Source organism: Rhinoraja longicauda, chromosome 5 (genome assembly GCF_053455715.1).
Source record: "Rhinoraja longicauda isolate Sanriku21f chromosome 5, sRhiLon1.1, whole genome shotgun sequence".
NCBI classification, from domain to species: domain Eukaryota; kingdom Metazoa; phylum Chordata; class Chondrichthyes; order Rajiformes; family Arhynchobatidae; genus Rhinoraja; species Rhinoraja longicauda.
Genome location: NC_135957.1, coordinates 27754709 through 28325521, shown reverse-complemented (window position 1 = coordinate 28325521; position 570813 = coordinate 27754709). Strand labels below are relative to the sequence as shown.

General features: G+C 42.1%; 2 protein-coding genes across 2 annotated transcripts; both read right to left on the bottom strand.

Annotated features, from left to right (window-relative positions):
- Positions 1-146807: 146807 nt before the first annotated feature.
- On the bottom strand, positions 146808-190544 carry tpo (thyroid peroxidase). Its single transcript, XM_078400038.1, has 12 exons — positions 190482-190544; positions 186766-186935; positions 183434-183566; positions 178352-178481; positions 170357-170566; positions 168037-168546; positions 157935-158193; positions 157662-157832; positions 154917-155154; positions 151061-151269; positions 148436-148606; positions 146808-146959 (listed from the first exon to the last, which is right to left on the bottom strand). Exons 1-12 carry the CDS (start codon positions 190514-190516, stop codon positions 146808-146810), a joined length of 2388 nt encoding a protein of 795 aa, XP_078256164.1. The 5' UTR covers positions 190517-190544.
- Positions 190545-237253: 46709 nt separating this feature from the next.
- Positions 237254-545024, bottom strand: sntg2 (syntrophin, gamma 2). The gene is made up of 17 exons (XM_078400085.1): positions 544956-545024; positions 388955-389092; positions 365228-365284; positions 365076-365133; positions 345877-345920; positions 345715-345756; positions 340532-340619; positions 336852-336943; positions 313954-314081; positions 293891-294020; positions 287447-287485; positions 285570-285686; positions 273362-273433; positions 271271-271480; positions 242301-242393; positions 240454-240564; positions 237254-237385 (listed from the first exon to the last, which is right to left on the bottom strand). Exons 1-17 carry the CDS (start codon positions 545022-545024, stop codon positions 237254-237256), a joined length of 1620 nt encoding a protein of 539 aa, XP_078256211.1.
- Positions 545025-570813: the final 25789 nt, after the last annotated feature.

The window sequence follows — 570813 nt, the reverse complement described above, 5'->3', positions numbered from 1 at the left end:
TTTGGTATTTTTTATTGTCACATATCAGTCATTACAGTCAAAAACTTGGTCTTCTGTGCTATCCGTACATTGAGCACAATTAAGATGTCCAATAGTACAATAGGGAGGTCAGGACAGAAGTAACCAGATAGCAGGTGGAGTGTGTCGGAAGGAACTGCAGATGCTGGTTTATACCGAAGAGAGACACAAAAAGCTGGAGTAACTCAGTGGGACAGGCAGGATCTCTGGAGAGAAGGAATGCGTAACGTTTCGGGTTGAGACCCTTCTTCAGACTGGTTAGGGATTAGGGAAACGAGAGATATAGACGATGATGTAGAGAGATAAAGATGGAGTGCTGCAGCATTATAGGTTACAACTCCAGAGAAAGCACAAATTTTAAAGAAAGTGCTTGGGCTCCAATGAGGTCGGCTGGGACATCAGAGCCTGAGTTACTCCAGCATTTGGTGTCTTCCTTCAGTATAAACCTGCATCGGCAGTTCCTTCCTACACCCTCAGTTTATGAGAAGACCATTGAGTAGTCTGATAAGAGCGGAGACGAAGCTGTTTCTGAATCTGTTGGTACATGCTCTCAACCAAACAGGAACAACTGAGGGCAGCTGAGTAAATCTCAGTGGGATGCATTGGTAGGCGAAAGGTGGCATTTGCTTTATCACACAAGCAGCACACCAGCAAGAATAGAATGTTTCACAGTCAGATTAAGTGCTTTGATTAGTGGAGCGCACCAGTTGCTGAACATTGATGGCAATGTAATGAACTAATTCCATCCTTCATATATGTCAGGCAGGGCTATTGCAGAGCACAGGACTCTTGGTAGTTACTCAATGATCACAGAAAGGGTCAAAGGGCATGTCCTGAGGCAGAACAGCAGTTTCAGACATTCCTTTACAATGAATCGCACCACAAGTCATTGGATAGAAGGTAATGATTACAATTGGCTCTAATGTGGTTCGCAATGAGCACGATATAAATAATCTGCATTTCTTAAAACTTGGAAACACCCGTGATATTGGACGGTTAATAAAATAGTGGGCGTGACAACTTGAGTGAACGGAGGTGTCCTCTTTAGAGATTACAATAACAGCACTGAAATAGACGTGGCCTCCTGTAAAGTCCTGTATGCTGGAGGCTCCATCCTTCCTTTAGAATGTACACCAAAGAAGCACAATGGGTCAGATAGTCAAAAAAAATGCAAGTAAATGTTATTTATCCATGATAGTTCCAATGTCAAATCTCAGCCGTACACTGCTCAAGAGGTTGAGCGGCACGGTGGCGCAGTGGTAGAGCTGCTGCCTTAGAACTAAATGGAGAGGGTTTTTTTTGCTCTGTAATAATAAGGTCACTGAGGTGCACAACAGCAAAAGTGCCTGATCTATCAATGGACATAGATAGATATTACGTGGGTGCTTATACTGGAGACACAGGAAACTGCAGATGTTGGAATCTTGAGCAATATACAGAGTGCAGTGTGTCAGGCAGCATCTGGGGAAGGAATGAACAGACAATGCTCTAATTCTTCCAGCACTTTGTGTCTTCTGCCACTCTTTAGTTGATCCAATGAGGTCTGACTCAGTTTAGAAAATCCACCACCTAGGATCATTCTAAAATGCAATGCAATCTGTGTCAAAGCAATCGTAATTATAAGTCAACAAATAAAACATTTTTTAATCTTGTTGATCCACATCTCCCCAACATAAAAGCTCAACATACATATTTATCACCTGCTCCAGAGTGTTCATTTTTTTAACATTATAGTTTATGATTGAATCATAACGGACACAAATGCGCAGGAAGTGTGTGCATAACAGCTCAAAATCTTTGTAAATATGAATCTAATAACTTCCAATTAAAAGATGTTAAAGGGTGAAGGGACTACAATGTGGTTTTTACTGAACTGTTGGGGGCAGAAGCATTCAGCTTTTCAGAACCCATCAGTTCCATCATGATTTAGATTCCCATTGAGCTGTTGATTAACCCTAACAATTACTGCATACTCATCAGTGCCTCTTACTAATCAAATGTTACCTTATGTCACCATCACAATTAAACTGCCGGATAGAGATACCCCTTTGAGTAAGAGCCCTTTGGTCATGGTGTGTTATTATGAAGTTCTGTTCCAGTGAATGATAACTTCCTGCAACTCAACATTCTTCTCCATGGGATCACTGATAATTAACCACTTCCATGCCAGAGAAGGTCTGTGTTCAGTGCCAATTTATATACACATGTAGCAGCAGGCAGAGGCGGAGGATATTGATAACATCACCAGGCCAGGCTGACCTCTGCAACATCGATCCAGTGCCACCACCAGGACAATTGGCCTTTAAGGCTTGGATAAAATACTATATTTTAGGAACATTGAAATTGGAAGGTAACAAGATAAAGCCTCATTCTGAAGAAGGGTATCGACCTAAAGTGATACCTATTCCTTTTTTCCAGAGATGCTTCCTGACCCGCTGAGTTACTCCAGCAATTTGTGTTCATCTTTAAGATAAAGCCAGAAATGTGGCAAATCTTTGTGTACTTCCTTAGTGAAATCTACTATTCTTACTTTACAATTGTTGCACTCTTGCACTACCTATGATGGATGTCATAGAGAATAAGATTTTACTGAATTGTGAGCAAAGTAATGAATTTTGCTGTATCCTAGTACATGTGACAATAAAGTAACGGAGCCATTGATGTATACAGTTTATCTCCAATATGCACAAGGCTGATGAACCTGTTTCCACACTCTATCACTCTATGCATAGTTTTCACCAAAATCTAATGGGTGTAGGCACGATTTTCAGTCTCTCATTTAGAATTGTGTTAGTTGATAGAAGTCTAATTCCTATACAATGCCATTAGTGTTCTATTGAACGTTAGAATGCAAAGAGGGAGTGGGGATAGGTACGTGTGAAGCAATTTATTAAAACTGTTCCAGTATTCTAAGCACAACAGCAGGAGTGCTCAAGTTAATGAAATGGGATTTCAGGAGTATGATTTATCTGGTTCCACGTAATTGCCAAGATGATTGTACGTTTCAAGTGGCATGGTCTAGGGATTTGTAAAGTGGTTCTGAATGGGCAAAAGAGCAATAATTATTGAGGAAAACTTCTACAAGTTGTTAAATGTCCCCAGATGTTTAATGAAATGCTGTAGATCCTCAAGTGGTATTTTTTGGTGCCTAACAAAATAAATATATTATTCTAAATGTGTGGTGGTGAAGGATGCTGTGTTGGCAATAATAAAGAGCAAGTTCTATCAGATAACACATTAATAAGTGGATGGTGTTACAGTGAGGGAGCTGTTGAACTAAATTGTACTTTGGTCATTCACGGGGAGCACTTTTTTATTTCAACTGCTATAATATATTTAATTTGGAGAGAAAAATACACACAGTGCTGGAGTAACTCAGCGGGTTTGGCAGCATCTCTGGAGAACATGGATAGTTGATGTTTTTAGATTGATTATAGTGGGGAAGAGACAAAGCCTGGCAGCTGTTTGATGGATACAGGTGAGGGGGGGACGGGGGGGACGGGGGGGGGGGGGGGGGGGGGAGGTAGATGGTTAGTCAAAGACCCAAGGTGAAAAGATAAGAATTGAAGAGTTGCAAATTGTGAAGCCAACAAAAGGAATGTAGGTGGAGGGGAGAAATATGTGAAAGTCAAGGTTAGTTAGTTACCTCAAATTAAATTATTCATTGTTCATACAATTAGATTGGGTTGCAATCTACCAAGAATAATCTGAGGTGCAGTTCCACCAGTTTGCGCATGCCCTCACTCTGACAATGGAAGAGGCTTAAGGGCGGCACGGTAGCGCAGCGGTAGAGTTGCTGCTTTACAGCGAATGCAGCGCCGGAGACTCAGGTTCGATCCTGACTACGGGTGCTGCACTGTAAGGAGTTTGTACGTTCTCCCCGTGACCTGCGTGGGTTTTCTCCGAGATCTTCGGTTTCCTCCCACACTCCAAAGACGTACAGGTATGTAGGTTAATTGGCTGGGTAAATGTAAAAATTGTCCCTAGTGGGTGTAGGATGGTGTTAATGTACGGGGATCGCTGGGCGGCACGGACTTGGTGGGCCGAAAAGGCCTGTTTCCGGCTGTATATATATGATATGATATGATATATCAGTATGGGATTATAACAGGCTTATATCAAAGGGGAGTTCAATTGGTTAGCAACCGGATGACCCATTGGTGGACTGAGTATAAGTGTTTTCCCAGTTGCCGATCATTTTAACTCCCCATTCTGTCCTGAGCCTCCTCCATTGCAGAGCGAGGCCATGCACAAACTGGAGGAACACCACCTCAAATTACGCTTGGGTAGCTTACAACCCAATGGTTTTAACATTGAATCTCCAATTTTAGGAAACTAACCAAACGCCAACCACACCCCCCTTTTGTTCTTGCAAAACAAAGAATCTCACTGTGACATGTCCTTAATTAACCTTAATTAATAAACCTTAATTAATTCATTAATTAATTCATTCCTTCATTCAAGCCAAACACAAGTACAACAGGTAGTGCAAGTAAAAAATGTCAGAACATAGAATATAGTGTTACAGTGGTACAGGGACAGAGAAATGTTCAATGTAAATTTAGAGGAACAGTGATTTGAGAATAGAAGTTGGGAGGTCATGTTGCAGTTGTATAAGACGTTGGTGAGGCCGCATTTATAATATTGGTTCAGTTCTGGGCACCATGTTATAGGAAAGATATTGTCAAGCTTCAAAGGGTTCAGAAAAGATTTACGAGGATGTTGCCAGAGCTAGGGGGTGTGAGCTATAGGGAGAGGTTGAGTAGGCTGGGTCTCTATTCCATGGAGCGCAGGAGGATGAGGGGGGATCTTATAGAGGTGAGCAAAATCATGAGAGGAATAGATCGAGTCTCTTGCCCAGAGTAGGGGAATCGAGAACCAGAGGACAGGTTCAAGGAGAAGGGGAAAAAATTTAGGAATCTGAGGGGTAACCTTTTCACACAAAGGGTGGTGGGCGTAAGGAACAAGCTGCCTGAGGGGGTAGTTGAGGCTGGGACTATCCCATCGTTTATGAGACAGTGAGACAGGTACATGGAAAGAACAGGTTTGGAGCGATATGGACCAAGCGCAGGCAATTGGGACTAGTGTAGCTAGGACATTGTTGGCCGGTGTGGGCATTGGGCCGAAGGGCCTGTTTCCACACTGTATCACTCTATGACTCTCTGAAACATCTTTTGATTTGGCATATTTCAATCTATTAGCTAAATGATGGATTGAACAATTCCATTCGAGATTCTGTGTTCCCATTTACACCACCTCTGGATTTTCTTTTTGTGTTTGTTTACTTGTCTCTGTATCACTCACTTTGCCTTGTACCACCATCTATTTCTCGTTCATTCTCTACTGCACGTGAGGAACATTAATAGGAAGCGCCAGTGTTTATTGCAACTCTCCATTGAATTATGTGACTGCAAAGACACACAACAGAGAAACAGGCCCTGTGTGTAAGAAGGATCTGGAGATATTGGATTACACCGATGATAGGCACAAAATGTTGGACGAGTCCAGAACCAGGGGCCACAGTCTTAGAATAAAGGGGAGGCCATTTAAAACTGAGGTGAGAAGGAACTTTTTCACCCAGAGAGTTGTGAATTTGTGGAATTCTCTGCCACAGAGGGCAGTGGAAGCCAAATCACTGGATGGATTTAAGAGAGAGTCAGATAAAGCTCTAGGGGCCAGTGGAATCAAGGGATATGGGGAGAAGGCAGGCACGGGTTATTGATTGTGGACGATCAGCCATGATCACAATGAATGGCGGTGCTGGCTCAAAGGGCCGAATGGCCTCCTCCTGCACCCTATTTTCTTGTGCCTATCTTCAGAGGAACAGGGCCTATTGTCCATCAACTGTGCTGACCATCAAGTGCCCATTAACACTTCCATGCTAATTCTGTTTTATTCTCCCCACATTCCCATCAACTCCCATCACTTTCGGCCATCAACCCATGCACGAGGAGTAATTTACAGCGGCAGGCTAACCTCTCGAACTGCATGTCTCTGGGGTGTGGGAGGAAATCCACATGGTCACAGGGAGGGTGTGCATCAGAAGTCAGGACTGAACCCAAGTCCACTAGCACTGCTAGCTGTGCTGCTGTGAACTGCTTGAATGTATCGCCTATCTCTGCAGGAATTGACAAGAAGCATGAATATCCATAGATAGCCATGTATCCTTCTCTTATTTCCTGGTCAGCATATTCTGAGCCGGTGCTCATAACACTGCGTGAGCCTGCTCTCCCGGTCAGAGTTTTTGATCAGAGATGAGAATGGCTTTCTCAATGCAGGCCATGATGCCTGGTTGTGAGACAGTGGGGAAAGCTGTAAAAGCTCCACTTCTTTGGAGGATGGGGCCTCCTGGTGTGACAGGCAGATGGTGGGGCCCTGCCTTCAGGCTGCCGGGCTGTCAAAGCTGCCTCTACCATCAAATGCCATTGACATTCACAGACACTCAAAATCACCCAGCAACTGCTTAGAAATAATCATTCTTGAAAGAGAAGAAAGACTAATGGTACAAAGGACTCAAACAACAACACACTCACTTAAAGATACATAAAACATTTAAAACAGCTTAAATACATTAAAATAAAGCTCTGCTTACACTTATAGCAGTTCTTGTTCCCATTCATTTGCATTAAGTTGTTTGACTGACTCTTGGAGTGGAAGGTCAGAAAAGTCTGCAGATGCTGGAGGGTTGAAATAATTCTGAGTGCACTCAGCAGGGCAGATCAGACTTCATGACTAAACCTGCCTTTCTTCATGTTAGTAACTGAAGTCCCTTTGTCCAAAGTGTTTGTCCAAACACACATGTCACACCTTGCTCTAATGTTAACTGATTCCGCTCTTGCCTGAGACAAAGGTTCACCTGCACCTCCTCCAACCTCATCTATTGCATCCGCTGCTCTAGATGTCAACTTATTTACATCGGCGAAACCAAGCGCAGGCTCGGCGATCGCTTCGCTCAACTACCTGCGCTCGGTCCGCATTGACCAAACTGATCTCCCGGTTGCCGAGCACTTCAACTCCCCCTCCCATTCCCAGTCTGACCTTTCTGTCATGGGCCTCCTCCAGTGCCATAGTGAGGCCCACTGGAAATTGGAGGAACAGCACCTCATATTTCGCCTGGGCAGCTTGCAGCCCAGTGGTATGAACATCGACTTCTCCAACTTTAGATAGTTCTTCTGTCCCTCTCTTCCCCTCCTCCTTCCCAGATCTCCCTCTATCTTCCTGTCTCCACCTATATCCTTCCTTTGTCCCACCCCCCTGACATCAGTCTGAAGAAGGGTCTCGACCTGAAAAGTCACCCATTCCTTCTCTCCCGAGATGCTGCCTGACCTGCTGAGTTACTCCAGCATTTTGTGAATAAATACCTTCGATTTGTACCAGCATCTGCAGTTATTTTCTGATACTACCCGCTCTTGCTTGGAATTAACATTGTGATACAACTAAATACTTTAGACACATTTCAGGATATGTGGATGTAATGCCGGTGGGGGAAGTAGGGTGAGGAAACAAGAATGGGGCGGCACAATGGTGTAGCAGTAGAGCTGCAGCCTCACGTTGTCAGAGACATTGGTTTGATCCTGTCTATGGGTGCTGTCTGTGTGGAGTTTGTACGTTCTCCCTGTGACCGCTTGAGTTTTCTCTGGGTGCTCCAGTTTCTTCCTACATTCCAAAGACGTGCAGGTTTGTAGATTGCTTGGCTTCTTGGAATTGCCTCTTGTATATAGGACATATAACTAGTGCTTGGGTAATCAATGTTTGCGTTGACTTGGTGGACTGAAAGGCTTGTTTCCACGCTGTATTTCTAAGCTAATGAATTAAAGAACTGACATAGAAATCACACCTTTTCCAAACTTGAGATGTTCTAAAGCATTCTTACAGCTCACATTGTCTCTTAGGTGTGTGCATAGTTGCCCTTTGGCAACAGGCCCTTTGGCCCTTACACTCGCCACTGGGCAGTAAGCTCGCGCTCACAATTAAGATGACAGTAATTCCATTTCATTCTCCCCAGGTCCCCATCTATTTCCCACCCCCACACAAGGGGACAATTTGTAGTATCCAATTTGAGGCATTAAAAAGAGCAAGGAAGACTTGTAGGTTTATAGAACTTTTGATTAGGTCACATTTGGAGATCTGGGGTTGCCAGATTACGGGAAGGATGTGGAGGTTTTGGAGAGGGTGTATTGGAGATTTACCAGAACACTACCTAGATTAGAGGGCATTGGTTCTCAGGATAAATTGGACACACTTGGATTGTTTTCTCTGGAGTATCGGAGGTCGAGGGGAGACCTGATGGAAGTTTATAAAAATATGAGTGAGTAGGGTGGACATTCAGATTCTTTCTCCGCAGGGTAAAAATGTCAAAGATTAGAGGGCATAATTTTAAGGTCAGTGGAGATAGTTCAAAGGAGCTGGGTGGGACATGTTTTTTTACACAGTGTGTGGTGGGTGGCTGACACATGCTGCCAGGGGTGGTGGTGAAAGCAGATAGGATAATGGTGAGTTACAAGACTGGATATGCAGGGATGTGCATCACATGCAAACAGGTGAGATTAAGTTGGCATCATGTCTGGCACATGCATCGTGGGCTGAAGGGCCTGTTCCTGTGCTATACTATTTCTATGGTGGACACAAAATGCTGGAGTAATTCAGCGGGGCAGGCAGAATCTCTGGAGAGAAGGAATGGGTGGCGTTTCGGGTTGAGACGCTTCTCCAGACCCATTCCTTCTCTCCAGAGATGCTGCCTGTCCCGTTGAGTGACTCCAGCATTTTGTGTCTACCTTCGACTTAAACCAACATCTGCTGTCCTTTCCAATACTATTCTATGTTCTACAAATCTGCATGTCTTTGGAATCATAGGAAACCCACAAGATCACATGTGCGAACTCCACAGAGACAACACTGGAGTTCATGTTTGAACCCAGGTTACCGGCAGTGTCTCTATTAGCTGCGTCACCCTGCCACCCTGTCTTGGAAGTAGTATAAGGAACTATACTACTTGGTGAGCTCCCACAAAGCTATCACCAAAATCGTCCCAATTGCATCTCACCAAAACTGGTGGATCTGTACCTACTGTTGATGCAGAGTGCCAAACTTCTCAAACTTTCTTCAGAATATTAATAAGGAGAAAGCAATTTGTTTGCTTGCAAACAATTCAAATAAAAGCAATAAATTCTAGAGGCAAGAGTCAAGAGTGTTTTGTTGTCATGTGTCCCAAATAGAGCAATGAAATTCTTACTTGAAGTGATACAACGGAATAGGTAAATAATATAATAAACGAGAAAAAAAAGTTCAGTGTGTGCAATACAGCTTAGAATCATATAGCATGGACACAAGCCCTTTGGCTCAAATTTCCCAATGTGACCAAGGTGCCCTATCTACACTCATCCCACCTGCCTGTGTTTGGCCCATCTATATACTAAAACTCTCGTTTGTTTTTTTGTTTGTGATCGAACTACAGCCAAAACGGTACATGATAGCGCAACAATTTTAGGCCCACCTTACTCACTGTCATCCCTTTGGTGCTAATGGAAGAAGTTTCATTGAAATTAGTGTTATATTTTTTAAGTTATTCACATTTTAAAGTTTAAATCTATCTCCTAGGGGGAGGGAGGGAGAGGGAAGGAGGATAAAGGGGGTTGAGGGGGATGGAATGGAGGGAGGGGAATGGGGGAGGGGAAGGGGAGGAGGGGAAGGGGAGAGGAAAGGGTGCTGTACCACTGCCGGAGAGGTTTGGGCCCAACGGGTCCGCTTGGGGGATGGAGTGGGGGGGGGGGGGGGGGAGGGGGGAGGGGGAGGGAAGAGGGGAGGGAAGAGGGGAGGGGAGGGGGAGGAGGAGAGGGTGCTGCACCAATGCAGGAAAGGTTTGGGCCCAAAGGGTCCACTTGGTCTAGTATCCCTATAAACCTTTCCTATCCATGTACCTGTCCAAAATTTCTGGGATCTAGGGGGAGCTAGTGAGGTCTGCTTTTATTGCACATCCTTGAACAACTTTGTTGAGCCATGACAGTTATTCTCATGACGGATGGGTGTACTGGGGAAGATGTTTCTTGGATTTAGATCTAGTGACGGTCAAGGAACGAGAACATATTTTTAAATGCAAAATTTAAGTATTTATTTGTTCCTGCTTAATGTATGAGTTATTCAGGTCTGGGCACATGCATGTAAAAGGTCTTAAACATTTCATTGGAGGGCTGGAAAGCCAGTTAGCCAAACCTGTTGGATCCATCAAAAAAAAAGAAAATTTGCTGGATGGTTGATATGTCTCTGGAGAATGCCTGAAACTTGAGTTGGAACATCTGATGGAACAGTTTAGGACCAATTTACTGAACCTTTCCTGATTCACTAATCACGGTTGGTTTGGTAATTGCTAAGTAAATAGCATTAACCTGTCAAAATTTGATTGAAGAAATGGGTTAATTTATTCAATTTCTTGCAGAAAATATCCAGACTTCATCCACTAATTTAAAAAAAAGCCTCATACTCTAAGAAAAATTGAGAGGAAAATGATCCGTAATACTACTGTGAAGAAATATATATTTAAAATGTAGTAAAAAAAACCCAGATCTATCACAATGAGAAGACTGTAATATAACCACAGGCTGATTTTCCAGTGGGGCCTTTATTTATTGCTGATGCATCACTGAACATAGATGGGCCATTTTCAAATGTAAGCTGCTGGAACAGAGAGCTGGCCAGTGCCAGATGTGGATGCATAGCCTGGTAAGTAGATAGTTTAAGCCTGCACAAAGAATATGGGAAAGTTGCCTGAGATGACTCACCTGGGAGGTTCTGAACAACATAGTTCCAAACTTTCACGGTCATATAGTTTTGCACTGACATAGCTAGAGAAGACCCAACCCATTTCCAAGTATGTGTCCTCATTCTCAGCCAAACTGACTTGAACTGTTGTGGTGTTAAACACCCTTGTGTTGCTGCGAATAATTCCATGAAGCTATTTTGAAAAGAGGAGAGTCCTCCTTGATGAGTTATGGGTTTGCCCATTCTGTGGGTCAGTATGTTTATGACTTTTGCAGCCAGTTCTTACACAGTAAGGTTCTATAAAATGACTCCTGTGGGAATATATTTTTGACTGTAAAGTGCTTTGCACTTTTATGAGGTTATCACAGTTGTGGTTCCAAAGGCTAGTGCTCATAATGACTTGCATCAACCTCGATTTGATCATGACCAACCCGAGTGGACCAAGCACTAGTCCAACAGTTGTACCACTCCCTGTTTAAAGCAGTTGCCAACATCCTTCAATGACTGATCGTGAGTCCTTGCCATCAAAATACCCTTCTGACCTTGACTTGCCAAAGGTCTTCTTAACTGCTTTGAGTTCAGTTTATTAACACAAGTACCAAGGTAGAGTGAAAAGCTTTTATTGCATGCTGACCAGTCAGCGGAAACTGTCTCCAAACACCTTTGATGACCAGAGACCTTAGACATTGTTGAACCTTGTTAATCAATTCATTTAAAAAACATTCAAAAGATAATTTAAAATTAATTCATTTCATACGTTACAATGCTGACAAAAAAAAAAGAAAAACCTTGACCTTCATATACCTCTTTCATGGGGATTGAAGAACCCATTGAAACGAATTTGACCACATTAGATATGCTGTGCATGGCTGGTATAAAGCTGGGAGGTAGATATTGAGGAACTCCAGAATCAGTAGTGAGTCCAGTCACAGAGTCAGAGGTTATCAATGTGGTAACTAGGATGGGTATGGTCGAATGAACTGCTGTAAAAGGTGAATACAATCCAGCCCAGCATCCGTGCAGATGTGCATCAACCAGGAGGAGGAAACATGAATATACAATAGGGTGGATAATTTTTCCAATATACAAACACATGTAATTCATTTTTATACTGTACTAGTATTGTTTGTTGGGCATTTCTTCATGTCTGCCTCCTCAATCATATTGGGGTCATGTACACTCTGAATAATCTTAAAATATCACATCTGGTTGGAAACATTCCTCAGCCTATACTTTCTTTTCTCATAATTGGATCATAAATCCTCTTGCCTTGCTATTTCTGTTGCTATCTGTTTCCAGACATGAAAGAAGTCATCCTTCATGTTGGCTATTAGATGAATGTTTACTCCACTGGGACCTCCCACATGGCCTCTGGGGAGCATTGCATGAAGCTAGTGATCTCTCACTCCATTTCTCAAGGCCTGGGCAAGGGATCACTTCCACAGGCTTTGTACATTCCCGAGTGGTCAACATTGCCCTTGCATCAATTGGGAAGTGCTGTGTTCTGAGTGAACAGTGGATCCTTTATATCGCTTAAAGAGTGGCCACCAGTTGGCTCGCACCCAAAATTGTAAGGAGATAAAAAGTATGAAGAGAAATAAATTGACTCTACAGGGGAGATGGCTGAGAAACAGGATCACAAACAGCCGACTTAGGTTCAGTTTACTGTGACTTACACTGGAATGACTAAATCTGAATCATAACCCCAACTGTCTTAAGGAAGTGTAAAGAATGGATGATTACCAAATTATGCAATTTTGTCCAGCACTCTGCTCACTTTGCAACAATCCTGACGTTATTATCAAACCTGTTCATAACAACTAGAGGGGCCTCGGTCGTCTTGCGGGCTGATCTTTACCAGGCTGAGGCCAGGCGCCAGCTCTCTGGCATCTCCTCCTACTTACCTCTGGACCATGACCCCACAAATGAGCACCAGGTCATTATCTCTCAGACCACCACTTCCGGCCGTCTGCTCTCCACAGCCTCCAACCATATCATTCCCCAGCCCGGTGTGGCCCGGTTTTACCTTCTCCCAAAAATAAAAGAGTCTGAAGAAGTGTCCTGACCCGAAATATCACCCATCCTTTTTCTCTAGAGATGCTGCCTGACTCGCTGAGTTATTCCAGCACTTTGTGCCTGTCTTCATGCAATTACGTGACGTGACATCATTTGCAATTAGAGTCCAGTGCAATTGACTTGCCTGGTTGACTCTTGCCAACGTACACTTCACACCGTGTAAGATGAGGAGCCCTGGGTGATCTTTCTGAAGCCAAGTTGTGGATCGTATAACTTGGCTTCAGAAAGATCATCAGTATCCAGTTTTTGTGTAGCAATAAATCAGTACGATACGGTACAGTACGATACGATAGAAATTTATTTATCACAGGAGGAAAATCGGTCTGCCAACGGTCTTCAGACAAAAGATACATGAAACATGAAATTAAAGTGATGAGTGGAAAGGATTGGGCGTGCAAAGATTGGGTAAGGGGGGAGGGGAGTCAGTGTACCCCACAACAAAAGGGGGAGGAGTTGTACAGTCTGGTGGCCACAGGGAAATAGGATCTCCTCTGGTGTTCTGTCCTGCATCTTGGTGGAACCAGTCTGTTGCTGAAGGTGCTCCTCAGGTTGACCAGTGTGTTATTAGGGGGGGGTGGAGCTGTATTGTCCAAGATGCTCCGCAGTTTGAGGGGCATCCTCCCCTCCAAGATCACCTGCCATGAATCCAACTCCGCCCCAGGACGGAGCCAGCCTTCCTGATGAGTTTGTTACTCCTGTTGGCGCCCGTGTCCATCGCCCTGCTGACCCAGCACACGGCAGCGAAGAAGATGGCACTGGCCACCACCGATTGACAAAACATCTGCAGCATCTCACTGCAGACGTTGAAAGAGCGGAGCCTTCTCAGAAAGTACAGCCTCAGGCATGCACTGGGAGACTTTTCTTAATTCAGAACATTGTTTCGTTGACACAGCTGCCCCACAGCCGTGCCTGTCTCCCACAAGCACATTTTCCAATGGGAAGTATCAGTCCTGAGAGAAAAAAAAAAGCATCAAGACGATGGGAAACTTTTGTGGTAACTCAAATTTCACAGTACTTTAATTGGTACAGGTGACAATAAACTGACCTTGAAACCTTGAACCACCATAAAGTAGGCACAACTGCTGAAATGCAGAAAATCTCAAAGTTGTCTTGAATGCAAAAGACTAACGGAATTTGCTGAAGATTCAGGAGAGTGGTTCAATGGTGTTTTTATTGTCACATGTGCAAAGTGCTAACACACGGTGAACTTCTCTGCTTACAAACAGTCCAGTAGAGTATTGCCAGAGCTAAGCACATCCCCGTATAGAAGGTGTACAGAAATAGTCTGCTCAGCCCGCATGCAAGAAGCATCATGTTTTGGCACCATTTTCAAAGTCCAGTCCATTCTCAAGTTCTTATGAGTGGAAGCCATTGCAGGCAAGCTGCAGGCTGTTGTGGGCCTCCAGCCGTTGCCTTCCTTGGATGCGATGATCCCTCTCCTCGCCCTCCATCGTTGCTTCTCGGGGACACCTCCCGCTGCGACCTCGATGGCACGGTAGGCTGGAGCCCAGTTCCCTCTCCTCCCGTACCAGCTTCATTCCTTGCCAGTCGGGTCCACTGTCGTCACTGGCTCCATCCTCCCCGGTCCCTGGTCTCTGGTCGTCCGGTGACGTGCAATGGTTGCCCCCCTTCCAGGTCGTGGTCCGCCGGGTCCAACGAGCAGAGGTCGGCTCAGCGGCTCCCCCTGCAGGCTGCGATCCACGGTGTCTTTCTTTCGGCCGAGCAAAGGCCGTGGCCCTCTTGGAGCCTATTTGCACAACAGCGCTGTGTTACACAGGGAACAAAGGACAAAATTTGAACAATAGATTCAGGTATGACAATGGCTGCTCCAAATCCCTTCCTTGCCCACTCAGATGATTCCCAGGTCCAGGAATCACAGGATGTTCACTTTGGACATGGTAACTGTACAAAAAACCTCCCCTATGTGAAATAGGTGTACTTTCAACCAGTGACGGTACCAAGCTGCCCATGGCATTTTGTTGTTTCTCTCAAGTTCCAAGCTGCTCTTGCAATGGCAGAGTACATGCCTCTCTGTGGATCATGTGAGGCATGTGTCAGGCATGTGAGGCTGAACAGAAGAAGCAAGGCCTTCAGTGGCTTCCCTCTGTACATCCAAGGCAACTCTCACCTGAGCTGCAAGGTGTCCGATGGAGACACAAGAAACTGCAGATGCTGGAATCTAGAGCAACACAGAAAGTACTGGAGGACCTCAATGGGTCAGGCAGCATCTGGAGAGGTAATTGTCAGATGAAGGGTCCCGACCCGAAACATCGCTTCCCAGATTTCCAATGGGACTTTTGCCCAAGCCCTCTCTAAGAAGTGCACTGCACCAGAGCAAGGGGGATGATATTCTGGCTCCAAGCAACCTTTGTTAGAGGTAGGCAACAGTTCTGTGCAGCTTATCATCTGTGTATGAACAGTCAAGAATCAAGGGAGTTTAATTGTCACATGCCCTGGGACCAGAGCGATGAAATACTTATTTGTTGCAGTTTGACAGGCACATTAATGCACCAACAGAACAAATAAATATACGATAAACAGGTGGGATTAATTGGACAGCCTGATAACGTACAGGTATGTAGGTTAATTGGCTGGGCAAATGTAAAAATTGTCCCTAGGGTGTAGGATAGTGTCAATGTAGGATAGGGGATCACTGGGCGGTGCGGACCCGGTGGGCGAATCTAAAAAATTACGGTGGTCGAATTGCTGCCTTACAGCGCCAGAGTCCTGGGTTTGATCCTGACTATGGGTGCTGTCTGTACAGAGTTTGTTTGTTCTCCTTGTGACCACGTGCGTTTTCTCCAGGTGGTCTGGTTTCCTCTGACACTCCAAAGATGCACAGATTTGTAGGTTAATTGGCTTCGGTTAAAAAAAACGTGAAAATATAATAGTTTGTTGGATAGTGTTAGTGTACAGGGATTTCTGGTCGGTGCGGACTTGGTGGGCCGAAGGGCCTGCTTCCACACTGTATCTCTAAACTAAACTCAAGTAAATTAAACTAAATTAATTGGACAATTCATGTCCCAGTCTGCACCTTGAAATCCCTTAGCAATGTCAAGGGCTAAGAGGACAAGATGGAACCTAGGATTTCATCTTTATTTTCTCTGACTCTTTAAATTGTGGCAGAAGGGTGTTGTTCATTCATTATGGTTTTGCTGCAGTGGTGGGAGGAGGGGGAGTCCAAGTTCTCTGGATCACCCTGAGGGAATTCTGCTCAATCCATCTTTAAAAGGCTCGAGGGAGACTCATGGCAGTTGAGAGTTTTCATCCATAAGCACAAACATGAATAAAACAAATACGTAAATTAGGAATAAGAAAAGGACGCCAAATAAAATGTTGAAAGAGGACAATGCGTTGCCACATTGATGGGAGGAAACATTCCCTGCAAAACAAGTTGCAGACTTGGCCAGGCTTTTTGCAGGAAGAGAAAATCGGAAGGGAAGAACAAACCCGGGCATTTCAATGCTGTTTCCAGTGTCTGGTTACACAGAAACATTGGCGTCATAACCAATCATTTCCCCACCTCAGCAATGCAAGATTTTGTTCCATTCCAATTGGGAAAAAGAAACAAATAACTAAACAAGTTGTTCTTCAGTACAACTTTGCAAAATAATTAACACCTTTTTACACATTGCTCAGACAGTTTGTTTAATGACTGTAGATTACAGAGCTTTATAGTTTGTTTAGTTCAGTGTCTTTGGCAGTTGTCTAAAAAGAGCCGTCCAATTAATCTCACTTGTTTTCCAATTTAATAACTTACAGACACAAACATGAAAAATAATTAAAATTTGGTGGCCTGGGGCAAATGTTCCTGAATATGTTGGACTATGTTTCACAAGGTTTTTCTGGGAACTTCCCCACATCCTCTGTGTTTTTTCTAATGTAATCCCTTGGCGGTGAGGGATGACTTGCCTGTGAATTGTCAGGTGGCCGATGACTCCTATGTGGGATCCTCAGACTGTGTCACCAGTGGGGCAGGTGGAGCCTGGTGCAGTGGGTAGTTTGTAATGTTTCATTCATCTTCTGCTGTTTGTGGTTGACCTCCAGGTACACCGGTCAGGGACACTTGGAGTGGCTGGTGCCTTCCGGCCATCTCTCTGCCAGTTATAGTGATTTAGGGTCTCACATTAGTTGTGGTTCTGGTTGATTACTGCGCAAACACCTCATAAGTGGTTATCTCGCGCGTAGGTCGGAGTGAGTGGAGTAGTGATTAGATTGTGAAGTGGGCCTGTTTGACCAAGTTGAGGAGGTCTAGTTGCTCAATCCCCTTTTTAAATGACTTAACATCGGGAGCGGCCCATATGTTGGGTGGTAACATATTCCATTCCCTTACCGTCCTTGGGTAAAGGGAATATTGATAGCAACATTTATTGAAATTTAGTGATCTGATGATGTAGGGACCGGTATTTTGTCCTGTTTCATGGCAGTTGGTGCTCTGGGATGACGGGAGATTTGATGGCGTGATTTTGTGAATCTCCTTGTAAATTGCAATAAGTCTTAGCCTGATTCTGCGGAGCTCTGAGGTATCCCATCCGAGAGAAGTCAGCATATTATTCACGCTTGATTTGCGCTTGTAGTCATTACATTCAAAGCGGGCTGCCCTGCATTGTACTTTCTCCAAGGTGATCTTGTTGTTGTTGTTGAAAGGATCCCATACGGCTCTTACCATCAGGAACAGATGTGGCTGTGGTTTGAACAAGGTTGAAGAGCAGGAAAGCAGCAGGAATCAGAGTTGCAGGGTGAGGGGGGGGGGGGTTGTGGGAACAAATGAGAGCCCCCCCCCTTATAATTAGCCTTAAGAAGAGTCCTGACCTGAAACATCACTTATAGACAATAGACAATAGGTGCAGGAGGAGGCCATTCGGCCCTTCGAGCCAGCACCGCCATTTAATGTGATCATGGCTGATCATTCTCAATCAGTACCCCGTTCCTGCCTTCTCCCCATACCCCCTGACTCCGCTATCCTTAAGAGCTCTATCTAGCTCTCTCTTGAATGCATTCAGAGAATTGGCCTCCACTGCCTTCTGAGGCAGAGAATTCCACTCTGAGGCAGAGAATTCCACGCCTAGATTATCCATGCCTTCCAGCAACATTGCCTGACCCGCTGAGTTACTCCAGCATATTGTGATTTATTTTAATGATTTAGGACCAAGGGATCAAGAGCTGGTGAGGACGGTGCAATATTTTGATAGCAATTTGGAGGGCAGTCTGGATACATTTTTTCTGGCCCTCCGATAAATCTCATGCCGTGACTGATGTGAGAGTGGAGTTTTATTTCAGGGGTTGCCGTCAGGTCTGCCGACAGTGTGGCCCATCCATTAAGTTCATACATTCATAAATTCATAAGTTATAGGAGTAGAATCAGGCCATTCGGCCCACCGAGTCTACTCTGCCATTAAATCACGACTGATCTATCTTTCCCACTCCACCCCATTCTTCTGCCTTCTGCCCATAACCCCTGAAGTCCGTACTAATCAAGAATCTATCTATCTCTGCTTAAAAATATCTATTGACGGCCTCCACAGCCTTCTGTGGAAAATAATTCCACAGGTTCACCACCCTCTGACTAAAGAAATTCCTCCTCATCTCCTTTCTAAAGGTACATCCTTGGTTCTAGGCCTCTGCTCCTAGACTCTCCCACTGGTGGAAACATCATTTCCACATTCGTTCTATCCAGGCCCCTTACTATTCAGTAAGTTTCAATGAGGTTCCTCCTCTTCCTTCTAAACTCCAACGAGCTGTCAAATGCTCATCATATGTTAACTCACTAATTCCTGGGATCATTCTCATAAATCTTCTCTGGACCCTCTCCAATGCCAGCACATCCTTCCTCAGATATGGGTCCCAAAACTGCTTACAATACTCCAAATGTGTTCTGACCAGTGTCCTATAGAGCCTCAGCATTGCATCCCTAGATCCGGTGGCATCAGGTCAGAGCATTAGTGCTGGAGATGCCAGCTGAGGAGAGGACTCTCAGGTTGGTTCACATATCCTGCCAGAGGATTATGACAATACTTGAAGATAGCATTGTGGCCATTTTATTAGTGCTCAGATGTAGGCTGTCCAGGTCTCCAAAAGGGGATCATTGATGCGCCGCAAGTCATGAATTCGAGGCCAGGCTTGTGACCTTGACAGAAAGGTCAGACTGGGAGTGGGAGGGGGAGTTGAAGTGCTCAGCCACCGGGAGATCAGGTTGGTTAAGGCGCTCCCACTCCCACTCCCCCTCCCTCTCCCAGTCTGACCTTTCTGTCATGGGCCTCCTCCAGTGCTATAGTGAGGCCCACCGGAAATTGGAGGAACAGCACCTCATATTTCGCTTGGGCAGCTTGCAGCCCAGTGGTATGAACATTGACTTCTCCAACTTTAGATAGTTCCTCTGTCCCTCTCTTTCCCTCCCCCTTCCCAGATCTCCCTCTATCTTCCTGTCTCCACCTATATCCTTCCTTTGTCCCGCCCCCCTGATATCAGTCTGAAGAAGGGTCTCGACCCGAAACGTCACCCATTCCTTCTCTCCTGAGATGCTGCCTGACCTGCTGAGTTACTCCAGCATTTTGTGAATAAATACCTTCGATTTGTACCAGCATCTGCAGTTATTTTCTTACACTACTATGACTCTCTAAGATCGTTTCAGATTCATTGGGATAATCTCCTCTTCCAAGGTGAGGAAACACGGCCATTAATTTACAAATAAGTACCTCTGCAGTATATTTTCTATTTTAGTGTGGATTTTATCTGTTCCAGAAACTTTGTTATTTTTCAACGACCGAGCAGCCTTTCCAACCTTTTGTTAGAAAATGATAGTGCAGGTACCAAGATTGTGGCAAATTTATTGCTGCAGAATATAGAACAAAGCCATCGTTTTGGCTGAGGAGGTCTTTGACCTGCTCCTTTCAGTGATCACTGGTTGCCTCATTGGCCTTAATGAGCCCCTTGTGATGACACATCCCCTTTAAGGTGTGTTCCGATCTAGGCCACAGGCAAACGAGTCACAGCTGGATTTGATTAATGATTATCGGGCCAATTATTCTGATGCTTGTCCTTATAAACCCAGGAGCCCAGCCACAGGGGCAGTTGTTAGGATGTTTCTAGATGCTCTTGTTTGGCATTGGAGTGAAAGGCCATTGGGTGAGTTCAATTTACTGTGTATGCCTGTTTGTTCATGTTGATCTGGTGTCATGACTGAAGCTGCAGCCTCCATTCTTGCCTTTTAGAAAATGGCCTTTTTGGTTGTCTAAGTTGGTGGTGGTCCTGATAATGTTGCATAATTTGTACATGTTGGTCTTCTGGACTGTTACCGGGTTCTCCTATGCTTTGGAATGTGAGATGAATGTCAGACCTTGCCTTCTAGCGAATGAGGGGGGACCTTGCATGAAATGTACGGAATAGTGAAAGGTTTGGATATAGTGGATGTGGAGAGGATGTTTTCACTAGTGGGAGAGTCTAGGGCAAGAGGTCATAGTCTCAGAATTAAATGAGGTTCTCTTTTGAAGGAGATGAGGAGGAATTTCTTTAGTCAGAGTGGTGAATCTGTGGCATTCCTTGCTACAGGAGGCTTTGGAGGCCAAGTCAACAGATATTTTTTAGACGGCAATACAGATTCTTGTTTGTAAGGGTGTCAGGGGTTATGGGGAGAAGGGTTATGGGAATGAGGTTAGGAGGAGAGATAGTTCAGCCCTGATTGAATGGCAGAATAGACTTGATGGGCTGAGTGGCCTAATTCTGCTAGTATCACATGATCTTATGAATCAACTTTTTTTGAATAATAATCATTGTTATAATGTAGGATAATACAAAAGCAGTTCTACTGTATAGAACTGCTGTGTAGAACAAAGTTCTGAAAACAATTAGATAATTAATCATGTAAATTATTATATTTATTTGGTTTTGGTTGAGGAGTACATGATGTCCAGAAGCAAGGACAACCTTGGACTGCAACATGGTACATTGTGTGTTTGCCTGAGATGGCGGGCAGGACTTTAATTTAAAAATGGCTGTGTGGTACTCCCTCAGCATCAGTTTGCTTGTTCTGATTATGCCTGAGCCTTTTTGTAGGTGCTATTGGTAAGTAATGGCATTGGCGTGGATTGCATTTCTAGCAACTTGTTACATTGTAATTATAGCGATTATGTCTAAATGTGAAAATGGTTATGAAAGCCTCAGTAAGCCTGGAAGGCAAGGTATTGGCAAACAGATGTAGTTGTTTTGGGAACCATTTCATCTTACCCATTCTATTTCTATTACTAATAAACATCTAAGTAAAATTTAGAAGGTTTTTTTCAAAATAAAAAATCCAAAAATAGCATCAGTGAAATAAGATTAATGGTTTAGCTTCAGAAATTTATGTTTTTTAAACTTCTGGCTTCTGAATGATTTATCTGAACTAAAAACAGCCATAAATTTAAGAGGTAAATTGGTGATATGCAAATGGTGTAATCCCGATGCTTTGGGAACCATAGAATTAATGCATTTCAATGTACTAGGAGTTTGAAACTCAATGCTGCCCTTTCAATTATGTATGTCATGAAAATTTAGTGAGTAGAGAACTTGAGTTTGAAAGGTCAACTCTTACTTCCTATTAATTCACAGGTGAATTATTACCTCAATAGCAATCCTCCATAGGAGCTCGGGTCAGCTAATGTAATTCAAGGGAGAGTAGCCAAAGATTTCTCGGCTGACTGCAATGTCAGCAGGCTTACTCCAGCAAGAGACTTACAGACAAGAAAATGGATGAAGGGGGAAGTTAACTTGAAAATGATCTTCAAAAGGGCAGCCTTAATTAACATAGATGTTTTCTTTAACATGAGGTTTTATACTGTGCTTAGAATTGCTCATTACAGAAAATGGAACAGCTCTGTTCTGTGCTGGAAACCAATTTTAATTCCAAGTGGGTACTTCCTTGACTCGCGAGTCATTTTTTTAATTCCTTGGTGTGCAGTGGTTCAATATCTTCCTCTGTCTGTAAAGTTGCACCATGGCACTGGGTGAAGTTAAAGAGCGTTTTGTGGACAAAAACTGCAGAGACTAAACCTGAAACAAAAACAGAACGTTGGAAATGTTCAGGTCGGGCTGGAACTGAAAAGAGAAACTTTATCTGATTTCATCTTCATGGATGTCTGTAATCTGCTGAGTCTTACAGGTTTCTCAGTATTTTTTAATGTTGGGATCTTGGAATGGTACTTCAATATTCCCCATTGGTTGATACATCAGAAGCATTATTTCAGTGATAGGCTCTGTGGTGACTCTTTGGTTATTAATAACTTTTTATCTGACCCGAGAGGACAAAATAACTCTTGTCTATTAAAAAGCAGGCAGCATGAGAAAGATCTTGGGGAAATGGACACTTGTGTTGAGTTTTGTTGCTGAACAGTTGAATTTTGATTTTTTAATGTGGCCCGCTGGAATTGGGAGGATTAACATTCATCAGACATGAATATAACCAGTGAATCCAGTTAATATTATAAACAAACAATCCTCCTGTACTATGGGTGAACTGAGTCCAGACATTGCTGCAAACGTTGACTTCAGTGAACTACATGTGAGCTGTGGAATGTATTCCGTCTCTGTAGCCCTAAGTATATACCACATTTAGTCTGGAACCCTTACTTCCCAACTTCCCAACAATTATTACTTTAACAAGTTTTTCACACAAATTGCAACCTCCATTGCAGTTTAGCTGTGACTAACTACTTTTACTGCTAAGTTGTGGGCTGACAGGGGAAATTGCAGACATGCCAGGAAAGCTACCCACCAGAACTAATGATAGACACAATGTGCTGAAGTAACTCAGTGGGTCAGACATCTCCGGGGGGGGGGAGGGGGAGAAAGAGAGTGATAAAGGGATGGATGGTGTTTTGTTTGGGACCCTTCCTCAGACTGGGAGGGGGGGGGGAGCTTGAGATGAGAAAAGAACAGGGCCTATAAAAGACCTCCAGCAGGTCCATTGTTGGCTGGGGAAGGTGTGATCTCCAAGGAAGCAATGTGGAGTCACCGGAAATTGTTTAATGCAAATTGGATTAGAACCTCCAAGCCTCGAGGGAAATGAGCAAGTTTTATAGGGTCTAGAAGAATGAAGTCTGACATAAACCAATGAACTAAAAATCGCAGTGTGTGGAATGAGTGCAAGAGGTCCCGCAATTTGCAGATGGTCGTGGCAGGTGCTGATTCTTCACCACTGTCAAGGTTGGAGAGATGGTTGCTAGCCACTGGAAGAAATACTATGGACAATACTATCCTGATTGCCCTCAATGTGAACACACTTGAAATCATTCTGTTGCAAGCTACCTGATGCTACAGGCCTGATGAGGAATAAATTTGAAAGCCCTACGCTCGTTATAAGATGACAAGCTCTCAAAATCTGATGCGTATCCCTGCTGAAGATCTAAAGTTTTTGGAAAGGAATAGTAGTCACAGATCCACAACCTCATCTTGATGAATTGGTGTCAAGCAAATCTCAGTAATTGTGCCAGCACTTCATAAAAAAATTTATTGCTGTAAATATTGCTCCTCAATGCAAATAACTTCCACTTCACCCAAGCTAATGCACAGGACAGTTGCATTCACTCTGAAACCAAACCCAACCTCTGTCACGAGAGCAAGGGCTTTCCACCTAACGTCTGGAAACAAAGATCCTCTGCCAAATTGCCACTGCTGTATGATGCTGTCCTCCAGTATTAAAAGTTCATGAATTCATGGACTGCTTTCCATATCTTGGGAGATGCTCCTCAATGAAGGTGGACACGATTGTGGAAATTCAGCATTGCCTTCAAGGTGCTGGAATCTTGACCTTCAAAGCCTTTGTCTTTGTACAATACAGTAGAAGTTTATTTATCCCAGGAGGGAAATTGATCTGCCAACAGCCATAAAAACACAACACAAAATATATGAAACATGAAATTCAAGTGACGAGTGGAAAGGATTGGGGATGCGCAAAGATTTTGGTGGGTGGGGGGGGGGTTTAGTCTTGGTCTCAGTCTACCCCTGGTTTCAGTCTACCCCATGACAGAAGGGGGAGGAGTTGTACACTTTAGCCACAGGGTCAAAGGATTTTCCGTGGCATTCTGTCCTGCATCTTGGTGGAACCAGTCTGTTGCTGAAGGTACTCCTCGGGTGTGTCATGGAGAGGGTGAGCTGTATTGTCCAGGATGCTCTGCAGGTTGAGGAACATCCTCCCCTCCAAGACCACCTCCCTTGAGGAAAGGTTTGAAGATCAAGAGTGAAAAACTACATGCTGGAGGAACTGCATCTGTGGGGGGAAATGGACAGACAACGGTTCAGGTCTGAAAGAGTCCTGACCCAGAATGTCATCTGCTCATTCTCTCCACAGATGTTAACTGACCCTGAATTCTTCCAGCACTTTGTTTTTTGGTCAAGATTCCAGCATCTGCAGTTTCTGGTGACTCAAATGAAGATCAAGAGCTCAAACCCAGCACAAAACTCAGTGTATCAGACAGCTTGATCCCAAACCCACTATGCTTTTGAGACCTGGACATTGCCAATAGGCAATTCAGAGGACTGGAGAAACCACCAGTGCTGACTTCACTAAATCCTTCAAATCCACTGGAAGTATAAGTAAACCAACATCAGAATCCTTCCACCATCTCCAGCACTGTTCTAATTACATTCAATATGCTCTGAAAGTATAGTCATTATGCCGGTAAACCCTGAACACAAACATTCTTTGATCGTGATGGAATGAGCAGATTATGGAGTGGATAGAGGAAAAGACACAAGGAATTTCTCAAAGCCTCCGGGAAAAGGACTAGCCTTAATATTGTATGTGAGAATCTGACTTGTGACCATTCAAAATTGAGAAGTAGTTGTAATTTATTCTCATGTACTGAGATACAGTGAAAAGCTTTTGCTGCTAAACAGTCAGCAGAAAAACTATACACAATTACAATTGAGCTGTCCAATGTTCAGATACAAGGCTAAATCTAATTAAAGATAGTCAAGGGCCTCCAATGAGGTAGATAGTAGTTTAGGACTGCTCTCTAGTTGCTGCTAGGATGATTCGGTTGCCTGATAATAGCTGGGAAGAAACTGTCCCTGAATCAGGAATTTCAGGATGATGTTGAGAGCCTCAAGTTCATAAGTGATGGGAGCAGAATTAGACCATTTAGCCCATCAATTTTATTCCGCCATTCAATCATGGCTGATTTATCTTTCCCTCTTAACCGTATTCCCCTGCCTTTCCCTTAACTCCTGACACCCTTACTGATCATGAATCTCTGCCTTAAGGTTAATTGACAGCCTTCCATGGTAATAATTTCACATTCACCACCTTCTGACTAAAGAAATTCCTCCATCTCTTTCCAAAAGGGATGTCCTTTAATTCTGAGGCTATGACCTCTAGTCCGAGACTCTTCCACTAATGGAAAGATCCTCACTACATCCACTCTATCCAGTCCAAGCACCAAGATCATGCAGAAGTCCAGTGGAAGGAGAGCAGCAGCTCAGAAAATACTGCTATCCCAGTTGAGCGCCTCCTGTGACAGACACTGCAGATTGTACACTGACTTCACCAACCACATCAGAACCACCAGACTGGAGTGGAAGCGAGTCATCATCTACCCCATGTCTGCTTAAGGAGAAGATTGTTGGAAATGCCTCTCTGTAGACATAAACATTACATCATGTAAATCTATCAAGGCAAATTATGTGCCTTTGAACTGCCAAGAATGGTAGCTGCATTTGATCATGAAAGGCATCCTTTTTGATCTTTTCTGGTTCTCGTCCAGTGTTGAAAGTAAAGTAAGAGACCTTAATTAAGTTTCGTATCAAGGTTTCTTCACTGAATCTCTGCTTCACGATAGCACTTGGTTGATATATTAGTTTGTATGTAAGCTTTACTTTATAGATAGAACTTTCACGAGGAACGCTATACTGTATTGCTCAAATTTACTGCTTTGAAATTGATCACCATGCTAAGATATCGTATTCTTTTAACAATTTGTAATTTAAGAAATTTGTCACTACTTTGTGGGAGGCAAGTTGTATTGACAGTTTTTTGATAAGGATGAAGCATGGAATGCAATAAACGCTGACAATGTGGAATTTCAACAGTGTGGTTTTCCTCCAGCCTCTAATGATTTAATGACGCTTTCTCTCCTGAGATGCCTTCTCTCCTGAGATACTGCCTGACCTGCTGAGTTACTCCAGCATTTTGTGAATAATGACACTTTATTGTCACTTTAACCTAGATACAGTGAGATAGTTTGATTTGAATACAACCTGGTAAAAATGGCATGGTGGTGCAGCAGTGGAATTGCTGCCTTGCAGCACTTGCAGCGCCAGAGGCATGGGTTCGATTTCTGCTCTGGGTGCTCTCTCCACGGAGTTTATACGTTCTCCCTGTGACCGCATGGATTTTCTCTGATCTTTGCGTTCCTCCCACACGCCAACGACCTAAAGGTGTGTAGGTTAATTGGCTTGGGTTTGTATACTTGGTTTAAGTGTAAATTGCCCCGTGTGTGTGTGTGTGTGTGCGTGCGTGCGTGCGTGCGTGGACGGACGGTGGGCCAAAGGTCTGTTTCCGTGCTGTATCTCTAAACTAAACTGCAGCGTAGGTTCACTAGGTTAATTTCCGGAATGGCGGGGCTGTCGTATGTTGTAAGGCTGGAGCAATTAGGCTTGTATACACTGGAATTTAGAAGGATGAGGGGGGGATCTTATTGAAACATATAAGATAATTAGGGGGTTGGACACATTAGAGGCAGGAAACATGTTCCCAATGTTGGGGGAGTCCAGAACAGAGGGGCCACAGTTTAAGAATAAGGGGTAGGCCATTTAGAACGGAGATGAGGAAGAACTTTTTCAGTCGGAGAGTGGTGAAGGTGTGGAATTCTCTGCCTCAGAAGGCAGTGGAGGCCAGTTCGTTGGATGCTTTCAAGAGAGAGCTGGATAGAGCTCTTAAGGATAGCGGAGTGAGGGGGTATGGGGAGAAGGCAGGAACGGGGTACTGATTGAGAGTGATCAGCCATGATCGCACTGAATGGCGGTGCTGGCTCGATGGGCTGAATGGCCTACTCCTGCACCTATTGTCTATTGTCTATTGTCTATAAACCTCACTTGGTCTGTGCACAAGTGTCATCACGTTTCTGGCGCTTACAAAGTTACAAAAGTTCACGAACAGCCCTATCGCCTGCCGCTGCATATTGCAGCAGCCCCCGCCGGGTCCCTCTCAACAGCCCTCCTGTCCCTCTGGCCCACCTCTCTTGGTGGTTGCTCACTGATCCCCCCTCTCTCTCTCGGCGGCACCGGTCACCTTCGCCAGTAGATCGGCAGAGTTCGGCGTCCACAGTGGGCGAACCAGGCTTACCGGGTGGGTCCTTGTCCACATTTGTGGCGGGTGAGCCAGGCCTGCTTGAGTGTTTGGGCCCTCTTGCCAGGATACCCCCGGCATGTGGCTCGCTTCAAACCATCACACTCCATATATAGACACGTTTGGTATGGATGAACTGGAGAAAATTTCAGAATACACTAAAATTGGAAGCACGACAAATGTGCGGGGGACTTCAGAAAGCTATAGATAGGCTAAAAGAACAGGGTGGAGACGTATGAAGGGGTGCATCTTGGCAGAAACACAATGCAGATGGAATGGCTGTGGTTTGCAAAGTTATAGCTGGATGCACAGTCCATTGATCATTGAAAATTACAATTTGGGGTGACGTTGGTGCAGCAGTAGAGTTGCTGCCTTGCAGTGCCAGACCTGGGCTTGATCCTGACCATGGGTGCTGTCTGTACAAAGTTTGTACATTCTTCCCTGTGACCTGCATGGGCTTTTTCCTGGATCTCTGCTTTCCTCCCACACTCCAGAAACGTAAAGGTTTGTCGATTTATTGGCTTTGGTAAATTTGTAAATTGTCCCTTGTGTGTAAGATAGTGTTAGTGAGAGGTGTGGACTCAGTGGGCCGAAGGGCCTGTTTCCATGCAGTTTCTCTAAATTAAATCTGTTGTGGGATGATGACGATTATTGGACTATGCTTCATAAGTAGAGCTTTGTTCCAGGATAACTTTCTAAAAAGTGGTGTAATTTCACCAAAGATCATAATTTATGATTTATTTTAAATACACAGAAGCATCTGGTGAAGTCACAATGGTGGCATGCTGCACTCCTTGTATTTTCTTGTACATCAATAGTAACAATAATAATTTCTGGGGTCTGGTTCACCAGAGGTCAGTAGCTAATCTTTAAGGAGCTCAGCATAAAACCAATGGCTGGCATATTACTTCAGTTGGACAGTTCTATTGTTTTCATTGTCTGATTACAAGAGGCTCTGATTTCTTTTATTCTCCAATGAACATTAAAGCAGAGACCACTTAAAGCTGAAAGTTGTTTTTGGTTAATCAGCTAGATTTCTAGCATGGTTAGAAATCTGGAGTAAATTAATTCAATGTTTTCCATGGTGGGCAGTACAAAGCTGGTGAATTTGTGGGTGTCTGTATTGGTTTGACAATCTGATTACTTGCTCCCTTGTTCCTGTTCCTCTTGCTTACTGAGAATGAGCAGGTCATCCGTGTCTTTTTGCAACCCAGGTTGACTTGTCCTCCATCTCCTCTGGGAAGAGATATCTTTTCTCTTCAATGTGTCTCCCAGATGGCCAGATGTAACGTGGAATGTTCTGGCTCTGTGACACCTGCCCAAGGTCAAGTTAGAAACATAGAAACATAGAAACATAGAAAATAGGTGCAGGAGTAGGCCATTCGGCCCTTCGAGCCTGCACCGCCATTCAATATGATCATGGCTGATCATCCAACTCAGTATCCCGTACCTGCCTTCTCTCCATACCCCCTGATCCCTTTAGCCACAAGGGCCACATCTAACTCCCTCTTAAATATCATCATATCATCATGTATATACAGCCGGAAACAGACCTTTTCGGCCCACCAAGTCCGTGCCGCCCAGCGATCCCGGTACATTAACACTATCCTACACCCACTAGGGACAATTTTTACATTTACCCAGCCAATTAACCAATGAACTGGCCTCATCTAAGCATAGTGTGAAGCAGTGCATTAGTGCACCATTGAGGGCATCTTATTTGCCTGTGTGTATATGGGGAAAAACACTTTAATTGAGTTGAATACTTTATTGTCACATGTGACCAGTCACAGTGAAGTTCTTTGCTTGCATACCCAAGGTATGCAAATAGGAGCCACCTAAAGGGTGCTGACAAAATTAAAGTATCCTGCTCCAGGTCCTCCCTTCTTCTTTCCCCCCCCCCCCCCCCCCCCACCCCCATTCATGCCGGCTCCTCCATTGTTCTTTCCCTTCTCTCATGGTGGTTCCCCCACGCCGGGTCCTGGTTTGTTCTTCTCCCAAACCCCACCCCCTGCACCTTCCCTCACAGCGGTTCCCTCACAGCGGTCCCCACTCGCTGGTTCCTCCTGTGACCAATATAGCAAAATCCAGATGTGTATTTAGAATTCACAGATTTAATTTCACATTGTTTTAGAGGCCAGAGTTGATAATATAAACAATAACATTTCAAGCATACAATACGTCCTTGTGAGTATCTGAATGCAAATAATTGATTGGGGTGGGTTGCTAGAGAATATAAAATAAACTATAGGCTGGATATTACATTTAAAGTTGGTGAAATATTATAGCACATGGGGTTTTGCAACGTGTAGTAGTTTTCGCCACATGTTTATAAGCCCTTTTCAAAATAAATGGCTTGGTTGCCCTTTATCCTCTTCCTTAGCTTGTGTGTGAAGGTAATTTTTTTTTTTTGGTTATTGACCTTAGCATTGTACTGCGAACATTCCTGCAAGCTTTAGTGGTTACTCTTGCCAGGGCAGCTGGATGACTTTTGTCTCTAGAGATATTACAATTACTGCCTCGATGATCTACAGCTGCTGGAATACAATGTAATATATACAGGCAAGCAGATGGCTGAAATGGGTTGCAAGATTATAATTCAGTTTGCATGATATCATAAACCATCAGAAACAATTGGGTGATTTACAAACTTCAGCAGAACCTTTAAGACTATTATTCCCAGTGCAGTGCCAGCTATTTGTTGTAAACTGAATTTCCTTTGCATTTGTTTTCCACTTATTGTCCAGCATTATGCAATGGGCCATTCCATGACAATCTCTCTTGCTCTATGACAAAGTAAATTGGAACTAATTATGAAGAAGGGTGTCGACCCAAAACGTCACCCATTCCTTCTCGCCAGAGATGCTGCCTGGCCTGCTGAGTTACTCCAGCATTTTATGTCAATCTTCAGTTTAAACCAGCATCTGCAGTTCCTTCCTAAACAAAGTCTGATCCTGGTTTGCTTTTCTGGGAGTGGAGAGGTGGCAGTTTGGAGTGGTGGGAGGAAGCAATTATAACAACAAATTAGAAACGGTGTTTATTTTTCAGATGTACCAAATTAATAGAATTTTAGATATTTATTCTCTTTCATCCATGGCAATGTCCATGTTTATTTTATCTGAAAGCAGATTACTTTTATTTTGCTTTTTCTGATAATGAATCAAAAGATTGCCTTCCTGAAATATTTGTTAGCCTATCTATTGAGGTTCATAAGAATGCATATCATTAATATAGTGATCCTACCATAATGAACCAGACCTACTGAACTATGGTCCATTTTCAATGATTTATCAACTTTAAAATCATGAGATTTTTGTGCGAGGAGCATTTTACATTTGCATAGTAATATTACAAAACATAAATTATAGTCTGACATCTTTACAATAATTGTAATACACCAGTGCATTTATCTCTTTGCTTCCTGACTGACCTTGAATTAGGATAGGAGATCAATTTTCCATGGGAACTAGAACAGTTTTGTATGAGATCTGTTGAATCAAACTATACTTAGTTTTTATTCCCTCTTTGGGTTCCTGACCCAGCTGCACAAGCGACTTCTAACTGGATGTCCTGTTTCCGGCAACATTCAAGCAGCTTTGCCCTAATGCAAACCATCTGAAATTAGACTTTTGTTCTGGTAAACTAGCTGGAGTTGCACAGCCTGGAGCTTTTCAATCGTATCTCTCTAATATAGGGAAATGTATGATGCACAGTTATATGCACTACAAGTTGGAGAGTGTGGAATAGATGAGATACATGTGGTGTAGCAGTTTTTTATGTCTCGATTTTATTCCTGGGCACAAGAACTCGTACAGTGTAAGCTGCGGACCGTGGAAGGAATGGATTTTGTGTAGAGAATTAAAATTGACCTGTCAAGCAAGAAGACATCCTTGCAAGTCAACATTTTGTGACCATACAGACTGTTTGAGGCATCAGCAGTGCTGAGTTATAACTAGAAAGTAAGGTGCAGAAAATAATACTGGTCTTTGAGGAAAGGACAAGCAGTATGCCTTAATCTGGAGTGAAAGTATTTAGTGACTTGTTTTATTTACAATTTGTTTGTTTATTCTCTATCCCCTTGTTAATTTATTAAGCAGGCAGCTCAGTGAACATTGAGATCAGCTGGGCACACCAGACCTGACCCTATCTGAGATTTTTAAAAAGCGCTGGTTTCACTTGATGGATCTGAATAGTCCTGATCTGAAACATCACCTATCCATGTCCTCCAGAGCTTGACTTCTGGCCTGATAGAGATACCTGCCTAATTTTGCAGTCCAACATTGCTCTTGCTCTTGGTTTTTCACCAAATGAGCACAGTTAACACGAGTGTCAGAGGTTATGGGGAGAATGAGGTTAGGAAGGAGAGAGAGATCAGCCATGATTGAATGGTGGACTAGACTTGATGGGCTGAATGGCCTAATTCTGCTTCAATCACATGACCTTGTGATATTGTGATTTCAGTATTAGTCTTGCATGGTGTCGGACTCTTTACACACAGTGTGGTGAATCTGTGGAATTCTCTGCCACAGAAGGTAGTTGGGGCCAGTTCATTGGCTATATTTAAGAGGGAGTTAGATGTGGCCCTTGTGGCTAAAGGGAAAAGGGGGTATGGAGAGAAGGCAGGTACGGGATACTGAGTTGGATGATCAGCCATGATCATATTGAATGGCGGTGCAGGCTCGAAGGGCCGAATGGCCTAATCCTGCACCTATTTTTTATGTTTCTATGATGTTGGAGCCCACCCACAGTTTCTACTATGGTGCAAGTGGCTCAGAAAAAGAGCATGTGCACTTGTGAATGCAAGAAGGGATGGTGATAGTGGGGAGGGATTGCCTATTAGTAACAAGCTCTTTTGAACCTGGAGGTTTCTAAGCAAAATGCATTTGTGATAAAATATATATATTTGGGAAAACACCTTTTTAGATAAAATACTACAGAACATCTCTCGGCTACTTTGTTAGTAGAGTAATCCCCCACAAACTGGCCCTTCTGCCTGTAATTGTACAGTTTGTGCAAAACTGATTATCTAAACTTAGTATTTTCTTCCTCATAGCTCTGTATTTGTGAATGTTTTTTACATAAATATAAAACTGCACACTGGCAGGCACAATGTGGTTGATGGAGCTGCAACCTCGCAGTGCCAGATCTGGGCTTGTTTCTGATTTTGGATGCTTTGTGTGGAGTTTGCAGTATCCCTGCAACCATGTAGGTTTCCTCCAAGTGCTCCTTGCATCTGAGGTGTGGGTTTGTAGGTCATGCCCCCAAGGTGTAAGGAGTGGTTGCAAAAGTGTAATGACATAGAACTAGTGTGAATGGGTGATCACTGTTTGGTTTGGACTCTGAGCCAAAGTGCCTGTTTCCATGCAGCATCTCTAAACTAAATTAAATTAAAACACGTGTGTCACAAACGGCAATGTTGGATCACAAATTATAGACAAACATGGTTAAATGGTGGAGTGAGTGAGTTCTTTGGGAAACATAGTATTAAAGATCCAGTGGAAACCAGAAGGAAATACACACAATTGAATCAAATTGCCACCTTCCTCGGGTCAAGAAGTAGTACTTGAAGATCAAAATGATTATGCTGTAAGATGGATAAATCGGTCATTAATGTTAAAGGGGAAAGCAGTGTAGTTTGTGACTGGCATTGATGACATACATGGTGTAGATGGGGAGTAGAATAAATACGATGTGTTCGAGTATTTTTATGTCACTTTGTGATTCATCACATTTCTGACATAACTTTTGTTAAATAAATGCCATTCCTCTAGGCTTATACTGCTCGTTAGCTGATAATGATGCAGACTCTTGCAGTATGAACATTGACTTCTCTAACTTTAGATAGTTCCTCTGTCCCTCTCTTCCCTTCCCCCTCCCAGTTCTCCCACTGTCTTCCTGTCTCCACCTATATCCTTTCTTTGTCCTGCCCCCTGACATCAGTCTGAAGAAGGGTCTCGACCTGAGACGTCACTCATTCCTTCTCTCCAGAGATGCTGCCTGACCTGCAGAGTTACTCCAGCATTTTGTGATAGTCCCACCATGTCAGTCAATATGTAGGACAGCCTAGCACCTATCTACTTGCATTGTCTGCCCAGACTGGATGCTTTCTTTATGTCCACAAATGAAGGGTTCAATTCAAAATCTTAAAGTGACACTTTTCCAAATGTCTCCCCTTTTAATGAGTTGTTTGTCAGTCAAATATGATGCAAAGATTTGGCAAAATGGATAATACACTAGCAAGCAGGTTGTTAACTGTTAAGCACATTACATATGCTCTTTTATTCTGGATATGTTTTGGACTTTTTGTTCTGAAATTTAGTTTATTCAGAATTTACATATTTCTTCTATACATGTGAAGCCACTTGGCATTTCTCCTCATGAGCTTTGTTTCCATCAAACTACACACGCACGCTGTCATCCACAAACATGCTATGGATGTCCATTAAATCTAACGTAGATCGCCTACGTATACTGGACTTCAATTATAATTGTTCCATTTTCAGAAACTAGAACTTTTTGTTCAGATTGTTGGGGATCATGTGCAATATCCAAAGTGTTAGTGAAGCTACTGTTTTTAATGCTGAGCCAAGAAGTGAGATTGGGCTGTTAAGGGGATACCACATTCCTCTTGCTGGAGTTCCTCTTTCTCCGTGAGAAGAATGATTTTACTCTTGTTGTTTGGCCAACTAGTCCTGAAAGTTATGAGCTTAAATCGCAAAACAATCTTGCACACAAGTCAATCTATCTCAAGCTGCTTTCATGACTTTGTGGTTCAAGTGCCACAGAGGAAGCCTTTTGTCCTGTGGTGGGGAAGACAGTCTGACATTTAAGACAAAGCTTTGTTTTAATAGCCTTCTGCCAGATGATTGTGGGATAATGCTGATGCTGACAGACGAGGAATGTCTTGGCAAACAGCCGACAACGGTAGAGAATGGCTAAACATGGGGATAAACAGGAAGCTTTAGTAAAATAACATTACCTCATATTGGGGAAGCTAAACATATTTTCATCAGATTTACAGCTGTTGGCTAGCATATTAAATCTAATACTGTCACTAATGGGTGACTGAATGATCCCTACAGAGTTATGATTTAATGGCTTGGTGATTGTCGTACAGAAAGCTGTGCATTGTTCTGTTCGGTATAGTTCCCATTTAATAGTGTGGTGAACCTTTTAAATGAGAAGCAATGAATATCCTAAGGCAACATTGTCTCCATACCTCATGAAGTCTCATGGTTGTAAGGAAACAGAAGCTTTAAAAATCCATTCTAACATTAACATTTAATCCTATATCCCAACTGTAGGAAGGAACTGCAGATGCTCGGTTTGTACTGAAGATACATAAAATGCTGGAGTAATTCAACAGGTCAGGTAGCATCTCTGGAGAAAAAAAAAGGTTATGTTTTGGGTTGGAACCCTCCAGGCAGCTGCTTCCCCAGAGAGACTTCCTGACTTGCGTCATTCCAGCATTTTGTCTATCCTGGATTCTAACTTGCCGGTTCCAGTGATTTGTTATTTCATTAGGACGTCAAACATGTTGCTGACTTTTAATTATAACTTCACTGGGACTTGTCTTTTTATTTATTAAAGTTATAATCTGTTGGGTTGTCTTGAAAGCTCTGAATGCACTGATGTACTTGAATTAAACTACTTAATTACAAATTATTGGACATGGCCATGCATTCCAATTTTATCTAGGAACTGCAGATGCTGGTTTACAAAAGACGCTATGCTGGAGTTGCTCTGCAGGTCAAGCAGCATCTCGGGAGAACGTGGATAAATGTTTCGTGTTCAGACCCTTCAGACTGAAACATTGCCTATCCATCTCCTGAGACACTGCTTGATCTGCTGAGCTACTCTGGCATTTTGTGTCATCTTTTATTTTTAACGTTATTGGCTGCTTGTTTGTAAAGAAACAAGGTAGGCTCGGTCCCTTAGTAATATTCTCTGTACTTGGGACAATCCATTTATTCAGTATTAATGCTTTGTTTGAAGGTGCATTATGTTTTAACTGCTAGTTGTTTTATTTTCCCTTGCCCCCTCCACAGAGCATCACCTTAAGATAAACACCCAAGATGGACCTTTGTTCAATGCTTACTTATTACACTCTGTACAATTGTACTGCATGCAGAACAATTGTTAAACACTTGCATGCTGCAAAGTGTTAAGTGGCTTTCTGGGGAAAGGCATGTGGTTAAAATAAAAAGCTTTTTGTTATCTTTTATGAATAGTTTCTTAAAGACTGAGACTTTGTGTGTGACTGGATCATTAATGAGTGATTCTTGGACTATGATGCTTTCAAATAGAGCAAGGTTGCCTCACTTGCAATTTACAGGCACAATAACTGATCGGTTATTCTAAGTAAACTAGACCACGATCGTGCAAAACAAAAGTATCCATCGTAGTGCAAATTCCATAGTGGTTCAGTGTGGTTGAGGTAGGGTGGTTCAAGAACCTAATGGAAACTACTCCTGAACCTGGAGGTAATGGTTCTTGTTCTCCTGTTCTTTCCTCCTGATGGTAGTAGTGAGAAGAGTGTGTGGGTATTCGATGATACTAGCTGTTGAGGCAGGGCTTCCTGAATATTCCTTTGATGGTGGGGAGGTCCAGTAACCACGATGTCTACCACTTTCTGTGACTTCCTTCATTCTTGAGCATTTGTATTTCCGAACAAGGCCATGATGCAACCTGTCAGTATGTTCTTCATTGCACAGTTATAGAAGAGCAATAGAGTATTTGGCAACATGCCAAATCACCTTGAACATCAGAGGAAGTAGAGGCGTTGGTAAGCCTTTGATTGCATAATGCTGGTTTCTATATCAAATAACTACTAGCATGTAAAAGACTAAACTATTTTCCTTTCATGACAGTTTAACCAACTGATCATCAGAGTGAATGAATGTTTAACACCTTGAGGGATGACAGTTTTGTATACACTTACAACTGAATTGTGCAACGCAGAAATGTGCCTTTGCAGCCTGCCTTGTCTATATGGATCATCTTGTTGATTCTGGAATCTTGGAATCATCTTTGATCAAACCCTCTCTTTCGACAAACACATCAAACACATCACAAAGACAGCCTTCTTCCACCTCAAAAACATTGCCCGTCTCCGTCCATCCCTCTCCTCCACAGCTGCAGAAACCCTCATCCACGCCTTCATCACCTCCCGTCTGGACGACTGCAACAGCCTCCTCTATGGCTCACCCTCAAAAATCATCAGTAAACTTCAATACATTCAAAACTCTGCTGTCCGTCTACTCACCCACTCCCCGATCCGTGACCATATCACCCCCGTCCTTTACAAATTCCACTGGCTCCCCATCCCCCAGAGAATCCAGTACAAAATCCTCATGACCTACAAAGCCCTCCATAACCTGGCCCCATCCTACCTGACTGACCTCCTCCACAGGCACACTCCCACCTGCACCCTCCGCTCTGCTGCTGCCAATCTCCTGTCCCCCCCCCCCCCCCCCCCCCATCCGGACCAAACTCAGATCCTGGGGGGACAGGGCTTTCTCCATCGCTGCTCCCACCCTCTGGAACTCACTACCCCAAACCGTCAGAGACTCCTCCTCACTCACCACATTCAAAACATCACTGAAGTCTCACCTGTTCAGCACTGCCTTCAACCACTGAAGGTCACCTCACCTTCGGTCTCCTTTTTCTGTACGTTTACTTATTTATCTATTTATTCAATTCTCTATGTTCTAGAAATCCCTGTAAAGCGTCTTTGAGTGTTTGAAAAGCGCTATATAAATGTAATGCATTATTATTATTATTATTATTATTATAATGCCCATCTGTGCTCATCTCAGTAACCTGCATTAGGTCCATGTTTGTCTCTACCTTTCCAATCAAAGTACCTGTCCAAATATTATTGTATATGTTCCCTGCCTTATCTGCCAGGTAATTTCAGATGTTCATCAACCTCCGCTGCACAAAGATTTTAAAAAAGAGATCTCTCACCTGGGAGTCCAGCCCTTTGGTGGGGTTGTCTCAAAATAATCTGATCGTGCAGTTTCTCAGACCATTAATGAAAAGTCAACCTGGACTAAGGCAAAAATAAAGTTGTAAAGTTCTGTAACTCCAACATCTGTATTTCACTCCTTCAGCATGTAGGTCCTAAAGTGAAACTCTACTCTTCTGTTAATGTACTGCTAATTACTTTAGTTCTGTGCAATCCATGGGTGTCAAGCCCTTGAACATCTTTCTTCACAGAAGACGAGTGGAGTGCCGCAAGGCTCAGTGCTGGGGCCGCAACTATTTACAATATAAATGATTTGGATGATGGAATTAAAAGTAACGCTAGCAAGTTTGCAGATGACACGAAGCTGGTTGGCAGTGTGAATTGCGAAGAGGATGTTGGGAGGTTGCAGGGTGACTTGGACAGGTTGAGTGAGTGGGCAGATGCAGTAAATAAATGTGTGGTTATCCACTTTGGCGGCAAAAATAAGGAGGCAGATTATTATCTCAATGGTGTCCGATTAGGTAAAGGGGAAGTGTAATGAGACCATGGCGTCCTTGTTCACCAGTCACTGAAAGTAAGCGTGCAGGTACGGCAGGCAGTGAAGAAAGCTAATGGCATGTTGGCTTTCTTAATTAGAGGATTTGAGTACAGGAGCAAATAAGTCCTTCTGCAGTTGTATAGGGCCCTGGTGAGACCACATCTAGAGTATTGTGTGCAGTTTGTCTCCTAATTTGAGGAAGGACGTTCTTGCTGTTGAGGCAGTGCAGCGTAGGTTCACGAGGTTAATCCCTGGGATGGAGGGACTGTCATATGAGGAAAGATTGGAAAGACTAGGCTTGTATTCACTAGAGTTTAGAGGATGAGAGGGGATCTTATAGAGACGTATAGAATTATAAAAGGATTGAACAAACGATGCAGAAAGAATGTTCCCAATGTTGGGGGAGTCCAGAACCAGGGGACACAGTCCAAGCATAAAGGGGAGGACATTTAAGACTGAGGTGAGAAGAAACTTTTTCACCCAGGGAGTTGTGAATTTGTGTAATTCTCTGCCACAGAGGGCAGTGGAGGCCAATTCACTGGATGAATTAAAAAGAGTTAGATAGAGCTCTAGGGGCTAGTCAAATCAAGGCTTAAGGGGAGAAGGCAGGCACCGGTTACTGATTGTAGATGATCAGCCATAATCAAAATGGCAGTGCTGACTCAAAGGGCCTAATGGCCTCCTCCTGCACCTATTTTCTATGTTTCATAATTTATCTTGTCATTTTGGTACTTTGAGAAGGTCCCCCATTGGTGCTATTGTCAGGGGAAAAACAAACATAAATGTTCAATTGTTGCAAGTTTCAAACCTGTGAGAATTTGAGGCACGGCTGATGGCTCATTGTGTTTTATAATTTATCATTTACATACAGCATGGCAGGTGCTTATTTGGCCCATCATATCAATGACTAGTCTTGAATGTAAATGGGGAATGGAATTTATAGAATTGCTTCCTGTACCCAGTCTCTCACCTGCTCATCAGCTTCACCCTGATTCTCCTAACAACCATCTACCCCAGGGGTAATTTACATTAATTATTTCAGTTACTAATTAACAGGTCTCTGGGATGAGACAAAACTGGATCTACCAGGAGAACTCGAGCAGTTGCAGTGCAAGCTCTATACAGACAACATTGGGAAATTTAAAAAAAAAAACCAGTGCTGGAGTAACTCAGCAGTGGAAACAGATGAGACGGAGATGAAGAATGGAATTGGGACCATTAGGAACTAGCATGCATATGTGGAGTTGAAACACTGGCTGAGCCACCTATTTAATATGGACGTTTGAAATTGTCATTTTGTCTCCTTGATACTCGGTTATGTCACTTTGATTCCAGACAAATACCCTGATACAAAAAAATCCATCCAGCTCTTTGTAATCTTCTCTTGCTTTCAGGCTTTATATTAGTCTGTTTTCACTATGCAGTTGCTCGGCTGAACCAAGTTTAGTGAGAAAACAGCTGAGTGTGGGCTCAGGAGTATTCATTTCACATGGCAGACAGTTGTGAAACCTCTCTCTCTGCGTGCGAATTGATGCTATGATCTTGAATTGTTTATCTCTGTACCACTGGCATATGTTGCACTGCAGGCAGTAGCTCATCCTGGTACCTGCTTTCTTCACCTCCTACAGTTTCACACACAAAAAATATGACATGGCAGATGTCTACTGAAGAATGCTTGATTGTGCATAGTGTAAAACAAACTCCTTCAAACTGTACAGAAGTTATGATGAACACATGTGCAGAATATATTTGTCAAAGTATTGATCGAGCTACCCTGAGACTGCAATGATGACAGTAGGGCCTGTCCCACTTTAGGCGATTTTACAGAGACTGCCGTCGACTAGGCTGTCGCTGACAGTTTGCCGGGTGTCGTGGGCATGATCGTGAGGAGTCTTCCAAGAATCGTAGTGGATCTCAGCGCATCATAGAAAATAGGTGCAGGAGTAGGCCATTCGGCCCTTCGAGCCTGCACCGCCATTCAATATGATCATGGCTGATCATCCAGCTCAGTAGCCTGTACCTGCCTTCTCTCCATACCCCCTGATCCATTTAGCAAAAAGGGCCACATCTAACTCCCTCTTAAATATAGCCAATGAACTGGCCTCAACTACCTTCTGTGGCAGAGAATTCCACAGACTTGCCACTCTCGGTGTGAAGAAATGTTTTCTCATCTTGGTCCTAAAAGACTTCCCCCTTATCCTTAAGCTGTGACCCCTGGTTCTGGACTTCCCCAACATCGGGAACAATCTTCCCGCATCTAGCCTCTCCAACCCCTTAAGAATTTTATGTTTCTATAAGATCCCCCCTCAGTCGTCTAAATTCCTGCGAGTACAAGCCCAGTCTATCCAGTCTTTCCTCGTATGAAAGTCCCGCCATCCCAGGGATCAATCTGGTGAACCTTCTCTGTACTCCCTCTAAGGCAAGAACGTCTTTCCTCGGGTTAGGAGACCAAAACTGCACACAATACTCCAGGTGCGGTCTCACCAAGGCCCTGTACAACTGTAGCAGAACCTCCCTGCTCCTAAACTCAAATCCTCTTGCTATGAATGCCAACATACCATTAGCTTTCTTCACTGCCTGCTGCACCTGCATGCTTGCTTTCAATGACTGGTGCACCATGACACCCAGGTAACGTTGCATCTCCCCTTCTCCAATCGGTCACCATTCAGGTAATACTCTGCTTTCCTGTTCTTGTCGCCAAAGTGGATAACCTCACATTTATCCACATTATATTGCATCTGCCATGCATTTGCACACTCGCCTAATCTATCCAAGTCACTCTGCAGCCTCCTAGCATCCTCCTCGCAGCTAACACTGCCACCCAGCTTCGTGTCATCCGCAAACTTGGAGATGTTGCATTCAATTCCCTCGTCCAAATCATTAATATACATTGTAAATAACTGGGGTCCCAGCACTGAGCCTTGCGGTACCCCACTAGTCACTGCCTGCCATTCCGAAAAGGACCCGTTTATTCCTACTCTTTGCTTCCTGTCCGCCAACCAATTTTCTATCCACCTCAACACTGAACCCTCAATACCGTGTGCTTTAAGTTTGTACACCAATCTCCTATGTGGGACCTTGTCGAAGGCCTTCTGAAAGTCCAGATATAACACATCGACTGGTTCTCCCTTATCCACTCTACTAGTTACATCCTCGAAAAATTCTATAAGATTCGTCAGACATGATTTGCCTTTGGTAAATCCATGCTGACTTTGTCCGATGATTTCACCACTTTCCAAATGTGATGCTATCACATCTTTAATAACTGACTCTAGCATTTTCCCCACTACCGATGTTGGGCTAACTGGTCTATAATTCCCTGTTTTCTCTCTCCCTCCCTTTTTTAAAAAGTGGGGTTACATTAGCTACCCTCCAGTCCTCAGGAACTACTCCAGAATCTAAAGAGTTTTGAAAAATTATCACTAATGCATCCACTATTTCTGAGGCTACTTCCTTAAGCACTCTGGGATGCAGCCAATCTGGCCCTGGGGATTTATCTGCCTTTAATCCATTTAATTTACCTAACACCACTTCCCGACTAACCTGGATTTCCCTCAGTTCCTACATCTCATTAGACCCCCGGTCCCCCGCTATTTCCGGCATCGCTGAGAAATCATCCGGAGTGAAATTTCTCGGTGACAGCTGGCTTGTCGCCAGGTATCGTTGCTTATTGCGGTCACTGTCGCCTGCTGTCCCCAGATTTGCTAGTTTCTCTAAGATGCATTTAGAAGCACATTATATTAAAGTAAGTAAAGTCATTTCAAAATAGCATAAAATGCTTGTTTAACCAATTTATTTACCATCAGGACATTTGACAGGTAGATTGGAGGCGACAGTTTGACGGTCAGTTAAGCGTGGGAATTTTGCGATGTTTATGGCCATCAGCCATTACATTTAAAGTGGGCTCCCATCCCAGATATGCAACCCAGAAACCAGATATGCATCTCCTGTACATTTTCAAAGAATGCCCACACACTTTTCACAAAAATCCACCTAACCACTTAATTAAAAAAAAAAAAAATACAGCTATTAGTAAACTGGAAGTAAATCCAGTTTATGCCTTGTTACAGTGATGCTTGGTTTTTAAGTAACCCATACAAGATGTTATAGTTCAAAACTCTCAAGTGCTTACCGACGTCAGTGATTTCAGCGACAATTAGGACGCCGGAGAAGCATTGACCGTGTGGGAATTTCGCAATGTTTCCGAAGACGCTGTAATCTCGACCTGACTCGGCATTGTCGTCGGGTAAAAGAAAAGTGCGGCGATCTGCTATGACTTTGACAGTCGCCTTAAAGTCGCCTAAAGTGGGACAGGCCCTTGAGTAAATGTATTTAATGAACTTGGTGCATACACTATTTAACATAGAAATCCCAAACTCCAGACTGACTTTCTCCTCATCTGCAGCGTGTGCTGTTTCTTGGTACCCTCGATCACCTTCAGAAATCTGCGACTAACAAGTTTATTTAAAAGTGATTGATATGGTTTAGCTATTTTTTATTCCACCATTTTATTATGATATTTTAGTATCTCCTTTAAGCACTAATGTTCAATATTTATTTTGCATTCCCCATAAAAAGTCAATTTTGAAGAGTTGTCTTCAAAGATCTCATGAAAATTGTCCCTAGTGGGTGTAGGATAGTGTTAATTTGCGGGGATCGCTGGGCGGCACGGACTTGGAGGGCCGAAAAGGCCTGTTTCCGGCTGTATATATATGATATGATATGATATGATATGATTCCTGTGATATGGCTTTTCTATTTTCTCACATTGGTCAGTATTAGCTACTACCTCCTAATCCAGGCAGCATTCTGTTAAACCTCCTGCATCCTCTTGAATGCCACCACATCCTTCCTGTGATGGAGTGACCAGAACTACTTGTAATAAGCCAAATGCAGCCCAACCTAAAGTCTCGAGCTGTATCATGACTACTTGACTCAGTGCCCCAATCAATGAGGGCAAGCACACCACATGTTTTCTTTACCTCTGTCTACTTGTGTTGCTGCTTTTGGGTACCTAATGCTTTTGATCTCACTGCACATCATTGCTGTTAAGAGTCTTTCCCCATAACATTTGACTTTGTTTGGTCAAACTGTTACACCTTGTTTGTATTAAACTATCTGTCATTTCTGTGCTCATTACTGTAGATGATCTGTATCCCACTTTGTATTTTGACAGTCCTCTTCCCTGCAACTCCACTCGATGCCTGAGTCTTTGAAATACCTGGAACCTCGGGGAGCTGAGTCTGTGCCAACCACCAATCTCCCGTTTACACTGATCCAACACTACTCCCATTTTATTGCCACAAAGTGCTGGAGTAACTCAGCAGGTCGGTCGGCATCTGTGGAGATCGGGACCCTTCTTCAGACTTCAGATGCTGCTTCACTTGCTGAGTTACACCAGCACTCTGTCTACCTTTGGTATAAACCAGCATCTGCAGTTTCTACACATTTTATTCTCCCTACATTCCCAGCAACTGCAGATTGTCTGTCTTTTCTGACATTTTGCTTATCAGCAGTCTGTTTCCCTTCATGTCTGAGATGTGCAAATTTTGCTTTCGCAGTTATTTATCTTAGAAAAAATATCTCCAGACAGCCATGACCACAGGCATGTTCAAACTATTTAGTGTTTCTTGAATGACTGTTCTGGACACATCATGAGATAAACACAGAAACTGATCCTTTTGGCCCACCAGCATCTGCAGGCACTTGTGGTGCCAAATAACGCATTTAGCTGGCCTTGTTCACCTGTGCAATCATGATGCGAATGAAAAGCTTGGCATAAACAGGAAGAACATCCATCTCACTTGTTGTGCAAACCCATCAGGGAGATTAATAATCAAGTCAGTGCTCCAACGAGACCTCGTCTTGAAGCTTGCAGATTCAAAATAGAAGGTACTTGCTGTGTGCTGCCTCAGTGCTACATGGGTTAACCTTTGAGTTTGTGATCAAATACAAACCAATTCAGGACTGAGGCAGTTGCAGAACAATGAAATAAAAACAAGATGCTGTAAACTTAATGTGCGGGGATCCCTGGGCGGCGCAGACTCGGTGGGCCGAAGGGCCTGTTTCTGCGCTGTATCTCTAAATGAAAAAATGAAAATGAAACTCTTAGTCAGACAGCATCTGTGGAGGGAGAAACAAAGTCAACTTTTAATATTGATGGCTACTCATCAGTATTAGGAATCAAGCCGTTTAAAGTTGCAGGGAAGGTGAGGGTTAGTGTGGAGAGGATAATGGGAATATTTGTAACGGGTTGGAAGCTCAAGAGATGGAATGACACATGGCAGTAACACTGGGCAAGAGTTGATGGTGGAGTTTTATTAATCAGCACTTATTTTATGGAATAACTGTACCAAGAAGGGCATGAATAACTATGGAAGGACAAAAAGCTAAGCTGGCAAAGAGAAGTCAATATTAAATTTAATGATTTTTGATAAATGGCTATTGCCCAGTGTGTATCAAAACCAGTCGGTTCTGACAAAAAATCATGGAAAAGTAACGTTAGTTAAGATGCTGCCTGATCAGCATTGTTTTATTTTGGATTTGCAGTAACTGCTGTAAATTCCAACATTTTTCTCGACCTAATTCCTGTTTTTTAGTATAAAATTCCACCTGTAATAGTGTCGCCATCAACGCGACAAATAAAATTCATTTGCAATGGTTTTTCAATCTCGCTGGTTTTAAATCAAAAACCCGGTCAATCGTGAGACTTTGTACAGAAACATAAGGGCTTTGATCTGAATACCTTCCTTTGCAGTGCAGATGTTAATCCTATTTTGTTGCAACATCCGCATAAAAGACTCTTAACATCAGCAAAGTCTCCCTTGATTCTCTTTATGCTTTTTTTATACTGTGTGGATTGACCATTGTTAATTTATTTCACATGACTGTTCGTGAACTGAACTTATTTAATTCCCAAGTCTGCCTGATACATCATGTGAAATCCAAGCTGCGCAGCTAGTATTGGCATCCTCCCAAAGTGTCTTTCCTGACTTTTTTTCCGCCAACTTTAATTTTAAGTGTACGACAAAATTTATTCTTCCTCATCATTCAGTGATTTATTGTTGCATCCGATGCATCTGTAAAGCTGCAGTAAATTAGAATTTAATTTTCCTGATTCATGTCCGGTGCTTATGATGAATAAATACTCTAGACTCTTGATAAATACATGATTCTATTGTCAAACACAACTGAGTTTTGCTCCATGTAAGCAAATAAGGAAGATAAATCATATTGTAGGAGAAAGAATAGTGAGGGCTAATAACTAGTAAATAGGGATGTGGATTTTGCTAATCTGGTGACTGGGAACTGCAGACAAGGCCTGAAAGTAGATTCATGGATTGCAGCAATGATGACACCCAAGATTTGGGAATTACATTGGCATCAGTCTGAAGAAGGTTCTCGACCTGAAACGTCACCCATTCCTTCTCTCCCAAGATGCTGCCTGATCCGTTGAGTTACTCCAGCATTTTGTCAACATTGATTGTTATAGTGCACCTGTCATTGTAACACAAAATTGGTTTTACTGTCAACTTGTGGATAATCATTATTCTGTTATAACGACCTAGTTTCTTGCCTAATTTAGCCTTTCTGTTACCTCAATTCTGTAATCAAGACCTCATTTTACAGTTAATCAAGTTTCTGTGTAATTTCGTCAGCTGAGAATATAAAAGGTATGCCGAAGTTGCACATGAGATCAATTGTAACTGGTGTCCTGGTGCGCACCAGTTTTAATAAAACTAATCTCTGCAGTATGGCTGGGTCTAGCCTTGGAGGTAAGGCTTTCAAGCCAGGTCACTAGAATTGACCTGCGCAATTTGTGTTACCTCTTCACATTCTCCCTACTGACATGAATCTTGGCAAAGAAGGAAACAATTGGCCAATTGCAGAAGGTAAATAAGTTGGAAGAATGAGAGTTCTTAAAATTTCAAGATGATTGCACAGGCATGAAGAATGCCGGAAATTATTTCAGCATCTGAACAGTGGCGCAGTGGTAGAGTTGCTGTCTTATAGCACTTGCAGCAACTCGTGTTAATCACAATCTCCAGCACTTGGTAGGTAAGTGTAGTGATTGTCATCGTGTAGGGAAATTCAAACCTGTGACGCAGCGCAAGATCCCAGGTTCAATCTGGAGAACTTGTTGCCTTGTTTGAATGTAGAAACGAGGAACAGCAGATGCTGGTTTACATAAAGTCAGTGCTGGAGTAACCCAGTGGGTCAGGCAGCATGTCTGGACAACATGGAAGAGGGGAGGGGCAGGACAAAGCCTGGCAAGCATTGGGGAGATACAGATGAAGGGGGGTTTGATAGGCAGATGGTTGGGCAAAGGCCACTGATGAAAAGACAGGTGTGAGACGAAAGGATTGTAGACTTGTGACAAAGAAAAGTAGATGGAGGGAAAATGGGTGTCAGTCTATTTTGGGCACAGGAGAATGGGTATGGGGGGGGGGGGGTGGCGGGAAGAAAGGGGGTTGAGAAGAAGGAAGAAGTATTGAAGTTAACTGAAATTGAATAATTCGATGGTTGTAGCTGTGGCTTGTACAGTACCCAACCCAAATGCCACCTATCCATGATCTCCAGAGATGCAGCCTGATCCAGAGATACTAGGTCATACAGCATGGAAACTGGCCCTTTGACCCAACTTGTCCATGCTGACCAACATGCCCCATCTAAACTCGTCCCACCTGCCCGCTTTTGGCCTATATCTCCAAACCTACCCTATCCATGTACCTATCTAAATGCTGTGATTCTATTTCCTCTGGCAGCTTGTTCCATACACCCACCACCCTTTATGTTAGAAAAAAAATTACCCTTTGGGTTCTCATTAAATTGTCTCCCTCACATTAAACCTGTCTTCTGGTTCTCTCATTCTCCAATTCTGGACAAAAGGCTCTAAGTGTACTCCATAAACGTTGTATTTTTTTACCTGACTTGAATAATGGCTGAATTCCAGATTACTTGGAGATGAATGACTCTGCCACATTGTTGCCAGTTTCCTGTGTGACAGAAAGATATTTGTTTTCTTCCTAATTTGAGGTTCCCTTGCTAGAACGTGTACACATGTTCCTTGGTGGGTGGGGATATACATTTTAAGGGTGCACCTGGGGGTTTACACTATCAATGTCATATCCCAAGAGTTTGTCCTCGCCTTTGCATCCTGCGGTATTGAAATCAAGAGATTATCTTTTGTATCCTGTTGCTTTTTCTGTGTGCTTGCCTGGATTTGTGAAGCCCTAGGTTATGGCATTGCTTGGTTAGATGCGATGAGCTTTGAAAACTGCTGAATGTTTTGTGAGTCATTATTAAAGCACATTCTTCTGTGGCTTTACCATGTGAACCTAGTAAGTAATTAAAACAGCTGGAAAATCGTGGGTTGATTAAGGATCTCTGTTACCATATCTTGCAACGTTAACCCACAACATAATTTCTACCAGTGTCCTGGACAGGGCCGTCTTAACGCATGGGCCTGATGGGCACTTGCCCGGGGGCCCATGAGCATAGGGGCCCCATGCTGATCTGTGTATGTTAAGTGACTTGCAATAAATAAATACTACTTTAAAAATGTAGGTTCAATAAGTGCTTTTTTCGCAACATTTTCGGTCACTAAGTGCTTCTCACAGCGATCTGTAAGTGCTTTTTGCAACAATGTAGCACCCTAAGTCCATCGCTAAGTGCTTTTCGGTAAGTGCTTTTCGCCGGCACGACAGGGGGGGCTGGTGGGGGAGAGTAACGGTAGGGGCCCCAGTACACTGCTTTTCCTGGGGGCCCATAATGCTGTAAAAACAGCCCTGGTCCTGGATATGCTAGGAGTAACCATGCCAGTTAATTTCTTCCCTCTAGCTTTACAATGGTGATTGCAGGCAATGACACTGCAAGTGAGTTAACACTGACTGGACTAGTGCTGCACATTCCCAGCAGCTGGGGTCATTGTGCAGCCTTGGAAACAGCTTGCTCACTGTTGGCCATGAACCTTTGTTCCACAAAGGGCCAATTATGTTGGAAGTAATGCTGAGCCCAGACATAAATCTCTGTCAGACTGAGATGCCTTCCCCCTCTCTTTTCTTCCTCTGGAACTGCAAACCTCCATTCCATCCAAATCTGTGTGTACTTCTACCTCTACCATTGCCGGCCAGATCTGAGGTCTGAAACTGCCCTCCCCTCCCCTCCCCTCCTCCTCATCTCTAAACTTCTCTTCTCTGCCTCTCTCTATTGTACAATCTGTTTAAAACCTTTTCCTTTTGAACAAATTACCCTGTGGTTGGTGGGATTCATTTTGTAGAAAGTCTAGGAAGAATGAATCATTCAATATAAATTGTCTGGTACATTGGAAAAGGGCAGCAACCCTTAAATCTCATTATTTTCATTTCATGCTTTTGAATTATTTATCCTTGAATCCAAAAAGGCACAGATATCTAGAACTGAAGCATACCCTATGCTTTGCTTTCTTCCTGGTAGCCATAAAATTGTATTAAGCTTAAGGTTATGATCTTGCACTAGACCAATCATATCAGTCTGAAGTAGGGTCCCAACCAAACATTGTCTTTCCATTTCCCTCCACAGATGCTCCTTGAACTATTGAGTTCACCCAGTAGTCCTGTTATCTCCTGTCTCCATGATCAGAACATCAATTTCTCCATGACGATATTGAGGAATTTCAGCAATGTCCTGTCCTTTCTCTTTTTGAACCATCTGTTGTACTCGCATGATTTGATTGCACCCATTTGAGGACTGATATGCCTGGATGGCTAAACAATTTTTTCACATCTATGTATGAAAATGATAAACAAATGCAAATACCTGCACCAATTGATGCAACTGTGATAGTGAAAGACTTCTAATCATTAAAAACATTATCTTTTGCAAGTATTAATAGATGATGCTGTGTAAGGAACTTGGGATTAATGATCTAGAAAGCAAAACTGTCTAAACAGCTTCCTAAAATATTTAAAACATTATATATTCCAGTTACAGTAAATACCTGTCTTTTTGGAATGTAATTCTGACCCATTGATTTATTCTGTTGTCCATTTTAATTTTATTTTTATTTTTGTGATAAATATTAAAGCCATATTAAACCCAAAGCGTTGCATGGTTCAAAATTGCTCTAATGCTTTATTAATACAATCAATTTTGCCTCACCTTGTGTTGGAAGAAACTGCAGATGCTGGTTTAAACCAAAGATAGACACACAATGCTGGAGTAACTCGGCAGGACGGGCAGCATCTCAGAAGAAATGGTACAGGTAAAATTTTGGGTAGAGATGCTTCTTCACACATGAGAATTTGTATGCCAGTAACATGTTATCTTGTTTTCAGTGCAAGTACATGCTCTGATGTACATGTAATATGATCAAACTACTGGTAATATTTATGTATTGGTAGGCATCTGGCCGGAACAGATATTAATGGTCTATAATGCTTTATATTATATTTTATATTGGGGCTGCATCCAGAAGATCTGAATGGATGAAGAATCTAGCCAATCAGTACAATAATGAAACTGTAGAAGGGTATTTAGGTGTTCTGATTAATTAAAGAAAATCATGAGCTTTATTATATTTGCAATAACACCCATGGGCATTGGTAAGGCAAGGAATACATTGTTCAACTTTATTTGCTGTCAGTTGTGCTGCATTTGACTCCTGGTTATTTACTCTTGCTCAGCATGTTCAAGGCTTAAGTTCCACTCCGGAGCACCAGCACAGAAATGTCGTCTGCCATTTCCAGAGTGTATAGCACCGTCCCTTGGCTGAGACTTTAAATTATGAACCGTTTGCTCCCTCAGTTTGACATAAATGATGCTGTGGCAACAGTGTTTAAAGATAGCAGATTTGTCTCGTGTGTGGACAGATATTTTGTTGCAGTTCATTATCACTTTGAATGTTGCAGGTAAATTGGGTGCCACATTTCTTGCATTGCAACAGTAACCAAACCTCCCAAATATTTGGGATACCATAAAGGGCAATTGTGTAACTACAAGGCTTTCTTCCTGCTGTTCTGTATGACTTGCATGCTAAAACTTTCCTTGAAGAGACGGTTTCAATATTTAAGTACTCATTTGTAATCTTTATCTTGTCTGACTTTGATGCCAGTAAAACGAAATAAATCAGGCATTCTAAGTAGGGGTAAACAGTACAGAAGCAAAGAAATGATGATAAACCTTTATACCAAGCGAGCTGGTACTCCGTTGGGGTTTCTATTTTACGGGTTATAAGGGTAAGGCAAAAGATGGGAATTTTCCCTCAAACAGTCCAAAATTAAAGAGAAATAGTGAGTTGGGTAAAAGTTAGACCTCCAGAGTAGTAATCTCTGGAATAGTTCTTCTGCCATGTGTTAGTGAGGATAGGGATAGGAAGATGGGACAAATGAGTATGTGACTCAGGGGTTGGTGTCGGGGCAGGAATTTGGATTTGTGGGCTGATGGGATCTGAATTAGAATGGGGACCAAAATCCCTACACTGAGGTTCACTGGCACTACTTGAGATGGTTTAAACCAGAGTGGAACAACATCTCTAAAGGATATGGATTGGCAGTGTTTTGGGTCAGGGCCCCTCATTAGTGTGAGAAAGGATCCTGATCTGAAACGTTGCCTCCATGTCCTCCAGCCATATTGCCTGACCCGAGTTACTCCAGCTGTAAAACTGTGATTTACTCAAGACTTCAGCATCTGCTGTTACTTGTTTCCTTTAAACTAGAGTAAAATGGAGTAAGAACCAGAATAAAAGCTCAGCAATTAAAAGGACTGATGGGAAGGTAGAGGTTAGGACCAGAAAGTCTCAAAGGACTGGCAGAGAGAGATTAAAGAATGTTAAAACTGGTGGGCTGAAGTGTTTATTTCAATACAAGGAGTGGGTAACGTGATTGAACCTGGAGCATGGATTAGTGGTTGGGACTATGATGCTGTCTGCAGCTGTGAAGACTGTTACAAGGGGGACATGGCTGGCAGCTCAATATTCCAGGGGTTTGATGTTTTGGACATGATAGAGGGATGTCCAAGAAGTGAAGTTGCTCTTCTAATCAAAGAGGATGTCACTGCTGCCCTTGGAAGACATACTGAAGGGCTGTCAACTAAGATGATATGGATAGAGTTCAAAATTAAGAAAGGTGCAATCAACCTAATGTGATTTGACTTTTGCTCTCCTGACAGAGGAACCAATGTTTAATTGGTACAGGTGTCGGAGGTAATGGGGAGAAGGCAGGAGAGTGGGGTTAGGAGGGAGATGGATCAGCCATGATTGAATGGCAGTAGACTTGATGGGCCAAATGGACTAATTCTCCTATCACTTATGATGTGTAGAGAAACTACAGAAAGATGCAAAAGCAACATGGTTGTTGTCGTGGGTGATATTCACTTCCCTGAGATTGACTGGGACTTAACAAAATCTGCCCTGTCTAAGCTTTTTGCATTAAGTGGAATTATGATGTGCCACACTGTGGACAACAGTTTAAAAGAACCTCCAAGATGAATGTTACAACTACTGAGGCAGCAAGGAGGAAAAAACAACAGGTATCTTCCCAACACGGCTAATGCCTTGCCTTACAAAATCTTCCCTTTTGAAGTTGATATTAACCTGCGTTCACTATATCTTGCGCTGCGTCCCAGATTACAATAGTACAAGCAAGATTTATTTGCTGGATTTTGGCCAGTTATCTAAATCCTATAATGCTGCAGAAAGCAGTTTTGAGTGTCTGGCATTTCCTGTGGAGCCCACCACTGACCAGAAAAACCAGTCAGCAGGCTGTGGATTGAAGTTGAGGAACATTATTTCTGTGTACCAGGGCTAAATTTTGCATTTTCCACATCAGCAAATATAGTGGGATTTATTCTGGGTGTTTGCTTCAAATTGTGGAATTTCTGACATTGGTGTCTGGGGAAATTAGGAGACCATTAAATAGGGTATTAACAAAATCAAGTGCCATTAAGTAATATTCATAAATGTTGCAGAGCAGCAAAGTCATACGAGGCATGCAGGCAAACAATGTTGAAGGTCCATATAAATGTATCTTGTGTTGGATCGTTCTCATTGATCTGTATCCTAACACCCTTCGAACCTACGCCAGCACATGGATTGTATTGCGGAGATCAGTAGCACTAAGGATTGAGATGGGAGCAGGCAGCAGAGCAGATGGTTCATCAGTTGTGACTTTTCTACACATTGGTAAGAACCTTTCTCTTGTAGATGTTGAATGATAGCCAAGTCTCTTGCACACTTCAGTGAATGAGATGATGATGATGGCTTGGATCTTCAGCTGCAAATGGCAGAGGCAAGCCTTATTGACAAAATCAACTTGACTGCTGGAGTTTGGATCTTGGTTCGATGGTAACTGTGGGATGAAGAGTTCTCCACTCATTCTGAAGATTAGGTCCACACCCACAGGAAATTAGCTGCAGGTGAGATCCAATGTTGAAGTGAGAAAGCCTCCTAATTCACTGAGAAAGTCAACGTCAATGTTCCCTCTCGTCAGCATTGAGACCCTGTCTGCCCTCCAGCTCCATTGAATAAGCCGCATAATTTGCCTGACTGACCAGACTTCTGAAGCAGGCAGGTACGTGGACAGGACAAGTAGAGAGGGATATGGACCAATTGCAGGTGGATGGGGCAAGTGTAAATGGAGCATGTTGGTCAGTGTGGACAAGCTGGGCTGAAGCTCCTGTTTGCACGATGTTTGACTCTGACAGGCTATTCCCGACTTGATCACAGGAAGACCGTGCCAGGTGGATAGGAAATAAATTTCAAATGTATGCAAGAAGCCTCCTTGATGAAATCCGACCCCTTTACTGACTCCTGGGAATCTCTGGCACATGATCACAAAGTGGGGAAGGAACATTTGGGATGGTGTTCAGAGTCTTGAGTCCACATGCCAAGAGTACTAATAGAAGATCTAGACCACCTCGACTGCCTACCCATCTGCTCAACTTCTACCCTGTCTTGCGACAAGTCTGTTTTCCCCAAGTTGGTACTATCTGTTGCTTTTGGGGTCACTTTGTGGAAATAATCCATCTCTATTTCTGAAGGGGAGGGGCAAGAAGAAATAACAACAATCTTCCATAAAATGTGTCTTCAATAAAATGTGTAATTTCAGACTCTTCCTGGCAGTTCAGTGGGCATTGGCTGTGGCAACTGTAAACCCTGCATTTAGTTTCCATCGGAAAATCTCCAGATATTGCTTAAACAAGAAAAAGTCCAAGTGCACTCGTGCTATTTTAACAGTACATACATTTCACCAAATTGCTTTAGACTTTAGAGATGCAATGTGGAATTGGGTGCTTCGTCCCACCGTCCGCACTGATCAGTGATCACCCTGTACACTAACACTATCTTACACATGAGGAGTAATTTGCAATTTTACTGAAGCCAATTAACCTACAAACCTGTACGTCTTGAGTATGGGAGGAAATCTGAGCACATGGACGAAGCCCGCACGGTGCGAGGGGAACGTACAAACTCCGCACAGACAGCACCAATAGTCGAATTTGAACCGAGGTCTCTGGCGCTGTAAGGCAGCAGCTCTACTGCAATGCCAATACTGCCCAGTTAAACCTTTTCTTTCTGCAGGTACCCCAAAAACCAGTAAGACTATGTGCAGCATCTATTATCTACACCAAACATAGAGGTCAATTTCTGGTATGATTTTTTATTATTCCAGGTTTACAAAATCCAGGTAGCTGCATTTTACCTAGTCTATGCTATTGAGAAGTGATAAAATAATTTTAGACTGTTTGTTTAGATTGGTGTTGGAATATCTGTTCATTTTCCCTCTGGCTGTGTTTGTTGATGGAAGTTGATGAAGAATATACTGGAGATTTAAGGCAACAGCAGCATGAGAGATGCAGATTTCCCATTCAGAGCAAACATTCAGCAGAGGATAGTCAGTGAGTCAGTCTTGATTGTGCTTGGAACACTTGGTGTTAGCCAAACTTCATTTGTCTTTCCAAGTATTAACAGTGGTTGATATGTTCCTTGTAAATCAAAGTATAGTCTGGTACCATATCAAAGACAGTTGAAAAAAATATCAGACCCTTTTCCATTCCAGTTAATGCTTTAGACCTTTCCTTAAAAGCTGATAAAAACCACTGGCCTTGATGTGTTTAAATTAATCGTTTTTTTAAAAAAAATGAAAACATTTCAAAACATCAATGAAAGTGAAATGATTGTAAATATTGAAGATAAACAACCCTTGCATTATCCCCGAGGCCATTTCCTCCACTGAACCCAATGGGTCAGAGCTGGCACAGGTTGTGTGGATTTCTCTCCTTAAGTGAAGGCTGTTAGAAACATAGAAACATAGAAAATAGGTGCAGAAGTAGGCCATTTGGCCCTTTGAGCCTGCACCGCCATTCAATATGATCATGGCTGATCATCCAACTCAGTATCCTGTACCTGCCTTCTCTCCGTACCCCCTGATCCCTTTAGCCACAAGGGCCACATCTAACTCCCTCTTAAATATAGCCAATGAACTGGCCTCAACTACCTTCTGTGGCAGAGAATTCCACAGATTCACCACTCTCTGTGTGGAAAAAAACTTCTCATCTCGGTCCTAAAAGACTTCCCCCTTATCCTTAAACTGTGACCCCTTGTTCTGGACTTCCTCATCATCGGGAACAATCTTCCTGCATCTAGCCTGTCCAACCCCTTAAGAATTTTGTAAGTTTTTATAAGATCCCCCGTCAATCTTCTAAATTCCAGCTGTTGCTGCATCTTTGTTCTGTGTGCCTGGACTCCACATGAGGTCCAATATCAGGTTGCTTTGGCAAAGAAATGCTGGGGAATGCCTGTCATAATGTTTGGGAAGATAGAGACAAAAAAACTCAGCAGGTCAGGTAGTATCTCTGGCGCAAAGGAAGGGTTGAGACCCTTTAGACTGAGTCGGGGGGAAAGGGGGATGAGATATATAGAAGTTAAATCAAACAAATGAACAAGATATGCAAAAAGCAACAGTGATCAAGGAAAGGTGGAGCCTTCAATGGTCCATTGTGGGGTAGGTGATGTAACAATTCCTTTTTGGGAACCTGTTTCTTCTGTGCAATGTGCAGAATCTCCAAATTCACAGCTTGTGTGGATGGAAGGAATGCCTATACTTAACTGTGGACCTGTGTTCCCTGCAAAATTCAAGCCTTTTTTTGCAGCTTCTTTCCTGAAATGAAGTATAATGTAACACTTCAACAATCTGTGAAATAGAGGCTCCTGTCTGAAATGTGACGAGGGAGTGCATTTCCTACATTGTTGTCTAAAACCATTGGGTCATGCCTCTCCTAAAATGGCTGGCTCAGGTTTAGCTGAGTGCTCCCATCCTGATAAATAGTCGAGCAGACATATTGTCTAATATTTCTGCCATGAAGATTACTCCCTTGCCTAATTCTGGCTTTACTCGCACAACTCCTCAGTCATATTTGTCCCTAAATCTTTCTTTTGAAGATAAAATTGGAATGCAAGTTTGTATTTTATAAAGGGAGGCTGGGAGATTGTGTCATTCAAATATTCTATGTTCCCTGGCATTGTTTTGCAAATGTTTTTCAGCTGTATTTTTGAATGATAAATGAAATATCTGCCCATGGGTTAAGTTCCAAATAAAAGTTCAACTCTGGTTATGTGGGCGTGTTGAGTATATAACTTGCTCAGCAAAAATATTGCTGATTTGTTCCTTGTGGTAAAGGAGGTAACCTTGAAATTGCTCCCAGCTAAATCAGGGATGATTTAATTCCTTTCCTGGCCACCACAGTAAATACACTGTTTGAAACAATGCACAATTATAATAGTGGAAGACCCAAAATAACTGCAGCAGCTAAGTGGTTCCAGACCTTGTGTAGGTAAAGATAATCCATTTTAGCAGTCTATGAAGGGCTTCTCATTTAGTGACCACATTCTCTGCAGAGAGCCTCATTCTATTGTTTCTATTGTAACAATGCAACTTTGCCCTTGTACTACCTTGATCTCTTCTACTATCGCACCCCCCTTTCCACCTCCCTGCCCCTTCTAACAATTCCTCCCTCTGACTTTACATTTTAATCCTCATCTGACTCCCTTTTTTTAGTGCTGTTTCATCTCTCCTTTGTCTGCCCATTTGCCAATCAAAACACACCCTATTGTTATCCACATCACTTTTTTCTCCACCTCTTTTCTAGTTTCTGCCCGAATTGTTGCTTATCCATGTCCTCCAGAGATGCTTCCAGACCCGAGTTACTCTAACACTTTGTTTCACTCAAGGTTCCAACATCTGCAATTCCTAGTGTCTCATCTTTCACTTAAGCGGGTGAACCTGGTTCATTCGCCGTGAACAGCTTGGCTTGTTCTGAATGCAATTATTGCAAGCTTTGCTGAAGCTGCCTGATCAGTGTTGACTAGAATATTGTAATTGGTGATGGGGCAGCTGTGTGTTGGGGTTAAGCACAAGGTGTTGCAGTTCACAAGGCCCTGTTCACAGTCATTGCCATTCAGATCGTCTGCTCTGGGGCAGGTGATCCATCGAGACCAAAACTGGTGTACCCGGTAGGAGAATCTTTGGCAGCCTTGTGCAGGACAAAGGGATGGATACTTGCCTAGTCATCTTGGGCAGGGAAAAGGCCTTTGTCGGAATATCGTGTATGTACATTTAGTTTGGGGATACAATGTGGAAACGGGCCCTTCGACCCACAGAGTCTGCGCTGACCAATGATCAACTCTACTCTAGTTCCATCCTACACACTCAGGACAATTTACTGAAACCTGCAAACCAGCATGTCATTGGTATGTGGGAGGAAACCAGAGGACCCGGCAAACCCATGTGGTCACAGGGAGAACGTGCCAACTCTGTACAGAAGTCACCCATGGTCTGGATTGAAACAGGATCTCTGGCACAAAGGTAGCAACTACTGCTATGCTACTGTGCTACCTGATGAACATGCTCTCAAATCCATGGAGGGGGGAGGAGAATAGGAGAATAATTTCCCCTTAGTCGGGAGCGGGCAGGGTTACCAACGTTTCCTTCATTTGTTTGCACATGGCATTGAATACTTTGCCAAATCCATCGGGAAAGGCATGGGTATAAGAGGGCAGGCAGTGGAGGCAGTAAAATAATGCATCCCTTGTACATGGACTTCTGTTCCAGTCCAAGGTCAGTCTGCCATGGATTAACAAGATACCTGTTTCAACTGGTGTTGGGGGCCAGTCAACTGCAGGGTTCAGTGTATCACGGTACACATGACAACAATAAATCAAGACTAAGAAGAGTGAAGTCATGCAGTTCCACAACTGGCCTGCCCAGTACACTGTCCCTTCACTATTAAATGTGACCATCCAAAGATGTTGGCGATCTGTTTAGGACGAGACGAGGCATGCAACAAAGTGACTTAAGTGGAAAGGTAAAGTTTAGAAGAGAACTAGGACTGTGGGATCAGTGCTCCCCCTCGATGAATGGAAAGAACTAGGTCGTCGGGTGTGAGGTGCTCTGTGCTGCTGTGGCCAACACCCATCTCACTGCCATTGCAGGCACTTAAGTCTGCTTCCCTTCAGAGAGGGCATTGCCTTCACCCCATCCTGGTAACCATCTTTGTGTGGCTGCATCAAGATGTAGAACCAAATACAATGGCACCAGCTGTCATGTTGCCTGCTGAAATCATGCTTGTTCCTGGTGTTGCAAGGACCAGGCCTGACCCCATTGCCGGCCAATGTTCCACTCGTATGGAAATTGCCACACCCCCTTTCCTTCACAGAAACATGTGTTTAGGAAAAAGCAAGTACATCAGGCAGTGGCCAGCAATAATTATCCTGTGTTGACTGGGTTTCTGCTGGGGGGGTCCTGAGTAGGCTGTTGAAATCTTTGCCTTATTGCCAGAACTCTGCAACAAGCAGCAAGGTCTTGCTTGGCAGGCAGTGAGGGGCCTGCCCTGTCAGATCCTTCCTGTGTTGTTGGAGTCTCCATTCCCAAATCATGCTGCCCTCAGACAATTGCAATGAGGAGATGACTATTGCCCACCTCTGTGCATTTGCAAAGGAGTGGAACAGGATGCAAAGGTCCATGTTGAGGTTCATTCTGAGCTGGTGCATAACCAAGGGCTCGAGGACCTGCAGGCTGTTCACATCAACCCATCCAGAGATTAAACATCGTGCTGAGACGAGATCATCAATTAATTGAAAGTCGATCTTTGGTCTCCCTGAAACATGTCAGTTTCCAGTACGATAAGGTGTCCATGAGGGAATGCTGTGAGCCGGCACACTTCAGGGGTACATGTCAGGGTTGCACTGAGCGCAAAGGCTATGTGAGGAAGACTGCCGCTACAATTTTTTTCACCAGGAGACATTACAAGGTAAAACAGTTGAAGTTTAAAGGGGCCACATGTTACCTTGTACATGGAATGTATTAACACTACAAATGTGTACTAATAACACTATGAACGTTTAGACTGAACAACATGAAATGTAAAGATTTATGGCAGCATAGTAGCACAGCACCAGAGTTCATGCCTTGCCGTGCTAGAGACCCGGATTCTATCCTGACTACAGGTGCTGTCTACTGAACTTATTCTCCCCATGACTACATGGGGTTTCTCCTGGTGCTCTGGTTTCCTTCCTCATTCCAAAGACCTACAGGTCTAAGTTAATTTGGCTTCTGTAAAAATTGTAAATTGTCCCTAGTGCTTGGGATGGTGCTAGTGCATGGGGAACGCTGGTCGGCGTGGGCCGAAGGGCCTGTTTCCATGATGTTTCTCGAGTCTAAGCTAAACAGCCATGCATTGTTTCTGTATTTCCTGTTGATGCTTTTATGAATAAAGTTTCTTTTTAAGAAAAGTCTTGTGATCTTTTACAGCTAATATGATATATTTATAACTGTGCTGTAGGGCATAGAAATCTTTACTTGTCCCCAGAAAATGAGGAAAAACATCTCAAAGCCAAAATGAATCCTCTTCTCTCCCACACTCCTGGGGATAAAACCCACAGGATTGCCTGACTCCAGCTTTTACTAGCATTGTTTCATCACTGGGGATTGAAGAGCAGTGTTGTTTAACTCTTGTTGCCACAGATTAGATTAGATGAGAAACACAAGGAACCACAGATGCTGGAATTTTGCATCAAACGCAAAGTGCTGGAGTGAATCAGGGAGTTTCTGGAGGACATGGATATCTGAAATGTTATTGATCCATTAACTCCAGAGATGTTGCCTGACCTGCTAAATTACTCCAGCACTTTAGAAATTAGATTAGTTTATTGTCATATACACCAGGGTGAAATTAAATTTCTTTCTCACAGAGCTTCACATCTTCCTATCTCCCACCACTCTTTTTGCTGCCCACCACCCCCAACAATCTCTCTCTCACTTCTCTTTCCCTACTGCTGCCCCTTTGTTAATTCTCCACCATTCCTACTCTCTCTCCAGGTCCCCACCATCTTTGTCTCGGTCCTTTCTCTGTCTCGCTCTCACTCTCTTCCCCCCCCCCCTCATCCCAGCCCCTCCACACCACATGCCATTTAGGACTAAGGTGAGGAAAAACATTTTCACCCAGAGAGTTGTGAATCTGTGGAATTCTCTGCCACAGAAAGCAGTGGAGGAAAATTCACTGGATGTTTTCAAGAGAGTTAGATGTAGCTCTTGCGGCTAACAGAATCAAGGTCTATGGGATAAAACAGGAACTTGGTACTGATTTTGGATGATCAGCCATGATCATATTGAATAGCGGTGCCTGCTCGAAGGGCTGAATGGCCTACTCCTGCACCTATTTTCTATGTTTCTATGCACGTCATGTACTACTTGGTTTGAAAGGTCCTGTCACTGGATGTCAGCAAACCAAGTCAGCTTTGCCCTAGTCTCTCGGCTTTGGATGGGGAGGGTGGCAGTTGTCTGATGGCATGTTTCTCCAAACAACATGTCCACCACTTCTGACACTTCCACAGTCCCCTTTTCCTGCATTCCCATGGTCCATTCTGCCACTAACCCTGCTCCATTCACTCCCCCATGTATACACCTTCCCAAGAATCACCCCAACCTACCTCTCATTTTGGCTTCAGTCATGCACAAATTTATCAATGAGGGTTGAATTGTGCACAACAGTGAAATTTTCTGTAAGACCTCCTCCTTTTTGTTGTTAGATTCCAATTCATAAGATGAAGCTTAAGACTTGATAGACAGACGTGCAAAGCTGGAATTAGTCCAAAGTAAACCCAAATTGGGAATCGGATGAGGAATTATTTCGGAGATTGGTTGGAATCTAGGATACTTTGCCTGGGAGCTGGTAGAAGCAGATACATTCACAACATTTAAGAAGCATGTGGAAAGTGCTTGTATCACAAGGCACAGATGGCTATGGCCCAAATGCAACTAAATGGAACTAATTAAAAATATATACAATGGTCAACATAAACATGATGGCTAAAAGGCTCATTTGTCTACTCTAAGAAACCAATGAATTTCCTAGATTGCATTAAAAAATAAATGTGAATCATAAGGGTGTGTTTTCAGCTTTTATATTTACCATTGAATTTCAGGACATGTTCTAAAACTGGTTTAATAGATTAACTTAAATTTTACTTTAGCACATGGACTTTAGCGACATCTGTTATGGTCTACAGTATTTAACTCCTTAACAGAACAAAATATTGAACAACCTTAAAAATTGAAAATAGGTTAACGACTTACAGTAATGGATGGTTTAAAATTGCAGTGTGAAATGTATATTAATTGGGAAAGTAATTTGTTCTTGGTGAATTGAACCCTTCACTAAAATAGTAAGGAGATTTAAAAAATATAAATATTTGTCATTTCCAATATGATTTTGCAATTTTAATTGTCTTCCAAGTTTCAAGATAGATTTTATGATGGGCCTAATTTTTATTACCATTTATGTTGAAAGTGAAAAACGTAATATCCTTCTCAATCCCTCTGCTGCCCCTTAGTCATGGCCAGCCAACCTTAAAATCTATTCACACATTGTTTTCTGTGCAACAACCAACTCTCAATCCATGTCATTCCATTGTCAGTAATTCTGTGCTCGAAATTTGTTAATTTGATATTAAAAAACTCCATCCGGAAACTGAAATACACCATATCCAGTGTTTTTTTTTGTGATGGTACATGCTGGTCCAGCATACCTGCACTTCTAAAAAGTCAAACTTTGTTATTTTGTTTATTAAACTACATTTTAAAAAAAAGCAGTGATCACATCTATTCTGCTGGTCCCAACCTCGAGGAACTCTCAAAGATTAGTCACAAATTCCCCCAAAATCAGATTCTACTCCATCTTATATTTTTGATGGGAGATAGACACACAATGCTGGAGTAACTCAGTGGGCAGGCAGCATCTCAGGAGAGAAGGAATGGGTGACGTTTCAGGTCAAAACCCTTCAAACATTTTTGATGTGTTTTGTTATTTTTATTAACATGAACAAAAATGTGGAATACTACAGCACGGGAACAGGTCCTTTGTGTCACAATGTATGTGCTGAGCATGATGTCAAGTTAATCTATTCCCTTCTGACTGCACATGATCCATATCTCTCTATTCCCTAGATATACACATACCTAACTAAAGGTCTTTTAAACTCTGCTCTCCTATCTGCCTCAACAACCACCACCCCGGCAACATGTTCCAGGCATTTGCCCCACACATCTCTTTTAAACTTTGCCCCTCTCACCTTAAAGCATTGCTCTCTAATGTTTTTTTCCCACCCTGGGGAGGGAGAAATTCTGACTGTACATACTATCTAACATTCCCCTCATTTCTTAGTGGGGTCATGTGTATGTTGCACTCCAATCCTGAGGATTAGTTCTCAAAGCTACAGACCCAAGAAAATGATAACCAGAGCATCTCTAAAGCCATCTCTTTTGAAACTTGACCATGGGCCATTCACTGGGTGATGCTGAAATAAAATATCCCAGGACCACAAAACATAAGGTGCTCAAGTTTTTTTCACGCAAAGCCTCCCAAACTGGATGGACACTTTTTAAGATTAAAAAGATTAGCTTAGATTCTTGGGTGGTACTGGCAATAATTGGATTCTTCACACAATTTTTAGCAAGCAAAGCTCCTCTGTGGGAAATCCTTGGCAATTATCAACTGTCAAACTTATCAACTTGGAAAGTGGAGAATGTGCAGGGGGAGAATATTTAGGTATGTGAGAAGAGAGGCAGAGAGTCCAAATGGAAGGCCTGAAAAGGGAGTTATCTTAATTGCTTGGTGGTTGAAGAGATAAGCAGATCAAAGAAAAACATGCACTTTAACAAATGGTAAAGACAAAGTTGAAAGTTAAAAATCAACTTGCTGTAGATGAAAGTACTATTTCTGGGGAAAGAAGGGTCTTTTGTTAAATAAAAAAATCAATTAGCTGTGCCTGAGCTTGCAAAACAGTTTGTAGCCTGGCAGGGATGCCTGCGGTTAGAGACACCAAGTTACTGGCCAATTTTCTCGACACTACGTCAACTTGCTGTAATTTACATTAAGTTGCAGCATTTACTCATTTTGATGTCTTCACAAAAATACACTAATTATTAACAATAAAATAATTTTTTAACAACTTGATAACTTTATATTGTAAATTAACCTTCAGGGCCCAGGTAATGATCAATTAATACAGTGGAGTCTTGTACTTTGTAATCATGATTCATTAATGGAAACTTCAAATGATAGCAAATTCAGAATTCTGTTTTTTAGTTCTTTTATTTTGTTTTAAACTTTACGTTTTTTATTTTAATATTTTTAATTGTCCTTGCTTTATTTCTTTATCACTTTTTGATGTAACATTAAATTAAGCTAATCCAATTTTCTTATGTTTATTTTGCTGTCATTATTAATCCTTTGCTCTCTTTGATTAAGGAGTCATATTGCCCAATTGTTCATCAGAATTCCAGGAACCCTGTAGCCTTGCAGTAATGTTGCTTCTAACAATTTCATTGGGAGAAATATTTTAAAAGCTCATTTGACACAAAGGAGCCTGACTAATCATGCACACACGAGAAACCTTGTTCCAGCACAACCACTCTGAAATTAAAAGTTGGGTAAGAAATTTCAAGTTCTTGCTCCACATTGCCACCTGGTGGTCAAAAGTGCTTTTGCAACCATTATTATTGGCAAAATCCTATTAATGAGGGCAGATATCACTTCATGTAAAATATGTACAGACATAAGGTGATTTAATATCTGTATATAGCATGAAAGCAGATGGTGTGTATCAAGCTTGTGGATTCAAAAACAAAAGGACACGTGTTTAAGTAAAAACATTTAGACAGGTACATGGAGAGGATAGGTTCAGAGATATGAGCTGCAGGCAGGTAGGACATGCGTGGGCAAGTTGGGCCAAAGGGCCTGTTTCCATGCTGCATGACTCTGACTATAGGTGAGAGGGACAAGATTTAGTATGGACCTGAGGGGCAACATTTCCACATGGTGGGTGTATGGAACGACCTGCAGGAGGAGGAAGACACAAAATGCTGGAGTTACTCAGCGGGTCAGGCAGCATCTCGGAAGAGAAGGAATGGGTGACGTTTCGGGTCGAGACCGTCCTTCAGACTGATGTCAGGAGAGGGGACAGGACAAAGATAGGATGTAGTAGGGGACAGGAAGACTAGTGGGAGAACTGGGGAGAGGGACAGAGGAGGAGGTAGTTGAGTCAACAACAGCATTAAAAAAACAACTTAATCAGGTACTTGGATCAAGAAGGTTTGTGGAGATATGGGCAGCTAAGAAGCTGCCACCTGCCTCCTTGTGCATCTTATCTCTGCACAGGTAAGAATCATATGACCCATTCAACTATCAATACAATACAATACAATATATCTTTATTGTCATTGTACAGGGGGGGTACAACGAGATTGGGAATGCACCTTTCATATGATGCAATAAATTAATTAGCTAATCAGTATAAATTTATACAACCCAGTGAAACAAAATTAGAAAAAGTTTTAAAACAGAATAAAGTTCAAGTAGGTCTGTGCCGGTTCACTGTGCGATGTGACCATCCGGCTCAGCAGGACCGGTTCATAGCAACTATGGCCCTGGGGATGAAGCTGTTCCTGAGTCTGGATGTGCGGGCATAGAATGCCTTGTATCGTCTGCCCGATGGTAGAATTTCGAACAAACTATTGCAGGGGTGTGAGGAGTCTTTGTGAATGCTGGAGGCTTTTCTGAGGCATCGTTTGTTGTAGATGTCCTCCAAGGCTGGTAGCTGTGTTCCAATAGTCTTCTGAGCTCTATGGACTATCCGCTGAAGAGCTGTCCCCTCTGCCTCCGTGTAGCTGAGGTACCACACCGGGATGCCATGCGTTAGGATGCTCTATGGTGCAGCGGTAGAAGGTCATAAGCAGCTGTTGGGGCAGACCAGACTTTTTCAGTGTTCTCAGGTAGAACAGTCATTGCTGTGCCTTCTTGACCAGCGCAGCAGTGTTATTGGACCATGTGAGATCCTCCAAAATGTGAGTGCCCAGAAACTTGAAGCTGGACACACTCTCCACACTGTCCCCATTGATAAAGATCGGAACGTATTCCCCGTTGTGTGATCTACGGAAGTTGATGATCAGCTCCTTGGTCTTGGAGGTGTTTAGGGACAGATTGTTACCAGAGCACCAGTCCGCCAGGTTCTGCACCTCTGCTCTGTAGTTTGTTTCATCACCGTTGGTGATCAGCCCGATCACCGTTGTGTCGTCTGCAAACTTGACAATGGTGTTGGTGTCGAATGCAGGAACACAGTCGTGTGTGAATAGAGAGTAGAGCATGGGGCTCCATGTTAAACGCAGACTGGTATGGTACAGGAACAGGTCCTTCAGTCCACAATGTCTGAGCCGAACAGGCTGCTAACTTCAGTCTATACCCTCTTCCTGCGCATGATCTATGTCCCTCCATTTGATGCACCTCCATAAAAGCCTCTAGTACCACTCTCCCGTCACCTCCCTGGCAATCCATTTCAGGCACCCACTGCTCTGTGCAGGAAATAGAAGGATATTGCTCAAGTGCAAGCAGAGAAAATTAATTTAAATTAGCATCATATTTGGCACGGACATTTGGAAACATGGAAACATCAAAACATCGGAACATAGGTGCAGGAGTAAACCATTCGAGCCATGATCATGGCTGATCATTCAAAATCAGTACCCTGTTCCTGCTTTTTCCTTGATTCCTTTAGCCCCAAGAGCTAAATCTAACTCTCTCTCTCAAACATCCAGTGAATTGGCCTCCTGCCTTCCATGCCAGAGAATTCCACAGATTAACAACTCCTTGGGTGAAAAAAATTTCCTCATCTCAGTCCAAAATTTGAGCCAAACGGTGTGTTTCATGTTCTGTGTAAAATAAAACGTGCCCAGCACATGTCCAACATCTTATCTACATCAATATAAAGTTAGCTGCTGCTTCTTATCGTGTCCACACATGCTAGATATTGTGTTTCAGCCAAAACTGAACACAACTCTTAGCAATATCATTGTTCTCTGTGAGGTCCTCAGCTTTGCATTTGTGCTCCAATAGAGGACATCTCAATGGGTGCTCCATATTTTGTGGTTCAGTGCCACATATGCAGATGACGGCTTCAGTGTTTATATAACCCCACTTCTTGAGAGTCGCTTTACAGCGACCAGTACCAGCTCTTGGTCTGTGGCATTTCCATTCAGCTCAGCTGATTTGGCCCCAGGAGGAAGTTCTTCTGCACTTATGGACATGGATGTCGTTGATGGAAGATTGGTTAGTCTTCCTTCCCATAATGCAACTCTAGTACCTTCAGCTTCAGCATTTGGTTCAACTTCATTGAGGAAGCTTTTGCTGGACTTTAGCTGACTCCTTATAGACAATAGACAATAGAAAATAGGTGCAGGAGAAGGCCATTCACCCCTTCGAGCCAGCACCGCCATTCAATGTGATCATGGCTGATCATTCTCAATCAGTACCCTGTTCCTGCCTTCTCCCCATACCCCCTGATTCCGCTATCATTAAGAGCTCTATCCAGCTCTCTCTTGAATGTATTCAGAGAATTGGCCTCCACTGCCCTCTGAGGCAGAGAATTCCACAGATTCAACTCTCTGACTAAAAAAGTTTTTCCTCATCTCTGTTCTAAATGGCCTACCCCTTATTCTTAAACTGTGGCCCCTGGTTCTGGACTCCCCCAACATTGGGAACATGTTTCCTGCCTCTAACGTGTCCAACCCCTTAATAATTTTATACGTTTCGATAAGATCCCCTCTCATCCTTCTAAATTCCAGTGTATACAAATCTAGTCGCTCCAGTCTTTCAACATATGACAGTCCCGCCATTCCGGGAATTAACCTAGTAAACCTACGCTGCACGCCTTGTCAGGTTCATGGCTGAATAGGGGATGTCGTACATCTGTGGTCTGGCGATGGCATTCTCTACTGCTTGCTGCACTGTGACGAATCTCTGGTGGCGCTATATCAGATAATATGTATAGGCTGTCAGTTGATGTTGGTCTCAGACATCCAGTGATAAGGTGGTAGGTTGTGTCGATGGCTGGGTCAATCTTCTTAGCATGGGCTGATCTTTCCCAGACTGGCCATGCTGTTGAGTAGCAAAGGGCCAAGGCAGTTGATCGTAGAGTGGCAGGAATTGCGCCCCATCTTGTTCCATTAAGTTTGCTGACAATGTTGTTCCTTGCACAGACTTTAGCTTTTGCCTTGTCAACATGGGTTTTGAAGGAGAGACAATGATCTAAGGTGACTCCTAGATATATTGTGTGGTTGCAGTTTTCAAGAGGGGTACTAGACCAGGTGACGTTCAGTCGGCATTTGGCTTCTCGGTTGCACAGCTGGAATGCACACACCTGTGTCTGACGGATTTGCAGAGGCGGTTCTCTTTGTAGTACGGTGTTAGTTTGTTGGCATTTGAGAGTCGTTCTTCAACAGCACTGAAGTCACCATCTTAGGCAGCTACACCAAGGTCATCTGCATAGATAAAGCGACATGTACCTTCACTTCTAGGTTGGTCGTTAGTGCAGATGTTAAAGAGTATTGGTGCAAGCACACTTCCCTGTGGTAGTCCGTTCTTGAGTTTCTGCCATCTGCTCTTACTACCCAGTTCGACAAAGAAGTACCTGTTCTCGAGCATCCTTTCAATCAATTCTGTTAGACGGATGTCCGTGGTAAGCTCCAGGATCTTGTGGCGATGGCATCTATGATAAACGGTGTCGTAAGCAGCTGAGAGGTCGACGAACACAACACTAGTTACTTTCCCTTCCTCGAAACCATCTTCAATGTGCTGAGTGAGGTTGAGTACTTAGCTCGCCATAGAGTTGCTGGGGTGGAAACCAGCTTGCTCTGGGATGAGATCATCAACAACAGGTCCAACTCTGTCAATTATCAGGGGTTCAAAGAACTAGTATGTATGACTCAGAAGTGAGATTGGCCTATAGCTCTTTAGGAATCGATGGATCTTTCCCAGGTTTCAGGAGTGCCAGTACATGTGCTTTCTTCCAGATCTTAGGAAGCTTTTGGGTAGACAAGCTGTAGCAGCCATTTCTTAGCAACAGGCCTTAATCTGCTCTGAGATGTTATCCTGGCCAATTGCTTTTCCTGGCTTTCGTGAAGAGATGCCCTTTTCCAGCTCTCCCACAGTCATTGGTTGAGTGTGAACCGAGTCTTTGCAGTACTTCTTGCGGTCAAGTTTGATCTTGTTCTTCATCTTTCCACTTTTGCCGTTCTGTAGCAGTTGGTTGGCAACTTGATTTGCAGTGACTTTGGGCAGTTGAGGTGGTACTTTCATGTCACCACAAAGCTTTCGGATGGTTGACTATGCTTTCTTGCTTTCAAAGAAACTGGGTGCTTGCCTGTGACTTTTATCACAACTGGTTCACCATTCTGCACTTAAATGGCTGTGGGAAGTAGACAAAGTCTTTCAGAGGTTCATTCCTACCATATTTATACATCTAGTTTGCTTTTTGGAGGTGTCACACATGTCTTACTTTCTGAATAAATATGCATCTAAGAGCCGAGTTAAGGTAAAATATTAATTTTGATGTTACTCTTTATCTTATGGAATTTATTGCCACAGATTGCTCTGGAGGCCAAGTCGATGAATATTTTTAAGACAAAGATTGACAAGATTGATCAGTAAGGGTGTTGGGTTATGGGGCGAAGGCAGGAGAATGGGGTTGAGATGGAAAGATAGATCAGCCATGGTTGAATGGCGGAGTTGACTCAATGGGCTGAATGGTCAAATTCTGCTTCTATACCTTATGAACTTTGTGTATCTCATGAGACACTGTACTCTTTCTGCCTGAAGTACAAACACTTCTTTTGAATGAAAATAGGCCATTAAGTTTATTTAACAAATAGTCTTTACAGGTTTACTGAATGTTTTCATCTCCAAGTGCAAACCCAATTTTTTTAAATTTAATTTTCAAGAATATCCTGTGTTTCATATGATTAACAATAATGATGTAATGTATTGTTAATGAAGAAAGCAATTTATACTAATTATCACAAACATGCGAATGAATTATTTTGCAGAACAAAGAAATTGTACCTAATTTTATTATGATATTCTTCAGCTTGCTGTGTCTTCCCAATGGTATCATATCATATCATATATATACAGCGCGGAAACAGGCCTTTTCGGCCCACCAAGTCCGCGCTGCCCAGCGATCCCTGCACATTAACACTATCCTACACCGACTAGGGACAATTTTTACATCCACCCAGTCAATTAACCTACATACCTGTACGTCACAAAGTGCCACTGACTATCCAAATCATACTTTTAGTTTTTGGTTTGGTGTAAAACACCGGCAAAGTAAGAGTAAGTTTAATGCTCGTGTTATATGTAAATAATTCAACAGTTTTTGGTGACTAAGATATACTCAGACTTTTGAATCATTGCATGTTTTGTCAATTTGCATGGCTGCACCATTAATCTGTTGAAAATGGCAATTACCTGTCGGCACACCAGAGGTGAAGAAATTGCTTCAACTCTTTAATAATTATCAAAAGTAAAATTGAAATATATAACTATAATGTTTCTGCAATGCCTGGTCACATCTCTGACAAAATAAGGGAAACAACTGGAAGTAGGGAAAGTCTTAATGATTTTTTTAATGCTTTTTTCCTGTTTTTTCCCTTTGCTATCTTTTCCTCAATTCTTAATTGATTTCTCCCCCCTCTATTTTTGGTGGAAGGTGGGAAGTAGTTTTCCATGTGGAATACTGCTGAGTTTATTGTTCATGATTTACACAAAGGCTTGGGAAACATAAGCACAATATCAATGCTTGCAGTCAACACGTCTTTACGGGTGACCATTAATTTTGATGGGCAAAATGCGTTATTAGCAAATGTAGACCGAGCACATGAATGGAAACTGATTTTCCAATAAAAGTGCAAGATGCTGAGATTCTTTTCAATGCGAATTGCATAAAAATAATTATATTAAAGAAACTTAGAATCTCAGACTACATGTGGGGTCCATTGTTCAAATGCCTTTGGCACCTTTTTATATTTGGATTCTGAAGACTCTGACCATATACTTTTGAAAATATTACCAAATTTAGGTATAAGAATATAGGAATACATGGTTGTATTGTACTCGATGCACAGTTGGAAATGTGAGTATAATTTGGAATATTATGTTATATGAAGGTGTAAAAGTAATCATTAAAAGTTGCAGCATAGATTCATGTATTTATTTGTGCAGAGCTTTAAAGACTATTAAACCTCTTTACTTGGGCAAAAGCCTTCGGCACATTTTACTACTTCAAATCATTTGTGTAAATATATTCCTGGATACCTTAGCACCTCATCAGAATTTTGCTCTACCTCGAATATATGGGCTCAATAATTGACTTTAATGTGTCCTACTGGCACCTTCTGCATTTCCTTTAGCAGTCCTGTTATTTCTATAAACTTTCACTATTCTTGGCCAAATTGACCAGTCTTTTATAAACCATAATGATTAATTCTGAAGGATTTGTGTTCCTTGAAGTAGTTAATAATTTCATTGCATAATAAGGGTTGAAATACAACTAACTATAACTTCCAGATTTATCCAATGTTGGCACCTGAAAGAAGCTATATTTTATAACATAATGTCTTGCACATTTTTCAAAAAATAGACACTTATTGCTGGAGAAGCTGGAGCTTCTGTTATCTTTTCTTTATCCATCCTCAGATGCAAGCTATCGGGTCATAGCGATTTGACAGCTTTGAAGAGCATTAATTTGATCCCCAGCACCTGTGCCCACTTTTTCAAAAAGCAATACAAAGTAAATCCCTACATTCTCTTCAGATCCAAATGTTGATCTTAAATCTGAAGCGCTTTCCTTATGTCCATTCTTTTGGATTAAATTCTGCAAATTGATCTACATCATTTTCAGAGCTTTAATATAAGCGGCGCAGTGGCACAATGGTAGAGCTGTGCCTCACTGTGCCAGAGACCCAGGTTCAATCCAGACCAAGCCCTCTCAGGCAGCGCATTCCAAACTCCATCTAACGTCTGCATGAAAAAAATTCTGCTTGCATTCCTTTTATTTCACACTTTGACTTAATCCTATACCCTTTGGTTTGAAACCTCTGCTTTGTGGAACAGTTTACTGTGTCTACCCTCTCTATGTCCCTCATTATTTAAAAAAATCTCTGTCAGGTCCCCCTTGGCCTTCTCCACTCCAAGCAAACCAGACCCAGTCAATTAGGCATCACCTTCTCTAACTGAGATGTTGCACCCCATGTAACTGTCTGGAGAATCTCCACTACACCCGCGCCAGAACAATCGTGTCCTTTCCAGAACGTGGTGACCATTCCAGATGTATCCTCACCCATTTTTATAAAGCTGTACTACAACTTCTTTGCCCTTATATTCTATGCCCCTGACTATGCCCTATATTTCCTTGTTTATGTCCTACCCGAGCAGATCACTGAAGCAGAAGCAATGTCCAGTGTGTAAATGTCTAGAATCCTGTTCTTGAGTCCTTTCAAAAGAGTCCGTTTTGGTTGCTAATTTGAAGAACCAGAAGGAATTAACTCGTCGATTGTTCTTTAGGGGTGTATATATATCAGGAATGTGAATAATAATGGATATGTACTGGTATAATATTACATCGTTATTATAGCACAGAGCAAGGCCTCTCAACCCACCAATTCCTTATGGGCCAATGTTTCACTGTTCTTGAGCTCAGTCAGTTTAAATAATTAACACATCTAGCAGTGAAACAAAAGATTTCTAGTGAAAACAATTGTCATTTCTGGCATATTTTCAACATGCCTCGCCAACAGTCTGTCCTTTTTTGTTATTTGTAGTATGTTTTAGTGTTCCTTGGTTTGTTTTGTGTGGGGGGGGGGGGGACTTTTTTCAATCTCTTACCTCAAGGGAGATGCATTTTTGGTTTTTTCCCATATCGTATCTCCGTCCCCACTGCGGCCTAACATTGTGGAGTTGGTGGCCTTTCCTGGAGACCGGCGGGCACTCCAATCTGCGGGAGTCTGCGGGACTTTAACATCGGAGTTTGCGATCCCTTTGCCAGAGATCCAAGTTCCAACCACAGGGCCTATGGACTTTAACATCATGAAGCTCAAGGTCTCTGGTGCGAAGAGGCTGACTCGGGCACTCCATGCTGCAGAGAGTTTCAACCGCCCCAACGCGGGAGTTTCGATCACCCCGACGGGAGCTTCGATCGCCGGCTGCAGGAGCTTTGATTGCCCCCACTGCCGATGGTCCGACAGCCCCAACCGTGGGAGAACAAAGAGGAAGCAGCTTGAACTTTATTCCCTTCCATCATAGTGAGGAATGTGGAATCCACTGTGGTGGATGTTTATGTTAACTTTAATGTGGTTGTATGTCTGGTTGCTTTTCACTTAGTATGACTCGAATTTCACGGTATCTTAATTGGTACATGTGACAATAAACTGACCTTGAAACCTTAACTTCCTGTTCCAGGTCAAATCTTATTAGTCCAATGTCAGATTCAAACAGAAGACAAATAGGGAAGTTTTAATCTTTCCAGAAATATTCTTGTTCCAAAGACTGTTCCGTAAATTATTAAATAAGCAACAATCAAAGGTACAGATAATTTTGCTTTTAAACAGATGCTTTTAAAGAGCTCCGAGGCTGAGCAGGAATTCAAGTGGCTAGTGGATTTTAAAAATTGATAAGATAAAAAAATGACATAAGAATTCAAACTGTATTGAGGTGAAATAATGATCTAAGCTTGAAAATCAGGATAACTGCAGATGCTGCACATCTACTATAAACTGAGTGCTGGGGGCACTCGACAGGTTGGATGGCATCTTGCCTCAACGGTTTAGCAGTGTATGGTTGCCAGACAAATTCCAGTAAAGTCCAATTAAAGTTTGTCTGAAGGTCTCCCGTGAGGTAGTGGTAGGTCAGGACCACTCTGGTGATAGAATGGTTCAGTTGACTGATCACTGTGATGTTTGGTGGACCGTGTGGGGTGGAAAGGACCCGTTGATCCTTCCGTGCAGCAGGTGGTGCTGCACAGGACAAAGGGATGGTTATCTGTCTGTACACTGTGTGTGAGTGCAGTCAGATCGTGTGATTGCAGCCATTTTTAGTTGTCTTGCTGCCAGCATTGAGTTAATGTAATAAAGACCTGTTGTACCATAGACTCAGGTTTTATACAGACATGGAACAAGAACATGAAAATAACAACCGGGAAGGAACTGTCCCACCTCTGCACCGACTGCCACTGCAGTATTCAGATGAGTGAAAGCAGCAGCTCCTCGAGCCCAAGGGGCTGCATGAGAGGATCAGTTGAAGCAGAATCTTAGGCTATGTGTTAATGGAAAGCGAGTTCATTTCTGCTTTGTTCCTCTGACCATGGAGGCACCTAATCTGCGAAATGCTCCCAGTGTTCTCTGCTATTGTTTTTCTCCTTTCTAATCCGGAAATGTGACACTTTCTCCTTCCTCGTATGTTGCCTGAACTGTTGAATGTCTCGGCACTTTCTGTTTTTATTTTAGAACTGAAACTTTTCACAACACAAAATGGTTGGTGTCTGGAATGAACTACCAGAAGGTGGGGGGGGGGGGGGGGGGGGGAAAGAAAGAGTAGGAACAGTAAAAAGGCAGATGGACAGGTACTTTAATGAGCAGGGATATGGAATTAATGCAGGGAAGTGGGATTAGTGTAAACTTGGATTATGATCTCCATAGAGGCAGAGGGCCACAGTGTCTATTTCTATGCTATATAACTGTAACTTTATGACTTCAAAGTACACAGGGCAAATTTTGAACTCTTTTCCTCATAAGTTAAGTTCAATAGAATAATGGATGTGCAAGGGATATCTTTGTGTACGATTTGCACTGAGGAGGGTGCAGGGGAGATTTATCAGGATATTGCCAGGAATGGAATTGACTGGAGAGACTAGATAGGCTGAGTTTGTTTTTCTTGGAGCAGAGGGGAAACTGAAGAGAGACTTGATGAAAGAAGCCAAGATTATGAGAGGCAAAGATAGCATCGCTAGTGACAAACATTTTCCCACAATGGGGGAGGAGGGGGGGGGGAGGGGAAGGAGGGGGCTATTGGAGCAATGAAAGGTTAGAATCCAAGGTTTTGGTAAGATCAAATATGGCCATAGAAACATAGAAACATAGAAAATAGGTGCAGGAGTAGGCCCTTCGAGCCAGCACCACCATTCAATATGATCATGGCTGATCATCCAACTCAGTATCCCGTACCTGCCTTCTCTCCATACCACCTGATCCCTTTAGCCACAAGGGCCACATCTAACTCCCTCTTAAATATAGCCAATGAACTGGCCTCAACTACCTTCTGTGGCAGAGAATTCCACAGATAGCAAAGTCAATGGAAAATGCTTACTGAATCATCTAACCACAGGAAACTGGTAAAGGCATTGCGGACATATTTCTCCGGAACAAATTGCAGGCTTGTGGTATGACTTTAGTGGCAGTGAGTGCCGAGACATTCAACAGTTCAGGCCAAGTATAGTGTTTGTTGCTGCTCGCTGAATTTTTCATGTGACACATTGGGTGACCTCCCTGTGGTTTTCTCAGCTGCACTTGTGTCCTTTTGTTGGGAAGGTCATGATTACACTATCTCTGTGCTCCCCTGCCATCCCTTCCTCTTCTCTGATATGGACAATAAGATTGTGGATTTGTGAGCAAAGCTCTTTACTGTTAAGTTTTTGGATTTCAGTTAGGATAGAGTTTGTTCCTGAGGCTTGTTGTTTTTGAGTTGGGATGTGATCTTCTCCACTTCCCCTCCTTCAGGGATGGCAACAAGAGTAACATGCTGCAGAAGAGAGACTCCAGGAACTTGCATCAAGGACACAGTAACAGTTTAGGAGGTCTTCAAATTACTAATTCTGACTGCATTGACTGTTTCTCACTCAAAGTTCAATCTCATTCCTGGCACTCAGTGAGGTGGAGTCTAGGATCTAGGAAGTGCAAGAATAAAGTTGTTTGGCCATGCTGCACAGCACAATGTGAAAGTTAATGCTGAGTAGTCGCATGCAGACAGGTGATGGCCCTCTACAGTGCATGCTTGGTCTGCCTGAGTTAATTGTGTTGCGCTTATAGTACCATTATAATGAACTAAATATCCATAAATACCATTTTCTAAACACCAAGAAGAATCCAAGTGGTACTATTTGTTCAGGACCTACCTGTAACATTATCCAGGCAGTCTAATTCTGCAGATGAGAACGCAAGCATATAAATATTTATATTAACAAAAGCTTAGATTTTCAGTTTGTTCCAAGTGGTTGAAAGCTGAATATTTCCTGTATTCTTTTGTTATCTTTGTCTTCTCATAATTCAAAAGCTCAGTGGGCAGCATCAAGGGTGCAATGGCAGAATATATATTACTTGGTCATCATTTATACTCCGCAAGTATTTGATGTTCTTTTCTCCACCCTGTTATCTACCCCCACTAACTAGAATCAGGCCCCTCGTGCATTCACTGCCACTAAAGTCATACCACAAGCCTGCAATTTGTTCCTGAGAAATATGTTCGCAATGCCTTTACCAGTTTCCTGTGGTTAGATGATTCAGTAAGCATTTTCCATTGACTTTGCTATCTCGGCTAACTAAATGAGCAGAAAGGAGACTCCCCACTACAAAACGCCACTGCTGTAAAGAGAATAGTCCTAAACAACTGGTCCCCGAATATAGACATCATCCTGCACCCTAACTAAGGTGTCATTAATAGTGTGGCAGGTGGGCTCAACGTGATATTTTACAATGGGTAAAATTGCAACAAACATTCAAAATAATATCCAGCTTGTGGCTGTGAATGGTCTAAGAACGTGCCTCCCGCCCCTCAAACAGGGCTCTGAAGTTCTGGAATTGGAACGTGGCAACCTCTGTGTACCAAGATGGAGGGACTATGATGGAGGTGATGGACGGCCCAGTTACAGTTGTTGCAGGTTGTGGTATTTGTCGAGGCAGTGGCGGGAGGCCCTCTAGCCACCGGGCGAGTGAGCAGATTGGGTGCAGCCTAAGGCAGCTGCATAGACTAGTCGTAAAAGTCAATGGCATTGTGCTGGTCCAGGCTACACCCCTTGGCAATCTTGGTGCCACAGATTTGGTGTGGAGTCTTTTGCATAGTCATATGGATGTGTAGGAATTGGAGCAAAATGGATTATGTGCAGGCAGAGAAGAATAGTCATTGGCATCATGTTCAGCGCAGACATTGGGCCAAAGGGCCTTCTCTTGTGCTGGAGATACAAGAAACTGCAGATGCTGGTTAACAATAAAAGACCAAGTGCTGGAATAACTCAGCAGGTCCGGCAGTGTCTTAGGACAAGACCTGCACATGTTCTATGTAAACCGTGTAATTTGAAAACTAAAGAGATATTCTGGATTCTTTTTGCAGTTTATGTGATGGCTGTATGTTTCATATTTTTTTTACCATTTAAGTCACTGGGACAATCAATAGTCTGCACGTTTGTTGGTGCTACACTCACTGTCTTTAACGGTCAACTTTTGTCATTTCTTTCTCTATTAAGTTTGGTTTGCTCAGGACAGTTGGTTCTTTTGTTTGCTCAGGCCAGTTCGGCTACACCTCTGGAAATGTGGTATCCCACTCGTTCTTTAACTTGGCTCTGAATAGGTTGCACCAAATTTTTCTTTCATTCATGCACAGGATGTGAGAATTGCTGGAAAGGCCAGCGTTAATTGCCTATCATCATTGTGTATGTCGTAGAAATCGATACGCCCTGAAATCCACATGGTGATAGTCCTGCAGTGCAATCCCACAATCATGTCATTTTTCATATAATTCAATAACTTGCTGGGGCAATTCAACCACATTACTGTGATTCAGTTCTAAGCCAAATTGGGTAATAAAGATAAATTTACTTAGCCGGTTGGGAAACCGTATAGTCTAAAGTCAGTAAATTCAATACACATTGTATTACACAAAATGACCACTAAGTATCAAGTTCTGTTTCTTTTGTTCAGGGTGAAACAAATACTAATGTTGTTTCTCAGTGAGCAAGCTGGGATATTTTACCTGCAATGTGATATGTTCAATCAATCAATCTTTGCAGGCTGTCTGGAAAGAGGTTTCACACTTCAGTTGCATCTGTGACCTTGATGGTCATAGTAATCCCTTAATAACAATAACTGGGTATTTTAAATCACTTTGCAAATTTCGGCTGTCATTTTGAGACTGGAAAATCTCCTCGGGAGTTCTTTTGGGGCCATGAACTCCACTGCAACAAGTTGACCATCATACACTTTGGAGGCATTTTGAGTCTCCCATGTGCAAATATGGAATCTGGAATAAAGATATCGTGGCGCGTCGGTAGAGGCCCGAAATAAAGGCAAGGAGCCAGGTATTTTGGGGGCGTTTTGGTTTAATACTCGGTTATCAGACGGGTCAAGTCTGCCGGAATGGCTTCGCGCCCAAAACCTTGTCCTTATATCTGTAATACCGGACCGCCCCCATGGACTGGTCCATTCCCGTGCCGAGGGGTCGGTAGTGGTATGGCCCGACCCTTGGGAGCCGCCACAGGACCCCCCCCCCCCCCACAACCGGAGGCACAAAGCGCACTGGTGGTCGCACAACCCGACCGGACCGCGTATGGTAATCGGTCGACAGAGGGGCCGGCGGAGGCACAGTTGGAGCGACAGGTGGTGGGTCCCGGAAGGGTGGGCGACCTCGTGGCCGAGGCTGGGCAACCCGCACCGGTTGGTCAATGTCTAAGTGGGCCGGCTTCAGGCGGTCAATTGACACGGCCTCCGGCCGGCCCCCCATGTCCAAGATAAAGGTTGTCTGTCCCTGCTCCAGCACCCGGTACAGGCCCTCATACGGCCTCTGGAGTGGCGTCCGGTGGGCGTCACGGCGCAGGAACACAAAGGCGCAGTCCCGGAGGGCCGATGGCATGTAAGGGCGGAATGTCCCATGGCGGGACGTCGGCACGGGTGCGAGCTTGCCAACTCGCTCTCGGAGGCGCTGTAGGGTGGATGAGGGCGGTTCCTCGCCCCGGCAACGAGGGCATGAACTCCCCGGGCACCGTGAGCGGGGACCCGTATATGAGCTCCACTGACGATGAAGCCAGGTCCTCCTTGGGCGCAGTCCGGATGCCCAGCAAGACCCATGGTAGCTCGACCATCCAATCGGGGCCGGAGAGTCGCGCCTTCAGCGCTGTCTTCAGCTGCCGGTGGAACCTCTCCACCAGGCTGTTTGCCTGCGGGTGATAAGCCGTGGTGTGGTGCAGCCGCACGCCCAACAGGTGGGCCATGGCCGACCACAGCTCGGAGGTGATCTGTGGCCCCCGGTCCGAGGAGATGACCACCGGCACTCCAAAGCGAGCAATCCAGTGCGCGGCCAACGCACTAGCGCATGTGGCTGTTGGTGTATCGGCCAGCGGTATGGCCTCTGGCCACCGCGTGAAGCGTTCCACCACCATGAGGAGGTGGGTGATGCCCCGGGACGGCGGGAGCGGGCCCACAATGTCCACGTGCAGGTAGTCGAAACGTCGGCAGGGTAGACCGATCTCTTGGAGTGGCGCCTGGACGTGGCATTGAATCTTTGCCGTCTGGCACGGAATGCAGGTGCGGGCCCAGTGGCCAACCTGCTTGCGCAGACCGTGCCACATGAACCACGCAGCTACCAGTGCAGTCGTCGCCCGGATGGATGGGTGAGGCAACCCGTGGACCACGGCCGGGACGATGGGGCGCGGCTGGCTCCCAAGGGTCGGGCCATACCACTACCGACCCCACGGCACGGGAATGGACCAGTCCGGGGGGGCGGTCCGGTACTACAGATATAAGGACAAGGTTTTGGGCGCGAAGCCATTCCGGCAGACTTGACCCGTCTGATAACCGTATTAAACCAAAACGCCCCCAAAATACCTGGCTCCTTGCCTTTATTTCGGGCCTCTACCGACGCGCCACAATATAATCTAAATTCTGGTCACTAGAAAAATTAAACAAAGACATGAACAAAAAATATCCTGCATTGCAGTCTCAAGTTCTATGACCCTCAATCGAGTGACTTTGGGGTCCACGTCCACAGCTGCCTGAAAGTGGCAACACAAGTATATAGAGTGTAAAGAAGGCATATGGTATACTTGTCTTCGTAGGTCAGAGCATTGAACATTGGAGTCAGGATGTCATGATGCATATTTATAAGACACATTTAGGCCACATTTAGAATATCATGTGCAGTTAGTTTAGAGATACAACATGGAAACAGGCCCTTCGACCCACCAAGTCCATGTCGACCAGCAATCAATAGACAATAGACAATAGAAAATAGGTGCAGGAGAAGGCCATTCAGCCCTTCGAGCCAGCACCACCATTCAATGTGATCATGGCTGATCATTCTCAATCAGTACCCCGTTCCTGCCTTCTCCCCATACCCCCTGACTCCGCTATCCTTAAGAACTCTATCTAGCTCTCTCTTGAATGTATTCAGAGAATTGGCCTCCACTGCCCTCTGAGGCAGAGAATTCCACAGATTCACAACTCTCTGACTAAAAAAGTTTTTCCTCATCTCAATTCTAAATGGCCTACCCCTTATTCTTGAACTGTGGCCCCTGGTTCTGGACTCCCCCAACATTGGGAACATGTTTCCTGCCTCTAACGTGTCCAACCCCTTAATAATCTTATACGTTTCGATAAGATCCCCTCTCATCCTTCTAAATTCCAGTGTATACAAACCTAGTCGCTCCAGTCTTTCAACATATGATAGTCCCGCCATTCCGGGAATTAACCTAGTAAACCTACGCTGCACGCCCTCAATAGCAAGAATATCCTTCCTCAAATTTGGAGACCAAAACTGCACACAGTACTCCAGGTGCGGTCTCACTAGGGCCCTGTACAACTGCAGAAGGACCTCTTTGCTCCTATACTCAACTTCTCTTGTCCTCGCATACTAACACTATCCTCCGCACACTAAGGACAATTTACAATTTTACCAAGCCAGTCAACCCAGAAATCTAAGTCTTTGGAGTGTGGGAGGAAACCAGAAAAAAACCCCACGCAGGTCACAGGGAGAACGTACAAACTCCGTACAGACCAGCGCCCTTAGTTACGATTGAACTGGGGTATTTGGCGCTGTAAAGCAGCAACTCTACCACAGTGCCACTGAGCTTGGTTCGGCCCCAGTTCTGATTGTCCCATTATAAGAAGGATGTGGAGGTTTTGGAAAGGGTGCAGAGGTGGTTTACCAGAATGTTGCCTTAATTCGAGGGTGTTAGCTACAGGGAGAGGTTAGACATAAATTGATGATTTTGTCTGGAATAAAACAAAGCAAAACTTGCCCCCTCACACTTTCTTTAAACTTTGCCCCACTCGCCTTAAAGCTATGCTTTCTAGTATTTAATATTTCCACCCTGAGGAAAGGATTCTGACTGTCTATCTTATCCACACCTTTAATTTTATATACTTTCAGCATTCCAGAGAAAACAGCCTGTCCAACCTCTCCCTGCAGCTAATATTCCTAATCCAGACGTGATTCTGGTAAACCACCTCTGCACCATCCACATCCTTCCTGTAAAGGTGTGACCAGAAATACACATATATGGCTAAATAAAACACTATTTGGGCATCTCTGAATAATAATAATGATAATAATAATAACTAGCAAATTAGTTTATCTGAAATCTGGTTTTCTATGATTTTCCATTACTAAAATTTCTGCTTAATAAAGATTGTTGATCTCCCAATGGATTTGTATTATTATGATGTAATAGGTCAAATGTCTTCATGGAACATTGTTATTTTGGGAACATCAGGTATCGGAATAACAGCGAAATACTTTGCCTTCAAATTTCTACGAAAGTCTTGTCATCTCGTGTTTATCATGTGAATTCACATATCATATCATATCATATATATACAGCCGGAAACAGGCCTTTTCGGCCCACCAAGTCCGTGCCGCCCAGTGATCCCCGTACATTAACACTATCCTACACCCACTAGGGACAATTTTTACATTTACCCAGCCAATTAACCTACATACCTACATGACTGGAATTTTTCAAAAAGACCATCTAGTATTTAGTGTATAACTTGCTACTCACAATGCCAATTACATTTGTTGACTGAGCACAACACTGGCCAACAAGCATGAGTCAGAAAAGCTTTAAAAGGGAAAATAATTCACAGAAATGTAAACTGACGGTTGTGCATATTTAATTATTTTGCCGAAGGTTATATCAAATGATGAAGAATGTTACGGCCAAGAATATGTTTATTGTTTCTTGTCGGGTTAGGATATGAATTATATACCTTTGGAAGGGTGGGACTGATCAGGGATAGTCAGCATGGCTCTGAGGAGGAGATTCTGTCTCTGTAATTTGAGTTTTCTACAGAGGTCACCTTGGTGCCTGATGAAGGCTCTGGCTTTAACTATATCGACTTTAGTAAGGCCTTGGGCAAGGTTCTGCATGGTAGGCTGACCTCGAAGGCTAAGGCACATGGGATCCAAAATGAGCTGCTTAATGGGATCCAAAACAGACCAGCTGATAAGAGCTGGCAAAGGGATGGGGTTTTTTCCATGCTTGGAAGTCTTTGACAAGTGTTCCACAGTGATTGGTGCTGAGACCCTTCCTGTTTGTGATATATTAACAACTTGGATGTGATTAAGTTTGCTAATGACATAAATGTTGGTGGTGCTGTGGATGGTGAGGAAGGTTGACCACGGCTATAGCAGGATATACTGTCGATCAGTTGTAAAACTGGGCAAAGTGTTGTCAGATGAAATTTAATCCTGACAAGTGCAAGGTGGTGAATTTTGAGGTCAAATACGGGTGGATGTACAGAAAATGGAAAGGCATCAAGGAAGACCTGGAGGTCAAAGTCCAATGTTTGATTGAAGTGCAACACAGGATGATGAAGATATATAGTATGCTTGCCTTCATAGGTCAGGTCATCGATTTAAAAAGTTGGGACATTTACAAACACTGGTTAGACAGCACTTGGAGTAGTGTATGCAATTTTAACTGTCTTGTATAATTTATGTTTTGTGCATTGTCTAAGTCAATGTGCCTGTAATGGTGCTGCAAGTAACATTTTCATTTCTGTACCTCACCAAATGTGTTCACACGACAAGAAACCTGACTTGACTTAAGTCCATCTTTGCTTAATTGGGGAGTCCAGTCCTCTACATAATATTGCAGGTGCAGTTTTCTCTGGCTTCAAGTAATTGCAGTAATCATCATTAGGAAGTTGAATGGGGAAATTGTAGAATGGAATCAGATATCTGCATTGCTGACATTGATCCTGAAAACTCTTTCAAGGTACTGCGGTATGATAAAAGAAAACGGCATTAGTTTGAAAATTTGGGAGAGTTGTATCGGAGAGGCGTGAGGAGATATTTCCTTGAGCAGTAAGTGATCATAATGGTGGGCCTGGTAGGGGCGCAGAGGTCAAAGCCTTGGATTGTTTTGGTCGAGTTAAATCGTATGTTGAGGGGTCTTTCGGCCATTTATTCTAAATGGCTGGAGAACAATGAACTGAAGACTCCAGCACCTGAACCTTTTGTGTATTTTATACGTGTGATCACAGCATACCCTTAGCTAGATTCTGTACATTTCCAATGCATTTTTCTTTTTTTATGTATCTGTCAACCATGATTCACTCTTGGCCCAGCTTTTATCTAAATTAAAAATCTCCCCCTAATCCTCTGTCACACAAAGAAAACAATGTAACTACTGTATGACTGAAAACCCTGTGGGGAGGATATGTCTGCTGTATATTATCCATTAACAAGTGTTGTGTGTGGATCAAAGAGTAGAATGTCAAAGCTGAGGCATGGAGCACTCTCTCTCACTTTTGTCATTGAGTGTCAGGATCAAGCACTCCCACATCAGGTAAGGCACAAGCTGATGAAAACTAATGCTCTTTTCCCGCACTCCTGCCAAATAAGCACTGACCTGCAACCTCAAGAATTTCCCTTCCTGCATTAACACAACATTTATATTTCCTGATCCCAGCTGTTCTCTATCATTTCTGAATAGAGCTGTCAATTTTCTTTTTCCCAATTACCCCTACATTAAGCGATGATTTACGTCGTGGTCTTGCACTCAAGAATAACTGGATCCAGACCAGCAATATTTTTTGAAATTAAATCTCTTGCAAGAGATTTAAGAACTGACCCAACCTAAAGAACTTCACGAGGACGAAAGAGTGCACTGAACCGAGTGAGTTGATCGTCTGTTGTTGTTATTAGTTAAATGTCAGCCGTTATAATATGCCTGGTTGCTGATCATCATGGAGTCATTGATATAATTGGAAATGAATGGAGAGAGACGAGTCTGCTGGCAGGTGGCTGACACTTTCCTACTTAATCTGACGAAGGGTCACCCATTCCTTCTCTCCAGAGATGCTGCTTGTCCTACTTATTCATGCTGATGAACAAAGACAACTTGCATCAGCTTAGTTTAGTGATACAGTGTGGAAACTGGCCCTTCAGCCCACCAAGTCTGCACCCGTCAGCGATCACCCGTAAACACTCGGCCATCGCTTCGCTCAACACCTGCGCTCGGTCCGCATTGACCAAACTGATCTCCCGGTGGCTGAGCACTTCAACTCCCCCTCCCATTCCCAGTCTGACCTTTCTGTCATGGGCCTCCTCCAGTGCCATAGTGAGGCCCACCAGAAATTGGAGGAACAGCACCTCATATTTCGCCTGGGCAGCTTGCAGCCCAGTGGTATGAACATCGACTTCTCCAACTTTAGATAGTTCCTCTGTCCTTCTCTTCCCCTCCTCCTTCCCAGATCTCCCTCTATCTTCCTGTCTCCACCTATATCCTTCCTTTGTCCCGCCCCCCTGACATCAGCCTGAAGAAGGGTCTCGACCCGAAACGTCACCCATTCCTTCTCTCCTGAGATGCTGCCTGACCTGCTGAGTTACTCCAGCATTTTGTGAATAAATACCCGTAAACACTAGTTCTACCACACACACTTGGAACAATTTACAGAAGTCAATTAACCTACAAACTTGCACGCCTTTGGAATGTGAGAGGAAACTGGGGCACCCTGAAAAAAATCCATGCCGTCACAGGGAGAACAAACAAACTCTGTGCAGACAGCACCTTTTTTTAATTTTATTTTATTTTTTTTAATATATTTTTTTTAATCAAAAAATACTTTATTCAAGTAATAAATATCATTTACAAAGCATCTTTTTTAAACAAACCCATCCGACATTTCCGGAGGTTACATATTCAATACAGGCATTTACTTAGACATTTACATACATTTACATACATATCCCTTTTTTGGAGGGGCGTCTCTCTCCACCACACCCTGCCACCCCCCCCATGTCCAGCAGCGGAAGGACCCTAGACTGTGGTCCTCCCCCACAGGGCCTTGGCGTTGGCTGCACCGAGCTTCAGAGCGTCCCTTGTGGCCAGGATCAAACCCAGTCTCTGGCGCTGTAAGGCAGTTGCTCTACCGCTGCGACACTGTGTCGCTCTACCAGTCATTCAGGCAGTGCCTTCCAGATCATGATGAGCTGCTGCACAGAAAGAAAATCCTCTTTGTACCTATAGCTTTTTGCTCATCCAATAATAGGCCTCAATTTATAAAGCTCTTCATCACATCCTTCGAAACTGTCCCTTTTCATATGTGACAAAGTGCGAATGTAATTGTTGTCTAATGGAGTCACTTGTGATCAGCAGAATCCCACAAGCACCAGTAAGTTGAGCTGTGCACCATTAGTTGAGGGAACGATGTCCTCTAAGCCACAAGGACAAATCACTTGAGCTTTCAATTTGTTTACAGTTTAGTTTATTGTCATGTGTACTGCAGTACAGTGAAAAGCTTTTGTTGCATGCAATCCTCCAACTGAAAGTGAAGTCATGGTCATCTTCGAACCCGAAGGACGAACAACAACAACAGTGAAAAGCTTTTGTTGCATGCGACCCAGTCAGAATAAAGACAATACATGATTACAATCGAGCCATTTACATTTACAAGGGAAATTAAGTTTTACTTTGTTACATTCAGCATTACAACCTAAGCATTTAAATTGACAATGACTGTCAGCAGCATAAGAAGCAAAAAATATATAATTCAGTCATTTTATCTAGTTTTCCAATGTTTAGCATAGATTTTGTATAACCTCTGATAACAGTGAAATCTAATGACTGAGGAGTTTTACCACTATCCTGTTTACATTCAGGGCTGGACTATGCTGACAGATAAGAGCCCAGTTCTCCTTCATTAGCTCCAGGCCACATTCGAGTTCTGTTGGCAGATCAGATCACAAAAGGAACAATTGACACCATTCACTTCTGATGTTCAAAGCCAGCCTTCGAGACAAAGTGCCACAAAAAGTAAACTACTAAAGCAGCAGGGGACCTGAAGTTAACACTGCAGAGGCCTTGTTGCAATGGAAGTGTGAATTCCTGGTTTTAGAATAAGATAGATTAACGACAAATAAAGAAAAGTAAAGTGCAAATTGACAGAGGCCTCATTGGGTTCATGCTAAGATAAAACAAAATTTGGCTGGAGAATGTTAACAAATCAGAATGGCTTCAAACAACTCCATTTGTCTTTTAAACGGTTGAAGCTGCACTCCCTGGTACAATGCTGACTGTTCCTGAAAACATGGCAAGCTTATCAGAAAGTAATGAAATATTTAAAGTATCAGATCAAATCATACTCTCGATTACAACAGTAAATGCACTTCAAAAACACCTAATTAACTATAAAACAGTTTGAGATATGCTGAGGTTACAAATGACAATGTACAAATGGAAATCTATCATTCAATGCACTATACTATTAGATTAGAGTTGGGTTCATCTGCAGTATACATGGTAAAATTTAAATCGTAAAATTATCATCAACTTCATGGTAGCCTTATTTGTTTTGTTGGTTTCTGTGCCATCAATGTAATATATTAAACAGCGTCTCGATGTAAAGAGTTTTTATTTATTAAAAAAAAATGTTGCTGGCAAGGTTAATGTCTGCTTCTAATTGACCCTTGAACTGAGTTGGGCACATTGTTGTCTGAAGGGTGTTGACCGAAACATCATCCATTCCTTCTCTCCTGAGATGCTGCCTGTCCCACTAAATTGTTCCAGCATTTTGTGTCTATCTTCGGTGTAAACCAGCATCTGCAGCTCATTCCTCCACATTGTTGTGCCTTGTTGGATCTGAAGTCACAGACAGACTGGGCTGAGCAAGGATGAAGAACAGGGGCTGTGAAGGAGCCTGATGGAAAAGGTGGATGCAGTCCCACTTGCTGCTAAATAAACAGTAATTCTATTTTTTCTAAAGTGACCTCAATATCTGCAGGTGCCCTTGCTGCCTGGTCTATCTGCGTTGGGTGCTTGCAAACGTGGGCGGCTCGGCATTAAAATCAAAGTGATGCAGAGGACACAAGAGAAAGACAAACTTGCATTTGTACTGCAACATGACTTGGACATGCTTTAATATGAAACATCTAGAGAATGAGCAAACAGTAATACCGTAGAAATCTAAACTGTTTAACAATAGTAATCTTGAACATTGGACATTTTCTTCTGCTGTGCTAAAAAAGCTGTGGTTAGCAATGAATATTTTGGGCCCAGACAATGAATATGCATCACACATCCACTAGTCGGTCTTCCATTAGGATATGCCAGAACATGATAATCATTACTTCATGTGGGTAGTACCGTGGCAGAGCTAGCAGCCATATCCCTCGCACTCCATTGTCAGGGTTCAATCTTGACCTCCAATGCTGTCTGTGTGGAGTTGATGCATTCTCCCTGTGGCTGTATGAGTTTTGACTGGGTGCTTTGGCTTCCTCCCACAGTCCAAAGATGTGCAGGTTGGGAGATTAATTGGCCACTTTAAATTGTCCCCTCTGACAAATTGAATAGTTGAATCTTGAGGGAGTGGAATAGAATGCAAGGAGAAATAAATGAGTTGGGGTCAGATTAGAATAAGGGCAGGATGCTTGATGGTCAGAGCAAACTCAGTTGGCCCTAGGGCCTTTTCAGTGCCATATCTCTAATCTCTGAAAGTCCATAGGGGCAGCATACCTGCCTCCTTACAGCGCCAGAGACCCTGGTTCGCCCCTGACTACGTTTATACGTTCTCCTAGTGTCCATGTGGGTTTTTTCCAGGTGCTCCTACATTCCAAAGACAAACAGGTGTGTAGGTTAATTGGCTTCTGTAATACAAAATTGTAAATTGTCCATGGTGTGTAGGATAGTGCTAGTGTATGAAATTTGGAGGTGAATGAATCTGCAGTAATCCAACTCTTAGGTTTACTTCATCATGTAGTTGACTTTGATTCTCTTCATGCAAAAGGAATAGCCCATGCACATCAGCCCAACTTGGTCTTTTAAATGCCAACACTTGTTAGGATATACTAGGCCAAACCAGTTGAATACAAGCTGGTGGAAGTAATACCTGCTTGGTCAGAGGATGCTTTGAGATCACAATCCATATCTTATCAAGGGGACATTCAATACATGACAATGTACAGGTTTTATGCATCAGCTGACATTTTTGGATTTACTGTGTGTTTGTATTTGACAATAAAAATACAGTGTTCTTTATAGTTTTATAAATGCTAACTCTTGCACACCAATAGACAGCTATTAGATCTATTGCTCATAACCATTGTCACACACTTGAATAAATTAGATTTTAGAGAATGAGTGAATGGAGGATTTGATCGAATTCAAACTGCATTAAAGGCTTTTTACACGAGCTGTAAATATGTTAAAAATATCCCAAGGTCGGGCAGAATCCCTTTGCAGTTAATCTTTGTGCACCCAAAACTAAGTAACTACTGGAATCTTGGCTAAACTTCCAAGTTAATATTGTTCTCCTCCTTTGAATGTTCAGACTGTGTGGATTTTGCTCAAAAGGCTCTCCCCCATGATCTTATTAAATTCAAAATCACTTACAGGAGGGAGGATTCATTTTACTAATGTGGATATGTCAGCAGGGAGTCTCTGTATAATATTTCTTCCAGCTCTCCTGAGGCTTTGGACTTGGGGGCTTCTTGGGTTGGCCATTGTAATATTGCTGATAGTGTAGCAGGAGCACTTAAGTGTGATAGAAGGACAGGCGTTCCATGTTCAATTAAGTTACCTAAGTGGAGAGGAATGAACTCCTCGGAAATTCCCAGATGTATACGAATCAAACTAAAAGAGCATCTTCAAAATGATATTGATGATGCATTATTATATCAATTTAGGTGCCACTTTATGTGGAATGAAATTGAATGTATCTCTTGGCTGATTTGTTTCAGATCTTGTTGAAAGTACCCACGCGCTAATTTAAAAGATGAATAAATACTCCAGAACCAAGTCAAATATAAAAGACCAAGAAATCAAACCATTGAGATAACCTGCCAATTACCAGCAAATTATACTGTAGCTAAGAAATGGGGATAAATTGAGTGTTGAAGATTTTTCATTGTTCATTTGTACCCCCCTGTGGTTCAAACATGCAATGATAAAATTATCCGAGGATTTAATATGTTCTCCTTTTACCAGTACAATGTTCAGGACTTCTGTTTTTATAGTAACTGTTAAAGTTAAGATTAACAGAGGGCTTCTGGTATTAAATTGCTCAATTGTGGAAATTTTGGTAAAATGCTATTTTTGTAAACATATTGCTGACCATTACTCTCAAAGTGGATTGCTTTCACAGTGTAAAAACAAGATTTGTCTGAGGAAAGCCTACACAGATGTTTACAGGGTCACATACTGTAAGTGGCGGGGAAAAAGGCATAAAGTGCTGGTGTAACAGTTGGGCAGCATCTCTGGAGAACGTGGATAGGTGATGTTTCGGGTCAAGACCCTTCAGATTGTGATGGGTGTGGGAGGGGACAGGAGGAAAAGAGGGGGGAAAGCTGAAAGGGAAGAGGGGCAGGCCAAAGCCTGGCAAATGATAGTTGGCACAGCCGAGTCCAGATGAGGCACAAGGAAAAGGGGGAGATTCCTGGGTGTGCATACATTACTTTGCCTCAGCACAGGTCGGGTCTGTTTCCTCAGGGTCGACCCTAGCAATTATGCTTTGACATTTGAACAATTAGTTCATAATTTCTGGACAATAATTCTGTTCATTGAATTTATGGATTGTTGTAATTGTATTTCCCTTTGTGAATGCAATGATGAAGAATTAACAATTGTAACATCTTCAACAATAAGAATTACAAAGTACTTCATATGAGAGGGGGTGGGATTACAGATGTCATGCTCCTGCAACTAGAGCTTCCACTGAACAGTGAGTACCAGCAGATTATTTTGATTTTACCATTCCCCACTTTCCAGTCAAAAAATTACCATTGCTAATTCTCTTATCTGCACTTAAAAGTAATGAGCAAAATAAAACATAGCGCTGGAGGACTCAGTGGGCCAGGCAGAGGAGATGGTCAACAATTCGGTTGAATCCCTGCATCACATTTTGGTCCAGTTTACAGCATCCAGTCTCTACATTATTATGAATTCTGCATTCAAAGTGTCTAGTTTGAGTGAAATGTTTTAAAGTGAAAAGATTGATTGATTGAAAGATATAGCATAACTACTCAAGAGCCAATCGTCAATCACCTGTTCACACTGTTTAATTTCATCCCACTTTTGCATCCACTCCATACAAAACAGGGGCAATTTGTACAGAGGCCAATTAACCTACAATCCTGCACGTCTTTGGGATGTAGGAGGAAACCCATTTGGTCACAAGGAGAACATTGAAACTTCACGCAGACAGCAACTACTTCCTCTGGCAACTCGTCTCTTAAATGTTTAAACCCTTTGTTTGAAAAAAGTTGACGTTTCCTATTAAATCTTTCCCCTTTCACCTTAAACATATGCCCTTGAGTTCTTGATTCTTCTATCCATTGCGCACTCCAGGGAATAAAGTCCTGGCATGTCAAACATTTCCTATAGCTCAGGTTCTTGAGTCCTGGTGCTGTCCTTATAAATCTCTGCATTCTCTGGAACAACCCGCCCCTCTTTTACAGATCACCTATGCCCCAGAAGAGACACCAATGGTCCAGAACTCTGAATTCCTGCACCAATTATTCACCCATGCATACACCTGAACTATCCTTCTATTCCTACACGGTGGCACAGCGGTAAAGTTGCTGCCTTACAGCGAATGCAGCGCCTGAGACTTGGGTTCGATCCTGACTACGGGCGCCGTCTGTATGGAGTTTGTACGTTCTTCCCGTGACCTGCCTGGGTTTTCTCCGCGATCTTCGGTTTCCTCCCACACAAGACGTACAGGTATGTAGGTTAATTGACTGGGTAAAATGTAAAAATTGTCCCTAGTGTGTGTAGGATAGTGTTAATGTGCGGGGATCGCTGGGCGGCGCAGACTCGGTGGGCCAAAGGGCCTGTTTCCCCGCTGTATCTCTAAATCTAAAAAATCTAATGTTATTGGAGTTCAGGTGACCCACAATTTACAACAAGGTCACAAGATTTCCTACATTCTGTAAGTCATTAGAGACCCCAGAGATGAAATCAAGCATTGAGAAGATAGCAGTATGATGGTGCCAATAAGACATTTAAGTTGCTTTTATACCCAGTGTTCTTTGCAATACTGGTTATGGTATTGTGTGTCACACAGGTAGGTGGCTGGGAGATGGCAGACATTATCCCAGTTTTCACTAAGGATTCACTCTTGTATTTTGCCCAGGATTTCATGATCTGTCTCCACATTTGATGCTCTTTTAATTATAACATCTGGAGTTGTGCTTTGAAGCATCAGTCCATGGATTTTTGTTCGAATTGTTAGGCAGTGCATGGGCAATTGGCTTCCCTCTAGTCAGTCCTTATGCCACTAGGGGGGGCTGCTGCATTTCCAGGCTCCTGTGCCAGAACACTCACAGCAGAGGGCATTTTTGAATAACATGTACCCAAAATGTGTCTCTTTAGTTTAGCAGATTAACTCCCCCAAAAAGTTAAATTATTGGCGATTAAGGCAGTTCTGGACCTTCATTTTAAATATTTCATGAACAAAGTGGCATATGCAGGAGCAAAAGTACAGGCCCGATCTTGAGTGGCCCTAATTACATTCCAGGAAGGTCTCGGGGAAAGACTAATTTAATGTCTCATTGGTTATAGTGTATATTTAATCAGGAATTATTGCAGTAATCATTGCTGTGATGGAACAAACTATTCTCTTGGCTCAACTGTTGATAAAAATAGGATCTGTTCACCATAAAAATAAAACATTCAGCCAGAATGTAGACTTGAGAAGCTTCACAAGTGTGCAATCGTGCATCAGAATGTAGAAATTACCTTTTATAATAAAGCTCATCAGAGCCTCCAATCAATTATTTGTTGATTCAAATTCAGATTTGATTATTCATATTTTCTGTGTACTGATCACCTGTGAACATTTTCCACGAGATCGGTTGCGACAGTGGTTCGTCTGAGGATATGATGAAGGGTGAACGACCGGAGGAGAAGATTGGGAGGGGGAGGAGAGGAGGGGAGGAGGGAGGGGGGGGGGGGGGGGTTTGCAGTGGAGACAGCAAGAGCATCTGGAGAGTGAAAGACCAGAAGGTGTGAGTTTAGGAATGGGTATGTTTATTTTACAGATCCAGCATGGAAACAGGCTCTTTGGCTCACTGAGTCCACATTGACTATCAATCAGCTCTTCACACTAATTCTATGTGATCCCACTTATCGACTCCCTGCACAATCAGAGCAATTTACAGAGGCCAGTTAATGTACAATAATATGCTCATCTTTGGGATGGGGAGGGAACAAGAGCACACGGAGGCCATTGAGAGAGCATACAAACTCCACACGGAGAACACCCGAGGATTGAACTTTGTCATTGAGTTAGCAGCTCTACCAGCTGCACCACTGTGCCACCCATTGTGAAGGAGACATCTGGAGTGAGGGTGGGAGCGAGACTGATCGGTTCTTTTCCTGGCAGGCATGTGATACATTTTGTGTACAGGATCATCCTCAGATTTATGACTAACACTGTTGTGGGAGTAAAATATGTTGTGGGAGGTGGATATGAAAAAAACTTGGAAGCCATAAAGTCAGAGACTTTCAACATAGAAACAAGCCCTTTGCCCTATCATGTCTGTGATGAACTTCGAATACCTATCTACACAAATCACTTTTACAGTACATGCCTTGTCAATACAAATGCTCATTCTGATGTTTATTAAATGTGAGAGTACCTAGTTCTACCACCTTCTCGAGCAGACAGCACCCTCCTCTGGGTTATAAGGAAACGGGTAGGTTTCAAGGATTCAGGTCAATGCTGAAGAAAGAACACTTTGAGATTACAAAGAAACTAAAGATTATTAAAGTGTGGTGAAATTCAGCTAAAGGATGAGTAAAGGATTAAATAGCCCATGAATCCCACGCCCTTCTGCTTGTTGTATCTCCACTGATATGAGCAGGGGCTGGTTGCATGGAGTCTCACGCCCTTCTGTCCATGGCTGGTGTGGAGAAGTCAAGGGTCCCAGCACGGTTCTGGATCCCGGTGCAAGGAGCAGTCAAATAACTCTGAATAAAATTCCCGCTTTATACACCAAAGCTGCACTAAGAAAAACAACTTCTCATGGCAATTGCTTAGGCCATAGCAGTTTTAGAAGAAAACAAAAAGGTAAAAGAAAACATTTTTTTTCAGCCGTGCTGTTTCTCTTCACGTACCAATTTAACCTGTTTATTGCTGGATATCATTACAGTTCTAACTTAGTTCACTTTACATTGGTGAACGTTGAGCACACACATGTACTAATCTCATTTACCAGCACTCGGTCCACAGACCATTAAGCCTTGATCTCATCCAGATAATTCTAAAATGGTTCCATCACCTTCTCAGACATTTTGTTCCAGATTGCACCCATCATCTGTTGAAGAAAAACAATCCTCTGATCCTCTCTAAAGGTCTCACTGCTCAACTTAAATCTCTGGTCTTGTACACCTGTGCCATGAGGGATCGGGGTTTATGGGGAGAAGGCAGGAGAACGGGGCTGAGGGAGAGAATTAGATCAGCCATGACTGAATGGCAGAGTAGACTTGATGGGTCGAATCGCCAAATTCTGCCCCTATCACTTATGAACATAAAAAAAATCTTAATATCTGGCCTCCCCCCCCCCCCCCCCCCACCCCCCCATAGCTTCCAAAGAATGGAAACCTGGCCAATCCCAGTCTCTTGTCATAACTGAAACATCCTATCCAGGTGACAACCCTGCAAATCTCTTCTGCAATCACAAGTATTTTGATTACATTGAAAGAAAAGGTATTTATATTTATAATCATACTTTCAGGATTATTAATTCAGATGAAAACATTCAGCTGTACGGAAGTTCATTTCGACATGCATACCTTGCTGTTGAATGGAAAACATAATGGTCAGTTTGTGCTTTCCAAATTAAGGTGTAAATTGCAGGAGGGAAGAAGGTTGTGAATTGTGAGGATGGAAGAGAAGTAATTTTAAACTGTGATTTGTTTGCTGAGAAACAAACTGGACTCATGCACCTCCTGCTGGTCTTCTACCTTGTCTCGATCTTTTTTATTTCTAACTGCCGGCGAGACACCAACCTTCTTGACCTCTCTACTCCACTTAATCACTCCAATCTTACCCCCTCTGAGCGGACAGCTTGCACTCTCTCAGCAATAATCCAACCATTGTCATTTAGATTTAGATTTAGATTTAGAGATACAGCGCAGAAACAAGCCCTTCGGCCCACCGGGTCCGCGCCGCCCAGCGATCCCCGCACATTAACACTATCCTACACCCGCTAGGGACAATTTTTACATTTGCCCTGCTAATTAACCTACAAACCTGTACGTCTTCGGAGTGTGTGAGGAAACCGAAGATCTCGGAGAAAACCCACGCAGGTCACGGGGAGAACGTACAAACTTCGTACAGTACAGCACCCGTAGTCAGGATCGATTCCGAGTCTCCGGCGCTGCATTCGCTGTAAGGCAGCAACTCTACCACTGTGCCACATTAAACCCACCGACAATGGAGGTGGCGCTGTAGTCTAGCGGGTTAACCTCTACCGTGCTGAGGTCAGGCGCCAGCTCTCGGACATCTCATTCCTTCCCCGACCTCTACCCTGACCATGACCCCACAGATGAACACCCGGCCATCATCTCCCAGACTGTTTCTGATCTCATCTCCGCTTGTGGTATCCCCTCCACAGCTTCCAACCTTGTCATTCCCCAGCCCCGCACTGCCTGCTTCCATCTCCTCCTCAAAATCCACAAACAGGACTGCCCTGACACACCCATTGTCTATGCCTGCCCCACTGAACTCATCTCCACATACCTTGATGCCATCCTATTCCCCCCCCTTAACCAGTCCTTTCTCACCGACAATTCAAACATTTCAAATGCCCTTTAACTCTTCAGTAACTTTCAGTTTCTCGACCCCCAATACCTCCACTTGCATCCCCCACCAGGAAGGTCTCAAGGCCCTCCAGTTCTTCCTCCACGATACTTAATCAATTTATTTCTAACATTCCCCTCCACCTGGGAAAACTTGTCCTTGCCCTCAACAGGATTTCTTTCAACTCCTCTCAACTCCTCTCACTTCCTCCAAGTTCAAGGTGTAGTCATGTGTACTCGCATTGGCCACTGCTATGCTTGCCTTTTTATTGGTTATGCTTACAGTCCTTGTTCCAGGCCCCCAACTCTCTTCACTACATCGATTGCTTCAGGGCCCATCCAGAACTCGTTAATTTCATTATCTTTACCGCTAACTTCCACCCTGCCCTCGAACCTGAACTATCTCTAACACCTCTCCTCTTTTTTGATCTCTCTGACACCAACACAAGGGACAGATTATCAACTGATGTCTACTACAAACCTGCAGACTCCCACAGTTATCTGTGCACCCTGTCCCACCCAGCCTCTAGCAAAGATACAATTCCCTGCTCAATTCCTCCAACTCCGCTCATCAGCTCCCAAGATAAGCCCCCCCCCCCCGGCTGTCATAGATTGATCCCTCACCTGCGTCTCCTCTGTGTCTCACAGTTCCTCTCTTGTTCCCCCTCCCCCAAGATGAAACAAGGATGGAGTTCCCCTGGTCCTCGCCTTTCACCCTACCAGTCTTCATATCCAACATATCATCCTCCTACATTTCTGTCACCTCCAATGTGATCCCATCACTAGTCATATCTTCCCATCACTGCTCCTTTCTGCCTTCCGCCGAGACCATTTCCGTTGCAACCTCTTGGTTCACTCAACCTTTCCCACCCAAAAGACCCTCTCCCCAGGTACTTTCTCCTGCAGCCCCAAATCAATCTGAATATGGATCCGAAACATCACATTCAGATCACATCACATCCGAAATATCCACATTTCTCAGAGACGCTGCCTGACCCACTGAGTTACCCACTTTGTGTCCCTTTCTGTAAAAAAAAGCTTCTACAGTTCCTTGTTTCTATAAACTAGATTAGGCTAGGTTTATGTTTTGGGATGCTGATCAGATCTCACAAAGGTGCAATGAATTTATCACCTAGAGCAGGATGGTAAAGGTTTATAGAGAGAAATCTGCTATGTTACATTCTAAGAGAGGTTGAATCTGGTCAGCAACAAAATTAATGTTCTTACATCTTAAAAGTATAATCATCTCTGAAATGATCAAAAGCCCTTGAGAGATTACCAATAATCTTTCAAATGACTTCTAAATATATTTAATCTTTTAATGCACAGCACCAGACTACACACAGACATGAACGGAAGGTTAGTAGAGATAATTTAAGGAGTTCAAAGATGGGAGAAGGATGCAGAATAAGTCGGCCTATCATGAAGGAAACAATCATTTTTTTTAAAAGAGTGAGCAGGTTACACCATCAAATCAAAAGGAGATCCTACACTGCAACTTTCCTTACATTCCTGCGATGTATCTTGGGTATATTTTTGCAATGTTTGAGATGCGAACGTAAATGTAATGTAACGTTGATGGAAACGTCAGTGATTTAAATGATGTTTAAATTAACCTCTGACATCATGGCATCAATCTGACACCAAACAAATTTACTGAGCCTAATTTATAGGGAATATGATTACAATGTGTCCACATGTTACTACAATACATTGCAAATTATTTTCTCTGACATTTAAAAAAATCTATTTCACCTAAACTACTAGGAATTACACTGCCCACTTTTGGTTGTAAATTGATTGGTTTAATCTGTAAAAGACTGCTACTCAAACTACCTTGTTCCAAATGAATTATTCATCTTGGACTTCCTTTGAATTTAGTTTTATTTCACAAAGTAGACCAATAAATTTGATATTGATTTAGCAATGCATTTAAAATGTAAATGAATTCCTAGTAACAATTATAGCTGATTCTGCATATATATGATTGTTTCCATTGAATACCAGTCAAAAAGCAGGTAGTAGAACACCCTAATAAAATAAAAGTCAACTGGAAAAATAGCTTAACTACTTTTGAAGAATGTTTCAAATGCTAGATGTTCATGGGATGAAGGAAAAAAGCGTTCAGAGAATGCATTAAGTGGTGGACAGGTATTAACCTCTCCATCATTGAATGGGTCTAGGAAGCTGCCTCAAGAAGACACCTGAAATCATCAAAGACCCACACCACCACAGCTGACCCTCCCATCTCACTGGTATCATCAGGAAGAAGGCACAGGATGCTGAGAACCACTACGTCCTGGTTCAAACACAACTTCTTCCCATCAACCATTAGGCTCATGAACCATTCTGCACAACCCTCACAACGCACAAAATACCTCAGAACAAAACTATGGACTTTGTATTAGGTTGCACTATTGTGGTGTGATTTAGCTAGCGTAACTGTTAATTTATTGTAGAAATAAGGGACTACAGATGTTGGTTTACAAAAGAAGTCACAAAGTGCTGATGTAACAGGGTCAGGCAGCATCTCTGGAGAATGTGGATAGGTGATGATTTGGGTCAGGCTTCTTCTTCAGACTGATTGTCAGGGGTGGGGGAAAGAAAGCTGTGGAAGGAAGGAGGGGCAGGACTCGGCCTGGCAGGTATGAGGTTGATACAGGTGAGGAGGGCTATTTGATAGACAGATGGTTGGACAAACGTCAGAGATGAAAAACCAGAAAGTGTGAGACATAAGGACTAAAGAGTTGCGAATTGCAAAGTAGGAATTTAGGTGGAAGGGGACTGGGAAATGGATGTGAGTCCGGATTGGGCACAGGGTGGTGGGGGGGGGGGGGGGGGGGGGGAGGATTGGGGAAAATAAGAGGGCAATTATGGGGGAAGAACAGAGAGAGGGAGGGTTATGTAGTTATCTAAAATTCTAGAAGTCAATACTGTTGGGTTGTTGTTACTGTTGTTTCTGTGTGGCCTCACTTTGGCAATTGAGGAGCACAGAAAGATCAATATGGGAACGTGGAGTTGAAATGGTTAACACGCGGGAGATCAAGCAGGCCTTGGCGGACCCTGCCATCACGTTCACCTCGACTGTCTCTGACACATAAACACGGGCGGCACGTTGGCACAGTAGTAGAGATGCTGCCTTACAGCGAATGCAGCGCTGGAGACTCAGGTTCGATCCTGACTACGGGCGCCATCTGTACGGAGTTTGTACGTTCTCCCCGTGACCTGCGTGGGTTTTCTCCGAGATCTTCGGTTTCCTCCCACACTCCAAAGATGTACAGGTATGTAGGTTAATTGGCTGGGCAAATGTTTTTTAAAAAATTGTCCCTAATGTGTGTAAGATAGTGTTAATGTGCGGGGATTGCTGGGCGGCGCGGACCTGGTGGGCCGAAGGGCCTGTTTCCGCGCTGTATCTCTAAAATCTAAAAAAATCTTTTAAAAAAAAAATCTAAAATCTTATTGACATCTCCCTCCCCTTTCTTAGACAATAGGTGCAGGAGGAGGCCATTCGGCCCTTCGAGCCAGCACCGCCATTCAATGTGATCATGGCTGATCATTCTCAATCAGTACCCCGTTCTTGATTGCCTCTTCCACCTACATTCCCTCCTCTAGCTTCGCAGTTCACAACTCTTCAATCCTTTTGTCTCACACCTTCTGTCTTTTCATCCCTGTCCTTTGCCCAACCATCTGCCTATTAAAAACCCTCCCTGTCTTTATGGACCTCTGGCCTGACAGGCTTTGTCCTGTCCCTCCCCTACAATCATTCTGAAGAAGGGTCCCGATCTGAAATGTCACATATCCTTATTCTCCAGAGAGACCGCCTGACCCGCTGAGTTATTCCAGCACTTTGTGTCTTCCGATAATTTATTGTATATCTATTTTTTGTTTTGTTGTGTAAACGTAGCACACTGTAAACAATATTATAAACAAGAAAAAATGTTCAGTGTGTATATATACACATACATATTCACAGTTGAGGGTGGGACAAAATTTGGCAAGTGATGGGTGGATACCGTTTGGATCTCCTGTTGCTAACCATCTTAACTCCCCTTCCCATTCCCCTACTGACCTTTCTGTCCTGAGCCTCCATTGCCAGAATGAGGCCACATGCAACCTGGAGGAACAGCACCTCATTTTGCACCTGAGTAGCTTACAACCAAATGGTATGAACATGGAAATCTTAAATTTTAGGTAACTCAATAAATTGCCCTCCATCATTGAGAGGAACAACTGCTCCATTGAGAGGAATCTGACATCTAGAAGCTTCGCACTGGATCACTGTTCTGCATACCTCCTCAGGAGCAACATCTCAAACTTATTGCCAATGCATTTCAAAATTGCTGCTACTGATGCAAAACTATCAACAGTACATTAAAAATCCCACTAGAGGAGCTCAGCGCGGAGGACAATAAATTGCCAACATTTCAGGTCGAGATTGGAGAGTCCAACCAATGCTAATGCCTGATACGAAAAGGTATCAAAAGTTATTCTCAGTTCCTAAAGGTACAAGTTCACAAGTTATATGAGTAGAATTAGGCCATTCGGCCCATCAAGTCTACTCCGCCATTCAATCGTGGCTGATCTCTACCTCCTAATCCCATTTTCCTGCCTTCTCCCCATAACCCTTGACACCCGTTCTAATCAAGTCTGAGGCTATGACCTAGACTCTCCCACCAGTGGAAACATCCTTCCCACATCCACTCTATATATGCCTTTCATTATTCTGTAAGTTTCAATGAGGTCCCCCTGCAATCTTCTAAACTCCAGCGAGTAGAGGGCCAGAGGTGTCAAAGGCTCGTCATATGCTCATTCCTGGAATCATTCTTGTAAACCTACTCTGGACCCTCTCCAGAGCCAGCACATCCTTCCTCAGACATGGGGCCCAAATTTGCTCTCAGTATATTCACATTCACACATGTGCGCTCCACACCTGGTAGAACCACTGCCTTACAGTGCCTGACACCTGGGTTCATTCATTTGTGCAATGTGTGTGTTCTTCCATAACTATGTGGATTTCCTCGTGGTGATCTGGTTTCCTCTCGCATCACAAAGATGTGTTGGATTGGAAGATAAAATGGCGACTGTAAATTGTGCCTATTGTGTGGGTGAATGGTAGAATCTTGAAGGGAATTTGGGAAAGCAAAAATGCGATGACTATTATGTTAGTGTAAATAGATAGTGGGCATGGATTCAGTGGGCCAAAGGACCTGTCGGGAGAAGGGTCTTGACCCAAAACTTCACCTGGCCTTGTTCTCCAGAGATGCTGCCTGGCTCGCTGAGTTACTTTAGCACTCTCTGTCTTCCTTTCAAATATTGTTTGAAAGCTATCTCTTTGACCAAGTGAAAGGTCTCTTGTTACATTTTCTTTCCCTTTGTCTTGTTTCATACTTTCCCTCTATGGGTTGCTTGGGTCATTGAGGTTGACAAGTTGTTGTTGTTGTTTTGCCCCTCTGTCTGTCTGTGTTTGTCTGTCTCTCTGCCAAACCTACATCGTTCTCTGAGTCCAAGCTCAAATTGTTGGTTTGCTGCCTCAAGGTGGCAGCAGAAGACAGCGTGCAATGTACCTTGAAGCAGTGGATTTCCACGCTGCAAATCTGTAATGATTCTACCACTTTGCTTGTCTTACTGATGGAATAAAATGCACAAACTGTTAAACGTGCAGTAAATTACATTTGTGGCTTGCTGGGAGCTTTCTACATTATAGACTCGTACATTAGGAGTGGAGAAGAAAACAGATCAGAAGAATGCTAGTTCCAAAACAAATTGTACGTTGGAGACCTAACTCTGATCGTGACTGATGTTGCCAGTAACCAATGTACCAGTGATCACCATACACAATGGTGGAGTAACAAAGTGAAAAGCTTTTCATTGTACTTTGGCACACGTGACAATAAACTAAACCCAACTCAACTCAAGTCACTGGATCCAGATATAAGGTAAATATGCCAACAGAGGTCATAATCAGGATACTGAATTCTATAATCTTTTTCTCAGTCCCCGTTTCCCAGCTCCAACTGAGATTAGCACACACACCAAGGTCGAATTAATGAACTGCCCTTGTTTGTGAGGCTGCTTTGAAATTCGACTTATTGTTGAATATTCTGCAGCAAAAGTATTCTTACCTGAAAGCCCTGACAAATAACTTGATAAACTTAGAGGATGCAAACGTTAAGCAAAATAAATTACATCGAGTACGTATTCCCTAAACTGAGATCAATTCTACTTTTCATAAGGTTTAGTCAGAAGTAAAAGACGTTTCACTTTTTGCTGTGTGAGTTTATGATAGGCCACATGCTGAATGCACATTAATAGGACTGTTAACGGCTGACATTAAAGATAGATCAGATTAGTCAGATCACTTTCATGCTTCTCATTAACATCTGTGAGATTAATTATACTTGTTCCATACAGGATGTTGCAGCAAGGCACTGAATGAGCACTACTTTGAAAATCATCAATTTCTTTGCAGAAATGTAGAAGAACCAGTACTTTAGATTAATAACTTGAAAAATTCAGAAAGAAAACGCAATTCATTTATGTTGGTGCGACAGTCCATAAAATCTTGCACAGTTAATCAAGTCTACGTGTTGAAGAGATATTCTGAATAAGGTCTTTTTTCATTCATTTTGCAGGGAGACACTAGCACAGGCTGCATTTCCTACCAATATTCCTGTTGAACCATTGCAATCCTCCTGTGAAGATTCTCCCACAACACTGGCGAGTCAGGAAATCCATAATTTAGGTTCTCTGTAAATTAAGGAAAGGCAATGTATTTCAAAGTCAGGATGGCTTGTGATTTATAGGGGACTTGCAAGATGTTGCCATGTGATTTTTGCACTTGTCTTTCTTGGTGGTGATGGCAGCCATGTTAGGAAGTGCTGTTAAAGTATTATTTATGAAAAATGGCACTGCATTTTGCAGGTAGTCACCAATGATGGTGGGATATTGGGGGTGGCGGGGGAGGGCAGGCTCAATTGGTTAACAGTTAAGAACTCGTGTACAGGTGATCGTTAGTCGGCACAGACATGATGAGCTGAAGGGCCTGTTTCCACGCTGTATCTGTAAACTAAGTTAAAACTAAAGTGGGCCTTGTTGTTCTGCTTTATGTTCCTTGAATGTTGCCGGTAATGCACTCAATAAGTTGAGTGAAAGGCATTCTGTCACATTCTTGGCTTGTGCCTTGCAGATGGTGGAAAGGCTTTGGGAAGATAGGAGAGTCGTTACTACTGCGACCCACACTTGCAGTCGTATAATTTATGTAGCTGGTTCAGTTAAGATTTTGGTCAGTAGTGACTTTGCAATGTTGATAGTGGATTAATTGATAGTGCCAATTGATGTCTGAAGAAGTTGAGTTGAGTTGATAAGTCTGATATATCTGAGATGTATGTTTATCAGAATTTATTTTATTTTAAATTGGCATCAGACTAAAGAAAATATAAATTCCAAAGTAAAGTAATGAGAAAGAATCAAGCACAACCACAATAACTATGATGTGGCCAGGACTCTAGGGTCTGAGCTGAAGGGAGAGGTTGAGTAGGCTGGGACACGATTCCTTGGAGCATAGGAGGATGACGGGTGCTCTTATATAAACATAGCACAAAAAGTAAAGAAATTTGTGTTTGGTAGATTATTTCTTTGTTGTAACAATGCTTCTTGGCAATAAATCTTATACCGTTGGAAAGCCTGTTTATTTCCCTTTTAAATGGTGCCACATTTGTAAGGAACATGCATTTGTGGGATGAGCAGCAGAGCTGAGTATATGGGTTGCGCCCATGAAAAATTTGCCAAATCTTCTCTGCCAATGCCAAACAGCTTATTCTGTTGTTGCTATTGACTCTTGTTTTGAGCTTCTGGTACCCCCAGGTGCTGACAAGAATGGGATGCCATCCCACAACAGTGTGTGACCAGGCTGGTGACCAGCATGAGGAGGAGGTGCCAGGCCGTTATGGCTGTGTATGGTTCTTCCACACGCTACTGTGGCTCCTGTTTATTAAATGAATAAATTGTTAAATTGCCAATATGTCTTGTTTCTTCAGACTTCAATCATCCAATCCACCAAACGACACCGAACAAGAGTCAATGGTAGAATAAGCTGTTTGGCATTGGCAGAGAAGATTTGGCAGATTTTTCATGGGCGCAACCCACATACTCAGCTCTGCTACTCATCCCACAAATGCATGTTCCTTACAAATGTGGCACCATTTAAAAGGGAAATAAACAGGCTTTCCAACGGTATAAGATTTATTGCCAAGAAGCATTGTTACAACAAAGAAATAATCTACCAAACACAAATTTCCTTACTTTTTGTGCTATGTTTATGTGTATAAAATCATGAGAGGAATAGATTGGTAAAATGCACAGTCTCTTTCCCAGAGTAGGTGAATCGAGGACCAGAGGACATAGGTTTAAGGTGAAGGCAAGAAGATTTAATAGGAATCTGAGGTTAACTTTTTCACACAATGGCTGGAGGGTGTATGGAATGAGCTGCCAGAGGAGGTAGTTGAGGCAGGGACTATCCCAATGTTTAAGAAACAGTTAGACAAGTACATGGATAGGACAGGTTTGGAGGGATGGACCAGATGCAGGCATGTGGGACTAGTGTAGCTGGGACCTGTTAGCTGTTGTGTGAACGTTGGGCTGAAGGGCCTGTTTCCATGCTCTATGACCCTAGCTATGACACAATCAAATATCTAATCTTATAAAAAGGAATATTCCCTGCTGGGGTAACAGAAACTTTACTAACTGACATTCAGTGCTGCACTGTTGTGAGAATGGGAGGATACATCTTGAACTCATCTGCTGGAGATGTATAGTTGCCAGAGATCCCCATTGACTTTGGCTTGTGGGCACAATGGTATTCAGGCCCTGTCTGTCTTCTCCTATTGTTTTGGTTGAATCAAGCCTCTCGCTTGTTCATCACACCCCTGATTCTTACTTCACTAATTTTGCCTCCGATTAACCTGCCTACTTGGCCAATAATGGAATTATCCCCAAGTAACCAATTGCAAATATCAGAAATTCAACAGCCCATTTTCACCATCACTGCCTGAGTGATAAATCTGATGGTGCGGACTGTATCTGCATAACCGATGTTTGTTGTTCTTTACCAGGAAGCTCAAGCCCAACCGATATAGAGCCTGGGATCTCAACGGAATTAGTTTTAGTGAATAGGTGTCCGAGTCTTGCAAGTGAATCCATTTTACCCAGCTAGGGGTCACAATCAAAGCTAGAAGATCAGTGGCTCCACTTGACCTTCAGCCCTTCAGAAGGCTGTGAGCCCAGAATCAATGGTGTGTACTCAGCTTGGTGCTGAGACTTGGGAGGCAGCGTGCATGAGAAGACGACTGAACAGAAGAGCCTGATTATCTCAGCACAGCTCAATTTCCCTCAGTAGCTGTCAAGCCCCACATCAGTGAACGGCAGCAATAATCTGGAATGTATTGCTAAAAGCAACTCTACTGGAAACTGCCACAGACCCGAAGGGGGCTGCATAGCCACCTATGCTGTAACAGATCCTATGATTCCTCTACAATGTAACAGATGAGCTGATTATTTTATGTGTAGCAAGGAACTGCAGATGCTGGTTTACACCGAAGATAGACACAAAATGCTGGAGTAACTCAGCGGGACAGGTAGCATTTCTGGAGAAAAGGAATGGGTGACGTTTCGGATCCTGACCCTTCTTCAGAGTCTGAAAAAGGGACTCGACTCAAAACATCACCCAACTAATTCTTTTAGCTTGTCCAGTGAGGTTGCCTAAAAATGTCCCAGCCCAGTTGCCCATTGGTTATTCTTCAGAGGTCCCTGCGTGTTAAGGCCCGGTTCCAGACATTGGTCTTTACTGTGACTATTTCAAATCACATGACCAGGACTAGGATATTCTCCCACTTGTGCAGCTATACACCATGTATATATTTTGGAAAACCAATGAGTACAAATCATACAAACCAGTTTTTGTGAAGGTCAATGACCAGATATGTTAAGCAAAGCAAAAAGTGCTGAAGGAACTCAGCGGGTCAGGCAGCAACTGTAGAGGGAATGAGCAAACTATATTTCATGTTGGGACCCTGCTTCAGACTGAATCTTCAGACAGAAGAAGGGTCCTGTGAAGAAATATCATCAATCCATCGTTCACCAGATGCTGCCGGATTAAGTTCCTCCAGCACTTCGTGTTTCACTCAAGACTCCAGCATCTATCATCCCTTGAGTCACCAGAAATATTAGCCCCACTTCTTCCTTCACAGAAGCAGTCCGGTCTGATGAGCACTTCTCGTATTTTTTGTTTCATTTCATATTTATCAAATCCTCAGATATTTGTTTTTGGAATAAAAATATGGACTGTTGTTTCAATTAAATAATTTTTACAATGTCATCCAAATTTATTGATCCCACAAAGTAGCTGCCAACCTCTTGTCCTTTGAACTATGAAAGGAGACCTTCAAACTATCTTGAAATGGACTTTATCTTGCACTCAATGTTATCCCCTTAATCCTTTATCTGTACACTGTGGATGGGCTTGTTTGTAATCATGTATAGTCTTGTCTTTGACGGGATAGCATGCAACAAAAGCTTTTTACTGTGCCTTGTAACACGTGACAATAATGAACTAAGCTAAACTAAAGCAAACTAAACTAAAGTAAACTAAACTGACATGACACGCCAGATTCACCAGGGCAGTGGCGAGATTCACATTCCAGAATTAAAACAAGCCAGCTTCATTCCTTGTGCCACTGTGGAATGTTCATAATTAATTAGCTTCAGTGTAAAACTTCCTCACTTATTTAAATACTTGAAATCTAAACTGGAAACTTTCTACTTCTTGCCTTGCTGCTTTATAGCTTTCTTTGGCAAAGTTATAATGCTTGAGAAATGACAATTCTCCGACATCAACTCCAGACTTCTGATTAAGGGCTGAGCAGATCTCCTCCCCTGACCTTCAGCCCCAGCAGGCAGTGGCTCACTTATCCGACTCTAATTGGCTCTGATTGGTGTTTTAATATCCCCTTTGTATGGACAACGTTTGGCAGATTGTTTGCCCATCTATTAAATCTGAGACACTTAGGAGCAGTTAATAACACATTATTAAGCTCAATATTTATGAATCGTGATGCTGTGGGTAAAGGTTAAACACACAGGCCCTCTGCGTGCAAGTCAACTGATGAAGACAATTCTATTACTCAGTCAGACAAAATATGCAAGCAATTCCATCAAAGTGGATCCATTTTTGTCAGCACTTTGAAACTGCACACTAATATTTTGCTTTACTTGTTAGTTTCCAGAGGAGAAATAGCTTGATGCTTAACGGCAGGATATCACTTCATCATAATGTCCTTGGGAACTTGTGCGATACTGACCACAGGTCTTCTCCTGCTAAAATCTATAAGAAAATAGATGGGCGTGGACATGTTGGGTCCAAATCCTGCAGGCCTGGCAACCCTCCTTGCAACCCCCACTCACCCACTCCATCCCCCCTCAATGCCCCCTTATCCCCCCCTCCTCCCCTCAACCCACCCACCCACTCACCCACTCATCCACCCCATCCCCCCTTAACCGCCCTCCCCCACTCACACACCCCATCCCCCCTCAACCCCCCTTATCCCTCCCCCCCACTCACACACTGCATCCCCCCTCAACCCCCCTTATTCCCTCCCTTCAGGGATTTGAAGCCCATCTTGGTTTTTTTCTAAAGTTGGGGGTTTTGTCAATCTCTCCTGACTAATGTTCTTCACAATGGAATCAACTATCTTCACCGCATCTGATGTAGAAGTAACTCCAGACCAAGCATTGTGGTTGACTCCTAACTGCTTCTTCAGTCATGTCATTGGGATAGAGAGTGAGTGCTGGTGTTTCCAGCAACATCTGCACACTGTGAATGAAAATATGAAAAAAAAGTGTAATGTATTGCATTTCAGTAAGTTAAATCAGAATAGGACTTTCACATATATGGCAGGGCCCGGGAGACTTGTAGAACTGAGACACTTAGAGTGCAAATATATGCGTCCCTAAAAATCATGACCCTGGTAAGACAGAGTGGGGAAGAAGGCTTTTGGCAGTTTCACCTTCATCTGTCAGGGCATTGAGTGAAGGAGTTGGGATGCCATATTGCAACTGTGAAAATCGTTGGTTAGAGTCATTTGGAGTACTGGTGCTCCTCAACTTACGATGGGGTTATGTTCCGAGAAATCTATCGTAAACCGAAAATATCGTAAGTCGAATGCATTTAATACACCTGATCACGTCGCCGGAAGTGAGCTGCGGCTCGCTACGGGTCGTTGCCTTTGCCCTGTGTTTGCACCATCGCAAAGTCAAAATTAAGCTGTGGCTCACTACGGGTTGCTGCCTTTGCCCTGCGTTTGTACCATCGCAAAGTCAAAATATCGTAAGGAAGCATCGTAAGTCGGGGAGCACCTCATACAGTTCTGGTTGCTCAGCTATGGGAAGGACCACAGATCTGATTGCAATGCAGCAGAGCATGAGAAGAATGTTTCAGGTAAGCGGGCTGCTGCCATACCTCCTGCATCCCCTGAGGCACTCTGGGAGTTCTGAGGTCAGCTCGGGATGCGCCTCCTGGCACAGAGGCTGACCAGTGATCGTGTGAGGTGGGGGGGAGGTGCGTTTGTCGATTGATGTGACCGAGTTGATGAGTTGGTCGAGTGGGTTGCTGGAGACCCTGCAGCAGCCTGGGCTCGAGTGGATCAGAGGCTCGACCTACATGAGGCCAAGAATACAGATTGGATGGAACCTGCTGTGGCACGCAGTGGTGGAACAATGGTGGAGGTCATTGACAACATCCCCAGGGCAGGCCTACAACTCCAACCCAGTGCAATTGATCTGGGTTGGATGTGAGGTTATCCACTATAAATGTGAGGTTATCCACTTTGGCGGCAAGAACAGGAAAGCAGAGTATTACCTGAATGGTGACCGATTGGGAGAAGGGGAGATGCAACGGGACCTGGGTGTCATGGTGCACCAGTCATTGAAAGCAAGCGTGCAGGTGTAGCAGGCAGTGAAGAAAGCGAATGGTATGTTGGCATTCATAGCAAGAGGATTTGAGTTTAGGAGCAGGGAGGTTCTGCTGCAGTTGTACAGGGCCTTGGTGAGACCGCACCTGGAGTATTGTGTGCAGTTTTGGTCTCCTAACCTGAGGAAAGACGTTCTTGCCTTAGAGGGAGTACAGAGAAGGTTCACCAGATTGATCCCTGGGATGGCGGGACTTACATATGAGGAAAGACTGGATAGACTGGGCTTGTACTCGCTGGAATTTAGGAGACTGAGGGGGGATCTTATAGAAACATATAAAATTCTTAAGGGGTTGGAGAGGCTAGATGCGGGAAGATTGTTCCCGATGTTGGGGGAGTCCAGAACCAGGGGTCACAGCTTAAGGATAAGGGGGAAGTCTTTTAGGACCGAGATGAGAAAACATTTCTTCACACAGAGAGTGGTGAGTCAGTGGAATTCTCTGCCACAGAAGGTAGTTGAGGCCAGTTCATTGGCTATATTTAAGAGGGAGTTAGATGTGGCCCTTTTTGCTAAAGGGATCAGGGGGTATGGAGAGAAGGCAGGTACAGGCTACTGAGCTGAATGATCAGCCATGATCATATTGAATGGCGGTGCAGGCTCGAAGGGCCGAATGGCCTACTCCTGCACCTATTTTCTATGTTTCTATGATCTCTCGCCCCTCTAATCTCATTCAGAGCTATCCTTTGCTTGCCATCTTCCACCGACATCCATAACTCTGACTTTTACCCTAAGCTCTGACCACCTGCTCCCATATCCACCTGCTTGTACCTGAACCCTGTCACATCACTAGCTCATTCAGAAGAATTGTGGCAGTTGAGGCTGGCTGGGTTTCCACAACTTTGGACCATACTGATTTGGGACTTGCAAGGTCTGTATGTGTATATGTGTATCTGTGTGTGTGTCACCTGCTGGGTTATGGATTTGTACTGCAAGATGGGATCACACTGGGTCTTTTTAATCTGCTGAATGGCGCAGTGGTGTAGCAGGTAGAGACCCGGACTCGACCCTGCCCTCGGGTGCTGTCTCTGTGCAGTTTGTATGATCTCCCTGTGACTGTGTGGGCGGTCTGTGTTCCAGTTTCCTCCTTCATCCCAATATATGCGAGTTTATAGATTAATTGGCCTGTGTAAATTGCTCCTAATGTGTAGGGAGTGAAAGAGAAAGTGGGATAACATGGAACTAGTATGAAAGGATGATCGATGGTTGGCATGGACTCATGGGATCGAAGGGCCTGTTTCCATACTATATCTTTAAACTAAGCAAAACAAGTAAAATGGGTTGAATGGCTTCTTTCTGTGGTGTAATTTTCTGCTCATTCTGTGGTCCTGCATCCTTTTTTAAATCAGCCAATGTTTCTGTATCTGAGCATGTTTATAGTGCAAAAGGTTCATGATTTGAGGTAACCATAGAAGCTCATATATAATCACCATCGTTCAGTTTTTTATACACTGCACGGAAGACCTGTGTGCACATATCCAAAATGGAAAAGATATTCATAATTCTTCTTTATAACTCGGGCTTGATTTATAGCTTGCCTAAAAGTGATGTGTGGCAGGGACAGGCGTCTGTCTTCGGCTGCAGAATTAGATAACAGTACAGGTGGCAGGTGTATTGCCATTTAAGTTGGACAGTTTTAAATCCTGCTACCTGTTCTATTTCAGTTCATAATCAGTTTGATAATCAATTTGATTTTCTGACGGAGATGAAGAAAAATGTAAGCTTATGCTCTGACATGTGGAATTAGAAAGTGGTTGCTTTTTTAATGAACACATGCAGTATCTGATTTGTTGGCACTGTGATTGGAGCCTGTATTGGGACCTTACCTGTGGTTTTCCAACCATTAAAATTAATGTAGAGGAAATCGTAGGGTGAAGGAGAGCAAGTTTTCCAACATATACCTTTAACTTGCACATAGGCTGTCTATTTTCTGAAGTATTCATTATCTTTTGAAGTATTGTACTCTTATTATATTGCTGTGCCTCATTTTTTTTCCATCTGTAAATAAATCTATTAATTTCACCCTCTCACCATTAAGCAATGCTATTGTACTTTCTGCCTTTACATAGGACAACGCACTGACCAGTCTGTCTGACCTATGGTGTATTTATGTATTAGCTGGTTATGGTTATAGATGCTATTTCTTCTTTGGAGGCTCTTCAATCTTAGATGCCATTTGTTGTGCCATCCTTTCACAGTGTTCTCAATTGGTTACATGTTCACCAATTTTATTGCAGTGATAAACTCTCTTGGACTGGCTTCTCTTCCCAGTCCTGTACCATTAATTCTGTAATTGCTCATCATCCATCCACAGTTCCTTCCACCTCACATGCTGACCTTTTGCAATGTCATCTAACAATACAAGGTTAGTTTCCAGATTATTTCTGACCACATACAACAGTTCCACCTTGGCACCATAAGATATAGGAGCAGAATTTTACCATTCGGCCCATTGGGTCTGCTCTGCCGTACGAGCATAGCAGATCTATTTTTGCCTCTCTTCCCCGTTCTCCTGCCTCCTCCCCGTAACCTTTGACACCCTTACCAATCAATAATTTCCACTAAAAATACCCAGTGACATGGCATCCACAGCCATCTGTGGCAATGAATTCCGCAGATACACCACCCTCCGGGTAAAGAAATTCCTCCTCATCTCCCTTCTAAATGGACGTCCTTTTATTCTGAGGTTGTGCCCTCTGGTCCTTACTAGAAATATTCTTCCCACATCCACGCTAGGTCTTTCATAATTCAGCAGATTTCAATGAGGTGCCCCCTCACCGTTCTGAACTGCAGCGAGTAAACTCCCAGAGCCATCAAATGCCCATCAGACAATAACCCAAACATCCCCGGGATCATGCTCGTAAACCTCTTCTGGATGCTCTCCAATGCCAGCACATCATTCCACAGATATGAGGCCCATAACTGCTCACAATATTCCAAATGTTGTCTGACCAGCTCCTTATAAAGCGTTTGCGTTACATCCTTGGTTTTATATTCTAGTCCTCTCTTCAATCATCATCCATTTTCAGAATGAGGTGCAAGATTTTCCTCTCTGAACAATGGCAAGATCAAATGCATCATCTTTGTTCCAAACTACCAAATCCATTTGCCGCTGAGGTCAATCTTTGTCGGCAGCCATTCTTTCAGACTGAATCCGACTACTTGCAAACTAATGATCTTTTATGAACTGAGCTGAGCTGTGTTGGTTGTGACTGAGTTGGAGTTAATCTATGCGAGTCAGAAGCTTGTGTCTCACTCGTGGGATGTGAATATAGTAACAGGGATGAAATTCCAGAGTGTTGCACTGAGATGCTTTGTCTTTTGGATGAAATCGTATTGATTCCTCTTCAATATCAAGCTGACTGGTTTCATCCAAAGAGAAACTGACTTTTATTTAAAGTAAGATAAAGTAACTGCTTAAAATGTAGGGAGGAAGAGGAGTCAGGCAAAATTATGTTTACATGGAAGCATTCTGCAGTCTCTCTCCATGTAAACATAATTTTGCCTAACTCTCCATCCTCCCTACATGTGCCTCTCTAAAAGCCTCTTATTCTGCTTTCTGTCATAATTGCTTCTACCAGCAACCCTGGCAGCATATTCCAGGCACATTACTCTCTGTGTAAAAAATATTTTCCTTGCACATCTCCTTTAAATTTGCCCCCTCTGACCTTAAAGCCATGCCCTCTCGTCTGCAATATTTCCACCCTTGGGAAAGGGGGATCATTATCTACCCCATCTATGCCTCTCATCATGTTTTATACTTTCTTTTGTAAGTGATGTGGAATTACATTAGCATAAAAGAAAGAGCCAGGAAACCTATCGGGCCAGGCAGCATCTGTGGAAGGAGAGTGCAGATGGCGTTTCGGGAGCCCTTCTTTAGGCCGATTGGAGTAGAGGAGAGGCAACTGGAAATGAGGTGCGGGTGGAACAAAGCCTGGCAAGTGATAGGTGGATAGAGATGAGAGGGTGTTGATTGGCCTATGGGTGGAGTAAGTGTCAAAGGCTAGAGGTGAAAGGGGACAAAAAGGTGTTGGTTAAGAAAAGAAAAGAAGAGAAGTGAAATATAAAGCCTGAGTGAAGTGCATAGGCAGAAGGGGAAAGGGGGAGGGGAAGGAAGCGGAATAAAATGAAAATGTGGGGACTCGGAGATGGAAGATGACCATAGGAAATAGCAGGGTCACTGGGGTGGTAGGATAAAGTGGAAGAAATGTGTGTGCAAAAAATGGGTAGGGGTAGGGGAAAGGGAGGGAAGGTGGGTGGGGATTGTACTTGGAGAATAGGAACCTGAGGGATGACTTATTTACACAAAGGGTGGTAAATGGTACAGAATGAGCTTCCAGAGGATGTAGTTCAGGCAGGTACTATCATGATGTTTAAAAGACATTTGGACAAGTACATGGATAGGATAGGTTTGGAAAGATATGGGCCAAATGCAGGCAGGTGGGACACGTGACATGTTGGTCGGTGTGGGCAAGTTAGGCTGAAGGGCAGTTTTCCACGTTGTATGACTGTACGGAATTTGTTGATTGATTTGTATTGGTTGTGCTTCCAGACCTTGTCACAAATTTGGAAGTTTACATTAAGGTATAGGGTAAGAAATGTATCCTCTTTCCAGGCTTCAACCAAGTTCTGCCACTCAGCAGATTTATGGTGGTGCACCATTCCTCCTGGTGCAGTTTTCTGATGTTGCAGTTATGGTGATCCATACCGGCCCATCATATTCATTCTAACAGCATTGAAGAAATTCACTAAAATATGAGACCCAACATATGCATGGTGAATAATCTTCAATTATTTTTTCTTAATGCAGACCGCAGCAAACCTTAGAAGCACGGTCACATTTTTGAAAATCAAAAATATTGCAATTGTTTAAAATCTCAAATAAAAACAAAATGCTGGAAAAATACTTGCCTTTGGAAAGAGAGAAAAAAAAATGTTTTCTCTCAGATGCTGACGAACATGCTGAGCTTTTCCAGCACTTTTGGTTTTTATTATGGTCATTTTTTTGGACTTTACTTAATGTAGATATTTAGAAGTACTTTGCAGTTTAACTTTGACTTTACAGTTTCTTCTCCCTGAAAAAGTAATGTACAATTTAGTGCATTATTAATGCAAATAACACAATGTTTCACAATCTGTAAAACAATATTTTTAAGCAATACCCTTAACCAGTAAACACAATAATTATACTCAATGGCATTGGAAGTCTGTATTTTATAATTGCCTTTAATTATGAACTCAGTAGATCATTGGTGAATTGGAAAAGGTGAAAACAATGTAGGTTTCTCTGATTAACCTGCTCTCCAAAATAATGCTGAAGTTTAAGCTAAAATTGATTTTTGGTTTTTGCAAATTTCCTTAGTTTTCTGTTTGTTTATATGAAATCTAATGATCTGCATTCTTGATTGAAACATGGAACTTGAGATGTGCATTGAGATTGTGCATTGTATTCTTACTTTCATTAAATAGTCTGGCAGAGGTGATATATCTTTTTTTATTGTGGTTACGCTTTTTTTAATAACGTGCATGTGTAGACTGATTGATTCATGCTTAATTAACAATGTTGTCAGGAATGCAATTAGCATTCAGTTTTTTTGGCACAAATCCAATGACTGGCAACATGGTGGAAATGACTGATCTGTCTGGATTTGCAAAGCTAAAATAAGTCTTTCAGGAGTTGTCTGCAGAGACTAATGAAATTTATGCATTGGCTTTCAGTAAGTTCTGTGTAATTCATACATAAATTATATTTGAAGAGTAATGCAGGCCCTCCTTGCCATATTCATCATCATTTTCTAGCAGTGCACTGTTCCTGCTGTTTGAATTATTTGAATTGAATGGCTTTGCATGAACACCCTTATTGTGGTGTTCTATTATTGAGGGATCTTCAAGACGACCGTTGCACTGCCATTATTATTTATTATTAGAAAAAAACCACACTATCTTACTTGCATCATTTACCTCCATCAACAAAAAAACACAATAATGTGACTTGTGACAGTTACTAATTACCTATTCACTTGGGTCTTAATCAGTCTGGCACACAACATTATCATCCATGATTAGTGTCCTAGAAACTCGGAACAAGCTCTGAATATGTTGCATACAAATTTATAGTTTACAAACCAAGACAATTATAGAGGGTGCTTGGCAGCTCTGAATGAGTTATAATTTAATTTCACATACTTTTTGATAATTAGTCCCTTCCTCTGTGTGGATGTTCTTGCTCAGTATTGAGTGTTGATGGTTTAATTAGCCTTTTTAAAATAACAGTTGTCAAACTGAACAGTCACAGGGTGTTAACATTGACACCCATAAATGTGAATATGACATTGGAGAAACTGGAATCAAAGAATGTGTCAAATGGCGTAAATTTAGCTTTTTAACATGGTCAGGTTTGGAATGTGTACCATTCATGTGCTTCAGTTAGGCAGAAACAAACATGAGGTAGAATTTCAGATTTTGAATAGTTTATTGTCATATGTACACCAGGGTGCCACAAAATGCTTTGTTCACATGAAGCTCACAGTGGGCAGCACGGTGGCGCAGCAGTAGAGTTGCTGCCTTACAGCGAATGCAGCGCCGGAGACTCAGGTTCGATCCTGACTACCGACGCCGTCTGTACGGAGTTTGAACGTTCTCCCCGTGACCTGCGTGGGTTTTCTCCGAGATCTTCGGTTTCCTCCCACACTCCAAAGACGTACAGGTATGTAGGTTAATTGACTGGGTAAAATGTAAAAATTTAAAAATTGTCCCTAGTGTGTGTAGGATAGTGTTAATGTGCGGGGATCGCTGGGTGGCACGGACTCGGTGGGCCGACGGGCCTGTTTCCGCGCTGTATCTCTAAATCTAAAAAAAATCTAAAAGAGTAAATGTATCTATACAGTAATGATAAATACAACTCTAAATACAATGACAAGTGCAAAACACCAGAATGGTGCAAGCAGCAGCCTGGGCCTTCAGTAGATCAGATGACACTCCAAGCGTGGAACGGACAGGGCCAGGCATTATATTGATGTGTCTAATATATAGCAGGATTGTCACTGAACTGTATACAAAAAGAGAATTTCATTGTACTTGGGTACACGTGACAATAAAGTACCATTGAACCATTGTGGTCCAAAATAATATTAAATGACACCAATATAATAATTGAATGAGATGGAGTTCGGATTAAGAATATGTGGCAGCTTCTCTGAGAATGGGGGATGAAAATGTGATTGGTTCAGGGGTTGGATAGCAGTGTGGATGCAGCTATTTTAAAGTCTGCATATGTGAGCTTTGAATCTCCCGTTTCTACTCCCTGAAGGCAGAAGAGAGAAAACTGTCAGGTTCAGGCACCATTGACAATACCTCCAGCCTTCGTGATGCAATGCACTGTGAAGATGGACTGAATGTGAAGAAGTAACAAGCCCATAATGGACTGGACTGTCTGTATCACTTTCTGCAGGTTTAGGTAGTTAAGAGCAGACCAGTGGACATATTATGCTGAGATCCGTCCCATCAGAAAGCTCTCTATGGCACACCTGTAGAGGTTTGAGAGAATTCAAGTGGACATGATGAATCTTCTCATACACCTAACATTTCAGCTCAAGTGAATGTTTTTTATTTTGGTTGGCGTTATGATTTATAGTATTGCATCTTTTAAAATCTGAAACTTTCTCTGTTTGAGTCTTCCCATTTCAACTTAGATTTGAGTTACATTGGGAATGAGAATCCATTCCTTGAACAACCACAAAGGAATCAGGGAAACTGATTGATGAGGCGAGCTTGCAGTTTTGAACAAACATATACTGTTGGGAAAAGTAGATTTATTATTCTGCACTTTGCCTCGTAAATAATCTCACCTATTGATTTTTTTAAAAGAAGTAGGAAAAAAGAGCATTTGACAGATCTAGATTGTTAACACAAGTGAAAACTAGGCTGATTACAGAAAGTTCATAGGGGATGTAAAATAAGAAATAGGAGACACAAAGACAGGTTATAAGACAAGAGAGGTGGCACATGTAAAAAGGAACCCAAGCATATTCCATCGGTATATGGACAGGAAAGGGGCAAGAGACCAATGTGGAAATCTACTCATGAAAACAAAGGGTATGGCTGAAGTACTAAATGAGTAATTACATCAGTCTTCAACAAGGAAGAAGATGCTGCTGAAGTGGCAGCATAATAAGATGTAGTTGAGATTTCCGGATGGGTTAAAAATTAATAGAGGAGGCAGTAGAAAGACTCTGCATTTAAAGTCGATAAATCACCTGGTCCAGAGGTGGCTGCCTGAAGAAATTAATAGAGGAAATTGCAGAGATGCTGGAAATAGCTCCAATGTGAAACTTGTATTGGTTAAGAAGTGGTGTCTAAGACTGGAAAAGTGCACATTTTACACCTTTGTCTGACAAAAAAGGTTTAGGGATAGACCTGGTGTAAGGGGTTTCTGCGCCGAGCTTTCGCCCGACTTAAGGTCCCCGTGCCTTGCTCTGATCCCTTGACCAGGCCGTGCACACTGGTTCCCCGTGAATGGTTCGACCCACTCATCCCTTACGGTTCTAGACACTGGACTTAGATGCAGGAGCGTTTATGGTGCAGAAAAATTCAACCAGACCAGATTTGAAAACCAGGGTTTAAATGAGAAAGGCTTTTATTTAGCGCTTGGGACTATTGTCCATGAATACTTATACATTTCTATACGACATATCTATATAACACATATTGAATCACATGAATACCTTTGACTTATGAATCATAAAACGCACAGTTCTACAAGACATATACACGAATACCTTATTCTCTGAATTCTTAAACACACAGTTCTCTACAAGACATATACACGACTGTAAGATGGGGAACGTACGACACATCGCAAAATTGACCAACACATATTTCTTTACACACCCAACGTTTATTCAAACCACCCTCCCCTCTACACTAAACTATGTCCAGGATATGCAAGATCTGGGTGCATGCTCACCATGGGGCTATTACTGGGGTTACTGGCTGTTCGTTTTGCAGTATTTCTCCTCAAGTTGCGTGCCTGTTCCTCTCTCTTGCATCCATTCTTCTTGCCTGTCTTTTCTTCCTCCTGCATTCGTTTTCTTTTTTTTTTTTTTTTTTTAATCAAAAAAATACTTTATTCAAATAATAAATATCATTTACAAAACATCTTTTTTAAACAAACCCATCCGACATCTCCGGAGGTTACACATTCAATACAGGCATTTACTTAGACATTTACTTACATTTACATACATTTACCCAGTATCCCTTATTTGGAGGGGCGTCTCTCTCCACCACACCCTGCCCCCCCCCCCCCCCCCCCCCCATGTCCAGCAGCGGAAGGACCCTAGACTGTGGTCCTCCCCCACAGGGCCTTGGCGTTGGCTGCACCGAGCTTCAGAGCGTCCCTCAGCACGTACTCCTGCAGTCTGCAGTGGGCCAGTCGGCAACATTCCTTGACGGACAGCTCGCTCCGCTGGGAGGTCAACAAGGATCGGGCAGACCAAAGAGCGTCTTTCACCGAGTTGATGACCTTCCAGCAGCACTCGATGTCAGTCTTGGAATGCGTCCCTGGGAACAGTCCGTAGAGCACAGAGTCCTCTGTGACGGAGCTGCTCGGAATGAATCGTGACAGGGACCCCTGCAGACCTCTCCAGACTCTCCTGGCAAATCCACACTCTTTGAAGAGGTGGGCCACCGTCTCCTCTCCGTAGCAGCCGTCCCGAGGGCAGCGTGCGCTGGTAGTGAGGTTCCGGCGGTGCAGGAAAGATCTGACTGAGAGGGCTCCCCTCACCGCCAGCCAAGCCAGGTCTTGGTGCTTGTTGGTGAGTTCTGGCGATGAGGCATTTTGCCAGACAAGCTGGGCTGTCTGTTCTGGGAACCACGCCACAGGATCCATGGAGTCATTCCCCTGCAGTGCCTGCAGGACGTTCCGTGCTGACCACTGCCCGATGGACTTGTGGTCAAAGGTGTTGGTCCGGAAGAACCTGTCCACAAACGACAGATGGTTCGGCAATGTCCAGCTGACTGGCACATTGCGTGGCATCTGCGCCAGGCCCATCCTTCGCAACACCGGGGACAGGTAGAACCTCAGCAGGTAGTGGCATTTGGTGCCCACGTGCCTTGGCTCTATGCTCCGCCTGATGCAGCCACACACGAAGGTGGCCATCAGAATGAGGGCGACGTTGGGCACGCTTTTACCCCCGTTGTCTGCCGACTTCTGCATTGTGGCTCGTCGCACCCGGTCCATCGCCGACCCCCAGATGAAACGGAAGACGGCCCGGGTGATCCCCTTGGCGTGGGAGGGAGGGACGGGCCACACTTGCGCCAAGTACAGCAGCCCCGAGAGCACCTCACACCTGATGACCAGGTTTTTCCCCGTGATGGAGAGGGAGCGCTGCTTCCACAGCTCCAGCTTCTTCCCCACCTTGGCTATCCGCTCCAGCCAATTTTTGTCACATGCCTCAGCCTTCCCGAACCAGATCCCCAGCACCTTCAGGAAGTCAGGCTTGATGGTGAAGGGGATGGAAGATCGGTCGGGCCAGTTGCCAAAGAGCATGGCCTCGCTCTTCCTGCGGTTTACCCTGGCCCCCGTGGCCAACTCAAACTGGTCGCAGACGCTGATCAGTCTGCGGACCGACCCTGGATCCGAGCAGAAGACGGCGACATCGTCCATGTACAGGGAGGCCTTGACCTGAGTGCCCCCACTGCCTGGCAATGTCACTCCTCTTATGCTCGCATCCTTCCTGATGGATTCGGCAAAGGGCTCAATGCAACAGACGAACAAGACAGGGGAAAGAGGGCAACCCTGCCTGACTCCAGACCTGACGGGGAAGCTGTCTGATTCCCACCCATTAATTTGGACTGCATTACAGATATCGGAGTAGAGCAGTTGTATCCACTTCCTGATTCCCTCCCCAAAGCCCATTTTGGAGAGCACGTTCCTCATGTACGTGTGCGATATCCTGTCGAAGGCCTTCTCCTGGTCCAAGCTGACCAGGCAGGCATCCACCCGTCTGTCCTGCACGTAGGCAATGGTATCTCTCAGCAGCACCAGGCTGTCTGAGATTTTCCTGCCAGGTACAGCACAGGTTTGGTCCGGGTGGATCACCTGTCCCAGAGCAGACTTGACCCGGTTGGCGATGGCCTTAGACAGGATCTTGTAGTCTACATTCAACAATGTGATGGGTCTCCAATTCCTTAAGTCATTCATCTCCCCCTTCTGCTTGTAGATCAGGGTGATGTTGCCCTTCCTCATAGAGTCTGACATGCTGCCGGCTAGAAGTATATCGTTGTACTTTTCCAGCAGGTCCGGGCCCACCCAGTCCCACAGAGCCGAGTACAACTCTGCCGGTAAGCCATCGCCTCCGGGAGTTTTACTCGAGTCAAAGGAACGGATGGAGCCAGTCAGCTCCTCCAGGGTCAGTGGTTTGTCCAGACTCTCCCGCTTGCTGTCGTCCAAGACTTCCGTGATGGAGGACAGGAAGTTCTGGGAGGCGGTGCTGTCTGTGGTCTTTACATCATACAGATCCTTATAAAAGGATCTGCAGATCTTGAGCATGTCTGACTGCGAGGATGTTACCGAGCCGTCCTCCTCCCTAAGGCTTTTGATCACAGAGCTCCCCCTGTGAACCTTATGGAAGAAGTAACGTGAGCACGTCTCATCCTGCTCAACATGGCGGACCCTGGACCGGAAGATGATCTTGGAGGATTCAGAGGTAAAGAGCCGAGCTTGCCGGCCCTTCAACTCTCTCAGTTCCTCCCTCACATCCACCCCTCTCCTCTGCAGAAGGAGTAGCTGCTGCAAATCTGTCTGGAGTTGACACAATTCCCTCTTACCCTGTCTTGCTCTCTGAACACCTTTGGAGACGAAGAACTTCTTGATGTTCTCCTTTGTTGCCTCCCACCAGAGTGTCGGGGAGTCAAAGAGGGGCCTCACAGTTCTCCAACATGCGTAGTCCCTCTTTAGCTCCTTAACGTTCTCCGGGGTCAACAGCTCCACGTTTAGCTTCCACGTCCCTCTGCCCGCCTTCCGGTCCTCCTGTAGGTGACAGGTGGCCTGAAGGAGGCAGTGGTCAGAGAAGAACACCGGCATGAGGTCGGTGTGTCTGACCGTGATGGCCCTCGATGTGAAGAGGAAGTCTATCCGGGACTGGGCTGAACCGTTCGGTCCTGACCAGGTGAACCGTGGCTGGGCCCCGCCTGCAGGGTCGCTGAAGGCGTCGCGCAGCTTTGCATCTTTGACCGTTTCCACCAGGAGTTTGGAGGTGCCGTCCAGTCTGTGGTTGGCACTGCCGGATCGTCCAGCCGCATCGATGATGCAGTTGAAGTCACCGGCCAGAACGAGCGGTCTAGACGTGGCCAGCAGCGGTGGGAGCTGCTGGAGGACGGCCACCCGCTCGCTCCACCTGGGTGAGGCATACACATTAATCAGCCGGAGCGGAGAACCACGGTACATTACATCCACCACCAAGAGACGACCCCCCACCACCTCCCTTACCTCAGTGATGGTGAAGCCCCCTCCCCGCAGCAAGATCCCCAGACCGGACGCATGACAATCATTTCCCCCCGACCATACCGACAGTCCGTGGGGCCACCATCGCGACCACCTCCGATAGCAGCGAAGGTGTGGCAGCCCGCACTCCTGTAGAAAAGTCACATCCGCCTTTACCTTGGCCAGGTACTGCAAGGCGGATACACATCGCGCAGTGCTCTTCACACTGCGCACGTTTAAGGATGCCAGTTTCAGCTCCATTGTCCTTTAGTGTCCCAGGCGATCCTCCCGCATGCCAATCATCTGGCTGAGTTCCTGCACATTTTTGTCGTACAGGTAGTGGTACAGGTTGGTGGCTTCCTCAGCACAGGGTGTATTTTCTGGCGAGGCCACTGAGCTGCTCCCAGTTTCCTGGGGCTGGGGCCCATTGGCCACTGCACTGCTCCCGGTCTCCCGGAGCTGGGGCCCATTGGCCACTGCACTGCTCCCGGTCTCCCGGAGCTGGGGCCCATTGGCCATTGTGCCGCTCCCGGTCTCCCGGAGCAGGGGCCCATTGGCCGTTGTGCCGCTCACGGTCTCCCGGAGCAGGGGCCCATTGGCCGTTGTGCCGCTCACGGTCTCATGGGGCTGGGGCCCATTGGCACTGCTCCCAGTCTCCTGGGGCTGGGGGGCAACAGACACGTTCTTTCTCTTACCTTCCTCCTCCCCCGTTTTCTTCCTCTGCCTCTGCCTCCGTTGTCGGCTCTTCCTGGTCGTCTCATCCTCCGATGCGGAGAGGCTGCTGGCCTCGTCCTGGGAGAGGACTCTTTTTTGGGACTTGCTTGCCCCCTCCGCCTTTTTCTCCGTGCGCACAGCCTTCAATGTTTTCCTCGATTTTACCAACTGCCATTCCTCCTCTTCCTGTTCCCCCTCTTCCATCGACTCACCCTCGTGGGCAGGGGCCTGGGGGGCTCTGTCCTGCGGTTGGGGGCTCCTGGTGGTCGCGTTGTCATCGCCCCTGCTCTCCTTTCCTTTTTGGGCTTTTGCCGTGGTAGGAGGCGTCTCGTCCACCCTGGGGGTGCTGGCAGCGGCCCCTCTTATCGCCTGTGCATAAGTGCTAGCTCTTTTAGGGCAGGCCCTGTAAAGGTGGCCTGCCTCCCCACACAGGTTGCAGCTCTTACTCTCTTTACAATCCCTTGTCTCGTGGCCTTCTAACTTGCAGTTTCTGCAGACGACTGTCCTGCATTCTGCCGCCACGTGCCCAGGTTTGTTGCATTTCCTGCACACCCTGGGCTGCCCCGCGTAAGTCATGTAGCCCCGGTTCCCTCCGATAGCGAACACCGAGGGAGGGTGGATGATGAATCCCTTCCCGTCCACCCTCAGCTTCACCTTTACTTGCCTCTTGCTCGTCCAGATCCCGAACAAGTCCTTTATGTCCACGCAGTTCCCGGCCCCTTCGACGTAGCGCGCAAGGAAGGTGAGGACATCCACGACGGGCACATGTGGATTGAACATGTGCACCGTGATCATTCGTTCCCTCTGGGTGGGGAGGGTGAAGAGCGGCTGCACCTTCAGGAGCGACAGCGGGGCTTCATCCCCCTTCTCCCGGAAGTCCTGCAGCAACTTCTGCCATCCCGCCGGGTTCTGGAAGGTAACGTCGAAATATCCGTTACCTGGGAAGTCCTGGAGGCAGAAGATGTCCCCGGCCTTGAATCCACAGGCCTCCAGCAGCACCTTCTTGATGAAGAGATCCCTTGAGAAAGGGTTCCCCTCCTTGAGGTCCTTCACCGATACTCGCAGGGTATTCCGGATACCCTGCCCTCCAGCTCCACTTGCTGCTGCCATCCCACCTGGATAAGGGTGTTAGGTTGGTTACCCAACCAGCATGGATCCACCCCTAAACCAGACACGTGCTCCTGACCTCCGCTCCTCGTCGATGTTCCAATGCAAATACTGCTCTTATACTGTTCTTATAAGAACATTAGATTGTGCCAGAACAGATACTACACTTGATCTTAACCGGAAGAACCTGTCCACAAACGACCGATTCTCCCCTGCCAGATAAGTGTCTACACTTGATCTTAGCCAAAAGGCCGAGACTATAGAAATGATCCTTAAAAGTATTCTTGCCTGCTTGCGTTCCTTGCAGTATTTCTTCTTGAGTATAAAACCCAAAAGTCGTGGCCAGTTATACTATTCTGACCCGTCCTATCTCCCGCCAGATCTTGGAATCTCTTTGTTTAAAAAGATATGTATGAGTTTTCTCTCTGATCTGCGCTTATGTCCGGGGATACCAGGGATGGCCAGACGGTGTTAATTGGTATTTCGTTGCAAGGTGATGGGTTTAACTGGTTTCCCATCACCTACCAGGTAGTTTTCTATGGGCTATTGTGCCCCCTTAACGAGATTAACTGTGTAGGTTGGCTTGGGGCATTGTGAGTATGCTGATGTCAGTGCCCCAGTGTCTGGACTTCGACCTGGTTTCGCAAGCTTCTGCATGGCCAATACCCATCCATTGTTCTGGCCGTGGCTTTGCAGAAACCTAGAGACTGGGCTGTAAGGTTTTTGCTTTTGTGGCTGGTCCCTTGGAAAAAACCGACCGCAGCCTTTCAGCCCCAGTCTCCCATTTAAAATGTCCAAACTGCAGCTCTTTGGTTTTGTGTTGCTTTCAGAATGAGGGAAAACTTCTCAAATCTTACACTGGTAATTGTAAACCAGTTATTTTAATTTGAGGAATGGGGTCAATTTTGGAAACACAATTTAGGGGTAGAATTAGCAGTTACTTAGACAAGTGTGAACTGATTACAGAAAGCCAGCATAACTTTGTTAAAGGTAAATTGTGTCTAACTAACTAGATGCAGTTTTCATTAAGTTGGGGAAATGCAGGGGAAATGCAATTTATAATAGCTATGCATTTGACAAGATGAAGCATAATAAACCTGTCATCAAGACTGGAGGCCAGGGAATCAAAGGGATTACAGCAGCATGGGTAGAAAATTGGCAAAGGAACAGAAAGCAGTATTTTTGTCAGACGGGAGGGACATCTGTGATGGAGTTTCCCAGGAGTTGGTACTTTGACAACTTAATTTCTTAATATATATTAATGATTTAGACCTACAGAAAATGCGCAAAACACATTTCCCAGGTATGTAGATGACAGAAGCCCTGGAGATTTAGTGAACTGTGAGGCGAATAGTAATAAACTTTAAGGAAATAAAGTCGGGTTGGATGGGAAGATCATTGACAGATGAAATGTAACCATGAAAAATGTGAAGTGTTACATTTTGGTAGGAAAAATGAGAAGTGGTAATTTAAACCAGAAGGTGCAATTGTAAAACAGTTACAAGTATAGCAACACCTGGGAACATTCCTACATAGTTCATTGAAAAAGGAAAGATAAATTGGGAAAATGGTTGAAAAGAATATTTGTTTCTGGGTGCTACAAAATGTGGATTTAGAATACAAGAGCAGGGAAGAAGCTATGACTAACCTTTATAAATCACTGATTTACAACTGTAAGAGCCATTTACGCTTAATTTAGTTACTGTCATTGTATTATGGCTATGTTTAATATTTCTAGTTTTTGTCTTTTTTTGCATGCTTGTGGGTGTGATTTGATACGTAATGGGGAGTGTCTACATGGGAGGAGGCTAGCATAGCAACAGAGATTGTGGGTCAGTTTAGTCTCGGAGGATGGAGAGAATACAGTTTTTTACCACACACGTCTGCCACACTCACGACTGCCACACTCACGCCAGCTACACTCACAAGGACCACACGGTAATGACTACACGATTTTTACTGTATTGTTTGAAGAAGAAACAGTTGATAAGAACGAAAAGTTATGAATTACTCTTTGATTTGTGCTTCTTTAATAAAGACCAATTAATCAAGAAACAGCGTTTGGAAGATTCGTTTTTGTTATCTCAGAGTGCGGTGTGTGCGTAAGCTATACCTCCATTCCATCCCCGAGCAGTAATGGCTATCGAAGTTGGACTTTGAGAAGGTATAGAAACTGCCATTACAAGCAACGATTGGAATATTTTCAGGAAGTATTTGGAAAGAAACAGATTTACTAATCCCTAACCCTAATCTCAATTTATCTGGATTACCATTACATAGAACTGCTACTGACCTGATTGGGAAAGTGACTTTCTTCTATGCTGTAGCCATTCTGTGATTTTGTGATTCTGTGAACTAGCTAAGCACAAAAGTGTACAGTGCAAATTTGGTTGTCATTCATATTGGTTAACAAAAACAGGATTCATTTTGTAATTTCACATGGGCTTGAAGAACAGCACCTTATCTTTGCATGTGGATGTGTTGCAAGCTTTGGGACTCATTTTCAATTAAAAATACAGCCTTTCTTGTTTGTGCCAGTATTGATGCAAGGCCATCAATCTGTGATATTTATTTTCAATTTTACTCTCTCACAAATGCAGACTGACCTGCTGAGCATTTTCAGCATTCCCTGTGTTCTGTCTCTCGTGGTTCCAATATATTGGTTTATCTTTTATTCTCTCTGTAGCTGCCCGCATTCATCTACTAACTTGGAGGTTAGTGTGTCACCTGGACAACCTGACCTGAACCACTAATTCTGTTTCCCTCTCCACAGATGCAGCATGACCTGCTGAGTATTTCCAGCATTACCTCTTCTTCATTTCATAATTGCTAAATGGAGAAATTACTTCTCTGCGCCCTTTATGTTCCTTGGGTATGCAAGCAAAGAATTTCTCTGCGACTTGTCACATGTGACAATAAAGAATTCAATTCAATTTAATTCTTACTGTGATATCCTCGTAAATCTTCCACGTCCTCTCCAATGCAACCTTTCATGTTATGTGGTAACCCGAACAATGAGCACGTTTCAAGCTGTGGACTGAATATTGTCTAAACTCTCCACTTGCATATTGTATGCCTCAGCTTGATAAAGGAAAGTATTCCATATAGCATTTTAACTACCTTATAGACATTGGAGTTTAGCCATTCAGTCAGAGAGAGACACAACAAGGGAACAAGCCTTTGGCCCTCCAAATCTGCACTGACCATCAAGCACCCTGATCCCATCACAACTTATTTTATTCTTACTACATTCCCATCAACTTTCCTCTAGATTTTACCACTCGTACAGATACAAGGGCCAATTTATAGTAGGCAATCAACCAAAAATCTGCGTGTCTTTGGGCAGAGAAACCAGAGCAACTGGAAGCAACCCATTTAGTAATAGAGAGAACGTGTCGGTCAGATCTGAATGGGATGCTGGTGCTGTGAGGCAGCAACTTTTCTAGCTGCACCGCTGTGCCATATGTTCTTCATCTAAAGTGGGTGAAAAAGGTGGTTAGAAACAGTGTCAAAATGTGCCTCTAAACACCATACACTGAAAGTAACAGTTTAATTACCCTGCTGAAGATCTGTACATAAAATTATAATGCAGGTCTGTTCGCTGTTAAAACACATTAAAGTTGATGGCTTTATTATTTCTTACCTTGAAATAGCATGCAATATGGTTTTTCCTTGTAAACGTTGTTTACTTCTCACACACAGTTCTGTTGCCAGCACCATTCCCGATCGCACAACACCAGCCACAGGCTTCCAGACTGAAAAACAACTATTTTCCAATACTATTTTCACATCCACAGGATACATAATTGGCTTGATAGTACAAATCAGAGGGTGATGGTGGAAGGTTGTTTTCCAGACTGGAGGCCTGCATGAGTTGGGCCGAAGGGTCTATTTCCGTGCTTTGTGACTGCTATTCTGGTCACAATGTTGTAAGAACGATTGCACTGGAGAGGGTGCAGAGACTTACAAGCAAGTTGCCAGGTGTGGAAAATTGTAGTGATGCAGGAAGAATAGATAAGCCTAGGCCTTTTTCTTTGGAACAGACAAGACCGATTGAAGACTCAATTGAGCTGTATAAGATTATGAGAGGTCTAGATAGAGTAAACAAGAAAGATGTATTCCCCTTTGCAGACCAGAAGGAATGTATTTCAGTAATAGGTAGAAGGAGAAGAAGGAAGATAAGATCCATTGTTTTCACGCAGGTAAGAAGGGGCTCAACTCTCATTCCCTGATAGGGTGCCAGAGGCAGTAGCCCTCTTCATCTTTTAGCAGTGCGTGGATGTGCACTTGAACAGCTGTGACCAGCAAGGCTACGGATTAAGTATTGGAAGATGGGACCATGTGGTGCAACTCGTTCTTTGATTGGGACTGACAATATGGGCCTAATGGCATTATTTTATGTTATCATTTTATGTTATTGTTATATAATGCAATGATTGCACTGACCCTGAATTTTACTCAATTTCATTATATTATTTTGCTCTGGTTTTACGAAATTTTGGAAAAGTTCAGTAGTTTAATTTAGAGATACATTGCGGAAACAGGCCCTTTGGCCCACCGAGTCCGCGCCGACCAGCGATTCCCATACACTAGCACTATCCCGCAAACTAGGGACAATTTATAATTTTTTACTGAAGCCAATTAACTTACAAACCTGTACATCTTTGGAGTGTGGGATGAAACCGGAGCACCCGGGCAATACCCACATGGTCACGGAGAGAACGTACAAACTCCATAATGATGGCACCAGTAGTCCGGAATGATCCCGGTTCTCTGGCGCTGTAAGGCAGCAACTCCACTGCTGACGCTTTTCATTTGTATTTTAGAGTGACTGCAGAATTGGGAAGTACAAAGTACTTTTATAGATCTTTAACTTTCAGTGAAATAGGTTCAAACTGCACTGTGAGCAGGTATAATAGCCTTGGTTAATAAATCCAGACATTTGGCAGCGAGTACAGGAACTCTTGATAATAATTGGGAAGTGAATTCATGTGAGTTCCAAAAATAGAGAAGTGTTTTAAGCATATTACAATTTTGAAAAGCATATCAATGACCTGCAAATGAAAATGGAAAAGTTATGTGATGAGCTGTAGACAGCTTGTAGATTGCAAAAGATGAGCTGCAAGTTGATTTACAAGTTATGTATATTGGAGTGAGGGAGCTGGTGGTACATTTCAAGGAGTTGGAATAAGCATAGATGATGGAACAGGCCCTTTGGCCCACAATGTCTGTGCCGAATCTAATGTTAAATTAAACTAATCTCATCTGCCTGCACATGAATCATATCTCTAAAAACCTCTCGAACACAACTATAATTTCTACCTCCACCACTATCCCTGCCAGCACTTTCCAGGCATGCATCACCCTTTGTGTGAAAAAACTTGCTCTGTACATCTTCTTTAAACATTGCCCCTTTCACCATAAAGCTATGGCCAAACTCTTTGACATTTCCACCCTGGGAGAAAGGTTCTGACTGTCTCCCCTAACATTGCCCCATAGTTTTATAAACTTCTATATAAGTTGTAATGTTCTAGACTCAACTTCTAGTGCTGCAGAGAAAACAATCTAAGTTTGTCCAACCTCTCAATGCAGCCAATGGCCCCTAATGCAAGTAGCATTCTGGTTTCACCAACATTCACCAAGAACTGAATGTGAACAACACAGGGTCCAGACCCCTTCCTGCAAGTTACATGAGGAAATTCCCTGATCTCAGCAATTTATCTCTCTTTGGTAGAAACCCTGTCTTAGTGATAGTAGCCAGCCAATATCCTAAACAAATGTACCTCACTGTGATGCAAGATAAATGAGAGACTGTCCCAATTTTGTGAGTTGGGTGTTTCAAGATTCAAGAATATTGTTTTGAAATTATGAATCCACTATTTTTCCATGGTGAATAAATAATAAATGGGCTGCATACTCCAGTCGATCCAATCTCTCCCCATAATTCAAGTCTTCCAACCCAGACAAGATTTGATGAATCTCCTCTGCACAGTATCCAGCATAACCACATTCTTCCAATGCCATGGCAACCAGAACGCCAAGTGAACGAGGTCTTCGATGGGTCTTTGAACCAGAGATGTAAAGAAAAAAGGTGTGCGATAAGGATGAAAGAAGTGTGAATTGTGAAGCCAGAAGAAAGAATGTAGGTGGAAGTGGAGGGGAGAGGAGAAATGCGTGCAAGTCCAGACGGGGCTCAGGGAGGGAGTGGAGGAAGGGGTTTGCTGATTAGTTATCTACACTTGGTCTTGCTGATGTAAAGGAAGCAACGTAGGGAACACCATATGCAGTGGATGACATTAGAGGACATTAAACTCTGCCTCATCTGGAAGGACTGTTGGGATCACTGGATGGAGGCGGTGACCCTGGTATAGGTTACATCTCCTGTGGTTGCAGGGAAAGGTACATGGGGAAGGGATGGCTTGGATACGAATGGATGAAAGAAACAAGTGGTTACAGTGGTCTCTGCGGAAGGCGGAAAGGGGTGGGCATGGGAAGGTGTGACTGGTGGTGTTCCTTTTACATGCATATGCTTGCTTCGTGTGAGTGTGTGTGTGTGTGCGCGCGCTCGTGAATGACTTTTCTAGTGACACTAAATATAGCATTACATTGCCTACAGATGTGAAGGGCAAGGCGAATAGCATTTACCGCACATTTACAGAAATTGAGTTACCTTGATAGTTTAAGAGTAGTTGGTACACTTGAAACGAGGAAATAATTCTGGCATTGTTGCCAATAATGGGGCCATCTAATGTAATTTAGTGTCTTCACTGGCTGATAATTTAATTCTGTGTATTGTTAGGATAAGTGGTGCTAAGTACCCTGTGTGATATAAGAAATGCAATAAATACATGAGGAGTGCTAATGTTAGCAAAATTGCTGCCAGGACTGTTGAAATAGTTTTAGAGGGTGAAGCAGCAATCTTTACTTGCGAAGGCCTTTTGGCAAGATGCTTATTGCACTGAAAACAATTAGGATCCACAATGGAAAGAAAGATGAAATGGAAGGATGATTAGCAAAAGAAAAGTAAAGAAGCAGACACTGCAATCAATGAATATGGTGTATTGTCATAGCTACAAAAGTGGAAGAAGCAAAAATTAAACCAAGAATATCTTTAGAATGCTATCAATGGATTTGCGTCTTACAAAGCTAACGTGCAAAAAATAATTTATTTTGAAATTGAAAGTTTGTCCATTCTTTCAACTTTTTATCTGTTGGAGCAGTGAAGCATTGTGTTTGATTTGAACATAGAATACAGGACCTTCAGCCTACAATATTATTGCCAAGTTAAACTAATCTCCTCTGACTGCATGTGATCTTTATCCTTTCATTCTCTGCATATCCATCTGTCTATCCCAAAATCCCTTAATGCCACTATTGCATCAGTCTCCACCACCACATCAAGCAGCTTGTTCCAGACTCCCACCCTCTCTAAAAACCTATATGCGCATCTCATTTAAACTTTGCCCTGCTCACCTTAATGCTATGCTCTAGTCTTTTCTACGCTGAGAAAATGGTTCTTTCTATCTACTCTATCAATGCCTTTAATTACACTATATCAGGTGTGTGTGTGTGTGTGTGCATGTGTGCGTGCGTGCGTGCATGCGCGCGCCTGCGCGCGCCTGCGGAGCTCCACTGGTCACGGGCCTGCAGCCAGAAACGATATCCTTCCAGCACTGCCCTCGTCTTTCAGTAAACCAATTCTGAATTCAAATGACCAAGTCATCACGGATCTCATTCTTCTTGAGGGACTTTAATAAAAGCCTCAGTAAAATTCATATAGACAACATTCACTGACCTATACTCATCAATCACCTTTGATGCTCCATCCATCCATCCCTCCCTCCCTCCCTCCCTCCCTCCCTCCCTCCCTCCATGAATTCTGGTCAATGGTCTTCTCTCAAGTTAAGCCACCTTTTTTTCTTTCTAGATGGCTTCAAATATTTCATCTTTATTCATTCCTATTTCTTTTCTTTTTCCTTATACTCCAGATAATGTCTACAGCCAGCAAGATATTTTGTGATGTCAAGTGCTTCAAAAAACATAATTAATCACATGGGGAATTTTATTTTGGCATACGTAACAATCAAACCACTAAATTTACACTGGAGTTTTGATACGTTTTCCTACATAATGTCAAAAAGCTAGCTGGGATACCTTACACACAACAAACGGCTTTGTGTTTTAGTTAACTAGTATCCACAGAAGAACGTGGAGTTAATCAAGTAAATAGTGGGCACAAAGTAATCTAAGTAGTTAGAGCAGAACCAATTTGCTTTATCAGCTCCTCAGCTGCAAAAAGAGTGGCTGTTGCATGGTTTATTATTTGTTCACAATGTGGCCAAGATTGGTATGGATTCTTCAGATCAATAATGGCATTGTTAGTGACCCAGGTGTTACACAAAACTCAATTGCTATGAAAAGCAATTTAGTTGAAGAATGATTAAGTAGACTTATTCATACTTTATGTTGACCTTCCAAACTTTCACAACAGACAAAAGATAATCACCGAATTGTGCTGCAATCTTCAATAAAATAGAAAATGCAGTGAATTTCACAACAAATAGACATTATATAGATTACATACAGTGGTCAGGTCTGTGGCACCAGGTCTGTCTCTGATGCACAGTGATGAAGGGTGAAGGCAGACAGAGCGATTGTTATAGGAGACCTGTTAGTTAGGGAGGCAGACAGCAAATAGTCTGTGGCCGCAAACGGGACTCCAGGGTGGGCATGTTGTCTCACTTGTGCCAGGGTCCAGGATGCCTGGGAGCAGCTGCAGAACATTCTCAAGGAGGAGGGGGAAGCAGCGACAGGCCATTGTGCATGTTGGCACAAATTGCATAGATAGGAAAAGGAATGAGTGCACATTCTTTCACTCATGCATGAAAGAGACGGGAAAACAGTTAAAAAGCAGGACCTGGAGGGTAGTAATCTCCTGATTACCTCCTGTGCCACATGCAGGTGAAGGTAGGAACAGGAGGATAGGACAGATACATGGGTGGTTGAGGAGTTCGTGGAGGGAGCAGGGAAGTAGATTTTTGGAACATTGAGATCCCTTCTGTGACAGGCTTCTCAGCTGAGTTCTTGAATTGAGACAGGTTCTTACCTTCCTGAAGATTGACACAAAATGCTGGAGTAACTCAGCAGGACAGGCAGCATCTCTGGAGAGAAGGAATGGGTGACGTTTATCTGCCTGATTGGTCTGCCTTCTCTGCCTCATTTAGTCTCTCCAACTTTGCTGTCTTTCTCATTGAGAACCACTGCAACAAGCCTAAGAGGGTTAATGTCGACCTCTCAATAGCTTGGTCGCATTTGCCTTCCATAGAATCTCACAAACTCTCATGTAAACTGCACACTGAATAACGCTATAACAATAGAGTCAGCAGATGATTACAGGATAGTGGTATCAACCAAGGAATACATTTACAATATATTACACATTTTACATTATCTGTTATTGGCCACTGAGTTGGCAAAGATGTCAAACAAAGTGCATACTCAGAACCACAATTTAGATTTTTTTTGTTTAAACCCTACTCAATTTCATTTGAATGCAGATCAAAACACTACAGATTCTGAATATTGAAAATAAGCACTGAAAATGGTTAAAAGAATCAGCAGACCAGACAATGATCACAAAGAAAAAAGCCAAGTTAATCTTTCAGGAAAGCCTTTAACTAAAGGTGTCCATTCCACTGCTGCCGACCTAGATGTCACCTGCCCTGGCACTTCCAGCCCTTTTGTTCATTTCTGGTACCTTCTTGTTTGGGAATAATTTATGATTATGAAATGTATTGGACGTGTAAATGAGGGAACACAGTATCCATTGGCTGGAGGGTTAATGATCATAAGATCATAAGTGATAGTTGCAGAATTAGTCCATTTGGCCCATCCTGCTTTCTCCCCATAACCTCTGACACCCATATTCGGAAAATATGGTTTTATAACTAATTAGGTCAAGGTGCTAGAGGGAGCTGAAGTTTTGTTTAAGTGTATCAATTTATGATCTGAACTGTGCTTGGCGAGACGGTGGTGGAAGCTGACACAACAGTCACTTTCAAATAGGTGCACACATTGCTTCACTATGCAGAGTTATGACCAATGAGAGGCATCTATTAAAAGAATAAATTGTGCATGGTTAAAATTTTGCTTTAGACAACTCAAAAATGGAGGAAAAAAGATCAAAAGCCAAGAATGTGTAAAGGTTGTTCAATCTCTTAAACTCATTCTGTTCACAGACGAAGAATATTTCTATCCCTTGGGCTCGAGGCTGCCTTGCTTCCATCTGGTCTTGGTGGGCAGGGGGGGGTTTGAAGTGGTGAATGAGTCCAATGTGGGAGCTGAGAGTCTTCAAGAATTTTAGATTACCAGTTACTGGTAAGTAATTTAAATTACTTTTGTCCTGGCTGTAATTTATTTATCCACCTTAGTTAATATGTAAATTGCATTTGCTAATATGAAACTGCCAAGTGGAATTAAAACATCCACTCACTTTAGGATTTTTTCGTAGTTGTCTTATTTACTGAATTAAATTCTATGTTCTTTTTTTCAGAAATAATCTTTTACAAGGTTATAATTGCCAGTGACATCTGTATTTTTGTTAAATCTGTCTTGTATTTTTTACAAAAATGTGAATAAAAAGTTAAAAAAAATATTTCCTTAACATGGAGGAATACAAATAAGCAATTTATTCTCAGAGCACTGAAAAGAAACGCAAAGATATTTTGGAATGGATTTAAAGACTGAAGTAAACTCCATTCACTTTAGCAAAAGCAACTTTTCAGATGCTGTAATCCAAAATGTAAACTGAAAATTCTGGACAAAGCAACAGACACCATTTATTGGTATTGGTCTGCTGTTGGCACGCATACTGAGATACAGTGAAAAACTGCTTTGCGTGCTAACCAGGCAAATCCTACCGTACATGATTACATAGAAAGTGCCAAAGAGAAAATAGAGTGCAGAAAACGTGCAGGCGGGGAAAACGATAATGTTGATGACCTTTCAACGGAAGTGGTAAATGTTAGAGGATAGAAGGCCAGAATTGGAAAAAAGGTGGAGAATCAGTCAGTTGCATTGGAAGGAACTGCAGATGCTGGTTTAAACCGAAGACAGACACAAAAAGCTGGAGTAACTCAGCGGGATAGGCAGCATCTCCGGAGAGAAGGAATGGGTGATGTTTCGGGTCGAGACGTCTAAAGAAGGGTCTCAACCCGAAATGTCACCCATTCCTTCTCTCCAGAGATGCTGCCTGTCCCGCTGAGTTACTCCAGCTTTTTGTGTCTATCTTAGAATTAGTCAGTTGTTGTACTCTAATCTCACTCTTAAAACAGTATAATATTCTCAGAGACCCTTCCTGCCTTTTCTTTGATAAGCCCAGAATTAATTTAAGCTTGAGTTTGGAATTCCAGAAACAAGCAAGGCAGACTCATTGTAGGAGGAGCAAAACAAATTTGTTTCCTGCCATGCTCCAATACACATGGCCAACCACGCTGAATTCATGACCTCAACTGTCGGTAAGAATGAGTATCCACACCAGAAATTGATTGGAGGCTGATAATCCATTTTCTCAAGGGGAGAAAGAACCACAAAAATTGCAAATTAAATGTATTTGCTTATTTTGGATATAATTTCTCAAACCTCTTTCATAATGTATGTTGGAAAATGGATCGAATTATTAAAAATCAAGTAATTAAAAGATTGAACCTAAGTAACCAAGTACATATTAGCCAGATAAAGACCTTCAGGCTGGGATATCACTTGGAAAGGTTCCAAAGATACCACTCCCAATTACCAGGCCATTCATTTTACAATCAAGCTATTTATAACATTCATATGTAAATAATTAAATTCAAAGCTTTCCATGAATTTATGGCAATGGATATTTAATCTTGTACATTCTCCCTGTGACTGTGACATTGAACAGTTTTATAAATTTTGAGTAGTGAGAAAGGAATAATAAAAAGAAATGTAAATAACATTATAAATCATGTAATGAAGTGTATTATTCAACATCCACAATTATCCATGAAAAAGTAATATAAATTCATAAGAGAATAGAATGGGTGTAATGACATAACACTCTGCATTGAGGTGGTAAAATTTGTGAATACATGTGTATACGGAAATGAATGGAAATTGAGTCAAGCATCTCGAAACCAAATCTCACCCCCTGCTGGTGTATTAAACGTTCTGTGTCTCTTGCGATCACCCATTTTGATACGTTGCAAAAATCTGTGAAGAGAGCATCAACCCATCAAAAGCAGCACTGTAATGCTTGAACATAGTTGTGCAGTGAAATAGGACCTATACAGTTTCTGCTGGGAGCAGCATGCAGAACTCAGAGTTGTCATATCACTGCCACAGTTATCACTAGCATGCAAGACCTTTCCAAGGGTCAGCGCAGAATAGCTGCATGAAAGGCTGCTCTGGTGGGGAGAGAAACAGAAGGGAACACATAGAGCTAGATAGAGCTCTTAAAGATAGCGGAGTCAGGGGGTATGGGGAGAAGGCAGGAACGGGGTACTGATTGTGAATGATCAGCCATGATCACATTGAACGGCGGTGCTGGCTCGAAGGGCCGAATGGCCTACTCCTGCACCTATTGTCTATAACACTCTCCATTGTGTCTGGGCACCACCATATTAATGTCTTGGATCAATTGACTTCTGTACTGTGAAAGAGCTCATGTAACTGATGTGTGAGCTGATCAAGGATCGGTGCTTGTAGCATGTGATTCAGCATATTGATTTGAACAAAGAAGCTATAGTCCGTGAGTTTAGTTTATTGTCAAGTGCACCAAGGTACAATGAAAAGCTTTTATTGTGTGCTAAGCAGTTAGCGGAAAGACAATATGTGTAGGAAGGAATTGCAGAGTCTGAAGAAGGGTCTCGACCTGAAACGTCACCTATTCCTTTTCTCCAGAGATGCTGCCTGACCCGCTGTGTTACTCCAGCTTTTTGTGTCTACCTTCAGTGGAAAGACAATACATGATTACGATCGGGCCAACCACAGTGTACAGATACATGTTAAAGGAAATAACGTGAATAACATTTAGTGCAAGATAAAGCCTAATCAATGACAGTTCGAGAGTCTCCAATGAGGTAGATAATAGCTCAGGACTACTCTCTGGTTGTTGGTAGGATGGTTCAGTTGCTTGATAACAGCTAGGAAGAAATTGTCTCTAAATCTGGAGGTGTGCATTTTCACACTTCTATTCCTTTTGCCTGATGGGAGCTGGGAGAAGAGGCTGTGGCCAGTGTTCTACTCGTCAGTGAATGGTAGGCACTGTAAATTGAGGCTGGCTGTTGCTGTGTGCCCTTGAAGGCCCTCTTAAGTATTTCCCCTCTCAGCCTAACCCTGTGTGCTCTAGTTTTAGAATCCTCTATGTAGGAGCCATTTTGCACTCTGGCCGCTACACTCTATCTTGGGGAAAAAGTCTGCAAGCATTCAGTTTATCTAGCCCCTCATGATTTTGTAAACTTCAAGAAGGTCGACCCTCAGCCTCCTGCATTCCAGGGAATAGAAACCCAGCCATTCCAACCTCTCTCTGTAACTTAAGCCCACTACGCCAGGTAACATCCCAGTGACTCACTTCTGCACCTTTTTCAACTTAATATCCTTCCTATAGCTTGGCGATCAGAATTGCACAGAGTACTCCAAGTGTGGCCTCACCAATGACGTGCAGCTGCATCATGATGTGCCAATATTTGCCAATATTTCCTAACGAAGGCAAGTGTGCTCAATGTCTTCTTCATTACATTATTCACCTGACTTGCAATGTTTTGGAATGCATGCACCGGTACTCCCAGATCTCTGTTGCACAATGCTCTCCAGGGCTCTACCGTTTACTGTGCAAGTCCTACCCTGGTTTGACATACTAAATTGAACACTTCACACTTGTCAGAGTTAAGAGAAATATCTTTATCTGTCAGAGAACAGAAAAAGCTCTTTCAATATCTCCCACTTGAGTTTAAAAGTGCTGCTATGCAGGATGTGATATCATCAGAGCCGTAGCAAACAGCATTAAAGCATTATCGGTATGTGTGTTTTAAGCAGGATGGAAGCTGATGCTGTATTAATCCTGTTATTTAATGATCCACACTAGATTTTGCTGCACAGGGAAAAACTATGTGATCGTATCCAATATCCCAGCCAAAAACAGCAGACATCACTGGATTATTCGAGAGTGTGATCAATGGCTTAGAACTTTATCTCGAGAAATCAGACCGCACCGACAATTAGTACCATCTGACTGCTAATTTAACCCATAGCTTTCTATATAGCTGTCAGCGACTCAATTTAGGCTTCCCAAATGCATTCCACCAACTTTCCTCTGCTTATCTAACTGAAGAATCCGCAGGAGATAGACCTGAACTAAAACCAGACGTTGCATCTGATCTGTATGTCTGAAGAAGGGTCTCTACCCGAAACGTAACCCATTCCTTCTCTCTAGAGATGCTGCCTGTCCCACTGAGTTACTCCAGCTTTTTATGTCTATCATCTGTATATCTTACCTGATTAAAATTAAGAGTAAAGTAATTCTGATTCCAAAGATTGATTTCACTGAAATGAGATGGAAAGCTGCAATAGTCTTTATCCTGAATCCTTCTATTGTGTTTCAGATATTTGTCTCACAACTCATGTTATTGTCAGTACCGTAACCTCCTAGACTCATGATTTTACATGTGTTTCTACGTTAATGGATCCTTCAATAAACAAACATTGAATCAGAATTTAGCCCATTGAACATGCAGTTCATTTCTTATCAGTATTTATGCTGTTAACGAGCAATTCAAATGGTCTGTGTAATGGGCTTTGACTTGCGTAAGGATCGCCTGTTGCTAAATGGCGATTGATTGTTGGCAATACAAGCACCGTCGTGTTCATCGCATGGAAAGGCAAAGCCCTGCAGACTTGTCTGCATCAGATCCATTTCATTGATTAAATTCTGACGTGTGTTGTCTTCCGTCGTTTCGATTCTCAAAACAAATAACGTGTTATTTGAGCGAGCAGCTGCAATGGATTTGGAATATTGTGCTCTGCTAGTGGAGGTGACTGGTGCGTCTTTCTCTTGGGAGTTGGCATGTGACAATGTGTTGCAGGCATGGGGGGAGGACTGCAGGCATGGGGGGAGGACTGCAGGCATGGGGGGAGGACTGCAGGCTTGGGGGGAGGACTGCAGGCATGGGGGGAGGACTGCTGGCATGGGGGGAGGACTGCAGGCATGGGGGGAGGACTGCAGGTATGGGGGGAGGACTGCAGGCATGGGGGGAGGACGGGGGAGGCAGCAGCCAGTCAACGGGTCTCGACCCGAAACATCACCCGTTCCTTCTCTCCAGAGATGCTGCCTGTCCCGCTGAGTTATTCCAGCATTTTGTGTCTATCTTCGATTTAAACCAGCATCTGCAGTTCCTTCCTAAACATTGTGAATTGGTTCAACAACCTTTCCTGATTTGCTTAAACATCCTTTTGTCTCTCCACTTCCTTGTGTCAAAATGACTGAAGACTGAACAGGCTGCTTGGTAACTCCTGCCTAGGAGTAATTTACATTCCTACTTATTAGAGTTGGGGGAATGCTCACAACAATAGACAATAGGTGCAGGAGAAGGCCATTCGGCCCTTTGAGCCAGCACCGCTATTCAATGTGATCATGGCTGATCATTCTCAATCAGTACCCCCGTTCCTGCTTTCTCCCCATACCCCCTGACTCCGCTATCCTGAAGAGCTCTATCTAGCTCTCTCTTGAATGTATTCAGAGAATTGGCCTCCACTGCCCTATGAGGCAGAGAATTCCACAGATTCACAACTCTCTGACTAAAAAAGGTTTTCCTCATCTCTGTTCTAAATGGCCTACCCCTTATTCTTAAACTGTGGCCCCTGGTTCTGGACTCCCCCAACATTGGGAACATGTTTCCTGCCTCTAATGTGTCCAACCCCTTAATAATCTTATACGTTTCGATATAACTACAACAAGTTATGTTGTAGCTGCAACAAGAAGAGCTTTGTGTAGGAGGGAACTGCATATGCTGGTTTAAACCAAAGGTGGTGTTTTGGGTCCATACACTTTGTCAGGTTCTCGACCCAAAATATCGCCTATTCCTTTTTCCAGAGATGCTGCCTAACCCACTGAGTTACTCCAGCTTTTTGTGTCCTTCTAACGAGAAGGGCTTTTGTTGGTTAATGCACCTAGTTTGAGTCCACAAACAGATATGGAGTTTTTTTTGTAATTGAGGTTTCCAATGTGATTCATTCCTACTTCCAAGTGCTGGCTTAGAATTTACCAATTGCCTTTAGCTTATAGCCTAGCAGCTCATCTGGAGAAATCCATGTAGAAGGCCCATGACATGTAAATAACGGAGGTCCCTAGGCTATGACAGGATTCCGTTCTTAAGTCGGGAATGAACAAAAACAGTCCATGGAAGAGGATCATAGAAGCAGCTGTGAGGGTGGAGCGAATTGGCCTGACCCATTCAATTGGCCCGACTCATTCAATTGGCCCCACTCATTCAATTGGCCCCACACATTCAATTGGCCTCACACATTCAATTGGCCTCACACATTCAATTGGCCTCACACATTCAATTGGCCTCACACATTCAATTGGCCTCACACATTCAATTGGCCCCACACATTCAATTGGCCCCACACATTCAATTGGCCCCACACATTCAATTGGCCCCACACATTCAATTGGCCCCACACATTCAATTGGCCTCACACATTCAATTGGCCTCACTGATCTCTGGAAGAAAATTCAGTTGGCTAGACACAACCAACTGGCACAGAAAAAAAGGACTCGGGTGAAACCTGGGGGAAGGAAAAGGGTGTGGAAAGAGATCATAAGATCATAAGTGATGGGAGTTGAATTGGGTCATTCGGCCCATCAAGTCTACTCCGCCATTCAATCATGACTGATCTATCTCTCCCTCCTAACCCTATTCTCCTGCCTTCTCCACACAACCTCTGACATCCATACTAATCAAGAATCTATCAATCTCTGCCTTAAATATATCCACTGACTTTTCCTCCACAGCCTTCTGTGGCAAAGAATTCCACAGATTCACCACCCTCTGACTAAAGAAATTCCTCCTCATCTCTTTCCTAAAAGAACGTCCTAAAATTCTGAGGCTATGACTAGTCCTAGACTCTCCCACTAGTGGAAACATCCTCTCCACATCCACTCTATCCAAGCCTTTCCAGGGAAGGCCGCCAGAGAAAATGGTGCTGACATTAAAATTGGATCAGCTGTGATCTTATAGAATGATGGAGCAAACTCAATTGGCTGTGTTCATGTGAATGTTGTGGGGGGTTGAGATCAGTGTTTAAATTCAATCAGAATCCTAAAGATGCAATGTGAAATTCAATTTGTGCATAGATTTGATACCTGCCCCTATTGTTGATGAAACGTCACCAGATATAGGACGGCACTGGTGCAACTGGTAAAGTTGCTGCCTCACAATGCCAGAGACATGGGTTCAATCCTGACCTTGGGTGCTGTATGCGTGGAGTTTGCCTATTCTCCTTGTAACCACGTGGGTTTCCTCCGGGTGCTCTGCTGTCACCCCAAAGACAAGCAGGTTTGTTGGTTAATTGGCCTCTGTAAATGGCCCTTAGTGTGTAGGAAGTGGGTGTGAAAGTGGGATAACATAGAACTGGTGTGAACGGGTGATCGTTGGTCAGCATGGACTCGGTGGGCCGAAGGGACTGTTCCCATGCTGTATCTCTAAACAGATCACGTGTAGCCAGCAGGAATTAGACCAATATTCCCGCGGCCTGGATAGGTGAAAATTCACAGACCTGCAGCTGACCTTAAATATCCAGACTTCCTCAGTGGACTGACTGGATTTGTGACTGGTGCTTCAATGGTCATTGCTACTTCTAGCTGATTTATGTCTGATAGTTAAATTGGATGGAAGAGAATGGGTTGCCAGAGGATGGAAGTGCAGTTCAAAATGACCTTTGAGGCTGCACTATTACAGGAAGGTGCATTAGCCATTTTCAATCTGTTCCTGTTTGTTCCCATGGAATCAATTTGGTGGCTGATTGAAATCCTGTTGCGGTTACTGCCAGTTGTCTATTTTTATGTGCTCATTTGTCTCACCTCAACTGGGAGTGATTTATACTCTTATCGCAGCCCACCTCAAGAAAAATACTGAACCAATAAACTCAGATCCTAATTTTACACCTTAAGCTTATTTAAAATCATGGGGCAGTAAATTGCTTCCATTCCAGTTCTGAACACCAGCTGCATGTGGCTCTATACTTTGCCAGGTGAGAACGGGCACTGATGCAGAATGAGGCTTATTCGCACTGCTCCATTTCTCTTGAGCTTCCTGTATTGATGAGATAGACGTTTACATAATTGAGCTGTGTCCTTATCTAAAACAACTTTTACTGGGGGGGAGATGGACACAAAATGCTGGAGTAACTCAGTGGGTCAGGCAGCATCTCTGGAGAAAAATAATAGGCGGCGTTTCGGATTGAAACACATGCCTCCTCCTTCTGAAGAAGAAGAAGGGTTTTGACCCGAAACGTCACCTATTCTTTTTCTCCAGAGATGCTGCCTGACCCGCTGAGTTACTGCAGCTTTTGTGTCTATTGTTAGTATAAACCAGCATCTGCAGGTCCTTCCTACACTTACTGAGGGAGCATTGGGCCCCAGAGATACAATCAGCACTCAACCAGCTCTGGTTGATTGCAGCATTGAAAACGTGGCGCTCAGCCAGTGAATGTTCATCCAGTATCTACCGAATGTCTATTGCTGTTCCTTCTCCTTCCCCATTCATCACCATCTCCTGTCCTCTCACCATAATGTGCTTTCAGTGTAGTTCTCTAGAGAAGCTCCCAGACTTCCTGTCTAGGTTGCCTAATGATATGTAGCTGCTACTAAGCTATTAATCTGTTCCATTCTCAGAGTTTTTATCCTTAGTATTTTGTAGTCTGTCGATGAGACCTGGACTCTTTTCTTAGTTGCATTTTGATGACCACAAAACAAGTAAGTATATTTATAGTAGTCGAGTGATTGAGTCACAGAGCTATACAGCACAGAAACAGTCCCCTTGGCCCACCTTGTCCCTGCCAACCAAAGGGCCATAATGGGTTATTCCCATTTGCCTGCATTTGGTCCATAGCCTTCTAAATCCTTCCCTTCCAAGTATCTTTCTTTTCAAAGTTGTAAATGTATCTGCTTTTATAGCTTCATCTGGCAGGTCATTCCAGATACAGATGGCACAGTGGCGCAGTGGTACAGGTGCTGCCTCACAGCGCCAGTGACCCGGGTTTGATCCTGACCACAGGTGCTCTCTGTGCGGAGTTCGTACGTTCTCCCTGTGATCACGTGGGTTTCTCTGGATGCTCAGTTTTTGTTCCAGAGATGTACAGCAAAGAATAACAAAACAATTGTCGGTTAATTGGCTTCTGTCAATTGCTCCTAGGAGTGTGTAGGATGTGAATGTTGGATAACATGGATCTAGTATGCCGGTGAACAATGGTGGACATGGACTCAGTGGGTCAAAGGGCCTGATTCTTCGCTGTATCCTAAACTGGGACAATCTTCCCCATGTGGTTCTTTGAAATCTCAGCCATCTCAACTTGAAACCTATTCTAGTTTTAATATCCTCCATCAGGGTAAAGAGATTTCACTTTATCCATGCCCTCGTGATTTTGTGCACCTCAATAAGGTCACCCCCTCAGCCTCTTGTGCTCCAAAGAAGAAAGTCCCATCTTATCCAACCTCTCCCTATAACACAAGTAAAGGCAGTACAGGATTTGTTTTGTTATTCTTTGCTGATGGCCTGCAATAGATGTAACTAGAATATTATCAGACCGTAAATTTATTGAAAGAAAAGTTGTCAGTGTACTCGCTAAATCTAACACAGCAGGTTACTCAACCAAACATCTTGACCCAATCTTCAATGAATGGCCTAGCTTTGTGAGTGTGTAGCTTGAGAACTCAAGATATGTCTTTGCAATGTGTAGGAAGGAACTGCAGATGCTGGTTTACTTCAGTTTGAAGAAGGATCTCCACCCAAAACATCACCCATTCCTTCTCTCCAGAGATGCTGCCTGTCCCGCTGAGTTACTCCAGTATTTTGTGTCTGTCTTATATGTATCTGCAAGCAGTACAAAATCAGTGATGCATGCTGCATTTTGCATAACACTGTAATCTGATAGATTTAGTATATTATGTGCAACTCAATAAGGTAACAAAAAATACTTGAAGTAACTACAGAGCACTTATTCAAATAGCCTTTACTGTTTTTACTGATTGTAATAATCAACCTTTACGACCTATGCTTTGGAAAGAATGGTAGGTGGAAGAGAATGAGTGAGCAAAAAGAGACCAAAAATGCAGTATAAATGATCAAATAATTCATTAATCCATTAAGTGATAAGGATTGAGTAGAGCCTTCATTCAGCCAGGAATGATTTTGCGAGTTTTCGGTTAGTTAATTTAATAAATTCTATATTCAGCAATATACCAAAAAATAAGTCATAAGTCATAAATGTTGTATGCATCTGTATTAGAATTATATTAAAATCCTTGTGACTTTCTTTTGTTATCAATCATAGTTTGGTCCAATTTACTTTGCCTGAGAGGTTTTATTATTTTCTGTGTTGCATGTAAAATAGATTATTTTCTTTACAAAGGATGCGACTGACCTCCTTGAAAATTTTATTTGTGCTGATTAAAGTTAGAAACACATGGGAGTGTACCAGAGGGATGAGGCTACCTGACAGAACCATCATGGGAAGGTTACTCCAGTTGTCTTCACCAGCAATGGTTATTCTGAGACTGTCCATGACTCAACTCAAAACAAGACCTATTTCCCAGTCAGTGCTCTAGAGCAGTGTTGAAGGGGGAATATTTGTGTCTGTGCAGCTGAAGCAACAACTGGAAGTGTCCAGTCCAATTCCCAGGAAATTAATACAATCTCATTTCATTCCAGAAATAACTGATTTTCTTATGTAAATAGAAAACAAATCTCATTAGTGAGTAAGCTGATTATTATCTGTGTTTGGAAAGCACTCAGCCAAAGCAATGGGGAATACTGCCTTCACTTCTGTCAGTCTGCCCTTGAACAGTGGACAAGTGTCGATGATATAGCTGTACGTTGAGAGTGGGGAAAATTTAATGGAGATATGCAGGACAAGTTTTTTTACACAAAGGTTTGTGGAGCCCTGGGACACATTGCCAGAGGTGGTGGTGGAGGCAGATACGATAGAGGTGTTTAGGAGGCTTTTAGATGGAAGTGCAGGGATGTGGATCATAAGCAAGCAGATGAGATCAGTTCAGCTAGGCATCATGTTCGGCACAGATATTGTGGGCTGAAGAGCTGGCTCCTGTACTGCACTGTTCTCTGTGGGGCATTCTCTGAACCATCCTGCAGTAGAACAACAATCAGATGTCACTGGACCATCAGTAAAGGATTACAAGACAATTCCGAGAATTTGTTCACCCAAGTTTTGTCCAGCCTAGCATGCTCAAACTGAAAAGGTAATAACAGGTGATTGCAGAAATAATTTTGAAAGGAAATTGATCACTTACTTGCTAGTGTAGAATCTGTAGGATTATCTTCAAAGTATGAAGTAAGCCATTTAGAACGGAGATGAGGAAAAACTTTTTCAGTCAGAGAGTTGTAAATCTGTGGAATTCTCTGCCTCAGAAGGCAGTGGAGGCCAATTCTCTGAATGCATTCAAGAGAGAGCTGGATAGAGCTCTTAAGGATAGCGGGTATGGGGAGAAGGTAGGAACGGGGTACTGATTGAGAATGATCAGCCATGATCACATTGAATGGTGGTGCTGGCTCAAAGGGCCGAATAGCCTACTCCTGCACCTATTGTCTATTGTCTATTGTATGGATATAAAAAATATTGAAATATGGATATAAAAATATGATATAAAGTTCTCCAATATTTCCATTGATTAGACTCTCACTTCTCATCACTTTCATTCTTTGCTGTCCCTCCTGAAGGTCTTATGATATACTGTAGAATATTCAATTCCCAAGATAAAACTTGTTGTGACCATGCTTCTGTAATTGTCTTTATGGGTTGATTTATTTTAATCAATGCCTGCAACCCCTCTATATTCCTTGCAATGTTTTATAGATAATCCATAAGGTTAGAATTATTTAACTTTTTTTTTGCCTTCTCATAACCCTGCAGTTTATTTTCTTTTACGCTCTTCTTTCATGGTAATTCCTTCCATGTCTGCAGACTTTTTTCTCAACTAAACAGTATTCTATTTATTGCCTTCTTTTTGCACACAAATACATTAGTATACCCGAGGTGTCACCAGAGCTACAGTAACTACACTTTAGAGATATTTTATTGCTTATAAAACTAAAGCTATGAAAAGTAATATTTTTTCAATAGGACAATTGTCTTGGAAATAAATAAAAAGTAATGGCTATAGTTCTTTCATTTTCTGCTTTTGTTTTGGGCTTTTTGGCTTCTTTCCTTTTTCCTGTATATAATGGTATGTTGTGTTTTCTTTTGACGTGCTTGATAAATTCATCCACAGTTTTAAAATTACGTGCCCTTGAGTTGGCTGAATTTTTTTTGATATCTGGGATAAACTTGTGAAAAAGAAAATAAACATTGAAGTGAAAAATGAGTAACTTATCGCATGTATTTTATTCAACATTATTTACTAATTGAATTACCTACTCAAAATGCAGAAACGCATTTTATCTGAGTCAGACAAACCAAAAACCATAAAAAACCTCAGGGCAATATTTCCTAAGATAGACACAAAATGCTGGAGTAACTCAACACATCAGGCAGCATCTCTGGAGAAAAGGAATAGGTGACCGAGACTGGGTGGAAACCAATCTTTCCTGTAGTAAGTGATCACACCAATATGGTGAAAAACCAACAGCTAACAATGGCCTGTTTTCTTTATCATTGTTACTTTTTTGCATATCTTTCATTCATTGTTCTTTATCTCTCTACATCATCGCTTATATCTCTAGTTTCCCTTATCCCTAACCAGTCTGAAGAAGAGTCTCAACCCGAAACGTCACCAGAGATGCTGCCTGTCCCGCTGAGTTACTTCAGCTTTTTGTGTCTATCTTCGGTTTAAACCAGCATTGGCAGATCCTTCCTATGCATAATTGTTCCTTATCTCATCATGATACTTGACAGTTGCTAGTTCAGAAATAACTGCAAATTTGGAAACGCTCATAGGGACAGACAGTGTCTGTGGAAAGAGAGAGTTAACACTTCAGTTCAAAGATCCATTATAGTTATTGCAAACTAGCTTTTTTCAAACTGAATTGTGTTTCTGTTTCCACAGAGTCTGCCTGACCTGCTGAGCATTTCCAGCATTTTCTATTTTTATTTCTAATTTCCAGCATCTGCAGTTTATTGATTTCATTTAATTGTAAGGCTTCATCATGAAATGGAATGGCATGGGAATCACAATGGTGCAGCGGGTAGGGCTGCTGCCTCACAGAGCCAGAGGCCTGGGCTTGATCCTAACCTCAGGTGCTGTCTGTGTGGAGTTTACACATTCTCCCTGTGACTGTGGAAGGATATTCTTGCTATTGAGGGCGTGCAGCGTAGGTTCACTAGGTTAATTCCCGGAATGGCGGGACTGTCGTATGTTGAAAGGCTGGAGCAATTAGGCTTGTATACACTGGAATTTAGAAGGATGAGGGGGGATCTTATTGAAACATATAAGATAATTAGGGGATTGGACACATTAGAGGCAGGAAACATGTTCCCAATGTTGGGGGAGTCCAGAACAAGGGGCCACAGTTTAAGAATAAGGGGTAGGGCATTTAGAACGGAGATGAGGAAGAACTTTTTCAGTCAGAGTGGTGAAGGTGTGGAATTCTCTGCCTCAGAAGGCAGTGGAGGCCAGTTCGTTGGATGCTTTCAAGAGAGAGCTGGATAGAGCTCTTAAGGATAGCGGAGTGAGGGGGTATGGGGAGAAGGCAGGAACGGGGTACTGATTGAAAGTGATCAGCCATGATCGCATTGAATGGCGGTGCTGGCTCGAAGGGCTGAATGGCCTACTCCTGCACCTATTGTCTATTGTCTATTGTGTGGGCTTTGTCTGGGTGCTCCAGTTTCCTCCCACATCCCAAAGACATGAGGGTTTGTAGGTTAATTGACTCATTAAAATTGGCCTCAATGTGTAGGGAGTGGAATGGATAACATAAAACTAGTGTGAATGGGTGATTGATAGCCATTGTGGACAAGGTGAGCCACAGGTCCTGTTTCCATGCCGCAAACTCTAACCAAAATAACTCTTGCTCATGATGCAAATTAATAAAATGTCTGTCAATATCAAATCTCCACGATATTGCCATAAGACATCACCAACCACGAACAAAGAGTTATGGCTATTGATACTGGCTACCTCCAGATCTTTTTGTTCCCATATCAACTTAAATAGCTAAAAGTTGTGCAAGTTTCATCATGGCTCAGCTATTTTTATCAAATGATTTTCACCTTTGCGCATTGCTTGCGAGGTGATTTATTCTAAAATGCTAAATTGGGTAAACTGCCCCTTTTACTCGACATGGTGGAATTACCAAACTTCTGAAGATTTGAGTTAATGGCCTAGATCTTCCAATCAGTGTTATTTTAATGGTATCACTAATTCATTTGAAACAAATGGTCCAATGCTGGTGTTAAAACAACACAGATCAGAAAGTCTGTGCCATTAAGCAGCTTAGCAAGTGAGTTGGCAGCATTAATGTAGATGCATTCTGATAGGTTCTTTGATAGTCTTTTCCATGAGATGGAATTAATCTCATACAAAGAACACAAAGGAAGATAATTATTTCTAAAAAAAGAAATAAAATTAATATTGCGTATGTGTAATTCGAGGTTTCCTATTTGTTTTGTGAACTGAATTCATAATTACATTAAAACGGATCTAAAATATAAATTTCATTTTTAATTATCATGCCCCAGATTAATCTAGAAATACTAATCATATAAATGTGTATTTATGGAAATTAGAGTATTATTAACTGTGTTGAAAATGCACATTCTTCAAAATTTACTTGGTGCTACTTTTTACCTGGCAAACAAAATATTAATAATGCTAAATAAATGGAAAATGTTTCATATCAGAAATTTATAACTGCAAAAAGGATAAATTGATTCATGCTTTCTACAAAAATTAAACAAATAACGATATATCACAAAGCTGACTTCTATCAAAAGACTGTCTTTACTCTGTCTTGGTGATGGAGGCAGATATCATAGTGGCATTTAAGAGGGTTTTAGATAGGCACAAGAATATGCTGGGAATGAGGGCTATGGATCACTAACAGACAGAGGAGATTAGTTTAAGTTGGCATCAGGTTCAGATTGACCACTGTGGGACAAAGGTTATGGGACCTGTGCTATTTTCAATGTAAAAAATAAACAAAATTGGTTCCAGAAAGGATGCAGAGAAGTTTTACAAGGATGTCGCCAGGACTTGCGAGCCTGAGTTACAGGGAGAGGTAGAGCAGGCCGGGATTCTATTCCTTGGAGTGCAGGAGGATGAGGGGTGATCTTATAGAGGTGTACAAAATCACAAGAGGAATAGATCGAGTAGTCGCACAGAGTCTCTTGCCAGAAAAGGAAAACGAGAACCAGAGGACATAGGTTTAAAGTGAAGGGGAAAGATTTAATAAGCATCCGAGGGATAACTTTTTCACGTGTTGGGTGGTGGGAGTATGGAATGTGCTGCCAGAGGAAGTCGTTGAGGCAGGGACTATTGCAACCTTTTCAGAAACAATTTGACAGTTACATGGATAGGACAGGTTTAGAGAAATACGGGCCAAATGCAGTAGGATTAGTGTAGATGGAACATGCTGGTTGGCGTGCAAGTTGGACAGAAGGGCCTGTTTCCATGCTGCATGGCTCCAAGACCCTGACTCTGACTCTAAATCCATCCATATGAAAAATATGTACAAATAACTATTACGTTTTTTGTTTTCTTACAAAGAGAAACAAATGTAACACTGCTGTTTGAGCATAGCTATTTATCAACCAAGAGGCTGAAGACTCTGCCCTGTGTATGTCCAACAGGCAGTAATAATGATGGAGGGGATGTGATGCGTGGTGTACCTCTGTTGCAGCTGCGATATGTATTTCTGTCAGGGAAACCTGAACTGTTCGTTCTGTTTGCAATGACAATCCCCACAGTGAAAGTTATTGATGTAGAACATTATCAGTGCAGCTGTGTCCATCCTCTGAAAGAAGGTTGGGATCGGAGCAGGTGCACCTGTAACTTCCTTTAATGTTCACGCAACTTGCAGAGCTGTGGCAAACAGGCCTTGCAGCATCTTCACATTCATTAATGTCTGAAATAAGGAGACAAGTTTTTCCAATATAAATTTGAAAAATGCACATGCACAAACCAAGAGTCTCGTTTCACAGTTTAGTTTAGTTTAGAGATACAGCTTGGAAATAGGCCCTTCAGCCGACCGAGTCCACGCCAACCAGCGATCCCTGCACGCTAACACTATCCTACACACACTAGGGACAATAGGGATAATTTACAATTTTACCAAAGCCAATTAACCTACAAACCTGTATGTCTTTGGAATGTGGGAGTAAGCTGGAGCCCACTCAGATCACGGGGAGAATGTATAAACTCTGTACAGACAGCATCCGTGGTCAGGATTGAACCCGGGTCTCTGGCATTGTAAAGCAACAACTCTACTGCTACACCACCATGCTGCCCCCAGTATTGGTCACCCCAATACAGGAAAGATGTGGAGGCTTTGGAAAAAATGCAAAGGAGGTTTACTGGAATAATGCCTGGTTTAAAAGGTATTAGCTCCAAGAAGACATTGGATAGACTTGGATTGGTTTTTCTGGAGAGGCAGAGGTTGAGGGAAGACCTGATAGGAGTATCGGGCGGTCACAGTGGCGCAGTGGTAAAGTTGCTGCCTTACAGCGACTACAGCGCCGGAGACCCAGGTTCGATCCTGACTGTGGGTACTGTCTGTATAGAGTTTGTATGTTCTCCCCATGACCTAGATGGGTTTTCTCTGAGATCTTCGGTTTCCTCCCACACGCCAAAGACATACAGGTTTGTAGGTTAATTGGCTTGGTAAAATGTAAAACATATTGTCCCTAGAAATGGTAGACAGTCAGAATCTTTATGGAAATATTAAGTACTAGAAGGCAGAGCTTTAAGAAGAGGCTATACAGCGGTCTCCGTGGATCAATTTCACCTGAAGACACTTGTAGGTGTCCTTCAGAAGTCAGTGTATCATGCATGATAATGTATGACTTAGAAATAGCTAAGGTGGCTTGAAGATATTTATGCAATGCTACTAATAGCATTCATTATTTTTGACTTTGTATATTATGGGGACCAACTTGAACTACATAGAACAATTCAAATGAGAAGCACAATATACTTTCAGAGCACAATACTCATTCATTTTCACACCACCTTTTCATTTATTAAATATTACAACTTCAGCCTTGTTCCATTCCATCCCTTCACAGGTCAACACCTAGAAAGCAACTAATAATTTATCCAAAATCAAATCTTTTCTATTTGAGTTAGAAAAGTATCTGCACAGAGCACCAAGTATTAACGTAGAGGGATATGGACCAAGTGCAGGCAGGTGGGACTAGTGTAGCTATGGGCATGTTGGCCGGTGTTGGCAAGTTGGGCCGAAGGGCCTGTTTCCACACTGTATCACTCTAAGACTATCTGATTCTGGTGAATTTAGATTAAATAAACATAGCTGACAGAATTTATGCAATGCTTGATGGATTCTTTCAGCTGGTGCGCACAAAGCAAAGATACCAATCTTTACCTTTGCAGGCAGGTGGATCACTGCTCCATCCCCTGATACTGCAGGTCAACTCCTCCGCTCCAAGCAGGTAAAAACCATGATGACAAACATACGAGATAATGGATTGCCCAGAACTGGTGCACAGCACAAATTCTCCATCTTCTATTTGTGGTGGAGGCCCACATGATCCAACTAAAAATACATAAACGGGAGTTATAAAAAAAAAAAGCCAACACTGTTCCTGTAATTACTGAAACTTCTTCTATCAAGAAAGATCTTTATCTCTCTGAGTGACTTGTAATTTTGAAATATGAATTTCCTTTTAATAAGGGGCTGATTTTGACCTATACAGATATAATATTTTCTTCACATTTTCTGATACATTGTTCAATCCCCTATCTTTGATTGAACTGTTGTTATACTGATAACAGAAGTGAACATAATAATATGCAGTATTTTTACAAAACATAGTCAAATCTCATTAACTATTTAATAATTGGTATATCAAATCAAATTCAACATTGTCTATCCTGTCGTGTTATTTTAATTCTTCAATCTTTACTGGGAGTGATGTTCACCAACACACTGGTATTTATTCAAAAAATGCTGGAGTAACTCAGCAGGTCAGGCAGCATCTCAGGAGAGAAGGAATGGGTGACGTTTCGGTCAAGACCCTTCTTCAGACTGAAGAAGGGTCTCGACCCGAAACGTCACCCATTCCTTCTCTCCTGAGATGCTGCCTGACCTGCTGAGTTACTCCAGCATTTTGTGAATAAATACCTTCGATTTGTACCAGCATCTGCAATTATTTTCTTTAACCAACACACTGGTGTTCCTCACAGGAAGACTTTAGAAAAAAGAACAAGGTCAAAAGTTCACTTCATTTATGTGCAATATGGCAATGTTGCTGCACAAAACAGCACAGAACGCCTTGGTGAACTGAGCCTGATCTGTCTATTTAATATGGATCAGATCAATTTAGAACAGGGGCAATGTTAAATCTGTCATATTGGAGTAGGAAAGAAGAAAGGAAGCCCATGGCTCAATTTCTGTTGTCCTTCGCAACACCTACTGCCATCCATAATGGAAATACAATAGAGGAAGAAGTTCACAGTAAGAGTTATTCAAAATTTAAACTGGCTCTTCGGCTTGCTGAATCCTCATTGATCATCAAGCATCCATTTACACTAATCCCATTTTTTATTCTCCCCAATTTCCCATCAATTCCCCTAAGATTCATCCACTCACCTACAGACAAGGAGCAATTTACAATCGTCAATTACCCTGTCAACTCACACACCTTTGGGATGTAAGAAAGATAAAGAAAGACAAGAGTGTTTAATTATATGTACCAGAACAGAACAACGAAATTCTTACTTGCAATTGCATGACAGGTTTGTAAAAACAGAACTCAGTGCCATAATAAACAAATGAAAAAAAGTTCAATAAATGAAAACCCCAATATTTGTGCAAAACAAAAGCTCAAAGTCCCTAATGCAACAAGACAGTTTATAATTCGGTTTAGTTGGTGTTTCATGAGATCATAAGATCATAAATGATAGGAGCAGAATCAGGTCATTCGGCCCATCAAGTCTACTCCGCCAGTCAATCATGGCTGATCCATCTCTCCCTCTTAACCCCATTCTCCTGCCTTCTTCCCATAACCTCTGACACCTGTACTAATCTCAAATCTATCTATCTCTACCTTAAATATATTCACTCTTTGTCTCCATAGCCTTCTGTGGCAAAGAATTCCACAGATTCTCCACCCTCTGACTAAAGAAATTCCTCCTCATTACTAAAAGAACGTCCTTTAATTCTGAGGTTATGACGTCTCGTCCTAGACTCTCCCACTAGTGGAAACAACCTCTCCACATCTACTCTATCCAAGCCTTTCACTATTCTGTACGTGTCAATGAGGTCCCCCTTCATTCTTCTAAACCCTAGCGAGTATAGGCCCAGTGCCGTCAAACACTCATCATATGTTTGTCGTGTTCAATTGCCTGACGGTTGTTGGGAAGAAACTGGTCCTAAAGCTGGAGGTTATGGTTTACACACCCCTACAGCTTATTCTCAATGGCAGGAGTGAAATGAGAGCATTGCCAGGGTGGTATGTTTCCTTGATGATGCTGGCTGAAGAAGGGTCTTGACCCGAAACGTCACCTATTCCTTTTCCCCTTTGAAGCTGCCTGACCTGCTGAGTTACTCCAACCTTTTGTGTGTATCTTCAGTAAACGAGTATCTGCATTTCTTACCCATACATTCTCACCCTCACTCGCAGATGAGGAAAATTTACAATGGTCAATTACTCTTTCAACACATACTCCTTTGGGATGTGGGAGGAAACCAGAACACTCACACAATCACAGGGAGAACTTCACACAGATAACACCCAGGATCAGGAATGAACCTGCTATGAGAGCTGCCAGGCAGCAGCTCTGTAAGCACACCACAGGTAGAGGTTTTCGACAGACAATGAAGGAAGTTAACCTTGAGACTGAAAAACAAAACTTCACAGGAGTTGTCCATCACAGTGCTTTGAAGGTCATCTTTTCATACTGTTGGTTTTATTCCAAGGTTTCCTCCCAGCTGACAGTTTGCTGCACGCAACTGGAAATATACAGCACGGTGTAATAGCAGAAGTACCTTGTTGTGGATTTTCATGCCATGCCAGGAGGTTCAGCCCAGGAACTTGGTCACAATTTACAAAGTTTTGTGGGTACTGCCCGACTCTGAAAGCATCCAGCGGCACCTCAGTGATGGCAGTGTTATCGCAAATGACACGAGACAGAGAATGTTTGGAAAGTTCATTTCTTTGAGCAGAGGTGAAGAGACCAGGATTTTCCCACCAAAACCTAAAAAGACGACAGGAAGTTTTGTTACCGAACAGGGAGTGGATACAAATGTCCGCCTTCAGAGGATAACACATCACAAGTTTATCATCAGAATTCTCGGATTTGTTACAAACAAATGCATCTCACCTTTCGATATTTCCACAACAGAAAGGCTGCTTTTTAAATTCTTCACCATCTTTTGTCGCCTTCTTTTACTTATTATATTTATGTTTTCAACGAGCACTTTAGTCAAGGACAAGTGAAATGTGTTGGTCAGCAGAGTGCTGAAAGGCTCCTAAGGAACAACCAACACCAATCCAGGAGAAACAATGATATGCATTGCAGTCAGTATGAAAGGCATTGGACTCCACTTCTGATCATGAGCAGGGTAATGGTAACCACCTCATACAGAGACCCTCGTCACTGCCTGTCACCCATTGGGGTGCTAAAGGTGCCATACAATGGAAATAAACAGCAGAAGAACAGGCCCTTTGGCCCACGGTGTCCATGTTGAACATGATGCCAATTTTATACTAAGCACCTCTGCCTGCACATGATCCATATCCCTCTTCTCGATGCATAACCATGCGCCTATCTAGAAACCTCTTAAATGCCACTATTATATCTGCCTCCACCACCACCACTCCTGACAGCACATTCCAGAAACCCATCGTTCTCTGTGTTTAAAATCTTGCCCGGCACATCTCCATTAATTTTTGCCCCTCGCTCCTTTTCATGGAAGAATAAGCTAAATTCAAACAGTGGGACTTGGTTTCCGAGCCCCACTGTTCAATCCACTCAAGACCATTATAAGCAGAGAACAGTTCCATTAAAATGCAACCAGATATGAGTGGGGGGAATTTATCACTGAAACACATCAGTGAAGAGCAAGTGCTGTGGCATTCAGGCCATGTGGGAAGCTGAAAGGCACCCTGGGTAAGGATCAACACCTGGAATATACCTGATGAAAATGTAGTGCAAGGAAAAACATTGAAACTCTTTGAGAAACAACAATCTGTCACACTGGGAGGTCTCCAAGGTACTTCTTGATGGCTGAGCAAAGATGGGAAGAATCCGTAATTGTATTGCTTTTTATGGTTAGAAAAAGAAAGAATTTGCATTATTTCACTGCTTATCATGCCTTGGAGCTTTCCAAAGAACATTACAGCCAATGAATTGTTTTTAAACGGCAGTCACATTTTAAAATATTATCATGTTCTGTGGCGTCCCAATAAAATTGCAAGGAATGAATTTGCAGTAACATCCCGGGAAATAAATGACATAGTAAATGACGCCCTGCACATAATACTTGGCTTTTTGACAATGTTATCCTTTACTGCGCATTCTTAACTACCATTAAAAAATGTTGATGAACCTGCATTTTGAACCATTGCAGTCATAGACTTATAGAAAGTTATAGAGTCACACAGCACAGAAAGAGGACCTTCAGCCCAACTTTCCCATGCTGATCAAAATGGCCCATCTATACTGTTCCCACCTACCTGTGTTTGACCCATATCCCTCTAAACCTTTCCTCTCCACAAAACTGTTCAAATATCTTTTAAATGTTGTTTTAGAACCTGCCTCAACTACCTCCTCTGGCAGCTCATTTCATACACTTACCACCATCTGTGTGAAAAAGATGCCCCTCAGGTTCTTACTAAATCTTTCCCGTCTCACCCTAAACTTATGTCCACTGGTTCTTGATTGCCCTTTTCTGGGTAAAAGACTGTGCATTTACCCTATCTATTCCCCTCGTGATGTTATACATCTCTAATGGATCACCCATCATCCTCCTGCAAACCAGGGAATAAAATCCTAGCCTGCTCAACCTCTCCCAAAAGCTCAGGTCCTGGCAACATCCTCGTAATTCTTCTCTGCACTTTTTCCAGCTTAACAACATCCTTCCTAGAGCAGGTTGAGGAAAGCTGAACACACTGCTCCAAATGCGGCCTCACCAATATCTATATTCACAAAATGCTGGAGTAACTCAGCAGGTCAGGCAGCATCTCAGGAGAGAAGGAATGGGTGACGTTTCGGGTCGAGACCCTCCATCAGTCTGAAGAAGGGTCTCGACCCGAAACGTCACCCATTCCTTCTGTCCCGAGATGCTGCCTGACCTGCTGAGTTACTCCAGCATTTTGTGAATAAATACCTTCGATTTGTACCAGCATCTGCAGTTATTTTCTTACACTCACCAATATCTTGTACAACTGTAACATAATATCCCAACCTCTATACTTATTACCCCGACTGATGAAGGCCAATGTGCCAAAAGCTTTCTTGAAAACCATATCTACCCATGACGCCACTTTCAAGGAACTATGTACCTGTACTCCTAGATGTCTCAGCTCTACAACACTCCCCAGGGCCCTGCCATTCACAGTGAAGTTCCTGCCCCGGTTTGACTTCCCAAAATGAAACACCTCATATTTATATGCATTAAACTCCATTAACCATTCCTCAGCCCACTTGCCCAACTGATCAAGATCCTGCTGTGATTTTTGATAACCATCTTTGCTATCTTAGATGCTACCCACTTTCGTGTCATCTGCAAACTTACTTATCTAGCCTTGTACATTGTCATCCAAATCATTGATATTATCCACAAACAGCAATTGGCCCAGCACTGATCCCTGAGGCACATCACAAGTCCAGGCCTCCAGTCCAAAAAATAACCTTCCACCATCATCATCTCTGCTTCCTTCCATAAAGTAAATTATTTATCAAGTTGTGTAGGAAAATAACTGCAGATGCTGGTACAAATCGAAGGTATCACAAAATGCTGGAGTAACTCAGCAGGTCAGACAGCAACTCTGGAGAGAAGGAATGCGTTTGGTTTCGTCGATGTAAAGAAGTTGATGCTGCTCTAGATGTCAACTTCTTTACATCGGCGAAACCAAACGCAGACTCGGCGATCGTTTCGCTCAACACCTTCGCTCAGTCCGCCTTAACCAACCTGATCTCCCGGTGGCTGAGCACTTCAACTCCCCCTCCCACTCGCAGTCTGACCTTTCTGTCATGGGCCTCCTCCAGTGCCATAATGAGGCCCACCGGAAATTGAAGGAACAGTACCAGGAATCCAATGAAGATTTTATAGTTCATCGTAGCAACATTTCAACCAGCTCATTTTGCTTCGCTTGCGCATATTTCGCTTGGGCAGCTTGCAGCCCAGTGGTATGAACATTGACTACTCCAACTTTAGATAGTTCCTATGTCCCTCTCTTCCCCTCCCCCTTCCCAGTTCTCCCTCTATCTTCCTGTCTCCACCTATATCCTTCCTTTGTCCCGCCCCTTCAAAATCAGTCTGAAGAAGGGTTTCGACCCGAAACGTCACCCATTCCTTCTCTCCTGAGATGCTGCCTGACCTGCTGAGTTACCTTCGATTTGTACCAGCATCTGCAGTTATTTTCCTACACCATTTGTACTAAATGTAGGATCCAAAAATAACACTGCAAACGTATGTCCTTTCAAAGTCAATGGCATTCACTTACCAAGGAAAGAAGCTTGTAATTTTTGCTATTCTTTGCTTTTGTTTGGTCCTATTTGTTCTGCATCAAAGTACTTGATTAATCTGTATTAGACTAGATATTTACCAGAACAGCGTGAGCTAACAGCTTGTGTATGTGACTAGATTAGAATGGAACATATTACATAGAGAAACTCACCTATCGCCTTCTCTTAAAGCTTTCATTTGTTTTCCAATTAAACAAGCAAATAACGGGCCAACTCTGGCCCCAGGAAGAAAATCTTCTGCCAAGCCTCCAAGCCAAATGTCAATATTGTCTGGATGACCATAGAGATCCATTATCTTTTCAACAGAATCTAAATCAGAAATTGCTTTCCTGATATCGGTTTTGGTTTCCAATCTTTCAAGTTTACAGCATTCCCTCCATTCATTGTATCCTAGAAGTAACGTAAAATCATGCTTTTGTTAGCTTTGAATTAGCAAAAACAAACTTTTGACCTGAATTACATAATTGGTATTATTGTGTGGTGACTCAATGGATCCATCTACAATTACAATCAAAGATAGACACAAAAAGCTGGAATAACTCAACGGGACAGGCAGCGTCTGTGGAGAAAATGAATGGGTGATAATTACAATCACATTGCTGGGGGGGGGGGGGGGGTGTACTGCAGGCCTCTAGACAGCAGGGGATAGAGAATATGTAGACAAATCATAGAGAAATTAAAAAATAATAAGGTTATAATAGTGGGGATTTCAACCTCTAAAATTAACTGGGATTGGTTTGGTAAGAAAGACATAGAAAGACCAGGAGAGTTTTTTGAGCCAGTACATGGATAGTACTGAGATGGTATTAGAGCCGATCTTTGGGACTGCAGACAGATAATTGGAGCACAGGTCCCTGGGAGTACATTTGGGAGACAGTGACCATGACATTGGATATTTAGAATTGTTATGGAGAATGACGTGGTTTTTCCTGGCAATCAATGTCCTGAACAAAGCAATTTCAATATAATCATCATAATCATAATCATGATCATAATTATACTTTATTAGCCAAGTATGTTTTGAAACATGAGGAATTTGATTTGCCATACAGTCATACCAATAAAAAGCAACAAAACACACTAAATATATTTAACGTAAACATCCACCACAGTGACTCTTCCACATTCCTCACTGTGATGGAAGGCGAAAAAAAGATTAATCTCTTCCCTTCTTTGGGGGGCCCCCCTCAGAGGGCCTCGAGCCTTCCGTTGACGGGACGATCTTGGCTCCCGTAGCTGGCAGTCAGGCCCTCCGCGTTAGGGCGATCAAGCTCCCGCATTGGGGGGATCTCAGCTCCCCCACGCCAGGCGATCGGACCCCGGGTCGGGGCTAGTCGAACCTCCTGTGACTTTAGACCTTCCCAACATCAGTCTCTACCCGAGACTGCGAGCTCCTCGATGGTGAAATCCGCAGGCCGCGGTTGGAGCGTCGATCCCAGGCAAGGGGATATCTCAGGCAAAGATCCCTCAGTTATGTCATAGAGTCATAGAGTGATACAGTGTGGAAAAAGCCTTTCAGCCCAACTTGGGTCACACCGGCCAAAATGTCCCAGCTACACTAGTCCCACCTGCCTGCGCTTGGTTCATATCCCTTCAAACCTGTCCTATCCATGTACCTGTCTAACTGTTTCTTAAACATTGGGATAGTCCTAGCCTCAACTACCTCCTCTGGCAGCTTGTTCCTTACACTCACCACCCTTTGTGTCTTCTAGGAATATTGCCATGAGATTCTCCTTAGTCAATAAAACAACTCCCCCTCCTCTTTTACCCCCGCCTCTATCTCGCCTGTAGCATCTGTCCTCAAATATTAAGCTACCAGTCCTATCCCTCTCTTAGCCAGGTTTCCACGATGGCTGTATCATCACAGTTGATGAACCTGTCCATGAACTGAGTTAATTTGCCTTACCTGCCAGGCCTCTAGCATTGAAATGAATGCAATTTAATCCAACTGACTTTCCTCATTCCGTGCCATGCTGCTGCCTATCCTGTCTACTGAACGTGCTGTCATTGACTTCTGTATTGATTTTCAGCCCCCCACCTGCGTCACTACTGCATTATACACTTGTATACACTGGAATTTAGAAGGATGAGGGGGGATCTTATTGAAACATATAAGATAATTAGGGGATTGGACACATTAGAGGCAGGAAACATGTTCCCAATGTTGGGGGAGTCCAGAACAAGGGGCCACAGTTTAAGAATAAGGGGTAGGCCATTTAGAACGGAGATGAGGAAGAACTTTTTCAGTCAGAGAGTGGTGAAGGTGTGGAATTCTCTGCCTCAGAAGGCAGTGGAGGCCAGTTCGTTGGATGCTTTCAAGAGAGAGCTGGATAGAGCTCTTAAGGATAGCGGAGTGAGGGGGTATGGGGAGAAGGCAGGAACGGGGTACTGATTGAGAGTGATCAGCCATGATCGCATTGAATGGCGGTGCTGGCTCGAAGGGCTGAATGGCCTACTCCTGCACCTATTGTGTATTGTATTGTCTAGATGCTGTGCTGCCTATCAATGTAGTTTAATCCCTCCCGAGTGGCACTAGTAAACCTGCCTGCAAGAATAACGGTTACCCTCCAGTTCGGGTGCAATCTGCTCCTCTTATACCGGCCACGTCTGCCCGAGAAGTGATCCCAATGGTCCAAACATCGGAATCCCTTCCCCCTGCATCAACTCCTCAGCAATGCGTTCACCCGTCTTATCTTTCTATTCCCACTCTCACTATCAACTTGTACCAGGAGTGATCCGGATATCACTTGCCTTGAGGTCCTGCTTTTTCACCATTTACAAAACTCCCTATATTCACTTTTTTAGATCCCCATCCTTTTTCCTTTCTATGTCATTTGTGATAATCTGCACATGTTGATCATGTTTGCAAGTTGCAACACCTCAGAGGTTCCACTCACCAGGAAGTCCATGGTCACGCCCTCTTTGCAAGTTCAGTGATGCCAGGTCCAGAGCTACAGCATTAGTCAGAGCAAATAACCTCTCTGTCAGTTCCTCGATCATCATTTGATTTGGCGTTTGCAGCTTGGCTGGCTTTGCCAGAAGCCCCCTGAGCAGCGGGTCTAAGCCACCTATCAATCGCAACAGAAATAATAGCTTAGGGGAGAGGCTGGTTTAAGTAAACACAGTGAGTTAATTGTGTTTAGTTTCAGATCAGCAACTCTAATATTCACCTTCTTTAATGATGCGCCAAGGACTGAAGAAGGCCTCGTGGAGGTTTATGCTTGGGTATATGGCGTGCTCCTTGTAACTTTCATCTAGCCTTTGTATCCTCGGGCTGATGGTTGTGTGACCAAAACGGAATGCAGCGGTTGCAAACACGTTGGACAAGGAGGGATTCAATCTTTCACTGTATCCATCATAATTTCCCATAAACTGATCAAACGCTTGAGAACCAAGGATTTTAGGAATATAATCTCTCATTGTAATAATCTGAACAAAAATACAACAAAATCCTCCTGTGAATAACTGTTAGAGTAAATAGATGGCCACAATATATGTGGATCATTCTTAATTAAATTAAAAAATAACAATGTCAATTTGGAATGGAATTTTTATAACTAAATTTGTAAAAGCACTTAGAGCGATAGTGTCATATAACACAGCAACGGGGCCACACTGATCCTTCTGCCCATCAGTACTAATCCCACTTGCTCACATTGGAACCATATCATAGAACATAGTAAATTAAACAATACTGCACACGAACAGGCCCTTCTGCTCATGCCCTTCTGCTTATAATGTCAATGCCGAACTAATCGCCACTGCCTGCACGTGATCCATATCCCTCCATATCCATGTGCCTATCTAAAGCCCCCTTAAATGCCACTATCGTATATGCATCCACCACCATCCCTGGAAGTGTGTTACAGGCAACCACCAAAAACCTGTTTTTTAGTGTAAAAAACATGACCCACACATCTTCTTTAAACTTTGCCCCTTTCAGCTTAAAACTATGCCCTCTAGTCTATGACATTTCCATCCTGGGAAAAAAAGATTCTGGCGGTCCACCCTATCTAGACCTCTCATAGTTTTGCACTCTTCTAGCAGATCTCCCCTCAGTCTCCAATGCTCCAGGGAAAACATGTGATTTAGAGCAGCCAGAAGGATGTGCACAAGCATTTGTCACCAATGTGGGCTTTGCAAAAGTATAAGCATTCAACAATGGCACTTTTGAGGTATTGTACTCTACAGAGACCAATCTCCTGCCAAAATAGCCTGACTCCATGGAGCGCGCATGGAGAGAGGATCCATCCGGAAGGAAGGTTCTCAAACAGTCTGTTCAGATCCAGTTCTAGAATCAGCATGCTCAATCTCCCATTTATCGGCATTTTATCGGGAAGCATCACAGTTTGGTCTGGGAACGGCTCCATCCAACTCTGCAAGAAATTGCAGCGAATTGTAGACGCAGCCCAGACCATCACACAAACCAACCTCCCTTCTATTGACTCAATTTATACCTCACGCTGCCTCGGCAAGTCCAGCAGCATAATCTAGGACTAGTTGCACCCTGTCCACTTCCTCTTCTCCCCTCTCCCATCAGGCAAAAGGTATAGAAGTGTGAAAACGGACACCACCAGATTCAGGGACAGTTTCTTCCCAGCTGTTATCAGGCAACTGAATCATCCTACCACAACCAGAGAGCAGTGCTGAACTACTGTTGATCGTAGGACTATACTTGATCGGACCTTGCACTAAACGTTATTCCCTTATCTCCCTTATTGTGTTTCTATACACTGTAAATGGATTGATTGTAATCATGTATTGTCTTTCTATTGACTGGATAGCATGCAACAAAAGCTTTTCACTGTACTCAGTACATGTGATAATAGAGTAACTGAACTGAACTGATCTTTGAAACAGCCATTCTTTAAGCAGCATCACTCGCTGGTGCTTGGAAAAGTGCTGTCTGCCAAGATTGCGTGTGTGACACTAAATGATGGGAGCTGCAGAGTTTTGCAATAGGTTGACACAAGAGAAGATGATGAAACTGTTATTTGGGTCATTATTCACTGGAGTCTGACAATGCTATTCTGCAGAGCTTCACTGCTATTGTTATGATACAGCATAGCATGGTACACACAATGTTTTGTGCAACAGAATTTCTAGGCCCTGAGCTTTAATACTTAGTTTTTTAAGTGATTGAAGCCAATCTTACATGGAAACAGTGGGATTTTTGGGCAAGGTTAAACCAACTGAATAATATCTTAATGATATACTGAATATTTTGTAGAGTCTGTGTGAATATTCTATATTTTTAGATTTTCCTCAGAAACCTCTCTGGATTCTGCATCACTGATGCTCCTGAGGATGGATCTCGTGTCCTTTAGGTCGCAGAATCTATCTTTACCTTGTTAAAAATCTAATTAAATGCAAAGAAACCCAAGTGTTGAACAGAGACCCACAGTTACTGTGCTCTAACTTACAGGGTCCTATTGCATGCTGCCATGTGATCTGCTCTTTGCTAGAATAAATCTTTAATCAGATCATAATTAAGGTATAAACCGATGTTATAAATATTAATTAATAGGATTGCAAACATTGCTAATCCCATCAGAATGTCAACAGTCACAGATCTGCTTCCAGTACATAGTCAGCATTGGACTGAATCCCAGATCACCATTCCTTCACTTTTTTAACATGATTCATCTGTCATAGGGTCACCAAGCCATCCTCTTCAATCCTGGTAATGACAGAGCCGAGGTAGAGCATCAATATTTATGACAACATCCCAGAAGGAGAGGAATTTAAACATTTAGTATTGCTGCAATTGAATGGAATGGAACGTCTCCTGCTCTGTGCCACCTGTGAACTACCTGTCGTCATTGCCTTGACAACTCCCTATGTCTGTAACCTGCTGCAGACTGAGATTCTCTGGTTCTCCTCCTGTGACCTCTTGCCCAGGCAGCTGTCTCAGTGCTTCCAGTTGCTTCAGTTTTAAAAGGTTTCTATTTCTCTTATGTAAAATCCATTTTCATTTAGCTCGAAGCTGCCATTTCAAACTTCCCTTCACTGCTACGACATCTATACCGCTTATTATTTTCTTATCAAGTGCCTTGGGACATTTCAAGTAGAAGTACATTGTGTGAGTGTAAGCTGCTTATGAGGGGCTCCCTGATCTGCATTGTACACTCTAAGACCTGACACATCTGCATTCATGTTCACTTTAGTCAGGTGAAAGGGTATGGAAATCAGCTTATAATGCTGCAGAAATGCTGCCTGACCCGCTGCGTTACTCCAGCACTTTGTGCCTTTTATACTTATATACTTATACTTTACTTTATTGTCATTGTAGTGGTGCATACAACGAAATTCAGGTGCACTGCCTGAGCGGAGCATCTCCACAAGATTAAAAAAACCAATAAAATAACAGTAAAAAAAGTGAGAAAAATAAAAATTGTTTGTACACTCACGTGCACACACTGTGACACAGATTCACACACGCATACACATTGTGCCTACATATGCACCCTTACCAGAATATTAGATATGGCATTGAGAAGGTCATTGTCAGACTATAAGATATTGCACAGAATAGTATTATAAAAAAGAATATTATAAATGAATATATCTGTATTGCACAGAGGTAGGTATTGTACAGTATAAATATTGTCTATGGGGGGGGGGGGGTGCTTTCAGTGCAGAGTTCAGAGTGGTGATGGCCTTAGGGTAGAAACTGTTTGTTAGTCTTGTGGTGTGCACTTTGATGGACCTGTAGCGCTTTCCTGAGGGCAGAAGAGCAAACAAGTGATGGGCGGGATGAGATGGGTCCTTTAGGATGCAGGATGCCTTCCGCAGGCAACGGGAGCTATAGATGTCTTCCAGGGTAGGCAGAAGTGTGTTGGTGATCTTCTGGCCTGTGTTGATGACTCTCTGCAGAGCCTTCTTGTCAGCGGCAGAACTGTTGCCATCCCACACCAGGATCCCATGTGTCAGGACACTCTCAATGGAGCAGCGATAGAAGGACACTAGCAGCTGTTGTGGCAGGTTGACTTTCAATAGACAATAGACAATAGACAATAGGTGCAGGAGTAGGCCATTCAGCCCTTCGAGCCAGCACCGCCATTCAATGCGATCATGGCTGATCACTCTCAATCAGTACCCCGTTCCTGTCTTCTCCCCATACCCCCTCACTCCGCTATCCTTAAGAGCTCTATCCAGCTCTCTCTTGAAAGCATCCAACAAACTGGCCTCCACTGCCTTCTGAGGCAGAGAATTCCACACCTTCACCACTCTCTGACTGAAAAAATTCTTCCTCATCTCCGTTCTAAATGGCCTACCCCTTATTCTTAAACTGTGGCCCCTTGTTCTGGACTCCCCCAACATTGGGAACATGTTTCCTGCCTCTAATGTGTCCAATCCGCTAATTATCTTATATGTTTCAATAAGATCCCCCCTCATCCTTCTAAATTCCAGTGTATACAAGCCCAATCGCTCCAGCCTTTCAACATACGACAGTCCCGCCATTCCGGGAATTAACCTAGTGAACCTACGCTGCACGCCCTCCATAGCAAGAATATCCTTCCTCAAATTTGGAGACCAAAACTGCACACAGTACTCCAGGTGCGGTCTCACCAGGGCCCGGTACAACTGTAGAAGGACCTCTTTGCTCCTATACTCAACTCCTCTTGTTATGAAGGCCAACATTCCATTGGCTTTCTTCACTGCCTGCTGTACCTGCATGCTTCCTTTCATTGACTGATGCACTAGGACACCCAGATCTCGTTGAACTCCCCCTCCTCCTAACTTGACACCATTCAGATAATAATCTGCCTTTCTATTCTTACTTCCAAAGTGAATAACCTCACACTTATCTACATTAAACTGCATCTGCCATGTATCCGCCCACTCACACAACCTGTCCAAGTCACCCTGCAGCCTTATTGCATCTTCCTCACAATTCACACTACCGCCCAGCTTAGTATCATCTGCAAATTTGCTAATGGTACTTTTAATCCCTTCGTCTAAGTCATTAATGTATAATGACTTTCCTGAGTGTTCTTAGGAAGTGAAGCTGCTGTTGTGCCTTCTTAACCAGAGAGTTTATGCTGGTTGACCACGTGAGATCTTCTGAGATGTGGGTGCCCAGGAACCTGAAACTGGAGACTCTATCCACTCTTTCTCCGCTTATATGCAGTGGGGGATGGTCACCCTGCTTCTTCCTGAAGTCGATGATGAGCTCTTTTGTTTTTTTGGTGTTGAGTACCGTTGTTTTCTGAGCACCAGCCTGTTAGCCTCTGTACCTCCTCCCTGCAAGCAGACTCATCGCCCTCAGTGATCAGCCCCGCCACCGTCATGTCGTCTGCAAATTTAACGATTGTGTTCGTGTTGTGGGTCGGTAAACAGTCATAGGTATAGAGAGAGTAGAGGAGGGGGCTCAGCACACAGCCTTGTGGAGCCCCTGTGCTGAGTGACAGAGTGGGAGAGTGGTGGGGCCCATCCTGACTGACTGAGGCCGATCTGTTAGGAAGTCCTTTATCCAAAGGCAGATGTTGTGTTCGAAGCTTCGGTCAGACAGCTTGGAGACCAGTCTGCTGGGTATGATTGTATTAAATGCAGAGTGGTATTCAACAAACAGCAGCCATGCATATGCTCCCCCTTGGTCTAGGTGGAGCAGTACAGAATAGAGAGCAGTGCCAATGGTGTCATCTGTTGATCTGTTGGCTCTGTAGGCGTATTGGTGTGGATCCAGGGTGGGTGGGAGAGCAGCCTTGATGTGCTTAAAGACCAGTCTCTCCAGACACTTCATGATTATTGGTGTTAGTGCGACTGGCCTGTAGTCATTGAGACAGATTATGGCTGTCTGCTTTGGAACTGGCACTATTGTGGATGCTTTTAGGCATGTGGGGCCAATGCACTCTGCCAGGGATAGATTGAAGATGTTTATGAACACGTCAGCTAACTCAGCAGCGCTGTCTCTGAGAACCTGTCCTGGAACTCGGTCTGGACCGGCTGTTTTCCATATGTTGACATTACGGAGTGTGCGTGTGACGTCAGCAGTCTGTATGATGAGTATCTGGCTGCTGTAGCTGGAGCTGGAGCAGTGGCAGACTCTGTTCTCTCCACCTCATGACAGCCAAAGAAATAGTTGAGCTGCTCCACCAGTGAGGAACTGCTGCTGGTGGATGGGTTGGTGTTGATATTGTAATTGGTATGTGCCATATACCTTGCCATGCACGACGGCAGACCCGACAACACTTCGAGTTGTCGAAGTGGCTCTCAATCCTTCGCTTGTAGGCTGCTTTGGTGTCTCTGATGCCCCTCTTCAGGTGGGACCTGGCCGCACTACACAGCTCTGTATTGCCGGTCTGGAAAGCTATATTCTATATTTAAGAGGGAGTTAGATGTGACCCTTGTGGCTAAAGGGATCAGGGGGTATGGAGAGAAGGCAGGTACAGGTTACTGAGCTGGATGATCAGCCATGATCATATTGAATGGCGGTGCAGGCTCGAAGGGCCGAATGGCCTACTCCTGCACCTATTTTCTATGTTTCTATGTTTCTATATTGCGGGCTTTTAGCAGGAGTTGGACATATTTGGTCATCCATGGTTTGTTCACCTTATAATGTTCCTTTGAAACTACATTGGCTTATTTTGAATTTAATGGGGTACTTTTATGTTTCTTCAGCAACGGTATGGTTAATTTACTATCTAAGATGCACTGTTTGTAATCATTATTATCTCGATAGAATTGAAACTGGGATGTTATCCATAATAGGTGGTCAATCCGTGAAGTTAGTTTTGCGATTAGGTAGTGTAGTAGTGCCCCCTTCCCACGAAGACCACTCTGATCCCTAACACTGGCTGACAGGCCAGGAGAGGCCAATCCCCAGCATCCAATGAGCTAATATTGGCTGGCCACTTGAACCTTGTCAGCCTACTCCTAATAAAACCCAAGCATTCTTGACAGAGGAGAGAAGGAAGGCAAAGAGAGACAGAGGGAAGGAGACAAAGTGGGATGCCTCCCCTGCTGGCTGTGTTCCCCTGTCACAGGTTCAAGGAAAACTACGCCACTAGGACAAACCAATGCCATTGTATGGTCAAGACTGGACTGCTGGGAAGATGCCCCTACCGCTTCTTCCAGTAGCTCTACCGAAGGCTAAGACTGAATGGGTGAGGCGAGCCTGAGACACCAGGCACCTCTTCCTACCCACGAACAACGAGGAGCTGTGCCTACACATAGAAGACTGAGTCACCAGGATAATCCAGAGACTGCCAGTGCCGCCTCTTCAAGCTCAAACCTGAGATCAACAAGATGAACCTCAGACTGCCAGCACCTCCTCTCGATGCAAGGGTGAACTGCAGGGAGAGGCCTGACATCGCCACACCTTCTCTTTCGAAGACCAGGACTGAGCTGCCAGGACCAACCCTGAGATTGCCAGAGCCACCACACATGCTCCCTGGTGGTGCGGGACAGCGCCCCCATGTGGTCTTGGACTTTCTCCTACTATAAATAAAATACATACGCGAGTTCACCCGACTATGAGTGTTGGTGCAGTCACTGCTGAATTCGACTCCACAGTAGCAACAGAAAATCGAGCAACTTGTCCGTTAATGTTTATTGCAATTTATATCAGAAACAAAGAACATTGATTACAAAGGAACAGACTGCCAAAACCCTTAATGGAAAAATAATCATTCCTAATTGCTACATTCTGAACCCGAATAGATTTAAGGAATAGTTAAAGTGATATTTCGTTAACTGGTGGCTGCCAAGATCATCAGGTTCTAATTAGCTGAGCAAACGGCGACAGCAGAGGACATTGGTTTCATTATTCAACTACAAATATTTAAATAATCAGGATTTCTTTAACGCAAACACACCGATTATATAAATGTAAAGTCAACAATTATCTAAAGGTAACTACATTCTTTTTCTTTGCATGGAATAGTGCAAATCAATATTGGCTCTTAATTATCCCTGACTGTGCTGCATAAAAGAGTAAAGATACCTTTAAGAATTGAATGTATGTATAGTATGATTTTGACGTATCGTTATGCTCATCCCCTCCATGACACACTGGTCAACCTAAGGAGCACCTTCAGCAACAGACTGGTTCCACCAAGATGCAGCACAGAATGCCACTGGAGATCCTTTTTCCCTGTGGCTATCAAAGTGTGTCAACTCCTCCCCCTTCTGTCGTGGGGTAGACGGACCTCTTCCCCCCCCCTCCCCCCAAACTTTGCACATCCCCGATCCTGGACTTTCCACTTGTCACTTTAATTTCATGTTTCATGTATCTTGTTGTGTTTTATGACTGTTGGCAGACCAATTTCCCTCCTGGGATAAATAAAGTTCTATCGTATCATATTGTATCGTATCGTACCCGGCACTGCTGCTTAGGTTGAGTGTTATTGCCATCAGTAGCTCTTCTCTGCATGTGCAGACAGAAACATAAAAGAGACCACAGACCACACCCAGGATCATTAAATTAATCAGATTTAGAAAAAATTGGATGCGATGGCACTGGAGCGTGGCAACTCTGCATATTGGTCCTAGATGAGAATCTATGATCATCCGATACAATCGCTCTACTCTTTTAAATGTCTTTTCTATCTGTAAATCTAGCACACTTTCTAATTGTTTGAATGATATTCTACACCAACCTCTTCCTCAATGTCAGCAAGATGAAGGATCTCGTTATCGATTTCAGAAAGCAGAGAGGAGTGCATGTCCCAAATCAGCATCAATGGTGCCAAAGAGGAAATGGTTGAGAGCTTCAAGTTCCTTTCTGTTAATACTAACAAAGATCTGCCATGGATCAACCACGTTGAAATGACAGCCAAGAAGGCACACCAATGCCTAACTTCCTCAGGAGACTGATGAAATTCAGCACATCACCAATGACTCTTACAAACTTCTACGGATGCACCATAGAATGCATACTGTTGAGTAGCATTACAGCTTGGTTTGGGGAAAGTTCTGCTTAAGTCCACAAGAAATTGCAGAGAGTTCTGGCTGTCGCCCAGTCCACCACACAGACCTGACCTCCCACCAGTGACTCCATCTCCACTTCACTCTGTCTTGGAAAAGCAGCCAATATAATCAAAGATCTTTCCCATCCCGGTCATTCCTTCTGCTCCCTGCTCCAAATGGGCAGAAGATACAGAATCTTGAAAGCGTGCACCAGGAGACTCGGGAACAGCTTTTTCCTCTCTCTTATCAGGTTTCTGAACAGTCCCTCCATAAGCAAAGGTACTATTTCGTTCAGCTCTACCCCATTGTGGACATTGGACTTTGTCTATGCACCTGGTTTCACGACAATGCAGAAAACTATATTTTGCATTCTCCATCTTCCCCTTGGCTTTACATATTGTACCTGAGTTTGGCTTGCTTGTACTTATAGACAATAGACAAAAGACAATAGGTGCAGGAGTAGGCCATTCGGCCCTTCGAGCCAGCACCACCATTCAATGTGATCATGGCTGATCATTCTCAATCAGTACCCCGTTCCTGCCTTCTCCCCGTACCCCCTGACTCCGCTATCCTTAAGAGCTCTATCTAGCTCTCTCTTGAATGCATTCAGAGAATTTACCTCCACTGCCTTCTGAGGCAGAGAATTCCACAGATTCACAACTCTCTGACTGAAACAGTTTTTCCTCATCTCCGTTCTAAATGGCCTACCCCTTATTCTTAAACTGTGGCCCCTGGTTCTGGACTCCCCCAACATTGGGAACATGTTTCCTGCCTCTAACGTTTCCAACCCCTTAATAATCTTATATGTTTCCCCTCTCATCCTTCTATTATCTGATTTCATTGCATGGCATGCAAAACAAAAGTTTTCAATGTACCTCGGTACACCAGATAATAATAAATGTAAACCTAAACCTAAGTATTAGGATGCAAAATGGTGAAGACAAAATACATGTTTTTGATTGGTTTTGACTGGATCGTTCTCAATGCAGATAGCTACATGATTGTAAATCCAGGGTCTTGGGCCACTGCCAAAATAATGGCAGAGCAGGATTTCTATCGGGACATGGACTGTTGAAATGAAGTGCGGAGGCATCTGCCCTAGTATCAGTATATCTTTGATGCATACTAATGTTTTCCAAATGTAAGGAGCACCCATAGAGACAATGGCTGCCTATTTTCACAGTAAATCTGCAATTATACACAAATATCCTCACTGGATTTTATGCCAGTAGCTGACACTTATTTAAGATGCACCTTGAATCTGGTTAAATATTGGAGACCTTTCAGGCTAGGGTTTTTTTTTCATACAATGTGCACATAACAATATTTGAACAATGCAGCAAGAATGAACCAACTAACCTGATGCAGAGCACCATTAATCTTACGTGCTTCGCGGTAGATGGTTTCTGAATTCCAGTGAGGGTTGATCTTGTGCAGAGTCTTTGCTAATCGATTGTGCTCACGCATCCACAATGTGTGCATTGAAGCTAGAGTTAAAACTTCGTTTGCTCTGCTTTCTCCTGCGAGGAAACATTTTACCCTTTCATTGTGAGTGGCATTGGGCTCTTGAGCACATGCGGACGGTTCCTGATCCACAAATGGCAACAGCTGCCGTTTGCCATCCTTGTATTTTGTATTTATTAGAAGGAGGCCCTCCTGGCTTGCATAGTCCCTTAACTTTCTTTCTTGAACTGGAGTGCTCCCATACACAGTCGAGGCATCAATAAAGGAAGTGACAGCATTTATCTGCTGCCGAGCATTCAGGCTTGTCTCAAAGTCAGTTCCTTGAGATCCTGCCCCACATGTGGGAGATGAACGATAAAATGTGATGCACTCATTCAGTCTGGAGCGAGGATCGCTTCCAGGCACCTGATTGATGAACATTAAAATAAGACATGGTTAAAATTAGCAGGACCATTTCAAATGTCTTACCTCGAAGTAATACATTAAAGTCCTAACAAACCTTATGGTGGTTACAGAGATGTACAGCACAAGAACAGACCCTTTGTCCCCACTTCAACCGTGCACACCCTTTTGCCCATTTACATTATTCCCATTTGTTCACATTAAGACGGTATACTTCTGATCCTTGTCTATTTAAGTGTCTGCCTAAATGCCTCTTCAACATTGTGATTGTATCCTCTTCCACCACCTCTGTTGCAGAGCATTCCAGACATCAATCACTGTCTGTATGAAACAATTAATCCCCAGAACCTCTATGGAACTCTTTCTTCCCATCTTAAACATATGGTGTTCCAGATTTGATTTCCCTACTACCAGATAAAGAACAAAAAAAAACTACTGGATGAAATCAGGGGGTCAGGCTCCATCTGTGAGGGGCAAGGAATTTTTGATGTTTTGGGTTGCGATCGGGAGCAGGGAGGAAATATTTTGGCTATCTGTTCTGTCTTTGCTTTTTGTAATCTATATACTTCTATCAAGATTTAGAGTTAGATTTACAAATGCTGTAGCAAATGTGCACTATGTATGGTTTACTCTGGTTAATCTTCCTACCTTACTTACCATTATGCAGGATGGATGAAATGTTGTGGAAGAGGGGTGGGGGTAGTTGGACAGACACAGGGTTCAGTTAAATTCAGAGGAGGGAGGACATGAAATGACTGTCATTCAAAATAAATTTCACTGGGGATATTTCCTTTCATACCAATAAGTAAAACAAAATCTAGATCCTCGAAGTCCTTGAGGAAAATTGGGCAGGATTTATTTTTATGTCCAGCCTTAAAAACTAATTTGAAAAACAGAAATGTCAAGTTATTGCTAACTGTTGTTAAAATCATAGATACATAGAATACATAGAAAATAGGTGCAGGAGTGGGCCATTCAGCCCTTCAAGCCAGCACCGCCATTCAATGTGATCATGGCTGATCATCCACAATCAGTATCCCGTTCCTGCTTTCTCCCCATATCCCTTGATTCCGCTAGCCCTCAGAGCTCTATCTACAGTAACTCTCTTTTGAATGCATCCAATGAATCGGCCTCCCCTGCCTTCTGAGGCAGAGAATTCCACAAATTCACAACTCTCTGGGTGAAAAAGTGTTTCCTCATCTCAGTTCTAAATGGCCTACCCCTTATTCTTAAACTGTGGCCCCTGGTTCTGGACTGACCCCAACATCGGGAACATGTTTCCTGCATCTAGCGTGTCCAATGCCTTAATAATTTTATATGTTTCTGTAAGATCCCATCTCATCCTTCTAAATTCCAGTGAATACAAGCCCAGTCATTCCATTCTTTCATCATATGACAGTCCCGCCATCCCGGGAATTAATCTCTTGAACCTATGCTGTACTCCCTCAATAGCAAGAATGTCCTTCCTCAAATTTGGAGACCAAAACTGCACACAATACTCCAGGTGTGGTCTCACTAGGGCCCTGTACAACTGCAGAAGGACCTCTTTGCTCCTGTACACAAATCCTCTCGTTCTGAAGGCCAACATGCCATTAGCTTTCTTCACTGCCTGCTGTACCTGCACGCTTACTTTCAGTGGCTGATGTACAAGGACACCCAGATCTTGTTGCACTTCCCCTCTTCCTAATCTAATACCATTCAGATAATAATCTGCCTCCTTGTTCTTGCCACCAAAGTGGATAACCTCACATTTATCTACATTACACTGCATCTGCCATGCATCTGCCCACTCACCAGTCACTTGTATAAGTACCTTAATTGGAAAACATGGATTCAGATTCTGGCACATATTCTTGCAGTCTACTCCACCATGGAAAGCTGTTTGGCTGACACTCTGAGGTGTGAAGGCAAAGTCGTGGTCAATATATTGGCCCCATTCAACTAGGATGTGCGAATATAGACTATCTTCTGCCAATTTCGTCTTATTGGCCATTCGAAGGATTTTGTTGGTTACCTCTCGGACCTGTCAGAGGAAGAATCTATTGAAAACAGAGACACAAGAGACTGCAGCTGCTTGAATCTGAAGCATCTGAACAAACATGGAGGCTATGTGGATCGGTGTCAGTTGCAAACAGCGACAAATAATCCGCTTGAGGAACACAGTGAGTCCGGCCACATATATGGGTTATTTCCAGCAAAATATGTTGTCAACGCTTCACATCGAAACTGTATCAGGACTGCATGGTTTTGACTTGAAAGGTCAACAATTAATTTCCCTCTACAGATGCCACTTGACCGACTGAATTCCTCCAACAGATTACTTGCTATTTAATACAGATATTTAATACAGATATTTAATATAGTGTAGGAAGGAACTGCAGATGCTGGTTTATACCAAAAATAGACACAAAATGCTGAAGTAACAGCCGGTCAGGCAGCATCTCTGGAGGAAAGGAATAGGTGATGTTTCGGGTCAGACCCTTCCTTCAGTCTGAAGGGGTTTCAACCCATAACATCTTTTTCTCGAGATGCTGCCTGACCCGCTGAGTTACTCCAGCATTGTGTGTCTATCATGATGCATACAGCCTCGATTTAGAACTTCATGGGGCATTACGGCTGCTATAAAGTATTTGAAAGGGTTTCCTGAGTTCAAACCCCAAAACATTAGAAAGGCTGTGAAAGGAACAGTGAGAAACCATTACTCTGAAGATATAAAGTGCTGGAGTAACTCAGCAGGTCAGGCGTTATCTCTGGAGAACATGGATAGGTGATATTTTAGGTTGGGACTGTTCATCAGACTGATTTTAGTAGGAGGGAGAGAGCGGAAAGAGATCATGGGGAAGGACAAAGCTTGGCAAGTGATAGGTGGATACAAGTGGGGAGGGGGGGGGGTGTCGGGGGTCGATCTTTGTACAAAGCCAGAGATGAAAAGACGAAACGTGAGAGGTAAGGTTAGAAGAGACATGAAACATGAACCCAGAGGAAAGAATATAGGTGGAAGGGGTTGTGGGAAAGAGAGAAATAGGTGTGCATCCAGATGGTGCACAGGGAAGAGAAAGGAAAAAAACGGTGGGAAAAGGAGGAAGGTGGGGGGGGGGAGAGGGCTGTGGGGAGGGGGGGGGGAGGGGGGGGGAGGGGGCTGTGGGGAGGGGGAGGGGCTGTCGTGGGGGCTGTCTGTAGGTTAGTTACCTAAAATTGGAGAATTCAATTTTCAACCATTTGTGTTTGTCATTTGACTTTGTCCAACCATCTGCTAATCAAAAGTCCCCTCACATGTATTCACCTCTCACCCTTTATTGGAGCATTAAAAGGTGAGAGCAAGAGGACAGCTGAGTGTAAAGGTGCAGCCCGGACTGAGGACCTCACTAATTAATTTTAAGGCAACAGGCTAACTCATTGGGAGTAGCATGGATACACAGTTTGCATGCTTGTCATGATTAACACAGCACTTTATTTTTTAATTAATTAGACATGCTGTTTGCTGAAACTTTAAACTGCACACAAAAGGGTTTTATTTCAATTCTGTGTATTATAAATAAATTGTGAATCAATAAATCTTGTTCAAATTAATCAAAATTAAAATCCATATTGATTTCAGTTTGGTCTGCGCTTATTGTGATAATTTCTTTAACATTTGTTGGCTTGATTTATACCACTGATAAAGCGGTATTAAAAAATGAAGAGTCAATTCTCCATGGCTAAAAATTACTAGATTTACTTAAGTCGTTAAGTACTTGTACATTTCATTCCTAACGAAATTTATGTGTCAACCTTCTTAACTTTACCCCCTTTGCTCAGTTGAATAATTTATGCAGTCAATTATGAGGCTGCATGGGTGCAGCCTTTCCCCCCTAATATATAAACCAATGAGTCATTTCTTATGTTTGAATACAGGGAGCAAGTTTCACTGGACTATGTAACTGAAAGGGGTGAACCCCATGTGAAGAGTCACTAAAGGTGCATTTACCACCACCTTAACAGAGAGCAGCAAAGTTATAAAAGTCAAGTAATCCAATGAAGATTTTATAGTTCATCGTAGCAACATTTCAACCAGCTCATTTTACTTGTTATGCCCTAGATTGTTTATTTGCATAATCTTGCTGAAGCATAAATCAGACTTAGTTTAGTTTAGAGATACAGCATGGAAACAGGCCCTTTGGCCCACCGAGTCTATGCTGACCAGCGATTCCCGTTACATGAACACACACCACACGCTAGGAACAATTTACAATTTTCACCCAAGCCAATTAACCTCCAAACCTGTCTGACTTTAGAGTGTGAGAGGAAACTGGAGCACCCGGGGGAAACCCACATGGTCTTGGGAGAACATACAAATTCTGTACAGGCAGCACCCATAATCAGGATCGAACCTGGGTCTCAGGCGCTGTAAGGTAGCAGCTCGACCGCTGTACCACCATGCCTCCCCATATTTTATCCAGGTAGCTGCATTGCAGATGCTATGGGGTCGAACAAATTTCTTTGGCAGGGACCAAGCTTTAAATTGGGCAGGATCTATTAATTTAATTGAGGTTATTGATTTATGTGTTCATCGACGAAAAGGAATCATTCACAAACAAATCCTATATGCTTTATAGATTTTTAACATTGGCTGATCCATAGGCTCAAGGAGTCTGTCAGTTCCATCAATAAGTCAACATTGGTAAGCAGGGATGAAGGTTATATAGTCCCGCAGCTGAGTTGATGGAGCCAGTCACTGATAGCATCCACAATAGTGGACAGAGCATCAAGAGAGAGCAAAAAATGTTGGGCTCTGGCATTAAAAAAGTTATCAAACCGAATAAATGTGACTGAATGGCTTTCATATTTTTTATACAGTTCTAAGAATGAATAGGGAGCTTTGTTGTTCAAGGTATAAGTTTACCATTTGTACTTATCATGCCACATCACCAACCAGAGCACCATTTTAGAGTTATCTAGAGATGCAACAGGTACATGGATAGGAACGTTGTGGAGCGATACGGGCCAAATGCGGGCCGGTGGGACTCGTACAGATGGTTGGCATGGGCAGGCTGGGCCAAAGGCCCAACTTCCGTGCTGCATGATTCCATGAATCTAAAGCTGCAGTCTGAAAACAAATATAACGCAAAGGCTCAACTCTGAATCATTGAAAGATTATTATGACATAAAGCTCCATGAACAATCAGCCATAGCTTGGGAACAGCAGTCCAACAAGTACATAGCCATTGACAGACACAAAAAGCTGGAGTAACTCAACGGGACAACTCAGCTCTGTCCTGCTGAGTTACGCCACCTTTTTGTGTCTATCTTCAGTTTAAACCAGCATCTGCAGTTCCTTCCTACACAAGTACATAGCTATACCACATACCATACAGAGTTATGGAGCATGTAAACATGCCCTTCAGACCAACACGCCATGCTGACTATTTGCCTATTAGTCCCATTTGTCCATATGATTTTGAACCCCCTCACCAAAAAAGTAAATCAGCACCAATGCTGTGGAGACAATCAGAAAATCTAAGCAATAATTTTCAATTTTGTGATAGATCTGGACGATAATGAGGTCGGCTGCATTATTTTGTGGATGGATGGAAAAGGTGTGAATCTTATCAACAGCTGGAAATGTGTGAGTAAAAGTCTAAAAATGCTGACATGATTTTGTGCTAAACGGAACATTTAAATTCATGTCTCCTTTTTACTGATTTCTTGTTGTTGAAGCTTATGGAAAGGAGTTTTGAAACACAGAAAGAGGTTTTCTGAGACATTGTGTCAGATCCCCACCATGGTAATAACAATTATTCCAAAAATATCCTCAGGCATCATTTAAAGGCATTCAAACATTGGTCAAGCACATACTTGGTCAAGGACTATATTAGTGGTCTCATAAGGACTAGGGAATGGAGGAGGACACAAGACCAGGCAGAGCAGCAGAAGCCACAGCGGGAAAGAAGGGTAGCTGGTCTGCTGCCCCTGGCTGATACAGGGTTTCTCCCCTCTGCTGAATCCGAGCATTTGTGGACCCTCTTAGTATCATTGAGACATGCTGAAGTGTGGCAGAGTGTGCATGGAGAAATAAATGTTGGCTTATGTGTTTGAACAGATTTACTTTTGCATCTGCATGCAGATTTGTACTCAGGCACTTGGCATTGAGGATCAAAATTAGACAGTCAATCAGGAGTGAAGGGTTATGTCTTTGGCTTCTATGTGCCACATCACTGCCAGCATGTCAGCTGGTCGGCTGCTTTCACCTTCCAGAACATGGCTCCAGTGATTTCAAATGTGAATGTAAGGCGGAGCTGGATCATGCCCCGGGTTAAAATATTTGTATTATTAATTTTAAATTTTAATGCTGGATGCTGAAATATATCAAGTTGCAGGGCTATCTTATCATTCGAAATAGAATATACTTTCCCGATAATATGCCTTTACATCTATAATGTTTAACTGTTCAACTTGGAATGGTGTCAAGGTAATTAGATAAAATAAAGACAGAGGAAAGAAATGACTTGGAAAGGAATCGCTCAAATACTGCAGTTATTGCCTGTATTAAACAATATACTGAAATCCAAGGAGCTGAGTCACGGCCAGAGGCTTCACTGGCACAAATGCAAATGCTTTTCACGGTTGAATAGATAAAATATTTTGGCCTCAATCTCCATTTGCATGTTATTGTGTTAGAACTGTCATGATGCTTTAAGGAAGTCGATGCTTATAGGAAATATAATGGAAAGAACGGATCCTTTGGTTTTTGTTTTACTTTTCCAACATACAATCGGAAAAACACTGCTCCTTGTATTTTTGCATTATCAGTTGGGTGCGTACATTCCTGCTCTGTTGCTCCAGCGTATAGATTCTGGTAATACGTTCAGCAAGGGATGCAAGGTTGTTACAAAGTAAATCAGAAAGTAGCAACAGATTCCTTGAATATAAAGAGACTTTATGTTGATAAATGATGGACCAACAAGGTACAAATGGGTCACTGACTTTAAATGAAATTTAACACTACAAATGGCTTGTGATAATAATTTACATATCAGCATCATTACTCAAGTTGAATGTTTTACAGAGATGTGGATAATTTCTTGAGTATTGAAGTTTGGGAAGGATGAGCAGATGGACAATCAATTTACAAATACATTTAATTTAATATTATTTATTTGGTGAATGGTTATTGGATTAGTTTAAATTGGGTTGTTGGATTGCAAGGGAAAAGAGAAATAAATCCACTTTAAGCTTGCTGATGTTGGCAATGGAATATGTAGAATGTTTACAAGTGAAATTGTGCTCACAATTTCTGAGGTGGTGATTTTCATCATGACAATTATAATCGAGTAGGAAGTTCACTATTTCACTAAGGTATCTTTCATTTTCTTCTCTCTGCAACATTTCTTTGTTCTCAAGAGTAATAAGTAATTATTTGTGTGGTGTGTGTGTGTGTGTTAAAAGAACAGGTTAAGCAATTAGCTATGATAAATGGTGATGCTAGACAATCGTCTTGTCCAAGAGCTGGAATAATTATGTGGGTTTGAGAAAATGAGGTGATTTCAAATGCATTTTTATTCAACCTATTCAACCCTTCAAAACTATTCTACCTCAGCTTCTACCTCTCATTGCCAGAGGATTTGTAATTGAATTTGGATTCATAATTCATAACTATGTGCACATTTCAAAGTATGAGAAATAAAAACCTTTTTTTGTTATGTAAATAAGATGCCATTCAGAAACAAATAAAGTGAAATCATTGACAACATCAGTTTACCATTCCAGAAAGGATCTTTTTATACATTTCAGGCTATTTTGGATACGATCTAAAGAACTTGTCCTTCACAACTGATTCCGTATCCTAAGCAACCACAATCACAATGGATAAAAAGGTTGGACATGTCAACTTTTGTCAAATATTGCTTCTGTCCATTCTCTCAAGGCAGTTTTTAGGTTAAAAAAAACCCTTTTCAACATCAAAACCTTGCTCATTATCTCAAAAGCTTCCTTCAGAATAGATAAGTGACCATTACTTGCATGTATAGTACCCAACAAAGTGTACATGAAATAAACTTCTCACAGTGCAAAGAATGAATGGAAGAAAATCATCATTGGGTACAAGAATCAAATAGGTGCATGAGTGTTCATCACAGATTACACTCAGCACATTCAACACAGTGGTGAAGCTGGGAGAACTGTTACCTCAGAGACTGGGGTTCAATCCTGACCTCAGGTATTGTCTGTGTGGAGTTTGCATGTTCTTCCAGTGACCATGTGGGATTCCTCAGAGTACAGCGGTTTCCTCCCACATACCAAAGGTGTGTGGGTTGGTAGGTCAATTAGCCATTGAAAAATTCCTCCTAATATGCAGGGAGTGGACGAGAAAGTGGGATAACAGAGAACTAGTGTGAAAGAGTAATTGATGGTCGGTGTGGCCTTGGTGTGCTGAAGGGCCTGTTTCCATGCTGTATCTCTCAACTAAACTGAACTAAAGTCAATAAAATCAGAATGTAAGGAGGCAAATACAACTGGCAGCTGATATTCTCAAAGACACATCTTAATTATGCCTCTAACATGTCCAATAAACATTACACCAGGTTAGCCATGAAGGTTCCCATAGTACTAGTTGATACTGATACACATCAAGAGTAATGGATAGACCCATCAAATGTAAATTATGCTTATATGAGTGTTACTATGAGGAGGCAGCAAAACTGTGAACAATGTGAATGAACATAAAGCTAATGAAAGTAAGCAGTCAAATTGACACATGCAAGCGGGACTGAATGAGCCTTACATTACAATTTGAAGTGTACATTAATTAGGAGCTGCTATACAAACATGACCTTCTTGAAACTCTTCAAATTAATGCTGATACCCCAAAAAACCAGCAGGAGGCGACCCATTTTACATAATACTGGGCATTTACAGAAAAGTCCATGAAGGTGCTTCTTTACACTTTAGGCAAAGTCCTGAGATATAAGACAAATAATAATCAAATAAATATTTCTTGCTTTGAATTTTTGTTTTGAGCCAAGCCGAGGAATGCAGTGGTGATGTGTGGGAGGAGGCAGGCAGCAGGGGTTACCTGCAGAGGAATGCAGTGGTGATGTGTGGGAGGAGGCAGGCAGCAGGGGTTACCTGCAGAGGAATGCAGTGGTGATGTGTGGGAGGAGGCAGGCAGCAGGGGTTACCTGCAGAGGAATGCAGTGGTGATGTGTGGGAGGAGGCAGGCAGCAGGGGTTACCTGCCCCTCCCGTCAATAATCACTAGATCAGGGGTTCCTAACCTTTTTCGTCCCGTTTACCCCAGGCAACTTTTCGAAAGTAAATTTACCCCCACCCTGTTTTGTTCAGTAATTTGAGTTTGCATTTCTATCATAATAAAGCAACTGACAAAGGAGAAATTTTAAAATGCTGTTTTTAACATTATTATTTTAAGTTCAAATAACAATAATAATAGCACATAACAACGTTATTTCACTTATTTATGAACAACTAATGATGAACAGATACCTGTATACCAGAACCAAACACAGTCAGTCAATGGGAACACATCAAACAACATTTCTACCTCCAAACTAAATAAAAGTTTTAAAAAATATATAATTGAAAAAAAAAGTGTACAAATCCAGAATCAACAAATTTGCCCCCTGGGTAGGTGAAATTTACCCCCTGGGGGTACATTTACCCCAGGTTGTGAACCCTTGTACTAGATGATCAATTAGTGATTTGCATGTGGGCATGAATTTTGTGTAATATGTATCCATTTAAAGTGTCCCTCCAGAAGCCTCCAAATTTAAATTCCTCCTCCTGCCCCTAGAGTCGAGAGAAGGCAAAGTACTCACAAGTGGTAACTTAAAGCCCCTGTATGTGTGATCAGCATTCCACCCTTTCGGCTGGCTGAATCCATCCTCATAACTTGGAGCCAGCCACCGTACAAGAGCAGTGTTCGAGGCCCCCCAACTGGGGTTATTTCTGAAAGAGAATTCAAATCAAAACTCTCAGAATCCTGAGAATAGGATACATTTTTAGCAGTTAAATTACTTTGAGGAAATCGAAGAAAAGACATTTGGACAGATATATGGAAAGGAAGGGTTTAGAAGGCCATGGATAAATACGGGCAAATTGGTCTAACTCAGTTGCCAACTTGGTTGGCATGGACAAGGTGGATGAACAGCCTGCTTCTGTCCTCTGCAGTTATATGACCCTAATTCTCAATTATTTATCTGAATTGGTATTGTGGTTCTCATGGTCTGCTTCCAATGACCTAAAATGCATTTCCATATCATGGAAATAGTGACAAGAGTGGGAATAAGTGATACCACAGTAGATTTAGCTGTTGTGTTATGTATTCCAAAATATTTTCAAAGTCTGACTTTCCCTATTAATGACTAGAACCGTTTTGGACTACAAGTGATTGTGCCTGACTTTTAAAATTTATCATTAGACAAATTTATCATTTGGATAAATACGAGATGCTGACCACATTTTGCTGTCCTTTTCGTTTTTAAACAAAAGGCATTACTTCCAATTCTGCTCTGCAATATGATGTGGTGCATACTGTGATAACAAACATTTTGACTTAAATGAAACATTATCAGGCAAAACGCACAATAATTCATCTCCAGTCAACTGCAAATGTCCCAGATGCTCTTTCTGTTGGATGCTTTGCTGAAAGCAACATAATTTATGAAGCCTGGAAACAGGATTGTCTTGTATTATTTCACAATTACTATTAAATGGTTATTTTTATTACACTTTGGGTTCCAATATCTTATAATCAAAACAGCTGCAATAAATACATCAAACACATATGTTAATACCTAATAAAAATAAATCAAAATGCTTCTTAATCATTCCAGATACTTAAAATACTTTTTGAAAGTTTTCTACACATTGACCACAAAATTTAATTCTTCAAAACACCTTAATTGATTGGAGTCTCTTGAATTTGAATTATAAAATCAAAAATCAAAATGCAAAATCTCTTCATGCAAGAACTCCCACTGACACTGTTGTTTTTTTCCAGCAATCATATGAAATGACCTGCCAAAATGCATCATTGTACAATTTAATCCTGATGTCAACACAATGAGAACGACCCATATCTTGTTATGTAGGAAAATAACTGCAGATGCTGGTGCAAATCGAAGGTATCACAAAATACTGGAGTAACTCAGCAGGTCAGACAGCATCTCTGGAGAGAAGGAATGGGTGACGTTTCGGGTCGAGACCCTTCTTCAGACTGATGTCAAGGGGGGGGGGGGGGGACAAAGAAAGGATTTAGGTGGAGACAGGAAGACAGTAGGAGAACTGGTAAGGGGGAGGGGAAGAGAGGGACAGAGAAACTATCTAAAGTTAGAGATCAATGTTCATACCGCTGGGCTGTAAGCTGCCCAAGCGAAATATGAGGTGCTGTTCCTCCAATTTGTGGTGGGCCTCACTATGACACTGGAGGAGGCCCATGACAGAAAGGTCAGAGTGGGAGGGGGAGTTGAAGCGCTCAGCCACCGGGAGATCAGGTTGGTTAATGAGGACTGAGCGAAGGTGTTGAGCGAAACGATCGCCGAGCCTGTGTTTGGTCTCGCCGATGTAGAGAAGTTGACATCTGGAACAGCGGATACAATAGATGAGGTTGGAGGAGGTGCAGGTGAACCTCTGCCTCACCTGGAAAGACTGTTTGGGTCCTTGGATGAAAACAGAGAGAATGGTCAATAATGGGAACTAAATGCAATTGGTGCCATGGGAATGCAGAGACCTTCCATGGGATTAAAGATTAGTTCTATGGACATTTGAATTCTCGCGTTATTGTTCTGGGTTCCCATTCTGGGGTGAGATCCTGGAACCGGCCAATTCTTTACAGTATACAATTGTTTTCGTAAGACATTTAAGATGAAATGAAAGGAAAATGTGTTTGAAAGGAGCACAAATGATGCAAATCAAAACAAAATTGTAAATCTAAAATTAAAGTAGAAAGGCTAAACATTTTCAGAGCTCAGGCCATGTGTGGTAAGAGAAAGAATGAATGTTTCAGGTTGAAGATCATCAGAACCAGGAAGGCACAATGGCACAGCTGGTTGAGCTGCTGCCTCACAGCACCGGAGATCTGGGTTTGATCCTGACCTTGGGTGCTATATGCACATTCTCCCTGTGACCATGTGAGTTACCATGCTCTGGTTTCCTCCTACATCTCAAAGATGTGCGGGTTTGTAGGTTAATTATCATATCATATCATATATATACAGCCGGAAACAGGCCTTTTCGGCCCTCCAAGTCCGTGCCGCCCAGTGATCCCCGCACATTAACACTATCCTACACCCACTAGGGACAATTTTCACATTTACCCAGCCAATTAACCTACATACCTGTACCTGTACCTGTACCTGTACCTGTACCTGTACGGTAAAATTGTAAATTGTCTCTAGTGTATCGGATAGTGTTAGTGTACGGGGTGATCTATCGGTTTGGACTTGGCGGGCCGAACGGCCTGTTTCCATGCTGTGTCTCTGAATTGAAAAAGCTTGTTAAGAGTTTGGGTGAAGGGTTGCCTCTGATAAAGTAAACCTGGTGGATAAGTTACACACAGGGCTAACTGGTCAATGAGTGAATAGGAGAAGATTGAGAGTAAGAACATTGACAAAAGATAGGAAATGCAAAAGGTGATACCTGTACGTGGATAGGAGACTAATGCAAAATGAAACTGCCTGAAGCCATAGCTTTGACAAACTAATCATGGGTACTAGGGGAGATTGAAATAATGGTTCTGAAAAATGATGGAGAATAAAGGAAAATCAGCTAAACAGGCAACACCTGTGCTTAAAGCAGTGACCAGTAAAAGCCCTGCAGAGGAACACTGCCTGATTGGGGTCAATAAACTCGGTAGTAACTCTGAATTGAAATGGAGACCTTCCCAGCCCTTTTACAGAGCAACCTCCATGGAGAGGAAACAATGTGTACATATTCTCCAATTCAGCAAACGACGAATGAACTTGGAGTGGAAAGTAATGTAAACACCATTTAGTTTACTGACTGCTCAGCCCAAATGTCTTTCTAGGGTGTGCTTAATGCTTATTGAATTGTTGAAAATGGAGACCTGTTATTGTTAGCTTGGTGCAGGAACAACAGCACAGTTTGTACTTCACAACAGGACCACTAACCTGTTAGTAAAGTTTTCAATTAATTTCTGTGATTTCCTGCAATCAGAACATATTTTGATGTATTTTAAATGATATTCACAAACCCAAAAGGATTTTTTAGACTTTAGAATTGAGAGATACAGTGGAGAAGCAGCCCACCGAGTCTGTGCCGACCAGCGATCATCCTGTACACTAGCACTATCCTACACACTAAGGACAATTTACAATTTTACCAAACCCAATTAGCCTACAAACCAATAAGTCTTTGAAGTGTGGGTGTCAGGGATTATGGGGAAAAGGCAGGAGAAAGGGGTTACGAGGGAGATATAGATCATCCATGATTGAATGGCAGAGTAGACATGATGGGCCAAATTATTTAATTCTGCTCCTATGACTTATGACCTTACGACCTTATGAAACCAGAGCACCCAGAGAAAAGCCACGCGATCATAGGGAGAATGTACAAACTCGATACAAACAGCACATGTAGTCAGGATCGAACCCAGGTGTCAGGCGCTGTAAACAGCATCTCTACTGCTGTGCCACTGTGATGCAGGAAATCAGAAAGCCTATTTATGTACAGCAAGTTGTCATGAACAGAAACAAGGTAGGTCAAACCTATCATGGAATCATTTATTTGTGTTGATACCTTCTATAACTCTCTGAACTTTAAAAAAAACAACAACTTTAGATCATTTATTTCCACCCAAGAGAGCAAACAGTAGGAATCTCGATCTAGTATCTCATCCGAAAGGCATTTCTCTGGCAGTTTGGCACTGAAGCTGCAGCTGAACTGTGTTCAAAGCATCTGGAGTTGAATCCACACTCTTATATATCAAAGTAAAGAGTACAACCAGCTGGGTCACATCTGACACCCTTACGGCACTGCATCTGACTTGATTTTCATTTTTATTCTGTGTGCTCCTTTCTCCCAAGTTCATAGTGGCATTTTTCAAAGCCAACTTTAAAATATCTTTGTTCACAGCCTAGATATAAATGACAAAGTTACCGAAGATAACCTTTTTGCTGGTCTTTTGATATCAATAGACAATAGACAATAGGTGCAGGAGTAGGCCATTCAGCCCTTCGAGCCAGCACCGCCATTCAATGCGATCATGGCTGATCACTCTCAATCAGTACCCCGTTCCTGCCTTCTCCCCATACCCCCTCATTCCGCTATCCTTAAGAGCTCTATCCAGCTCTCTCTTGAAAGCATCCAACGAACTGGCCTCCACTGCCTTCTGAGGCAGAGAATTCCACACCTTCACCACTCTCTGACTGAAAAAGTTCCTCCTCATCTCCGTTCTAAATGGCCTACCCCTTATTCTTAAACTGTGGCCCCTTGTTCTGGACTCCCCCAACATTGGGAACATGTTTCCTGCCTCTAATGTGTCCAATCCCCTAATTATCTTATATGTTTCAATAAGATCCCCCCTCATCCTTCTAAATTCCAGTGTATACAGGCCCAATCGCTCCAGCCTTTCAACATACGACAGTCCCGCCATTCCGGGAATTAACCTAGTGAACCTACGCTGCACACCCTCCATAGCAAGAATATCAGTTTTTGATATTGAATTGCCAGTATTTTCCATCATTGTGAGGCTTTTATTGTTCAGCCACTCGAAGGAACACAAGATCATTATGTAAGAAGTAGGCACATGGAACGATAGGTTTTGGAAAAGTCTCAGTAAATACCTGACCAACATCAACATCCAAATACCTTAACATCTATGAAATGGAACGATTCAAGGCTAGTAATAACAAAGTGTAAATGAAGAAAGTTCCAAAAACCTGTTGTTGCAGTTCCCATTAATTGACCTGTATTTTCTGGCCAAACAACTATCGGTGCAAGTTGGCGGCTGCATGTGAGGTAAACACCCTGATGCAGTGGCAAGGACTTTCAGCGCATTCACAGAGAGAAGACCTAAACCCAAATGACAAAAGTCTCTCATTTAAGTTTCATAACTCATCAGAAATGTCACCTTTAGACTGAAATAATAACTTCCATTAAGCATGCATATTTTCCGATGTTGGACCATTGAGCTGATTTTTCTGCAGATCATCTGGTTATGAGGCCTTGAATCAAGAACTGGATTGCAGACACTTGCCCTTGATTTCCTGGTACCCACAATGCTGGACTTTGACCCCCAAATCTTGACCAACAGGCACCAATAATTCTGAGTTAATGGTGCATGCTTGTTTCAGATTTTAGTATAAATTGAAATAGATTGTTGGGAGCAAAACAACCTCTCTGTCCAATTAAACTGCTTGCGAATGCAAGAGAAAGGTCTAATGGCTAATTGAAGCCATACTGTGATGTTGGATTGCCCCTTGGTCAGCCAACTGCATTCAGGAAGCATAGCAGATCTTTGTCAAGTCAAGTCAAGTCAATTTTATTTGTATAGCACATTTAAAAACAACCCACGTTGACCAAAGTGCTGTACATCTGATTAGGTTCCAATGGAAAAGAAAAAAAAATGAAACATACAGTAGCACGCAAACAGTTCACAGCGCCTCCTCAATGAGCCTCAGACGCTAGGGAGTAGAAATAGGTTTTGAGCCTGGACTTAAAGGAGTCGATGGAGGGGGCAGTTCTGATGGGGAGAGGGATGCTGTTCCACAGTCTAGGAGCTGCAACCGCAAAAGCGCAGTCACCCCTGAGCTTAAGCCTAGACCGCGGGATAGTGAGTAGCCCCAAGTCGGCCGACCTGAGGGACCTGGAGTTAGAGAGGGGGGTTAGAAGATTTTTGATGTAGGGGGGGGGGAGTGTCCATTTAGGGCTGTAGGGGGGGGGAGTGTCCATTTGTGTGTTTGGTAAAGTAGCACGACTGCAGGAGTTTGCCAGAAAAGAATGGAGCTAACAGGTGTGTGGTCTCCTTCCCATTCCCAAACTGACCTTTCTGTCCCGGGCCTCCTCCACTGTCAGTCAGGTCACTTGTAAATTGGACGCAGCAACTCATATTTCGCGTGGGCAGCTTACAACCCAGCAGTATGAACGTTGATTTCTCTAATTACAAGTAACCCCCTGAATTCCCTCTCTCTGGACTCTGTGCATCTACCCGATCTATTCCTCTCATGATTTTACACACCTCAATAAGATCACCCCTCATCTTCCTGTGCTCCAAGGTACTTGGATCATAGGTCCTTGCGTGAAAATGTTTTGCTTCACATGCTCTTTGTATCTTTTAACCAAAATTTAAATCTGTATCCCTTTGAAAATGGTTGGATATTATATGGCTCTGATACAAAAAATGTTTACACAATTTTGATGAATTGGTCTATTTCTGATATCAGCAGCAACACACTTAGTTGAGCACTAAGAAAAGATGGACACAGGACTGAGAACACAACTGAATGACGTAATAAATATCACTTCTCCACCTGGAGAGAGGACAGAAATTGGAGTAGATTCAATTGTATTTGAGCCTTATAAACTAATATTGCAGTCAAAGTGAGCTTGTGAGATTCTGGGGAAAATAATTTGAGTTCTAAGAATTTTAAGAAGGCCTGCTCTTTTGTTCATTTGTTTATTTTTTTTGGGTGACTCGACTTATTGATCACAATAATTTAAGTGGTTTTAGATACTATAAATTCATGTAAAATATAAGATTAACAATTGTACATTCAGATGTTTGCATAATTTGATGTAATAAGATCCTTCATGTCTTGTAACAGTAAACTATCTACAACTTGGCTAAATTAGAGAATATTTTTACTAACGATTGAAAATCAGCAGCAGTGGTAGAAGTGATATAAGTGATAAACCATTTGACGACTCAAATAATTTTCTGTGGAAATGTTGTCAACTTGTCAGGAATTATAATTTAAAGCAACAAAGGTATCTAATAAGAAAATTAATGCGGATCATTTGAAATGGATAGAACTCTCCATAAATATTCCTGCAAGGGTTCAATATATCTAATTTTGTTTAAGTTTTTGCATAACAAATCATACCATAATAAGACAGTAGAATAGGAGCAAAGCACAATTCTTTTTACAATACAGGGGCTGATTTGATTCTGCACTGACCGACCAGGTTAAAGTTACTTATTTCAAAGGTGGTTTCAAAGAAAAAACCCAGTTACAAGTTAAAATCAGAATAAGCTGGAGGTATAGATTTAATAGGGCCATGAATTTATCTGGAGCCTGAAACCACAAACTTTGAGTTTCACTGGGCAGATTGCACTCCAATGAAATAACCTGGCATTATTAATCCTTACATTTGTTGCTGAATGCTCAGATGGTGCACTGATGTTCTGACCTAGTTAGGCCTTATGATTGTTGCTCAGCATCACCAATGTCCTCATGCTTTACGAGGATGTTGCTAGGATTCCAGCAGTTGAGCTACGGGGAGAGGTTCAGTAGGCTGGGTCTCTATTCCTTGGAGTGCAGGAGGATGAGGGGTGATCTTATAGAGCTGCACAAAATCATGAGAGGAATAGATTGGGTAGACACACATTGTCTCTTGCCCAGAGTAGGGCAATTGAGAACCAGAGGATGTGGGTTTAAGATGAGGGGGGAAAGATTTAGTAGGAACCCGAGGGGTAATCTTTTCACACAAAGGGTGGTGGGTGAATGGAACATCCTGCCAGAGAAGGTACTACCAGGCAGGTACTATCGCAACATTTAAGAAATATTTAGATAGGTACATGGAGAGGACAGGTTTAGAGGGATATGGGCCAAATGCAGACAGGTGGGACAAGTGTAGATGGGACATGTTGGTCGGTGTGAGCAGGTTGGGCCGAAGGGCCTGTTTCCGTGCTGTATCACTCTATGACTCTATGTGTCCAGTCACAATTGCATTATCTTCATGGGGAAACTAGAGAAATCCAATCTTGCCTGTGGTTCCTATATCCTGAGATTTAAAAAATAAATCAGTTTCTGTTATACTCTGTGGTGGAGAATAATTAAAATTAATTATTTTATTTTTCTGATGGTGGAGCACGTACATATTCTGGGTACAGTAGAATGGGAGGAAGAGCTTTATTTTTCATACGTAAGGTCTTACCTATGAACCAATGACACCAGCTAATAAAATGAGCAATTATTCACTTTTTCTCAAGTTATCATTTAAAATCCTTTGCTGCAAATATTCCTCCTAGGGATAGACATGACTTCCTTACCAGTAACATTCACTGATCTTCTGTATTTATGGTGTACTCTTTTTTGGATCAGAATCAATGACATTCCCATTATCTCAGCAGCTCTTGAAACCTTTTTGCTCTCAGGGTCCGGCCGCTTGAAAACTGACATCAACTCAATGGAAGAGGACAGTCCACTGACATTGATATTCCTGGTGGAGAAAGATAAAGCCAAAGGATCTCATGTCAGACTGTAGTTGAAGTGTAAAAGCATTTGATCAAATAATTTCACACAGTCTCAATTGTGTTTTATACAAATTGTGCAAAGCAAAAATGCTGAATTTGTATATTCTAGTTTCTCAATGTGTTAATCCATCCGGATGTGTCATTGCTTAGCATGGCAACTGCTCTGTCCAAGACTGCAAGAAATTGCAGAGTTGTGCAAACAGCCATCATACAAGCAGATCCACTGTACATCTCAGATGTGTTCAGTTAGAGGTACATTATGAAACATTGGAAGATTGGGAGATGTGGAAGGCAAACCTTATGTTCGACAATCTGAATTGAACTTAAGCTTTCTGTTTCACGCCCATTTTGGTAAGGAAATTTAAATATTGTTCTCATCATTAGTCATTAATTTATTGTCACTGAGGTACAGTGGAAAGCTTTTGTTGTGTGCTAACTGGTCAGCGGAAAGATAATACATGATTACAATTGAGCCATCCACCGTGTACAAATCCATGATAAAGGGAATATCGTGAATAACATTTAGCGCAAGATAAAGCCAGCAAAATCTGATCAAAGTTAGTCCAAGGGTCCGCAATGATGTAGATAGTAGTTCAGGACTGCTCTCTAGTTCACAAGTTCACAGGTTGTAGGAGTTGAATGCCATTCGGCCCATCGAGTCCACTCCGCCATTCAATCATCGCTGATCTCTGCCTGCTAATCCCATTTTCCTGCCTTCTCCCCATAACCATCGATACCTGTTCTAATCAACAATTTGTCTATCTCTGCCTTAAAAATATTCACTGACGGCCTCCACAGCCCACTGTGGCAATGAGTTCCACAGATTAACTACCCTCTGACTGAACTACCCTCACCTCCTTTCTAAACGAGCACCCTTTAATTCTGAGGCTATGACCTCCAGTCCTAGACTCTCCCACCAGTGGAAACATCCTTTCCACATCCACTCTATCTATGCCTTTCATTATTCTGTATGTTTCAATGAGGTCCCCCCTCAACCTTCTAAACTCCAGTGAGTGGAAGGTGCTGTCAAACGCTCATCATATGCTAACCCACTCACTCCTGGAATCATTCTTGTAAACCTCCTCTGGACCCTCTCCAGAGCCAGCTCATCCTTGTTCAGATATGGGGCCCAAATTTGCTCACAGTGCTCCAAATGCGGCCTGACCAGCGCCTGACAGAGCCTCAGTATTACATCTCTGTTTTTGTATTCCAGTCCTCTTCATATAAATGCTCGCATTAAATTTGCCTTCCTTACTACCGATTCAACTTGCAAATTAACTTTTTGGAAGCCCTGCACCAACACTCCAAAGTCCCTTTGCACCTCTGATTTCTGGATTCTCTCTCCATTTAGAAAATAATCTACACCGTTATTCTTATTAGCAAAATGCAAGACTCCACACTTTGCAATAATTAATTTCATCTGCCACTTCTCTGCCCACTCTCCTAACCTGTCCAAGTCCTCCTGCAGACTCCTTATTTCCTCGACACTGCCTGCCCATCCACCTATCTGCAAACTTGGTTGTTGTTGGTAGGATGAGTCATAGTGTGGAAACAAGCCCTTCGGCCCAATTTGCCCACACCGGCCAACATGTCCCGGCTACACCAGTCCATATCCCTCCAAACCTGTCCTATTCAGGTACCTGTTTAACTGTTTCTTAAATGTTGGGATAGTCCCTGCCTCAACTACCACCTCTGGCAGCTTGTTCCATACACCCAGCAACCTTTGTGTTCAGTTGCCTGATAACAACTGGGACGAAACTGTTCCTGAATCTGGAGTTGTGCGTTTTCCCACTTCCATACCTTTTACCCGATAGGAGAGGGTAGAAGAAGGAGTGGCCAGTGTGCGGCTTGTCCTTGATTATGCTGGTGGCCTTGCCGAGGCAGCATGAGGTATAAATGGAGTCAATGGAAGGGAAGTTGGTTTGTGCGATGGTCTGGGCAGCATCCACAACTCTCTGCAATTGCTTGTGGTCTTGGATGGAGCCGTTCCCAAATCATGCTCTGATGCATCCCGTAATAATGCTTTCTACGACGCATTTGTAGAAGTTGGTGAGAGTTGTTGGCGGCAACCCTTTAGGAGTCAGTCAGTCTAAACAAATGATTGGTTGGGAGCATTAAAGAAATTTTAATTTGAGTTAGAATTTAATTTGTCATTGGTTTACTACACACCCTCCACACTCACAAATGTGCAGCCAAACTCCATCAACAGGTTTGCAGATGACTACACCTCAGTAGGCTGGATCTTGAACAATACTGAGGCAGAGAACAGGAAGGAGATCGGGAACTTAGAATCATGACATAAAGACCACAACCTCTCCCTCAATGTTGGAAAAAGGAGGGAGCTGTTCATTGTCTTTAGGAAGTGGGAAGGAATATACTCCTAGTCTACATCAATGTGCTGAAGTGAAGATAGCTTCAAAATTCCTAGGTGTAAATATCATTAACAAATTGCCCTGGTCCAACCACATCAATGCTCTGGCCACGAAAGCACACCAATGCCTTTTCTTCCTCAGAAGACTAAAGAAATTCGACATGTCTCAAATGACTCTTACCAATTTCTACAGATGCAGCATATAAAGCAACCGATGGCTGCTTTATATGACAACTGCTCTACCGCAAGACCGCAAGAAATTGCAGAGAGTTGGGAACAGCCCTGTCCATGATGAGTACCAGCCTCCACCCCATCTACACTTCATGTTGTCTCGGGAAAGGCACCAACATCTTCAAGGACCATTCACACCCCAGTAATTCACTGTAAGAGTTCAGACTCGTGCATGAACCTCTCATGAATAATCTGATTGGCATTGGTTAGCTTTACTATTGTTTATTATTGTCATTGGTGCCAAGATGCAGTGAAAAACTTTGTTTCATGAGTTATCCAGGCAAATCATAACATAACAGGGTGGCACGGTGGCGCAGCGGTAGAGTTGCTGCCTTACAGCGAATGCAGCGCCGGAGACTCAGGTTCGATCCTGACTACGGGCGCCGTCTGTACGGAGTTTGTACGTTCTCCCCGTGACCTGCGTGGGTTTTCTCCGAGATCTTCGGTTTCCTCCCACACTCCAAAGACGTACAGGTATGTAGGTTAATTGACTGGGTAAATGTAAAAATTGTCCCTAGTGTATGTAGGATAGTGTTAATGTGCGGGGATCGCTGGGCGGCGCGGACTCGGTGGGCCGAAGGGCTTGTTTCCGTGCTGTATCTCTAAATCTAAAAAATATATGTATACCTCAGATGGTGCAAAAAATGGAAGGAAACAGAATGCAGATTATTTGTGTTACAGCTAAAGCAAAATCGTAAAGGCTGCAATATGGTAGATTGGGAGATCGGGAATATATCCTTAGTTTATGAGAGGCCTTTTCTCTAGTGATATGTGCTGTCAATTCATTATATCATCTGCCCTGTGGGAGAGGGGAAAAGCGAATAACCAGAGTGTGCGTTTTCCTTGATTTTGTTGGCTGCCTTTCCGAGGCAGTATGAGTCATAGAACTGGTCTTCAGTATTGTTTTTACCTTTTCATTGTGCGATCTATAGCCTTGTCCACCATATCTAATCCTCCTTGAACTGCCTGAGGTAAAAAGGGGTCTCCGAGCTTCTCCTTATCTTCTTTGGAGTAAAAGAAATGTGTGAATACATACATGAAACATCTGCTATTTCATCAAGCACCGTGATTATTAACAAATAGAAACAGAAAGAGCTGGAAACATTCAACTGGCCAGGCAACATCTGTAGAAAGAGAAATAACGTTACTGCTTCAGGTTAAATAGCCTTGATCAGAAATAGAAAGAGAGATGCAGCACAGTGGCATGGCAGTAGAGTTGCCGCCTTACAGTGTCAGAGACCCGGGTTGGAATCTGACTACAGGTGCTGTCTGTACAGAGTTTGTACATTCTCCCTGTGACCCCATGGTTTTTCTCCCACATTCCACAGACATGCAAGTTTGTTGGTTAATTGACTTCTGTATATTGTCCCTAGGGTGTAGGATGGAACTAGTTTATGGGGATCGCTGGTCAGCAGGACTCGTGGGTTGAAGGGCCTGTTTCCACGCTGTTTCTATATATTAAAGAAAACAGGTCAGAGAGAAGATCTGGGTGGGTTGCATAGGGCGCAGGGAACATTTCCAACAGAGTGAGGCCAGGCTTGCTATGATAGCTAATTCCATCAACGTGGTTACGATGGTAGTTAGGGAGAGGTGAAAATGGAACAAAAACTATCAAATGAGGGCTGTTCGTGATTGAGAATACTGACAAAAAACAAACTCCTACAACCAAACGCCTATGAGATATACCAATAACTATTACAATATAATCTGACCACATATTTGCCCCCCCCCCCCTCCCCCCCCATACCTCACCCCCCATCCCACCAACCCCCCACATCCTTCCTCTACATCAGACATTATTCTATGTGATCAGAATGGTCCAGCCTGAAAAACATCTTTCCAGACAAGGCAAAGATTGACATTAAGATATCCGCGAGGATGGCAGTTCACAGAAAACAACATCCAGACCAATAAAATGTAACAAAAAATCAATATCCACATGCCTTATAAATTAATTATTATTTATATATAATTTAAAGCCCATCATACATAACAACCTCTAACTTTATATTATCATTATAAGGGAAAGTCTTAAGCTCGTCCTTCCAGATAATCACATACACTAAACCTCCAGTCTAGTAATATGTACACGCTGTACATGTTGGGTTGCTGATGTTTAAACTAACTAAATTATTGCATCGTATGGGAGGCGCATTCCCAATCTCATTGTACCCCTGTACAATGACAATAAAGATATATTGTCTTGTATTGTATTGTATTGTATTGTATTGTATTGTATCCCTGTTCCAAAATTTGGGGATCATTGAAATCCAATACTGTGAATTTAGAATAAGAGACCAAAGATAAACCAAGCAAATTGTTCAGTTTCAGTACAACAATGATCCATGTGGTAATGTTGCAAACAAGTAATAAGTTAACGAGAAAGTCATAGAAAATAAAAGCTTTTTTAAACCTCCTGTGTCTCCCCACTCACAGAAGATTTTTGAAATAACACACTTTAAAAAACTTACCAGTTGCAATCGTCTCACCTTTCTTATTCGAAGGGAAAAGCAATCTCAAACAAAGCATCATGACTGCAAACCCCAGCAATGTCATTAATCTCATTCCGAAGGACGAGGTCAAAACTACTAGAGTGGAGAATTAAAAAAATGCACATTTAAAACGAGTTATTCAGTGAAGTGAACAGATTACAAACACCCCAGAGACTTTTATTGACATGGTCACGCTAACACTGCAGCAGTACTAGGAATGGTCTGACTGCAATTCTAAATGCTTTCCTCGGCTAAGTTACGAAGTGCCATATTTGCACATAGACAAATGGCAAGCCTCCAGTAGGGTTCCAAATGAAAATTACAGTCCAGTGGTAGTTCTGTTGAATAGACTTGCATCCAGTTTATTTACAACCTTGTTGACTACTTTTTCTTCAATTACAACAATGGCAACAAAAGTACTCTGCGATGGTGAAACCATAAGCTGCTGGACGCAAGTTCTGGACCTACAGTATGTCCAGGTCTATAAGTCAATTTCAAATTCAAAGTTGAAGTCCTTCAATATATTTTCCACAATAATTAATTTCTGTTTAAGATGTTTCATTCCCAGTACTTTTCAGTCCAGCATCATAAAAATACTCTGGGGGGTAATTGCTCATAATGTGAATTTCATGAAAGAGCTGCAATGTAGTTAAACTTACAAGGTTAAGCCGGTTTTGGCATTATATTTATGCTCCTGCAATACCACAAGGTCTGGCATAGCAGTTGGTCCAGAAGGTTAAAATGCATTAGATCCAGGGTCGCATCTTTCATGCTCTTTGTACCCTTCCATATCTCTAGTTTTTCTCTCCCCTGACTCTCAGTCTGAAGAAGGGTCTCGACTCGAAATGTTACCCATTCCTTCTCTTCAGAGATGCTGTCAGTCCTGCTAACCGTTTACACAGTATTTTCATTTTGGGCAATTAAGAGCCTAGAAGATATATCCGGGCTGCGACTGATGTTCATTTACCTTTACTATTATTTTTACACTAATGGCACAGAGGTGCAGGAGGATTTCCAAGTGATCACTAATTCGCATTTGCAAACGACAAATAGGGCAATGAAGTAAGAGGAGCAAATTAGTGCATAATCAACAAAGTGAATGGCTTCCTTGTCCACTGCCTCACCAAGTTCAAGAATCAATACTTAAAATTTGATTTTTTACAATTAAAGATTTCAAATGACATTTCGGACCTTATCGGCCGATGTTTAAAATTCTACTCTGACGTTGTCTACATATGATAATTGAAATCATTTGTTACATTAAAGTATTGAAATTAATGAAATTACTGCAATTAAAACTGATTTGAACAAATAGCAAACGTATGAAGTTATCGTTGAAAATGATTGATCTTATCATATGTTTGAACTAAATATCAAATTGAAAATCATTGTTGCATAAATTTAAAATCTGGCAAACAATTAAAACTTCTCAATAAGTAAAAGAAGAAATTGGACATTTTAAACATTTAAATTAATTAACAGTAAAAAAAATCCTAAGATTCCATATAGATTAATCAGAGTACCTGATTGCTTTTCAAAGTCGTTCCTTGAAGACTGAGTTCCTTGACTTTCACCCAAGCTGTGGCTTTCTCAATTTTAGGAGTGTTTTTTTTTAATGCTTTGTCCTTTCTTGCATTAAGTGCCTCATATCTTTAAATATCCTTCATGGTCTGATGCATGAACTTTTCAAAAGGCTTTGGTGAAATATTGTGCGTGTGCTCTCAAAGCTCTTCAAACCAGAGGCGGACTCGTCATCTTATTGCAATTGACGTCAAGGAAGAACAATTCAGTCAACATGGAAAACTTAATGAAAGGGTTGAAAGCTTTTTTATGTGTCTTGTGGCTGCGCATACATTTCTGACTTGACTGATTTGAGTGGAAGTATTTTTTAAAGTTAAGATTGCCACTGGGCTCAGTGTTTGGTCCTTTAACATAAATCAATGATTAAGAGTTTATGTCGAAGGCATGAATAAGTAGATGATGCAAAAAAATAATTGTTTGGTTATTAACAATGAAGAAAGCTACAGATTGCACAATGATATGGATTGGTCAAGTCAATTGGGAAGTACAAACAAGCTGGGGGATTAGAAAATAAATGTCAGGATACTGAACAGTGTAAAGGACAGAAGACATGTGTAGGATCTGTTTTGCATCCAACACTTCTACTCCTAAATGAGGGACTGATTTATAGCAAGTTTGTGGATAAGGGGAGTGAGTTTGATAACATTAAGATTGGGCATTATGCCTTCTATAGATACTATCAATGCTCTGATAATTATTACAAACCACTTTTACTACGTCCAAATCACTTGAACAATATTCCCGATCTACCAGCACTCACTAATCTACATAGCTGATAGTATATGTGAATGTTTCTCAGATACTTAATCTTGCTCAAACCTACTGTCAAGATGATCCCTACTCCAGTTGCCAAGTTGACTCCTTATCCAACTGCAGCACTGAATATTGACATCACTTGCTCTTTCTTGTCCTTGTTCACTGCTTTTGCTGTGTGTCTGATCAGCTACCTGGTTGACCCTCAAGGCTTCACTCTCATGGTGTTTTGTTACAAGATGTGCCATTTGTACTCTGAGTCTTTGTTTAACACCTCATTTTGTCCTGAGTTGCTTGTTTCCATGAAAATCTTTATCTTGAGTTAAAGCATGGGATCTCAATTTATCAACCTGTACTGCTGCTCAATAATTGGGTGCCGATTGTTGCCTGAATGCAGAATGCAGAATTTCTAGCTTTTTAGGTTTGCTGCAGAGTTTATTCCTTCATTTAACTCTTTGTATCCAGGAGGATAATTGGACAAATGTCCATAAATTACAAAGTGGTCAGAGAGATTGATGAGGTACTGATGGAGACACAAGGCATGTTAGCTTTACTGGCCGAGGCATAGAATGTAAGTGGAGATGTAACCAAGTGCTGAATTTTCACTTAATATTTTGAATAATTTGCACTAAAGTGTGCCTAATTTTAAAATTGTTGGAGGAAGATACCAACCTTAATTAGTAGAGCCATGGACACAGTGGTGCCATATCCAAGGGGTCCAGGCCAGGCCGGTGTTGGTTGTGGGACCACAATTGCTTCGCTTGCATAAGCTGTCGCTTCCTGTATCTCTCCTCAGGTAAGTGACAGTCTTTACCTTGTTGACCATCTCTCACCAGCAGAGGCTCTAAGCTGGGATGAGTGAGTAACTTGCTGAGAAGGTTTTTGGAGAATGATGCTTACACAGGCTGTAGTGAAATGGCTTTTAAATGTTTACCTCCATCCTGCCTGCCAGTAAAAGGGGAGGGGGTGTCAAAGGTCTTGACTCTTTGCCATAACCAATGACCTGGCAATTGGCCTTGTTGAGTCAGGAGAGAGGTTGGTGGTGTGGTTCAAAGGGAAACAGAGTTTTGCCGGTTGCAGCATATGGAGAAAAGTTATGTCAACAACATTGTCTACCTGTATTGTGACTTTAACATAGTTTAGTTTAGTTTAGTTTGGAGATACAGTGCGGAAACAGTCCGTTCGGCCCACCGAGTCTGCACCGACCAGCGATCCCCGCACACTAACACTATCCTGCACACACTAGGGACAATTTACACATACACCAAGCCAATTAACCGGCAAACCTGTAAGTCTTTGGAGTGTGGGAGGATATTGAAGATTTCGGAGAAAACCCACATGGTCACTGGGAGAACGTACAAACTCCATACAGACAGAACCCGTAATCAGGATTGAACTCAAGTCTCTGGTGCTGTAAGGCAGCAACTCTACCGGTGCGCCACCATGGGAGAAAAACATCCGAAGGTGCTTTACGGCAGCCTTAGCAAACAAGCTTTGGGCCATGCCACACAGGGTGGTAGTGGGATATGTGACCAAGCACTTGGCCGAAGGGGCAAGGTTTCAAGGAGCATCTTCAAAGGCGAATTGAGATAGAAAATTGTAGTGACAGTCTTGGAAGCTGAAAATTGCCTATGGTAAAATAATTAAATGCAAAGAAAATAAGGAAACCAAAATTGTAAAAGCTCTGATATTTTGAATGTTAACAGGCTGGATGGGAAATACAGAGAAAGGGAGGTGAGAGCTCTGGGGGATGTTGAAGACAAGGATAAGAATTTAAGAAGAGTTTGAAAGAGTCCAAGATTACAGATGTCGGTGCAAGGGTGACCAGCCAGAATTGTATTTATCTAGAAATAAGAAAGCTACAGATGATAGTTTCAGCTGCCAATGAACTTGAAGCTGGGGAAGAGTCAACAATATGAATTGGGCATAACCTGTCCTAATGTCAATGTGGAGGCATCAAAGTTGTCAATAGGTTTAGACAGTAGCTGGGGTATGGAAGTGATTGCTATTTCTTTTAACACCAGAAGTTCTCTGTACATCTGATCGGCCAGAACATCATACACTATCTTCAACTGACTGACCTTTTTAATTTTTGGTATAGGAGACTTTCCTCAAATTCCTCTTGCCTTGGAAACACCACTGGCCATCTGTTGTTGGGCAGCAATTTAGCTCATTTTTGTCATACATACTGGCCAAGGAATTGTAGTTAAAGGTGCAATATATATTCATTCACGGGGATATTTTCCATTAACCATCTTTAAAAAAAAGCCAAATAAAAAAGGGAAGGGTTGTGGATTTCAAAGTGATAGTAGCGAATCTGTCAGTAAAAACTATAAGTGTTTGCTGAAGCAGGGAGAGGAGAGTTCAGTGTCATTTCTGAATGAGAAAAACTAATGGCTAGATTGAATATTTGTGTCCGTCGTGTTGATCTGCCATGAAGATAATGAGATGGATGTTTTAGTTTGGATTGCTAGGAGTTATGTTTTATATCATACAACAATGCCCATCTCCAGCCAATGCCTGCGTTTTGTGTATTTTGCCGGGCCGACACGGTGGTGCAGTGGTAGAGTTGCTACCTTACATCGTTTGCAGCGCTGGAGATCTAGGTTCGATCCCGACTACAGGTGGTGTCTGTACGGAGTTTGTACCTTCTCCCCATGACTGCGTGAGTTTTCAGCAAGATCTTCGGTTTTCTCCAACACTCCAATGACGTACAGGTTTGTAGGTTGATTGGCTTGGTGTATGTGTAAACATTTTCCCCTAGATTGTCCCTAGTGTGTGTAGGATAGTGTTAATGTGCGGGGATCGCTGATCGGTGCAAACTCGGTGGGCCGAAGAGCATGTTTCCGCACTGTATCTCTAAACTAAACTAAAACTATTCCTTTCCAGCTGCAGGATCCATAGTGGGAATAGATCCGCTAATGCCATCCAGTGCCTTGTGAAATACTTTGTGCAGCTGAACGAGTCACAATGGGAGCTCAGTCTCAGCTGGATGAGATGCCTGTGACTACCTGTGATTGTTGGAAATGGTGAATGCATTCTTTAATGCAAACACAGAATGCCCAAGTGTCTAATTTCTGCCAGCCAATAAGTGCACCTAAATGTAAGAGCAGAAGATGTGTGTACTCCCTTTTTCATGCATTAAGTCCGCTCACAGTGAGGTGGTTTCCCTGCTATGAAGAGTTTTAATAAATTGCATAATAAGATAGAATCATAATAGATTTACTACTTTTGCCAAGAATGTGAAAATCACCTGAGGCATGGCATTCCTAATGACAAGTTGACAAGCAAGGCAGAGAGGAAGATAGAATATTACCAATGAGGTGCCTTAGCTCAGATAGAAACATAGAAACATAGAAAATAGGTGCAGGAGTAGGCCATTCGGCCCTTCGAGCCTGCACCGCCATTCAATATGATCATGGCTGATCATCCAGCTCAGTATCCCATACCTGCCTTCTCTCCATACCCCCTGATCCCTTTAGCCACAAGGGCCACATCTAACTCCCTCTTAAATATAGCCAATGAACTGGCCTCAACTACCTTCTGTGGCAGAGAATTCCGCAGATTCACCACTCTCTGTGTGAAAAAAAACGTTCTCATCTCGGTCCTAAAAGACTTCCCCCTTATCCTTAAACTGTGACCCCTTGTTCTGGACTTCCCCAACATCGGGAACAATCTTCCTGCATCTAGCCTGTCCAACCCCTTAACAATTTTGTAAGTTGGAAACTGGTTCAGATGATAGGTATTAGTAATGCAATGTCTCCAAGTTTTTTTGAGGATGAGGCCATCAGGCAGGGTATCAACTAAAGATAATAGAGCAGAGCAAGATAGACCACTCGACCCTAAAATCCGTAGTATGTCATGGCGCCATTTTAGTAGGTAGAAACTTGCAGAAACATTTTAAAAGAAAAATAACAAAAATCTGTGAATTGATAGATGAGATATATTCTGCATTTTTATGGTATCATCACACATACTTTTCCCCCAAAACACTGATTAGGCTGCGAGAGGCATTGCGAATGGCGGGTTTTGCTTACTAAAATGGCGGACGTTATGCTTCTTTGCGTACTACACTTCAGTATCGGCGATTTCGACGGAGTGGTTCATCTTGCTCCTCTAGTATCTTTGGTACCAACTGCTGGTTTTTGTCCCCTGTGCTCTGTCTATGAATGATACCTGAGTTTGAGGGTACAACTTTGGGGTGGCAGAGTGGCTCAGTGGTAGAGGTGCTACCTTGCAGCGCCAGAGATCTGGGTTCGATTCTGACAATGGGTGCTGTCTGCAAGGTGTTTGTATGTTCTCCGTCTGACCATGTAGGCTTTCTCCTGGTGCTTCGGTTTCCTCCCACACTCTAACGATGTACAGGTTTGTAGGGTAATTGGCTTCGGTAAAATTGTGAAGTCCCTAGTGTGTAGGGTAGTCCTAATGTATGTGGATCGCTGGTCGGCACAGACACAGTGGGTTAAAGGGCCTGTTTCTGTGCTGTATCTCTAAATTAAACTAAACTAGAAACATGGATTTTTTAAAAGATGTTTGTACCTTTTACGGTGAGAGGACCCAAAACAAAAAAAAATACTTGACATTTCGAAGGTTTGCTGTGTTTGATGGGTGGATGTTTGCTGCAGCTCAGGCCACACTCAACTTGCTAAGTCTACCTGCAAACAGTGGTTCTGCAGAGCAGAAGGGAACCCTTTGCCCGAATGCCTGATCTTACTTACAGAGCTCCCTTCCCAGCACATGTAGCTTTCAAGGAAAAAATCTTCTTATAAAGTGCACCACAGTCATGTAAAGGATGGCTTGGGGGGGGGGGGGGGGGGGGGGGGAGAGGTGGTGAAGGCTGGAAATGCTGAGCATGAATCAAAAAAATAAAACCCAAATCCACCACAGTTCCCACAACCACATGTCCTGGAAATTGTGTTTCATGAGCTAGGGGTATTTTTCAGGTTGTATGAAGCCATTGGTACTCTCAGTCAGAGCAGTAGGCTGCACCAGTACAGGACTTTCCATTATGCTCCTGGGTAACACAAGGACCATCTAATGCACTTGATCGTTCATTTTCCAAAAAACAAAGATGAGCCAATGCCAGAGTTTGTCCCACAACTCATCTCTTTTCCAGGTTTCTACCCCCTACTACAAGAAGGGTAACAACCCAAAACATTGCCTATCCATTTCCTCCATAGATTCTGGCTGACCAGCTGAGTTACTCCAGCACTTTTATGTTTTTTTTTTTTTTAAAGACTCTGATTATGCTTCATGGCTCAATGTTGAAGTTGTGCGAGTATCAGGATCTGAGGTCTTTAGATGAACTGCTGGCAACAAGTGCCATGGATGTTTTCTGAGCTCCACGTTCTGGCTACTTTCCCTGTGGCAGCATTTACTTCACTCCCGATGGGATTGTCAAACTCTATAATGAGTCTAATGCTGCACTTGAAATGGGCCACATTCAGCAAACATAATGGGGTTAGAAATTGTGAGGTAGAATCATGAAGTGTGTAGATAACCAATCATTCCTGAGGCCGAGTTTTTCACCTAATCTGTACAGAGGCGTCCTCAAATGCTGGAAATCTGAAAGAAAAAGGGCAAGTCCTAGTCTGCAAATCAAGCAGCATCTCAGGAGAGAGAACACATGAAAACTTTCAGGCCAAATAACATTTTTGGTCCCACCCACTCCCCTGACATCAGTCTGAAGAAGGGTGTCGACCCGAAACGTCACCCATTCCTTCTCTCCAGAGATGCTGCCTGTCCCGCTGAGTTACTCCAGCATTTTGTGTCTACCTTTAACTTCCATCAGAACTGACTTAGTGCTCTTGTAAGTTCATAAGTTCATAAATTCTCATGAACAGAATTTGCCCATCAAATCTACTCTGCCATTCAATCTTAGCTGATCTATCTTTCCCTCTCAACCTCATTCTCTTGCCTTTTCCCCATATCCTCTTACTGATCAATAATCTGTCAATCTCCATCTTAAAAATATCCATTGATTTGGCCTCAACAGCCATCTGTGGCAATGGATGCCACAGATTCACCATCCTTTGACTAACCTCTTGTGGTGATGGATTAATTTTGATATGGAAGAACAGGCCCCTTTTCCAAAACATGTGAGGAAGTAAATATATAGCATGGGTCAGGCACACTTTGAGTAGGTTTTTATCAGTATCCCTGCTCAAACAATAATAAAATCTGCAGGAGACCACCCAAAATCAATAGTCAATAGTCAATTTATTTGTCATATACACATAAATGTGCAATGAAATGAAAGATTACCTGCAGTTCAACAATAAGACCAATAAAAATAAGCAATAAAAATATGCAATAACACATACAATCATAAACCAACACCAAACAAAAGAAACATCCATCACAGTGAGTCTCCTCCAGTCACCTCCTCACTGTGATGGATGGCCAGAATGTCGTTTTCTCTTCCCCTGCCGTCTTCTCCCGCGGTCAGGCTGTTGGAGTTGCCACATCGGGCCTGCGGGCTTCCGACGTCCACGCGGCCCGCGCCGAAGCCTCCGGAGACGAGTCGCAGCCGCTCCCTCAGCATCCGAAGGCAGCCAGCGCCGCAGGTGGTGAGTCCGGGCCGCGGGCTCTGCGAACCAGAGCCCAGGTGGTCCCAGGTGGAGGTCGCCAGCTCCAGGTGTTTGGCCGATGGTAGGCCGCAGCGGGAACGGAGACACGGCACAGAAAACAAAGGTCGGGTCTCCGTTCGGGAGAGACACGCTTACAGTTCCCACCCCACCCCCCCCCACATAACACACAACCACAAACACTACATCATATCTAAACTACAATTAAGACAAATAACAAAAAACACAAAAGACAAACGGACTGCAGGCAAGCCGCAGCTGCGAGGGCAGCGCAAGCACAAATATGTTGAGGTAATGGTTTTCTTCCTCTTCTATGAAATATGGGAGAATAATGCCCTCCTCCTGGCCTTAATGCACCCTCTAGTCGCCTCTACCGCCTGTTGCCAGTGGACCAACTCCATCTCACTGCATTAGGGTTTGTGACATAAAGCCAGAAAGCGCAGATCCTCACAAAGATCCTTAGTTACTTCCTCCCTCCACTGGCCCCACTTTCCATGTTGTTGCTGCTCCCAACCCTGCTGGGAATGCTGGGCCTCATTCTTTACTCTCCTTGGGCACCCCGTCACACTAACTCAATCATATATCAATAGAGCCATAGAGTCATACAGTGTGGAAGCAGACCCTTCGGCCCAACTTGCCCACACCGACCAACGTGTCCCATCAAACTAGTCGCATTTAAATATCCTGACCACCTAAATGCCCTGATTCTCAGGTTCCGCATTGAAGGAAATTGGGAGGAGGTGGTTGTTAGAGAGTGCAGAAGGCTTGAAAAGCCAAGAGGTTATTGAATTGAGACCCTAGTCCTGAGATGTTATCATTGAGACGTCAGGGTGAGATGCATAATTTCCAATTCAATTTGCCGTTCCTCGGACCACATACCCAGCTGATCAAGATCTTGCTGTGCCAACTTCCTTCATTATCTTTTCTCTTCTTGTTCTTAAGCCCTTTGTTCCTCTAGGGAGCATAGGCCATTGACAAATGTCCTCCACCTCACTTGGTTGTTGGCGGTTCTTTCGAGATCTCCCCAGTTGAGCCCCCTCCCAGACATTTCTGCCTGGACACCTCTTCTCCAGCTGTTCCTGGGGCGACCTATTTTCCTTTTTCCTTGGGGGTTCCATTTCAGGGCTTGCCGGGTGATGTTTGTGGTAGATTTTCTGAGGGTGTGTCCAATCCAACTCCATTTTCTCCTTCGAATTTGTCCTTTCCGGAGTAGATCATGGACTGCCCACTGGACAATTTGATCTCCCCTGAATGTGTCCATCTGGTTTCTGCCAAGCCCAGGACTGAGAGATTGTAGTGCACCATTTCGTTGGCAACAGTGACAGCCTTGCCAGCATGGAACATGGTTCAGATGTTCCATGTCCCCGCAAGGATGGATTTCTTTGGCGTCAGAAGGTGTGTCAGCTTCCCAGCGCCCTTGCGGGTTTGGCTGGGAAGCGCCATGTTCCCCGTCGCTGGGGCACCTTCTTGGTTTTCATTCGTCAATGTTTCTGTAACTCCCACTTTTTTCCAGGGTGGGGTAGTTAACCCCACGCCCAACCCCCAACCTGGAGGACCAGAGACTGCTTCGTCTGCTTCTTCACCCATGACCTGTCCGGTTTGGTTGAACCTGCCAGGGATATAAATGCCATCCGGCATAGCTCACAGGATCACTGGAGTATGCAAGCCTTTCCACCACGTCAAGGTTGCAGTCCAGGAGAAGTTCACTATCTATGATTCCACCTAATGTGGTGTTATCTGCATACTTACAAACCATCCCTTGTACATTCTAATCCATATCGTTGATATAGATGAAAAATAACAATGGGCCCAGCATCGACATCCAAGGCAAAGCACTGGTCACAGGTCTCCAGTCCAAAAAACAATCTTCCACCATCATCCTCTGCTTCATACTATCAAGCTAATTATGTATCGTGTGGATGTGGGAATAGTGCTGGAAAATGTTTATGGGACAGAACATCTGCTATGATCTTGCTGATTCCCTAAAACACCTTGCAATCCTTACAGTCTATGTTTTTATTAGAAACTTCAAACTTGTACATTACTGTAGCAAAGGATATCTCAGCCGGAGTCATCACAACAAATTTTGAACAATTCTTTATTTAGGAAAAGCTGTGGGGATGTGGAATTTAGGGAGAAGAATAATGGTGTGATTGAATTTTGTTCTACGCTAATTCTTTAAGTTGCTTGTGTTTTGCCCTCTACGTGAAGCTCGTTGGATGATTTCAGGAGGTTGCTAATCTCTGCTGGTTACAGAGGTTCTGCTTTTGATGATGATAGATACCCTGTTGGACTGTAAATTGTACAGACACTAGTATTTATTGATCGAATAATCCTTAACCAAAAGCAAACTCAGCTGTGAATTCAATGGCTTTATACATGCGTAGAGCTGGACAGCTCTGGATTTGCTTCTGTAGACTGGGAAGATAATAGACAGCCTGACAGAAGTTTTCAAGATATGTTGTAATAACGTGGAAAATTGTAAGATTAACACAAGTATTTAACATTTCTTCCTCGATAACCATCAGCATAGGGATACTTCGAGACTGCATTCTGAGCCCCTTGCTCAACTCACTCTGCACCCTTGACTGTGTAGCCAGATGTCATTCAAACGCCATCTTTAAATTCACTAATGACACCACCGTCATTATATAAATTATGGATAATGATGAGTCGGAGTACAGGTGGGAGATTGATAATCTGACTGGATGCTGCCAGAACAACGACCTTACTCTCAACGTCAGCAAGACCGAGGAGCTGATTGGTGACTTTAGATGGGGAAAGCCAAGCATCCATTGATGGGTCATTGGTGGGGAGAGTCAACAACTTCAGGTTCCTGGGTGTGCACGTCTCTGAACATCTGTCCTGGACCCAGCATGGTGATGCAAACAGAAAGAAAAGTTTTTATTATATTATATATAATAAACAAAAAAACTGCAGCAGGTAAGAATGTCACTGTTCCATTATTGATACCTATGACAATGAACTCGCCTGGCTGAATGCATTTAACTGAATCGATTATTATTCTTTGATTTATGCTGTTGTTAAAAATACAGTTAAACATGAAAAGTACTTTTTAAAGGGCAATTGGTAGCTTTTTCATGCAAAAGATATTTGAAACATAGAAACTTGGGGAAAATAGGTGCAGGAGTAGGCCTTCGGCCCTTCGAGCCATTCAATATGATCATGGCCGATCATTTAAAATCAGTACCCCGTTCCTGCTTTTCCCCCATATCCCTTGATTCCTTTAGCCGTCAGAGCTAAATCTAACTCTCTCTTGAAAACATCCGGTGACTTGGCCTCCACTGCCTTCTGTGACAGAGAATTCCACAGATTCACAACTCTGGGTGAAGAAGTTTTTCCTCATTTCAGTCCTAAATGGCCTACCCCTTATTCTTAAACCGTGATCCCTGGTTCTGGACTCCCCCAACATCGGGAACATTTTGCCTGCATCCAGATGCGATCTCACCAGGGCCCTTTACAACTGCAGTAGGGCCTCCTTGCTCCTAAACACTAATCCCCTCACAATGAAGGCCAACATGCCATCAGTTTTCTTCACTGCCTGCTGTAGCTGCATGTTTACTTTCACTTACTTTCTGTTAAAACTGAGATTTAAAATCACAACAAATAGAAGATAGGACCTTTAAACAACACATTCAATGTTTAAGGTTTTATTTTAAAAATTGTAAAAGCCGCTTATGCCTTCAATAAAAACATTGCCATTATTCCTATTATGTACTGTTCCACAAAATGCTTTTCTATCTGAAACATGTCAGCTACTTTCTTTGCTGCTTTGTTCACTATAATGGGGTTTGATGATGGAATGACAGTTACAGTATCTGAACGGCTGTTGAAATAGGATCAGCAGCCATATTAAATTGTTACAACCACACACTTAATGAAACAGCTTGATTGGAAATAAATCACCAGAGGGGGTTGGGATTGGCATCATTTGGGCACGAGATAAATTCTGAGTAATGCAAAGCCGTCTTAAGTTGGCACTTCACAATAAAACCGATGAAGTCCACAAACATAAGATTGCCAAGTTCTGATTAAAATTAAGCCCTATGACTTTGCCTGCAGAAAGAAACACAGTCTTGCATAGTTTATTCAAAGAGGTACATTCCAAAGATGTACAGGTTAGTTGGCTAATTGGCTTGGTATAATTGTAAATTGTCCCTAGTGTGTAGGATAGCGTTATTGTGCGTGGATCCCTGGTCAGCGCAGACTCAGTGGGCCGAAGGACCTGTTTCCGCGCTGTAACTCTAAATTAAACAAAAAAACTAGTCTTTGGTTTAGTCTTTCCCAGCACTGCAAAAACATACCTGAGGATCATTCATTGATTTTTGAGGATTCCCTTTGAGCATGGTAGTGATTATTGGTGTGAAGCTCCAACTTCTTAGCTCTAAGTGTTACTTCATATAACAAATTATCAATCAGTCAAATGCTGCAATGAAAACTAGAAACTTACGGCCAGAAAGGTAAAACAAGGGTTGACATCACCCTGCTCTCATCTAAAATTTTTGTTTGGTTGAAGATGGAATTGGAGCATTGTAAATCTTTGTGTGCTGGTCCCAGAGGAGGATCTACTATCATCTGATACAATCGCTGTACTCTTTTAAATCTCTTTTCTATCTGTAAATCTACCACTATTTCTAGTTGTTACCTCTATTCTGCACTTTGTATCTTTGCTTTCGCTCTACCTAATATAGGCTAGATTTGTATTTATGTCTAGTGTTATCTGATTTGCTTGGATAGCACGCAGAACACAGTACTACATGTACCGTCCTAGGTACAGATGTCAATAAATAAACCTAAACCTAAACCTGTACCTATTGCTGGTTGTGTTTGATAATTCATCTCCTTCCTCAATCCCTTGTGGCTGTGGTATCTTTGGTTTGTTTTTTGTATGGTGATTAAAATGTGAATTAGGATCCAGTATCTTTACCGTTTGTTTAGTGGTCTGGCAGAATTGATCAATTTGATTCGGCTGTTGCTGGATGGCACTGGTGGCAGCAGATTCAATGTTGCGTTTGAATAGAAGATATCCACACCGTCAAATCTATGATGTTTTGTGGGCAGATTTTTTTGTGGTATGGGCTAGCCCCATTTCTATTGCAAAACAGTAAATTGATTCATAGCCTTCTTTTCCACAGGCAAATCATGGAAATGCACAATAGGAGAAGGAGAATTCTCCTGCTGTCCTGATCAATATGTTTCTCTTATTCAAGCAAACGATCTCTTCAGTGCTTTCACTGCTTGCATGGTCTTTCTGCATTTAAAATGTCTTCAATATTTGCTAACAATAGAACAATGATTACACTTCAGAGTGGTGGGATTTGAACATGACCTCGAGATTAATAGTCCAGAGCACCTGGTGGCTTTGATCTCTAATTTAACTGTTGCACTCTTATTTTAATGTTTTGTCAACAGAGTGGCTAACTGAATAATGATAGCAGCATTTTGCGTGGGAAATAGTTTAAAAATAAGACACACATTGAATTATAACATAAAAAGTAATTTTGGAAATGCTCAGTAGGTCTGGCTACACACGAAGGGAGAGAAACGGTCAATATTTTGTCCAATGACTCTTCACGGAACTGGAAAAGTGCAGAAAGGGGGAAAAGTGGAGGTACTTGGCAAATATCTGGGCAAAGTAAATTATTGCAGTCACTGAAAGAAATGAAGACCATTAACAAGCAAGACAGAAATCTGTCCACACGTGGGGAATAAACATATACTAAAATTATATTATTACTTTACTTTATGTGCGTTTTACTTATTTTATGTTTTAATGAACCATTCTAGGCAAACAGCATCACCGATATGATTTGCATTTGAACTCGTGGGAAATAGACTAGAAACACACGGAACTGCAAATTCTGCTTTTCAAAAAAAGTCACAATGTGCTGGACTAACTCAATGGGTCAGTCAGGAGAACCTGGATAGGTAACATTTTGGGTAAGGACCTGTCTTCAGCCTGATTGTCGTTGGAAGAGAAAGCTGGTGGAGAGGTGGGGCGGGACAAAGCTAAGCTGGTGAGGGGGTTTTTGTGGCGAATGGTTGGATCAAGGCCAAAGATGCAAAGACAAAAGACTGTGAGATGAGGTAAGGAGGTAAAAGGCATTAAATGTGAAGCAAGATAAAAGGATGTCAGTGGAAAGGGACATGTTGGGGGTTAGGGGTGGGTGGAACTCAACCTTTACTTTTGAACAGGGCAACCAATTGGTAAAGTGAAGGTTCAGTTTTCAGGTTCAGTTCAGTTTGAGATGTAATTGAATGTTTGGCCATCTCTTTGACTATAATTGTGGAATGAAGTTCAAATGATTTCATCTTCCCACGTTCTGCACCACGAGCACTGGATGATGATGAATAAAATGTAATACTTGGTTTGAATTACAAATAGATTTGAGATATAACATGACTATAATATGTGCAGAATATTTGGGAAGAAGTTTGTCAAATAATATTGTGAGTAAAGATGTTTTAAATACATCGTTACAGAAAACTTAAATGTCCTGGCTGGCTAGAGCTGTTCATTCTTATGATCACCTATACCCTGTGTGCTGATGCAAGCAGCTAATTGCTTCATTGATTAAGGCAGGGAGCATGAATCAATAAGAAATTATTCAGTCTCTCCTGTGTACAAATGACATTAAAAGTGAAGTTAACATTTCTGGGTAAAGAAAAAGAAAACATAAATGTTCAAAAGTTGAAAAAGAATGTGTGCAAAATCATAGAAACATAGAAAATAGGTGCAGGAGTAGGCCATTCGGCCCTTCGAGCCTGCACCGCCATTCAATATGATCATGGCTGATCATCCAGCTCAGTAGCCTGTAACTGCCTTCTCTCCATACCCCCTGATCCCTTTAGCAAAAAGGGCCACATCTAACTCCCTCTTAAATATAGCCAATGAACTGGCCTCAACTACCTTCTGTGGCAGAGAATTCCACAGACTCACCACTCTCTGTGTGAAGAAATGTTTTCTCATCTCGGTCCTAAAGGACTTCCCCCTTATCCTTAAGCTGTGACCCTGGTTCTGGACTCCCCCAACATCGGGAACAATCTTCCCGCATCTAGCCTCTCCAACCCCTTAAGAATTTTATATGTTTCTATAAGATCCCCCCTCAGTCTTCTAAATTCCAGCGAGTACAAGCCCAGTCTATCCAGTCTTTCCTCATATGAAAGTCCCGCTATCCCAGGGATCAATCTGGTGAACCTTCTCTGTACTCCCTCTAAGGCAAGAACGTCTTTCCTCAGGTTAGGAGACCAAAACTGCACACAATACTCCAGGTGCGGTCTCACCAAGGCCCTGTACAACTGCAGCAGAACCTCCCTGCTCCTAAACTCAAATCCTCTTGCTATGAATGCCAACATACCATTCGCTTTCTTCACTGCCTGCTGCACCTGCATGCTTGCTTTTAATGACTGGTGCACCATGACACCCAGGTCACGTTGCATCTCCCCTTCTCCCAATCGGTCACCATTCAGGTAATACTCTGTTTTCCTGTTCTTGCCGCCAAAGTGGATAACCTCACATTTATCCACATTATATTGCATCTGCCATGCATTTGCCCACTCGCCTAATCTATCCAAGTCACTCTGCAGCCTCCTAGCATCCTCCTCGCAGCTAACACTGCCACCCAGCTTCGTGTCATCCGCAAACTTAGAGATGTTGCATTCAATTCCCTCGTCCAAATCATTAATATACACTGTAAATAACTGGGGTCCCAGCACTGAGCCTTGCGGTACCCCACTAGTCACTGCCTGCCATTCCGAAAAGGACCCGTTTATTCCTACTCTTTGCTCTTTACTCTATCATGAGAGGGATAGATTGGGTACAGATAAATGCACAGAGTCTTTTGCCCAGAGTAGAGGAATCAGGAACCAGAGGATATCGGTTTAAAGTGAGGGGGGAAAGATTTAATGGGAACCTGAGGGTAAATTAACTTTTACACAAAGGGTGGTGGGTGTACGGAACGAGCTGCCGGAGGAGGTAGTTAAGGCAGGTACTATTGCAATGTTTAAGAAACATTTAGGCAGGTACATGGATAGGGTATGTTTAGGTCCAAAAGCAGGCATGATGGTCGTTGTGTGCAAGTTGGGCTGAAGGCCCTGTTTCCATGCTGTATAACTCCATGACACTCTGACTCTATGAATAGAAAGAATGTACACAGCAGCTGAATCAGCCATTGCAAGGAGACTGAACATGCAGTTTGTGAGAAAGATCATCACTGTCCTGAAAACTAAAAAACTGGCTCTTTATTTCCTAATTTGGATGAAATGTGAAACGTGACGTTTATTGAAAATATTGTTATTGTTTATTGAAAATTTTTAATGGGAAGTCTGAGAACAAAATGTGAATGTTCCTTACATTTCACAAGTGCCAGCTGACTCATGGAGCATTTCAGCATTTTATACAATTTTGGCAGGTTTAGCGACCTGGTGATTTTTGAAATGGGTGAGCATGATTATTCTGACCTCCTTTGTTGTGTCGTATGTTGAAAGGCTGGAGCGATTGGGCCTGTCTACACTGGAATTTAGAAGGATGAGGGGGGATCTTATTGAAACATATAAGATAATTAGGGGATTGGACACATTAGAGGCAGGAAACATGTTCCCAATGTTGGGGGAGTCCAGAACAAGGGGCCACAGTTTAAGAATAAGGGGTAGGCCATTTAGAACGGAGATGAGGAAGAACTTTTTCAGTCAGAGAGTGGTGAAGGTGTGGAATTCTCTGCCTCAGAAGGCAGTGAAGGCCAGTTCGTTGGATGCTTTCAAGAGAGAGCTGGATAGAGCTCTTAAGGATAGCGGAGTGAGGGGGTATGGGGAGAAGGCAGGAACGGGGTACTGATTGAGAGTGATCAGCCATGATCGCATTGAATGGCGGTGCTGGCTCGAAGGGCTGAATGGCCTACTCCTGCACCTATTGTCTATTGTCTATTGTCTATTGTCTATTGTCTATTGTCTATTGTCTATTGTCTTTTGCCATAATGCAGCCTGATAAATGAAGCTGCAGAACTGTCTGGTCAGCATGCTGCTCGTCCGTGGGAATTTTTCATTCAATTCGATGTAATCACTTATTTTGTGTCTCATCAGTGATTTTACTTTTGTATATCTTTGAACTGTCCACTTCATTTCAATAGAGGGTTAAAGAGCTAAGGTTGGCACAAAGTGATTGCCTGCCCAAAACATGTTCCGGGTTGGAGGGAATTAACAAAGGTAATTGTAAACGGGGGACTATGATGAAGTCTGACAAACCTATTCAGGGAGTTCATGTTTGACCTGAATATCACTTCTATTCACTGCTACTATAGTGTACAACCACTGTACACTTGTACTGTATCTGAGATGCTTATCTAATATGTATCCAGGTGCTGATGAAAACATAGAAAATAGGTGCAGGAGTAGGCCATTCGGCCCTTTGAGCCAGCACCACCATTCAATATGATCATGGCTGTTCATCCAAAATCAGTATCCCATTCCTGCTTTCTCCCCATATCCCTTGATTCCGTTAGCATATACTGATGCTAACAGTATACTTATGTATACTGATACTTGTACTGCACTTTATACAAATTTGAATTTCACTGTACCTCAGTACATGTGACAAATAAAGTTCTTGAGGAACTCTCTGGGTCAGGCAGCTGTCTCAGTGTACTACTACTGTACATTTGTACCGGATCTGAGATGCTTATCTAAGATGTATCTAGGTGATTATGTATACAGATACCTATACTGAACTGTATACAAAATTGAATTTCACTGTACCCTGCTACATGTGACAAATAAGTTACCATGGAACCATTGATCTGTGGAAGTGAATGGGCAGATAATGCTTTGGATTGGGACCCTTCTTCTGTCTGCCTGTTTCTTCCACAGATGCCACTTGACCCATTAACTTCCTCCAGCACTATGATTCTAGTTTAACATGGAAAATTGCATTATCAAGTCAATGTGAAGCCACTGTGATTTACAGGATTTGTCTTTCAGGGATCCTGTAGAATGCAATGTGAAATTCTTTATTGTTGTTTTGGTATTTCTAGTGTGCAATTTACACCCATTCAGTAAGTAGAAACGATTTTGTGCTGAGACAAAAGCTAACAACTCGATAGGTAGAAGACAGAGATGCAGGTTATCTTCATTCCAGTCTATTTACAAAGCATTGTAAAGTTCCTGTTCACTGACTCATGAAGAGTGCTGAGTTGCATTCTGGCATGACTCTTTGAGAGCTGTTTTCTGATGCAATAATTTGGTAAATGGTGTGAACTGATGATACAACCCTGAATATTTGCTGTTTCAAAACCAGAGTAGCATTGATTGACATAGAACATAGAAACATTGCAAAATAGGCGCAGGAGTAGACCATTCGGCCCTTTGAGCCAGCACCACCATTCAATATGTTCATAGCAGATCATCTAAAATCAGTATACCATTCCTGCTTTTTCCCTATATCCCTTAATTCCTTTAGCTCTAAGACCTAAATCTAACTCTCTTGAAAGCATCCAGTGAATTGGCCTCCACTGCCTTCTGTGACAGACAATTCCACAGATTTACAACTCTCTGGGTGAAGAAGTATTTCCTCATCTCAGTCCTAAATGTCCTACCCCTTGTTCTTAAACTGTGATCCCTGGTTCTGGACTCCCCAACGTCGAGAACATTTTTCCTGCATCTGGCCTGTCCAATCCTTTAAGAATTTTATATGTTTCTATAAGATCCCCTCTCATCCTTCTAAATTCCAAGCCCAGTCGACTAATTCTTTCATTATATGTCAGTCCTGCCATCCCGGGAATTAACCTCGTGAACTTGCGCTGCACTCCCTCAATAGCAATAATGTTCTTCCTCAAATTAGGAGACCAAAATTGCACACAATACTAAAGGTGCAGTCTCACCAGGGCCCTGTACAACTGCAGTAGGACTTCCTTGCTCCGAAACACAAATCCTCTCGCAACGAAGGCCAACATGCCATTTGCTTTCTTCACTACCTGCTGTACCTGCACGCTTACTTTCAGTGACTGATGTACAAGGACACCCAGGTTTCGTTGCACCTCCCCTTTTCCTAACCTGACACCATTCAGGTAATAATTTGTCTTCCTGTTCTTGCCACCAGTGGATAGCCTCACATTTATCCACATTATACTGGATCTGCCATGCATCTGCCCACGCACCCAACCTATCCAAGTCACCCTGCAGTCTCTTAGCATCCTCATCGCGGCTCACACTGTCACCCAGCTTTGTGTCATCTGCAAACTTGGAGATGCCACATTTAATTCCCTTGTCTAAATTGTTAATATATATTGTAAATAACTGGGGTTCCAGCACCGAGCTTGTGGCAGCCCACTTGTCACTGCCATTCTGAAAAGGACCCATTAATTCCTACTCTTTGCTTCCTGTCTGCCAACTAGTTCTCTATCCATGTCAATACCCTACCCCCAATACCATGTGCTCTAATTTTGCACACTAATCCCTTGTGTGGAATCTTGTCAACGCTTTTTGAAAGTCCAGATATACCACATCCACTGGCTCTCCCTTATACATTCTACTTGTTACATCCTCAAAAAATTCCAGAAGATTAGTCAAGCATGATTTCCTTGGATTTAACACTATCCTTAATTTCCCTTGTTAGCCACGGTTGAGCCGCCTTCCCCGTTTTTTCGCCAGACAGGGATGAACAATTTTTGGAGTTCATCCATACGGTCTTTAAATGTTTGTCATTGCATCTCCACCATCAACCCTTTGAATATAATTTGCCAGTCTATCCTAGCCAATTCCCAACTCATACCTTCAAAGTCTCCTTTGTTTAAGTTCAGGACCCTAGTCTCTGAATTAACTGTGTCACTTTCCATCCAAATGCAGAATTCTACCATATTATGGTCTCTGTTGCCCAAGTGGCTTTGCACAACAAGATCGCTAACTAATCCTTCCTCATTCCACAATACCCAGTCTAGGATGGCCTGCCCTCTAGTCAGTTCTTCTACATATTGGTTTAAAAAGCCATCCCGGATACTGTACATTCCAGGAAATCTTCCTCCTCAGCGCTGCTACCAATTTGGTTGGCCCAATCTAAATGTAGATTAAAGTAACTGCTGTACCTTTGCTACACGCATCTCTAATTTCCTGTTTGGTGCTACCCCAACCTCCCTACTGTTGTTTGGTGGTCTGTATACTACGCCAACAAGCGTTTTCTGCCCTTGGCTATTTCACAGTTCTACCCATACCGATTCTACAGCATCCAAGCTAATGTCTCTATTCTTGATTAGTAAAGGTGTCAGGGGTTATGGGGAGAAGGCAGGAGAATGGGATTAAGTGGGAAAGATAGATCAGCCATGATTGAATGGTGGAGTAGACTTGATGGCCCAAATGGTCTAATTCTGCTCCTATCACTTATGAACTTTTGTTTTAAAACCATCGCTAAGGAATTTCATTATTTTTCTTGGAGCTTTTTAATGTTGTATTAAGGAGAATGCTGTTGCTAATGCAGTTTTGATATCGGTATATTGGAGATTTTTTTTTTCTCTATCCTCTGCTTTTCAAATAGAATGAATATTCTATCTTGAAATCAAACCGAGACCTTTTAATTGTTTGAGAGGGACAAAATAGAGTCTGTAATGCTACAAGGGGAAAGTGTTTCTATTGCAAAACTGTTTTTTGTAAGTTACTTTTCTATTACAATCAGTTGCAGAAATTTGCTTCTCTCCCCTTCAATTGAAACTATTTTATTTTACCTATCACCAATGACTTGTAAATCTCTGACAATATATTGCTAGAGTTCCATCATCTTTTCATTATCTGCCTCTATTCCCTGAATTCCAGCAGATACTGCCTTCTTTGTCTTGATGCCTGTTTTTTGTTGGTTTTACTACCCATCCAGTTTAATTTTGGTCTGTTATACATTTGATCAAACTTAGATGTTCTCACTCACACTCATCAAATGAAGTTTCATTGAACTGTCAAGGAAACACATTTGAACAAACATTCAAACAAGCATTTTGGCTTTGTTCCATTGAACTGGATCATTCCTGAGAAGTTAACAAGATTTTGTTCTAGGTCAAAACCAATAAGGATGCTGGATTTACAATCATAACGTGGGCTCACTCTGTTACAGAAATAGAATGGTACCCATCAATAGCTTATTTCATTTTATTTACTGCTGTCATGCATTTCTTTCAGCCTCTAGAGTATTTTATTAATGCTGGTGTATTTTCAAGATGTCTGTATCACATCAATCATCCTCGTCTTGTAGAATATTTAAGTCAGAGTAAATGTAAGAGGTCTTGATAAAATAAGCTGCAGATGACAATGTTTTTTACTTGCATTGAAAGTCACTTCGCAAGTTGCCAGTGACAGTCAAATCCAAACATCATTTAAATCTGAAGCTTTTTGTTTCTTTGTACATGTGAGCCATTGGGGAACTCAATTTTCAACCAACTGATGGAAAGAGTTGTAGTTAGCCATGTTAGAAACACAAGTGGTAATAAATACCACTAACATTAGCTGAAGCGCACTAACACAGTATCTGTAAACATTAAAAGTGATATTCTGCTTTGGGTTGTCATATTGGATTAAAAATAATTTTGATCCAAAGGTGTCTTTCCTGAGGTCAGGAAATACAACAGAGAGGTGCCGTATCATCGGTGAGGTAAATGGTCAGATTGGTCATTTGTGGTTTTACTTTTGGGGTAACTGCTTCTCCAAGCACAGAACAACTTCCCGATTTTTGCTGAATTCTAACACTGTGCTTTCTCCATTCACTTGGCAAGAGTTATGTCTCTAATGCAGTTTGTGCCCAGAGCCATTGCTAACTTTGCATCACAATGAAGGGAAGTGAGGCTCCCAAGAGGAGGGAAGCTCGTAAATGATCTCCACGACTCTGGATAATGATGGAGAAAATCTGGAACTTCACATTCAATGCACGCACCAGGTGCAAAATCCATGTACAGCAATTGCTCCATGACACCAAAGTTAGACTTTGTGTACGAACAAATTCCTGAAATCCACTTGGAATAACAAGTTATATTCTTCCAAATCATAGTGAATATAGTTCGAATTTTCAAAATTCAAATTACACATATTGTACTATATCGTGATTAAGTTTGCCTTTTAGCCGTCACCAGTGAGCGATTAAACACTTGTGAATCAATGGGCCAGATGTTTTAATTTGTCTATTATAGTTTTACCAAATCATGCAGCTCAAAGGTTGTTGAGACTGTCATTACAAACAGAATTATTCTATGAATCTGGCACATGCTGATGCTAAAATATTCATTTTATCAATAATGTAGAGACAGGCTTTTATTACAAAATTCATTTTATTGGAAAAAAATTGTACAAAATTAATGCTCTCTTTCCAGCATCAAAGCTGTTTCCAAATTTCAAAAAAAGTACAAGCCATTAACTAATGATTTTACTTCTTCAAATTTACATTATACATACACAGTCTGAACTATATAAAAGTTTCTGTGTGTAAAAATTTAGATATATTTTCAATTAATTTACACTGAATAATATGTAGTGAATGCTTAAAAATAACTTCCAATGTTTTGTTTTACTGTTCAGACCACAAGCAATGAAAGATTACTGCCTACACAGAGCAAATATAAACAAACTTTGTCACAGTTTACAATTTGATTGTATATTCAATGCTTCAGTCATAAAACATGGTCTGTTTGCATTAATTCAAGCAAAGATTTGTGCAGAAAATAGTAAAGTTGTTTATTTATTGGCATAAATTATTGTGCATAATTAGAGCTGTCCACAAGCACAAAAATTTACTCAATGCAGCAAAAAATGATGCTCAAGTAGTACAGGTGAGTGAGAAGGCTTTTACAATGCTATGCTGTTACAATGGACCCAAAGGGTTGGATTGTATGCTCGGATTACGCAAATCCCCTAATTTACGCTCATGTCTGCGGATAGAATTTTTCTGATAAACTTTGGCGTTGGGTGCTTTAGATATTCCAGTAATTCTCATCAGCTACTGGCTTTACAAAATATAATAAACAGAGGCCCAGCATGCATTTGTCAACACTGAGAAGAGAAATTTTCACAATGACAATTGACTGCTAAAGTTACTTATTTCAGTTTAGAGATGTTTCATGAAATTCTGCAAAGCATGGCAAATAAATGAAGCACATGCTCCTACTTTGATTCATGCAAAGTTCAGCTCAAAGCAGTTAACTCTTGCTTTAGTAAGTCTAAACCTAGATGTTGCTCAGGATTACATTACAGAAACACCACATTTTTGATTGCACAATTAAATGCGAAATCACAAGTTGAAATTAACCTAAACCTACTGGATCAAACGTCTCATGTTATCAGTGATTCTATAAACTGGACAGAATCTAAAAGCCACAAAAAGTGCGTAGGGGGTGCCAGATCCATGGCTGTTGACTGCAAAGCTGGCAAATTACTAATGTAAAGCTGCCTGCTGTCATAATTATTTCAGCTACCAGCCATCATTATCATCATATCAATTGGCTGGGGACATCAGGAGATGCCCAATATCATTGAACATCAATGAGCTATTACTCATTAAAAATAGTCTGCATTGCTTATGGCAAAGTACAATTCTTAAAATAATGATGCTCTGTGACTGCAATCGGTGCTGGCTGCCATACGGTAAATAAACGTGACTTTGGAAATAGTGAAATATGGGATAATTTGGGAGAGAATGGACTCCAAGAGGTTTTGAATTTGAATTGGAGGAGTTGATGGAACAGGTGTTAAATAGACCTGACCTCCATCCACAGGGGGTGAGAAGCCTGGAGTCATGCAGTTAGTAGGCAATGAGAATAAACTACTATGGTGGTAGTACACGAAGACTTGGGTACAATGCTACAAGAAGTTCAATGCCTGCCTTCAGGACTGGCCTGCATGGTGCCTGTCTACTCTCAATTCCAGCTGCACTTGGACTGAGAGCTGCAGATAATTTTAGCTTGATATTGGGGAGAATTGAATTGCAGTGCCCGCAAAGCAATGTGTATGCGGACAATGAGACTCTGGGCTGTGAAAAGCTCTCTGACCCTTGAGAAGTCATGCTCCCCCTGTGCCCCGTGTCTCCATCAAGGGGATTGAAATGCATTAAATCCCTTTGAGTAAAGAGTCACAGTGATCTCCTTTCCACAATTATGAACAAGCGCACCATGAGCTGTTAGAAATATCCTGTAAAGAGGTACACACATGGAAGATCACTGGCAGGATCAAAAATATCTATGGCCATCTCTGGAGCTAAGGACGTCTGAAGAAGGGTCTTTACCCAAAACGTCAGCTTTTCCTTTTCTCCAGAGATACTGTCTGACCCGCTGAGTTACTCCAGCTTTTTGTGCCTATTTCCAGTTAGGTTAACTTGCTAAAGCACAGATGCTTCATGCATTGCTCTTTCCAGAGGATCTATCTGAGCTCCCTGGTAGATGTGACCTTGAGGAAGCCTTTCTGCAGTCCTGCTCTGCAGTCACATACACATGTCAATCCCTCACCAATATAGCACAATGCACTTCATAAATGTGTACACAGGTTGCGGACCCCTTTTAGCGATTTTAAGGACTCTTACAGGGTGACTTGGACAGGTTGTGTGAGTGGGCGGATGCATGGCAGATGCAGTTTAATGTGGATAAATGTGAGGTTATCCACTTTGGTGGCAAGAACAGGAAGGCAGATTATTATCTGAATGGTGTCAAGTTAGAAAAAGGGGACGTGCAACGAGATCTGGATGTCCTTGTTCATCAGTCACTGAAAGGAAGCATGCAGGTACAGCAGGCAGTGAAGAAAGCCAATGGCATGTTGGCCTTCATAACAGGAGGAGTTGAATATAGGAACAAAGAGGTCCTTCTGCAGTTGTACAGGGCCCTAGTGAGACCACACCTGGAGTATTGTGTGCAGTTTTGGTCTCCAAATTTGAGGAAGGACATTCTTGCTATTGAGGGAGTGCAGCATAGGTTCATTCCCGGGATGGCGGGACTGTCGTATGTTGAAAGACTGGAGTGACGAGGCTTGTATACACTGGAATTTAGAAGGAGGAGAGGGGATCTTATTGAAACATATAAGATTATTAAGGGATTGGACATGCTAGAGGCAGGAAACATGTTCCCGATGTTGGGCGAGTCCAGAACCAGGGGCCACAGTTTAAGAATAAGGGGTAGGCCATTTAGAATGGAGATGAGGAAAAACTTTTTCAGTCAGAGAGTTGTGAATCTGTGGCATTCTCTGCCTCAGAAGGCAGTGGAGGCCAATTCTCTGGATGCTTTCAAGAGAGAGTTAGATAGAGCTCTTAAAGATAGGGATAAGGGGAGAAGGCAGGGACGGGGTACTGATTGTGGATGAGCAGCCATGATCATATTGAATGGCGGTGCTGGCCCAAAGGGCCTACTCCTGCACCTATTGTCTATTATGGAACCCATATCAATAGATGCAAACAATTCCAATTTCCCAACCAAATTTTAGCATGATTTACATTATCATCATAAGATAAACAAATCCAGAACACCAGCAACATTTCAATGTGTTTGAAAACTATGTACCCCTTATAGGAAAGAATACTTTTAAAAAGGCAGAATAGCAGAGTTGAATTTCTTCCAAATGTAATCATCTTTGTTGCAACCCACAGAAGTTTGACAGAAACAAAAATAATAATATTCTGACTGCAAACCTTCACCAAATTAGTTTACATAAGGAAGGGCCAACAGAACAGTATCCTGACCACCTCACTGGACAATTGCTAGCACTTTGTCCATTGTTCAGATTTCCGATGTCAGTCGTTTTTCTGCTTATCATGGATATGTTGTCATTATTTAAATGTTATGAACAAACACAGAATTTACCGAAACAGTCACTTAGCCCAACAGTCTACATTGGGTTTGAATGCACCCCAGAGATTAATCTCATCTCTCTTCAAATAATCATTGAAGCATATTCTACTATTTGTTTCTCTCCATTTGGCATGAATGCATATATATTTCCTTCAGGCACTCCTTGAATATGAGCTTCAAATTCTTTCTCCCACTTATATTGTCTCGCATGTTCTGCCTTAAATGTTATGTTCTCTAGAAACATCTCCACAACTATTTTGAAGACATTTATTCACCACTTACATATCTACAGGAACAAGCCCCAAGATGTTCAACCTTTCTTGATAACTATAATCTCCTACCATTTGCAGTGTCTTTACAATAATACGTACACCCCTGTTTGTGGAAGGGTTATGTTGCTGAAAAACTGTCCGTATCACGATTTTCCGTAACACGATCTTTGACAAACATTGACAGGTTTTGTTGTTTCGTTTGTATTTTGTGATCGGTTAGTTATTTTTTTACACAAATTCTATAAGAGTAAATTTTTGTTTTGTATCTGAGGTTTATTGGTGGTGATTTGTAAGTTCTGTAAGAGAACATTTCCACTACCTAAACTGCTGTAAAATGGGGGTAGACTGAAGTGGAAGATATTTGAAATAGTGGAAGATCACGCTCAGTGAACAACTAGATCTATAATTTTATGCTCACTTACATCAATATTGTTGTCTGACTTATTTGAATTGATTCTGCTCTTTTTATTTTTTTTAATTAGATTTAAGTGACGATATTGCGTGCTGATGTTATTCCTGAAAACTCAATTTGACATCTGGAATTTTATTTTAAACCTGGCTATCCATTAGATAAAATTATATTAAGTGAGCTAAGCCATTGCAGCTGATATCACAAACTTGGCATCATGCGTTCAGTATCTGAAATGTTCTCATAGGTTCTCAGAACTCGGCAGAAATCCCAGACAGAGGAATGAATGAGAAATTTTCAATAGACCTGAAAACAATAATTTGAAAGACCAGTCAAGGAAATTCTTAATGGAGGTACCAAACATTTTGGTCTGGTGTCTGGTATCTATTCCAAATCTCTTCAATCAATGAAAAACCGGTATTGTTACTGAGTAGCACAAGTCTCAGAATAAGAAGCCTTTAACCAGATATTCAAAATTCATAAGAATGTAAGAACATAAGAAATAAGAACAAGAGTACATCATATGATCCCTCAAGATTATTTTGCCCTCTAATATGGTAATATGGCTGATCTGACCGTTGGTCTCAATTCCACTTTCCAGTCCAATCCTCTAAACATAAATCTACTTATATTCCAATATTCTATTTTCCTTGGTTGCACAATAAATTCAGGTTTGTGAATTGTATTCTACCTCTGAAGTTCAATCTATTGACTTCAATAGAATGAATTTCGGAGGCGCGATGCAAGGTGATGATACAATTTTGCTCCATGTTTAGGTCTACTGAGCAAGAGGGACTTTTCAAGCACTGGTTTTAAAGTTATCATAGGATTGAGAATAGACTGTTTGATGCCTTTGATCAATTTGCTGTGGCTGATTTATACCTCATCTACATTTATCTTCTTTTGATCCATATTTTTTGATAACATCACCTAACATAACCTTATCAGTTTTAGTTTTTAAAATTTCAATTTATTCACTGCCTAATAGTTATTAGAAAACAGACCTTGAAAAAAATTTAATCAAGTTTTCTGGTCGGGTCAGGTCAGGTTTAAATGGTCAGGTTTTAAGATTTCATAAATTTCATTGAAGTGTAGAATCATAGAAACATAAAAAATGGGCCCTTTCGACCCACCTCATTCATGCCTCTCCAGGATAATCTCATTTGTTCACATTAGCCCATATCCCTTGAACCTTTCCTAACCAAATACCTGTTCAAATCCCTTTTAAATATTGTAACTGTATTTGCCTCCACCACCTCCTCTGGCAACACATTCCAAATAGTCATCATCACCCTCGGTGTGACAAACCTGTTCCTCAGATCTCTTTTAAATTTCTCCTTTCTCATTTTAAGACTGTCTGATAGTTCTAAAGTTCACTCAATCCTTATAAATATAGCTCCTGATTCCAGACAACATCCTGATGAATCTCTTCTGCAGCTGTATCTATCCTGTAGTGTGGTGACCAGAATTGTACACAATACTCTGAAGTGCAGTTTAACCATTATTTTGCTCAACTTCAACATGACATCTCAACTCTTATCGTCAATGCCTTAACCAATGAAGGCAGGCATTCCAATTGTTTATTTTATTACTTATCCACCTGTGTTGCCATTTTTAGGAAATTCTGCACTTACGTTCCACGATCTCTTCGTACATCAGTGCTCATGGTTTGTGCCATTTATTCTACATGAGCTACTAGAATTTGACCTTCCAAAGTTTACCTCACACTAGTCTGGATTAAATTTGTTCTGCCTCTATTCTTCACAACTTTCCAGCTGATCTATGTTTCAGTGTATCCTAAGATAACCTTCACTTCCATCCACAATACCAATTTTTGTGCAGGAATGAACTGCAGATGCTGGTTTACACTGAAGAAACACAAAAAGCTGGAGTAACTCAGCGGGTCAGGCAGCATCTCCGGAGAAAAGGAATAGGTGATGTTCTGGGTTGAGTGTCTGACGAAGGACGTCGACCCGAAACGTCACCTAATCCTTTTCTCCGGAGATGCTGCCTGATCCGCTGAGGTACTCCAGCTCTTTGTGTCTGTCTTCTACCAATTTCCATGTCATTTGCAAACTTATGAATCATATCACTTACTATTCATCCAAATCATTATAGTAATATGTATATGTATTACAAACATCAAAGGTCCCTGCACCAATCCCTGTGCTGCACCATTTGTTACAAATTTCCAGTCAGAAATGCAAGTATCAATCACGACCCAACATGGAGTAATTTTGAGACAGTGCCTGGAATGCTCTGCCAGGAGTGTCTGTGGATGCAGAGAAGATAGTGGCATTTTACAAGCACAAATATGCTTGGGTTGGACAGATATGGCAGAGGAGATTAACTTGGCATCATGTTCATCATGGACATTGTGGGACAAAGGTCTTGTGCTGTACTGTTCTATGTTCTCTCTGTTCTATAACAGAGTAAGAAATTTCACATCAGATAGCTGTAAACTAAATCTTACGGTTGTACAATTTCAAAGATCTTATGAATTGAGCATTTCAGGTAACAATTAAATTATAAAAGCATTGCTTTCATTCAAACCATGCTCCTGTAATTTTCACCAAATATTTTCAATGTGCACAGGAAACACCATATATTAAAAAATATATATCAGTGGTTAATAACTGGTAATTGTATATTACTTTACATTCCCCATAAAATGCAGTGAGATTAATTTCAAATTAACTGCACTAAATTATCTATGACAACACTATACTCGGAAAAAAACTGCAGCAATTATTTCCCCTGCTTTGAATATAATGGAATGAAGCCCAACATTTCTTAAAATAATCACAGAATAGTAAATAAATGCATTTATAGTGAAATAGACCTGGAGGTCAGGAAGAACATGTACCAATCTGAAAAGTGGTTCATGCATTGTGCATTAGCTTGAAAATGCAGCAGGTTCACTGAGAATATACACAAGTTTTCAATTTTGTTGTAGAACAAAGATTGTTGTGGAGCCTGGGGAGAATTAATAAAGATTTTACCATTTTCAAACATTGGTTTAAGCAAAGCAGTATAAACATATGAACATTTAACAAATTGCTCACTCTGCTCTTCCAGTGACACTATTTAGTGCATCTGCTAAAACAGCAAAGAGGAAACAAAAACAAGCATACTTTCATTGTTTATTTCCAGGAACTGGAGTTTGTTGACAAAGCCAGCATTTATTACCCATTGTTAACTTTCACTTGAGATAAGTAGCTTAATAGGATTTTTGCCAGTGTTATTAAAGAGTAACCACAATACTGTTTGTCTGGAATCACATATAGGCCAGACGAAGAAAGGACAATGGGTTTCTGTAGGAAGGAACTGCAGATACTGGTTTAAACCGAAGGGCGGCACGGTAGCGCAGCGGTAGAGTTGCTGCTTTACAGCGAATGCAGCGCCGGAGACTCAGGTTCGATCCTGACTACGGGTGCTGCACTGTAAGGAGTTTGTACGTTCTCCCCGTGACCTGCGTGGGTTTTCTCCGAGATCTTCGGTTTCCTCCCACATTCCAAAGACGTACAGGTTTGTAGGTTAATTGGCTGGGTAAATGTAAAAAAATGTCCCTAGTGGGTGTAGGATAGTGTTAATGTACGGGGAGCCCTCCACGTTTACTTTGCGCAGTGCAAGTATTTACACTGAGAATTCACAAATGTACATATTTTACGCTGTTGAAGCTGCCTGAAGTAACAAAGTTGTTGAGTGCATTGAGCGACTGTATAATAATGCTGAGGTCAATCACATTTGCATTATACAGACTGAGCAACTTGTTGAAAATTAAGGAAGAATTAGAGGCCAGTGCATGAATAGTTGAGTAAAGCCTTGCAAATATCAAAGTGAGAATGGTGTAAAATGACAACTTCAATCCAGTCCAGCTGCATCAGAAGCCTTCGATTAAAGATGAGATACAGAATCCTCTGATTCTAACGAGAATGGATAGGGATTTAATTTTAGTGCAAATAATACTTCTTGAAATTAAGGACAAGGACAAATTGGTGTCAGCTCAATAAGTAGCCGTACAAGAAATCTGAATTCATTATATAAATAGCAATACATTGAATAGGAGAGCACAGGAACAGGCCCCACTTCTGCATACAGACAAAAAATGCTGCAACATCTCTGGAGAGAAGGAATGGGTGACATTTCAGGTCGAGACCCTTCTTTAGACCCTTCTTCTAAAGAAGGGTGTCGTCCCAAAATGTCACCCATTCCTTCTTTCTAGAGATGCTGCCTGTCCCGCTGAGTTACTCCAACATTTAGTGCCTATCTTCGGTTTAAGCCAGCATCTGCAGTTCTTCTGCAAACCCTATCAGTGATTGCCAATGCATTTTGGTGATTGCACCTGCCTGCTACAGTCTGCAATTCCAAGAATGATATACCCTCCGCAAACGGCCATGGTAATTGTAGACATGTAGAGCAATTTTCCTCCTGGAATAAATAAAGTTCTATCATATCGTATCATATCGTAGGAATGATAGGTGGTGATTCGGGGCAGAAGGCTGGGTCCAGGATGACCTGGGCAATTGATTTTGGTCTTCCCAATGTTAAGATAATCCTAGTCTAGATCCCACTCCAACAGTTTAATTGATTGGAGGGGGTTAGGAGAAGAAATGATGGAAAAGTGTTTGGAGTAACCATGTACCAATGATGCCTTCAATTAATATTATGTTAAAAGGGGGAATAACGAAAGCTCTTTGGAGCTTATACGCTGGCACTTCAGCGGTAGAAAATAACTTATTGAAGGAGATATTCTGACCATAATTGGTCAATGTGAAAGCAAGAACGGTCAGATGCCAGAGCTGGAAAGAAACAGAAACATAGGAGAAAAATGTTATGAAGGGCAAAAGAACAGTGGAGTAAAAGGCAGAATAATACACTATAACCACTGGTGGCTTAGGGCAAGCTTCTTTTGGTGCTTTGGAAGTTAGCACATTCAGAATGGGAGCTGTAGAGGAGAAGGACATTGATTTGTAAGAGCTCGGCATAGTTAAGAATGTTGGAAAAAAAACAAAATTTAAGATAGAATTATAGTTTGCAAGGACAGAGAGACTGATGATAAATGTGATTATATATAGTATTTCATTGTTCTAACTATGGCGTTTAAAGAATTACATTGTAGAGAGTTTTTAACATACTAATTTCTATTTTTCTACTACCGTGTTGAACAATTTAGTGTAGTTCTCAATGTAATTGCATCCCAGGAAAACCATTTCCTTTGGTCTATTAGCAATGTCAATGTTTTGAAGGACTGTATTCTCAAGAATTTGATCTGGCCTCGATAACCTTTATTGGTAAATCTAGTTACAAAAAGGCAAGCAGCGAAGTACTGCAAAGGAAAATAACTTTCCCCATGGTCGAATAATTTTAGAATGTTACAACCTGAATTGCTCCATATGGCTCAGAAAAGTTGGCAAAGGATTTTATTTTAGAGTGTATCATTAATATTTCATAAATTTCAAAATAGAGTTAAATCCTAGGGACTGAAAAGAAATGAAATGGGACAATTATCTTTTCACCTTTTACTCTCACTTAACTTTCAATCGAGTTAGACTGAGAAATATCTCTCCCTGCTGGTTTTAATGATGTTAATGGAAATATTCAGGCAGCTTCCAGTTCAAAACTTTGCCGAAATTAGCACTGATTTAACACTCTCGATAATTTAATGGGCGTTCTTCAAAGATTGAGGAGAACAAAACCATATTGAGTCCATAGTAAATAAACATTGGTTTTTGATTACTGTGCAAAATCCAATCTCAGATTGTTAACAATGAAAAATAAATGCTGTTGCTTAAAAACACAAGCATTCATTTTGATAAATTCAAAATTAATTCCCTGCCCAATCATTCATTTAATTTTATTATTCAACTAATTATTTTCTGTCTAAATGTAATATTTTTCTTCTTTAGAACCATGGGATTTTATAGGATCATCAAATGTGCAGGGCTTCAGTTTTGCAGTGCATTACCAATGATACGAAGCAGAATATAGCCCTACAATACGAAGCTATGCTGTTAGTGCTCACCATTATTACAGAATCTCTGGTCAGCAATAGCCTGCTTCTCTACAGGAAGCCTTGTTGCAGCACTCACATCTATATACTAAAACTCTCGTTTGTTTGTTTGTTTTTTCTTGAACTACAGCCAAAACGGTACATGATAGCGTGACAATTTTAGGCCCACCTTACTCACCATCATTCCTTTGGTGCTAATGGAAGAAATTTCATTGAAATCGGTGTTATATTTTTAAAGTTATTCACATTTAAAAGTTTAAATCTATCTCCTAGGGAGGGAGAGGGGTGGAGGGAGGATATGGGGGTTGAGTGGGGGGATGGGAAGGGGGAAGAGGGAGGGGGAGTGGGAGTGGAGAAGGGAGGGGGAGAGAGAGGGGTGGAGGGAGTGAGGGGGTGGAGGGGAGGGGGGAGAGGGGGTGGGAGTGGGGGGGGGGCGGGAAGGGTGCTGCACCAATGCAGGAGAGTTTTGGGCCCAACGGGTCTACTTGGTCTAGTACATACTATGCATTGGAATCACTGGGTTAATTGCCCATTTGATGGCTGAGAGAGCTGGGACTGGTGCCTTCAGGTGTGTTTGTATTCTTAACAGCATAATGATTAAAAAATGGCCGCTGCTTAACATTTTTACTGGACGTAAACAAATGTGGTCTTTTGAATGTGGTGAGTTATTCAGTGACAGAGTAAGATTGTTTCTACAGGTGATGAAACCGCGAATTAGTGGACAGGGGATCAGGATAAGATATTGTCCACTGAAGATCCAGCATGGAGGAATTTCTTCCCTCAAAGTGTTGTGAATCTTTGGAATTCTCTTCCATGTATAGATGTGGATGCTGAGTTATAAAGGAATTTAAGTCCTGAGATACATAGACATTTGGACCATAACAGAATCAGGGAAGGGGTGTCAATCCAAGCACCATGATATCGTAGTTTGCAGGATTAGCCCAAGGAAAGTACTCTCTACTTTTGCTGCCATTTCATAGATGTTTCCATTTCATCAGACAAAAATTAATACAACACATTTAAAACAAAATTGTATTGTATAATTTGTGCACCTACCCTTCTGCCTCATCCATATAAATTAGTCTTTTAAGATGTGAATAATACATGGTCCTCTCTGGTGAAACAGAAGTCAATCGTTTACTCAAAGTTAGAATATTTGAGTACAGGCACATCTCTGCAAATTCCAGGCCTTTCATAGATTTCTATTCAAATTGATTTAATTAATGGACGTTTGTCAAAATGCCCACATATTGAAAAAGCGGAGCACTAGCACAAAGTGATAAAATATCCACTTGCGCATTTACAATATTTTAATAGCAGTGTCTTCAAACAGTATAATAAGGAACTGGCTATTTGGCCCATCATGTCAGAACCCATAGTTTTGAAGAACAATTCAGTTGCCCCCCCTTACTCACTTTTCCCCAAGTACATGAAACTTCTTATCTATTCCAACTATTTATCCAATTCAGTTCTGAAACTGTACACTCCAGCCTAACAGGCTGTGCTTTCCAAATCTGAGCCATTCATTACATGAAAAAAGTTTTTCATCATGCCTTCTCTGTTTCTTTTGCCAATCATCTTAAAGCTGTGCCCTCTGGTTATTGAACCCAGACTTTGGAAAAAGAAACCTCATTTTATCCTTTGTGATTGAATTCTCTTCACAATTCTCTTTACTTACTTCAAGGAGAACAACACAGCTTGTTACAATTTTCCATTCACCAGTGATTCTTCATTCTTGGGTCCATTCTAGTAAATCTTTTCAGCATGCTCGCCAAAGCCTTCAAACCCATTTAAAAACTCACAATTTGTCACAATGCACTACCTGTGGGTAAACAGTGATTTGAATAGCTTTCGTAAACATTCCTCGCCTTTAAATTATAGTCACATAGTTGTAAGGACCACTACCTCATACACTTTAGGGGGCATTTAGATGGCTGCCTCGCCAACGGTCTGTCTTGTCTTGTTCCTTCTTTGTGTTTTTAGTTTGTTGTAAAATGTATGTTTTAGTTTATCTTTAGTTTTGTATTTGTGGGTGGGGGGGAAAACTTTTTTAATCTCTTTCTTCGACGGAGATGCAACTTTTTCCTTGTCATATCTCCCTCTGCACTGCAGCCTCTTGCTGGGACCTTGGGAGCTCCAATTGGAGGAAAGGAGATAAGACTTTATTGCCTTCCATCACAGTGGGAAATGTGGAGGAGCCTCTGTGGTGGATGTTTATGTTAATTTCTAATGTAGTTGTGTGTCTTGTTGCTTTTTTGGTGTGACTGTACGGCAAATCAAATTCCTCGTATGTTGCAAAACATACTTGGCTAATAAAGTAATCGATTACGATTGGAAACATAGAACATAGAAAATAGGTGCAGGAGGATGCCATTTGGCCCTTCGAGCCAGCACCGCCATTCATTGTGATCATGGCTGATCGTCCCCAATCAATAACCCGTGCCTGCCTTCTCTCCATAACCCTTGATTCCACTAGCCCCTAGAGCTCTATCTAACTCTCTCTTAAATCCATCCAGTGATTTGGCTTCCACTGCCCTCTGTGGCAGAGAATTCCACAAATTCACAACTCTCTGGGTGAAAAAGTTTTTTCACACCTCAGTTTTAAACGGCCTCCCCTTTATTCTAAGACTGTGGCCCCTGGTTCTGGACTCGCCCAACATTGGGAACATTTTTCCTGCATCTAGCTTGTCCAGTCCTTTTATAATTTTATATGTTTCTATAAGATCCCCTCTCATCCTTCTAAACTCCAGTGAATACAAGCCTAGTCTCTTCAATCTTTCCTCATATGTCAGTCCCACCATCCCAGCGATCAATCTCGTGAACCTAAGCTGCACTGCCTCAATTACACTGCCTCGATTACTTTATTAGGTTTTTGTTAATCTAACCTTTCACCTTCAAAGATTTGTGAATAACTTTAAAATTGTACAATTTAGCTTTTATTGCCTCTTTTCATTCTTCCTTTAAGATTTAGTTTATTTTAGTTTATTATTATTTCCTACATTTCCAATCCGAAAACCTTGATTTTATCCCCTTGAAACTAATTACTTTTCCCCTTACTCTTTTCCATACTTCCAAGTTTTGTATTCTCTGCAAGTTTCAAAATTATACCCTTAAATTCAAGTTATAAATGTATTTGAAAACAAAGTACTGATACTCCACTGAATCTGTGAAACAAAATTTTCAATCCTTAAAAAACCCATTCGAGTCATACAGCATAGAAATTGGCCCAACTTGCCAACAAATCTGCCCCATCTACACAAGTCCAACCTGGCCATGTTTGGCCCATAACCCTCTAAACCTTCCATGTCCATGTAACTGTCCAAATGTCTTATAAATGTTGTTATAGTATCTGCCTCAACTACCTCTTGTGGCAGCACATTCACCCACCACCACTGTGTGAAAAACTTGCTTCTCAGATTCCTATTAAATCTTTTCCCTCTCACCTTAAAGCAATGTTCCCAGGTTCTTGATTCTCCTACTCTGGGTAAAAGACTCTGTGCATTTACTTATTCTGTTCATGATCTTATACACTTCAATAAGATCACCCCTCATCCTCCTGCGCTCCAAGGAATAAAGTCCTAGCTTGCTCAACCTCTCCCTGTAGCTCAGACCCTCAAGTCCTGGTACCATTCTCATAAATGTTCTCAGCACCCTTTCCAACTTAGCAACATCTTTCCAACAGCAGGGTGGTCAAAACTGAACACTCCACTCCAAATGTGGCCACACCAATGTCTTGTACAACTGTAACACAACATCCCAACTTCTATACACTATCCTAACTGATGAAGGCCAATGTGCTGAAAGTCTTCTTGACCACCCGATCTACCTGTGCTGCCACATTCAAGGAACTATCTACCTGTGCCGCTACTTTCAAGGAACTATGTACCTGCACTCCTCGAGCCCTCTGCTCTACAACATGTCACAAAGGCCTGTCATTCACTGTGAATGTCCTACCCTGGTTTAACTTCCCAAAATGCGACACCTTGCGCTTAGTTGTATTAAAATCTATTTATCATTCCTCAGCCAATTTGCCCAGCTGACCAAGATCCTGCTGTAATCTTTAATAGCCACCTTTGCTATCTATATTTCCACTCACTTTAGTGTCAACTGCAAATTTACTAATCCTGCCTTGTATACTCACCCAAATTGTTGAAATAAACCACAAACAGCAGTGGGCCCATCACTGAGCTCTGAGCCACAGGTTTCCAGTCCATAATACATCCTTCCACCATCACCCTCTGCTTGCTTCCCTGAAGCCAATTTTCTATCCATTTGGCTTACTTTCCCTGGATCCTGTGCGATTTAACCTTCCAGAACAGTCTATCTTGCTGAAATCCATGTTGACAACAACTACAGCTCTGCCCTCATCAACCTGTCGGGTTACATCTTCAAAAATATTCAATCAGATTTGTGTGGCACCATCTCCTACGTCCAAATTCATGCTGACTATCCCTGATCAACCCCTGCCTATCTAAATGCATATATATATATTTTCCATCGGAATACTTTCCACTAACCTGCCTACCACAGATGTTAGGCTCACTGGTCTATAGTTTGCAGGCTTTTAAGCACACCAGTCAATATGACCATGGCTGATCTGCCTAGGCCTCAACTCCTCCTCTGTGCCAGCTCTATGTAATCCTCAACTCCATTGCAAATATAACCAGCTATGAATCAATGCAATTAGTCAAAGATTTAGAAGGAAATTTTTCAAAAATAATTTGTTTTCTTTGAAATGCAGTAATCCATAAACAGTTTAATTAATTCACCTAAGAATGAATTTATCACGCAACATCAGAATTCTAATGTGGATGTTTATCTTCCCATTCAGACTGGTTTTAAGTAAGTGAAAATGTTCGCAATCTAAATAGAAGCACATTTGTGCTAAATTGCTGTTAAACACTCAGATTAATCAAAAAAATACAATCTATACTTAAAAACTTGTAGAACGTAAATAAAACAAAATTAAGCAATACTTCAAAGGCCCTTATTTGAACAACAAGCAGTAACATGTACCGTTATTGTGGGCATGGCCAAGTATGTGGGCAAGACCATGATGATGACGCTTGAATGTTCAAAATATTTCTAGGAATTTAATTGCACTATATGTAATTTGGCTTTCAAATTTCTCGAAACTTTGGACTAAATTGGATGATTTTGGGCAAGCTATAGGGGGGGGGGGGGAATCTATAAATTGAAAACTCTAGGTTTATATTTTACTTTTGGGATTGAGAGATGCGTAAATTATTTCAAGGGTACGACGATAATAGTTTAAATCAATGCTTTTTTGTAGATAAAGAGGTGCCAGGAGGCATTATCAATGAAAATTAAGCTACATTTATCGACAACTTTTTCCATCAATAAAACCCTCCTTCTGTTTTGAATTTATGACCAATTAATCTAATGTAATAAACCTATAGTACAAAATCAAAACAACATTCTAAAATATGAAAATATATGTTTTTATGTTTCCACATAAAAAATGCTTTATGTTTCCATATAATTCCACTATGTTTCTACTAGTGGGAGAGTCTAGGACTAAAGGCCATAGACTCAGAATTAAAGGATGTTCTTTTAGGAAGGCGATGAGGAGAAATTTCTTTAGTCAGAGAGTGGTGAATTTGTGGAATTCTTTGCCACAGAAGTCTGTGGAGGCCAAGTCAGTGGATATTTTTAAGGCAGAGATAGATAGATTCTTGATTAGTACAGGTGTCAGAGGTTATGGGGAGAAGGCAGGAGAATGGGGTTAGGAGGGAGAGATAGATCAGCCTTGATTGAATGGCGGAGTAGACTTGATGGGCCAAATGACCTAATTCTGCTCCTATCACTTATGACCTTGCCATTTACAAGTGCCAATACATTTGTACCTGCACATCCCATCGCAAAAGGGGCAGGGCAAAGAGAGTGGATTTAAGTGAAATATGGAACTTGGGGATGGGAGATGAGTAGATGACTGGGATGGTTGGAGAAATGGGGGCACACTTTGAATTTGGGTGGGGGAAAAGAGAGGTGGGGTGGGGGGTGGGTATTACTCGAAATTAGTAAATTCAATGTCTGTACTATCGGGTTGTAATCTACCCGAGTGCTTTATGATATGCTGTTCTTGACAAGAATGACGACAAAGGCAAGTGTGCTTGGAGCATTTTGTTTTGCCACAAAACATTAGCTCCCTGCCCTGAATTCATGGTGTGGGTACAAATGTAATTATATTAGATAGGTTTATTGCTCTATTATTATAGCAGAAGAGCAGTGCATTTCAGACAAAGGCAATAGATTGCAAATATCTCCTCACTCACATGCACTAAATGCACATTGTGGTAGAGGCTGAGCATTGCAACCCATTTCCAATGTGCAGTCCTATTGACCATTGAGCATTCCAATCATGCTATATAATCACAGGCTGTGACATTTACAAAAGGGTAAACTTTGTTTATTTGCTACATCATACGTTCCCTGCCCATTTAAAATATAGGAGCACGAGCAACTCCAAATAAATTCTTAGCCTTGAGGCGAAAGCTTCTTAACAGCCATAACAATGGGTTTTGAAATACAGTTCCAATTAGTAGGTCATCATGGAACAATAATTGGTGGAAAATTACATTGAACATTGTAAATACAATCATTTACTCACCACCAAATGCCGAGGCATTATTTAATTGCAAAGCTGAATGGATGGGAATATTAGCATTTGAACTGTGCTTTATATCAAAGAATGTTTCATGTTATAAATTGAATGGCTCCAGAACAATAGTTTCTGTTGCTAATGTTCAAGAGAAACACTATTTTGGTGAGAACCTTATCAAATTGATTATTATTTGATGATGAGACCATTTCAAATCATAATTATGTCTACGAACAAGGAAAATTAATTTCACCCTGGTGCTCTGCACTGAAAAGAATATAGCCTCACAGTTGCTGCATTGAAAGAAATATGGTTCACTTCAGTAGATGGCAACAAAATAAATGCTGCTTGATTCTGGACACTGAGGAGAATAGGGCCAGAAAAGTGCAGATTTTGGAATGGAATATAAATCTGGCAAACTTCTACCATGTGCTCCAAACAGTTTTATTGGTGAGTGGTGAGGGAGCATGACAGCTTGTTTTGACTCGGAAATTTCCCTGTGTTTGCACATATATCCACAATTGTATACTGATGCATAGACCAATGTCAAGTGAAGGACAGACCTGTTATGATTTTTTGTGTTTTAAGGTGAGGTGAAATGCCTGACAATTTTGCATCTGCATCAACCCTGATCATTACCAGCAAGCACCAGCACAATTTGCATCTAATTTATATCAGAGACTATCAGACTTTTGAATTTCTGATCAATGAATGAAGTACAATTTGCAGCATATTAATGTAAAGAAAATCAATAAGCAAATGCCAGTTAGCCAATCACTTTTGTTTTCAAACCAGTAATACATAAACAGCTGCAAATAATTAATTTCAAGTCATTTGAAAGGTCTGAACATTAATTGTTTGTTTTGTCAGTCTGTTAACTGTGTCTGGATTCTTAATGATAGGCTTCTGTCAAGGGGATTGTTGCTTATACCTCAATTGGAGAAAGTGTAAGTTCAGTTATTTTGTCACATACAGTATGCCTGGTGTTCTTGTTTTCAAAAGTTTAAAGACAGACACATGACAGAATTCTATCAATCTTTCAAATAAACAGAAGCAGCTTTACAGCTTTTAGGTTGTGGACTATGATTTCATTAATTTATTACTATAGGACTTGTATCTAATATAGGACACCTCCTCAAGCATATCCCCCAACCATGACCAGATGAGCACCAGGCCATCATCTCCCAGACTATCTTTGATTTCATCATCTCTGGTGATCTGTCCTCCACGGCCCCCAACTTCATCGTTCACCCACCCCACTCGGCCTGCTTCCTCCTCCTGAAGATCCACAAACACAACGTTTCTGCCTGTTCCTGTTCCTGCCCCACTGATCTCCACATACCTCGATTCTACCCTATACCTCCTTGTCCACTCCCTTCCCACCTACAATACAAAACACCTCACACACCCTTCAACTCTTAATTAACTTTCAGTTTCCAGGCCCCCAGTCTGAGGAAGGGTTCCGACCTGAAACATCACTTGTCTTTTTTCTTCCGAGATGCTGCCTGACCGGCTGAGTTACTTCAGCATTTTGTGTCTCTTTCTTGTATCTTCCCAGTTTGATTATTAAGACCAATGAGTTTCTATTAAATTTTCATCTGTGCCATTTTAATATATTTTTGGAATTATCAAAAAAGTGGAAAATAAGTGTAGCTCTGAGCTTGCCAGGCTCCCTGTTGTACTCATCAAAAATGGACATCCATGCACTCTTTAGATGCTTCTCAGCTCGGAATGAAAAATAGGTCAAAATGTCTTCATACCAAGCAAACTGTGAAGAAGGGTTCCGACCCAAAACATCACCTATTCCTTTTCTCCAGAGATGCTGCCTGACTCACTGAGTTACTCTAGCATTTTGTGTCTATATTAAGCATAGTCAATATTGGGTTGTTTTTCAGTTATGACAGGTAGGTAGAGGAGGAGGGGTATCTCAGCAGGTCAGGCAGCATCATTGGAGGGAATGGGAAGACAATGTTTTGGGTGAGGACCCTTCTTCAGACTGAAAAAAAGGTGGGACCTCTGGCCTGGGGAGGAGGGGGCAGTCGTGAGAGTGGTTGCATCCTGTAGTGTTTGCGGGGATCCCGGTCAGGGGGAGGGTGAGCTTGCGATTCTTGGTGGATGTCAGATAAATGAAGAAGCGCTTATTGAAGGTGTGGATCCGGCTGAGGATGAAGTGGAGTTGAGGTTCATGGTAGGTCTGGATGAGTGAGGCCATGACTTGCAAGAGTGACTCAGTGAGGGCCAGTAGGTACCGATGCATTGTGGAGAGTGTAGAACGTATGGCATGGAGGGAGAACTGCTTTGAGAAGTGGTGGATGGAGATTTGGTACTTTGGATTCAGGTTGGGCCTGAACTAAACATAACACACAAAGTAAGGAAATTTGTGTTTGGTAGATTATTTCTTTGTTGTAACAATGCTTCTTGGCAATAAATCTTATACCGTTGGAAAGCCTGTTTATTTCCCTTTTAAATGGTGGCACATTTGTAAGGAACATGCATTTGTGGGATGAGCAGCAGAGCTGAGTATGTGGGTTGCGCCCATGAAAAATTTGCCAAATCTTCTCTGCCAATGCCAAACAGCTTATTCTGCCATTGACTCTTGTTCGGTGTTGTTTGGTGGATTGGATGATTGAAGTCTGAAGAAACAAGACATATTGGCAATTTAACAATTTATTCATTTAATAAACAGGAGCCACAGTAGCGTGTGGAAGAACCATACACAGCCATAACAGCCTGGCACCTCCTCCTCATGCTGGTCACCAGCCTGGTCACACACTGTTGTGGGATGGCATCCCATTCTTGTCAGCACCTGGGGGTACCAGAAGCTCAAAACAAGAGTCAATAGCAACAGCAGAATAAGCTGTTTGGCATTGGCAGAGAAGATTTGGCAAATTTTTCATGGGCGCAACCCATATACTCAGCTCTGCTGCTCATCCCACAAATGCATGTTCCTTACAAATGTGGCACCATTTAAAAGGGAAATAAACAGGCTTTCCAATGGTATAAGATTTATTGCCAAGAAGCATTGTTACAACAAAGAAATAATCTACCAAACACAAATTTCCTTACTTTTTGTGCTATGTTTAGAAAGCCTGGCAATAGATCCGGAAACCACATGGGACAAGATAATGGTGAATGGCAAGTGTGAAAGAAGTATATGTGGCCGCGTTAGCAAGTCTGGATCAGAACATAGTCGAACTGAAGAAGGAAGCTAATCTGTAGCATTGTCTGTTCATTTCCTCACTGATGCTGCTTGACCATCTGAGTTCCCCCTGCACTTTGTTGTTCGTGAAAAATTTCAGCAACTGAAGTTTCTTCGATCTCCAAAAACATAGGTATTATGACCTATGATCTATTAATCTTGAGCTCAATCAGTGAAGTATGTCATGGCATAAGAAAATAAATCTTCCAATCCAATTACGCTTTGATAATCATTGCAATTCTTCGCGCAGATTCAGCTTCCTTACTTATTCTTTCTTAATCTCTTAATTCTTTGACTAATTTTATATATTCTAATCAGTAACTGTCCACATATCCAATGAGTAGAAACAGGAAACTGCAGATCCCAATGTTGCTTCCTGTACATTGGCACGACCAAGCGAAGACTTGGCGACCATTTTGATTAACATTTGCGCTTGGTCCGCCAAGGACTGCAGGAACACCTCGTTGCTAACCATTTTGACTCCACTTCCTATACTGATCCTTCTGTCCTGGGCCTCCTCCATTGCTAGAGTGAGATCACACAAACTGGAGGAACAGCACCTCATATGGTGTCTAACAACCTAATGGTTTGAACATTGAATTCTCCAACTTTAGGTAACTTCAAAACCTTTGTTTTTTCCTTTTTTCCCTTTTTCCTCAATTAACCCCCCTCTCTCTCCACCTACATTCCTAAACAATTCATACCTCGTGCTACACAATTTGCAACTCTCTAATCCATTTGTCTCGCACCTAGTGTTTGTTCATTTCTGGCCTTTGTCCAACCATCTGCCTATCAACCCCCCCCCCCCCAACCTGTGTTGACCTATGACCTGCCATGATTTGTCCTTCCCCTCCACTCGTTTTGCTTTCTTTCCTCCCACCCAATCAGTCTAAAGAAGGGTCCCGACCCGAAACATTGCATATCCATGTTCTCCAAGGATGCTGCCTGACCTGTTGATTTACTCCAGCCTTTTGTGTCTTTCCTTACCTGTCAAATGACCCTATTGATGAGATTATCTAATTCACACATGATGTACGTTTAATTGCTCAGTAACTCTGTGGAGATTTCAGCAGACAATTGTCACAAGCCTCAATGAGTTCTGCATGAACAAACATGAAGCACACATTTTGATATGAAGATTTACCATCTCATCTGGTAGAAAATAGAGTACAGACTCATAACTTACAATACATCAGTATTTCTACAATTGTTAAGAGAAATATTTTTTTCTGCACAAAATAATTGGCTGTTGTTCATAAGAAAAGTTATCCTTTTAATGCATTTGATGAGGAATTCCAAATTATGTTGGTGCAAAAGTACACTGTTATGCTAACTACAAATTCAAGAATTGTTACTAATCCTATAACTCTAAATTCATCAGCACTCAAAATCTATTAGAAAGAAAACTCAATGGGCTTTTGAAAGAAAAGAATGACATCAAAATCACAGCCGTCAATAAAAAAGGAAATAAACACAAATGACAAAGTGTCCTGTTAGTGCGAATTATGAGTTGTGGAATATTTTGGAGTTTAGATTTTCATCTTTGCAAAATGATACCAGGAGGCTGAAAAGTGACAATAAAACAGTACTGCACACCCTGACAATGTGATTGACTTCCAATGTAAAGGAAGATGTTTTAACCCTCAATTGTTGAAAACAAAACAAGGGCAATGCTGAAATCAGGTCAGAGAGTAAAATGGATATTATCAATTCTGATATGCACCTCTCACGATTCCCATTTACATTAAATGGAACCGAATATCAGGAAAGGTAAACTGTACCGGAATCAACATCACCCACTTGACATCATCTCTTGCCAGAGTTGTAATACATCTCTGACCTGTTTGGGCTCCATTCCCAGTATGTGCTTGACGTGGTCATAATGTGGTCATAAAGTGATTCCTTTATGACAAAGAATACGATACATATCCAGCGGCTGAAATCCCGTCTTTAGCTGCTGTACATATACTTCCGTGCAACGTTCTGGCTGTCTACAAACAGTGGATCCACCGCTGCCACCTTTGCTGCTATGAATGAGTGTATGCAATGCAAAACTGCAGTCAGGTCAGCAAATTCCAGCTCCTGCAAAAAAAAATACCCCAACATATTATTGGTTTATATGCACAATTACAATAAAATTAATATTTCCCATCCACCGGCCATAGCATGCATCATTTTCTGGTAGGTACTTAAATTTACAATGACATAAAAGATAAAAAGCTTTTCAGCCATAATCAAAGTAGTTTGAATAATTTCCCTTTCATTAGTAGAATCATCAATAACTTGGCTATTTCATGAATGAATGAACTATAGTCTTTTTTATCAGTTCTGAAGGCATGCCAAAGCACTTCATAACTAATTAGTAACTTTTTTTTTGATTGACTGAAAGATGCAGCATGAAAATAGGCCCTTCAATCCACTCCAACCATCAATCACCCGTTCACATTAGTTCTATCTTACCCCGCTTTCTCATCCACTCCTTACACACTAGTGGCAATGTACAGAGGTTAATCAGCCCACAAATCCACATGTCTTTTAAATGTGGGAGGAAACAGGAGCACCTGGAAAAGGCCCATGTGGTCACAGCGAGAACTCCACACAGACTGCACCCGAGATCTCAGAGCTCGATCAGCTGTGCCACTGAGCCATCCCGTGCACAGTTCTGACCCTAAACCCTTCACGAAGACAAATCAGTGCAGTTATTTAGGTAAATATAGCGATCACCAAACTGCCATTGACAGCCTGTAGGTCTGTGGCAGGTGGTGAGGGAACCAATAACCTGTTCACAGAAACTCATTTTGTCAACCTTCTGCCAAAGTCACTAAGTTCTTGCCTCATTAAAGCCCTGGTCCAAATATGGACAAAAGAACTCCATAGGTGATGTGAGAGGACCTGGCCTTGATAAAAAGGTAGCATTTGTTAGGATATGGCATTTAGGAGTCCTAGCTAAACTGGAGTCAAAGGGAATTGGTGGAAAACCCTGCACTGGTTGAAATCACACCCGCCATCTAGGTTGTGGTGGTTGGAGGTAAATCATCTGAGCCACAGGATATCTCCACAGGAGTTTCTCACGGCAGTGTCTCAGGCTAATCCATCTCAGTTGGAGGAAGAGGGGGGGTGAGAGGGGGAGGGGGGGGGAAGGGGGGGAGGAGTGGGGGGGGGGGGGGAGGTGGGGGGGGGGAGGAGGGGGTGCTGCACCAATGCAGGAGAGGTTTGGGCCCAACGGGTCCGCTTGGTCTAGTACTTATTAAAGGGAGAGAAATATCATGTGTTCCAATTCAGAAAAGTCTAAACAACATGTGTGACAGGCACAGACACTCCCTCTGCAGCTGAGAAGGTGGGGGTGGGCGGGATGGTAGAACAAAAGATTAACCGAGAGGAAATTCCAGAGTCAATTTTCATTTATACCAGATTGCAGAGAAAAATCTTTGCCTTATCTCAATGTAGCTTTTGACAATATGATCTTCAGAACTAGTAAAAAAATAACTTGCATATTTTTCAGTAAAATGGTGTAATGCTGGAGATCAGGAGAGGTGGCACAGTGACACATCAGTAGAGTTGCTGCCTTACAGTGCCAGAGACCCAGGTTCAATTCTAACTATGGGCACTGTCTGTACGGAGTTTGTACATTCTTCCTGTGACCACATGGGTTCTCTCCGGGTGCTCCACCTTCCTCCCACACTCCTAAGACCTACAGGTTTGTAGGTTGATTGGCTTTGACAGAAATTGTCCGTAATGTGCAGGATAGTGCTAGTGTACAGGGAACGATGGTCGGCAAGGACTCAGTGGGCCAAAGGCCCTGTTTCCGCACAGTATCTTGAACAAACAGGAGAGCTGGGAGTAGAATGAAGATAGGAAAGATTGGGGAAGTGGCTGCAGGTCAGTGGAGCTGGGGAGGAATTGAAGTTCAGGAGGGCTGGGAAGGGGTTAAAAATCAGGAGGAGTAGGGAGGCAACTTATTTGCTTGAACCTCAACCATGTGCCTTCCATAATTCAATACACCAGGTGCAGAAGTCAGTGATGTAACAAGCTGTGTGTGTGAACGTTTTCTGACAAGTTGGAAGGAGAGTAGATGGTTAAAGTAATCCATGTTGTGGCAATAACTGCTGGAATATTTTTGTAAGATATGGACCAATGATTCATCAAAATTCTGCAATCTATTACACCCAGCACTGTGTTACAATTATGTGTCTTGCAAAACATTAAAAAAGATTACATTTGCAAAATTAACAATGCTGAAAACAAGAAATTTGTTCTTCAAGTATTGACTCAAATTTAATTTTCACAAGGCTTGATGAGACATTAAAATGCGAGCCTGAATATTGACTCGCAATGTATTGAGAACTATCATGTAGTTAAGTATTTACTAAAGTGGGATTTAACTCTCAGGACAGTTTCCTGTTTTTTTCCCTCTGCTCAGGCTATCCCTCAGGGGCAAGTACGACTCAGTACTCCGCCTGTGCAGAAGAAAAAAGATGGGGCAGGGGGTGCCTGAAGGGTCAGGCAGGTGGTTAGTCTATAAGGTGCTCTGCCATTTCTTCCACTTATTCAAGGCCTCCGAATGCTCCTGTTACAAGGCCTTGAGATTCCTGTGCAGGATAGAACTTCAGATGCTGGTTTATACTTAATATTCTTAATAGGGTCATTAGATTAATTGCTAAAGGAATAATTATTTCCATACGGAAATTTTAATTCCTCAGCTGCGTAAGTTTATGAGACAGAATATAAATAGGTTTTGGAAATTCAGGAAAAATGTCGCCGAAGGGCAGCTTCTGAACCATTGAGATGGAGGACAAATTCAAAAGAAACCGTGAAGATAGTAATACCACCCTTTGCTTTGAAATTTGTTGATGTATAGAACTGCCAACTAATTAACGAAGCATTCTCGGCGAGATTACAAGAAATGTGAAGAATCAATAAACTTTGCAAAGAAGACTTCTCTTGTTTGTTATTTTGAAGGAAAATATCAAACCAAAACAGGACAATCATTTGATACCCCTTCCTTAATACATATTACAGGTTGGAACTTGCAATAGATTTCCAATACATTACAGGCATTTAGTATTCACATGCCATACAACTATTTAAGAGAATATTTCTCCTGTAATGAATGGTATTCCAATTACATAGATTGCACAAAATGAAAGTACCTTCATGTCGATCTGTTTGGTGTCTGTGTTCTGGAACAATAATTTCACACATGTTTTTCCATCATCAGAAGATCCTTTGAGCTGTGAGAATTTGAATCTCCAGACAATATCCTGTAAGGTAAGTTAGAATGTCATTATTTGATGAGAGAAGATATCTACTTAACTAAAGTTCTACTTGCAGCAAGTAAGAAAGCCGTTACCAGGCATTGGCTTAATGAAAACAGTCCAAAACAGGAATAGTGGCTGGAAATTGTTCAAGACATCTTTGCTATGGAAAAGTTGACATCCCTTTTGAGAGTCAAAGAGAATACATTTGAAAAGAACTGGAAAAAATGGATCATTTATTTGAGACACGACACCAACTAAATGAATGCCTAACTAGATATTAGAAGATTATATTATATAGAACTAGACAATATGTTTGTATGAATATTGAAATATTTCCAGACAACCAATCATTGTTACTTTTTTATTTATTATTGTTCTTATTTTATTTATGTTGATGTTGTACTGTTCTGTCTATATCTCTGTATAAAAACTTAAGTGAGAAAAAAAAGAATGTCATTATTTATCTATCGACATGTGGAACAAACAATATGAATTGTGTGTACAGAATATTGATTTTAACCATAATTAGTTATGATTTTGAATTATCTGGGATGAGCATATCAAAACATGACTTATTCAAACAACAGTATGCATACCAGACTCATAGAGTTACTCAGCATGGAAGCTGGCCTTTTGGCCCAACTCGTTTAGGCCCTCCAAAGTGTCTTCCTGAGCCTGTTTCATTTGCAAATATTTATCCCTCTGATCCTCTCCTATCCATGCACCTGTCCAAATGGTTGTTAAACTGCCCCTTGCAGCTGGTACCAATCATCCATCAGCTTCTGTTGAGAAAATCATGCCTTGCAGATCGCCTTTAAATCTTTCCCTTCGAACCTTAAACCAGCACGCTATAGTTTTAGATTAACCTACCCTGGGAATAGACGGTGACCACCCACCTTATCTCTGCTCCTCATGATTGTATAAATCTCTGGAAGGTCATGTCTCAGCCTCTGTCGCTCTGGGGAAAACAGTCCCAACCTCTCCATTCTCTCCCACTTCTGCTGTGATCTGATACCCAATTCCTCCCTGCTTGTGACTGTCTCCTGACAAACCCTTTCCCCATCATCCACCCGACCATTACACAGGAATTCAAATTGCACCCATTTCCCACCCTGTCTGAACCCGTCCTTTATCGATTCCATGCAGCCGACCCTCAGCAAATGCTTGGTGGCAAGTTTCATGCTGATTCCTAAGTTTCATATTAATTCCTAAGCTCATCTTTCCTCCCTTCAGTGCCAGCCCCTCCAACTACTGACCATCATCCACAGCCAATAATCCACACTGAGCCTCAGCTGCAAATCCCTCTCTGGATCCTTGACTCTTTTCTTCAGCTCCCAACTGCTCACTCTTGTGCCTGGGATTAATTATTAGTTGAATAAGATCTTTCAAAAATGCTCACAATATTATGTGTCACACTTCTCGATCATGATCATGACTGACCTGTTAGAAAAACTTAAAATGTGTTGTTTTAAAAAAAAACTATTCTAAAACCGACAGTATTTTCAATTCACAATCAATATAATTTGAAAATGGAGGTCAGGTTTTCTACTCTGCAACTTCAATTTTGTGAGCTCGCGCTCCTGCTTTGAGCACGGTTTAATGAGCTATAGATCATTCTATAACAGAATGAAATTGATTTTGTGATTCACATCGGAAGCATTATCTTACAAATTAAATCTGAAATGTGTTTACTTTATCTTTTTAGCAACACTTCTGCCTAACACTTAGTATTTCCTCACCTTTGTGTTATCATCAACACAGGTAAATCCCGAAGCAAAGTCTATTGTGAAGGAAAATGCTTGGCCTTGCCAAGTGCATCCATACGTCTTAGACTGGTGAAAGGAAAAGACAGGCATGTTAATAAAGATTTTAAAAATCCATACATCTTTAATATACACAGATACAGTTGGTGCGTTGCTCAGTCAGCAAGCTAGATAATTGAGATATCGAAATGAGCCATGAAATTATACCTCTAATTTTCAGGGAAGAAATCCAACCACTAAGCCTTCTCTCCTCAACTTTAGGCCATTTAAAAAAATTAAAATGCCTGCTACATATTAAGTGTTACACTTGGAAATATTTCTGAAACCACTGCTTTAACAATTGTTGCTCCAGACACAACTTCCAAATTGCTTTAATGCAGAGGGAAATAGCAGCAGATTGCAAATCCCAGTGTACACGTGTAGGTCAGTATACAGTTACTCAGCTCATCTATAGGGTTTATAAAGCAGAAAAGGATAGGTCATTTTTAGGAAGGTTTTAGAAGTGGGCGTCACACAGGTTTTTGGGTTTAGCCATGCTTCTGCATGTATTATTTCCTTGTCTTTGCTTCTTTACTGTAGTGTCACAATGCACTTTTAATCTTCATTGTCCATTTACCCACCTAAAGGCTGCTTAATAACATTGACCGTACTTGAGTAATTCAAGTGTGAAACACATCGCCACATTTCTGAACTAAAGATAAAGCACAGCATATAAAAGTCTTTATTCCCTGGTGAACAGACATTTGATGTGTAGTGGAAGAAACAGGAGGGCAAAGTGGAAGAATGAATACACTAAAACACTGGAGCCACTCTTATGCCACATAGGTGTGCAGCTACCCTTGGACTGAATTGCAAATATTATTTGCTACCTTGTATCCGTAGGTAAATGCGATTTAAAATTACTTTATTACTGTGGCGGCTCCCGAGGGTCGGGCCATACCACTCACGACCCCTCGGCACGGGAATGGGTCGAGCCAAGGAGGCGGACTTCGGCCGGGAGTATAAAGGTCAAGGACCGCATGACTCTCATTCCCTTTTGGAGTTCCAGAGATACAGTAAACACGCTTTTGTTAACCTTGCCTACTTGTCGTTCTTTTGGCCTACTTGGCCCACTACATTACCATATTTATTTTGAACTCCTGAGAATGTTATTTTAATGACAGTGGCATGAGATGCATTCAATACATTATATTACTGAAATAAATTTTATTCAACCATCCAGTGGGACTTTTCAAATCAATGTGAGTAGTATAACTTCATTATCCAGACATCAGCACACTTGCAAACTGGTGACAGCTCACTTTGGTGATCGGTTCCTGCCACCAGAATTGTATGTATCTTTGCAAGCAGGTCCAATTCTAATGTACTTGGCATGCCCAATTTCAGATCCTCTGCACATAAACTACCATGTCTTTGCATTTAAAAAAAAATCACAATTTCTCACTCAAAATATATACTTCCTAACTACAAACTGAAAGCATTTATTCAGAGTTGATATGCAGGCACATGCACTGTAGGCTGTTGTGAAAACACATTTTCTAGTGTTGTCATTTCATTGTTTTCTGGGTATTAAATTTTGGAAGCAGAATGCATCCAGCTGATGGACATAAATAACACATGCACCACTGCTGGCTTGGGATAATGTTCTAGGCAATAATCTCAGAGCAAAAACAGGTCCACATTCACTTCCCCAAAGCTCCATTTCTGTAACATTTGCTTCCGTCTCCTCAAGAATCAGTTTAAAATAAAAAAAATACTGTTGTGATAGTGCAGACTCAACAGGCTAATGAAAAATACTTTTGAACAAGATCTGTTATGACTTGTGGTATAAGAAGTACGATAAGGGCACTTGTTAAAGCAGGAAATACCCAATGAGTTTGGACAATAACCAAAGCAAAAATAATCCAAAGTCTTAAAGTTAAGGGTCAATGTTCAGGGAAACGAGGATCCCTACTTAAAGATCATTCAAAAATAACCTAAACAAACACCCACCCCCCATTTCCATATGAAGATGGGAGAACCTCTTTTACAGAGAATGAAAAATATTTCACTTTGTAAAATATATTGCCAAAGAACCTGTCAATTCTAAAGTGATCTAAAAAATATAGGAATAAAAGTACATTCTAAACATGTGTGTAGGAAAGAACTGCAGATGCTGGTTTAAACCGAAGATACCTACAAAAAGCTGGAGCACCTTAGTGCTTCAGACAGCATCTCTGGAAAATTGGAATAGGTGACGTTACAATACAATACAATATATCTTTATTGTCATTGTACAGGGGTACAACGAGATTGGGAATGTGCCTCCCATACGATGCATTAAATTAATTAGCTAATCAGTATTAATTTAAACAACCCAATGAAACAAATTAGAAACAGTTTTAAAACAAAATAAAGTGCAAGTAGATCTGTGCCGGTTCACTGTGTGATGTGACCATCCGGCTCAGCAGGACCGGTTCATGGCAGCTATGGCCCTGGGGATGAAGCTGTTCCTGAGTCTGGAGGTGCGGGAGTAGAAGGCCTTGTAGCGTCTGCCCGATGGTAGAAGTTCGAACAGACTGTTGCAGGGGTGTGAAGAGTCTTTGTGGATGCTGGTGGCTTTTCTGAGGCATCCTGTGTTGTAGATGCCCTCCAAGGCTAGTAGCTGTGTTCCGATAGTCTTCTGAGCTCTATGGACTACCCGCTGAAGAGCTTTCCTCTCTGCCTCCGTGCAGCTGAAATACCACACAGGGATGCCATGTGTTAGGATGCTCTCTATGGTGCAGCGGTAGAAGGCCGTCAGCAGCTGTTGGGGTGGACCAGACTTTTTCAGTGTTCTTAGTTTCTGGAGAAACTCAGTCTCAGTGGAGACTCTCAGTCCGAAGATGGTCTCGACCCAAAATGTCATCTATTCCTTTCAATAGACAATAGACAATAGACAATAGGTGCAGGAGTAGGCCATTCAGCCCTTCGAGCCAGCACCGCCATTCAATGCGATCATGGCTGATCACTCTCAATCAGTACCCCGTTCCTGCCTTCTCCCCATACCCCCTCACTCCGCTATCCTTAAGAGCTCTATCCAGCTCTCTCTTGAAAGCATCCAACGAACTGGCCTCCACTGCCTTCTGAGGCAGAGAATTCCACACCTTCACCACCCTCTGACTGAAAAAGTTCTTCCTCATCTCCATTCTAAATGGCCTACCCCTTATTCTTAAACTGTGGCCCCTTGTTCTGGACTCCCCCAACATTGGGAACATGTTATCTGCCTCTAATGTGTCCAATCCCCTAATTATCTTATATGTTTCAATAAGATCCCCCCTCATCCTTCTAAATTCCAGTGTATACAAGCCCAATCGCTCCAGCCTTTCAACATATGACAGTCCCGCCATTCCGGGAATTAACCTAGTGAACCTACGCTGCACGCCCTCCATAGCAAGAATATCCTTCCTCAAATTTGGAGACCAAAACTGCACACAGTACTCCAGGTGCGGTCTCACCAGGGCCCGGTACAACTGTAGAAGGACCTCTTTGCTCCTATATTCAACTCCTCTTGTTACGAAGGCCAACATTCCATTGGCTTTCTTCACTGCCTGCTGTACCTGCATGCTTCCTTTCATTGACTGATGCACTAGGACACCCAGATCTCGTTGAACTCCCCCTCCTCCTCCCCCTCCTCCTCCCCCTCCTCCAGAGATGCTGTCTGACCCGCTGAATTACTCCAGCTTTTGTGTTTACATTCTAAACGAGTTACTCATTCGACCTTTGCTATCATTCATTGTTCCGTGGTGGCCTGTCCCTTCTCTCCTCTCACTTCTAGAATTTATTTATTTGGTCCACACATGGGTCAAGGCTATGATGAGGTATGGAGCTGAGTGAGGAAATCCAAGCTGGATGTTGCTGAGCAGTTTACTGGTGAGTAAATACATTTGCTAGCACTGATAACAAGGACACATTCCATCATTCATTCGATGCTTGAGTGGAGTCTGACTGGATGATAATTCAATCAGATTTATTCTGCCATTTGTGGACAAGATATACCTGGACAATTTTCTACTTGGTCAGTAGATACTAACCAGTACTAGAACTGCATGGAGAGGTGTGGCCAGTTCTGAAGCACAAATCAAATTGGAAGAACAGCACCTCATATTTTGCTTGGGGAGATTACAACGTATGAATGTTGATTTCACTCATTTTAAGTAACTCCTGCATTCCCTCCCCTCTCCCCCACCCAAGTTGTCCTACCAGTTCCACTGGTTGCATCCTTGTATCCCTCTTGTTATCACACCTTCCCCAGCTTCACCCTTGCTGCGGTCATCTGTGGCTGCCATGATTTGTTCAGGCCTTTTCTCATTTCTCATTTCTCTGGCATTGCATGTACTGAAATTAATTAGCGGAAAACTATCATCTGTGATGTTGAATTCTCAGAAGGAAGCTGAGCTGGATCAGTTTTCCTTCACGTCTGATTGAACATGTTTAGGAGGGCTTCAGTCTTAACACTCACGATTATTGAGAATAGTTAGTTTTGGACCATCGTTTGCCCATCTGCAGTTAATTATCCACTATTATCATTGACAGGATGTGACAGCATTGAAGACCTCTCATCTGATTCATTGATTGTGAGATTGCTTATCTCTAAAATAATATGAAAAAAAATAAAATAATAATAATGCTTGCTATTTTTACTGCTTAGTATACTTGTTATCTTGTGCTGCAGCTTCACCAGACTAGCACCTCATCAATTTTAGATATGCACGTTGTTGCTCCCAGCACGTCCTTCTGTACAGCTGATTAAACCAGAGATGATTCCCAGGCTTCGCTGCAATGGCAGACTGAGTGATACCAGGAGGTTACAAATGGCCTGGTTGTATGTAAAAAAAATCACAAAGTGCTGGAATAACTCAGTGCATCAGGCAGCATCGCTGGAGGGCATGGACAAGTAATGTTTTGGGTCGGGACCCTTCGTCAGACTGATTGTAGTTGGGGAGAGAAAGCTGAAGAGAGGTAAGGGTCGGACAAAATTGGCAAGTGATAGGTGGATAGAGAGTGGAGTTCAGTTCAGTTTAGTTTATTGTCACGTGAAAAGCTTTTGTTGCGAGCTATCCAGCCAGCGGAAAGACAATACATGATTATAATTGAGCCATTCACAGTGTACAGATACATGATAAGGGAATAATGTTTAGAGAGCGGTTTAATGTTTAGTGGCTGGAGATGAAAACGAGTCAAAGTGTGTGAGATCAGGAGAGAAGTGGGGTGAAATGTAAAGCCAGAGGAAGGGAAATAGATGGGGGGGGGGCTTTATAATAGAAATAGGTAGACATCTGCATGGGGTACAAGGAAGAGAGGGAGAAGAGGGGAGGGGAGGGGAGGGTATTATCAAAATTTAAGAGAATTCAATGTTCATACCATTGGGCTGTAAACATATATCTGCTGATTAACATGTTGAGGCTTCTTGTAGTCCATCAATTGCTAACAATGAAGCCAAAAAAGATTTTTGACTGTCTTGTGATTTCAACAGCCTGTGCAACAATAACTTTGCTTCATTTTGTTTTCATATTTAGAATCACAGAGTCATGGAGGCATACAGCACAGGAACAAGCCCTTCAACCCAACGTCCATGCTAACCAAAACGCCCCATCTGAGCTAGTCTCATTTGCAATTTTGCCTCATTCTTCAAGAGGTAAAATAGGATGTGGTGAAATGATTGGTTACTGATTGTAGATGATCAACCATGATAATGAATGGCGGTGCTGGCTCGAAGGGCCAAATGGCCTCCTCCTGCACCTATTTTCTATTAAATGATTGGAATGGAATCACCACAATATTCAGCACCTTTAAATGCCACAAAGTCAGGCTTAAGAAGGTAGTAAATAGATGTTGCTAGTAGGAAAAATGCTAACTCCAAAGCAACCATTATGCTCGTGTTTTTGAATTCGCAATACGAGTTATATCTTTGCCACCAACTGAAGTACATAGATGTTATACACACTGTAATGACTCATAAGGAGAACCTGCATTGCTTGTATATCTTGCAGACAGAATCTAGGCATTTGGGCCACACTTTAAATTCATACTGATTTACTAGAATACTGATAATCTATTCTGTATTTATTTGTCGTATTGTTACTTTTAATCAGCCTGTGAAACTGCAACAAGTAAGAATTTAATTGTTCCAATCCTGGAACATATGACTATTAAACACTCTTGACTCTTGTTTCCCTGCAGGAATCTACAATGTCTCTGAACATCAATCTATCTTGGCAACTGTATCCTCGAGTTCCGAACCAACAGACCACTCTCAGTGAGGAGAGGTGACAAATCATCCTCTACGATAATCCTCAACACTGGTGCCCCACAAGGATGCGTTCTCAGCCCTCTTCTTTACTCATTATACACCCACAACTGTGCAGCCAGATACAAATTCAACTCAATTTACAAATTTGCAAGCGACACCCACCGTAGTGGGCCGATATCAAATAACGATGACACGGAGTACAGGAAGGAGATTTAAAAACCTCGTACGCTGGTGCTAATACCTTTCCCTCTATATCAGCAAAGCATTGTGATTGACTTCAGGTAGTGAAGCGGTACAGATAACCCATTGACGGTGCCAAAGCAGGGATGGTTGAAAGCTTCAAGTTGCTCACAGTAAATATCACCAGTATCCTGTCCTGGACCAGCCATATCAAAGCAATTGCCAAGAAAGCACACCAATGCTTCTACTTCCTTAGAAGGTTTAGGAAGTTTGGCATGTCCCCAACAACTCCCACCGACTTCTACAGATGTGCCGTAGAAAGCATTTTATTGTGATGCATCACAGCATGGTTTAGGAACAGCACCATCCAATACTGCAAGAAATGACAGAGAATCATGGATGCAGTTCATCACGCAAATCAACCTCCCTTCCATCGACTCCATCTACACTTCATGCTGCCTGGGCAAGGCCACCAGCATACTCAAGGACGAGTCTCACTCTGGACACTCCCTCCTCTTCCCTCTCCCATCAAGCAAGAGGTGTAGAAGTGTGAAAATGTATAATAATAATAATAATAATACATTTTATTTATATAGCGCTTTTCATATACTCAAAGACGCTTTACAGAGATTTTGAGAACATAGGGAAATTAATAAATAGATAAATAAGTAAATAAATAAATGAACAGAGAAAGGAGACAGTAGGTGAGGTGACCTTCAGTGGTTGAAGGCAGTACTGAACAGGTGAGACTTCAGCGATGTTTTGAATGTGGTGAGTGTGGGGGAGTCTCTAACGGTTTGGGGTAGTGAGTTCCATAGGGTGGGAGCAGCGATGGAGAAAGCCCTGTCCCCCCAGGATCTGAGTTTAGTCCGGATGTGGGGGGATAGGAGATTGGCAGCGGCAGAGCGGAGGGTGCAGGTGGGAGTGTGCCTGTGGAGGAGGTCGGTCAGGTAGGATGGGGCCAGGTTATGGAGGGCTTTGTAGGTTATGAGGAGGATTTTGTACTGGATTCTCTGGGGGATGGGGAGCCAGTGGAGTTTATAAAGGACGGGGGTGATATGGTCACGGATCGAGGTGTGTGTGAGTAGACGGGCAGCGGAGTTTTGAATGTATTGAAGTTTATTGATGATTTTTGAGGGTGCGCCATAGAGGAGGCTGTTGCAGTAGTCCAGACGGGAGGTGATGAAGGCGTGGATGAGGGTTTCTGCAGCTGTGGAGGAGAGGGATGGACGGAGACGGGCAATGTTTTTGAGGTGGAAGAAGGCTGTCTTTGTGATGTGTTTGATGTGTTTGTCGAAGGAGAGGGTTTGATCAAGGATGATTCCAAGATTCCGGATGTGAGGTGAGGTGGATACTGGGAGACCATCAATGTTGAGGATGAAGTTTTGGGTGGATTTGGTGAGCATTTTTGGACCAATGATGATGATTTCAGATTTGTTGCAATTGAGTTTGAGGAAGTTTGATTGAAGCCAAGATTTTATTTCAGTAATGCAGTTTGTCAGTGTAGAGTGTGTGGTGGAGGAGATTGACTTGGTGGAGATGAGGAGCTGGATATCATCGGCGAAGCAGTGGAAGTTGAGACCATGACGGCGGATTAATTGACCAAGGGGGAACAGGTAGAGGATGAAGAGGAGGGGGCCAAGGACTGAGCCTTGGGGGACACCTTGGGGGAGGGGAGCGGTGGGGGATTTACAGTTGTTAATGGAGATGAACTGGTGTCTGTCAGAGAGGTAAGATTTAAACCAGGATAGGGCTGTGCCGGTGATGTTAAGGGAGGTTTCAAGTCGGGTGAGGAGAATGGAGTGATTTATGGTGTCAAAGGCGGCGCTGAGGTCAAGTAGGATGAGGATGTTGAGGTTGCCAGCGTCGGAGGAGAGGAGAATGTCGTTTGTGATTTTGAGGAGCGCAGTTTCAGTACAGTGGTTTGAGCGGAATCCAGATTGGAAAGTTTCATACAGGTTATTGGTAGAGAGGTGGTATTTTAGTTGGGAAGCTACAGCACGTTCCAAAACTTTGGACAGAAAGGGTAGGTTGGAGATTGGTCTGAAGTTGTTTGGGGTGTCAGGGTTTAGACCAGGTTTTTTCAGAATGGGGGTGACAGCAGCGATTTTGAGACGATGCCAGTGGACAGGGAGGAGTTTATTGTTGCAGTGATAAGTGGAGAGAGAGCAGGAAGGCAGGCCTTGACAAAGCTGGAGGGGATGGGGTCCAGAGAGCAGGTGGCAGTTTTTATTCCTGTGAAGAGGTCAGAGAGGTCGGTGGTGGAGATTGGGGAGAACTGAGGCAGGGGCTGACAGGATAAGGGGGGGCAGGTGGTTTGAGGGGGAGCAGGTGCGTTGGTGGTTAAGGTGCTGTAGATGTTGTCTATTTTGCTTTGGAAGAATGAAAGGAAAGTGGTGCATTTGTCAACTGTGAATGATTGGGAGATGGTGTCCAGGGGGCTGAGGAGTTTGTTTATTGTAGAGAAGAGTGTTTTGGGGTTTCCGGAGCCAGAGTGAATTATTTGAGAGTAGTAGGTGGAGTGGGCATGGGAGAGGGCATCTTTATAGTGCTGTATGTGGTCTTTGTAGGCTTGGGAGTGAATTGTGAGACCTGTTTTGTTGCGGAGTCTTTCAAGTTGACGGGCATGAGTTTTCATCACGCGGAGTTCAGGGGTAAACCAGGGAGCAGAGTGGGTGAAGGAAACTGTTTTGGTTTTTATAGGTGCAAGCTGGTCGAGGCAGGAGGAGAGAGTGCGGTTGTAGTAGTCAGTGAGGTCAGAGGGGCTGTGGAGGTCAACGAAGGGAGAGGCGGACATTATTTCAGAGAGGGAGGATGAGAGCGAGGTAGGTGAAACAGAGTTCAGCTTGCGGAAGTTTATTTTGCGTTTTTGCTTTGGAGCTGGGGTGGGAATGTTGACGGACATGGTGATGGCTAAGTGATCAGAGAGGGTGGGGTCGGAGCCAGAGAGGTGATGTAGATTTAGTCCAGTGGAGCAGACAAGGTCCAGAATGTGCCCACGGTTATGGGTGGGAAAATTTACGTGTTGAGTGAGGTTAAAGCAGTTGAGTATTTCAGTGAAGTCAGCGGTTATTGTGGAGTCAGTGGAGTCCATGTGGATGTTGAAATCACCGAGGAGGAGGATTGAGGGGGAGAGAGAACAGAACTGGGTCAGAAAGTCAGAGAAGTCAGAAAGGAATGATGGGTGTGGTTTGGGAGGGCGGTAGACAACTGCCATGACTAATTTTGTGTGGCCAGATAGTTTGAAAGCCAGGTGTTCAAATGACGGAGCAGATGAGATGGAGATGAGGTTGATCTTGAAGTCCTGTCGGTGAATTACGGCAATCCCACCACCTCGGCCTTCCGAGCGTGGTTTATTGATGTAGGAGTATCCGTTGGGTGTAGTGAGGTTGAGTGAGAGGTAATCCAGAGGTTGTTGCCAGGTTTCTGTCAGACAGAGGAAGTCCAGTTTATTTTCCAGGATGAAGTCATTTAGAATGAGGCTTTTATTGTTGAGGGACCGGATGTTGAGCAGAGTGAGCTTCATGTTGCTTTGTATGGTGTGGATGGACACGGGTGATTTAGCCAGGGCTTGTAGACAGGGGGCACGCTCGTGTGCGTTGTTGTGATGATGTAATGGACGAGTGGAAGTCCGATCAGCTGACCAGAGTGTAGGGATTGAGTGACCGGTCTGGGAGTAGACAAACTTGTGACCGGAGCCTCTGTGGATGTATTTGGGTCGTCGTAGAAGTCCGTGGTTGATGATGGCAGAGATGCATGGCGGAGTGGAGTGGTTGTTGAGCTGGAGCAGTCTCGCAGCAAAGTACTTCAGTGCCATGCCAGGCAGGAGCGAAGGAGCATAGAGCCCAGAGAGATCAAAAGGTCACAGCAGGCACAACAGGCTGATCCAGAGCAAGGCCTATGAGGATCGAGGAAGCTGAGCAGCCTGAGGGTTAATACTGAGCTGAGGATGTGCAGGCAGAGGAGGTAGCCAGGCAAGCAGGCAAGCAAGGAGGCAGCCAGGCAGCTGTTAGCGTTAGCCTTAGCGTTAGCGTTAGCGATTTGATGACGTCAGCGCTAGCTGTCAGGTAACCCACAGGGGAGCAGTCCAAGCCAGCAGAGACAGGAGCACAGACAGGAGTGAGAGGTCCAAGGGTGCGGAGTCCAAGGGTGCGGAGGCAGCAGTGGAAGAGCTGGGCAGATGATACCAGGTCAAGCAGAAGGATTAGTTTAAGTAGAGGGATTTTTTCAAATCTGAGAAATCTTTTTAAAAACGGCAAAATTAATCCAAAAATAGAAGTGGTGAGAAGCGGCGAACAAACAACGCCAGCGTCCTCTCACGTCACTTCCGGTTATACCTCCAAATTCAGAGACAGTTTTTCCTCAGATGATATCAGGCAACTGAATCATTCTAACACCAACTAAAGAACGGTCCTGACCTACCTTCTATCCCATTGGGAACCTTCTGGACTTTACTGGACTTTATCTTACACATTATTCCCCTTACCCTGTATCCTTAGACTGTGGACGGCTTGATTGTAATCATGTTTCATCTTTCCGCTGACTGGATAGCAGACAACAAAAAAGCTTTTCACTGTACCTCGGTACGAGAATATGACAATAAACTAATCTTAAAAAAAAAGTAATTTTCCCTCAACGGCTTGTATATTTTTCTTAGGTAGCAGAACCACACTTGTGCACATTATTCCAGGTGCAGCCTTAACACATCCTCTATTATTGTAGTAGGATGTACTCATATCCTCTTGTATTAAGGCTAGCATAATGTATTTGCTTTAAAATTACTTGGTATACATCATGTTAAATATTAGTGACTCATGGATAAGGACAGCTGAGTCTCTCTGCACCTTTCAGTCTCTCTTGGTCACCCAATAGCTTTGAAAATATTCTGCTACGTCAAATATAAGAACTGATTCAACTCATTAAAAGTGTTCAAATTCCATTCTGATTGAAACTATAAAACCCTGTACCAAGTTACAACTTATATAAATTGGAAATGTAAATCCCTGTCTCATATGACACAAAGAACAAAATAACTGGCTGACATCTTTCAGCAAGAGTGGAAGACATTTTGAAAAAATATTGTTGAGGCTCAATAAAGTTTACAGCTAGAAGAATATAAACCACAGCATAAGAGCAGTGGATCTTCAAATTACACAGTAGTTCTGCAGACAATTGAGAAGCAGGAGACGTTGTTGCGATTTGGTAGAGAATTAGCTTGCCAGATTTTGAGATGAGTGTTTAACCTCTGCTTACTTTTCCAGCATTTGCATTTAATTTTTAAACGAATTCTAACCGTATCTCTGGAACAAAGATAAAACAATGCACACGACACTGATATTTGGATGACTGAGGAAGATTTATCTTGAATTGGACAGAAATTGAAGGCGAACATTGTCATTGTACCTGTGACCAAGATAATATCACCGCTTTATATAAAGTAAATGGCTTATCTGAAAGGAAAATAACATTTGTATTTGAATTGTTAAAGAGCCAGATGCCCTTCATCCGAAGCTATAGAAAGAAGTTGTGATGGAGAGAATAAATGCACAGGTTGTCATCTTCTCAAATTCTGTAAATAGTCAGTTACCGCAAATTGGAAGGTAATAAAAGTCTGCAAAATGTTTACAAAAGGAGGGAGAAAGAAACCTGGGAATGACAGATCAGTTAGCCTGACATCAGTAATAAAAAAGATCTTAGCCTCTATTACAGCAGTGGTAACAGATTATTTAGAAAAATAATAAGATTGGGCAGAATCAACATGATTTGTGAAATGAAAGCAAAAATTGAAAAATCTGTTAGACATTGTTGAGGTGCTAAAGATGGTTAATTGGGAATCAGTGAATTCAGCGCTTTTAGAGTTTTCAGTCGACCTTTGAAATGTACCTATATGAGATTATTATACAGTTAGAAAATATGGAATTGTGGTAATGAATTGAGGATTGGCTAATGTTTGGAAAAGTGCGCAGAAACACCAAGGCCATTTTGGTTTGGAGGCTATGACTTTGGACTGTCATAATCAGTGCTGCCCAACACACCCTACCCTAACCCACATGTTTATAATCTGGATTGATGATTTGCATGAAAGGAACCCAAGTTTGAAATTGACGCAAAGCTGGATGGTATTGTATTATGTGATGAAGGCACAGAGATGTCTTAAGGGTAGACAGGCTATGTAGGTGACAACACCGCAGAAGGAATAGTATGTGGAAAAATGTGAGGTTATTCACATTGGTAAAAGGAAGTATGATGATTTGAATAGTGAGAAAGTGAGGAGGGTTCTGATCATTCTTTTCCAGGAATTACTGAAAGTTATTAAGAAGGAACAATAAGTAATTAAGAAGGGAAATAATACACTGACCATTTACAAGATAATACAGGGATAAAGGTGTCATACAATCCAAAGAGAGCAATAAAGTCAAGGGATGGGTTGTCATATCAGAAGAAAGAAATGGTAGCTGGAATGGGCCAATTGCTTCTTAATGAATGGCTGATCTTCCGATGTAGTGGATCAGCCTATTTTTGGTTTTGTTTAGTTTGGAGATACAGAATGGAAACAGGCCCTTCAGACCACTGAGTCCGCATGGGCCAGCGACCCCTGCTTACAAACACTATCGAACACAAACTAGGGACAATTTACAATGTTTAACAAAGCCAATGAACCAACAAATCTGTACGTCTTTAGAAACTGGAGATCCCAGAGAAAACCCACGCAGGTCACGGGGAGAGCATACAAACTCCGTACAGACAGGATATGGTCAGGATTGAACTCAGGTCTTTGGTGCTGTAAGGCAGTAACTCTACCGCTGCACCATGGTGCCGCCCAGGAGCATAGCTAATCTTCGAATTCAGCACGATTATTCCTCAGGTTGGTGATATTCCTTGATTCTTAAAGGGATTGCATAGATTATGTCTTCGCTCTCTCATTTTAGAAGAATGAGAAATTAACTCAACGAAATATACAAAGTACTTTGGTGAGTTGATGAGTTAGAGGCAGAGGTGATGTTTTCTCTAGTATTGTAAAGCATAGTCACACACTTAGAATAAGGTTGACACAAAAAGCTGGAGTAACAGCAGGACAGGCAGCATCTCTGGAGAGAAGGAATGGGTGACGTTTCGGGTTGAGACCTTTTTTCAGACTAGTTAGGGAAAAGGGAAATGAGAGAGATAGATGACGATGTAGAAAGATAAAGAACAATGAATAAAAGATATGCAAAAAAGTAACGATGATAAAGGAAACAGGCCATTGTTAGCTGTTGTGTTGGGTGAAAACGAGAAGGTGCGATTTGGGCGGGGGAGGGATAGGGAGAGAGGGATTGCTGGGGTTACTTGAAGTTAGAGAAATCAATATTCATTTCATTGGGCTGTAAGCTGCCCAAGCGAAATAGAAGATGCTCTTCTCCAATTTCCATTTAGCCTCACTCTGACAATGGAGGAGGCCTAGGACAAAAAGATCAGTATTGGAATGGGAAGGAGAATGAAAGTGTTTAGTAACCAGGAGATCAGGTAGATTTAGGCAGACTGAGCGAAGGTGTTCCGCAAAACGATCGCCCAGTCTACGTTTGGTCTCGCCAATGCATGAGTCCACATCTTGAGCACGGATACAGTAGATGAGGTTGGAGGAGGTGCAAGTGAACTTCCGCCTAACCTGAAAGGACTGTCGGGGGAGGAGGTATAGGGACAGGTGTTACATCTCCTGCAGTTGCAGGGGAAGGTACCTGGGGAGGGGGTGGTTTGGGTGGGAAGTGATGAGTTAACCAGGGAGTTACGGAGGGAACGGTCTCTGCGAACGGTCTCTTAGAATAAGGCGTCAGCCATTCAGAACTGAGATGAGAAGAGATTTCTTCACCCACATGGAACCAAACTTTTAGAAATTGTTGAGTTGCTGAGTAGAAATTTAAGAAAGACATTGATCTTTTTTTAGATATTAAAGAAATGAAAGAAAATGGGATTTGTGCAGGAAAGTGACACTGAGAATAAGAATCATTCGTAATCATGTTGATAGGTGAAGCAGATTTATAGTTTAGTCAGCACCGACTCAGTGGGCTGAAGGGCCTGTTTCTGTGCTGTATCTCTAAAGTGGAGAATTCCAGATTTTCAATACACAAATCAAAGAAAAGGACAGAATATAGAAATGAAGAATCGGATCAAGGCAGAAAGGAAGATTTATAAGGCCAATATTGAAAGCACGAGATACTCCTGAGGAGCTATAGTGTGTTTAAAACAATGATTTGTTTGAAAGATATGTGAGCTGAAAACTGTAAGATAATAAATGGTCAGACGCCAATGCCAGGAACTCCCTGGAGCTACGAGCAGTTTGGGAATTAATGAGCTGTGGCTCCTTCACATTTTCATGTGAAACACAATAGTACATCATCACATCTCCATGTTTCATTGAATAAACAATAGTTTAGACTTGTGCCTTCCAGAGCAGGGTGATTTTTACTTTGCTGTTCATTTAGTCTTGAGTTATTCAGTCTCAGCAGGATAGCAGTTGAGAACTGCTGTCAGTTGACTTCTTAGTTGACACTTCAGTGCAGTACTCTGGGTGCACCACGCTGTTGGACGTGCCATCTCTCAGGAGGGACATTAAATGAAGACTCTAGATGCACTCACAGATGGATGTATAAGATACCAAGATTTCCAGTGTCTCTGTCTGGACATTTACTGTTGGAGAGCGGCTTTGTACCGTGGAGGCAGGTTGGTGGAGAACATTTGTCGAGATATAGGAAGGAACAGCAGATGCTGGTTTAAGCTAAAGATAGACACAAAATGCTGGAGTAACTCAGCGAGACAGGCAGCATCTCTGGAGAGAAGGAATGGGTGATGTTTCGGGTCGAGAAGAATGGTCTTGACCCGAAATGTCACCCATTCCTTCTCTCCAGACATGCTGCCTGTCCTGCTGAGTTACTCCAACATTTTGTGTCTATCTTCTATTTGTCAAGAGGTAGTTGAGTGTAAGGTCCATCTTTCAATGGATAAGGCAATGGCAGCTTGAAGTTTGGCTGTCATGCTTGCAAAACTGCAAGCCTAATGCTGGTAGACACAAAGTGCTGGAGTAACTCAGCGGGTCAGGCAGCATCTCAGGAGAGAAGGAATGGGTGACGTTTCGGGTCGAGACCCTTCTTCAGACTGACCTCCAGCATTTTGTGTCTACCTTCGATTTAAACCAGTATCTGCAGTTTTTTTTCCCTACACAGCCTAATGCTGGTATCAGGCTGTTAGTACCAAACCCCAGTGCCTAAGGCTAAAATTCAGCTGATATCAGAACTGTGCAATCCAATGCGGATATAGATTGATTGATTGCAAGATACAGCATAGAAACAGGCTCCTCTGCCCACTGAGTCCACCTGTTCACAATAATTCTATATTATCCCACTTTCACATCTATTCCCCACACACTCATGGCAATTTACAGAGGCCAGTTAGCTTACAAACCCACATATCTTTGGGATGTGGGTAAAAAACTGAAGCATCCGGATGAAACCTGTACGCTCACAAGGAGAACATCCAAACTCCACACAGACAGCACCCTAGATCAAGATCGAACGCGTGTTTCCAGCACTATGACACAGCAGCTCTGTCGGCTATGCTATATTGTGCCACCCTCTTGTACGCGACGTTTGCTTTGTGAAAGACAGAATGCATCACTGCATATCAAGGGCAAAGTAGAAAACAAGAGAAGGTAATAGCACAGTGATGATTGCAATGATGTGTGTCTGGGTAAGATACTCACTGAGGTATTGAACAATGTACATCTTGAATCTGTTGCAAAGCAAAACTTGTCAGTATTTGCTTAACTCCTGGGTACCTCATTTTAGCAGTCTGTCATACCCAGACTGGTGTTGGCTCGAATTTGAAGTCAAGTAACAAAAGACAGCTTTCTTGGGACATCCAGTAATTTTTAAAAACAATGGTGTCTACAATAATATAAAATAAGTCAAATAGAAGACATTTCCCAAATTGACACGAGATGAAACATTTGATTTCATCAGTTTAAAATATTGATCTTTCTATTTTTAGAATATCCCTTTCGTTTCACATTTCTCAAGTTAACGTCTCAAAATCAGCTCAATTTTGGATGTTGATTGCAAGGCTTCATGTTAATAGACAACTGGTGCTCAATAATAACTTAGCATATTTATAATTTTTGCCTTAAATCAAATATCAATGGGCTATGTTTTGTCCTGACATTAAATCTGGTTCACAGACTTTCTTTTTGTTCCCTGCAATGATATTCCTCTATTTTTATACTGATTTTGAGTGAAGTCTGCTGAAAGTTGCAATAGAATTAATAAGTCTGGCATTGTTTTAAAAATTGAATACATGGCCATACTGCAAAAGCACATCAATAGCTGTCAAGCATGTTGAGATACCCTGCAGTCTTTTTAAAAACCAACAACAGTGAACAGCCCCAGGATGTTGGCTCACACAGTTTGGGCCACGCATAAGGTGAGTGGAGAATTCCTGTATCAACAATTTTTAGACTTCTGTATGAATCATCTGGGCAATTACAGCTTTTTTTTAGTGTTCTGGAAAAGAAATTGCTGTCATGCACATTATCAACATTAACAGCAGCCATTGCGAGACCAAATCTTTGTCTCTATTGCTTTCGATGGATTTCTTGTCTTATCTACGCTGGAAAATATCGCGTGAGACTCAGCTTGTGGTATAATTCCAGGCCTATCAAAACTGCTTTATATTCTGCAGTTAACCATTTCACATTAGTCACATTCTATGACTGCGAATTTAGATGAAGGAATATGAAATTCATATACATGCCAACACAGGAATGACAAGAATCTAGATTTTAATATCAAAACCAAATAACTCAAGGGATAAAAAACACGAAAGTCCGAGAGTAATTCAGCAGGTCCAGCAGCATGTGCAAAGGATATGGACAGGCGACATTTCCAGTTGGGGCCCTTTGTCAAACTGACGAAGTGTCCCGATTGGTAGCATTGCCGATCTATTCCTTCCCCAGATACTGCCTGACCTGTTAAATTACTCCAGCACTTTGTGCTTTGCTCAAGATTCAAAGACCTGCAGTTCCTTGTGTCTCCAACTTAAGGGAAAGGTATCACTCAACACTAAATGTTTCCCAGAAACATGTTCTCATATGTTGATGTTTTTGCTTCACTGCCCCTGCTTATGCTCCAGTGATCAGTCCTAATATGGTAGTGTTTTAGTGAATGAGTGAACACAGAACAGTACAGCACAAAACAGGCCCTTCGGCCCACAATGTAAATGCAATTTCAAATGAGAAGCAACTTAAAGGAAGGGATAAATCCATAATTTCATGTGCGCTCTCGTAATTTTGAACAGATTAAAGGAGGTGCCAGAAAATCAACGGGTGGACCTGCATAAGACTTCATGAGATTTATTACCACACATGTAAATTCATTAAAAAATACAGAACATAGGAAATAGAAACAGGAGTGGGCGATTCCATCCCTCGTGTTCACTCCACCTTTCTGTAAGATCATTGCTGATCTTCAACCTCACTCCCACTTTCCTGCACCTATCCATACATCTCAATTTAATATCTAAAAGCTTCACATCACATTACCACCCACAATATGATTGATTTACAAACTTAATTTAATATTTGGATGTTATATATCCTATTGATATTTTATTTATAGGAATTATCCATTAATTCTTGCAAAAGAGGCAGGCAATTTATTACTTGATGACATGACATGCTGCCTCGGCAAGGCCACCAGCATAATCAGGGACCTGTCTCACCTCGGTCACTCCCTCTTCTCCCCTCGACCATCAGGCTAGAGGTACAAAAGTGTGAAAACGCACAGCTCCAGATTCAGGGACAGTTTCTTTCCTGCTGTTATCCAGCAACTGAACCATCCTATCACCAACTAGAGAGCAATCCTGAGCTATTATCTAACTCATTGGAGACCTTCAGACTATCTTTAATCTGACTTTATTGGACTTTATCTTGCACTAAACGTTATTCCCTTTATCATGTGACCGTACCCTGTCGATAGCTTGATTGTAATCTTGTATAGCCTTTCCGCTGCCTGGTTAGCATGCAACAGAAGCATTTCACTGTGTTTCGGTACACGTGATAATAAACTAAACTAAACAAACATTTAAATTAGGATACAAAATACAGATAGTGTTGTTATTGTACTTGAACTATAATCTTAGATAAAGGTTGTCGTGCCTAGAAAAAATGTGCTGACAAATGTACTGATGCTGAAATATATGGCTGAAAGTTGAGGAAATGTGAGGCATCTCTGCGAATTGTTTAAACGAGGCTAGATAATCAGAAAAGAAGACTGTCGGGCCAAGTAGGTATTAGGCACAATGTCCTGTTCATGTAGGAAAATAAATCGATGGTGTCACAAAATGCTGTCCTGTTTATGTGTTCCCTTTAACCTGGGCAACAGTAATCTCCAAAGTTTTGTGTTCAAACTAAATAGAAGGTAAAACCAATGTCTATTTTTTGTTGTGATCAGGGCAGAACAGTGGTGTAGCAGTAGAGTTGCTGCCTTACAGCACCAGAGACCACGTTTAATCCTGACTTCGGGGGCTGTTTGTACGGAGTTTGTACGGAGTTTGTACGTTCTTCCTGTGATCGTGTGGGTTTTCACCTGAGTGCTTCAGTTTCCTCCCACACTCAAAAGGCATGGAGGTTTGTAGGTTAATTGGCTTCGGTAAAGATTGTAAATTGTCCCTAGTATGTGTAGGATAGTGTTCGTGTGTGGGGATCCCTGGTTGGCGTGGACTCAGTGGGCTGAAAGGCCTGTTTCCGTGCTGTATCTCTAAACTAAACCCCTCAAAAATTATAGCTTTCACTCAAAACATATCTTTGTCTGCTGCAAATGCTTTGTTTTTCAGGCATTTTCTATTTTAATTTCTGATATCTCAATTGTACATCTCATTTGGATGGCTCCCACAGCCACCACTTGCATGGGAGGTAATTGATTGAAACATATACGATGCATCTAAACAGTAATTAAATTACTTCATGTTGAGTGAACCACATGAATTAAGTACCTCTATGGGAAGTAGGCATAGGGAATGAAAATAATTGCTAACAACTAGACTGAATTTTTAACTCAAATATATATATATTTTTTAAAGCACAGGAAAGGGAGAAAACTATTCACGAGTGCCATTCCAGCCTAATGCCACAAGCAATTTCTGTTCTTAATTGAACTAATTTATTACCAAAGGTACATGACATGCTGAGAAAGAACATGATTTGTAGTTAATGTAGTTTATGAATCACAATTCCACAGTTGACTGCAACATTAGACATGCTAACAGGGTGAATATACAGCGTCTCAGCTGTGTGCATGCTTTTTGAACATTTTCGCAAATCATCAACTTTAATTATACTTTTGTTGCAAACACTGTATACTTTGTTTAAAAAGCTTACTTTTATGCATTTGTATCAACCGAATAATAGAATCATAGGATTTAATTTAGCCCCAAAAGACTTTTGTTTACTCTGCAAGCTTGGCATGTTCTCTCATGCTATACTCCCAATGTTCCTGTGTGTTTATAGACAATAGACAATAGGTGCAGGAGTAGGCCATTCGGCCCTTCGAGCCAGCACCGCCATTCAATGTGATCATGGCTGATCATTCTCAATCAGTACCCCGTTCCTGCTTTCTCCCCATATCCCCTGACTCCGCTATCCTTAAGAGCTCTATCTAGCTCTCTCTTGAATGTATTCAGAGAATTGGCCTCCACTGCCCTCTGAGGCAGAGAATTCCACAGATTCACAACTCTCTGACTAAAAAAGTTTTTCCTCATCTCTGTTCTAAATGGCCTACCCCTTATTCTTAAACTGTGGCCCCTGGTTCTGGACTCCCCCAACATTGGGAACATGTTTCCTGCCTCTAACATGTCCAACCCCTTAATAATCTGCTCAACTGTTTCCTGGTGATACATTAACACTGAATTTAAATACGTCCATCTTTCAAGATTATGGAGACAAACTTTAATAATAACATAATATTAATGTATGTTCTATGTTAATATATTGCTCCTGGCCTGAGCAGTATCGCACAGGAACAGGCTCTTTGGCTCACAAGGCCTATGCTGAATAGGATGCCAAGTTAAACTAATCACCCCTGCCTGCACATATCCTTCAGTGTAGTGTTAATGCTAAATGGTTTAGAGGGTAGAAATGCACCATATGGCTATGTAGTTGCCATCATTTAGCCTTTAGACTTTAGAGATACAGTGCGGAAACAGGCGGCACGAGTGACACAAGTCTTGCTACATTGTATTTGTAACATGCATCAGAAAACTCTGGGCCCTGTAGATATGATGATGTGGATGAACAATGTAATTACAATGTTTCTAATATGATAGCAGAAGGAGGCGCCTTACTCTTCGTGGACAGTTCATGTCCACACTCACTACATATTCCACATCAGTTCAGCATCAATGCAAAAAAGAGTTTCCTGTCAAAGTTATTTTAAACTAAATGGTTCTGAGAAACACCTTGGAAAACTTTACTATAGATAAGGTACAAAGTTAATCTAAATTGTTCTCATCATCCAAGTGCATTTTATGCAAGATATTTGCAGAAGTATAGAGCATGAAATGGATATTTTTCTAAGAGTGTTTTTCAAAGGACTTTTAGCATTATCACTACTGACCTTTACTGCAAAACCGAGGATGAATGAACACACTGACGTTAGAAGCTAAAGAGACGATTGCTTCTTAACGTATAATGGTGCTGCAAGCGAAGAACATATCTTTATGTATTGCAACCTGCGGCTGGTCAGGCCGCATTTGGAATATTGTGAACAATTTTGGGCACCGTATCTGAGGAGGTTTGTGCTGGCTCTGGAGAGGGTCAAGAGGAGGGTTACAAGAATGATCCCAGGAATGAGTAGGTTAACATATGATGAGTGTTTGATGGCACTGGGCATGTACTTGCTGGAGTTTAGAAAAATGAGGGGGGACCTCATTGAAGTGTGCACAATAGTGAAAGGCTTGGATAGAGTGGATGTGGAGAGGATGTTTCCACTTGTGGGAGAGTCAAGGACTAAAGGTCATTGCCTCAGAATTAAAGGACTTCCTTTTACATAGAAACATAGAAACATAGAAAATAGGTGCAGGAGTAGGCCATTCGGCCCTTCGAGCCTGCACCGCCATTCAATATGATCATGGCTGATCATCCAGCTCATTAGCCTGTACCTGCCTTCTCTCCATACCCCCTGATCCCTTTAGCAAAAAAGGCCACATCTAACTCCCTCTTAAATATAGCCAATGAACTGGCCTCAACTACCTTCTGTGGCAGAGAATTCCACAGACTCACCACTCTCTGTGTGAAGAAATGTTTTCTCATCTCGGTCCTAAAAGACATCCCCCTTATCCTTAAACTGTGACCCCTGGTTCTGGACTCCCCCAACATCGGGAACAATCTTCCCGCATCTAGCCTCTCCAACCCCTTAAGAATTTTATATGTTTCTATAAGATCCCCCCTCAGTCTTCTAAATTCCAGCGCGTATAAGCCCAGTCTATCCAGTCTTTCTTCATATGAAAGTCCTGCCATCCCAGGGATCAATCTGGTGAACCTTCTCTGTACTCCCTTTAAGGCAAGAACGTCTTTCCTCAGGTTAGGAGACCAAAACTGCACACAATACTCCAGGTGCGGTCTCACCAAGGCCCTGTACAACTGCAGCAGAACCTCCCTGCTCCTAAACTCAAATCCTCTTGCTATGAATGCCAACATACCATTCGCTTTCTTCACTGCCTGCTGCACCTGCATGCTTGCTTTCAATGACTGGTGCACCATGACACCCAGGTCACGTTGCATCTCCCCTTCTCCTATTCGGTCACCATTCAGGTAATACTCTGCTTTCCTGTTCTTGCCACCAAAGTGGATAACCTCACATTTATCCACATTATATTGCATCTGCCATGCATTTGCCCACACGCCTAATTTATCCAAGTCACTCTGCAGCCTCCTAGCATCCTCCTCGCAGCTAACACTGCCACCCAGCTTCGTGTCATCCGCAAACTTAGAGATGTTGCATTCAATTCCCTCGTCCAAATCATTAATATACACTGTAAATAACTGGGGTCCCAGCACTGAGCCTTGCGGTACCCCACTAGTCACTGCCTGCCATTCCGAAAAGGACCCGTTTATTCCTACTCTTTGCTTCCTGTCCGCCAACCAATTTTCTATCCACCTCAACACTGAACCCTCAATACCGTGTGCTTTAAGTTTGTACACCAATCTCCTATGTGGGACCTTGTCGAAGGCCTTCTGAAAGTCCAGATATAACACATCGACTGGTTCTCCCTTATCCACTCTACTAGTTACATCCTCGAAAAATTCTATAAGATTCGTCAAACATGATTTGCCTTTTGTAAATCCATGCTGACTTTGTCCGATGATTTCACCACTTTCCAAATGTGATGCTATCACATCTTTAATAACTGACTCTAGCATTTTCCCCACTACCAATGTTAGGCTAACTGGTCTATAATTCCCCGTTTTCTCTCTCCCTCCCTTTTTAAAAAGTGGGGTTACATTAACTACCCTCCAGTCCGCAGGAACTACTCCAGAATCTAAAGAGTTTTGAAAAATTATCACTAATGCATCCACTATTTCTGAGGCTACTTCCTTAAGCACTCTGGGATGCAGCCTATCTGGCCCTGGGGATTTATCTGCCTTTAATCCATTTAATTTACCTAACACCACTTCCCGACTAACCTGGATTTCCCTCAGTTCCTCCATCTCATTAGACCCCCGGTCCCCCGCTATTTCCGGCAGACGGTTTATGTCTTCCTTAGTGAAGACAGAACCAAAGTATTTGTTCAATTGGTCTGCCATCTCCTTGTTCCCTATGATCAATTCACCTGTTTCCGACTGCAAGGGACCTACATTTGTCTTAACTAATCTTTTTCTCTTCACATATCTATAAAAGCTTTTTCAGTCAGTTTTTATGTTCCTTGCCAGTTTTCCCTCATAATCTATTTTCCCTTTCCTAATTAAGCCCTTTGTCCTCCTCTGCTGGACTCTGAATTTCTCCCAGTCCTTTGGTATGCTACTTTTTCTGGCTAATCTGTATGCTTCATCTTTTGTTTTAATACTATCCTTGATTTCCCTTGTTAGCCACGGATGCACTACCTTTCCTGGTTTGTTCTTTTGCCAAACTGGGATGAACACTTGTTGTAGTTCATCCATGCGACCTTTAAATGCCTTCCATTGCATGTCCACCGTCAACCCTTTCAGCATCAATCGCCAGTCTATCTTGGACAATTCACGCCTCATACCCTCAAAGTTACCTTTCTTTAAGTTCAGAACACTTGTTTCAGTATTGACTTTGTCACTCTCCATCCTAATGAAGAACTCTACCATATTATGATCACTCTTGCCCAAGGGGCCTCGCACAACAAGACTGCTAACTAACCCTTCCTCATTACTCAATACCCAGTCTAGAATGGCCTGTTCTCTCGTTTGTTCCTCGACATGTTGGTTTAGAAAACCATCTCTCAAACATTCCAAGAAATCCTCTTCCTCAGCACCCCTGCCAGTTTGGTTCACCCAATCTATATGTAGATTGAAGTCACCCATTATAACTGCTGCACCTTTGGTGCATGCATTTCTAATTTCCTGCTTTATGCCATCCCCAACCTCACTACTGCTGTTAGGTGGCCTGTACACAACTCCCACTAGCGTTTTCTGCCCTTTAGTGTTTCGCAGCTCTACCCATATCGATTCCACAACCTCCGAGCTATTGTCCTTCCTTTCCATTGCGTTAATCTCCTCTCTAACCAGCAACACTACCCCACCTGGCGTCACGTGGCGGCGCCTAACGGCAGTGGCTGACTAGCAGTCTGTCCATCTTTTTTTTGTTGAGTGTCGGTGTTGGGATGATTTTTATATTTTTTTTTTTTGGTTGTGTATGTGTGGGAGGGGGTGGTGGTGTGTGGGGGGTGGGTGTGGGTGGGGAACTTTTCTCTTCCTCACGGCGCGGGGTGCGGCTCGGCTGCGGGGCCTAACATCCCCCGGTGCGGCTCGGCCGCTGGACTTTACATCCCGGTGCGGCTTGGCCGCTGGACTTTACATCCCGGTGCGGCTCGGCTGCGGGGCTTAACACCGCCCGGTGCAGCTCGGCTGCGGGGCTTAACACCGCCCGGTGCAACTCGGCTGCGGGACTTAACACCGCCCGGTGCGGCTCGGCTGCGGGACTTTTCACCGCTGGTGCGGCTCGGCTGCGGGACTTAGCTGCGCAAGGCTTCGTCGCGGGTCTTTCATCGCCCGGTTCGGCCGCGAGACGTTTCAGCGCCCGGTGCGGGGACTGTGCGGGTCGGTCGGGGACGAGCTGTCTGTCCGTGGGCGTGGGGAAGAGAGGGGAAGTTTTGTTGCCTCCATCACAGTGAGGGGGTGTTTGGAGTCACTGTGATGGACGTTTGTGTTGGGGTTATGTGTCTTGTTTTCTTTTTTTTTTTTTTTTCTATGACTGCTATGTAGTTTCGTTCGGTACTTCGGTACCGAACGACAAATAAAGCTCTGTTATACCTGTTATACCTGTTATACCTCCTTTTCCTTTCTGTCTATCCCGCCTGAATATAGAATATCCCTGGATGTTGAGCTCCCAGCCTTGGTCACCCTGGAGCCATGTCTCCGTAATCCCAACTATATCATAATCATTAATAACTATCTCCACATTTAATTCATCCACCTTATTCCGAATACTCCTTGCATTGAGACACAAAGCCTTCAGGCTTGTTTTTATAACACTCTTGCCCCTTATATAATTATGTTGCAAAGTGGTCCTTTTTGATTTTTGCCCTGGATTTTTCTGCCTGCCACTTTTACTTTTCACCTTGTTACCTATTGTTTCTACCCTCACTTTCTACCCCTCTGTCTCTCTGCTCTTGTTCCCATCCCCCTGCCATATTAGTTTAAATCCTCCCCGACAGCACTAGCAAACACTCCCCCAAGGACATTGGTTCCATTCCAGCCCAGGTGCAGACTGTCCTGTTTGTACTGGTCCCACCTCCCCCATTTTAGGAAGATGAGGAGGGATTTCTTTAGTCAGCGGGTGGTGAATCTGCAGAATTCTTTGCCACAGAAGGCTGTGGAGGCAAAGCCAGTGGATATATTTAAGGCACAGATAGACAGATAGATGATTAGTATGGGTATCAGAGGTTATGGGGAGAAGGCAGGAGAATGGGGTTAGGAGGGAGAGATAGATCAGCCATGATTGAATGGCAGAGTCAACTTGATGGGTCGAATGGCCTAATTCTACGATCACTTATGATCTTATGAACAAATGAAAATGGATCACAATTCAAAACATTCACTCACGGTAATTATACTCGAGATTGCAGCCTGTCTATTAAGTAGGTGAATGGACATTGAAAGGCATCAGTATTCCATTCCTGGTTAAATGTAGCATTGACAAAACTGCTTCCAATTAAATCACTCAAGCCGCAATTTTCACTCTTTTTCCATTGCAGTTTACATTCAAACCTAATGTTCTTTCAAACCTAAACAAAATACTTCTGACCAGACATTAACACTAAGGATAGATTGCTTTAATAAATCTCTGTTCAATCCACTGTCTAATGTTGTTTTTAGCCTCTTGGGAGTAGTTATTTCAGAAATTCCATAAAATCACGTAAAGCGTGAGTCAAATTAATGCAAGTGATTAAGGAACTGATGAAAATAAATTACGTTACTCTACTTGTTGTCCAGAAATTCAATCAGTCATTTATTTTGCACTGGGTAATAATAAATAAAATCAATTCATTTTGCAATGAATATTATTTCATAATTCAAATATAATAAACATTCCCTAATTTTATTATAATTAACTTTTTCTAAAGCATGATTTTAAAAAGAAACAATGATTTGTTTGAGATGCAAATTCAAAATATAGCACATAGAACTTTGAAGAGTACAGCACAGCACAGGAACAGGCCCTTCAGCCCACAACGTTCATGCTACACATGATGCCAAGTTATATTAATCTCCTTTGCCTGCTTGTACCTCCATTCCCTGCATGTCAATGAGCCGATCTAAAAGCTTCTTAAATGCCACTATTATATCTGCCTCCACCACCACCCCAGGCACCCACCATTCCCTGTGTAAAAAACTTGCTCTGTACATCTCAATTATATTTTGCCCCTCTCACTTTGGAGCTATGTCCTCTGGTCTTCGACATTTCAACCCAGTGAAAAAGGTTTTAACCTTTCTTCCTACGTTTATCTCATCTAAGCCTCGCAGAATTTTATGTAACAGAAACATAGAAAATAGGTGCAGGAAGAGGCCATTTGGCCCTTCGAGCCAGCACCGCCATTCATTGTGATCATGGCTGATCATCTACAATCAGAGACATGTGCCTGCCTTCTCCCCATATCCCTTGATTCCACTAACCCCTAGAGCTCTATTTAACTCTCTCTCAAATCAGTGATTGGGCCTCCACTGCCCCCTTTGGCAGAGAATTCCACAAATTCACAACTCTCTGGGTAAAAAAGTTTCTTCTCACCTCAGTTTTAAATGGCCTCCCCTTTATTCTTAGACTGGTTCTGGAATTCCCAAACATTGGGAACATTTTTCCTGCATCTAGCTTGTCTAGTCCTTTTTATAATTTTATATGTCTCTATAAGATTCCCTCTCATCCTTCTAAACTCCAGTGAAGTAGTTTTATCAGATCTTCTCTTGGTCTCTGACACTCCCGAGAAAATAATCCAAGTTTGTTCAACCTCTCCTAAAAGCTTGGATTATTTTCTCTGGAACTCCTCTAATCCAGACAGCATTCTGGTAAACCCCTTCAGCAACCTTTCCAAAGCCTTTACATCCTGACTGCAATGGTACGAACAGAATTGCACACAACACTTACAATGTGGCTGAAATAAACTGCAACATGATTTCCTGTCTCTTGTACTCACTGGAAACTTAGATGAGGGAATATGAAATTCATATGCATACCAACGCAGGAATGACAAAAATCTAGATTTTAATATCAAAGCCAAATAACTTAAGGGAAAAAAATCCCACAAAGTGCTAGAGTAATTCAGCAGGTCAGACAGCATGCGCAGAGGAAATGGATAGGCAACATACACCTTCCTCACCACTCTGTTTACTTGGACGTAGCCCAGACCATCACACTAACCAACCTCCTTTCCATTGACTCCATCTACACTTTGCACTGCCTCAGTAAGGCCCCAGCATAATCAAGGACCGGTCTCACCACGGTCACTCCCTCTTCTCCTCTATCCCATCATGCAAGAGGTACAGAAATGTGAAAACGCATACCTCCAGATTCAGAGTAATATTCTTCCCAGCTGTTATCAGGCAACAGAACAATCCTATCATCAACTATAGAGTGGTCCTGACCCACTATCTACTTCACTGTAGACCCTTGGACTATCTTTTATCTGACTTTACAGGATTTTATCTTGCACTATCCCTTATTACCTTTAGCCTGTATCACTAGATTAATTCCCGGAATGGCGGGACTGTCGTATGTTGAAAGGCTGGAGCGATTGGGCTTGTATACACTGGAATTTAGAAGGATGAGGGGGGATCTTATTGAAACATATAAGATAATTAGGGGATTGGACACATTAGAGGCAGATAACATGTTCCCAATGTTGGGGGAGTCCAGAACAAGGGGCCACAGTTTGAGAATAAGGGGTAGGCCATTTAGAACGGAGATGAGGAAGAACTTTTTCAGTCAGAGGGTGGTGAAGGTGTGGAATTCTCTGCCTCAGAAGGCAGTGGAGGCCAGTTCGTTGGATGCTTTCAAGAGAGAGCTGGATAGAGCTCTTAAGGATAGCGGAGTGAGGGGGTATGGGGAGAAGGCAGGAACGGGGTACTGATTGATAGTGATCAGCCATGATCGCATTGAATGGCGGTGCTGGCTCGAAGGGCTGAATGGCCTACTCCTGCACCTATTGTCTATTGTCTATTGTCTATTGTACGCTGTAGATGGCTTGATTGTAATCTTGTATGGTGTTTTCACTGAGTAGATAGCTTGCAACAAAAAGGCTTTTCACTGCACCTCGGTACACGTGACAGCAATAAACTAAACTGAACTAGTAGTAATCGGAATAAAAAGCAGATTTTGCCACTATGATTTGTTACTGTGGGATGATTCAGTATCTTTGTGAAATTATTTCTTGCTAGAATCACCAAAACAAACATATGTATGTAATTGTTTTCTGTAAAATAGTATGCTCAGTATTTTTTATAGTTTCACAGTAAAATAGTACTTGCTATTATATTTTTGTTGATAATGCGAATCAGCCAAAAGCACATGTGCCCAAATATTCACTGCTGATTGTTTGCAATCACCATGCAACATAATGGCAGCAATATATTGTTCACAGCCTCTGCAATATTGTTCAATTTAATTCAATAGCAGTGTTGAGCACGACCATGCTGGATGAATATCTGAATAATAGACTTTATAAATATCCATATGCACTCAATTAATTGCTATGATATGATTATCTACATTCAAAGAATTCAGCCAGTTTCACTTACCCCTGTTCTTTGCACATCCATGAAAACTGCTCTCTGGAAGGTTTTCTCCCATACTGCAAGCTCACTTCCCATCTCGACATAGAAATAATAGTTCTTGCCTTGACCTGCCAGGATACTGAAACCATACGGCCTCTGGTCTTGAAGATCGCAGTCCTGATGAAGACCTAAATATAAGTATGCTTGTAGCCAGCATTCATCAGCAAGCCAGAGCTGTAAAATATTCTGCAGTAGATTATCTTTGAGCCATTTAATCCTAATAGGCAGATAATACTGTATAAAGTATTTTAATCAGCCATTGCTGTCAGCCAAGATTAAGGGGAAAGATATTTAAGAAAATTATAGAATGAAAATGCATTCAAGAAGTCTGCTGTTTCCTTTAAAATACATTTGATGTGGCCCAACATATATTCTGCATACTTAAAGCAAGAAGTACTATTTTACTATTTTATAGGTACAGTTAAGTCACACCAATTTATTTTAACTGTCAAGACCTATTTATGTTTTGCTTGATTTATCAATCTTTGAGAATGGACTGATCAGGTTAATTATCTTAAATAGTCTACTCTTCATAATATATTGTCACTAAAACTGAAAGAAAACATCTGTCGTACATAGAAATCTTATAAAATTATCCCAAAAGGAAATTATCAAAACACATTGTGAAGTCATAAATAAAATACAAATACATTTATAACACATAATATTTGGTGCAAAACTGAAGAAACATAGAATTGTTGAGCTATGGAAGTAGACAGTGTCTTATCCATGTACAATTGTGATTTAAAAATATATATAAATTGGGGAGATGTGTTGAGTGCTTAAGCAGATACTGTAAAAAATATTCTCATGAATAGAATTACATAAATACAAGGACATTTTTACTGGCATCATTAACCAAAAGGTATACAGTATCGTCTGAATATGTAGGAAAATAACTGCAGATGCAGGTTCTAATCGTAGGTAGACACAAAATGCTAGAGTAACTCAGCGGGTCAGGGAGCATCTCAGGAGAGAAGGAATGGGTGATGTTTCGGGTCGAGACCCTTCTTCAAACTGAAGAAGGGTCTTGTCCCGAAACATCACCCATTCCTTCTCTCCTGAGATGCTGCCTGACCCGCTGAGTTACTCCAGCATTTTGTGTCTGCCTATATCTTCTGAACCTCGGCTAGAATCACTTTTGCTCAGAAGGTGGAAGCAGAAGTAGATAAACCAGAAGAGAATGAAATCCTCATGAAAATGACACATAGTGAGTGAGAAACACCAAGGCTGACTAAATGATGAGAGAATGTGGTGACTCAACCAGTTCAATGATGAGCAGTACACGTTAATGACATCATAAAATCTTTCCATTGAGTGAAAGCATTTTGAATAGGATATGTCAGCCTGTTGTTTGAGTTCAACCATGGTGTGTTTCACAATACGATGTAAGTTCTCAAATGTTGAGTGGTGTATTTTCATGGCTGACTGGGCTGTGCACAGCTTCATCGTAATAATATCAGATGCCTTTTGGTCTATTCTTACCATACTTTGTTGAAGCAATTTGGTTCAACTCTTTTGCTTATTTGACCATACCAGAAGGCAGTTAAGAGTCAACCACCTTTGTATGTTTTGAGGTCATAGTAATTGCCCAGTTAAAGCTGATAGAATTGATGGAGTAAGTTGGGCAGCGTGGGCAAATTGGACTGAAGGTCCCCCCTTTAAGACTCTATGACCCTAATTCTTTGTTGAATTATGATACTGAAACACCATTACAGTAGTTTAATAATTAATAGTAATAATGCTAGCTTTGAAAATCAGATGCATATAAATGTTGGGGTAAGATTTTAACTCATACTTTCAGATGATAAATTCCAGATTATCCAGTAATCACTGGATAATTGCTGTGCTCATTACCTGAAAACAAATGTACAACATCTAAACCAAACAACCACAACAGTGTGAAATACTGTACATTGATTTTAATATTACTTTCCTATTATCTAATCAATGATGGATGCACTACAAATGTCACAGAGACATGTTTGTTTCTGTATTTGTTGTTCTATACTTCAGACTGTGAGCTTAATTACACCATCATACAAAGACAGTTACCTTATGAACTTTGCAAAGAATCTCGCAGAGGTTGTAGATCTTTTCAGCCCATAACCAGTCATGAATGCTGACCTACAGAAGTCAAAAATGAACTGTTGACAATGGAATTCTTTGTTACTGTAAAATTATGTGATCAAAATGACATTTACCCAGCCATCACAATAATATGGGAAACATGTAATCACAATTAATATTTTGGGCTCCAATTAATTATTGAAACATTGCAGCACTAGTCTTTGGGTAATGCCATGTGTTTTAATGTAACATACCAATGATGGGAGAAGAAGACGCCCAAGAGAACAAGATTGTTTCGCTCAACACCTTCGCCCAGTCTGTCTTAACCTACCTGGTCTCCCGGTGCTCAGCACTTTAACTCCCCCTCCCATTCCCAATCTGACCTTTCTGTTCTGGGCCTCCTCCATTGTCAGAGTGAGGCCCAGCGCAAATTGGAGTAACAGCACCTCATATTTCGCTTGGGTGGTTTACACCCCAGCGCTATGAACATTGACTTCTCTAACTTCAGATAGTCCCTGCTTTCCCTCTCTATCCCCTCCCCCTAGCCAGTTCTCCCACTTGTCTTCCTGTCTCGGACTACATCCTTTATCCCACCCCCTCCCCCGACACCAGTCTGAAGTAAGGTCTCGACCCGAAACGTCACCCATGTTTATTTACTAAGATACCTACGCTGTAGATACTCATTTGTCCGCAGCTTTAATAAGGAGATGCCTTTGGGAGAAAGGTAAAGGCTTGGAAATATTCAGGCTAACGAACTTAATGTTATAGGGCTGATTTTGTAATTCACATTAATTTACCTTTGAACCAGCCTGCAGCTTAGAACTAAATCCACACCAAATAAAATGCATGTGAGTTTCTTTTGGTTTATTTGACTCGTTGGGAGTGTTTCTTTTTTTCTCCCTCCACAGATACTTCCAACATTCTGAACATTTCCAGAAATGTCTTAAATCATTAACATTTAAAAAACATAGATGGGCACATGATTAAATAAAGGGCAGTGTATGTAAAGTCAGTAAAATTACAAAAAGATAACGCAGCTATGCCTGAGTCCTTCATGAACAAATAGAAACACATCCTCATTGGTAGTGGTTGCATTCTTGTGGTCAAAAGACACAGATAAGGCAGAATGTTATGGGATTTGCTGTCAATTCCAGCATTGCTGACTAGCTGTTCTACAACAATCTCCAAATTGCCTTCCAGGATAGGACAGGCTGCAGATGGAACCCCCAGCAGCTATCCTGAGGAAATCTCCTCCCTGATGCTACACCAGGTTATGGCTGGCACCGAATCTAAGTCCGCTCATTGCACTCCTGATTGAATGTTTGGGAGAAAAGCAAGTTATATTTTTATATTATTTGAGTTTATATTAATTTGTTTTTTACAGAAGACAGTGGAGGTCAATTCCCTGGATGAATTTAGAAGAGAATTGGATAGAGCTCTAGGGGCTAGTGGAATCAAGGGACATGGGGAGAAGGCAGGCACACGTTACTGATTGTGGATGATCACCCACGATCACAATGAATGGCGGTGCTGGCTCGAAGGGCCAAATGGCCTCCTCTTGCACCTATTTTCTATGTTTCTGTTTAAATGGAATAGTTGTGAGGATCACTAAAGCTGTGCAGCATGGAACACTATTTGGCATCAATATTTTGTGCTGGGATTGTTCAGGCCTGTCCACGTGCACCAATTGCAGTGCACCAGACCTGACTAAATGATACCTCACTATTCTATGAGTCTTTGACAGACCTTTGTATTGATCCGAGGATCATACATTCTCGGCCATGGAGATGATTGAGAGCTTCCTGTAGCTAGGTGTAAATATCACTAACAATTTGACCTAGTCCATGGGATTATCTTTAATCCGATTTTACTTTGCACTAAACGTTATTCCCTTTGTCCTGTATCTGTACACTGTGGACAGCTTGATTGTAATCATGTACAGTTTTTTTGCTGACTGGGTCACACTCAACAAAAAAAGCTTTTCACTGTATCTTGGTACATGTGACAATAAACTATTAAACTAAGCTATCCCTAGCTAGGAAAGTACACCGATACCTCCACTTCCTCAGAGGCATAGAAAATTGTGTGTCCCCAATAACTCTTATCAACTTCCACAAGTGTATCATGGAATGCATCCTATCTGGAGTTATCACAATTTGGTGTGACAACTGGTCTATCATAGACTGCAAGAAACTACAGAGTGTCATGGGCGCTACCCAATCCATTATGCAAACCAACTTCCATGCATTGACTTATCTACACTTCACACTGCCTAGGAAAAAAATAGGTAACATTATGAAGGATCATTCATACTCTGGCCATTCCCTCTTCTCCTTCTCCCATCAGGGAGAAGATACAAAAGCTGGGAAGCACATACCACCAGATTCAAGAACAGCTTCTTCACTGCTGTTATCAGACCCTTGAACAGACCTCTCATATGCCTTGGATGTAATCATGATCGTCAAATGCAACTTGTTGTGGCCTGCACCATTTCTGCAGCTGTATCACTATATTTTGAACTCTGTTTATTTTTTGTTTTGCACCACCAGTTGTACGCAAAACAAAGTTTTACATCGCATCTCGGAAGACCTGACAGTAATAAACCAATACCAATACATTACTTCAGTGTCTTGGGTATGTCTGTTGTTGTGACCATCTGATCCATGTGGACATGTTGTGATTTTCAATGCGATATGAATATCTTTTTGGAGGACATTTGCAAGGCCTTTGACAATGTACTGTTTGGTGGGTTGACCCGGAAGATTAGATCACATGGGATCCAAGGCAAGCTAGCCATTGGATACAAAATTGGCTTAAAGGTCGGAGATGCGTGGCTGTGGTAGGGGATTGTTTTACAGACTGGAGGACTGTATTAAGCGGTGTGCCACAGAGATTGGTGCTGGCTGAAATGTTGTTAATCTATATACTAAAACTCTCGTTTGTTTGTTTGTTTGTTCGTTCCTGAACTACTGCCAAAACAGTGCACGATAGCGCGACAATTGTAGGCCCACCTTACTCACCGTCATCTCTTTGGTGCTATTAGAAGAAGTTTCATTGAAATCAGTGTTATATTTTTAAATGTATTCACATTTTAAAGTTTAAATCTATCTCCTAGGGAGGGAGGGAGGGGGGAGGGAGGGAGGGAGGGAGGGAGGGGGAGAGGGAGGGGAGGAGGGAGGATAAAGGGGGATTGAGGGGATGGAGTGGGGGGGGAGGGGAAGGAGGGGTGAGGAGAGACAGGAGGGGAGGATGGAGGGAGGAAGGGAAGAAGGGGGTGAGGGAGGGAGAGGGGGAGTGGGGGAGGAGAGAGTGCTGCACCCAATGCAGGAGAGGTTTGGGCCCAACGGGTCCACTTGGTCTAGTTCTTTATATTCATGACTTGAGGCGGCAAGTCGAGTTCGCTGTCATGTACACAGGTACAGTGATGTGTAGGTGCAATGAAACCTTGCTTGCAACAGTATCACAGGCACGTAGACTCAGACAACACACAAAAACAAAATATATATATAAATTATACAAAATTAAATGCAAACTCTAGAAAAAAGACTGCAAAAAAAAGACATTAGCCTAAAAATACATTCTAAAAAAAGTCCATGGCAGTGCAAGAGATGGTCCATAATATTCTGTGCCAAGGTTAAATTAGGATTATGCAGGTCAGTTCAAAAACCTGATAATTGTGGCTTCTTGTGTGACAATAGACAATAGGTGCAGGAGGAGGCCATTCGGCCCTTCGAGCCAGCACCGCCATTCAATGTGATCATGGCTGATCATTCTCATTCAGTACCCCGTTCCTGCCTTCTCCCCATACCCCCTGACTCCGCTATCCTTAAGAGCTCTATTCAGTGACACTGAATTGACAGTTTTCAGCAATACAGATCTAGTCCCCAGCAGATTACGAATCTCCTGGATTATCCAGGGCTTCTGGTTGGGGAAGATTCGGAATGTTTCCATAGTTCACTTGTGCACACATTTCTTTATGAGAACTCTGTGGGGACAGTGGTATATTTATTCAGGTCCACTGATAAATCCTTGAAAGTGGCACAATCGACTGATTTAAAGCTGTCCCGGTCCTGGAACTGCTTCTCTGCCTCTCCCGACCAGCACTTTGTTGTCCCCTTCACAGGTGCCGCACTCTTCGGTTTCTGTCGTTCAGCAGGAAAAAGAAGCACAGCCAAGTGATCAGATTTTCCATTGTGTGGTATACGGAGTGAGCGGAAGGTATGGCTTATGGTGGTGGAGCCGTGGTCAAATGGAAATTAAGGTGATGGTAGTTCAGCAGATACTTCTTCAAGCTAAGCAGGATGAAGTCCTCAGCGATGATATGGCAGGCATACTGTTTTGTGCCTGTTGATTGGGGTGCTACATTTTCCAAGTGCTAGCTTGGCGTCTGTCTAAGGCGGGCCGTAGACTGCAGTCAGGATGATGATGGAGAACTCCCTTTGTAGGTAGAATGGTTGGCAATAAGCCGCCAGATGTTCCAAGTTGAGGGAAGAGGAGCGGGCCAAGCCCACCACGTCTGAGCACCATCTCTTCCTTTTTCTGATACCGCAGTCAGTGGATGGAAAATCCTTCCAGCTAGAGCTCCACATCCAAAGAGTTGGGGTGTGCCATGTCTCTATGAAACGGAACACACAGCAGTCCCTCATGTCCCTCTGTTATATCAGTCTTGCTCTTAGGTGTCTGAACCATGGATAGTAAGTTTGCAGAGAACACTAAAATTGGTGGTATAGTGGACAGTGAAGAAGGTTAACATAGATTACAACAGGATCTTTATCAACTGGGCCAATGGGTTGAGGAATGGCAGGTGGAGTTTAATTCTGATAAATGTGAAGGGCTGCATTTTGGTAAGACATACCTGGGCAGGACCTAAACAACAAATGGTTGGGCCTCGGGAATTATTGCAGAACAGGGCGACCTACGGGTGCAGGCACATAGTTCTATGCAGGTGGCTACACAGTTGGATAGAGTAGTGAGAAAGGAGTTTGACATGCATGCCTTCATCGGATAAGGAAATGAATACAGGAGTTGGAACATCACGTTATAACTGTACAAGATGTTGGTATGGCTGCATTTGGGGTATTGTATAGAGTTCTGCACACTCAGTAGTAGGAAGGATGTCATTAACTGCAAAAGGTGCATAAAAGATTTAGAAGGATGTTATCAGGTTTGGAAGGTTTGAGTTATAAGGAAAGTTGGAAGGAAAGGTTGGATTGGCTGGGTCTTTCTTCCCTGGAGCATATGAGGGGCTAAGATAATGGGAATAGGCACAGTCTTTCCCCAGGGTTGTGGAGTCTAAAACTAGAGGGCATAGGTTTAAGGTGAGAGGTGAAAGATTTAAAAAAGATCTGTGAGGCACCTTTTTCATACAGTCGGTGGTGTATACATAGAACGAATTGCTAGAGGAAGTAGAGGAGTGTACACTTAAGATATTTAAAAACAGTTGGACGGGTACATGGATAAGAAAAGTTTGGAGAGATATGGGCCTGTGCAGACCCAGTGCAGATCAATAAATGTTTGATGCCAGTACACAACATAGAAATCTCAAATGAATGCATAGTAAACTGTGATCCATTGTTGGATGATAAATGTTTTCTGTGCAATAAAGACCCAGCTCAGCTTTTCAATGGTCATTCAGCTGTTGTACAAGCACTCACATGGTCGATTTCAATCCGTGTTGCATGTGCTCGATGAGGATGAGGAATTAATCACTCTTCCTATGGAAAAAATTCAATGCACACTCGTTGTAATGGTCAAGTCATTTATTTCCCTTGGTCATAACTATGACTTAAGTGGTATTGTAATGTGCCTTGCTTTAGGAACAAACATTTATGTTCTTATTTTGGTGTAGAATACTATTATATCTGTAGCTGGCACAGGACTGAATTGCTTAACAATCTTGGCTGCCAGTAGCTACAATCTTGGATGCCAATACGAGATGGCTTTGTGTGCCCAGCAGATTTGACGAGAATTTTTCATCTCTTAGGTACAGGTTGATCGCTCGTCGGCGTGGACTCAGTGGGCCAAAGGGCCTGTTTCTTTGCTGTATCTCTAAAGTCTAAATGTCTAAAACTGGTGCAAAACCTGTCCTAGAGTGCGCAAATTAAAAAGTCTCCAAGGTTACATTACTTTCTTAGGTCTTTAGACGATGAAAATGTTTCTTCCAGCTTTTGATTGTGTGTGTCCAATTTATAACTCTCTGTAATATCACACATTTGCAGTATTCCTCTAGTTTTCAAAATATCTCTGTAAAAAGATATTTGTAGTTTTATGTGTGTCTATTTTGGCACGGTGGCGCAGCAGTAGAATTGCTGCCTTACAGCGAATGCAGCGCCGGAGACTCAGGTTCGATCCTGACTATGGGCGCCGTCTGTACGGAGTTAGTTCGTTCTCCCCGTGACCTGCGTGGGTTTTCTCCGAGATCTTCGGTTTTCTCCCACACTCCAAAGACGTACAGGTATGTAGGTTAATTGACTGGGTAAATGTACAAATTGTCCCTAGTGTGTGTAGGATAGTGTTAATGTGTGGGGATCGCTGGGCGGCGCGGACTCGGTGGGCTGAAGGGCCTGTTTCCGCGCTGTATCTCTAAAAAAAATCTAAATCTAGTCAGTTAATGAGTGTGCAATACACTTTGTGGCTGATGTCCATTAGTAAATTTGCTTTTCATCCCTTCTCGGTGTTCAATGCCTGCACATTGAGTACAGAATTTAATGGTCTTCATTAATTTTATTCTAAAAATCAATTGGTGATACTTTGAACTGTGCCATTGTGTTGCAGTCTGAAGCAGCTGCCTGGGATTCTTCTCCAATATTTAATCTGAGCCACGGGATCCATGTTAACGGACTCGCAAGTAGTTGGGAGATTAAACCTTCAAGGTCCATTCATGGTCATATTTTGATATTTATTCTTGAAACTGCAGAATTTTGTAGGCCCTGTGAGGTAAGACGGTTGCATTCAAATGAAGGTCAGATCCTTCTCTCCCAATTCCTTTTCATTTTCTTCTGAATTTTCTATCTTTGTCATTAATTTTAATGTATTTAAGAAGCTTGGACACTACCGCACTGTGGTTAAATTCTACTCCCGACAGTTACAAGGCATGGACGCATTGAGCAAAGGTGCTTATTGTGGCAGCCAGGAATGTTTAAGACTGCTTCACATAATCATATAAAATGGACCAGAGAGCCAGAGGAAAAATATCTATGGAAATATTGCAAGCTTTTAGGTTGTTTTCTTGTTTATTTATCAGTTGCTTTTGCTGTCTGTTCTATTATTTAATGAATAAACAAAGCCACAAAGGAAGGATTGCACTAATGTAGGAACTCATAACAAAGAGTCTTCTTGCGACAGATCTTTTGCACTTAGCAAGCTCTTACAAACTGCTGAATTAGGCAGCTGGTAGAGCCCTTGCCTCACGACCCCAGCAACCTGGGTTCAGTGCTGACCTCATGTGCTTAATGTGTGGACTCTGCAAGTTCTCCCCAAATTTTATCCTTAAAAATTTCAGTCAGCCCCCAGAAAGTTTATCTTAAAGGGAATGGCAAATAGAATTTGGTGGGTTTCAGCTTGCAGGTTGCACAGGCAGAAACATAACAGTAATCAAAACCCTAACAATATGCACGGATGCATGGAGATTATGTCTGGGAATACAAGGTTTGTGTTTACTATGAGTAAGCCACCTTCCAGACCATAAGGATTTCTAACTAGAGAAATAGGACCATATTATCAGAGTTTTACTGTAATCTGTTTGTTAGCTTGATGGAAAAGTATTCCCACCTTTGCATCTTTGTAAAAGCTCTGTGCCTACTTTTGTTCCCACAGGAGAGCAAGTAGGACTTTGCTTTTCTTATCCTCCTTGCTTGCAGCTTGGAGGCAGCAAAAATTAATGATCCTTCTTTAGAAATAAATAATTCCAGTAATCAAGTGCAACAAGCAGCTGCTACCTGTGCTCAGCACGATTAAAGTTCTGCCAATTCTGACGCTCAGTGTCACAGCAGGTAATTCAGCTGTCTCACAGCTCTGGTAACCTAAGTTCAATTCTAACCTCTGGTGCTGTCTGCGTGGAGTTTGCATGTTACCTCTGTGATGGCCTGGGTTTCCCTCAAGTGCTGTAATTTTCTTCCACTTACGAGACCTACTGCTTTTCAGGTTAATTGGCTACTGGGGATTATCCCTGGTGTAGATGGGAGAATCGGGTTGGACATTTTTAATAGGTTCCTGGGTAATAAGTGGGGGATGAGCTTGCTTTTTGAGTTGCCTTGGATTTGATGGACTGAATGGCTTTCTTCGTGCCAAAAAGAGAAAAAATGGAAATATGGAAAATGAAAGATTGTTTGTTGTACATTATCTCCAAACAATATTAAAATAATTACCCACGGGACAAAAATGTGAGGAATTATTGTTCTCAAGTAACGAAATGTTACTCCATAGCACTTGAGCTACTTTGATCTTTCAACAAAGGACTGTTTAAAACGTCAGTGCTCGAAGATGCTTTGAGGATCAAAGAAACTAAATGTATTTTCCCTTCCTGCCATCCACCTTTTCAATGACCAAATTGCATGAAGATATAAACCAGTTGCAATCAACACTCGTTTGTAACATGGACTTCAGGTTTGGCCTCCATTAATAAATAACGGAAGACCATTTTTAATGGACCAGGAGCATGTGGCTTCCAATTCTATCAGTACTATCTTTGTGAGGAAAACATTTTTCCATGGCATCCTTTTCTTTTCTGATTTGTTTTTTCATAGTTGTGATCATAAGGATAGTGAGTGCACAAAAAACAGCTTGATAATTTCAGAGGTTATGGGGAGAAGGCAGAAGAATGGAGTTAGGAGAGATAGATCAGCCATGATTGAATGGTGGAGTAGTCTTGATGGGCCGAATGGCCTAATGCTGCTCCTATCACTTATGATCTTAGGTATCACAAAATGCTGGAGTAACTCAGCGGGTCAGGCAGCATCTCAGGAGAGAAGGAATGGGTGACATTTCGGGTCGAGACCCTTCTTCAGACTGATCTGATGTTTTGGGTCGAGACCCTTCTTGATCTTATGATCTTGTGATAATTGTTTTTACTGAAAAGCACCTGTGCACACTATGTCCACTTCCCAATGAATTAAATGCAATTCTTCATAACTCGAATGGGGAACTTTGACTAAATCTATGAAATTCCAGAGTTGGGGCAGATTATTTTCCATGATTTTAGTTGATTATTTTAGAGGGTGTAAATTCTCTAATATTTTCAATGCTCACAAGTTAGTATCTTGATGGAAAATGAAGAGAAGGGGGCAGATAAAGGGATATGTTTTGACTGTGATGAATAAGATGATAGATTTTTAGATATGTTGTTCCGTTACCCGAGTAATATTTCTGAAAATGCTGAGATGCACTGTGAATTGAGAAGGAGAAAACCCACAGCACTCTCTCTGCTGATTATCATCAAGTTCAGACCACCTTACAATCAATAATTGCTGGTTTCAGCAAAGGAAATGGTACTTAAATGTTGAAGGTTTTTAGAAAAGACAGATTTTTTTTTTTAGTTAAACCATAACCTATCTATTAGGTTTGGATTTATTTCCAGTGTCAGCCAATGTTAGGATTAGGTGTTAATTCATATGCATACCAACCTAAAAACAATGTAATTTTGCCAGTAAATTTTGCACTCAATAACTAAAATAGATTTTAAATGAAATCAGATCTAAACAAAACTAAATAAAGTGTAAGCAATTAATTCAAAAATAATGCAATTAAAGAAGAAAAAATATTCCATTATCCTTAATAATTACCTTTGAGATGCTTTGGCTGATTTGCAACTTCAGACCTTGGACTAACCCACATGGCACATGTATTGTTCTGGCAAACAATTAGCTTTAAGTTTCCCAATATTGTTCAAGCTGTTCCACAGTCGTTTTGAGGAATAATCAAACCTGATTGCTTTGCTTTTTCAGTTGAAACACCACCATCCAAGAAGCTAAGACAAACTCCGTGATTTGTTGGATTGCCAAGTTTCCCTCACTTTCCACAATAAGTGAGGAACATAATATCTGAAAATCCTAATGTCTGTGACAATGCTAATTGAAAAGTTTCAAAGAAATCTTATTATGTTCCTCCATATAATTATAATGTAAAGGGCATTAACCTTCATGTAAAATTAATCGAAAGGACATTAACCTTTATATATCAGGTTTCGTGTATGATGTATGAAATAGTTCACATTGAACCATCACCAGCAGCAAGCACAGAATAACACAATAGAGTAGAACTTCTTCATTAGGGAGTCATTAAGACCTTCTTAGATCTTACTAATGGCCCAGGTCACGCTGGAATAGGCTCACTGGCTATACTCACTGTTCACATTACTCTTTGCTCCAGACCCATGTGGCCTTTATCCTTATGGGCAATCTTGCTGGATTAGGCCATCCTGGAGATGAGAAGGCAGAGCAGCCCTCTCTTTTATGAGCAAATTTATTATGAAGTTCAAACTTAATATCATGCAACATTTATAATTTAGTTCAACTTATAAATGTGAGGTTATTCACTATAAATGTGAGGTTATCCACTATAAATGTGAGGTTATCTACCATAAATGTGAGGTTCTCCACTTTGGTGGCAAGAACAGGAAGCAGACTATTATCTGAATGGTGGCCGATTAGGAAAAGGGGAGATGCAACGAGACCTGGGTGTCGTGGTACACCAGTCATTGAAAGTAGCATGCAGGTGCAGCAGGCAGTGAAGAAAGCGAATGGTATGTTGGCATTCATAGCGAGAGGATTTGAGTATAGGAGCAGGGAGGTTCTGCTGCAGTTGTACAGGGCATTGGTGAGACCACACCTGGAGTATTGCGTACAGTTTTGGTCTCCTAATCTGAGGAAAGACATTCTTGCCATAGAGGGAGTACAGAGAAGGTTCACCAGATTGATTCCTGGGATGGCAGGACTTTCATATGAAGAAAGACTGGATAGACTCGGCTTGTAAGCGCTGGAGTTTAGAAGATTGAGGGGGGATTTTATAGAAACTTACAAAATTCTTAAGGGGTTGGACAGGCTAGATGCAGGAAGATTGTTCCCGATGTTGGGGAAGTCCAGAACAAGGCGTCACAGTTTAAGGATAAGGGGGAAGTCTTTTAGGACCGAGATGAGAAAGTTTTTTTCACACAGAGAGTGGTGAATCTGTGGAATTCTCTGCCACAGAAGGTAGTTGAGGCCAGTTCATTGGCTATATTTAAGAGGGAGTTAGATGTGGCCCTTGTGGCTAAAGGGATCAGGGGGTATGGAGAGAAGGCAGGTACAGGATACTGAGTTGGATGATCAGCCATGATCATATTGAATAGCGGTGCAGGCTCGAAGGGCCGAATGGCCTACTCCTGCACCTATTTTCTATGTTTCCATGTTTCTATCATAAGAACTTCAAAATTTGTAATAATGTGCAAAATTCTCTATTATAAATTATTTCTGCATCTGCCTGATTATATATTAGCGCATGGGCTCTAGGTAAATATTATTGGCCCAAATCGGTGGGCATCAAGAAGTCCCGCCAACAACACCCCTCTTGATTTATTTCCTTTAATATATAAGGAGGATGTAGAAATAATTTATAATGGAAACATTTGCATTTAGAAATGTTACACATTTAGAAGTTGTCATGCTAATATGCAATAAATTCTGAATTTTGCACCATAATAAGTTTGAACATCAAATACATTTCCTCTTAAAATAGCAATTTTGGTTTAAAGACAATCGATGCAGTTTAACATTTAATCCATTAAATTCTGTCATAGAAACATGATAGTACATTTAATAACAACTTGATCTGGAGTTTGTGATCAGCTTTGAAGCAAAACCTTTAATTTTAGAAACAAGGGTTGAAGCTTGCATCTCATGAGATGAAATAAGTCCAGCGTATATGTTGCTTACAAAAGCATTGTCATTCCATACTGAGGAATACTGAGACTGTCCAGCCAATACTTCAATAATTAATTGCATACGGTATGATACTTTCTGCACTTTCAAGTGTCTGGAAATGGTCTTAAATCTATGAAAATGTGGTGGGAAATGTGATTACATTAGGTATATGTTAATTCAAAACCATATGTAGGTTTTGTGTTATTTGATTTAAAGAAGCACTTAAGTAAAATATGAACAAAAACATTACATTTCTTTCATAACAGGCAAAATGTTATTAAAAGGCGATTGACTCTTACCGGTGGAGCGTTGAAAATGTGAAGCGATGAACCTTTCAGTCCCAGAAACTTGTACTTGTAAAGCTGATTGGAATCAGATCCTAGCAGCCTCTCACTCACCCACCCCATGTGGATTATCTGCAGAGGAAAACCTTAGGAAATTGAAAAATCAATCCTCAAAATCAAAACACTCCTTTTTCATGATTCCTGCACACAAAGCCATTAATTTTATAATGAAACTTCAACGACTCTGTGACAAGTATAATATCTAAATCAGCCAGGAAATCCAGAAGTGGTTTTATTTAGACATCCACTCTTAAAACTTTTTCTGAGTAGAATTATGGGGATTTAATTTCAATTTGGAATAACAGCTACGATGGCCTAAAAGTAGCAACTAGGATACACCAAGCATGTCCAAAATATCCATCAGTCTAAAATATGGGAGCATCCAGTCCATGGGTGCAGTAATGCAAATCCAATGTCACCTTAGTTGTGAACTTTCTCCCAGCATAGAAATAAACAGCAGCAACTTTATAATAACAATAAGCTTCTGATCAAAAAGTATGTCAATAACATTGTATTAACATAGGATTTGCTTGTCTTCTCTCTCTGTTCTAAACTGAGATTGTAGAAACTGCCACAAAAAAACTGATCAATGGTTGAAGTTTTATCCCCGCCCTGTGCTGCAGGCTAACGTTTTTAGTTGCGATTAACATTTATTATTTGCTTCCTCTTTAAATAGACTGCAGACATGTTTATCTTTGAAAGAGAGTGAGTTATATTTCTGATCTACCTTGTTGCAGCATTGCACGTTTTTTTAATCTGCACTTTCTCCAGAGCTGTAACAGTATATGCTACACTCTTTTTCTTTTCTCTTTTTGCACAACCTATTGCACTCATAAGTGGAGGATAGACACAAAGTGTAGGAGTCACCCAGCGGATCAGGCAGCATCTTTGGATAAAAAGGATGGGTCGGAACTCTTCTTCAGACTGAAAGTAGGGGGGAGGGGGCGGGTGAGTGAGACTAGAGGTAGGAAAAGGCCAGAACAAATCAGGGAGCAGTAGGAATCACAGAGGGGGAGCAGTAAGAGAGGGTCTCATGGAACTCCTGTTGGAGAGAGTGGAGAACTTCTTCAAAGTAGGCATACCTTGAGGAGATTTTGTGTTCATGGGAAAATAGTTAGGCATGGACATGGTGCTGCCCTCCCTAGTAGGTGTCATTTGCCTAACATCCTCCCCTTCTTGCCTGGTTCCACTTATCACCTACCAGCCTCAGCCCCATACCACCCTCATACTGTTATACACTGGAAGCCTTCCGTCTTCCCTTTCAGTCCTGATGCAGGGTCTCATCATGAAACACCTTCTCCCTTTTTGATTTTCTGAGTTTTTCCAGTATTCTGTTTTTCATTTGGATTTAACTCTGGTAACAGCAATAAAGGTGCAGATGCAAAATTGACATACCTGTATCAAAGGTAGAGTTCACATGGGAAAGCACCACCTTTGCCTTCACAAAGTTAGAATTAATGCTACGTTGAATGAGTAAAACTGGGCAGAGGGATTGCAAGCATAGGCAATAAGAAAACAATCACATTTAAACCTCCCAGTGAAATGAAGCTAATTAAAATAGAATGATGTGGGAGATCTCACTGGATTGGAGATTGGAATTTTGTGAGATTGTAACATTAGAAAATGAAAGCTGGTTCAGAATGTCTCAAAAAACTTTGTACTAGAATGTCCAACAAACTATACATTTATGGAAGCCAACCTCTATTAAGTAGCTCAGTAACATTCTTTTTTTACCTATGTTTTCATTTGCTTTATTTATTCTTTCTTTGTCATTTGCAAGAAAATACATTTTTTTAATTAATATATAATTCCTACACAGAAAGAGATCCTACCTGGTCATTTGGAGAACAGCATTTATTTGCCATTTTCATCTGTACAATTTTAAAAAAAAGATCGTTAAAATTAGTTGTTCATTCTTCTTATTTCTTTGGTGTCCTTAATTCTTCATAATTCCAAACTTTTATACTTGATAAATTTGTAAGTTATAAAATTGCAGTTTTAACCATAGGTAAAAATACCTAATCTATTTTTAAGTTTGGAAGAGAGTGGGCTAATTAAGGACAGTCAGCATGGCTTTGTCCGTGGTAGGCCATGTCTTCTAAATTTGATTCTGTTTTTTGAGGAGGTGAAGGTGGTGATCGATGAGGGTAGGATAATGCATGATGTCAGTAACGGACTGTTCCAGATGCTACAGTCAGGCAAACGCCTCCGCTGTCACGCTGTGAAAACGGAGAGGATGAGATGGAGTTGACAGGACTGTCAGCTTTTATAACTCCAGGGACTAAATTTTTGTCTACACTATAGTAACTTATTAATTTTATTTATATGCTGTAACTGTAATTCTTTTTTGTGCACAATCCGCAGGCATTGCCACTTTCATTTCACTGCACATCGTGTATGTGTATGTGACAAATAAACTTGACTTGACTTGATGTCTACATGGATTTTAGAAAGGCATTTGATAAAGTCCCTCATGGTAGGGTTAATCCATAAGATAAAGATGCATGGGATCCATAGTGACATGATTGTTTTGATTCAGAATTGGCTTCTATAGTTTTTTGCAGGATTTTTAGCCAGGTTGCTCTGTCTTTTGGGCTTTTTTGTTTAAAATGCTAAACTTCACACTGGGAGTTCAGTTGGAAGTTTAATGTACAATAACCTTGGTAAAACAAATAAATAAACATATTCTTATATGGCAAGAAATTGCTTTCTCTCGGTGTTTAAGCCTTTGTATTTTTATTTTTAACTTCCAGAAGATGCAGGAAGTTAATATTCAGGCACTGCAAGCTATCAGGAATGCAAATATCAAGAATGCTGTGTGGTTTATTAAAAGTGGCTTTTAATATAAAGGAATGGAAGAGGAAGCTAGTCATGCTCCAATTGTACAGAGCAATGGTGCGGCCAAAGCTAGAGTCCTTTGTTCAGATTTGTTCTTTACATCTAAAGAAAGGTATATTTGCCTTGAAGGTTTTGTAGCTTTGACGCACAATGCTACATCAAGGAAAGACTTTGAGAAGGTTTGGAATAAGATCGGCCTACCCTCAGTGGAGCTTAGATTGAGGAGAGATTCATTGAATTATATAACATTCTGAAAGACAAGTGTTGCAAGGTTGTATTTTTTTGCTGTGGAGAAATTAAACCAGAGTCTCTAGACAAAAGTTTGAGTTTGTGTGGAAGATAAGATTTATTTGGTTCAGAAAGTTGCAAAACTTTGGAAATTTCCACCAGAGTGCTGTGGATGCTCATTGCATATGTTCAATACAAAGATTTATAGGTTATTAGTTACAGCAATTATGTGAATCGTAATGAATGGTCAAGCCGATCAAAAGAGTAAATGCATCGTATTCCCTTTTTTTGCTTTGTGCACATCTTTTCCGCACAAGCTAATTTTTTTAGCAAAAATATAATGAACAGTGTAGGAAAGATAAATAAAATCTTGAAAGAAATTAAGTGAAAGCAAAGCACAAATATATAATCATGTGAACTAATAGATTTGATAAAAGGCAAACTGTAAACAGAGGTAAAAAGAGAAAGTGGTCAGATGGTCAGATGCGGCAAAAAAGTGGGAGATTTTAGCTTTTTCCATTTATCATCTGCAAGGTGCAGCTCCACAAAGCTTGTTCAATACTATTTCAGACATGCATCACTTAAAAAAATATATTATCTAATGTTAATGACCAAAGATGTTTTTTGAGCAATGTTTCATTATTTGATTTTTCATTGTAGAAATTATTGTTTTCAGAAGGTACAGGAATGTCGAAGAGTATAGAGCATTTGATGTGGCATACATGGATTTTATCAATGCATTTTAGTTGAGTCTTGATTAGCAGATTCACCAAGAAGATGAAAGTCTGATCCAAGAGGTGCTGAAAGTTGGATAAGAGATTAATTGAATAAAACACAAAGCATTGGTGGAACTCAGTGGGTTAGGCAGCATCTGTCGAAGGAATTGACCGATAGTGTTTCAGGTCAGGACTTATTTTAGTCAGATGCTGCCCGGCCTGCTGAGTTCTAACACTGTGTTTTGCATTGGGTTTCACAATCTGCAGCTTCTTGTGTCTCCATTAAAAATGTACTAATTGTCAGAAAAAACAAGTGTTGGGTTCACAAACAAGAGTTTTGCTGACAATACAAACAATGGTACAGTGGTTGATAGTGAGAAAGCGAGTTCTAGGATGATGCAGTGAGAACAAAAAATGGGTGCTTGATCATTGTCCATAGAGGGTCAAAGGCCTGCTTCAGTGTTACAAATCACTCTGACACAAGATACAAAGGTTGCTGAGGTGGACACAAATATGCCAAATGTTATTAAGTTCCGAAAAATGCTTTTGGGAGGACAAACAGGCAAGGGAATACAATTTTACCTCCTCTTCCCATTCCCCTACTGACCTTTCTGTCCTTGGCCATATTTATTGCCGGAATGAGACCACATGCAAAATGGAGGCAAGCACCTCCTATTCCACTTGGGTAGCTTACAACCGAATGGTATGAACATTGAATTCTCTAATTTTAATTAAACTCCCCACCGCATTTTTTCCCCCTCACCTGTGGCCCAGCCAGGTGAGCACCCATTTCTCCCACTATCCCGCCTCTCCCTCTTTCATTCTCCCTGTCCTCTTTCACCTATATTAATAGACAATAGACAATAGGTGCAGGAGTAGGCCATTCAGCCCTTCAAGCCAGCACCGCCATTCAATGCGATCATGGCTGATCACTCTCAATCAGTACCCCGTTCCTGCCTTCTCCCCATACCCCCTCACTCCGCTATCCTTAAGAGCTCTATCCAGCTCTCTCTTGAAAGCATCCAACGAACTGGCCTCCACTGCCTTCTGAGGCAGAGAATTCCACACCTTCACCACTCTCTGACTGAAAAAGTTCTTCCTCATCTCCGTTCTAAATGGCCTACCCCTTATTCTTAAACTGTGGCCCCTTGTTCTGGACTCCCCCAACATTGGGAACATGTTTCCTGCCTCTAATGTGTCCAATCCCCTAATTATCTTATATGTTTCAATAAGATCCCCCCTCATCCTTCTAAATTCCAGTGTATACAAGCCCAATCGCTCCAGCCTTTCAACATACGACAGTCCCGCCATTCCGGGAATTAACCTAGTGAACCTACGCTGCACGCCCTCCATAGCAAGAATATCCTTCCTCAAATTTGGAGACCAAAACTGCACACAGTACTCCAGGTGCGGTCTCACCAGGACCCGGTACAACTGTAGAAGGACCTCTTTGCTCCTATACTCAACTCCTCTTGTTACGAAGGCCAACATTCCATTGGCTTTCTTCACTGCCTGCTGTACCTGCATGCTTCCTTTCATTGACTGATGCACTAGGACACCCAGATCTCGTTGAACTCCCCCTCCTCCTAACTTGACACCATTCAGATAATAATCTGCCTTTCTATTCTTACTTCCAAAGTGAATAACCTCACACTTATCTACATTAAACTGCATCTGCCATGTATGCGCCCACTCACACAACCTGTCCAAGTCACCCTGCAGCCTTATTGCATCTTCCTCACAATTCACACTACCCCCCAGCTTAGTATCATCTGCAAATTTGCTAATGGTACTTTTAATCTCTTCGTCTAAGTCATTAATGTATATTGTAAATAGCTGGGGTCCCAGCACCGAACCTTGCGGTACCCCACTGGTCACTGCCTGCCATTCCGAAAGGGCCCCATTTATCCCCACTCTTTGCTTTCTGTCTGTCAACCAATTTTCTATCCATGTCAGTACCCTACCCCCAATACCATGTGCCCTAATTTTGCCCACTAATCTCCTATGTGGGACCTTGTCGAAGGCTTTCTGAAAGTCGAGGTACACCACATCCACTGACTCTCCCCCGTCAATTTTCCTAGTTACATCCTCAAAAAATTCCAGTAGATTTGTCAAGCATGATTTCCCCTTCGTAAATCCATGCTGACTCGGAATGATCCCGTTACTGCTATCCAAATGCTCAGCAATTTCGTCTTTTATAATTGACTCCAGCATCTTCCCCACCACTGATGTCAGACTAACTGGTCTATAATTACCCGTTTTCTCTCTCCCTCCTTTCTTAAAAAGTGGGATAACATTTGCTATCCTCCAACCCACAGGAACTGATCCTGAATCTATAGAACATTGAAAAATGATCTCCAATGCTTCCACTATTTCTAGAGCCACCTCCTTAAGTACCCTGGGATGCAGACCATCAGGCCCTGGGGATTTATCAGCCTTCAGTCCCATCAGTCTACCCAAAACCATTTCCTGCCTAATGTGGATTTCCTTCAGTTCCTCTATCACCCTAGGTTCTCCGGCCCCTAGAACATTTGGGAGATTAAGTGTATATCCTCCTCTGGCTTTACATTTCACTCCTCTTCTCTCCTCATCTGACATCTTTTACCTCTTTTTCATCTCTTGGCTTTGACCGTCCATCTGCCAATCCACCCCCCTCACCTATATTGTTGATTCGTTATATTTACCCATCACATGCCCGGCTTTAACTGTCCCCACCTCTTTTCCAACTTTATTCCCCACCCCCCCCCACCACCACAATCAGTCTGAAGATGTGCCCCATCCCAAAATGTCGCCTATCCATGTCCCCCAGAGATGCTACCTGATCCACTGAATTATTTTTTTATTTGTAAACCAACTTCTACGGTTCATTATGTTTCCACTAGACGAAGGGAAGTACAGATGTGACGTGGAACTCTCCACGTCAGGGTTACTTTCTTAGGAACATGGAGACGGTGGGGAGATTTGATTGGCGCATAAAAGAAAGAGACTAGATAGACTAAACAAAATAACTATTTTACCCCGTTGAGGAGTTGGTAATGAGGGGATCGTAGAATTACATTTTTTCATATTTTTTTCATATATTTTTTTCATATTTCAGATACAGCGCGGAAACAGGCCTTTTCGGCCCACCAAGTCCGCGCCGCCCAGCGATCCCCGCACATTAACACTATCCTACACACACTAGGGACAATTTTTTACATTTACCCAGTCAATTAACCTACATACCTGTACGTCTTTGAGTGTGGGAGGAAACCGAAGATCTCGGAGAAAACCCACGCAGGTCACGGGGAGAACGTACAAATTCCTTACAGTACAGCACCTGTAGTCAGGATCGAACCTGAGTCTCCGGCGCTGCATTCGCTGTAAAGCAGCAACTCTACCGTTGCGCCACCGTGCCGCCCATTTTACAAATGTTCATTTTACAAATGGTGGGGGTCTGGAACTTGTAACCTGAGTGAAATGGGGCAAAGAAACCCCCACATAAATGTAACTGGATGATTGTTTGAAGAGACCTGAAATGTAGAGATGAAGGATTGGGAAGTGGGCTCTGTTTTTTTCATCAGCATGGTCCTTGCCTGTAAGCACCTGTGACGTCCCTTCCCACCCAAACCACCCCCTCCCCAGGTACTTTCCCCTGCAACTGCAGGAGATGCAACACCTGTCCCTTTACCTCCCCCCTCGACTCCATCCAAGGACCCCAACAGTCTTTTCAGGTGAGGCAGAGGTTCACTTGCACCTCCTCCAACCTCATCTACTGTATCCGCTGTTCCAGGTGTCAACGTCTGTACATCGGCGAGACCAAGCGCAGGCTCGGCGATCGTTTCGCTGAACACCTCCGCTCAGTCCGCCTTAACCTACCTGATCCCCCGGTTGCTCAGCACAATGACCCACCCCCCTCCCATTCACAATCTGACCTTTCTGTCCTGGGCCTCCTCCATTGGTAGAGTGAGGCCCTGCGCAAATTGGAGGATCAGCACCTCATATTCTGCTTGGGTAGCTTACATCCCAGCGGTATGAACATTGACTTCCCTAACTTCAAGTGGCCCTTGCTTTCCCTCACTCTCCATCTCCTCTCCTTCCCAGTTCTCCCATCAGTCTTACTGTGTCCAACTACATTCTATCTCTGTCCCTCCTACTCCCCTGACATCAGTCTGAAGAAGGGTCTCGACCCAAAATGTCACCCCTTTCCTTCTCTCCAGAGATGCTGCCTGTCCCGCTGAGTTACTCCAGCATTTTGTGTCTACCTATGACTTTATATGGATCTATACCAGAAATCCTGTTGATTGCTGCCGTCTATTCAGCATTGTAGACTTAAAACAAGTTCCTTAAGAAAACACATCAGGGATTCGGTGAAAGTTTAAAACTGGAAAGCCTCAAGACTAGTTTATTATGGCCAAACAGATAAGATAACTTTAATATATTAAATACCCCAGGTCACAAATTCATATCGTAACTTTATTGAGAAATATGTATTATTGATAATGAAAGGCTTACGTTTTGCAGGGTCAAATCATTGATGTTTGTTGATATTGCCCTCAGCCAGTCAGCACTCTCTTGGGCAGTGTAGAACTGGAAGATGCCAGAGCTGACTCCATCCAGCGCCACAACTTCAAAAGTGTTTGGCCTAAAGCAGGAGGAGAGAAATCTCTGAGATGCTCATCAAAGCAATCGGATATGTAATGCAGCACCTTGCTAACCCTTATTCTCCCTCGGAATCTTGCATCTTTAAGATACTCAGATCATAACAAAATTTACAAAGGAGCTGGAAACTTAATCAGAATAGTAAAACTATTTTGAATCATATATCTCAGCACACTATTCTCAAAATAGCTTATAGGCTATAACATGCATATCAATGTAGGAAACACAATTTGCTTACCACAACAAACAATTAAATAAAAGGACAAATAACAGTTAAGGTGTTTCTTGATTAGTAAAGGTGTGAAGGGTTATGGGGAGAAGGCAGGAGAATGGGGTTGAGAAGGAATGATAGTTCAGCCATGATTGAATGGTGGAGTAGACTCGACAGGCTGAATGGCCTAATTCTGCTCCTATGACTTATGAATTAATGAAAGTGCTGACCAAGGGATAAATCCAGTATTTTGTGGTCACCTTCCAATTTTCCAGCTGTATTATACACAAGTTCTACCTTACACGTGGCCTCTATAGAGTTTTTAGAACAGTTGGTGGAAAACCTAGGTTGATTTTTTTCTTCTGATCCATCCATCCTATTTCTATTTATAACCAAAGGTATTTATTCACAAAATGCTGGAGTAACTCAGCAGGTCAGGCAGCATCTCAGGAGAGAAGGAATGGGTGACGTTTCGGGTCGAGACCCTTCTTCAGACTGAGTTACTCCAGCATTTTGTGAATAAATACCTTCTTTTTGTACCAGCGTCTGCAGTTATCTTCTTATTCTATTTATAACCAGTTGTATTATCACAAATGTTGATGCTACTGTCGTTAGCTTAGGAACAAAATAATCATGGTAGAGTGCAGAGTTTACTTACCTAATGAATAATAAAATTAATCTTTTAGACTAAAATGAAAGAATAAAGTCTAAAGTTCATTATAAAGCATGAACAAATTAATAGAGCAGATTTTGCATATGCTTCTCAACAATAACTATGAAACACAAAGCAAAATAAATTTAGCAGCAGTAAGGATGGACAGATAAAACAACTTGAAACCAAAAATAAAGCAAAAGTAATGCGCTACTTGTTTATCAAACAGTGCTCAATAATTGAGTGCTTATAGATAATGAGAAATTGGAAAAAAATAGTTTGTATTTTTATACTTATTATATTATGATGCTTATTATATACTTCTACAACACTGTGGTTGTATCGGCCATTTTCTATGGAGTGGTCTGCTGGAGCAGCAGCATCTCAGTGGTGGAAGGAAAGAGACTCGACAAGCTGGTCAGGAAGGCCAGCTCTGTCCTGGGTTGCCCCCTCTACTCATTGCAGGTGGTGGGAGAGAGGAGGATGATGGCAAAACTAACATCGCTGCTGGACAACGACTCCCACCCCATGCAGGACACTGTCACTGCACTGAGTAGCTCCTTCAGTGACAGACTCCTTCACCCCAAGTGCATGAAGGAGAGATGTAGGTGTTCCTTCCTTCCCGCTGCTGTGAGACTGCACAACCAGCACTGCTCCCAGCAGACGAGTCATCAATAACAGCTAAGAACACACAGAAAACTGATGACAATTTATGTATCTTTTATTTATAATGAATGATCTCTTGCTCTCTTGCTATCCACTTTGCTGCTGTAACACTGTAAATTTCCCCGGTGTGGGACGAATAAAGGAATATATTATTATTATTATACATATTATTATTATATTATTATATACTGTTTCTTTCGTGCCCAAAGATCTTCAAAATGATAACAAATTGAACTGCAGTAATTTCTCAGCTGCATTCATTTATCACACTATCTTTCCCCCACCACCACCACCATCTATCACCTCCTTACCCCCAACAGATGCTGGGCAATCTGTGTACATGCTACAGGTTAAAAAAATAAATGCACTCTGGAGATCGCCCCTGTCCCACTTTGATCAATGGGACTTTGTATTCTTCTGCTCCAGCAGATGGAGCATCCAACAATGCAGCATCCCTTTAGGAATGCATTGAAAGATCAGGTAAGATTTACATAAAGACCGGCACCAAGGCTGACACCACAAAGTAGGATTGAATGAAGACATCTTAGATACTTCCAAATAGGTAAGACACTGTGGTGGTGCAATCATTCAGTACAGATTGAAAATTAGAATAAAAAACTGAAAACTTTTACAGGTGCCAAACTTCTGATATGGATAATGGAACAATTCAGGATTACAAACAAGCTTATACGTTTTCCTGTAATAAGAACAAAGTTAATTTAATTTAACTTTAAAAAGAATAAATTTACAGAATCCAAACTATCACCAACTCCATCAAATCTCAATGAGCTAAACGACATCTCTTTCTAGTTTTGTTTGCTGTCAGTGAAGATCAGTTACTTCAGCAGCAGTACATTCTGGACCATGCAATTTGCTTCAGCTCATTCTTCTGTGTGATTTCATTTCTTATCACAAAAATATTAAATAGGTGAAGCGCACTGAACAGGTATGGGGAAGTATGATGGCGTAGCGGTAGAGTTGCTGCCTTACAGCGCCAGAGACCCGGGTTCGATCCTGACTATGGGTGCTTTCCTTATGGAGTTTGTACATTCTTCCCATGACTGCGTAGGTTTTAGACAATAGACAATAGACAATAGACAATAGGTGCAGGAGTAGGCCATTCGGCCCTTTGAGCCAGCACCGCCATTCAATGTGATCATGGCTGATCATTCTCAATCAGTACCCCGTTCCTGCTTTCTCCCCATACCCCCTGACTCCGCTATCCTTAAGAGCTCTATCTAGCTCTCTCTTGAATGTATTCAGAGAATTGGCCTCCACTGCCCTCTGAGGCAGAGAATTCCACAGATTCACAACTCTCTGACTAAAAAAGTTTTTCCTCATCTCTGTTCTAAATGGCCTACCCCTTATTCTTAAACTGTGGCCCCTGGTTCTGGACTCCCCCAACATTGGGAACATGTTTCCTGCCTCTAACATGTCCAACCCCTTAATAATCTTATACGTTTCGATAAGATCCCCTCTCATCCTTCTAAATTCCAGTGTATACAAACCTAGTCGCTCCAGTCTTTCAACATATGACAGTCCCGCCATTCCGGGAATTAACCTAGTAAACCTACGCTGCACGCCCTCAATAGCAAGAATATCCTTCCTCAAATTTGGAGACCAAAACTGCACACAGTACTCCAGGTGCGGTCTCACTAGGGCCCTGTACAACTGCAGAAGGACCTCTTTGCTCCTATACTGAACTCCTCTTGTTATGAATGCCAACATTCCATTGGTTTTCTTCACTGCCTGCTGTACCTGCATGCTTCCTTTCAGTGACTGATGCACTAAGACACCCAGATCACATTGTACGTCCCCTTTTCCTAACTTGACACCATTCAAATAATAATCTGCCTTCCTATTCTTACCACCAAAGTGGATAACCTCACACTTATCCACATTAAACTGCATCTGCCATGCATCCACCCACTCACACAACCTGTCCAAGTCACCCTGCAACCTCATAGCATCTTCCTCACAGTTCACACTGCCACCTAGCTTTGTATCATCGGCAAATTTGCTAATGGTACTTTTAATCCCTTCATCCAAGTCATTGATGTATATTGTAAATAGCTGCGGTCCCAACACCGAGCCTTGCGGTACCCCACTAGTCACTGCCTGCCATTCTGAAAGGGACCCATTTATCCCCACTCTTTGCTTTCTGTCTGTCAACCAACTTTCTATCCATGTCAGTACCCTACCTCCAATACCATGTGCTCTAATTTTGCCCACCAATCTCCTATGTGGGACTTTGTCGAAGGCTTTCTGAAAGTCGAGGTACACCACATCCACCGGCTCTCCCCTGTCAATTTTCTCCGGGTGCTCCAGTTTTCTTCCACATTCCAAAGACATAAAGGCTTATAGGTTAATTAGCTTCAATAAAAATTGTAAATTGTCCCCAGTGCGTAGGATAGAGTTAGTGTACGGGGTTATCACTGGTTGGCATGGACTCGGTGTGCCGAAGGGCCTGTTTTCACACTGTATCTTTAAACTAAACTAAAGGTGGAAGAAATGTGGCAAACTTGAATTAATTGCTTTGTTACAAGAAGGAGCAATGTGTTGCCAAGAATTTCAGGAACTGGGACATGACCATTTATAGGATAATGGGTAACACGGGAAGCAAACTTGCAATTATTGATATTCTGGTGAGTTTGTTGCCCTTCAGATTTTAGGCGCCAGAGGCCATGGGACTACTAACAATAAAATAATCTTTTATGGGATCAAGCATGACCCAAACCTTTGGCGTTGAATTGATTGAAAGATGCAGTGTGGAAATAGGCCTTTTGCCCACTGAGTCCATGCTGACCATCGATCACTGTTTCTCACTAGTTTGATGTTATCACATCCTGGGGTGTTTCTGCTTTGGTGCAGCATCTTCAGACCAATAGCAACATAGAGAGAGGAAAGTGTGGGGGAAATAGCTCTTAGAGATCTCAGCAGCTTTGCATTCAGAAAAATCATCTTTCTGGTCTCAAGAAAAACACGTTTTTTTTCAGTTTGAACATGCCAACAGGAACAAAGGGAATTAATCCATGAATATCAAGCAAGACGTGACAACTGGTGAAAATAAGGACCACAATAGCAGCAATAAGGATCAAAATCCCAGTAAAAGCAATAAATGATTTGTATGTTGAGTTGCTTATGATTGAGAGGGTAAATGTCTGCACAGAAACATAAGAGGCTGGATGATTGATCCCTGTATAAAACATTGTCGTATAGTCGTATTCAGATCATGTTCATGTTTGGATTATGACTTGATGGGCTGGTCTCTATTAAGTTGCTTTACTGTTTAGCTCTGGACTTTATGGATATAATGATAACAAAACTGTCAGTATACTGTATATCATCATGAAACTGACAGCAGGATTAGAATTTACTCCTATGTACAAATCTTGAAGTTGATGTCAGTGATCCAGCCCCACCCTTCCGCACTATATAGATTTCTCCCCCAAAGCCCAGCATATCATTTAAATTCACTTGAACTTAAAAATACACAGACTGTTCTCTGTAAAAATACTCTGGCAAGTTTTGTGCTCTGTTTTATGGATTTTCCGTTTCTTTATCATGTTAGAACGTGATGCCAAATTAAATAAATCCGAACTTAAAGGGGAAGAAGGTTGCTCATTCCTTATCCCTACTCTATCATTTAAAGAGATCATGTCTGATCTTTGGCTTCCACAGCACTTTCCTCAAGTAATACCATAATCCCTTGATCGCCTTAAAATATAAAAACCGCTCCAAAATATAAATAATGACAGAACCTTCAATGGTTTCTTGGGTAGAGAACTCCAAAAATTCCCTACCTTCTGAGTGAAGATGTTTCCTCTCATGTCAAGTAAATACTTTCTTAGGTAGGAAGCTCGGAATTGTACACAATATTCCAGGTGTAGTCTCTACAGGCCATAAACTAAATTGACCCAAGTCAATTTCATTGTTCAAGTCATTTGCAGTGAAGGCCAACGTACCATTTGCCTTACTAATTGCTTGCTGTACCTGCAGGTTAACTATCTGTGATTTACAGAGGACTAATGATTGGTGTTGCCACTGTCTATCAAAGTTTATCTGTATTAAATAAAACGTTAATGAGATTCATGCCTATTTCTGAAGCACTCTGGAATTATTTCTCTTGCGTTGATGCCTGTGCATATCTCTGTGTCCACCCTTGAGGTTTAGGCCAATTCCCCTTGCACCATCGGTCACATCACTGGAAAGATGAAGAGCAGTTGTCCTGGCATTTATTCCTGCAGGATCCCACTGATGAATGAGCCCCACGCAGAGCCACAGCCATTAATAATAACCTGTCTAGAGGCTAAAAACGGTTATTAATTCATCCTAGATTCAGCCTGCAAATCCCACAGGACATCCTATAAATGGCCACTATTTAAAAATTCTGCAAATTCATAATTATTATTTATAGCACACGCTACAACTACTTTAATTGAAGTTTATTTTTGCCTCCGAGGCAGAAGGTCATTGTTTAATACCCCAGCCTAGTTACTGAACAATGTGCAGCTCAGAGACTATTCATTGTCAGAGCCATGGTTCTTCACATACTCTCTAAATGGAAGTCCCCCATGCCCCATCTAGCTTCCAGGTGTAAATGTTAAAAGAAATATTCCCAGAATAGCAGTAGTACTAACATAAAGCATTCACAAACATTGAACACCGGGCAATTTTTTTTTAGCTTAGCTTAGAGATACAGTGTGGAAACAGGCCCTTCGGCCCATGCTGACCAGCAACCACCCACACACTAGTTCTATCCTATACATAATGGACAATTTACAGATGGCAATTAACCTACAAACCTGCATGTCTTTAGAATGTGGGAGGAAACCGCAGCACCCGGAGAAAACCCATGCAGTCACAGGGAGAACATACAAACTCCGTACAGACAGCACCTGTAGTCAGGATCGAACCTGGGTCTCTGGCATTGTAAGGCAGCAACTCTACCACAGCATGACTCTGCCGCCTTTTTCTTCAACAATTTTCTCTTGACTCGTCCCTTTTTCTGAAGGATCTTAGCAGTAAGTATACCTTACCCAGTAGCTGCATTAAGATATCCTTGACAGTGATACTACTAGCTGTACACAGAAGGATGGTCTCTTTAGGAGTTCATGGGCACATTGCTACAGTTAAGATGTCATTAAACTGAAAAAAGGGTCAGAAAAAGGTTCATAATAATGATTGCAGGACTGGAGGCTTGAATTAAATGAGAGCCTGGATATGCTGGACTGGAGCATAGGAGGGTGAGGGGTAACCTTACAGAGGCAGGTTCTTTCAGGTTCAGGAAAGGTCTATATTTCTAATGGGGTTTGATTTGGCCATGCACTCTGTTCTCCTTCAGCCTTCCACCACCAGCTCTATGTCATCAGTGGAGAACTAGGGTTCTAATCTCAATAGTCTGTATACTAGGCCAGCAACAGTTTCATTTGAACATCTCTATATTAACAGCTCCAGCCACAAAGGTACACAGCATATGTTAGTTCACCGTTTGGATGCAACTACATCAACATTTAGGGAGTGAACTCGCTCAACTGCATAGAAGAGCACGAAATGTGCTGCTTTCACTCTTGATGTCTTACATTGATGTTGTACATGAACAGTCTACTGCTGATCTGTCATGCAGTTTAACATGTTTTCAATCAAGCATGCACTTCAACTCATCATCATAGGGGCGGCACGGTGACGCAGCGGTGTCAGAGCTGTACAGAGTTTGTATATTCTTCCCCTGATTGTGTGGGTTTTCCCTGTGTGTTCCAGTTTCCTCCCACATTTAGAACGTACAGGCTGGAAGGTTAATTGGCTTCGGTAAAGATTGTAAGTTGTCCTGAGTGTGTGGGATAGTGCTAGTGTACAGGGTGATCGCTGGTTGGTGCAGACTTGGTGGGCCGAAGGACCTGTTTCCATGTTGTATCTCTAAACTAAACTAATCACCCAGTGCCAATGCATTGTGCAATGTATCAAAAGCTCTAACTTTGCTCGGATTAGTTCTTCTTTGTCATGCAAGGTCTGCCTAGGTCAGAATAGAGCCAGGTACTTCAGAAGGTAATTCTGTACATAATTGAACTATGGGTTGCAAAGTTAAAGAATTAATTCCCAACCTATGCTGGAGTATATCAGTGGGTCAGGCAGCATCTCTGCAGAAAAGGAATAGGTGATGATTCGGGTCGAGACCAGTCTGAAGAAGGGTCTCGACCTGAAACACCACCTACTCCTTTTCTCCAGAGAAGCTGCCTGACCTACTGAGTTACTCCAGCATTTTGTGTCTATTTTCGGTGTCTGCTTCTGCAGTTCCTTCCTACTCAACTCCCAACCTATACCGTGTGGGCTTCTCTACTTCCACCATCGACATTAACATTGCATTTAGCACTGGTGTTTCTGCTTAAGGAAAGAACTATAAAGATGGCAGACTCCCAATGCTGTCTGCTATTCAGTTCCGTCTGCTAGAACTAATTTAAGGCAATGATGGAAACTCATCAGAGGAGCTGGAAGTTTACCTTCATCAATGCAGAAACCTGAAATTGTTCTGATTGTTTAAAATAAAGATTTAAGTTCAAACATTTGGCTTTGACCCATTTTATCCAAATCAAACCTGCTTGCTTTATTTAGCTTGGTGAATCTGGATTGGCATTTACTCCTAATTCTATCATTCACAAAGCCGAATGACCTAGAAAACTACAAGGTCTGGATTTGCTCATTAATTAGCTGGGAGAACTGTCATTTTGCCTTTGGACCAGATTCATCTTCATCCAGAAAAAAACAAGACTTGCAGACAGCAAGGAGAATAGGGTCATCATTCACAATAAATTAGAGCCATCAGTATTTCAATACTTTGATGCTGTACAACTGAAAATCACAGATATCCTTTGATATACAGCTTCATCCAATATGTCGTTCTTTCTAAAGGTATTTTAGTTAGCATTAGAAGCTACAAAAATATGAAGTGCAACTCATTTTGCTTTGTACAGCTCTGATCTAGAAATAGGAGGGTGGCACGGTGGCACAGCGGTAGAGTTGCTGCCTTACAGCGCTTGCGGCGCCGGAGACCCGGGTTCGATCCTGACTATGGGTGCTGTCTGTATGGAGTTTGTACGTTCTCCCCGTGACCACATGGGTTTTCTCCGAGATCTTTGGTTTCCTCTCACACTCCAAAGACCTGCAGGTTTGTGGGTTAATTGGCTTGGTATAAGACGAGCTACTGGAGAGGATCTATATTTATTGGGTTGAAGTTAAAGTGAGTGAGAGAACTGTTGGGAAAGATGCCTGCACATTTATAATCCTAACAGTTTACCATTATGAAATATTAGATGATCCCTCTGCAATATTTCAGAAGGAATACCAGAAAGAAAAGTCCAGGAAAACAAAAGTGCTCTCTCATGGTCCTGACACAATGCATTGTCAAGCGATATGCCATAATCATAAATTCATAGTCAGGCAACACAGAAACAGGCCCTTCGGCCCCACTTGTCTATGCCTACCAAGATACCCCATGTCAACTGGTTCCATTTGCCTGTGCCTGTGCCTGGCTCATATCACTTTAAACCTTTCCTATCCAGATATCTGCTCTAAAGTCTTTTAAAGCTGGGGGGTAGTGTGAATTGTGAGGAAGATGCAATAAGGCTGCAGGGTGACTTGGACAGGTTGTGTGAATGGGCGGATACATGGCAGATGCAGTTTAATGTAGATAAGTGTGAGGTTATTCACTTTGGAAGTAAGAATAGAAAGGCAGATTATTATCTGAATGGTGTCAAGTTAGGAAGAGGGGATGTTCAACGAGATCTGGGTGTCCTAGTGCATCAGTCACTGAAAGGAAGCATGCAGGTACAGCAGGCAGTGAAGAAAGCCAATGGAATGTTGGCCTTCATAACAAGAGGAGTTGAGTATAGGAGCAAAGAGGTCCTTCTACAGTTGTACCGGGCCCTGATGAGACCGCACCTAGAGTACTGTGTGCAGTTTTGGTCTCCAAATTTGAGGAAGGATATTCTTGCTATTGAGGGCGTGCAGCGTAGGTTCACTAGGTTAATTCCCGGAATGGCGGGACTGTCGTATGTTGAAAGGCTGGAGCAATTAGGCTTGTATACACTGGAATTTAGAAGGATGAGGGGGGATCTTATTGAAACATATAAGATAATTAGGGGATTGTACACATTAGAGGCAGGAAACATGTTCCCAATGTTGGGGGAGTCCAGAACAAGGGGCCACAGTTTAAGAATAAGGGGTAGGCCATTTAGAATGGAGATGAGGAAGAACTTTTTCAGTCAGAGAGTGGTGAAGGTGTAGAATTCTCTGCCTCAGAAGGCAGTGGAGGCCAGTTCTTTGGATGCTTTCAAGAGAGAGCTGGATAGAGCTCTTAAGGATAGCGGAGTGAGGGGGTATGGGGAGAAGGCAGGAACGGGGTACTGATTGAGAGTGATCAGCCATGATCGCTCGAAGGGCAAAATGGCCTACTCCTGCACCTATTGTCTATTGTCTATAAAGTTGACACAAAGAACTGCAAATTACCAAAAAAAACAAAGTGCTGGAGAAACTCATTAGAAATGCACTGTAAGCAAATCCACAGCTGCTCATCTCAAAGTACTTGGTCAAGATCAAAATCAAATCCTATATTGTTCAAATACTATGGTAAATCCTGCAAAATTATTTCTTCTGACCTACTGAGAGCATCACCAATCTGAAACCTTGATAAAGATGAACTGAAAGATTAGTAACTTTGCAGATGAAACGAAAATGGATGGTTTACAATTGGTGGTGTTGCAGATTGTGAGAAAGAGATGGTCAACATTTTGGGTCAGGACCCTGCATCAGGACTGAGCAGGACAGTAAAGGAAAGCCAGTATCTGGAAGTGAGATGGAAGATTGAGGCACGGGCTGGTAGGGAAATGTGGAACCAGATGAGATGGGGATGATGGGGAGATGTAACCAGGTGGGGAGAGGATTACAATATTTGTCACTGACACAATGGCAAACAAAACATGGCAGAGGGATTCTGTGTGAGAGTGTGTGAGAGATAGTGTGTGAGAAAGGGTGTGTGAGAGTGTGAGAAAGAGTGTGTGAGAAAGAGTGTGACTGAGAGAGTGAGCGAGAGAGTGTGAGCGAGAGCGTGTGAGCGAGAGCATGTGAGAAAGAGTGTGTGAGAGAGAGTGTGAGCGAGTGTGAGCGAGAGTGTGAGTGAGAGTGTGAGCGAGAGTGTGTGAGAGAGAGTGTGAGGGAGAATGTGAGAGAGAGTGTGTGTGAGAGTGTGTGAGAGAAGGTGTGTGAGAGAGGGGGTGTGAGAGAGGGAGTGTGAGAGAGTGTGCGAGAGAGTATGTGTGAGTAAGGGTGTGAAAGAGAATGTGAGAGAGGATGTGAGAGAGAGTGTGAGAGAGAGTGTGAGAGAGCGTATGTGAGAGAGAGTGTGTGAGAGATAGTGTGTGAGGTGTGTGAGAGAGAGTATGTGAGAGAGAGTGTGTGAGAGAGAGGGTGTGAGAGATAGTGTGTGAGAGAGAGTGTGTGAGGTGTGTGAGAGATAGTGTGTGAGAGTGTAAGAGTGTGAGTGAAACCTTGATAAAGATGAGTGTGTGAGTGTGAATGAGTGTGAGAGAGCGAGTGTGTGAGATAGTGAGTTTGTGAGAATGTGTGAGAGAGTGAGTGTGAGAGGGTGAATGTGAGGCAGTGAGTGCTAGAGAGTGAGTGTGCGAGAGTGTGTGAGAGAGCGACTGTGTGTGAGAGAGAGTGTGTGTGAGAGAGAGAGCGTGTGTGAGAGAGTGTGTGAGAGAGGAAGTGTGTGTGAGAAAGAGTGTGTGTGAGGGAGAGTGCCAGATCTGGCTGAGAAAGAGTGAATGTGAGAGAGTGTGTGCGAGTGAGTGGGAGAAAGAGTGTTTGAGATAGAAAGTGCGTGGGAGAGAGAGTGTGTGAGACAGAGTGTGTGAGAGAGCATGTGAGAGAGAGAGAGAGAGAGAGAGAGAGGGAGAGTGTGTGTAATAGAGAGTGTGATCAGCTAGATTTCAGATGTGATATCACTACGGGAATTGTTGATCCCTTAACATTGAACTCTTTGCTTAGCTAGATCCAATTAACAGATGAAACTGACCTGACCACAGATTAGAAAGGACAATAATGAACTGTGAATATAGATGATCAAGTTATCTGCATACAATTGAGACTGGCCATTTCGAATCACACATTTTTCCAAAGAGAAAAAGAACTGGAATAAGATTTAAATGCTTTACTGTTTTGAAATACCTTTGGCTCTCATTGTTAATCACAAAATTGTAAGCAACAGACTGGATCTAAATATATCTTATAATAATGTTTTGTTGTTCTTCACCCAAGGTATGCTTAGGGCAAGGGCAAACTTCAGAGTCTGTCATCTTATTGTAGTTGAAAAATCAATCCAGCCATAAACACGTGAATTACCGATCTATACCAACACTAAGCACTCTTTCTAAAGCCTTGGGAAATTGTATCTCGAGTTTTATCCTTGTAGCATAAAACTTGATAATGTGTTTATATTGCTTGCTGCACCTAATTGTTCTATTGGGAATACTTAAACAAGCATATATCTTAATAATCTTCCACTCAGAGTGTTTTTTATGGTTAGACTCACAAACCTATAGTAAACTGTACTACTTTTTAGGCAATCCTTTGGGGTTGAGGACAGCTTACTTCCATTACATTTTCTGTGTGTTCGGAGGTGCCAGAGAGTTGTGTGCTGGATCCTCTAACTCTGTCCAGACAGGGACAGGTGGCTGACTAACTGGCATGTTGGATGCTGCCTCTGAATACTCGCCATGTGCTCTTCTCATAGAGGTACTCAGGTCAATCCTGGATCCTTCTTTGCCATTTTGTGAGATTGCAGGCCATGAATTGGTGAGGATGTCACTTTTTTTTTCAAGGATGAATATCCTTCAGCATAGAACGCAGAAGAGTACAGCACAGGAACAGGCCCTTTGGCCCACAATGTCTGTGCCAAACAAGATGCCAAGTTAAACTAATCTCCGCTGCCTGCATGTGATCCATCTCCCTCCATTTCCTGCACATCCACGTGCCTATCTAAAAGCCTCACAAATGTCTCCTAAATGGACTTTTTTTGTCCGTTTTCTTGGAAATCTCCTGCTATTTGGCGCTCGAGGAGCCAATTTTGACTAAAGATGGCGAGTATGAAAACAGTATGCCCTGCCACCTGAAACAGATAGAGTGTGATCACAGCTCATTGGTGGGGATATTAACCTAGGAGATGGCACTGATGGTGGTTCATGAGCCTAGGAAGCAAGATTTCGTGGAGATTACATTAGTAGCACTTCTCCGGTGTTCGTGGTGTCCTCTGTCAGTAGTCAATGCCTCCGAAGCATATATGATGGTGAGGTTTATTGCAAGATCTTCCGAAGTCCAACAGTTTGGCCCTTGTTTTGAGATCTTGATCGCTGAATGTGATTTTTCTCAGTAGCCAGCTGAAAGCTGTGTGAGTGTGCTGGAGCTGGTGGTCAATTCTATCACTGATGTGTGCTGTCATGATTTCCAGGGTCTGGTCAAAGATCCTGATTATCAGTGCCTTGCTGTGGGAATAGATCAAAGAAGGAGTGCAGGCTTTCAGATGTTTTGTGTAAGTTCCATCCTTTTGTACAATTTAGTGAAGGGTTAAACAATGGGATAGAACTCACCCTCTGATTGTGCCAACATGTATAGTGCAGCAGAGGAGGACTTGTGGCCCAATCTGCTATGATAGCTATTAGTCCCACTCCCTGCCCTTTCCTTCTGGTGAATTCTCTCCCTACATAAATAAACCCAATTACCTCTTAAACTTGCTTTCTCCTCTCTTTCATGTGACGCATCACCCCCTACAAGCTAATGCTTCTTCACGTTGCCAACCACATTCTGTCTGGATGCCTTTATGCAACAGGAACAAATTCACGTTATTACATTTATCAGAATTATCCATGTTTTTGAAGAGTGCTGTGTTTTTTTTTCTTAACTTTCTCTGCCTTGAGACAAATATCCCAGCTTCAGCACATCCTAGAGTTCCTGGGATGGTATTAGAAATAATCCAACGAATATGAACTTTTGTGACCCTATTTTTTTTAAGACTTCTTCCACAAATTTTAAGATTCCGCATGGAGGACCTTAATCCCGAGCTTCTAATGTTATGAAGTTCCAAAATAATTTGTTCCATTTCCTACCTGGTTTGCAGCGCCCTATTAGATGGGTTTTTTCCGGACACCATGGAGGATGCAGTCCATGTGAGATACACGTTGAAATTTGCAAGTCCTGGCAACAGCCCTGGCTAATGACATGCCTATGACTAATGGATCTCCAAAGGCTGTAGTAATTTCCCCATAGTACCACGGATCTGTTCTAGACTGTCGACCCCAGGAAGGCTGTCATCTGCACTGATCTTCAGTGCTTAAAATTAGTTTGAAGACGACCCACACCCAGAACATTATACTACTGCAGATTAGAAAATGCCAGATTAGCGAGGCATATTTCACAGCTACGAAATGGTTTTGTTATCGTTCAAGCAAAGATTTTCTGAAAGGGTTCAACTTTGAACAGCAAGAAGAATGGAAATCACAAAAAACCCCACAATGCAATTCTAATCAGATAAAATACTTAAGCGGCATTAGTTTAGTTTTGTTTAGAAATACAGCGCAGAAACAGAGCCTTCGGCTCACTGAGTCCTCATCAAGTAGCGATCACCACAAACTAACATTATCCTACAAATACTGGGGACAATTTACAATTTTACCTAAGCCAATTAATCTACAAACTTGTATGTCTTTGGAGTGTGGGAGGACACCGGAGCACCCAGAGAAAACCAATGTGTCACAGGGAGAACATACAAACTCCGTACAGAGAGCACTGGCAGTCAGGATCGAACCTGGATCTCTGGCGCCTTAAGGCAGCAACTCTACCGCTGTGCACTGGCATTAATATTGTAAAATTTATAAATCTTAATGGAGTGAATAATGAAAATGGAGCATATCCATAACAATTTCAGTGGGTATTGCAAGTCTGGTCACATATTGCTCAGTTACCAGAAAAAGGCATCAGGTGCAAGTCAAGTCAAGTCAAGTCAATTTTATTTGTATAGCACATTTAAAAACAACCCACGTTGACCAAAGTGCTGCACATCTGATTAGGAAAAAAAAAAAGAAACATACTAAGGCAGGCAGCCAAACACAACGCCGCGGCCATCTTGAACAAAATGTTTAACTAAAGCAGAATGGTGTCCCGCGGCCGTTCATGTCTATGAGATGATGAACAATTCACTTTTTAAATCCCCATAAACTCACTCCCTGAATAAAATATTTCTTTATTGGTTTTCACACTGATTTTGGCACAATGGGAAGGCCAGTCATATAGCAGAACGACATCACATTCGACATTCAATGGAACTTTTACAATTATTGCTGTGGATTAGATTGCACAGTCTATTACAACATATTCTCATGACTTTCTTGTTAGGTTTTTCCATCTTAGGTCCTAATAAAAGTATCTGCTGAACATGCTTTCTTTTCATAATGCAGAGTACTTAGTTATTAATGAAAATACAGCAGCTTGCTTCACGCAATACTCTTTCTTTGCAAGTAGGTTAATTTAGAGCTTGATCAATCTAGTTAGCATAGGTAGATAAGATTTAACAAGGGGAGCATCATTGGTTACAAATTGTTGCTTGCTCACTCTCTCCTATTTGCATTCCAACCCCCAATGATTAGCCAGTATCTATCTTCATTTGGGTGGCAGCATTATAAAATTCGACAACATTTACTGCCCTTTTGCAGTTTTTTCAGCTGGAAGGATAATGCAGTCAAATGCAAAACGTATCTTTATTCTTGTTTGATTTTAACACAAAATAAAATCATATTAAAAATGTAGTCCACGTACTGAAAGTGTGAGAAATTAAACCAAGAGCTCAAGAGAAAAGATTTTCTGTCTTAGGCTACAGGAACCTTGAATAGATTCGCTGAACACTTTCTTCACATCTTTATCACATTGCATCAGAGACACAGAATTATGTGAATGGAAAGGAATGGTCGATGTTTCGGGTCGAAACCCTGCTTCAAGACAGAGAATGCAGAGGGAAGATAGCAAGTATAAAGAGCAGAGGAGGAGGGGAGAGATGATTAATGGGCCGAGGACAGGTGAAGGTTGACAGGAATATGGAGCCAGGCAGGGGAGGGGGAGGAGGAGGAGGAGGAGGAGTGGAGGTGAAAGGTAGAAACAGTTAAATGATGGATGGATGCACACAGAAGAGAGAAAAAATTAAGGCAGATGGAGCCAGGTGAGGGAGGGAGAGGGTGAAGGTGAAGACAGCTGCCTGAAGGTGATAACCAGGAACACAAAGGCTACCAGTACAGGAATCTAAGTAAGTAAGGAAGGTAATAAGGAGCCATTAGGGGAGAGGTGAATGGCAAATGGGACAGAATCAGCTGGGGGAGACAGAAGCCTGCAAGTGAGATGTGTGTGAAATAGGTGGATGTTAACAGAAGGGGCTGTGGAATAAAAATGGAAAAGGTGGCAGAAGGCAAGAAGGGGTATGGGAACGGGGGCAAAAATGATGAGATCAGAGGAGAGAGAAGGCGATATAAACCAGAAGGGCAGGGTGACTTAAAATTAACTATTTAATACCCATAGCATTGGGTTATAGTCTATTCAGTCAGAATATAAGTTGTTGTTCATCAAGTTGTGTTTGGCCTCACCCTGGCAGTGGAGAAGGCTGAGGATGGAAAGTTTGTTTGGTGCAGCGGTAGAGTTGCTGCCTTACAGCGCTAGAGACCCAGGTTCAATCCTGATTACAGGTGCTTGTCTGTACGGAGTTTGTACATTTTTCCTATGACCCGCGTGGGTTTTCTCCGGTTTTCTCCCACACTCCACAGACGTATAGGTTTGTACATTAATTGGTATCATTGTAAATTGTCCCTGGTGTGTGTAGGATAGTATTAATGTGTGGGGATCGCTGGTCGGTCCGGACTCGGTGGGGACAAGGGCATGTTTCCGCGCTGTATCTCTAACTAAACGAAAGATGACAAACAACAGTGCATCGAGGGCTATTCTCTACAGTACGCTACTGATTACAGGCCTCCAATCTGAAAATCAACCCTGCTCTGGTTTCCTCCCTCATCCCAAAAACATGCAGTTTGGTGGATTAATTGACCGCTGTAAATTGCCCCTATCGCGTTGATGAATAATGACGGGAATGGAAAAAAATAAAATGGGATTAATGTCGAATTAGTGAAAAATGAGTAATAGTTGGCATTCATTTAATGGGCCAAAGGGCCTCTTTCTTTGCTGTATGACATGACGACAGATGCAGAGGGTCACAGATGCATTCAGAATTGATGGAACAGAGGCTCTTGTGTTTCATGAATAGTTATTGTACATTGAAACACTTGGGGCTACACAGATGCCATCTGTATTGTCCTGTACACCAGCAGATCTTGCAATGTGTTGAAATGCACTTTGATCTAACCAATAAAACCCCATTGGCTGGAAGCACTTGGGATATCCTGAAAACATCAGATATAATACAAGTGCAGATTCTTTCGAGCTGGTTGTCCACGGGGAAAATGACAAAGTTGCTATTTGTGGCAGCACGATGCATCTGTTACATGCTCGGAACATCTGTGCACTATTAACTGAGCACAGATCACTGTGTTTCAAGCAGCACCCTAGAATAAGCCTTAAGGATCAAAATTGAAAGATACTTTGTAATAGCCACAGGAATTAGCGTGCTATCTTGGAACTCACTTTCTGGTCAAATTACAACCTGCACCATTATCATAACCTGCTAAGAAAACAAAGCCTCTACTTTTCTTCTGCTTTTACCTCCAAAAGCAGCAGAAAACAAATACAGTTGGATGCATCCTTCCTCTGATGCAGTTATGGCAATCCTGGCATTCTTCCTTCCTCTTCCCAATAACATGAATATTTAACAACTCCTATGAGACATACATTGTTTCAAGCTGTAGCTGGCAAACTGAATGGATAGTTCGTACCTAATATACTACAAAAATCCATGAAGAGTGAATTATCGTTTAACCTCCACCCCCGAAAAAAGCAAGCCAAAATTATAGATTATCCTTTAGTAGAACTGGGCACCATGTTTTAGGAAAGATATTGACAAGCTTGAAAGGGTTCAGAAACGATTTACGAGGATGTTGCCAGGACTAGAGGGTGTGAGCTATAGGGAGAGGTTGAGTAGGCTGTGGGTCCCTTTGCCATGGAGCGCAGGAGGATGAGGGGAGATCTTATAGAGGAATACAAAATTATGAGAGGAATAAATCGGGTAGATGCACAGAGTCTTTTGCCCAGAGTAGGGGAATCGAGGACCAGAGGATATAGGTTCAAGGTGAATGGGAAAATATTTAATAGGAATCCTAGGGGTAACTTTTTTCACACAAAGAGTGGAGGGTGTAAGGAACAAACTGCCAGAGGAGGTAGTTGAGGCTGGGACTATGCCATCGTTTAAGAAACAGTTAGATAGGTACATGGATAGGACAGGTTTGGAGGGATATGGACCAAGCGCAGGCAAGTGGGACTAGTGTAGCGGGTACATTGTTGGTCGGTGTGGGCGAGTTGGGCCAAAGGTATCCACACTGTATCACTCTATAACTCTATGATTCTAACATTATGTTCAGCTGGGTGACAAACTTGAGTTGAGCAAGAGACCAGAGATAGTGGAAATCAAATTTGGAGGAGGATTATAGGATCGGAAGACATTACAGATGAAAGAAAAAGTGAGAGTTGGATGGATTTGAATGCATGGTAGAGAGTTATAGAAATGAGGTGTCGTAAATCAAGAGTTATTATCGGTAAGTACAAGGAGCATGGAACAAATTGATTTTGAATTAACAAAATTTGTGATGAGAGAGTGGAAATTGGGAAGCCAGCAGGTGTGTTTTTGCAGTTTTTGGAGAACGACAAGACTTACATAGACAATATTACAGAGATAGACAGCAAATGCTGAAGCAACTCAACGGGTCAGACAGCATCTTAGGAGAAAAGGAATAGGTGATGTTTTGAGTCAATTCCCTTTGTTGGACAGAGGTAGAATTAGGTGATCATAACGCAGAGAGAATGGAAGATGGAGGTTAATCTTTGGGTAAAACAAAATGCCAAAATTGTAAACTATTCAACTCGAGTAAACCTGAGTGGATAAAATTGGTGGATTGGGACAAGAATCTGTGATGGCGGCTGAAATTAATGTTTAGCAGTCCTTGTGAAGTTAACTTTCTGAAGGACCTCACCCATCTGGAACTAGACATTGGATGAACAGTTTGATAATCAGAGGCAGTGTATGGATTGAAACAAACTGACTTCCGAATGATTAGGGCCCTGGGGAGTGTTGTAGAACAGAGGGATCTAGAAGTACAGTTACATAGTTTCCAGATAGTGGTGTCACAGGTATCTAAGGTGGGGATGAATGCTTTTGGTACACTGACCTTTATCAGTCAGGGAATTGTGTATAGAGGTTGTAACGTTATATTATCGTTGTACAAGACGTTGGTGCGGCTGCACTTGGAGTATTGTGTTCAGTTTTTGTTACCCTGCTACAGAAAAATGCCTTTAAGCAGGAAAGAGAAGATTTTTGACGATGTTGCCAGAACTTAAGGGCTTGAGCTATAGCAGAGGTTGGTCAGATTAGGACTTTATTCCTTGGAGCACAGGAGGCTTAGGAGTGATCTTATCGAGATAAAGAAAATCACGAGGGGATAGATGGGTACTGTAAATGCACAGAATCTTTTTCCCAGGTTGGGGGAATCAAGAACTGGAGGGCAGAGGTTTAAGAATGATTTCACATGAAGCTGAGGGCTACGTTTTGAATGAACAAATTTGAATGAACAAATAACACCATTTAAAAAACATTGAACAGGCACATGGATAAGAAAGACTTGGAGGGATATGTGGGCAAATAGGGCGAGCTTAGATGGGGCATCTTGACAAGGACAAGCTGGGCTGAAAGACCTTGTTTCTGTGCTCTGTGACTCTATAATAAATTATAATAATGAAGCACAATATTCTTGCAGGAAACAGTACAAAGAGAAATGTACAGACAATTTGCCAATAATTAAAAAGCTGTGAAATGACTCATCTTAGACCCAATTTCACAAAGCTACAATTATTTTTCAAAAGAAGATGTTATGGGGCTGCTGTTTGATCAAATGCAATTTTGACGGGGCTACTGCTGGCCAGTACAGCTAAGAAACTGTTATATTTAACTTTACTTCAGTTAAAGTTAACTCCCACATTCAATTAATCTGAAAAAAAAGCATTTTGGGGGATATATAGAAATATGATAATTCATCATCATTGTAAACAACTCTGTACCATATTGTAACTGAACATCAGTACAAAAAAACAACATCAGAAGTGCCCCAATTTGCTCAGTCTTTGCTTCTCAGGATAACAAACCTTAATTGATCTGGTCCAGCCCTGTATCTTGAGACTCGAGCCATTGACAAAGGGACAGATAAGGCATCTAACCAACGTTTCTCAAATTTTGGTTCATTAGCTGAAGGTGAAGAGGGTGATGACGGTGCCTGGATGGAATAAATAAAACACATCAGAAACACATCTTAACCCAGGAATATTGCAATGCACCTTCCGAGGTTATAATCTGGATGATTCACCCCATTAACGTTCACATTTCTTAAAATAAAACTTTTTAAAAAACCCAGCAGAGAATTTTAATTTCTGGCCAATGAAATAACTAAAGATTCAGAAATGTATTCTTACCCATCTTCAGGAAGATATAAGTTTACATATTTGATATTTCACATAATAGAGGTACATAATATTACGAGAGGCAGAGAATAGATAGTCTGAGCCATTTTCCATGTTGATGGTATCAAAAACAAGAGTGCCAGAGACCCGGGTTTGATCCCAACTATGGTGCTGTCTGTACAGAGTTGGTGTGTTCTCCCCATGACTACGTGGGTTTTCTCCGAGATCTTCGGTTTCCTCCCATGCTCCAAAGACGTACAGGTTTGTCGGTTAATTGGCTTGTGCTTGTATACTTGGTATAAGTGTAAATTGTCCCTGGTGTGTGTAGGCTAGTGTTAATGTGCAGGGATCACTGGTCGGTGCGGACTCTGTGGGCTAAAGGGCCTGTTTCCACGCTGTATCTCAAAACTAAACTAAACAAAAGATTAGCATGGACATGGGAAAACAGGGCCAAGTGGCCTGTCACCATGTTATCAACTATGATTCATCAACAAGTAGATGATCATTAAAATCCTTAAACTGACTCATTGAATCTTTTGCTCTTCAATATTTAAGTTTTGATTACGTCACTTACCTCTTCAAATGCAACGATGAAGATATTTAACTGCTGATAAATTTAACAAAGAAAAATCGGGCAGCAGAATTTGAGCAGGCCACACCCTTTATCACCACTGGTGATAATTTGCTTCCTAAATCACATCCAGTGCAGGTATGTAAATGCAAAGGGTAGATTGTACCAGTGTGACATTGGGAAGTACATTAGTGAAAGTGATGCTGACAATCTCTGGAATCACAGAGTATGTCCACCATGAAGTCAATCAGTGTGTTTGTTGTATTAGTTTAACATTATGGGTGTGAAATTCAATCTTGTAGAACACGGCTTTTATGAGCCATGCAGATAATTTGAAGAGTGCACCATGAAACAGTACCTCCATGTGCATGAAAGGAATTGTTGTTGCCACCATTGCAAGAACTACTTGAATGCAAGTTTTAGAACCCTTTTTACCCGTCGTTGTTGGGAAGACCAACTCTGAAGCCAGCTGTGGAATCCTTACTAAAGGGCAGGCTATCTCCATGGTCCAGGTAAGGATACCTTCCTGCCTTTACGAGCAATGGGAATTGGACCTAACTGCTCCATGTTTCCCCACTGTTCCCATCCCAGCAGCCATGCTGTCTGCTACAGTGTATCAGCATAACTTCTGACACCGCCCTGCAGTTCAGAAGTTCCAGCTTAGAAAAAAAAACTATTAGTAGCTGAGTTTTCTGCAATGATCATCACTTGCAGAGCTGTCATCATGATGGGAAGTTGCATTTATAAGTGGTGCTCAGCATGACTCTAATTTGCACATAGTTACAATACAGAAGATTGTTCAGGCTCCAGGAATATTGCTACTTGCATATCATGGATGAAGTAAACTATTCCCCTGCTGCTCTCCCAGAAAGTGACACAAGCACTTTCAGTATGAATTTTCATAGATCAAAGGGTTGAGTAGCAGGAATAAACCCTACTTTTGCAGCAACACAAGTCTTCAAGGCTAGTTGATCTTTGTTTCCACTTAACATTGTTTTGATTCAGTTGCAGGATTTGACAATGTCTTCAATGCTTCTGCAGTAAATGTTAGCCCCATGTAGTCTCAAGGAGCGCAATGTGTTGGGGAGAATGAGAAGAAGGATGAGGATGTAGATGAGGGTCTGAAGTGACAAAGTAGAGTGAAATGTAGAATGGAGTCAAGGGCACTCTGAAGGAGTTTGGATCTGCCGTGGATATTTGGGAGGTAGGTTTCCAAATAGTTCATGTTCATAAGTTCTAGGAGCGGAGTTAAGCCATTTGACCCATCAAGTCTACTCCGCCATTCAATCATGGCATTTCTATCTTTCCCTCTCAATCCTATTTTTCTGCCATCGCTCCATAACCCTTGATACCTGTACGAATAAAGAATGAGATCAAATGTATCAAAATGAGAAAGTGCTGGAGAAGCGATACTGCATCTGTGGAGGGATTGGACTGCCAATGTTCTGAGTCACAACCCTGCTTCAGACCGAATGAATCTGACCTTGCTGAAAATTCTGGCATCTGCTGTTTTTCTGCATTTCCTAACGCAGCATCCATTGGAAAGGTGAAGAACAATTCATCAAGTATCTGCAAATTTAGTATTTATTCACAAAATGCTGGAGTAACTCAGCAGGTCAGGCAGCATCTCAGGAGAGAAGGAATGGGTGACGTTTCGGGTCGAGACCCTTCTTCAGACTTCGTCACCCATTCCTTCTCTCCTGAGATGTTGCCTGACCTGCTGAGTTACTCCAGCATTTTGTGAATAAATACCTTCGATTTGTACCAGCATCTGCAGTTATTTTCTTATACTGCAAATTTAGTATGATATATACCACCTGTTTCACCCAGAACAGCAATCAAAGAGACAGCCTAGAATTACTTTGCCAGTGGGCCTTAAGGTCACAGTCATCATAACATTAATGTGTCAGAATCCTTCAGGTCGGGGTTGGAACTGTCTGTAATACTGAATGTAGACACTTCTTAATGGATGCATTCTATTGTGAGAGAGGGGAATTTCAAGAGAGAGTTAGATTGAGCTCTGAGGGCTAAAGGAATCAAGGGATATGGGGGGAAAAGCAGGAACGGGGTACTGATTTTAAATAATCAGTCATGATCATATTGAATGGTGGTGCTGGCTCGAAGGGCCGAATGGTCTACTCCTGCACCTATTTTTCTATGTTTCTAATACATATTGTCCCTGGCAGGGAGCAGCTGGAGGAATGAGCATTTAGTTTTGAGGGGTCTGCAGGTTACTCCATGGTATAAAGTATCATTTATGGCACAGATATTGCTTTGTGGACAACCAAGGAAACTCAGTGGGTGGTGAATCTTTGGAACTCATTGCCACAGACAGCTATGGAGGCCAAGTGAATGGATATTTTTTAAGGCCGAGGTTGACAGATTCTTGATTGGTAAAGGTGTCAGGAGTTATCTTTCCCTCTCAACCCCGTTCTCCTGCCTTCTCCCCATAACCCTGACACCCTTACTAATCCAGAATCTGTCAATAATGTTTTTACTGGTTTTGAATAAATATCTTTGACGTGTAAGGCTTTTGTAACATATGTAGCCTTGTTCCATAGATGTCTAAATGGTTATGATGTAAAATCTTTCTGTGCTATTGGGCATAATAATCCATTGAATTAATCTGTTAAACATAACAATATGTATTGAATGAAAGAAAAAAAAAATAGGATGTACTATTTACTTCAACCTTTGAGATGTTTGCGGTCAAGGTTGCTCTATTCCCACCCAACACATCCATCAGAGCTCTTTGCAGTAAGAATTGCCACACAGGTGCAGAAGACAAATCTGAGAATGAAGGATGGTGGGCTGATAAAATGTTACAAAGTCCGGCAATTTCAACCTACAACTAGCTGGAATATTTGTTATGAATAATTACATCTGGCATTGACCTTGCACTTCATTTTAAAGTTAGCAAGAGCAGTACATTATTTTCAACTCAAGTAGTTCTTTACCTCAGCTGCATTTGCTATCAGTTTGAGAGCTACTACATTAGGCACCAAATTCACTTTGAATAAATCAACATACAAATCAGGAAGGTGGTCGTCCACTTGGGGTCCCTCTTGCCTGCTCTGTCATTTAATAATAACCGGTTGCTAAACACTTTAACTCCCCCTCCCATTCTCACACTGACCTTTCTGTCCTGGGCCTCCTGCAATGTCAGTGAGGCCCAGCACAAATTGGAGGAACAGCACCTCACATTTCGCTTGGGTAGCTTACACCCCAGCGGTATGATTATTGACTTCTCTAACTTCGAGTAGCCCTTGCTTTTCCTCTCTCTCTCCATCCCGTCTCCTTCCCAGTTCTCCTACCAGTCTTACTGTCTCCGACTACATTTTATCTCTGTACTGCCCACTACCGACATCAGCCTGAAGAAAGGACTTGACCCGAAACGTCACCCATCCCTTCTCTCCAGAGATGCTTCCTGGCCCGCTGAGTTACACCAGCATTTTGTGTCTATCTGTCATTTAATAATATGGCCGATCAGTTTATGACCCCAACTCTGTGTTTCTACTCCCTGGAAACATTTCATTCTCACCCCCCAATAACCTTAACAACCTCTGACCAATTCCACCTCCTTCACCAATCTCCCCCCCCCACCCCCTCCCCAATGCAAATACACAAATCCACTCACTCCTTTCCCAGCATTCTGCCGTAGAAATGTTCCAAGATTCTTCTTCCATTGGCTTTTAAGGAAGAAAAATCCAAAACCTCACAACCATTTTGACACAAAAAAGTCACAATTTCTCAGTCTCTATCTTAAATGGACACTCGTTTATTTTTAAATAGTGACCCACGGAACAGATTCTCCCACAGAAGGACCTCCTCTCCATTTCCACCCTGCCAATTCCCTCAAGGTCTTAAATGTTTAACCCTCCCCTGTAAGGCAAAACACCCATTCCAGGTATGAGTCTACTGAACCTTATTTCACTGCTTCTAATAGATTTACATCTTTCCCTGAAGAACGACACTAATACTGTGCAATGTACTCCTGATGTTGTCTCACCAATTCTCTTTATAATTGAAGCATAATCTCCCTGCATTATTATTCAATTCTCTTCACAATTAATAATAATTTTATGTTAGCTTTCCTAATTACTTGCTGCATCTGCATCCTTTTTTCTGAATCATGTGCTAAGATTCACAGATTCATCTGCATGCCCGCCAATTTTGCTTGTTTGTTCTAAATTATTTATTTTAATGGAGTCTTCTTAACTTACATAATAATTCAATTTTAGACAATAGACAATAGGTGCAGGAGTAGACCATTCGGCCCTTCGAGCCAGCATCGTCATACACCGTGGTCATACACAATCAGTACCCCGTTCATGCTTTCTCCCCCTATCCCCTGATTCCGCTATCATTAAGAGCTCTATCTAACATAAGTTTTCTTTGGCAAAGTACCAGCGCCAGATTTATATTTTATTAAAAGTTCTCAAAAATCAGGAAATTAACAGCTCAAAGCAACAGACTGATAATGTCTTAGATCTAATTTCACTGAGAATTGGTGAGACTGCACCTGGAAAATTGTGCACAGTTTTGGTCAAAGAAGAATATTTTTGTCTTAGATGGTGAACAATGATGTTGGGGGCTAACTAGGAGTAAGTCGAAGATATTTATTCACAAAATGCTGGAGTAACTCAGCAGGTCAGGCAGCATCTCGGGAGAGAAGGAATCGGTGACGTTTCGGGTCGAGACCCTTCTTCAGTCTGAAGAAGGGTCTCGACCCGAAACATCACCCATTCCTTCTCTCCCGAGATGCTGCCTGACCTGCTGAGTTACTCCAGCATTTTGTGAATAAATACCTTCGATTTGTACCAGCATCTGCAGTTATCTTCTTATACAACTAGGAGTAAGTATTTTTTTCAACAAGTACAGTCTTGAGCATCATTCCCAAGAGTTCAAAAGAAGAGAGAAGACTACATTGAATCATGCCTTTAGTGTAGTTCCTTTGATTGGGGTGTCTAGAACTAGAGATCAAAGACCTGTGAAAAGAGACCAGTCATTTTGGATAGCGATGAGATGACATTTCTTATTGCTGAGGAATGTGAATTTTTGAAAATTCTATACCAAGGCAGAGAAGCTCAGTTGCTGAGTCTGTTCAAATCAGAGGTTGGTTAATTTTTGGATACTTTAATCAGGGGTATAGGAAGGGGAAAGCTAACCCGAGCCAATTTCTGCTAGTTCTCATGTTCCGAACTTTTTATAAATTGACTCTTGCAATCAACAAATCCCATATTCTCAGTGATCAGAATAGAAGGAAGAGGGCTGTGTTGGCGTCAATGGATTTTTTGCTGTTAATTAAAAGCAATCGTCTGTTCACAATGTACAGGAATGACATTTCTGATTAGCAGGAAAGGTGCTTCTATTTCAACCTCGTGTCATAACTGATCATCGGACACACGTTTCATTGTGTTCCATTTGTCATATTGGAATTGATTCCTTTTCTCTCCTGGAGGTAATCTAATTTTACTTCAAAGCCTGATGCCAGCACTGCCTGCTGGCCTCTATGTGTTTTATCTTCCGGAGCAGTAGATCAACAACCCTCAAGGGATTTGACTGCCACTTCACTTTCTGATAATCTTGCTACTTGTATCTGCTCTGGAAACAGCAGAGCACCAGGTACGGTACAAGAAAATTGTTAATAGAAGACTGGATGATCCCCTAGCGAGAGCAAACATATCGTAACAATCCCTGCTCTGCCTTTAATATTCTTTGATAGATCTATTTTTTATGCAGGTCTGAATATAAAAGGAGCTAGTTATCACTCGATCAGTTTGAGTATTTATTGGGACATGAGACCAAAACGAAGTTGCTACATAAAATATTGTTTCTCTTTTGCATAAGGACACATATTCAATTCCTTTTTGCTTCACACTTATTGACTTTTTAAACTTAGTGTGCTATATCCATTAATCTTTTGGATTTATCTCCCTCTTCACTAAAGCATCAGGAAAACTGTGTTGGAAAATGAAGAATTCCTGAGATATGGTACTTCAGCTCGATCCATCCCTATCATAGGAACTTTGCTCAGTTCTCGATCTTTCATCTAATAAAGAAATCACCAGCTGAAGGATGATAGCGAGGCGCAATGAATTCTGAAGGAAAGTGAAGATTATCTGAGCTGGGTATAAAAGGACTCCGGGGAGAGGAGTCGGCAGATTTGCAATATAGCCCGGAGTTTGGGAATCTGAGTGTTTCCCCAGTTGTATGACAGATTAGGCTGTGAGACACATTAATTGTCTGAAATTTCCAATGAGGTGTTGTGTTTTTATGTCACAACTGCTCCAAGGGTGAAGGTAAATCAGCATAGTCACATAAACAAGAAACAGTTAGAGTGGCTTTTCAAGTGGGCTTTGTGATCAGCTCACTGGTGAGAAAATATGATAATGTTATTGCCTCAACGTTGTTAATGTTGGACAGTAATTTCATAAGAAGGTGGGGATTAATTTCAGCAGTAAATCCATTTAAATCTGACATCAAAAAATATGTTATCAATCAATATTAGGTTGAGTATGGTGGTGTATTTTAATGACTCAGGCAAGACTCAGGACAATTTAAAACTTCAGAAAAATACAAGAACTGCCCAACTTGATTTTGCTAAAAGTAAAAGTAATGGGAGAATACCACCAACATTTTGAAAGTACTGTCAAAAAGAGTGAAAAATATATAGAAGATTATTATGGTCGTAGCAGCATGCAAAATAAGCAAGAACAGGAGAAAGTCAAGAAGAAGAAAGCTCTCTTTAGCTCGTATTCTAGCAAACCTGTGGGGAATGGTGAACACAGCCCACTCCATCAAACGCTCGCCATTTCCTTCAATCTTGTCTATCTTACCACTGTGTTGTAGCAGGGAGGTTGGAATTATCATCAAGGATGCATGACACCCGGAACATTCCCTTTTATCTCTTCTACCTTCTGGAAGAAGGTAGGGAGCTTGAAAGCCTGGATGTCCAGATTTAAAAACAGCTTATTCTCCAGTGTTATCAGATCCCTGACCCAATGACCTCTTTCTCACTGGCTTCCCCAGATGCTGCCATGTGTTCTTACACTTGACTCTACCTCTTTTGGTTTTCTGTTATACAATGTAAACAATGCAAGTTTTTTTGCGCCAATGATGATTGTGTTATAATGTTTCACAATTCAAGCTTCACTGATTTCCTCCACTGATGAATTTGTATTTGGGTCACAGTACATATTTATCACACCTTTTCAGGCACGGAAGAACTCTAGGCCAATCATCCTTCTAATCATTTTGCTGATGTTAATTCATTAAGACAGCCCTAAAAGCAACATTGTCTTAATTCTGAAAATGTTGTTTCTTAGTTCCAGTTGTTGCATTGATCCATCAAAATTATCAAAGAACACAACCAAGCCAGCTCCCAAATTCAGATCCTTCACTGGAGACTCGTTTCTATACAAACTTGTGGCACATGGTCAGATGAGGGCTAAAAACAAAACATATTTATGAAAGCCACAAAAGCAGGGCAGGGAAACTCGACAGATGTGAGAATGATTGTTTCAGGCAATTGAACCTTTCACACAAAAGATCTCAAGAGAGAATAGGAAATTACTTTCACATCATCTGAACACAACCTCAGAAAAAACCCTCAAATATTAATACAAGCTGAAAATCCACCAGGGACATTCGTGTTAATCATACACTAAAATTTTGAACAGACATTCCATCTTTAGGGAGATGATGAAATAATGTTTATATAATACCTAACAAGATAAATGTAGAAGATGATGAAGAAGAAAATGCCATTAGCCCCAACTAGCGTGTTTCCTTTTGACCCTACGTACCCAATTTATCTTTATATCCATCAACCTCTAATGCAGCCAACCATTTCACAAAGGATTTTTTTGCAGCTCAGAGCTACACATTAAATTAACTGATACATGAATTGTCTGACTGGAGACCTGTAATGTGATCCCACAGGGAACACTTGTAGTGGCAGCTGTGTGCCAATTTTCTGTGAGTACTTCCTTTTAGAACTGGAATTTCCCTGCATGATGTCCCTCATTGAGATTGGTGTTGGGAAATTGTCCCTTATGGACCTTCAATGATTGAAACATTCTACCAAGAATTATTTTTCCCCTCCTGCTTTCTCTTCGGACAGGAAGCCTGCACTGCATTCCATATGTTCTCACAACTTCTTACGGCATAAGCGATCCTGGCTCTTGGGGAAATCCCGTCAATCCCATTCCTCACATATTTCCACCTAACCCAGTCTCTCTCTTGGCATCTGATTCTCCTGCAATATACCTATACCTGGGATAACATCCAGTAGTCAATTAGCCTACCAGTCAGTCTTTCAGTCTGAAGAAGGGTCCTGACCTGAAACATCACCCGTCTTTTATCTCCAGAGTTACTGTCTAATCCACTGAGTTACTCCAGCACTTTGTGTCAACCTACCAGTCAGCATGTCTTATTTACAACATTGTGTTTGACAACTGAATACATGGGAATCCATCAGTCCCCAATGTAATTGGTTTGTTGCTCTGCCATAAGACTTCGATGAATATTTTTTTTCCACTTATGAGTTGCTCGTATTCTGTGGTCCTGAAAATCTAAAGTACGAATACCTCAGTTTCAGTTTAGTTTATTGTCACGTGTACCGAGGTACAGTGATAGGTTTTTTGTTGCGTGCTAACCAGAATACCATTCAACATCAACTATATCAGTGCCAATTTTAAAAATAGTCCTATTTGTGTTTAGTAACAGATGTTGTTTTCTTAGATTCTTCTTACTCTGCAAAACAAAACCGTAACAAACCTAAGCAGCATTTGAATGGAAATTAAAACCTATGAATGCTGGAAATCTGAAAGAAAACCAGGGAGAGCTATTTAGTGTGCAGTTCCTTTCTACCCTGGGTTTCCATTCATTCCTCCTTTCTTTCATGACTCCAGCTGTTATCTCTCTTGAACTTGCTCTCTAGAATTCTCCGCAGGCATCCTTCCCTTTAAGAATCAACTCATAACTTTTCTTCCCAGTGATGCTTTCGACTGCATCGACTCATTTATTTCTTCTTGATTCAGCCATTCATTCCAGTTTCCCATCTGCCGAGCCCTCTCAACCCATTAATCCAAGCCCTTACCAATATTCGCTTTCTTCATTTCATCTTTAATTTTAACTCGGAGGGTCCTTTGCCCTGTTTCTCAACTCATATGCAGCGTACTCTAGTTATTCAAACTAATAAAGGACGGGTTACTACATTAATTGCCCTGCACCACATAAATGATCTCTGTTATTGAAGCCTGACTTGCTCTTCTCCATAGGTGATGGCCCTCAGGTTTGAGCAATAAGCAGATAAGACTTTCTATTGATCACCTCTTCCAGAAACCTTTAATTCTAACCTAATATCTATCCATACTTTTTATTGAAGGGGCTGACTTCAATAAACGGGGTCTAATTTAATTTGAACCTAATATTTATCCATAATGTTATTGAAGGGGCTGATCAATATTACATTATATGCTTTTGCAGTTCCACAGCTCAGAAAGGAAATTTAAAAAAACACCTTTCCATAGCTTCACATGAGACTTGATATGTTTATGACAGTTCCCCCATTGTGTTCTGTGCTTGTGAGTGATGTTATATGGCCTGTGTGTATCTACTCTCTCTGCACTTTTCATCATATCGGCCGCGGGACACCATTCTGCTTTAGTTAAACATTTTGTTCAAGATGGCCGTGCCGTTGTGTTTGGCTGCCTGCCACTGTATGTTTCTTTTTTTTTTTTTTTCCCTAATCAGATGTGCAGCACTTTGGTCAACGTGGGTTGTTTTTAAATGTGCTATACAAATAAAATTGACTTGACTTGACTTGACTTAAACTGTTTTTCTCAAGTGATCGCTGAAAGGATAGCAAATTGGCTCCTTGGAAAGAAGCAGATGGTGATGGTGGAAGGTTGCTTCTCAGACTGGATGCCTGTGACTAGTGGTGTGCCTCAGGGTTCGGTGCTGGGCCCGTTACTGTTTGTCATCTACATCAATGATTTGGATGAGAACATACAGGGCAAGATTAGCAAGTTTTCTGATGATACAAAAGTTAGTGATGCTGCAGATAGTGAAGATGGTTGTGAACGATTGCAGCAGGATCTGGATCGATTGGCCAGGTGGGCGGAAGAATGATTGATGGAATTTAATACACAGAAGTGTGAGGTGTTGTATTTTGGGACGTCGAACAAGGGCAGGACCTACACAGTAAATGGTAGGCCTCTGGGTAGTGTTGTAGAGTAGAAGGATCTAGGAGTACAGGTGCATGGTTCCTTGAAGGTCGAGTCGCAGGTAGATAAGGTGGTCAAAAAGGCTTTTGGCACTTTGGCCTTCATCAGTCAGAGTATTGAGTATAGAAGTTGGGAGGTCATGTTGCAGTTGTATAAGACGTTGGTGAGACCGCATTTAGAATATTGTGTTCAGTTCTGGACACCATGTTATAGGAAATATATTGTCAAGCTTGAAAGGGTTCATAAAAGATTGTCAAGGATGTTGCCAGGACTAGAGGGTGTGAGCTATAGGGAGAGGTTGAGTAGGTTGGGTCTCTATTCCATGGAGCGCAGGAGGATAAGGGGTGATCTTATAGAGGTGTATAAGATCATGAGAAGAATAGATCGGGTAGATGCACAGAGTTTTTTCTCAGAGTAGGGGAATTGAGGACCAGAGGACATAGGTTCAAGGTGAAGGGGAAAAGGTTTAATAGGAATCCGAGGGGTAACTTTTTCCACACAAAGGGTGGTGGGTGTATGGAACAAGCTGCCAGAGGAGGTAGTTGAGGCTGGGACTATCCCATCGTTTAAGAAACAGTTAGACAGGTGCATGGATAGGACAGGTTTGGAGCGATATGGACTAACAGAGCAGACAAGTGTGACTAGTGTAGCTGGGGCATTGTTGGCCGGTGTGGGCAAGTTGGGCTGAAGGGCCTGTTTCCACACTGTATCACTCTATGTCATGCCATGTATTAGTCCCAATTAAAGCTATTAAATTTCCCTTCATTAAAAACTAGCTCATGTGACATTTTCATTATTGGTAAGTGATGCTGGCATAGAAAAATTCACTCATTGATCAACTAAGCATTTTATATCTTATACTGACGATCATAGCATAGAAATATTAAAATACATAAATTATTAATACGTAATCATATTATTTCAACGGAAGTACTCCTGGAACAACATTGACATAAAAGCACAAATATATATATAGGATTCCAGTAACATAAAGTTGCAATTATCACCGGCCATATATCCGGCCTCATAGATGCCATCTCTGAAGACCATGAGCCAGGAGGGTGCAAGGTCCACAACATCCTTTCCTGCTGTTAGAGATGAGCTTGTGGCTTTCCTGTATTTTTTGGTTGTAGGAGATCCCCGAGCTTAATTCCACAGGTCTATCTTTCTAAAAAGTGTGCCTACGTTACATGCCAATGTGAGGGGGCGACATTCTCCCCTTGCTTGAGAGAGGCAGTGAATCAGCCACCATTTATTTGTTGCCCACCCAAAAAGGTCATCATGTGGAGATGGCAGCTTAAATGTCTATTTAATATTTAGTTCCGTACAAATTTACTTTTGCATTAGCAATTCAACTTCCGCAGTGCAGGATAGAAACATAGAAAATAGGTGCAGGAGTCGGCCATTCAGCCCTTCGAGCCAGCACCGCCATTGAATATGATCAAGGTTGATCATCCAAAATCAGTACCCTGTTCCTACTTTCTCCCCATATGCTTTGATTCCATTAGCCCTAAGAGCTAACTCTAACTCTCTCTTGAATACATCCAGTGAATTGGCCTCCACAGCCTTTAGTGGGAGAGAATTCCACAGATTCCACAAGATAATGGTTGTTGGTCAGGATAATGGTTTAGTAGGCTTTTCTCCAAAGTTCAGGATGTCTTTGCTCCAGATGAGTGCACTCATGTCTCACTGATCTGTCCACTGAGACCCTAGGTATTGATTGTCAACCGTTTAGCAGCCAGTCAGGTTGCTGGAACCTATGTACTAATGGGGCAGCCTGAGGAAATTATTCTTGGGTCAAAATAGGTCAAGACTGTTCTCCTGCTCTTCGGCATCTTACCAGGACGCTGGTGGCAAAGCTTGCTCCCTTATAATGACAAATAGTGTTTCATGTTGCAATTGAAGCCCCACTCAGCACTGGAGAACATCTTCAGCCCAGTCCAGGCAGTGAGGGCAAATATTGACCGGCCACAATATTCACCTCAATGCGTGCTTGCTGTTCACAACCCAGTTTGGAGTGATGCAAAGTAGGTGACTGTTGTTTTTCAGTGATGGGTGAAACGTAGGTGTCAGAGGACTGTGGCAGAGTGAAGGACCAATGAGCCTTATTGGGATAACAGTTGCCAGATGCTCTGCCTTGATCTCACCCCACCACCATGTTTTGTTCATGTTTGCACCTCATGTTAACTTGGCAATGCCAGTCAGAGGTATCATGCATTCCCTGAAAATCTGTGTGTTCATTCCAACTGCTTGTCTCTGCCTGGACGGAATGAATTTAAGTTGTCTCACTTTTCATGACGACCATCTTCATGCAGAATGGTACAACAGCTTGTGTGATGTTATTTATATCTCTGGCAACATAGGTGATATGGTGGTTAAGTATCTCAGTCACCCTTGATATCCGTAGGAAGTGTCATCCTTACTTTACTTTGGGGTTCTGAGTGCATTGCTCAGGTGATTTCAGATGCAAATTCCTAACGGAAATGGAGACTTCCTTACTGAGACTGACATAAAGTGAATTATTCCATTGTGAATTCCTGACAGAATGTGGCCTCCATGAATAATCTGATCCCCTCTATCTCTTGGCTCTTCAGGATGTTTAGATTGTTCCGTTGGGCCTTTATCCAGCATTCCATGCTCATTCAATCTCATGTCCTTCATTGCCTGGAAGCTTTCATTTCAATAAAAACAGGACCTGCCAAAATGCGAGCTCCAGAATTACGCAATGGTAAGGAAGCCCCCTAAATGCTGTCCTTTGTAGCAACAGTAGCCAGTAGATACAGGCTGGAGCTAACCTCTTAGATATTCCAGATATGTTTAAGTAGCCCTGGCATAGATCCATCCTGCCAGTCACCATCAAGTTCAATGAAGGGAGTTTAAGAAGAGTCTTAAGCTGGACCTTTACATTTAGAATTGATGGCACTGGTGGGTGATTTATGTTGCCCACCAGCTGATCATTGTAATGCTTTGTGTAGAAAGGAACTGCAGATGCTGGTTTACACCGAAGATAGTGAAGTAAAACTCCGTCCCTCCCCCACCCTAGTCATCATACTAGTCTCACTGTCATCCTGCTTGGCTTCATTGTTTATGTCACTCATTATCACATTCTCCACAACCAACATGGATCATTGTGGGCTCCACCTTTCATTGATCATTGTGGCTGGCTTTGATTTGTTCTTTTGCATACCTTTCATTCATTTGCTCTCTGTACCTTTTCATATATCTCGTTTCCCTCTCCCCTGACTCTCAGTCTGAAGAACCGTCTTGACCAGAAAAGTCACCTTTTCTCCAGAGATGCTGCCTGACCCGCTGAGTTACTCCAGCACTTTGTGTCTATCTTCATTGGAATGGTTTGGCTGCACTCTGCATGCTTTCAACACCCATTGGGTGTGTATGGAGATGCTTCCAATGGAACTGTGCATACTCATTCTGGATGCCATTTCTGAGCATTAGGAAGTCACCTAGCACCACTTTCCCTAGAATATTGCACCAGACATCGTACTGGGAATAGAAACCGCGAAAGGTTTAAATGGGAATTGAGCAAATATTTGAAAAGTAAATATATGGATGCTTCTGGGAACATTAGGTTGCTGCCTAGGTTGTAGCGTACGCATATCATCTTGCCTCATATTATAAATATATCAAAAAGGGAACACATGACTTGGTTCCTTGCATCGTCAGCAGACCAATTCATGGACTTATCACAATAGTTACACGTCATGTTTGCTAGCATGTCATTTGACCGTCAGTATAGTTGACGGTGACCTGGATAATCCTTAGTCTTTTTTACTCAGCCACCAAATTCTGTGTTCCTTTAACTTGGTTCAAGTTGCTGTTGTTGGATCAGACTGGGTTAGTGCTACAACATACAATTTATCCTCTACTTGCCTTAAAAAACATTGTGAAGGGCAAGATAAAAAAATACCTGCACTGGAGCAAAGGTTCCTTGATTGTGCAGCTTAACCTTGCACTCCAAAGAATCCCTTACTGCACATCAATAATATTTTCATTGTGCACTCACAAGCCACTGACCATGCCAGAAGAAGACTGCTGAAACAGAACCATTTAATCCCAAATTCAGGGCAGGCTTCTGTTATGTTTTGTTCCCAGAAAGTGAGATTGAGTCTGAATTAACCTCCCAAATAACACACATGTAAAGAGAAAGGTGAAAACATGATGAAGCAGCAATAGTTTTCAGCAAACAAATCTGCTTCCACTTCTGCAGATTCAGCTATAAAGCCTCAAAGGAATGTTTATCAAAGGCCTTATGCCTTACAGCGAGAAGCTAGACTTGAGTGGCTCATATGCATTTCATTCATCCCTGAAAATAGTTGCATGCACAATGAATCTGTCAATTCAAAATACATAGAATAAAATGTATGGTGTTTACATTAAAGAAAAAAACGTCAATAGCTTAATTTGAAATTTATGGGAGAGATGAAATTTGTTACATAAGCTTGTTTTCTGGAAAATTTGCACTGCTTTTTCATAGTGCAAAGAAAATTAGTCTGATGCTTTAGTCATAACAATCCAAGTACATGGCAGACAAGCCAAGCCAAGCCAAGCAATCGTGCACTCCTCCAACAACTGCATGCCTGCCACATAATAAGCCTATACTAGTACCTTGGTTTAAATACCAAAACCTGATTCATGGCTGCATAGTGGGGTCGGCGTGGTAGTTTCGGCATGGGGACGATGCAATGTTTGCATCAAGAAATTAGACTCCATTTTTGCCTCTTTTCAATTTTCTCTTCCTTTAAAATATTCCTCTGATCAAACCTTAGGTCATCAGCCTGAATACTGTCTTATATGTCTCCCTACGAGGGCTTTCTATATGTTAATGGTCCTCTACAGCACCTTTGGATACTTTGATTCAATAAAAACTCCAAATGAGCTAAAGTTGTTGTTCTAATCATCTTATCCAAGATGCTCCAACGTGGAAGACTGGATAATGCATTCTGAGTCATAAAGCAAGAATAAAGAGTCATTTGATGTTCATGTTGATAGTTAATAATTTGCCTTTATCAAAAATGTCTGTCGATTATACACCACTTTTGAAATGTGACTGTTGACTGCCATGAAACTGAATTTTAGAAGCACAGCACATCACACAGCCTAAACACATATGCATCTACAACACAAGCAGCTAAGGACACATTCCTTTCCATGACTCTCTTAAAATTAATGGATCAGTCTTTCAGGTAATCTCATGTCTTTGGCGATGGAGAGGAAGTGTATATATACAAAATATACAACTATAGGAAAAGAGCAGAATGGTACAAATATTGCATTACAATCTGAAACAGTGCAGAAAATATTAAATTGTAATAATGGAATAAGTGAAAGAGGTAGACAATAGACAATAGATGCAGGAGTAGGCCATTCGGCCCTTTGAGCCAGCACCACCAGTCAAAGTGATCATGGCTTATCATTCTTAATCAATACCCGTTCCTGCCTTCTCCCCATACCCCCTGACTCCGCTATCCTTAAGAGCTCTATCTAGCTCTCTCTTGAATGCATTCAAAGAATTGGCCTCCACTGCCTTCTGAGGAAGATAATTCCACAGATTTACAACTCTCTGACTGAAAAAGTTTTTCCTCATCTCCGTTCTAAATGGCCTACCCCTTATTCTTAAACTGTGGCCCCTGGTTCTGGATTTCCCCAACATTGGGAACATGTTTCCTGCCTCTAACGTGTCCAACCCCTTAATAATCTTATATGTTTCGATAAGATCCCCTCTCATCCGTCTAAATTCCAGTGTATACAAGCCTAGTCGCTCCAGTCTTTCAACATATGACAGTCCCGCTATTCTGGGAATTAACCTAGTAAACCTACGCTGCAGGCCCTCAATAGCAAGAATATCCTTCCTCAAATTTGGAGACCAAAACTGCACACAGTACTCCAGGTGCAGTCTCACTAGGGCCCTGTACAACTGCAGAAGGGCCTCTTTGCTCCTATACTCAACTCCTCTTGTTATGAAGGCCAACATTCCATTGGCTTTCTTCACTTCCTGCTGTACCTGCATGCTTCCTTTCAATTACTAATGTACTAGGACTCCCAGATCTCGTTGTACGTCCCCTTTTCCTAACTTGACACCATTCAGATAATAATCTGCCTTCCTACACTTACCACCAAAGTGGATAACCTCACACTTATCCACATTGATCTGCATCTGCCATGCATCCGCCCACTCACACAACCTGTCCAAGTCACCCTGCAACCTCATAGCATCTTCCTCACAGTTCACACAGCCACCCAACTTTGTATCATCTTCAAATTTGCTAATGGTACTTTTAATCCCTTCATCCAAGTCATTAATGTATATTGTAAATAGCTGCGGTCCCAGCACCGAGCCTTGCGGTACCCCACTAGTCACTGCCTGCCATTCTGAAAGGGACCCATTTATCCGCACACTTTGCTTTCTGTCTGTCAACCAATTTCCTATCCATATCAGTACCCTACCCCCAATACCATGTGCTCTAATTTTGCCCACTAATCTCCTATGTGGGACCTTGTCGAAGGCTTTCTGAAAGTCGAGGTACACCACATCCACCGGCTCTCCCCTGTCAATTTTCCTAGTTACATCCTAAAAAATTCCAGAAGATTAGTCAAGCATGATTTCCCCTTCGTAATTCCATGCTGACTCGGAACGATCCTGTTACTGCTATCCAAATGCTCTGCAATTTCGTCTTTCATAATTGACTCCAGCATCTTCCCCTCCACTGATGTCAGACTAACTGGTCTATAATTTCTCATTTTCTCTCTCCCTCCTTTCTTAAAAAGTGGGATAACATTAGCTACCCTCCAATCCACAGGAACTGATCCTGAATCTATAGAACATTGGAAAATGATCACCAATGCATCCTCAATTTCCAGAGCCACCTCCTTAAGTACCCTGGGATGCAGACCATCAGGCCCTGGGGATTTATCAGCCTTCAGTCCCATCAGTCTACCCAACACCATTTCCTGCCTAATGTAAATTTCCTTCAGTTCCTCCGTCACCCTAGGATCTCTGGCCACTAGAACAACTGGGAGATTGTTTGTATCTTCCTTAGTGAAGACAGATCCAAAGTACCGGTTCAACTTGTCTGCCATTTCCTTGTTCCCCATAATAAATTCCCCTGCTTCTGTCTTCAAGGGACCCACATTTGCCTTGACTATTTTTTTCCTCTTCACATACCTAAAAAAGCTTTTACTATCCTCCTTTATATTATTGGCTAGTTTACCCTCGTACCTCATCTTTTCTCCCCGTATTGCCTTTTTAGTTATCTTCTGCTGCTCTTTTAAAAAGTCCCAATCCTCTGGCTTCCCACTCTTCTTTGCTATGTTATACTTATTCTCTTTTATTTGTATGCTGTCCTTGGCTTCCCTTCTCAGCCACGGGTGCCTCTTACTCCCCTTGGAATCTTTCCTCCTCTTTGGGATAAATTGATACTGCAACTCCTGCATTATTCCCAGGAATACCTGCCATTGCTGTTCCACCGTCTTCCCTGCTAGGGCCTCCTTCCAGTCAAATCTGGCCAGCTCCTGCCTCATGCCTCTGTAATTCCCTTTGCTATACTGTAATACTGACACTTCCGATTTTCCCTTCTCCCTCTCAATTTGTAGAATAAAACTTATCATATTGTGATCACTGCCTCCTAATGGCTCTTTTACCTTGAGTTTAGAGTAAGAGTATGTGGCAGGGAAAGGGATGTAAAAGAAGTGAGTGATTCAGAAGTCATATAGCAGTGGGAAGAAGCTGTTCCTATGTCCAAGCATCCAGGCTTTTAAGCTCCAATATCATCTCCTAAAAGGTAGAAGAAAGAAAAGGGAATGTCCAGGGTGGCAGGCATCCTTGATGATATTTCCACTCTTCATGATGCAATGTACTGTAAAGATGAACTGAACTGGACGAAAGGAACCAATGAGCCAGTGATGGTCAAGACTGTGTTCACCAGTCTCTGCAAGTTCAGGTAGTTGGCGTACCATCAGAATATCTTCTCTTGCGCATTTTGTGGACCTTCGGGAGAATCTCTGTGGACCTACCAAACCTAATCAAATGCCTGCAATAGTAAATACACTGATGCACTTTCCTGATCACCCCATCAACGTGAAGTGAGTAGCTTAGGATGCTGGTGATATGGATGTCTAGGAACTTAAAGCTGTTAATCATTTCTGCAGCAGCTCAGGTGATGAAGACAGGGCTGCGTTCGCCCCCCTTCTCCCCACCCGCTCATATGATGGAGTTCCATATGCACAAGTGGTGGATCAGATTATAAACTGTTAAATTGGGGATATTGTCACGTTTGGGTTAAAATACAAAGTGACTTCAGGACATTCCAGTCTCATTCATCCTAATTCACATTTGACAGGCAAAGCATTACAACATAAGCTGCTCACTGATAAGACCCAAGTACTCTAGGGTTGGGCAATGTCGCAGCCACAGAAATGCAGTATGGCACTCCCAGGTATATCTGACACAAGCAGGCAATGGCTGAGGAAAACACACATCTCACCTTCACTGGACAATTATTGAGGAAATTGCTGAAAAATTGAGATCTACCTTCACATCAGAAAGCATTAGGCTTTTATCTTAGACATGGACAGATTTTTACTTTCAATTTTATTCAAGCCAATGCGTAGGAACATCCAAAAACATTATCTCGGATTTGAAGATGAAAGCAAATTCACCAGCTCCTTTCATGTGATCTGAATAACTCTGTCACTCTTCATTGGATTGCTCATATAAAATTGTGGTTACAGTCTGAGAAAATGGTGTGAGGATGAATGATTCTTCCTTTTGACAATTGTGGGGAAAGCAGGAAGAAAGTTTTCCTTAGAAAACAATGGCACAGTGGCTGCCTTACAGCACCAGAGGCCCAGGTTCAATTATGACCGTGTGCGCTGTCTGCACGGTGTTTGTACGTTCTTCCTGTGACCATGTGGGTTTTCTCCGGGTGCTCCGGTTTCCTTCCACACTCCAAAAACGTGCAGGCTTGTAGGTTAATTAACCTGTAAAGTGTCCCTAGTATGTAGAATAGTGTTAGTGTATGGGTGATTGTGTATTGCCGTGAACTCGGTGGACCGAAGAAGCTGTTTCTGTGCTGTATCTCTAAAGTCTAAAGATTGAATAGTTAAATGGAGGGCGAGGTATTCTTCAAATAGGATTATTCTCATTTCATTTTTTTTTATGGCCCTTTTCGTTCTGGGAACAAATCTGCAGGTTAATATTGCAGAACAAACAATGCCTCATGTTTCTCCTCACCATTTTCTCTCTGCAGACCAGTCTATATTCTAGGAGTCAAAGGTATACCAACCGAGTGAACTGCCAGGTGCATTTTCTCATTGCAATTGTAAGCCTTTGCTGTAAAGTTTAACTAATCAGCTTGGAATTCACTGTGATTTAATTCATTCCGAGAAAAGTGAGAAAGGGAAGCTGGCATGGCAGAAAATTGTAGAACAGACGGGAAGATACACAAAGCAATGATTTAACTCCCCGGTGTCAATTTGTATAAGATTCCACGCACGCTTAAGCAGCAGATGATGTGAGGGAGGAATTTTTGGTCTATTAACAAAGCACCACCTGGCTATGTCACTGAGGGTAGATTTTACAAGGCAATTCTTTCCGACAGGTGTACAAGCGGGCGGGTAGAAGGGGGCCCTGTCCTTGTCACCTGAGCTGCTGCAGAAATGATCAACAGCTTCAAGTTCCCAGGCATCCATAATCACCAGCAAGCTAACCTGCTCCTTTCACAATCATGTGGTGATAAAGAAAGGACTTTGGTGTATTTACTTAATAAGGCATTTGAGTAGATTCAGCAGGTCAATAGACAATAGGTGCAGGAGTAGGCTATTCGACCCTTCGAGCCAGCACCGCCATTCACCGTGATCATGGCTGATCATGCACAATCAGTACCCTGTTCCTGCCTTCTCCCCATACCCCCAGACTCCCTAGGTCCATGGAGATTCTCCCGAATGCTCACAGATGTGCAAGAGAAAATATTCTGATGGTAGGATAATTGATCTGCTCTTGACCACCTGAACTTGCAGAGACTGAACACAGCCTAGTTCATAAGTTCTAGGAGCAAAATTAGGCCAATTGGCCCATCAAATCTACTCTGCTATTCAATCATGGCTGATCTATCTTTCCCTCTCAACCCCATTCTCCTGCCTTCTCCCCATAACCTCTGACACCCTTACTAATCACAAATCTGTCTATCTCTGCCTTAAAAATATAGTCTACCATCACTGGCTCATCATTTTCTTTGATTCAGTTCAGTTAATCTTAGAGTGCGTTACATCATGAAGGTTGGAAGTGTCATCAAGGATGCCTGCCACCCTTTTCTCGCTTCTACCTTTTAGGAGAAGATACGGGAGCTTAAAAGCCATGACATCTAGCTATAGTAACTGCTTCTTCCCCACTGTTCTCTGACTCCTGAATCACTCAGTTCTTTCACATCTCCTAGACTCCTCTTTCAGTTATTCCATTTTGGTACTTTCAATTTTCTTGCATTATGTCATATTGCAAATATAACCTTTGCACCATTTTGCGATTTCACATTCATTGTTGTATATATTGTTATATTGTGGCACCTTCACGCCCACGTCGGTTTTGCACACGTGGGCGTGAAAGTGCCACAATATCTATTATTATCAATTATCTTGTGTACTCTTTGAGCTTCATGTGAACAGGAAATTTCATTGCCTCCAGGTGTATATGACTGTAAACTAATCTAAATCTGTTTCAGTTGGTGAGAGATTATTGGTCATGTGAACTGGAAATGGCTTTGAAAAATTGCTCCAGCTTTATCTCAAACCTTTATTCAACACAAGTCACGTTGGTTCTTAAAGGATGGAAATCAATTAATCCGTTTAGTAATTTACATTGAAAGTGATCCAAGCACTTGATGGGGGAACTACACATATAGATAGCGCAGTGGCACAGCTAGTAGGGTTATTGGCTTACAGCGCCAGAGATTCAGGTACAATCCTGACCTTAAGCATTGTTAGTGTGGAGTTTGTGTGATTTCCCTGTGATTATTTGGGTTTCCTTTGGGTGCTCCAGTTTCCTCCCAAATCCAAAACCATGTGAGCTGGCAGTTAAATTTAGACTTCAGACTTTAGAACTGCAGACTCTTTGGCCCACCAAGTAATGGTTGAAATGGACTACTTGGTGCAGCACATGTATCAAGATGTGAAGGCGTAAAAGTTTACATTTAGATGAATCCCTGCACTATTTTGCAGTTTATTTGAAGACAACAAAGCAGGTTCCTCCCTGTCCAATTTTCCTGGGTTGGTAACACAAATGTCTGCAGCTGCAAAATTAATCTGGAATAACTCAGCGGGTCGAGCAGCATTCAAGGAGGTAAAAGGACGGTTAGCATTTCTAGATGAGTCCCTGCATCGGGATGTCTAAATCTCCACACAGACAGCACCTGAAGTCATGATCAAACCCTGGCGGGTCGCTGGCGTTGTGAAGCACCAGGTCTTCCAGGAGCATTGTGCAGCCTCTTTGCAACCTTTTACTTCCAGAGAATATGAGACAGTTTTGTGCACTCTGAGCTATTCGTTTGGCTTAAGCACTATCATAGATTCATAGAAGGCATGTGATATATGGGATCTTTCAACTGAGTGCAGATAGTACCACCGTTGCAAAGAGATTTAGGTGTGGCTATCTTAGAGCTTTTGCTCGACAATCACGAAGCATTATCATTCAAATCAAAACAAATCTAATGATAATACAAATCAGCAGTGAGCATTGGCAAGTATTATTGGTAAAAAGGTAACCGAGAAGAGCTTACTGTATTTGTAGAGGTTCCATTTAAATGTAAACCACTGTCAAATAGAGGAGAGGATGTCCCACTGCTGTGGTCACTGGACGGGCCCGGTGAGCCTAGAAAATAAAGGAAGCAATGCAATCGTTTTCATGTTGAAGGAGTTGTCAAGAGACAGGACAATCATCAATACAGTAACTGAACAGCTCTACAGGAGATCTGAACAATTTGCAGTGTTTGTTCGTGAAACGGATTTTTAAAACACAAGCACAAATTCAAAAGGATCATTGCAACTGTTAACAAATAGTTAGAAAAATATCCGACATAACCTGTTGGCACAAGAAAATGCAGATGTTGGTTTACAAAAAAAGACACAAAGTGCTGGAGTAATTCAGCAAATCAGGCAGCATCTGGAGAACATGGATAAGGGATGTTTCGTGTTGGGACCCTTCTTCAGACAGATTATATTAGGGGGGGGGGGGAGAGAAAGCTGAAAGAGAGGTGATAAGTGGATATAGGTAGATACAGGTGAAAGAGGTTTTTGCATATCCATGTGTCTATCTAAAAGCTTTTTAAATGTCATTATCGCATCTGCTACCACCACCATCCCTGGCAGTGGGTTCCGGGCATCTGTTCAAACAACTTGCCCCATACATCTCCTTTAAACTTTGCCTCTCTCACCTCAAAAGAAGTCGGTTAAGCCTTGTTTTGAACAATATAACCTCTTCCCATTAATTTGCATCCAATGAAATTAGTGGCAATGCATGAAATGTGGTGATCATGTGCAGCATACTGTTGATTGGTCTTTCTCTGAACTTTGCTTTGTGCAGAGCATTTCAATCATAAAATTACTCCAGGACACCATGCAGTAGGCTCTCAGAGGGCTCTGCTAAAGTCACAAACTTTCAACACATCTAACCCCTTCAACTATTCTGCAGTTAAAGCCTGACAAGTTTTCTCTGCTTCTCTGATTAATATTGCATGGTTTCACATTGCCAGAATATCAACATTCTTCTCAGCTTCACGTGCTTATTTTCCCTGTGCTGCGTTCCTCACCAGCAGTGTTAAAAAGCTAGATTACTGCACACTTGGTTTTTCCTTCACTATGTTTCCATATCCTGGAAATCCTTTCTCAGCATTCTTTTCCAGAATCTACATTCTGTTAAGACATCAAGCTGAGTGTCTCTGACCTTTTTAGCTTTATTCAACTATATTCTGCACTCTGTATCTTCCCCTGTGCTTTACTTATAAATTGTATTTGAGTCTGATTAGATTATGTTCTGAAGAAGGGTTCCGACCCGAAACATCACCTATTATTTTTCTCACGAGATGATGCATGACCCGTTGAATTACTCCAGCATTTTGTGTCTATCTTCGGTAGAAACCAGCATCCTTCTGAAACATTGATTATATTTATATAAAAAAATCTTATATATTTCATTAGCATGCAAAACAAAGCTTTTCACTATATGCTGGCACACGTGACAATAATAAACCTAAACCTAATCCTTTAATATTGTTAACTGCATGGCCCCTGATCTTTTGCTCTAGGGATTATCATTAAAAGTTTATTGCAGTGCTGATGGGATTGCAATTTAGTGCATGGAGGTCTTTTACTTTTCCAGAAACATGTTAAATTATTGAAAATAATTATCACTGATGGTTAATACAAGAAATGTTGAATAATTTGAGACAATTTTTTAAAAATTACCTTTATTGCAAGGGGTTTGGAGATTAGAAATGGAGGAGTATTGTTACATTGCCGCTGAGGATACACCCGGAAGACTGACTACAGTTTTGGTCCCCTTATTTATGAAAGGATATACTGGCAATGAAGCAGTCCAGAGGAGATTAAATGTGTTAACTTCTGGGCTGAGAGAGTTTTTCTCTTATAAATACCTAGAGACCTGGGTTTGATCCTGACTATGGGTGCTGTCTGTAGGGAATTTGTAGGTTCCCTCCGTGACTGCAAGGGTTTTCTCCGGGTGTTCCGGTTCACTTCCACACTCCAAAGACGTCCAGGTTTGTAGGTTAATTGACTTCAGTAAAGATTGTAAATTGGCCCGAGTGTGCTGGAGAGTGCTAGTGTGTCGCTGCTCGGCGTGGACTCGGTGAGCCGAAGGGCCTGTTTCCCCGATGTCTCTAAACTTAACTAAACTTCCATCTGCATTTGGTGGGGGTGTAGAGGAATGAGGAGTTACCTTATTGAAGTATGCCTGGTCCAAAGGATGGAATGAAGGGTGGATATTGAGGTTTTCCCACTTGTGAGAGAGATTCAAATGAGGGAATATAGCCAGAAGATATGTGGGGATCACTTAAAACAGAGGGGCATAAGAATGTTTTCTTGCAGAGGGTGGTGACCTCTGGAATTCTTTGCATTAGCAAGTTATGGAGGCTGGATCATAAGAGGGATTGAAAGAGGAGGTTGATGCATCTTTGAAAGATCAGGGAAATGAGGGTGATGGAAAACCAGCACTGAGAGGACTGAACTCTGGGGCAGATCAAACTTAATTGTTGTTTCACCGCAACTGAATGGCAGGGAAGGCATAAGGGACCAACGGGTCTACTCCTGCTTCTGTGGGTCTTGTAATCTTGTGTTCCATAAGATAATTTGATTGCCAATTTCTGACTTACTCCCAGTTAACACTGATTAACACAAACTCATATAAATTGTTCTAAATTTCACATTTTGAATTCCTTCGAAATATTGTGAGGTGTAATGATTTATTAAATTATCCTAGTAGGATCAAACTTCATGTATTAACTGCTTCATGTTGTTTTAATATTGATTATGTAATTTTATTATTCGACTTTTGAGATACAGCATGGAAACAAGCCCTCAGGCCCACTGAGTCCATGGTGACCCTCTATCACCCGTTCAACGGAAGTTCCATTCCTACACATTAAGGGCAATAGACAATAGACAATAGGTGCAGGAGGAGGCCATTCGGCCCTTCGAGCCAGTACCGCAATTCAATGTGATCATGGCTGATCATTCTCAATAAGTACCCCGTTCATGCCTTCTCCCAATACCCCCTGACTCCGCTATCCTTAAGAGCTGTATCCAGCTCTCTCTTGGCAATTTAAAGAGGCCAATTAACCAACAAACCTTTGGGATGTGTGAGGAAACCGAAGCACCCTGACGAAACCCACGCGGTCCCAGGGAGAACGTGCAAACTCCACACAGACAGGATCAAGCCCGCGTCACTGGCCCTGTGAGGCAGCGGCTCCACCAGGTTTAGCTATTTGGTTCAGCACTTTACAAGCAATCAAAGGTAACTTTTGTCGACAACCTCCCACACCCCTTCCACTGACATAGTTGGAAAGAACCAAACACTTATCTACATCATTCTGGCTTGACTCGCCGCCACAACGGACGCTGCCGAGGGCCGACGAGGAGGGAACTGCTGACGACGATCAGACATGAGGAGTGGGCCAGCAGGAGAAGGACCGAGGTAATGCCTCCAGCACCTGCAATGTCAGCTGCAGCAGTCATCCCCGGGCCACAAAGGTGGTCAGGCGAGGAGAGGGTTATCTGTATCCAGAGCTGCTCCAGTACATGGAACGCATGGACCGGACTTTGAACGTTTTATAAATGGCGTCACAATATGGCGACTTGTGCATTTGCGAGCTATGCAAAAAAGAATTTCACTGGGTGTGCATGTGACAATAAAGCAGCATTGAACCATATCATTCTTGTTGCTTACCTAATGGAAGTTTAAGGAAGGATGGGGCTTCCCTGAGGTACTGAACGGTGATAGTAACTTCATCTCCTGCATTTCGTAGTAGATGCACCTGCCAATGTGATGCAGAACAACAACTTTACTCCTGAGAAACTGCAAGATATAGTCATTAGAACAACAATATAGCAAATATTTTACCACACGCCATTTCTCTCCCATACTGGCCTTCATTGCCCGTTCCATCTTAAGCATGTCCAAATGTAGTGGAAGCTTCCACTGAGCTATTCCTGACTGCAGGGGATGGAGGGGTGGAAACTCAATATTGGTACCTTAAAATTGGTGTTCCTCATTGAGAGATGTAAAGTTCTTAATGCTCATCCTAGTTGGCCACCTGGGAGTCCTGAGAAATGACCCAGCCCAATGGGGCAGATCTTTGCTGCTTGAGATTACCAATTACCCATGTCCTGGGTCAGGCTGCTTCCTCCAGTGTGGTTACAGTAACCTGAGTGACCACTTCATGGCAGCACTGCCTTCTACAGGATTACCAGCCATGCTGCGAATTCCCAGAGTTCACCCCATGAACCAATGCCAGATTAGCCTGTTTACGTGCCTGTGAAACTGCAGCATGTAAGAATTTCATTGCTCAGTGCATATAACAAAACATTCTTAATTCTGTTGCTGGTAAAGCTCGCTCAATGAAATGCGATGGGGGTGAATAAGGTTTTGTGTGCATTAAGATTGTTTATATGATTTAATTGTTTTAAATTCATGTATTTTATTATAGTTTAGTCTTTTATTTTTACATTTTTTATGTTAGAAGATTTTTGAAAGCAATTTTTGAAAAATATTTTCAGCAGATCATAGGTGAATGTTGGCAAATTTAGAGAGCAGGGCAAACTTTCTTTATGACAAGCGCATTGACAGCTTCTGAGGTTGGGAGCGGGACTTCACCAGCTGTCAAAGCCATCCGCCTCAGCGAGGCCACAAACTGGAAGAACAGTATTTCAAATTCCGCTGAAACTTTCAGTCTGAAGAAGGGTTCCCACCCGAAACGTCGCCTGTTCTTTTTCTCCAGAGATGCTGCCTGACCCGTTGAGTTATTCCAGCATTTCATGTCTATCTTCAAATTCCGCTTTCATAACTCACAACCTGACAGTATGAAGATTGAATTCTCCAATTTTAGGTAACAGCTCACTGTATATTTTTGCTTCTTCTTCTCCCCTCCATACTTACTTGACCCTAGTGGGCACCCAATTTTCCACAATCCCATCTCCATTCACGGCCATCCCATTTCACCTATAACACTCCCCCAGATTTGACAATTCACTCGTCTTTTCTCTGCTTCTCTCCATATTAATATCCTTTAGTCTGCTCGTCTCCTTTTTGTCTAATTTAGTCCCTTTTTGACATCCTTTTGACTTTTCATCCCTCGCCTGCTTTGAGTTCATCTCAACACCCCCAGTATCCTATTCTTAACAGCCAGGCTTTGTTTTGCCCCCACCTATTTTCTAGCTTTCTCTCCCCTACTACAATCAGTCCAATTCCAAAGCACTGCTTGTCCCTGTTCTCCAGAGATACTGCCTGCCCTGCTGAGTTACTCCAGTACTTGATTAGTACAGGTGCCAGAGGTTATGGGGAGAAGGCATGAAAATGGGGTTTGGAGGGAGAGATAGATCAGCCATGATTGAATGGCGGAGTAGACTTGATGGGCCGAATGGCCTAATTCTACTCCTACCACTTATGACCTTACTCCAGTACTGTGTTCTTCCCTCCACCCAGTAAGCCACTTGTGCTGGGAAGGCCCTGAATGCATTGGGCTGCACATGAGCACTCATGAGCTCTCTCCCAGCAGAAAACTGCAGCACGGTGGCACAGCGGTAGAGTTAGTGCCTTACAATGCATACAGAACCAAAGACTCGGTTTCGATCCCAACTACAGGTGCTGTCTGTATGGAGTTTGTATGTTCTCCCTATGACCGCGTGAATTTTCTCCAATATCCAGTTTCCTCCCACACTCCAAAGATGTACAGTTTGTAGGTTAATTGGCTTGGTACAAATTGTAAATTATCCCCGGTGTGTGTAGGATAGTGCTAATGTGTGGGGATTGCTGGTTCGTGCGGACTCGGTGGGCCAAAGGGCCTGTTTCCACGCTGTATCTTTAAACTAAACTGCACCTGGGACCAGAATGGGAAAACCAAGACAACTGAAGATGCAGCTATTTGGTGATGTCAGCAGCGTGGGTTTTCTCCGGGTACTCCGGTTTCCTCCCACAATCCAAAGACGTACAGGCTTGTAGGTTAATTGGCATCTGTAAATTATAAATTGTCCCTAGAGTGTAAGACAATGCTAGTGTATGGGGTGATCATTGGTCGGTGTGGACTCGGAGGGCCAGGGGGCCTGTTTCCAAGTTGTATCTCTAAAGTCGATTGTCTAAAGTGGACAATCTGTCCCATTGAATCGCCAGTTTTTGGGAGGTCCAGTGGTCACCTATGATGGGCTATTTACATATCTAAATAAGGCACATAATGCCAATTTTAAGAAATGACCTCCCAGCACCTAACCCTCTTCTTCATGCCTGTAAATTTCCCACAACTACATTAATTTAAAATAGATTTAAAAATAAAGTCAACAGAAAGGAAGCAAATTCATATTTCATAGGTGAATCAATTTGCCTATCTTTCTTATTTATCAACACCATGATTTGTTCGGTAGCTTATTTCTTTGAATGCATTTTCATAACATTGGTACGAAATGCATTAAAATCAGAACAGCTTGCACACAGTTTGATTTTTAAAAAACATGCAGTAACTGATGTTAAGGATTGTTGCCTTCAGGTTCTGATTCTCCTTCTTCACACAGGAACCCCCCTCCATTCCACTGGTCTCAATTACTTATTTTGACTTCTGCTTCTTTAATGTCGATTTCTATTTATATTTTGTGGTGTACTTTTGGGATTGGCATGAGATTTCAACACCACCTATTTATTCCAACCTGCGGGAAGCCTTGCAACTACCAGCAGCACAATTCCATCAGTCCTTTCCCCTCTCTATTTATTCTTGGAACCCAAGCAATGTAATCTCTCTCTCATGTCCATTGACTCCCCTTTGATTCTTTTGCCATTTAACCACATGAGAGAGTAATTTCTAGTAGTCAATTAATCTACCAACATACAGAATAATAGAGATGCGAAGAAATGCAGATGCTGGTTTACAACAAAAAAAACACAAAGTGCTGAAGTAATTCAACTCAGAGGTTCACGTGCACCTCCTCTAGCTCATCTACTGCATTTGGTGCTTCCAATGTAACCCCCTTTACATTGGTGAGACTAAATGTAGACTGAGCAACCATTATGATGCACACTTGCGCTTGGTCTGTCTTGGCCTGCTGCATCTCCCAGCTGTTAATCATTTTAACTATCCTTATATCGGCCTCTCTGTCCTGGGCCTCCTCCTTTACCAGAGTGAGGCCACATGCAAACTGGAGGAAGAGTACCTCATATTCCATTTAAGTAGCTAACCAGCCAATGGTATGGAGATGCCATTCTCTGATCTTAGCTAACAGCTCACCCCAACCCCCTCCCACCCCAACTCCCCTTCACATTTCACTTATCTTCTCTCCTTTTGTCTCCAATTTATCTGTAACCTTTTACTTGCCTGGCTTTATATCACCCCACCTCTTTTCTGGCTTTCTCCCCTACTGCAATGTCTGAAGACAGGATCCAAACCAACAAGTCACTTATCCATATCCTCCAGAGATGCTGCCTGACCTGCTGAGTTACTCTATCACTTTGTGATGGTTGCGTGTTTTTTTTATTTGACAGAATCAAAGAGACATACAGCATAGAAATAGGCCCTTCGGCCAATGTCCCTGCAAACCATCAATACCTATTGACACTGATCCCATTTTATTATCCCCGCATTCCCCAGATTTTGCCACTCACCAGTACACAGGCAAATGACAGAGACAATTAATCTACACCTTAGGATGTGGGAGAAACTTGATGCAAGCGGGAGGAAATTGGAATGGTGACAGGGAGAATATACAAACTCCACATGTACCATTTCACAATTTAATATAAAACAGCCATTCATTTTGGCCTAACCTTCCAAATGGACATGCTAAGTAAATTCCAGGCAGACATACTAAATCCTTCCTCTAAGTTTAGATATGATTAAAAAAAAATATGGTTTCATAATTTACCTTCTATCTCATGGTTGACATTGACGTTGCACCAGTATAAACATGCCAAGGAGTAATTTATGTTGGAGCCAGTGTAAGTCCTTTTGATGGTTGTGTACCACACAACTCCTTTTTACTTTTTAACATAATTGGTAATGCTTTTCAAAAGTGATTAATTAGCTCTAAAGTGCTGCAGATATGAGTGGTTTTGTATAAATGAAAAGCAAAGGTGGCAAGGCTGATATGTAACTGAGGGATAGGTGAGATTATTTTATTAAGATCCTTCAAATATTAGGAGGATTTGACGAGGGATATATAAAGAAATAATTTCCTTGCGAAAAGGAATGCAAACAGAAGGGGCCACTTAGGAAAGGAATACAAAAGTACTTTTTTTGTACAAAAGAATATTGTAACACTTGAATTTGTTTCTCTCCAAAGGTTGTGGATGACGCACAAATTTAAATGTCCAAGACAAAATCGGATCTTTTTTTTTAGTTTCAAGGGATAAGTGACAAAGATGAGTGAATAGAATTGAGATACTGCCCCAGGGACTGAAAGGCATGCTCTAATTTCTCTTCTTACAATGTCCTAATTGCACAGAACAATGTTTGCTATGAAGTGACACCATTATTTTCTCAACCATGAATCCTTGTTCCACTTATATTTATTTGATTTATTCCATCTTAAACTGACTTAGGATTTAGCCATCATCCTTTCTCCTTGTTTCTCACATTTCCAGCACTGGCACTTTGTAAGATTAGTGATGTCCTATCTTGTCCCATTTTGGTGGCAGTGTTGCAATCCATAAAACAAGTGCAATAAGATGTATGACATAGCAAGACAGCCCTAATTTTGGAACATCACCAAAGAATTTGATTATAAATCATGTTTGCTCTTTTTGCAGTGACATAAAACCTTGCTTCAACAATATGTCACTAAACCATATTCACTGGCTGAAATTTTACTACAAACACAGTTATAATTTCTTCCTAAATCTTACAAACATGTATCAAACTAATTAACACTCACCACTTCCTCATGTGTAGAATTTTCAACATTAATGCCATTAACCTGCAAAATTAAACAAAACGTGTCATATCTACACATGCCACAGATAAGTTCCTCCAATGATTTACCAACAGCATCTCTTAAATACACAAAATGCAAAACCAGTATAAAAATCTCACTAACTTGCAGCACAGCATCTCCGACAAACAGCATTCCAGTCTGGTCAGCTATATACCAAAGGAGAAAAGAAAAATGTGTGAGAATGTGTGACTGAAAGCACAAATGCAGATATGAACCTTTTTAACAAAGGACGGGCTAGGCCGAGTGTTATAGACAATAGACAATGGACAATAGACAATAGGTGCAGGAGTAGGCCATTCAGCCCTTCAAGCCAGCACCGCCATTCAATGCGATCATGGCTGATCACTCTCAATCAGTACCCTGTTCCTGCCTTCTCCCCATACCCCCTCACTCCGCTATCCTTAAGAGCTCTATCCAGCTCTTTCTTGAAAGCATCCAACGAACTGGCCACTTTGTGAAACAAGGTGATTTGAAGTGAGGGTAAAATGTTTTGCCATTTGTTAGGACCTCCGACCAGAATGGCTTTGTCAAATAGTGTAAGATGCATGTCATGTGAGTTTGCAATTCCCTTGTTTATTTCTCCCTGCTGGCAACAAATTTTGATGGACGTAAAGATCAGAAGAAATGTGTAATTGATTGCCTGCTTGCTTTCACCTTATTATGTAATTCACAAATTTAGGGGCTATTCAAAGACTCCAAAATAGGACATTTTGTTCACAGACTTACTTTAGTTTAGTTTAGTATAGAGATACAGCGCAGAAACAGGCCCTTCGGCAAACCGTGCCCGCACCGACCAGTGATCCCTGCACATTAACACCACCATGCACACACTAGGGACAATTTTACATTTATACCAAGCCAATTAACCTACAAACCTGTACGTCTTTGGAGTGTGGGAGGAAATCGAAGAGCTTGGAGAATACCTATGCAGGTCACGGGGAGAAAGTCCAAACTCCGTACAGACAAGCACCCGTACTCAGGATCGAACCCGGGTGTCTGGCGCTGTAAGGCAGTAACTCTACTGTTACACCACCGTGCCCTACTTGGAAGTGAGTAAATTGACTGTTGCTTGGAAGCTATAAGTACCATTACTGCTAACTCTAATAAAATAATTTTCATGCAAAATATTTTTTTACCCATTTCCCCCATACAATGCCAGAAATAGAAGCAGGTTTTGTTTAGCATTTTCTACTATTATAAAAATGCACAATATGTTATATTTTGCCCTGCAAGAGTTAGCAAATTGAATAAACTTTGAAATAAAATGCAAACTTATTTGATTTTCAAGAGGGAGGAAATATAAACAAAACAAATCAAAAATCATGGAGTTGTTTATTCACGAATCCATGCAGTAAATCAATCAAACTATTATTTCAGAGGTATGAAATGCAGTTTCCAAAGATTTCCATTTTTCTTGCACTTTTCGTTATTTACATACATGGTGATTACTGTTGATACAAATTGGATATTATCCATGGTAATAACTCAACTCGGGAAAAGCAAACGTATCATGGACATAATCTTATTTGATATATGTGGTCCTTAAAATAATTTATTGAGCACAATCATTATGCATAGGTTGTGTCGGAGTTAGATGAAATGTTGACCATATTAGAAATTAAAGGTTACCAGCCACATTTAAACCGGAGTTGTAAAATGTGGAATTAATAAAAGTAAAGCTGAAAACCAATCTATATTTTGTAACTGATGCCAAAGCAACTGTTGAAAGTCAAGGCCTGCCTTGTAATCACCAACCAATTTAGATATATATACAGCCTGGGATGGGGAGAAAGACTGATGCTGTCCAATCTACCTAGTGTAGATTAAACTCATAACAAATACTGCATTCCTTTACAAAGTATGCCTTAAAGCACTTCACCTGATGCTATATATTTAGAGGTAAGGGTAGCATGAGAACAGACCTCAATCATTCTGCATCAGTTATGGTGGTGCAGCAGTAGAGTTGCTGCCTTACAGGGCTTGCAGCGCCGGAGACCCGGGTTCGATACTGACTATGGGTGCTGTCTGTATGGAGTTTGTACGTTCTCCCCGTGACCGCGTGGGTTTTCTCCGATATCTTCAGTTTTCTCCCACACTCCAAAGACGTACTGGTATATAGGTTAATTGGCTTGGTGTATGTGTAAATTGTCCCTAGTGTGTGTAGGATAGTGTTAGTTTGTGGGGATCGCTGGTCGGCATGGACTCGGTGGGCCGAAGGACCTGTTTCCACGCTGTATCTCTAAACTAAACTCCCACAAAACTAAACTTCCACAATCCAGATGAATGATCAGTTAACCTTCTGTTGGCAGTAGTGGTTGAGTTAGATGACAATGTATTTATACTTTAAAGAAATCAGTTTGGTGTTTAAGACTGAAATGTATCTTGTTAATGGAACAAGAAATATGGCACCTGACATGAGCTTGATTCTCAATGGATATTGATGGATCCTGAAGACTAATGACGCTGGCCTTTTTTTACTGCTGTTATTTCAGTAAAACTGTTTGTGAGAAGTGAAGACAATTACTGTAATGTGATTTTCAGAACTGTTTAAAACCAATGCAATTCATGTTACTGAATTTAGATAATTGTCAAAGGAATAGAGAAGTGAGAAAAAAAAAGATATAGGATATATTTCATGACCTCAGATCCTCTTTAAGCTCTTTGTGGCTGATGGAGTACAATGGCTCCCTCGATTACAGAAGGACTGACTAACAAAAATCCATCTTTACGTTAGTTCTACCATCAAATTTTAAAGTATTTTCCAAGATATGAAATTTAGTTGCAGAAATGGAAACATCTTCAGGCGTTATAGCACAGGCTCATCAGTTTGGACAAAGGACAACCCGTCATGTTGCTGTTTACATATAACCTCCCTGCAGTTATCAAACAGATGCATAGTATTTGCATCTTCAGGACGCCATTTAAACGATTCGCTTTGGAAACAGTTAAGGCAAATATCTCTTCTCCGACACCTATAACACAATTTATGGAATAACGTAACGTCCACTGATACTTTAATGCTAACAAAATTAACCACTGCATATGGAACAAATGATATTGTAACGTTGTAACTGCACCTCATTGTTCATTATGACTGATGGAAAAATCAGTGTATAGATAGTTCAGGAATGGAACCCTTATGTAACCTGTGAACAGCCTATACTTTTAGTGAAAGAACACCAAGTGCTGGAGTAACTCAGCGGGTCAGGTAGCATCTCTGGAGAACATGGATAGGTGACGTTTCAGGTCGTAACCCCTTCATCCAGGGGTCATAGCCTCAGAATTAAAGGACGTTCCTTTAGGAAGGAGATGAGAAGAAATTTCTTTAGGGTGGTGGTGAATCTGTGGAATTTATTGCCACAGAAGGCTGTGGAGGCCAAGTCATGGATATTTTTAAGGCAGCGATAGATAGATTCTTGATTAGAATGGGTGTCAGGGGTTATGGGGAAAAGGCAGAAGAATGGGGTTAAGAGGGAGAGACAGATCAGCCTTGATTGAATGGCGGAGTAGACTTGATGGGCCGAATGGTCTAATTCTGCTCCTATCAGCTCCTGTAAGGGGTTGGACATGTTAGAGGCAGGAAACATGTTCCCAATGTCGGGGGATTCCAGAACAAGGGGCCATAGTTTAAGAATAAGGGGTAGGCCATTTAGAACTGAGATGAGGAAAAACTTTTTCAGTCAGAGAGTTGTGAATCTGTGGAATTCTCTGCCTCAGAAGGCAGTGGAGACCAATTCTCTGAATGCATTCAAGAGAGAGCTGGATAGAGCTCTTAAGGTTAGCGGAGTCAGGGGGTATGGGGAGAAGGCAGGAACGGGGTACTGATTGAGAATGATCAGCCGTGATCACATTGAATGGCGGTGCTGGCTCGAAGGGCCGAATGGCCTCCTCCTGCACCTATTGTTTATTGTCTATCACTTATGAACTTATGGACATGGACTGAATGGTCTCCTTCGATATTATGTGTTGCTGTGATTCAATGAGTCATAAGAGTGTAAGAAATAAACTCCAACTGCATGTTTCAATGCAAAATAGCACTTTTTATGGAGACTCAAGAGACAGCATATTCTGGAATCTTGAGTAAAACCCAATGTGATGGTGGACGTCAACGGGCCAGGCAGCATCTGTGGAGCGAACAGACAGACAACATTTCGGTTTGAGACCTTTCTTCAGACTCAACGGCATTTCAGGCTGGCTGGGACCCTTCTTCAGACAGGGGATCAGTCTAAAGAAAGGCCTTGACTCAAAACATCACCTGTTCATTCTCTCCACAGTTGCTGCCTGACCCACTGAGTTTATCAAGCCCTTTGTGTTTTGCTTCCAGCTCTCTTTTATATTCTGCTTTAATTCAACCCACAAATCAGCATTACGTTTAGCCAGCTTACAACCAAAGGAATTTAGTCAAACTGACTGCAGACACAGAAGAGAAAGTACTTCGTGCATGTACATGCCAGTGCTCTAATTTATGGTGGAGAGCAAGATACTATAAAAGTTAATATATGTAAAACAAAATCACAGTTAAATTGAAGGACGTGACAAATCACAAATAACCCAAAACAATGTGCTAATGTGTTGTGCAGATTCTGTACAAAAATGTGAATTTATAAAAATCCTTAATTAAGGATGATACTGTTGTTCGCTGTGTGAAAATATCCCGCAGAGTTTCATTCTCAACGTTTCCTGAATTAGAAAAGGAATGAAAAGAAACAAAACCAGCTGGAAACAAAGAAGTAGGTAGTAAATCATTTGAATAGTGCATTGAGAGAGGTAGCACATTCTGGAAAAGTGTAAATTAAAGTCAGTGCACACCATAGGAATCTATTCAGCTAATAAATATCAGTGGTCTAGGTAATCAAGCTGAACTGAACAAACAGAACGTTGTGTAAGAAGGAACTGCAGAGGTTGGTTTAAAGCGAAGATAGACACAAAATGCTGGAGTAACTCAGCGGGACAGGCAGCATCTCTGGAGAGAAGGAATGGGTGACGTTTCGGATCGAGACCCTTCTTCAGGTTGATACATGTTGTCAGTTGGACACTCAGTAATAACTGATGTTAGAGGACTAAAATAGGAGATTCTTGCCTCATTGAAGGGGAAGAATCTGTCATTCATTTCCATGGTCAAAATGCCCTTGAATTCAATGAAACCAGTTAGTCTCCAAGAAATTTGAGCTTTTTCTTAATTTTTATGGGAATTTGACTAAATTTGCTCCTTATCTACTTTTCAGAGAAAGAAACCCAAAAATATAATTAAAGCATCTACCTCTGAACTGGACTAAGTTTACAAGGTTCACGCATGGTTTCCTTCAATGGTTCAGAATTCTTAGAAGCAGCGAGTAGTCAAAGGTTGATGTGTACGAAGGAACTGCAGATGCTAGTTTACACCGAAGATAGACACAAAATGCTGGAGTAACTCAGCGAGACAGGCAGCATCTCCAGATAGAAGGAATGGGTGACATTTTGGGTCGAGGTCATATTTACCCCACATGGATCTTCAAGCAGCACGTTAGTCTTTAAAACATGGTATTTGAGGTCCTATGGTGTACTTGACTCTTTTGATGTCAATGATAAATGTGTGGTGGGGCTTGAACGAGGCAAAGGCTATAGAATGCTTTGACAACCAGTTAACCTACTGTCATAGGTGCAGCTAATTGTTAATGCTGTCAGAATCAGAGCACTAATGAATGTTTCTGACATTCACATGGGTTCAAGCACATTCAAACGCTATTGAAAATTGTACTGTCATTCATTTATTTTGCAATAAGTTTCAAAAACACATTGAAAGCAAAATAATTAAGTATGTACAAATGAACTTCTAATTTAAAAAATATAGACAATATGTAATTATATAGAAATCCAAATCTGGTTGAAAATATATAGTGAACGGCAGGAACGTTAGATGTGTTGATATGCAGAAGTATCCTAGGATGCAAGTCTCTGAAAGTGGCGACACAGGTGATTAGCATTGCATAGAAGGTGGCACAAGGGACTGCAGAAGCTGGAATCTGAAGCATAAACAGGAAAAATGTTGGATTAGTGGGTCAGGTCGTATCTGTGGAGGGAAATGGAAAGTTAATGTTTCGGGTCAAGACCCCTCAAGGTGAAGTATGAGGAGGTAAGTCCAGTAGGGGAAGATATAATAGGCCCACCAGGGCAGTCCTGTCTGTGAATCTTGGGTTGGAAATAGAAACGGGCAGTATGTGGTTGGGGAACCATTAGGTTGGAGACTGTGGAGGTGGTGAGATTGGTGATTTACAGATGACAGTAGCCTGACGTTGGTTGGTTATGGTGCAGTGGTAGGTATGAAGAGGTGTGAGGAAGCTGCCGCTAAGCCTCTCCAAGGTGGATATTGGTCTGCTCCAGCACACTAGGCTTGATGACAAAGTTGGGATTGGTGCGTAGAGAGCGGAAATCTGCACGAGGGTGAGATTAGAGTGGATGAATGGAGTGGAAAAGACAAGATGGTGGATGTCATGTTGGTCATTAGTAATGAAAAAGGTTGAGAGAGGGTGGAAGGCCAGAGGAGGGTGAAAAGCCAAAGAATCCCTGAAGCCATCTAGGCACCTACGCACAGTGAAAGCCTGTTTTTTTCAGATCAACTTGTCCAAAATATTCACATGTAAAAAACAATTATTTTCTTCTAACAATACCCCAGCAAGCACAATTTTCTCTGCATTCATAAACAAGCTCTGCAATTTTTGAAGTGCCTTGTTTTCCTAGTAAAATAATATCACGCCTGTCTGATGACATAGAGAAGGGATTTGAGAACCACAGGATAATTATGTTGATCCTTGAATTTTGGCAACATTTCTATGGAACCGGTCTGGCATTATGAAACAATTGGTAGATCTCCACTTGCTCAGATAGTTGCCTTTCAAATGGATTTATAAGGACACTATTTTTGCTGTGAACATTTTTAACTTGAAGCCAACAATCGTTTGCTGCATTTCTGCGGTGCTGAGAGGCAGCTTCATTCCTTTCTAATGCCGCAGATTTTATAACCCAACCCGGCAGAGAACTACACACTCACATACGTCAATCATGCAGACAATATCACTATCTAGTATACAAGCAATGACTATTTTACATTCTGTTTTTCAGAATCACGCACCGCAAAGAGATGCCCGGAAATTGGACCAATAACATTTGGTAGTCATGTGTAAATTGAGCATAAAAAGCGTTTTTCAAATGTTAGATCACACAAGAAATCATTACTAGGTTAATTAGCTTCTATGGGAAATTTGCCCAAACATTTCAAAGTGCAATTCACCTTCACGCTTCTGACGTTTGCTCAACATCTGCTATGCATCTAAATATGTTGCAGATTTCCATCACTGCCAAAATGATCCCACCACTAGTCACCTCTTCCCATCCCCGCCCCATTCCACCTTATACTGAGATCCCTCCCTCCGCAACTCCATGGCTCACTTATCCCTTCCCACCAAACAACCCCCTCTCCAGCTATTCTGACGGAAAGCATCTCAGCCTAATGTGGCAGATGCTCCACTCTTGACCGCATGAATTTGCAGAGTTGTCAACACAGACCAGTCTATCACAGGTTTGGCACTTCCTTCCTTCCATTCTGTCCATTTTCACAGTTGATTGTATCAAGAAAGCTGGGAGTACCATCAAGGATGCCTGTCACCTTGGCCGTTCCCTTTTTGCTCTTCTACCTTCTGGAAGAAGATAGGGATCTTCAAAGCTCAGATCTCAAAACTCAAGACCAGCTTCATCCCCATAGCTATCAGATTCCTGAACCCGCTCATCTCTTTCACACCGCCTTCCCGCAGGTCCGGGCAAGTCTTCTTACTCTTAAATCTACATCGTTCATTTATTCCGTTTTTATACTTTAGTATGTTTTTCTTACTTCAGATTGCACCAAAAGTATTGCACCATTATGCCGCTTTGCACTTGTCATAACATGTATTGTATTTATCATTAAAATGTTTACTGTTTACTCTGAGCTTCATTTAAACAGGGAATTTCATTGCATTCTCTGCGGGAAGAGAAACAAAACTTTTGACAGTAAACTAATCTGAATTTGTAGAATGTGCTTGTATTTTAATTCACTGTAGTGTTTCACAAGATAATTGGAAGTAAATTCAGTAATCCAATGCATCTGTAGAGCTGCCTTTGAAAGAAACAATGAACGACAAATTACTGCCAGAATGCTGTTTTACTGCCTCTGCCTAAATCATATTCCAGTTGAATGCAACTTCGTGTCAGGAACACAGAATCTGTGCAAGTATCAAAGTAAGGTGACCTCTGTTTTGATATAAATCATTCCAATCCTAATGGTCCGAGGGCTTGCTACATACTCCAGTCTACATAGTACACTCAGACAAGATTCACATCAGACGAGATTCACATCAGACACTTTTATTCTATTTTTGGAAAGCTTTTTTGACGTAATGGTCAGGTGGATCAAATCTATGGTGGTTGAAATAAAAATCAACTTTTATCATGATTTGGTTCTGGCAAGTGGTGCAGCGGTAAAGTTTCTGCTTTACAGTGCCAGAGACCCGGGTTCTATCCTAACCACAGGTGCTGTCTGTATGTAATTTGTACATTCTCCCAGTGACCATGTGGGTTTTATACGGGTGCTCCGGTTTTCTCCCACACTTCTAAAATGTACTGGTTTGCAGGTTAATTGGCTCTGGCAAAATTGTAAATTGTCCCAAGTGTGTAGGATAGTGCTAGCGTACGGGATGTTAACTGGTGATTGTGAACTCGGTGCGTGGAAGGGCTTGTTTCTGCGCTGTATGTATAAAGTCTAAAGTTGCAATGTAACAAACTAAAATCACCATTAAACTAAAAGTTAACAATAGCATTATATGTCAATAACCATCAGACAATTCAATTCAATGTGATCCGAGATACAGTGGTTTTTTTGCTCAGCGCTGCCTGCTGTTCTAATCAGATTATACATGCCAGAGGAATCATGAGTCTCATTCATTCAAATGGTATATATAGGCTACAGAGAAGACATGGAAACACGTAATTTAAAAACTTAAAACTATGTTTAACATTTTAATTATGTGAAACTGCTTTCAGATAATTATCTTTTTAATAATAAAGTCAATTAAAATTATTTATATCGTTTTAATGTCCTATGAATATCCAAGAACCATTGACAAACTGACAGCTGACAAAGCTGGAGTGAGGTTTGGTCAGTTATATCATTTCATTTCATATCATTTATATACAGCCGGAAACAGGCCTTTTCGGCCCTCCAAGTCCGTGCCGCCCAGCGATCCCCGCACATTAACACTATCCTACACCCACTAGGGACAATTTTTACATTTACCCAGCCAATTAACCTACATCAAAGATCTCTGCACGGTAGCGCAGCGGTAGAGTTGCTGCTTTACAGCGAATGCAGCGCCGGAGACTCAGGTTCGATCCTGACTACGGGTGCTGCACTGTAAGGAGTTTGTACGTTCTCCCCGTGACCTGCGTGGGTTTACTCCGAGATCTTCGGTTTCCTCCCACACTCCAAAGACGTACAGGTATGTAGGTTAATTGGCTGGGTAAATGTAAAAATTGTCCCTAGTGGGTGTAGGATAGTGTTAATGTACGGGGATCACTGGGCGGCACGGACTTGGAGGGCCGAAAAGGCCTGTTTCCGGCTGTATGTATATGATATGATATGATGATCTCGACCAGAGTTCTGTGGACATAGCTTGTTCTGGATCATTTATAGTTCATAAGTTCCTAAGTTATAGGAGCATAATTCAGCCCATCAAGTCTACTCCGCCATTCAACCATGACTGATCGATCTTTGCCTCGCAACCCCATTGTCTTGCCTTCTCCCCACAACTCCTGACACCCTTACTAATCAATTACCCAAACTAATACCTATAAGACACACTTAAGTAAGTGGAGGCACCAAATGTTGATTAATGCCTTCCTGTGCCTCTGGCATTGGTCTTCTTGGTCTGTTAAAGGGGAGTTGTGAGGATAAGTGTAAACAGAGGAGTTTGTTAAAGAAAACCAAGCCAAATGGGCTAGTGGTGCAATTCTAGAGTGGACAACTTTCAGTAAATCAGCCAAAATGGAAGCAGATGCAAGATGTCTAAATCCAGAAAGAAATGAAGAACATACAAAGTTATTGGATCAATGAATGATGTTAAACTGGCTAGAGGAGTTTAGTGCTGGTGTAGCTGGGCAGCTGGTAGGAGTTGCTGCCACATATGTCCAGCCATCTGGTTCCATTCTAACCTCCGGTGCTGTCCTTGTGGAGTTTACACATTCTCTGCATTCTCCCTATCACCACGTGGTCTCCTCTCTGGATGCTTCAATTTCCTCGAGAATTCCAAAGACTTGCTGGTTTGAAGATTAATCGGCCACCGCAAATTAGCACCTAGTATCAACGTGAGGGGCATATTTGGAGGAAATATTTGGAGGAAGGTGAGGGGGGAGAATAAAATAGGACGAATGTAAATGGGTGCTTGATCGTCGATGTGGATCTAGTGGGCCGGTGGAATTGTTCTTTGGCTATATGCTTAGGACACACTTTAGTGTACGATTCTAGCCCAGTACCTTGTGGTAGGTTATGGCTACCACAAGAATTCACTTGGGGTGAATCACATTAGACTTTCCTATGGGGCGGTACTCACACACGGGGGACCTTTGTTTTCCCTCATCTCCATGGCGATGGCAAAACTAACATCGCTGCTGGACAATGACTCCCACCCCATGCAGGACACTGTCACTTCACTGAGTAGCTCCTTCAGTGACAGACTCCGTCACCCCAAGTGCGTGAAGGAGAGATATAGGAGGTCCTTCCTTCTCGCTGCTGTGAGACTGCACAACCAGCACTGCTCCCAGCAGACGAGTCAACAATAACAGCTAAGAACACACAGAAAACTGATGACAATTTATGTATCTTTTATTTATTTATAATGAATGATCTCTTGCTCTCTTGCTATCCACTTTGCTGCTGTAACACTGTAAATTTCCCCGGTGTGGGACGAATAAAGGAATATATTATGGCAGCCTCCAATGCTGCCTCACTGGAATACCTCGATGAGTGCTTTTTTTTAGGACTCAATCAATACTACCACATTGGTAACATTAGTAAAGTCTTTGCACATAATTCAAGGAGGCACTGTGGTGCAGAAGTTGGTGCTGATATACCACAGGTGCATGGACAGGTCGATGGACAGATTCATTTCGAACATTGGATTGTTCTCTGTGAAGACTTTGAATAGCCTCTCCATAACCAAATGAGTTTTCTCCAGCTTCATCCCACATCCCAAAGACATGCTGGCAGGTTAATTGATACCTTAGTCTAACTTAATGGGAGAAAGATTAATAAAAGAGAGTTGGTGACTATGTGTGTGAGAGAATGAGTTTCGGGGAAACACAGAAATATGAGAGGGAATGGGACTTCCTGTTCACACTGTTCTTCACTCGTGCACTAATTAATGTTTCGTACAGACACAAGGAACTGCAGATGCTGGAACCTTGCATGGAACACAAAGTGCTGGAGTAAGTAGTGGGTCAGGCAGCATCTCGGGAGAACATGGACAGGTGATGTTTCGGGCCAGGACCCTTCTACAGACCCAAATGGCGAAGGAAAGTATCCCATATGCCTTTTCACAACCTTATCCACTTGTACTGCCACCTTCAGGTATCCCTGGATTTGTAAGCCAAGTTTACAATGCCATTCAATATGTATCACATCACACTTCTCAGGATTAAACCTTACCTGCCGTTGCTCTGCCCATTTCAGCAACATCAATATCATCCTGCAGCTTAAGACCACCCTTGTCTAATATCAACAACACAAACATTTTTTAAGAATGGATGCACAAGAAAATGCTGATGCTAAAATCTTGATCAAAACACAAAGGGCTGGAGGAACTCAGTGGGTCAGGCAATGTCCACAGACACTTCCTGGCTTACTCCAGAGCTTTATGGTTTGCTCAGTTTTTGAGAATTGCTGGTTTTGCACAACAATTAAGAGTTTTCCTTATTACCATTTCAGAGATTTTTTATTAACTTTCCAGGTTTAGTTACCTGAAATTAAGTTCCCCAGCTGAACTCCATGGATCCATGGTCTAGAATTCTGGTTGTTAAGACTGCAAATTAGCCTCTGATTATACTAATTTAGATTTATATCTGAATGGGTTAAATTGATTTTGATGCTTTAAAGGAAGGATTTTTAACTTGCACTCCTTAGTGAAATATAGAATTATTAAAAATTACCATCTGTTTAGATCAGTGATAGAAAGGACTACATTTAAACATAATAATAAACATTTAGGATTTAAAATCTACAAACCAAACCAAACTCCAAAATAAATATGATTAATTCAGAGAGATTGAAAGGAATGAAGGAAACAAGAACAACACGAGAAGGATCTTTGAACAGGTACATTACTGATAAGAAGATTACAAAATGCAGGATTTGTTAAATAAATTGAATGCCTCAAATTTTAAGAAGAAACATAGAAAATAAAAACAATAGACCCACCAATTATGATGTTTATTAGGTCATAAGGAATAGTACAATTAGGCCATTCGGCCCATCAAGTTTACTCCACCATTCAATCATGGCTGATCTATCTCTCCCTCCTAACCCCATTCTCCTGCTTTCTCCCCATAATCTCTGACACCTATACTATAGATATAGACAGTGATGTGGAGAAATAAAGACCAATGAATGAAAGATATGCAAAAAAGTAACAATGATAAAGGAAACAGGCTATTGTTAGCTGATTGTAGGTGAAAGTGAGAAGCTTGTGTGACTTGGGTGGGGGAGGGAGAGAGAGAGGGAATGCTGGGGCTACCTGAAGTGAGAGAAATCAATATTCATACCACTGGGCTGTAAGCTACCCAAGCAAAATATGAGATGCTGTTCCTCCAATGTGTGTTTAGCCTCACTCTGACAATGGAGGAGACCTAGGACAGAAAGGTCTGTGTAGGAATGGGAAGGAGAATTAAAGTGTCCATAAACAGTGAGATCAGGTAGGTTAAGGCGGGCTGAGCGAAGGTGTTCTGCGAAACAATCGCCCAGTCTGCGTTTGGTCTCGCCGATGTATAAGAGTCCGCATCTTGAACAACGGATATAGTAGATGAGGTTGGAGGAGGTGCAAGTGAACCTTTGCCTTCCCTGAAAGGACAGTCGGAGTCCCTGGACAGAGTCGAGGGAGGAGGTATAGCAACAGGTGTTGCATCTTCTGCATTGCAAGGGAAGGTTCCTGAGGAAGGGGTGGTTTGGGTGGGAAGGGATGAGTTAACCAGGGAGTTGGGAGGGAATGGTCTCTGTGGAAGGTGGAAAGGGGTGGAGATGGGAAAATGTGGCCAGCGGTGGGTTTCCGTTGGAAGAGGCGGAAATTTCGGAGGATTATGTATTGTATGTGACGGTTGATGGGGTGGAAGGCAAGTACTAGGGGGACTTGTCTCTGTTGCGACTAGGGGGAGGGGGAGGGGAAGCAAAGGCGGAGCTGCGGGGTACTGAGGAGACACGAGTGAGGGCCTCACTGTGATGGGAGAGTGGAACCCCCGTTCCTAAAGAATGAAGACATTCCGGATGTCCTCGTATGGAACATCTCTTAATTGTTCACTGTATGTTCATGTTGTTACTTGCGAGCGGGACATTCATTCCTTGTATGTGTACATACTTGGCCAATAAACCTATTCATTCATTCATTCATTATCTTGGGCGCAGATGCGGCGTGGACGGAGGAATTGGGAGGAGGGGTTAGAGTCTTTATAGAAAGCAGGGTGGGAAGAAGTGTAGTCGAGAGAGTTGTGGGAGTCAGTGGGTTTGTAATAGAGGTCAGTCGATAGTCTATTTCCTGGAATGGAGACTGTGAGATCAAGTATGCAATTGCAGATGAAATGAATGGATATGTGGCCAAATGGATGAAGTGGCATTTCTGAGCTGGAAAGGAAAGGATTGTGAATAAAATAAGTGAGTGTAGTTTTTGCAGCAGCAGTTTATGTCGAGGCTGCTCTTTCCTAATGAAGAATAATCTGGGAGAACCATATTCCCAAACTCTCATGTCGGACGAGCTTGGCACCAGACTCCCGCAGGCAAATCTGGAGACAAAGAGTTCTTCTGTCCCAATCTGGCATGTGGGCCTGCAGTCACTGTACGAAGGTCTACCGCCTGTAATTTGGCCATTTTCCCGAACTGCTGCCAACATATGATGGAGGTGAGAATTATGAAACTGCTGAAAGATGTGGCAGAATAAACTCAGATGGCAGATGACACCCTGGGGTTAGGGAGCCGCCAACAGGACATGAATCATGGTGGAATAATTGGTCAAGATAGTAAAAACTGTCCTGATAATGTAGAAGCTCAGAGAGAATAAGATGTCATGCTGAGCTTGTACAAGAAACAACATGGAGTTTTAGGCACAGTTTTATGGAGATTATTAAGGAAACAGTGAAAAAGCTGCAGCACATATTCACTGGGGTGCTGTTGGAGACAAAGTGTGTCAATACATTAAGAATACCACACAAATTGGATGAGAATGTACAAAGCACGATTAGTAAGTTTGCAGATGACATGAAAGTGGATGGTATGGTGGAAAGTGAAGATGAATATCAAAAATTACATCGTGATCTTGTTCAGCTGGGTACAAGGAACTGCAGATGCTGGTTTCCAAAAAAGACCCAAAGTGGTGGAGTAATTCAGTAGGTCAGGCAGCAACTCTGGAGAACATGGATAGGTGACGTTTTGGGTCAGGACCCCTTTTCAGGCTAATTGTGCTGGGGAGGAGGAGGGGGTGTTGGAGAAAGCTGGAAGAGAGGTGAGACAAGACAAAGCCTGACATTCTATGTCTACCTCTCCATGTCCTCCTACTTTGACTGTGATGACGCTTCTTTGGAGAACTTGGCCAGTTGCTTTCCTGGAGCAGTCTCATGAAGAGCATGAACATGCTGAGAAACTGATGAAGCTACAGAATCAGCAAGGAAGCCGCACCTTACTCCAAGGTATTAACAAACCAGATTGCGATGAATGGGGAAGTTGCTTAGATGCAATGGTAAGCTCTCCGTAGTTGGAGTAGTGCGTGAACCAGTCAGACTAGGTAGGCAGGTACAGGGGGTTTTGAAAGACAGATGTTTGGACAAAAACCAGAGATAAAATCACAAAGGTTGTGAAATAAGGATAGAAGAAATATGTATCGTGAAGCCAGAGGAAGGAATGTAGGTGGAAAAGAAGGGGGGGAAATGGAAGCATGCCCAGGTGGAAGGAAAAAATATTTAAAAATATATAAGAAAATTGTTGGATAGTTGGATAAAAATAGAGAATTCAATATTCATACCGTTAGTTTGAAAAGTGCCTAAGCAGAATATGAGGTGCGGTATATTGCAAATATAGTTCGGAGTGGAAGAAATGGAAATATGGGAGAAAGGGAAGAGAATGTGAAGATGGTTAGTTAAAAGCTTCCACAGCCTTCAATTGTTCCCTCCTTTGACAAACACATCACACTTTCCATTTGAAAGAAACAAAACAAGAAATAGAAAATTTGGAGAGGGAGATAAAAAAAACGAAAGAAAGATGACCTACAACCATTCGAACAGGAAACACTGGGATATCTCCAAGTTATTTAACATCCAAGACACTCCTCAGTCACTTGTGCTTCCAAGATATTTAATAATACTGAATCAGGGAGAGGGATCGAGGGAAAGATCACAAAGAAAGGCCTTAAATAGGATGGAAGGTAAGAGTAATGAACTGGTGAATGGATAAGAGCACAAAAAAATGGAGATGGCAATTGGACAAGTACAGGAGCAAAAGATGTGCCTAGAGCAGTTGAAAATAGCAACTGCAAATCCATCACCACAACAACTGTCAAGAAAAATTGAGAACCAGGATTATGATCTGAAATTGTTAATCTCATTGTTGATTCTGGAAGGTTGTAAAGTGCTGAATAAAAGTAAGCAAAACTATTTCTAAGTTACCATTGCATTTCATTGGAAAACCTAATTGTGAAGAGAGCAATGTGGATTTGTTTGATTTATGTGTTTACAGTGTGTTCACCTTGGTGACAGGGCCAGCGTTTGATGTCCATCCCCAGGCACTACAGAGGGCAGTTAGGAGTTAACCTAATGTTTGAGATACATATGCTTCACACAGGGAAACGAGGACAGACCTTAGTCAGCTAAACAGATTTTTAGAACAAATAGTTTAAGAAATAATTGTTTAAGAAACAATTAGACAGGTACATGGATAAGACAGTTTTAGAGAGATATGGGCCAAACGCAGGCGGGACTCGTGTAGCTGGGACATGTTGGCCAGTATGGGCAAGTTGGGCCGAAGGACCTGTTTCCACGCTGCATGACTCGATGACTCTAATTGATAGTTTATTCTCACCGTTCCCAATACTACCACTTAGATATTCATCAATGCCATTTTCCAGTGTTAAAATGTCATTAACGACCTCCTTGATGCTATTTTTAACTGCTCCAAAATAAATAGTGGAATATCTTGGTATCAATTTTAAATAGCACACTTCCTCACTGTTCTGCATTCAGGAAGAAGCACTTAAAAGTTCAAATCACAAATAATTCTACTCTTCTTGCTACCGAGGGTTGACAGGTGATAAGTTTCCTGCTGCAAAAGGCACTTAAACCCGTTAAAAGTGAAGTGTTGGTAATGGCAAGAGGACTGCCTGTGAAGTGAAAATAAAACTGCAGTTGCAGGATATCTAAATTAAAATAGAAAATGCTGGAAATACTCTGCAGGTCAGGTCACATCTGTGGGAAGAAAAACAGAGCTAACATATTTGAAGTTAAAGACCCTTCCTGGTAACTGGGAAGGAATCAAAGAAAATCCTGGTAAATTGTATGGAGAGTGGGGAAGGGGGACATCTGAAAGGGGGGTGACCATGGGAACAAGCTTCAGTTCATTTCAAGATCGGTTAGGTAAGAAAGTTATCTAATCATTTACCCAATCACGTAAGGTATCCATGTTTCAGTAACAGACTTTTTGATTTTACACTGACATTTTTGATCCATTCAAAATATAATTAAAAATGTATGACAAATACTCCTGCTGCAGGCTACTTTACGTCTTAACTGAGCTCTGCCATGCTGAATTATAATTCCCATCTATTCACAAATCTGATCTAGGAAAACCTTCTTGGTTACTTCTTCAAAAAACATAATCAAAGGTGAGGTTATTTGATGCCCCCTGGGCTCAAATTATGCCTATGTTTTTGTGAGATATGTCATAGCACCAGGCGTAATCCAGAGATTTCTACCCTTGTGATCCTGATTTTTAACCTTTTGTTTAAATCCCTATATCACCTTGCAGGAGCTCATCCCTTTTCCTGAGTATGTAATTTATGCCAATGTTCATAACGACTTCTGGCTGCTCCCCCTCCCCCTTGAGAATGTGTTGAAGTTCTGCTGGCACAGTGGCACTGTGGTAGAGTTGCTGCCTTTCAGCGCCCGAGACCCAGGTTAGATCCTGACTACGGGTGCTGTCTGTGCGGAGTTTGTGCATTCTGCCCGTGACTGTGTGGGTTTTCACTGGGTGCTCTGATTTCCTCCCACACTCTAGTTACGTATATTAGTCTGAAGAAGGGTCTTGATCCGAAACGTCACCCATTCCTTCTCTCCCGAGATGCTGCCTGACCTGCTGAGTTACTCCAGCATTTTGTGAATAAATACCTTCGCTAAATACGTATATGTTTGTAGGTTAATTGGCTTCGGTAAAGATTGTAAATTGTCCCTAGTCTGTAGGACCTAAATTGTCCCTAGTATGCGTAAGGAGGTCGCTGGTTGGCGCAGACTCGATGGGTCGAACGGCCTGCTTCCGTGCTGTATCCCTAAACTAAAAATAAAGCTGCTTCTGGAAATGTGGGAAAGAAGATGTCATTTTAAACATTTGCTCCTTGTTGCTCTTTCTGAAGAGTAACCACATTTAAATCACAATTTACAAAGCACCTGGATGCCGACGCTCAAGAACAAATTGAATACTCCTCCACAATATCTCACTGGTCTTTCACAGCTTTCAGAATAATTTAAGAAGACATTTTACCTTTCTTCGTAATGACCAGTTAAAGTGGGCCTAACTTCATTATGTCTGATGAATACGTTCAGGCTGGATTTGGCTATGTGCCTTGCCAACAAGGAACTTGGCATTGCAGTTCTTTTTTCAGTGCAGCAGTCTGAATGTATTACTGATGATGATATACTTGAATCAGTGGTGATTAATGAGATATTAAACTGGCATGATGTGCTGAGCAATACGTGGATTTGTCTTTCAAAATATCTGGCAGGTGGTGAACTGATTTTTATGAAACACAAGCACTGTTAAGCACGTATGCCCTAGTGGAGTAAACTTTCTTCATGGTTCTGAAGAATCTCTCGAATATATGGCAGGTTTCTGATATTTTTTGCAGAAACGGTCTCAAAAGTTATTTCAAAAATCAGTTTTGATTGGAACTTCCACAGCAACTGTCTCAAGTTTTCAATCACTACTGTTGAAATAAGTAATTGTCGATTGCATATGTAAAATTAATAGAGAAGAAAGAAAAACACATGGCTCCACAGACTTTTGAGTGCCATCCAATCTGATCATGAAATGGGATTTGTTTACTGCTTTGGGAAAGATTAAAATTTGGTTTGCCTGGCACCATGCCAAAGGGATTCAGAGCAAATGGCTAATGTTTTCCATGGAATTTCTATTATCGGAAAAGAAGACTTGAACAAAATGTAACTGTCCAACCCGGGCAAATGGGACTAGTGTGGATTGGACATGTTGATTGGCATGGATGAGGTGGCTTGAAGGGCCTGTTTCCATGCTGTTTGACTATGAGCCTATATATTGGTTGGTCAATGGAATTTAAGGTCAATGGTGGATTTCAGGAACTTGAGGGGCAGCATATTCAAATCGAGGGTATCACAAAATGCTGGAGTAACTCAGCGGGTCAGGCAGCATCTCTGGAGAGAAGGAATGGGTGACGTTTCGGGTCGCGACCCTTCTTCAGCCAAATCGAGGGTGGTGGGTATATGGAAAAAGCTGCTAGAGCAGGTACAATAACAACATTTAAAGGACATTTTTACAGAAACATGGATAGGAAAAGTTTAGAGGGTTATGGGCCAGGCGCGATCAAATGGGACTAGCTTGGATGGGACATCTTGGTCGGCATGGATGAGTGGGGCCACTGTTTCTATGACTCTTGAGTGAAATATCCTTCAATCATTGAACCTTAACACCATCTTAGCACACTTTTTTCCTTTTGCACTGACACCAACAAACACAAACATGCAAAGAGAATAAGTTATTTTTTCAAAAGGTGCAGGAAGAAAATGTTAATTAAAAATAAATGTACCTGCTTGATCTTTAAAGATTTTCGATATGACGACTGGCACACTATGTTCAGCACCTCCCTGAAGAACAAAGAGAAAACAGTGAGAAACCATTATGCACATTAGCACAGAATGTTAATAATATAAATAGGAAGGCAGAGAGAATGACACTCACCTTAATACTTAGACCCATTCCACCAACAGGCTGTCTGCGAAGTGTAACAGTTCTGTGCTTTAAAAAATCGTACAAACACTAAATTTAGTAGCATTACAAGAAAACAGCCTATATATTGACATGAAAATATGCATATTCTGCTTGTTACTCTTTACTAAAGTCAAATGTTGGGATCTGCACAAATAATTAACTTATCATATTGAATTCAACAGCTCAACAGCTTTCCAGTTCAAAAATGTAAATTGAAAACACAAAAATATGCAATGATGAAGTCAAGGTCACTGCGATTTACTCATAGCAGGCGTCTTTCTAGATTCTTTAAAACTTTTGTGATCCTCCCTCTTCTAATTTCCTTAAATTTGGCAGTGCACGGAGCTGCAACTAAAATGCTGGTGCACAAGGTGGGCTTGCTTATTTTCTTGTTTTCCCTGAGCCAAAATCATTGCTCACTATTGCTATCACATCAGCCTTCATTGCCAAGGCTGCCCATCATCTCCTGTTTTGTCTAAGTATCACCTGTGATACTGAGACAAAGTTACAAAGTACTCATTCTAGTCCAGGTGGTCCCTCTTCGTTCTCGGCGGCCTCCACCCCACCACGCTGGGTCCCTCTTTCTTCTGTTATTGTGGAAGTAGAAAAAAATGCAAGAATAATCCAGTCACCTGCAACTTCAGACTCCCCCATTATCAAATCTTTGATCAAAATCTTGATACCATTATAGTAAAATAAGAATGGCCTTGCTGGTTCACAGAGATGATGGCTGATCCTACGCCTCGTCTATATGTCTGTTAGGCCTCCATATCTCTTCATCTCCTTGCTGTCTTTAAACCTACTTCAGCCTTAAACGAATTCAACAAACAAGAATTCATGAGCCTCTAGGGTAAGGGACGTCTAATTTCATGATTAAAAGCAGTTCCTGCAGTGTAGAAGCTGTTAGGAAGCCTATAAACTGCTCCCATAAGGGTTTTTTAACCCTTATTTTCTCTTATTACACCTATATTGATTCTACTTGTTTTCTCTGAGCCAAAATCATTGCTCACTATTGCTTTTACATCAGCCTTCATTGCCAAGCCTGCCCATCATCCCCTGCTTTGTCTTAGTGTCATGCAGTCCCGGAATACTTAGTTTCCCTTTCATCACCGTGCAACCATGTCTCTGTAAGATTGAACTATTTTATCTACTCAGATTGCAATTAATGCTTTATGCTTTCCAATTGAGCACCTGAGCACATATAATTTGATCTTTCTGTTATTTTCTTTGATTTGATCGTACCGGCTGATGTGCAATTTTTGTTAATGACACTAGCCATTTGTGTCATTCTCTGCTTAGTTCTGCGGCCTTGATTTTCTCTTTTATAAATGTATCTGTGACGTCCACCAACACCCACCACCACACCCATTCCCATCTTTTCTTAAGCTTGTCAACCCTAATGATCCCATTCATCAAGACCACAATACCTGCCCATATTAAGATGAACCAGTTGCAAAGGCACATCTCCTCTTTCCCCGAATGTCTTTGCCAGCATATTCCTCATCCTTTGGGCTTCACATTCAGTTCATTGAATGACTTTTCATCAAAACCATTTCCAGTTCTATGTTTATCATTGATTTCCATTTGTGCTGCAGCAATTAGATCCTCCCTTTCTGGTTTCAACTTCTTCTCCAGTCATCAAGAAAGTGTGTCAGACAACAAGACCAGAGTGGAGCACCAGACAATGCAGGCAACCACCACTATCCCATTCCTTTCCACTTTTCCCACCTGAATTGTGACAAACTGCCATTGTCACGCTACCCACCCTTTCCACCGTTATTTTTTCACATGCAGCATGAAAGCCTAAGGTTCTTGCTTCCGTTGTCTGAAGTAGGGTCTCGAGCCAAAAATGTCACCCATCCCTTCTCTCCAGAGATGCTGCCTGTCCCGCTCAGTTACTCCAGCTTTTTGTGTCTATCTTTGGTTTAAGCCAGCATCTGCAGTTCCATCCGACACATTCTTGCTTCCTGCCTGACTCACTCTAGTCATGCCCTTCAGTCCTCAACATTAACCAAATCCAAGCTAATCGATAATCAAGGGATTTCACTTATTCCACAATCAAAATGTCCATTTGAATATTATGCAGATACTGTATGCACACAGTTCTGGTGACAATCTAAATATCAAGTGGAGTTTATTGTCCTATGCACAAGTGAGGGACAGGTACAATGAAAATCTTGCTTGCAGCAGTATCACATGCAAATGGAATAAGGCAAACACACAAAAACATAACCTCCACAAAGTATACATATATTGCGTAACTTCTGATGAAAAGAATATGCAAAAAAACAAGACATTATGCAAAACACAATTAGGGTGAGACTTTATGTTCTGTTGTTGATAATCTGAAATTATTGCAGTTTTTAATTTCTAGCTTAACTCCTTAGACTCTCTCTGATACATGTGACATCAACAACAATTGGTCAAATTACCTCAAGGTGCAAAGTTGAATGTATATGTGATTGCTCTGTTTCTTTTGAGTCTTTGACAACACTAGTATGTGATGGCTGTTACTTGTCACCAACTTGCTCCTCCCTCCTAGGCCATGAGCTATAACCAGGAAGCTTGTTTGATGCTAACAATTACCAGCAGCACTTACAATTCTTGGCCCATTGATTGAGTTGATCTACTGAGCCTGCACCGATGAGCAGTCAGAGGGCCAATAAATAAAAACAACCACCACAAAGGTATGATATGTGGATAACAGGGGAAATCCAATAACAACCAGCACGGTGGCGCAGCGGGAGAGTTGCTGCCTTAAAACGCTCACAGCACCAGACACCTGGGTGCGATCCTGGCTACGAGTGCTGTCTGTACGGAGTTTGTATGTTCTCCTCGTGTCCTGCGTGGGTTTTCTCCGAGAACTTCGGTATCCTCCCACACTCCAAAGACATATAGGTTTGTAGGTTAATTGGCTTGGTATAAATGTAAAAATTGTCCCCAGTGTAGGATAATGTTAATCTGGGGGGATCGCTGGTCGGTGCAGACTAGATGGGCTGAAGGGTCTGGTTCTGCGCTGTATCTCTAAAACTAAAACTAAACCCCATAGCAGCATCTGGCAGATCAACTCATGAGCAACCTCTGGCAGAGCACAGCGAGATCGAATGAACAAAAGTAGAAACTATTTATTCACAAAATGCTGGAGTAACTCAGCAGGTCAGGCAGCATCTCAGGAGAGAAGGAATGGGTGACGTTTCGGGTCGAGACCCTTCTTCTGAAGACCCTTCAGTCTGAAGAAGGGTCTCGACCCGAAACGTCACCCATTCCTTCTCTCCTGAGATGCTGCCTGACCTGCTGAGTTACTCCAGCATTTTGTGAATAAATACCTTCGATTTGTACCAGCATCTATAGTTATTTTCTTATACTAAAAGTAGAAACTAGACACAAAAACATAAATCATACATATATTATATGTAACCTACACATGAGTAACGTGTAAGACCCTTTTAGATAGCAAATGCAGGGAGTACATGAGTATGGGTCATGTGCAGGCAGGTGAGATTATTTTAGCTTGGCATCATGTTCGGCACAGATGTTGGCTGAAAGGCCTGTAACTCTGCTTTTCCATGTTCTATATTCTAACACATGCACACAATGCTGAAGATGGATGACTAATCAAAACAAGTTTATGTCTGAGCTGCTTGCTTCAGTTAAACCACATTTTTCAATAATACAGAACTTCAAATACGAGTCGAGTAGAATTAGGTTACTTTGACAAGTTATAAGCATCTCTCAAGCGTTGTTATGTTATGTTATGTTATGTTATGTAGCACCGTAATAACTTTACAAAGAGTAAAGATCATTGCTTTACACGAGGAATAAAGGGTAATGATAGTCTTGGAAAACAAAACACCAAAAGCAAAAAATAATATCAGGAAAAGGCATGTTGATGAATCTTTGATCCAGGCATTATTTAATTTGAATTACATCTACATGATGTCCTTTGGCTGATTTGGACACAGGATCATTAGCAAAATAATTACTGCAGCAAGGGATAATCAGTTCCAAAACAGTGGAAGAATGACAGGTATTCAACATGATCCAACTGACTCATGAAAAGGAAAGGTGCAAATTGAAAGCGTGATATCGGCTGCATTAAACAGGCATGTTTAACAATGCATTAATCAAACGCACCGATGTTTATTCGTACTCACACCTGGATGACACTGGTAGACAAGGCATTCATTATCATACAGCACTTGCCGCTTACACACTGTTCCAGTCAACAGTTTTATAATTCAGTCACATCAGGACAGTTGTTTACTGATCAATCATATCAGAATACATGAAAGCTATCCCTCCTTTAACTAGGAGACAATGATGAAGGGCGGGGCTGGGGCCAAGTCAGCTGTATCCAATCTTCATTGAGAGCTAATCTACTTTTGAAAGAACAACATTTTTTTTTAAATCTCCAGTTTGGAATCTATAACTTTGTTCAGGAGGATGGTCTGTGAGTGAAACTGGGATTTGGATTATTTTAGGTCATTTAAAAATTGTATTCCACAATAATTGCTTTGCTTTTATTGTGGTACAACAGACTTACTCTAAATAGATAGGAAAAAAACCCTGCAGATGCTGGTCTAAATCGAAGGTAGACACCGAATATACAAAGCTAGGTGGCAGTGTGAACTGTGAGGAAGATGCTATGAGGTTGCAGTGTGACTTGGACAGGTTGTGTGAGTGGGCGGATACATGGCAGATGCAGTTTAATGTAGATAAATGTGAGGTTATCCACTTTGGTGGTAAGAATAGGAAGGCAGATTATTATCTGAATGGTGTCAAGTTAGGAAAAGGGGACGTACAACGTGATCTGGGTGTCTTAGTGCATCAGTCACTGAAAGGAAGCATGCAGGTACAGCAGGCAGTGAAGAAAGCCAATGAAATGTTGGCCTTCATAAGAAGAGGAGTTGAGTATAGGAGCAAAGAGGTCCTTCTGCAGTTGTACAGGGCCCTAGTGAGACCGCACCTGGAGTACTGTGTGCAGTTTTGGTCTCCAAATTTGAGGAAGGATATTCTTGCTATTGAGGGCGTGCAGCGTAGGTTTACTAGGTTAATTCCCGGAATGGTGGGACTGTCATATGTTGAAAGACTGGAACGACTAGGTTTGTATACACTGGAATTTAGAAGGATGAGAGGGGATCTTATCGAAACGTTTAAAATTATTAAGGGATTGGACACGTTAGAGGCAGGAAACATGTTCCCAATGTTCGGGGAGTCCAGAAACAGGGGCCACAGTTTAAGAATAAGGGGTAGGCCATTTAGAACAGAGATGAGGAAAAACTTTTTTAATCAGAGAGTTGTGAATCTGTGGAATTCTCTGCCTCAGAGGGCAGTGGAGGCCAATTCTCTGAATACATTCAAGAGAGAGCTAGATAGAGCTCTTAAGGATAGCGCAGTCAGGGGGTATGGGGAGAAGGCAGGAACGGGGTACTAATTGAGAATGATCAGCCATGATCACATTGAATGGCTGTGCTGGCTCGAAGGGCCGAATGGCCTTCTCCTGCACCTATTTTCTATTGTCTATTGTCTATAAAATGCTGGAGTAACTCAGCGGATCAGGTAGCATCTTGGGAGAGAAACACAGACTCAATGTTGTCGAGACCATTCTTCTCGACCCGAAACGTCACCCATTCCTACTCTCCCGAGATGCTGCCTGACCCACTGAGTTACTCCAGCGTTTTGTGTCTACCTTACTCTAAGTAGAATTCTATGGAAATATTATTTACTTCCAGACACAACTTAACCATACATTTTGAAAAGGATAGTTCTGAAATATATGGAGAGAATGAGAATAAACAAGATGCTTTAATAAATAATGGACATAAATATTGCAATAACATTTATTAATTAGACAATGTTACGTATAGCACAGTTCTTCAAAAACACCAGATTGTTTCCACGTCTTCTGCACATTAAACACATTGAATGCAGGGCAGCACTCACATACGAACAATAGTGTGCACTGGCAAACAACACAAGCTTGGAGCAACAAACAATCTGCTGGAGGAATTCAGCAGGTCAAGCAGCATCTGTGAATGAAAAGGAATGGTTGATATTTCGGGTCACAAACCCTGCAGCGGGGACTGCTGTGACAGAAGTGAGATGCGGTTAGCGCACTGGGAAGAGGCGATGGATGGTGGACAAATGGAGCCAGGTCAGGGATGGGGAGGGTGGAGTTGAGTGTCTGGTAGATGGAAGATAAATAAAGAGAAGCAGCAAAAAAACAGAAAAAAGAAAGAAGGCTCATGGAGCCAGATGAGGGGTGGGAAGAATGACGGAGGCCACTGTGCTCTTCGGGACCTGCAATGCTGCAGAAGTTGTTTTATATCCTTCCTTTTGCTCTGACATGCACTGTCAACTGTGGGACCTTATATAGACAGGTGTATGCCTTTCCAAATCATGTCCAGTCAATTTAATTTACCACTGGTGGACTTCAATCAAGTTGTAGAAACATCTCGAGGACAATCAATGGAAACAGGATGAACATAAGCTCAATTTTGAGTGTGATAGCAAAGGGTCTGAATACTTATGTAAATGTGATATTTCAGTTATTTCTTTTTAATTACTTTGCAAACATTTCTAAATGCCTATTTTCGCTTTTTTATTATGGAGTATTGTGTATAGATTGATGATTAAAAAGAATGAATTTAATCCATTTTGAAATAAGGCTGTAATGGAGCAAAATGTGGAAAAAGTGAAGGGGTCTGAATACTTTCTGAATGCACTGTAGTGACCATTCTCATTAGGTCCAAACCATGGAGTTCAGCACTTGGTAACATGTGAAGATACAGAGGTTAACGACTAATCTTGCTGCAGGTCTCTTTCAACGGATTCAGGTTGGGTGCAGAGTACGCCAGTCGTGACTGACTTCATCAGCAAGTGCGTAGAGGAATGCACGACAAAGACGACAATCCGTGTGTTCCTCAACTGGAACCAAAGTATGAAACGTGAGGTACATTCCAAGGTGAAGGCCAAGTCCACCGCATACAAGTCAAATGATCCCGAGCGGTCGGTACAGGAAAGCTCACTATGATCTTCGCAAAGCCATCAAGAATGCAAAGAGACAATACCGGGACAAACTTAAGTCCCAGTATAATCTTTTGGACATCTGCAGACTGTGGCAAGGCATGAATATGATAACTGGCTGCAAAAGTTAAGTTACCTGATGAACTTAATGCATTCCATGTTCGCTTTGACTCTGTCCGGTCAGACTCGAGGATGCCCTTTCCCAGGGTCACTGTTGCAGAAGTTAGATCGGCCTTCCTGAGGGTGAACTGATGAAAAACAACTGGCCTGGATGGAGGAGTCCCTGGCCATGTCCTTAAGAACTGTATGGACCAACTAGCGGGAGTGTTCACGGGCTCTTTTAATCATTCCCTACTCTGTTTTGAGCTACCCACCTACTTCAAGAGACCACTATCATACGTTCCCAAAGAAAAGCAAGATGTTATGCCTTAATGACTCCTGTCCATTAGCCTTGACATCCACCACCATGAAGTGCTTTGAGAGGCTAGTTATGGAACACATTAAATGCAGCCTACGAAGCAAACTTGATCCACTGCGCTTTGGCTACTGCCACAACATAGCTGATGCCTTCTCCCTGGCCCTACAACATCTGCAAACTCGTGGAACCTGGGATCAGCATTCAACTGGATACTCGACATCCTGACCAACAGACTACAACTAGTGAGGATAAGTGACCCCAGTACACATTGACGGTGCCAAAATAGAGATGTAGAGATGGTTGAAAGCTTCAAGTTATGAGTATCACCAGCAACTTTGTCTTGGACTAGCCATATCAAAGCAATTAGCTCACCACTGCCTCAACTTCCTTAGAAGGCAGAGGAAGTTTGGCATGTCCCCAACAATTCTCACCATATTCTACAAGCACGCCGTAGAAAGCATTTTATCAGGATGCATCACAGCATGGTTTGAGACCACTCCTTCCAAGACTGTAATAAAATACAGAGTTTTGGACAAAGCCCAGACCATCATGCAAACCAACCTCCCTTCTATTGACTCCATCGACACTTCACGCTGCCTTGGCGAGGCCACCAGCATAATCGAGGATGAGTCTCACCCTGGACACTCTCTCTTCTCTCTTTTTCGTTTGAGGCACAGAAGTGTGAAAATGCATACATCCAGATTCAGGGACAATTTCTTCCCAAATATTATCAGGCAACTGAATCATCAACTATAGAGTGGTCCGGTTCTACTATCTACCTCATTGGAGATCCTCGGACTATAATTTATCGGATTTTACTGGACTTTATCTCGCATTAAACATTATTCCCTTTATTCTGTATCTGCACACTGAGGACGGCTTGATTGTAATCATGAATAGTCTTTTTGCTGACTGGATAACACACACAAAAACAGCATTTCGCTTGGGACACATGACAATAATTAACTTAACTAAACTAAACAATTTAGTTTAGTCCCTCAGTTTAGAATTGGGATCTATATTTCCAGGATAAGGTGTAAGCTATTTAAGACTAAAATCAAAAGGAATACCTTTGAAAGGCTGTGAATCTTTGGAATTCTCTGCTCCAATGACCTACAAATGTCATGTCATAATATGCATTCATTCTGAGACAGGGACCATATGGGTCTGTGAAGGAATTTGTTGGTTGGGCAGGAAGGTGGAGTAGAGACCAAGCATGATCTTAGTGAATAATGGGACAGGCACAAAAGGCCATGAGGTATTGAATTGAATTGAATTGAATACTTTAAGTCACAGTGAAATTCTTTGCTTGTGAATAGTCACCCATAAAGGGCACTTACAAAGTACCCACATGCCTGGTCCCCTTTTGTTTCCCTCCTCAGGGCAGTCCCCCTATGTTGGGTCCTCCATTGTCCATTGTTCTTCCCCTCCCTCATGACAAGTATACACCTGCTCCTATTTTTTTAGTCACTGTTTCTATGCATTTGTCTCTCAATCCCTTCACTATGTCTGAAGTTTTAGACAACATTTCCAATGTCCATTCTGGTTTACGCCAGAGTTGTTTGTCCAAATTAATATAGAGAAGATTTGAATTCACTACCTTTGATCTCTTAGGACTATTAACACTGATTCTTCTTGCCTTGATGGAGATGCAATGTTATTCCGTATTGTATCTCCATCCGCACTGCAGCCTAACATCGAGGAGCTGGAGGCCTCTGCCAGAGACGGACTTCGGGAGCTCCAACCGCGGGAGCCTGCTGGAATTACCATCGTGGAGCTCATGATCCCTTTGCCAGGGATCGACCTCGGAGCTCCAAACACGGGAGGCTGCAGATTTTAACATTGTGGAGCTCGCGGTCTCTGGTTAGAGACCGACTTCTGGAGCTCCAAGCCGCAGGAGCTTTGACCGCCCCAATGCGGGGGCTTCGATCGCCCCGACTGCAGATGGTTCGACTGCCCCGACCACGGGAGAATAATGAGGGAAGAAGATTTGACATTATTGGCTTCCATCACTGTGAGGGATGTGGGGAATCCGCTGTGGAGGATGTTTATGTTAAATTTTATGTAGTTGTGTGTCTTGCTGCTTTTTTTTAGTACGGTTGTATGGTAATACGAATATCACTGTACCTTAATTGGCACACGTGACAATAAAAGACCTTTGAAACCTTTGCCTCTGATCAAATTAGTTCGTGTGCAACCATTAGTTACTGTTTTGAATTAAATTTCCCAAACTATGCCATCTGCAATATGTAGAGTACCCACTCCACATCCACAGTGTCATTTTACTCCTGTCAGATTGTCACCCATGCCTTTATGACTCTCAGTTTGATCATTCAGCTGCTAAAGATTCAGTTGTCCAAATGCTGTCATGCATCAGAACTCATTAACCTTTAATTGCTACCTTACATTAACTACTCTGATCCTCAGCATCTACACTTCAAAGTTCACAGTGTTGGAATTTCTATGGAAGTTCTCTACATTTTAATTGGGTTTTTTTGGGAATTAATAATAAAATGAAATGATTCTGGTTTTATATGCTGTTCTTTAGGGTTTCTTTAGTCTGGCACCATACTAACGTAGTGACAAGAGGGAATGTTCTGTCGATTTATTGTCGTTACACAATCCATTATTATTATGAACAATAAAAGCAGTACGCTCATTATTGGTTTAAAAAAAGGGAAAATCACATGGATTGGAGAGTGAATCGTGTTACATAGATTCATACAGCGTGAAAGCAGGCCCATCGGTCAAACTACCCCACACTGACCAATATGTCCCATCTACACTAGTCCCACCTGCCTACATTTGGCCCATATCTCTCTAAACTTATCCTATCCACGTACCTATCTAAATGTATCTTGAATATTTCCCTATTTACTGCAGGAGATGCAACAAACCTTTTCTCTTCTCAGAACCGATGGTAAAGGTGTCAAAGACAAGAGAAAATTTGTTTAAGGTGAGAGGTGGGAGGTTTAGAGGAGATCCAAGTTTGGGGGGGGGGAGAATTTACACACAGAGAGGGTTGGGGTCTCGAATTAACTGCCTGAAGAAAGTTGGAGGCAGATATTATTGTGATATTTAAGAAGCATCCAGCCAAATACTTGATTTACAAAGGCACAGAAGGCTATGGATCTGATATGGGATTAGTGTAGATACAGTAACGGTGGCATTAATGTAGAAAGCCAATGAGGCTGTTTTTGTGCTATACGACTCAATGACTCTCTGTCTCTCTCCATTAAGTGGCAACAAAAGCAATTGTGGAATCCAGGTAAGTTTATTGTACCCTTTCACTGACATTTATCTGTTCTCTCCACTCATTTTGTTCCGCTACTCCTCCCAATCTCTGTACTGAAATAATGCCTGTTTTTCCTTTTTTTTTCTTCCATTTCTGATGAAGGATCATCATCCTGAAACATTTCTTTTTTTGGAAACACATAGAACTGCAGGTGCTGGAATCTTGAGCAAAACACAAAGTGTTGGAGTAACTCTGCGGGTCAGGCAGCATCTATGGAGGAATGGATAGGCAACATTTTGGATCGCAACCCTACTTCAGGCTGACAGGCAATATTTTGGTTCAGGAGAAGGATCCCACCCTGAACCATTGCCTATCCATTCCCTCCATGTTTACTTCTCCACTACTGCTGTCAGATTTTTTGAATTTTTCCAGCATTATCTGTGATTATTACACATTTCCAGCATCTGCAGCTTTTTGTTTTTCAAGTGTTGAAAATGGGAGAGTGCAAAGCAATCACGTGTTGGCTTTGTGCAGTAAAAGAAAGAGAATAAAATGGGAATATTGCAGCATCCAATTAGCTTTCAAGTGTTTGGACATTCTTCAGAAAAAGGGAATGGTTTGAATGACGTGTTCAATTCTATTCTGACAGATCCAGGACCAGAAGAAAAATGTGAGCATTTGAAAGATTCAATTTTTGACATGTTATTGCAATGGGAAATACTAAATATTTATAATGGCAGAAGCTTTGAATCTAGAATCCTGACAAGATTCTAGTGCTGAATATAATATAAATAAGTTTGGATATGGGGCTGTCCAATGAAAAATATAATGAATAAGTCTGGAAATAGAAAAGACATGGAATTTAGGAATTGCACTGAGATAAACGAGTTGGATGAAACAACAAAATTAATGAAAGAAAAGACGACAACTGTAATATCTCTGGGAAAAGATGCATTTGGATGAAGATTTTTACATTGGATGCAGAAGTAAAAGGTATTGAAAATCATCAAAATACATGAAACGACAGGGGTAGGATCTTTGTATCAAAGAAAATGAAACAAGTTAGACATCAACATCTTAAAAAAGTGCCGTGTAAACAAATTAATGAGAAATTCATGATCGGATTCTTGAAAGCAAAAATAAGTTGTTTGGAGCACAACACTATATGGGAACGAGGCAAAGTAAGCCATATAAATTGTTGCAAATCAAAGAACAGTTTAATTCAAGTTCACAGAGTGGAACTAAAGCCACTGCTTAAAATTTGATGTTAGCATTTTGGTTTAGGATAAGTGAGGGCAATTTCTAAATATCATCATTAATAGAATAATATAGTGGAAAACAAATATGGATGTACAGGTGAATAATATAAACAAGTCAGACATTAATGAAGATGAGTTCACCAGTGGTTGAAATAAAATTAACAGGACTTGCAAGAAGAGATAAACCAATAAAAGAGAAGTGTTTGAGGAAATCCATACACAAGAGCACATATTCAGGTTTTAATTCATCGTGTGCCAAAAGATGTAAGGGTCAAAATGTTTGAGGGCATAAGTACCATTTCTAGTTTAAAATGGCTCCTGACTCAAAATAAAAACAGAAAATGCTGGAAATACTCAGTAGGTCAGGCACCATTTGGAGAAAGAGAAACAGTGTTAATGTTTCCATAAGACATAGAAGCAGAATTATGCCATTTGGCCTAATGAGTACTTCAATCATGGCTGATCTATTTTTCCCTCTCAACCACATTCTTCTGCCTTCTCTCCATAGCCTTAAGTCAAATAACCTTAAGGGCCTCAAGTCAAAAGCCCTTCTTTAAAGTCTATAGTGCAAATAAATAATCTTTGACACAAAATGTTAACTCTGTTTCTCTTCCACCCATGCCACATCATCCCCGTCCCCAAATCTGGGAGCCTGAACAAGACTGACAACTATCGTGGCATCAGCCTGACATGTGACATGTGTCTTGGCCAAGGTCTACAACCACTTGATTCTCAACCAGATTAGGGCTGCTACCGACTCGAAGCTACGTTACAATCAGAATGGCTTCAGACAGAAGAGGAACACGGTCACACAGATCCTTGTCCCCCGAAGAATCATTGAGGAAGTGAAGAATAGCAACCTGCCGGCCGTCCTAACCTTTATTGATTTCAAGAAGGCGTTTGACTCGATTCATCGATGCAAAATGATGAGGATTTTGAAGGCTTATGGTATCCCTCCTCGTCTCCTGAGAGCCATTGAGGATATGCACTTGGGCACCTCGGCAAGGTTGTCACCCCGGATGGCGAGAGCAAAGTGTTCGAAAGCCTTGCGGGGGTCTTACGGGAGACACGCTGGCACCCTTTGTCTTTGTCATTGTCCTTGATTGTGCAGTGAGGCAGGCGCTCAAGGAGCACGAGGACCTCGGCTTCACAATCACCCCAAGGCATTCGAGAAGAATCGGGTCATTCAACTTGTCAGACCTCGACTTCGCTGATGACATCGTCCTGCTGTCAGACCAAATTGAGGAGGCACAGGAGCTGCTCGGCAGGGTCGAGATGGAGTGCAAGAAAGTGGGCCTCTACCTCACTACCAAGAAGACTGAGTACATGGCGTTCAATGGTGGTGACCATGAGCCTCTTAAGACCAATGGTGGTGCATCTCTCAAGAAAGTGGAGGACTTCAAGTAACTGGGAGCGAGGATGCAGAATGACATCAAGGTCCGGAAAGCACTTGCATGGAAAGCCCTCAATAACATGGGGACAATCTGGACGTGTCGGATATCTAAGGGTCTCAAACTGAGATTCTTCCATGCAATGGGTGTGAGACATGGACTCTCACTTGAGCACTGTCCAAGTCTCTCAATGGTGTCTACACCCGAATACTCATAAAAGTTCAAAATGTCAGTTGGAGGGACCACACCATCAGCGCCCAGCTCTATGGGGAGATTCCACCTCTGACCGAGAAGTTCAGGTCGAGAGGATGAGGCTCGCTGGTCATTGCCACCGCCATCCAGAAATACCAGCAAACAAGGTTGTGCTGTGGGAACCCACCCATGGAAGACGGAACTCGGGACGACCAAACAAGACGATGCTGAAGACGTTGATGGAAGAGACAAAAGAGGAGCTTGCCAGCTGTAGGGAGGACAGAGATGTGTGGTGCGTCCGTCACCGTGCCTGTCGGAAACCAGCACCACTGCGTCGCTAATGTTGTCAATGATTTTAATTAATTAATGTTGTAATTAAATAAATAATAAATTTAATTAACATGCTACCTGACTTGCTGAGCGTTTCCAGCATTCCTTATTAATTTGTGGTTTTATTAACTTTCTTTGGATTCTAATATCCGTGCACATACCTGTGGAGCTATGGTCTGCAGCAGTGGTTGGATAAAGGTAACAGCAAATGTACAGATAATACATCTGTACAGATAATATCAGCTATGTTGCATTAGCTACACCAGCTATATAGTTAACTGGGCTAATATTTGGAATGAATGGGTTGCCTGTTTTTGATTTGAATATTTGTTTATGTGTTCACGTAATACTAGCAAGTGCACAGATAACTAACTGAACAGATAATACAAGTGAGTGTATGAATAACAGCTATAACTGTAGAAATAACAGCAGCTATGCAGATAACATAAGTGAATACAGAGATAACATTCCTGGCAAAGCAGATATTACTGGCTCTATAGATTAATATCACTGTGATAACAATGGTGAGAGTACAGACAACACATGTGAGTGTACAGATAACACCGACTGCACAATTGACACAAGCAAGTATAGGGGCAACACCAATGATTGTATAGATAACGCTAACTGTAGAAGTAATACTAGCAACTGAACTGCCAACACAAAGTGCATAGATAATACTAGCTGAAGAAGTAACACTCAAGACTGTGCAGATAACATGAGTGATAATACAGGTAATACGGGCTATACAGATACCACCATTCGATATGAAGATAACTCCAGCTGCACACATAACAAAAGTGAGTGTATGGATAACATTAGCTGAGAATATAATGCTAGCCGTAGAGGTAACAATGGGAGTGTGGAATAACTGGAAAAAGGCAGAGTTCGCAGATTGCAAAGTGATGGTTATTTCACAGATTTGATGAAGCCACTGCAAGTCTGCATTCATTTCCAAAGACAAAGTCAAGTACAACCTCTTCTCTGACTGAACCATCTACATATTATCTCAGAAAACTATCATGGACACACTTAACAAATTGTACTCCATCTAAGGCAATCCCAGTCAATATCACCTTTGTATGTTGAAGGGTTGGTTTCTGTGATCTACTCATTGACCAAGACTCTAAAATGGGCTTATCAAAATGGCTGCCGAAAGTGATCATTAACAATTCATGCCAGAATGCCCTTATTAATATGGCTGCCAGGAGAAGCCATGTCCCAACTGTCTATGCCTGTACCATATACCAATTTTACACCATGACATTCAAACAATGAGTACCAAACTCTGTACCCCAATATATTTTTGACAAAATGACCATGGCACAGAAAAAAAATCATATCTTTAGAATGTTTTAGAGTTTTAATTTGGTTATTTAATTTCATTAAGCTATAAATCCTTGAAACATGCACAAAGGAACATTAGAGGTTGAAGCAATTCTCTGGTGCATTGTCTTCCTTCTTCATCTGTGAAAGGCTTTGTAATGAGTAGGGAAAATGCAGAAGGAGTATTGAATAGGTATAAATCTGATTTTGCTATGAGACCGTTGGCAATGATTCACATTATGGTAAGTATTACAGTAATGTTTTTAAAAATTGTATCATATTTGATAATGATAAAACTTTTTCCATTATCAAATTCTTACGATAAGATATGCAATTTAATATCTGCCTTACTGATAGAGTCATTCATCAGTGTTCCCAATTTCCCCTTCGTCCTTTATTTCTTTAAAATCTAAAATCCAATTTTGTAGTACGAGTAATCTAGATATACTGATAGATACATATATTGCAATTCCATTCACTTACGTCTCATTTCCAAAAATCACGCAGGTTACAACTGTTTGACTACTTTTGCATCATCTCCCCTTTCCAGCCTTTTTATAATGTTCTCTAATTTACATCTACCCAATTCTTTTTTTTTAAATCAGGCAAGGCTCTTCACACTGTAAAGTAATGTTGATAAATGCAAATCATGTATTTTTTGCTCTCTGGATAAATGGAGGCTGTGCTGCAATATAAATGTATCCAAGAAGATACATTTGTTTGGATACAAAATTGGCTTCATGTGGTGGTGGAAATGTTGTTTTTCAGACTGGAGGTCTGTGACTTGTGGTCAGCCCCAGGGATTGGTGCTGAGCCTATTGCTGTTTGTGGTTGATATCAATGATTTAGATGACAATGTGCAAGCATGATTAATAAATTTGCAGCTGACACTAAAGCAGTTGGTATCAGACAGTGAAGTTAGTTACCAGAAATTACAGCAGGATCTTGATCAGCTGGGCATGTGGTCTAGAAACATAGGAAATAGGTGCAGGAGTAGGCTATTCGGCCCTTCGAGCCAGCACTACCATTAAATATGATCATGGCCTTCTCCCCATATCCCCTAATTCCATTAACCCTAAGAGCTATATCTCTCTCTTGAGCCAGTCTGACGAATGGCTAATGGTGTCAAATGCAGATAAGACTGAGGTGTTGCATTTTGCAAAATCAAACCAGGGCAGGACCTTCACAGCGAATAGTGGGGCCCTGGGGATTGTTGTAGAGCAGAGGAATCTAGGGGTACAGGTGCATTATTCCATGTTCACAGGTAGACTGCGTGGTAAATAAGGCTTTTGGTACATTGACCTTCATCGGTCAAGGTTGGGACATTCTGTTACAGTTGTACAAGACATTTGTGAGGCAGCATTTGGAGTATCATGTTCAGCTTTGGTCTCCCTGTTATACGTAGGATGTCATTAAGCTGAAAAGAGGGTAGAGTAGATTTACAAGGATGTTGCTAGCACTCAGTGGGTTTTGAGGGATAGATTGAACAAGTTTGGACGTTATTCCTTGGAGTGCAGAAGGCTAAGGGGTGATCTTATAGAGGTGTGATCTGATAGAGGTGTATAAAATCATGAGGGGAATTGATGGGATAAATGCACCAAATCTTTTACCCAGTGTAGGGGAATCAAGAACCCGAGGACATAGGTTTAAGGAGAGAGGAAAAATTTAATAGGAACCTGAGGGGCAACATTTTCACTCAGAAAGGGTGGTGGGTGTATGGAATGAGCTGCCAGAGGTGGTAGTTGAGGCAGGTACAATAACAATAATAAAACATTTGGACAGGTACATGGAGAGGGAAGGTTTAGAGGGATATGGACAAATATGGGCAAAATGGACAAATATGGGCAAAATGGACAAGTCGAGATGGGGCGTCTTGATCAGTATGGATAAGTTGTGCTGAAGAGCTTGTTCCGGTGCTGTATGACTATATAAATGTGGTAAATTGTTTGGGGCTGATGTTAAATGATTAATTTGGTTTGAGCTCCAGGGAAGTTGGTGATATCACTCACTTCAATTAAGTAAATGATTGCAAAACACAAATTATGCAAAAGATTACAATGTCTGAATGAGCTAATCTCTTGAAACTGTTTCTAATGCCACTACAGTGAAAATGTCCTCCCAATTAACAGCTATGAGTACCCTTTCCCTGTTGTTGCTACGTAGAGTACTTTGCAAACAAATGTGCCTTTACAAACAACTCAAAATACTCGATCATTTCTTGGCAGCACTGGTTATGGGAGGCATGTTGTTTGAGAGGCATTTGCTCTTCTTTCAATAACAAAACGGGATGTGTTATGTACATCTCAATAATCTGGTGTGATTACACCATAATGCCTCATTTAAAAGATGATATGCTTCTAACTCTGCCTAAACCCTACACTGAATTAGTAAGCCAAAGTACATACTTAAATCTGTGGGTGTTCCCTGCAGATAAAATATGCTGTGGAAGTACTATCTGGCTTTTAAGAGACTTTTGGGTACTCAGGGAATGGAGAGATATGGATTATGTGCAGACAGTTGGTCTTGGCATCATGTTCAGCGCAGACAACTAGAGAGCAGTCCTGAGCTACTCTCTACCTCATTGGAGACCCTCGGACTATCTTTGAGAAGACTTTACTGGACTAAACGTTTTTCACGCTATTCCCTTTATCACGTGTCTGAACACTGTGGATGGCTCGATCGTAATCATGTATTGTCTTTCTGCTGGCTGGTTAGCACGCAACAAAAGATTTTCACTGTACCTCGTTACACGTGTCAATGAACTAAACTCAAACGAACTGTTTTTCAGCAATGTAAACAGCTTGGACATAGATTTAATTGCAAACTTCATCACGAACTCTGAATACAGATTCAATTCTTGCAAAAGTTATGTTATTGGACAAATTACATAGTGGAAGCAAGCTCAAATCCAGCCAAAGCAAGAGTCCTGACATAAAGTACATAAAATTATGAGAGGCATAGATAGAGTAGACTGTCAGGACTTTCTTACCAGAAGGGAAGTTTCAAATATTAAAGAGCACAGCTTTAAGGCAGAGGGGCAAAGTTTAAAGGAAGGTAGGCACAAAATGCTGGAGTAACTCAGCGGGTCAGGCAGCATCTCAGGAGAGAAGGAATGGGTGACATTTCGGGTCGAGACCCTTCTTCAGACTGAGTTTAAAGGAGATGTATGGGACACGTGGTGAGTGCCTGGAACACACTCACTGGGGTTGCTGGTGGAGGCAGATACAATAATGGCATTTAAGAGACTTTTGGATGTGGACACGGATATGCAGAGAATGGAGAGATATGGACTACGTGCAGGCAGGTAAGAGCTGGTCTTGGCATGATGTTCAGCTCAGACATGGTGGGCTGAATGGCCAGTTTCTGAGCTGTACTGATCTATGTTCTATAATATCGGGAAAGTACTGTCCTTCACCAGCAGGGGTCACCTGTATCTCCAGCTTCACACCTATCTATTGGATGCTTTGGCCTTCTAATGTAACCTATCAAGATACTAAATCACTCATCACATGCAGATTGAAGTGAGGAGGTCAAGACTTTGTCTTCTCGTGGCAATGAAGGATGAGCATTATGTGAGGGTCTTTTTAGAGAGTCCATATCCCCACCTTCGTGTGTGGCTGCATCAGACGGAGCGTAGAGCCAAGGCACGTGGGCACCAAGTGCTACTACCTGCTGAGGTTCTACCTGTCCCCGGTGTTGCGAAGGATGGGCCTGTCGCAGATGCCACGCAATGTGCCAGTCAGCTGGACATTGCCGAACCATCTGTCGTTCGTGGAAAGGTTCTTCCGGACCAACACCTTTGACCACAAGTCCATCGGGCAGTGGTCAGCACGGAACGTCCTGCAGGCACTGCAGGGGAATGACTCCATGGATCCTGTAGCGTGGTTCCCAGAGCAGACTGCCCAGCTTGTCTGGCAAAATGCCAGAACTAACCAACAAGCACCAAGACCTTGCTTGGCTGGCGGTGAGGGGAGCCCTTTCAGTCAGATCCTTCCTGCACCGCCGGAACCTCACTACCAGCGCACGCTGCCTCCGGGACGGCTGCTACGGAGAGGAGACGGTGGCCCACCTCTTCACAGAGTGTGGATTTGCCAAGAGAGTCTGGAGAGGTCTGCAGGGGTCCATGTCACGATTCATTCCGAGCAGCTCCGTCACAGAGGACTCTGTGATCTACGGACTGTTCCCAGGGACACATTCGGAGACCGACATCGAGTGCTGCTGGAAGGTCATCAACTCGGTGAAAGACGCTCTTTGGTCTGCCCGAGGTTTGTTGGCCTCCCGGCGGAGCGAGATGACCGTCAAGGAATGTTGCCGACTGGCCCACTGCAGACTGCAGGAGTACGTGCTGAGGAACACACTGAAGCTTGGTGCAGCCAACGCCAAGGCTCTGTGGGGGAGGACCACAGTCTAGGGTCCTTCCACCGCTGGACATGGGGGGCAGGGTGTGGTGGAGAGAGACGCCCCTCCAAATAAGGGATACTGGGTTAATGTCCGTAAATGTAAGTAAATGTCTAAGTGAATGCCTGTGTCGAATGTGTAACCTCCGGAAATGTCGGATGGGCTAGTTAAAAAAAATGTTTTGTAAGTGATATTTAAAGTCTTTTTTGATATTAAAAAAAAAAAAAAAATCTTGAAGAAACAACCTTTAGTTTGCTGTCTGAATAGCTGGGGAACTGGCTTTAGTAATCTAGACTGGCGATTAGTCAAATTGATTTTGCCGACAACTGCAAATGAACCATACAAAAGGGCGGTTGGTGGAAAATGATGAGTTGGACAGAAGGGTGTGTGTAATTGAATCTGGCCCCCTGCTACAGAAATTCTCTCTGCTCTTAAATAGATGAGGAAAGGAAACCTAAAATGTAATCTCAAACATAGAGCCACGAGGAATTGAAGCAAGAAAAAACAGTTTATTGAGTCCATCCATTCCTTTTATAGACAATCAATATCTTCTCATGGTTTGATGAGAACAGTTTTATAAAGCCTCATTTTTATTAGCAATGAAGAATGCCATGCCTGCTGTGGATTTAACTTAATCAATTCATGACTCATCTCCTTCTTTACATAAAACTATTTAAATAGATTGAATTTAAGGAGCACATGCGTGATATAGATGCCAACTTTTCTCCGAAAAAACCCAAAGCATACTTTGTTATGGCCATGCTTTTTCTTTAAGCTAATGCTTTAAAAAATCTAACAATGCCACAGTTTATGAAGTTAGATAAATTGTATTGGCTTAATAGATTGGCCCAAATTGCTCATCGTGCTGGGTGCCTGGCTGTAAATCTTTAAACTTTCCTGTTACTTTGAATTTACAGATTACCGTGAGATATAAAAACTTTGTCTTTCTAAACCTCCATGGATGTGAATTCTTTATTAATTTTAGCTAAACAGTCAATTATCAGCAGAAACATTATTCTGGTTTCTTACCAGAAATTTAATTAACATTTAATGGAAAATGCTGTGGGGAGTCAGTCTCTTAGACAAGGGCACTTAAATAGAAATATAATGTTATGCAGACATTTCACTCTCTTTATTTTCAGCAGCTGAAACCCCCAGATGTTAACTGAGACAAAAATTAGGCTTGCTTGTACTACTTTGTTCCCAACATCAGCCATCCAGCCATCAGACTCCAGGGCAGAAAAAGCTCCCCAATAAACACTGGCTTGAAAACCACTACTAGGATTGAAATCTTTGTGGTTCAAATCTCTGGGTTTTCAACATAAAGTCAACCAAATTTACCAGGTAAAGCAATGCCCATATTTAACCTCCCTTTTCATTCTTCCTCATTTTGTTCTGGGAGGAGGAACATGTCAAACTAATACAGTTCTGATCATTAACAGAATTACAACATTTTGGGGGATTAACTGAAAATATTCTTATTTCTGCCATTTTCCATCGCACTTCAAACAAATAGTTTTGGATTCAAAACCAGTAATACCACTTTATTAATCTGCACCGACACACTAACAATATCCTACACACAGTAGGGACAATTTAGAATTTTTACCAAACCAATTAGTCTACAAACCTGTACCTCTTTGGAAAGTGAAAGGAAACCGGAGCACCCGGAGAAAACCCAAGCATGTCGTGGGGAGAACATACAAACTACATACAGACAGCACCCGTAGTCAAATAAAACAAAAATAATGGTACTTGGTGTAATTAATACTCCTTACAGGCCAGACTCCATATGTCACCATATGTTGTGAAGTTGTAAATATATTTTTCTTAATCATGCTTACAATTTTGTTACATGTAATGAACAGTGTAGGCATGCCACAATATAACAAGCTGATAACCAGTTGACCTCAATCAGTATTTACTGAATTATTCAATTTTAAAATGCCATTCATTTCAAGGTACCTTGTTCATATGGCATTATATTAATTGGGTGTGTGGCTCTGGTTGCCTTTATTCAACGTTATTCACGTTATATGGATCCAGTCCTTTGATCCCGTTTGGTAAAGTTATTGAAACTTTTAAAAATGCTAAAGTACATGGAATATGTGCATTCTGAAAGCATAGGGTGGATTGGCCTTACGTTTATTGTGCCACATGATCCATAGGAACATCCATCCACTACCATCCTTGCAGTTTTGGCAATCATATTTGGCAAGCCTGCTATCCTCTCCCAACTGAGAGTGATCCAGTGGTGCCTACCATGTCAGCCTTCAATCATCAGTATGCAGCTTCGTTCAGTCCACCTTGGCCTACGTGATGTCCTGGACGCCAAACACTTTAACTTCCCTTCCCATTCCCACACTGACCTTTCTGTCCTGGGCCTTCTCCATTGTCAAAGTAAGGCCAAATGCAAATTGGAGGAACGGCACCTCATATTTTGCTTGGGCAGCTTACAACACAGCGGTATGAATATTGATTTATGTAACTTCCATGTAAACTTTGCATCCCCTCTCTCTCCGTCCTTCCCCCACCCTAGTCATCGTACTAGTTTCACTGTCATCCTGTTGAGTTTCACTGTGTGCATAACTCGTTATTACCAACCCCACAGCCAACAATGGACCATGGTAGGTTCCACCTTCCGTTGATCATTGTTACTTTTCGCAAATCTTTCATTCATTTCTTCCATACCTTTCTATACCACCATCTATATCTCTCATTTCCGTTTCCCTGACTCTCAGTTTGAAGAAGGGTCTCGACCTGAAGCGTCACCTATTCCTTTTCTCCAGAGATGCTGCCTGACCCATTGAGTTACCCCAGCATTCTGTGTCTATCTGCAGGAAAGGTCATGTGACTAGTCCACGTGCACACTGAAGACCTCACTTCTTTTGTCTCCATTTGATGGACATGGAACCTCAAGGTGATGCTCCCCAGCCATCTCCTCTTCTAGGGTCCATGGTGGCCTCATGCTCATCTCCTACCTCGAGAGAGAATATAGCTGAGAAATTATTCTGGAGCTCCCAAATCTACCAATAGAATGCAGGAAATTGAAAAGTTTACTTTCAAACAAAATATTAGGTTCAAGTTCTATCTTCAGTTGGAGACATTATTTCTCCAACTGAAGATAGAATTTGAACCTAATATTTTTTTTGAAAGTAAACTTTTCAATTTTCTGCATCCTATTGGTAGATGTGGGAGCTCCAGAGCAGATGCTGGTACCTGACACAAAAAAACAGACAACTGGATGAAATAAATGGGTCCGGTAGCATCTGTGGGGGCAAAAAAATGGCCGACTTTTTAGGTCAAGACCATGAATCAAGATTTAGAGTTAAAAGTTTAGAGGTACAGTGTAGAAACAGGCCCTTTGGCCCACTAAGTCCCCATCGACCAACGGTCACCCATATACTACTTCTCTGTCCTATTCACTAGGCAATTTACAGATGCCAATTAACCTACAAACTCGCACGTCTTTGGAATCTGGGGGGAAACCAGAGCACCGGGAGAAAACCCATACAGTCACAGGAAGAATGTACAAACTCTGCACAGACAGCAATTGGAGTCAGGATCAAATCCGGGTCTCTGGCACTGTGAGGAAGCAGCTCTACTGCTGCACTACTGTACCACTCTTGGTTTTGATACACTTAGTTGGATGTGCTAATGCAGGGTCTCCAACCAAACCATCAGTTGGCCTTCATTGATGCTGTTTGACCCACTAAGCTCCTCTAGCAGTTAGATTTTTGCCCAGATAATTTTTTTTCTGTACCTCTACCTTACTGGTTGGTGCTTGGAGCATATAATTTTCTGTGCATACAATGTTTGCACAATTCAATCGTGGCAGAGGAGTATCACTGAATGTCCAAGCAACCTCGACATCTTGTGTCTCCTGTGAATGCAATGGTTTCACATCAATGGTTAAGTACTGACTTTGCTCATTTTGTTTGCAGGCAGCTGATGATCCAGATTCATTCCATCAGTCTAGGCATTAAGTCCTGATTTAAATTCTGATCATAGCAGAAATGGCTGACACCAAAGAAATTGGACAACCGAATTTGCCATATTTGTGCTATTTGAGGAGAAGCATACATTTCTTGTATTTTTCTTTATAAAAAAAAGGTTACTTACATTTGAATCAGAATCACTTCCATTGACGCAAACAACATCTTGCTTTTGAATTGTTAGAACATCTTTTGAAAGCTTTAGTCGGATGTCATAGGCATTCTCAGACTCCTCATCAAAAAGACGAGCGATACCAGTCTTGGTCTGCAAGACAAAAGATATTTTTTTAATATAACTTATTTCATGATTAATCTATAGTTTCACTAGCAATTTGTGCATGACCCATGTTCATTCCAATGGTTTTGATTTACAAGTTCTAAAATAATTTTTTTCCTATTTTTTTTCTGTTCCCTCCTGGATACATGGACTTGTTTGGATAACACCACAAACACGGGCAGTCCTCTGTTCCTCACTCTTCATAGCTCATTTTTGGTTGGCCGTCTGAAGATGCCTTCCTCAGTTAATGCTATGCTCAAACAGAATTCATTTAACACATTTAACACAGGTCATGATCTGTTATCGGCATTAGGAAAGATCATTCCCCATTTATCTGGGTGCTTTGCCATCAGAGTTAAGATTGCAAAGGATTACATCTAGGGTGAGGCAAAGAACTGCAGATGCTAGAATCTTGAGCAAGTGCAGAGTGCTGGAGAAAATTTGCAGGTCAGGCAGCATCTGTAGAGGGAATAGACAGGTGACGACTTGAGTCGGGACCCTTCTTCAGAGTGATTAAATCCAGGGTCTTTGTGACACTTGGTAAACTGTCAGATAACACCTTCACTCATTAACCCATTGGAATAAGCTTCAGGGTAAACCTCACTTGGGTTATTTGTGGTGAAAGAGGTGTGGCGGCTAATAAACATCACTATACATGTGTACAAAAGGCAGGAACTTAAATTCCATCCAATTCTTAAAAATTCAGAACCTGCGAGAAAGTGGGTACGTCATGGAAAATGAATTAAATTAAAACCGACAGCTTGGGTTCTTTTCTGTTCCAATATTATATTTCATTCTATTTCCAGCTGATCATGTTCCATTGGTCTAATTGAAAATGACCATCTTTAAATAACAATTTCAAAACCTAGTAGCTCTTTGTATTAACATTACTCCTACCATTGTTTTCATTAGTGACCAATGACATTGTAACCAGGGGGCAGTTATATAAATGTAGTTCACTTAATTGGATAAGAAAATATTTCATTGATTTTTTATATGTGGCCAAGCACATTATAAGATGATGTGATGTCATATAATGTTACCACAGGATGAACATTTAAAAATTAATTGTTGTTCATAATAATCTTGGACATCATTTTCCTCTACCTACAATGATAAAGAAATGGATTTAAAATCATTTTTGTTGTCATATTTGAAGCAGGCTACTATTCAAATAACTAGAAAGTATAATAACAAAGTTAAGTGTGTAAGGATAAAATTTGCCTTGAGGTTTTGGAGTCCATTTATGTTTGGCAAACCATTGGTTCTCAGAGGTACAAAGCACTGGAGCAGTCCTGCACAGCCCAGGCACACTCCTGGTCTAATGTAACACTTGGCAATACGTGTCTTCGGTTCCCATTGTATTGGGACCCAAGCAATCTTTCCAGATAAGGCAGTGATTCACCTGCATTTCCGCCAGTCTAGCGCACTGATTCCGTGTGCACAATGTGGTCTCTGCTGCATTGGAAAACCAACACAGAATGAGTGACCACTCTGTGGAATGCTGGGATTCAGTCTGTAGTAACAATCCTGAATTATTGTTTGCCCGTCACTTTAATTCTTCATCCCACTCCAACCTTTATGTCTGTGGCCTTCTAAGATATTACGATGCATGTTTGTGAAGCAACTCTTTATCTTCCACCTGGGCATGTCGCAGGCCTCTGGCCTCAATATGAAATTCTATACCTTGAGCTAACTCAGTCTTTCTGTCTGTATGGGAACTGGCAAATTGTATCAGCCATCTCTCTATGATTCTGGTGCAGTTTTCCTTTCTCCATTTGTACATTGTGATCTGTTTGGCATGTTGCATTGTCCAACTATTAGCGAATCATAACACAGACAAAGACATAACTGCCTCCAGCTTCCCCATTAACTCTTTTGACCTGGTCTCACTCTTTCATTGATATTCTCTTTGTCTATCCATTCCACTTGCTACCATCTCTGCAAGTTAAGATTTTTTTCTCATCTTTCTTTACCAGTTTTGATGAAGATCCCGCGACCAGAAACATTACTTCTGTTTCTCTTTCCAAAGATGTTCAGTATTTCCAACATTTTTGTGTCTATTTCAATAGAATGGAATTCAGAAACCCAAGTAGTCACGGGGAGAACGTGTAAACTTCACACAGACAGCACCCGTGATCAGGATTGAACCCAGGTCTCAGGCACTGTGAGGCAGCACCTCTACCAGCTGTGCCATTGTGCTGCCTATCTGTTATTCTCCTTGATGTTTGCTCTCCCCTTTTCTCCTAATAGCTGAAAGATTATGAAGTTGACATAAAATAATCATACACTTTTCACACAAAAAATCACGTGATTTTCCTTAATTGCCATCAAGGCAAACAATGACATTAAGCCCAGGGTTTAAGCTGCTTCACTCAGTTAGACACAGACTGAGTGGCTCCATGGTATTATTAGTCTACCTGAAGCAGTTCTGTGTGGTTATTATTGAATTACACCATTGGCTGTAATAAGCTCTTTCATTTACAGCCTTCTTAATGTGAATTTACACAAGATTTGTTAAGCACGGCTAATATAAAACAAGTCAGGAGCATTCTATCTTTCAGTAGCATCATTTTAATCCACTCGTGCTTTCTTTAAACCTCTGCAGCTTGTTATTTGTTCCCCAGACATCTTTAACTGACAGCAACCATATCAAAATCCAATCAAGATTGGAAAATTGGAACTCCAGCTTTTCCTAATATTTGACAAATCAAATTTGAATGAGCAAGACGAGAAGTTGGAGAAAGAATTGAAATTTGTAATATGCTGATTATGATTGACTGTGCTGCATTTTAAAGGATCCTTGAGGAAGTTCTCCCTGCCATTCTTCATTAGGGTTATTGCCTGGTGCATGAAAGTCTTGCATGGTGGTAGACCTCACCATGTTTCTGTCCCACATGCTGGGCATGATCTACATTGGTAGCTCATGTTTTGTGTCGTTGTAGTTCTTATGTTAATTTAGTGTAGCTTAGCTTAGAGATACAGTGCAAAAACAGGCCCTTCGGCCCACCAAGCGTACCCCGTACGCTTGTATTACCCTACCCACCAGCGACAATTTACAATTTTTACCAAAGCCGATTAACCCACAAACCTGTCCATCTTTGGAGTGTGGGAGGGAACCAGAGCACCCGGGAAAAAGCCATGTGGTCACAAAAGAACGTACATACTCCATACAGACAGCACCCGTAGTCAGGATCGAACCTGGGTCTCTGGCACTCTAAGGCAGCTACTCTAGTGCTGCGCCACCCTGCCACCCATAAATATTACAGAATGTTATCCAAAGACACTTTAAATAATTTGCAGATAGTAGTTGTTCTGACTAAACCATACAAAGAATCATAGACACCTCTGCCCAGCAACTGGCTCTTGGGTTCACTGTGGCCATTCTGACCGACAAAAGACTGTTCAGATGAATTTTGTTTCCCATCCAGGGGATGCAGCCTTTCAGGTGGCAACTATCCGAGAGACTATTAAATGCATGAACATTTTTTATCTCCGTCTATCCTGATCGACAGTGAATTCCAGACTCCTATTACTCCTGGAATAAATTTAATTTTTCCGCACGTCAGTTCTAATTTTTCAATCAGTTAGCTTCAATCTCTGCTACGGGAAATAGGTTCCACCTAATCACACAATCTAGACTATTCAGAATTTTATACATTTCGAAGATGTCTTTTCTCAGTTTTTTCAATGCCTTGGCAACCTTTACTCACAACTAACACTCTCATTCCTTGCTTTTAGTCCGCGTTTGTAAATCTTCTTTATGCTCCCTGCAGTACTTCTGCATCATTCTTGTCATTTAGGGACCAGATTTGTGTGCAGTGCAGTTTAACTAGTGACTTATATATGGTCTCCTGCCTGCAGTCATGGAGTCGCACAGAAACATACCTATTGAAAACGTGTGCATGCTAACCATCAAATATCCATCCACATACATCCCATCGAGTAGTCCTTAGTCCATATCCCTTTGTACCTTGATGATTCTAGTGTTCATTTAGATATTTTTGACTGTTGCAATTGTACCTGTTTCCACCATTTCATCAGACAGTGCATTACAGTACAACCATTTTCTCAAATCCCCTCTGGTCTTCTTACTCCTCACCTTAAATCTACACCCTCTGTTTTTAGATGTCTCCGACGTGGGGAAAGGTTTCTCACTAGCCGGTCTACTTATGCCTTCTTAATTTTGTACACCTCACCATCAGCCTCTGCTTCAAGGAAAACTTACCAAGATCATCTGTTCTCTTCATAACTGAAATATTCCTTCTGATTCCTGTCATCTACAAACCCATTAATAATGTCACCTGCATCTCTCATGCTGATCAGTAAAATAGACAACAGGGCCTAGCATTGATCCCTGTGATATACCACCACTCGCAGACCTCCAATCAGAATAACAACTCTGCACTACCACTCTATGACTCCTTCCATCAATTTTGAACCTTGGCAGCATGGTGGTGCAGTGGTAGAGTTGCTGCCTTACAGCGCCAGAGACCCGGGTTCAATCCTGATAACAGGTGCTGTCTGTATGGCGTTTGTACGTTCTCCCCGTGACCTGCTTGGGTTTTCTCTATGTGCTCCGGCTTCCTCCCTCATTCCAAAGACAAACAAGTTTGTAGGCTAATTGACTTGGTATAATTGTAAATTGTTCTCAGTGTGTGTAGGATAGTGCTAGTGTACAGGGATTCTAGTCAGCATGGACTCGGAGGGCCGAAGGGCCTGTTTCCACACTGTATCTCTAAACTAAACTCCTTCGAGCCAATTTTGTATTTAATTGGCTAGCTCACCCTCAGTCTCATATGATTTAAATTTCCAGACCAGGCTGCCATGTGGATCTTATCAAAGGGCTTGCTAAAGTAAAAAAACTCCATCGAATTTGTGAGATGTGATTTTACATGCACAAGGCCATGCTGCCTATCCATAATCATTCCTTGGCCTAAACCGACTGAACAAATACTTAAGGAAATTATAGATAGGTTAAATAATAGGATTGTAATAGTAACTGATTTTATGTTCCCTAATATTGATTGAGACTGTCACAGTGCCAAGGGATTAGATGGGGCTGCATTAGATGGGGATGCCACTTGTAATCACCTTGATCTACAATATCGATTGGTGCTGAAACAGGTGAAGGAATTTAGTTAGAACTCTGACCTAACAGGAAGTTTACCCCAGATCAAATAGTTCCAAGCCTAGGGCAGCACAAAGTTGCAGCAGTAGAGTTGCTTCCTTACAGCGCCAGAGCGCGGGATTGACCCTGACTACCGGTGTTGTCTGAATAGAGTTTGTACGCTCTCCTTGTAACCACGTGGGTTTTCTCCGGGTGCCTCTCACACTCCAAAGACGTACAGGTCTTCTGGGTTAATTGGCTTTGGTAAAATGTTAAATAGTCCCCACTGTGTAGGACAGTGCAAGTGTACAGGTGATCGCTGGTTGGCATAGACTCAGTGGGCAGAAGGTCGTGTTCCCATATTGTATCTCTAAAGTCTAAAGTAAAGTCTCAAGTGAAGTCAAGTTTATTGTCTAATGCACAAGTACCGTGAGGTGCAGCTATGATAAATAACTTGCTTTCAACAGCTTCACAGGCATGTAAATTTAGACAAAACATATAAGATAAACTGTACATAAGTTGCACGTAAATTCTACAAGACAGTGAAAACAAAAACACTGCAAAAAAAGTCATTACTGCAAAATATGTGTAAATTCAGAGTACTTTGGATTAGTATCATTTGGGTTAGGTTTGGTTATTTTTAAAAATTATTGGTATTGTTTTTTTTATTACTTTGTTCTAGGTTTATTATTGTCACGTGTACTGAGATTCAGTGTAAACCTCTGTTTTGCGTGCTATCCATTCATATCATATCTACACGCGTGCATCACACAGTGCAAAAGTGTAAATAAACAGAGTGCAGAATATAGTGTTACTGCCACCGAGAAAGTGCAAGGGTCACAATGGGATAGATTGGAACATTGGAAATTCATCCTCAGGAGATGAGAGAACCCTACAACAGTGGGGAAGAAGCTGTTCTTAAACCTGGTGGTATGTGCTTTCATGCTTTTGTATCTTCTGCCTGACGGGATAAGGGGAAATGGGAAAATGACCAGTGTGCAGCACTACGAAAATCTTGGCATTTTGAGTGTTGCCTTGATGGGTGACCCCACAATGTGGATTGATTTCTCTGTCAGCACTCCAAATTGAGCAGTAACACAGCAAATGGAATCGTCTTATGTGTGTGCCTGATACATAAATGATGCAACCATAAGTCATGTTATAACGTTCCCAGCCAGGTTTCCAGGGTGATGCAAAGCATCCTGCAAATGGTGTTGCACTTCATCTGCAGAAATCCATTTCATAATCCCATATATTTGAAATAAATAGTGTTACACAGTAGAAATTTTGGACACAAATATTTGTCAGCTCATGTATTATAGCTTGCAGAATGTTAAATGTAAATTAAAGCTATCCAGATCTATCCAGTTGAAACACATAATCCACTGAAGCGTAATTTTTAGACTTTTTGAGAAACGGTGCAAAAACAGGCCCTTCAACCCACCGAATTGCCAACCAGCGATCACCCTTTACACCAACACTATCCTACACACTAGGAACAATTTATAATTCTACCAAAGCCAATTAACTGACAAACCTGTATGTCTTTAGAATGTGGGAGGAAACTGGAGCACTTGGGGAAACCCCACGTGGTCACAGGGAGAACGTACAAACTACATACAGGCAGCACCCGCAGCCAGGATCGAACCCGGGTCTCTGGCAATGTAAGGCAGCACCTCTACCACTGCACCACTATGCCACCCTAACTTTTCTATTCAGCTTTTGATAACACTCCAGATGGAGGCAACTATGATAAGAACAGATGTGCTCCAAAGCTGCAGAGACTGTGTTGGTTAATTTGCGATCCCATGCACCACTGTGCCCCAGACTCCTTTTTGAGAATTTTTGGATGGAACTTTCACAGCTTCTGCCTCGCAGTGTCAGAGACCTGGGCTCCATCCTGACCTCAGGTACTGGGATTTGGACACTCTCCCTGTGACCACATGGACTTCCTTTGGTTTCCTCCCACATCTCAAAGACATGTGAGTTTGTCAGCTAATTGGCTTCTGTAAATAGCCCCTGGTGTACAGGGAGTGCATGCGAAAGCGGGATGTTGAGAACTACTGTGATGGTCAGCAGTATCTCGGCGGGCCGAAGGGCCTGTTTCCTTGCGGTAACTTTCAATCAAAAGTAAACCTTTGTGTATATTATCACAGAATGCATGTGCAATGTGCTGTTTTCTTGCCTTATTAACCATCATTTATTTCACCTTGATTGAAAATAGTGTGATATATGTTCTGATTGATCTAATGAGGACATGGACTCATTTTAAAACCTAGATGTCATCGGTAACCATATTGTTCGCTGGTATGAAAGGTATTACTGGAATGATTCATCGGGACATTGTAAGTATATTTATGGAAACATGGCAAATTTTAGTCCATTGTGTGATGATATAGTTTACATATGAAATGATTCAGAATTTGCTATTGATAAAGGACCTGGACAGGTAATTAAAAATACATTTCCATTGGGATTATTTGAATTGGGTTTTTGTAGTTTCACCACCTGGGTTTCAGAAAATAATAATGACTCAGGTGCTTCCAGTTGTGTTGCTGGATGAAGCGTCAAATTTCTGACTCAATGTCAGAAATGAAGGCAGTAATGATCAATTGTACTTCGTTACTCAGTGTCAAACTGCATTGACAATAATTGGACGAGACATGATTGCCTCCTTTTGTACTGATTAGGCTCATGTAAATTAGTGAGCAGGTGTATATCTTTTCTCTGGCAGGCTAATGTTATTAATTGAAAATAATCAACAATATACTGCAGGAATAGATTTGAATAGATTTGCAGGAATAGATTTGGCACATTTTAATGTGCATTAGTTTCACTCCATATCGTAAACCACTTTACCCAACAAATTCTACTCAGATTTGCACATGATTGTAAATTTAGAGACCCTTCAAATGAACAATCTAATTGCCTGTTTACCAAATGTAGACTAAGTGCTCATAAAAAAATTGGATGCATGTACTACAAGCACACATATTAATCTCTTAACCTGAACAATAACTACTGAGTAGGCGTGTGAAATTAACAAAAGTTGACCGATTCATTGTAAGTGTTGAATCAAACAGGTATATTTCTAATTAATTCTACTGTTTAATAGCACTGGTTGTTCGTGGGAACTTAATTTACCCAATGGAAAGTTTTGGCGTGAATGCTGAATGTTCTTCTCAAATGCAAAATTGAGAATGAATAAATATCAATTTAAAAGGTTGTTGACAAAATAACTATACAAATCTGCACTGCAGATGGGAGTATCAGAAGCCAGCAACAGAAAAAGAAATGTTAAACACCGAATAAGAACACCATGGGATAAATTTGCTGAGGTCTTTGCATCAAAATGCAGCTTTGCATTCAAAGAGACCACAAGGTAGGGTTACCTTTATTTCCAGGTTAAAGCCTGTACGGTGGACAGAAACTGCAAGTGGAGCAACAAACAAACTGCTGCTGTTTCAGGTCGAGACCTTGCATCAGAACTAAGTGGAGTCAGGGTAGATACAAAAAGCTGGAGTATCTCAGCGGGACAGGCAGCATCTTTGGAGAGAAGGAATGGGTGCAGGAGTCAAGGTTTGAGTGTTGAGGATTGTAGGGAAACCTTAGCTAGGGTGGGACAGCGGTAGAGTTGCTGCCTTACAGCACCAGAAACCTGAGTTTGATCCTGATTGTATGCTTTACCCGTGACCACATGGGTTTTCTCCGGGTGCTCAGGTTTCCACCCACGCAAAGATGTGCGGGCTTGTAGATTAATTGGCTTCAGTACAAATAGTCCCTAGTGTATAGGATAGTGTTAGTGTATGGGAATCGCTGGTTGGTGCGGACTCAGTGGGCCAAAGAGCCTGTTTCTGCACTGTATCTCCAAACTGAACTAAAACAAATCTGCCTGTTCATGGAAGCATGTTACCCACTTCTGTATCTGCACTCTGCGAGGTGGAGGTACATAACATCTGAGAGGTCAGATGTCAGCACATCTGCTCACCTGCTCTGCTGCTAGACTCCCAGTGAATTGAGGGGCAATTCCTGATCTAATGGAGCTGAAGGGCTGGAGGTCTGGCACTCGAGTCAGACATAAGCCAGTTAAAATGAATTGTCCAACTTTTTTTCAATTAATTGATATTGGCATAAAAAATGTTGGAAGTGCAATAAAACAAATGGACTATTTTTAAGTGATTATTTTTAATCATGTGTATGTAATTCAGCTCTTTCTAAAGGTATCTGAAATAGTTTGAAACATGAATTATCAAAGATGGTCTGGGGCAAGATCACAATTCAAGATGGTCCGGGGCAGGGTCAGGGTCACAGTTCAGCGTGGTCCGGGGCAGGGGCACAGTTCAGGGTGGTCTGGGTCAGGGTCACAGTTCAGTGTGGTCCGGGGCAAGGTCACAGTTCAGTGTGGTCTGGGGCAGGGTCAGAGTTCAGTGTGGTTCGGGGCAGGGTCAGAGTTCAGCGTGGTCCGGGGCAGGGTCACAGTTCAGGGTGGTTTAGGGCAAGGTCACAGTTCAGGGTAGTCCTGGTCAATGTCTCAGTTCACACCTGATGCCCAACAGTCACTCGTTGCCCACTCTGCGATGGAATGGTTTTGTCTGCATATCCTAAACGTGAAGACTAGAACATGAGGTGCATGCCGAGTCACGGATGAACCTAATCACCTCCATGAGAATCACACTGGCATGGAAAGTAATCACCTGGCAAAAGCAACAGTTTTCGCATCCACTGCCTACATCACAGATCTTTCCTATTTCAGTGACCGACAAGTTAAAAGAAAACTAGGAGCTAGTAAACTGAGCAAAATTACATGCAACAGAATCATTACAAACCTGTTTATTTTAGCTTACACATCTGAGCAACAAGCATGTGGTTATTAGACTATATGCAAGGACCAATAATTCAAGAAAATTGGAGAAAACCCATGCAGTCACAGGAAGAACCTGCAAACTCCAACTCTACCAGATGAGCTACTGTGCTGTCCCTTGATCTGTTTTTCTGGCCAATATTTATCCCTCAAGCAACATTATTTAAAACAGCCTACGATGATTGCATGGATGTTTGAGGGAGTTTGCGGTGTCAAAACTGGTTCATATTTTTTCTGACATTAAAAAGTAACTGCAATTCAAAGAGTACTCTATGGTCTGTAAAGTGCTGTAGATTGTATTAGCTATCATTGTTCAAATTAATAGTGGCTAGTGTCTAAAGAAGAGTTCCTACCCTGACCCTGTCCCTTGTGTGTGTAGGATAGTGTTAATGTGCGGGGATCGCTGGGTGGCGCGGACTCGGTGGGCCGAAGGGCCTGTTTCCGCGCTGTATCTCTAAATCTAAAATAATTCTAAATCTAGAAACATCACCTATTCCAGGGAGGCTACCCGACCCATTGAGTTACTGAGCATTTTGTGTCTATGTAATAATGGATGATGCTTAGCAATTACTTGACAATTTTGTTCATTTGAGATGTTACTTGATATTAAAGATATTTTACATAAAGAAGAAAAGTAGGAAATATTCAACATGGTGGTCTCATCTGCGCAGATAAAATTTATTAACATTTTAAATCTTTTTCTACTTCTGGACCTGTTTGTTAGCTGTTATATGAGTAAAAAGTTGCCAGTTCTGATGAAGAACTGTTTCTGTTGCCATAGATGCAGCCTGACCTATTGTGAATCCTTAGCTATTTCTGTTTATATTTTCGAGTTCCAGGATTCATGGTATTTAACTTTATGTTACCAAATGTCATCCAAACACACATCAAAATCTTTAAAGCAACACAAATCAAATTGCAATATTTTGTGATAGTTGACTTTTAAAGCTTTCAACCCTCACCAATGAAGGCAGTTTGAACGGGATTCTTTGACTCTGCTAACACAAGATGAAAATAAAAAGTACAGAAGGAAGGATGTGCCGTCTGGCCCCTTGAGGCTGCACAGCCACTTAAGATCATAACTAATCATCTACCTCAGCACCATCCCCATATCCCTTGTTTTCCAGAATGTCTAGGAATCTACCAGTCTCGGTTTTGAATGAACTCAATGACTGAGCTTCTGAGATTGACCTGTTAACACTTCCCAAGATTTTCTGATTTATTTCAAGTTTCCAATATCTGTAGAATTTTGCTTTTGGATAATTAAATCAATCTGGTAAAGGACATGAATACCAAGTACTCTGCTAACAATATTGCCCATTTGTATCTGTTACAAAATACGTGTATGCGAAAAAGAATTCCTGAGTTTTATGGCCCTCTGAGTTGAAAACAAAATTCTCCTCATCTCAGTCCTGAATGACCTATCTCTATTTCTGAAACAGTGTCCCATTGGTCACTGTTTAGTTAATAGATACAATATTGAAACAGGCCTTTGGCCCACAGAATCCATGCCAACCATTACCCGCCCGTTCGCACTAGTTCTATGTTCTCCCACTTGCGCATCCACTCCCTGCACATTGGGGGCAGTCTTCTGCAACTCAATCAGGGAAACATTTTTCCAGCCTTTTAAGAATTTTGTAAGCTTCAATGAGATCACCATTCCTTTTCTCTGAATCCACTCTCCTCACACAGAAAGCTTGTCATTGCCTCTCCAAAGCAAATGCATCATTTTATAAGCAAGGTGACCACAGTTGTACACAATATTCAATGAGTATTTGGATGTCAAATATTTTTGAGCGAGGCCACTTGGCTTAAAAAATATAACAAATAAAGGATAGAGTTTAAAAACATTGGGACAAAAGTAGCATTGGTTAGACTCCATGAAAAGATGAACAGGAATTCAAGGTTGGGCACCAGCTGTGCAAGAGAAATAGAGTTTCTCAAACTTAACTTGATGTCTCTCCAAAGATGTTTCCTGACTTGCTAACACTTCCCAGCATTTTCTGGTTTATTTCACGTTTCTAACATCGACAGTGTTACACTTTTGGATAATTAAATTAATTTCGTAAAGGGCATGATTACCAAGTACTCTGCTAACAATACTGGCGATTTGTATCTATTACAAATATGCAAAAAAATTAAGACAGTTTTTCGTCAAGCATGTAATCCCGGGTCTGAGATTGCCATAAACAGCTGGAACATCTGCGGCCTGGGTCTGGATAATTTGCATGTCCAATGCATGGCTGGTAAGAATGAATATGAGAATATTTGTGAGTTAACTGTTGCCACTGGAAAATGCAAAATTCATTGAAGAAAAGCAAACTTCAAAAATTAAAAATGCAGAACAAGTTCACAGTATCAGCAGCCTGATTCACAACACATCTCATACACTTTCCCATTGACTCATATTAGAGCAGTTTAGAATTACCTTCAAGCTTAATTGTTCACACTGTAATTATCTTTAGCCTCCTTATTAGCTTCAAGAAATTGCTCTATTTCCATATTATTTCCATTCAATTTCCCATAGAAACGTAGTGCTTATATTAAAACAGTGGAAGAACCCACAAACCCACGCTAATTGATAAATTACAGTAGCCATTTAACCTACTGGCATGTCATTGGGATGTGGGAGAAAGCCGTAGGATCCGGGGGGGGGGATCCATGATATCGCAGAGAGAGCAGGCAAACTCTGCACAGACCCCTGGAGATGTGACTGAGTGGACATATTTACAACATCAATCGGCCATCCCAGCCCAGAACACAATTAATTGTAAAGTGTCTTTTATGAAAATACTGAATTAATTTAATAACTTTAACAAAGCATGGCAGAGTGGAAACAAGCTTAGTCTGTGCCCAGGCAGACATAACCTAAAGTAGATAGACACAAAATGCTGGAGTAACTCAGCGGGTCAGGCAGCATCTCTGGAAGGCAGCATCCTCTTGCTGCCAAAACGTCACCTATTCTTTTTCTCCAGAGATGCTGCCTGACCTGCTGAGTTACTCCAGCATTTTGTGTCTATCTTTGGTATAAACCAGCAGCTGCAGTTCCTTCCTACACATAGCCTAAAGTAGAATACATAACATAAAAATATCTTCCTTGAGCACATTAAGTCACAGAGATGCTATTGGTTGATTTGATTACATTTATTTAATTTAAATTATCAAAATCATGTTTTCCTTTTCTTGTTTAGTAAATCTTTTCTTCTCTATTTCTCTTTCAATACATGTGACTCTAAATTTGCTTCTTTCAGTCTCATTGGTAATGGATATCAAGACTACTCTGCCATTCAATCATGACTGCTCTATCTTCCCATCTCAACCACACTCTCCTGCCTTCTCCCCGTAACCCTTGACACCTTTACTAATCAAGAACCTGTCAATCACTACTTTAAAAATACCCAATGACTTGGTCTCCACAGATTCACCACCCTCTGGCTAAAGAAATTGCTCCTCATCTCCTTTCTAAAGGTATGTCCTTTTATTCTGTGTCTTCTGGTCCGAGACTCTCCCACTAGTGGAAACATCCACTCCACATCCACTTTAGCCAGGCCTTTCACAATTCGGCAAGTTTCAATGAGATCCCCCCCTCATCCTTCGAAACTTCAGCGAGTTCAGGCCCAGAACCATTGTACACTCATCATACATTTATAGATTTGTTGGCCATTGTAATATTGCCCCACTCATAGAAATGTGTGAATGGGTGATCAATAGTCCGTGTGGACTTTGCATGCTGAAGGGCCTGTTTCATACTTTATCTCTAAACATTTATTCCATTTAGGAAAGAACTAGACCAAATGGGACACAAACCTCTACTGCATTGGTGCAGCACCCTCTCCTCCCCTCACCCCTCCCCTCCCCATACACCCCTCCCCTCCCCCTCCCCCCTCCCCATACCCCCCTTCCATCTCACTCCATCCACCTCCCCCTCACTCCATCCCCCTCAACCCCTCTTATCCACCCTCCTCCCCCTCCCTCCCTCCCCACTCCCCCCTCCCCACTCCCCACTCCCCCCCTCCCTCCACCCCCCATCCCCCTCCCTCCCTAGGAGATAGATTTAAACTTTAAAATGTGAATAATTAAAAAATATAACACCGATTTCAATGAAACTTCTTCCATTAGCACCAAAGGGATGGCGGTGAGTACGGTCGGCCTAAACTAGTCACGCTATCGTGTACTGTTTTGGCTGTAGTTCAGCAACAACAAACAAACAAACAAGAGTTTTAGGATGTAAATTCAGAAGAGGATTTGTGCTCACAGTGAAGTAATACGTGCCTTCAATATGTCAGTAACTGGAATTAGGCTTGAGTGATTTGTCCTTATTTTGGTCAAAAAAGTTTATCCTTCACAGGTAGACTATTGTTTAATTAATCACAGAAGTCATGGTTCAGCAATGACAAGGATGTGAAAGACGGCTTTTCTGAGTAAACCACAAGGCCTTCAATAATCACCAATGGAGGTGGTAATTTAATTTCATAGACAAGATAGACTCCTCGTACAGGTTCCCATTGTTCATTTTCTTGGCAGGGGCAAGCCAAGAACTGCTCTCTCTCTATATAAAGGTCATTTATGTCACATTTCACAGTGTCCTTTTCTCACAAAGGTTAGAAATAAATGTCCATCCTTCTTAGTACAAAGACTGCTCATAGTAACCCACAGTGGTCCAACCAACGTTCCACACGTGTTTAACATAACATTTCTACTTTTCAGTTCTCTCTTCCAGCAAAATAACCTTGAGGTTTTGCTGTTTTTGAATAGCGTCATTAATCTGTGTCACTATTCATTGTGATTTGTCTATCCATGCTGCTACATCCCTCTGTTCCCCTAAAGGATTGAGATGCTTATTTGGCCTGCTGTCTTCTTATTAAAATATGCTGCCACACACTTACTGATATTTAAAGTTCATATGGCCGCTGTACATCGACTTTGCAAGTTTATTAACATCATCCTGCACTTCGCCAGTCTGTTCCACCACCTCATGTTTTGAATCCAGTAGTTGAAAGAAAGCTTCAACCACTCACAGTGAGGTTGAGAAAGCTGAATGCTGATGCTTTTTAGTTTAGTTCAGAGAAACAGTGTGGAACAGGCCATTTGGCCCACCGGTACGCACCGAACAGCGATCCCCGTACACAAACAGTATCGTACACACGAGCGACAATTTGCAATTCTTACTGAAGCCAATTAACCTACAAACTTGTATATCTTTGGAATGTGGGAGGAAACTGGAGCTCCCAGAGAAAACCCACATGCTCACGGGGAGAATGTACAAACTCCGTATAGACAGCACTTGTAGTCAGGATTGAACCTGGGTCTCTGGCGTTGTAAGGCAGCAATTCTACCGCTTCAAAAATCATTTTGAAAATGAATTGTTTCAAAAATCATTTTGAAAATGATTACTGATTGAATTGAGTTGCGTTTTTTTGTGGGGAGAGAAGGTTTAACTTAATCAGGTCGAGGTGGGGAGGAAACTCAGTTCGTGCTTCCCTGCATGCTGCTGAAATACTCTTCCAATACTGACCAGAAGCAGGCTGATTGCTAGGCAAGGTTTTAAGTTGAAAAAAGACAAAGCGCTTGTTTCTCCAATGTTTTGAGTCATGTGGGGAACATTCAAAACAGGCCAGTGCACCAGCAAAAACCAATCCCTGACAGAGGAACAATTATGGATCTTTATGCATATCCAAAGGAAATGATCTGATCTCCATTCCTGGCATCCAGAGGGGTCAGATCTACACACCATGTATGGTCCCACCCTGGAAATGCTTGATCCAGAGCCTATTGGGAATCCACTCAATCTGCAACTCTGAGCCCCTGGAGTGAGCAAATAGCTCCAAGGTTTCACTGAGCAGAGCCATTGGCAGTAAATGCAGTGTGGTGGACAGCTTGGAGTTTTGCTAGGAACCATTAAACTTCATAGAGTAATTTACACAAATTATACCAAAACATTCTATTTTCCATGCAAAATGCTTCTGCCTTTACAAAACATCATGCAACAAGCCAAGCGATTCAGTATCTATGTAGTATTAAATATATTTATGAAAAGGTTGCAACCGATGCAAACCGATGCAAATTTTGTCCAGCACATTTCCTGTCACAGTTTAGATGTTGTGTCTGGCATCCAAAATGTCATATATAATTATTTCAAGTTTCATATCTATGACTCTGAAACAAATCACAAGAGGCAGGGAAATGGAATAATTAAACATGAAAACAGTGGGTATGCAAACTTGCAATAATTCATTCTGAAGATATACAGAATTTAGTGTAATTCCTTCAACAGCACTGTAAAAATTGTAGTATAAATCAATAAGATTGATCCAAAGAATGGTATCACACTGGACTACTTTCTTCTTTTCCCCAGTAAGCTAATTAGTTACAATTGGAAAGGAGCCAATAAAATAACTAAGATGCAAAATTATTAAAGATAACCACATTTAGCCAATAATATTTTTTAATCAGAGGGTTGAATGCGCTAATTTCCACCCTGACTGGCAACAGCCAAGTATGGTAAAACATCTGGCACTTACCACCGCACAAATCTCTATGGTTGACAGCACGTCTGAGGAAGCAAGTCAATCATTACTGTTCATAAAGTTTCAACAAAGTATTACTTTGAATGAAAACTTCAAGAAGCCTTTAAAAACAGGCTTCCTTTTATAAACTCGGCAGCTTTGTCTGAAGAAATTCTGAATGCAAAAAAATAGCATTTTGTGTTCCAGTTACCTTTGTATTTTGCAGCTCACAAACCAACTATGGGTTAAATATATTGTTTAACCTATGTATTTAAGGTTAAATATGTAAGTTATTTAACCTTTAATATATAGGTTTAATGTTACAGGATTGACTGATTGTGCATTTTTCTATTTGACCATGTGTTTTAAATAGTGACCACAGCTGCAATCTGTGTGTTGATGTTAATGAACAGAACTCAGAAACCCCATTGTTCAGTAAACAATCAAATCCTGGATTGGATATTTAAAATGAAAGAAAGAAAAATATGAATTTAAATGTTTCTCTTTGAATCATATTAATTGTTTTTGTGATAATGTTGGAGGTAAAGATTCAATGTTTAACTTACATTGTTTTTCCAATATGTTTAGTTACAGGACGTACAGGGTAAATGGTAGGGAATTGAGGAATGCAGTGGAACAGAGGGATCTGGGAATAACTGTGCATTGTTCCCTGAAGGTGGAATCTCATGTGGATAGGGTGGTGAAGAAGGCGTTTGGTATGCTTGCCTTTATAAATCAGAGCATCGAATATAGAAGTTGGGATGTAATGTTAAAATTGTACAAGGCATTGGTGAGGCCGAATCTGGAGTATGGTGTGCAGTTCTGGTCGCCAAATTATAGGAAGGATGTCGACAAAATGGAGAGGGTACAGAGGAGATTTACTAGAATGTTGCCTGGGTTTCAGCACTTAAGCTACAGAGAGAGGTTGAACAGGTTGGGTCTTTATTCTTTGGAGCGTAGAAGGTTGAGGGGGGACTTGATAGAGGTTTTTAAAATTTTAAGAGGGACGGACAGAGTTGACGTGGGTAGGCTTTTCCCTTTGAGAGTGGGGAAGATTCCAACAAGGGGACATAGCTTCAGAATTGAGGGACAAAAGTTTAGGGGTAACATGAGGGGTAACTTCTTTATTCAGAGGGTGGTGGCTGTATGGAATGGGCTTCCGGTGGAAATGGTGGAGGCAGGCTCGATTTTATTATTTAAGAGTAAATTGGATAGGTATATGGATAAGAGGGGATTGGAGGGTTATGGTCTGAGAGCAGGTAGATGAGACTAGGTCAGAGAGAGTGGTCGGCATGGACTGGTAGGGCCGAACAGGCCTGTTTCCATGCTGTAGTTGTTATATGGTTATATGGTTAATCAATATCCTACCAAATGGACACTTGTTTTCAACACTAATAAATCATAAAATATTCTGACTGTCTGCCCTGTGCAAATCATACCTCCTACATTTCCGTCCAGGCTGATAATATGTATCATAAATGTATTAGCACCAATGCCTGCAGTATTGAAGCAGCATATTGGGATTCCATGTACTGCCTAGATCCCAACACACAGGATATAAACCAGCTTAGCTTAGATCTTGTGTGCTTTAACTTTCTAGACCAACTTCTCAAACAGGACCTTGTTTAATGGCCTCCTTAAACACCATGTAAACCATCCTTCACTCTGCCTTCACCAATCTTCTTAGTCACCATCTCAAAAACCTCAAATCAAATTAGTGAGATAAGATCTCCAATAATATTTATACTTCTGCTTTACGACTCAGCAACATATAGTTACCAAGCTTATCCCCACTGTCCTTTTAAAATAAAGGAAGGACATAGCTATCCTCCAATTTGCAGGCACTTCACCTGTGGTTAACAAAGATGCAAAAACATCTGTTAGAGCCTCAGCTAACATCTCCCTTGCTTCCCATTGCAAACTGGGAGAGATCTCACCTGGCCCATCATTACGCAATACAGAATATCTAATCACTCCTTCTTAATAACGACATGTTCCTAAATGTCAACATCAATACAACATTTAAAAGACATTTGGACAGGTTCAAGGAATGGGGCAAATGAGGCTAGCTCAAACCTTGTTTGGCATGAACGAGCTAGGCCAAAGAGCTTGTTTCCATGCCGCATAACTATGATTCTACAATTCCTTAAATTCACTCTGTTAGGACCTCATTCCTCTTTCTACCTGTGTCATTGTTGTTTATAAGGTCATAAATTCTAGGAGCAGAATTAGGCCATTTGGCCCATTAATTCTTTGCTGGCATTCAATCATGATTGATCTATCTTTCCCTCTCAACCCCAAGTGGAATTCTCTGCCTCAGAAGGCAGTGGAGGCCAATTCTCTGAATACATTCAAGAGAGAGCTAGATAGAGTTCTTAAGGATAGCGGAGTCATGGGGTATGGGGAGAAGGCAGGAACGGGGTACTGATTAAGAATGATCAGCCATGATCACATTGAATGGCCTCCTCCTGCACCTATTGTCTATTGTCTATTCTCCTGCCTTCTCCCAATAATTCCTGACACCCTTACTAATCAAGAATCTGTTAATCTCCACCTTAAAAATATCCATTGACGGCCTCTAGAGCCCTCTGTGGCAATGGATTCCAAAGATTCACCACCCTCTGACTGAAGAAATTCCTCCTCATCTCCTTTCTAAAGGTACGTCCCTTTATTCTGAGGCTATTGCCTCTGGTCCTAGACTCTCCCACTAGTGGAAACATCCTCTCCACATTCACTCTATCCAGGCCTTTCACTATTCGGTTGGTTTCAATGAGGTACCCCCTCATCCTTCTAAACTCGTTCTTGTTCTTGTTCTTGAGTAAGATCATGACATCTAGTTTATAGTGTTGCAATGTATATGGAAATTGCTGATTAGTTCAAACTGGGCTAGGAATTAGTACCATTCAGAAATGCCTTGTTCTGGGAAAACAATTTGAACAGTAGAGAATGCACTTGACCCAAAACCTAAGCTTGAATTCCAGATGACTGAAAACTGTTGGAAATATTTCAGAGACCCTTTGTACTTTTTAACCATTTCATATTATAGTTGGTAAAAACAATTAAAATTAGATTATCCACTTGCTTTGAATACGTAGCGAATTCCGACTATTTAAAATGTACCTGATAAAGATTATTCTTTATCAAATGTGTACTTTTTTATACCTCAAAGATGGGTTATTTCTGATTTAAGAAAGGCCAGTGACATATTACTTTTTAACCAAGTAGCACACTTAATAAGAATGTAGTCCTGTACTGTATTATGTTCATGTCACCTGCACTTCATTGCAAGGATTCCACTTTCAGAAATCAACTTGATTTCCTTACTACGTTCTATTTTATAATCAATGCATTTAAATATTGCTTGAATGTTAAAGCTACAATGATGATAATATCCATCAAAAGGCTGATCAATGCCAGGTAGTTATTACAATCGATTATGTATGATCAATAGCATTACAATCAAGGCAGGTCAGTTTCATACTGCACAAAGGAGTCTGGTTTTACAGGCAGTGTACACTTTATCATACCCGATGGCAGGAGTTTTATTAACTTAAAAAAATAATTGTTTGGAAGGAAATCAATGAATTGATGTGAGAATCGATTCACTGTGTTTCTATGGAAACATACCTGATTTTTATTTGCAAAACTAGAGAGAAATTTGTGATTTGATTGTTAAGTCCATTGGTAAGTTAAAAAAAGAGCTGAAGTCATTGCTACTGTGAACATGAAATCTGACTGGGAAAGAAAATGGTAAGCTAGAAATTAAACAGATGAGGTTGGTATAGTTCAAGTCTGGAAGCTAGGGTACAGGAAATCAGATTTTTACAATTGGAAAATGTTCAGGAGGTAAAACCACATGAAACAAACAACCTAATGAAACAGGCAAGGCGTATAGTTTATTTTTCTTACTCTTGCACATCCCTATATTGAAGGATATGGACTTACAGAAATGACCAACAGCTTTGAACACGAGATATGAAATTAATGATTGCATATTTTAGTCAGATAAATTTTAAATCATATTTCAACTTTTCCACGGGAATTAACTAATTTATTTATAGGTAAGAAAAAAAAGAGAATATCTGCAAGTTCATTTGTTTATTATCACTTATTATGATTTTTAACCTAAATCATATATTTTTAAGGCAGTATTTTTTCCAAGCATCACCATCAGTTACATTAAGCTAAAAGAAACCAAAAGGAAAAATGTCTAGTCCCAGAATGTTTTTCTTCTGTTGCATGACAATATTGAAATCAAGTTTGTTTTGATTGTTCAAAGATTCAAGATTGTTTCAGCAATTATTTTACTGTGATGCTCCCAATCAGAGAACAGTTTACCTTGCAATGCGCCATTTCACATAACAAAATCTATTTTTTTAAAATAAGATAAAATGTTGATGTCTTTCAGAGCTTCAACTCCTTTTAACACAGAAACTATCCAATGTTTTTTTAAAAATAGATTTACATAGGAAGGTACAAATGATTATTGCATACGACATATTTTTCAGCATAAAAGTAAAGTAAACACACGCAATTAAAAATGTTTCTTTAAAAAAAATATCAAGTGTAGCGTTTGATCATCATAGGTACATTTGGAGACAGACAACTTTACGCCAGCATAATACATGGAAAAATTATTACAACCTCCAGAGGATGAGAAATGCCAATGCATTTGAGAGCTTGGAAATAAAAGCAGTTCTCCAGGGTATAGTCTATGATACTGTCACCTAAATGTCATAAAAATGATAAACTGCTCACTAAAATGTATTGTGTATTTACCTCACAGGCAGACAAATCCTTCACATGTCAGTGAATATGAGTTACAAATTCTAGAAATGCCATTAAACGGATGCTTAAAATACAATATTCATTTTAGACAAGGATAGAGAGATTTCAGCCATCCATGAAGATCTTGTAATCCCATATTATTTTTTGAAGAAGAACGTGGGAGTTCATTTTGGTGCCCTCAATAATATCTTGATTGAGTCAGTACATTTCCCATTTAGTTTTAGAGATGGCTATTCACACATTGTACTGTGCCTCAGTTTATCACTGATAAACTGATATTCAGTTCACTGTGCGGATGGCCATATTAAAATGTACATTCAACATTCAATTTCAATGCCTGAGCTTAAAGGTGATCCAGGAACTATTGAAATGTTGAATATAATGGGAAAGAAGCCAGGAGCACTGTTTATGATTGGCAATCGGAACATAAAAGATCAAATTTCCTGTTCCCACTTTCTCAGTAACTTATCAATTGCTTTCTTGTGAATGTATGGGAAAATAAAAGGAAAGCTGTGATCATCACGTGAAATGCTGGCTTGGAATCAAATGTGATTTATTCCTTTGCTCCTCTCATTAGACTGCTCAAATGCTGCTGTTAAAATAATTATTTGTTTGTGAGGCAGACCAAACAACTCCCCCCGATCAGAATCCAACAAAATCAGTTTTGCAATCAGAAAAGGGAGAAAGAAACATTGTCACTGCCTCTAAATTAGCTTCCCTTCAACATCCTCCCTTATCATTCTCCTTTCCCTTCTCCTTCAATCACTACTGATTTCTTTCAATAAAATATATTTCTTCATCTGCTGATTGGTTTGATATAAATGGCAAGTTTACATGCGAAAAAAGTCATTGGTCACTAAACATTGCGTGATTCAAGCCCACAGTCGTTTGATGAAAAGATTGATCCTTAATTATAATTAGAAGGATCATTTTGCAGTTCTGTTCCCTCGTTACAGACTTTGTTAATGGAAAACGTGGGCTAGATAACTGGTGTAATCTCGCGCTGAAATCCTGCTGAATCTTAGATTTGAGGAATTATCCCTGTTTTATTTCATTCAGGTTTGGGATTAATACAAGGTCTTCTATGTTCTTTGGTGTAAAATATCCTATAGCACTCATAGAAAACAATAGATTTATCCTGTAATCAATATCTCATAAACAGATTGCAAACTCTCTATCATATTGCTGTTTATGGGAGATTGTTATGTGCAAGTACCTTTTCTTCCTAATTTTGGCTTCCTTCTTCTTCTCCACAGATTTGACGTTGACTTGTTCAGTTCTCTTTGGTCTGCAGGTTCTGAGGTGACTTCACCACCAATTTCCATCCTGCACTCAAGTTTTCACTTGGATCATCTCCAACACCTCCCTCCCCTTTCTTGATCTCACAATCTCCATCACAGGAAATAGACTATCGATTGACATTTATTACAAACCCACTGACTCCCACAACTATCTCGACTACACTTCTTCCCTCCCTGCTTCCCGCAAAGACTTTATACCCTACTCCCAATTCCTCTGTCTACGCCGCTACTGCGCCCAAGATGAGGTGTTCCATACCAGGACTTCCGAGATGTCCTCATTCTATAAGGGAACGGGGGTTCCCTTCTTCCATCATAGATGAGGCCCTCACTCATGTCTCCACGGTACCCTGCAGCTCTGCCCATGTTCTCCCTCCCCCTAGTTGCAATAGAGACAGAGTCCACCTAGTCCTTACATTTCACCCCATCAGCCGTCGCATACAATACATAACCCTCTGAAATTTTTGCCACCTCCAACGGGATCCCAACATTAGTCACATCTTCCCGTCTCCACCCCTTTCCACCTTCCACAGAGACCATTCCCTCCACAACTCCCTGGTTAACTCATCCCTTCCCACCCAAACCACCTCCCAGGTACCTTCCCCTGCAACCGCAGGAGATGCAACACCTGTCTCTGTATCTCCTCCCTCGACTGTCCAGGGCCCCCGACAGTCCTTTCAGGTTAGGCAGAGGTTCACTTGCACCTCCTCCAAACTCATCTACTGCATCCGTTGTTCAAGATGTGGACTCTTATACATCAGCAAGACTAAACGTAGACTGGGCGATCGTTTCGCTGAGCATCTTCGCTCAGTCCACCTGGACCAACCTGATCTCCCGGTTGCTAAACACTTTAATTCTCCTTCCCATTCCCACACTGACCCTTCTGTCCTTGGTCTCCTCCATTGTCAGAGTGAGGCTAAATACAAATTGGAGGAACAGTATCTCATATCTCATTTGGGCAGTTTACAGTCCAGTGATTTCTCTAACTTTAAGTAACCCCGACATTCCCTCTCTCTCTATCCCTCCCCCACCCAAATCACACCAGCTTCTCGTTTTCACCCAACAAACAGCTAACAATGGCCTGTTTCCTTCATCATCGTTACTTTTTTTGCATATCTTTCATTCATTGTTCTTTATCTCTCTACATCATCGTCTATATCTCTCGTTGCCCTTTTCCCTAACTAGTATGAAGAAGGGTCCCGACACGAAACTTCACCCATTCCTTCTCTCCGGGGATGCTGCCTGTTCCGCTGAGTTACTCTAGCGTTTTGTGTCTATCTTTGGTTCTGAGATGACTGATCGGCTCAATGTGGGAGCTGGAGACTCTTCCACAGGAGGTGCCCGGTGGAGCAGGTGGGTGGACAATTTGTGAAGTGCCCTCCTTCTGCTATTGATGCAGGGATTCTGAGTGATGTTGATGCATGATTTCCAGGTCCCCAATGCTATCTTCAATATTCCTTCTCTATTTTGAAGATCACAGGCTAGTGATTCTGTAGAGATGGTTGCTGCATATTTTAAGGAAGGCTTTGTAGCTATCCTTAATTCACTAATATTAAAGTGCCAGTGAAAAATCCATTGGGCAGGCAAGAGGCCAAGAAATTCATATGCTATGCCAAGGAATTTAATCGAGCCCCAGTCATGAAACACGGTAAAGTGCTTACCATGTGGTTGGCATCCAATATCCAGCTGTTGCTGTGCTCTCCTGGTCATGAACACAAGCAGGAGTGTCCAACAGCAATCAATGTCTGTTTCAACATCATCTGCCACAGTATTTGCACAGTGCAGACCACTCGTACAGAAGAGTAACACATGCAAGAGTTGTTTGCCTTAAAAAGGTAGCCAACATTATTAGAGACCCACTATAACCTGGCCACGTTCTCATTACACTTCTGCCATCAGGAAGGTGGTATAGGAGCCTGTAAACTGTAACATCCAGGTTCAGGGGCAGCTTCTTCCCCACAACCATCACGCTATTAAACACTACAACCTCCAAATAGGCTCTGAATTATATAGACTTGAGGATAATATTGAATTTGCACTACTATAGCCTACTTATTCATCTGTTTATATATATATATATATATATATAAACAGATGAATAAGTAGGCTATAGTAGTGCAAATTCCCTGACCAAATGCAATCCCATGGATCTCATCATTTGAACCCATCTACAGTCAGGTTCATTTGTGATCGCCACTTCTACATTCTCTATTAACTCTTTACCTAATGAGAACTGTGGAACTCCTTTGAACCCCCTTCCACTCAATTGTAACATCATCTACTCCACCCTCAGAGCTGTTGATCACAATCTTAAAAAACTTCAACCCCCAGCTAAGTGCATATTCCTCAAGTCCCTACCTCCAGACCCAAGATGTCCTAATGCTTCTCTACTCCACAAATGAAGTTCTCTCTTTGCCTATCCTCTTTGGACTTCTCGAATCAGAAACCTTGGTGGAGATGATGCATGGAGTTAATGGGAGAAACCCCCTCTGTAAGGTTTCTTGCTCGATAAAATGTCAGCAGGAGGCTCTTGTACAAAACCTACACTGGACCCTTATGCTTCACCAACTTCACTCCGTCATCACAGAACTATTTCTAGACAAAAAAGTTTTTATTCCCATTCATACAATTCATATATATTCAACCATTGTTCATAAAACACAAATTTTACTTGGCCACCTGCTGTCAAGATTGTTCTCCAGGTTGCAAAACAGCAACCTTTGTGAGTCCAACATTTATAGCATATTTTGCATGAACTAAACTTAGTGTACTTTGCAAGGGGGACTCTCTTAAGAGTTAAATCTATGTATCGCAAAACAATCTAGGAATTGTTATTATCGCACTTCACGCATAGAAATATTGATTTTATTCTGCATTAAGTAGAACATTTTATGGAACATTTTATAGATCCTTTATCTTTAATTGGACTTTACTGGACTTAATCTGGCACTATATGATATTCTCTTAATCCTGTGTTTGTACATTGTGGACGGCTTAATTGTAATCATTTATAGTAATTCCACTGACTGGATCGCATGCAACAAAAAGCTTTTCACTGTACACGTGACAAGAAACTAAATTAAAAAAATAAACAAAGTTATATCCATCTTTGTTTGACATCCTGGTGAGTTTTGATTGTAACGGCAGCAATGAATGATATCTATCCATAATGTATAGCCCCAAAACTTAAGGTATTCTTAAATCTCCTAATTATTGGGGTACTGATTTTGGATGATCAGCCATGATCATATTGAATAGCGGTGCTGGCTCGAAGGGCCGAATGGCCTACTCCTGCACCTATTTTCTATGTTTCTATCTACCATTTGAAAACTAAAGGCCGATGGAATAATTGTCAATTACAATACAACAATAAATGAGAAATCTGCATGGTATTTCCCAGCCAGCCCTTTAACTTGATACTAAATCCTTACTCTAGGTCTTCTCCTTGGCAACATGCCCCTACCTTCTCCCAGCAGCTGTCAGTTCAATCCCCACCCGGGGTCGGCATCCATTTTGTGCTGTTTATGTGACAGACGATCTTGACACAATCAAAGTGGAATTTGGCCAGAGCCACATCTTGCATGAAGGTTGTCTTTGAGAATTACCTTCATCTCTGTTTCTGCAAGGAGTATCCAAAGTATCTTTTCCAATTGGTTATAAAAACAGAAAATACTGAAAATACTCAACAGGTCAGGCAGCATCTGTGGAGAGAGAAACAGAGTTAATATTTCAGTTCTGGCGAAGGGTCTTCCACCTGAAACATTAACTCAGTTTCTCTTACCACCGGAGCTGCCTGTTTGTCTGAGTGGTTTCAGCATTTTTTGTTTCGTTTCCAGATTTCCAGCTGCTGCAGTAATTTATTTCAGGTAGCTGGTTCAATTAACTTGTAAGGAACCATCTCCAGAGTCTGGTGATGTAGTTGGACATTCTATTGTCGTGTCCCTTTTCTTGATTCTGAACCTAACACGATGAATTAATTAATTGGTTTAACAGTTTAGCCAGTCAGAAAAATGCCTGCCTGCTCTCTGGAGAAATAGGGCAGGATAGAATACTATGTGTAACTAATCCAGATTACAGTAAAGTGTGAATTATTTGGTTTGTGCCTAAGTGTGTCCCATTAACAAACCACAGTGCTGAAACGTAGCAGGTGCATGCACAAAATAATGACCGAACATTCCAAATCAAGGCGGAATTTCTTTACCGGGGTTGTAATAGTCCAGTTTAGAAATACAGCACGGAACCAGGCCTATCGGCCCACTGGGTCTGCACTGACCAGCGATCCTCATACCCCAACACTGTCCCACACACTTGCACCAACTTCCAATTTTTACTGAAGCCAATTGACCTACAAACCTGCACATCCTTGGAGTCTGGGAGGTAACCGGAGTACCCGGAGAAAACCTATGCGGTCACGTAGAGAATGTACGAACTCCGTACAGACAGTACCCTAGGTCAGGATCGAACCCAGGTCTCTGCTACTTTACGGCAGCAACTCTACCGCTGCACTACCGTGCTACCCTAATAGCAGACACAAAGTACTGGAGTAGCTCAGTGGGTCAGGCAGCATCTCTTGTGCACATGGATAGGTGACATTTCGGGCAGGATCCTTCTTCTGGTTGATTGTAGTAGGGGAGAGAAAGCTGGAAGAGAAATGCGGGTGTGCAAGTGATAAGTGGGTATAGGTGAAGGAGTTTGATGAGCAGATGGTTGGTTGGGGTTGTAATGCTTGGTTGAGTTCGTAATGCTACGTTGGGTTTGTCATGGTTCGGTTGTAATGGTTGCTTGGGTTGTAATGCTTGGTTGTGTTGCAATGGTTGGGTTATAATGCTTGGTTGGGTTGTAATGGTTGGGTTTTAAGTCTTGGTTGGGTTTTAAGTCTTGGTTGGGTTGTAATGGTTGGGTTTTAATGCTTGGTTGGGTTGTAATGGTTGGGTTGTGATGGTTTGGTTTGTAATAGTTGGTTGGGATGTAATGGTCGGGTTGTAATGGTTGGTTGGGTTGTAATGTTTGGTTGGGTTGTAATGGTTGGGTTGTAATGGTTGGGTTGTAATGCTTGGTTGGGTTTGTAATGGTTGGGTTGTAATGCTTGGTTGGGTTTGTAATGCTAGGTTGGATTTGTAATGCTTCCTTGGGTCTTCAGGAGGTGCTTGTCTGAATCACATATAGCTGTCCCAGGTGTTTAAAACAATGGAACTGACTTTGAAGCAACATCACAATTAACATTTACAAAACATAAATAAGATGTTAGTTTCTCTCGGATGCTATAAGAAATGTGGAACAGCGAATAGGATAAAAATATATAGTAAAGTGCATTTAAGAAACAGTGGAATATAATTTGGGAACAAGATTAAGGATAGAGTGATGTGAAATCAGGGTTTGACAGCAATAAAAAAACCAATAGGCTGTTCTCTAAAGTTGTCAAGAAAAGTTTCTGACAATCCTTATGACATTTTCTTGTAATTACTTTTCAAATCTTTGAATCCCTTTTTAAATTCTCAGAACACCAGCATCCCCAATGTGTAATTATCAGCAGGACACATATGCCTTTACACCACAGGATTTGTTGTTTCACCACTTATCTCAGCATAATGTAGTGACGTCATATCTTTCCAATCTGACATTATTGCAATTTATGCAGGAAGGTGGCACAGACTGTGGCACAGATGCAAAATGGAAAAAGAAAATCAAACACAGCGGCACAGCTATGAGCTGTAACAAAATGAAATTAGTTAGGGAGGCAGCAAAGAAATATAGAATTGTTGTTATGATTTTTTTCCAGTTTGTTTAGACTATCAATTTACTAAAGTTTCAGTGTAAATACATTCATCTGGTGTAGGAAGGAAGAAGGGTTCTGACCCAAAATGTCACCTATTCCTTTTCTCCAAAGATGCAGCTTGACCCACTGAGTTTACTCCATCATTTTATGTCTATTTTCATCTGGGTTGCTCAAATAGGCTCTTTCCAATGCTGGAGACATTTTCGCCAAGAAATAACGTGTGTATGGTATAAAAGTACATTAGACATGCAAAATTAAATATTGTGCAATATATTTCAATATCGATCAGAACTTTTCATTTGAATAATAACTATATGGAAAAAAAAACTGATTAGAAAAAGAATGGAGAGGGAGAGAGCAGGCAAAGATTTGGTCAAAGCGTTTGGTCCGAATCATTCTCCCTGTCAGTCGCGGCTGTACTCCCCTGATCTGCAAAGTGTGCTAAGAGATCTGAAGATATTACTGGCAATCACCATCAGAGCATTCTGAGCTGCTGAGTATTCGCTGATTATAGACTGCCTCACTCTGACAAATACAGGAAAATAGCATAGGAGCAACATAGAGTACTCAGTGTGGGATTAACCCAAGCAGGAAGCAGGCATATTGCATTTTGTTTGCTAACTGTGATGGTGGCAATATGTAGCCAGTTCTAACCTACTTTCAGTGCTTGGGCACTTTAGCAATGAGGCACAAGCTCCAGTAAAGCTAGCCTGAACCTCCAAAGGGGAACGGCCAGAGAGCTCTTATAAGCTAATCAGGGGACTTGTGAAGAATGGTCCAGCTTCAGGAGAGTGGGCCACTTGACATTTTGTCTGCTGAACTGTGAGCATTGATGGACAAGCTCCCCTATCTCAAAGGCCAGGAAAGTCTCTAAACACACTCAGAAAGCAGGGAAGAGGTGGAGGAGTGGAAGCCCAGGAGATGATGCCAGGGATCAAGGACAGAGAAATTAACACCCTTGTGAAGAAAATTCCATGACCTCAGATTGACAAAAAATGCTGGAGTAACTCAGTGGGCGAGGCAGTGTCTCTGGAGAAAAGGAATAGGTAACATTTCGGGTTGAGACCCTTCTTCAGACTGAGAGGGCCATTACCTCAGATGTGTGATCAAGGTCAGTCAATCTATTTTCAAATACCACGCCCTTCATTTGTACCACTAACTTCAAGCATTAGTTCATTGGCCACAGGCCTACGTGCTTTGTTCACGGGATTAGGTTCATGGGAATAGGCATACTTGTACACACAATCTCCTATGGAGCACATGTTGCCCATCTTTGGGTGGCTGATGCTAAATCTTCAGACAGCAGCTGGAATGAAACATTCCAGTTCAATGTTGCACTGATACTTCGTCTGTTATCAGGCAACTGAACCATCCTATCGACAAATAGAGAGCAGTCCTGAGATACTACCTACTTCATTGGAGACCCTCTGATTATCTTTAGGAAGGAGTGTAAGAAAATAACTGCAGATGCTGGTACAAATCGAAGGTATTTATTTCACAAAATGCTGGAGTAACTCAGCAGGTCAGGCAGCATCTCAGGAGAGAAGGAATAGGTGATGTTTCGGGTCGAGACCCTTCTTCAGACTGAAGAAGGGTCTCAACCTGAAACATCACCCATTCCATCTTTAGGAAGGAACTGCAGTTGCTGGTTTAAACCGAAGACAGACACAAAAAGCTGGAGTAACTGTGTAACGATGATGTAGAAAGATAAAGAACAATGAATGAAAGATATGCAAAAAAGTAATGATAATAAAAGGAAATAGGCCATTGTTAGCTATTTGTTGGGAAGCTTCTCGTTTTCACCCAACAAACAGTTAACAATGGCCTGTTTCCTTTATCAAAGTTTTTTTGTTTTGCAAATCTTTCATTCATTGTTCTTTATCTCTCGACATCATCGTCTATATCTCTCGTTTCCTTATCCCTAACCAGTCTGAAGAAGGGTCTGGACCCGAAAGGTCACCCATTCCTTCTCTCCAGAGATGCTGACTGTCCTGCCGAGTTACTCCAGCTTTTTGTGTCTATTTCTGATTATCTTTAATGGGACTTTACCTTGCACTAAATATTATTCTTTTTATCATGTATCTTTACACTGTGGATGGCTCGATCATAATCATGTATAGTCTTTCTGCTGACTGGTTAGCATGCAACCAAAGCCTTTCACTGTGCATCGATGCACGTGACAATAAACTAAACTCCGCACCCTCATCCCATACCTTCCCCCGATTTACAAGCTGCAGCTGGTGTTAACATGTCATAAGTGATAGGAGTAGAATTAGGCCATTCGGCCCATCAAGTCTACTCTGCCATTCAATCGTGGCTGATCTATCTCTCCCTCCTAACGCCATTCTCCTGCCTTCTCCCCATAACCTCTGACACCCGTACTAATCAAGAATCTATCTATCTCTGCCTTATCTCGCCTCCATCCAGGGACTCCACCATTCTTTCCAGTTGAGATGGAAGTTCACCCGTGACCTGCAACTCAACATAACGTGAATCATGCAACCTTCTCCCTTTAGTAAACCAAAAGATGGGACAGTGGTCTGAGAAAGGGCCGGAAGGGGAAGAGTTGCGCTCACTGTCAGCAATCATTCACTCATTCCAACACTGACGCCCAATAGCAGCGGCTTTTCTGTCACCTCCACATGCACTGCAGCAACTCCCCAGCAGCAGCTTCCAACAACCTCCACCAGCTAGAAGGACGAGGGCAGCAAAAGCAAGGGGACGCCTCTCTCTGGAAGTTGCATCCAAACCACACACCAATGACTGGAAATACGGTGTTGTTCCTTCACCGTCATGGGTCAAACTCCAGGAACTCCCTCCCTTACAGCATTGTGGATGCCCCACAGCTCAGCAATTGAGCAGTTCAAGAAGGCAGCAGCTCAAGAACCCTTCCCAAGGGAAATTAAATGCTGGCTCAGCCTACAAAACCTATCTCCCTTGAATGAATAAACATTGTTAAAAAATAAATCAATTTGACCTCACACTCTCAGCCAGCAGCTCAGGTACCTCTCCCCCCCCCTCTCCCTGTGTCACCCCATCCCTTCCCCCCATCTCCTTCCACCTATATCCCTCCTTCCAGCTTTGCATTTCACTCCTCTCCTCATTGGATACCCTTTTCTCTCCTTTTCATCTCCAGCCTTTGATCACTCACCTGTCATTCACCCTCCCCCTCCCCTCACATGTATCTATCTATCACTTTCCAGGCTTTGTCCCATCCTCGACTGTTTTCCAACTTTCTCTCCCCTACTTGAATCAGTCTGAAAAAGGGACCTGACCCAAAACATTGCCGTCCATTCCCTGCATAGATGCTCCCTGACCCATTGCGTTACTCCAGAACTCTGTTTTTTCCTGAAATTATGTCTAATTTAGAAAATTGCACAGAACATAACCTGTCCAAGCTGAGATAATCAGCATGACACCAGCATCATGGATATGCATCGTCTGGAAGGATGTAGATCATGTTACATCATCACATAGAGATCCCTGTTCCCTATACATGATAGGGATATATGGACCATGTCCTATTCCATGGAGCAGAATAGTTTAACTTGGAATCATTTTGGATATGGAAAATATGGGCCAAGGGGCCTGTTTCTGTGCTGTACTGTTCTCGTCTGAAGAAGGGTTCTTATTCATTCTTTTCATTAAAAGTACCTCCGAAATGGTCTGATAACAATATCATATCAGGAAGAGTTGAATAGTGTGGCTGGGAAAACATAGACAACCTATATTAGAGTCTGGGCCTCTCTATTAGAATTTTTGCTCAGAAAAAAAATAAATTCCATTCCAAACTAATCAGAAGGTCTTGTAAGGCTTGTACAAGAGGAGCCAATAATAATTTATGTTTGTCTGTGCCAATCTCCAATAATCGTTTATTTTCAGCAAGCACTAATACTATTGAAAACATAGCCACAAATGGTGCATTAATTCTTCCATGCTAAAGTAGTAATCTATCATTTGCTGAAACTGAATGACAGAGATAAGGCCACGAACAAATACATGAACTTTACATTCCTCATACATATCATTTGCCAACAGTACTCACACAAGCAGAAAAACAAAAATAAAGGTACTCAAAAAACCTGCAAACCGTGAAACCAGAAATAATGAAAGACTAAACTGTTTGAGAGAGGATGAAATTAGCTTCTAATGAAAGTTGGCAGAGTGGCTACTTTTTTTCCTGTACAATTATTCAGTCACTAATGAAACTACACTCTGCAAAAACATGTTTGAAAGGTGCCTATTTCTGCAAACTTGTTAGCAAGTTGTTAATTACAGAGTCAAGTCAAGTCAAGTCAATTTATTTGTATAGCACATTTAAAAACAACCCACGTTGACCAAAGTGCTGCACATCTGACTAGGAAAAAAAGAAACATACAGTGGCAGGCAGCCAAACACAACGGCGCGGCCATCTTGAACAAAATGTTAATTCAATCACCCACAGTCCAACAATAAAAGCACTAAACAGGCACCCAAATTACCCAACCCCAAAAACCCCCCAAAACACAGTCCAACAATAGAAGCATTAAATAGGCATTCAAATCACACACCCTAAAACCCCCCAAAACACAGTCCAACAATAAAAACATCAAACAGGAACTTGAACCACCCAGAGGGGATTAACCATCCTGATAATGCAAAACAGGAACTCTGGTTCAGGTATATTGCAAATTGCAATAAAAAAAATCAAAAGGCAGGTCAGAAGAGAAGATTTGTGAAATGCCTTTTAAATAATTAGAATCTCCCAAGGCAAATCATAGCAATTAAAATATTTTGAAATGAGATAACCAATTTGTCAGCCCAAAATGCAAACTGATGCACAAAGTCATAAGAGGAATAGATTGGGTAAACACACAGATTATTTTGCTCAGAGAAGGGGAATCGTGAGCTAGAGGACTTCGGTTCAAGGTGAGGAGCAAAGATTCAGTGGTAACCTGACGGGTAACTTTTTTACATAAAGGGTGGTGGGTGTATGGAACAAGCTACCGGAGTGGGTAGTTGAGACAGGTACTATCGCAACATTTGGACAGGTACATGGATAGTGTAGGTTTAGAGGGATACTAGTCCAAGTGGACCCATTGGGCCCAAACCTCAACTGCATTGGTGCAGCACCCTCTCCTACCCCCCTCCCCCTCCCTCCCCTCCCCACTTCCCCGTCCCCCTCTCCATCCCCTTCAACCCCCCTTATCCACCTTCCTCCCCCTCCCTCCCTCCCTCCCTCCCTCCCTCCCTCCCTCCCTCCCTCCCTCCCTCCCTCCCTCCCGAGGAGATAGATTTAAACTTTAAAATGTGAATAACTTAAAAAATATAACACTGATTTCAATAAAACTACTTGCTTTACCATTAAAGCGATGACAGTGAGTAAGGTGGGCCTAAAATTGTCAAGCTTTCGTGTACCGTTTTGGCTGTAGTTCGATCACAAATAAACAAACAAACGAGAGATTTAGTATATAATTTAGATGGCCAAAAGCAGGCAAGTAGGATGAGTGTAGACACGGGGCATGTTGGTTTGCATGGGCAGGATGGGCTGAAGGGCCTGTTTCCACATAGTATGAATTTATGACTCTAACATTATAACAACATGTAAAATAATCTGGTCAAATTATGTTTATTCAAGTATTAACATTGGTAACTGGGAAAGACCTCTAGATGCAATCAAAAACTGCTGGAATCATGAGGTTTTCAAGAGAGAGTTAGAGTTAGCTCTGAGGGCGAAAGGAATCAAGGCATATGGGGAAAAAGCAGGAACGGGGTACTGATTTTGGATGATCAGCCATGATCATATTGAATGGCGGTGCTGGCTCGAAGGGCCGAATGGCCTACTTCTGCACCTATTTTCTATGTTTCTAATAGTATCCTGAAGGTTGAGTGGCCATTGCTTCATCTCAATATCAGTGGTATGACAGAGGAGATGATTTCATGAAGCAACCGCTCTTCTACAGAGATGGTCAAGCAGGTATTTGGAAAAGCAGGGGCCTGATGGCTGAAATGAAATGCATTTCTTGGCATTGAGCAGTCCAGCTGTGCCGAGTCTCACCAGCACTGCCTCAATTGCCAGTAGCCCAGTGTCACAGACAGCACCTCTTCCAAATTACCAGGAAGCAGATCAGAAAATATATAACCAGGCATTTATCTATGTCTCAAACACAAAGTGCTGCAGTGACTCCAGTACTTTGAATTCTATGCAAGATTCCAGCTTCTGCAGTTTCCTGTGATTACATTTATCTATGCCTGCTGGCCCATCTACCAATAAGGAAAAGCTGTGTGATATGGTCCCTTTGTAAACTGGTTTATAGGCACTTTCCCTCTCCCCGACTCTCAGTCTGAAGAAGAGACACAACCTGAAACGTCACCTATTCCCTTTCTCCAGAGATGCTGCCTGACCCATTGAGTTACTCCAGCATTTTGTGTCTGGTTTCTAGGCTATATCATTTTTGGAAGAGACTTGGGATTGCACAAAGCCGGTGAAAACGTTACCAGTCCACATCAAGCTGCCTTGCACCGGTCCCAAAATCAAACTGCACTATTAGTGATTTTCTGTTTGTACCTGCTCGAGGGTCAGAAGATATAGTTTTGAGATTGTTGCCAAAGGAACCTGGGAGAACAGCTGTAGTCACGGTCTGGTATGCCTTGCCTGAAAGCTAACTAAAAATTCCTTTTCTGCACGGTAGCGCAGCGGTAGAGTTGCTGCTTTACAGCGAATGCAGCGCCGGAGACTCAGGTTCGATCCTGACTACGGGTGCTGCACTGTAAGGAGTTTGTACGTCCTCCCCGTGACCTGCGTGGGTTTTCTCTGAGATCTTCGGTTTCCTCCCACACTCCAAAGACGTACAGGTATGTAGGTTAATTGACTGGGTAAATGTAAAAAATTGACCCTAGTGGGTGTAGGATAGTGTTAATGTGCGGGGATCGCTGGGCGGCGCGGACTTGGTGGGCCGAAAAGGCAGCCTGTTTCCGCGCTGTATATATATGATATATGATATATGATATGATATTAAGTGCGTTCGATGAAAGATAGAATCTTTCTTCATTGGGGCAAACCTCAAGGCTACTGTGTTTAGTTTTCACTTTAGAAGTACAGCGCGGAAACAAGCCCTTTGTCCCACCAAGTCTGAGCTGACCAGCGATCACCCTGTGCACTAACACTATCCAACACACTAGGGACAATTTTACAAATACCAAATTACTAAAGCCCACTAACCCACAAATCTGTACGTCTTTGGAATGCGGGAGGAAACCGGAGCACCCGGGGAAAACACACACGGTCACAGGGAGAACGTATAAATTCCGTACAGACAGCACCCTTGGTCAGGATTGAACCCGGGTCTCTGGCGCAGTAAGGCAGCAACTCTATCACTGCGCCACTGTGCCATCCCTACGATTGGTCACTCATGTGCAGAAATCAACCACATAGCAGAGCAATTGGTGATAATGGGCCTGCAGCTTTCCAATACAAGCTAGATCGATGAAAGAATGGATGGACTGAGCTTATATTCACTGGAATTTAGAAGGATGAGAGATGATCTTACAGAAACATATAAAATTCTTAAGGGATGGGACAGGCTAGATGCAGGAAAAATGTTCAGAACCAGGGGTCACAGTTGAAGAATAAGGGGTAGGCCATTTAGGACTGAGATGAGGAAAAACCTTTTCATCCAGAGAGTTGTGAATCTGTGGAATTCCCTGCCACAGAAGGCAGTGGAGGCCAATTCACTGGATGTATTCAAGAGAGAGTTAGATTTAGCTCAGGGCTAATGGAATCAAGGGATATGGAGAGAAAGCAGGAATGGGGTACTGATTCTGGATAATCAGCCATGATCATATTGAGTTGCGGTGCTGCCTCGAAGGGCCGAATGGACTACTCCTGCACCTATGTTCTATGTTTCTATGTCTTCCACAGAGTTCCCGTTCCAAACTTGCAAACGTTGTAATGATTATGTGTGTTGTGTCGCTTCATAAGAGATGTTATCCATCTCCAAAGACGTACAGGTATGTAGGTTAATTGGCTGGGTAAATGTAAAAATTGTCCCTAGTGGGTGTAGGATAGTGTTAATGTACGGGGATCGCTGGGCGGCACGGACTTGGTGGGCCGAAAAGGCCTGTTTCCGGCTGTATATATATGATGATGATGATGATGATGTTCAAAAGGGCAGGGTAGATCCTGTGGAGATATATGATTATTCTATTAAGACTTTCAAAGAAAGATTTGAATTCATAGAGCACCTTTTTTCCTTGGCCTCAGTTTGTTTCAGTGTTTGCAAACTTTGAAGTGCTTTTGAACCATCGTCATAGTTGCAATATTAGAAAACATTGGCACCGTTTAATTTACTTCATTATTAAAATATAATTGATTTTCTTTGAAGTGCTCTTTCCTCCTTCCATTTAAGAATTAGCTTATGTTCCCAGGCAGCCACAAAGGGGTCAATCATTCCTTGATTCTTCCTTCAAGCACTAACTGAGTCATGGTGGTGAGTGCTGATCATTGAAAACACATCAGAAAGTCTGGTTCCGTCATTAACAAACTTGCTGCACAGCAACTCATCTATTTAAAAACATCTGACTTATGAATACGCTATTGAATTGTTGAGATGCATGCCTCTGAGCTATATATGAACAATTTGCCACTCTCTTGATGGTGCATTTTGTTCAACTTAGAAAATCAATTTTTTTTCCCGCAATTTATCTGTTGCAAACATCTCAGAATTTCTCCACTTGCATGCAACTTTCATCTAGGACCATCTGAATGCATCTGAGGCTGGGGAATTTGCAGTCTTTCCTCTTTCCCCAATATTCACAAAGCACTGAGAAGTACAATGGCCTTACGACCATCTCTGCTGAAACAGTGTGACCAGCAATCATGCTTCATATTACATTTAGTTGCATATTTACTCGCCAAACTATCAGGAGTGCACTACATGTGAGCATTTGGCACCTTTTCCAACTTTTGCGAATAAGATTAATTTAGTTTAGTTCAAATTAGAGATACAGCACGGAAACAGGCCTTTTGACCCACCGAGTCCATGCTGGCCATTGATCACCCGCTCACGCAAATTCTAAACCGTCCTCTTCCAACACACTAGGAGCAATTTACAGATGTTGATTAACCTACAAATGTGCATGCCTTTGGGATGTGGGAGGAAACTGGAGCACCCTGAGGAAAACCACGCAGTCACAGGGAGAACATGTCAACGCCACACAGATCGCACCAAGGTCAGGGTGAAACCTGGGTGTCTGGCAATGTGAGGTAGCATCTCTATCAACTGTGCTAGTATGCTACCCTTAAAGGGCTTGTTGGCGGCCTTTCGTTATTATACAGCCATTTTATTAGGCAGTCATTCGCAAAGCCCCAGCTGTAAGTGCTGGTGAAGTTCATGTTACTTGGCAAGAATCCAAAGTCACATCACAGAGTGGAATCACAGGAGGAGTAAGACTTGGAATAACAAACACAACAAGGTGACGAAAGATAATCAAAAATACCACAAAACAATTGGTAATTATCAAATTGACTGTCTTGGGTTACAACTGATCATATTTCTGACAAGACTGATTTTTGCTGGAACACCAAACAATTGACTTTGCTATTGATCAATTTGCTTCCTTGTAGGCCAATGGAAAGTAAGCTGGCACCTGAAGGGATGCTGAACTAAATTTCCTCTGGACCAGTGGAGGAATCTCGCAATACTAGTGTCAGGAAGGAAGCACCAAAGTACATCAATCTAGAAACACAAGGGTAGCAAGATTTAGATTCGCAATGCGTGTTGTTTTGGACCATGAGATTCTCACCACAATCACCTCCCCTAATTATGTCATCAATATCGATGCAGGTTTGTCTGGTGAAAATCCCTGCCTTTCGGCAGGGGAGGCAATACGGGGAGAAAAGATGAGGTATGAAGGTAGGCTAGCCAATAATATAAAGGAGGATAGTAAAAGCTTCTTTAGGCATGTGAAGAGGAAAAAAATAGTTAAGGCAAATGTGGGTCCCTTGAAGACAGAAGCAGAGGAATTTATTATGGGGAACAAGGAAATGGCAGACGAGTTGAACCGGTACTTTGGATCTGTCTTCATTAAGGAAGATACAAACAATCTCCCAGATGTTCTAGTGGCCAAAGATCCTAGGGTGACAGAGGAACTGAAGGAAATTCACATTAGGCAGGAAATGGTGTTGGGTAAACTGATGGGACTGAAGGCTGATAAATCCCTATGACCTGATGGTCTGCATCCCAGGGTACTTAAGGAGGTGGGTCTAGAAATCATGGACGCATTGGTGATCATTTTCCAATGTTCTATAGATTCAGGATCAGTTCCTGTGGATTGGAGGGTAGCTAATGTTATCCCACTTTTGAAGAAAGGAGGGAGAGAGAAAACTGGAAATTATAGACCAGTTAGTCTGACATCAGTGGTGGGGAAGATGCTGCAGTCAATTATAAAAGACAAAATTGCTGAGCATTTGGATAGCGGTAACAGGATCATTCCGAGTCAGCATGGATTTACGAAGGGGAAATCATGCTTGACTAATCTTCTGGATTTTTTTGAGGATGTAACTAGGAAAATTGACAGGGGAGAGCCGGTGGATGTAGTGTACCTTGACTTTCAGAAAGCCTTCGACAAGGTCCCACATAGGAGGTTAGTGGGCAAAATTAGAGCACATGGTATTGGGGGTAGGGTACTGACATGGATAGAAAATTGGTTGGCAGCCAGAAAGCAAAGAGTGGGGATAAATGGGTCCCTTTCAGAATGGCAGGCAGTGACTTGTGGGGTACCGCAAGGCTCGGTGCTGGGACCGCAGCTATTTACAATATACATTAATGACTTGGATGAAGGGATTAAAAGTAACATTAGCAAACTTGCAGATGATACAAAGCTGGGTGGCAGTGTGAACTGTGAGGAAGATGCTATGAGGTTGGAGGGTGACTTGGACAGGTTGTGTGAGTGGGCGCACCTGGAGTACTGTGTGTAGTTTTGGTCTCCAAATTTGAGGAAGGATATTCTTGCTATTGAGGGCATGCAGCGTAGGTTTACTAGGTTAATTCCCAGAATGGCAGGACTGTCATATGTTGAAAGACTGGAGCGACCAGGCTCGTATACACTGGAATTTAGAAGGATGAGAGGGGATCTTATTGAAACATATAAAATTATTAAGGGGTTGGACACATTAGAGGCAGGAAACATGTTCCCAATGTTGGGAGTGTCCAGAACCAGGGGCCACAGTTTAAGAATAAGGGGTAGGCCATTTAGAATGGAGATGAGGAAAAACCTTTTCAGTCAGAGAGTTGTAAATCTGTGGAATTCTCTGCCTCAGAAGGCAGTGGAGGCCAATTCTCTAAATGCTTTCAAGAGAGAGCTGGATAGAGCTCTTAAGGATAGCGGAGTGAGGGGGTATGGGGAGAAGGCAGGAACGGGGTACTGATTGAGAATGATCAGCCATGATCACATTGTATGGCGGTGCTGGCTCGAAGGGCCAAATGGCCTACTCCTGCACCTATTGTCTATGGTCTATTGTCTATTGTCTATTGTCTATTGTCTATTGTCTATTGTCTATTGTCTATTGTCTATTGTCTATGGTCTATTGTCTATGGTCTATTGTCTATGGTCTATTGTCTATTGTTTATTGTCTATTGTCTTTCCCCGTCAGTAGACCAGAGAAATAGGCACCGAATCAAAGGGCATCCGCGGACTCTGATGGAATGAAACAAAGGTAAGACCTCTGCATTGGAGAGGAGGAGATCAGGAGGGTGCTGAAACCAAAACAGGGTTTGTGGTCATGGTCAGATAGAGGTTTGATGAGAGCAGTGCAGGAAAGAGGAGCTCTGGGATACCATGAGGGGGGGGGTGGGGCTCAGAGGAGGAAGGGTGGGCAGGGTGTGTCAGAGTCAGATGTGGGGGAAGGGGCATGGTTAGAGGAAGAGCAGCGGGATGGAGTGGTGTCGGGTTTAAGAGCCCCAGCTTGAAGGCTGCCAAGGGAGCAGTTGGATTTGGGAAGGTCAAAATCCCGGCCTGTGGGCAGGTGGGAAAGTTGCTGGAGCCAATTGCGTCGACAGCTGGGCTGGAAGGGGCTGGGGGAGCCATAGCGTCGGTGAGGTGAGCGATCCCAGCCTGAGATCATCCGGGGAGGTGGGGAGTATCCGTGGTGGCGTTGGGAATGGCCGGGGATGCAGTGTCAGTAGCCCCAGCTACGTTGAGGAGCAGTGGTGGAGTTGGGAGCTACAACCAGTGCTGTTAGCATTGTAGCTGGTTGGGAATGTGATCAGCTCGTGCAGAGTTGGTGGGGGTCTCAGCCGGGAGGTGGGAGAGTTCGTGACCCTTAGTGGAGGTCAGGTAAGTGAAGAAGTGCTGGTCGAAGGCATGGATCCAGAGGAGAAGGAACAGGAGGTAAGGTCCATGGCCGGCGTGGGAGTGCAAGGCTCAGAGCTGTGGGAGCAACTGAGCAAAGAGCAAAAGGTACTGGAGCAGGCCTGAGAGTGTTGAAAGTAGGACATGGAGGGAGAACTGTCAAGAGAAGCGATGGATGGAGAGGAGGCATCTTAGATTATGGTTGGGCCCAGACTGAAAGGCCTGGAAATAGAGCTGGAAGCCACATGGGTCAAGATGGTGGCAAGTGCTGAGGTACCACATGTGGCTGTGGTAGCGAGTCTAGGTCAGAATATGTTTGCAGAGAAAGAAAGCAGTAAAAATCACAGAGGGAGCTGTGAGAGAGGGTCTCACAGAATGCCCATTGGAGGAGGAATATTTCTTCAAAGTTGGCATATCTTGAAAGATTTCACAGTGGAGCAGTAAAATGGAGAGACAAGAAACTGGGGAATAAGTTTTACTGAGAGAATATCAGAAGATTGAAAGATTTTATTTGAAAGTAAAGGACACTGTGATTGGAAATATCAGGCTTGACTCCTGAACCATATGTTAACTGGCTAAAAGGGTGAAGCCAGTTTTCGGTGATTCATTCACTGTTTTAATCACCCTGTCCCACTTCACTGGAAGGCGAGTGAAATACATCGAAGGGGGAGGCAAGGAACATCGGGGAAAAAAAATCAAGGCCAAGAAAGAACGAGGCTAAAGTTCAGACTAATATAAAGAATAAAGATAACGTTATGGAACAGGGAGAAGATGAACTTTTAATAATGTGACTGTTAAAAATGAACTTAATGGAATAATCAATAAAAACAAATTCCCAAGGAACAATGTGCACAGAATCTAAAATAAGTTGTGCTAACGTGGAGTCGAATACCTGAAGCATGGCCTTGTGGCGGCACCCGGGGGCTGGGCCACTCCCTTGGTCATTCCACTCGGCACTCAGTGGACGGGAGGGATTAGGTCACTTCCTGGGTCAGTCCCCTTGGGTCAGGTGGTCTGGGACTATAAAGGGTTTGGGTGTGTCGACTCACGTTATTCTTGAGTGCGGTGTTTGATACCACAGGTAATAAAGTTATTAATTACTCACCTGGCGTCTGGCCTGATTACCACGGTGACCGCACCCACTACACCCTCATAAATAACAGGACTGGCTGTTAATTATCACAAAACCAACATTAATTGAGAAATAGAATCCAGATGTATGGAGATGAAAGATCAACTGGGATGAACTATTCTAACAGACCATCTAATAAAGGGAGGTATTTGAAACAGGAATATGTAAGCGTATCTATGAATTGTATGTGTAACGTAGTTGATGCAGTGGAATTTACACGTCGCAGAATAAACTGAAGTGGGAAAGGGGAGTAAAGGCTAGATATTAGGTTCAGTGCTTCCACGATTTCCCTGTTACATAGCATCATGTTCGGCACAGATATTGTGGGCTGAAAGGCCTGTTCCCATACTGTACTGTTCTTTGTTCAATGTTCTTTGCTCCTTTCTCACTCTGTACATGTAAAGCCCTAGAGAGACAATTGTGGCATGATGTACTAATGGAAAATTAATTGGAACAGCGAGAAAAATAAAGATAAATATCCGGGCAATTACAATTAACATTACGATTAATACTTCGGATTGTGGCAGTGCCCGGGGGCTAGGCCACTCCCTAGGTCATTCCCCTCGGCACTGAGTGGACAGGGGGGATTAGGCCACTCCCTGGGTCATTCCCCTGGGGACAGACTGGTCTGGGGCTACGGGGTTTGCTGGAAGGGGCTAGTGTTTACTCGTGCGGGTGACTGAGTGAGTGGATGTTCAGATACTGTATTAAAGTTATTGTTAATTCTTACCTGGCGTCTGGCCTGATTCCTGTCGCGTCCAGACCCACTACAGGATGGACATAATTAACCCAGAGGGAAAAGTAGTAGATAGCAAAAAGATCATTTTGAGGAGATCATTTTGAGGAGAGATAACAAAATGGAAGGGCAGAAAGAAATGCTTATATTTTTGATCTAGGAAGGGAGTCTCCATCTCCAATCATGAGGATGCGGAAACTGGAAATTGTGTCCTGGTTAATCACCAATCTCTGGTCTAGAGCTGTTTGATATTAGCTAGTGGTCTCTGCTTTTCAGATGAGGTTGTGAGGTTGTCATTAACTCCTTAGATATATTGTTAGTACCAGAAGTATTCTGGTGTAAACAAGACAGTACCAAAGATTACTGTCACATCTATTGCATTCCAGGAAGCTTCTCTTTTATAAAGCACTTTCATTTCTTCTGATAAGAATATCCAAAACCTGTTCAATATCCAAAACGTCTTGTCTTTTGTCCTTGCATGTTCCGTTCCAGTTTAGCCAAGCATCTTCTGATTCCAATCCATTTGGTTCACTCGCTTTTCTAATTTGCTGGAGTTAGCCTCCCCGTTGCTACCTGTGTTTTTCAGGCTGATTGTAACTTGTCCTTTGCAATAATGAATCCAAACCCCATGTTTTGATAACTGTGACCTGAACTCTGTAATGCCATTCTTTGGGTAAAGAATGGCATTAATTATCACACCCAATAAAGTTTGTGAAGTGAAGGCACCCTAGCCCAAAGGGTCAATGGCATGAGAGCAAAGGTTCACATCAAAAATTTGTAAAGCAAAGAATATCCATATAGCTAAAACCCTTTAATCCTGGCAGCATTCTTCGACACCCTCTCTCAAGCCTCCACATCCTTCCTGTAATCAAAACTGCACACAAAACGGCCTACATTTTTAAAAGTTGCAACATGAGTTCCTGACACTTATACTCAATGCCATGCTATCTACTTGTGTTGCCACTTTTAGGGAGCTGTGGTCTTGGACCCTCACCATCCCTCTAAAAGTTAAGGTTCTTGCAATTAAATGTTTTAGTCAGAAACAGACAGGACAGAAGCGCTTTGTCGTTACCTAAAAACCAAAAGCGTAACGGGTAGTTAACAGACAACTAAAAACTCCAGAAAACAATTCAGCAAAGATAGAGTATTTTTGAGGCAACTAGTTTCAGATACATTGAAAGGCAAGCTTTACCATGTGGGAGTGAAAGAAGAAGCCGAGAATTGGGTCTGGATTAGTTGCAGAGGGATAGCAGGAGGCGTTTGCATCCAGATATTGCGGCCAAAAAGCCTGTTTCTTCACAGTTGACTCTATTTTACTTTATATAGGTAGTTATTAAGAAGTCCCACTGAAGTGTGCAAGACGCTTAGCTAAATCAAGATAAGAAGCAACAAAGTTAAAGATCTCCTTCAAAATTGGATCCCAGAATACCTATTAACCTCAACAGCTTCAGTTTGCAACGTCTGATTTAAGTAGATAACAGTTCCTTGGTATTTCTGTTTCATCAGTTTGCATTGTTCCATTTAATCACAGAGAATGCAGTCAAAGTCAAGTCCCAGTAATCAGAGACACATTTCACTGCTGCTGATCATATCAGAGCTCAACAAGAGCAAAAGTCTCTGCTGCAGAAACTCAAAAATTGCAGAGTGCTATCAAACCATCAATAATATTCCAGAGGAAATCTGCTCAGATCTCGTACAAGATCCTGCAAAGGACCAAGTCTTGAAGCATACGACATGGATTTAGGTAGGCAGCTATAATTTTCTGTGCAAGCTGTCTCTTGGGTTCCTGTGACTCATCTGGGGAGTGGTCTAATGCATGTTTGAAGGTGCAGATGTCATGCTGACATAAATCTTTTCCCAAACTTTGTTTACGTTTTCCAGAGGGAAATACGTTTCACTGCTATTGGTTTCTCATTTTTATCAATAGCAACAACTTCCTCAATTAGCCAATGGCAGATCCTGCATTGCCCACTGATTTCCCCCCACAGCCCCCGCATTGCCCACTGATTTCCCTCCGCAGGTCCTGCATTGCCCACTGATTTCTCCCCACAGCGCCTGCATTGCCCACTGATTTCTCCCTGCAGCGCCTGCATTGCCCACTGATTTCCCTCCGCTGTGCCTGCATTGCCCACTGATTTCCTTCCGCTGTCTGCATTGCCCACTGATTCCCCCCCCACAGCTCCTGCATTGCCCACTGATTTCCCTCCGCAGGTCCTGCATTGCCCACTGATTTCTCCCCACAGCGCCTGCATTGCCCACTGATTTGCCCCCACAGCCCCCGCATTGCCCACTGATTTCCCTCCGCTGTGCCTGCATTGCCCACTGATTTCCATCCGCTGTCTGCATTGCCCACTGATTCCCCCCCCCACAGCTCCTGCATTGCCCACTGATTTCCCTCCGCAGGTCCTGCATTGCCCACTGATTTCCTCCATCAGTTTGTATTTGCTCATTTTCCACTGACTCGTTGTCTCTCTAAATAAGTCTGCTGAGACTCGGTTTCATGAGAGAGAAACTCCTCTGTGACCATTAGTGTTAAATGTGTACAAATGTCTTAGTAGGTTTCTTGATACTTTTGTTTCGGCTGGAGTCAACACTAGCACAGGTCCAGCAGTGGCAACTGCAGAGAGCAGCAGTAGACATAGAAACATAGAAAATAGGTGCAGGAGTAGGCCATTCGGCCCTTCGAGCCTGCACCGCCATTCAATATGATCATGGCTGATCATCCAGGTTTAGACGAATTGGATGGCATGACAATGGCCAGGCTGCACCTCTACATCATCCATCCAGTGCCATCAGGACACTGGGCCTTAAAATGACAATTTAAACAAAACGCATATCTTCTTAGGCAGCACGGTGGTGCAGCAGGAGAGTTGTTACCTTACGGCACCAGAGACCCCGGTTTGATCCTGACCACGGGTGATTGACTGCACAGAGTTTGTACGTTTTACCCCTGACGTGCCTAGGTTTTTTCCGGGATCCCCAGTTTCCTTCCACATTCCAAAGACGTACAGGTTTGTAGGTTAATTGTCTTGGTATAATTGTAAATTGTTCCTGATGTGTGCAGTATTGTGTTAATGTACAGGGATCGCTGATTGGCATGGATTGCGTGGGCTTAAGGTGTATAGGAAGGAACTGCAGATGCTCATTTACACGAAGAGAGACACAAATTGCTGGAGTAACTCAGCGGGACAGGCAGCATCTCTGGATAGAAGGAATGGGTGACATTTCGGCTTGAGACCTCTTCAAACTGAGAGTCAAGGGAGAGGGAGACACAGAGATAAGGAAGGGTAAGGTGTGAAAATTAGACATCAAAGGAAAAAAAGCTCAAGGAAAACATAGAATATATCATTGTTAGCTAGGAGAATGAGGCAACAAAGCCACAGAGATAGAATTTAATCAGGGGGACAGTCAGACTGGTTGGAGAACTAGGAAGGGGGAGGGGATGGAGAGAGAGGGAAAGCAAGGGCTATTTGAAGTTAGAGAAGTCAATATTCATATCACTGGGTTGTAAGCTGCCCAAGAGAAATATGAAGTACAGTTCCTACAATTTGTGCTGGGCCTCACTCTGACAATGGAGGAAGCCCAGGACAGAAAGGTCAATATGGGGATGGGAGGGGGAGTTCAAGTGTTTAGCAACTGGGAGATCAGGTAGGTTTAGGCGGACCGAGCGGAGGTGTTCAGCGAAACGATCGCCGAGCCTTCACTAGGTCTAGCTGATATATAGGAGTCCACACATGGAACAGTTGATACAGTAGATGAGGTTGGAGGAGGTGCAAGTGAATCTTTGCCTCACCTGAAAAGACTGTTGGGGTCCTTGGACAGTGTCGAGGGAGGAGGTATAGGGACAGGTGCTGTATCTTCTGCGGTTGCAAGGGAAGGTACCTGGGGAGGGGGTGGTTTGGGTGGGAAGGGACGGGTTAACCAGGGAGTTGCGGAGGGAACGGTCTCTGTTGAACGCAGAAAGGGGTGGAGATGGGAAGATGTGGCTAATGGTGGGATCCCGTTGGAGGTGGCAAAAATGTCGGAGGATTATGCGCTGTATGCGATGGCTGATGGGGTGGAAAGGAAAGGACGAGGGGGACTCTGTCTCTGTAGTAACCGGGGGAGGGGGAGGAGGAAGCAAGAGCGGAGCTGCGGGATATCGAGGAGACACTTGTGAGGGCCTCATCTATGATGGAAGAAGGAAACACCTGTTCCCTAAAGAATGAGGACATCTTAGATGTCCTTGTATGGAACATCGTATCTTGGGCACAAATGCGGCGTAGATGGGGGAATTGGGAGTAGGGGATAGAGTCTTTGCAGGAGGCAGAGTGGGAACTGTTTCTGCTCTGTATCTCTAAACTAAACGATGGCCAAAATCAGACATTTCAGAGACTTGGAAGTTGCAAGATGATGCCAGAATGTGGCGACTCCCTGGATGTTGTTCCAAAGAAGATCCATCGTACTCATGTATGGTATGATTAGACTGGATAGCATGCAGAACAAACTGTTCACTTTATCTTGGTACATGTGACACTAAACTAAACTAAACAAAGTGACCAAAGACAAGTTTTCCCGAGGCAACACGATAACGTCTGATTGAATTATATTGCTTTGGTAATTCAATTCAAAGTTATCATTTCTCCTCAATGTGTTGCATCGATCCTCAAAGTAGCAAGGAACACTCAAACGTTGGGAACCTGTGTCCAAAAGTAGCACTGGTCATCAGAGAACTAATATCAATCTATTTGCTTGGAAATGCTAAAGAAAAATCTGTTCCATGCCACTTAGAAATCCTCATAGTCAACAACTTCAATTCAAAAGAGCCTCCAATTCACTGTCAATACATTTCTCCACTTGTGGTATTGTCTTCCATTATCTACAAATAACAAAGAAATGGTAATTGAATTACCAGCAGCTGTGCATAAATCCTGACTCAGGATTTTTAGTAACAACGAAAAAAAATCCTCGTTCTGTGGTGATATATCTTCACTGGAGGTTGACAGACTGCTAAAATGTTAATGTAGTAACTGAGACTCGGATCCCTTGAAAATCAAAAACTGCGGATGTTGGAAATCAGAAATAGAACCAGAAAATGCTGGGCATACCCTTCAAAGCAGCAAGATAGAAACCAAGTTCAGATTTCAGGGCAAAGATACTTATATCTAGGTTAGCTTTCCCCTTCTCTCCATCCATCCTTGCTGCAAGCCAAACTCTAAAAATACTCATGACCTGGGCACAGTACCTGGAATAGTGGTGCTCAAATACTTATTGTGCATTGGCCCAGCCCCATCAATGCCAGCATAGTTAGATTGTCTCCTTGTCTGCAGAAGGATAGGAGAAGGCAAGAGAATGGGGCTGAGAGGGAAAGATAGATCAGCCATGAATCAAACACATCACAAAGACAGCCTTCTTCCACCTCAAAAACATCACCCATCTCCGTCCATCCCTCTCCTCCACAGCTGCAGAAACCCTCATCCACGCCTTCATCACCTGCCGTCTGGACTACTGCAACAGCCTCCTCCATGGCTCACCCTCAAAAATCATCAGTAAACTTCAATACATTCAAAACTCCGTTGCCCGTCTACTCACCCACTCCCCGATCCGTGACCATATCACCCCCGTCCTTTACAAGCTCCACTGGCTCCTCATCCCCCAGAGAATCCAGTACAAAGTCCTCCTCATGACCTACAAAGCCCTCCATAACCTGGCCCCATCCTACCTGACTGACCTCCTCCACAGGCACACTCCCTCCTGCACCCTCCGCTCTGCTGCTGCCAACCTCCTGCCCCCGCCATCCGGACCAAACTCAGATCCTGGGGGGACAGGGCTTTCTCCATCGCTGCTCCCACCCTCTGGAACTCACTACCCCAAACCGTCAGAGACTCCTCCTCACTCACCACATTCAAAACATCACTGAAGTCTCACCTGTTCAGCACTGCCTTCAACCACTGACCGTCACCTCACCTTCTGTCTCCTTTTTCTGTTCGTTTATGTATTTATCTATTTATTTTCTTCTCTATGTTCTAGTAATCCCTGTAAAGCGTCTTTGAGTGTTTGAAAAGCGCTATATAAATGTAATGCATTATTATTATTATTATTATGAATGAATGGCGGAGTAGACTCAATGAGCCGAATGGCCTAATTATGTTCCTGTGACTTATGAACTCATGAACAGCATGACTGATTATTGCTTTATTGTAGCTTAAAGCACACCAGAACTAAACAACACAGAACATTCAGCTTGAGATAGATACAAATTGCTGGAGTAACTCAGCGGGACAGGCAGCATCTCTGGAGAGAAGAAATGGGTGACTTTTTGGGTTGAGACCCTTTTTCAGACAGTCTGCAGTTCTTACCTCCACATAGGACCTTCAGCTTACATGCCTCTGAATAGCTGTCTTAAAGCTTATTCATGATTGTAAGCACTTAAGAGGCTTTAAGAGACACACATGTGTAGGCCGATAAGGTGAGTTTATCTTGGTATAATGTTTGGCACAGACTTTATATGCCTACATTTGTGTGCAACATGAAGAGGCAAGGTTAGAATGGTTCCCATCTAAGAATGCAAGTTCAATTAGTGTGGTTGCTTTGAAAGGAATTCATCACTTACAACAAAGAAATCAAGGCTACCGCATAGAATAAATGAGCAAAATCAGGTCTGTGACAAACTGAATTAATTTTTGCTAAATTATTTATGAAAACCACTTAACTGTTTTTTCCTGATGATGTTGCATTTTCTTTTTTAAAAAGAGGCTAGAATGTTACCACCATCACATTAAGACTGTTTCTGGCTACTGTTAAGATGGTAAAAATGACAGTAAATTAAAATGATCATAATTAAAGTCATCAATTTTAAAAGAGACTTTTAAGAATGAAGGAAATTGTGAATCTCATGAAAAGGCTTCAGAAAGAATTAGAGCATTATTTTCTACAGGCAAATAATTTGAAACTTACTATGCACTTCAAGTCAACAATATTTGCCAAGTTCACATTGTCACAACTTTAATATGTCCTTTTTATGTTTTCTCTCTCCAACCTCCCTTGTAAATCCATAAACCAAATGACTATGTAAACATTGGAATCACCTGGGCTGGCTTGGTCTCATCCTATCAGAAACATTCTTTTTGTCATTCCTTCTCCATCCTTTCTACAATGTAAAATAGCTTGTTTACTTAATTTCCCAATTTCAATAAAGGGTCTTCAGTCTGAAGTGTTAAATGGTTCTCTTTCCACAGATACTATCTCATCTGCTAGGTGTTTCCAACATGTTTTGCTTTTACTCTAAATTGATTCTCTCTGATATCAGAATAGAAACATTCAATGTGTTTACAAGATCCTCCTCCACTTAGCTTAGTTTATTGTCATGTGCACCAAGGTACAGTGAAAGGATTTGTTGCCTGCTAACCAGTCAGCGGAAAGACAATACATGATTACAGTGTACAGATACATGATAAAAGTAATTCATAAAATGCTGGAGTAACCCAGCAGATCAGGCAGCATCTCGGGAGAGAAGGAATGGGTGACGTTTCGGGTCGAGACCCTTCTTCAGAATAAGTAAAAGTAATAATGTGAATAACATATAGTGCAAGATAAAGCCAGTAAAGTCCGGTAGGATGGTTCTGTTACCTGATAACAGCTGAGAAGAAACTATCCCTGAACATGGAGATGTGCATTTTCACACTTCTGTACCTTTTGCCCGATGGGAGAGAGGAGAAGAGGGAGTGGCCAGGGTGTGACACGTCCTTGATTATGCTGCTGGCCTTGCCGAGATAGCGTGAAGACTCAATGGAAGGGCAGTTAGTTTGTAAGATGGTCTCGGCTTGGACAAAAATATGATATGGGTTTGGAAGGCAATGGGCCAAATGTGGGCAAATAGGATTAGCCCAGTATGTCATCTTCATTGACATGGATCATGTGAGCCGAAGTGGCTGTTTCTGGGCTGTATGGCTTTATGACTCTGATGTGTAAATTAAGATTATAAACTGTTTATTATAACAAATTAATTTGTTCATTGATTACAATGATGACAATATAAGTGCTACAAAAAGCACAAGGCAGCTGGAGTCAGTAAAATAAGGAATCCCATAATATTCCCATGTTGAATTATGGAAATCTAATGAATTCCTCACTGAAAATAGGAACTTTCTTGTGGGGAAAAAAGGAAAATCATTTTCAGCATTTTCTCTTAAAGCATATTTCATAGAATAGACAAAACAGGAAAGTTGAAAATAATAAGCCATGTAACTTGAAGGTAGGATACATATTATGCTAAACTAAGACCGTTTGACTCAAATGGGACAAATATTACAAAAGTGTTTGCAATCATGGATAAGTATTTACCTCAACATTACAGGTCCACCATCCATTTTCCAGCAACTGGTGATCCGGCACCGTCTTTAATCCGGACAAAATTCCAAGAGTGCACTTGAAATCCCGCCGGGAAGTCTCTCTGAAAATATGGCGGGTGGGCCGTGTGAGGCAGCCTATCTCGACCTCAATGGGACTTCCGCAGCCAATTGGCGGGTCAAATTTTCCCCCATGGCCAGAGCTCTGGAACTCCGGCCCGGCCGGAGATGGCAAATCCGTTCCCTTGATCAACTTCCGAGGCAGACCTTGAGGGCCGGTATCCCAACCCTCTGCAGCCTAGGCGGACCATTCTGGTACCATTTGGCCACGACCTCTGTTGGTCCTGGCAAAACGGATAATCCAGAAAGGCTCTGGAACAAAGGATACAAATAATTCCTCAACCAGCTCCACAAGAGCAGGAGAAAGTTTTTTTTCATGCATGGGATGCACAAAAAATTGTTTCTCACATATTTCATTTAAAAGGATATTACCGTGATGGTATTTATCTGAGTTACCATCCTCGTCAACAATAATTCTTGGATTCAGTGCCAATTAAACAGTTTGCCCAAATCAGCATTTCTATTTAGATAGTATGTAATAATCAACTGCAGCTAAGCAGAGATAAATTGACAAAAATTTCCACCAAGCTTTACAAATTGCCTGTCAAACAATGCTGCCTTATCCCAAAACTCAATAGGCTTTTCCGGCTGGAATTTTAAAATCAATGTTAAAAAGTTATTCATGTTAAAAGGTTATTTATGGTGCAAAGCAGTTTGCAAGATTGCTAGACATACTCTCCCTTTAATGTTGGTACCCATCCAACAAATAACTATTAAAATATCCCATTTTACTGAGCAATGATATTTAGCAATTTTTCTGTTGTGTGGTAAATATATTTGAAATTCATTATAATGATGTTTTGTGCAGTTGCAAAAAAAAGTATTATTTCATTTAACATGTGGGATTTTGAATCTTGAATGAGTTAAAATATAAAATATCTGAAAGAAAAAGATGAATCAATTTATTCTAGCTGATCTACTTCATAAATTGTCACTGATCTACCTGCAAAGCAAGGATTTTCATACCTTGCACTTGCTGAGTATCTATCTATCATCTCCACGATGAAACTACAATTCTTCCCATAAATGCCAACTCTGCACATTTTACAGATGATCAATGCATGCCTGTATATGCTTGCAGTCAAGAACAAGGGCTGTTTGCAGCCCTGACACGCTGTATATTCATTCCCTTGGACATCAAATTGTTGCATAAGGCTTGGACCAGAATTGTTGAAACTGTGATCAAGGAGTTGGTCGAATCAGTGTGACCTTTCCTGAGGAATTCACATAAATACTTAAACTCCCCACAAACAACATATTCTAGCCATAACTCTTTTCCGTGTCATCCCCAGTACTGCCAAGGTGCTGGTTCAGCACTTAAGCCTTACTTCACTTTCCATACTTTATCCCTGTGAGAAACAAAATACATTTTCCCCATTCTGGTCGGACTTCACTGAGGAATATAATAGATAAATTCAATTCCGATTTGTGCATCAAATAATTTCTGTCAAAAACAAGTTAAATCTGAGAATACTTTGGATCATTGCAGGATAGATTCAGATGATTCCTTTTTGCTTATCTTGTGGTATATTAACATTCAAAGCTCTTAAACTCAACCGCTATTTAAATAGTACAAAATGAAATCTTCTTGCACTAATCTGTCCAATGCACATTTTATACCAATCCAGTTGGCATTTAAAGATCCCTGACTTCCATTAAATTCAGCAAAATTTCTATTGTGAAATGCTAATCATGTAATCCCAGAGATAACGTTAGATCCTTTCTATTATGAGAGAAGACATAATTATATTTGCCAACAATCCCTCAGAGCCAGTATCTTTGCAGGCTTCATTTCCTAATATTAAATCTATTCCTTGGGGGAAAAGAATTAAAACAAATCTGAAACCCTGCAATTCACTAATATGTGAATCTTGCTCAGAACATTAGACTCTATCAAAATTCCAGGTCAGGTGGCAGCTGTTCTGTACTGTTCTAAGATGTCATCTTTAAACTAGGGCCCTCTACTTGTTCCTGTGTGCATAAAATCATGAGCGGAAGAGATGGGATGAATTGTATTAATATCTGACTTATTATACGGGTGGGTGACTATATTTGTATTTATATTTTGTATGTAAATGGGCGGGTATATGTATATATATGATTGGCCTAATGTATGTATATATATCAGATGTAGTTAATATAGACATTGTTGTGTAAATAGGTATATTCATATGATTGTAGGGGTGAGTGAGTATATATGTAGTTATATATGTATTTTAGGTATTAGTTATTATAGATAATACTTGATAAATATTGATTAGGGAATGGGGGTAGGATTAAATAAGTTCACACTTCTTCCTACTCCTTTTCGCACATGTAAAGACGTTAAGTAATGGATGAAATTCTTTGTATTTCTTCTGTTTTTTTCATTTATTTTGTTTTTTAATTGATGTCTTTTAACATGTACGAAATAAAATAAAATGATGATGATGATGATGTATAGTCTTTTACCCAGACTAGGGGAATCAAAAATCAGAGGACATAGATTCTAATTAAATATTTTCCCTCTCACCTTAAACCTTGGAGGCAGCATTCTCACAAAGGGTGATGGGTATATGGAACGGGCTAGCAGAGAAAGGACTTGATTCAGGTAATATGACGGAATTGAAAAGATACATGCACCATGGAAAGCATACTTTTGTGTTACATCACATCTTGGAACAGATCTGCCAAAGACCACAAGAAATTGCAGAAAATAGTAGATGTAGCTCAGCCCATCATGCAGGGCACAGCACTTTCCTTTCTTGACCATTCTTGTCTCTCCTCTTCCAGAATTTATCCACATGTTCCAGGTGGGAGGCATTGGATTCATTCTCTAAAGAACAGACAAGGAGGGAAAGTCAAGGAAATATTTTCCAGAGGTTTGAAATCACTAGATCTGTCATTAATGATGAGAAGCGGCACGGTAGCGCAGCGGTAGAGTTGCTGCTTTACAGCGAATGCAGCGCCGGAGACTCAGGTTCGATCCTGACTACAGGTGCTGCACTGTAAGGAGTTTGTACGTTCTCCCCGTGACCTGCGTGGGTTTTCTCCGAGATCTTCGGTTTCCTCCCACACTCCAAAGACGTACAGGTATGTAGGTTAATTGGCTGGGTAAATGTAAAAATTGTCCCTAGTGGGTGTAGGATAGTGTTAATGTACGGGGATCGCTGGGCGGCACGGACTTGGTGGGCCGAAAAGGCCTGTTTCCGGCTGTATATATATGATATGATATGATGATAAGCTGCAGCACCAACAGATGGGTCAATAATTGGTCCAAATAAATGGTAAAAGAACCAAAAGAGAGATAAGATGGTTTTATTTAATAGAATTCATTGCCACAGAAGGCTGTGAAGGCCAAGCCATTGGATATCTTTAAGGGGGAGATTGACAGTTTCTTGATTAGTACTTGTTTCAGGGATTATGAGGAGAAGGCAGAAGAATGGGGTTGTGGGAAAGATAGATCAGCCATAAATGAATGGCATAGACTTGATGGGTCAAATGGCCTAATTCTGCTCCTAGAAGTTATGAACATGAGTATGAAGGGATGGCAGCATTAGATTCACAAATAACTGAAAGGGATTTGAAACAGTCATTTTTAAGGCTCTGGGAAGTTGGAGATTAATACTACTTCAAGTGCTCTTTCAAAGGATGGACCAAATGGCCTCCTCCTTTGTCATAAGATTCCATTTACGACTCTCTGAACATTGAGCAAGAAGGTGGTTTAGCAGGGTAGGCACTGGCTTTTCACTCATGCAGGTTTGGGATCAAACTGATAGTTAAAGATAATGTCCTGACATAAATCTCAGTCGTAGGGACCAAGAGTGTATGTCAAGGCACCAGAAAAATGGTGGAACTGTTGAAAGACTGTGTGCTCCTCCGTAATCTCAACGATGCCATGTAGAGAAATGTAAATATGTGATATGATATATCTCTTTGTGGATATTTGTTCATAGCAATGCATACATACTGTTTAAGCACATATTTATTCACTGAGATATCATTGAAAGCAAACCTTTTGAAGAAAAACTGTTGGTGGTTCCGATACTTTAGTGTATTTAGCTCTGACCGAGCAAGACAAACTGGCATAAAGACAATTGCTCCTCACAACAGAAAAGCAATTAACGCAAACATGCCACAGCAAAGAAATGGGTACCAGCGAGAGAACAGGAACAGTTTTTCACTTAAATGAAAATAACTCTGATAAGATGCAAATTAATAGGCTATTTGAAAATATGCATGAAACAATTGATGAGAGACACGTTGAAAATGTAATGAAATGTCTTATTCTGAATTTTGTTTGAAGAAATTAATTCATCAGGCACTGTGGAACATATAGCTTTATTCATTTAATATTGAGACTATCACCTGTAGTTTTCATTATGCATACATACATACTTTGGATGTGGTCTGCTTAAAACGTCAGTCATATGTATCCAGAGAACGTGTTTCTATTACGATGTGAGCTCATTGGTACATAAATTATCTGCGGAAAGACTGAATAATGCCCGTTTTGGGAATGAAGTGCAATGGATAAGGCAAGGCCGGGTAACTTGAAGCATTCTTTGACATGCAATGCATTTCAATTTGCTCCTGAGAAGACATTTTGGCAATAGGCAGGGAATTCTGTGCAGAGTTTACATTCAAAGTTGTGATTAAATTGACTGTTACGACATCTAAATATAGCATGCATTGGGAGTGGGATTAAAAAAAAAGGGAATGCCATTTTAAAATATGTTAAAGTAACATGAATATTGCTCGAATAACAAATTCTAGGGACAAATATTCTGAAAGATATTTCTCTGAACCTGTACTTCCCTGCCCATAAAAGATAGGAGCCCTGGTTGTTGAATGCCTCTCTCGCTTTCTCTAAGACTTTTCAGCCTTTGTGGACATACAAAAGCTGAGATTTGCTGCCGTGGAAAAGTAATGGTGGTGGAAATGGTGGAAACGGTGATGAATCGGTGGAATTCTTTGTCACAGAAGGCCGTGGAGACCAAATCAATGGATAGTTTTAAGGCAGAGATAGATAGATTCTTGATTAGTATGGGTGTCTGTGGTTATGGGGAGAAGGCAGGAGAATGGGGCTGAGAGGGAGAGATAGATCAGCCATAATTGAATGGTGGAATAGACTTGATGGGCAGAATGGCCTAATTCTGCTTCTATCACTTATGAACTCATGAAGTGGAAGGTAATTTTCTCTGGACTTGTGTCACATTTTCCTGGTTCAATGTTAGCTGAGGTCCCAGGACAAAGCTGTCTCATGCAACCTGCAATCCCGTGACGCAGTTTAATAGGAAGTAAAACCAAAGTAAATTCCGAAGTTCTGGGAACATTGAGAAGCTTTTTCCAGAGTTTCCAGAGTTTGCATGGGATCATGATATACAATCAAGATAAGGACAAATATTTTTACTCGATAGGTTATCCATCCAAGCTCATCTCCAAACTCCTTGATCTCGGAATCAGCTCCCCACTTGATCCTCAAGTTTCTGTCCCACAGACCTCAATCTGGACAGCAAGAGACAACACCTCCTCCACAATAACTTTCAACACTTGTGCTCCCCCACTATGATCCCTTTAAACTTATGACTGTGTGGCCAAATACAGCTCTAATTCCATCTACAGGTTTGCTATGGCGGGCCGAATCATGAACAATGACGAGAGGGGGTGCAGGAAGGAGATGGACAACTCAGTGACAATAACCTCTCCTTTAATGTCAGCAAGACCAAGGAGCTAATTATGGACTTCAGGAAGCATGGTGAAGTACATTCCCCAATCAAAATCAATGGTGCAGATGAGGAAATTGTTGAGACCTTCAAACTCCTTGGTGTTAATATTACCATTGATCTGTTGTGAACCAACCACATTGATGTGACAGCCAAGAAGGTTGGCACGGTAGCACAGCGGTAGAGTTGCTGCTTTACAGCGAATGCAGCGCCGGAGACTCAGGTTCGATCCTGACTACGGGTGCTGCACTGTAAGGAGTTTGTACGTTCTCCCCGTGACCTGCGTGGGTTTTCTCCGAGATCTTCGGTTTCCTCCCACACTCCAAAGACGTACAGGTTTGTAGGTTAATTGGCTGGGTAAATGTAAAAAATTGTCCCTAGTGGGTGTAGGATAGTGTTAATGTACGGGGATCGCTGGGCGGCACGGACTTGGAGGGCTAAAAAGGCCTGTTTCCGGCTATATATATATGATATGATATGATAAGGCACACCAACACCTATTCTTCCTGAAGAGACTGGGGAAATTCAGATTTCTTCAGTGACTCTTACAAACTTCTACAAATGCGCCATAGAAAGCATGCTGTTGGGTTGCATCACAACTTGGTTTGGGAACAGCTCTGCCCAAGACCACAAGAAATTGCAGTGTGTTGAAAATGTAGCCCAGTACATCACCCAGTCCTGACTTTCCATTATTGAATCCGTCTACACTTCACGCTGCCTTGGAAAAGCATTTAACATAATCAAAGACTTATCCCACCCTTTTCATTCCTTTTTCTCCCTGCTCCCATCTGGCAGAAGATAAAGAAACATGAAAGCATGCATCACCAGATTCAAGAACAGGTTCCTCCCTTCCATAATCAGGCTTCTTGGTTCTTCTTCTTGGTTCTTGGTCCTCCAAAATATTCCAAATGGAATTCTGAACGGTCCTTCCAGAACCTAGGATTCTGTTTGATTCACCTCTATCCCATTGGACTTTATCGAAGGAACTGATGCGCTATAATGCACTACAATGCTGAGAACTATATTCTGTGCTCTTCCCCATTGCTCTATTTATTACACTTGAATTTGAACTAGTTGTACCTATGTAGAGTAAATCTGATCTGTTTGGTTAGCATGCTTTTAACCTTATCTCGGTACATGTGACAATAATAAAGCTAAACCTACACTTATAAATCTTTAAAATTATCCCTCCGAGTCCTTCAATACATTAGGGGCGGCAAGTGATGCAGCGATAGAGTTGCTGCCTTACAGCGCTAGAGACCCGGATTCGATCCTGACTACGAGTGCTATCTGTACGGCGTTTGTACGTTCTCCCGTGACTGCGTGCGTTTTTTCCGGGAGCCCCGAATTCGCTCTCACATTCTAAAAAACATACAGGTTTGAAGGTTTATTGGCTTTGGTAAAATTTGTCATTGTCCCTAATATGCAGGATAATGCTAGTGTACGGGGATCGCTCGTCAGCTGGCCGAAGGACCTGTTTCTGCTCTGTATCTCTGAACTAAACTAAATTAAAATTTAAGCCTGAAATAGTTTCAAGATTTCGTTTTAGAGATACAGCGTGGAAACAAATCCTTCGGCCCACCGAGTCCATACCGACCAGCGATCCCTGCACATTTACGCTATCCTACACACTAGGGAAAATGTACATTTATACCAAGCCAACTAACCTACAGACCTGTCCGTCTTTGGAGTGTGGGAGGAAACCGAAGATCTCAGAGAAAACCAAAGCAGGTCACAGTGAGAACATACTAACTCTGTACAGACAAGCACCTGTAGTCAGGATTGAACCTGGGTCACTGGCGCTGTAAGCAACTCTACAACTACACTACCGTGCCGCCCTTATGAACTTATGGATACATTTAAGGTACTTAAAAGATATGGGGAATTGGACACACAAAAAGTGGATTGGGCACTGGATAAATCTTTATCTTATCAATGTATACTTAATGGATTAAAGACAATAGACAATAGACAATAGGTGCAGGAATAGGCCATTCGGCCCTTCGAGCCAGCACCACCATTCAGTGTGATCATGGCTGATCATTCCCAATCAGTACCCCATTCCTGCCTTCTCCCCATACCCCCTGACTCCGCGATCCATACGAGCTCTATCTAGCTCTCTCTTGAATGCATTCAGAGACTTGGCCTCCACTGCCTTCTGAGGCAGTGAATTCCACAAATTTACAACTCTCTGACTGAAAAAGTTTTTCCTCATCTCCGTTCTAAATGGCCTACCCCTTATTCTTAAACTGTGGCCCCTGGTTCTAGACTCCCCCAACATTGGGAACATGTTTCCTGCCTCTAACGTGTCCAACCCCTTAATAATCTTATATGTTTCGATAAGATCCCCTCTCATTCTTCTAAATTCCAGTGTATACAAGCCTAGCCGCTCCAGTCTTTCAACAGTCCCGCCATTCCGGGAATTAACCTAATAAACCTACGCTGCACCCCATCAATAGCAAGAATGTCCTTCCCCAAATTTGGAAACCAAAACTGCACACAGTACTCCAGGTGTGGTCTCACAAGGGTCCTATGCAACTGCAGAAGGACCTCTTTGCTCCTATACTCAACTCCTCTTGTTATGAAGGCTAACATTCCATTGGCTTTCTTCACTGCCTGCTGTACCTGCATGCTTCCTTTTAGTGACTGATGCACTAGGACACCAAGATCTCGTTGTACGTCCCCTTTTCCTAACTTGACACATTATATAGCCTTGCTACATTACCATACCTTAACTTCTGAAGATGTAGAAATTGAAGGGATTGCATAGCTTCACTTTTTTTCTTTCCCATGTGAACTCAAGTTTAATAAGGATGAGAAGGATTGCACAGTTTCTAATTGGAAAGTGCCTTGTGCTATTAAAGGTGCTGTTGAGAAACCAACATCACAATCAATATATATTTTTAAACAGAGCAGTTGGCTTAGGCATTACCAAAGTCAGCATTGTCTGATTTAACTGCACATTGCCTACTTCTGTCCATAACTGTTTACAATGATGAAGTGATTGCTGATCTTTCTGATGGGATGTTCAGTACTCTGCAGAGGGCTGATCAAATAAAACGGTGTCACTATAAGTGCCTCTTGTTAGGTCAGGGATATCCAGTCACTTAAAACTTTGAGATATGTATAATAATTATATTAATAACTTTATTTGTATAGCACTTTTCATATAATTGAATGCAAACCAAAGTGCTTTTTCACAAAAACACGGGTCTAAACAAAAATACAATTTAAAACAGTAAGGACATAGACAGTTAATAACATAAAAAGCACAGATTTATATAAAAATATCAAATAAAAAATAAAAGATTGAGTGTAAAAGGACAAAAAATAAAAACACTGAGGTCAAATACAGAGTCCCATATACTATATGAGCACACAAGCTGCTGAAGGGTTTGCTGAGATAAATACAAGAGAAGAAAGGTAATTTTTACAATGTCATCAAAAGAAGTAAAGTCAATTAAAAGCTTGATTGAAAAGATAATTATTTAGCTGCCGTTTCAAAATGTCAACTGAGTGGGCATCTCTCATAGCCCTAGGTAGGGTATTCCACAGCTTGGGGGCGTAACTGAAAAAGGCTGCTTCACCAATCATAACAACTAGATACTGTAGCCACGTCTATGTATCAAATGGATAAAGTGATAAAGAAGGCATAGCTATGCTTGCTTTCATTGATTGAGGCATTGAGTATAAGAGTCAGGAAGTCATGATGCAGCTTTGTAGGCTTTGGTTAGGCCGCATTTGGAGCATTGTGTGCAGTTCTTGTCACCCTATTAAAGGAAGGATGTGGAGTGTTTGGAAAGGAGGTGGTTTACCAGAATGATGCCCGGATTAGGGGCTACTAGGGTTTATCAAGCAACTGAACTATCCTACCAACAATGAGAGAGCAGTCCTGAACTACTATTTACCTAATTGGAGAACCTTGGTCTATTTTTGATTGGACTTAACTGGCTTTATCTTGCACCAAATGTTATTCACGTTATCTCCTTTATCATGTATCTGTACACTATGGATGGCTCGATTGTACTCGTGTGCCATCTTTCCACTGACTGGTTAGCGCACAACAAAACTGTACCTGTGACATGGAAACAGAGAAAATAGGTGCAGGAGGAGGCCATTTGGCCCTTTGGCCCTTCGAGCCAGCACTGCCATTCATTGTGATCATGGCTGATCATCCACAATCAGTAACCCGAGCATGCCTTCTCCACATATCCCTTGATTCTGCTAGCCCCTTGAGCTCTATCTAACTCTATTTTAAATTCATCCAGTGAATTGGCCTCCACTGCCTTCTGTGGCAGAAAATTCCACAAATTCACAACTCTCTGGGTGAAAAAGTTTTTTGTCACCTTAGTTTAAATGGCCTCCCCTTTATTCTTAGACTGTGGCCCCTGGTTCTGGAATCCCCCAACATTATGAACATTCTTCCTGCATCTAGTTTGTTCAGTCTTTTTAAAATTCTATACTTTTCTATAAGATCCACTCACATTCTTCTAAATTCCAATGAATACAAGCCCAGTCTTTCCAATCTTTCCTCATATTACAGTCTGGCCATCCCGGGTATTAACCTTGTGAACCCATGCTGCACTGCCTCAATAGCAAGGAGGTCCTTCCTCAAGTTAGGAGACCAAAACTGCACACAATACTCTAGATGTGGTCTCACCAGGGCCCTATACAACTCCAGAAGGACCTCTTTACTCCTATTCTCCAATCCTCTTGTTATGAAGGCCAACATGCCATTAGCTTTCTTCACTGGCTGCTGTACCTGCATGTTTACTTTCAGTGAACGGTGTACACGGACACCCAGGTCTCGTTGCACTTCCCTTTTACCTAATCTGACACCACTGAGATAATAATCTGCCTCCTTGTTTTTGCCACCAAAGTGGATAACCTCACATTTATCTACATTATATTTCATGTGCCATGCATCTGCCCACTCACTCAACCTGTCCAAGTCACCCTGCAACCTCCTAACATCCTCTTCACAGTTCACACTGCCACCCAGCTTTGTGTCATCTGCAAATTTGCTAGTGTTACTTTTAATTCCATCATCCAAATCATTAATATATTGTAAATAGTTGTGCCCCCTGCACCGAACCTTGCGACGCTCCACTCGCCACTGCCTGCCATTCTGAAAAGGACCCATTTATTCCTACTCTTTGCTTCCTGTCTGCCAACCAATTCTCTATCCATGTCAATACCCTACCCCCAATACCATGTGCTCTAATTTTGCCCACTAATCACCTGTGTGGTACCTTATCAAAGGCTTTCTGAAAGTCTAGATACATCCACAGGCTCTCCTTCATCCATTTTACTTGTCACATCCACAAAAAATTCCAGAAGATTAGTCAAGCAGGATTTCCCCTTGATAAATCCATGTTGACTTGGACCAATCCAAACTGCTATCCAAATGCGCCGTTATTACTTCTTTAATAATTGATTCTAGCATCTTCCCCACATCCGATGACAGGCTAACTGGTCTATAATTCCCTGTTTTCTCTCTCGCTCCTTTTTTGAAAAGTTGGATAACATTAGCTACCCTCCAATCCAGAGGAACCGATCCGGAATCTATAGAACATTGGAAAATGATCACCAATGCGTCCACGATTTCCAGAGCCACCTTCTTAAGTACCCTGGGATACAGACCATCAGGCCCTGGGGATTTATCAGCCTTCAGTCCCATCAGTCTACCCAATACTATTTCTCGCCGAATGCAAATTTCTTTCAGTTCCTCTGTCTCCCTAGATCCTCTGTCCTCTAGTACATCTGGGAGATTGTTTGTGTCTTCCTTAGTGAAGACAGGACCAAAGTACCTGTTCAACTCTTCTGCCATTTCCTTATTCTCCATAATAATTTCACCCGTTTCTGCCTTCAAGGGACCCACATTTGTCTTTACTAATCTTTTTCTCTTAATAAACTAAACTCAATAAACTCAACTTAATAGCCACTGGAAGAGGTTAGACAGACTTGGATTGTTTTCTCTGGAATAACAGAGGTGGTGGGGAGACCTGATAGAAGTATATAAAATAATGAGAGGCATAGAAAGGGTGGACAGTCAGAATGTTTTTTCCCAGAATGGAAAAATCAAATATCTGAGAGTTTAGGTTTAAGGTATGAGGGGCAAAATGGAAGGGAGATGTGCAGGTCAAGTATTTTTTTAAACCCTTGACCTGCACAGGTGAGTGCCTGGAACATACTGCAGAGGTGGTGGTTGTGGCAGATACAATAGTGGCATTTAAGAGACTTTTGGATAGCCATAATGATATGATGTGAATGGTGAGATATGGATTATGTGCATGTAGATAAGAGACGGTCTTGGCATTATGTTCAGACATTGTGGGCCAATGGGTCTATTCTTGTACTGTGCTATGTATTCTACGTATATAGAATGTAGCACACTAGCACGGTAGTGCAGCGGTAGAGTTGCTGCTTTACAGCGAATGCAGCGCCGGAGACTCAGGTTCGATCCTGACTACGGGTGCTGCACTGTAAGGAGTTTGTACGTTCTCCCCGTGACCTGCGTGGGTTTTCTCCGAGATCTTCGGTTTCCTCCCACACTCCAAAGACGTACAGGTATGTAGGTTAATTGGCTGGGTAAATGTAAAAATTGTCCCTAGTGGGTGTAGGATAGTGTTAATGTACGGGGATCGTTGGGCGGCACGGACTTGGAGGGCCGAAAAGGCCTGTTTCCGGCTGTATATATATGATATGATATGATATGATATTCTGGTCCCCTCCCCCCCAACCCCCCCCCCCCCCCCCCCCAACCCAACCCCCCCCCCCCCCCCCCCCCCAAATCAAAAAGTCAAGCATGTTACCAATGCAAAGTAAATCTAAATAATCTCTTTACTAGAACTCTCAATGTTAATTAGGGGAGTTGCTGGAGCAGGTGCTGGAGCAAGTGTGAAGTATCCAATTCATCGCCTCCCCCAAACACCATTAAATGTGATCCCTGCGGTCATTTATCTCCTCCAACAATTACTCCTGCCTGGGATTTGTGGTAATAACAACATCAGCAGAAGAACAGTTGAAAATTCAGGGAGAGTGGGGAGTTTTGCTGGATTCAATGGTCAGAGGTTAAGTACAAACCAGCGCAGAAGTGATTCCCATCTAAATAAGCACAGAATGGGGATGAGGTGAGGGAGGGGACGAGGTAGGGCTGTTGTGGCTGGCAATATAAATTGGATTGTCTGAGGTAGGGGAGACTAGTGGTATCTTTGTGCTTCCAGACAGAACACTCCTGTTTTATTTGTGACAGAGGATGCAAGACCCTAAGAAAATAGTAAGCCCCTCGTCTGCTTCACCATTCAATGTGGCCATGGCTGATCTGCCCTAGGCCTCAATTCACTTCCGTGCCAGTTTCACTTCCCCAATCTTCCAAGAATTTATCTATGTTATTTTTAAAAACCTTCAGTGATTTCATCTTCACAACTGTCCAGAGGAGAGAAATACACAGATTTATGTGTGTGAAGAAATGCAACTCGGTTTTATATGAATTCCCCATAACAATAGACAATAGACAATAGGTGCAGGAGTAGGCCATTCGGTCCTTTGAGCCAGCACCACCATTCAATGTGATCATGGCTGATCATCCACAATCAGTACTCCGTTCCTGCCCTCTCCCCATATCCCCTAACTCCGCTATCCTTAAGAGCTCTATCTAACTCTCTCTTGAAAGCATCCAGAGAATTGGCCTCCACTGTTCTGAGACAGAGAATTCCATAGATTTACAACTCTCTGAATGAAAAAGTTTTTCCCCATCTCCGTTTTAAATGGCCTACCCCTTATTCTTAAACTGTGGCCCCTGGTTCTGGACTCCCCCAAAATTGGGAACATATTTCCTGCCTCTAGCGTGTCCAATCCCTTAATAATCTCATATGTTTCAATAAGATCCCCTCTCATCCTTCTAAATTCCAGTATATACAAGCCCATTCGCTCCAGTCTTTCAACATAGGACAATCCCGCCATTCTGGGACTCAACCTAGTGAACCTACGCTGCACTCCCTCAATAGCAAGTTACCTTGTAACTATGTATGAGACTCGCCCCTTTGTAAAACCTTCTCCACATTACTTCATCATAGATGAATAACTGCCTTGATATCAACCAAGTATGACATCAAGGAGCCCTGGTAATGTTGGAATTCAGCTGACAGATTCCCAGTCAAGGACACAATAATTTTCAACGCGAAGTTAAGCTAATTTTCAACTGTACAGCACCATTTTATTTTTGGAGTTGTGGAAATGAATTTCTTTACTTCAATCCTTTTAGAAAATGCAATTTGGAAAAAGTTGGGATGAATCACTGCTAAAGCATTGAAGTTCCAATGAGTATTTCATTCCATGGTATGTGCTTAACTCCACATCAGGAATCCACTCCCCCAGCGGGGCACTGCAGTCAGTTGTTCAAACTGTGCGTCCAGAAAAGCCCCCAGGGTCAAAGCACAGTCTGTATCAAGTGAACTGAACTCAAACAGTTGGCAGAAATTATCCTTAATTTGTGCTGAGAGAGGCGATAGTCCGCCAAGGTTCTTGTCTTTGTTCGCTCTCATTATCTCTATTGGCAGCGCTTGTGCATTTATATTGGAGAAGGTCATACTTGGCTGCGAATATTCCACTGTTAAGTGAACTGCCAGCACTAATTTTTGAGAATTGTCAATGAACAATAAACAGTCGTGCAAGACAGGAGGAACAGGGAACTACAACCGGAGATATCCACACTGTACTATAGAATTATAGATGGAAACCTTTTGCTGCACAATGGTCATGTCTTTTTCTTATTAACTTAACATTGAAGCAGATCTTTAGTTACCCCAGTACCCCCTGGTTCCTTGCTCCCATCCGAAATCTTGCCGGATTCAGTGGGAGATTATGTGGGGGACATTCTTACCAGCAGAGACATCTGAACATTTATCATGTAACGCCTCTTTAGGAACTTATGTTTCAATAAAATCACCCCTCATTCTACTGGATTCTAGTTTAGTTTAGTTTAGTTTAGTTTAGTTTATTGTCGTGTGTACCGAGGTACCGTGAAAAGCTTTTGTTGTGTGCTAACCAGTCAGCAGAAAGACTGCAAATTATTACAATTGAGCCATCCACAGCGTACAGATATATGATAAGGGGAATAATGTTCAGTGCAAGATAAAGTCTGATTAAAGATAGTTTGAAGGTCTTCTATGAGGTAAATAGTAGCACAGGCCCACTCTCTAGTTGTGGTAAAGAGGACAGATTTTTTAGCCATTTGCAATACAACCGCCATCTCATGCCAGGGTGTATCCCAAAGACTCGCTTCTGGACTGCCTCCAATGAAGGTACATTCATGGCCTCACCAATTCCGTAACAATTGTAACAACACTTCTCTATTTTCAAACTCCAGCCCCCACCAAAAGAAGTCAATATGCTATTTACTTTCTTAATTACTTGCTGTACCTGCTTGCTAACTTGTTAGAGTCCCAAAGTCATGCAACTTGTTCCACATACTCACCATCTGCAGAATGTAAAACTTGCCCTTCAGTTCTACTTTAAATCTTTCCTTTCCCTTTATTATTAAACTCACCTATCCTTGGAAAAAGACTGTGACCATCACCTTATCTATACCCTCTTGATTTTGTATACCTCTGTAAGGACACCCCTCAACTTCCTGTGCTCTAGGGAAAATAATTCAAGCCTATTCCACACACTTCATATAATACAAGACCTTCAGTCCTATTTACAGCCTTGTCAGTCTTTTCCATGCCCTTTCCAATTTAATAACATCCTTCCTTTTGTTCGTGATCAGAAATACACACAATACTCCACATCTGGTCTCACCAATACCTCCTACAGTTGCATTCCACCTCTTTTACTGAATACCCTGATCAAAGAAGGCAAATGTGCCATTAGCCTCTTAACTATCCTGTCATCCTGTGTCACCAATTTCAGGATACAATGTATTTGTATCCCTAGGTCTCTATTGCACAACACTCTTCAATCCCCGCCATTTTGTGTTCATGCTGCCCTGGTTGAACTTCCCAAAATGTATCACTTCACACTTGACCGAATTGGATTGTATCTACCAATCCTAAACCAATTTTTTCCCATTTGATCCAATCCTGTTTTATTCGAAGATAATGTTCTTCACTGTCCACCATACCATCAATTTTGATGCCATCTGCAAACTTACTAACTTTCACCAAGATGTCAGCAGGACTGCCAGGCTTGAATTATAAGGAGAGACTGGATGGGCTGGGGTCCTTTCCCATTGGAGCACAGAAGGTGGAAGGATGACCTAATGTGTCTCAGGCACAGGAACACCTAGCTCCATCTTACATCCACCTTTCCCTGATTCGGGACTAACCTGGAAGCCACTGCTTGTAGAGAAACGCACTGAATTAATACTAATGAAGATTAAGGCTTTATTTTCTGCAAAGCAAAGGCCTCCCAGTTCATGAGTACCTTCTGCCCTTCCACATACTTCTGAGAGCTCAAAGGCCTTTCCAAAACTTGAGATCTGGAACCCTTTCAGTGTTAATATAAACTGTCCCAGGATGATGAATCAGAAGTCTTGGCATCAAACTGTTCACGTATTCATTTTTGTGAAAGCATTTGTATTGACTTGTCGTAGATATGCATCTGGGAAAATGACAGGCTAACATTCCAGCTCACAAACAGAACAGAGTTTCCACTACCTCTGAAACTATTTGTGCTAAAGTGAATGACTCAATTAACTTGCCCATATACTGTAGGAGTTTAAATCAATTTGTCCCAACCAGTTGGCCAATAATTTCTGCCCTATCTGATTCAAATGTGTGAGATGTGATATGGGGTGAATCCTGGCACTTTGTCCTGCTGTATTTTGACAGGGATAATAGATAAGCCTGCATTGAGAGTGAACGTACGGTATTGATAGAACAGTGCAGAGAATATTTTATATAGACCATTGAACAGCACAGGAACGGGCCTTTCTGCCCACAATGTTTGTGCTGAATGTGATGACTTCAGCTTCCTCCTCTGCCTGCAGATGAACTATGTCCCTCTATTTCCCTGCACTATATCCCTCCATTCCCTGCATATCCACGTGGCTATCTAAAAGCTCTTAAATGGGCAATTGCCAGAAGGTACTAATATGAGTTGGTTAAATTGAGCTCTCTTCCTTGACAGCTGCTTGCAGTTGCAATATATAGAGTTGCTTGCTGGCAACTATTCAGTGTGCCAGTTATGGTTGGTTGCAGGCTAGATAAAAGCTAACTTAACCCATTCCATCTGCAGCTAACAATCCTATTGGTATTGGCTTATTGTAGTCACATAAACCAATATACAGTGAAAAAATCTTCAGTTAACTCATACTATATCTCTCGTTTCCCTTATCCCCAACCAGTCTAAAGAAGGGTCTTGACCCGAAACGGCACCCATTCCTTCTCACCAGAGATGCTGCTTGTCCTGCTGCGTTACTCCAGCTTTTTGTGTCTATACTATATATGCTGTGTGTAGGAAGGAACTGCAGATGCTGGTTTAAACCAAAGATAGACATAAAAAGCTGGAATAACTCAGTGGGACAGGCAGCACCTCTGGAGAGAAGCAATGGGTGACGTTTCGGGTCGAGACCCTTCCTCAGTCTGAGCTACTCCAGCTTTCTGTGTCCATCCATACTATATACTGTATGACCACAATTAAACAATACCCAATTAGAACAGAAAGTTCAAACCAAAAAAAGAGTGCAGAATATATTTTACTGCATAATAGTAGTATAGTTACAGTGAAAGCGCAGAGAAAAAAGTACAAGGGCCGCAATGAAGTAGGCTGGAAGATTGGGCTTCACCCATAGCTATGAGAGGGTTGTTCAGTAGTCTGATATCAGCAGGGCAGAAGCCGAATCTGGTGTTAAGTCCTTTCAAGTTTTTTTACAGTGCCCTCCATAATGTTTGGGACAAAGACCCACCATTTATTTATTTGCCTCTGTACTCCACAATTTGAGATTTGAAATAGAAAAAAATCACATGTGGTTAAAGTGCACATTGTCAGATTTTAATAAAGGCCTTTTTTATACATTTTGGTTTCACCTTGTAGAAATTACAGCGGTGTTTATACATAGTCTACCCATTTCAGGGCACCATAATGTTTGGGACACAGCAATGTCATGTAAATGAAAGTAGTCATGTTTAGTATTTTGTTGCATATCTTTTGCTTGCAATGACTGCTTGAAGTCTGCGATTCATGAACATCACCAGTTGCTGGGTGTCTTTTCTGTTGATGCTCTACCAGGCCTGTATTGCAGCCATCTTTAGCTTAATCTTGTTTTGGGGGCTAGTACCCTTCAATTTTCTCTTCAGCATATAAAAGGCATGCTCAATTGGGTTTAGATCGGGTGATTGAATTGGCCACTCAAAAATTGACCATATTTTAGCTTTGAAAAACTCCTTTATTGCTTCAGTAGTATGTTTGGGATCATTGTCTTGCTGTAGAATGATCCGTCGGCCAATGGGTTTTGAGGCATTTGTTTGAACTTGAGCAGATAGGATGTGTCTATCCACTTCAGAATTCATTATGCTACTACCATCAGCAGTTGTATTATCAATGAAGATAAATGAGCCAGTACCTTCAGCAGCCATACATGCCCAGGCCATAATGTCCCCACCACCGTGTTGCACAGATGAGGTGGTATGCTTTGGATCTTGGGCAGTTCCTTCTCTCCTCCATACTTTGTCCTTGCCATCACTCTGATATAAATTAATCTTTGTCTCATCTGTCCACAAAACCTTTTTCAGAACTGTGCTTGCTCTTTTAAGTACTTCTTGGCAAATTGTAACCCGGCCATCCTATTTTTTGCGGCTAACCAGTGGTTTGCATCTTGCAGTGTAGCCTCTATATTGCTGTTCATGAAGTCTTCTGCGGAGAGTGGTCATTGACAAATCCACACCTGACTCCTTAAGAGTGTTTCTGATCTATCGGACAGGTGTTTGGGGATTTTCTTTATTAGAGAGAATTCTTCTGTCATCAGCTGTGGAGGTCTTCCTTGGCCTACCAGTCCCTTTGCGATTAGTAAGCTCAACAGTGCTCTCTTTCTTCTTAATGATGTTCCAAACGGTTGATTTTGGACAGCCTAAAGTTTGGCTGATGTCTCTCATAGCTTTATTCTTGTTTCCCAGTCCCATAATGGCTTCTTTGACTTTCATTGGCACAACTTTGGTCCTCATGTTGATAAACAGCAATAAAATTTCCAAAGGTGATGGAAAGACTGGAGGAATAGACTGGAGGAATAGACTGGGTGCTGAGAGCTCTCTTATACCTGCATTGAGGAGGCAATTAAACACACCTGAGTAATTACAAACGCCTATGAAGCCATGTGTCCCAAACATTATGGTGCCCTGAAATGGGGGGACTATGTATAAACACAGCTGTAATTTCTACATGGTGAAACCAAAATGTATAAAAATGACCTTCAATAAAATCTGACAATGTACACTTTAACCACATATGATTTTTTCTATTACAAATCTCAAATTGTGGAGTACAGAGGCAAATAAATAAATGATGGGTCTTTGTCCCAAACATAATGGAGGGCCCTGTATCTCTGGGAGAGGAGAGAAGGTGGAATAACTGGGATATAAGTGGTCCTTGATTATGTTATTTACTTACCCGAGCGGCGTGAAGTGTGGACTGAATCAATGTGGGAAGTTTGGTTTGTGAGATACACTAGATTATATATCTCTCTATATCACTATCTACATCTGTCGTTTCCCTTTCCCCAGACTCTCAGACTGAAGAAGGGTCTTGACCCGAAATGTCACCCATTCCTTCTCTCCAGACATGCTGCCTGTCCTGCTGAGTTACTCCAGCATTTTGTGTCGATCTTATATTCAATATATAATCCCTTTGCGGCATTGCTCACCAGCATGGTAAATTCCTTCTTAATGCATGGAGTTTTTTTGATAAAGACAGAAAATAAAAGATCCAAGTAAATATTTTTTTTCTAGAATTGCAAGCACACAAAATATGATCACTGCACAATAATCGATTACAATATGCATGTCCTGTGGCATCGGTTGGTTGAAGTTTACAGCATGAAGGAGGACATTTCACCTCCCTGTGATTCTTTTCTAGGTTAGTCCCAATACATAACTTTATACAGAGCATAAGCACTCACAAGCAAACAATGGGAGATTTGTGTGTGTTTAATTGAAAGCTATGACCAATGACAAACTGATGACTTCACACTGATAACTTTCACTTTCTCACATCACATTCAGAGAAAACTGTGTTTTAAGTAATAGATATTATTTATATCTGTATTGAACCTTCATTTTCTCTGGGTGTGAGATGAAAAGATCAGCATTATATTACAAGAAAAATATTCATGTCTCATTATTATAAATATTGTGCATCATTCTAATATTACTTGATAAATGACTGTTAAAATCTATCCTTATTCAACCAATTTATTGTCCCATTACTTTGCCTTGAGGTACATACAATTTGAAACTTACATTACGTAGTGCATTGGAATGAACTGATGTGTTCTGCTCATCAAAAACTTAAATATTGTTATTTCCAATTCTGCAAATAATGTGCACAACACAGACATGCTTGTAACTTTGATCATGTTTTGGAGGAATATAGAGAATAGAGATCAGTCTGAAGAAAGGTCTTGACCCAAAACGTCACCAATTCCTTCTCCCCAGAGATATTGCCTGTCCTGCTGCGTTTACTCCAGCATTTTGTATCTACCTTAGAGAACAGAAGTCAGGGTGAGGATGTAAGAACTCCATTCATTTAGCCTTAGGATTTTTTTTTAAGGCATCACATCTGGCTGAAAGCATGTCCTTTGCTGCTATCTAAATGGGCATTTTAAAAGCGACGAGGGTACTAAAAACTAAAATAGCAATTGTAATCCAACCCACCTGTTGCGGAAATTGGTAGAATCAGGAGTATTGTTGGTGTTATATGGAAGTCAAGCAATGCCACTCTTCAGTAACAGAGTGTGAAATTGGACATAATGGCTTTTCACCTCATTGTTTGCATGCTGCAAATTAGTTTAAGAAATCTATAATATTCAGATTAAAATTTGAAAAATATTAGCAGCAGAATAGAAAAGGTAACCAATGAAAATATTCTCCTTAACTGAGTCAGAACTTTGGTGGATCCCCTTACTAAAAATGCTTAGTTTTGATGATAAATCCTTATTCATCTGAACAAAGTAAATACATTTGAAGAAACAGTTTGTGGTATCATTGCTGAAGTAGCAGTCCAGAAGCTTGAGAAACAAGTTCAATTCCACCCATGGTAATGAGGGAATTTAAAGCTACCTAATTAAATAAAAACTGATAAAATACACTAGGGTAAATACTGGTGACCATGCTTGCTAAACTTACGTCCCACATTATCAGCCATCCTGACACATTGGCCTCTGTTTGATTCCGGAGTCTGTGACTGCTGTTAATTCTTAACTGTCTCCTTGGAGTCCATAACTTACAGGAGCAGAAATAGGCCATTCAGCTCATTAAATCTACTCCGCCATTCAATCATGGCTGATTTATATTTCCCTCTCAACTTCATTCTCCCCATAACCTTTGACATTTTTAATAATCAATAATTTGTCACTCTCCACCTTAAAATATTAATTGACCTGGCCTCCACAGCCATTTGTGGCAAGAGTTTCACAGATTCACCACCCTCTGACTAAAGAAATTCCTCCTTATCTCCTATCTAAAGGTACATCGTTTTATTCTGAGGTTGTGGCCTCAGGTCCTAGACTCTCCCACGAGTAGAAACATTCCATTCCATTCCATCCTCTCCACATTCACTCTATCCAGGGCTTTCAAGCGTGACCTTTAAGGACATTAGGGGCAACTAAGAAGGTGCAATAAATACTGGTCTTGTAAGGGATGCCAGCTTCCGTGAGCGGTAAAGTTATATTTTGTCATGAATGTCCTAATGTGATGATGTTGTTTGACTGCACTGATTCTTGGAGGATTTTATATTTATTGAAATGAATCTAAGCACAAAGTTGGACCAGTGCGACTTTGATAGCCAGTTAAGTAACATTTGCCAGACAGCTGGTTATAAACAAATTCAGAACACAAAATCTAGCATTTAAATAATGCTAACGGAGAATGTATTATAGCAAATTAGATTAAGGAGGAAAAGCAGTAGATGTTGAACAACTGGGGAAAAGCCACAGGGTAACGAGAGATTTGAGATGTTCTATGAATTCGGAGTAGAAGTGGCAGTGTGGAAATAACAGTTACAATGGGTAAGGCACAAATGTTGAAACTTTGCAAACAGTACTTGAACAGAAGTCATGGAATCAAAGAGTATATTTGCAGTAATCTCTGTTTAAAAAATATATATATTAATGATAATTCAAGTTTAAAGCGTTATTAAGAAATATGTCTGGCATGAAATGAATGTGATGGTTGTTGAAAGAGTTTGATGTATTCATCAAGTCTGAAATGTGAAGCCAGATCGAGCATCAAATTAGCTTTGCAGGGCATTACAGTACTGTAGTTCTTTGAAAAAATACATGCAACCTACATAAGAAGAGATGGGCTAATGAATAATAATGACACTTTGAAGGAAAGAATAAAGGGCATAATTACTGAAAGTTAATTAAAATAAAGTGAAAGAGAATAAATGTTGCGGCTATTGTGAAAGACCAAAAGCCAAGGTATATGATATCTTGCCAAAGCCAAGGTCTGATATATTCAATGATATACCCCATGGTGTGAAGAAACAGTTGAATTGATTATTCATATATATGTGCGCAATTGAGTCAAATGGATAGATTGAAATATTACTGTGTGGTTTGAATTTGTATTTTGCTGTATTGGTTTAAAAATTAAATCAGGATTGAATATGGCTTTAAAGCTAAGTTGAGTTGCAACTTTCTCAATATTCCTCAATAAAGTTAATATGAAGAAACTAAAATCAGAGGTTGTATGATAACAAATACAAGCAAACTCTCAACTTAGTTCCTACAGAATATCAGACTGCACCTCACCAACGTTCACCACAGATAGGGCGTAGGTTTAAGACAATATTCAACATGCTACAATTTTGATTTGCCGATCGTAAAAAGTGAATGGCAAAGGATTGCCATGTACGTAGAGACATAGAGGTGCACAGTATGGAAACAGTCCTGTGAGCCATCCTTATCCAAGTTGGCGGGTTTGGCTAATCCTATTTGCCTGCATTTGACCCATAGCCCTCTAAACCATTCCGATCAATCCACCTGTCCAAGCGTCCTTCAAAAGCGACGATCACATCTGCCTCTGTAGCTTCCTCTGGCTGCTCATTTTTGATTTGGAATGCTGTCTGTGTTAAAATGTTGTACCCGAGGTCCCTCTTAAATCTCTCTCGTCTCACCTTACGACTATGCCTTCTAGTTTTAGAATCCTCCAGCCCCTCGTGATTTGAATGACCAGAGCTGCACATGCTCAAAGTGTAGACTCATCAATGACTGGTAAAGCTGCATAATGATGTCCCAACTTCAGTACTTAATACCCTTCCCAATGAAAGCAAGTGGGCCAAACATTTTCTTCACCACCATGTCCTACTTTTAGGGAACCATGCACTTGTACTCCAAAATATTTCTGTCCTGCAACACTCTCCATAGCTCTACCATTCTCCTCCTTCTTCAATGCTCTACACCTGTCAAATGCTTTCTTGTTTATTTTTTATAAACCCTCGACAGCCCTCAATATCCAAAGTTCACTGTACTTTTACATTGGCTTTCATTCTTACGGGAACATGTGCCTGCCATGATTCAGTATGGAGCATTGTCAATGCAAGTCAGAAAGCCGAGAGTTCAAGTCCCACTATAGAGACTTTTGCCCAAGAAAATTACATTGGGGTCCTTTTGACATCACAAGCGTAGACTATTTTCTAAATGGGGTGAGAAATCGGAGGTGCAAAGGAACTTGGGAGTGTTGGTGCAGGATTCCAAAAAAGTAAATCTCCAAGTCGAATCGGTAGTAAAGAAAGCAAACTCAATGCTAGCATTTATTTCAAGAGGACTTGCATACAAAAACAGGGATGTAATGTTGAGGCTCTATAAGGCGCTGGTAAGGCCGCATTTGGAATATCGTGAGCAATTTTGGGCACCATATCTGAGGAAGGATGTGCTGGCTGTGGAGAGGGTCCAGAGGAGGTTTACAAGAATGATCCCAGGAATTAGTGGGTTAACATATGATGAGTGTTTGTTGGCACTGGAGTTTGTCAGCCTGCACTCGATGGCGTTTAGAAGAATGAGGGAGGGACCTCATTGAAACATACAGAATAGTGAAAGGCTTGGATAGAGTGGATGTGGAGAAGATGTTTTGACTAGTGGGAGAGTCTAGGACTAGAGGTCATAGCCTCAGAATTAAAGGACGTTCTTTTAGGAAGGAGATGAGGAGAAATTTCTTTAGTCAGAGGTTGGTGAATCTGTGGAAATCTTTGCCACAGAAGGCTCTGGAAGTCATAAGTGGATATTTTGAAGGTAGAGATAGATAGATTCTTGATTAGTACAGGTGTCAGAGGTTATAGGGAGAAGGCAGGAGAATGGGGTTAGAAGGGAGAGATAGATCAGCTATGATTAAATCGCGGAGTAGACTTGATGGGGCGAATGGCTTAATTCTATTCCTATTCCTTGTGACCTTATGACAATATCCAGTTTCAGTGTTACACCAAAACTAGTGTCTGCAGTATACCCAAGCAAGTGAGTGGCCTGATTAACATCGCAGCACATAGAATGAGATGGAGAATAACATTCTGATCTGCTTAGTAGTATTACTGCACTCTAATAGGTAGAGAAAAATTAAGATTGGACCTAAAAGTGTAGGAGGAGTTTAACACCATTGTTAATTTTATTATGCTGCCATATTTAAGAATCAGAAAGAATCATTGATTCACACAACACAGAAACAGTCTTATTTCACCCAATGAACCAACTACATTATTCCAATTTACCCAGATTATGTTGGTAGCATTCTGTGTCTTCAATATCTTTTAAAACTCAATTTAATTAAAATATTAACATTAACAAAATCCCATAATTGCTTCACAATGTGCTGAATTTCCTTTAACTACTTGATTATTACATCCAAAGAATATTTAAATTTACCCATCAAGAAAACAACAACATTATGAACATTTGGTTGTTAATGTTTGAGAAAATCCCATTGCATACATAAATGGAGCCCATTACACAGTGCTAAACACTGCATCACAATAGTTCACAGCTCTAGAATTGTCAAATAGCTTTGAATGAGTACTGGAAGAAATTAAGTATGTTTGAATACATATCTTTCTTTAATTCATACATTACAGATTCAAAGATGGAATGAAAGCATTTTTTTGGTATTCAAATTTAATTCTGTGGTAGTTTTCTTGAGCATTCAACATTTTTCTTCAAAATCAGAAGAATGCAGATGCAGGAAATCTGAAACAAAAATAGAGACTGCCAGAAATACTTAACATGTCAGGAAACATCTATGGAAAGATAAGCTGAGGTAATGTTCCAAGAAATATTTTAGAATTAAATATTTTCTCTTTTTTTTTTAACAAAGAAATCCAAAAAACCTACTGACTTGATTCCTTTTTGTTTGATCCAGGTCAGTTTGGAACTGGGTGTATTTGCTTTCAAGAGAGTACTAAAATCCTTTCGTGGACGAACAACGTGTATTTGTCTTCACGGAACTTTTACTTTATTAGCATAATGCATGTAATTTTGTTTAACGATGACCATGCAATTATATTTATGCTAATCTAATCATTGTTCTTGTTTTAAGTTAAAAAGTGGAATATGTTTTCCAGTAAATCATAATGTACAAAAACCAAAATCCTATTGGAGAACAGCTTCAAATTTGAAAAGCAAATTAAAAGTCAATGACATTATTTTTCTTTCATTTTGAATTGTATAATCAGATCAGTTTTATTTAAATAATTGTACAGTATGGCACCTTTTATTATCATCAGCTCTTCCATGTACTGTTGTTAATGACACATTATTACAGGTCTTGCCTCAGTTAATAGTTTGTCATTTTCAACACCTTATTGATCACTTTTGAAATATTGCTGTTCCCTGTTTGCTGCCACTTCTCTGATCATTAGCTCAAAAATGTAGTTGTTGACTAGAATTTTACCTGCCGGCAAGTTAAATTTTACCCATGTAAAAGATCAAGAGGGGATTAGATAGAATAAATGCACAAAGTCTTATACCCAGAGTAGGGAAATCAAGAAGTAGAGGACATAGGTTTAAGGTGAGGGGGGGAAAAGATTTAATAGGAACATGAGGGGCAACATTTTTACACGAAGGGTGGTGGGTATATGGAACAAGCTGCAAAAGGTAGTTGAGGCAGGTATTATCACAATGTTTAAAAAACATTTGTCAGGAACCTGGATAGGATAGGGGCCAAATGCAAGCAGATAACACCAGTGTAGATGGAGCATGTGGTCAGCATGGGCAATTTTGGCTGAATGGCCATTTTCCATGCTGCTATGACCTGTCAAAATCCAGAATGCTCCTTCAATACATCATCATCAATACATCTACATTGATAGCTTTCTGTTAAAGCTAAATAGCTTTGATTGTTTATCAGCCCAAAATCAAAAGCATAATATAGTCAAGCTGATGATAAGACTGCAAAACACACCGTAGCAAGAATTGGGATGTTGGTATTACAAATTAATACTGTAACCTCATAAAATGTAGTCACCTAAACTTATAAGACAGATTGGTAAATAGATAGACACAAAATACTAGAGTAACTCGGTGGGTCAGGCAACATCTCTGGAGAAAGGGTATAAGTGACATTTCTGGTTGAGACCCTTCTTCAGTCTCTGAAATTTGCTCTAAAGTTGCCATCTTCAACAAAGTAAAACAAAAGTTGACAATCAAAACCACATAAAATAGGTATTTGCATATTCATGTTCATCAGTTGTAGGAGCAGAATTAGGCCCATCAAGTCTACTCCGCCATTCAATTATGGCTGATCTATCTTTCCCTCTCAACCTCTCTCCTGCCTTCTTCCTACAGCCGCTGTAACACCCAATAATACGGAATGCATGTGGTTCATCTTAAGGGCTGGCTGCCCTCCCATCCTTTCTTGTACACTGAAGCCATGAAGTGACTACACATCTGGTGGCAGTAATTAATTCAGCAAGTTCCAGACATGTGTGTCCAGTGTAACTCATTCATACAGAATTATTCATTCATACTGAACTGATTTATACATTCATGGATCAATTGTCATCTATCACTTTGAGATGTACATTTTTTTTCAGTAGACTAGTTAAGGATACATTTAAAAGATTGTTAACAGCAACATTAATGCACAGCCTCTCCTGTAGACCAACCAACCAATAACATCGAGGTGACCAAGAAGGCACACTAACACACCTAGGCCTCCACTTCCTTAGGACACTGAGGAAATTTAGCATGTCTGCCATGACCCTCGCAAACTTCTACAGATGCACCATAGTAAACACACTGTTGGATTCCATCACAGCTTGATCTGGGAACCGGTAAGAAATTAGAGAGAGTTGTGGATATAGCCCAGTCCATCACACAGTCCAGACTCCCACCACTGATTCCATCTACACTTTACAATGCCTCAGAAAAGCAGTTAAATTAATAAAAGACTTGTTCCACTCTGGCCACTCCTTCTTCTCCCGATTCCACCAGCCATAAGAGACAGAAGCTTGAAAACACACACTGCCAGACTCAGGAACAGCATCTTCCTGTGTGTTATCAGGCTTCTGAAGGATCCTACCATAAGCTGGGGTCTGTCTGATTTACCTCTAGGTCATTGCGGACATTGGATTATGTATGGAACTGGTGTGCTACAACGCCGAGAACAATATTCCACTCTGTACCTATCTCTTTGCTCTACTTTAGTGCTTGAGTTTGAGTTGATTGCATTGATGCATAGTATTACTGATCTGATTGGATACTATGCAAAACAAAGTTTTTCACTGTATCTTGGTACAGGTAACAATAATAAACCTAAACCTAAATTTAAACCTTCAAACTTTTGCTAAAACATTTGGTTTCTTCTGTGACTGTGCTGTTGTTCCTGCACCCTCAAGGACATCTTTTGGAAAATGAAGTGCTGCTGTCAAATCTGAAATGCTCGCGCCATTGATTTATAATTCCTAACAAATGTGAATCCTGTGAAATAGCAAGATTTAAATGACTTCCATTGAATATAGGCATCTGACAGGCAAGAAATACTGCTGAAAGGTAACATGAGCCAAAATGAAAAATCACGACAAATTAATTTGAGTACAAAGCACTTGAAAAACCACACTTCAAAGCTAACCAAAGCAACAACAGTAATGCTATATCTTTCTAGTATTCTTTTATTTTCTGTTGTATTATTTACATTTTTATATTCTCCAGGTAAGAATGATGAATTAATCAAAGCAAAGTACAGCAGTTAGTGAAATCCAAAATACATGCAGGAAGAAGCAGCAGCTTAGGTAGAGACTCTCGACTGATAGACATTCATGTTATCAGTGCCAATCAGAAATAGCCCTTTGGAAGGTTACTAACTGAAATGACGGCAGCATGATCTCTTTATTTATGCTGCATCTGGAAAAGTGTTTACAATAGTTTATTATTTTGATAAACCCAAGGATAATTTTGTTAGCTGCAGCGTTGTGGATCTGACCATCGGGATGTGCAGATCAAAAGCAAATTCAATTTATACAGCGCCTTTAGAAATTATAGGAATTCCTATGTCCTTTCAAAAATAGTCACAAGATAAATAACACGATGCCAGTAAGAGAGATGTATAAAGTGATTATCAAAAGCTCATCTGAAGAAAAAGATTGTATGATTAAGCAGCAATTGCTAGTATTTTCAGGAATGCATGCTGATAAAATGGGTAACAGTTTCAATCCTGACTATGGTTGCTGTCTGTATGTTCTTCCTGTGATCTGCGTGGATTTTCTCCGTGAAGTCCGGTTTCCTCCCACATTCCAAGGAAGTACAAGGTTGTAGACTAATTGGCTTGGTAAAATTGTAAACTGGCCCTAGTCTGTGTAGGATAGTGTCAGCGTGCGGGGATCACTGATTGGTGCGGACTTGGTGGGCCGAGGGGCCTGGATCTCTAAACTAAAAACTAAACTAACTCCATTTAATGTACAAAATCTCGATTTGTTAGTAGTTTTGAATTGGGAAACTGTTTTAGAGAACTGAAGGGTCATCTCAATTGTTGGCTTCCCCAAGAAGAACATTTTCTTTCAATATGAAGATTCTGATATTTCCCATATTTTTTTTTGCTATCTAATTGAACCCAGTTGTTAGATAAAAATTGCCTCAGAAAATTATTCAAATATATTCAAATATAATACAGAAATAATCGATGAATTTCCATTGTGTTTTGGATCTGGCAATTGCTTGCATCCAGTGTGTGCTCGAAGAAATGAATTACGATTGAATTAAAACACAATAGCACCTTCTAATTTGATAAAAGGCTTTTCTTGTATGAGTATGTAAGAAAATGAGAGTTTGTATTTCAGAGTTAAGGTTCAATCTACAGCAATGGACGAGAGACCGGTCTTCAAACAACCAAGTTCAAGAAACATGTTTTATTTCAGTTAAAAAACTGCCTTTGCGTCACAAATGGAAACTAAAATGAATGATCAACACTGTAGATAATCTGTAGGTAAAAATAAATGTATGAAACTAATTTGGTATGATCCCCTTATCCAACTAGCCTTTTGTATCAAGCTTACTCATGTGGCAAGTTCTAAATGCCTCCAAAAATAAACCTGACTCATGTATCCAATTTGAACATAGAATTGTAAGTTTCAATGATAACATCAAGAAAGCAATGATATTGGCTTTCTTGAATCTAAACATGGGAAAGACCAATAAAAATCCTAAAGATATCGAGTCATAGTGAGATAAAGCACAGAAACAGGTCCTTTGGCCCATGGAGTTCACATCAATCATCTACCATACATTTCCACAAATCCCATGTTCTCATCAACTTGCCCAAGAGCCCACAACTCAAGTATATACCAGGGGCAATTTACAGTGGTCAGTTAACCTGCCGACCAGCATGTTTCTGAGATGTAGAGGACACAGGAGCACATAGGGAATTCACAAGGAGAACATGTAACACAACAAATACAGCACCTGAGGTCATGTTTGAACCCAGGTCACTGGTGCTATGGCTGTAACAACTGCATCACTGTGTCACCCATGGTGGGGGGAAGCAAGTATAGAAATTACACTACGTCCTCCCCGTGGTTGTGTGGGTTTTCTCCGGGTGCTCAGTGTTTCCTCCCACATTCCAAAGTACTACAGGTTTGCAGGTTAATTGGCTTCGGTAAAAGTTGTAAATTTTACTCTAGTGTGTAGGATAGTGCTAGTGGACTCGGTGGGCCGAAAGGCCCATTTCCACACTTCGTCTCTAAACTAAACTAAAGGGAGGATTACAATTGAGATAAATATCTAGACATTAGTCATTTCTCGTGTACTGATAGTCTATTCATCATTGTGATCTCCTTGATATACATGATAGTGATAGGGAAGAGGAAGCAGAGAAGGTTAATGTCTCAGTTCCTTGTTCTGCAAGAACAGAAGTTCTTTTAAATTCAATTCATTCTCAGAGGAGTCAGGACATCAGTTGTTTTATGCCAGTGGAGAAGGGGTGACAAGGGTGGGTTCAATACATTCTTGGTTGCACTGTAAAGGTAGTTTTATGCTGTTCACAAACAAAAAATGGCTTTGCTTCTTATCCCAGCATGCAAGCAAACAAATTTTGAGCTGAAGGCAATGTTGGAGGATCTGACCTTCAAAGAAAACAAATAGAATAAGCAGATGATACAAAATTGTGTATTTCTTTAAATCTAACTGTCTGTTTGTCTTCTTTGAAGCCTATTGCCTGGTCGTCCACAAGGTTGAAATATTAACAGAGAAGTAATAGTCATTGTTTCACCAGGGGTCCGGCCCGTCGCCTGTTTTTGTATGGCCTATTATTAACTCACGGGCCATACAAAAACAGGCGGCGGGCCAGATTAGGCCGGCGGGCCAGATTAGGCCGGCGGGCTGTAGCCCTGTTGTAAAGTTTCCTTGTATTTTTACAAATTAAAAAGATTTTTAATAGAAATACATTATGAATTAAATATGTTTTTAATCACAAATGGTGAACCTTGGTTGAGGACAAATCGTCTTAAGTTTTAGCCTTTAATTTTTTAATGCAAAATATAATAAGTTGTGTTTTAATAAAATAAGTATATTTTTTATTTTTTATGTAAACTAACCGGCCCGCTGCTTGTTCATTAATTCATGATGCAGCCCACAGTAACAAAAAGATTGCCCACCCATGGTGTAGGCTAACGGAGTGTGTTCGGGGTGCGGGGAAGAGTGTGTTCGCCTAACGGAGGTTGTGTAGCAACCCAGTTCCCGGCCCAAGTGGCCGCCATTGATGGAGTGGGAGCAAGTGGCCGCTGGCTGAGTGAGGACACGTGGGGTGTGGGCAGTGAGGTCACCTTGTCTCGTATTTGGGAGTTAGAAAGTTGGCAACCCTAATGAGAGGTCAATGGACTCATTCAAAAACACAGCCGAGAGACAAAGGTATTGCACAGATAGATATATAGCAGGATTAAGGCAATGAAGATACAATCAAGAGAGGCAGGGGAACAGAATTAAAATTTCGTATACATATACGAAAAATAAATTGTTTTTATTAATGACTGAGAAACTCTGAAATTTGGTGAAGAGAATTTAAAGCTAGTTAAAATATTTGGACACTGGCATCAAATAAGATTCTATTCTGACCTGGAGAACACGGATAGGTGACTTCAGATCGAAATACACCTTCAGAAGGGTCTGAAGATGGATCTGAATGCCAAAACATCACCTATCCATGTTCTCCAGGGTTGCTGCCTGATCCGTTGAGTTACTCCAGCATTTTGTGTCCTGCCTTGGTAAACCAACATGTGCAGCTCCTTGTTTCTGCCTTCTATTATAACCTGATGCGAATATTCACTCATGTAATGAGACAGCTCTTATTATGGATTGTCACTTGTTTTTTTCCCCCCCAAGACCAGATGTTGCTGTGTTGTTATGAATGTCACCTGCTGTCACTCTGCACAGTTCATTGGTCCATTCAGTGAATGCCTTTGGCAAGTTCACATCAAATTATCAAATGGAACAAAGCCCAAAGCTTTTTGATTTCATCATAATCTGTCACCTTTCCTATTGTTAGCCTGAGAGCAAATTTGAAAATAATTACAAGCACATACCCGAGATAGGATTGAACAAAAACTCTCACCAACTTCTTGAAAGCATTTTATCAGGATGCATCACAGCATGGTTTGGGAACAGCTCCATCCAAGGAGTGCAGGAAATTGCAGAGAATTGTGGACACAGCCCAGACCATCACACAACTCAACTTCCCTGTTGACTCAATTTATACCTCATGCTGCCTCAGCAAGGCCAGCAGCATCATCAAGGACGAGTTGCACCCTAACCATTCAATAGACAATAGACAATAAACAATAGGTGCAGGAGTAGGCCATTTGGCCCTTCGAGCCAACACCGCCATTCAATGTGATCATTCCCTCTTCTCCCCTCTCCCATTGGGCATAAGGTATAGAAGTGTGAAAACGCATGCCTCCAAATTCAGGAACAGTTTCTTCCCAGCTGTTGTCAGGCAACTGAATCATCCTACCACAACTGGAGAGCAGTCCCGGACTACTATCTACATCTTGGAATCCTCAGACGATCTTTGATTGGACTTTACTGGCTTTATCTTGCACTAAATTTTATTCACATTATTCTCTTTATCATGTATCTGTACACTGTGAATGGCTCGATTGTAATCATGTATTTTCTTTCCGCTGACTGGTTGGCACGCAACAAAAGCTTTTCACTGTACCTCGGTGCATGTGACACTAAACTAAACTAAACCTAAAACCAAAAAGCAACTTCATTATGACCATCAATGGCATTTAAGAGATTGAGAATCCATTATGCACAATAATTTATAATGTGACAACTACCAACTGTTTGGACTACAATCACCCTCGAGTCCTCATTTTTTAAAAAATAGAACATTAATGAAATTGGCAAGAAGTACCTGATCAGACAATTTGTTTCCTTTCTCTAGCAGACTGCACATTTATCTTAAAGCTGCTTCAGTAGCCAATATTCAACATTAGCTTGTTGTAGGATTGGAAATCAAGGCTCTATTGATTGCTAAAGGCTCATTAAGATCACTGATGCACTCTCTGGCATAACTATTGTTGACCCATCAACTACTCAATTTCCAATGGACCAGAAAATGGAAAATGTCTCACAGGCAATGAGTAGCGAACGATAAGGTATGAAATCTCTAGTTAAATTAAATGGGTCAGGGTTATAGAGGTTATAAAATGTATAAAGCTTCTAAAGCTAGGGGAATCTGTTCTGCTCAGTGAATCTCTCTGGTGATTACACATCATGCTCAGATTCATTAATGTTTACATACAGAAGATCACAAAACGTATTTCAATTCATAATTTTCTCAGATGGTAATGTCAAGTTATACATTGGACACTCTAGCCGAAAGGTGTATCAACACAAGTGTAGGTGAAAAACGGGAAGGGAGTTGGACTCAGGCTCCACCTTTCCTTGGTCATCAGTGCTGGCTCTGATTTGTTCTCTACCTGTTCATACCTCCCGCTTCCCTCTCCCCTGACACTCCACTGAAGAAGAGTGTCAACCTGAAACGTCACCTATTCCTTTTCTCCAGAATGCTACCTGACCTGCTGAGTTAAGCCAGCATTTTGTGTTTATCTTTATACTAAAGGAGAGCTTGTCAATAAGGCAGTGCCGGTGACATGCAGTGAGAGAAGGACATGATGGATCCTGGGGGATGTTTCCCTGAGCAGAGTGTCGGAATCATTTGGCAGAAAGCCTCATCACCATAACTTACCAATAAGTGCTACACCTAGATTTATCTGGCAATGAGAGGGTGCCCTTCTCGTCAGAATTAACTGCATGATCAGAGTCTCATTCCCAACATACATTACCCTCGAGGTGGCAGAGATACTCAGTGAGGACTGCCCAGATAGTGAGGAAGGTCGAGATGACGCGGAAAAGGATACAAGGATCCTTGCTGAGGTTTGCTCTGAGCAGCTGTGTAACACTCTCTAATCTATGGGTTGTCCCCAGCAGTGCATACTGAGATATGCATCAAATGTTGCTGGATGCACTTTAGTCTGCCCAAATTCTTTTGGTATTCTTATGTAAGGTGATATCTATGAGCCAATGCTCATAATGCTTATTATCTGAATGGTGTCAGATTAGGAAAAGGGGAGGTACAACGAGACCTGGGTGTCCTTGTACATCAGTCACTGAAAGTAAGCATGCAGGTACAGCAGGCACTCAAGAAAGCTAATGGCATGTTGACCTTCATTGCGAGGGGATTTGAGTTTAGGAGCAATGAGGTCCTACTGCAGATAGACACAAAAAGCTGGAGTAACTTAGCGGACCAGGCAGCATCTCTGGAGAGAAGGAATGGGTGATGTTTCAGGTCGAGACCCTTCTTCAGTCCTTTTTTCTGCAGTTCCTTCTCACATATTTCGAGGTCCTACTACAGTTGTGGTGAGACCACACCTGGAGTATTGTGTGCAGTTTTGGTCTCCTAATTTGAGGAAGGACATTATTGCTATTGAGGGAGCACAGCATAGATTCACCAGGTTGATTTCCGTGATGGCGGGACTGACATATGATGAAAGAATGGGTCCACTGGGCTTGTATTCACTGGAATTTAGAAGGATGAGAGGGCATCTTATAGAAACATATAAAATTCTTAAAGGATTGGACAGGCTAGATGCAGGAAAAATGTTCCCGATGTTGGGGGAATCCACAACTGGGGGTCACAGTTTAAGAATAAGGGGTAGGCCATTTAGGACTGAGATGAGGAAAAACCTTTTCACCCAGAGAGTTGTGAATCTGTGGAATTCTCTGTCACAGAAGGCAGTGGAGGCCAATTCACTGGATGTTTTCAAGAGAGAGTTAGATTTAGCTCTTAGGGCTAAAGGAATCAAGGGATATGGGGAAAAAGCAAGAACGGGGTACTGATTTTGGATGATCAGCCATGATCATATTGAATGGTGGTGCTGGCTCGAAGGACCGAATGGCCTACTCCTGCACTTATTCCTATGTTTCCAATGCTCATAAAATTAGAATACAAATTCTAAATTGACTGTTCAGTTAGAATAATATGAGGAAGAACCACAGTCTAAGGTCTGTGTAGGAAAATAACTGCAGATGCTGGTACAAATCGAAGGTATCACAAAATGCTGGAGTAACTCAGTGGGTCAGGCAGCATCTCAGGAGAGAAGGAATGGGTGACGTTTTGGGTCGAGACCCTTCTTCAGACTAAGGTCCTGTTGCCACTGGGCGTTGGGGTTTAATAGCCTCACAGACCCTTGATGGGTGCACTATTCAGTGGCCACTGTGGTATTGGTTCTTTACAAATGGAATGTATTGGTTTAATGGCGCAAGGAATTCATTTACTTCATTATACTATGAATGTAAAGAAAGACATATCCTGAAAGCATTGCATTTCTTCTCTAGATTCTTAAAATAAAGTTTATTTTTGAAATACAAATGCTGTTGAATTGTCACCCACCAGTATGTTGTTTGACAACCCTACAAATCGGGATTATGAATGGATTAGATAGTATTATTTCAGAAAGGCGATCGAGTAGAATTAAGTTTAGAGTTTATTTTAGAGATACAGCAGAGAAACAGGGCCTTTAGCCTACCAAGTCCACACTGACCATCGGCCACCCATGCACTAGTTCTATGTTAACCCACTTTAGCATCCTGCAAACTAGGGGCAATATTTATAGAAGCCAATTAACCTACAAACCTGCACATTTATGAAACGTGAGAGGAAACCAGAGTACCGGGAGAAAACACACACAGTCACAGGGAGAACATACAATCTCCAAACAGAAGCACCCATGGTCAGGATCAAACATCTCTGGCATTGTGGCAGCAACTCTACCTCTGTAACACTGTGCTGTCCTAATCGCTCCTAAAAATGTTTAGTATTTATAAGGGAGAAATCATAGGGCTAATTCTGTTTTCAAGTCCACTCACCTGCACAATTGTTCCATTCTGCTCTTCCCTTAATATGCCATAATATGCTTGTTTGTGAAAGGAATTTACTGAGGAATGACTGAGCCCTGTTGTGGTGAAAATTTCTAAAGATTAATAACATTCTTAGTTCATAAATTCTCAGAATGGGGTTGAGAGGAAGAGATATATGAGCCGTGATTGGATGGCAGAGTAGACTTGATGGGCCGAATGGCCTAATTCTGCTCTGAGAATGTAGACACATATTGCTGGAGTAACTCAGCGGGTCAGGCAGCATCTCAGGAGGGAAGGAATGGATGACTTTTCGGGTCGAGACCCTTCTTCAGACTGATGTCGGGGGAGGGGGCGGGACAAAGATAAGATGTAGTCAGAGGCAGGAAGACAGTGTGAGAACTGGGAAGGGGGAGGGGGATAGAGAGGGGAAGCAGGCCTGACCCACTGAGTTACTGCAGCATTTTGTATCTACGCTCAAGTGTGGACATTTGCTGAAGTTAGGAATGAGATGAACAACAATGACTGTGTAGAGACAATCTGAGAGCATGGGGTCAAGAAGTTAACCTACAGTAATTTTTCAAAGGTATGAGTTTACATCCCACTATAACAGCTGGAGAATTTAAATTCAGCCACGGCAATAATCCAGTGTAAAAAGTTCACATTGGTAAAGGTGACCTTGAAGAGTACTGAGTTACATCTGATTCAGTAGTATCCTTTGGGAAAGTTAACGTGTCATTCTTCCTGGTCTTGCCAACCTCTGTCAACCTGTGAATCCAGACCCACAAGACTGCTCTCGGAACTGGCCTGGTGTACCATTCAGGTCAAGAGAAATTACATGGATAATTAATAACTATTGCAATCCCTAGTCTTGTATTCATAAAATCAAACAAAATTATTCCAAGTGCGCTAAAAACAGAAGAGGCATGTGGGCTATCCACTCAGATAGCCAAGCAATCACAGCCAACGCTAATGTCTCTCTTTAGGTGTGGAGAAGAGAAATTCAGGTTCAAGAAGCCAAATTTACAACATTTCAGCATTCACATATCTTTTACAGTAGGTTCAATCAATATTCTTTAAAGCAGGCCTAACATTAAAAAGAAAACCCTGGGGAGACAATAAGATACGAGAGGACAGTATGACAAATATGAGTTACTTTGTGGAGAATAACAAATGATGCTCCAGGGGGATCTGTCATCTTGAAAATATGTTGCGAGAACATTAAAGGCCTTGAGAGTAAAAGCTTTGTTCTATTAAAGTACAAAGGTAAAGTATCAACTCCAAAGGTCCTATTTCGTCTCCAATTTTCTTTGGCTCTAATCTTTTCATCATGAATTATTGAAGCTGAGTTTGGTGTTTTCACAAAGCAATCCAGAGGATGAGTGCATTTCATTGATATATTTGCCCTCTTGTAGATGAGAAGTTGAAATGCAGTATAACTTTTGAGCTTGTAGCCTGTCACATCCACCGGCAATCCCATATGGCTGCCCATGTTTTGTTTCAATTAAACTTTTATATAAAGGCAGAGTTTCATTGTTGATTGTGGAAACAGAAGGTTCAAGGTGAATCTGATTAGATTCCCCTCTTTTAGTGTCACGATCTGTACACTGTTGACATAATAAATGTCTTGAAATTTCTCTGGTGTAAAGCATTAATACTCAAGGTAGTATTAATGCTTGGTCGGCATGGGCAAGTTGAGCTGAAAGGCCTGTTTCCATGCTGTTTGTCTCAATGACACTAATTGGGTTTTCCATGATTCATAGGTGTTTCTTTTTTACTGACATTCCCTGGACATGTTGGGGTGGTAAAGGTGGGATGTGGGGGGAAAGGATTCTCAATCCAGTTTTACTTTGTTGATCATAATGCAAAAAAACCCTGCTTGAAGATAACACAAACAAGTCTGGGAATAAGAGCCAGGTAATGATTCTACAATGAAGAATGTCCACATTTAATGATCTGCACCACGAGTTGTTGAAAGAAAGTTAAGAAGACAGCAAAGATTCTACCATGGTTGTTAGTATTTCCTGAATACAAAAGCTTGTGCCAAAGGCTGGACGATGATCATGAAGGTACAGAAGGATAATCCAACCAATTAAAAAACAATTACCGTAAAGATATAGATTAATGATTTGGAGTGAGGCACAGTGCGTGAAGTTAGCAAAGCGGGCAATAAACAGATGGAAAGAGAATTAACAAAAGAAATCAAGAAAGGATGGGTCAATGGCATGAGCAAATGAGTGCTAATGCAATTCAATAATATTTGATACCTTAAGCACAATTTCCACTTTGCCGTAGTTCACAGTCCTTCACTGTCCCGTCTGCTTCCTGCATCACTGACCTCACCTTCTCTACTCCCAGGGAGAGCAAGGATAGAATTCCCTATCCATATACCGGTGATCAAGTGTAGCTAGAACATGTTGTGGGCAAGTTAGGCCGAAGGGCCTGTTTCAAAGCTGTATGACTCTGTCTAAAATAAGTTAAAAGATAAATTATGAGGTATTGATTGTGAGATTCACTTTCAGGAAAATTAGGCCTTTCACAACCCAGCTACTGGGTAATAGTACAGATCATAAATAGGCCTACCTTTCTTCAATACCAGAGAAAGGCAGTCACCCTTGACCCAGAGGGATGCTGGAATACAAGAAGGGGACGAAGAGAGGGCCCCTAAACAAACTCAGTTATTTCATGTTTTATCAGACATGGATCTCTGATCTCTGGCGTTTCTCTTCACATTTGATCTGTGTGAAGATAATGGGTGTAATTATAGCAGCAGTCTGATGCCTGTACTGAATTTTATTGGATTCTAAAGCTTTGCCTCTTTTCACCTTTCTCAGTTAATAATATATCACATACATTACAAGTTTGCAGGTCTGCTACTGATTATTTTCTTTTGTACTTTAATTACACGGGCTATTAGAATGCATTTGAGTGATGCATTTATTTAAAAAAATTGATTCAGTGCATTTTCTCCCTACAAAAGAAATATAATGAGGTAGAAATCCACTGGACATGATTATTGTAACAGACTAAATGTACTAAAAACTAACACAAAAGTACAACTGACGTGCAAGCATTAACATCTTCCTTCTTGACTGAAAATCCCCCCAAAATGTCTTTCATTTATCAGTTCTGCACTAAAAGTGACGCAAAAAGAATAATGGTGCATTGAGCTAATGCAATTTCGCTGAGAAATTCAGAGCTGGAATCTAACCTCACTAAAAGGTTCAAGTTTCCTTTCCCTGAAGGCTGTAATATTAGGAGCTGGTTGTCTGAAATCAGTTTTTACTCAGTATTGGTGGCACCAAGCAGATACAATAGTAGCAATTAAGAGGCTTTTAGATGGGCACATAGATACGCAGGAAACAGGGATCTAAATCATGTGCATGTAAGGGAGGATAGTTTAACCTGGCATCATGTTTAGCATGGACGTTATGGGCGTCCAGTACTATGAACGTTCCTATACTGTATTGCTCTATGTTCCATGTTTAATCAGGCTGAACATGGTTGAGATTGAGATACTCCACCAGTCTTACTGTCTCCGACTACATTTTATCTCTGTACCACTCACTCCCCTGACATCAGTCTGAAGAAGGGTCTCGATCCAAAATGTCATCCATTCCTTCTCTCCAGAGATGCTGTCTGTCCCGCTGAGTTACTCCAGCATTTTGTGTCTACCTTCGATTTAAACCAGCACCTGCAGTTCCTTCCTACACATGGTTGAGATTGAGAAGCATCATGTACTGCTATGTCATGTCACACTATAAATATTGTTCACAAGTTTTCCTCAAAATTTAAACTTGCCTTTGGGTTGTTGATCTTCATCAGAAGAAAGCTCAAAATGGAGTAAAGTCTTCAATCGACTGCTGAAGATAGAACAGTAGAGCACAAGAACTACCCTTTCAGCCCACGATGTCCACGTCAAATATAATACCCACACAACTCTTATCTGCCTGCACATAATCCATATCCCTCCATTCCCTGCATATCCATAGGCCCACCCCAAAGTCTCGTATCTACCTCAACCACCACCCCCTGGCAGCACATTCTAGGCACCCATCACCGTCTGCGTAAAAACTTGCTTCTTTAAACTTTGTCCCTTTCACATTCAAGCTCTGCTCTCTGGTTTTTGATTTTTCCATCCTGGGAAAAAGACTGACTGTAAGCCCTATTTGTCCCTCTGAGAATTTTATAAACACCTATCAGGTCTCCCTGCAACCTCTGGCATTCCAGAGAAAATGATCCAAGTCTGTCCAAGCTCTCCCTATAACTAATACCCTCTAATCCAAGCATCATTCTGGTAAAATGTGGAAACAAGCAACTGCAAATGTCACTTTACACAAAAGGACAAAGTGTTGGAGTAACTCAACGGGTCAGACAGCATCTCTGGAGAACATGGAAAGGTGATGTTTCAGACCTTTTCCAAAGCCTCCACATCCTTCCTGTAAATGGGCGACCAGAACTGCATGCAATACTCCAAATGCGGCTTAACCAAAGTGCTTTCAAGTCGCATCAGGATTTCCTGACCCTTATACTCAACGCCTCGAGCTATAAAAGCAATCATACTATATGCCTTCTTTACCACTTCATCTACGTCTCTTGCCACTTTCAGAGGGTTATGGACTTGGACATCAAGATCCCTCTGTACATTAAAGATAGAAGCTGATTGGGAAGATTTCACACAAAGCTGAAGCCCATGACAAAATTGTTAATTTTGAAAACCAAGAAACTGCAGGTGCTGTAAATCTGAAATTTAAACAGAAAATGCTGAAAACACACAGACTGCACCTGGAGAAGGGAAAATCGAGTTAATATTTCAAGTTGAAGAGCATGTGTGTTTCCAGTACTTTGTTTCTAGCCGAGCCAGCGTTATCCATTGAAAACTGAATTATGTCAATACTCTAAATGTACCTCAACACATTAGCCAGCCCAATAATGAATAAGAAAGTTGCCAGAGTTCCAAAGAGACCATGGATACATTGCAGCTGTAGAGATGTCAAACAAAATAATAGGAGAACGCACATCTATTCTGCTGATAGCTGCAAGGTCTCATTTCTTATTTGTTACAATCATAATCAAAATCATAATCGTAATCGTAATCTATTAGCCAAGTATGTTTTGCAACATACGAGGAATTTGGTTTGCCATACAGTCATACCAAAAGAGCAACAAGAAACACAACTACATAAAAATGTGACATAAACGTCCACCACAGCGGCTCCTCCACGTTCCCCACTGTGATGGAAGCCAATAAAGTCTTATCTTCTTTCCTTCGGCGGCCGGGGGAGTTGAACCATCTGCAGCCGGCGATCGATCTCCCACATCGGGGCTGTCTAAGCTCCCGCAATGGGGTGGTCGAACTCCTGCGGCTTTGAGTCCCCGAAGTCGGCCGCTAATCGGGGACCGTGAGCTCCACGATGTTAAAGTCCGCAGCTCCCGCAGGTTGGAGCGCCAAGGGCTGACCCCCGGCAAAGGGATCGCCCGCTCCAAGATGTTAAAGACCGTAGGCTCCACGGTTTCGGAGCTCTAGAAGTCCCAAACAAGAGGCCGCCAACTCCACGATGTTAGACCGCAGTGCGGACGGAAAAAGTCGCATCTCCGTCGAGGTAAGAGATAAAAGTTTCCCCCACAAATGCAAAACTAAAGATAAACTAAAACATACATTTTACAACAAACTAAAAACTTAAAGAAAGAAAAAGACAAAGACAGACCGTTTGCGAAGCTTCATAGCAGAGCAATGCCAGCAGGCACAATGTTTCCTGTTTATTTCAATGCTCTATGATTGCAAAGGCAAAGGGAGAGTGAAGTGTAATGATGACCGTTTCCCCACACTCCACCACTTCTGGAATATTGGTGAGGCTTTGTGGCATCAGCCGTGCCAGCACATCGATTGCGATTTCAGCATCGGGCAGGCATCAAATGACATTGTTCTCTTGGCTTCTGGGATAGCCATGTCTTGATCACGTGGGGTGGATTGTATACTCTCTAAGTTACCAGATCTAATCCCAGACTGGCAGATGTTCAAAGGTCAGTCACAATTATCATGTGGGTAAGCTCCAGGAGCAGACGCTTATACCAGCAGATGTCCTCGATGAAAGGCACTTTTTGGTTGAGAAACTGACAGAACATGGCAGCACGATGCTGCCTGACCCGCTGAGTTACTCCAGCACGTTGTGTCTATCTCTGGGGCGGCACAGTGGCGCAGCGGTAGAGTTGCTGCCTTCCAGTGCCAGGGTTTGATCCTGACTCCGGGTGCTGTCTGTATGGAGTTTGTAGGTTCCCGTGACTGCGTGGGTTTTCCTCAGCTGCTTCAGTTTCATACCACTCCAAAGACGTACAGGTTTGTCGGTTAATTTGGCTTCTGTCAAGATTGTAAATTGTCCCTAGTGTGGAGGATAGTGATAGTGTATGAGGACCATTGGTTGGTGCGGACTTGTTGGGCCGAAGGGCCTGCTTCTGCACTGTAGCTCTAAACTAAACTGCTTCAAGTGTTTTGGACTTTGGACTGTTTCTTTTTTCTTTGCCAATGGCGCCAAAATATGGCAACTGCATATGTGTGGGTTGTGCAATGGAATTTCACTGTGCTGTGCACACGTGACAATAAAGAACCATTGAACCATTAAAAAGGAAAATGTACCACAGGACTTCAAGGATATCTCCTCCATTCCTCACTGATCCAAGCGTAAGTGGAATTGGCAAGTCTGCAATAATTGCAGAGAAATCTCTTTACTCTCAACTGCTGGTAAAACCCTTGCTAGATTCATGCTAAATAGACTGTTCACTCACCTTGAGGGAGGTAATCTCCCAGAAAATTAATGTAGTTTCCATGCCAAGAGCAAAACTGCAGCTTGTTCACCACCTTATTTTCAACACTTTTTGACACAAGGGGCAATGATGACCATGGTGAAATATAGCCTCATTGCAATTGTCCAACAACTTCATAAGTTCATAAGTTAGAGGAGCAGAATTAGGCCATTCAGCTCATCAAGTCTACTCCACCATTCAATCATGGCTGATCTTTCTTTCCCTCTCAACCCCATTCTCATGCCTTCTCCCACAACCCCTGGCATCCGTACTAGTCAACCATGATGGTCTGATGGTTAGAGTAATGGATGACCTGAGAGTCTTCAGACCCATTCCCAGTCACCAATGGTGTGAAACAAGGCTGTGAGCTTGCCCACACTTGCCCACACTTTTAGCTCCCTGCAATGTTGCCTGATGCCTATCCTGATATAGAAGACGGAATCAAACCTTGGATATAGAACTGGTGGTGTCCTTTCTAACGTACGGAGACTCCCAACCAACACCAAAGTACAAGAATCAACTTTAAAGGACTTCCTCTTCGCTCATAGAGTCATAGAGTCATACAGCACAGAAACAGACCCTGTGGCTCAAATTATCCATGCCGATTAATATGCCCCAACTATGCTAGTCTCACCTGGCCGCATTCGGCATGTATCAGTCCAAACCTTTCCATATACCAAGCCAGATATTTTTAAACTGTGCCTGTGCACTCAATACAAGCTCCGAAGCTGATATGCAGGAAGGCTTGGACAAATTCGCCAGTGTCTTGGCCTTATAATTAGCACAAAGGAGAAAGGCCAAATACATTGAACACCCAGTATACAGATCCACACATTCCAGTGAATGCTCAGAATCTTTCAGTAGTAGATAAGTTTACAAAGCTAAGTAACACTCTCTCAAAAGCTTTGCTTTTGGAGTGTCATAGAGTCATGGAGTCAGACAGTCATACAGTGTGGAAACAGGCTGTGTGGATCAACATTCCCACACCAACGAACATGTCCCATCTACACTAGTCCCACCTGCTTGTGTTTGGCCCATATTCCTCTAAACATATCCTATCCATGTATATGTCTAAATGTTTAAATATTGCGATAGTCCCTGCCTTAACTAGCTCCTGTAGCAGCTCATACCATATACCCACCCCCTTTTGTGTAAATAAGTTATAATAACCCTCAGGTTCCTATTAAATCATTTTAAACCTATGTCCTCTGGTTCTCGATTTCTCTACTCTGAGCAAAAGACTCAATAGACTGTGCGTCTTCTCGATCTATTCCCCATTATGATTTTGTATGCACTATAAGATCACCCCTCATCTTCCTGCGCTCCAAGGAATAGTGTCCTCGTCTGCTCAACCTCTCCATTTTGCTCAGGCCCTTGACTCCTTGCACATCCTCCTAAATTTTGGAGTGGAACACGATCGCGAGAAAAATCAATTTTGGGGGACAGAGTTGTTGTGGGATCAGGCAAGGGCATGGAGAGGGTTGAAAATAAAGTCTCTTTAGAGAAGGAAAGGTCTGCAGAGTTGGGGAAGGAGGAATAGAGATCTTGTTCCTGGAAGGCCACATTTTTAACTCGACTCACTTCATAGTTTGTCAATTGTTGATTACTGCCAACAGGCAGCTTAGACCAGGATTAGAGGTTCAATTGCTCCGGTAGAATTTGATGAGATACAAGAGCCCTTGGGTCCATGCAGAGTCTCCTAGTTGGAGTCAAACTGCACGATAGTCCAGGTCATTCCTTTAGCAACGCTGCAACAAGGCATAAGTGGGAATAGAAACACTTGAAAACGCCACAGGCATTGATTATTGACCTTTCATTGCTTCCAATTTGAGCATTGGGATTGAATCAACATTACCATTAGCATAACAATGTTTGTCAGTGTCTCCACTCAAGGATACTAGGAGTATAAATGCCACCAAGATTCCTCTCTCCTCTAATTAAAAACAAGGGGCTGTAAATTGGAGCATATAAGTGCTCCTTCTTTTATTTGCAAATCACACATAAAACTTGCTTTAGCCTGTTTCAATGCTTTAAACCACCAACTTTTCATTTAGTTTAGAGATACAGCACGGAAACAGGGCCTTTGGCCCACCGAGTCCGTGCTGACCAGCGATCACCCCCGTACACTAACACTATCCAACACACACTGGGGAAAATTTATACTTTTACCAAGCCAATTAACCTACAAACTTGTATGTTTTTGGAGTGTGGGAGGAAATGGAGCACCCGGTGGAAATCCATCCAGGTCACAGGGAGAACGTAAAAGCACCGTAGAGACAGCACCTGTAGTCAGGATAGAACCCGGGTCTCTGGCGCTGTAAGGCAGCAACTCTAGTGCTGCGCCACCGTGCTGCCCAGCGCCTGTTTCAATGCTATAAACTAGTAATTCAGCTATTGTGAAAGTCAGTTCTAGCCATGATTCACCTCAGCATGATTGCTATTCCTCTGGCCTCATTTGCCAGCAGCATAAACTAATACGATATTTAGCTTTAGCTGCCGCACTATAACATGTAACCTGTGGCCTCCATTTTGGAATCCTCAGTAAAACAAGGAGCAAAGGACTCTGAAAGTTGGCAAGGAGATGTGAATGAAAAGATCTCCAGCGGGACATCGATACTTTGCAGTCTGCATATGTCCATTTGAGCTTTTGATTTTTAGATTTAGATTTTTAGATTTAGAGATACAGCGCGGAAACAGGCCCTTCGGCCCACCGGGTCCGCGCCGCCCATGCTTCACATACATTTAAAATCTTCATAGGATTGCACAGTCCTGATGTATAATGTCGTCTCTGATGAGGACGATCACAGTGTGGCAAGATGTATGGTAACTCAAACCCTTTACTTTATTCGTATTCCTGGCAGCATTCCTAATGGACACTCTGGATGCCATGGAGACTACTTCTTTAAGGCTCTGGTATATTTATCAGGTTTCCTAGAATCACAGATGCAGTATGGAACAGGAATCTGGAACAAGAACTGGAATGATAGAATGGAAACAAGATCTCCAGGCCACCAATTCCATGCTGAGCATCGAAAACGCATTTACACTCATCTCATTTCATCCTCCCTATAATCCCACCAACGCCTCCTGGATTCTACCACTCATTCACACATTAGGGACAATTTACAGTTCCACATGCCTTTGGAATGTGGGAGAAAACTGGAGTACCAGGAAAACCCACCAGGCACAGACAGTATCGGAGGTCAGGATTGAACTTATATGACTAAGGCTGTTGGACGGCAGCTCTGTGAGTTGTGCCCCTGAACCGCATCCTCTCCATACAGTGCACTTGGGAAACATACAGGTGGCATTTTGATGCTAAGAAAGCTAATGGCATGTTGGCCTTCAAAGAAAGCTAATGACACGTTGGTCTTCATAACAAGAGGATTTCAGTATAGGAGTAAAGAGGTTCTTCTGCAGTTGTACAGGGCCCTGGTAAGACCACATCTGGAGTATTGTGTACAGTTTTGGTCTCCTAATTTGAGGAAGGACATCCTTGTAATTGAGGCAGTGCAGCGTAGGTTCACGAGATTGATCCCTGGGATGGCGGGACTGTCATATGAGGAAAGATTGAAAAGACTAGGCTTGAATTCACTAATAACAATAATAATAATACATTTTATTTATATAGCGCTTTTCATATACTCAAAGACTAGAGTTTAGAAGGATGAGAGGGGATCCTATAGAAACATATAAAATTATAAAAGCACTGGACAAGCTAGATGCAGGAAAAATGTTCCCAATGTTAGCTGAGTCCAGAAGCAGGGGCCAAAGTCTTAGAATAAAGGGGAGGCCATTTAAAACTGAGGTGAGAAGGAACTTTTTCACACAGAGAGTTGTGAATTTGTGTAATTCTCTGCCACAGAGGGCAGCGGAGGCCAAATCACTGGGTAGATTTAAGAGAGAATTAGATAGAGCTCTAGGGACTAGTGGAATCAAGGGATATGGGGAGAAGACAGGCATGGGTTATTGATTGTGGACAGTCAGCCATGATCACAATGTATGGCGGTGCTGGCTCGAAGGGCAGAATGGCCTCCTCCTGCACCTATTTTCTATGTTTCTATGTTTCTATTTTAATGCAGAAAATGTTAAAATAACAATTAGACAGGTACAGGGATAGGACAGATTTGGAGGAATATGGGCCAAATGCATGCCGGTGAGACTAGTGTAAATGGGACATGTTGGTCGGTGTGGCCAAAGGGCCTGTTTCCACGCTGTAAGACTCTGACTATATGTATATTTTTCCAATTTTGTGATTTTCTTAGAGTCTCCTGATTGAACATTAGCACAACACATATCTCCAATTTAGTGCAATAAATAAGGTCAACTTAATTTCCAGGCAAACAAAAAAAATCCTTTGAGGAATATGAAATGAATGATTGAAAGTGAGGAGTGAGAGGATAATCCCAGTGAGTGAGGGCAAGAATTAAGATTTAAGCATCCCTTGTGTTTTCATGATTAGGCTTCACTGATTGTGCAATAGGTAGAGAGTCAAAACAGGCAGGCTCATGCAGACTACAAACAATCGATGTCTCAGTGGGCATGCTTTCCTTCTCGTCTCCTCTCTAACTTGCTGCAGGGTTTGCAGTTCATTTTACAAAGGGATATAAATGAAGCTCGTAGGTTGCACATTATTCAAGAAACATGACTGCTGGCATTAACGAGCTGGGCTTCTCATGATGTGTTGTGTCATTTTATCAGAATATCTGCAGTTCCATTCTGCTGATGGAAAGCAAGAACACAAATTGCAAAATTCAGTGCGTCTTCACCAAAACTATTTCTGGACAGCCAGGGGCTGTTCGTTGTTACCTTCCCCTCAGCTAACAATGATTCTACATCTTCCTTGAACCTTGTCTCCTTTGATCTCTCAAATTCACACCTTACCTTCCGATATCTCTAGTTTCTCTCTCCCCTGACTCTCAGTCTGAAGAAGGGGCCCGATGCGAAAAGGTCACCCATTCCTCCTCTCCAGAGATGCTGCCTGTCCCACTGAGTTACTCCGGCATTTTGAGTCTATCATGTGAACTGCTGTTGGCTTGTACAATTTGATCCCCGTCATTAAAGTTCAGGAGTTGGAATCACATCATTGAATGGCAGTCTGATGCTCGGGTGCTTAAAATACATTACACAAACACTCCATGCATTATGTCCTTTATTTGTGAGTGAGTTCAATAGATTGTTAGCACAACATTTTGTGCACCAAATAAAGGTGAAGTTGAATGCCTAGCTGACACTTAATGACTGAAAGATAAGTACGATATTGGAGTATTCTCTGGTTCTCAGTCAATGGTAAACATTTGTTTCATCTTTAAAACAGTAATTCTGAATGCACTCGGAGAATTTATATTTAAAGTTTTTTTTCTATCTAGATTCTTCATGTGTTTTTTTTTCCTGCAGGCATCATCATTCAGCCTGGATGCATATGATGATCCAGCACATCCTACTTCCCATTCCAGCTGACAGAAAGCAAGCAGGCACAGCGAGAAAATGGGCCACACCAGTGCTGTTCTGCCCGAGGTGCAATCCTTCATCCTTGCAAGACTTTCTAACCAGCTGCCAGGCTCAGTCATAAAATCCAATTGAAATGGGCAGTTTGGAGTGACAGGCATTGTGCAACCCCTAATCACCTCTCGGTGCCTTTGTGAGTTCATACTATTTGTTCATCAATGTTGACGTGGATCTGTTTCAATCTGAAAAGAAACTCCTTTGAATGCTTCATTTTCCCAATATTTACACCTCAACAGAATGAGTTATAATATTTTGACAATGCCCAAACACATCAACTCCTCCAATTCTAATTTCTCTCTCAAATATTTTCGCTATCATGTTTCTTTGCAATGCTCAACTCAGAAGTCTGTGAGATGTGCAATCAGATTTCTCCAACGTAAGCATACTGATAAAACTCACATTTGTTTGCAAACATTCCGGCACTCAGTAATTTGATCTTGTAAAATTCAAGACTATCTTAGATATGAATGGTAGCTCCATTTTACCTTATGTTATTCCATTGTGTTACATACTGCCTTATCTTCCGAGCAATGCCTGCATTGTGCTTTCAGACATGTGTCTATCAAGCCATCAAATGTACATAACCTTCTTGTTGCATAGGAAGGAACTGCAGATGCTGGTTTACACCAAAGATAGACACAAAATGCTGGAGTAACTCAGCAGGACAGGCAGCATCTCTGGAGAGAAGGAATGGGTGATATTTTGGGTCGAGACCATCCTGTTCATCTTCAAACCAATGCCAAATCTGTATGAGCAAGCAGATAGGCCCTTATTTTAACTTTTCATCTAAAAGTCCTTCTGCACCCATTTGGGATCTGGCACTCTCCAAATAGAAGTGAGGATCACAGTAGAGCCTTGGCAAAGAGTCGAGTAAGGACAATTTAGCCCTTTGTGGCATTTAAACTGGTATGCTCTTTTATATCAATTATCATAGTTGACAGTGGCATACATCAATAAAAATTAGGAATGCACCAACATCTGTGACAAAGGGACTATATCAAGACAATAAAAATATGAACAAGCAACATAACTAAGAACTCTCTAGCCTGATAAGGAATGAAGATGTCTTTTGTATATTCAGCCCTTGGATGAGTGACAACTTGAAATGATTGACTTCAGAGTCATGAGAGCCTTAGGTTAAAACAAAGGCTTCTTTTGGAAGATTGAAGGGGAACAAAATAGTATAAAAGATGGGCAGCCCGAGACATCAACAGCAACAGCCATCGCAAGGAGGGACCCTGGAATGATCATGGCGAGAAGGAGGTAACTGAATTCAAAGTTCAAAGAAATCTAATCCCTACCAACAGTAGGAATCTGGCCAATTCATTCATACTGGGAAATATGGGAGTCCAATTCATGAGTCTTGTGATTTATTATAAGGTGATAAGCTGGAATCGTAATTCTGAATGAGAAGTTATTAGAAATCAATCATTTGCATGCATGCTTAAGTAACTTGAATGCTAATAACGATGAAGTTGTACTAAACCTTGGTTTAGATTACTTTGTTGGACACCTCAGTTGGTGCTCTATAGAAATAGGATCAACATTGCTTATTTGTGAACAGTGTTTTGGGAAACAATGACTTGGCTGATCTTGCAATGCTTTTTGATCATCGCAAAGTTTTGATCGGCTTGCCTTTAGCCAGCCAAACCTAATGAGTTCATTCGAATGGTTCATTCTTAGTCAATCAGGTGTATACACATCAGGAATATTAACCAAATAGAGAGCAGGTACTTGCGACAATTTCAATGGGCCAGATTATTTGAATTGTCAACCAACCATCAAGGGTCAACACAGTGATGCAGCTGCAGCCTCAGCGCCAGAGATCCCGGTTCGATCCTGACTATGAGTGCTGTCTATGCGTAGTTTGGACATTCTCCCTGTGACGGGTTTCTCTGGGTGCTCCAAATTTCCTCCCACATTCTAAAGGCATGCAGGTTTGTAGGTGAATTGGCTTCTGTAAATTCTCCTCATGTGTGTACGATGCTAAAGTGAGATAACATAGAACCAACATACTGGTGATCGGTGGGCCTATGGGCTGGTTTCCATGCTGTATCTCCAAAATAAAACCTAAACAATGCAGATTATTAGTGAGAAAACATCTCAATGCAAGTTCATCTCCATGAAAACACTAACAGAAGGAAGGATAATGCGGTTTCAGACTTAAAAAAATAATTTTGACTTTCTTGCCGGGTCAGGAGCTGGCCAAGTGGATAGGGTCATTTGCTGATGATGCAGCATTCCAACCACCCGCTGCCTGGCCCATCACTGTGTGCTGGGAGTAAGGTATCTCCCAGCCTGTGTACCAGTGGACCACCACTACCTACAGCCACGCTCCATCAAGATTCCTTGTCATGTGCAGAGCCATGACTAGTGAGAGTCCTTTGGCTGTGCGAGACCCCAAGAAAGAACGTGATCTCTGGCTCATTTTAGGACTCAGGTGTAAGAGGATAGGATAAAGGGAAAAAATTAGTAATTGTAAAAGAAATGAGACCAAGAACAACGATCTCCAAATTACTTCCAAGTTAACAATACCTTATAGTTGGAGTAAGGCTTCCCAGGATTATTATTTAAAGTCTGAAACTGCAATAGCTTCCCTTCTGTTAGCATTCCTGGAAATTAATTTTTATCAGGTTGTTCTTTCACTGACAATCTTGCGGAATCTGCCACGATCTTCCAGTTGCTAACCTTTTAATCCCCTTTCCTGTACCTACTATCCCCTGCCTGCCCCACCCCCCCCCCCCCCCCCCCCCCAACCCACCAAAAGGATATCCCTCCGTTTTTGCTTTACATTTCACTTTTCCTCTCTCTTTAGCCGACTCTCTTTTGTCTCCTCGTCTCCTTTGGTCATCCTTTAATCTCTAGTCTTTTCATATTGTGTGCCAACCAGAAGTCCCCTCACGTATGGGAAGTCAGGATACCTATCACTTGCCAGGCTTCCTCTTCCCCACTGAGGTGCACACTTATTTCTCCTACTATCCCATACTCACTTCTTTGCCAATGTCCCTCCCCCTGCTACAATCAGTCGGCAGAAGGTTTCCGACTTGAAACATTGGCCATCCATATCCTCTACAGATGCTGCCTGAACCACTGCTTAATTTGTGTTCTATTCCTGTTGAATGCATCTTTGCTACATTGTCGGATGCCGGATTAAATTCTGCTTTAACTGACATATGCCAAAAACTGAAGCAAAAAACTATAACACTATTCTGACCAAAGAAAGTTTTTGTCCGACATGAACTACAGAGCCATAATTATTGATTTAAAACTAAGTGATTTCCTGTAGGTATGCAACAAACACACTTTCAACAGACCACATATGAAGTTTGCTGAAACTGAAAACCAACCTTCCTCTTCACAGGAGCAAGGAATCCAGTGTGGATATTGCCTTTGTGCATCAGTTCCCTCCTCAATTCATATATGTACAAAGGTCTATCTGCCTCTGGATTACCTAGAGAAAATGCTGCAGTCCAAATTGCAAGGGTTCTTGCAGATAATTAGTGACAATCGCTTTAACAAACTCTGTAAAGCCTTTGTTGAAATAATCATCTTCATTTAGCATCATGCAGCAATCCTCTGTTGCAATAGCACAGTGGTCTGTGCCAAAAGAAGTTCAATGCCATGTTTTCTGCTCTGCGGTTTTATTACATTGTCAGGTTTCCAGAGACAGTGATCACAGTTCCTATAGGTTATGACACTGTCAAAACATTGCCTGAAACAATCTTTTGTTGAGTGCACTTTTAACACTGCCATCGTCAGTACCCGAGTGAGCACGAGCCATGTGTTTTCATATGTGCTGATGAGCCTAGGCATCATGGAATTATTGATGTGTGACATCCAATCTCTGGAGTGAGTTTAGCAGGGCAGGTGAGGTTTTGTCAAACAGTGAACAGTGTGGTTATAACAGTTAGGCAAGAAATCAGTGAAATACAGGTCAATCAATTAGGTTCAATTTTTTCCTGTGCTCCCTTTGAAATATAACACCATAATGAGCAACTAGAAATTCACAAATGAAATTACACCATTAAAACTTCATGGAAGATTTTTTTCAGACTTAAGCTCTGTGATTAGTTTGCCTCAGGTTTGTAGTTTATATCAGCAATTTGGGTGAGTGTGCAAGGCACAATTAGTAGGTTTGCAGATGACACTAAAGTAGAAGACATTGTAGACAGTGAAAATGGTTATCAAAAATCACAGCAGGATCTTGATCAGCTGGGCAAGTGGGCTGAGGAATAATTAATTGAATTTCATGCAGAGGTGTGAGAGTCAAGCCAGGGCAGGTGCTTCACAGTAAATGGTAGGACCCTGGGAGTGTTGTAGAGCAGAGGGATCTAGAAGTATAGTTCCCTAAAGGTAGCATCACAGGTAGATAGGGTGGTAAAGAATGCCTTTGGTACATTTACCTTCATCAGTCAGGGTATTGACCCAAACATTCTTTCCAGGTGAGACAGAGGTTCACCTGCACCTCCTCCAACCTCATCTATTGCATCCGCTGCTCTAGATGTCAACTCATCTATATCGGCGAAACCAAGCGCAGGCTCGGCGATCGCTTCGCTGAACACCTGCGCTCGGTCCGCATTAACGCCACTGATCTCCCGGTGGCCCAGCACTTCAACTCCCCCTCCCATTCCCAGTCTGACCTCTCTGTCATGGGCCTCCTCCAGTGCCATAGTGAGGCCCGCCGGAAATTGGAGGAGCAGCACCTCATATTTCGCCTGGGCAGTTTGCGGCCCGGTGGTATGAACGTCGACTTCTCCAACTTCAGATAGCTCCTCTGTCCCTCCCTTCCCCTCCTCCTTCCCAGATCTCCCTCTATCTTCCTGTCTCCACCTATATCCTTCCTTTGTCCCACCCCCCCGACATCAGTCTGAAGAAGGGTCTCGACCCGAAACGTCACCCATTCCTTCTCTCCCGAGATGCTGCCTGACCTGCTGAGTTACTCCAGCATTTTGTGAATAAATCGATTTGTACCAGCATCTGCAGTTATTTTCTTATTGACTATAGAGTCTGGATAAATGTGTTGGGAAGCAGTGATAGGGGTTGCTGAGTGAAATCTATCTATGGTCAGGCTCCACTGTCAAAAGGGAATAGTAAATGTTTTTAGGTACAGGACCTTTCATCAGATTGGAGAAAGTGGGAAATAGGTTAGTCTGTGTGGCAGAGAAGCAGGGAAGGATGGTGAGTGGAATAAAGGGAATCTCGGAATTGCATTTAAAATACAGTTATGCCCTCTGTAAATAGTCATACACACAGAAACAGACCTTTCAGCGCATTGAGTCTGTGCTGGCCATGAAACACTGATTTACATTAATCTTACCACCAGTCCCCACATTCTCATCAACTCCCTTCAAATTCTTGCACTCACTGAAGTTTAGTTTATTGTCACATGTACAGAGGTACAGTGAAAAGCTTTTGTTGCGTGCTAACCAATCAACAGAAAAACTGTACATGATTACAATCTCAGCCACACTGAGGCAACTTACAGTGGCCAATTCACATATCAACTCGATCGTCTCTGGGACATGGGAGCACCCAAGGAAGACCCATCTGGTCACAGGGAGAACAAACAAATTCCACACAGACAGCCCCTGAGGTCAGGATTGAAGCCGTTACTGGAGATTTGAGGCAGTAGCTCTATTAGTGGCACCACCACACTCTCAAACATCTCTCTACCTAACCCTTTCTCTATCTGCCCTTCCCCCTTTTCAACATCTCTGCTTCTCTCTCCTTTCCTACTTTTCCCTTCCTCTGTCTTCCCTATCTACCTATTACTCCTCCCCTTCCTCCACCTCCCTCCTCTGTGCCCCTGCTACAAGGCAGACAAAGTCATGGCCTGTTACCAACAGTTATGGATGGTTAGAGCCATAGAATCAAACTGTTGGTCCACAGATTAACCAACATTTACAACCAGTCCGTTGTCAGTTGGTCCAACTATTCATTTTCTTCCCCTCACCATTATGCCCAAGTATCTGAAGGTGTTGGGAATCTGGTTCAGAGGAGCTAAGTCACAGGGCAAGGCTGCCACTATGAAACACAAGTTGGGAATGTAGGAGCTGTGCTCCCTCTTACTCGTGATGTAGGTCTAATAGACCGTGGGCCGAGGTGCCTTTTTGTTTCATGTCGTGACCCACATCCTATATCTACCTGTATTCATAACAAAGTGTAAAAACATTATAGATATTATATCTGAAACTCGTCAAGAACAAAACCTGCACATATTTTTTAAATATGGAAAAAACCTCCAAAATCTTGTCAATTTTCCGAGTAGGTAATTGTCCAATCAAAGCACGTTTGTCATTGAGTCGGACGCCAATTGACCAATCACGAGCTTTGTTTCAGGCTAGCCAGGCAGGGAGCCCACTGGGATCATGGCGGAGAGTATTTTGTCTATCTTCGGTTCAAGCCAGCATCTGCAGTTCCTTCCTAGCACAAAGGAAGATGGTTGTGGTGACTGGAGGTCAAATCAGCCACAGAACATCTCTGCAGGAGTTCCTCAGCTTCGTATCCAGGGCTCTGCCACATTCAGCTGTTTCATCAATTACCTTTCTTCAGTCGTAAGGTCAGAAGGAGGGATGAGTGCTGATGATTGCACAATGTTCAGCACAATTTATGACTCCACAGATACTGAAGCCATTCTATGTCTAAATGCCGAAAGACCTGAACCATGTCTAAAAATAGACTGATAGGTGGCAAGAAAGATTCACCTGCACAAGTGCAAGGTTGTGACAATAACAAATGAGAAAATCCAACTATCATCTCCTGACATTCACTGGGTGGGAATTACTTAACCGGATCTGCAATATAGATATCTGGGGATTATCATTAACCAGGAACTGAACTAGATCAGCTATTTACACAAAATGGCTAAGAAAGCAGGTTAGGGGCTAGTGATCTTGCAGCAAGCAGTGTGGCATGGTGGCGCAGCAATAGAGTTGCTGCCTTACAACACTTGCACTGACAGAGACCCAGGTTCAATCCCGACAACGGGTACTGTCTGTACGGGATTTGTACGTTCTTCCCGTAACCTGCGTAGGTTTTCTCCAAGATCTTTGGTTTCTTCCCACACTCCAAAGACGTACAGGTTTGTAGGTTAATTGACTTGGTATAAATGTAAAATGTCCCTAGTGTGTGTAGATAATGTTAATGGTTTGGTGTAAATGTAAATTGTATCTCGTGTGTGTAGGATAGTGTTGAGGAGTGGGGATTGCTGGTCGGTAGGGACTCAGTGGGCTGAAGAGCCTGTTTCCACACTGTATCTCTAAACTAAACTAAACTAAAGCAAGCAACTCCCCAAAACCTGTCCCCCATCGACAAAGCTCGTCAGGAGCATGATGGAATACTCCCCATTTGTCCAAATGAGCACATCTTCAACAATACTCAAGAGCCTGGATACCAAACAGGACATGGTAGTTCTCTTAATTGCCACCCATTCACATTCATCCACTCACCCCACTCCTGACACAGAGGGGCAGCAGTTTGCACCGTCTACAGGATGCTCTGGCTGGAGCAAGTCATTGAAACTCTTGCAAAGGCACTTTCCAAATCCCTAAGAAGGACTAGGGCAGCCAAAGCATGGGGACACCACCACCTGGAGGTTGCCCTGCTAGCTAGAAACCATCCCCACTTGGAAATGTGAAGCGGTTTCTTCACTGTTGATGGGTCAAAGTCCTGGAACTCACTCACGAACAACACAAGGATTGCAGCGATTCAAGAAGGCAGCTCACCTGCACCTTCTCAAGAGCATCTGGAGATGAGTAATTCAATGCTGGCACAGCCTGTGATGCTCACATCCCAAGAATTAATGTTTTAAATAAAGAGTGCATTCACCGATCCCAATTTAAGAATGCAAATTCACAGATTAAGTTGTTCTCTGTCCAATTTAGTTTTCATATCAACACAAACAGAATATCTCTGTAGTAAATCCTGGCAAAACTCTGCAGTGTGTGTTCAGAAATCTCTCTCTGAGCTCCCGGAAAGCTGCGGAGAAGCCGGGTGCCAGCAGGGCAGAGCGGGGTCTCGCGGATTGACGGAGCCTGGGTCGATGGAGCCCGTGGTTGGAGCCTGGGTCTGCGCCAGGTAGGCATCAGGACGGGACTTGGCGGTGATAGTAGGGAGGCCAGTGCGGCGGTCGATGAGGGCGCTGACCGACGGACGAGGACAGACCACGTGGAAGTGAGGGCACCGCTGCCAGGGGGAAGAACAATGGGGAACCTGGCGTGGGGGACTAACGTGAGGGAATGGAGGAGGGGGGGGGGGGGGTGTGAACAAAGATCATCTACAGATTAAATTTTATGGACATTGGGAGGATTTGCAAATGAGGGCTACTACCGTTAAGAACTCAAGAAAAGTAAAAGAAAATTTGCGGATTTCTTTGTGGGGGGGACGGGGACGGGGACGGGGACACACACACGTTCTGGGAGTATAGAAACTCTCACCATGCACTTACACTAGTTAACTTACAATACATTTCATTTCCTTCATCTAAATCTCATCATGTATCTATAGGAATCCAGCTCCCCATAGAGTAATATACGGCTACCATTGAGCACAAGAGGGCGCTGTGACTTTTTTCCCCAATTAGCTTAATTAATTAGTGCGCAACTGTTTTTCCACTGACGAGTTATGAATTCCTTCTCAATGATTTTTTTAATCTAAAACTGTGCCAAATTTCGAGTAGATACCAGAGATGGGTCACGAAAGTTAAAATCTAGACACATTTTCGATGTTCGGCCCGCGGTCTATAAAGGCCCTGTCCCAGTTAGGCGATTTTAAGGCGACTGCCGGCGACTAGGCTATCGCTGAACGTTCCCCGGGGTGTCGCGGGCGTGACCGTGAGGAGTCTTCAATCAATCGTAGCGGATCTCGGCGCGTCGTGGAAAAATGTACCTGCTAGAAATTTCTCGGCGACAGCTGGCTTGTCGCCAGGTATCGTAGCTTATTGCAGCCGTTGTCGCATGCTATCCCCAGGTTTGGTAGGTTGTCGCAAATGCATTTAGAAGCACATAATATTAAATTAAGAAAAGGCATCTGAAGATATCAGAAGATAGTTTTGTTTAACCAATTTATTTACCGTCAGGACATTTGACAGGTAGATTGAAGGCGACAGTTTGACGGTCAGGTAAGCGTGGGAATTTCGCAATGTTTCCCAAGACGGTGTAATCTCTTAACCGGGTGCTAGTTTCACAAAAAAAGTGACTTGTATCAACCGACTTGGCATTGTCGTGGTCATTGTCGTAGGGTAAAATAAAATTTTGGCGATCTGCTACGACTTTGACAGTCGCTGACAGTCGCCTTAAAAATTGCATAACTGGGACAGGCCCTTAAGTCGTCAGGGCCAAGGTGCTTTTCAAAATATGGTCCCTGTATGACCCATATACTTGTACCACATGAGTTATGCAGACCATCTGGGAATTCAAAATGGATTGTGTGCAGGGACTTGATATACAGATCTTCAGAGAATGGAGAGATAAATGTGTCCAATGTAGACCACATTCGGATGGTTATTTTTGTGCGGTTCTATCAAGCGATACATCGAGTCTGACTGCACAAACGCCAAGTGTTGCTTAAGCACGAAATAAATTAATACGAACAGAGCAACTTGCTCTGCTGAAGCTAAATATATCAGGCGTCTGTGTTTCCATAGGGGTAATATTAAATCAATATGCAACTCACATTTCAAAGTAAATCTTTTACCTAATCTAGAATGAGCCAGTTAAGGACATTCAAGATAAAATCAACTAAAGTTTATTCTCATAACTCTTACATAAATCAGTTCATATCACTAACAATGACAAGGTTACAATCATTTCACAAGCTTTCACTAGGCTTTGTTAACTGCAAAGCAGATGGCAAAGATGGGTGGAAGCTGGATTAGGTCCACAATAATATAAAAACCAGCGGGATTTTAATGAAAACTACTGGTCATATCCAATTCCTTTTTAATATGTTCACCTTACAAATGTTGCTCAATGTAATTGGGTCTCATAATGGGCCAGGGAAAATCTATTTTTTGCGATTGTGTTGGAGAAACCACAGCTCAGAGCCGCCTCTGCTTCTGTCTAATGGTAACATGCTTTTAGAATGTTCCTGAATCCAAGGAATCTCAGCAGGTGTGGGCTCCCATTGTGGACTCCATGTATAATCCAGTGTTTATGTGTACTAGTGGATTTGCTGTCAGAATAAGATAGTAAATTCAAGATGCCAGTGTTTAGATAGCCATGTGCTTAAGTTCTGGATTTGCCAATAAGTACACAGATACCAGTTTTCCACAGACCCACTAACATTTCCTAGCAAGGTAAAACCTTTCACCATCCTACCTCAAATGTCAACTGTAATTCTGCTCATTGTACAACCGGCATTCCAGTCACTCTGTGTAAAGTCACATCATTATCCTTTGGATTGTGTTATCCTTTGCATCTGTTGTGATAAATTTTAGAAGTGTATTCCTCAGGTACGCCTTATCAAGATAAATCTCTTTGAATCTGTGTTCCCAAGTGCCTCTGCTCTTCCACATGGCTTCTTTCATTCAGTTTTCTTCAGATGAAGGACGTATTCTACTGGACAAGTACATTATATAACTACAGCATAATTTACTACATAAGCATCTCATGCTTACATCATTGAATTGTATTGAGCTCAAATCCCCAAAACTTATCAATATTCCTTTCCAGTTCTTGTGTCTTGTAAAGAATTAACAGTGCTCCCTATTTTGGAATCATCCATCAATGTTAATATACTCCCTCTAGACTAAATTATAAAAGAGTGACGATCAGAATTCAGGAATCAACACACACAGTGGATTGCAAAAGTGTAATGAATGCAAATAAAATGAATCTGAGGACAAATTTTGATGCAATGCTATGTGAGAGCTTGTCAGGAAAAAAAATGATAAATCAATCAAGTATATGGTCAACAGATAAAAAGAATAAACAGCTGGAAATGTCATCAGCGTGATCAAGCAGAGACGAGACGACTGTTTGCAGAGCAACTACGCTCTGGGCATTTTGAATATCCAATAGACAATAGGTGCAGGAGTAGGCTATTCGGCCCTTCGAGCCAGCATGATCATGGCTGATTATCCACGATCAGTACCCCGTTCCTGCCCTCTCCCCTTATCCCTTGACTCCGCTGTCATTAAGAGCTCTATCTAACTCTCTCTTGAAAGCATCCAGGCAATGGGTCTCCACTGTCTTCTGAGGCACAGAGTTCCACAACACTGAGTGAAAAGGTTTTTCCTCATCTTCGTTCTAAATGGCCTACCCTTTATTCTTAAACTGTGGCCCCTGGTTCGGGACTCCCCCAGACCAGTTCCATGTCATTTTATTTCTACAACCTATTCCCACCCCAACCTGTCTGGCCTCTGCCACTGTCACAGAAAAAGCCAACTACAAACTAGAAGAACAACTCCTGATATTCAGTTTGGGTAGCTGACAACCCGACAGCATGAATATTTAATTTTCCAGCTTCAGGTAACCCACACCCCTGGTATTCTTTTCCCACTTGCACCAACCCTCTCAGCTTCTCTCATCCTGTGTTCAGCTTTTCCATCTCTCACCCTCCCCACCTAGCTTCATCTGCTCATCATTTCCCACCCCCACATAAGTCAGTCTACTTATGACCTACCAGCTCCTGTCACCCCCCCCCCCCCCACCACCCCCCCGAGCAAACCTCCCTCCATAATTTGCTATACTGGGCATCTTTCCTCTCTCACCCCTCCCACCCCCAGTTCTGAAACAAGGCCTTGATGTGAAACAGCAACAATCCACATATGCTGAGCCACAAGGAACTGCAGGTGCTGGTTTACAAAAAAGACACAAAAGTCAATGGCTCAGGCAGCATCTCTGGAGAACATGGAGAGGTGATATTTTGGGTCTGGACCCTTCTTCAGACAGGTGCTGCAAGACCCGCTGAGATCTTCCAGCAATTTGTGTTTTTGCTGCAGATTCCAGCATGGAATGCTCCTGAATGGAGCAGCTGTATCCCACGCCACTCTGGAAAATATGCCAATAAACCTGTTATCTTTTTCCTCCTTCTAAACGAATATAAAATGCAAAGATATTTTTTACCTCCTAACTCCATGTCGTTTTTTTTGTTGTTTTTTTTTGACAAGCTCCCACATAAGATAGACAATAGACAATAGGTGTAGGAGTAGACCATTCGGCCCTTCGAGCCAGCACCACCATTCAATGTGATCATGGTTGATCATTCTCAATCAGTACCCCGTTCCTGCCTTCTCCCCATACCCCCTGACTCCGCTATGCTTAAGAGCTCTATCTAGCTCTCTCTTGAATGCATTCAGAGATTGTATTAAAAATCTGTCCTAACATTCATTTTAATTGCATTCATTGCACTTTTTCAATTCACTGCATGTGTGTTGATTCGCGATTTCTGATCATCATTCTTTTACAATCTGCGTAAATCAATGGTGCAAACCTTCGCCACAGGTGAACTCCCTTGCTAATCCAGGAAGGAAGTATTCTGCTAGACTGGGAGCATTCAATGGATAATAATTGTTCGATCTCATACCTGTTCACTCTGCTTGAAACCAATTTGTAAACAAGATTTTTTGCCTTCAAAGGTTGCTTCAAACCTTATGAAATTCAGCAATAATTCACAGCTAAAGAAAAGGAGCAGAATCTGAGAGAGGTTGGGTCTTTTACTCTCTATGCAATGTATTGCTAATGTTTTATCGAGTCAGAGTCATACAGCGTGGAAACAGGCCCTTCCGCCCAACTTGCCCACACTGACCAACATGTTCCATCTACATTAGTTCCACCTGCCTGCGTTTGGCTCATATCTTTCTGAACCCGTCCTATTCATGTACCTGTCTAAAAGTTTCTTAATCATTGCAATAGTACCTGCCGCAACTACCACCTCTGGCAGCTCATACACCCACCCGCCACCCTTTGTGTAAAAAGTTAACGCTCAGGTTCCTAATAAATCTTTCCCCCCCTCACCTTAAGCCCATGTCCGCTGGTTCTCGATTCCCCCACTCTGGGCAAGAGACTGTGTGTTTACCCGATCTATTCATCTCGTGCTTTTGTACACCTCTTTTAGATCACCCTTCATCCTCCTGCACTCCAAGGAATAGTGTCCTTGCCTGCTCAACCATTCCCAATAGCTTAGGCCCTCGAGTCCTGGCAACATCTTCATAAATCTTCTCTGCATCCATTCCAGCTTAACAACATGTTTCCTATAACATTGTTCCTGGTGCCAACTGAACACAATACTCCAAATGTGGCCTCTCCAACATCTTTTATAACAGTAACAAGGCCTCCCAACCTCTATACTCTGACTGATGAAGGGAAATGTGTAGAAAACCTTTTTTGACCGCCCTGTCTGCTTGTGATGCCACTTTGAAGGAATCTGTGAAATGTTGTGACAATATGTGTAATCTGTGAAATGTTGTGGAGCCTGGCGTACAGGTTCATGCCCAAAAGATCAAATAGAATGGAAAATGAAAACAAATGGACAGCAAGCAAAAATGAGCAGCATTCGTACAAACACAAAGAAAGAGTGAGTTATTTAAAGTTGAAGAATTCGATAGAGGCCTGCATTCTGCAATGTGTCCAAAGGGTAGATAAGGGTTTGTTCCTCATGGGCCCCATTTGAACAGTGCAGATAGTCACATACAGAAAGTCCATCTCACCTCCACACTCACCTTCCTGCTTGCAGTGTCCTGCTCTGTTGCACACCGAGACCGAACACAAGCTCAAGTATTCAATCCAAGTAATCCACCAAGGTGAAAACCAACTCACTTTAATGCTTTAGAAATTCTAAAGAATTATTGAAGTTAATCAAAATTTCCTTGAAAAGAAACTGTCCACAAATTTTAAAAAAACAGGAAGGAGAGCTGCGAGAGGAACTTAGCAGATCAAAAGGTTAGGGAGGGTTAAGGGACGAGCAGTGGTTGGTGGAGGGGAGAGCAGTGGGTGAAATCCATTGCGTGGAGTGTGAGGGTAATGGATAGATGGTGAAGGTTGGTGAAGAGAAAGAAACAGAGCGATAGGGGGCTGGGGAATTGTAGGAAAAATGTTGTGCGTGAGAGGTCCAGGGTAGATAAGGGGAGAGAGAAAAGAACAGAGGGGGTGCAGATTAGCTAAAATTGGAGAATCCAATGATCGTACCAAGGTGAAATATGAGGTGGTGTTACTCTTGTTTGCATTTGGCATTGCAGGAAGCTAAGGACAGACAGGTGAATGTGGGAATGGGAAGGGGAATTGAAATGGCTGACAAGATGGTCATGGTGCATCGTGTGTAGGTGATCGACAAAATGGTTACCTAGTGTAATTTGGGTCACATCGATGTGGAGTAGGACAAATCAAGAGCACTAAATGCAATCGACAAGGTTGGAGGAGGTGCACTGAGTCTCTGCCTCACCTGGAAGGGATGGAAGAAGCAAAAGAAGGCTGGAGGTCTGGCAACCAATTGGGGCTATGGTAGCTGGAGGAGCTCCTGGTGACTAGCCGGTGATCAAAGGCCTGATCAAGGCCTGGAAAAGAGCTGGTGATGGTTTGGTGCATGTTGCCATCCCATGGTAGCGGGAGGATAGGAACAAGCCAAAATAAACACCACTCATTCCTCCAGCTGTCTACTGTGTAGAAGAACCATTGGGGCAGAGTGTAAAAAGTTCAAAATATTTTTATCACCAGTTATATAAGATTGCTCATTCTTTCCTCCTTTGATATGGTTATTCAATAATTTTGGCTGCTTCTTGCCAAATTTATTTCAAGAGAACGTAGGTTTAATAAATAGAGGAGGCATTGAGAAAATATATATATTCAAAGCAAGCCTAAATCCCAAGTATTATTAGTGAGCTTTAGTCAGATGGTGGTGAATCGGTGGTCATTAATCAGAGGGTGATAAATTTGTGGTCTTTATTCAGAGGATGGTGAATCCATGGAATTCATTGCCAAAGATAGCTGGAGAAGCCAGGTCACTGGATATTTTTAAGGTGCAGATCTACAGATTCTTGATTAGTACAGGTGTCAGGGGTGACAGGGAGAAGGTAGGAGAGGATAATGGGGTCCAGCAGGGAAAATAGATCAGCCATGATGAATGGTGGAATAGACTTGAAGAGCCGAATGGCCTAATGCTGCTCCTAACACTTTTGAGCTTCTCTTCTCCATTGCCACCCAAACCACTTTTCACAAAACAAAAGCCTTCTTAACATCTGCACTAGGAATTAGCACCGAGAGTTTCAAACAGTCTGAATAATCTTCTTCCTTGTCATCTTTCTTCTGCTGAAAGGAATTCAGTAATTTGACTTTGTTCATGATCTTTAATTCTAACATCAATCAACCATGCTGCTCCCTGCAGAGCCCTTGCAATTATTATTAGGTCTGAAAGGAAGACTCTGAAAAAGTGTACGCTGGGGGAACAATGTAATACATGAAAATGCTGGCATAATTCAGCGGGACAGGCAGCATCTCTGGAGAGAAGGAATGGGTGACGTTTTGGGTCGAGACCTTCTTCAGACTGATCAGTCACCCAAAACGTCACCCATTCCTTCTCTCCAGAGATGCTGCCTGTCCTGCTGAGTTACTCCAGCATTTTGTGTCTACCCTCAATTTAAACCAGCACCAGCAATTCTTTCCTACACAATGTAATACATCAATTGATTATTTTTCATTTTACCCAGAACTAAAATTGCTGGGGACTCATCTCAGTTTCTGACAGATTTGGAAATAATTAAAGGGTAGAAAAAGAGAAATAACTCATAAATGGTTGCAAGTACACATTTGTCTCACCTCACAATATTGTGAACCTAACTAATACGTAACTTGTCCTTAAATAACCTTTGGGATTCTGTTGAGGTAAATCATTTCCACACACACACATGGGCAAGCTAAAAATGTCCAGAATTTTCTACTTTTGTTACAGTGTCAGTAAAACTGAGGCACAGGTCCCTATAGTACAAATGAATGACAGAGCTGACAAGCTAAATGGCCTACTTCCATTCTCTATTCTCTAATTCCACTTCTTTTTGCTTTCTGCCCCTGAACTGTACTCAAACGGATCTCTCACCATTGCCTGGATTTATACGTCCTCTGAAATATTTCATCAACAAATCACTGTCAACAAGACCTCCAGCTTTTTGTGTCTATCATCTCGACCCAAAACATCACCCATTCCTTCTCTCCAGAGATGCTGCCTATCCCACTGAGTTACTCCAGCTTTTTGTGTCTATCTTTGCTGTCTATGTCATGCGTCCCCATGGCTGCTTCACCTGAATGCAAACTTTACTGAACCACCGATGCATTTTCCAGCTTTCAGTTTTAATGAGGGACACACATCTAAACTGTCAATAACTCTTTGCTCATTTCCCTGCTGTGCAATTTTACTATTTATATATATATCTTAGCTGCCAATTTTAAGACATCGCTTCTTTTTTCCAATGGAGGAAATGAATGAACACTGCCAAATGTTAGAATTATTCAAGCTCTCACAGCGCCTGATAAAGAGTTGCAAATGCTCCAACGTATTATTGTTTAAAGAGCTTTCATTGGAGCAACGAGGCTGCTTTCAACCTATTTTTTTTAAAACAGCATTTCTGAGCTAGTCACTTTCATTTGGGTGACAGAAGCTCCAGTGAGATTCTGTTGCCTCTTGTTTTATTTGTTTGTATTTTACTTTTAGCTAGAAAGGGGCACACAATTAAATACTTTGCTGTGAAGGAAGCTTCATGTGCTGCCAATAGATTAAACAGCGACATCTTCAACTACACATAAAATTTGTTTCTTAGGTGCCATAAGAAAAATGGTGGAGAAGCCAAAGAAAGAAAAACTAAGGAGATTAATGTCTTTATTAAAACCTTTACTAGTTCAGGACAAACAAGTTAAATTGCTTTTGCAGAAAATTAAGTCTTTTTTTGAAATTTACATAACGGTGCAAAACAAGGCTACAATAAATACTATTTCTGGTCATGTCTTCCTTTTTTGTAAAAAGTGACCTTGAAAAAGAAACCTTGACCTAGAAGCTGGATAAAATTTAAAAATGGTACCATTAAATGTTTTATGCCTATGTGAAATGGGCAGCAAAAGCATTAGGGATTAGGCTTTGAATGTGACCTCAGGTGCCATTGGTGTTAAGGTTGCATGTTCTCCATGGGACCACAAGATTTTCCCCAGTGTTCTAGTTTCTACATTTGCCAAGTTCATCAGCCACCATAATGTAGTTCTTGATGTGGATAATTGACAAAAATATTGAGTAGATGGATAAGTGAGCATGAGTGGATGACAGGGGGAAAAAAATGGAAATAAGACGTGAGAGATGCTATCACTCTGCTGAATCTTTCATGGACCCAATGGATTGAACAAATTTCTTGTGTCATTATAAGTAAGTAATGAGGAGCAAGCAGGCTTAATGTTACAGTGGAAAGATAGGACCTCCTGTGCTGTATCATTCTCACAGTACCGCATCAATGTGTCAGCCTGGATTATTTCCTCATATCTGAGGAATTGTTATTGAATGCACAATCATTCAACTCAGAAGAGAGCGTGACTCCACAGGGAGAAAGATATGAAAAGGATGGACATAACCCGAGTGACATTATTAGTCAGTTGCTAACAATAAGCTATTTAAGTTACAACAGTAATTGTCTGAGACGTTGTTGAGCCTTTCTGGGTGGCAAGAGGAAGGGGAGGGCAAAGAGGAGAACAAGTCCAAGAGGAAATAGTGTGAAAGCAAAAAACAAAAGCAGCAGTTCAATGACAGCAGAAAGAAACCATATGGTAAAGATTACGATTTACAACTAAAGATTACACATGCACCCATTGGATTAGGGGATGTTTTTACAGTACAGTACCAATCTGTGCCAATAGTGGCACACAAGAGCAATATTCAGCAAGAAGTCTAACAACAGGATAGCAAACGCCAGTTCTGCCTTTGGAAAACTGGGAAGTAAAGTGTGGGAACAAAGTGGAATTGGACCTAATGACCAAGCTGAAGCTATATCGGACATGCAAGGAATTGCTGGAATCTTGAGCAAAGCAAAGTGCTGGAGGAATTCAACAGGCAATGTTTCGGATCGGGATCTTTCTGCAGACTGAAGAGGTGCTGTGCAGTTGTCATGCCCACCTTACTCTATATTTACGAGACATGGACCATGTACAGCAGACATGACAAACAGTGTAACCTCATCCACATGACTTGTCTGCACAGAATACTTCACATCATAAACTAAACTGAACTGAACATCAAGTGACAGGACACGATTCTAGAGAAAAAGATTCTGTCCCAGACAAACCTCCCTAGAATTGACACACTGTTGATAGAATCACATATCAGGCGGGAAAGACATGTCAGAAGAATGATGCAAAATGCTGGAGTAACTCAACGGGTTAGGCAGCATCTGTAGAGAAAAAGAACAGGTGATGTTTCAGGTCGGAGCCCTTCTTCAAATTGAGTGCCGCATTTGGAACACAAAACTTTTCAGTTGACATGAACATCGTATTCCGCAGGCAGTCCGGCTGCGGAGGCCAGTCTTGCTGAGGTTCCCTGCCATTACGTTGCTTCATGTACTTTGTGGCAGATCTCAACTGTGACGGGATCTGGGACCCAACTCATTTATTAGAATTGTCAGGATGTATACCAGCGAGACAATGGGAAAAATATATAGCTCTTAGGGCTAACGGAATCAAGGAATATGGGGAGAAAGCAGGAATGGGGTACTGGTTTAGGATGATCAGCCATGATCATATTGAATGGTGTGCTGATTTAAAGTCCATTCAAACCTTTTACTTGCATTGCTTGGAGTTGCTGGGTTTACCCATGGTTTACACCTGGTTTCTTGTAGTTACTTAAAAATATATCGACTTACGAAGGCAGCACAGTGGTAAAGTTGCTGCCTTACAGCACCAGAGACCAGGTTCAATCCCGATTATGGGAATTGTCTGTATGGAGTTTGTACATTCTCATGGTGACCACATGGGTTTTCCCCGGGAGCTCCAGTTTCCTCCCACACTCCAAAGACATACAGGTTTGTACACTAATTGACTTTGGTAAAATTGTAAGTTGTCCCTAGTGTGTGGAAGATAGTGTTAGTGTGCAGGGATTACTGGTCGGTGCGGACCCAGTGGGCCAAAGGGCCTGTTTCCGTGCTGTAACTCTAAATATAATTTCCTAGATAAAAAGCCTAAGAAACATTTGCCTGGTTAAATAATAACATTCCAGACAATATTAATTAATGTCATGATCGCCAAGAAAACATCTGATTTGTCAGGAGTTTTTTATGAAATAGCTCTCCGTCATAAATAGGCTTACTAGTTGCATTCGAATAAAGATATATTTATTCTTCAAAATAAAGCTCAGGTACCTTTATAAAAACTGAAGATAGACACAAAGGGGCTCAGCGCTGAAGAAACAGGCATCACGAGTTGTGACGACATGCCCTTTCTAAGGTTCCCTTGCGATCTGATCACTGTCACGGGCAGACAGGCGGGAAGAAGCTCACTGAGAGTGCCTGGCACTTTCACCTGCCATTGTTCCACCCACCTTTCCAGGTGATCTATGCCCCTCTCAATCCTTAGACAATCGTCTTCGCTATCTGTGACTCCAGTACTTTTCATGTCATCAGCAAACTTTCAAATCAACCCACCTACCATCTCATCTAAGTCATTTATATATATTACAAACAACTAAGGTTCCAGCACTCATCTCCGCTAACTAGTTAAACCTCATCAGTAAAGCAATCCTCCACCACTACCCTCTGCTCCTGCCCACAACCAAATTTTGCCAACACATCTCAGATCTCATCCTGACTTCAATCAGAATTTTGAGACAGGATTTCCCCTGTGCTAATCAGTCCCTGCTTTGCCAAGTGAAGATAAATTCTCTCTGATATAAGTCTCACCAGCCTGACCTTTTTGAATAAGGGATCAACATTTGCTAACCTCTAGTCTTCTGGCACATCACCTGAGGCTAGCAAAGATATACAAATTTCCTTTGACATTTCTCACTAATCTCTCAGTTTCACCATTTGATGTCTCATAATACAGAAAATTTATAACATACATAATATCATTTTGTTTCATAAAGCGCTCAAAAATGAACAAAATAATGGTATTGTCTGAGACCCTTTCTTCTGATAAAACATGAAAATGGCTCTCAGTTCTTCAGCAGCACACTGGTTCACTCAATCCATCTTAAATAACTACTAACTTTGAACACTAAGTTATCAATCCCATTATAATAATCAATGTACACTCTTTCAAAAGCTCTCTTCAACTCTGTAAAGGTTACTGAACTAACCTGGTTCTGCAACTTTGACAGGTAGTACATAAATCTAACAGCACTTCATGATCTTCATCTAATCCAGATCAGTAAACAAAAATCTTACATTGCCTTCATGATCATAATACCAGAATGTTAACTATGAATATCTTCTCAAACTTGTCTTCTCAGTAGAGTCTAATTGACAACTCTGTGTTTGTGAAAACGCACACCACCAGATTTGGGGACAGCTGTTTTCCCAGCTGTTATCAGGCAACTGAATCATCCTACCACAACCAGAGAGCAGTGCTGAACTACTATCTACCTGTTTTTGCTGACCCTCCGACTATGCTTGATTGGACTTTGCTGGCTTTACCTTGCACTAAACGTTATTCCTTTATCATGTATCTGTACACTGCAAAGGGATTGATTGTAATCATGTATTGTCTTTTTACTGACTGGTTAGCAGACAACAAAAGTTTTTCACTGCACCTCGGTGCATGTGACAATAAACTAAACTGATCTGAATTCATATTATCGGTGATAATAGAATCTTGTGACCTCGGGTGGAAATATGTCTGCTTCAATCCATTCATTGAAATGTTTTCACATATGAATTTTTTTTAGAATGATGTCTTTGTTCTATTTTGTTTGTCTCAATTGCTGTATCAGGCATATCAATATTAACACTTTTCAATGCAATCAATCTAATTTGTCATATGTCACCTGTGACAATGTCTCTGCAAAAACATGTTGTTTCAAACCTCGACAGTCAAGTGAATAATCACATTGCATAAGAGATCGGCCACCTCTGCAACTGGATGGTACCATTGTCAATATCGCTGATTAGCACAAAGATTAGCTAATAAAGCTTTGTGGTCTATACCACAGTCAAGGCTCTGCCTATTAGAAATCGAAGAAACATTTTATTTTCATCTCAGCAGGTTTGCTGATTCTGCTTGGTTTGAGCATATTTTCTCAAACACAATTGTTTTTTTTAGCCTTTGTAATTTGAAGCCTCACACAAATGTTCAACACATATGGTGAACTAAGAAGAATTCACTTCCAAATCTCTGCTTATAAATTCCAATTTTACTTTTGTTTTTTATATTTCCTTGTATTTCTTAAGTAACTGATGCAATAACATTCGTGTTAGTACAAGAATTGGCAAAAATCTAATGTAGTACTTTTGCCTGCTGAATATTTTGGATTTCTTTGCATTGACTTTTGTTTACTGATTGTCAATTACTTGCATTTAGTTTTATCCAAGATTTAGTTACTTTCCTTCCAAATGCACATCTGCTTCTTTTGAGCTTAAACTAAATTTTAGTAGTTATTTGAACACTCAGTATCTGAAGAATTTCATTCTTGGTACTTGTGGCTAATCGCTTTAATTGCATAGATAATATATGGTTATATCATGTCCATTTTATGTTCAAAGCCAACATGGCCATTGTATGCAAAAATAAAGATTTAGACTGTACTAGACCAAGTGGACCCGATGGGCCCAAACCTCTTCTGCATTGGTGCAGCACCCTTTCCTCCCCCCTTCCTCCCCCCTCCCTCCCCCCCTTCCCTGCAGATTTCTAAACTGAATGTCCAATGATGACTTTAAAACATCCTCACAGTTGAATTTCAATTATTTGATGTTGTCCTGATTAGTACAAACAGTTTGCACGTCTATTTACTGACCAAAGTGGCGCAGTATTCATTTCATGTGTAGGAAGGAACTGCTGATTCTGGTTTACACCAAAGACGGACGCAAAACGCTGGAGTAATTCAACGGGTCAGGTGGCATCTCTGGAGAAAAGTAATAGGTGATGTTTCAGGTCAAAACGCTTCTTTATTTAAACTGAGCTTAATTTGTCAATACTTCCACAGAATATACTTTCAAGTTTATTGTGCTCTCTGCTAGTGTCACATTGCTGAAACTGCCTGGGTACAACTTCCATCCCAAGTTTGGATAATCTACTCTCACGCCAACACTTTGAGCATTTAATTATTCTTTCTTGGAGGAACTCAGTTTTTCAACACTGGCAATGGAGGTATAACTGTGAGCCAAAAGCACCATTGTTCAAATTGGCTCCAGGAACATAGATGATTCCTCTCTACTGCTTCAGAACATAGAACTATGGTACAAGCATAGGCCCTTCCGTTAACAATGTCTATACTGGACATGGTTTGGATGAGAGTGTAGGTGATCTGATTTATAAGTTTGCTGATGATATGAAAAGTACTGGAATCATAGATAGTGCAGAAGGTTGCCTAAGGATGCACAGGGGCAGGGGTCATCTGGAAAGTTGGGTGGAACAATGTCAGGTGACATTTAATTCAAGGGAAGCATGATGTAATCCATTTGGGACATCAAATGCTGGCAGGATATGTACAACAGATCGCAGGACCTTAGGGGTACTGATGTGCAGGAGGACCTTGGGTTCAAGTGAATAATTCCCTGAAAAAGGCAACATGATAAATAGTAAACACAAGAAACTACAGATCTGGTTCAAAGCATGATCCATGTCAAAAGCCATGTTGACTGTCCCTAATTAATCCATTCTCTTCCAAACGGGAATAATTCCAAACCTGAAGAATTGTCTCCAATAGCTTCCCTATCACTAATGTGAGGCTCACCAGCCTAATTTCCCAGATTCCCCCTACTCCCCTTCTTAAACGATGGAACAACATTAGCTATCACAAAATGCTGGAGTAACTCAGCACCTCAGGAGAGAAGGAATGGGTGACGTTTCAGGTCGAGACCTTCCTGAACAACATTAGCTACTCTCCAGTCCTTCAGGACCTCACCAGAAGATGCAAAGATTTTTGCCAAGGCTCTTGCATTAGTTTCTCTTGGCTCTCACAATAACTTGGGTCAGATACTATCAGGCTGTTGGGATTTATCCACACGAATGCTCTTTTCGAGCCCTCTCGTTTTTAATGAACGTACTGTATAAAAGTCTTTGGATTTCCTGTAATACAACTTGCCAAAGGCTTTTTATGACCCCCTATGGCTCTTCTAATCACATGCTTGAGTTCTTTCCTTCTTGCTTTACATCCCATAAAGGCCTTGCATATGTTTCCTTGACTTTTTGACCAAATTGACATGGTCTTTGGTCAGCCAAGGTATCCCTCCTCCTTACAGGAATATGCGGGTCCTGAACTTTGACCAACTGGCTTTCAAATGATTCCCCCAAGTCAGATGTGGACTTACTCAATAACAACTGCTCCCAACGTACTCTCCCAAGTTCCTGCCTTATAATACTGCAATTTGCTTTACTCCAATTTAGTAACTTTCCACAAGCCCTTCTTGCTGTGAAAATTCCCTGTTTATGATGAAATCATACTATTAGAGTTGCTTTAGTTAATTGTCTTGACTTTAAAGTCACTTGTTACATATACACCCATTTTCTTGATAAAACATGATTTCGTTTTGTCGTTGATGCCATTCGTTGCATCCATAACAGCACTATTTTTGCTGTTTACCCATGATCTTTAGATTATGCTTTCGAAAATTACCCTTTTACTATAAACTGTTGTAATATTTGTATCATGCATTGAATGACATTATTCGAAGCTCAAATGTGATACACTGTATTTATTAACTTTGAATTCACTTGGGAATTAAACCACAAGCAACTTTGTCAAGCAACACAGGGATAATGAAAGTAAAAGTTACAGTGTTAAAATAAATCCTCCAAAAGAGATCATGTATTTGCTGACTTCTAATTCCTTGCTCCAAATTTGTAGCTTTCCATTATTTTTGAGGGTCGAGGATTCAAATGATCAACTGGTATCTGAATTATTCCGTTAATATAAACATCTTATGTTTCAGTTTGGAAAGAGTGCATTCCTTCCCTGAACCGTTTTTTTAAAGTAAAATGGCTCTCTGGGCTCCTGTTTTGCATTACTTTATGATTATGCATTCTCAACATTATCATCAATCTTCAGAATTTTATTAGGTTTTTATAAATATCTGTACGTACTTTGCAGGAAATGAAAGTTCATGCACACGAAGGCATCACACACAAATAGATTGAGTCTGTCTTGTTTAAATCCCATTCCCACTAAACTGATGAAGTTACACCAAGCGCACAAATATTTCTCTCGTTGGTTGTGCCTGTTTAGTTGAAGCATTCAGCACCCCCAGAAAATGGTGACACATTTTCCAGTGTCATGCTAAATAATCAATGTAAAATGTGTTTTTTTAAAAAAACATACAAGAGGAGAATGTAGTGCGTTAGTTTTTTGTTTTAGAGATACAGCGTGGAAACAGGCCCTTCAGCCCACTGAGTCCACGCTGACCAACAATCCGTTCTATCCTACACACGTGGGACAATTTACAGAAGCCAATTAACCTACAAACCTGCATATCTTTGGAATGTGAGAGGAAACCGGAGTACTAGGAGAAAACCCATGTGGTCACAGGGAGAACATACAAACACTAATAGGCAGCACCCATTGTCATAATCTAATCCAGGTGTCTGGTGCTGTAAAGCCACAACTCTACCACTGCGCCACTATGCTTTACTTAAAACAAAATGGAATGGCAAGAATCCATCCACTGCATTTGATGTAAATTGTGAGGCAAAATCTGTTTAGCTTAATAAACAGAAAACATTTAAATACGCCCATAGACTGTAATAGTTAGGTTCGGAGATGAAAGCAAGCCCTGGACGGGTCTTATGATGTACCGGTGAGAAAGTGGCCAATAATTTGTTTGTAATATGACCAAGAAAGATATTATTTTTTTCGCACGCCTGGTGAAATTGGTGTGATTAATTATCTTGTGTAACTAATTCTAAACATAGGTTGTAATAACGAATCCAGGAATCTCACAATTTTACAATATATCTCAGGGACATCTTCCTGAAAATGATTTAAATAGGGTACTTAAAGATAGGTATTACACAGAGGGATAATGCACTTAAAAAGAGACGTGCTGGAAGAATAATGATACGACGTGATCAGTGCACAGCAGCTAATTGCAGTGTTTAGTTTGCTGAGGCTTTATTTCATCATTTTTGGAGATCCAGGTTCTTTTTTGTCTTGTACAAAAGATTTTCACCCATTATATATTCATGAAACCTCAAAGTGAAGCTTACAAGTCATTAAACAAGCTCATCATTCACCTGTGGGAACTAATTTAAAGAACAAGAGTACTTTTTTCAGATTCCTGATGATTTGCTGAATGAAATAGCAGTGGAATAATTCAATTCTAAAATGATTGCTTTACTGAACCCATCCATTTCCCACAAAGACAGAAAGTTTGTTCAGGCAAGATCTATTATACTACGGCACATGATGGTGAAGAGTAATGCGGTCATAATGTGAGATGAAATCTGTTGGTATCTCATCGCCCCGTGACTTATCACAAGAACTAAGGACACAGGCTACACACCTCTCACTAGAGAGGGTGAAAGAGATTTCATCGAGGAAGCTATGAGAGTGACAAATGATCAGCGTATGTCGCCTCTCCAATTAACCAATCCTTCACAGGATGATGTTGGGAGACCTAGAGAGATGAGGAGAAACAAGAGAGTGATCCTATACATTGAGCTAATTTGATACCTGATATAAAGAATCTGCAGCTCTAGTCAAGTCAAGTCTAGTCTATTGTCATATGCTCAAGCACGGTGAGGTACAGGAACAATGAAGATCTTCCTTTCAGCAGCATCAAACACACAGTCAAATACACAGTCAAACACTCAAAAACATGAATAATACAAAGAATATACATAAATCACACATACAAAATTTGACAAGAAAGTAGAAGAAAATAAAGAAAGTGCAAAACAAATAAGCAGAACATCAGCACAAAGGTACCATAATGGTGCCATTATTACAAGGCATTATAATGATTGAAAAAGTAATTTTATTTTTTTAATGAAACCTGCAGGCTAGACTAGTCTACCTGTGGACTTTTCTCATATAGCTCATTTTTCTCAGTCAACCTTTTAAACTAGTGAACGAGAGATAGCAGAAATCCTGGCTGGTTAAGCAGCTGAAAATGTTACTGATGCTGTGTGCTGGCGGTTTCAGTTCATCATATTCCTGTTCTTTTGAGAGTTTCTAAACTTTGATTGTGCCAACGTGGACCTTACTAAATGAAATGCATCCCATACAGGAAGCAAACATATGAGTAAGTCTGCAGATGTGGATTTTACAGGAACGTAGCTTGAGTCGAAACAAAAACAACTCCTGTCAATACCATGTCTTCCATTGTGAGGGAGGGAACAAAGGCAGCATGTGTTGGAAGAAACTGCAGGTGCTGCTTTACTCCCAAGATAGTCACTAGATGCTGGAGCAACTCAGTGGGTCAGGCAGCATCCCTGGAGAAAAGGAATAGGTGACGTTTCGGGTCGAGCCCATCTTCAGTCATCTTTGGTGTAAACCAGCATCTGCAGTTCCTTCCTACACATTTTATCTGCCTCACTGTGAAATCTCCTCAGTAGACCTACTTTGAAGACATTCTCCTCCTCTTGCCGATGGGAGTTCTGTAACACCCTCTCTTGCTGCTCTCCCTCTGTGATTCCTCTTACTCGCTGGTGAGTCCAAAGAAGGGTCTCAACCCGAAACATCACATGTTCCTTTACTCCAAGGATGCTGCCTGACCCGCTGAGTTACTCCAGCGTTTTGAGTCTGTCCCCATTCAGCAACTGTGGCGTCAAACTACCACTGCCTAACTCCCACCCTGAAAACAACATCTTGGGCACTCTGCATAAATGAAACCCAACATGGCACTTTACTTTTCAATTGGTGCCTCCTGTCCTCTGAATTCACCCTGGAGTACAACAATTCCAGGTAATGTGCGCTTTCATTTTTTTTTGCCTGTTTTCCAGTCTTTACAGAATCTGTGACTCTGTGGCTTTGTGCACATTAGTGTCATGCAAGGCAGCATCATCGTTCAATTGTTTCTGTTTTGTTTGCGCTCCTCATGTCTAACACAACTCCCGCTGGAGAAGAGCTCATCTAAAGAGCTAATTGGAAATGCCTCAACCCACAACCACATTCATCCCAATTCCAGTTACCTTGCTGATGATGCCAAAGACCACACAAGTATATATGCATTCATAAGTTCATAAGTTCATAAGTGATCGGCCTATCAAGTCTACTCCGCCATTCAATCATGGCTGATCTATCACTCCCTCCTAACCCCATTCTCCTGTCTTCTCGCCATCGCCCCTGACACCCGCACTAATCAATAATCTATCTATTTCTGCCTTAAAAATATCCATTGACTTGGCCTCCAAAGCCTTCTGTGGCAATGAATTCCACAGATTCACTATCCTCTGACATTGCTAGGGGCCAAGCTTGAAGTCATCGAGGACTAACTTTCTGAGGCGTATGAGAGGATAGGCTTTACAATTAACATTAACTCCTTAACCCCTTGTACGCTTTTGAAACACTTATTAGTTGCAGTGGCTTCATCAAAGTGCTGGATGGATGCAACCACACTCTGCCTTTGTAAAATTGTGTACGTTCAGTGGGAGGACGAGCAAACCAATATCTCCAGCATTGAGACCCTATTTATATTTATTGGGCATTGATGAGTGGGATATGATGGAAGGAGCATAGGAGGACCCGGCGTGGGGGGACTGCTGTTAGGAAGGGGGAGAACAATGGACAATGGAGGACCTGGCGTGGGGGAACCACTGTGAGGTGGGGGGAGGGGCGAGGGGGAGAACAAAGGGGGACCTGGCGCGGATACCGTGTCTACTTTGTAACGTTGTTAGCGCCCTTATGTGGCGATTATTTGCATACCTTGGTATGCGAGTAAAGAATGTCACTGTGACTTGTCACATGTGACAATAAAGTATTCATTCATTCATTCATTCATTCATTCATGATGCTTGCATGCCCTATGCCAGATTTCCACAATGGACGGACTATTCTGATCGTTTTCATGGCAAGGAATTACCCGATCAAGATTCTTCTTTTAGGGATAAGGGAATCAAGGGATATGGGGAATAAGCCAGGACGGGGTACTAACTTTGGATGGTCAGCCATGATCATATTGAATGGCGGTGCTGGCTCGAAGGGCCAAATGGCCTATGCCTGCCATACACCTCCCTCCCCTTTCTTGTTCTCACAGTCTCCATCACAGGAAATACACGATTGACTGACGTCTATTATAAACCTACTGACTCCTACAACTATCTCAACTACACTTCTTCCCAACATGATTCCTGCAATGACTCTATCCCATACTCCCAATTCCTCCATCTATGCCGCATCTGCGTCCAAGATGAGGTGTTCCATACCAGCACATCCGAGATGTCCTCATTCTTTAGGGAATGGGGGTTCCCGTCTTCCGTCATAGATGAGGCCCTCACACGTGTCTCCTTGGTATCCAGCAACTCCGCTCTTGCTCCCCCTCCCCCTCGTTGCAACAGAGACAGAGCCCCCCTAGTCCTTACCTTTCACCCCTATCAGCCGTCGCATACAGCACATAATTGTCCGACATTTTGCCACCTCCAAAGGGATCCCACAACTCATCACATCTTCCTATATACACCTCTTTCCACCTTCTGCAGAGACCATTCCCTCTGCAACGCATTCCCATCCAAACCACCCCTTCCCCTGCAACTGCAAAAGATGCAACACCTGTCCCTATACCTCCTCCATCGACTCTATCCAGGGACCCCGGCAGTCCATTCAGGTTAGGCAGAAGTTCACTTGCACCTCCTCCAACCTCATCCACTGTATCTGTTGTTCCAAATGTGGAATCAGCAAGACCAAACGTAGACTGGGCGAACGTTTCGTTGAACACCTTTGTTCAGTCCACCTGGGCCTACCTGATCTCTCGGTTGTCAAATACTTTAATTCCCCTTCCCATTCCCACATTGACTTTTCTGTTCTGGGCCTCCTCCATTGTCAGAGTGAGGCCAAATTGGAGGAGCAGCACTTCATATTTCACATGGGCAGTTTACAACCCAGTAGTATGAATATTGATTTATCTAACTTCAAGTAACCCTTGCATCCCCTCTCTCCATCTCTCCCCCACCCTTGTTATCGTATTAGTTTCACTGTTGCCCTGGTGAGTTACATTGTCTGTAACTTATTTTCACCTAGCCCACATCTAACAATGGCCTGTATCCTTTATCGTCATTACGTTTTTGCATATCTTTCATTCATTTGTTCTATATCTCTCTATATAATGTCATCTATTCATTTTCTCCTGAGATGCTGTCTGACCCACTGAGTTACTCCAGCTATTTGTGTCGATCTTTGGTTTTAACCAGCATCTGCAGTTCGTTTCGACACAAATACTAGATGCCACAGCTTTAAGGTGAGAGGAGCAAAGTTTAAAGGAGATGTGCCGGGGATAGTTTTTTTTACACAAAGGGTGGTGGGTGCCTGGAACGTTCTGCTAGGGGTGGTGTCGGAGGCTATGCAATAGTGATATTGAAGAGGCTTTTGGATAGGCACGTGGTTATGGAGGGATATATCTTATGTGCAGGCAGATAAGAGTTTCACTTGACATCATGTTTAGCACAGCCATTGTGGGCTGAAGGGCCTGTTCCTGTGCTGTACTGTTGTATGCGCTATATTCTATGCAATAGTCCAGATGGTCGGACAAGTCCAACCCTACTTAGTCCAGTATGATTCATTTAAATTGCACAGCAGAATCTTGCCACAGTGGGGGTGCAGTCACTTTACTGCTGGCTCTTTTCTAAATGGTGCAAATCACAAATTGGTTTCTACGCTATTAACATATTAATAGGTTTCCGGGAATTATTTGGACCACCTCGTCCAATTGTCAGCGTGCTCTAAATGCAAAACCGAGCAACATGCTTTGTGATGCAGCATCATTTCTCGTGGATGTGACCATTTATTCTCATTGAATGAGATTATTCAGTGCACTGCGCTGTCATCTATAACACTCATAAGCTTGGCAGCCTTATGAAATTAACTTAAACCCCAGGGGTTTAAATAACTCAGGTGTACCCCATGGAGAGAACACGCTCTGTGCCTCTGGAGAGGAATGCTGCAGCTTTCTAGCAAGTTGAAGTCACTGAAATAGAATGCGCCATTGAGCTCCACAATTATGTTCTGGTTTCAATGAAGTCAAGGCTGATCTGTGACCCAAATTTACAAAGAGCAGCCAATATTGCTTTGGATGAGAAATGGAGAAAAGCTAGGAAATTACAGGCTGGTGCGCTTCATGTCACTATTGGATTGAACTCTTTGGGATCGGACTTACTCACATTTGTAAATGAATGGGCTTACAGGGGCAGTCATCAAAGCTTTGTCCGTGACTGGTCATGTATTGGAAATTTGATTTTGTTTTTTGAAGGCGATTGATGAGGCTGGGGCATAAAATCGTGACCACATGAATACCTAGGGCATTTGATAAAGTCGCTCATGACAGGCTGATCTAGAAGATTAAGATGCGTGGGATCCACGGTGATTTGGTACTTTGGATTCAGACTGATTTACCCATAAAAGATAGTCATGTCAGGGTATTTTTCTGGCTGGAGGTCTGTGGCCAGTATTGTTCTGCAGGGATTAATGCTCTGCAGTTTGTGATATATATAAAGCACATGAAAGTAAATGTAGATGAGTTTAGTACGTTTGCAGGCAACACTGAATTGGTGGAGTTACATACATTGAGGAATTCTGTCAAAGGGTACAGTGGGATTAAAACCAGATGGAGTAGATCCAAGCAAGTAGGATGTTTTGCACTTTTGAAAGTTGAATGTAATGGGAAAGAAAATACAGTGCAATCAGAAAGTATTCAGACCCCTTCACTTTTTCCACATTTTGTTACATTACAGCCTTATTTTAAAATAGATTAAAAAAAAATCAATTTACACACAATACCCCAGAATGAAGAAGCGAAAACAGGTGTTTAGAAATGTTTGCAAAGTAATTAAAAAGAAATAACTGAAATATCACATTTACATAAGTATTCAGACCCTTTGCTATGACACTCAAAATTGAGCTTCGGTTCATCCTGTTTCCATTGATTATCCTTGAGATGTTTCTGCAAGTTGACTGGAGTCCACCAGTGGTAAATTAAATTGATTGAACATGATTTGGAAAGCCACACACCTATCTATATAAGGTCCCACAGTTGACAGTGCATGTCGGAGCAAAAACCAAGCCATGAAGATGAAGGAATTGTCCGGAGACCTCTGAGACAGGATTGTGTCGAGACACAATCATAAAACAATTTCTGCAGCATTGCAGGTCCCAAAGAGCACAGTGGCCTCCGTCATTCTTAAATGGAAGAACTTTGGAACCACCAGGACTCTTCATAGAGCTGGCCGCCCGGCCAAACTGAGCAATCAGGGGAAAAGGGGCTTGGTCAGGGAGATGACCAAGAACCCAATGGTCACTCTGACAGAGCTCGAGAGTTCCTCTGTGAAGATTCCAGAACTTTCCAGAAGGACAACTATATCTGCAGCACTCCACCAATCAGGCCTTTATCGTAGAGTAGCCAGATGGAAGTCACTCCTCCGTAAAAGGCACATGACAGCCCATTTAGAGTTTGCCAAAAGGCACCTAAAGGACTCTCAGACCAAACAAGATTCTCTGGTCTGATTAAACACTTTGGCCTGAATGCCAAGCAGTCTGGAGGAAACATGCACCGCTCATCATCTGGCCAATACCATACCTATGGTGAAACATGGTGGTGGCAGCATCATGCTGTGGGGATGTTTTTCAGTGGCAAGAACTGGGAGATTATCCAGGATTGAAGGAAAGATGAATGGAGCAAATACAGAGAGATCCTTGATGAAAACCTGCTCCAGAGCGTTCTGGACCTCAGACTGGGGCGGAGGTTCACATTCCAACAGGACAATGACCCTAAGCACAGCCAAGACAACGCAGGAGTGGCTTCGTGACAAGTCTGTGAATGTCCTTGAGTGGCCCAGCCAGAGCCCGGACTTGAACCCGATCGAACATCTCTGGAGGCACCTGAAAATAGCTGTGCATCGACGCTCCCCATCCAACCTGACAGAGCTTGAGAGGATCTGCAGAGAATGGGAGAAATTACCCAAATACAGGTGTGCCAAGCTTATAGCGTCATACCCAAGATGACTTGAGGCTGTAATCACTGCCAAAGTACTGTAAAGGGTCTCAACAAAGTATTGAGTAAAGGGTCTGAATACTTATGTAAATGTGATATTTCAGTTATTTCTTTTTAATTACTTTGCAATAATTTCTAAACATCTGTTTTCATTTTTTTATTATGGGGTATTGTGTGTAGATTGATGATAAAAAAAATAACTGAATCCATTTTTAAATAAGGTTGTAACGTAACAAAATGTCGGAAAAGTGAAGGAGTCAGAATACTTTCTGAATGCACTGTAGTTAATGTCAAGACCAATGATGTACAGAGGGATCTTGTTCCACTGCTCCCTAAAAATGGCAACACAAGTAGGTGGAGTGGTAAAGAAGAGTTATGGAATGCTTGCCTTCATTGCTCGAGGCATTGACTATTAGATTTAGGAAATCATGTTGCAGCTTTAAGGGGCGGCACAGTGGCACAGCGGTAGAGTTACTGCCTTACACCACTGGAGACCAGGGTTCAATCTTGACTAAGGGTGCTGTCTGTATGGAGTTTGTTCATTCTCCCTGTGACTGCTTCTCTTTTCTCCGGGTACTCCGGTTTCCTCCCACACTCCAAAGACATACAAGTTTGTAGGTTAACTAGCTTCTGGAAATTGTTGCTAGTATATGGCACTAGTATTGGTATACGGGGTGATCATTGGTTGGTGCGGACTCGGTGGGCCGAAGGGCTTGTTTCCACGCTGTATCTCTAAAGTCGACAGCCTTTATACAGCTCTGGTTAGGCTCCAGTTGGAGTATGTGTGGTTCGAGCCGTCCCATTACAGGAAGAATATGAAGGCTTCGGAGAGTATGCAGAAGATGTTTACCAGATGCTGTCTGGAATAGAGATTATTAGCTAAAAGGAAAGACTAGATAAACTTAGACTGTTTTCTCAAGAGCTTGAAGTTGAGGGGAAACCTGATAGAAGTATAAAAGAATATGAGAGGCATAGGTTAGGCAGTCAAAACGTTTTTTCACAGGGCGGAAATATCATACAGTAGAGGGCATAGCTTTAAGGTCAAAGGAGGAATGTTTAAAGGAGATGTGCAGGGCATGTTTTTTAAAGTGGTGGGTGCCTGGGACATGATGCCAGGTGTGGCGATTTAAGAGGATACGATAATGGTGTTTAAGAGGCCTTTGGATAGGTACCCTCTGTTACTGAAGATCGACACAAAATGCTGGTGTAACTCAGCGGGTCAGGCAGCATCTCTGGAGAAAAAGAATAGCTGACGTTTCGGGTCGGAACCCTTCTTTAGCCCCGAAACATCACCTATTCTTTTTCTCCAGAGATGCTGCCTGACCCACTGAGTTACCCCAGCATTTTGTGTCTATCTTCGGCATAAACCACCATCTACAATTCATTCTTGCATCCTCTATTACTGTTTGTGAGTAAACACCTTTCCTAAATTCAGCTCGAGGCGAATTATCAAACTCTTTAATAATGCTTCTTCATAGGCTCTTCAGTTAATTAGATTTAAATAAACAGATTTAAGTGCTGCAAAGAAGCAAAGCTTGGAACTTCCTTCAATGATGATCTTCCATTATAAGGTACACAGAAACAAAACTGACAATCACGTCTGACACTCCCAGTCATTTACTCTGAGCTTTCCTTTTGATTATCATTAACAAAAGGGCAAAGAAACGAGAGGATATCAATGTGCCGGGAGTGAGATATTGATCACATCAATAATCAAGTCAATACAGACTGCGAAAAGAAAAACATCAATATCTCTACTGAGACGTGCATTTAAATGAAATTGCATGTTAGTCATTGACAAAGTACAAAGATGGTCATAACTAGAAAAAAAAAAATCTTAATAATTTCATATTTTCCTGTCAACTTCCATCTACTGTTGCTTTTCTAAAATAATTTGTATTTGTATTTTTCTCTAATTTTTAATTCACAGCAGAGTGTTGTGTTTACAACACTGCCGTAGCAGTAAGTGAAATGCAAACTCTACCTGGCTTGGTTCACGGTGATTTCGCAGTAAAAGGGTCAATAAGAATATTTCCAAGACAAATCACAATCTAACATATTAAAATGTTCTTCATAAGGATAATTTGAGTTGCTAATAATTGAAACCTCTTGCTGTATTTCTGGTATGTTGCAGTTTAAATGTATTCACTGCAGGTAAGATGTTCAGCTTTTCTTTAGGATACAACAAAATCAATGTGTGTACGAGTCCACTCAGCCACTTATGAAATTATATAATTGTGATTTTTTTCTCGTAAATTACATTGCTACACCACTCTGGAGTCTTTGAACTCTAGTCCTGCATGCTAATTGTGTTATAATGTCTTCTGGTTTCAAACCCACTCCATTTATGTTATCTATTTCTACGGGCATTTACACCCAGCACAAGTTGTCAGTCCTTCTGATAAACATTAATTTCAAATCTCTCTTCATAACTAATTTGAGATGATTCATTGGCACACATGAGAACCATGTACAATGGAACAGAATTAGCCTTGGCCATTCCTTACACACCCGGGCAGGATTTCTAATCCATTTTCTCCAGATACAAAGAACACTGGGCAAGTTCATGTTGTGGCCTCACCAATGTCCCGCACAACTGCAACATAATGTGTAGGAAGGAACTGCAGATGCTGGTTTAAACCGAAAATAGACACAAAAAACTGGGGTAACTCAGCGGGTCAGGCAGCATCTCTGGAGATCAGGCTGAGAGTCAGGAAAAAAGGAAACGAGGAACATAATGTCCCAATTTTAAAACAATACTCTTATTGATGAAGCTCAGCATGCCAAAAGCCTTCTTCACCACCCTATCCACTGCAACACAGCTTTCCAGGAACAATGTATTGTACTCAGATCCTTCTGTTCTACAACACTCCCCAAGGTCTACCATTCACTCAAGAAGTTCCACTTTGGTCTGTCATCACAAGATGCAGCACCTCACACTTATCTGAATTAAACTCCATTTGCCATTCCTTGGCATTCTCACCAAGCTCATCAAGAGCCCGCTGCAATGTAAACAATGCCACCTTGTTTTAGTGTTATTCGCAAACTTAATAAACAGTCTTGCACATTCGTGTCTGCCCCCGATGTGCATCACCATTCACAACCCTCCAGTCCAAAACGTATCCTTCCACAAGCAACATCTGCTTCTGACCATCAAACTAATTGGCAATCAAGTTAGCTAGCTCTCTCTGGATCCAATGCCATCCAACCTTCAAGATTCAAGGTTTCATGGTCAGTTTATGGTCATGTGTACCAATTAAGGTACAGTGAAATTCAAATTACCATACAGCCACACTAAAACAAAAGCAACAAGACACACAACTACATAAAAGTTAACATAAACATCCACCACAGTGTATTCCCCACAATCCTCTGTGATGGAAGGCAATAAAGTCCAAGCTTCTTCCTCTTTATTCTCCCGCGGTTGGGGCAGTTGAACCATTCGCAGTCGGGGCGATTGAAGCTCCCGCAGCCGGCGGTCGAAGCCCCCGCATCGGGGCGATCGAAGCTTCTGTGGCTTGGAGTTCCCGAAATCGGTCTGACCAGAGACCGCAAGCTTCACGATATTCAAGTCCGCAGGCACCCATGGAGCCCAGAGGTCGATCCCTGGCAAAGGGATTACAAGTTCCGTGATGTTAAGACCACAGGCTTCCACGGTGGAGCTCCCGAAATCGGTCTCCAGCAAAGGTCACCAACTTCTCGATGTTAGGCCGCAGTGCAGATGGAGATACGATACGTTAAAAAAATCACATCTCTGTCGAGGTAAGAGACTAGAAAAAGTTTCCCCCAAACCCCCCCCCCCCCCCCCCTAACCACCACATAAAACAAGCTAAAGAACACTAAAAACATACATTTAACACAAACAAACAACAAAGAAGGAATGGACAGACAGACTGTTGGCAGAGGAACCATTGATGGCGCCACCCGGTGGTTGTGTTTCTAGAGTCTCCTACCATGCTGTGTCTTATGGAAGCCTTGCTGCAGTCCATGTAGACTGCATCAACTACTTTTTCCTCATCTACCTCTTGGTTAGTTCCTCAAAACACTCAATCACATTCTTGTGATCTCCCATGTCCAGTGATTGATGAAGAATATCCATGCTGACTATTCCTCATCAACTACTGCCTTTCCAATTGCATATATTATCCTATTTTTCAATATCCCTGCAGTAATTTACCTGGCAAAGATATTAGGCCTATTGGTTCCAGGTTTTTTTTTCCAGCATTCTGAAAATAAATGCACAGCATTAGCCACACTCCAGTCTTCTAGGACTCACGAGTGAGTAGTAATGATACTGTAAACATCTCAGCCAGGGCTCCCACAATTTCTACTCTAGCTTCCCACACTGCTCCTGATAAGACCTGGAGTTTATCTACCCTCAAACATTTTAAGACATCCAGAATCTCCTCAACTGTAACACAGACCATCCCCGAGACATCCCCATTAACTTCCCCAAAGGAGAAATATTTAATGGGGACTTTTCCCATCCCCGGTGGCCCCAAAATAGAGATTTATAAAGACAAGTAGTTCCAATGCTATTTATTTTGTAGCCTCCACATTAGATTTGGATTTTATCTCCACCAAGCTGCAATGTTCAAGAAACGGACCGATATTCTTCAAATGTCATTTATAACCTTTTGCATAACTTGCTTTTTTCTGACGGAAAATTGATAAGAATTAAATGTAATAACCTTTCATTGATTGGTTGAATTGATTGAAAGATACAGCATGGAAACAGGCCCTTAGGCCAATCAGGTCCAAACTACCCATCAATCACTGTTCACACCGTTATCCCACTGCATGCACACAAGGGGCAGCTTTGTACAGGCCAAATAACCTAACATGCACATCTTTGGCATGTGGGATGACAGTGGAGTGCCCAGAGAAAACCCACGTAGCCACAGGGAGAATGTGCAAACTCCACACAAACAGCACCTGAGATCAGGATCAAACCCAACTCTCTGGCGCTGTGAGGCAGCATCTCTCCCAGATGAGCTACTGTACTGCCATTATAATAATGCAAAGTGTGGGATATGCAAATTCTTGTGCATGCAGCCAACTTTATTTTTCACCTCTTCATTCTCTCTCCTGGTTAACTGCTAGTGAGCACGAAAGCTTGTCATAGCAGGCATACACAAGGAACTGCGCTACTTATTGTGCTGCATTATGTAGTTCTAAATACTAAAGCTAATCAACAGAAGAAAAGTACAATATTTTCCTGTAGGTTATTTTGGTTAATAATGTATTTTTAGTTTGGAGATGCAACAGATTGCAAATGCTGAATTCTAGAGAAAAATATATAAACTGCAAAAAAGTGCTCTTTGGGGCAAACTCTGTTATGGATCTACAGTCAGAATAATTACAAAACATTAAAAAATTGAAAATCCTAAACTATCAATATGCATGATGGGGGCCATAGCAGGAGCGTTCTCATCACAGTCCCTGTCAGAATCTACAAGTATCGGCGAATCCTGCTACCACACCACACACTGTATCCATCACTACCAACTACTATTCCCCGATCCAGAGGCAATGTTACCTCAAGAACAAGACAGAAGGTCCTTTTCAGGACCAGCAATCACAGTTCTGTCTTTCAAAGTTGAAGGAATTTCAGCAGCTAAACAGGAGCTACTAGATGACATCTGTGTCAGTAATCAGTGTCAAGCTCTGTATTTGCAAGAGACACATCGTGGCCCAGATGACATCCGACTCCATATTCCTGGCATGAAATTGGTGGCTGAAAGACCACATGAACATTTTGGCAGTGCAATTTTTTTCAAATTAGGCATCCCAGTCTGTTCTACATCTATATTTGCTGAGAATGATATTGAAGTATTGACAGTGCATGTTGATGGAGACATTTCGATCACCTCTGTCTACAAACCACCCACTCTGGAGTTTCATATGTCTCCTAAAGTGGTTGGTAAGTGCAGAAACAAAATCTTCATAGGAGACTTTAATTGCCACAGTAATCGATGGGACTATCAAGATACAGACGGGAATGGAGAGCTGTTGGAAAACTGGATGGACACACACAACCTCCATCTCATCCATAACCCTAAGCTTCCACGGTCATTCAACAGTGGACGATGGAGAAGGGGATATAACCCAGACCTCATTTTTGTCAGTTTCAACCTAGCGCCCATGAGCTCCAAATTTGTCCTTGATCCCATTCCCAAATCCCAACATCGTCCAATAGACTTTAGATTTTTTTTTAGAGATACAGCGCGGAAACAGGCCCTTCGGCCCACCGAGTCCGCGCCGCCCAGCGATCCCCGCACACTAACACTATCCTACACACACTAGGGACAATTTTTACATTTTACCCAGTCAATTAACCTACATACCTGTACGTCTTTGGAGTGGGAGGAAACCGAAGATCTCGGAGAAAACCCACGCAGGTCACGGGGAGAACGTACAAACTCCGTACAGACGGCGCCCGTAGTGAGGATCGAACCTGAGTCTCCGGCGCTGCATTCGCTGTAAGGCAGCAACTTTACCGCTGCGCCACCGTGCCGCCCAATAGGGATCCAACTTCAAGCAGTTGTCCAACCTGAGATAATACCCCTGCGAAGGCATTTCAACTTCATAAAGGCGGACTGGCAGGGCTTTGCTACTGTCCTTGACCAGTCGATTGGGGATTTGGAGTCTACACCTGACTAATTAGTGCTAAGAGTATGGAAGTCGTCGAGAAGACATATCCCTCGAGGCTGCCGCAGGGAATAAGTACCTGGCCTTTCCCCAGATTCTGCTGCCATATATGCCTTATGCAAGGAGAAGTATGAAGCCGACCCCTTTTCTGCTGATACTATAGCCACCGGGGAAGCTCCTACTGCAGCTATCGCATCTGATCGACGCAAGTCGTGGCAGGATCTGATTGAATCCGTGGATATGACACACAGCAGCAAACTCTGGGGAGAGAGACTAGAGAAATCTCCAGAAGGCAATCACATGGCAATCGATCCCTCTGAGAAACTCCCACCAGGTTTTGACCAACCGTGGTTAACCTGGCGCAGTCTCAATAGACTGCGGACAGGCATGGGGAGGAGCAAATCGAACATGCTGAAGTGGGGATATACTGAAGATGTGACAGACTGCAAGTGCGGACGGGGCCTCCAGACTATGAAGCATCTCCTGAGCTGTCACATGCTGCAGGACACATGCACTGTAAAGGATCTTGCAGAGGCCAACGACGTGGCACTAAAATTTGCTCGCTATTGGCAAACAGTTGTGTGATGACACAAATAAAAATTTAAAAATATGCATGATGTGATTCATCTACTTCTCTGAGGATCTCTCTGGGGATCGTGAACATACAATGATCATCCTCAATAAAACCTTCTATTTGTTTTATTGTAGTTCTCTGCTGTAGCTTTTGTGCCTTATGTAATATTGGATATACAGCCTCTTAAAGGATTTCCTCACGAGACTGGCTGTTTTCTGGATTTATTATAGTTAGGGAGACTTTTCTCTGCAAATTAGTAACCTGCTTGTCTCAGTAGAGTAGGCCCCCCACAGAGGAAAAGTACACATTTTTCAGCAGGTTATTTTTGGTTAATAAAGTATTTTGTTAATTTGGAGATACCAGAGATTGCAAATGCTGAAAAATGGAGCAAAAATAATAAACTGCAGAAAGAACTCAAGGGTCAAGCAGCATCTGTGGAAACAAAAGGACATTTTGGGACAAAGAGCCTGTATCAGGTCTGAGGATGTAGAGGGAAGATAACCAGAATAGAGAAGTAGGTGAGACAGTCGCTGGTATGAGTGGAACCAGATAAGTGAGGGGGGAATGGAAAGAGTGGGCACATGCAACAAGGTATGGGAGGGGGAAGAGAATAGCAATGGTGAACAAAGGGAAATATAGATATATTGATAAAGGGTTTTTAATCACAAAATGCTGGAGTAACTCAGCAGGTCAGGCAGCATCTCAGGAGAGAAGGAATGGGCGACGTTTCGGTCGAGACCCTTCTTCAGTCTGAAGAAGGGTCTCGACCCGAAACGTTGCCCATTCCTTCTCTCCTGAGATGCTGCCTGACCTGCTGAGTTACTCCAGCATTTTGTGAATAAATACCTTCGATTTGTACCAGCATCTGCAGTTATTCTCTTGCACTTTTGATGAAGGGTTGATAAAACAAGATGGGAAAAGTAATAATTCTTGTTAACAAGGAGAGGGATGGAAAAAGGTGAACTAAAGGGGAAAGAAACTGGATGAACTGGTGGGAATGGAAAAGGAACATTATGTATTCCAGCAGTTAGCAGTTAACAGTATGATATCTGAAACTGGAAAACTCAATGTTTGCACTATTGGGTTGTAGACTAATCAAGTGGGAAGTGAGGTGTTGCCCTTCAAGTGTGTATTGGGCCTCACTGTGGCAGTGGAGAAGGCAGAGGACGGGCAAGTTGCTGATGATGTGTGAAAGAAGGCTGAGCTGACATGCACCCAGAGGTTCAGGATGGCCATGACGGACATAGCACAGATAGTATGCAAAATGGTTGCCTGGTCTGTGCTTGGTTTTGCCGATATAGAAGAGGCCACATCATGAGCGCCGAATGCAATGGACAAGGTTGGAGTCAATGTATGCAAATCTCTGCCTCACCCACAACAAGTGTTTAGGTCCCTGAATAGCGATGAGAGAGGAGGTGATGGGACGAATGTTGTACCTTCCTTTGGTTGCAGGGCAAAGTACCTGGGGGTGGATGGGAAGGGATGACCAGACCAGGCGGCATGGAGAGAGTAGCCGCTGCTGGAAGTAGAAAGTGGGGCGGGAATGAGATAGGAAGATGTGACTGATGCTGGGATCCCATTGCAGCTGGCAGAAATGGCAAAGAATGGTGTACTGGTGTGTGGGTGAGTGAGTGAAAGATGAAGACCAAACAAATTCTATCCCCATCCTGTCTGAGGAAAGAGGAGATGAAAGCAGATGTATGGTAAATGGAGGAAATGCATGTGAGGAATCCATCAACTACAACAGAGGAGGAACCATGTTTCCAGAAGAATTACATTTTTTGTTTAACTAACTAGATCTCCTCCAGTATCTTACAAAGTGATCCCAATACATTTGGCCTCCTTTTTTCCAACAAGCATTAAAAGATTCTCTGCACTTCCAGGTTCTACAACATGTTCCAGCTGAAACTCGAAATAATTGACTGAGTTTAACAGGGTAATTTAATCAATCAAAGAAATCTGACACCGCAACTTCTTGTACTCCACTCGATCAACACTTGGAAACTGTGACTGAGGGTCAGCTGATTCAACCGATATGTCTTTTAGGAATCTTACCTAATCTCATCGAGATAAATTATTTTTACAGAACCTGACGACATTAATGCACATATCCTTGGCAGGGCTATTAAATTGACAAAATACAAGCTTGCTTCTCATTTTAATTTCCAGCAAACTCAAGAATTACTCAAATCTAATGCGTTGCTGTGCACTATTTAAACGTTTCCAAAAACGTAAAATACTGAATCAAATTTGATGAACAGACATAATTAAAAGGAGCATCAGATTCAATGCAAGAATATGGAACACAAAACAGAAAGAACAGGAAAAGGTTCTTCAGCCCATAAACTGATTCCTCCGCCTGCACGCGATCCATATTCCTCAATTCCTATCATATACATGTGCCTTTCGAAAAGCCTTCTGTATACCACTATTGTATCTGTTTCCAGCACCACCATTGACAGCATGTGAGAAAACTTGCCCTATACATCTCTATTAAACTTAACACCTCTCACCTTAAAGCAATGCCCTCTAGTCATTGACATTTCCACCCTTGGATAAAGGTTCTGACTGTCCTACGAATGCTTCACAAAATTTCATAAACCTCTATCCAATCACTCAACCTCCAACGCTCCAGAGAAAACAATCTAAGCTTGTTTAACCTCCCCTTATAGTTAATGCACTTTAATCCAGGCAGCATTCTGGTAAAGCTCTTCTGCGCCTTCTCCGCAGCTTCTACACCCTTTCTGTAATGGGGTAACCAGAATTGTACACATTACTCCAATTTGATATGCAAAAAATCTCAATTTATTATCATTCATTCCAGCACCCTCTGGTGGACTGAAGTAAAAACTGGACTGAAGTAAAAACTGGACTTTAGTCAAAAAGTAACAATTTATACACTTGAACTTAAGAGGAGGAGGAATAGTCCAGCTGGCCACCAAGGTTTTCTCAGCTAGAAATAAATTAACTCAATTCAGTTACATCAGGTCTCAAGGTTCTTGAAAGAAGTAACATCAAACATATTAAAAAAAGGGATATAATTGAGAAAATGTCTTATGTATCAAAACACAAGCTCCAACAAACTGTAGGAACAGAAGGATCTCAAAATATAATGTTTAGTGATCAACAAAGTGCCATTTAAAGTGCAATGGAACTGTGATGTGGAAATAGACCATTCAGCCCATTTAGATTGGTCTTTTTTTATAGACTACAGAAACCCACCATGTGCTACAAACTCTGACCACCAACCCCCTGAGCAGTGACCACCCAGTTGGAATCCCCCACCATTGTTGTTGTCGCTTGATGCTGGTCTCCAACCCGATCACTCAAATCCCCCCCCCCCCCCCCCCCATGCCTCCCATCAGGTACCTCAGCTCCCTCCTTCAACTATTATACAAGCCATGCTGTGCCTCATCCTCCCATTTGACGGGACAGGAACCTCTTCATCTCCTTGAGCCTGGCCTTGAAAGGGGAGGATCGGGCAGCATACTTTGCCCACAATGATGTACAGTAGGGCTGATGATCTACAAATGCACCTCTGGTGTATCAGAAATTTGACGATGTGAAGCAAGAACCATACTGGTCACTGTTCCATCGGCTCAATTCCAGTAGACCTACAGCCAAGTCTCCCTGCTCTCTAATGCTTCACTGCTTACTCTTCATCTTGTTTCATGCTTATGCTTCTCATTTAAAATCCTCCTTCATGATACATTTCTTACAAGTATATTGTTTGTGTTCTCTCTGCTCAGCCTCTGCACCTTGAAAACTCTCATCATCGATGATTATAATTCTCTTCTCAACCTTATTTGCTCACAATCTCCTCCTTTCCAGAATAAGTCTCCCCTTGCAATATATACTGTCCTCTATATTTCTTCCAGCCATCCCTAGAGATGCAACATCTTACACGATCTCTCCACATACAACATGATTATTACATAAAGGCAATCACAGATTATGTTCTCCCATGGATCTCCAGCTAAGGCCATTCTTTCAGGCTCCCTTATCCTTCACTTTCTCCCATAATCTTCCTGGTCAAACTACTATGTTGCTCTGAACTCTAACAAAACTCAATTCTAACTCTGTGTTTTTTCCAAAATCATCTTGTTTGTGAGTCTCATTCCCTTTTCTCTTAATAGTTGCCATGAAATTGTTTGAACAATCAACTTCCTTTCCTGCCACCCATTCTCAAGTTTCCAGAAGACCATAAGACATAGGAGCAGAATTAGGCCTCTCAGCCCATCAAGTCTACTCCGCCATTCAATCATGGCTGATCTATTTTGCCTTCTAAACCCTATCTCCTGCCTTGTACCCATAAACTTCAGGTGGAAGGGGCTGGCGCTGGGGAAGGTGGGGAGTCTCAGCGTTGTAGTGGACACTGGGAAGTGCCTGGGCTGCCTCCACAGAGACCGCCACCATGTACCTGAGACCCAGTGAGTGCATGGATAGAGGCTGGTGGGAAGTTGCCGCACTGTGAATGGGGCCGCAGCCAGTGATCCAAAATCTGAGCTGCTCTCCAGGGTGGGGGCTCTGGGTTTGGGTTAAGGTTGGGTGGGATGTGAAGACATGCTGGTAGTTATGCGGGAATAGGGAATAGAAGGGAGAAAGTGGTGGTAAAGGAGGGGGGGGGAGTAGATGAGGAAAGGGAGGGTTTTTAGAGAAGAGGAAGGAAAGAGAGGGTGTCGAGGGAGGGGAGTGGGGTAGATGGCAAAGAAAGGAAGTAGGGAAGGAGGGGAAGGGGGTGAGAGAAGGAATGGTGTTTAGGGATAAGGGAAGGGAGGGTATTTAGGGACAAGGTAGGGAAAGAGAGAGGATGAAGTAAGGGAGGGGAGTGGGGGAATAGTTGGAAGGAAGGAAGTGGGGATGAGAGAAGGGATAGGCTGAGGAAAGGGAGAGGGCAGGTGAGGGAGAAGGTGAGGGTAGAGAAGTACATGAGAAGTGAGGGGAGAGGATGTGAGGGGAAGGAAGAAAGACATAAGGAGAAGGATGGGGAGTGGGGCCTTCAGGTGAGATGATGGACAGACCATCTTTCACCATGTCAGGTAGCTACTGTTTGGCTGTTCACCACACAGCCAGCCCATTGTGGGCAAAACATAAACACTGTAGGAAGACTATAATTCAGGGGAATAGAATTAGCCCATTTAGCCCATCATCTACTTTGCCATTCAACCATGGCTGATCTATTTTCTCTCTCAACCACATTCTATTGTCTTCTTTCTCCCAGTAACCTAATCAATCTCTGCCTCAAAAATACCCAATGTCTCGGCCTCCACCGCAGTCTGTAGCAATTAATTCCACAGATTCACCACCCATTCCTCCTCATCTCCATTTTGAATGTATGACCTTTTATTCTGATGCTGTGACCTCTGGTCCTAGACTCTCCTATTACTGGAAACATTATTTCCACATCCATTCTATTGGCCTAGATACCAATCATAAAAGTAATGCTTGCTAGGCAATCTTCTTCATTAGAAACAAAATTCGTAAAGTGAAACACTTTGTAGTTATAGCAGAGACTGAGACACATGAGAGCAGGTTGAAAAAACGAAGGCACCGAAAGCTGTGTGAGCACGCGTGCGTTTGTGCATGCACAACTGATCCGGCCCGCGTGAAGTCACATTTTGCCCATTCTGGCCCGTGACCTAAAATGAGTTTGGTACCCCTGTTCTAGCAGGCGTTTATTATTTAATACAGCGAATTATTCCCCGATCAGTCAACTGTCACATTGGGAAAGTATTGGTGTAGATAATGCTGTCAAGTGGAGTTTATTTATCAATGAGCGGAGGTTTGGTCAGGGCCAAACAGCAAGCTGAAGAGTGATTTGACTCAGAATAAAAACATTAAAAAAGAGATTGGAGAAATGAGGCAGGAGGTAAAGAGGCCCGAAGACCCACAATACCAGGATCAGGAATTGCTACTTTCCTCCAACTATCAGGACTGACCTGCACAATCCTAACCCTACATCGGCAACGGAACACAATCGACCACCCCTTGCACTATTTTCTGATTGTGTTTTTGTATTTTAAGTTCTAAAGTTTATTTTTGCAGGTTTTTTCTTTTCACTAAATGATACAATTTATGTTTAATTTATATTTGTCTGTGTTGTCCGAGTCTATGTGTTGCAAGCAAGAATTTCATTGTACCTGTACCTCACCATACTTGTGAGTATTACAATAAACTTGACACGATTAGAATTGTTGAACGAAGAAACTTGTGGAACCATAGATGGGAGGGAGGATGGGAGAGATCTTGTAACAAACCAGTGTTAAAAAAAACACCTTGCAAATATTGGCAGGAGCCGAAACTCAGTTTTGCCAAATTTTAACGCATATGACTGGTTGACTGGGCTCCTTCTGAATAGTAAGATTTTATATTTCTCTATTTTTTTTTAAATCTGAAAAATCACATTTATGCAACCAAGAAGCACTTTAAAAAAAAATCAGTCCCAAGCTAGTCTAAAGCTAATGTGAATACAGATGCACACTACTTTAGATCCACTTGAAACCAAGAATAAATTCACAAGACAGTTGAGAGAAAGATTTTTTTGGTTTAGTTTAGAGATACAGAGGTGGAAACTGGCCCATCTGGCCACCGGGTCTACGCCGACTAGCGATCCCGTACACTAACTGTATCTTACACACTAGGGGACAATTTACACCCTTTACCAAAGCCAATTAACCTACAAACCTGTACATTATTGGAGTGTTGGAGGAAACCAGAGCACCCAGGGCAAACCCAGGGGGTCACGGGGGGAATGTACAAACTCCGGACAGACAGCACCCGCAATGAGGGTTGATCCGGGGTCTTTGATGCTGTAAGGCAGCAGCTCTACTGCTGCGCCACAATGCCAGCCACAAGATGGAATGCTTGTGGAGGAGAATGCCTCTTCTTCCTTTGGGTTCCATGCATTGAACATCATGCAACATCTGCGTAAGTGCTCCTGGAAGTTACCTTCAAAGACACCCAGTTAATAGGCTGTGTTCCTCCACCAAAGAGGAACACGCACACCTTCTGTAAGTAGTACAGCATAAGAAGATGTTAACTTTGAAAGGGTGTCACTTTAATCAATCCTCACGCTTCATTGCGAACCGACAAGACATTGATGGCGACAGGCATTGAAAGTATAACAATCTGTTCAGTAGTGAATCACAACTTACAATAATACATCACAGAAAACACTTTGACTTTCCAAGGGAAATCTTTTAAGTTGTTTTCTGAAATTATTCCTACACCCTCAGTGACTACCATATGTTCACGTTGAAACAGATTGCATATATTTGATGGATGATATAAATGAACAGGGACTGGAGATCATTGCCATATTTTATTGAAACGCTTGCAGAATCAATATTTCTGACACCAGCGACAGAAAATATGAAACGAACTATTGTTTCCACAATCAAAGCTGCATATAAAACTAGTCTGGGTTATAAGTTGATCAGGCTACAGAACTGAAAAATGTAACAAATGAACGTAATGTAATTACAAAATGCAAGACCATTAGGCTTGCCATAGTATGGGATTTTAACATACCCAATGCAAACTGGAACTGCCATAGTGCCAAGGGCTAAGAAGGGGTGGAATTTGTTAAGTGTGTTCAGGAAAGTTCCCACACGCAATAGAGAGAGGACAAAACTTGACCTTCTCATAGGGAATTGGGTTGGGCCAGTGAGAAGAAGTGTCAGCGGTGAGCAGTTTGAGACCAGTGATCACAGTTCGATTAGTTTTGAGGATGATGGGAGAAATTGAGGCTCCAGTCAAAAAGAAGGAGACATAGTTGAGGCATCGGCAGTTTGGGATCAACTGCATCCATGGAACAGGATGAGCAATTGAGGATCGTACCTAAATGGAAATTGTCGGGGGGAAAAAAGGGTATGAGATAGCTCTGGCAAATAAGATTAAGGAGAATCGAAAGATAATTTGTAGGTGTATTAAGGGAAAAAGGAAAGAACAGGGCCCCTCAGAAACCAAAGGGGTTATCACTGTCTGGAGCTCCAGGAGATGGGCAACGTTCTCAATGAAAATTTCTTCTTTGATTTTACCATGGATAAAGACATGAAGACCAGGGAACTTGAGAAGTTAATGGCAATGTCTCGAGGAATGTCCGCATAGCAGTCGAGGAGATGATGATTGTCCTGAAACATATGGAGATAGATATTTTTCCTGGGCCTGATCAGGAATATCCAAAGTAGAGATGGCTGAAAACATTAAGTTCCTAGGAGTAAATATCACCAGCAACTTGTCCTGGACCACCCATATCAAAGCAATGGCCAAGAAAGCATACCAACGCCTCTACTTCCTTAGAAGGCTAAGGACGTTCAGCAGGTCCAGAACAACTTTCCAACTTCTACAGATGCACCGTAGGAAGCATTTTATCGGGATGAATCACAGCATGGTCTGGGAAGCATTTTATCGGGATGAATCACAGCATGGTCTGGGAAGTAGCAACGTGGCAAAATCAGTTTTGATTAAGGCTTTTCATCTTTCATAAATTCTATTTTGAAATAAAATGTTATTTTACACATCATTCATGCACAATACTGCATAGAAACGGAAAAAAACCTGGCATAAAGACACTTGTATATATAAATAATGCAATGAGAGGATGTCAAATCCAATGTCAATTTGCATATTTTATGTTACGAATGCATTACAAACCAGCATAATACTGATTAAGTACCTGCAGTATAACTGTTATACAACAAACATGTGAATACATATTTTCAATGCATTTGAAAATGAGTCTTACCTGCAGCAGGGAAATTGCCTTCAGAAAATATTTTTCATGATCATTTTTATATAGATCTCAAATCTATGTTTTATTTCCAGAATAAATTCGTTCCATTGCTTCCTCTCCTGAAAGTACTTTGTACTTTTTATGGTTTTATCTCAAGGTTAGCAGCGCAAGCATTTCAAAAGACTTTGGCAAAAATATGTTCGAAACCAATTTGTGGCTCATTTGGCAGATCGCCGACTTTATGTCAACAGGTTGTAATTCAGTTTCCACTGCAGAGACTTGTGCTCTAAAACCTGGTCTACCATTTCAGGGCAGTGCAAAGGGAGGTCTACATTGCTGCAGAGGCCATCTTTCAAACCAGGTGAAGTACTGGTGAAGTCTTGATTAGTACAGGTATTCTTGATTAGTACAGGTGTCAGAGGTTATGGGGAGAAGGCAGGAGAATGGGGTTAGGAGGGAGACATAGATCAGCCATGATTGGATGGCAGAGTAGGCTTGATGGGCCGCATAGCCTAATTCTACTCCTATTCCTTATGACATTATGACCGTATGACTGTCTCAAGTTAGTGCTAAGGTTACTGTGGAATTATTTCGAACAAGAGCAGGAGAGTTATCACTATTGTCATGACCAACATTTATCCCCATTACGAAAATACACGTTACCTGGTCATTATCGTGCAGCTGTTGTGGCAGCTTGCTCTGTACAAATTGGTAACCAGATTTCCTTCATTATAAAATGGATTATACCTCAAGGTTCTCACTAGATGTAGAGCATTTAGAGAAGTCCTGAAAGGGGCACACAAAGTGATAAATAAAAATTACATCCTTTCAGGAGCTAAAGGATACGAGTCTGATATTGTATTTTTCCCAGTTTTATTGCAGTTAATGGAAGCTGATGTCAGTGTATAACAAGCACATTTGTGTGTTAAATAACAACAGAAAGTGCTGGTCGTAAAAGTTAAGACAGCTTGCATGGATTGAATAAGATAATCAAATATCGGGTTGATGGCCTGCTGTGCACTTTCTGGTGTTACGTCAGATTTTCAACATTTGCAGTGTTTTAGTTTGAGTGTTAAATTGTTTACATGAATTAATTTTCACAGAAATAATCAACCCAGTAAGAAGGATTGAATGGAATGTCATATCCACAAAACAGGGAAATTTGTAGAGGCGACTGCATTATGTTATAGGATATTGAACTGAATGCAACAGAATATCAAGAATATCAACACAACTGGCACTTTTGTTCAATGGTTGAACGCAGTCATTAAGTCGCTGTGTCAAACTCTTCCTTTGAGTTTAGAGATACAGCATGGAAACAGGCCCATCGGCCCACTAAGTCTGCGCCGACCAGCGATTCCATTAACTTAGCCCTATCCTATACACGAGGGACAATTTACATTTTTTACTGAAGCAAATTAACCTACAAACCGATACATCTATGAAGTGTGGGAGGAAACCGGTGCACCCGGAGAAAACCCATGCGGTAAAGGGAGAATGTACAATCAGCACCCATAGCCAGGATCAAACCCAGGTCTCTGGCGCTGTAAGGCAGCAACTCTACCGCTGTGCCATCCTTTCATATCAAGAGTTTTATAATGTGATTACATTTATACTTTTAAGTTATGAAACACTTATATTCTTTTTAATTTAAAAAAAAGTATTTTTGAATATTACTGAAACATTTAACGACAAGAGGTCAAGATTTGATTCCTCATGTGCTGACATTCAGAAAAAAGTACACACTTGTCTTTTGTTGATTGTGTGATGGAGAGTTGATTGTTGATTGGCCAAGAGGTCTTGTGTTGATGGCGAGGCCACACTCTGATGTGCTGCTAGCAGCCTCCTCCGCTTTACCCACTTACCCACACACATAGATTGATGAAAAACTGACAGCTGGCAGGGCCAGGCCACAGGTTTTGTTGGCTGTCTAAACTGGCAAAGCATCAAATTCTCCTGACAGTCTGAGTCATTTAGTTTATTTTAGGTTAGAGATACAGCGTGGAAACAGGCCCTTTGGCCCACCGAGTCTGTGCTGACCAGTGTTCACTCCAACCATTAACACTGACCTAGACACTAGGGACTATTTATAATTTTTACCGACGCCAATTAACTTCCAAACCTGTTTGTCTTTGGAGTATGAGAGGAGACTGGAGTACTCGGGGAAAACCCACATGGTCACAGGAAGAACGTACTAACTCCATACAGACAGCACCCGTAGTCGGGTCTCTGGCACTATACGGCAGCAACTGTCCCGCTGCGCCACTGTGCCACTCATTGAAAACACTCAATTCAGTGAGGGGAAACTCATGGCCTCAGTAATGCCCCTTCCATAATGTGGACATCCCTCCTTTACTCCCCTTCTAACATTGCAGTACACACTCAATATTGTCCCTCTGACAGTACATCACTCCCTCATCATTGTTTCCTGACAAGCTGGAAAGAGTGCAAAGAAGATTTTATAAGGATGTTGCCAGGACTTGAGGGCCTGGGATATAGGGAGAGGTTGGGCAGGCTAGGACTTTATTCCTTGGACACGGTAAGCTGAGGGGGTCATGAGATCATAAATGATAGGAGCAGAATTAGACCATTTGGCCCATCAAGTCTACTTCACCATTCAATCACGGCTGATCTATCTCTCCCTCCTAACCCCATTCTCCTGCCTTCTCCCCATAACCTCTGACACCCGTATTAATCAAGAATCTATCCATCTCTGCCTTAAATATATCCAGTGACTTGGCCTCCACAGCCTTCTGTGGCAAAGAATTCCACAGAGTCACCACATCTTACAGAGATGTATTAGATCTTGAGGGGAATAGATTAGGTAAATGCACAGTCTTTAACCCTGAGTAGTGGAATCATGTACCAGAGGACAGAGGTTTAATGTAATAGAGGAAAGTTTTAATAAGAATCTGAGAGGCAAAGTTGCCCTTGTTCTCCAGAGCCATTCCCAGCCATTCAAATAAATGAGTTCACTGTTCCTGTTCCTGTCATGGATCAGAAAGGTTTGGAAGGTTTAGAGTGGAATGGACCATATGTGAGTAAATGGGACCAGTGTAAATGGGCCATCTTAGTCGGCATGGATGTGTTGGGCTGAAGGGCCTGCTTTCTTGCTATGAATCACACTAGGCTTAAGAAGCTCAGCAGAGGCCCCAGTGTACATTCTTGGGAGTTCAGAGGACATTGTGTGGAATTAAATGCTGGAGTCTAACCAGGAAGTTACTGGTGGAGCCAAGCTTGCAAGTTCAGAAATTGTATGTTTGCACGATATCTCAATGTCATGATACTCACCGGAGAACTTCCTGAGCTCTGCTGCAAATTCTGGCTCAGTCAATGTTGTACAATTCCAGTTCAGATTGGGACATGCCATAACTGGCTGACAATTTTTTCCCCACGTTTTAAGGGGAACTTTAATTTTGAATGCACCTCCTGACAATGAACTAATCCTCAGGATCTTACCTCAAAACATTTGACCAGCTTTCCCCTGGACTTATTCCCTGAAGTACTGCCTAAGGTTAGTCCATTTTGATTATTTTGAAGTTACAAGCAAAAATCTGACTGCAACTTTTATCCATATGTTTAAGACAAATCTTGAGTTCATACTCCCTACACCTCCAGTGTTGTATCACTATTACGTTGCATGCTATGGTCTCTCTCTATCTTGTTTTATGTGCACCTCAGTTCCAACATTGGCAGATGTGCCTTTATTTGTCTTTGGCTTCCAAGTTTTACTTTACTGCTTAAGCCTTTCCAACTTGGAACTTCTTTCTCCAACTTTAATTTCCAACCTAAAGCTACCACTTTGACCATGTCCCAGTCACCCTTCTCAACACCTCATTCTTTGGTTTGAAGCTTCAAGCTTCTGTAAAGTGCCGCTGACATATTTTTTCAATGTTTAAAGGAAATGGATAAATCCAAAATATTTATTTCACAGTGGAAGTCATCATCAATCATGAGTGTCTCTGCATTAATGACCATTTACACATCTCAACATAGTTCTGTCACTTAAAATTGGCAGCTTAATCTGACATCAAGCAAGTTACTGAGAGTTCAATATGCAAAAGTACCCATTGAAAAGAACTAAATTGTATACGTCAGAAGGATTTTTGTTATAGTGCTTAACTCACTGCACTTCTCGTCCACAAATATTTACATTGGAAAGATAAAACTCTTTGATGTTATTTCCATTTGTCCCTCTGGCTTTTTTTTTGCTTTCCTTTGATCGTCATCAGTATATTTTGCATGTATTCACTACATGCCATACAGCTCGAGCTCAAGCCACGTGGATTCTGGTTCAAATTACCCTTTTCATTTTGGTTGAACTGTGATCATCAATATTGTTATAATAACAACAGTTGTCCAACCACTGTTCTCATTGATGCGTGGAATTTATTCTCTGTACTCTAACACCATATCAACTCTGCATTTTCCTCACTTAATGTTTTCCTTCAGTAGTACAAAGTATCGGAAAGGAGCTTTACCAGTATGATCCTTTACAAGTATTTTATTTCCTGTAAGTAACAAGAACCATTGCATTCCAACACTGCCCGGAAGATAAATTCTGCACTGATCCTCTTCCTTTTCACTTTCTTCCACACTCAGCTCTCTCTCTCTCCCTCATCTCACCCTTGCTGCATTTCTTTTATCTCCATTCTGGACCCAAAAGATAGAATCTCAAGGACGTCAGCTTTAAATGTTTATGTTCCTACTTGGACAGATTCTGACCTTGATAGAATGGGGCGAGATCATCTTAAACTACTTTCAAGTGCCTTTATCCCAGTTATCCTGACAATGCTTGTAGACCATTATGTTGTGGTTGAAGATGCTATATAATGCAAGTTTATATTCATCCTTTTATAAAATAGCAATATCTCCACTTCTGTTACCCCAGACTTTTGTTTCCCAGATCACTATCTTGTTTCATACCAATGGTCCTCCCAAATGCCCGCTAACTCAAATATAGCTGTTCTATGTCCCCTCAAAAACAAAAATGGCGATTTTAAGCTTTACTATAGATAGTTAGCCAGTTCTGAATTCAAACGACCAAGTTACTGGGGATCCCATGCATCTCAATTTTCTGGATCAGTCTACCATGAGCGACTTTATAAAATGCTTTACCCACATCCACGTGGACAACATCCATCACCCTACTCTGATCAATCAACCATGACATGACATGCCACGGACAATGCCATGGATTATCCTTAATTAGTACATTCTCTTCCAAATGCGAGTAAATCCTATCCCGAAGAATCTTCTCCAAAAGCTTCCCTCCAACTGCTGTGAGGCTCATAAGGGGCAGGTGGCGTACTAGTGCATGGGGGCGGCATGGTGGCATGGTGGCATAGCGGTAGAGTTGCTCCCTTACAGCGCCAGAGACCGACCTGGGTTCAATCCCGACTACGAGTGCTTTTTTTAATGGAGTTTATACATTCTCCCCGTGACCGCGTGGGTTTTCCCCAGGTGCTCCGGTTTCCTCCCACACTCCAAAAACTTACAGGTTTGTAGGTTAATTGGCTTCAGTAAAAATTGTAAATTGATCCCAGTGTGTAGGATAGTGCTAGTGTACAGGGATTGCTAGTCAGCGCAGACTCGCTGTATCTTTAAACTAAATTAAGCCTATAATTTCATGGAATACCTCCACTTTACTTCTTTAATAAAACAACAACATTGGCTACTCTCTAGTCCTCCAGGACCTCACCTGTGGCTACAGGAAATACAAAGATCTTTGTCAAGGCTCCTGCAATTTCCTCACTTCCTTTTCTCAATAACGTGGAACAGATTCTATCATGCTCTTGGGATTTATCCACCTTAATGCATTTCAAGAAATCTCAATACCACCTCCTTCTTGATCTCAAACTTCCTTTGCATTTTAGAATTCCCGATACTGATCTCACTGCCCTCCATGCCCTTATTGGTAAACATAGACATAAATAACTTGTTTATAACTTCACATAAATCCTCTGACTCCAAGCATAAATTTTCTCCTTTGTCCTCGAGCGGTCCTACCTTTTCCCTGGTTACCCTTTTGTTTTTAATGTACATACCAAAAGCCTTGGAACATTTAAAATCCAACTCATCAATGACATTTCATGGCCCCATTTGGCCCCTCTAATTGCATGCAAATTCTTACTCGTCTTAGCCTTTGGCACTGTGTAAGTCCCAGTCAATATTGGGAAAGTTAAAGTCACCCATATGACAACCCTGTTGCCTTTGCATCTTTCTGTAATCTGTCGACATATCTGTTCTTCTATCTTCCTCGAGCTATTGAGGGGCCTATAGTACACTCCCTTTAGAGTGATTGCAACTTTCGTATTTTTGATGCTCTCAATGGATGGACCGTTTAGCGTCTCTGACTGCCGCCGCTACAGTCTCCCTGATTAGCAGAGCAGCTACTCCACCTCTATTACCTCCCTCTCGATAACATCGGAAACATCAAAACCCTGGAGCATTGAGCTGCCAGACCTGCCCTTCTCGAAACTATAACTGTAATGGCTACAATTTAGGTGACTTGGTGTGAAATGTTCAATGATTCTTCTGTAAAGTGCCTAGAAATGTTTCATGGCAGAAGAGGTACTGCATACATTCAAGTTAAAAGTGAAATAAGCTTTACATCAACTTTTACTGTGGGACAAATATTCGACAGACACCCTCCCTGAAGAAATGTCATTGGAGAATTCAAGTAGTGCATGTCAGCTAAATCTATTTGCACAATTCTTTGTTAAATATATGCCCAGTTAGCTTCCTACAGAGAACTAATGGCAATTTAAGGGGAAGATTTGCCACTGCTGATTTTGGAGAAGTAAAAGGAATATTTTTTATTGTCATTTGTTAGTCATGTTTTATTTTGTGCACCTCAAGCAGGGTGATGAATGAGGCAGCATTGATCACATTTTCCCAAGGAACTCTTGAGAGTTCAAGGTTATCCTTAGGAGAATAAGAAATGTCATTAGAAAACTCTCCCTGCTGCTACACAATGACTGGCAGTGAGATTTCAACATAATGCAGAACTGGCCCAAGCCCCCTTCTCCCCGCTGTTCTTCACATGAAACACTAAAAATGTAACACAAGTGCATCTTTCAAAACTGTAATGGGACTCCTGAGTAGGAATTAATCGTTGTGACAAAACATGCACAGAATCAATCCCATCCTTCCAACCTCACCAGCTGTCCTTTTCTAGGACATAATATGTACTAAATATAGGACAGTCTTATCTTCCATTTGTGCATTGCTTTGAAATCAGGTGATGAGAGCAAATCCCTGACATAAATCGGCATGAATGCTGACTGTGTCACAAAGCTTTGCAGTTAGTGGGAACTGGATCTGCACTCGCTATTCAGAAGATTTACTTTATAAATCTAATGATTGTTTTTACAAATTATATATTAAGAAAAGCACCAAGTCATCCAGAAAAGGACATGCAGTGATCATTTAATTGAAGCTCCCAGTAAGTTCTTAATTGTTCAGAGTTGATGATTTTCCGACTTCTTTCAACAGCGGTATGAAGTGACTAAATAATATCGAACGTATTAAAATGTTCATTCTGAGGGCTCAGTGGATGAGTTCAGAATGAGGATTAGTGAGAGCCGAGTGCAAACCATCGTTCTGCTCGTGCAGCCCAGTTGACAGCAGTAAGAGAGAGAGAAATCCCTACTTAGCTGGCCTAAATCAGCCAAATTTACTGCCTTCCAATAATCCATTAGCCTCCTGTCATCGGCCCCAATCATCAGCAATATCATCTTTTTGATTTAACATACATTAGAGGGTAGAGGGAAGGCAAGACGTACATGACATACATTTTTGCAGGCATTTTTAATGATTTAGAAGACAAACAGAGTATTCAGTTTTGCACCCTCTTTCAAAAAGAGCTGCCAGGTTTTACTCTTTCTAAGATTTAGACTGGAACTTTTCTGACCAGTCACAGAAAATTAACTGTGCATTGACCTTCAGAGATATCAACCGTACATTATAATTTGTAAAGATTAATGGTGCGATATTTTCAGGCTTCAAGTTGAAATGGGCGAAATGAACTATTTCTACTTCTCTGAGGCTTTTTCATACAGACTGCTGCACAAAAGCCCAACAAGGCAATATCTTTAGTTTTGATTTCAGTAACATTATTTACCTTTTAGTCCATTTGGACGACCTTTTAGCATTAGCTTTAACTTTTTACAGGCACTTCACTGAACAGGTTTCTTGGTGTTTGATCACTTGAAGGTGTCAGCAGTCCTTAGCAAATTTTAAACAGATAAGGAAGCACTAATCTGATGTCAAAGCAACTGAGTAGATTTCCACTCAACAAATTAAAAACTCTTAAGTATTGATTTAACAGGATGGAATTGTCCGTCATTGCCTGGCAGAGACGTTGCATACTTCCTCTGTGCTTTACATTAACAGTCAACAGGAAAGAAAAGACACTAGTTTGCAATGAGCGAAAAAACAACAGCGAAACAACAGAACAAGAAAACATCGAACAACAATATTAAAGACTAAAATGCCTGCAATATTAGCGTATCAATAAAGGTTCTCAACAGACCGTTGCTGTTAAAAACTATCTATTTAGTCACGGTATGCAAATAGAGACAATTTGTGGTACTTGCCCAAGTCGGTACAAGAAGACTGATGGGGCGCTCGAGCAGTGGTGGAAGGTGCTTCCCTGCAACATTCATTTCCCATACAACTGGAGGCTTTTGAGTAGAGAGCAGAGACTGGCTTTGTGAGTCATTTATGCAACTGGCCAGTTAATGAAAGGTCAGGTTTCCTTCTCCCAGGTGGAAAGCAAGTGAGCGAGCGTCTGCTCAAGAGAGAGAGGGTGAGAGAGAGAGAGAAAGAGTGGGAGAGAGAGAGAGAGAGAGAGGCAGAGAGAGAGAGAGGCAGAGAGAGAGAGAGAGAGAGAGAGAGAGAGAGAGAGAGAGAGAGAGAGATGGAGAGAGAGGCAGAGGCAGAGAGGCAGAGAGAGAGAGAAAGCGAGAGAGGCAGTGAGAGAGAGAGAGGCAGAGAGAGAGAGAGAGAGAGATTAAGTGAGTGCGAGAGAAAATGAGAGGACAGACAGAGACAGAAGGAGAGAGAGAGAGAGAGCAAGTCTGGCTTAGCCTGTTCTGATTTCGCAAGAGTGGGAAATAGATGAGACAATCCCCTGCTGCCTCCAGGATGGCGTCAGAGCACTTTAAGTTGACAGAGGTTAGTTTTGCCCACAGGCTAGTGAGAAGAGAGGGTAACAGGAAGAAAGAACAATCATCGAATGATCCACAAGTATATTAACTACTGAAGGTACGGTGTTGTTAGCTGAAGCATCGGTCTGGCAGCAGTAGCTTGTTTTGTGCCGTGCTCTGCTTTGCATGTAGTGCAGGCTTTTACTGCAGCAAGTTACTTCTCCACCTGCTGGTTGTTAAGGAACACCCCCAGTGGACAACCAAGTTCACGGGGATATTAAAGAGTTAGCAATACTGGGTAAATCTTAGCAGCATCGCTGTCAATATCTCATTTCTGAACATTGACACGATCTTTTCCATTCATTTAGAACTTGTGGTTCACAGACTGGGAACAGAGGCAGTTGAGTTTAAGGCAGACCGAACCGTAATCAATGTGTACAATGTGAGGTGCTTTTTTTCCCTCACTACTTATGGTAAAATCTCTCTCTCTTTTTAGCAGATAATGCACTCGGGAATACTAATAGATTGCTGATATAGCCACGTTAGGAACGATTAGACTGACTGTCATGGAGGATTTATTATTATTTGCACTTGTGAATTGCTTGCTGGCTTCATTCTCCTTTCTAAAGTAGATGTAAGGCAGCAAAGCTTGCAGAGAATATTTATGAGAGTTAATGAACCGAGCAATGAAAGAAAATGCTGTGAGATCAGAAGTCATGTCTGTTCGACCAACATTTTTCATGATTAGAAGCAACATCTTGTTACATTTTCAGCTGATGTTCTCTGCACTGACCAAACACAAAAGATGAACATGAAAAGATTCTAACTTTCATGTCGAAAGAGAGCAGGGATGACTAGCAGCTGGCTATAAATGTTCGCTTTGCCAGCGACACACATGCATAAAGAACGATCCATTGTGCTACACTTCATGACAAACCTGGAGCAGTTTTCTTTAAAGCTTTTCAAGCACTGCTTCTTCAAAGGGAGATTCAGAGATCTTTAAAGAGATCTTTAAATCTTTAAAGAAAACCTTAATGGAACCCTTGGTCAAGTTAGCTGCAAAACGTCAGCTATAATATGGGGATACAGGCACAAGGAATTTGTTCGAATCTTGCACAGAACACAAAGTGCTGGAATAACTCCTTCAGTCAGGCTGCATTTCTGAAGGACATGGACAGGTGATGTTTCGGGTCAGGGCCCTTCTTCAGACTGAGTGATAGGTAAATGCAGGTGAGGGGGGAGGAAGGGTTGAAAAGCAAATGGGTAGACAAATTGTTGAGATGAAAAAGGGAGAAAAAGGTGACAAAAGGAGACAAAACGGGACGAGAAGAAAAGATGTTATATAAAGGGAGAAGAAGACTGAAACTGAAATACAAAACCAGCGTGGGATATATTGTAAGTAATAGAGATGGGTGGGTGGGAGGGGAGGGAATAGGGGCGGAATAGTGGGAGAAATAGGTGCCCGCCCGGGTGGAGTGGGCTGGGGTGGGGAGGCATAGGAGAGAGAGAGGGAAAAAGGGGGGTTGTAACCTTAAATGGTTCAATATTCAATATTCATACCATAACATAAGCTACCCAAGTGGAATAAGAGGTGCTACTCCTCCAGTTTATTTGTGTACTCACTCTGGCAATGGAGGGGGGGGGGCTATGATAGGAAGGGAAGGGGAGTTAAAATGGTTAGCAACTGGGAGATTCTGCAAGCCTTGGTGAACCAAGTGCAAGGATTTGATAAAATGTATGCATTTAAGGATTTGCCCAATTTATGCTTGGTTTCGTGGAGGCCACATCGGGAGCACCAAGTGCCCTAGAGGAGGTCGAGGAAGGGCATGTGAACCTCTGTCTCACCAGGATGGGTTGCTGTGGTCCTTGGATGCAGATGAGGGAGGAGTATAGGGGCTACAAGGACTGGTCTCCTCTGGTTGTTGGGGAAAGGTCCTAGGGAAGGGGGCAGTTTGTGTTGGAAGGGAAGAGTGAACCAATGAGTTGTGGAGGGAGTGGTCTCAACAAAAAGTGGAGAGGGGTGGGGATGGGAAGGTGTAACTGGGAATGGAATCACGTTGGAGTTGGCGTAAATGTTAGAGAATGATGTGTTGGACATGGAGGCTGGTGCGGTGGATGGCAAGGACCGATAGAACTCTGTCGTTCATTCTGGGGGGAGGGGGAGTGAGTGCAGAACTGTAGGACATAAACGAGACGCGGTATCCACAACAGCGGGGAGAAGCCACGTTACCAAAGAAAGAGAACATAGTGTATGGCTTCGAGTGGAAAGCCTCGTTTGGGAGCAAATTTGGCAGAGGCAGAGAAATTGGGAGTAGGGGAAGGTGTCCTGGTGAGAGGCAGGGTGGGAGGAGGGGCAGTCAAGATAACTGTGGGAGTTGGTGGTTTTTTTCCGAGATGTCATTTGATAGTCTATCCCCTGTGATGGAGACAGAGAGATCGAGAAAGGAGAGAGCGGTGTCGGAGATAGTCCGAGTAGGGCAGGGTGAAAGTTAGAGGCAACGTTGATTAAATCAACAAATTCTGCATGGGTACAGGAAGCAGCCCTGATGCAATAGACAATAGACAATAGACAATAGACAATAGGTGCAGGAGTAGGCCATTCAGCCCTTCGAGCCAGCACCGCCATTCAATGCGATCATGGCTGATCACTCTCAATCAGTACCCCGTTCCTGCCTTCTCCCCATACCCCCTCACTCCGCTATCCTTAAGAGCTCTATCCAGCTCTCTCTTGAAAGCATCCAACGAACTGGCCTCCACTGCCTTCTGAGGCAGAGAATTCCACACCTTCACCACTCTCTGACTGAAAAAGTTCTTCCTCATCTCCATTCTAAATGGCCTACCCCTTATTCTTAAACTGTGGCCCCTTGTTCTGGACTCCCCCAACATTGGGAACATGTTTCCTGCCTCTAATGTGTCCAATCCCCTAATTATCTTATACGTTTCAATAAGATCCCCCCTCGTCCTTCTAAATTCCAGTGTATACAAGCCTAATTGCTCCAGCCTTTCAACATACGACAGTCCCGCCATTCCGGGAATCAACCTAGTGAACCTACGCTGCACGCCCTCAATAGCAAGAATATCCTTCCTCAATTTTGGAGACCAAAACTGCACACAGTACTCCAGGTGCGGTCTCACCAGGGCCCGGTACAACTGTAGAAGGACCTCTTTGCTCCTATACTCAACTCCTCTTGTTATGAAGGCCAACATTCCATTGGCTTTCTTCACTGCCTGCTGTACCTGCATGCTTCCTTTCACTGACTGATGCACTAGGACACCCAGATCTCGTTGAACATCCCCTCTTCCTAACTTGACACCATTCAGATAATAATCTGCCTTTCTATTCTTACTTCCAAAGTGAATAACCTCACACTTATCTACATTAAACTGCATCTGCCATGTATCCGCCCACTCACACAACCTGTCCAAGTCACCCTGCAGCCTTATTGCATCTTCCTCACAATTCACACTACCCCCCAGCTTAGTATCATCTGCAAATTTGCTAATGGTACTTTTAATCCCTTCATCTAAGTCATTAATGTATATCGTAAATAGCTGGGGTCCCAGCACCGAACCTTGCGGTACCCCACTGGTCACTGCCTGCCATTCCGAAAGGGACCCATTTATCCCCACTCTTTGCTTTCTGTCTGTCAACCAATTTTCTATCCATGTCAGTACCCTACCCCCAATACCATGTGCTCTAATTTTGCCCACTAATCTCCTATGTGGGACCTTGTCGAAGGCTTTCTGAAAGTCGAGGTACACCACATCCACTGACTCTCCCCTGTCAATTTTCCTAGTTACATCCTCAAAAAATTCCAGTAGATTTGTCAAGCATGATTTCCCCTCCGTAAATCCATGCTGTTGTTGATGTAGCGGAGAAAGAGTTGGGGGATGATTTGGAACAAGGACTGTTCGATGTAACCAACAAGAAGGCAAATATATCAGAGGCCCAAGCAAGTGCGACACCTTTGACTTGAAGAAAGTGAGTTGAGTCAAAAGATAAGTTACTGAGGGCGAGGACAAGTTCCGCCAGGAGGAAGAGAGTGTTAGCAGAGTGGAGCTGAGTGGGTCTGAAATCAAGGAGGAACCGGAGGGCCCTTACTGGTAGGGATGGAGATGTAAAGGGACTGGACGTTCATGGAGTGTTGAGGCCCGAGGACTTGAAAGTTTTTGAAATGTTGAAAAGCATGTCAGGTGTCTCAGATGTAGGTCAGAAAGGACCTACAAGGGGGTAAAAGATAGAATCAATTTTTTGGGAGATGAGTTTAGTGGGGCAAAAGCAGGTAGAAACAATAAGTCTGCCAGGGCAGTCCTGTTTTTCGATGTTGGGAAGGAGATAGAAACGTGGCGTTTGGGGCTCGCCAGAGGTGATGAGATCGGTGATAATGTGGAAGACGGTGGCCTGGTGTTCATCCATGAGGTAGATATGAGGAGGTGGCCGAGAGCTGGTGCCTGGCCTCAGCACGGGAGAGGTCAGCCCGCCAGACTGCAACAGCATTACCCTTGACGACAGTTTTGATAACACTATTGGAATTGTTACTGAGTGAGCAGAGCACTGTGTGTTCAGAGGGAGTGGGATTGGAATGGGTGCGGGGAGTGGAGAAATCAAGGTGGTTGATGTTGCACCAATAGTTGGAAATAAAAAGGTTGAGAGAGGGTAGAAGGCCAGCAGCGGGAGACCAGGGGAGGGGGAAGTAGATGGGGGTTAGGAGAAGGGGTCATCACTGGAGGCGAGGTTTTCTTCCAAGAAAAATTGGCCCGGAGGCAGAGGCGATTTAAGAAGAGCTTGACATCATGGCTGGCTCGGAACGAGTTGAAGTGTGGACGCAGTGGTACAAAGGTTATGAAGGTACAAAGTATAATGTGGGTGTAACTTCCTTGAGATTCCGCTAGTACCAAAGACAATAGAGCAGAGCAAGATAGACCACTCGACCCTAAAAACCGTAGTATGGCATGGCGCCATTTGAGTAGGCAGAAACTTGCAGAAACATTTTAAAATAAAAATAACAAAAATCTGTGAATTGATAGACGAGATATATTCTGCATTTTAACGGTATCATCACACATACTGTTCCCCCCAAAACACTGATTACACTGTGAGAGGTATAGCGAACGGCGGGTTTTGCTTATTAAAATGGCGGCTGTTCCACTCCTCTGCGTACTACACTTCAGTATAGGGATTTCGACTGAGTGGTTCATCTTGCTCCTCTGGTATCTTTGGCTAGTACCTTCTGTACAATTCTTGTTATCCAATAATTTGCAGGTGACAATCAAGACATTTAAAAAAAAAAGTGGATTAAGAAAAGTATTATCTAGTTAACTAGTCACATGAAGCATTCTTATGAACACTTCTCCATGCAGGAGGCCGGGCTACTTAATCAATCTGAAGGGTACAAATTCTAAGGGGCTTGCAATGATAGAATTTCTTGCAATCAAATACACATGCAAAAACAGAGCATCACTTTAATGACCCAAAAAGGAATAATAGGTTTATTCACAAAATGCTGGAGTAACTCAGCAGGTCAGGCAGCATCTCGGGAGAGAAGGAATGGGTGACGTTTCGGGTCGAGACCCTTCTTCAGACTGATGTCGGGGGTGGGACAAAGGAAGGATATAGGTGGAGACAGGAAGATAGAGGGAGATCTGGGAAGGAGGAGGGGAAGGGAGGGACAGAGGAGCTATCTGAAGTTGGAGAAGTCGACGTTCATACCACCGGGCCGCAAACTGCCCAGGCGAAATATGAGGTGCTGCTCCTCCAACTTCCGGCGGACCTCAATAATAGGTTATTTATTTTCTAATTCACACGTTAAAAATAACAAACCTGAGATTTAAATGTATTATTATATGGCTCCATTATCTTTCATTAGGATCAGGAATATGCATTATTTTGCATGTTTTCCAACAAACCCTTTCACAAGTATGCTGACAGATCTGCAAAATAATTGTGAGGGATTGTCACCTTCGTTGGGCGGCACAGTGGTAAGAGTTGCTGCCTTACAGCGCCAGAGACCCAGGTTCGATTCTGACTACGGGTGCTATTTGTATGGAGTTTGTATGTTCTCCCTGTGACCACGTAGGATTTCTCCAGGTGCTCCGGTTTCCTCCCACACTCCAAAGATGTAGGTTAATTGGCTTCTGTAAATTGTAAGTTGGCCCTAGTGTATAGGATAGTGCTAGAGTACAGGGTGATCACTGGTCAGCGTCGACTCGGTGGGCCTATTTCCACACTGTATCTCTAAAGCCTAAAAAGTACTAACATTTTTGTTTCCAAATCCAGCAGGTGATGATATAATTTAGATGTAGACTGCAGTAGAACTGCAGGATTTGAGGGTGACATCTTTTTATTTTTTTTAACAAAGTTTATTTCTGATTTTTATTAATACAGCTTTGATAATTCAATGCATGAACACATTAATGCTGATAAGTATCACCCCACCCACCACCCCCCACCCGCAATACCATTCAATATACTAAACATAAAACATTTTTAATTTAAAAAAAAATTTAAAAAAATAAAAAATTAAAAAACCCAGAGGAGGGAAGCAGAAAAATCGGAATGTTAAGACATATCAGGGACCATTCTAATATTTAAATTCCACTCTTAATTACATACACACATATCAAAGACGCTACCCAACCATAAAATTATCAGAGCCTAAAGCATCAATACAACTAAGAAAAGGTTGCCATATCAATGTAAACTTGTCAGCTGATTCCCTAACAGTATACCTAATCTTCTCCAATTTAATAAAATACAACATATCCCTAATCCACTGTGCAAATGTTGGAGGGTTACAATCTTTCCATCTGACCACCATCTGGCCACCATCGTGGCAAAAGACCAAAGATTTCGTTTATTATTATTTAATGCAAGATTTTGTGTTACCACACCGAATAAAGCAAGGGGGGCTGATGGTTCCAAAGATTCATTGGTAGTTTGGGAGAGCATATCAAATATTAATTGCCAAAAATTAGATAACTTAGGACAATCCCAAAACATGTCAATTAAAGTGGCTTGGTTCTGCCTGCAAGAGGCTGACATCTTTGAGGCCAGTCAAGTTGAGTTGTTAAAAAATCTACCCAGAAACCTTCGTGACTTTGGAATACCAAGATCTCCTTTTTGGAAATCTGCTGAATTTGTCCAGGTACGAGGATGTCATATAAAGCTTGTAGGACCCTTCTTTATTTACCCAGCAGACTTGTTGGGTCCCCAGTAAATGATCAGAATCTAAATGCAAATTTGACTGGATGGCTTGAACAAGAAGCTATTGTGGCTTCTGTGGAGAGGACGTTTCCATCAGTGAGAGAATCTAGGTCCAGACGGTGGTGAATCTGTGGAATTCATTGCCACAAAGGGCCGTGGAGGCCAAGTCACTGGATATTTTTCTAAGGCGGAGAATGACAGATTCTTGATGAATATGGGTGTCAAGGGTAATGGGGAGAAGGCAAGAGAATGTGGCTGAGAGGGAAAGGAAGATCAGCCATGATTGAATGGCAGAGTAGACTCAATGGGCCAGATGGTCTAATTCTGCTCCAATGACTTGTGAAGTTACGAACATATGACATTTCTTCCAAGGTTGGGCAGCAGGCAGCACTCAGACAGGTAAAGGAGCTGTTCTGCTGGACCTTTCAGTGAAAGATTCAGTCTCTTATTGAAGCCTACCGGTTAATAAAAGGCCTGGATAGAGCGGATGTGGAGAGGATGTTTCGGTAATAGGAAAATAAAGAACCAGGGGGCATAGCCTCAGAAGAAAAAGGATGTACCCTCAAAATGAAGATGAGAAGGAATTTCTTTAGTCAGATGGTGGGGAATCTGTGGAATTCATTGCCACAGACAGCTGTGGAGGTCAAGACATTGGGAATTTTTAAGGCGGAGATTAATAGGTTCTTGATTCGGAAGGGCAACAAAGGTTATGGGGAAAACGCCAGAAAATAGTGTTGAGAATGAAAATTAGATCAGCATGATTAAAGGCTCAATCGACTCGATGTGCTGAATGACCTAATTCTGCCCCAATGTCTTATTGGTTTTGTTTGGTTTAGTTTAGAGATACAGGGCAGAAACAGGCCCTTTGACCTAATCAGGTCCGCGCCGACCAGCAATCTCGGAGAAAACCCACGCAGGTCACGGGGAGAAAGTACAAACTCTGTACATTCAGCACCCGTAGTCGGGATCGAACTCGGGACTCCGGCGCTGCAAGCACTGAAGGCAGCAACTCTACCACTGCGCCACCATGCTGCCCTGGTCTTACGTAATTTACCTGAAAAGCTTCTGGAAGGTGCTTCTAACTCATTGCTGGATCGTACTCAGGCATCAACAAGACAATTCTATAATTGCTGAACTAGTTTCAATTGTCCTCTCTATTATAGAGAGAGAAGAGAAATGTAATCACCGGCTAAATAATTACACCAAGCCTCAATATTAAATGACTCTTGTTACTCTATAATCTGTTATTTTGGTACACAGAATTTATTAGAAACCAAATTATGTATAATTCTGGGCTATATGGCTCTGTCAGCAAAACAGTGCTCTCCATCTCCCACCCAAAAACCTACTTGTGCTTTTCATTGAAAGAAACAACGTTCAAAAGGTTATTAACTGAAGTGTGTGATGAATATTTTCTATTTAGTTGTAAATTGAATGATGTCCCAGTCAGTGCTGCATTCCCTAACCTGTGCTTCGTAATCAGAACTGCAGACAGTTTAATACCTCCTACCTATGGGACTCTGGGCCCCAGTGTAGATCTCATACTGCTGCTACCCTGTTTGAGGTTAGCTAATCTGTCAAAGACCAAGGGCTGAATCTGGAAGCTGACATGCATGATTCCCAAGGCCCTGTACTCGCTGGAGTCTGGAAGGATGAAGGGGAACCTCATTGAAACATAGTGAAAGGCTTGGATAGAGTGGATGTGGAGAGGGTGTTTCCACTAGTGGGAGAGTCATTGGAATTAAAGGACGTTCCTTTAGGAAGGAGATGAGGAGGAATTTCTTTAAACAGAGTGTGGTGAATCATCAGATGGACGGTAGTGGATCCGGGTGATGACTCACCTTCTTCCCAAGGGGATTTTGGAATGGGCAATAATTGCTGGCTTTGCCACGATGAAACATATTCTGAAAAATGAATAAATAAGGTGTGGCACAGTGGCGCAGCGATAGCGTTGCTTCCTTACAGCTCCAGATACCAGTTTCAATCATGACTATGGGTGCAGTCTGTACAGAGTTTGTAGTTCTCCCTGTGGCTGAGTGGATTTTCTCTGGGTGCTTCGGTTTCCTCCCACACTCCAAAGATGTACAGGTTTGGAGATTAATTGGCTTCAGTAAAACTGTAATTAGTCTCTAGTGTGCAGGATAGTGCTAGTGTATGGGGTGATCGCTGGTCGGCGTGGAATCAGTGAGCCGAAGGGCCTGCATCTGCGCTGTATCTCTAAAGTCGAAATAAAAATCTAAAACTTCAATAATGTTTTTGATTGAAAAGGGAAAATTACTTAAGAGTATCGAATTTTACGTCCATTTAGACATCTTGCTGAGTACAAGATGCTTTAAACAACGGCATCAAAAGTAGTGGGAATCTTTGCAAGTCTCACAGCCACAGGGTGAATAGTGGATTTAATGGGAACATTGCTACACTAGCAGCAATGAAACCTATTTCTCAATTACTTATCTCAATTATGATCTCAATATATAAATTAAATACCATTACATACTCTGACATTCAGGTTAACAAATATAATTCCTAAATGGCTGCTTTTTCACCTGAATCAATTCTTACTGCACACTTTCACCTCCCTTTCTCTGCTTGCACTTATTTTCAAGGACAATGGTTACTACCATTAGAGTCACTTTTCAAACTCCAGTAAAAACAGATTGACTTAAATAGAAGCCCTTAACTATCTACATTTGACATTTTTCTAAAATGTGAATATGCTTTGTGAACTTTAACAGAAAAACGTGCTACAAACAAACTGCCACAATGAGTGGCTAATGGTAAACATAATTCCATCTCCAAGCCATGAATTAAGAGTGTAAGTGAATTCTCCTCCACTTGCCTGGTTGAGAGCGGCTGCAACAACACTCAGAAACTCTGTCCAGGATTAAGTAGGCACTTCTTCAGTGCCCCATCCTCTACATAACATAACATAACATAACATAACAACACTTTATTGTCACTCGGCACAACACCGAGCGAAATTTCAGCAGTCACACAAAATACAGCAAAAAGAAAAGAACACAGGACACCCGACCCCAACACAAACATCCATCACAGTGACTCCAAACACCCCCTCACTGTGATGGAGGCAACAAAACTTCCCCTCTCTTCCCCCCGCACCCACGGACAGGCAGCTCGACCCCTACCGAGGCAAACGACACGCACAGCCCCCGCAAGGGGATGGAAGGCCCCCCGGCCGAGCCGCCCCGGGCACCGAAACGTCCCGCGGCCACACCGGGCGATGTTAAGTCCAACGGCCGAGCCGCACCGGGCACTGAAACGTCCCGCGGCCGAACAGCGCTGACGATGTTAAGTCCAGCGGCCAAGCCGCGCCGGGCACTGAAACGTCCCGCGGCCACACCGGGCGATGTTAAGTCCAGCGGCCAAGCCGCACCGGGCATTGAAACGTCCCGCGGCCGAGCCGCACCGGGCACTGAAACGTCCCGCGGCCACACCGGGCGATGTTAGTCCCGCGGCCGAGCCGCGCCGGGCACTGAAACGTCCCGCGGCCGAGCCGCACCGGGCACTGAAACGTCCCGCGGCCGCACCGGGCGATGTTAAGTCCAGCGGCCGAGCCGCGCCGGGCACTGAAACGTCCCGCGGCCACACCGGGCGATGTTAAGTCCAGCGGCCAAGCCGCACCGGGCATTGAAACGTCCCGCGGCCGAGCCGCACCGGGCACTGAAACGTCCCGCGGCCACACCGGGCGATGTTAGTCCCGCGGCCGAGCCGCGCCGGGCACTGAAACGTCCCGCGGCCGAGCCGCACCGGGCACTGAAACGTCCCGCGGCCGCACCGGGCGATGTTAAGTCCAGCGGCCGAGCCGCACCGGGCACTGAAACGTCCCGCGGCCGAGCTGCGCCGGCAATGTTAAGGCCCGCAGCCGAGCCACACCGGGCACTGAAACGTCCCGCAGCCGAGCTGCGCCGGCAATGTTAAGGCCTGCAGCCGAGCCGCACCGGGCACTGAAACGTCCCGCAGCCGAGCTGCGCCGGCAATGTTAAGGCCCGCAGCCGAGCCGCACCGGGCACTGAAACGTCCCGCAGCCGAGCTGCGCCGGCAATGTTAAGGCCCGCAGCCGAGCCGCGCCCCGGGGAAGAGACCTAATAAAATAAAGGTTTCCCCCCGCCCCACCCCACCCCACACCCCCACCACACACCCCCACCACACATACACAGCCAAAAACAAAAACAAAAACCATCCCAACACCGACACAAACAAAAAAAAAGAAAAAAAGACAACAGACTGCCAGAGAGCCGCAGCCGTTAGGCGCAGCCAACTCCTACATTGAATGATCATGACCTTATGATTGCACCATGCACCACCTGCAAAATGCACTTCAGTACCCACACAGTCAATCGGATAGACCTCACAAATCCACAACCTCAAGTGCATCCGGGCATTTGCTCTCAGTCAGACAGCAATCGTACTTGAAATCTATTGCTGTAGGAAAATAACTGCAGATGCTGGTTCAAATCGAAGGTAGACACAAAATGCTGGAGTAACTCAGCGGGTCAGGCAGCATCTCAGGAGAGAAGGAATGGGTGGCGTATCGGGTCGAGACTCTTCTTCAGACTGATCAACGTTGTCAGTCTGAAGAAGGGTCTCGACCCGAAACGTCACCCATTCCTTCTCTCCTGAGATGTTGCCTGACCCGCTGAGTTACTCCAGCATTTTGTGAAATCTATTGCTGGTCCTTTATCATCACTGGATTAATCCTAGAATTTACTCCCCAACAACATTATGGAAGTATCTCCACAGGGTTCAAGAAGTTTGTTCATCATCTTCTCAAGACCAATTAGGAATAGACAAAAAAATGTTATGCCCAGAAATGAATCAATTAAAAAAATGACACCTGATAGTTGCAGGACTCATACAATTCTACCATGGTGATATTGCAAGTTAATTAAGTAGCAGAAAGTTTAAAAGAATACTTAATTTTATATCTAAAGATTCAGAACACGAAGGAGTGGAGTGAAGTACAGTATGTAATTCACAAAGGGTATGAAAAAAAAGTGCAATAAAACTTTTACGAGAAAATAAAAAAATTGCACTCACTGAGGCTCAATTATGACATGTTAGGCTTTTCTTTTCTTATTTGAGTTGTCGTAATGGTAGAAATCTTCAGATTACAGAAATGTAATGTGATTAAATTGGTTTGGACAGGTTGGCCAAGCACATGATGACAGGAAGACTCAGATTTAAGATAATTACCAAGTAAGATGGTGTGTTTTAAAAAAAAATCCAGAGGTTAGATCCTGAGCTGTCGTGTTTCATGATTCAATTCTCTTTTTGCCTTTAGTGCTGCAGCTTTGTACTTTGGAGGCAAACATGACCTAGAAACATGAGATCTCTTCACAAAACAGATAGAAAGAAACCTCTGTAGGGACGTTTTCAAGTGCGAGTGCAAAGATGATCTCTGAATTTATAGCACAGATGAGTGCCCAGATGATAGCACAGATTTATAGTCAGGATGAGTGCCAATAAAATGTGTGTGTTTGGTCATGATGATCAACAAGCAGACCACCTGTTGAGATCGCTCTTTCATTATGATCAAAATTTGAGCGGCCTTTGTTTCGAGATTATCTGCAAAAGCAGCTGAATGTTTGGTAGATTTCAACGTGCCTGCTTTGGATTGTCAACGCCACATTTTTCAAGAAATTATCCTTTGGGCCATCATTTAATTGCTCAGAGACTCACTCGCCCAGTCATGCAATCAATTGTTCATTTATCTAGTCAAACATTGCCTCAGTCAGCAATTTGCAGAGATAACTATTCCATCAGTGACCTGGATTTCTATTTATTCAGCGAGCTATTAAACCACCACTCCGATGGTCACAAGTTTGGCATTCAATGCTGTTAAAACATGCGGTTACATTTGACTATGCTTTCATACATTGCAGTCTGGAATCTCTTTGTAGCAACACAAAAAATATGTTCAATGAAATGTGTAGGAAGGAACTGCAGATGCTGGTTTAAACCGAAGATAGACACAAAAAACTGGAGTAACTCAGCGGGAGAGAAGGAATGGGTGATGTTTCGGGTCAAGACCCTTCTTCATACCGAAATGAAATGACTGTATCACATTTCCAGACACAAACTTAAAAAACAACCAAAGTCTCTACCTTCACAAAGAAAATATGTTTTTAGTATAGGTTGTGTAGATTGAAGATTTTAACAGCTTCAATAAGGATAAAATGTAAAGCATATAGATGGAATGTAACTATTTCATTTTTGTAGACTTTTGCAGCTGGAATTAGCATTGGTTTATTTGGAAAATATAGGTCATTTATAAAATGTGGTCTGTTTCCCATGACTTTGATTATAGAACATTGGAGGTAGCACTACCCTACAATGACAACAATGTTGTTGTAGGTTATGTACAATGCATTACTCTGGTAATGATGAGGAAGTATTTTACCTTCACTGATACTCTCAATATATTAGCTTCAAAGTAAGAAGTTTAGTGACGAGCTCGAATTTTATTTGAACTGCTTGTCTTTTCAAGTCCACAATGCGTACTGTACTCCCTGTGGAGAAGAACTCTTAACTAGATACCAGTCAAAGATTTGACAAAGTAATTGATTTTTCTCAATAGTCTTCTCGATGGATAGACAGCTACTTCTACATGTTCAATGCTCTCATTGGGAGGACTCGATTAAAAAAAAGAATCTATTACAGATGCTGCTTGGTCCATTGAGTTCCTCCAGCAGTTTGTTTTTCTTCCAACTTCCACCATCTGCAGTCTCTCATGTTTTGTTATGTTAATCAGATCTGCATTATTTAGGTTTTGCTTGCATGGCGAGTTCCTCGGTAATTTAAGTATAATATTCTAAGAACCTATAGATGTGCTTTCACATAACAGACATAAACTTTTTAAAAAGTTGAAGAAAAGTTTAAGGGAGAGTAGTTTGTGTCCAGACTGCTTCTATCTTTAATATTTGATAGGTTTTACATTGCGATGTATTCAGTAATTCGTACTGCAGGGAATGCCAAGGATGTTACTGTTGGGATCCATTCCAAAGTGAAAAACGTAAAAGAATGAATTGTACTTTTATGTAGTTCTTTCCATTTTCTTTCCCGACACCCAGAGCGATCAAGCACTTCAAAATGTTCATTACATGGGTGATCTCAGCATCAAATCAATCGCATTGGCTGCTTGGAAAACCGGTGGAGCAAATACATCAAAATACCAGATCACTCAGTATCTTTCTCTAACATATTCTAAAGTTTACAGTAATTGAAGCAAACTGCAAAGGTAGTTTATTAAATATAGGAAGGCTTTCAGGGTCAGGATAGCATTCTTTCTGTGAATTCCACAGACCAACTACTTTAAACAGTAACCCCGACATTCCCTCTCTCTCCATCCCTCCCCCACCCAAGTCACACCAGCTTTTCATTCTCACCTTGCTACAGTTAACAATGACCTGTTTAAATTTATTGTTGTTACTTTCTTGCTTATCTTTCATTCATTTGTTCTATATCTCTCTACATCATCGTCTCTATCTCTCGTTTCCTTTTCCTGTGACTTTCAGTCTGAAGAAGGGTCTCGACCAAAAATGTCACCCACTCCTTCTCTCCAGAGATGCTGCCTATCCTGCTGAGTTGCTCCAGCATTTTGTGTCAATTTTAAAGCAGCATCTGCAGTTCCTTCCTACATATAATTATGTAGTAGGCTGTTATATAAGATGGTATGAGCTTTTTGCATAAGTGCAGCACGAGTAAATGCAACATTTGGTATCCCTCAAGAAAATTAGAGCAGAGGTAGGCCACTTAGCCCATCAAGTCTGCCTTATAATTCAATATGATCATGGCTGCTCTGCCCCCAGGCTTCAAATCCTCTTCTGCACCAGTTGCTGCAAGCCCTTAACTCTCAGAGCTTTCAAAGGTTATTCCACTCACTCTTTAATTATATGCCATGACTCGCAACCCTCTTGGACAGAGAGTTCTAGAGTTTCACCACCCTCAACAAGTAAAAATTCTTATGCATCTCAGTTTTAAATGATCGAATCCTTATCCTGTACTTGTGATACCTCATTCAGGATACTTCCACAAAATCACAACATCTATTCTGTCTAGCCCCTTAGGATGTTCAATCTTTTAATAAAATCACCTTGCATTCTTCTAAATTCCAAAGAATTAAAGACTTATCTTTAGCTGATTTTTTAGAGGATAATCCAGGAATTTCTCTGGGCTAAAATAGTTTTTATAAAGTATAATGCTGAAAGAACTCAGTGGATCAGGCAGCAACTGTGGAGTGAATGAATGATGTTTCGGGTCAGGACCCTTCTCTTCATTGAAGATGTGTTCATATTTTCTCATAATTTAACATAATGTAAAGTAATTGATTCTATTTCATCCTTCTCTTCCCCATTCTTCTTGATTCCCCACTTCCTTCACATATTCACCGTTACACTTTATAGTTCTCCTTTAAGAACTATATCATCTTCTATTACTCTTAAATAAATGCACTGAATGGTCATTGTAAAAGGTCTGTTTATCCTCTTTCAGAGTTTGTGCCTTTAAAATATGTTGTTATTGGACAGCAAACATTGATTAGAAATCAAAAGTCACACACCTATGAATGTGACCAACAACAGCGCCCCAGCTTTTGAAGGATATCCACCCACTGAATCACATCATTATTGAGTCCTAGAGTCATACAGTATGGAAATAGGCCCTTTGGCCCAACTTGCACACACCGACCAACATGCTCCATCTAAACTGGTCCCACCTGCCTGCTTTCTGCCCATATCCCTCTAAACCGTCCTATCCATGTACCTGTATAAATGTTTCTTAAACAATGCGATAGTACCTGCCTCAACTACCTCCTCCGGCAGCTTGTTCCACGCACCCGCCACCCTTTGTGTAAAAAGGTTACCCTTCTGGCTCCCATTAAAATTTTACCCCTCACCTTAAACCTATGTCCTCTGAGTAGTTTGGTATTCTGAAGCATTTGCTCCACAGGTTTTCCAAGGAGCCGATTGGAACAAATTGGTTCATTTGTGTCTGAGATTCTCCCACTCTGGGCAAAAGACCCTGTGAGCCTACCCGGTTTATTCCTTTCATTAGCTTTGATGAATCTTTTGGGTAGAGGGAAGGCCCCCTCTGGATATTTCTGGATTGCAACCTTGACAACCCCATTGTTGAGGCCACGAGGGTCAGAAAAATATCGGGGAACCCCCACCGAGCAGAAATAAAGTATCAACGGGTGGAAGTGGAGACAGGGTAATTGTCAGGAGTGTTTCACTGAGACCTAGGCCAGGTCCAACAAAATGCCAGGGTCACAATGTCAGGCAGCCTTAAGCCTGCCCCAACACTTACACGTATTTCTGTGACAAGTAACAAACATTTGCATACTTGTGTATGCACGCTCGCACACGTACACTCAGTCACAAGAGTCACTTTTCCTTCTGTCTTGCAGGATAATGTGGCAAGGAATCATCAACTACCAATTTGCTGAGCATATGGGATGGGTGTGAGGTGACATCAGGCCAGATCCAAATGGAAGGAGAAGAGTTGGCAAACTTGGGCTTGGGTGTCATGGAAACGGCAGCCCTGTACCATGTCCAAATTCCCACAGGGTGGTGGTATTCACTGAGGTTATTTGCACTTCCATCTCCCTCCTCCCTCCTCACAGTGTATGTCCGAGGCCTAACCACACGCATCTCTTGTGAACCCTCCTTTTGTTCTCTGTCCCCAAAGTAAAAAGTGATGGAATCATGCAGCATGGAAATAGGACCTTCAATCCAAATGTCCATGGCAACCAAGATGCCCCTAATCTAAGTTGGTCCCATTTGCCTGTGTTTTGCTCATATCCCTCTAAACCTTTCCCATCAATGTAACTGTCCAAGTCTTGTTTGAATGCTATTATAGTACCTGTCTTAACTATCTCCTCTAGCAGCTCAATCTATATACCCACCGCCCTCTGAGTGGAAAAAAGTTGATTTTCAGGCTCCTATTTAATCTTGGCCCTCGCATCTTAAACCTATATTTTCTAGTTCTTGGCCCCCTTACCCTGGGTAAAATATTCCATGCATTCAGCCTATCTATTCCCCATATCATTTTATACACCTCTATAAAATCAACCCTCAGTTTCCTGTGCTCCAAGGAATAAAGTCCTGGTCTGCCCAACCTTTCCCTATAGCTCAGGCCTTTGAGACCTTGCAACATCCTCGTAAATTTCCTCTGTTCTCATTTCACCCTTTCTCCTTATAAATTATCCTTAACGTATACCTTATCTCATATTGTGACTTGGCACTAACATTTCTTTGATAATGCCCCTTGGGAAGCACTTCTGAATTTCTGAATTTATAAACATACGTTTTTGCATTTGATTGAGTGAAAGATTCTTTTAACATCATGAAAACAGCATGGTAATTCCCCAGTGATGGTAACAAAATAAGATCTGCTTGTAGGTAGACACAAAATGCTGGAGTAACTCAGCGGGACAGGCAGCATCTCTGGAGAGAAGGAATGGGTTATGTTTCGGGTCGAGACCGTTCTTCAGACTGATTAGTCTGAAGAAGGGTCTCGACTCGAAATGTCACCCATTCTTTCTCTCCAGAGATGCTGCCTGCCCCACTGAGTTACTCCAGCATTATGTGTCTACCTTCGATTTAAACCAGCATCTGCAGTTCTTTCCTACACTCAAGGTCTGTTTGTAGTCCAGTCTGAATCCTATAGCTAATTTTCTTTTCAACAATTTCCACATCTTTCCAAATATTATTTTGTGATCTTGTTCTGGGAATTGATGGACCTTCTATCATACTTGTATTTACACTTTTCAAAATTAAAATAAATGTATTTTGGAAAGCCAAATGTGATTCTGATCCCGGCTTTTTACTTATGCATCTTATGCAGTTTAATTCATTTTAGCTAATGCGATTCAGGAACATAATTATAATTTTTTTTTGGTGGAAGTTTTAATTAAAAGGAAGAAAGAATTTGTCATTGACTTTGTTGCTTCAATCAGCATAAAGGAAATCACTCCATGTTGACTTGCTCTTTAAGGCAAGTGTTATTTTACAATGGGGACGTAGGTAGTATCAATTTAGAGGAAAACTGTTCCATGTTTACTGCAACTATGACTCCATGACTCTAACTGTATTGCTCCATTCAATCATTTTAATAGTGTAAAATCATTGTACCAGTTAATAAAGGAAAGATGCAGAAAATTAACTGTTAACGTGTATTTTTCTGGAGAATAATTATTTTACATTTATTAAATTGATTACAATCTGGAAGGTTGGGCATAATTAATGGGGACATTTCTACTTACTTTAATTAGTGTTGGAAAAAAGATATTTTAAGAAGTAGCCCCTCCAAGCCCAATATGGTATCAAATGTGGTGTCTCAGTTGTCCCACTAATATTTCCTCTTGCCTTCATGGTTTACCTTCACCTGTTGATTTTGTCTTTCATATTTCATAGAGTCAAAGAGTTTTGCAGCACAGAAATGCACCCTTTGGCTCTCCACGTCCATGATTTTTGTCTACACTCTTGGCTTTGGTTGTGGCTTATTATTGTCACATACTAAGATACAGTGAAAAACTGTTTTATGTGCTAACCAGGCAAACTATACACAAGTGCATCAGATAGTGTAAGAGGAAATAGACAGTGCAGAATATCGTGCACTGGTCCCATTTGCTTGCTCTAGATCATGTTCCAGTAGGCTTAGACCATTTAATGCTCTTTTAAATGCCTATTAAATGTAGTTATTGCACACCATCCTGGTTGAGCATTACAAATATTCATTACTCTCTTTAAAAAATTTATCCCCGAGGACCCTTTTAATTATCCTAAATCTCATTTTAAAACTATGTTGATTTTGATATCATACTTGAGAAAAAAAAGACCATCTTCTAGAAACAAGGAACTGTAGATGCTGGTTTACACCAAAGATAGACACAAAGTGCAGGAATAACTCAGCAGGTCAGGCAGCATCTCTGGAGAAAAAGGATGGGTAACATTTGAGGTCTGGACCCTTCTTCAGACTGAAGGGTTCTTCAGGTTACCCCTCAGCCTTTTGGGAAATCATGTCCACCTTATCCAATCTGATTCCATAACTAAAGATCTACAATCCTGTCAATACTTTGCTGAATCCCCTCTGCACCCCCTACTGCTCAATCACATTGTTCGCACCGTGCAACAACCAGAATTGCACACAACACTCCAAGTGTGGCCAAGTAAGTTTTTTCTCAAATTGCAAAATAACATCTCAATTTTTATATTCAATGCCCCAACCTAAGAAGGCAAGCACAACATGGACCTTCTTCACCACCCTATCTACTCTTGTGCCATTTACAAGGAACAACAGATTGGATCCCGAGGTCTCTCTGCCCATTAACATTCCTCAGTGCCCTCCCATTAATAATACATACCCTTTATTGTTTTGTGTAGGAAGGAACTGCAGATGTTGGCTTAAATTAAAGATAGACACAAAAGCCTGGAGTAACACACCATCTCTGGAGAGAAGGAATGGGTGATGTTTTGGGTCGAGACCCTTCTTCAGACTGATTATTGTTTTGGCCATTTTCTCTTTAAATTTATTTTTCACTTTCCTTCTAACTCTTCTTCATTACTCCTGTGTGATAGTTCCCACTCTCCTTTGCCTGCTTTTACTTTTCACTCTTTTACTATCTTTTATACTATCGTCTCAATTATTTCCACTCTTCCGTTTCTTTGGTTACTGGATTAGAACATAGAGCACAGAAAAGTACTGCACAGGAACAGGCCCTACAGCCCACAATGACTGTGCTGAACATGATGCCAAGGTAAACTGATCTTAGAGTCATACAACGTGGAAACAGGCTTATTGGCCCAACTTGCCCACACCGACCAACATGTCCCATCTGCACTAGTCCCTCCTGCCTCCATTTTGACCATATTGTGAGCAGTTTTCGTCTCCTAATTTGAAGAAGGACATTATTGCTATTGAGGGAGTGCAGCGTAGGTTCACCAGGTTAATTCCCGGCATGGCAGGACTGACATATGATGAAAGAATGGGTCGACTGGGCTTGTATTCATTGAAATTTAGGATGAGAGGGGACCTGATAGAAACATATAAAATTATTAAAGGATTGGACAGGCTAGATGCAGGAAAAATGTTCCCGATGTTGGGGGAGTCCAGAGCCAGGGGTCACAGTTTAAGAATAAGGGGAAGGCCATTTTGGACTGAGTTGAGGAAAAACGTTTTCATATCATATCATATATATACAGCCGGAAACAGGCCTTTTCGGCCCACCAAGTCCGTGCCGCCCAGCGATCCCCGTACATTAACATTATCCTACACCCACTAGGGACAATTTTTACATTTACCCAGCCAATTAACCTACATACCTGTACGTCTTTGGAGTGTGGGAGGAAACCGAAGATCTCGGAGAAAACCCACGCAGGTCACGGGGAGAACGTACAAACTCCTTACAGTGCAGCACCCGTAGTCAGGATCGAACCTGAGTCTCCGGCGCTGCATTCGCTGTAAAGCAGCAACTCTACCGCTGCGCTACCGTGCCGTACTGGTTTTCTCCCAGAGAGTTCTGAATTAGTGGAATTCTCTGCCACAGAAAAAAAGTGGAGGCCAATTCACTGGATGTTTTCAAGAGAGAGTTAGATTTAGCGCTTAGGGCTCAAGGAATCAAGGGATATGGGGAAAAAGCAGGAACGGGATTCTGATTTTGGATGATCAGCCATGATCATATTGAATGGCAGTGCTGCCTCGGAAGGCCGAATGGCCTACTCCTGCATTTTCTGTTTCTATGTTTCTATCCCTTTAAACCTGTCCGATCCATGTACCTGTCTAAATGTTTCTTAAGTATTGCGATAGTATCTGGCTCAACTACCTCCTCTGGCAGTTTGTTTCATACACCCACCACTCCTCCTTTGCCTCCATATCCCTACATCTCCTGCATATCCATGTGCTTATTCATAATTGTTAAACTGCTTTCAACGGGATAAAAGCAAACAAGGAGACCAGCATGGAAGCAGGAAATTAAAACTGGTTTGAATACAGTAGTTGCAATACTGAGTGAAAACACAGGAAATGTTATTGTAAAGGTGTGGGAGAGTACAAAGAAAATTGAAAACCTTAAAGATGATGCTCGAATCAGAAGAATACAGGTACATGCCGAAGACACCACACATGCTCTCCGTCTCCCCAATAACTTCCGTTTTCCAGCCCCCCATTCCCTCATCTTTACTATGGATGTCCAGTCACTCTACACCTCCATCCCCCACCAGGAGAGACTTAAAGCCCTCCATTTCTAACTCGACCGTAGAACCAGCCAATTTCCATCTACCAATACTCTCCTCCGCCTCGCCGAGCTGGTCCTTACCCTCAACAACTTCTCCTTTGACTCTTCCCACTTCCTCCAAACCAGAGGCGTAGCTATGGGCACTCATACGGGTCCCAGCTATGCCTGCCTCTTTGTCGGGTACGTCGTACAATCCCTGTTCCAGACGTACACTGGCCCCATCCCCGAACTCTACCTCCGCTACATCGACGACTGCATTGGTGCTACCTCTTGCACCCATGCAGAGCACACTGACTTCATCAATTTCACCACTAATTTCCATCCTGCTCTTAAATATACTTGGACCATCTCCGACATCTCCCTACAGTTTCTGGATCTCACCATCTCCAACACAGGAGACAGACGAGTGACCGGCAACTACTACAACCCACTGACTCCCATAGCTATCGTGACTACACTTCTACCCACCATGTTTCCTGTAAAAACTCTATCCCCTACTCCTAATTCCTCCATCTACACCGCATCTGCGCCCATACTAGGGCATCGGCGATGTCCTCATTCTTTAGGAAATGGAGGTTCCCCTCTTCCATTATAGATGTGGCTCTCACTAGGGTCTCCTCAAAATCCCGCAGCTCCGCTCTTGCTCCCTCTCCCCCATTCGTAACAAGGATAGAGTCCCCCTGGTCCTCACCTTCCACCCCATCAGCCGTCGCATACAGCAAATTATCCTCAAACATTTCCACCACCTCCAATGGGATCCCATAACTGCCCACATCTTCCCATCTCTACCCCTTTCTGCTTTCCGCAGATACCATTCCCTTCGAAACTCCCTGGTCCACTCTTCCCTTCCCATCCAAACCACCCCCTCCCCAAGTACTTTCCTTTGCAACCGCAGGAGATGCAACACCTGTCCCTTTACCTCCCCCCTTGACTCCATCCAAGGACCCAAACAGTCTTTCCAGGTGAGGCAGAGGTTCACCTGCACCTCCTCCAACCTCATCTATTGTATCCGCTGTTCCAGATGTCAACTTCTCTACATCGGCGAAACCAAGCGCAGGCTCGGCGATCGTTTCACTGAACATCTCCGCTCAGTCTGACTTAACAAACCTGATCTCCCGGTGGCTCAGCACTTCAACTCCCCCTCCCATTCCCAATCTGACCTTTCTGTCCTGGGCCTTCTCCATCGTCAGAGTGAGGCCCAGCGCAAATTGGAGAAACAGCACCTCATATTTCGCTTGGGTAGTTTACACCCCAGCAGAATGAACATTGACTTCTCTAACTTCAGATAGTCCCTGCTTCCCCTCTCTTTCCCCTCCCCCTTCCCAGTTCTCCCACTCGTCTTCCTGTCTCCAACTACATCCTATCTTTGTCTCGCCCCCTTCCCTGCCATCAGTCTGAAGAATGGTCTCGACCCGAAACGTCACCCATTCCGTCTCTCCCGAGATGCTGCCTGACCCGCTGAGTTACTCCAGCATTTTGTGTCTACCTTCGAATACAAGTGCTGATGGATAGCATATCTAAATGTTTTAATATCACATTCAGGTGAATGTGTTTCAAATCTTAATTGTATTCTCTTCATTGTGCTCCAATATTGCTTTCAAAATTAATGCACTGAAAGCAACTGATCCCCTTTCAATTTTTTCATCTTCATATATTTACGGCCAGCTACTCCAGACATAACATTCAAAATATAAATGTTTTGCAGCTTATGCAAGGAAAAGGGATTTTAGTTTTACCACTGTTTCAGCCTCAGCTATTAAGCTCTTGGCACTGGTATTCCTCAAACTATAAAACTCTCCCCCCCATTTAAAACACATTGGTAATTGTTTGGCCACCCGTAATCCTGAAGCAGTGTGAACTAATACTCCAATTTATCTTCGAATTAACTTAGTCCTAATCTTAGACAGCCACAACAAAATGTCAGCATTGACGTAATGTGAAATATTTTGCCTTATTATTGAAGCAAATAATGCCCTTCATGGCTGAAAATTGATATTAATATTTGTTGTAATGTTAATGAGATTCAGTAATTGAAAGACTGCCAATTAATCATGGTTAAGTTACATTGTACTTTGGTCTGGAAAGAAACAATAATTTAGTTATTGCAAATTTATTGCTCAGATGCAATATTTCCTGAGCTTAATTCACTGAAGGTTGTATTTATTCCCAACCAAGTGATCAGTTTTTTTTTGTGGCTGCCAAAACTTGATCCCGGTTTGTGAATGTGCACTTCAGATAAAAAGTGCAACTTGCAGATTTTTGGTGTGTGAGAAGTTAATTTAGACGAGTTGAAAGTTCAATTCACCAAGGGAAATGTACATTTAAATAATATTCCCTGCATTGAGCGTGGCACAATCAATGATTTGCATGCCACCACTGATAATGTCAAGTACACTGTCACTACACATGATGTAGGTCATCCATCAGTAATAGATTCACGTGCATGAGATATCTTGAAAAAGTGGAAAGGTAGATAATTGAAGGACATGACCAGAGGCTGAGTTCAAATTTCAGATCTATCATTAATGTTGCAAGTAATAGATTCACGTGCATGAGATACCTCAAAACAGTGGAAAGGTAGATAACTGAAGGACATGTCCAGAGGCTGCATTAATATTTCAGATTTACCATTATTGTTGTGATCATAGAGCACCTCGAGGTGCTTGGACTTGATCCTGGCAAGCTCCTGTTCCTCAGATATGTGCCTTCACCTTTCACTCACTTTTTCACTACCGAGTTTCTTGTACCTATGGCACCCTATAGTGGAGACAGTAAACCCATAATAAAATGCCTCATTTTCACATAATGATGGCAATGAATGGGATTTTGATTGCCCAACTCCACTGCAGTAAAGATCGTCACAATTATATTTCCTCATTGGAGCTGAAAGCATCTCTGTGAAAGAGTCACAGAATCATAGACTCATACAGCATGAAAACAGGCCCTCTGGCCCAACTTGTCCATGTGGACCAATTTGCCCCATCTCAGCTAGTTCCAATTGCCGTATTTGGTCTATTTCCCTCTAAACTTTTCCTATCCATGGACGTATCCAAGTGTCTTTGTACTGCTGCTGTAGTACATGCCTCAACTACTCCCTCCAGCATCTTCCTTCCACATACCCACTACCCTCTGAGTGAAAATGTTTCCCCTTAGATTCCTCTCACATTAAGCCTATGTCCTCCGGTTCTTGATTTCCCCAACTCTGGGTAAAAGACTGTGCATTTACCCTATCTATTCTCCTTATGATCTTGTACGCTATAAGATCATCCCTCATCCTCCTGTGCTCTAAGGAATAAAGTCCTAGCCTGTCCAACCTCTCCCTATAGCCCAGGCCCTCAATTCCTGGCAGCATCCTCATATATCTTCTCTGCATTCTTTCCAGCTTAACAACATTTTCCTGTGGCAGGGTGACCAACACTGAACACAATACTCCAAATGTGGCCTCACCAAAGTCTTGTAATATAACTGTAACATAACATCTCAGCTTCTTTTTGCAATGCCCCGATTGATGAAGGCCAAAGTGCAGAAAGATTTCTTGACCACCCTATCTACCTCTGCTGCCATTTTCAAGGAACCTTGTACCTGCACTCTGAGATCCCTCTGCTCTGCAATACAGCCCAGAGCCTTGCCATTGACAGTGAAGGTGCTGCCCTGGTTTAACTTCCCAAAATGAAACACCTTGCACTTATCTGCATTAAAATGCATTAACCATTCCTCTTGCCCACTTGCCCAACTGATGTTTAACTAAGATAAGATAAAAAATTATATGTTATCTTAAAGGTGGTTGATAACCAATCTTGAACTCACAAAATTAAGTCGTCAATATCTCCTTTTTCATCAGATATCAATAT

Coding starts and splice junctions, on each gene's coding strand:
- tpo (XM_078400038.1), bottom strand. CDS start 190,516: ATGGTGGACAAGGCTATAGATCGCACAATGAAAAG. Junction 170,567..178,351: donor GGGGCTTTAAGTTACCACTT/GTGAGTACTTTG, acceptor TTCCTCTGACAG/GTCCGAGAGGTAACCAACAA. Junction 157,833..157,934: donor TTGGCGCATCATTAAAGAAG/GTGAATATTAGA, acceptor TGCGATTGATAG/GTGGCTTAGACCCGCTGCTC.
- sntg2 (XM_078400085.1), bottom strand. CDS start 545,024: ATGAATGTTGCAGGGAAGCACCTTCCACCACTGCTCGAGCGCCCCATC. Junction 273,434..285,569: donor ACATTTTCAACGCTCCACCG/GTAAGAGTCAAT, acceptor TGACTTCTGTAG/GTCAGCATTCATGACTGGTT. Junction 242,394..271,270: donor TGGATGTGCAAAGAACAGGG/GTAAGTGAAACT, acceptor TCCTTTCACCAG/TCTAAGACGTATGGATGCAC.